Source organism: Natrix helvetica (assembly GCF_964273705.1).
Source record: "Natrix helvetica genome assembly, chromosome: 6".
NCBI classification, from domain to species: Eukaryota; Metazoa; Chordata; class Lepidosauria; order Squamata; family Natricidae; genus Natrix; species Natrix helvetica.
In genome coordinates this window covers 66,791,273-67,320,859 of record NC_138553.1, presented here as the reverse complement: position 1 = coordinate 67,320,859, position 529,587 = coordinate 66,791,273, and the positions used below count along the sequence as shown (strand labels likewise).

At 38.0% G+C, this 529,587-nt stretch overlaps 1 protein-coding gene and 1 long non-coding RNA gene across 5 annotated transcripts; both read right to left on the bottom strand.

Annotated features, from left to right (window-relative positions):
- Positions 1 to 71,731: 71,731 nt before the first annotated feature.
- Positions 71,732 to 434,656, bottom strand: PLXNB2 (plexin B2). 4 transcript variants are annotated; one of them, XM_081958621.1, is made up of 38 exons: positions 433,910 to 434,143; positions 323,307 to 323,487; positions 218,709 to 218,759; positions 192,696 to 193,812; positions 191,806 to 191,988; positions 188,108 to 188,230; positions 185,382 to 185,482; positions 178,554 to 178,680; positions 175,103 to 175,253; positions 171,796 to 171,907; positions 169,920 to 170,022; positions 169,181 to 169,282; positions 160,017 to 160,109; positions 158,018 to 158,099; positions 149,954 to 150,114; positions 148,364 to 148,512; positions 147,273 to 147,381; positions 125,465 to 125,601; positions 122,137 to 122,307; positions 120,714 to 120,852; positions 119,443 to 119,658; positions 117,719 to 117,895; positions 115,788 to 115,924; positions 114,687 to 114,787; positions 107,028 to 107,257; positions 106,127 to 106,308; positions 104,158 to 104,224; positions 103,703 to 103,849; positions 100,821 to 100,977; positions 98,442 to 98,542; positions 97,628 to 97,712; positions 91,862 to 92,016; positions 84,648 to 84,808; positions 81,165 to 81,312; positions 79,779 to 79,843; positions 76,753 to 76,828; positions 74,674 to 74,748; positions 71,732 to 74,106 (listed from the first exon to the last, which is right to left on the bottom strand). In XM_081958621.1, the coding sequence occupies exons 4-38, from the start codon at positions 193,797 to 193,799 to the stop codon at positions 74,002 to 74,004; spliced, it is 5,532 nt and encodes a 1,843-aa protein (XP_081814747.1). In that variant the 5' UTR covers positions 193,800 to 193,812; positions 218,709 to 218,759; positions 323,307 to 323,487; positions 433,910 to 434,143; the 3' UTR covers positions 71,732 to 74,001. The 4 variants fall into 4 exon arrangements, with proteins under 4 accessions (XP_081814747.1, XP_081814746.1, XP_081814745.1 ...); XM_081958620.1 differs by lacking the exons at positions 218,709 to 218,759; positions 433,910 to 434,143 and adding an exon at positions 434,179 to 434,656; XM_081958619.1 differs by lacking the exon at positions 218,709 to 218,759.
- Positions 434,657 to 448,441: 13,785 nt separating this feature from the next.
- On the bottom strand, positions 448,442 to 469,730 carry LOC309395069. The gene is made up of 3 exons (XR_014175846.1): positions 469,540 to 469,730; positions 450,272 to 450,370; positions 448,442 to 448,578 (listed from the first exon to the last, which is right to left on the bottom strand). It is a non-coding gene; the product is annotated as an uncharacterized lncRNA (long non-coding RNA).
- Between the last annotated feature and the right edge of the window lie 59,857 nt (positions 469,731 to 529,587).

Here is a 529,587-nt window from a genome sequence, read left to right as displayed (position 1 = left end):
GGGTGATAATGTAATGAAAGGGCTTTGGGATTCCTATTATGGCTCTGCCTGAAGTAAGTACCATATTTTTCAGAGTATAAGACTCACCGGAGTATAAAGCACACCAAGATTTTGAAGAGGAAAATTTAAAAAAAGTTTTTGCACTCTGCAGACCTCCCAAAAACGGCCCCCCTTTTTTTTTTCCAAAAAAGGGCATGAACAGCCTTTAGAAGGCTTATAGAGTGCTCCTGGGGGCTGGGGGGGGGGAGACAAAATTGAGCAAAAAAGGCCCGTTTTTCGCTCATTTCTGCCTTTTCCAGCCCACAGGAGCACTCCTAAAGGCTATGCACGGCCATTTTGGTGAAGGTGGCCGGGTTTCAGGAGACAAAAAAATGCTGTATTCAGTGTATAAGATGCACCCAGATTTTCACCCTCTTTTTTGAGGGGAAAAGGTGTATCTTATACTCCGAAAAATACTGTAGATCTTTGTTATGTAGAATAGACTGTCTCAGGCCTTAATGACAAAGTGGGGGGGGGGGGAGGAAGCTGCAAGGAGCTGCTTTGTCTTTAAAACATGTTTCTCCTTTTCTCAGGGAAATATAATATTCTGCCTTTTTAATATTTCCTAAAATATTTCATTTTTCTAGGAGAGGGATGGGTGCTAACTTCCTACAATTTCCTTATTTGGTTTATCTAGTGGGACTAAAATCCTGATAACCATAGGGTCAGCAGTGCTGGTACAATGTGATTATTTCTGTTTCTTGCAAAATTCCAGGGTGTGAAAGTTACATAGGAAAACAATTTGCCCAGAACAAGGCTACCTTCTTTTAAAATTATTTTTTTACAGAATATTTACCTTGTCTTGTTCAGGATTAGTGGTTTTATTGTGAACTTTAACTGTTGATTCCCCCCCCCTTTTGTATAATACAGTTTAGTAGACTCCTTTGGGAGTCAAAACAGCATCAAAATAAAATGAATTCACCTCATCATTGTCTTTCTCTTAACTGTGAAATGTTTGCAGTTCTGTTTTGCATGGATAAGGCACCTTATTACACTGTTATATTCTTTCAGGCTATGCTTCAGATTTCAATAAAATTCACCTGGGACACATCAATGGCAAATATTTCCATTTGGAACTAAACTTACTATTGACCATTAGCAGTTTTTCAATGCTATCCCATGAAATGCCCCACGTAACTTTAAAAGCTTGCTGACATTAATACTCTCCCTTTTGAACCTGTGCCAATGAAAGATGACTCTGCCACTGTTGTATCTTCTGAAAAGTCAGCTCAGTTCCTTCCCACCAATTTTGGTTTAGGGAGAGAAAATCATATTATCATTTTTTTTATTAAAAGGAAGGAAACAGGACCCTGATCTTAACAGCAATCCCAAGTTATTGTTCCACTGAGTTTAATTCCATAAATAAGATGGTACTAGCTCCTAGCTAGTTTCTATCACTAAACACCAAAAACTAGTATTGATGACATAATATTATATACAGTGCATTAAAACCTCAAAATCTTCCTACAAAATTCTTTACCAAAATTATTAATCAAAATGAAGAGAGCTCTGTAGTCGCAAAAAAGATATACAGATAAAGAATAAAAGGGTTTCAGTTCTCCTTGTTTAGGGATCTTAATTGCTACCAGGAAGAATCTACCACCATAATAAGATGATCCTTACTTCACAACCACTTCTTGTTAATATAAACTGGGTGAAACCAGGCTTAATAACAGTGATGGTGAGAGGGATCTTGGAGTCTTAGTGGACAACCAGCTAAATATGAGCCAGCAGTATGCAGCGGCAGCCAAAAAAGCCAATGCAATCCTAAATTGCATTAACAGAAGGATACAATCAAGATCAAGTGAGACACTAATGCCACTCTATAAAGCCTTATTAAGACCACACCTAGAGTACTGCATCCAGTTTTGGTCACGGCTAGTCTAGTGAAGAGAAGGACCAGGGGAGACTAGTATAGTATAGATCTATTTCAAGCTATTTAGCTCTCATCAGCTAGCCATACCCTTACTGGGAATTGAACTAGCTGATGAGAGCTAAATAGCTTGAAATAGATCTATACTAGTCTCCCTTTATTTATTTATCAGCACAAATACAACACACACACACAAACATACACACACAGAGACAGACAGACAGACAGACAGACAGACAGACAGACAGACAGACATATATATATCTCACTCGCCATGTTCAGGCTGGGTTTTGGGCTTCAAGGGTTTGGGCTTCAAGGATTTTGGGCTTAAAGTGTGATCGGAGCTGCCGTCTTTCTATAAAGATTTATTTTCATAGATTTTCATGGTGTAGGTATGCTGGTCTTGTTGTATTCTGGTCTTTTCTTGTGTAAGATTGAGATTGTCTTGGCAACGTTTCGGCAACGTCTCACTCGCCATCCTCAGGCTGGTGTTTTCGCCTTAAAGTGTGATCGGAGCTGCCATCTTTCTATAAATCTTGGTGAGGGTGTGTGGAGTGCTGGCGTTGTTTCAGTAAGTGGATCGATTGGATGTGTGGCTGTATCATGATTGGTAGATTGGTGCTGATTGGTGCTGGCTGTGTGTCCATTGTTGTTTTGTGTTGTAATGGCCTGAGTGGTGGATGGGGCTCGTTTGTTGACTATGGCTGGTTTCCAGATGTCTGGTAGGTGGGAGGTATCGTCACGTTTATTCATGTTGTGGGTGTGTTTCTCTATTTTGATAGCTTCCATAATTATTCTCTTGTTGAAGTGTTCAGTTTTGGAGATTCACCTGGTTCCTTCAAAATTAATTTCATGTCCTGTAGCTTTAAAGTGCTGGAGGAGGGCGATGCCATTGTCCTGTTTTGTGTCTCGGTTTTTGGGGGGAGTCTCCCTTTGGATTGTGTTGGTGGTGGAGTCTCCCTTTGGATTGTGTTGGTTTTTCTTTGGAATACATTGGAGATTAATATGTTTGTGAAAGTGTGTAATTCAGTTTTCAGGTGGTCTTTGTCGGCTAGGCGTTTGGTTCTGGAGATGAGGATCTTGGCTACAGAGTTGATCTGTGCAGGGTGGTGATGGGATTATGCGTTTAAGTAGCGGTTGGTGTGTGTTTTTTTCTGGTAGATGGTGTGTCCTACGGAGCCATTGGGTTTCTTGTAGATTAGGACATCTAGAAAGGGAAGTTGGTTGTTTGCTTCTATTTCCATAATGAATTTGTATTTTGGGGTGTAGGCTGTTGAGATGTGTGAGGAAGTTGTCCAGTTTTTCTTTCCCGTGTGGCCAAATCACGAAAGTGTCATCAACATATCTAAGCCAACATATCAGAAGACAACTTCTGTAAGAAAAGGGCCAAGTTTTGATTATGCAGCCACCATCTTGACTTATTTGACACTCCTGTCTATATTTATACTAATCCAGACAATCTTTCCCCATAACAACTGTATATAGGCTCTGATTAAATAGATGCTCCGTTAGAATATGGTTTTACTATTTCATCTTTTTTCCGCTAGAAAAATTAACATGATATTTAACACAAATTGATACAATTCCGTAACGAACATTTCCAAATTCATTACCCCATGATTATCCGGGTTTTTGTTTTTGTGATGCTTCATCAAATTTTTGGACAAGGACCACAAAGCTGTAAAAATAGCTTTAGTTAATTTTGCAGATAAAATTCAACTAAAATAATCATACTAAACCCTAAATATGCCCCAAATTAAAGAGCCAGCTTCCATTTATTGGAGAATCTGAATCTGTTAACATAAACTTTGCAATACAGTTTGCATATGATTGGTATGAAAGCTAAAAGTAAACATTCTAAGTGTTGGAAGAAATGTCCATCTGGGTTCAGTTCCAAGTGGGAAGAAAGACACTGGAAACATGTAGACTGCTTGGGAAGATGGTTTAGTGGTGGACAGGACCACATGGTTTGAGGTCCTGGACAATGGTGCACATGGGTGAGAGAGAGAGAGAGAGAGAGAGAGATTTATAGTCTCTCTTGGGCTCCGCCTTGGAGCTTCCTGTTCCTGTGTAATAAATATACTCTGATTGGTTATCAGACTCCCGTGGAGCCATGCAGGGCTAACGTTATAGGTTGTCTTGAGTCCCAGGCTTGGTTGAATCTTGCCAGGTGATATAATCTTCCCAGGTGCCATCTGGTGAGATGGGTAGAGGTCTAATCCTATTACGTCCTGAGGGTGAAGGTCTTTTGTGTTGTAGATAAGCTGGCCCAGGCTCTCTATATTACAACTCATTCATTCATACACATTCATACACACACACACAGACACACGGCACATGTCAGCCAGGAATCACTGAAGTGGCTTGGCTGCCTCTGTGAAAGGAATTTTTTCAGGAGGTGTTATTTTACCCAAGGGACGCCTGAATGCCAGTAGGCAATCGGTGGAGGCTCCTTTCCTGTCCCTACACGGTTTATTTGCCCATGGGAATTGAACTGCTGACATCAGCAGAGCACAGGCTCACTATCTTACCACGTGAGGCACCATAGCCCCTATACACATATATATCAGTGTCCTGCAATATATATTGTGATCAACTTTTGCAATCTTGTGACAAGCAAAATCAATGGGGAAGCCAAATGTACTTAACATTTGTACCATGTTACCAGCTAACAACTACATTGATTCACTCAATAATTGTGGCAAGAAGCTCATAAAATGGGGCAAAACTCACTTAACTGCTGTCTTGCTCAGCAATGGAAATTTTGACCTCGACTGTGGTCATAAGTTGAGGACTATCTTAAGGTGACCAACTTTTTTACAATGAAAAGGAGGACAAATAAATTGGAAAAAATATATCGTAAATAAAAGAAATATTTTATTCATTGCAATAATAATACACTAAAATATGATATATGCATAATAAAAACATTTGCAACATTTTATATTGTAATTATGCTTACATGCCTGTTAATTATTATTTAAATGAGTACTTTTCCATTGAATTAATATTTTTTGTCAATGTATCATCTTCTAACAATATATTGGAAATATCTGAAAAAGAAATATCCTTCATATTGAATTTTACGGCAAGTGCTGCAGCTAGAGTATCAACATTCAATCTCGATTTCTCACTTGTCGAAAAATCATTGGCAATTGAAAAAAACTCTTTCAACTGCTGCATTAGTTCCAGGGCAGCACAACATAAATTGAACAAGTATAAATAAATGTTCACATGGAATATGTTCATTTTTGAAATGGCTGAAAATAACCACCCATCTTTTATCAATTTCAACATGTTGATTTTCCTATTGTATTAATTTTTCAGAATTTAAATATACATTCAGTCTTCTAATTTCTTCAAAGAGACAATTGTCGTCTATTTTAATGTCTAGCATTTCTTTAGATAAAAATTCAACCCAAGATTCAATATCTGTTCAATATACTTGTGATGAAGTAAAAAAAAAACACCATTAAAACTGTTTAATAAAATGTGAATTGTACTTACCTCTGTATAATTGAATATTCAATGAGAAAGAAATAATTACCGTGAGTCATTCAATTGATGACATGCCGTGAGTCTACTGCGTGCGTATGTGCCGTGTTGTGTTTCGGTAAGAAGTAAACAAAGCCACTTGCACGCGGCACTCTCTCTCAAGGTCTCCCGTGTGGAGCGCATGCGTCTCATAATTGCGTCTTATACCGCACTATACCGAGTTTTGACGAATTGTCATGTCAAATACAAATACGTCACATAACGCGCAACAGATTAGTCTTCAAATATCGAAAAGGAGGACATGTAGGAGGACACTTTTCGAGGGAGGACAGAACTTACAAAAGAAGGACTGTCCTCCCTAAAGGAGGACAGTTGGTCACCTTAACTATCTGCATATACATATGCCAGTACATATATACAATATCACAGGTTAGTTTTGACAAGTTAATATATTTCTTACATAGCAGATGCTGACACTGTCATTAGGAATAAATCTTGAATAAAGCGAACTTTATATTTTGCGCTATATTTGGATCAGGTGATGAAATGGAAATGTTATTCCAACTAAATTGATAGATGAATGACCCCGAATAGACTAAAATCCATTGTTCCTTGGAATAGGGTTCTCTGAGGTCAAGAAACCCATTAACATTGCTTCCACGTAAATATTTATAGGACGTGGTGTTAGGAATTTTAATGTTCTTATCAAGATATTAAAGGCCAAAGAATCTTAAGTAGAACAAAGGATGACTTACTACTATGTGAATCTAAAATTTCCCTTTCACAACCTGCAACTAGCGTTTATGATTTGTTCTCTTCCATCTGCATGGTGAGTTATCAACTTTGTTAGATACATTGACTACAGTATCTTATAAAGTAGTGCGTCTGTAATGCAGATGGAACAATACTGATGGATATCTCTGGACGTGGGTCATACCTGTGTACTCATGTCTCCAATAATAGCTGTGTGCATCATTATCTCTTGATTACCATATTGAGGTCACCTTTAATTGTTTATGATGATCTTCCTTTTAAACCCTATGAACCTCAGCAGTCTTCCTTAGCCTTGAAACCACACATATAGGCCAGCCAGCCAGCCAGCCAGCCAACCTAATACATCACAAGGGTCTCTCTGCTTGAGGGATTCTGGCCTTGTGCATCTGAAACAACGTGATGTTTCAGAAGACACTCTAACTCAGGGGTCTCCAACCTTGGCAACTTTAAGACTTGTGGACTTCAACTCCCAGAGTTCCTCACCCAGCTGGCTGAGGAACTCTGGGAGCTGAAGTCCACAAGTCTTAAAGTTGCCAAGGTTGGAGACCCCTATTCTAAATGCCTTTTGCCTCATTTCCAATGTGTGTCTGGTGAATTAAGATTATTTGGTGCCTTTGAGATTATTTTATTTTCTGCTCATTTTTTTCCTGGGACCTTCCAATTTCTTCTAGATTTCAAACATTTCCTGGCATTTCCTTTTCCACCCACAAGTGCCTGTTTAGCAATCCTTTAAAAAAATACTGCCTCCAAGTCCAAAGTCCCTTTCTCGGGTTTCCCATCTGGAGAGCAGTTCTATGATACAAAACAAAACTTTCTTCAATAAATTAAGTCTGTTTTAACACAATAAAGTTTTCAGGGATGTTATCTATAACTAATCTGAACACTTTATCCGACGATAAATCACCTACCTTTCCTCTCAGAGCTGAAATTTAAAACTGGAAATTTTCAGAAGTACCTTCTGCTACCTACCAGTTATATGTAACTTCTATTTTTATTTGTGTGTCTAATTTATAGAACCACGCATCTCACACGCAAGTGAGCGTACGAGAAGCTAAAGCATCTGAGTATATGAGTATACAAGCAGCATACAGCAAAAGTAAAACAATAAATATGTAAAATCATGATTGTTGATATTAACAACATTTAAAAACTATAAAAAAACAGTTAAGCAGGAATAATAGCTGGAGAGATGTTAATAGTAATGGAGTAATCTTACTAGTTCATCCCTCCGCTGGGGTTCCCAGGCTGGCTGACATAACTGGGTTTGAGGGCTCTTCAGAAGCTTAAAAACAAGGAGGCTACCCTTCATCTGGGGAATGCAGGAGATTGCAGAATATGGGGGCCACAGCAAAAAACGATAAATGTGAAGAACCCTTGTATGACACTATCACCATCTGCTTTGTGGTATTCATGCATCTTAAGAGTAGTCACAGTACCATTTTATGAGGTCCAGAGAAAAAGAGTCCTACATCTTAAGGGACATCCATTCCAAGCCCACTGTAAAGTGGAAGAATCGTTAGTAAGAAGCCCACATCTCAAAATTGTTATTCATATCAACATCTGGAAAACAAATAGTAGGCAAATGTAGAAGATTTCCAAATCTGGTGAGATTTATTGTGTTGCTGTTTAAATTGCAGTACTTATTTCTTAATCACTGGCTTGATGGAGAAGTTAGCAAGACAAAATGTTATGCAAAGCTGTGTCCTTTTTTTTTTTTTGCCAATGATACACTTCCTCCTTTTTTAGGATATGCACAGTTGCACACACGCCTTCTTGTTTCTAAAACAGAACTGGCAAAATGGGGTCTGTCCAGAAAAGTCTATGCAGCCCAAAAGCTGATTCTTTTATCTGTGAATTGATACTGGTAGACACTGATCAGCTTGCAATTTCATTCCATTACAAATGAAAAGCAATACAATGTCAGGATCATGGTAAGCACATCCTACTTTCATTATAAATTACATGCCTCATGGATTCTTAGTTTGCACAATGTATTCATTTTCATCACCCTGACAACAAAAGTGCGTATAGTCAAGGCGATGGTTTTCCTGATTGCAATGTATGGCTGTGAAAGTAGGACCATAAGAATGGCTGAGTGCCAAAGAATTGAGCCCTTTGAACTATGGTGCTGGAGAAGACTCCTGCGAGTCCCTTGGATTGCAAGGCGATCAAACTGGTCAGTCCTAGAGGAGAACAACCCTGACTGCTGTTTAGAAGGCCAGATCCTGAATGAAACTCAAATACTTTGGCCACCCAATGAGAAGGAAGGACTCACTGGAGAAAAGCCTGATGCTGGGAAAGATTGAAGGCAAAAGAAGAATGGGATGACAGAGAATGAGATGGCTGGATGAAGACACTGAAGCAGTAGATGTGAGCTTAAATGGACTCCAGAGGATGGTAGAGAACAGGAAGGCCTGGAGGAACATTGTCCATGGGGTCACGATGGGTCAGGCACGACTTCGCAATTATCAACAACAATTCATTTTCCTGAAAGCACAATTTCCCATAAACCACTAGAATGCCATTTTAAATGTTTCTCCTATATTTGAAGCCTATGTCCTCGCTTTTCACTACCTGGTGAAATAATGTTGGTTGGAAATTCTGCAAATGAGCCAATATATTTAAAAGATTGGTTGGAAAAAAGCATTTAGGAAGAAAGCATATTTGGATTTTAGGACTACGACAAATATTTTGAAAAATTCTATGGCATTATGTTCTCATCACTCAGTCCAAAATAAGTAAAGATATGTGGACAATATAGTCACAACAATTTGCAATAGTTTCTGTATTAATTTGGAGTCAGGACTAGATGGGGCTTCTTAGTTAGGATCAAAGGTTAATGTAGCAATTCATATTATAGTTAAGGATTTGCAACAGGCCAATTCAAAAGATTAATAATGGTATGTGAGAAGCACCTTGAGAGATGGGGCAAAGGTCAGATAAGCGAGAGAGAGCATAGCATGCAGCTCCATAATGAGCAAAGAAAGAGACTTAGAAAAGATCCAGACTAACTTCTCAGTTATGGTGGGAGATTTGTACTTTCAGATTTGTAATATTTTGTTAATGTAGCCTTATATGAAATAGAATTAGCTCATCTAGTTTTGTTTCCTGTGTGGTTGGCCTAGTTAGCCTGGAAAGCTGGGGGAAAGAGTAAAAATATAATAAGTATATCCTTTTGTGAAAGATAAATTGGTTTTTTCTGTTCAATATTTTCTGGAAACTTGGCCAACTCTTCGCTAAATGATTCAATAACAATAGCGAAATTCTACCACTTTCCAACTCAAAAGAGGTATCTCAACAAAAGATATCTTCAATTGGTTTTATTAACAAATTAAACTGACATCTACATATGTATGCTTTGGGATAATTGGGGAAATAATTTGACTCAATCTAGCAAATAGTATTTGGGGAGCTTAATATTTAAACTTCTGCTTTAAAGAGTTTGTTTAGTATAATGGCATTCTTGATCAGCAGGGACAATAATGAACTAATAGCCTTTTATTTTAATATGCCTACTATAATATTGCAGAATTTGCATTATGAACAAAATACAAGCAAAAAGTGAACAAAAAGACCCCCCCCCCAAATAGACACATGAGTACTAGTCCCATTATTTATTTTCTGATCAGCATGCAAAGAAATCCTTTCTACTGAAAAAATAATTGTCATTTAGCAGATTGGTACTGCAGAAAGCTGGCCAATATTTGGTTTTCCTAAATATCAATTCTCTGTTTATGCCAGGGTTCATCAAGGCTCTATTCCATAATGTAATGACATTGTCACTTTCAAGTAAATCTAAAATGATATTTTCTCATCCTTGTGTGAACTTCATGCTGACTGGAGAAATTTTGGTTCTGAAGTCCACACTTTTATAGTTGCCAGGTTAAGAAATACCGATATACAGCATCTTCAAGAGAGTAATGTGTCCCATTTTAAAGGGCTACCTTGGACTACACAGGTAGTCTTCAATTTATGACCACAATTGAGCCCCAAATTTCTGTTGCTAAGTGAGACATTTGTTAAGTGCGTTTTGCCCCATTTTATGACCTTACTGGCCTTAATTGTTAAGCGAATCACTGCAATTGTTAAGTTGGTAACACCGTTGTTAAGTGAATAGCTTAACACTTCTCGATTGACTTTGCATGTCAGAAGGTCACAAATGTGATCCCATGATGATGAACACTTTAACTGTCTTAAATATATCACGTGACCATGGGAATGCTGCATTATGATCATAAGCGGGAAAAACAATCATAAGTCAGTGCTGTTGCAACTTTGAACTAAATGAGCTGTTGTAAATAGAAGAACACCTGTAGATTAAAATTACTCCCTACATCATTATTGGGCCTCATCTCAGAATTGTTTTCATTCCCAATCATTTTCATGACATTGTCTATTTGTGAGAATCAGTTTATTTCCGGCTCTTCTCCAATTCATTGGAAATGGAAACAAAAGTGTTTCAAATCTCTATTAAAATCACCAAAGACACCTATGAAAACTTATGAAAGGATATTCCCATTGAGAAGAATCCTTTTCTCTGTGGCTTCCCTCTCAACCCATGGTAATCTTGCCTCCCCAAATGCTCTTTGTGTATTTCCTTCATTTCCTCTTCAGCTAAACGTAGTCACTAGAACATGCAACAACAATAGTGCTTGGGAAAAAAACGGACGGTTGCAAAATTACCATCATTCAATCTTCCCGTGTCAAGGAATGTTTTCATGCTGCCAAGGAGCAACCGCTCATCAGGGACCCACTCTCACACACGCACACAGATGCACGCTGACTGAAAAACATGAAAGGACAGGGAGTATTTATTTTCTTTTCTTTTGGTGTAAATGGGGGAGAGAGAATCCCCCACCAATATTGAGTAATTAAAACGTGGCAGGAAAATATTGCATGCACATGACAGAGGGTTAGACTAGTTTGCATCAAGGTCAGTGGAAAATGAAATTCAATAAATGCAGACTATGAATGCTACAGCTTAAGTCAGGCATTCAAAATCTGATTTCCATTCAGCTGTGTTGAAGCTCCTTTCCCACAATGCCTAAGCAGCATGTAAAATCTCAATGTAAAGATGCACAAAGCAGTGTTTGGGGGTATAAATACCCTGGTATGTTTACACTAATAGCATCTGCAGCCAGTAGGGGAAAATCCTCCATGGTATTTTTTTCAAGTGATCCATTTAAAATAAAAGCATGCTGATCGAGAAATGTCCTTATGTTTGCTAATATTTATTCTATTTATTATTAGAGTTCTAACCCACCTTAATTTGGTGCAACTTAAGGCATCTCTCCTATTTTCCCAACAATAACCCTGTGGACTAGGTTGCTTGAGAAAAAAACGATTGGCTCATCACCCACCTGGTTTTTCATGTTTAAGGAAGGACAGAAATCTTTTTTTTAAAAGAAGGTTTTTATTTTTAGACAGACGTAGACAAACAAAACATAAAACATAAATCCATCTTCAATTACATACAGTGTGTCAATTGTTTACAAGTTTTTTGTGCATCCTTTCTGTTAGATACTTGCTCTAACTTAGTGGTTTCCCCGAAGGTCCTCTCTTCCGGCAGGAACAGAGGTTTAATCCTATTGGTCGAAGGGTCTGACAGCTCCCTATAAAAGGGCTGCTGTCAGATTCAACTTTCGCTGGATTGTTCTCACTTGTTGTACCTAATAAAGAGCTGTTGTTACCGTTAAGCCTCTGTGTGCTTATCCATTACCCAATCTAACACTTTCCATAGTCATCATTTACAATTTATATGAAATCTCATATTATCAAATCAAATATATTTTGTATATATTATTATCATTGTACCTCATTTATTTGACTGTCACTTCTATTCCTTCATTTTAAACGAGATATTCTAGGTATTGGATTCATTTATATTATAACAATTCATTACATCATCTTAAATATATCCAATAATAATATATCTTTATATTATATTCTGTATCATTCTATCATTCTTGTATTTATAACATTCTCTAACATCTTTCATTTCCGTGTTTTTTTAATCTAACCATTGATAAAATAAATCCCATATCTTATAAAATCGTTTATCTTCCTGTTCTCTCATTTCAAATGTCAATTTACTCATTTCAGCACATTACATTATTTTGTGGAAGGACGGAAATCTTGATTCATTTAATTTATTTATTCCTTTGTTTTGTCAAGCATGTATAAGATAATAGATATAAGCACATGCAAGATTATGAATATATGGAATGGATACTAATAAGTGGGGTTGTTAGGATAGGGATGGTAGGCATGTTTGTGTGCTTATGCACGCCCCTTACAGACCCCTTAAGAATGGGGTGAGGAGGTCAACAGTAGACAGTCTAAGGTTAAAGTTTTGGGGGTTTGGGAAAGAAACCATAGAGTCAGGTAGTGCATTCCAGGCGTTGACCACTCTGTTGCTGAAGTCGTATTTTCTGCAATTGAGTTTGGAGAGGTTTACCGTAAGTTTGTATCTGTTGTTTGCTCGTGTATTGTTGAGGTTGAAGCTGAAGTAGTCATTGACAGGTAGACCATTGTAGTAGATAATTTTATGTACTACGCTTCAGTCAGACCGAAGGCGGTGTAGTTCTAAGTTGTCTAAGCCCAAAATTTCAAGTCTGGTGTCATAAGGGATTCTGTTGCGAGCAGAGGAGTGGAGGACTCTTCTCGTGAAATATCTCTCCTAATCTCTTAAGATTTAGTCCAATTCCTTAGTCTTGACCCCAGAGTGGCTCTCATATGTCAAGGGTCTTTACATGTATTATTCTTAAGCAAAAGCAGAGTCACTAACTGGAATGGAGCTTTAAATATTAACACTGTTAATATCTACAGGATCAGAAAAACAACATCACTAAGAAGAAGAAGGTTGTTACTCATGTTTGGCTGTGCTGTGTGCAATAACTGCCTCATTTTTTTAAAAAAAAAGCTAAGCCTGGCCTTGGGTATTAATTCATTCAGATCCAATCAGCTTTCAAAGGATGAATGCTGAAAGCAACTATGGCTGATAAATGTTTCATTTTGTAAAGACTTGTTTTATTTTTGGGTGAGCGGTTCTTTACATTGGTGACGACTTTTACTGCTTTTCTCCTATCCACCCACCACCCACCACATGTTTAATTGCATAAATCTTTTCATCTGGGCTATAAAGCATTTCCTTTTTGCCCCTTAAAAAAAACAACGCTGAAAAATGGTATGCTATCTAAAGCCAGTTTAAGCCTGTTTCCAGAACAGTGACAACAAATCCTCCAACAGCCCTTAGCAGCAATGTTGAAACTGTATGGAAGAACGCCAAATAAGACTTTCTCACTTCCTTTCTGCCGAAGTCAGCAAGTACACCCCTCTGTTTGCTTTCCTTTTAATTATTATTTACCAAATTTGCAAATATAACTGGCAAAAGAACCAAGAAAACATATAACGGAAGCAAGTGGTAAATGAAGAGGTTTATAATAAGCCCTGCAAAAATTAAGAAAAAAAGAAAGCAATGACACTAATATAGATTTATCGATTGAAAAATATCAGTTGGAAAGTTGAAATCAGTGTTAAAATAAAGTGGATTATTATACAGTGTAGTAATTGACAATTTTAACCAGCATGGCTTGATTTATACATTTTAAGCTAAGGGGGAAAAAAGTACAAAAATTCTACCTGATCTGGAAATAAAATTGAATTTAGCAAATCAAAAAGAAAAAGAAAACCCTAAACATTATAATCTTATGTTAGGAGAAACCCACATAACCAAACCCAAATCAATTTGTAAGATTATACCTAATCATGGTTTCCAAATTGAGTTAAATTCTCTCAGATTTGTTTTTTTAAAACATGAAATTAGTTTTGCCACTGAGTTATACTCCATACTTTCCTAACTTTGCCATACGTCTAGAACAAGATTTATTTGTGTTTTACTGTAGTAAGGATAAGAGTATTTTAGCAGCTGTTACCCTGTACAAAACCAGTTAATTATATTTTCTGAGAGTATAAGGTTTAGTAATGTTTAGTAATCAATATAAAAGAATGAATCTGGATATTACATTTCCAACAGTTTTTAAAAAACAAATGGTCTATTTTGGCAAAGCCTATTGGTGTAATGCACCATTAGTACAATATGTTATACTAATTTTAAATATTTTTTCTTCCATAGATATTCCCACAGTTATTCTATTCAGCTTCCACATCTATTTGATCATTCAGCCCTTTCTGAATCGTACAGCAACTTGTAGATAAGCCCTTATAAATTCTCTGTTTTTTGTATGATAGATTTTACTAGTTTAGTTAAATCTCTAAGTGTTTTATCCTCTTTGTGAAATTCCGTTAAGACTATACAGCTTTTTTATAGATAGGGAGCCAGGAAGATATTTCTGCCCATTGTAAAAAAAGTATCTCAAAGAACTTAATCTGTATTTCTTCACAATAAAATCTTGCAATCTGTACCAATTGTTATCCTTCCATTAATCACATGGAACACATTTCTTTATTCTTCTCATATATATAGGGTGGTCTTGTTGTATTCGGGTCTTTTCCCATGTAACATTGAGATTGTCTTGGCAATGTTTCAGCGAGGTCTCACTCGCCATCTTCAGGCTGGGTTTTGGGCTTAAAGGATTTGGGCTTAAAGGGTTTTGGCCTTAAAGTGTGATCGGAGCTGCCGTCTTTCTATAAAGATTTATAGAAAGATGGCAGCTCCAATCACACTTTAAGCCCAAAACCCAGCCTGAAGATGGCGAGTGAGACCTCGCCGAAACCAATCTTACATGGGAAAAGTCCCAAATACAACAAGACCAGCATACCTACACCCGTGAAAATCTACGAAAACAAATACACACACACACACACACACACACATTTGCAGATTTTCATGGGTGTAGGTATGCTGGTCTTGTTGGCCAAGACAATCTCAATCTTACACGGGAAAAGACCCGAATACAATAAGACCAGGATCAGGTAGAGTGTTCCAGACATTTACTACTCTATTGCTGAAGTTATTTTTCCTGCAATCAAGATTACAGTGGGTTACATTTAGTTTGTATCTATTGATAGCCCTTGTGTTATTGCGGCTGAAGTAAAAGTAGTCATTAACAGGCAGGATGTTATGGCAGAAATCTTGTGCACTAAGATTAGGTTGGAATGTAGACAGCATAGTTCAAGGTTATCCAGACCTAAAATTACAAGGCTAGTGGTATAAGGTATTTTATTACGAGCAGAGGAGTTGGAGTACTCTTCTTGTAAAATACCTCTGGACCCTCTCTAATGTATTCATGTCTGAAATGCAGTGTAGGTTCCAGGCAGGTGAGCAGTATTCAAGGATAGGTCTGGCAAAGGTTTTGTATGCTCTAGTTAGCAGTATAGCATTACCAGAGGGAAAACTTTGTAAAATATGGTTGACAACTCTGAATGCCTTTTTGGCAATGTTGTTACAGTGAACTCTGGGGCTTAGATCTTTCGAAATGAGTACTCCTAAGTCTTTGACAGAGTATGGATCATCTTTTAGATCATTTCCACCTAGCTTGTATTTAATGTTTTGATTTTTATTGCCAATGTGTAGGACTGAGCATTTGTTAGCAGAGATTTGGAGTTGCCAATTGTTTGACCATTCAGATACATAATCTAGGTCGTTTTGTAGGGTAGTAGAATTGTCTGTGGTGTTAAATAGTTTTACATTGTCGGCAAAGAGGACGCAGCTGCTTATATGATCACAAAGGTTGTTTATGTAAAGTAGAAAGAGTGTTGGTCCTAGAACGGTGTCTTGGGGAACACCACTGTTAACTGGTGCAGGGTTTGATATAGTGTTTCCAATTTTGACTATTTGTTGCCTGTTTGATAGGAATGCAGCTATCCACTTGTGCAAAGATCCAGAAATACTGTAAGAACTTAGTTTTAACAGAAATTTGTCATGTATCACTGAATGAAAGGCTTTGCAGAAGTCTATGTAGATTGCATCTATTGCTTACCCTGATTGAGTTGAGAGGTCTAGATGTTTTTGCAGTGTATGAGTTGCAGATTACAGGACAAATTTTTCCTGAAACCAAATTGCTTATTAGAGAGTAGGTTGCTTGTCTCTAAGTGGAGAGTGATGGATTGGTTAATGATGGATTCCATGACTTTACAGGTGACGCAGCAAAGGGAGGTCTGTAATTTTCAACAAGGCAAGGCTCTCCTTTTTTGAAGATAGGTATGACTGTTGCTAATGACCATAGGTCAGGCAAGGAGCTCATTCTAAAAGATACTTCCTAGATGGTGCTTAGAGTTTCAGCTAAGGCAGTGGAGAGCCTTTTTAGAAAGTAGGCACATATTCCATTGAGACCGATAGATAGAGATGGCTTTAGGTTGTGTAATGCCCTTTTGATGGTATCTTCAGTAAATTCAATGTACATTCGATCATTGCAATTGGTTGTGATACGACTAGGAAATGACAGGGAGATGCCATTGCTGTTGACAAAGACTGAACTGAAAAAAGTGTTGAAGAGATTGGCCTTAATAGCATCATTGTTACAATCTTCACCAGTTTGCCCTTTTAGAGGTGGGATGGTTTTTGAGTCGTTAAGTTTGATGTTTACGAAATTATAGAAGGCTCTATTAGATTTTGTGTGTAACAGCTCTTCCTCCTGTTTGCAGTGGTAATTGATACATTCTGTTTTTATTTGACGGCATAAGTTTTTGTATCGGTTTTTGAAGTTAGCTACATAGCCAGTTTTATTTTTCTGCCAAAGAGGATTTTTTGGGGGGGGGGGGGGGGCGGGAATTGGAGTTTCCTTATTTATATGGGTAATTTGTTCCTTTTGGCTTTGGGTGTTACAAAAGGTACATGTAGATTAATGACTCTTTGAACCTCAAGTAGGAAACTGTTATAATAGTCTTCTGCAGTGTTGCAGCCATTGAATAGGATTTGCGAATGAGGTTGGCAGTTATGAGATCGTAGTTCGCTTTTCTGAAGTTATATTTAGGAGTCCTATTATGAGATTCTTTATATGGATGTAAATTTAGACAAAAGTCAATCACGCTATCACATATCAACGAATCTTTGGGAAAAGGTTCTTTGATATGAAGGCTATAAATTTTGTTTAAACTGTTGCAGAAGATTAGATCTAGGCAGTTGTTGAATCTAGTGTTGATAGTTACCAATTGAACAAGTCCTAAAATAGTGATGGCATTATACAGGGTTGTATGTATATATTGTTTCAGTTGTACACTCATTTAGGGTCCAATTAATAAGAGGCAAATTGAGGTCATCAAGAAAGATAATGGGGTATGAGGCCGCCCACGTTAGTAATGTAGCTAGTTTGCTCGAATGATCAAGGTCATAATCAAGGGCTCTGAAACATAATAGGAAGCGAATTGTGGTATTTAGTGATAGATCGCACATAATAGTCTCAGGAAGAACACGCTCTTGTGTTACTTGAATATTTTTCAGATCTAGGGACTTTTTGTAGAAGATAGCAACACCACCTCCTCTTTGGATTGCACGATCAGACCGGTGGACATGGTAGTCACTTGTAGTGGTAATGGAGCAGGGGTGACATCCATCAGGTTCTGGAGAACCGGTAGCAGAAATTTTGAGAAGTTCAGAGAACCGGTAGCGAACATTTTGAGTAGTTCAGAGAACCAGCAAATACCATCTCTGGCTGGCGCCAGAGTGGGATGGGAATGGAGATTTTGCAGTATCCTTCCCCTGCCACGCCCACCAAGCCATACCCACCAAGCCACACAATGCCCACCAAGCCTTCCCCATATAACTGGTAGTAAAAAAAAATGAATTTCACTACTGTAATGGAGTCTGAAAAGGATTTGTTTAACAAGGTTTCGCAGACAAATATCAAATCAACTTGAGCCTTATTTAATAGAAGGAGAAATTCCGGCATTTTATTTGCAAGCCTTCTTGGGTTGAGTGGTTTGCATTTAAGTTCTGTAGCGGTGAACCTGGATGATCTTGGGGGTGGGCATGCCTACTCTTGGATGTTGGCGTGTTGGGGTTGTTGGTTGTTGGGATGTTGGGGTTGCTGGGTTGTTGGGATTGTCAATTGTTGGTTATTGGGTTGTTGTGGTTGTAGGGACGTGAGCCATCAGTCTTGTGTTTAATATAGTTGGCATGGTAGTCTATGTATAGATCAGTCTCTCCATGATCCAGGCGTCTTTTGAGCTCTGCGTGGAGCTCGCGGGAGCATGCACGTTTTAATATGGATAGGTCGGACCACGAACACAGTTTATTATGGTTAGTGTGGTTTCTGGCGGGTGTGTTTATTGAGTGGATGAATTTGCATTTACTGGCCTCACTATTGCAAATGACTCTGCAGAAGCGTGGAGCCACCGTGCCATCGTTGTTTTTGTATTTGTAATTGTTTTAGTTCATTATTTAATATGTTTGTTTTTATACGGCTTTCCTTCTCTTTGATGTCAAAGAAATATACAGTTCAGTAATAAATCCTTGCTCAAATCCTGTTCAGTAAATAAAGAAACATCAAATTAGCTTGGTTTGGAATAACCTTTTCCGTTTGTATTTTGACCCTTCAGCTAATAATATCCTTTTGTATGAATAAACCTTAAAGTATTTTCAATCTAAGGCTTCCTCCGTGTAATGTTATATAGTACTTGATGGCTTATGATCAGCATAGATGAAAGCGGCAATTTCCACATCTTTCCTTAAGTGTCGTGTTTGCTTGCTATTCATCTTTAATAAAGCAACATGTATTATATTAGGATTAAACCAAGGTAGGAATGTATCTATTTTTACTAGAAAATGATACAGTCGGCTAGCGTGTGCACGTGAAAAGCACTTGGAACATTTGCCCGAGTTCAGTATGACACATTGCCAATAGTTACCATACTTAAGCTGGTTATTACACAGAGCAGCCGCTCCAGGCAGAAAAGTAGGTTAGAATAATTATAATGGATATAATAAGAAACCTAAGAAGGAGGAGAACGGGAAGATGTTACATTTAAAAAAACCAAAAAACTCACCTCACACAACTTGCATAAATCAATATTTAGGCAAGTTGACTGAAGTGTCATATTAGCCCAATGTAGGAATTGAAATTATGGCTTTTTATCTATTTATTTTTTGATAGATGATAATTAGCAATAGTATCTACTTATATACTGCTTCATAGTGCTTTTACAGCCCTCTCTAAACAGTTTACAGAATCAGCCTATTGCCCCCAACAATCTGGGTCCTCATTTTACCCACCTCGGAAGGATGGAAGGCTGAGTCAACCTTGAGCCTGGTGAGATTTGAACTGCTGAACTGTAGCTAGCAGTCAGCTGAAGTAGCCTGCAGTACTACACTCTAACTACTGCGCCATCATGGCCCTTCTACCCAAAAGTGACCCTGGGCAGCATACAACACTGAATAACTATATATCACCATGGCAGTGAATGCCTGTCTCTTGGGATCCACCAAGTGAAATTCCCTGACAGGAGAATATCTTTTCGGCAAGATCTGATGGGATGGGGGAGATATAATTGGGGAGAGGTGATCTCTCAGGTAACCTGATCCCAGGCCATGAAGGGCTTTAAAGTTTTAAACCAACATGTTGAATTGGTCCTGGATGCAAATTTCCAAGTAATGCAGCCTAAAGGCACATATAACTTATTCTGCATCAGCTGAAATTTCTGAATACTCTTCAAGGGCAGCTGCATGTATAGTGCATTACAATAGTCCCAGAGGTGGTATTCTACCATTTTGGACCAATTCACCCGAACTGGTAGTGGAAATCATGGGTCTATGGCATCCCATTTATGCCCTTTTTTAAGCAAAAGCACATGCACGTACGCTCACATTTGCGAATTGGTAGGGAAGGTAAGTGAATACCATCCCTGAATAGTCCCATCAGGAAGTGACTAGGGATGAATGGCACTGATCAGAGCCCCTGATCTAGGGACTGGCACAGGTTGTGCACAACAGAAAGCGATTCAGGGACCCTCCTACTTGCTCTTCAAGTAGGAGTTGTGAATCCAGGAGGACCTCCAGATTGCGCACCCCCAGTTTTATCCCTGTCCCTTTAACATACTCGAAATCAGAGGTGGGTTTGGATTGGTTCAGCCGAGTAGGTAGTAACTCGGCTGCCCACACACCCAAACTGGTTCTATTGTCGGTGGCGCCATTTTTATTTTTGCTTCTGCGCATGCACAGAACATTCTCCATTGCAGAAATGTAATTCCCCCCCCCTTTTCTTACATTCTGCGTATGTGCAGATCTGTTTAGGTGTAAATGCACACACATGCAAAGTGCACGTTTGGCACATGCGTGAGTAAAATGAGCACGCGCATGCACACATTTTTGTGTGTGCTGAACCGGCAATAATGCCGGTAGTAACCCACTCCTGCTCAAAATGCAGTAAGATAGCTTGTCCTTCATTTGGCCAACTCCCTTGCAGTAGTACCTGAATTTTTGCTTGGCATGCCAGTGGTGCTACTAATTTTTCTTAGCTTCTAACTATTTTATTAAAATATACTCAGCAGATATGAGTAAAATCGCAATTCATGCATGAAACCTACCAAACTTTCTTGCTTTTGCCCATATTGTGGTGTGATTAGTGAGGAGGTGGATTCCCGGGAAGGAGGGGGTGTATTCCAGAAAGAAAGGGGCAACTTACCCCAGATTTTTTTGTGTGTGGGAGGAAGAGTGAAGTCAACGCCTCCCTAACAGTTCTCAGAGTATATTATGGATGCAGATAATAGAATCTCCAGGGCCTATGGGTTCAGGGTCTAAGATTTTGTCTATGGGTATGAAACAATACAATTGGGGAATTACCATCTGTTATTCTTGGTTTTGGGCCTGACACAGATGGACAAAGGGAACTGAGAGATTCTTCTTACTATGGGTGGATCCCCATTTCAAACAGCAGCTGTACTCTTTGGGCCATGAGTGGGTTGCTGCCGGCATTACTGCCGGTTCCGTGCATGCAAAGATTTTGTGCATGCATGCTTCTTTCACTTGCACGCACGCAAGATGTGTGCTCTGCATGCGTGCACATTTGCAAATAAAAAGGTCTGCGCATGCACAAAACCTTAAAGAATGGGAAAAAAGGTAATGAAAATTGTTCTGCGCACTCGCAGAACCAGAAAACAAGATGGTGCCGCCATAGGAGAACAGATTCAGGGGTGTGGCAAGCCTGGATCGCTACCGGTTCCAGTGACCCAGGCCGCCAAGTTGCTACCTATTCGGCCGAATCGGTCAGAACCGGTAGGAGTCCACCTCTGCCTTGTGCATGGTGCTCCTCATCTGTCTTGTCCAGCTGAAAGATGCTCGGCCCACTTCACTTTGCTTCCCAATCAACAGACACCAAGGAGTGGAAAGAACCAGTACAGTACAGTGAAGAACATGATTGGCATCTTGATGTAACCAACCGTGAATGTGAATGAGCAGTTGTGTTCGGATTGGGGAATATTATAATATTATTTATATTATTTACATTCAAAGGAGCCATCTAGTCAGATCTTCATTTACAAAACTGGTTGATGTACAAATACATATGATCCAGGTCCAAATTTATTTCCAACTATTTTTCTCATCCATCAGCTTTGACTCAGCTTCGTTGGCGCAAACTAATTGGAGTTATATTTATGAGGATTGGAAGAGGACCACTAGGCTGACCTGCGTCATTTATCTCCTGCAAGATGTTGCTGTATTGTGGGAGGACATGACATGCACACCTATGCATAGCTTCAGTCTCAGGAGAACTGCAGGAAAAAGCATTACCAAATGAATTACGGTTGGTTCCTACGTTGGTTGAAACATTCCGATTAAAGTTCAGATTAAAAGTGATTCCTGATGATCCATTGGCACACCTATATTATTTTCCTTGTTGCAATATAAAAGTGGTTTGTTTCTGGGCGATATGTTTGCTAGTTGGTAGAGACATACACAGATAAATTTTTAAGTGATTTTTGTTGAATGCTTCATATCCCTAAGGCACAATTTGAATTCTTGATTTCTTGGTTCCTGTCTCATCTTTTTAATCAAAACACAGCAGCCCTTTTGATCTGACATTTTAAAATATTATAATATGAAGCATATTATTCATAAGTCATTATAAGCAAGACCTTGAACAAAAGCAATTAAGTTCGCACATGATGACTTTCTTTAAATTGCTGAAATTAAAGACAAGTAGCTTTAGTGAGATTGTCCATGATATATTTCTTAGCATAATAGCATGGCTGTCTTTTGCCTTGATAATCCAAATGTCCCAGGATAAAACACAAGTTCTCTTCAAACTAATTCTATGAACCACAAAATTTAGCTTCCCTCAGCATTAATATTTCACATGATGCTTTGTAGAACTGTGTACTTTTAATACGTAACATGCAGTTCTATGTATTCTTTTTTAAACTCAGAAATAAGTTTTCTCCTACAGTACTCAGGGGAAGAATCTGCATAATTCCTACTTTATATGAGGGGTAACAAGCAATGCTATCTCATAAATTTTAATACAAGGATGACAACTTTTGAGGGTGAAAAAGAAGGGTTAAATCTCTTTTCTCTGTGGCCTGTAGTTCTTAGCTTTATTGTCACTGCTTTGAGTTAAGAAAATACATACAGAGCTCCATGATAAATCACATCTAATTTGAAAGTGCTTAGAGTAGCTCTTTGAGAATTAGGTTAAGAGAGGGAAGAATAAAGAAACCATGCATGTGGCTATAAAAGCCACGGTGCAAACTGGGTCTAGAAATTCTTTTTGTATTGTGCCAAATAGTTGGGACTTGATCTCTGCATTCTAACTAGGGGGACACTAAAGCAGGGGTGAAATGCTACTGGTTTGGACCGGTTCTCCTGAACCATTAGCAAAGATATCAGCTGTTCGCCTGAACCAGTAGTAAAAAAAATGCTACAGGTCCAAGCAAACAGGTTTTTCCGATGATCAGCTGTGCCACACGATTTATATTAGCTAGAAAGCAGGATTTCCACAGCGGATTCCCCCCTCCTCGCTGTTCACCTACCTCACTGTTCACTTAGTCACTTGCCAGGTGTGCTGGTAGGAGGCTTGCCCACCTGCCTGGACATCATTTTGATGCTCTGCACATGCGCGGAAGGTCCTGTGCATGCACGGAGGCGCACGCTCACATTGCTACCGAACTGGTATCAAAGGTAAGTGGATTTCACCCCTGCACTAAAGCATATGAAAACTTTTACATGTCTGGTAACATTGCGAGTAGAGTTGCATGTAAAGCATCAAAGGAAATTTGGATCTGCTCCTCCAAGTCATAGTTACTTAAAAGCTGGTTATAGCTGTTTAGCAGCTTCCCAAGCCCATAGGAGCATATATGTGTACACTAGGCCTACCTGTGACACAATTCTCAGACTTGAGAGTTGAGAGTTCTTGTTCCTTTTCTGCCCTGTGGTGGTAAAATCTCACGCTCAAAAAAGTTTTTGCCTGCCACACCCATAACTGATTGGTGCAATATCCTGGCTATGGTTACAGCATGGGTACATACATTTGGAAAGATAACTGTCAACCATTGATTGATAAGCCTAACCGTAACTCATTTGGTGGGGGAAAAAGCCACAATAGGTAGACACAATCAGCTGATGTTCAAAGCTTACTGACAGGCAAATGCTTTTTGGTGAGGAAAAAAAAGGAATATAAGCCATTATTTAAAAATACATTTACACTTTCTGGTTGACAGGTACATTTGGAATTTTGAGAAGAGAGCTGAGAAGAATAGAATAATGGATTTGAAAGAACTTTAGACATTATCCTCCATAGTGCATACCTTTCGGGAGAGGGGGCGGTCTAGAAGCATTAAATTAAATTAAATTAAATTAAATTAAATATGCCACTTCCAGTTTAACCAATTGGCAGCTCATGCAGTGGATACAGCTGCCACTGGGGAAAGGACTTGCCTGTTCTCAAAATGGGAACCATAGTTGGTGTCTTCATCCACATAACACTTGCTCAGCATTTAAAATTATACCATCTCTCACTCTATTTCCTTATGACACGGTGGCTCTGTGGCTAAGATGCTGAGCTTGTTGATCAGAAAGGTCGGCAGTCCGCCATTTCGAATCCCTAGCGCTGCATAACGGAGTGAACTCCGAGTATTTGTCCCAGCGTCTGCCAACCTAGCAGTTCGAAAGCATGTAAAATGCAAGTAGAAAAATAGGAACCACCTTTGGTGGGAAGGTAACAGCGCTTCATGTGCCTTCAGCATTTAGTCATGACCATGGAGATGTCTTTGGACAGCTCTGGCTCTTCTGGCTTTGAAACAGAGTTGGCCACCACCCCTAGAGTCAGGAACAAGTAGCACATAAACATTTACCTTTATATCCCAATTCACCCCTCCCCAGAACTCATACAAATAAAGCCCTGGGATGCATCTACAATATCCACCATTTTAACTTTCTAATAATGTTTAAGGCCAGAGGCATTCTTAGAAGTAAAAGTTCCCTATTTAATACAGGTGGTATAGAGAGCGCAATTGTCATCAGTAAAGGCATTTAAAATTAGCCTCCATTAAAGCCAATAGGGAAAAGTAGCCTTGAGCATCTTGACTACCTTGATGTCAATAAGAATTCTGTTCAGCCAAGTTAGTTAAGATCTGCAGTCCATGGATTCATAATGGTTTGCTGATCTGATGCAATATAGTATTCATTCTTAACACTTTATCTATGTAAACTAGTCACAGTTCTGCTTCTTTCATTGCAAGAGTATTAATTTGAATATATCATGTAATTAAGATCACACATCAAATGTGCATTTTCTTTTACCATTGTTATTCTATGGTCATCTTCTCCATCTAGATTCTGTCCAAATACCCCTGACAACCAATCCAATTACACATATCAAAGCATCTCATCTTGAAGGGGGGGAAGAATGCTGCCTACATTGGTCCATAATCTAATTTATTCCATGTACTCAAAATCATATTAGAAATAACAAGCAAAGAAAAGGTTTCACTTGTCTAGGGCATCCTATGGATGCTTACAAGGAAGTGACTTGCGTGCAGTTGTCATCAGGGTGGATTAATCTAGGATAGATGAGAACAGGCATGCGGTGTTGATGGGCAGTTTGGAATATTAGCATAACTACCTCATTAAAAATGTTGACCTTAATTACATTTTTAAAATGTCTAATGAAATCTTTACACACTGTGTAGTACCCCTCTTCGATCAAATAGCAGATAAAATAGGTCACTTTCATTGTGAGTTTTGCCTGGGTGTCCTGTGCCAGACATATAAAGCAAAATAGGACAATTGTGAGCTGCAAGTGGACTCAGCATTTTATTTCACTCTCTATCTCTATCGCTCCTCCCGCCCATATTCCAAAATGATAGTATTGAAATAAAATGTGAAAATGGTTCGGTTTTGGTGGTATGGAGTTTTGTTTTTACCTAATAAATCAAGGGAATGTGGCTATATTTAGGAATCACATTTATCCTGTTTGCTCTCTTACTTCGCTCAGCTGTAAATGGCCAACATCCATTTTTTAAAGATCTAACCTAATTGGACTGTTTCTTGGCTTATGGGAGAATAGGCTACTAGAGGGTGGGGCATGGTGGCTCATGTAGTAAGACTCTGAGCCTGTGCCCCACTGAGGTTAGCAGCTCTATTCTATTCCCGTGAGCAAATAAACCAAGTAGAGACAGGAAAGGACCCCTCGATTGCCTACTGGCGTCCAGGCGTCCCACGGGTAAGATAACACCGCCCGAAAAAATTCCTTTCACAGAGGCAGCCAGCCACTTTGTTGATCCCTGGGTAATATGTGCCACACCCTTAAAAAAAAGGGGGAACTAGAGGGCAAATTAATCACATCTTCCTAATGTCACCAACATGTTCTGAAATCAACCCCAAGTATACATTCTGGAATCATTTTGTTAGGAGTAAAGGGTAGGATTGTGAGTGATTTCCTTCCAGTGACCTCAAGATTTCTACCCTCCACTCGTCTCCCTCCCCCTAAAGGAAAGAACAGCCAACAATATTTAATTGCATGGCTAACACATATGGATCACCTCTTGTGGACTTCAAGAATGTTGTCAGTTGGAATTGTGGTTCCTGAGCCTTCAAATTTTCCCCAACCCTGGTTATCAAGAGTGATCAAATAAAGCAAGGAGTGTAGTATATTAGTAGATGTACTCATGATAGAATTGTGATCAATCTAATCCCAAACCCTAGAACAGGGCTGTCAAGCTCCCAGCCTACGGGCCAGATGCGTCACATGCTGGCCACGCCCACGCCCGGTTGAGTGAAGGGGAAAAAAGTTCCAATACGTCACATGACACCACTGTGCCGATATGAGTTTGACACCTCTGCCCTACAATGTACGTATTTAAGGCTATGACAGGTGACATCTGGTTGAGCTAAGATTTGCAATCAAGACACCGAAAATTGTCATGGTTGTTGCCTCACCACTGTACCACACCCTATAAAGGACTTTTAGCCTAGAAGCATCTGGTCTTTAGCTTGAGATGTTTGAATATGTTGTGCTACATAGGAACAGCAATTATATGCCTACATAGACATCACTTGCCTGGTGATTTTCTAAGTAATAGTTCTGGCCTAGGCTTCCCCCAAAAGCACGAAGCAGATTCCTGACAAAACCCTTTTTATCAAACGAATGGGAACTCCTCTCATTCACATCCAGCAAAGGCCTGGTAAACAGTCTTTCAAAGGTGAATTTATGACCACAGACCTTATCTAGCTGGGAAAGCTGCCATAAATATTTTCTAAAAGCAGTGCTGTGCAAGGAAAGACTTGGCACAGAGTCTCTGAGATTCATAGACAGATCTTCACACTCCTGAAACAAATGAACAAACGAACAAACAAATTATTTCCTGCAAAAGGCCACTCCCCTTTCTCTCCTCTTTTCTTTCCTGTGGGAGGGGCCAATCACCATACACCTGCGACTTTACTCCCAAGTCGACTCTGATTTCTTAGCTGTTCTTTTCTTCTGGCAGCTGTGCGCAGGCGCAAACTGGGAACAGGCTGCAGCTGTTCCTCTACCTCACTGCTCTCTAGCTCCCCAAGGCAGCTGAGAACTGCCAGACAACCTTGGCCCCATCTCTGCCTCCAACACAGAGCCCTCGTCCGAGCCTTCCCCACCTCCAGGACTGGCCCATGTTGCTCCCCAACCTCCTCACTGTCCGACTCTGCTGCCAGCTCCACTGACCATTGGAGGGCCACAACTGTAACCTGACTTTTCTTTGTCCATTGATTCTCATTGTGGCATCATTGACCTTTTCATGTGCTGACAGCAGCCCTGGGCACAGAGTCAGGAGCTATGAGGCATACTCCTGCCATGACTTCCTCAAACTGAGTTCGCTTGGTGCTTGGTACAATGTGTGTCCTTCTCCCATCTTTTCCAACTCTTTTGGCAAAGAGTTACCCGAGTAGGCTATGATGAAGAAAGAAATGGTTTAAACATCCTTTCCTACTCCTCCCTCTCTCAATGCATAATATGTGTTAAATTTAATTGCATTTAACTGTGTTCATTCAATATGGCATCTAGCTTGGCCATTACAGGAGTCCTTATCTTATAATAGCTCATTTAGTGACCCTTCAAAATTATAACGGCCGTGAAAAAAAGTGGCTTATGACTGTTTTTCACACTTACAAACTGTTGTAGCCTCCCCATTGTCACCTGATGAGAATTCAGATACATGGCAACTGACTCGTATTTATGACAGGTACAGTTTCCCCAGGTCATCTTTTGAAGTTCTGACAAGCAAAGTCAACGGGAAGCCAGATTCACTTAACAACCATGTTACTAACTTAACAACTGCAGTGATTCACTTAACAACTGTGGCAACAAAGGGGCAAAACTCACCTAACAAATGTCTCACTTAGCAATAGAAATCTTGGTCTCAATTGTGTTTGTAAGTCAAGGCCTACCTGTATTTGAGGCAAATAATCAATCTAAGGGGACGCGGTGGCTCAGTGGCTAAGACACTGAGCTTGTTGATCAGAAAGGTCGGCAGTTCAGCGGTTCAAATCCCTAGTGCTGCGTAACGGAGTGAGCTCCCGTGACTTGTCTCAGTTTCTGCCAACCTAGCAGTTCGAAAGCATGGAAAAATGCAAGTAGAAAAATAGGGACCACCTTTGGTGGGAAGGTAACAGAGTTCCATGCGCCTTCGGCGTTTAGTCATGCCAGCCACATGATCACGGAGACATCTTTTGACTATGCTGGCTCTTCCACTTTAAAATGGAGATGAGCACTGCCCCCTAGAGTCGGGAACAGCTACGTAGCACATATGTGCGAGGGGAGCCTTTACCTTTACCTTAATCAATCTAAGTACTGTGTGGATAGCCATACACACACTATCTTTCTCACTTACATGCAACCCATCTCTTTCCCCAGATCCGCCCCCTGCTCTCTCTGCCTCTCAACTGCATACTTTAAAGTCTTGGATATTATCAGATCAGCACTTTCCAGAACTTTCCCCCCCTGCTCAGCTCTGACTAGGTTGTTTGCCAAGCAAAGATAGTCTTTGAAATGCAGATCCAATTGGCTCTTGGATTTTAAAGAGCTCAGCTAGGAATTGCACATTGCCCTTCTCTGATCTAGACAAATATATGCATAGACCTTTACGCCGGCTGGAATGCACGCTTTCATCAAGCTGCCCTAAGCATGAAAGAATTTCCAGCCAGCTTTTCTTTTCTGGTATACAAAGATCGAGATTCTCTTCCTATTCAGTTTCACAGAGCATGGGGAGAGAAGGGCTGTGCCAGAGAATCAGCATGTATGAATCTTGCATTAAAATCAGGGCAGTATCTCTTCTAATTATCCTTACACACGGCATGTTGGAACTTTATTCAAAAGTCAAATTTTAAACATTTCCTTCAAGTTGGGGAAATCAGAAGAAAGAGTTCCAGGTTTAACATTTTGTCGCGATTCTACATTTGGTTTTGTCGTGATTCTTCAAGGAAGGTAGCATCAACAAAATGTGAACTTTTGTTTCCCCCAAAGATGCATATTGTGGCATAATTTCTAGCAAAATGAATCCGTTGCTGGCATCCATAGCCTCGCAGACCTGCTCGTTTCAATGTCGTTGGTAACTCATTTTTGTTCTGCATCATTCCAGTTTCATAATATAATTGGACATTTCAATCACTCTGTTCATGGGAAGAATATTTTCTAGAAACAGAAGCAAAAATTGCACCCCTATTGGGTTTTAGAATAAAATTGTCAGAGAAATTCCGTTATGAGTTTCCACGCTTTTCCCCACCAGAACAGTATACTATGCCTAGAGCACAATAGAACTTCAAAGGAGGACTTTGATTTGAGGAACGGTTGTGTGAAGCACTAATAAGGGAGAATATTTGGAGCTCAGTGTTGACATGGGGGATGCTTGGTGCTCTCTGAGTTTGCTTATTTTCTTGAAGATTTTCATTACCCGAACTACGTAACATCATCAGTGCTAGCATTAGACAAGAAAATCACCAATCTCAGTACCAAGGATGCTACAGTCCTCCTCCTCCTCCTCCTCTTCCTCCTCCTCCTCCTCCTCCTCCTCCTCCTCCTCCTCCTCCTCCTCCTCCCTCCTTTCCCTCTTCCCCTCTCCCCCACTCCCTTCTAGCACTGATGATGTTACCTAGTTGGGTCATGAAAGGTCAGCAGGAAAACCACTAAGCTCAGAGAGAACCAAGGACCCCACAGACCTTTCCCTCCTCCTCTGCAAACCCCACTCCCTTCTACCACTGATGGTATTACCTAGTTTGGGTAATGAAACATCTGCAAGAAAACAAGCAAACTCACTTGTAGTGCTTTACAGCCCTCTCTAAGCATATTGCCCCCAACAATCCGGATCCTCATTTTATCGACCTTGGAAGGCTCAGTCACTCTTGAGCCTGGTGAGTTTCGAACTGCCAAATTGCAGGCAGCCAGCAGTCAGCAGAAGTAGCCTGCAGTACTGCATTCTAACCACTGCGCCACCACAGCCCTTAATAAGGCATTTAGCACAAAGAAGACTACCTCATAAAATTATAACCCTAATTGAAGTGTTCTGGTATCCATGCAGTCTTTCTGTTGTCTAAAAGCATTTGCTAGGCAACAAAATAAACTCTGCATGTGTACAACATGTGTGCCACATGTGCAAAGACCATTGCCAACTAGCTGAAGAACCAGATGAGGCGTCTCACTCAATGTGATATGCTTCAGTAAAGGGAACCGCATTACCTCTGTGCTGTAAATGAGACAGAATGAGTTGAATCCAAAACACAACTTCACCGTAATTCCTGCTTGCTTCATGCATCTCTCATTCTGGCTTTCTTCAACACTTCTCCATCCAGATGTGATGGAAAATGGAATCGAAGTCTATCACATCTGGGGTCTTCAACAGTTTGTTTGAACTCCATATGTTTTGCACTGCAATTCTCAAGATCCCTGCCAGCATATCAAAAGAAAAGCAGAACAAAGAAAGACTTAGATAAAGAGTAGCAGGCAGGATCAGTGTAATATGCTTAAAATGTAAATAAGATTTATACCCAGGAATGCAGCTTGGTGTACAATATGGAAACATTAGCAAGCTTTGAACAAGGCTAATGCTTACTTTGATTGGGCCACTTTTGTCTAGAAATCCGCAACAGGCAACAAAAGCTAGTCCTTGGTTTTAATTGATGGAGCCTTCTTAGAAATATTTCTCTTTCTGTCTACTTGAGTCTTATTAGTAGCACCATCTGTCTTTTGTCAGAGCCACTAGCTTTTTATCCAAGCTATTTTCCTTTACAAATATTTCCCTACTGCATCCTGCCCCACCCTGAAGGTCCTTGCCCAAGCATGTGGAGGAAAGTTTGCCAAATCCACAGCTAATTAAAGAAGAAAAGGGATTGGGGTTTTTTTCTCATGCAAAAAGTGGGGTTAGAGCTTGATTCTTTCATGAAAACTTAGGTGGGCATAATGCCTGTTTCATTTTTGTATTTTGGCACAATTCGTAATAATTCCCCTGTCCCCCCCCTCCTTTCACATGCAGTAACAGTCCATAAGTTGAATGGGAACTGCAGTATCTTTCTGCATTCTAAGTGAATTTTAATGATGTTCCCATTTATGGAAATCATTTGTGGAGCTGCTGTAAGAGGGCTGCATAGAAATGAACAAAAGAAAACAATTGCGCGAGTTTTACAAAAAGACCTTATGGTATTTCTCATTCAGATGAACTCTTCCTCTTTGAAAATATATATTTAATCTCAACCGAGCTCTCTTGATTTGAATCAAATATATATTTTCGAAAAGGAAGTGGTAAACTAGATAGTCTAGATATCACTGAACTACAAGTCCCATCAGCCCCGGCCATCATAGCCAGTGATGAGAATATTATGAGTGATGATCTAATAATGTTCAGAGGGCTAACAATTCCTTATTCCAATTCTGACTCTTGGGGGACAATCTAAGGTCATAAATTACCATTATCCTCACAAGATACAATGTCTTGTCAATTTCAATCTTCTTGCTTGCCTATTGAAATACATTGACCATTGTACACTTTGTGTATGATGAATAAGTATGTGAGTCTGATGACCATTACACATATAAGGAGGGATTGTTTTAATGGTTAAAATGGATAGAACAAAATTGAATTCCTTATGAATTTCTAGTGTTAGGCAGAATGAGCCAATAACCACAAGTAATAATTGACATGAAGCAGTAGCAGCACTTTATGTATTTCAGCAGAGGGAAATGTCTCTGCTAATCTGAGAGTTGATAAAGGTATTTGCTTTTATAACATCACTAAAGGTAAAGGTTCCCTTCACACATATGTGCTAGTCATTCCCAATTTTAAGGGGCTCATCTCCGTTTCAAGCCCCAAAAGCCAGAGTTGTCCGAAGACGTCTCCGTGGTCATGTAGCTGGCATGACTAAATGCCGAAAGCACATGGAACGCTGTTACCTTCCCACCAAAGGTGGTTCCTATTTTTCTACTTGCATTTTTACATGCTTTTGAACTGCTAGGTTGGCAGAAGCTGGGACAAGTAACGGGAGCTCACTCCGTTACGTGATGCTAGGGATTCGAAACGCTGAACTGCCGACTTTTCTGATCGACAAGCTTAGTGTCTTAGCCACTGAGTCACCACGTCTCTACAATAACATCACTACATATTCAATATTTATAATTTACCAGTTCCTTTGTTCTCCTTCAGCAAGTCCAAAGCAACTAACAAAAGCTAACCTATTGATAAGAAAAGATTATTGGAATCATCACTGTGATTCAAACAATGCCAAGTAGCAAGTAGTATTATATAGAATTTTGAATATTTTGTAAGTACTTGACTGAATAAAAATGTTTAAAATGTTCCTCTTTTTTGTCCTTTCTTTCAAACAAGGAACACACAAACTTTTCTTTCAAAACCTGTGCCTTTTGGAGGGGTGTTTGTAACATGTGCAGATTTAATCATATTTAGAAATAGGAATATGGAGTTCATCAACAGTGATTTAAGTACCTTTCAACTTGTCTAAGAAGTAGGACTCTTTACTTCATGTTTGACTGCCATATTTTGTCCATTATGCTGCGAGCTTCATAATGTTCTTTTCTTTCAATCCTTATCTGAAAAGATCTAGATAAACAACTGTTTCAGGAACAGAAAACAAGTGGATTGGAGACTAGAAGCTGAGTTGTGTGTAGATAGATCAAAGACATCAGAAATGTTAACTTCGACAAGAGGAAACCAAAAGTGAATATGACAGCATTTCAAATACCAGAAAGGTGACATCACAGAGGAGTAGAGCAACACCTTTCCTTCCCTATCATTCCAAGATAGGGACTAAGGGATTCAAACTACGGGAAGGCAATTTGTTTGAATGTTACAAAAACAGCTTTTTACCATTGAAGTATTCAACGTTGAAATAAGTGATGGAAAAACATCATGAAGGAGAATGAAGTCTCCTTCATTCCAGATATGCAAGCAAGCAAAGGCTAAACAGACATATATTAGGAGATTTGGATTTTTACACTGAACAGAAGATTGGATATAGAGTTGAACTCAGTGGCATACAAATTAAATAAATAAATCCTTCCAGCATTATGATTTTATAAACATGTAAACTGATTTTTTTTGTTGGTGTGTTTTTTTTTAAAGAAAGAATGGCTTCCAATATCTCCATCAAATTATTAATGCCTTAGGGTTTTTTATTACTATTATTATTATATCTGGGCAGAGTATAAAACAACTGATTTAAACAGCATGTTCAGAGTGATTGATTATAATTCTGCTCAACATCCAAATTTATTTGTGGCATTATCTCTGTGGATTCAAGACAAATGAGAAACTCAGAACATTATAGTAGTTTACTTGGAAAAATGGAGGTGAAAATATAGAGTAATAGAAACATTTCCAAGAATATATTTTACTTGTTTTGTTCTCTACAAGTGACTGAAATTGGATTGTGCCAAAGAGACCAATCTTTGCATTACAGGATTTGGACTACAAATTTGGACTACAAATTGTCAGTGGAGAAATCACTTGGGAAAACATTGTTGAAGATAATACATTTGCTACCTCTACACAATGCACAAAAATTTGCATTCAATTTTCATGCAAGGAACAAGGCTTGGTACATTTTTTTTCTATTTGGTACATTTTATCTGAGGCATTTCTGAAGTATGCTGAACTCAAACCAGTTCAACTTTCCCTCCCTCCCTCCAAAAATAGAAAACAAATGAAAGATGGACAATGGGGCAGAGTTGTATCTCCCTGCATTAAGGTTGAATAATGTCTCTTGCATTGAATCTACTTTATTGATTAAATGATAGGAATCTAAGGTGGCTAAATCTTCAAGAAAAAAGTACCATGGCCATACCATGCCATATCATACTCAAATTGTGAACCTGATGTTTATGAGGGTAACTCCTCCCCAAATGATTTGAACGTCTAATCCTAAACCCTTATTTCCTCTGAAGTATCAGTAGATGAAACCTTTTTGTTTTTGTTTTCCTCAGATCTTTTCATTTTCCACAGGCACTGATTTAGAACTTCTTCTCTATCTTGTGCTTGGAAAAAGAATGCCTACAGGCCAATATCCATGTTTCTACATCTTTGGCCTTACAATGTTGATGGGGATAGTCTGCAATAAGAGAGTAACTACTTCCACATCTAAGTTCTACATTTTTGTTGAAACTATGTCTATCATAAAAACAATGTCAGATTGAAGGGGATGGGACCAGTACATGTTCTGGTTCATGTATCTTTTTGACAAATTCTAGAAGAAGAATATATAATCTTATGTCATTTATATGCAACAAATGAAGCATTTCTAATTTATGCTTTATTTTCCAAAAATGCCAGGCAGTTGTGATTTCTCAGACATTTAAACAGACTAAATTTGTTTCAACGTCCCTAAGGAAACCCTACTAGCCACAGAACTTGAGAACTCAGCCACTTGAAACACAGGTCTTCCTCAGTTCTTCTCAGAACCAAGAAAGTACTTCACAGAACCACACCTGCTCTATATCGCTCTTTGAAAAAAATAGCCAAGGTTTTAATATGATATTATTGGATAAAAATCATCATTCAAAATAATATAAGGCTACAATTTAGTCAGTCATAGGTCACTTTTACCATTTACTTTATATAAACCTAAATACAGGGAGGATACACCAGTCATTTTAGAATTAATAATCTCATATTTTGTTTTAAGTTGGATCAAAGTTTGCCTCAGGACTCAGGAATAGGTGGTATATTTAATAATATAATATAATATAATATAATACAATACAATACTATACTATACTATAATATAATATACTATAATATAATATAATATACTATAATATAATATAATATAATATAATATAATAATATAATATAATATAATATAATATAATATAATATAATATAATATAATATAATATAATATAATATAATATAATAATACAATACAATACAATACAATACAACACAACACAATATAATTAATATAATATAATATACAGTACAATACAATACAATATAATATGATTAATATAATTAATATAATTTAATTAATATAATATATGAACTATCCATTTGCACAGTGGGCTAGATTAGTCTGGGAAAACTTGTCAAAGAATTATTTATTTGATTTTTATCCCAATTTTATTATTTTATAAGTAACTCAAGATGGCGAACATACATAATATTCCTTCCTTTTCCTATTTTCCCCACAGCCACCACCTTGTAAGACGGGTTTCACTGAGAGAGAGAGAGAGAGAGAGAGAGAGAGAGAGAGAGAGAGAGAGAGAGACTGGCTCAATTCAGCCAGCCAACTTTCATGCCTAAAGCGGGTCTCCTAGATTCTAGCTTGATGCCTATAAATCTTTACAAGAGCAATTGCTTAATATTGCTAAACAACTTGTTCTTTAAAATATACACTTTTGTATAATTGTATACAATATATATACAATTTTGTATACAATAGTGAAATACTCCCCCCCCCCAAAAAAAGAGAGAGATTGTTATAAGTTATGGAAACCAAAAAGGAAAATACAGGCTGAAAAATATTAGCAACTTAAGATTGCCGCCAGAGGGCGATGCCTCCTAGCCAAAGGCAAGGCAAAGTTGCATTATAACTCTATTCATTTTTCCTTATTTATACTGTTGCCTGTTAAAAAAAATTCTAAATACTTCAGTGAGTAGCGAGGTAAGTTAAATCAGATCTTTCATAATGCCAATACTGTGCATTACATTTTTTTTTCTCCCAAAGCCATGGAGGAAAGAAGAAGCAAAATCATTATCCTGACTTACTAAACTCCAGTTTCTGATCTAAAACATAAGAAAAGAATTTGTGTATATTCAACTTGATGAGTTATTAAAAACTTGGCCAATTATTAATTTTCAAATCACATGAAGAGATCTCATGCTTACGTATTGGCATATGTATCAGGTGTTTCCATACCTTAATTAGTTTATTTACCCATATACCCATCATATGTTTGGATTAAACTGATTAGTGGTGGTTAGACATGCTAGAAGATATAGACACATACTGTACATCTGAAGGACATCGGGTTGGGGATACTGATTTTGATTAATCCACCCAAATTGTAGGAGAACTAATAATAAGAGGGAGTAACTGATAATTCACCTGCCATTCCTGCAAAAACAGTGTTTCCTAACCTTGGTAACTTGAAGATATGTGCACTTCAACTCTTAGAATTCTCCAGCATGCATGGTCAGTTGGGAAGTTCTAAGACTTGTGAGTCCACACATTTTCAAGTTACCAAGTTTGAGAAATATTGCTTTTGTGAGAACGGCAGGTGAATTAGCAATCTGATCAGTGTTCACTCCTTATTATTATTAGTTCTCTTACAATTTGGGTGGATTTACCAAAAACAGTATCCCCAGCCTGATGTCCTTCAGATGTATGTGGCTACGTCTTCCAGCATCTCGAACCACCTCTAATCGGTTTTAAGTTGACGTCCACACATCTTCAAGCTGACGAGGTTAGGAAACGCTGCTCTAGAGCCATATCAGTGCAATTTTTAAAAAGAGTGATCATCAACCTGTAAGATCAGAATCATTCATGCCATGGTATTCTTTGTGACAATCTATAGGAAGTAAAAATTGAACTTTAAAGAAACAGGATGGGAAGAGGATGGACAGCTTTGAACTTTGGTGTTGGAGAAGACTTTTGAGAAGAATACTGTCGACAGCCAAGAAAACAAACAGAGGGACCACTGAACAAATCAATCCAGAGTTCTTATTTGAGACATAAATGTCCAGGCTCAAATTTTCCTATATCAGACACATACAAAAACTTCAGCTCTCTGGAAGTGGCTCTAATTCTGGGAAAGGTGGAAGGAAAGAGAAGAGGATGACCTGCACCAAGGTGGCTGGACTTAATTACAATGGAGATAAGGACACTGTTGGAAGACTTGAACAAAGAGATTTGGGATTGATTGTCATGGGGAGGAAATGGTTGCTATAAGTAAAAAATGGCTTGGTGGCACATCATCAAGAATCGCCAACCTGTTACCTTCCTATAGCTTGAACCTCTGTCCTGTCCCATCTGAAGCAGGAATGCCATCAGATGGTGCTGGTAGTAAGCACTTGTTAGAGACCCATAGCCAGTCTTAAAGTTGTTGCCTTTATAGTTATGAATGAACAGTAGCACTACCCATTTGTTATCAAACATCAATTCCTATTTCACTGCTGCTACAGTGAATAGCAACAAAGAGAGGGGCAAGTGAATAAACAATAACAATAAAAAGGAGGAAGTATTTACATGAGGCCCAGGTGTAATGTACTTCAAAAACCAAAAAAGACATGTAGAATTACTTCTAAGCAGCTTATTATTACTCACAGTATAGACAGAATCTTGCCAAACTAAAGCAAACTATTTGCATCATACTCTGAGAACTTCTAAGGAAGAACTGTAAGTTGACCCTCCTTCCAACCAAACTTTCTCAACTTCGCTGCCTCTTATTCCTCTGGAATGCACTCATTCCCTCCTATCAGTAGGTATCCAGACAATATTTCACCATATGTAGCAAAACTGGATTTTGTGTTCTGTAAGAGGATATAACAACTGTAATATCTTAATACTTTAATTCAAGGGTAGATTAATTTAAATCAAGGCAATTTGAAGCACCGAAAGGAAACCTTGATTTAAACCAGTGTTCTTCTTATGTGTGTTAAAATAATGATGTAAAACTGATCACAATATAAATGCTGGTTTATAAAAACAAGGAGAATAAACAGACTTATGAGTGACACCTTATGCTGTTATATGTTTTAACAATGGCTTGTTAAGCCAATCACAATGACTTGGTTCACATTTATTGCACCATAGCAATAGCACTTAGATTTATATACCTCTTCACAGTGCGTTTACAGTCCTCTCTAAGCAGTTTACAGAGATATATTGCCTCTAACAATTTGGGTCCTCATTTTACCCACCTAGGAAGGATGGAAGGCTGAGTCAACCTTGAGCCTGGTGAGATTTGATCTGCCAAATTGCAGTCAGCCGCAGTCAGCAGAAGTAGCCTGAAGTTCTGCAGTCTAACCACGGTGCCATCAGGGCTCCTTAAAACATGGCTTATAATTCAGAAGGACTGAGTTCACATATCCACATGCTAAACCAAAATCAAATTACATTCTAGTGTGCGAGGGATGAAGCCAACCAAGTAGCATGTGATAAAGTTATTAATTTATGTTAATGAATTTAGATGTTAGTTTAGCATGGGATTGAATAACTACACTGTTTTTAAATGTCACAATTATATTTTCATTAAAAAGACATGCATTTTTTAAAAAATTGTTTTCATCTGATTTTAATGAGAAAATATCTATAATTTTTAATGCAGCCTTTTCTGATCCTGTCTGATTACATTTTTACTTTGAACAATTTATATGCTATAGCTGAAGTAGTTCCATCTCCCTTTATTATTCTGGACTCAAAACCCTGTTGAATGCTTATAAATTATCCAATTCCTATATGTCCTTGAGGTTTCTTTTCCATTTTCTCTCAGCTGAATAGATGTTCCTTGGGGTTGGGAAGGAATCTTTGCTGGAAAATGAGTAAAATTTCCTTGTAATCTCATCAGTGGATGGTTTCTTCATTACCGAAACTGACATAAAAATCTGAAATCCTCCCTTGGGCACATTTAAATATTAAGTCAGTGGCAATATTCCAGTTTGAATGTACATCTGTAGATTCCTCCCTCATAGTCAATGTCACCTAGGGTAGACGAGGTTTTTACGGAATGAAAATTATACATTTTTGTCTTTAGATAAATAGTTTTTTCCTCTCCTCTGGAATGAGCCAGAGACTTTCCTTTGGAAAAGGAATCTTAATTTCTTAAGTAAACATACCCAGAAATGAATTATTGGACAGCCTGCCTATAGAGACCTCAGCCCTGGCTAACGAAGGGAATTCACAATAGAAGTCTGATACAGCTGCTGCTGCTATTATTTATGCAGAAATTGCAGCTGAGGGTACAGTACTTCATGCCAGTTTTGAAGGCAACCTTCTCTCCAATCTCCAAGCTACCTATAACTTCACTCTTCAGTTGTTAGCAGGAGCTGACTGAGCATTGGGTTAACAGAAAAAGGAATTAAAGAGTCGGGAAATGGGGGATGAAATGAAGACGTTCAGGGAAGAAATTACCGGTTTATTGTTTGTCATAACAGGCAGATCCTAGATGAGAGATCAGAATCAATATGGCTGGAAAGAGAAACGGCACAACCACTACAATATTCTTCCCCCATCTGCAAAAATCAAATAGACAAGTTACAAACAGGAGAAAATTGGACTCAAAATTATTGGAGAAGACTGTGATGCTTGGAAAAAATGGAAGAGCATCGAAACAGAGGTCAACAGAACACCAGGCGCGATGCAGTCGCTGATGCCAGCAATATTCTTGATAAAGCAATAGTTTTTTAATCTATTAGCTCTTCTTAAGTTGGGAAAAAGAAAATGGTCACATTGCTCAAAACATTCAGGTTGGTAGTTTACAAGAATCTGGTATGCAGAATACCCCCCCCCCCCAAAACGCCAAGCCCATTAACAATGGAAAATTTTAAAACTCTTTTCCCATTAGATAAAAAATATATTACAGTATGTTGTGGTCTCTCAACTAGCGTTGCCTGCCTAACATGGTAACTCAGAAGGATTTATTTTCAATGTATTAGAATTATTTATTAAATTTGTTTGCCACCCACCTTGTCACAAGGCAACTGAGGGGATCTTTAATCCTAATTTAGTAGGCTAACGCCTAAATAAAGTATGCGTCTCATGTGAGTATTGCTCCCGATGGTATCCCTCTTTAGAATGGGAGACTCTCCTAATTTAGAGATATTCCTCCCTAAAAATATTAGGTTATTCAATTTCCTATTTTCATTGAAGAATATCATAAAATATTCCTGCAGGTTAGTTTGTTGTGTTAACCAGTTATCGGATAGCTTTGTTGTTTAAGAAGAAATGTTTGTCCTGGAAAGGAGGTAAGGCAGCTGCTTTAGACACACACACACAAACACACACACACACATTTTTTGCATCTCTGTTTCTGCCTGTCTTTTTCTCTCAAACAGTAGGAGACAAATTGTGTTCTGCCTCGTTGAGTATCTCAGGGGGAAAATGGAAAATGGCTTGACCTGGAAAAGGAGGATTGAAAGGGATTCCAACTTGTCACCATCCCCATTTTCTTCCATTATTTCTGATGCACTTTTCTGCAGTTGTCAAATATCCTTTGAATAAGAGGGCTGATGTCAGGTGCAAAGAATCACGATCCAGTTAAGAAGATTTATGGCCAATCAATTAACAGTCAGTTCTAAATTGGTGCTAGATAAGAGTTAACAGAATTTAAGGGGGCTGGATTTGAATAGATTGTGGGAATGTAAGGACACCAGACTGATTCCTATCAGGACTTTGGGCTCTTCTTCTCCTGCATATGAACCAGGAGAAGCCCCTTTACATGTTGAGGAGGGAAAAGAGCTAAAGTGAGGGATTTCCCCCCCCCCCAACAATTACAACTGACTTTGGAAATGGTTCCACCTGGCAACAGCAACATTTGTTTCAGATTCCACTTGCTCTTTTTGGTCTTAAAAGACTATTTAGAGAAATTGATCTAACTATGAAGCAATTTTATTGATTTCAGTCTAAAAACTGAAGAGTTCTTTCAAGGAGCGCAGTGATAATCCAGCTTTTGCAGTGAATGCTTTCCCCCTTTGGCTCACCTGGCTGGATCATTTCTGATAATTTTTCTCTTGAAATGATAGCTTGTATTGACAGACTGAGGTGATCTATAAAGACCCACCAGCTTCAGAAATACAATTCTGGAATATTAAAGAAATTAAGACTGTTGGCAAACATAACTACAAAGAATTGGTCTGTTTCAAACCCATTTTCTATCAATAACTACAGGTTGTACTTTTGTCCCTAAAGCTATTTAACCTTCATGTGAAGCTGTTACATCACTTTCCAGCAGAGATTTGGGCTTCTGGGGAAAAGAATGGCCTCTCAGAGCTAACAAATTAAATCTCAATCTAAACACGACAAAGATGCTGTTAATCAGGCAAACAAATTTAGTTTAGCATGCTTTCAATAGAGCTTTTGTAGAAAATAAGATGAAGGTTCTTTTGACCTAGTCTTGATCTGGATGCTTAATTATCAATAGTGGCCTGAGGTCTGTTTGCTCACCTGAGAATTTTGATCTTGCATGCCTGAGTAACATCTCATCTAACAGAATATTAGGATAACAGAGATGGAAGAGACCTTGGGGGTCTTTTATCCAATCCCCTGCTCAAGCAGGAAACCCTGTACCATTTCAGACCAATGATTGTCCAATCTCTTCTTAAAAACCTCAAGTGTTCACAACATCTGGAGGCACGTGGTCTCGCTGATTAATTGTTCTAATGGTCAGGAAAGTTCTCCTTAGTTCTAGGTTGGTTCTCTCTTTGATTGATTTCCATCCATTGCTTCTTATTCTGCCTTCAGGTGCTTTGGAGAATAGGTTGACACTCTCTTCTTGGTGGTAGCCCCTTAAGACTATTGTGTTGAATTTTCTATAAGGCTGCCTTTAAAGATTATTTGGAAATTACTTTGGTACAGCTCCTTAGTTAACTAGAGGTTGGATACAGATCGTGTCAGGTTCTGAGCCTCCAGCACCAAGAAACAGCAAGCAACACAGTCCTTGGCGTGAGATGCATTTAATGCAGGCTTGAGAACTCGGCAGAAAGTGACTACGATTAAAGTCAGTACTACCCGCTGCTGCTTCACTGCTGATTTAAACCCCTGCATGGCCCCTGCCCCACGGCTTCCGGACACCACAAAAGGCTGAGAAGCTGCAGACATGGCTTATCCATCGCCTTGCAGGTCCGACTGCTCTCTAGCCACGTGTGCTCTGCCCTCCAGGTGATTGGTGCTCCGTCTTGCCAGTAGATCAGTGCCCCAGGCCTCCAGCTGATCGGCGCTCTGATTGGTGCCAATTCTTCAGCTGATCATCAGCTGGGTTTCTCTGCCACCTTGTGTCCAACTCTGCCGTTGGCATCCATAAGTCCATGCCTACCTCATCCTCCATTAGCTTCCGTAAGTCCATGCCTGCCTCCCCCTCCATTCCTTCTCCTCCCCAAATGAAAGCCTTCTCCCTGCATGGCAATCCTGAGATGGCCTGCCAGATGCTTGCAGTTTCGGAGTTGACAGATACCTGAAACGGGGCGGGCAAGTGGCAACTGGGCGACTGGTTTGGGGGCATGGCTAGCCAGAGGTCACTACTGGTTCGGTTCGGCAACTCAGGCCAAATTTCCATGACTGGTTTGCGTGAACCGATGCAAACCAGCTGAATACCACCTCTGGATTTAATTGAATACATGGCCAGCTTACCATTCTAAGCAAACCAAATCTCTCTTGCAATTCAAGGTATTCCAACACTAAATCAAATAGGATTTAAAAACTTGATTCAATAAGATGTTCTGCATATTAATTATCCTATTCTCTCATTGCTTTAAAAAAAAATTACCTGCATTTTTCAAATTGGGATTGACCCACAGTATAAATTTGTCACGTGAATAAGGGTCAAAATTATATTTCCACCCCAACTTCTTTCAAATATGCCTTGCGGATTTCAGTGTAGGAAATATAACAGAGCTATTATTAAAAGAAGATAGGTTGAAATCCTATGGTAATTTAGATAATAAAGATCTTTCTGCCGAACATACCTTACTAACTTATGAATCTGGTTAAAATAATATAGAAGTATTAACACTGGAATACCACTAAGGAAAAATATCTCTCAGGTTAATATTTGTTTTACAATATTCATTTTTCCCTTAATCTCAGTGGGATTTTAAACTATTTATCTGAGATGTTTTTTAAAAATGATATATTTTATATATATTTAAAATTTCAGTGGGATTTTTAACTATTTATCTGAGATGTGTTTTTAAAATGATATATTTGAACAGTAAATTAAGCCTGTTGCCTAGAAATAATTATTCCCAGATATTTAAAAGAATTCTAACTATAAATAGCATCTAATTATTTTCAAATTTCCATCATATAAGAAGACCATATTATTCATTCTAGTGCACTGAATAATTTGATAAATTACCTATGTTGGTCTAGAAAAGACACAATTATCAATTGTACGGAACATATTATTGGCATATAATTAAATGTTTAATTTAATTCCAACGATTGTTAGATCTAAAATGTCTCCCTTTTGCTTAAAAAGGAAGAGCAACCATTCCAATATTAACAGAAGATAAAAGTTGCTGAAAAGTTCTAGGAAACATCTTGAAAGTTGAATTCTATTTTTAAATAACCCTTACAGAAAAGTGCTACATATTAATCCATTTTAGAAAAAAAAAATACCGATAAACTAAAAATTTCCACTGCATATGATCAAAGGCCTTTTATAGACCAATGATACAAGACCGACATTCTGAATTCAGTTTTACTGAAATTACATCCAGAATGTCAATCTAATCTAATATGATTAAGAGCTTAACAATCTTTTATAAAACCAGATTGTGCATAATGGATAATTGAAGATGATATCATCTGTAACCTGTGTGTCAAGGACAGTGACAATATTTCTGCATGACCATTCAACCATCAGCAGAATCTCCCCTGTCCTTCAAACTATGCCTGACTAAAAGATTTTGGGGAAAAAAATCTTTATTTTAAAAAGGGATCATTCCAAGCTTCTTATAACATTGGAACAAAGAACACAATTATTGTTATTTAAGTTTATTGGTCATCTGCAGTAGACTCTGTATATGTCTCAGGACAATCGCTACAGTAAGCCTTTCCCCCCTATAGATGTTATATATTATTTTTTAAAGACACAAATGTATAGTTAAATATGTAGCTTGATCATGAGGAATCTTGGCAGAGCCAAGTAAAATTCTTTGCTTACTATGTACTCGTTTAATAACTGGTCTGTGCAGCAACTACTCAAAGTTACAACAGTGCTGAAAAAGTAACTTCAGACTTGTGTTTGTACTTATGGCAGTTATGTAATTGTCATTTGGCAGCCACAGCCAGCTTCTTACATGTAGACTCACTGGAGAAATTGGAAGTAAAATTGCAAGTTACGGTCACATGATTTCTTGCTTAATAACCATGACAGAAATGAGGCTTCAAGTCTATTGTGGTCATGTGAATTTCATTTAACTACCCTGCTGCTTAGCAACAGAGTTGTTTGTCTCTATTATGATACTTAAATAATGACTACCTGTATTATATATATCATCATCATCGTCTTTTAATGATCCCATAATCCCTTGCAGGGTGGAGTCTGGGCAACTGAATGGAGCTAGCAGAGTGCTTACTGGCCCGATGCCCTTCTTGACGCCAATACGGAGTTTTGTTCAGCAGATATATTCTCATTGTGGCCAGAGAGATAAGTATCTGCCTCTACCTAGGATTGAACTCACAGCCTCCTGATTGTGAGGTAAGAACTCCATCTCTAGGCCACCACACCACTCCATTACCTGTACTATATATCAGTGACGTGCGGTGAGGTTTATGGCTGGTGAGGTTGGTGACGTCATCAGGAAGGCGGGGAATGGGACCACGTGTGCAGGAGGCTGAGGCACTTGGTCCCATTCCCCGCCTTCCTGAGTCAACATGAAGGGGACCGTAGAGCGCGAGCCGGCGGAGAATGCTCCACGGTCCCCTTCATGTTGACTCAGGAAGGCAGGGAATCGGACCATGTGTGCTTTTTCCTTTTTCCCTTTTTTTTCTTTTCATGATGAGAGCGGTGAGACTCTGCCTCCCCTGCCTCCCCTGACCGCACGTCCTTGCTATATATTGCAATAAAAATATTATATAATAGACTATAACAGTGTTTCTAAACCTTTACAACTTTAAGATGTGCGGGCCTCAACTCTCAAAATTCCCTTGCTTGGAATAATAGTAGACCTTATAATAATAGACCTTATATTGCATTTCATTAATTCATTCAAAGAATTTAAAAACTAAACAATCTGAAAAAAAACCACAGGGATTTGATGCTAGTGATACACTATATTCTTGTTACAAAATATTTAAAAGTTGCCAGGTATCCAAAAATTATAGGGATGGGTTGGCTCAGGGGTTAAGACACTGAGCTTGTTGATCAGAAAGGTCGGCAGTTCGAATCCCTAGCGCCGCATAATGGAGTGAGCTCCCAATACATGTCCCAGCTTTTGCCAACCTAGAAGTTCGAAAGCATGTAAAAATGCAAGTAAAAAATAGAACCACCTTTGGTGGGAAGGTAACAGCGTTCTCTATGCCTTTGGTGTTTAGTCCAGAGGTGGTATTCAGCAGATTCTGACCAGTTCTGGAGAACCAGTAGCAGAAAGTTTTGAGTAGTTTGGAGAACTGGTAAATACCACCTCTGACTGGCCCCGCCCCCATCTATTATCTGCCTCCCGAGTCCCAGCTGATCAGGAGAAAATGGGGATTTTGCAGTAACCTTCCCCTGAAGTGAGAAGGGAATGGAGATTTTACAGTATCCTTCCCCTGCAACACCCACCAAGCCATGCCACACCCACCAAGCCATGCCCACAGAACTGGTAGTACATTTTTTGAATCCCACCACTGGTTTAGTCATGCCAGCCACATGACTACAGAGACGTCTTCAGACAGCACTGGCTCTTTGGCTTTGAAAGGGAGATGAGCACTGCCCCATAGAGTCAGAAATGACCAGCACATATGTGCGAAGGGAATCTTTACCTTTAACCAAAAATTAAACTCTGGAAGACAAGCATGTAATACTTTCCACATACTAGAACCAGGCTTATATGGGGCAGTGTTATGATCTAATGATCGCAATAAAATTTGGAAAAGATATTTTGCTATAATGATTTTCTGTAATGATTTCATAAAAATAATCTATGAACTATATCTGGAAATAACTTTAGTAGGTCTAAACATGTTAATAAATACCCTACATTCAACAAAATATTTAATCTCCATTTAAAATTAAAAACTTTCTGGATCATTTATTTTTTGCTCCGTTATGATTTTGAGCATCTGTTAATCAAAATTACAAAACCTCCAGCATTTTGAAGATCTTGGATTGCTGCTGTTACATTATATATTTTGTGCATGTCTATATTTTATATGAATGCATTTTAGAGCAATGCTTTTTAATAAAATCAATCAAGATCTAGTGCTTTCCTACTGCTATTTTCATCTCTTTTTTTTCTGTCCAGAAAGAAGAAGAAAAATGAGCCAGACTGCAGTGTCCTTTGTTTGGTAAGGCAAGGAGCTTTTGGCCTGGAAGTAGCCTTGGTTACAGCCATGATCATGAGAGAGGATAATCGAAATGTTAATTTGAAAAAAAAAAAAGAATGTAGAGAAGAAAAAAAGATTTGCTTCCCTGTATTTAAAGTCAAACAGTAGACTTAATTGGGGATGAGGCTTCATTTTATTTTAACCCTTGAAGATGAAACTGGTTTTACTGTAAAGTTCATTCAACTTTTACCTTTCAAAATGGTATTTTAGGTAAACAACCTGGAGGGATTTAAAAAAAAGCATCATTGTTAGATCAGGGTAATGAGAGGACAGACTTCAGACTGAAGGCAACAACAGCTCTTTATTATCAGACAAGTATGTACAATCCAGCAACTGTGTGGTCTGACAGCTCCCCTTTTATAGGGAGCTGTCAGGCCTCTCAACCAATCAGGTTAAACCTAGGCTCCCGCCTAAATGGAGGACTGGAATGGAAACCACTGTAGCTTGTGTGGATATCTAACCATCATAAAATGAGAAGACATGATTTCATGATTGGTGTTCAAGATAGCAAAATTGCGTAGGGGATGCTTAGGTCAACAAGTCCTCTATGGGCCACAGAGGACTGTGATATGATAGAGGGGGGGGGGAATAAAAAATGTAAAAGATTGCAACTGCAGTTTATGCGATTGAAAACTCACCTGTTTGTACACGCATCAAAAGTTTACAGCTTGGGATTTCCTCCTGGTCTTCCATCTAAGTACCAAAGTAGTACTTAGGTAGCTTTTATTTTGAAAACAGCCAAGGTTGGCTATATTGTGTCATACGTATCTATATATATAAAAGCCAAGTGCCACTCACTCATCACGGAATCTCCAGAACTATAAAGCCTACAAACTTGAAATTTGGCATGTATGTTCCTCTTGGCTTCTAGATGCTTGGTAAGAAAGGATTTTTAGAAATCACCAATATTTCTTATACAATATTATATTAACGCACATCGATGCTTTGGATTTAGATGTTCTACTCCCCCTTCCCACCTGAAAAGAACTCAGTTCCAACTGCTAGTTGCCTTATATTAACATGCTCTGAGGCTAAGGAGTTACACATTCTATATAAATTTTCAAGCTTTAAGTGTCAATGTATCAAGCCGGATCGTAACTACTCATTAATTTTCAAGCTTTAAGTGTCAATTTATCAAGCCCAATCACATAGTTTTGAAGCGAAGCACAGGTATCCAGCTAGTGTGTGTGTGTGTGTGTGTGTGTGTGTATGTATGCATGCATGTGTGTGTATGTATGTATGTATATACACACACATGATCCAATTATATCAATACAGTATTAATTTCTGATTCTCCCCATCTTATATCCAAGCAGAATTTTCTGTTTTATACCAAACAGTTTAAAATGTATATTTTCATTTCCCTTTCCAAACACCCAAATCCCTAAATTACCCATGGAGGTGAACTTCTTCACTGTAATAGCTGTGGGAAAGACCTTGGGAGATGGGGTGAAGAGGAGCTGGCCTAGGAAATGGTCAGATAAGAGACAGCATAGACCATAGCAGGATAGTGGGCGGGGCAAGAGACTCTGAAGAGACCCTCCCTAGTTTCTTGGGCTGTAAAAGAGACGGCAAGATAATTATACTTTCGGTTGCAAGATTCTGTTAATGTAGCTTTACAATAAAGTAGAATTAGTTTATCTGGTTGTGTTTCCTATCTTTCTACCTCAACATTAACCAAAGTGGCTTTCTAAATGTACATTTAATGTCACAGCCCTGAAATGCTTACATATCTAAGGATTCAGCAAAAGAAACCTCTTTTGCATCAATCTGTGTTCCTTAGAAAAAAGGAAGACAATCAATGAATACTTCAATGTTGTAAAATCATGGTCAGTCTCCATTAAATATATCAAATCCTTGATTCTGTTGAAAGGCCTGACATGCTCAAAACCAGTGGTGGGTTCCTACTGGTTCGGACCGGCCTGGGTCGCTGGAACCGGCAGGGATCAAGGCCTGCCATGCCCCCAAACTGGTTCCCCGGGCGGCAGCAGTGCCATCTTGCTTTTCAGTTCTGCGCATGCGCAGAACAATTTTAATTGCATTGCGCTTGCGTGCAAAGCGCGCACACGAGCAAAACAGCAGTAGTGCCTGCCAGAACCCACACCTGGTTCAAAACCCACTGAAATTTCACTGAATATTTATGGAAAATAGAGAGATTGTTAGGGAATAAAACACGCCTCCACGTGATTTAGGTATCATCAGTTTTTAAACACAAGTATCTTTTTCATATAGAATTTCTAAAGCAAAATGTCATAGTGTTGGGCCCAGGTCCTTCTTTATACTAGCAATTCACATTCAGCCTGCTAAGTTAATGTAATAAGCTGCTAAAGCTGTTTGTTTTGGATCCTAGAGTGGCTTGAATTCATTTAGGTTCTAGAGAAATCTAATTTTCCCCCATAATGAAATCCATCTATACCTCTTCAGTGGTTTGGAAATCTCTACCAGGTGACTACTGATTTAATATTGTTACTTCACATTTTGAACATGAATTTAATGTTCAGCAAAAGCACCAAACTGATAGCTTGGAAAACATTCTCACTTTTATGAAAATAAATGGGATCGAGAGGGCAGTGGCAGTACAGTCTGGTATTCCATTCCAGGGCTTTGGGGTTTTTTTGTTTTTGTGGCGCACAAATCAATCACTTTAGTGTATAAAACACTGGCATAGCCCAGCGCAATAGTTTATGGCGTTTAGCTAGGATTGTGCAGAAGAATGCCAATTGTTATGCATGGAAACGATCCATTTGGGGTGTTTATAGATGACAAGCTTAAACTGATCTGAAAGGCAAATATGAAAAACTGAAATTCCACCCAGATAGTCCTTTTAATTTGCTGCAGCTGAAACAGGGCTGTGCTATCTTAAAGTTTCACTCCCCACTTGCAGCTCACGTTGCCCTGATAACTTCAGCTTCTCAGGATCTCCTGGTGGTAGCCTTATCTTGCCTCCAGCCCAAGGGTGGGCTGCTGGGGGTTCGCACAGGTTCGGGTGACCCTCTAGCAAGGACCACCAAATGTCACCCCTGGCTGGCTACACCTACCCTGCCCCTCTCCTCCCTCCCTGACCCTCCCTTTGCAGGAGTCTCCACGCAGTCTGTTCATCATGCCAGATGCGTGCAGGGCCCGCACGGAGGCTCAGGGATGTGGGGAACAGGCCTACCAGAGGTTCCGGAAATCCAGAAATGGGCCTGTTTCTTGCCTCCAGAGGGAATGTCTGGGGAAAAAGTTTTTGCCCTCCCAGAGGCTCGGGGAAAGCCTCTGGAGTCTGGAGAGGGAGAAAAATACCTCCCCACCATGGTGCCGGAGGCTGACTAGGCCAGTCCCATCATGGCCACACCTACCCAGCCATGGGGGAGAGAACCCATTGCTGCAATTTGTGAAGCCCAACCCTGCTCCAGCCCAGAATGTAAATAGCATTGGGCCCACTCTTCCGGTTCCAGAAAACACCTTGTGGGGAGTGTAGTGGTTAGAGATGTACAAGTGGCCATCTTATACCTCAGAGCGGGACTCTGGATGCCTGCATTCTGCATGGGCAGATCCCCTTTTTGGAAGCAATTGGTGAAACCTTGGAATGAGGCAAAGTAAAGCAATACAGAGGTGTGTGTGTGTGTCATTTTTAGAAATAAGGGGCATCGCACACAGCAACTTTGAAGAGATGCTCAATTACATTACTGTTTCTCTCCCTCCCAACCACACTTATTTTAGTTGTTACTTGTTAGAGAAAAGTGCCCCCTCATGGCAAGGAGGTGGATGAAGTGGATGAAATTGAGCTCATCCACTTAATTTCTAGTCCTATGATTGAGGGTCTTCAGATGCCTTCATTCAAGGTATTAAAATGGCAGGCCTGGCTGTGTGATTTAAGTCCCACCTCCTTTTAATATAAGTGTCACATACAACATACATGGGAAAAGGTGCGGGACTTTGATTACCATGGAAATACTCCTTTCCTTATTAACCTAATTGCCAGTTACTACTTCTTGGGTCATCCCAATTGTCCTTTATAACCCATTTCTGTTTTTCTGACTCTTAAGGACAGGCAATCCTTGGTTAACAACTGCAATTGTCACCACATTTCTGTCACTAAGAAACACAGTTGTAAAGTGCAACCTCACAAGACCACATTGCTTGGTTATTGCTAAGTCATGTGACATATAATGCATAACTACCATGCCACTTAGCGACAGAGTTTCCTATCCTACATGTGGATGTAAAGTGAGGACTACATATTTCAGGAACGTCCAACCTTGGCAGCTTTAAGACTTGTGGCCTTCACCATGGCTGGCTGAATAATGAGGCCATTTCCCTCTCCCCTAATCTATGAAGATTGGTTTCAATTTTCTTTCTGCTTTCTTTATTCCACTCAGTTTGAATCATCTGCAAATTTGATAACAGTTCCCTCCACTTGTTCATCCCAATATTAACCAAGATATTGAGGAGTCAAGGGCCAATAGTAAACCTTTGGCACAAACTGAATACCTTGTTTCAGTCTGACAGGGAATAACTGATGAACATTCTATGAGCAATTTTTGAGCCAGTTTAATCTGTTTAATTTTCATGCAAACCAGTCCTGACTTAAATAGCTTCTTAATCAGACTTTTCTGGGTTAAGGCACACAAAATATATTATCCTACAGATTATATCCCATACTCTATAAAGCAAGTTAACTAAAGAGAGAGACAGAGAAAGGTTTAAACTAAGTTGCTTACCCACTTCAATATGACGAAAAACAGATTTATACCCTTGTTATTTAGTTACAAAACAAAATCTGTTCGTTATAAATGATGGTTCACAAAATGGGCAATCATAGCTGTCATTATTCAATTTTCACACTTTTTGAATCTTTAAAGTGTTTAAGAATATTTACTCCTTTTGTTTTCCTCAATATACAGTACAATAACCCCAACCTCCTTACTTTAAGTCTGGTATCTTTCCATATTCTTCTTAGTAAATCTTGCTGTTTACTGGGTGCTTGCAATCTGATAATGTTATAATTTACTCTAGAACCGTGATGGCGAACCTCAAGGATGGTTCTGTGGGCATGCAAGCCATCACCCAGCTCAGCTCCACTATGCATGTGCACCTGCCTCCCGCCGATCAGCTAATTTTCTGGTCTCTGCCGTGCATACGGGAGACACACGTTCATGCAGGGGGGGGTTGTACACACATGCGTGGGAGGCAGGGGTAGCGCAGGGGGGTTGTGAACGCATGCGCAGGGGACGGAGCATATTGCATTGTGGGTATGGGCACATGTGCATGTGCTGTTGCATGCACACTGTTTCATCACACGAGGACAAAAAGGTTAACTATCACTGCTCTAGAATGTTCAGACTATCATTTGCTAAATCTTTCATTTCCCCCTTTTAAGATAAGGAAATTTCCTTCCCTCTCTCCAGAATTTCTCAGAAAAGAGTGCAGCCTGATCATCAGTTGGTTCCTTCAATATCCTTGGATGAAATTCAACGGATCTTGGAATTTAAAGCAGAGGTGTTCCTTGACCATGGGTCTATCAATCCCAAGTTTCAATCTACCACAACGTTCTGTCAAAGCAAGTGCTTTTGCATTCAAATTAAAACAGGAGTTGATTACTCTTCCTTCGTTATTTTTCTGTATTAATTTTTTTTAAAAAAAATCTAACATTTGTTTTTTACTCTTAGCAATTTTTGCAGTCTGTCAAACTCACCCTCAACATTTATTTAACCGATACCAATTCCCCTGTTGGATTCTCCTGGCAATGTCCTTTAAATTATTCCTGATCCAGTAATGGGCTTGCTTTCTAGAACCTGGCCATCTTAAATTCCTCATAAAATCTGTTTTCTCATCCAAAATCAGGGATGGGATTCAGCTGGTTTGGATCGGTTTGGGCGAACCAGTAGTTCCGGTGAGCATTTGGCCCCGCCCACCCACCCCTGCGCTTTCCTGTCCTATATTTCCCTGGTTTTTTTAGCTCAGCTGATTCACTAGGCACAGTGCATCAGCTGTTTTACTCACAGGTGCTGACATAGAAGGTAATTTTGAAGCTTAAAAAGGTCGTTTTTTGAATGCTGTATGTGCTTGCAAAGCGCACATCACTAAACCGGTTTTATCTCACCACTGTCCACAATGCCCAATCAACAGAACACATTCCATACAACCAGCAGCTATTATAAAATGACTTTTTCATTCTTCATATTTCAGCACACAGTCCATCAGAACATACAATTTGTACGATCATTCTGTTCCATTCCTCCCATTGAACTCTCTGGGCAAAATCCTGTAAATGCTGCCTTTGCTCATCTATTGAATTGCAAGATATGAGCAGCCATATGGCTCTGACATGTGGGAAGGATGGCCACAGCTCAAATACAACAGTGGGGGAGACCAGCCATTTGTTAATTGGGCATTGACCACAGTCATTGGCCTGAAAATATGTATACGCCAATCAATGGAAAAAGCAGGCTTCATGGCATATATTATGGTGTAGCTTTGCAATTAATTTGGTTCCTGAACAGGCTTTAGGAGAGAAACATGCATTACTATCTTGAGAGGTCATGTCTATTGAGAAACGGAGAAAATTAAATCATGGCCTTCCGAACTGTTTTTGATCAACAGTTTTGTATTGTTTGTGTGTTTGTTTAATTTATTTGCTGCTCACTTCACCTGGGGCTTCTCTGTAAAATGGAAAAATAATAATAAAAAATGTAAAGAAACAATAGCAAAGCAATGAAAAAAAATGCACAATAAAAAGTACAACAATACCAATTAAAAGATGGGTAGATGGGGAGCAGGAAGCACAGGGGAAAGAAAAGTCCAGCTAATCAGACTATTGAGCCACCTCCAGCGTGGTACTCCCTTTTGGGGACCTCAAGTCAACTGGCAGACCTAGGACTTTAGGCCCTTGAGGAAGGATAGGAGGGTGGGGTAAAACCTCATACCAAGGGGCAGGATGTTCCAGAGCAGTGGTCTCCAACCCCTGGGCACCAGCCCACTACCAGGCCTTGAGCTGTTCAGAACCAAGCCATGCATCCCCACTTGCTTAAACAGTGGGTGAATGTATGCACCTGAAGTCCATTTGCTTGTGTAAACAGAGCCGTGCAGGCAGGCGCACTTGCCCACCACTCACATGGAACGATCCCCTCTCTCACCCCCCTGCTGCTGGTCTGGAAAGCCGAAAAGGTTGGAGAACTTTGTTCCAGAGAGCTAACAATACAGCATAGAAGGCCCCTCTTCTGGATCCCACCAGCCAAGTTTCCTTGACCAATAGGATCCACAGTAGGCCTCCTCCACCAACATGATGAGGACAGAATTGTCTTTGCAGAACGAGGCAGTTCATCAAGTAACCTAGAGCCATGCCATGGAGGGCTTTAAACCAACACCTTGACCTGCACCCAGTAGCAAACTAGCAGCCAGTGTAGCTCGTGAAGCAGTGGTGTAACATGGGCCATTCTAGGGGCCCCAAAGACTGCTGCACTTGGTACCGGTTGACGCTTCCAAATGCATTTCATGGGCAGCCCCGTGTAAAAGGCATTGCAGTAATCCTTACAACAGGTAACTAGGGCTTGAGTGACCAAGCAAAGGGAATCCTGATCCAGGAAAGAGTGCAGGTGGATTACAAATCAAAGATGTGCAAAGGCGACATTATTACCCAGGTCTGAAGGCAAATGTGAGCCTAGGGCTTCCTGGCCCTGATTCAAGACCTTAATCTACATTGGCTCTATTGGTTTGTTTCGTAATTACAATTTCTTCTGCTACCTATTGATGGTTGCGCTAGATAGGACATCAATTTACATTATCACAATGATTCTGATTTGAATTCTGCCTAATAATATTTTGAATGAAAATCCATGTCCCCCATCTCTGGATATCAACATTTCATTAGAAGGCACATTAAAGCTCTGCCAGAAATGATTGTGTACTTAATAGAGCATTCCTACATTTCAATCATCAGATTGTACGTTCCTTACAGCTGTACTGCAATAAATACTGTTTGCGGTAAAGAGATCTTAATCACAAACACTTCAACTAACATTTGTTGAGAAGCACAGCCGTATAGCTAATTTTAAAGATTAGCATGTTTCATCTTAGATTAATCTTTTGCAGCTGAAAGGGAGGGAAGAAAAACAAAACAAAACTCAAACAGCCTATAATGAGGGAATCCAATATTATACACAACATGAATTGAATTCCTTAATACTGCAGGTCTCTTGATTTAGAAAAGTTATAATTCAACGTTCTTCTCAATTTCATTTGCCATCTCCATATTTTTGTCTTTGCCTGATGTAGAGTTTTAACATGAGACATTCCTACCACAGGCTGATTTACAGTAAATGCAGTATGATGTTTTTTCCTGATGTTGAAACCTGTCCTGAGACTTGAGAAAGAGATATAATTCTCACAGGAAACAGGAGATTAGAGCAGGTGTTTGGAGTCTTTATCAAATGAACCAGCCAGGATAGGAGCTGGCTTTTACCTTCATCCTTCTAAATAGTTTAAGATCTTTTTCTCTTTGGGATCTTTGTCCTCCATAAAACTTCGCCTCTTCTGTGGGAGAGGTGCTTATCCATGTACCTGTCAGGCCTGCAGCCATCTTTTCTTTTGGATCTTTGGCCTGCCACACTTTCTATTCTACTATGCATTTTCTATTGTGGGAAAATGGGAGGGGGGATTGTACAGAGTTAAATGATATGTAGCCATAAAAAAATTATTTCTAGAAAGCCAAGGTCATCCTTTGTCTTTGTACCTCTGCACCTGACCGGAACTGGATGGGTGGAACTGCCAGCATGGCAGTGGAAGATTGGACCATGTGATGGACTTGTGGGTGTGGGGGAAAGATCTTGAACTTTCAACTAGGTGGAGGAAACTGGGAAGCTTTTAGATTTGGGTTTTCCTAGATGTGCCAACATGGCTCTTAATAAATTGGAACTTGAACAATACTTTGCCTCTGACTCTGATTTACTTTTGGATGTTATTTGGAACCCTGACAACCTGAGGAACAAAGAATGAGTCAAGAGAGATGACATTCTCAGTCATTTTATAGGATTATGGAAGGTTTTGGTTTTATTCCACTAAGAGGTCTAATAATTTGGCTTCTTTGATATTCTCACTGCTGGGTTGTTTTTGTTGTTATTTTTAAATAGTGTCTTGCTTAGGGGTGTTGAGTCCATGTTCAAATCATTCACTCTGTCCTTTTCCCATTTATTTTTCCCTTACCAGAAATGAAACACTTCTTTTTTTTTCCAGAAGAGGTTAAGAAAATGGACCTAATTGTTGCTCATATTGCCTGATTATGTAGATTGGATTGGAAATTGAACTCCTTGTTAGGAAAATATTAACTGAATATGAAATTTTAAAAAATCAGATATTGCTGTTGTTTTTTCAGGCTCTGCTCTGCAGAATTCTTTTCAGTTCCATAATGTTCTTCAGTCATATGTAACTTCCCAGTCTCTTAAAAATTACACTGATAAACAGCTCAATATGTAAGGACTCATCTGGTAACCATGACTATGACTACAAAAGAGTGATTCAAAATGTAAGAGGAATATAAGGTGAAAAATATGGATGAATGGAAGGGAGAAAAGAAGGATTTATTGTTTGTGAAAATAAGAGAAAGGGGAAGGCTACAAAAGACTTGACAAAGTTGGAGGTCTTGTGAAGTTGAGTTGATGAATATGTTCAGGGAAGTAAAGGTACAGATTTAATTATGAATGTAAGTATTTAAATGTATGACATAAAGTATGAACCAAGACTGGGTGCATGTGAAAATAGAACTAAGTTGGCAATACACTCCAGCAGATGAGATAATAGAACAATATTGGTATGCCTTGTGGAAAAAAGTGTGGTGCTTTATGAATATAATGTGTGAATGGATGAATGGAAGTGAGATGATGGAGTACAGAAAAGGTGATTGGGCCATTTGGAGGCCAAGAATGAATCACAATAGGATTGTTTGGCAAGTATTGACTTAAAAACAAGCTTGCTTGTTTTTAATACAGTATGCAGTTTAAGCATAAGTCTATTCATAAATATACATGGAAAAAGAATGAACCTGGAAGCATGATTGATTTGATTGTTTATGATGAAAGGCTAAGAAAAGTAATAAAAAAGCATTGGTGATTAGAATTGTAAGCTGCACAGAGTCACTTGCCTGAGAAGGGTGGCGATAGAAATAGAATAAATAAATAAATACATAAATAAATAAAGTGAGAAGTTCTGAAAGAGGGACAAATCAGTATCTGATACAATGACATGTAGATTTAGGGAAAATTTAGGTAGGATTAGTGGAACATAACAATAGAATCGGTAGAATTTGTTTAACTGCTCTTTCACTTATGTAAGAATTGCTTTGCTTCTGTCAGTAATAGAATTAAAAACCACTTATGCTTGGTTATTTTTCTGTACGACCCTATGCCTGGGGAATGTACCCTATGTCTCCTCAAGAAGTTGGCTATGTCCCTGGCAGGGTTCAGATACCTGTGAACCTTGGGCAAGTACCAGAGGTGGTATTCAGTCAGTTCTGACAGTTTCTGGAGAATCTGTAGTGGAAATTTTGAGTAGTTCAGCGAACCAGCAGATAGGCTGGCCTCGCCCCTCTGCCTCCTAGCTGATCTTCTTTTGTTGCTCTGAAAAGGAGAACGGAGCTGGAAAGCAGGTTAGTGGGGTGAGGAGGGAATGAGGATTTTGCAGCATCCTTCCCCTGCCACGCCCACAAAGCCACACCATGCTCACAAAGGCATGCCCACAGAACTGGTAGTAAAAAAAATTGAATCCCACCACTGGCAAATACCTGTGTTGCTAAGCACCCCAGCACCCCTGTTCCTTGCTGCATTGGCAGAGGAGAGCATGGACACACAGGGCTAAAAGAAAGGCATGGACCAGAGGATCAGAATTGGGCACCAAACAGATATCTTGAAGGTATAAAAGGATGCCATACTTTCCCCGAGGTGGCCTTTCACTGCATGCTCTTTGTCTGTATGTTGTGGAATGGAATACCCAGCTCTTTCTTTGTACAACTAAAAGCTGTTATTTTTTCATGCCTCTTCTTGAGTTCTGGTGACTCAAGTGCATTTTTGGACCTTAAGGTAAAGGTAAAGGTTCCCACATATGTGCTAGTCGTTCCCGACTCTGGGGGTGGTGGTGTTCATCTCAACTTCAAAGCTGAAGAGCCAGCGCTGTCCGAAGACGTCTCTGTGGTCATGTGACTGGCATGACTAAATGCCAAAGGTGCACAGAACGCTGTTACCTTCCCACCAAAGGTGGGTCCTATTTTCTATTTGTATTTTTACATACTGTCGAACTGCTAGGTTGGCAGAAGCTGGGACAAGTAATGGGAGCTCACTCCATTACATGGCACTAGGGATTTGAACCGCCAACCTTTCTGATCAACAAGCTCAGCGTCTTAGTCCCATTTTTGGACCTTACAATCCTTTATAAAACTCTATTAGATGAATATTCCTACAGAATGAATGGAATATTGAAAAAATATTGAATACAGGGAGCCTTAAATTTACAACCAGAATTGGTACCAGAATTTCTGTCATGAAGCCAGGTGGTTGTTAAGTGAGTCATGTATAATTTTATAAGCTTTTAAGTAAATGGCTACAGTTGTACAGGGAATTGCGTGGTCACAAGCAAATCTGCCTTTCCTCATTGACTGCATGTCAGAAGCTAGCTGGGATGGTCACGAATGGCGACCACATGAGCCTAGCATGCTGCAACCATTGTAAATATGTGCCAGTTGCCAAGTGACCGAATTTTGATCGCATGACTATGAGAATGCTACAATGGTCTTAAGTATGAAGGTCGGTTGTAACTTTGTAACTTTGTAACTTTGAATGGTCACTAAATGAAAGTTATTAGTCGAGGAGTACCTGTATAAGAAAAGAGCTACTTGAAACAGAATGAAGAGATACGTGTTACAGGCTACCACAATTATGTTTAGATATGTCTAATTTGCAGTCAGTTTGTTGTAGTGGTTAAGACATTAGGCTAGAAACTAGGAAACCATGTGTTCTAGTGCTTCCTTAGGCAACAAGCCAGTTAGATCAGGGATGTCAAACTGGATTTCTTCAAGGGCCAGATCAATATTTTAGTTCTCCGCAGGCCAGTGGGGGCGGAGAATGGGAGGTGGGATGGATGCCTCCTGCAGCACTTTGCCAACCAAAATGGGGCACGGGGGGTGGGTGGTAACACGCACACCCCCGGCACATCATTTTTGCCCTCCGTGGCCTGCAGCAACACCCTGCCCGCCAAAAACAAAGCCTCCGCATGGCCCACTTTTGGCCGGTAGAGGCTGGCCTTTGGATATTTCCTACTGGCCCCCGTGGGCTTTATTTAATCACACCGCAGGCTGCATTTGGCCCACAGGCCTTAAGTTTGACATTCCTGAGCTAGGTGATCTTGGGCCAGTCATTCTCAGCCCTTGGAAGGAGGAAATGGTGAATGTTAGATTGGGTAATGGACAGGCACACAGAGGCTTAATGGTAACAACAGCTCTTTATTAAGTACAAGTGAGAACAATCCAGTGAAGGTTGAGTCTGACAGCAGCCCTTTTATAGGGAGCTGTCAGACCCTTCGGCCAATAGGGTTAAACCTCTGTTCCCGCCGGAACAGAGGACCTTGGTGGAAACCACTGCAGTCAGAACAAGCATCTAACAGAGAACCACTTTTGAAAAATCTTGTCAAGAAAACTGCACAGAAATCTTGAATAGAAGATAAAATATGCAATTTAAAGTGAAGTGCGGAAAAAAAATACTTGATTCAATGATAGCACAGTACTGTGGATGAAGAAAAAAAATACGTCAAAGAATGATCACTGCAAAAAATGAGGATGAGAGAAAGATCCATGCTTAAGGGTCAAAAGATAAGATTCAGAAAATGCAGTCAAGTGCAAAGAACAGCTAAGACTAAAAAGGCAGAGAAAATGCAAAGTGACTTTGTTGGAAATAATACATTTGGGCAGGGGTAAAAAGGGCTAATGACTGGAATGAAAAATAAAGTGATGAAATTACTTGAGAAGAAATTGGAGTGCTGGAAAATTGTTTGGGAATGATAGTGATATGTTAGATGAACACTGAAACCTGATGCTTTCAATTCTAATGCCTAATGCTATAAGAATGTTGAAAAGTATTAACGTGGGAGATATTGATGACTTAACTGGAGAAATATGAAAATATGGTTGTGGTTGATTTATGGAGTGACCTTGCCACGGTTCATGTCTGTGTGAAGACCTCATCTGTGCCTGACAATTGAAAGTATGATCTTATCCTTCTCTTATATAAAAAGACAGGCACTATGATGGTGACTCTGGGCCACACAGTGCCCCCAGGCCACACTGATCGAGGGTGCCACCTCCTCCTGATGCAAATATTTCTTAAAGCTGGACCTGGATAGCAAGAGTGAATGGAAAGTGGAGTTTGAAGACACCAGGCAATGTGGATTGAGTCCTGTCGAGCCTGAATTTGACATATGTATAGCCATTTTATTTAGCTCTCTATTATATTCCAGCTAATCTTTTTGTCATCGCGTGCCAAAAGACCAATCCAATGAGCGCATACCCCCATGTGCCCTCCCCCTGAACATGCATGCACAATCTGCCGTGTGCAGCCAGTCCCCCCATGCCACATGTGCCCCACCCCCACGCATGTGTGCGCAACCCTCCCATTTGCCCCCACACATGCGTGCATGACCCCCATGCATGCATGCACATCTTCCGCATGCATTCCAGCCCCCTGCGCATGCCCGGCATAGACTCAAAAACCAGCTGACTGACAAGAAGCATGCATGGCTCACGTGCCCACACAGAGGGCTCTGCGTGCCACCTGTGACACCCCATAGGCATGCCATAGGTTCGCCATCATAGCTCTATTACTTTTTCTTTCTCTTTACTATGTAAGGGAGTTTTCAGGGTCACCATATTCCTAAAATGGGGGGAAGCAGCAAATAGATAGTGAAGTTTGTTTTGGCTAAGTGACCCTTCTTTCCCATGGGAACAGAGGCTGCCCTGCTGAGAACGGAAGTTGGGGGTTTGAAGACCCAATGTGGGTTGAGTGTTTATTGGAGAATGTGATTTTTGAGGGATGTTTCTAACTTACAACATTATGTGGTATAATTCCAGTTGGTGTCAGATCCGGAATTGCAACAGACTTTGCCAATTCGACGTCTACCTAAATCATAGGAATTTGTTTTCGAAGATGAACTTTGCACATTTCTTCTTTGAATGGGTTTCATCACTTAGAAACCTGACAGCAGCTTTATGGCAGGAGGGAGTTTGGAGGCAGATATTGTTAATGCTTAGCAGGCTGTGGAAAAATTATGGCAAGTTTGTGGATTTAGAGAAAGCACAAGACAAAGATATGAATTGCGGAATATTTCATATGAAGATAGACTTGAGGTTTGGCTATTAAATGTGATAAGAGTGGTATATGAGAGAGGTAAATCATGCCCGAGAATGGAATGTTTAAAGAATAGATCAGCAGTGAGCAATGAGGAAGGAGTTATTTGATGTCTCTTCCATTTTTAATGTCTTTAGGTGTAAGAGATGCTTATGGCGATATTAGAGATGTGTTGGTTGGGAACATAAATGTACATGTACTATTGTATGCAAACAATATGTTTAAGAATGATTTGCAAATCTCTATCTGTATGTCTGCCTGCCTAGCTACGTACCTACCTATATCTCAACCAGGGACGTGCGGTCAGGGAAGGCAGGGGAGGCAGAGCCTCACCGCTCTCATCATGAAAAGAAAGAAAAAGGGAAAAGGGAAAAGGCACATGTGGTCCGATTCCCTGCCTTCCTGAGTCAACATGAAGGGGACCGCGGAGCCCGAGCCCTTCATGTTGACTCAGGAAGGCGGAGAATGGGATCATGTGTGCAGGAGACTGAGGCTGCCTCAGCCTCCTGCACATGTGGTCCCATTCCCTGCCTTCCTGATGACGTCACCAGCCTCACCAGCCATAAACCTCACCGCATGTCACTGATCTCAACATACATCTACTGAAGACTAAAGTACTTGTACTAACAGGAAAAATGGAAATCAAGTTACCCATACATGAAAAAAAACAAAAGCACCTATATGAGAATATGTCTTAAAATGCTTCTTGCCCAGGAGAATAAAAAACCTCAGTTATAGCAGCTTATGAAACTGCAGAATGATTCCCGTAGCATAGGCAATAATTTCTTCCAACCTCTGGGAATATTTTTCTTTAAGGTGGAAACTTTCTTCATCTAACCTTCCTACCTCTGTGAATTGAGAGGGTGGCAATCACTTAACCTCCAAGAAGTCCAGTAGAATAGGAATGAAGGAGATTGCCCAACCTCTTACATGCCTAGAGTAGCATTTCTTAACCTCAGAAACTTTTAAAGTATGTGGACTTCAAGTCCCAGCCAGAATTGAAGTTCAAACATCTTGAAGTTACTGTGGATGAGAAATACTAGCCTAGAGTACTTTCAATTGTGCTTTGGTTCCTTCCCATTCAAAATAGAATCTAGAAACAGAAAATACATTTATTTAAGTTATGATCTATTGCTTCTAATTTTCCTCACTGTGAGATATGTGTATGATATACAGTATGTATATATTCCTTTATGTGTAATATAAATAAATAATCTTTATATAATTTGTAGTGCTCATAAAACCTGTTAATCTTTCAAAGGAAACCCGTTTCGTTGCTTTTTATGATCTGAAACAAATGACATCAAAACAAAATGAAAAAGGGAGGTACAATGTTTGAAAGCTGATTTAATAAAAGATTGTTTTTGTAAAGAGCTTGAAAAGGATGTTAAGGCTAATTACTGAAGTGCAGAGCCCCTGATGTGGCCTAGAGGCACATCAAAAGAGCCACTGAGCTCAGCTTAATTTACCTTTCAATTTGGGAATATTGGAAGTAGTACATCAGGATTGTCAAACTCGCACTTTAATAGCGGTGTCACATGATGCATCGTGACTTTTCCCCCTTCATCAAACTGGGCGTGGGTGTAGCCAGTGTGTGACGAATCATGGCCGTGGGTTTGACAGCCCTATACTACATTTACCACACATCAGTGACGTGCAGTCAGGGGAGGCAGGGGAGGCGGAGCCTCACCACTCTCGTCATGAAAATAAAAAAGAATTACTCCAGGAAGCCGTGAAAGTGGCTGGGAGAGGCGCGCGGCTTGGTTTAGCCTCCCTGGACATCTCAGCAGCAGCCCCAAGTGTGCCGATCTCGCCATTTTTTATATCGGGCGAGCCCAGGATCCTTGCAAGGGGAATGGGACGTGTGCAGGAGGCTCCTCAGCTCCAGCCTCAATCAGCGCAGCCGCGGTCCCCTTCATCTTGCCTCAGGAAGGAGGGGAATGGGACCACGTGTGCAGGGGAAGGGGATCGCGGCTCTGCTAATCTGAGGCTGTGTGCTGATGAGCCTCCTGCACACGTGGTCCCATTTCCCTTGCAAGGATCACAGGCTCGCCCAATGCAAAAAATGCCTAGGTACCATGTTTCCCCGAAAATACAACCTGTCCTGCGCTCACTGACCTAGCGTTATCCCGAAAGCACCAAGTTACAGGAGCCGGGGGTGGGGGGAGCGCTCACGTTACTTGCCGCCTTCAATATACCGCTAGGTTGGGGAGTGGCGTTCTGTCCGGTCAGAGGGGAGAGTTGCCGGGCGGCTGCTCTCTTGTGAACTGGCTCCCGAAGAGCCGGGCACAGCCTCAGGGGCGAAGCAGCCATGAGGTAACTATGCTCACGAGCAGCCGCCCGGAAAATCCCCTCTCTAGCCGGGAAAAGCGCCATTCACTGACCTGAGCAGCCGCCCGGCAAATCCCCTCTCCAGCCGGGAAAAGCGCCATTCACCAAGCCCTTGCGCAGCTCTCCCAGGCGACCGCCGCTGGCTGCTGCTGCCCGCCGCCGCCCGCCGCTCCGCTCCGTGCATAACTTCCAAACTCCAAAACTTCCAGCATCGCCCGCTCTAGGAGTGCTCTCTATGGTGGGCCGGCTGCTGGAAGACTGTCCGGAAAACTCTGTCCAGCAGCCGGCCCACCATAGAGAGCACTCCTAGAGCGGCCGATGCTGGAAGTTTTGGAGTTTGGAAGTTATGCATGGAGCGGAGCGGAGCGGAGCGGAGCGGGGCGGCAGCGGGCAGCAGCAGCGGTCGCCTGGGAGAGCTGCGCAAGGGCTTGGTGAATGGCGCTTTTCCCAGCTGGAGAGGGGATTTGCGGGGCGGCTGCTGAGGTCAGTGAATGGCGCTTTTCCCGGCTGGAGAGGGGATTTGCGGGGCGGCTGCTGAGGTCAGTGAATGGCGCTTTTCCCGGCTGGAGAGGGGATTTGCGGGGCGGCTGCTGAGGTCAGTGAATGGCGCTTTTCCCGGCTGGAGAGGGGATTTGCGGGGCGGCTGCTGAGGTCAGTGAATGGCGCTTTTCCCGGCTGGAGAGGGGATTTGCGGGGCGGCTGCTGAGGTCAGTGAATGGCGCTTTTCCCGGCTGGAGAGGGGATTTGCGGGGCGGCTGCTGAGGTCAGTGAATGGCGCTTTTCCCGGCTGGAGAGGGGATTTGCGGGGCGGCTGCTGAGGTCAGTGAATGGCGCTTTTCCCGGCTGGAGAGTTTCCCGGCAACTCTCCCCTCTGGCCGGACAGAACGCCACTCCCCAACCTAGCGGTATACCGAAGGCGGCAAGCAACGTGAGCGCTCCCCCACCCCCGGCTCCTGTAACTTGGCGCTTTCGGGATAACGCTAGGTCAGTGAGCGCAGGACAGGTTGTATTTTCGGGGAAACACGGTACCCAGGCATTTTTTGCATTGGGCGAGCCCAGGATCCTTGCAAGGGGAATGGGACCACGTGTGCAGGCGGCTCCTCAGCGCACAGCCTCAGATTAGCAGAGCCGCAATCCCCTTCCCCTGCACACGTGGTCCCATTCCCCTCCTTCCTGAGGCAAGATGAAGGGGACCGCGGCTGCGCTGATTGAGGCTGGAGCTGAAGAAATTTCTCCGTTTGGGCTGCGCCCCTGCGATTGGAGCAACCACGTGGTTTGATGACGTCACCAGCCTCACCAGTCATAAACGTCACCGCACGTCACTGCCACACATAGAATAGCTATTCCTTGTTCTGACCTAGGCTTCCCAAGAACATGAAGCAAACTCCTTGCCATGACAAAAAACCCTTTTATTAATTTACTATGAATTCTTCTTATTCACATCCAGTAAAATCTTCCAAGAGAGGATTTACAGTCACAGACCTTATCTGGTTTGGAGAGTTGCCAGGGCGATATCTGTAAAACTTGGCAAGGAGACTCAGAGTGTCACGAACCAATTAAGCGAACTAATTGTCTCCTGCAAACGTCACTCCCCTTTTGCTCCTCTTTTATTTCTTCTGGGAGGGGCCATTCATTGTCCGCCTGTGGCCTTATTCCCAAGTCAACTCCTGTTCTTTAGTTGTTCCCTTTGTCTGGCAACTCTGCACATGCACACACTGGGGACAGGCTCCAGCTATTGGTCTGCCTCACTGATGTCTGCCTCTGAAGGCTTCTGATAATTGGCATGCGGCTCTGGCCCTCTCTCTGCCTCTGACACAGAGCCCTCATAGAGCCTTCCCCAGACTCCAGGACTGGCCCATTTTCCTCCCCGACTCTTCACTGTCCGAACCTGCTGCCAGCTCCACTGGTGGGCCACAACATTCCTCCCCACCCCACCCCTCAGTTTATCACATGACTAAACAGCTTCATCTCATCCCCAGATTTGTCTTCTGGCATGCCCATAGCTTGCCTTCTATAGCTTCAGTCCAGATTGTATTTCCAAAAATATTTTAAAGGCAATAAACCTTCACTGCGTGTCACCTTGAATATGCATGGGGAGGGAGGTGGAAGCTCAGGAAGCCATTATAAATCACCCTAGCCTTTTCATTGCTGCAACAATGCCCATTTTCCTCATACTCCTAATTGAAAGGTGCCTCACAGATGCTTCGCATAATTGTCCTCCTTGCCTGGGTTGCAGTAGAAAATAAACCCATGTTTAGCTGTTTGGTGATTTATTTTTGTATAGCAAAAAGCAGCAGCATTCACAGCCTTTTTCTTCTTCCAAGTGATTAGATGATAAAGTCACAAGGTTACAAGGATCTAATAACAGAAAATGTCCAGGTCAACAAGGATAGCAGCCAGGTAGATGCTTGAACAAAGAATGTACTGTTTGCAAGTCCTCCCAGGGAGAAGTCTGAGAATACTAATAATTCTCAGTGGACAAAAGACCAAACTGTACGTGTGATGCACAGACCTAATTACATACCGGATAAAGGGTTTTACCCACCTTCCTGGCAACTTTAATCTCAGAAGAATCCCTTTAAAACATCTCTCTTCTTTCAGTCACTCCCTGTGCAAAATGTTACATATTTATCTTACATATTTATTATCATGGCCTTTATTTTCCTCCTTTTATACAGACTCTCAGTCATTTTAAAACTGAAACCGAACCTTTCCCATTTATCTGATAACAACTAGAATTCCTGCTGGATTTTCTTTTTCTTTTTCTAAAACAATGGCTCTTGCAAATGACTGTTTGACTTTCCTCATCAAGATGAAGCTCAATTTTGACAAATGTACGTCTACAACTGACAAAAATATTCCTGCTCTTCGGTAACTTCATGATCGGTGCCACAGAGGGAGCAGAGTATTTGTCAATGACATATTTCCAGTTTTCAAGTAACAGAGACTCTTGATGTAGAGCAAAGGAAGGAAACAATCAGAAAGAAATTGTGTGAGTTCTTAACTATTATACAGTATGTTTACACAATTTGTGGATAGGTGTTTTTTTAAAAAAATTACACTTAGATTCAGACCTCAGGAACATAGAAAACTGCCTTATGCTGAACTAGATAATTGGTCTATGGACTCAAAAAATTGTGTGCACAATGTTTGATACAGCCCCCGAATCAGGGGTGAAATTTAGCAAGTTCTGACAGGTTCTGGAGAACAGGTAGCGGAAATTTTGAGTAGTTTGGAGAACTCTGGCTGGTCCCAGAGTGGGGTGGGAATGGGGATTTTGCAGTATCCTTCCCCTCCCATGTCCACCAAGCCATGCCCACAGAACCGGTAGTAAAAAAAATTGAATTTTACCACTGCCCAGAATCCTTTTGAGTGATGTTGATTAAAGAAACTTCCAATTAACTGAAGCTTTTATTTTACTACTTAATCAAATGTATAAAGGAAGGGAAGCATTTCGTCCTTTTTTAATCTTGTATTTTGAAATGTTCTTTTTGCGTGGTCATCCATGTTTAGTTTAGATTACGATTCTGCCATAGCAATCCTTAATCAGAGAACCAAAGCCAAACAATAAATACAGTTTCAAACAAATTGGCCATCTCTAGTGTAGACAGAAATGACTACATGGCTCCATCAGCCATGCTTTCAGGTAGCTCCTTTTCTGTGCATTGGCTGGAGAAGCCAAGGACATAACTGGAAGCTTTTGCATACAAAATATTTCTGCGGTATTTCTGTTACTGGGCCGGGGCATTTCTTGAAAACCCAACATTTAAACCCAATTATATAAATCAGGTGTGATCTAAGATTTCCCCGCTATATTATTTGCTTTCTGCAAAAATAGAAACAGAGATAGACGCTGTAGATCCTACGTGCTTTGTTTTTAGATAAAAACGCACACAAATAAACAAAAACACCAACTGATGCCTGCTTTACTAATCTCACCTAGCAGGCTTACTTCTCTTTTTATTAACCCTTCTGAAATACAGTGAAATATTCCACATATAAGCAACAAATCCTGTGAACCCCTCTCACAACAGACAATATTCATCCATTTCCATTAATTTCAATGAGTCTCACAAAGGTGAAGTGCTCATAATGTTTCATTCATAGCTTTGCAAGGCTATTATTCTTGTGTATACATAAAGCTACAACCTTGGTGGAAGGCTGTAATAGTACTTACATAATGATTGGACACTGCTACAGCTAATCTACTCAGTAGAACAAAGCATGAACTCACTGAATAGAGAAAAAAACCACAGGCTAATGCACTTCTCTGTTAAATGCAGAGAAGAGGGTAAGTACACAGTTGCTTGTCACTATTAAGCAGTCATTTCTGTAACACCGAGATAAAAGCTTGAGAGAAAGGAGGATTCAACCATAGCCCTTGACTTGCCAAATATAACAGAGCAGGATTACTGACCTTTAGAAATGCAAGCCAAATAGTCAGCAGAGGGGGGGGGGGGAGGATATAAGGAAAATAAAAGTTATTTTTATAATCTCAAACAGATTTCTAAGAAGCAGCATATTTTATGATGGACATGCAGAATGCCCATGAAGCTTATAGCATGACCATGGTGCAGTGGTTAGAATGCAATATTGCAGACTAATTCTGCCGACTGTCAGCAGTTCGATCTTGACCTGCTCAAGGTTGACTCAGCCTTCCATCCTTCCGATGTCGGTAAAATGAGGACCCAGACTCTATAAGCTGCTTAGATAGGGCTGTAAAGCACTATGAAGCAGTATATAAGTCTAAGTGTGATTGCAATTGTTATTAGGGGTACCTATGAAATAGTGTTTGAAAGAGTATCTGAATAACCAGAACAGTTTGAAATGTTTTTGCTACGACGACTTGTAACTACATCTGATCCTGCCTGAATGTTCTTATTGGTTTTAGTGTCTTTCAGTGGAAAAGCATTTGGCACCTATCCTTTCTGTGTAACTTCATATCACTGACTGAATGAGGATCTGAAATGGTTAATTGCACATAAAGGCTTAGTGCACTGCAGCATTCAGCTAATTGAGTCATAGCTTTCCATGTCTATATTCCTTAAAGATAACCATGGACCCCAACAGCTCCCTTTTTAATCCCCTACAGCAGTTTACATCACAACCGGCAATTTCTGTTCATCTACTTCTGTTTTGATGGATCTTAAATTCCTTTTGATGACAGAGCTAAACTCATAAAACCATTTCCTACCGTTGAGAAACTGGTGAAGATTGTACATGATATCTTAAAATATGTGTATATGTTTTGAAAAAGATCCATCAACATTCTCCCCCCCTTCCCCAAACATCCAAAGTGTGATATTAGATTTAAAACAAAAACAAAAAGATGGTCCCTGATATCTATCAAATTGTCGTCCCATATTCTCAAGAGTAAGATATTGGTTGGAGGGGAGGGGAAGACACTCTTGACTCTCGGCAATTGCATGGGTACCTTCAAGTATAGAAGTAATTGGCCATTGCCTCCTATTATTTTGCTTTATAAATTATCTGACAACCTCTAATCCAAGTAATATAAGTATAATCTTTATTATCATTGTACTTAAATACAATGAAATTGGTTTTAACCTCACTGATGCAAAATTATAACAGAAACGAAAAAAGAAAGAAAAAGGAAAAAAACTAGCATGTGCATGGAGTGATTATGGTTGTATTTAAAAATCTCGCAGCCCAAGGATAGAAACTATCTTTAAACCCGTTTGTTCGACTGGCTATACTTTGATGCCTTCTACCTGATGGTATAAGTGCAAAGAGACACTGACCAGGGTGTGAATCATCTCTGAGTATCTTCCTTACTCTGCTAAAGCAGCGAGATCTGGCGATGTCATCCAGTGGTGTCAGAGGGCAACCAATGGTTTCTTGTACCGAATTGATCGCTCTCTGTAGTGCCTTCCTGTCCGCAGCTGTTAAACCAGAATACTATACTGTAACGCAATATTTGAGGACACTTTCTGTGGTGGACTGATAGAAAGAGGTCATCAGCCGTTGTTCCACCTGATTTTTTTGCATGACTCTAAGGAAATGAAGTCTCTGTTGGGCCTTTCCAATCACCAGAGACTGCTTAGCTCACTGTGATCAGCAAGATTGGCTACATGCAGTGGGGGACATTGCCAAATGAACAAGATTAATCTAATCAATCCACAGGAAAGTCTAAGCTATGTTCTCTAACTCCATATTGATCTGGATGCGCATTTCTGTCAATAACTTTCTTCTCCTGGATTATTTTATTTTTCAAGACTTGGAAAACACTTCAGATTTTGGATTGTCATCCAAGTATGTTAAGGAAGCCCGCCTGAAGGAAATTCTCATTGACATTTTAAATCTATTTGCCTTGAAGAAAAAATGGTTGGGATAAGGAATACAATTCCATGTACATTTTAAAAAATAATCATCTTTTTTTCTTTTTCCCTGGTCTTTTTTCTCTCCTACAGCAAACATTGCCCTGCCAGTGATGGAAGTTCTAATGCATTAGATTTGTTTGAAAAAAAAGAATGCAGTTTTAAGCAGATTTAACAGAATCATAAAGGTGCAAAGCAGAACAGAATAGAACAGCAGGGGGGGGGGAAGCAATGAAACTGATCAAGACCCATTAGAGCAGTGCTTCTCAACCTTGGCCCACCTGAAGATGCGTGGACTTCAAGTGAAGTCCACGTATCTTCAGGTGGGCCAAGGCTGAGAAGCACTGCATTAGAGAGTAAGGTTCCTAGAAACCCCTTGCGGCAGCTTTACAATTGACAGGACCATCACAAACCTACCTACGCTCAGCTGCAGCAAACACATATTTTTTTAATATCTCAGGGACTGGCATTCAGGCCATGAAACCAGCAAGTGTGATTTTGCACTGAATGGGTCCAAGCTACAGGGGAGAAAAGATTAAGAGTATCAAAGGGATACTTTCCCGCTTTCATTTCTTTCTTGCTACATGAAGGATTAAAAGGGGAGGAGGGAGAGTAACCATTTCACTCAACGTTCAATTTTGAAGAGAATTAAATTAGCCCCAAACATTGTTCAGAATTAGAAGAGCGAAAAGGCGATTTTAGAAACACAGCATGTGACTTGGTAGCATTTTTCCTCTTCAAAACCAGGCTATAGAAAACTTGAAAAAGGAGCTATTATTGTGCTCTACCCAAGCAATGAATCATTTTTCTCTGTCTTCTGATAAATACTTTTAAGTCTTTTAAAAAAAGAGAGACATTTTTCTGATTCAAAAAGCAATTCATCCCACAGATTATATAGAATGTTGGTTGAATCATTTAATTCTGTTAAGCTCTCTTTTCGTTTAAGGTTACCCTTAAGTCTTATTTTATTTTACATCTTTTAATCCCTATATATTTTAGTAGGGTGGACTGATCAGAATTAATGAAAAACAAGGAAAAGTTATTTATTTCTGTTTGTTCATTCTGTTGGTACACTTTATAATTTTAGGCATCACTTAAAACAGCATTTTAAAATGAGCAGTAATAAACTCCTTTTTTTAAGGCTATCAACATTTTGATGCAAAATAATGTTGCTAACCTAAAACTGAAGCTTATTATTGCAAACTCTTTGCATCTCTTTTTCCTTACTCTCTGAATTCCATTTCCCCTCAAATTCCACAATCTGGATCAGTTGAATTTCACAATCTAATATGTAAATATAGGAATCCTGGACCTAGTCTCAGCAGTTAAAATGCTTCCTCAAATGTCTGAAATGTTTGTCCCTTATGTTTGTTTTTGTTTTCTCCTAATCACTATTAAAAATATATAAATACTAAGATGGACATAGTATTAAAGAGTCCTTTTATAAACATTTTGAAGGCAAATTGTCTGTTTCGAGATTCCTGCTTTCTTTGTTTCATCAAAGCAACTACATTGCTTCATCATAATGCAGTCTTATGATCTACAACAAACTCAAAACAGGATTGATGGAAAAAAGAGATCTTCATTTCTCTTTCAACCTTCCCTCCTTGTCTATTTTTATTTTAGAAAAGGATTACTTTCTACTGTATGTAGCACTTAGAAATTGTATACCTATTTGTGGGTTGCTGCTGCTGCTTCTTTAAATTGTGATTTTCAATTCTTCAAAGATGTGAAATACATTCTTTTAATAAGAGTACTTGGTATCAGCACCAAATTCCTGTGAGATTTTCCTTGCATAAATTACAATTGCCAGATGAGAAAGATGGATTTAGTTTTCAAAATGTTCATTGGGCATGTAACCTCCTTTCAGTCACTGGCTGGAATATGGGATTTTAAATTAGCTCTTCTTTTGGCCAAACATAAAGAGTTATTATCTGATCCCATTGAAATTCTGAGAAATTTTTGGGAGTGCACAGAATTTTGTTTTAGTAACAGCATTAAATGTTGTAAGACATAAACAGAAAATATTGAGTCAAAATCTAACACAAATCTTTATCTGGAATTTATCTGAAAAAGCCTATGGGTGCTGATTTAGAGAGAATACACCTTAAATGAGTCAGCATATTGAATATCACTGTTGCCACCAATATGTGAAGTAGTAGCTTTGGAGGCAGCTCAGCTTCTGCTTAAACCAAATATTCAAGGATCTCAGGGCCAGTCTTTTTGAAGACTCTTGCTGCTACTATATATCTGTTCCACAACTTAATAACTAGAGGTATTTTTTTCCTGAGGCATTAATTTGTGACTTAATACGCAATCACTGTTACAGAGGAATATTAATAAAAAGCCAAGATCTATTTTTTAAAAAAAGAATTAAAAAGAAAGTTTAAAAATTCAAGGAAAACGCTTTGTGGAAAACAAAAACCCCTTGTATTTGATTTACAATTAACAGGATTTACAAACAATGACAAAACAAAGCAGGTAAGCGTGTTTGTTGATCAGTCAGAAAGCGAGTAAAAGGAGCTTAGTTTGACCCAGAATTCGTAGGAAATCTCATCCAAACAATTCATAGTTCCATATGCTAAGGTGTGCATACAATGTAAGAAAACAAAGAAAAACAAGAAAAGCAGTATGCTGTTTCCTTCTTTTGCTTCTGCAATCCCCCTACAGTAGGCAATGAACATTGTCACCAGCCAATACGGTCTGTAATTCACTCTACAGAAATCAAAAGATTAATAAAATACATTTTAAAACTGACATTAGGACAAAAGTCGAGATCAACTTCAATACAGAGAGAGGTAGCAAATAAAATTGTTATCATGTTAAGGGCAAAGCAAGTTTAAGGTACCAAAGGACAGTGCTATCTGGAAAATGCTATTGAATTGACCAAAATAATCCATCTTGTTGTGAAAAATAAATGTAACTGAGATTTCTTATGTGTGTATACATGTGTAACAACATTTTAAGATTACATATCAAATTTTATAAACTTGCCTATAAGCTAATACTGTCCACACACATTACATATTCAATAAGGTATTTTAATTTCCACTGCAAAGGTAATAATTCTATTCACTGCAGCTTTCCAAGGCTCAGATAGTGTTTATCCTTGACAGGGCATGGAATTTCTTTACAATTAGTATTTTATATTTCAGACACAGGGTATTCTTTGTTTCTACTTGTGTTTTAAAACAATCTAATAGCAATCTTCCCAGGATAATGTGAAAATTCATTTTAAAAATCCTATGAACCATTTCAACAAAAGATACACATATTTGAATCAGGTCAAACTGCGCATTATTGGCAAAAAGCTAACTACAGGCATTCTGCTGGTCAAATTTTCTCACAAAAGTCATCAAACCACACATAAATATTTTTGATATGATTCTCTTTACAAAACCATTCAGATCCACATAATTAGTACAAGTAAGGCACATTAGCATATATATATAATTAACAATTAAAAAAAGAACAAAAGGAAAAGCCAGTTTGATTTGACAAATTTTTGAATGACTAGAATTTGTGGTCTGTACTGTTTTCATCAGAGATTTTAAGAAATCTGAGAAATTTGTGGTCTGAAAATAAGAAGAGTCTAACCCAGATCTAGATCCAAGTATTTCTGAATCTTGGATACTTGCTAACTCAGAATAGCAGCCTTGAACATTGCATTATCTTCGACACAGCTAAAACTATGCCCCAAGGGTAACTGCCCATGGTGCGCATTGCAGATTCTAAATGTAACAGTAGGTTGACATGTGTAACAATCACTTTACTCAAAGTCAGAGAAAAAGGTTTTCTATCTTTCTGGTTCCCTTTTGTGCCAATGGTACACTGGATCAACTTTGGCTCTTTAGACGTACCTTGGGACTTCATCCCATTTCCTACTGAGCAATATAAACATCTTCCAAAGTCTGAGTATTTTCTGGCACTCAAGATTGAAAGTTATGTTCTTAGAGACTTGTAGACACCTTCCAAGATTTTTTTTTAAAAAAAACCCATCACAATAGATCTACAGCATCATCTCCTTAGACTGTGAAAAAGTGGCTTTGGGGGGGAGTAGTTACAACCATGTGTTTTAGCATTTGACATTCACATGAATGTAAAAGAAATATGGAACCCCAATCCACCGCAATCTCCTAAAAGGAAAGTCATTGCAAATAAATTGTTTATATCCTTCTCAGAAGCAGAAGATTGATGAATGGTTTTTTTTAAAAAAAGAGGGAAAAAAGCTATTTCCAGTTATTGAAATTAAAAGGGGGATATTGCATTTATCTTTCCAATATGCTCTTGTTTTTTCTAGTACAAATATTGCTTAAAATATAAAGAAATTATAGGTAGTGATTTTACTAGCATAATGACTTCTAAAAAACGCCGATGTTTCAAAAATTGTACTATTTGATTAAATGAGTATAACTGCCGCCCCCTCCCTTCCCCTTATGGACCTCCCACATGTCCCTCTGGAAATTCATTTATACACCACACAAGATTTTAATTAGAAGCATAATTTACAGTAAAAACTCTTTACATTACAGTGGTTCTATATAAAAAAGGAGCCTTTTGTTTTTTTTTTTTCATTTAAAATTGTAATTACACATTAAAAAATAGAACACTATTTTCTTATTAGGGAGAATGAATTTACACATCTTCAGATCAGACTTTTTTATTGCAGCTTTCAAATCAAAGGTCAGTCACTTTATGCTCTAAAGCAGCTGCTATTTGTTGTAATCGAATAGCAAGCTGCATTTTTTGTGCAGCTGGATCTTCTTCTAGTGCATTTATAATCTAAAATAAAAATAAAAAGGAGAACACTCAAGTCAAAATATTACAATATGATCCTATAAACATTTCTTGAGAAATATACTCCAGGGGTTTTAAAAGAGTGCTATCTATTAATCAGAAAGAACCTTCCCTGCTAATAAGAATCTGTAGAGCTATTTTCCTCATTGTGAGCAGTGGGAATGAATTTTCAAAATGTAAGAAACTGCTATCAAATGGATGGCAAAATGTATTCTCTATCTATTTCAAGGGTGGTAAGTCAGGTTTGTGCCACCTGGACATTTTGTTAATAAGCAACTCATCACTGTCCTTATTTAAGGTAGCCAAGAAATCTGTTATATTTGGATATAAAATCCCACATGAAACACACCTATATTTAGAGATGGAATTCTTCTGAACATGCTTTAAAGGTGTATATTTTTCCTCATATATGAATTACAGTCTCTTGGTCAAAGTCAAGCATCCAGTAAGCCAGGAAATTATCAGCCTGGAGGCAGACCAGCTTGTTAGATCTTACCCATCTCATGACTTTCTACAGAATAATAATAAAACAACTCAGTGGTGGAAGCTTACCTCATCATAGTACTTGTTAGTATATTGGTAGAGCTGGTGTAAAGCCACAAGGGTGTTTAATGAGTCTGTGTGGGCCTATTAAATTAAACAAGAAAAACACTGTGTCAAACATAAGAGCTGGCTACACAAGAACTTTAATGAAACCTATATAGATGTACCAGATGTAATATTGTTCCTCTTCCTATCCACAATTTTAATAGGTGTCCAGGTTGATAAGGAAGTGAAGATTATTTTTTTAAATCAGAAATATCACATCAAGCTTGCTGATTTGTTACAGCCACTAAACTGTTGTCCCTACCTTAGGAATTACTGTAGAAATTATAATACCTCAAGCAGAAACCAATACTGCAGATACACACACACACACACACACACACACACCCTATCAATCATCTATCTATCTATCTATCTATCTATCTATCTATCTATCTATCTATCTATCTATCTATCTATCTATCTATCATCTATCTATCTATCTATCTATCTATCTATCTATCTATCTATCTATCTATCTATCTATCTATCTATCAATCATTTATCTATCTTCCTATCTACCTATCTAATCTTTCCATTTGTTACCTCTCTCTCTCTCTCTCTCTCTCTCCCTCTCTCTCTCTCTCTCTCTCCCTCCCTCCCTCCCTCCCTCCCTCCCTCCCTCCCTCTCTCTCTCTCTCTCATGGAGAAGCAGTAAAAATTACATCCATTTTGGATGTTGGATAATTAGTGTTCTAACTCCAGTCTCCTCATTTTAAGGACTGCTGTGGAGAAGATAATAGATCTATAACTGCAAAGACCCTAGGAGGAAATGTATTGTTTGGATCCTTACAGCAGGTTTCAAGTCTGTGGCTGGTATTAACATTACATTGAATGCTCTTAGATAGATAGATAGATAGATAGATGATAGATAGATAGATAGATAGATAGATAGATAGATAGATAGATAGATAGATAGATAGATAGATACAAACAGATGTACCTCCCCTAGTCTTACTAGACCTATTAGGGGCTTTTGATAGCATCAGACAAGATGACCTTGAGGTACTATTTCCTGTGGGAAGGGAGCCGATACTCTTGTATTTAACATCCATATGAAGCTATTGGGTAAGGTAGGGTAAGGATGAATAGATTCAGGCTTAATTTCAGCACAACAGACTAGTTATGAATTCAGAAACCTTCTGGTACCAGAGATAACCCAATTTTGGATCTCTCTGGTTCTGTCCTGTATAGAAGTAATTTGTAACTTAGGGACCATTTTAGATGCATAGCTGCTGCTTGAAGAAAAGGTAGCTAGGAAAAGCATTGGCCAATTTCATCTGGTCAAACCAGTTATAGCCTTTTTAAGGATGCCCCACCCATAGTGATGCATGCTGACTAATTTAATGCACTCTACAAGGGCTACCCTTGAAGGCCACTCAGAAGTTTCATCTGTTTCAGAATGCAATGGCTTACATAATGATGGGAACTGATAGATGTTTCCCAGATACCATCTTATCAGAAAGAAATTTCTAGTGATAAGTTTGATTCTGGGGGCAATTTAAGATGCTTTGGGATAGACCAGATCAGACAAAAGATGCTGCAAAAAAGTTTTGGTTGGGTCCTTGAGAACACAGTTGATAAACCAGTTGTTATGAATTGGATGTGGTGGTTATTGGTCAGATACTGCTGATTTCCACTCCCTATTGTTTATGTCTTATTTAAAGCTTCTTTGAGCTCATTGGATTGAATATAGATATAGATATATCAATCACTCAATCAATCAATCAATCAATCAGTCAGTCAGTCAGTCAGTCAATCTGATCTGGTTAACCTGATTTAGGGAACTATGAAAATAAAACTGATTTGAAACTACTGAAGATTCCCTCCCACTGACCTCAAGTGTGGTCAACCACTGAACTTAACTTTTAGGAATGCAAAACTATTAGGAATGCAAAAACCTTGGGGGGAAAAGTGGGAAAAACTCCAGAGGACTGATATAAAATAGAAGATATGGTACAAATAATTCAAGAAAAGAGAAATAACCCAGCAGCTCTACTTTTATCAGGTACATTTAAAAGGGGTTGTTTCCAATTTTGTACTTACTCGAGAAATCTCTGCTAAATGTGTATTCATATCTTGATCACTCACTTGTACCATCTGGCGAATACCTCTATAATAACTAGAAAAAAATGTTTTCGTTGAAATAACAACCTTTAAAAATATCTTAACACTTTGTACTGAATTTATGACATTTTCTTATTGCTATATTGAAATAGAATTTTTAAAAGATGGTTGCTGATTTTTATCTTGGATGTAGTTATTAAAAAAAGTCTGATATCCTCCTTATAAATTAATGTCAGGACCTGAAGTTTTCTCCATGCTGGATTTTGTAGGTTTTCAGAACAATTATTGACAGCTGAAATGAATAAAAATAGCAATAGTTGCTTATGATGCAGAATAAAAATATTACCATAGGCCAGGGATTAGCAATATTATACGGGCAGTCTACAAGAAATTATTCGCTATTGTCATGAGAAAAGATAGAACCAACTTTTGGTCTATTTTAAGGGAATAATGTCTCTATGCTTATTCTTAACTGTCTAAACTCTAGAAAATCACATTTGGGACATTTTTGGTTGGGAATTAAGTATGAGACATCCATTTTTATCACCATTTTTAACTTAAACCAAGGCTAACCCAATAGAGTGCTTGATAAGACATAGAGGTAAGTGAGTTTCTATAGAGCTTTCAAGTCATTAGAGCTTCTATTACATCATTCCTCCTTACACCTTGGTTTAAGCATTTCAGTGGATGACTGCTCTTAAATCTGTTAAAGGCTTATGACTTATACCACAATTTGGACTAAAATTTCCATCACTAAGCTGATGTGATTATAAAGCGAGATGTCACCTGACCATATTACTTAGCAATCACAATCCTGGCACTGCTGGTTGCTATCATTAATCTAAAATCACAGATTGTTAAACAGAGTGAATCTCAGGTAAGAAGTGTGGGGGTGCCATGTGTGGATCGGGGAAAGCCCTGGGAAGTCTGGCGCGGGATATGATCATGCAGGGTGGGTTTTGCAAAGCCCCAGCTGCCCCATCATCCTAGGTTTCATAGGCTTTACTGTGCCCAGATGACCTTCACCGTTTTCCTACTGCTGCTAAGGTGCTCTCAGCTTGACCCTACTGTATCCAAGCTTCTCGCCCTGCCAAGTCTTCTTCCTGAAGTTTTTATGGCGTTCTCCAAATCACTTGTGCCATTTCTTCTCCAAAATGCATATCCCATTCTTGTGATCTTTTAGAAACCTTCTGGTCTTCCCCAGGTCTCACAAGAACAGGTGTGCTGTTTGGAGAATGGCAGGAGTCCTGTTCTCACAGTGCTTTGGAACTCCTCATTCTCCAAATTGAACACCTGTTCTTGTGAAAACTGGAGAAGACCAGAGGTTTTTGAAGAATCACAAGAACAAGATGCATAATTTGAGAATGAATGGTACATGCCATTTGGAGAATGAAGTCTTACAAAGCACCGGGACAATGGGGTCCCTGATGATTTCCAAAGAGCGCTTCTGTTCTTGTGAGTCCTGCAGAAGACGACTCCAAAGTTTCTAGAGCATGAGAATGAGGCACATGATTTGGTGAAGGAATGGAGCACATGATTTGGAGAACAGTGCATGTGGCCTCAGGAAGGAGGCCTGGGGCAGCCAAATGCTGCCTTGCATTTGTTAAGGCAGCATTTGGCTGCATGAGCACTGTCATAATTGTGAATAGTCACTGGAAAAATGGTCATAAAAGACTACCAGTAGGGTCCAACATGACCTTCCTAATCAGCTGTTTAGCATGATGCTTTATTGCGGTTCATGGATTCATTAGTGGAGATACTGTAATAAGGATGTGGCTCATCTGAGTATCTGCTATACCCATAGCACATTTCAAGGGGTAAGAAACCAAAAGGTACAGTAGAACAATCTGTGCAGCTATCTAAAGTACCCACAAGCCCACATTTCTCATTCTGATTCAGCCCCAAATGTTTTCTGTTGCCTTTGTTGATCTCCCACTCAGTGATTTCTTTAGAGAAAAGGAAAACTATCTTTTCTAGCCTACCTCGAAAAACTTTATCTCAGAGTAGACGATACCTTATAAAAATCCACGCCACAGGAAGTTTTGTCAGGAAGTTCCTGACAGATATGATGTCATACTTTTTTTCACTTTTGAAAGTGTTTCTCTTTTTTTTTTGCCAATTTTTTTATTATTTTAATTAAACAGAAACACACACAAAAAAGAATCATCCTTCATTACATCTTGTAGAAAGCATGTCGATTGGTTACAAATAGATTTCATGCGTTACTACCACAATCATTATTTATACTTCCTTCATATTGTATTGTACATTTTAAATCAAGGAACTTTATGTATTTTACTACCAATGTATCACCATTCTCACTTAGCTAGAATTATTTGAACATGCTTTTATCTGGAATCATTTATATTTAGGACACAACTACCTACTGACATTCATTAACTATTCCAATAAACCTCCCATAGTTATCCTCTTATAACATATTCTAATAGAAAAAAAATAAGTTAATAAGATATCTAAACACCCCACCCACCCTTTTAAGGCTTATATCTAATTGATTTTACCAATGCCAACACATGTAAAGTGTTTCTTGGATGGGGAATTAAAGTAAGTATCTTATTTCCTAAATCCATACTATGCACAAACATATACACATGCCTGAATCAAAAAGGAAAAACCATCACAGTGAAATACTAGAATAAAATACAAAAGGCAAAAATCATGATATTTTTAAAAGCCATGAATATATTCAAATGTTGAAAAATCATTCTACGCATTAATTCAGTTCCATTTGGCATTGCTAAATTGCCATCTATTTTGAAAATGAATATATTACTGCTATATTATTTGAGTTTATCATTCTTTTGCCTAATTTCCAGGTCATTTTTAGTACGATAAATATTCTAGTAAATTTTTATTTTTATCTTGATAATTTTTATTCAGGATATATTTAGAATCAACTTGCCCCCAAGCAAACATATAATGCGAGAAACAAACATTTTGTCCCTGAGAATATAAAATAATAATCTGTACTTCTCTCTACTTACTCTTCCACCATTTTCTTATATGTAGAGATCTCTTTTGCATAGAGTAACTTGTTACTTGGAGAATCCTGAAAAACAGAAAGCAGTGAAATCTGATTTTTTTGAAACTCGTAAATTTGTTTTTCCCTAGCATTCTTTTTCCCTAGCATTGCAGAAATTTGAGGTAGAAAAATTCATTGCCTTCAATAAGGTGTATGCAGTGGTTAGAGTGCAGTACTACTTCAGCTGACTACTAGCTGCAGTTCAGCAGTTCAAATCCCACCAGGCTCAAGGTTGACTCAGTCTTCCATCCTTCCAAGGGGGATAAAATGAGGACCCAGATTGTTGGGGGGCAATATGCTGACGGTGTAAATTTTAGAGAGGGCTGTAAAAGCACTGTGAAGCGGTATATAAGTCTAAGTGTGTATGTCAAAATCTGCTCGGTGACAGGTATAGGCTCATGACTGAAGCTCTATCCCCTTTGTTGATTCTGATGATGCTGAGACCATCATCTTGCACTTTCTCCTTCCTTTACATTTGGAAAGCAGAATATTGATAGGTTATATCAACAGCAAGAAGAAAAGTCATGGTGTTTAAAAGTTATTTATCTTTCAAAACAAGCATGAAAGAGAGAGAGAGAGAGACCTCTCCCTCCCCCAAATCCGTTGCTGCTGGTGGGAAAGCAATTCTTCTTCAGCCGGTGAAGTTAGCAGCCCATGAAACCATCTATAGAGAATCCAATTTCTGAAGAGCAGATTAACACTCCTTGAGCATCAGTATTCTGAAGCCTCAGAATACATTTTCTTTATTGCTACCTGCTGCTCGTGTGTTTATTCAAATGTAACAGCAACCTGTGGTTCTTTCTCTGCCCTCTAACTTTTCTTCTACCACCTCTAGGTACCCTCTCTCACAACATCTACCAGACTTCTTCAACCCTGGGTTCAAGAAGTTTTGACTGGACTCAGCATTTTTCCCCCCATGATATCAGGAATACCAGAAAGAAACCAAGTAAAGAAAAATTTAGTAAAGCCATCCATTTTGGGTGGATTTACTAAAAGCCCAGATGCCAGAGAAACAGGCAGAGAGAAACCTCTGACAGTTTTTGTGACAGAAGGGGCAAGTAGCTGTTACTCAGTAATGTTTAAGTAACTAAAAATATTATATTATTGGATGCATTATAGAAACTGCAGGAAACAAATATCCCTGACTCTGTGAAGCAGCATAAATATCCCTGACAGGTGATGGAAAAATAAATAAGACTAAGCCTTTAATAAATTGGTGTCTGGTGGACCTGGTGCCTTCTAGATGTATTCGGTTTTAACTCCTTTAGTATAGTTGGATTTTAGTGCAATGGGGTTGAGGGAAGTAGTTGCAGATTGCAGAGACATAGAACTGAAGATGAAGCCTTACCCTGCTTAGTTTGTGCTCTGTTCTTGTGCAAGCATCCATGAAAGTTTGTGCGATGACTGATAAGGAAGCATCTACGACTTCGTGAACGTGAACGTCAAAAATGAAATGGGGATTTTTCAATATGTTCACCCAGAACCTAAGGGGCAAGCTGGAAAGAAAACAAGAAATAACTGAAGCCGGTATTCAGGAGTGAATGAAAAGGTAATGCTAACAAGCAAAAAAGTGTTATTATTAGTAGGTAGGTACAAAGTAAGTTTCTTTGCATATCATCATAAACAGGAATTCCCAACATTTGGATGAATAGGATCAAACATGTATGTCAATACATTATTATTTCTGCTTTGTGCCTCTAGGCAACACAAATAATTAAATAATCACAAGTTGACTGGCTTGCTGTTATACTCAACTTTCTAATTATGGACTTCTTGCTTCTGATTTGGGTTTTTTGGAGAGCAACAAAGTGGAGTGTGATTTCATTGAATGCTAAGCCTGTCTCTGATAAGAGTTTTCTTGATTTATTTAAGAAGGAACATTAGTTAAGAAATAAAGCAGAGTGCACCAAAGAGCTTACTTATTCTAAGTAACCCAGAAGATGGGTTAACAAGCTTCCACAATGTGCTTTTATACTGAAAAGAATTTAAATAATCTAGCTCCAGCACTCCATGATCCAAAGAAATGCTGGCTTATTAGCAAAAGCTCTATTGCCCAGTCATAAAGATTTGTATGCAGTTATAAGGATCTAACTACTCAGTCAAAATGCAGAAGCTTAGTACTCATGTTGCTTGATATGTATTATTCCAAAGGAAAGTACAGCTGAGCAAAGTATTAAGATAAAAGTTTTTCAAATTGACTCAACTTTTGGTAGTCAAAAGTGAAACAAGAAAGAAACGTGGGCTGCCACATATTCTGTGCCACATCTAGACTTTTCAGGTCTAACAAGCAATAGCAACAGAAGTGAGTAGCCCTTCTCTTCTGTAAAATTGTCCTAGTGAATTCAGTGAAAAGTTGGACAACACTATAGACAAATCTTTTGCTATGATCCCACTGCAGTGTTGGGGCTTATTGTGCAGCCCATCACCTAGTATTTGAGAATTTTACAGATAACACAGGAAGGAGGGACTGTTCTCCATATACTCCCATGATGGCGAACCTATGGTGCGTGTGGCCGAAGTGGCATGCGAAGCCACGTCACCCAGCATGTGCGGCCTTGCCTGTTTGTCTTCTGGGGTTTTGGTGCCCATGCCCACATGATGATCAGCTGTCCTTTGCATGCATGGCAGTGCCAAAAAGTGGTGTGTGCATGCACGCTGGCCAGCTGATTGTCAGGTGTGCATGTGTGCCAGAACCCAGAAGTTTGGCTTTTCGGCTTTTCCAGAGTGAAATCCCTTCACGTGTGCGGCAATCCCGAAAACATGTATGGCAATGCTGAAAACCGGCCAGCTGATCATCGGGTGCGCATATCTGCGAGAACCCAGAAGTTTGGCTTTTCTGGAATGTGGTCCTGATAAACGCACATGTGCACATACGACGTTTCCGTGTGACCTTTTTGGCACTTGGGTGCCGAAAAGTTTCACCATCACTGGTATATTCCTTTGTAACAAAAGGCTGCTTAAATTAGGGAAATCTCCAATCCCCTGTGTAATGTTTCCACCATTCCCCTTTAATAGTTTTCTGAACACATTCCTGTTGAGTTCTCCTTCATTTGCCAAATCTTTGTATCACTTCATTTTTTAGCAATTTTTTTAAAAAAAATCTGCTTTCAATACTCTATGCCACCCAGAGTCATTGTGAACTGGGCAGCTTTACAAATTTAATAAATTCAATTACATTGGATTTTGAGGTTCTCGGCCTGAATTTTTAAGGTTTGTGGTTGAACAATATGAGTATCCAGAACAGACAGTGTGATGTAGTAGTTAAAACACTGAACTAGTTTGGAAAGTCTTAGAATCAAACCATCTTCATCCCAGGACAATTATTGAATTACACTGCTAGAATAGATTGGGCTCTGAAATTGTACTTTAAGAGCCCAACCTAACTCAAGACCTGCTTCTTTGGGGATAAAAGTAAGGGAGAATCCTCTGTTTGCTATCTTGAACAAAGAAATGTGGGATAAAAATTTAATAAATAGTAAGTAAAATGCATTATGGTTGAAACAAAATGTGACCATATGTACAGGCATATACTTTTTATTATTAAGTATAAGGCAGTTTCCCCAACCTTAGAAAGGGATCATGCAATGGTTGATTCCTAAACTGAGAAAGATACAGATTAACAGAGTTCAAAGGGACCTTGTAGGTGAGAGGTGTCAAACCCAATTTCATTGAAGGCCGCATCAGCATTGTGCTTGACCTCGGGGTGCCAGGTGGGTATGGCTGGGGGTGGGCATGGCCGGGCAGGTGGCGTGTCCCCATTTTCAGCCGCGATGGCCTCCTGCAGCCCTCTGCCAGCAAAAATGGATCTCAAGGGGCTGTCCCTCCAGCTCCGTTTTCACCAGCAGAGGCTACAGGAGGCCATCCCAGCTGAAAACAACCTGGGAGGCCACGTCCCTAGCTCTGTTTTTACTGGCCACGTCACTATGGGCTGGCCCTTCACTGTTTGGCCCTGTGGGCCAGATGTGAGCACCCTGTGGGGTGGTTTTGGACCATGGGCCTTAAGTTTGACATCCCTGTTGTAGGTCATCTAGTCCAACCCCCCCCCCCCGCCCAAGCAGACTCTACATCAGATGGCAGTCCAGTCTCTTCTTGAAAGCTTCCAGTGATTTAGAAAGCAGTTGTGTAAAATGGGAAGAACTAAAGCTTTCCTGTCTCAGCGAAAAGGCTCGCTAGTTCACAGTTAGAGAGGAAAAGGAAAAAGTCTCTCGTGTAAGATCCCATGAAATTACAATCATTTACATTTCTAAAAGTAAAAAAAGTAATCATTTTTATCTGCTTTCAATACTCTTTATGTTTCAGAGTCATTCTGAACTGGACAGTTTTACAAATTGAATAAAAAAAAATGCATATCTGAAAAACTGTTGAACCCCTCTCTGGAAGCTCAAGAAAAAGTTTGCTTAATCCCCATTTTACCTATAGTTAGTTTGTTTAATTGATTGATTAGCTCATGGGTCACCTCAAAGTGCAGAGTTCCAAACACAAGTTATTACTAAAATCCAATAAAAAACAATTTAAAATGAAATCGGAATAAAATGCAATTAAAATTAAATTGGAATAAGAGACAATTTAAAATGAAATTGGAATAAATGTACAATTTAAAATGAGATTGGACTAAAATACAATAATTTAATATATGGATAAATAAATAAATAAATAAATAAATAAATAAATAAATAAATAAATAAATAAATAAATAAAATATGATAAAATTACATTTCACCCCTACAGTCTACCCCAGTCGGCCCCACTCCTATAGTAATAACAAATAAAAAGAAAGAAAAGAAACAAACTTCTTGATAGTTAACTATGTACTATTTTCCTCCCCAGCTACCTGTTTGTTTTCCAGATGTGGATGGTGTCCTCATCTTTGATGTCATGCTTCTCTGCTTGCTCATCAAGGAAATCAAAGAAATATTTCACAGCTGGTGGAACAACATGGTTTGAATCAAGTACACTATGGAAAAAGTTATCTACAAATTGTTGAAGTGTACCCTAAAGGGGGGAAAGCACACACAGAGTACAAACATTTTTAAAAAAATATTCAGGTAATGGTGTTAAGTGTAACATTTTCCAGCAGATCCTTTCAATTTATAAGAACACTTCCGAAATTAACTTATAGTGTACAAGACTTTATCCCAAATGGCCACGGAATCGCAATGGCTCCAAGTGCTGCATTTTTCAACTATAAATGGGTTGTAAATGCTCTTATGAACATAAAAATGAACAGTCAAAACAAATGTTCCAGGATTTCAGAAAGAATAATTCTCAGCTCTGTTTATAAAGAGGTGGCAATTTCAGCATTGTGGCTCAGGGAGAACAGACGACTGGTCTGAAATAAATGGGCAGGAATTGGTGGGAGAGTAATGCACTTACACCTGAGCTTTCTGGATATATTATAACAACAATAGTGAGCTTAGGGGGGGCACTTAAATTTTTTTTTTTGTGATGTAGTAACTTTATTATAATAAAGTTCAGCATTTCTTATAACAGTGTGTGGATCGATGGATAGAAGGAAGGGAGAGGGACGGAAAGAGAAAAAGAAAGAAAGGAAGGAAGGAGGGAGAGGAAGGAAGGAAGGAAAAAAGAGAAAATAAGAAAGGAGAGAGAGAGAGAAAGCGAAAGGAAGGAAGAAAAAGGAAGAAAAAAATGAATATGCACAGTGTACTCAAACAATGCATCAAAGAGCTGAAAATCCATTAAAATAGGTTTGCTCTTCCCAATAACTTTTTTTTGAGCAACAACTCCTCCTTTTAAAGTAGTGAGATACTTATATCATATAACTGAACTCCCAAAAATCTGAAGGGTATTAACATTGGCGTGCTGAAAGGCACTTCTTACAGTGGGTTTGGAGGCCAATAGAAAAAAACTCCATAGGAGCTGAGATTTTACCCACGGACAAGAAGCCATTGAAACTACAATTCATGCCCTGCTATACTGAATCTTCTATATCAAGGATGGTGAACCTTTTAAGCACCGAGTGCCCAAACTGGAATGCGCCTGCATGTGTATGCATGTGTGCATGCTGGAGCGCCAGAAACTCGAAGACCAACTGGATGGTGCACGCAGCTGGTCTTTGGATTTCTGGCATGCGCATGGGTGCCAGCCAGCTGGTCTTTGCATGCATCAGAGCACAGGAAATATGAAGACCAGCTGGCTGGTGCGTGCATGCCTGTTTTTTGGGCATTTTGGAGGCCATTTTCAAATTGTTTTTTGGGCCATTTTTGGCCGTTTTCCGGGCCGCTTTTCAGGCCATTTTCCTAAGCTTGCAAAGACCAGCGTGCAAGCCTGTTTTTTGGGCATTTTGGAGGCCATTTTGGAGGCCATTTTCAAATTGTTTTTTGGGCCATTTTTGGCCGTTTTCCGGGCCGCTTTTCAGGCCATTTTCCTAAGCTTGCAAAGACCAGCGTGCAAGCCTGTTTTTTGGGCATTTTGGAGGCCATTTTGGAGGCCATTTTCAAATTGTTTTTTGGGCCATTTTTGGCCGTTTTCCGGGCCGCTTTTCAGGCCATTTTCCTAAGCTTGCAAAGACCAGCGTGCATGCCGGAAACCAGAAGAGCAGCTGGCGACGGCTTGCGTGCCCACAGAGAGGGCTTTACATGCCAGTTCTGGCACGAATTACCTAGGTTCTATACGAACTCACGGACTCAATCTATAATAACCCACCTAATAAAATAACCAGGAAATATTTATCTTTTTTTTGTACAACTGCTGTTATCAGATCAGAACACACTACCGTATTTTTCTAAGTATAAGACTCACCCAGATTTTGAAGAGGCAATTTTTTAAAAAAAGTAGGTAGGTAGATAGAGGGATAGAGAGGGAGAGAAAGAGAGAGAAATACAGTAGGTAGGGAGGGAGAGAGTGTAGATAGGTAGGTAGGTAGGTAGAGGGATAGGGAGAGAGAAATAGAAAGAGATAGAGAGAAATACAGTAGATAGGTAGGGAGAGAGAGAGACTAGGTAGGTTGGTAGGTAGATAAAGGGAGAGAGAGAGAGAGAGAGAAATAGAAAGTGTTAGATTGGGTAATGGACAGGCACACACAGGCTTAATGGTAACAACAGCTCTTTATTAAGTACAACAAGTGAGAACAATCCAGCGAAGGTTGAGTCTGACAGCAGCCCTTTTATAGGGAGCTGCCAGACCCTTCTGACAGGAAGGGTTTAATAGGATTAAACCTCTGTTCCCGCCGGAACAGAGGACCTTGGTGGAAACCACTGTAGTTAGAGCAAGTATCTAACAGAGAGTGAGAGAGAGAAATACAGTAGGTAGGTAGGGAGAGAGTGTAGATAGGTAGGTAGGTAGGTAGGTAGAGGGATATAGAGAAAGAAATAGAGGGATAGAGAGAGAAATACAGTAGATAGGTAGGGGGAGAGAGAGAGTAGATAGGTAGGTCGGTATATAAGTAGATAGAGGGGGGGGGAGAGAGAGAGAGAGAGAGAGAGAGAGAGAGAGAGAGAGAGAGAAATGCATGCATAGCCTTATGGAGGCTTATAGAGTGCTGCTGGGGGGGCAAAATACGGCCCATTTTTTTCTCATTTCTGCCCTCCCCGTCCCCCAGGAGCTCTCTGAAAGCCTCCATAAGGGTATACATGGCCATTTGGGTGAAGGGGGCGGGGCTTCAGGAGGCAAAAAATGTTGTATTCGGTGTATAAGACGTACCCAGATTTTCAGCCTCTTTTTAGAGGAAAAAAGGTGTGTCTTATACTCCAAAAAATACGGTAGTTTCTTTGAATGTAGACAAATTTTGTTATATTGTACGCAAAATTAGGCTGACTCTAACTGCCCTAATCCAGCCTAATCATAATATATGATTTTGTCTGCTTTTTATTTTTATTTATTGTTGTTATTATTATTTTAAATGCTTTTATTTGTAATGCTTGTCTGTGACCGTAATAAACGTTGATAGGAAGGAAGGAAGGAAGGAGGAAAGAAATAAGGAAGGAAGGAAGGATTACCTTTGGAAAATAATCCGTATTTAATTGGGATGCATAAACACAACAAGAACACCTGCAATCTGATAGGACATCTTGCTAATAAACCAAGGATTTTCATAGAAAATCAGTTTGGCTTGATTAAATTTGAACTGGTTCTGTCTGCTCTGCATGTAACATTTTTTTGCAGATACTGTTAAGCAGTTTTTATATATCAATAAACAGCTCACAAATGAACTTCGATGTAGTGTAAATAAAATTACACACCAAGTTGCTATAGATATATTAATGTTTACAGAAGAGGACCTCATGAGGAATTGTTCCTGGGCTTTAAATTGATTTAAGCCCTATCTAGGCATGAAACTTTCCATTTATATGAACAATCCTGCAGGGTGCTCGTACAGATCAGTCATATGATATATTCCTAGGACGGTCCTCTGCCTATTCAGCATGAACCTCCGCCGAGGGGAACTGCTCTAGACTACCACATGATCTAGAAACCTATGATGTACATCCAGAGTCTTTTGCAGAAATTGGTGCTATTCACGCAGAGCCTGCAAAGGTATTTAGCGCCGAGGAGAATGGATTCTACCCTGCCATTTTCCAAATTTATCAATACCTAATTATAGATAACTCAAGTATTTAGAATTTATCAGCACAGCCTAAATAAATACATAGAGAGGATAAGTCTACATATCTAATTTTAAAAAGCCCCAGTATTATGGCCCCCTTTAAAATTAAAGCTTAAACTGAGCTTGGTTTCTTTGAAATAGATAAGGAGCAGCATTCTAGAAATAGATTAAAATGGAACCTTATTGTGAGAATGGCTGGGGAAACAAATGAGTCAGTGTTTTCTGTTTTTGGTTGCTTCTACTTGTTTAATCATGGCTATACACTGCATTTTTTGTGGTATTTTAATTTTTTATTACAGAGAGCCCCAAAATATAGAAAACATATATGCATCTAGTAAACAAATAAATAAATTTCTCTTCTTCAGTCAGATGTTTTCAGAACTGAAGTAATTGTATTACATTGTTATTCAGAACCTTTTTGGGGGCTGGTGTAAATGTTCAGAATTGAGGCTGGGGCAGCTATTGGAAATGACTATAACTCCAAACAATGGCTGGCAATAACTTGATATCAGAATGTTACCACATCATCTTATTGTCCTCCTTTCTATTTCTCCCTTTTCTCATTTTTGGGATGATGGGAATTCTTTAAAACTGTAGTCTCCTGTTTAATTTTTAGTTGTTAAGGTTATGAGAAAGACGGGACTAGATGAATCAAAAGTTGGAATTAAGATTGCCAGGAGAAATATCAACAACCTCAGATATGCATATGATACCACTCTAATGGCAGAAAGTGAAGGGGATCTAAAGAGCCTCTTGATGCAGGTGAAGGAGGAGAGCGCAAAAGTTGACTTGAAACTCAACATTAAAGAAAACTAAAATCATGGCAACCGGCCCTCTCAGTTTCTGGCAAAGAAATGGGGAAGAAATAGAGATAGTGACAGATTTTACTTTCCTGGGCTCCAAAATCGCCATAGATGGAGACTGTGGTCAAGAAATTAAAAGACGCTTGCTCCTAGAGAGGAAAACTATGGCAAATCTAGACAGCATACTAAAAAGCAGAGACATCACTCTGCCAACAAAAGTGTGTATAGCCAAGACTATGGTTTTCCCAGTTGCAATGTATGGCTGTGAAAGTTGGACCATAAAAAAGGCTGAGTGCCAAAGAATTGAGGCTTTTGAACTATGGTGCTGGAGAAGACTCCTACGAGTCCCTTGGACTGCAAGGTGACTAAACCGTCAGTCCTAGAGGAGAGCAACCCTGACTGCTCTTTAGAAGGCCAGATCCTGAAGATGAAACTCAAATATTTTGGCCACCTAATGAGAAGGAAGGACTCACTGGAGAAGAGCCTAATGCTGGAAAATGCTGAGGGCAAAAGAAGAAGAGGATGACAGAGAATGAGGTGGCTGGATGGAGTCACCGAAGCAGTCAGTGTGAGTTTAAAGAGGATGGTGGAGGACAGGAAGGCCTGGAGGAACGTTGTCCATGGGGTCGCGATGGGTCAGGACACGACTTTGCAACTAACAACAACAAGGTTATGGGTCCCACTTGATGCCAAAGTTAATTCATAGAAATAATCATTATAATGAGGATTAGTATTCACTTTTCAGAGTCCCCCCCCCTTTTAAAAAAAGAACAGTGTCAGGAGAAGTAGGAAATCTGGTAAGATACAGGAGAATTGCCGGCAAGCACATTCAAATCCCAAAATGCCATGTTGAAAAACCTGGTTCAAAACTACATAACATTAGCCTTTTAAATTACTAGAGGAAAAATATTGTAATGGCTAAGTATGGTTTGTTTTTAAGAAGAAAGCACTGAGATATTCATGTGCTTAACTTTAGATCCTAGCCATAATTTAGACATGGTCATAACAGAAATGGAAAAAGGGGAAAGGAAAATGTAAGAGTTCTACATTCTTTGCAAAGTCAGTATATATTGGCTTATGTCATATCTAAAATTTGGATTTTTATTACGATAAAGTTTTAATATTCTACTTTTAGTGGATCTACACAAGCAGAATAGATTTTCAGAAGGTTGGACAGAATTTAACTTTTAATATTATTGTAAAACTTACACCATGCTGATTAGTGCTGACTACTGCTCTTGATACATGTTGATATTATATTTTGCTTCAATTTTAAAACAATCTGTAGTTTTTTAAATAATACATTCAATTACTTAATAATAGTTAATGAAATATTGGAAGTTCTAACCTAATTCTATGATGTTTGCAAATTTTCTCTTTATTCATGACCTTTAAAAATGTTTCTGTATTTTACGCCTCTTTTATCTACCTTTTTAAAAAAAAATCTTTTTAACAAAATGCTAAATGAAAATATACTAACAACCACAATAGAAATAAAACTCAGGTCACAATAAATCAATTGGTACTTCATTGGGTCAGACTAGTTCAACTCTTCTTATGCACACCAGTCAATAATATCCTCTCAAGGAGATTATGACCACAATACTAGCAGAGTATATTAATAGAGATAAACAACAGCTCTGGTGGGACATTGATTTGATCTATAGGGTTAATTCAGCCTATGCAAGAACACACAATGTTCCAAGGGAAGTTTATATCAAATTTCTTAGAAAAACTACAAGAGATGAGGTTCTAGGAGCTCAAAGGGGAGGACCACTAAAATATAAAGATAAAGAAGTAACCATTCTTAAACAGATCCCAAAGAAAGTAAGAGATAATAGAAGGAAATATTCCTTCTTAGCAAAAAAATTATATAATAATGGGGTCTGGTTTAGATGGCTATTTCCAGAAGGCATGCTGATTTTTTGGGAGGGCAGCAGAATTAGAATTCAGACACCAGTGGAAGCAGAGGCTTTCGCTAAAAAACACAGTGCTCTTTTAGGTGAAATGGAGGATGTTACACAAGAAACAAAGGAGGGAGGGGCTGAGGCTCAGCAGGTGGATGGGAGAGAGGATGCAACAGCTAGAAAACTCAGATCACAAAAGTGATTTGGAACACTATTGCATTTGTTGCTACAATGTACTTTCATGGAAGTGATACAAAACAAATGATTGAAACATACTGATGATTTTGTGTTAAATTTAAAACTGCTAATACTTAGGTAAATGTTGATATTTTTCTATCATTGTTTGTAAAGGCTTCTCCCCCCCCCCGCACGATGTAGCTGTCAAAATGTTTTATAACCCTATAACCCTTTTTTCTTGAAAATTTTTTAAAACCAATAAAAATTTGAACAACAATAATATCCTCTTTTAAGAAAATGTAAACTATGGAATGTTCGTTGTCTCTTGGGATTCTTTGTTATCTAACGGACACATAGTGTATTAATACTGGAATTTTCAAAATATACGTTCATAAGCAAAGATGAAAAAACCTTGAGTTTCTTTAACACTAATGAGGCTTAATTGAATCTATTAATTTCAATGCAGCTACTCTATGTATCATTATACCTGAATTCAGCTGATCCCTTTGAATCTAAATCTTCATTCTAAAGGAAAAATCTACATCTAAACTCTATTTAAACATAGTGAAACTTGACTCTTGGCAGTCAATTTTACCTTCACAGAGAGTAGCCTTGTCAGGTAGATTTCAGTGATAGCTTTGGTCCTTTCCTTCTCCTTCATACTCCCTCTTTTTGATTTACCTTCATCAACTTCATCTATTGGTCGAACAAGATGCCAGATCTTATTTTCTTCTTCCAATAAAGCATGTCCTGAATAAACCATAACATTTCAAAGCAATCAATAGATGAAATGAAATCCAGGGATTGAAGAATTGATCGCCATGCATAAAATAACGTCCGCTTTATTGCAACTAAATGGCATACTTAATGGCCTGCAATAAATATTATTTGTATTTCACAAATGAAAGGGAAAATCTAAGCTCATATTATTCTTGCTTATAAGTTCCAGATTTTCAAATGAAAAAGTCGAGGTAACTTTAACTCTAGCTGTTTTTGACCATGGTTGAGAGTATTAGTTTGAAGAGGGAAAACACAAAAACAGTAAAATAAGCCACTATTTCCTAAAGTCATGTTAAAGCCAGCTATGTCTGTTTGTGACTGCTTTTTACCTGTTTGTTGTTCATAGATCCTAGGAAATATACGGTAGATCCCAACAATTCAAAGCTTAACACATCTTCACAAAATTTAGTAGTAACCTTAGTCTTATCTAGTTAGTCCTTTACTTACTTACGACCACAATTGGGACCAGACTGCCATGGGTAAGCAAAGTGGTTGTTAACTGAGTTGTGTCCAATTTTACAACCTTATTTGCCATGTTGATAAGCAAATTACAACAGTGAAATGAATCATGCAGTTGTTAAATCTATCCAGCTTCCCCTGTTGACTTTCCAAACTGGAAGCTGACTGGGAAGGTTGCAAACGGTGATCACATGACTTTTGGGATGCTGCAACTGTTGTAAATATCTGCCAGTTGCCAAGTGCCTGAATTCTGATAACATGACCGTGGGAATGTTGAAACTATCATAAGTCCGAGTACTGATTTTAAATTACTTTTGTCAGTGTGGTTGTAACCTCAATGTTGCTAAATGAATGGTTGTTAAGTCAATGACTAACTGCAGATACTCAGATGAACATACACTTCCTATTTATTTTCCTATGTTTATATTTAGGCCTTGGAACATTCTTAGGCAGTTGCAGAAGTGATAAAATCCCTGGCTGAATCCACATTACAAAATGCTTGATTTCCTACAGGCCCGAATGCCTTGATGTTTTAGAAATGTTGCATAGACTTCATGTCTGAAGACACCATAATCTCTTCATTTACAAAACAATATATTTCAACACATCCCCTTTTGTTGATAATGAGATTCTTAAATCAGAGAACAGGCTGTGTATAGGAAAAATCAGGCACAGTTGTATGATAGGACCCTGTGATTTTAAAAACCATGAAAAAATGTGTAATTCCGTTTACTGACCTATTTATACATTCATCTCAATTTGATTTTTTTCTCTCCCAAAGAAAGATTGTAAAGCATTCTTACATGGTGTGGGAACAGGAAACCTTAAAACAAAGCTACTTTCCACCCCAGATCTCTTGAAGAGTATAAATGGAGTGCATCTGTTTAATTATACTGTAAATACAGCGAAATGGGCACCGAGAATAATATAAAGGTTCCAGCAATTACAAGTCTGCACATTAAATATAAAACTTTCGATCTATGAAGCTGAATAAATGTACAATACTGGCAACCAATTAATTACAGTTAGAGTACACTCACAATGCATACATGCCAGAAAAGTCAAAGCATAAACAATGTGTACATAATGACATTTTTAACAATTCTGAATTGTATTGTTTTTATTCAGCTTACAGCAGCAGCATGATTTTTAGCAACCAGAGAAAAGGCCACTATGGTACATTGTTCTTTCTTTGGGTAAGACAGATAATTTCCAGGCCAAAAAGTAATGAATAACTGCCATTTTGCACAACTATTGATTTCAAAAGACCAGTAATATAAAGAAATGAAAAGTCTAACTTTGCTAAACAATATAATAATATAATGTCTGTTATAAATACTAGCAAAATCCTGCTTTAAAATTCTTTTGGCTTCTACAAGCTACATTTTTGTAGTTCATAAGCCCTGGTGGTTCAGTGGTTAAAGTGCAGTATTGCAAGCAAAGTGCCTGGTTGCAGGCAAACTCTGTCCACAGCCTAGAGTTCAATCCTGATGAGGCTAAAGGTCAACTCAGACCTCCATCTTTCCAAGTTCAATAAAATGAGGATCCCAAGCAACTAATGCTTATATTGTAAACTGCTCAGAGAGTGCTGTAAAGAGCTTTGGGGCAACACGTAAGTCTAAATCCTATTACTATAACCTATAAAACAAACGCATGGACTGTCACTTTGATGATGCTATTATTATTTTCAGAATCCTTTTCATAAAACGATGGTATTTGGTTGATTGAAGTCTTTAAAATAAAGTCTGAAAATACCATAGAGAACATTTTTTCCTCAATCATGGTGGCTGCTAATCCAGAAGACAAATCAAGGTTTACCAGCTGCAAAGATCATGACAACCACTAGATTTGTCAAGAGAGACACAGAAGACTTTGCTGTCAGTAGTAATGTTTGGAATTTTGCAGTTAAAGGCTAGTATCTCTATCTAGGATGGACAGGCTTTGCAAAACCACACTGATCTTTTCCCATTTTTACTTATCTATAAGGAGACAAAGAACTTGTGTTCCTCACAACAGTTTTAACATTCTACAATTGGAGAAAACTCTATAGTTACTAATAGCCAGGCTACTAATAGTTGAGTTCAGCATGCGTGCTACATATGATGCTGGAATCATATAATAGGAGAAGCCATATTATAGAATTACCGTAAGTTGGAAAGTGTCTGATTCATATCTTATCTCACTTACAAATATATAAAATAACATTGAACATTGTCATTATAACCAAGATGCAATACAGAGATAACCAAACCTCCTGGGATAAAGAGGAAGAAGTTGAGTTAAAATATTCATTATTATTAGAAGAACAAAGAAAAACTATAATGATTTCTATAAATGCAACATTTGTGAGAAACTAGAAAAAAAATCAAATACTGAACAGGGATACAAAAAAAGGGAATAGTCAAACCAATTTTCCTACTTTTAAAATCCCACTGAAATGAATGCAGTGTCCCATTTGTGCAACTGCAGTCATTTAATTTAGAAATGTGAAATGTTATTGCATTTATCCCCTAGGATCTGTAATTAGCTACTGCATTTACCTCTGTTAAAACATCACTGCTAAACAATTTACGAAAATACCTTTTAGTGAGTTTAATCCTATTTTACCTATTATTTAATAAAAATCAACTTTGAACAGTGTCTAGTTTTATCCAAATTAATCTTTAAAAGGAGAATCAAACCTAGAGGTTTGAGTCAACCCAAAACAATCCTTTTTAAGCCACTATTTTTTTTGTAAAACGGGCAAGAGTATTTCAATCAATCTCTTTTTCAATGGAAAACACTGTATCTGATTAGCCAAGGAAGAACACCACAAATCATTGTCAGTGTAAGTTGCAGTTTTGCCTAGTTCTTTAATGTTTATAGCTTTTCAAATAAACTGACTAAGCTACATATTAGATGTTAGCTTTCCAGAATTTCTCTGTGTGGCATTTCCTATGTGGTTTAAAAGCTGTAGAAGGCTCTATCTTTACCACTAGTGTGATTGTTTACGAGCACATATCTATATCCCAAACGAGATGCTATGATTATTTATGCAAACTCACAGTATCCAGCCTGTTTTCTATCACAAAATAGAACCTGACTTAAAGACTACCATGCTTAGTCTATACCCGTGATGGCGAACCTATGGCACGCATAGCCATTTGTCACGTGAGACTTCAGCCTCCTTTTGAGGCCATTTTTCACCCAGCATAAAAAAATGGCCCTATGGGCAAACTGGAAATTTGGAAATATACTTCCGGTTTGTCCGTAGGGCCGTTTTTAGTCCTCCAGAGCCTTCAGGGGCCTTCAGGAGGATTCCCTGAAGGCTCTGGAGGGCAAAAAACGACTCTATGAGCAAACCAGAAGGAAGGCCCTTAAAGGCTCCAGAGGACTAAAAACGACCCTATGGACAAACCAGACGTTTTGCTCGTAGAGTCTTTTTTGCCCTCCAGAGCCTTCAGGGAAGCCTCCGGAAGGCCCCTGAAGGCTCCGGAGGGCTAAAACTGGCTCTATGAGCAAACCGGAAGTATGTTCCCGAACTTCCAGTTTGCCCGTAGGCCCAGTTTTTCTTGCTACGGAGGCTTCAGGGAAGCTCCCAAAGACTCCGGAGGGCCTCGGGGGGGTGGGGGTGGGGAGGCTGTTTTCACCCTCACCAGGCTCCTATAAAGCCTCTGGAGCCTGGAGAGCGCAAAAAAAGCACACCAAAAATGGGGGGGGGGGAACGCTGGTCATGCACGCATGCACGCTGGTGTCATGTGCATTGCATTATGGGTGTGGCACGCCCGCGCACGACTCCCCTTGGCGCTCTCCCCGCTTTTGGCACGCGAGCCAAAAAAGGTTCGCCATCACTGTTCTATACTCTTTATGTACATGACTGCACTCCCACTCATGCTAGTAATACTATTATTAAATTTGCAGATGATACAACAGTGGTTGTACTCATCTCCGGGATGGGGGATGAGTATGCCTATCACGTTGAGGTGGACTGGTTGCTTTTGTGGTGTCGATATAATAACTGGTCCTTAACATCATAAATTGGTCCTTAACACCAATAAGACCAAGGAGCTTATAGTGGACTACAAAAAGAATGGATCAGACATCTAGCCCTTGGTTATCAATGGAGACTCGAGTGGACCAAGTGGCCATATTTAAGATTCTGGGTGTTATCATAAAAGAGGACCTGACCTGGGGCGCTCACATTGCGGCACTGATCAAAAGGGCCCAGCAGAGATTATACTACCTGAGACTTCTCAGGAAACAACAACTGAATGAAAAACTGCTGGTGACCTTCTACCGCTGCACCATAGAGAGTATATTAACTTACTGCACCTGCGTATGGTTTGCTAATTGCACAGCAGGAGATAGGACAGCGCTCCAGAGGGTTAACATCATGGCCCAGAGGATTATTGGTTGACCTCTCCCCTCTTTGGAAGAGCTTTAAAGCTCCCGCTGCCTTAAGAAAGTTCAAAACATTCTTAAGGATCCATCTCATCCCGGACACCCCCCCTTTTTTGGGGGACTTTTACCATTTGGCAGATGGTACAGGATAATAAAAACAAGGACAAATAGGCTGAAAAACAGCTTCTATCCCAGAGCAGTAACTATATTAAATTCTACTGTATAGTGCAGTGGTGGGTTGCAGGTGGTACACCCTGATACAGGCGTACTGGTGCCTGCCCGGAGCACCGGGTACTGTTCCAGTATCATTGTCCCACCTGCCCGTCCTCAACCTGTCTTTAAACTCTTCGGCGTTTATGCGCACGGCACATACAGTGCCTGCGTGACGCTCTGCTGAGCAGCTGGAGCATCGCGGAGGCTAGTGGAGGTGTCGCTGGAGGGTAGGACGCATGCACACGCTGCGCATGTGTGCAAGCACACTGCGTGCATTCACGTGGAGGATGCCGGGCCCAGTTGCAACCATACATGTTGCAACAGGATCCGGAACCCACCACTGATATAGTATAATATTAATACAGTATCAGGGGTTTTCAATTCAATTGTATAGAATGTGAAGGATGTGTGTTTTTGTTTTATTTTTATAGTTTTCTTATGTATGACGTACACTGAAGATGGCATTTAATTTAGTTGCATGAGGTGCAATGACAATAAAGTAAACTAACCTAACCTAAGCTATACTTACGTTCCTCTGGCATGTCTTGTTGGTGATCCTCTGGCTGCTGAGAAATCCCCATTTTTGACAAGATGAGGGTAGCACCATCTCTTACCTTCAAGAACAGACATGCAACAAATTGGTGAGAACAGCAAAAATAACTCTTTTTCCCATGCAGTTTCTACTTCTGATGTAAGCATAATATGCGATATAAGAATAAATTCATCTTTCTGGGCCATTTTGTTTTTACAGGGCATTCAATTATTCTTTTTGATGTACTCTATGTATGCCACTGAAAGAGATGAAAAAAATCACCTAGTCTTCCATTTTAGTGGCCTCTTCATCTAAATATTCATTGGATAATAAAACTAAGCTTGTCTTTGAAATCATTTGGAAGGAAGTATCATGGACAGTTCTACCCAGAGTTCTTCCCCGTTACGAAAAGGTATTTTTTTTATCAGTCAATCTTATATTAAGGTCCTCAAATTCTTTTGCGATTAGAAAACTGACATTCACGGAGATTAGAGAAGATATGCTGGATTCCTTAAATGTAAGCCTTACTGGAAGGACTTAACTGATAACAATTTCTGTGCTGGCTTTAAACAAGGCTAACTTTTATTTTATCCCTAATACAGAATTTGCCAGTATCCAAAGAGCTGCATTTAGTAATTGCCCACTTGTGGCATAGCAATATAATTTCAGATTCTGAAACTAGGCTTTGTTCAAAGAAAATAGATATCGGATATGATAGGAAGGAAAGGGAACATTTTTTGAGACAGATCACTTTTAATGAAAAACTAAAAAGCAGCAAGGAGGTTGTAACGTTTCCAAAATGCTTCCTTACATTATAGTGCATCAGGGTATTGATGCGCCTCCACCTCCCTTCCCTTTGTGACGTTAAATCCAAGTCTGAGAGTATCTGTGCAGTAGATCCTGGACGCCACTCTGAGGAGCAATTAGAAGAAGAAAAACATTTTACAGGTGTCCACCCCAAAACAACCTGCATATAAAGGAAGCTTCCATCTAGCAAATTACTGAAGTTTTGCAGAATTCTCTTCTCTTCTCTGGATCCACCCACCCAAGCAATCCTGTTTTTTAAAATGATAAATTCGATTTAATAGAAAAGTTATTTTCCTGTAGTAGAGATAAGGCATTGTACAGTGGGATAGCTCGTTTTCTTCTTTCAGGAAGTCAGGCTAGAAGAGTCCGTATTGTTACTGCTGGGCCAGTCACTCTCTTTCAACCCAAACCACCTTACAGGGATAAGGTCAACCCTGAAGCTGATCTGACCGAAGCCATTTTGAAGCTTCAATGTTGCCACACTGGAGCTGAGGGATAGGGAGGGAAGAATAGAGATAGTTGGGGTTTTGTAGCCAAAACAAAATACTTTCTCGTGGGAACCAAGGACATTCTCACACCTGGTGAGAGAGGGGAGGAGTAACATTACCAGGCAACAGACTGGCCACCTGATTGGACCATGTGACTGATGGTTTGGGGAAGGAGAAAAACTTTTACTTTTAATGAGGTGAAAACCACTGGAACTTTCAGTGTCAATTTTCACCAGAGTTGTGCTAAAATGATATATCCAATAAAACTATACTGGCCTTGGAGTTTTGTTTGCTATGGGATTATTACTGGGAACCCTGACAGATAGTTTTATGGGGAAAATAGAAGCAAGGAGTATTAAGTATGTCTGCCAGCTTGAATTATTTATAAAAATAGTAAAGGTGGAATTAAAATAAATACTAATATAAATAAGATGGTCAGTCTTAATAGGAGATCACACAGAAGAATATCTTGATTTTATAATGGCCAACAGAGACTCGCTGCTCTCTGATACTAGAATTAAGGAGGGTCTACACTTGTCTGTCAAGGTCATTGTAAATTTTTATTGGGGTGAGTTGCTTATCTAGTTAAGATCCAATTTATTTTAAGATTATAGACATACAGTTGTTGCCTATAAGTAGTAATTCCCCAGATGTTTCATTTTTTTAAAAAAAAGTCAAAATCATTACTAGAGGAGGAAACTCCATTTAAGAGTTGAGATGTTTAGAAGCATAAAATATCAGCCCAAATTTAGTTCCATTAAATGATTTTGTTCGTGTTAGTATATTGTATTTAACTCTTCTTTTCTTGGAGATCAAGAAACAGTATATCTCAAAGTAAAGATCTTAGCTTGCATAGTATGCCTGGTAGTATTGTGCTTGTGGGATACTGGCTAAAAATTATATCTTTATCTTTTTTAGGGAATGCTGCACGTAGCTCAGGCAAGACTATTAACCTAGTTTGTACCTTTCCTGCATTACTGAGAGACATGTAAAAGCTTCGATTGTCCAAAGCCACAAAGGTCAAACACTACTGTCATATCAGATAATGTTCATGGCATGTAGAACATTAGAATTTGGAGTGTTAAAGGAAATAAATATAAAGAGAGGGGAAATAACTAATGAAATGAAGGGAAGATAAAATACGATTATATGTCTATGATGTTGCATATTTCTAGGTAGTCTAATCCTGTTGGCTGGAGTGGATTAATACATGCAGGGAAATTATCTGGTTTAAAAAATTTTAAATCTTACAGCTTTTAAATTGTTTTTTAAAAAAATAATTATAATTATTACTCTTAATAGGTATCTTTTCTAGTTAAACATTTGCACAGAAGCAAAAAACAAGAGGGTCACTGAAAGAACCGGTTCCGGGGTGTGGCTGGCCGAGTTTCTACCTACTCGGCCAAAGCGGTAGGAACCCACCTCTGTGCTGGACACACTAAAATAGATTCTACATCAAATGTAGCATCTCTATATGGAAAACAGATTAGTAAATTGTTGTAACAAACATTAGGAAATGTTGACGCCATAAAACCTACAAGTCATACTAACCATAACACTGAGAGAGGCAAACTGGAAGAAACTAAGTTACAACTCTTGCTTCTCTCTAAATTTTATCTCTTCAAGTAGGAAATTACAAGGAGAGCCATATTTTACCTTCTTTATCAGACAGAGAGATTATTTTTCAAGTAAATGAGAACTTCTGAATGTATGGAAATTGGAAAAAAATTGGGGTAGAGTTTAGTGGACAAAGTACTTTTCTTTTTACTTTTAAATCATTCCATGGATTCAGATGGAATTACTAAGACAATCTTTTTTGCTTTTTGCAAACATTTGCATTTTGACAGCAATGTGTTCTTTAAAATACATTTCTAAAAAAAAAACCAGATACGTACCAAGAACAACACTGTCAGGCTTTGGCCACTGTGAGTAAGGCAGATTTCGATATACTTGCTCTATTATCTTTTCTTTTACTTGAGAAATGGTATCACAATTGAGCACTTTTACAGGTGTAGATTCTGTGCCTTCATCCTGAACAATCACATTTACAGTCTGGAAGGTTAGAAATTTCAGGGTTATTAAAATCCCACAAGAAAAGTCAGTGCTGGTATAAACTTGTCTATTTATAGACATTTAGACAGGTGGTTCAGTTCATGTCATTTCTTACCCGTTTCTCTATTGTTGATTTTTTTTATGGAAACGGGGTCATACTGAGATTCCTTTGAGAATTAATAAACTATTCATTACTTTTAACACTGAACCTACTGAAAATATAGAAAGCCTTCAATATATTTCTGTACCATCAAAATTGGATTTTGAAGACTTATTTTTTTTAAAAAAAAATTAAACCGAGACACATCATCAGACTAGGGCACTAGCTACTCTTTGTAGCTGCTTAGATTAGTCCATTAACCTTACAGGAAGACACTCACTATATTAGAAACTCCCCCTGTCAACACAGCAGAGAAAGCAATTCCCAGATAGGTAAAGCTTCACAGACATTTAATTCCAAATACTGTAATCCCCAAATATCAGTTTTGATTGAAATAGACTCAGGCTCTTAAATGAGAAGAGGCAAGTGTAGACATAGCTGGCAAGCAAGCACATTTCAGTAAGAGAACATACAATACACACATGACATTGAAGAGATGTTTTGGTGAACATTTTTTCCCCTTACATATATATATATATATACACTACCAAAACATTGCTTTCATGAGCCAATTGAGTAAGCAGCAGTTTATCCATTAAGTCAAAAATTAAGCCATTTGCAGCAAATTATATTGTTTGCATATGCAAATGACCACACATTATGTAAATTTAATGTTTAGTTAACCTCAATTTAATTGCCTCGTTCAGAACATTTGTCCAGCTATCCTTTTATTACAAAGATATTTAGGCTGCCTGGTTTACCAATCTGTAAAAGCGTTTCAGCCGGTCCACCAAATGCGGTTGACAGCAAAATTATTCTACATGGTTTATTACAAATTGCTTCCATAGTTTTGATTTGGCAATTAAAAATGATAGATATTTAAACTTGACTAGAAGGTTCTTGTCTAGGGAGAGATCCCAAATAATGAGGCTGAACTACAATGCACTGCTTATCACGCTGGCAGGTAAAGCAACATTTACAGATGCTTGATTTTACTGAGTATAGTGGATTAATGTTAGCAATTAACATTGTCAGTAATTACTTTCCTGCAATTAGATTTACACTTAAAAATGGGCTGGAAAAACATATAATTCCGATAAACTATTATCTTACAACCAAATCATCCATAGATGTAGTTTGCTTCAATTTATTTGCAGATATTAAATTAAGAAGAAATTAAATAGTAAACAGGAACTTGGTATAAGATGAATTGTTTAAGAAAGCCAAAAGTTCTTGATGGTTTCCCTATATAAATTTGGGAATAATAGTTTGGAAATCACATTGATGATCAATAACTGGAAACCCTGCCTGACAGAAATGGTTATTCGGTCAATTCAGAGTTGCAGCTAAAGAATTGGGAAAGGATTTTCACATGTTCCTCTGCTTCTGAAATCCTGAGAAAATCCTTCCTTGGAAGGTAATTCTGAATTAAGAGGAAGAAATTTTGGGAGTTCCTCTCCAAAGCAAATAGCAACTTCACCTGTGCGAGGTGAGGAAGTCCCAAAATTTCTTCCTCTTAATTCAGAATTAGTTTCAAAGGAAGATTAGATTAGCTAATCTGCAACTTGTTTTAAGAAAACAAACAATTCCACACATATTTACACATTAATATCTCTGCAAAGACATAGTAGTTTGATTTTTCATTTCTCTCAAATGAAGAACCTGTTTGATGTAATCCTACCCTCTGTTCAGCAAACTAAGAAAATCATTAATTGTACTAATATTTAGCTGTCTAGAACTATTTTGGATCTTCAATGGCCATCCCAACTTCTTATCTTCAAGAAGAAGGAATCCTTTTCCCCTCTAATTCACTTGTGGCATTTTTAGGCAGGCTGGTTTCATGTACCTGAATATTATATATTAGTTGACTTAGTCAATTAAAGTACTGAACATAACAAATTATTAAAGGTAAAAGTAGAGGTTCCCCTCACACATATGTGCTAGTCATTCTCGACTCTAGGGGGTGGTGCTCATCTCTGTTTCAAAGCTGAAGAGCCAGCGCTGTCCAAAAATGTCTCCGTGGTCATGTGGTCTGCATGACTAAATGCCGAAGGTGCACAGAACGCTGTTACCTTCCCACCAAAGGTGGTCCCTATTTTTCTACTTGCATTTTTTACGTGCTTTCGAACTGCTAGGTTGACAGAAACTGGGACAAGTAACGGGAGCTCACTTCGTTAAGAGACGCTAGGGATTCGAACCGCCAAATTGCCAACCTTTCTGGTGGACAAGCTCAGTGTCTTAGCCACTAAGCCACTGTGTCCACTTTACTTTATTCTTTCTGTATTACTATTCTGTTAAAGTGCTGGATCAGGAGTAGTGAAACTGATTTTAGTCCTTCCTTACATGTGGAAGCTGGATGGACCAATCACTCTTCCTTTTCAGTAAGCCAGGAAGTTGAAAAGGTTATTTCTAGCAACCCACACAGAACCAGAATTTTGATTATGAGCCATAACCTTCAAAGCCTTCATCGTTCAATGAATTGATTTGACTGACAGTAATAATACTTTTCTATCATTCATGTTTTACAAAATACGTACTGTAAGTGTTGAGAAAATAGTAGGTCATATTTCAGAAGCATTTCATTTTTTGAATATTCTAAAACAAATATTAATGAAAGCTACATACCAGTTGTGAATACTCTACATCATCTCCCAACAAACCAGTGTCATTCAGTGTGTATTTGGCTTTCATTTGCACAGCATCTACTGGTCCTTTCTCTACTTGATGTTTGATAGCTTTGAACAATTTATAAAGAGGCTCCCCAGCATTATCCTGATAAAGTTGATGAAAGAGAGAAAAAAAGGTGAGTCTACTTTGTGATGGACAATTACAGTAGCATCCCATCACATTGTTAAATATTAAAAAAAACTTCTTAAGATAATTATTTATGCAGAATATTTTCCCATTGAATTTAAACTACCATTTGTAACTGCTTTCAGATCAAGACTACTGTGGCATGTTTGGTTATTCTTATTTGGCGTATACTCGGAAGAAGGCACAATCAACTAAAGCTTAATATCAGTCTACAGTTTGATATGATATTCAAAATAAATGTATAGTGAATGCATTTTGGATCTTACCTTGAGGTACTGATACAGACAAATGGACATCCAATTAGAAAGCATTCTTTCAACAACGGTTTCAGATCTGAAATTTAAAAAACCACACCTTGTGTTGAGGTACATGACTAGGAATTGTAGATGAGCATGTCAAGAACTAAACATGCATTATATGTTTCTCCCATTTCTCCATATCCAATGCATGCTAACTAATGGCTTTGGAAAATATGAGGGCTATGCAAATCCTTCAAAAGAGAATTTGGCTTTGAAAGCTGATCCTATTTTGCTGATGAAGCATCTGTTGATGATCTAGATAGCTTTTGAAGCAGTTGTCAATTCCTCTAGTTAAACCAGATCAGGAAATCAACTCCACAAGAAGACTAAAACTATTTCTATTGAGATGGACTACTGTAACACAAACATGTAAATCTGATTGTGCTGTACCTCCTCCTCTTCCTTATTAGTTCAGTGAACTATGGAGATCAGTGTTAGTCACTTCCAAATATTATATGGCTGTTCTGGGCTTTAAAAATGCTTCTGCCCCCTTTGCCCAGACAATAGTTCCATAATATCTCCATCAAAATTATGTTCTTTATAGCAGTTATGTGAATTTGGAAAAAAAGACATGACTGCTTTAATGATTAGAAAAGAGAAGCTTCCTGTGTGCTCTTGCATTCTTCAAAATTCCTCCCTTGAAAATATTTCTGTAGCTCTCAAAAGCAAGTCACTGCTCTGTGTTGCTGTTGCAGTGAAACAGGATTAGTGTATGTCCAGAGCTAGAAAGTTTAGGCTGAAATTCCCACTTCTTCCTTGGTGACTTTAGGCCAGTCACCTTCTCTTGTTTAACCTTTCTCTCAAGGTCACTGTGAGGATAACGTGGGAGAAGAACCATATATATGTGAGCTTCTCCTGAGGCAGTGCAGGGCAAAAAAATCAATAATAATAACACAGTAAAAAAACATGATCTCAGTGAAGAATATGCTGACTTTCCTGCTGTCATACAATGTAGGAACTACCCTTGTTGAGAGCTGTGGGTAATGCTAAAACTGTCAGTAAGATAAACATGCTGTCATGAGTCTTCCTCTCAAATAATTATACCAGAAAACAGATTCTAGACAAAATATTTTCCTCAGGTACAGCAGTGGATTAAGTGCAGACTAAGATGATTACTTCTCATTATTGGCATGAACAAATATTCTAATTTCAAAATTAAGTAAAGTTGCATCCTGTACTATGGAGACCAAAAGCACAACAAGCAAAACATGAGAGAGGAGGGGGGAGGGAGGGACGGAAGGAGGGAGGAGAGGGGGAGAAAGAGAGAAAACATCATACTCTGGAACAGTGAATTCACAAGAAAATAGAAAGAAAAATGCTGAACTTAATAGGAAACAGGACACAACTCCTTAACCAAACAGATGAGAAACATGGTAGACCTCACATAACAAATAAATAATATAAAACTAAATAAACTATATATACCTGTTCAATATGGCATAAAAAAAGACAAGATTCCATAATATGGACAAACCAGAGGCTTTACTTTCATAACCAAATGTTGCTGTTCTTTAAATTCTAATCAATGATGATGGTCAGATTTTTGCAGTTGTCTCAAGCTGACAACTTGATTGCTTATTTGGAAAGTCAGAAATCTTTTTTTTAACAGTGCTTGCCTGTGGCTCCCAAGCTAGCTAGCTGCACTCAGATGAAATGGTGGGTGCATCTCATCATCACCCCCGGAACAAGACAACTGGTTATTTGGCTTCTCCATGAGAGGAATGAAGTGGGCGGGAAAGCAGGCAGCTAATCTTATCTCGGACAACAAAAATATATTGGATCCATCTAGTTGTAATATATTAAAGCAACCCCTTGCATTTCTTGGATTGCACGGTGTACTCATTCAGGTATGTAAAGATTAAAAGAAAACCAAATAAATTAGAATTTTAAAGGGGCAACTTTTATTGTACTAGATTACTGAAGAAACCTTCCCTACCTTCGGAGCATCAGTTTAGGATTTTTGGCCACAACATACTGCTCCATAAGTTCCAAAAACAATGTCCTCATGATGTCAGTATAGTATTCTAGCTTCCCATGCAAAGCCACGGTCAAAAGAGATGCAAAATATACTTTTGCACGGGCAGAAAATTCCTTTTGCTTTTCCAACGTGTGAATGAACTAAACAGAAACAACAACAACAAAAACAGATATATGAATGAAACAGTTGAGGCTTATTCTTTTTTATTGCTCATTCTGGAAACATACTATATAAATGAGGTAAAAATTGGGATACAATACATTCCAGAAGAATTTAATATAGTTTTTGTGGTCTGGCCAGATAAAATGAGGACTTTGTTTAATATACCTCTTTTGCATTCACTTTATCATTTGCAACAATTTAGTGCACTTATTCAGGAGTGTTTATGCTTTAATTTTGGTTAATTTGATCCCTGGGACATATTAAACAGGGTGTCAACAAGGCAGGTCAGCAACATCAAAATAACAGGGACAACTGAAGTCTTGTCTGATGTTTCTTTAAAAAGGGTAGGGGGGCTTCATTTGACAGTTGCTTCCACCAGGTTATTGCTGTTGACCTTTCATAGATACCCCTGAATATGTACGAAAAGGGTGGGATCTAATTGCATTTCATGGTTGGCATAACTATATAATGAATGTAATGGGTACTAGCTAATAGTATTTCTGGTGAATACCATTCTTCCACAGATGACAGGTACAGGAACAAAATTATGTAAGATGCTATTATACATCACATAACACAGCTTTACAGGATGTTCAGGACACAAAATATGCAGATTAATTTATTATTATAATAAACAGATGCATCAAATGAAAAAGCTTTTTAGCAACATAAAAGTTGACCTTTATTTTCCACTCACATTAATAAGGAATGATTTACTGTTGAGCAGATTGGAGAACTGATTCAATGCCTGTTCAATGGTTGGCCGTCTGGCTTCAGGAATGTCCAATTTTCCAGTGATCATTACATCTTTTTCCCCGTCTTTAGAGGGCAGAAAGAAGACTCTGTCTGTGTAGGTTTTGTAGTCAAGCACGGGAATTCTTGCTTCATTGATGTCGTTTGTCTGATCCTCCATTTCTATCATTAAATCTATGCAACAGGAAACAATTTTCAAGCAGAAAATAATATTATTGATTCGATTATTGCTACCCTGAGCAAAATATTAAAATGCTTTAATTGAAAATTCTCTTTAACGTATTACAATACTTACACCCAACCAGTCAATAGCAGTTTTGGTTTTAAACGCATTTGTGAATGTCTGATTTAGATTACAATTACTTTTGAATAAACATTGTCACCATTCTAATCAGGGAATGAAATCACTGGAAGAGAAAACTCTCTTTCTTTAGTAGCTCTAGTTGTTTTTCTTGGTGACACTTTGGAAGCCTATCCCAGGGGCTGCATTACAAAAATAATGTGTAGGGCAAGGACAAAAACTGATTTCACTACACTGATATGTAAATTTAATTGAAATTAAATGTGGCTAATTTGATTAATCTCTAGTTCATGTATTTAATAATTTTCACCATCTGTCACATGAAAATTATAATTTGGTGTGAACCTTTAATGTTATCTGAAGGCTGTAAACAAGATTTTTCTGCAGGGGAGAGAGGACAAAGAGACGGAGGGTGTACAGCTCTGCATTCACACTCACTTAGCCCACTGAGACTAGGATATTTTTGTGTTAATTAGATCAGAATGAATCCAAATCTCCCAGGTCATATTCTCTATCCACAAAGTGGAACTGGTTCTTAATTACAATCTACTAACAAAAGGTCCTTCAACTTTTATTTTTCTATAGGAAGGCAATGTCTCATCTTGCTGTTGCAGATGAATTTTCTATTATGTTCCCAAAGAGAAAGACAGTGAGGAATTCTTGCTCACTCCGACTTTCTCTTGCTATGGCTTTGGAGATGGTATTGGAAGAGGAATGGAACATTCTAGTAGCACTGTCCTTTTTTCAGTATAATCTTCAATTGCTTTCAAAACATTGCTCACAAATGGTAAAAAGTGAGGGCATCCATCATCAGGGACATTGAGCTGATCCCACTTCCACAAACCCATAACAGTGTGACAATAAAAACCAACCATGCTTGTCCTCATTCTTGCTTTGGGACAGGGACAAACCACTCAATATGTTAGATACGTAGCTATTTTTCATTAAAAAGCAAAACAATATAATAGGTTGCATGGATGTGCATGAATGCCAACCTGAAATGGAAATTACCATAGCAGTATGGGAATTTAATCTCTCCCTCCCACTTTTGTTTGGGAAATATATAAAAACCTTCTTTTGTGTGCATTGTTGTTATTTCTTCCCTTTGGAAAAAAAAAACTTAATTGGCACCAATTAAATGTTAAAGGAGTATATATTCAATAGATGAATTTTCTAAAACAGTCCTTTGGGGAGAAGGATTAAATTTCCTTCAAATGCATTGTAAGTCTCAGAATAGATCTACCATTAAATGAACTAACAAAAAAAGAAAAGAAAAAGCAGTTTCCACGTTACATTGTAAATATATTGAACTATTTTTTTTAAAATGGATAACTTCTTTCAACTTGTGTTAGAGTATAATAGAATGGGAGAAATGGGTGCTGGGGAAAATAATAATATTGTTTTAAAACCATTTTTATTATTTATTTGATTTTTATTCCTGCCTTTAGTACTTTATAAGTAACTCAAGGCAGTGAACATACCTAATACCCTGTGAGGAGAGTTGGACTGAGAGAGTGTGATTGTCCAATGTCACCCAGTTGGCTTTCATGCATAAAATGGGATTAGAACTCACAATCTCCTGGCCCCTAGGCCTGCACCTTAACCGTTACATCATTAAAAAATATCCTATCCCAAAAAACTGGGTTTGATGGATTCACGTTTCCGTAGACTTACACTGAGATATTTTCCAAGTTGTTTAGAACGGGGTCCTGCACTGATCTGCCAGAAACTGGGCTGCGCAAACTAGTAAAACCCCATTTATGGGATGTAGGTAACGCATGAAATCATGACCCCTGTGGTTGGTGGAAAAATCTCTCTCCATGGAACTGGTCCCTGATGCCCAAAAGATTGGCGGCCACTGGTTTAAAAAACTAGTGAATCTATGACTTAGCTCATTTTCAGTGATGAATGTTCAGCTCCAAGATTTGGGATCAATTTTTTTAAGGACAAAAATGATTTCGGTCTCTTAAGGATCATCCTTTAATGCTTCACCAAATATAATTTCCAGCACAGATGCACTGTGTACTGCCCTGTGACCGTATAAATGTAAAGTGAACAGATTGAAAAAGGATGTGGAGCTGCTTAGAATAGAATGAAAAATAGTTATCTTATAAAGTTATATTAGTTGTATTATAGTTATATATAAGAGGTTATATATAATATAATTATATTATAAAGCATGAATAAGGGTGCTTGGTAATTGCATGTTCCATTTTACTTGGAATAGTAAAATGGAACATGCAATAGATGAGAAAAATGCATATAAAGTGTTTGTTGCAAATAACAATACTGTATAAAAGAGTTGCAAAAAATGTAGACAAACATCAAGGAACAGTTAAGACTGAAAGGCAGATCAAGTGTAGAATTTTACACTTTTATTTAGATGAAAATTTTAAAAAAAAGTATTTTAGAAGTAGGGTAAACAAGTAGTTTGTAATACATTTAAATGTAATATATAAAATTATGAATTGATTGAGAATGAAGCTGATGTGATGAGTGTTGGAATAATTATTTTAAGCAACTGGCATTTACTTGTATCTTAAAGGATAGAACTAAAATAAATGCTATAAATATTAGTTCAGAATGAAAAAAAAAATCTTTAATCGGGTATTGCATTTTGCTCTTTAGGTCAGTGAGAAATGTATGCATGAATCACAGTAAGTATATTGTAAATTTGTAAATTAGAAAAATTAGAAATCATATATGATAAAGTGAAGAAATCAGAATTACTGAATACTATATACAAGTATGTACTTAAAGATTGTTTGCTGAGAGACACTCTGTGTCAGGGGTGTCAAACTCGTGGCGTCACGTTGTCGTCACGTAACGTATCACAACTTTTTCCACCCTTCGCTAAACCAGGGCTGGGCATGGCCAGCATGTGACGCATCCAGCCCGTGGGCCACAAGTTTGACACCCCCACTCTATAGGATAGAACTAAAGCATCAATAAGAATAATTAGAATATTTAAGGTAATGGTTCAGCATTGAGTTGGGAGTAAGAAAAGCTTCTGTGATTTCTCTATTGTTCAATGTTTTGCTATATAAATATGCGTAGAAGAAACCATGTGGTGACAATAAAGAGATATTTGTTGGTCAGCTTTTTAGATTCTTGATGGAACAGGTGTGTGTGTGTGTGTGTGTGTGTGTGTGTGTATGTATATGTATGCATGAGTATGTGTGTGTATATGTATTTATGTACATATGTGTGTGTGTGTTTGTGTCAGTGGTGGGATTCAAAATTTTTTACTACTGGTTCTGTGGGCTTGGCCTGATGGGTGTGGCTTGGTGGGCGTGGCAGGGGAAGGTTACTGCAAAATCCCCATTCCCTTCCAATCAGCTGGGACTCGGGAGGCAGAGAATAGATGGGGTGGGGCCAGTCAGAGGTGGTATTTACCAGTTCTCCGAACTACTCAAAATCTTTGCTACCGGTTCTCTAGAACTGGATGTGTGTGTATGTATGTATGTATAGTAAGATTACAGAAAGGGCTCATATGTCAATGTTACAAATAGTCCTTATCTTACAACCACAATTGGGACCAGAACCTCTGTTGCTAATCAAGGTGGTTAAGTGAATTGCACTTGATTTTAAAATGATTTTTGCCAGATTTATTAAATGAATCATTGCGATTTTTAATACACCATGCAGTGATTTATGTGAATATGGCTTCGATCACTGACTTCGAGAATTCTGGCTGGGAAAGTCACTAATGGAAATCACATGATTCAAATCTTTCAACTACTATAAATCCCTGCCAGTTGCAACCTGCCCAAATTTGGATCACGTCATCTTGGGGATGATGAAACAGTATTAAGTGTAAGGACTGGTTGTAAGTCACATTTTTTTCAGTGGCATTGTAACCTCAAATAGTCACTAAATGAATGGTTGTAAGTTGAGAACTGTGTGTGAGAGCATTTCCATCCATATATACACACATATGTATCAGTGGTGGGTTTCACATTTTGTTATCACTGGTTCACCATGCGTGCCTGCCCGGCCTCAAAAATGTGCCTAAATAGGACGGCATAGAGCTGGGGGAGGTGGGCAGGCCCAACCACAATGTCCGCTACCAGTTTGGGTGAACCGTTCCAAACCGGCTGAATACCACCTCTGATATATATATGTTTTTTTCGGAATATAAGACACACCTTTTTTCCTCAAAAAAGAGGCTGAAAATCTGTGTGCATCTTATACACTGAATACAGCATTTTTGCCTCCCGAAACCCTGCCCCCTTCACCAAAATGGTTGTGCATAGCTTGTAGGCAGCTTTCAGAGAGCTCCTGGGGGCTGGGGAGGGCAGAAATGAGTGAAAAATGGGCAGGTTTTTGCTCAATTGTGCCCCCCCAGGAGCACTCTATAAGCTTCCTAAAGGCTATCCATGCCCATTTTTTTGGCAAAAAATGGGCCCATTTTCACGAAAAATGGGCTGGTTTTTGCTCGTTTTTGCCCCCCCCGGAGCACTCTACAAGCCTCCTAAGGGCTATTCATGAATTTTCGCGAAAAATGGGCTGTTTTGGGGAGGTTTGCAGAGTACAAAAACTTTTTTTTTTAAAATTGCCTCTTCAAAGCCTTGGTGTGTCTTATACTCCGGTGTGTCTTATACTCCGAAAAATACGGTATATATGGATGGAAATAGGATAGAAAAACCTAACATTATGAGAAACCAAGGAAAACCTCTTAGCTTTTCTATAACAAACACACACAGGAGGTAATACAATATAGTGATTATAAAGAAAAAAGTCTCCTTTCAGAACTGTGAAGTGTGACTCAAATTCTATTTATCATAAATATTAGTTTGGAGCTATTGTAGGAAAAGTAGTAATTAGAATCCAAGGGTGAATTCTCTTTCCTTCCCTCTTTTCACAAGTAAACATACTTCTTCTCTGAAATATTGCAGATAACTAAAAGCATGTAAGGCAAGAAAAGTCTAGCAGCATAGGTGCTGTTTCCATAATTCTGTTATATTAACAAACATGTTAATTTTAGTATAAACTATATGTATGTTAGTGGTCAGCAGAGCTAAGACTGATATCTGTGATTTAACAAAGATCAGGGAAAACACATTAGGTCAATCCAATTTCTTTTAAATTTGACACAGGGGACAATTTGTCCACTTATACTAGAAGATGTCTGCACTGCTGACAAGATCTTCAAGTTAATTAATCTAATAACCGCCACCTCAGAAATTTCTGTTGACTATAGCAGTAAAAAAAATAAGAAATTGACTGTTCAGTGAACAATTTAGCACCTACAAGAGATTTTGGGCTGGCAGTGGCCCAAATGTACTCATCTGTTGACAAAGAACTAGATAGTGGAACTGAATAACCAGTGGAAAGAAAAAAGATCAAAGAAGAGAAGTAATTTCAAATTTCAAGACAAAAGAGAGCAGGAACTATACAGAATTAGTAAGGATTAAAGGCAATATATTGGAATGTTCTCTGTTAGGCAAAGATATATCTTTGTACCTTATGCTAAAGAAAAACTGGCTTCAGTATAATACATACAACATGATTTGGGCTCTACTTGTGTAATAAATCACAGGTTTTTTGTTATCATGTGCCAAAAGCACACACATGCCCGCACCCATAATGCTATGCGTGCCCTCCGGCCCCTGTGCATGCACGCATACCCCCACACACGCTTCCCCGCCCATGCAACATGCCACCCCCGTGCCCCACTTTGGGCCTAGCAGGGCTCCCAGCAGCCTCCTATGACCAAAAATGAGCTGACACCCCTCCAGCGCATTTGCGCACATCTCCCATGTGCCCCCCGGCCCCTGTGCATGTGCGGCTGCTGACCAGCGGAAAATGCACGCCCATGAGCGTTGGAGCTGAGCTGGCCGATGGCTGGCATGCCCGCAGAGAGGGATCTGGGTGCCACCTGTGGCAGATGAGCCATAGGTTCGCCATCACGGATCTAGACCATCCTCCAGATGATTGAAAGTCAAAAATGATCTATGAGGCCTATGACAATTTTATGGCTTTAGGTAGGCTGAAGTCATTGCTGAAGGTGCAGCATAGTACCAAATTAAATCAACAATATGATTTCCCCCAAATTCCCAAACATGAGTTAGAACTGCTATGGGCAAAGAACCAGCACATGAATCTCATACATAGATAGTATCCATGAGTCAAAGAGGTGAGAATTTCTTGCCTGCTTCAAAATATGCCAGCTGGAATGTATAATGAGCATAATAGATTCAGGACAGATGTGTGCACTTTGAAATTCCAGAACTGTGAAATCATTATGTCTAAAATTCTTACAAACGGAAGTTTTCAGATAAGTCACTTCCAGATTGTGAAGTGTTAAATTGACACAAACACCATATGCCTAAATGTGACTTCGGCTGCATTACTTAAATCTTGTTGAAAACTGGATTGATAGCATATTTCTACTTTGATTTCTATCTTAGATATATAAATATGATTTTTATTCTTTATTAACATAAGATACACTACTGTACTTTGGGTAAAGAGATGCTTCTTTAACAAAGGATTGTCTTTGCTGCCTTTTGGGTTATACTTTCAGTGTTCCAGTCTATTAACTGCCTTAATATTTCCTAGTCATTTTCCATGTAAGTACTAACAAGGTCTGTAACTGCAAAGAAATAATTTCTATTTGGTTCTATTTTATCAGATTTTTTTTCTGCAGTCTAAAACTCTACAAAACTAAACTTCTACAAATTAAATAATATTTGGAACCCTCCCTATCCAGCTGAGAAGCTAGTTGGGAAGCTGATCAGCCTTGCCTGGCCTCAAAAGACTGAGCAGGTACAGATCTTGTTAGTACTTACATGAAAGATGACCAGGAAATACTATGGCAGTTAATGGACTGAAAAAAATATCCCAGAAGGCAGCAATGACAAACCTTCATTGTTGCAAAGAATCTTACTTGGATGTGTCCATGAATCACCAGTAACTGGGCTTGTTTCAAAAGAGATTTTACTTTTCCCCCTTTAGTCAACAGGAACATAACTTTCAAATATTAATCCATTTTCTGTTGATATACTGTCCTAAGAGAAACATCTTGAGGATTTTATTATCAGTGATTTAGTTCCTGATATATACTGTTTTATTTCTACTTTAAAAACGCAGTAAATACTTAAAAATACATTATCTTTTTATGGATAGCTTTTGGATCATTTGCCAGAAGAGTAAGCCATACTTAAGTTAACATAGTAATCAAAAATGTTTTCGCTTCCTGCACATTCTCTAAAGACAGTTTAAAGCAGACAATAGTAGGCATTCAATGCATCTTGTGAATTCTCCGGAGAATTCTAAGAAACGCAGCATCAGTCATACCTGTAAATTCTTTTTTGCACCGATCTCTGACGCTTTCCTCCAAGCCTTCGAGTTGTGATTTAATTTTTTCGTATTCTCGTTCTGCTTGTTGGCTTTTCCGTCTATAAGGAATAGAGAAGTTCAGAAAAGTTGCAAACTGTAAAAATAAATCATTTTATAACAGTAGAAGTATCTTTAGAAGTACAGGATTATATTTTATCTTAAACTATAAAATAAAGCCATAGAACTAAACTAATTAAATGTTTACTATTATATTTACTCAAAAGTATATTGTTGTGAGTTTAGGTTATAATTATTTCTAGCTTTTACCAAACTTGTTTATGAATTTAACTGATATTCAGAGTGATATTTTTTAACCAATATGGATCTCAACAACCAGATTAATTCAACTTTTTAATACACAGACACATGTAAATATCATTTCATGTTTTTCATCTCTCCTCCCCTAAATATATGCTTTTTTCCTACAAATCTACAAGACCAGAGAGAGAAAATAATACAATTTTTAACACATGGATGTTAAAATTATGATATGGAAAAGACAGCTTGGAAGTAACTCATAGGGTATGTTTGTGTGCAATGAAATCATAATATGCAAGAATTGTGATGCCTAAAGTATTTTGGAAATAAACACTTTCAAGGAACAAAAATCAATATAGATGTTTCTAGCAAAGATCCCTGAGAATAGGAGTGGATGAACTCAATATCCTAGCTACAAAATTCGCATGCATCTTCCAAGTAATATGTTGCACATTTTCTTTTATGGAGTAGCTCCTTGCAGGAGAAAATCAAAGCCTGCCTTTCATTATTTTTAGTATGATGTGAATGAAAACCAGCTGTCTTGAAAAGATATATAACAAGAGGTTATCTTGCTTTCTCCCGCACAATTTAGTGTGATATGGTCAGAAAATACCCAGTTAAGAAAAGCTCTTATATCTATTCTGGATTGTCCCTTAAATCCTTAGAGTAAATTCTGTAACTGCTGTGAGAAGTTTAGGGAAGAAAGAAAGCCTTGCCTGCCTAGATTCCTCCCACATTTTTCTCAGAAAATCAGTTTTGCCTTTATTATTTGTAGAACAGCTGATGACAATAAAAACATACCTGTAGCAAATGACTGATATGATGATAATGGCCACCATGGGAATAATTACCAATGTCAAGATCAGACTCAGTGGTACATCGCTGACTTGAGCATACTCCACTCTTCCTAGAACCCATTCTTTGAAGCCAAATTTTACCTAGGGAGAAAATTACAATTCTTAAAAAACAGATTTTGATAAGCATTCAATGCTTGGTTATATACCATTTGGGCAATTTAAAAGAATCAAAATAATAAAAGCTCATTGGTGTATGCAATTCACATTCCAGATGTATTGGGATTAAACCTTCAGAATTATCAGCAAGTGTAGACAAGAACTTTGAAGAAATGGCACCAACATATCTGGAATGTATCAGTTTGGGGAAGAAAATCTGAAAAAAAAACACTTCTTACAAGATAGCAAAGTGACAATAATTAACGAAACGGAATATGACCATACATAAGAAATAAAGAAATACAGGTTGAATTTAGTCCAAATTATAATGGCTGTTAAAATGATTAATTATGCCCATTGTTAGCAACAGACTTTCAGCCCATTCATGGCACTTAATACAGTTTCCAGATGAAAACAAGAATACACAAGAAAATGAAATCAACTAAAACACTGTCAAAGAGAGAATTTAAACAGATCTGTTTAGATTTACCAAAACTACTAGGAGTATATTGTGAATGAAAAAGTATGAAAGTTTTATAAACAAATTAATAGTGATGGACCATTTAAGACATTTTGTGACAAATTTTAAAAATAATCTAAATCAGAAAAGCAAGAAATATGTGGACTACCAGATTGAATAGATTTGGTCATGTCCATATAAATGGCAATTGGGTAGGCAAATTCAAAGAGAGAAAGTGGTCCCCCAGAAAGTTAATTGATGACCCAATGTATAAAAAACAATAAAAACAAAATGCTAAACCATATTTGATTTTAAACATGATTTGTTGAACATACCAAACTGGACTAATTATCACACACGTTAAGCAGAAACTATAGTTTATAAATCACAATGGCAGAATACAGTGCTAACATTGAACAGATCACCCTATGCTTAATGCTAGGAATGAATCCAGACAGAGCATTTCACTCTCAAATTAAATTTTTATTGTGGTCATCACTTGTCAACTTGGCTTAACATGAATTTTCCAGATGAGACACCTGCTGAATTCACACTAAAGAGGACATGACACTTTACTATGTGATTGAAGATTCCAGGGATGCCATTGTGTTTCATTGAGGTAACAACTCTGATGTTAATGAATACAAGCCAAAATTTTAGCCTATAGAAACCTTGCCCAAATCAACATCCTCCAGAATTCTGTAATCATCATGAACTTGATAATTGGGAATCTGAAAATCTGCAGACCTCAATTGTAGGTGGTTTAGGCAAAGAAAGGCAACAATTTCCTTGTAGTTTGTTGAAAATAGGTAATAGCAAATGGAATTGGGATTCTTGTTGAATAAATTTTAAGAGAAAACAAAAATTATTTATAATTGTAACTTTTTGTATTAAATTTTATATCAGGGGTTTCAAACTCGATTTCATTGAGGGCCCCATCAGGGTTGTGTATGACCTCAGGGGACCAGGGTAGGTGTGGCCAAGGTGGGCGTGGCCAGCTTGACATCACTCATGTAGGGGGTGTCTGTGGTGGCCCAAGCGCTCTGCCAGCAAAAACAGACTCCTGAGCTCTGTTTTTGGCTGTGACAATGTCCTGCAACCCTCTGCTAGTGAACATAGAGCTAGGGAGGACCGTGTGTGGCCCTCCCGAGCTCCATTTTCACTGACAGAGGTACTGCGGGCTGGTCCCTTGCTGTTTCCAGGGTGGCCCTGCGAACCAAATCTAAGCACCCCGTGGGCCAGATCCAGCCCCTAGGCCTTGTGTTTGACACCCCTGTTCTACATCATATTGCTAAAAAATATAGAAACATGTGACCTACGATGAATTCTGGAAGGTTGTTGACCGTATCTCTTTTTTGCCTGCGCTTGGGTAGAGGTTGATCTTCAGGCGGTTCACAATATAAATCCTTCTCAGTTAGAGTTGTTATGTTGCAGGGTTCTTCTCCTACAAATGCACGAGCCTCATCGATGGTCATCGCTTTGTTCAGATTATTACCCTAGATAGAAAAACAAAATGAGCCACTTTAGATATTTGCCAATTTAAATCTTTTTCAAAGTAGGGTTCATGGGTACAAGGAGCAATGGAAAAGAAACATTTTACAATCAATACATTAACCTATTGTATATGTCTATCATAAAAGGCAAGGACTGAGTTTATAACTATATTAAATCAAGATACTCAATGCAGTTGACTTACTAGAGTCTGTGGCTAAGCTGGATCGTGGTTTTTTTAATAATATTTTTTTATTTTGAATACAAATAATACAAACATAATACATACACATACAGGACCTAGCTACCTGCGGGATCGCATCTTGCCCCATACATCCCTATGACCAATTCGCTCTCACAGAGAGGGACTTCTCCGGGTGCCGTCCACTAAGCAGTGCCTTCTCTGTGATGGGCCCAGCCCTCTGGAATGACCTCCCCCCAGATATTAGGATTACCACCGACCTCCGCTCCTTCCGTTCAAAACTCAAGACCCACCTTTTTCAACTAGCAGGCCTGGCTCAACCATAGTTCCATATTACCCCTCCTGGCAATTTTTAAACTTGTAATCTCCATTGGGGTATTTAATTTTAACTTATTTTAATATTTCTATGTTATTATAATGATTGTATTGTGTTTTTATACCTCCTCCGTACAATGTATAATTTTATAATATGTGTTTTATTTGTTGTACGCCGCCCCGAGTCCCTTTGGGGAGAGGGAGCGGCTAACAAATTCAATAAATAAATAAATAAAATATAAATCTAAATACAAAAAGAAGAAAAAATACAAATATTACTGTGTGCCCCATTGAGACCATTTCCCCCCTTATATGTCTTCTTTTATAACAACTAAAAGATATACAATATATTCTATTTATGCCTTTATCCCTTCAAAAACAACATACTATATATTCTTGAGTAGGTTTATTCCCTTTGTCTTCCACCAACACTGTTTTTATAAAATCTCCCCCCTCCCATATTTCATTGTTTACTTTAATCATCCTTTTAAAAATTTAATTTATGTTGTTAATTTATCATTTGTTGCCATATTCAAAATTTCACTATACCACTCATTTCTTTGAATATCCCAATTTCATCCTCAATATTTAGCCATCACTAATCTGACTGCCATTATCAAATTTACAATCAATTCCTTTTTTATTTTGTTTATATCCTGTTTTTCCACCAGCAACAGTAATGCAATCCTTGGTGACATATTTAAATTTACATTCAAAAGTGTTCCAATTTCCCTAAACACCATGCCCCATATGTTTTGTGCATTATCACAATCCCATCACATATGTTTATATGTTCTGACCTCTTTCTCACACCAACAGATATTTGTATATTTAACATCTATTTGATTTAATTTACATGGTGATAGGTACCACCTCCACTAAGCTGGATCTTGTTTATAAACTATTGTTTTGCTTACTCAGTTAATCTTGCAGGACCAAGGGATTAACATAAAAAAAATATCAGGATAAATTTATTAAAAAATTCTAGGTCATAATAAAAAAAATCAAGCACATAGCATACAAATCAGTATTTACCTTTGCATGAATAAGTTTGTTGACCTGTTTTTCGACTCCATCAGTAAAGTTTTCAAAAGTTGGATCAGCAACATATTGAAAGTCTTGACGCTCCACCACATGGCCATCCATTTTAATAAGTATAAAAATTTGATAATGCTCTGGATCCTCCAGTACTGGTGGAGATAAGAAGACTAATGCAGTGTCATTGATTTTCGAGATGGTTTTTCCTTCAAACTAAAGAAAAACAAAAGGAAAAGAATATTGCCTGTTACTATTTATAAATTATGTATTTTGGATCTGAAAAGGAAACCAGTACCGTAAGCGGTCAAATAATCTCATACATTTTAGTGTATTTTTATTGTAGTTTGTAAAAATCTGTAATAACTTCAGGATGTTTTAGAGTAGCTGAAAAATGCATTGCATGATGAAAATAGAATTGCAATTGGTTTTCACCAACTGAATATATGAATTTTATAAATGATTTTTGATAAGATATTCCTACTAAATAAATGGTCTCCCCCCCCCACCAAAACAATGAAAGAAACACACTTGTATGTGGGTTTATCTTGGACCGAATATCTTCTGATAACTAAATTTCTTTAGGATGTGATAAAATGTAATTCCTTAAAAGTTCAGTTAGGGAAAAAAATCTGCAACATAAATATGAACTTTATAAAATGGTTGAAACATTAGGACACACAATTTCAATTATTTTCCTATTCTAAATATAATTTTAAGATTTGTTATTTGTAATATTTCAATTACTTGGATGTTTTGGTTGATTTGAGCTGTCACATGAATGGTTGTAGCTGAAGACTAGCTCTATTAAGAGTGGTTGTCACATCCCTAAAATTAATTAAAATTTGCCTTGAATACAGGAAACATGGGGTAAGATTAATCCCTTTTCAGGATAGTGGGAATAGAAATAATCAATTCTAGAGCCTTTTGACTACAATCCTTGAAATACCTGATCATTTGCATCTACACTACATCTAAATATTGTAGGTATGACTCCAAATACTCTGGTGGAGCAGGGATGAATACGCAGTATTGCAGGCTAACTCTGCCCACAGCCTGGAGTTCGATCTTGATGGGCTCAAGGTTGACTAAGCTTTCCATTCTTCCAAGATTGGTAAAATGAGAACTCAGATTGTTGGGGGCAAGATGCTGCTGTTGTAAAGTACTCAAAGAGTACTGCAAGGCACTATTGAGTGGTATATAAGTCTAAGTGCTATCACTTTGCTTATTCCAAAGCTAGACAGTATTTTGAAAGAAAGGATAAGTAATACCTTTTGATGCCTCTCTATTTGTCTCCTCCTCCTCCTCCTCCTTGATGATATATCTGCAAAAGGCTTGAATTTAAGTTCCACAGAGAACTTCTGAATGATATCGAAGCCAGCACCAAGTACAGTAATATTTCGTCCTCCACTAAAATACACAAAATTAGAAATCACATAATGTATGTTTTCTGATTTTAGACAGGTATTTGAAAATACCTAGCTTGCTTTTATTCCACACTGAATCTTGTTTGTAGATAATGGAAGAGTATCATTAAAAGTAGTCTTAGTTTTTAGGTATGTTATTTTATCACACACCTTTCTTTTTAAAAATAATCTGAGCCACCAGAAAAATTAATGATGACATTTTCCAAATAATGATATGCCAGCTTTTTGCTCTTTTTCTTATAACAGAAAGTCAGTAACATAACTAAAAAATAAATTATGACTGCCCCCCCCGCATATGATATCATAACCTGGTTTATTATATTTATTAGTTGCTTGTGTTACTACATATCACCACTGATAAAACAAACAGATAGTCTGTCAAAAAACCAAAAAAAAAAAAACACCTAATTGTAGATGCATGGCGTACAGTCCAACAAATTGGGAAGACACTAATGTGACACATTAACTTTGGTCTTTGATTATATTTATGTCCCTGCTTCTCAGTTGCTCTTGGTCGGCATAGGTTTTAAAAAAAAATTTCTTATGCTATCCAGCAACAACCCCAAGTCTCACGAATTACAAAAACGAACTCAAAATTGTGAAGTAGAAAATTTAAAACATCCAGGTAAACCTTATGGACAAAGTATATTTCTTAAATAAATTAACTTCAATTATACAGTTAACATCAAGATCCTTTCGGTTTTCACATATTTCTGTGTTTGGTCTCCACATATAACTGATAAAAATTTAAGAACAGTGTTTCACAACTTTAGCAAAAATGTGTGGAGTTCAACTACCAGAGTTCTCCTATGCTGGCTGAGGAATTCTGGGAGTTGAAATACACACATTTTAGAATTGTCAATGCTGAGGGGGCACTGCCCTAAACTGAAGTGTTGCGGAAGCACTGGTATCCAGCTTAAACAGAACTGAACCATATGGGCCAATGTTTAACACAGTTTAAACAGCTTCCTATATTAAAGATCACATTGAATGTTTTCTCTTAAATTTTGTAAATCGGTAATTTTTCTTTTTTCAGGTGAAGTAAGCAGTCACACAAGCGCTTGATAATTTTTTCATTAATTCTTAAATGGATGAAAACATTTACCTTCCCTGAAGTTGATGACTTTTATTTTAGAAGGAAGATACAATTATGTTACATTTATTATGACTGCCAAGACCTAAAATAGTAGTTATCTAATAATTACACTGGGGGGAAAAATCTCATTAAGCCCAAGCATATTTTTTTATAACAGAACCATTTTATTACCTGCGAATGCTGACTTCAGGGGTGATCTTGCTAACAGTCGGGTTTTCACTATAGGTAAATTGTACATTTTGTATTTCTTTTTTGGTGTTTCCATGCTGTAAGGTTACAGAAACAGGCCCCTTCTTGCTGTTTGGTCCAGTAACACAAACGATTTCTTGCCCAAATGAAATACTATTTAAGAGTAGAGGAAAGGGAAAAACAACAACAACAATAAAACAACTTTTTAAAATCAAGTTCACTAAGACATCTAACTAACCCATTTTGGGTTTCACATCTAGATAAAGGAAAGGAGGAGTTTCAAAAAGAAAAAGTGAATTAGGAAAATCATTTGCCTGAGAAAACACCTTCACCACCCAAACAGGTGTCCTATTGTGAGGGAAGAGAACACAGCATTACTCTGCAATTTATTTCTGCTTTCCGGATATCTGCTTCAGTCCAATTTAGCCTGGGATTTAACCTTACTATTAGATTATAGTAATTTTGCTCAGTGTGAAAGGGAGCGGATTAAAAAAAATGCTTCTTTTTTAGTTAGGAAAAGATATTACCAATTAAGAACGGACGAACATTAATGATGTGTGCAAGTTTCCACTCTGGCTTTTGCATACCGAAACCATCTTACTTAAAATACCTAAAGAAGTGACTTATGATTCTACAATCAGCAAGCTGTTCAATAATACTGGGATATCTTTTTTTTAAAAAAAAGGAATTGCCAGTATCATAGATAGAAGTTATTTCAACATAATTTTTTTTCCAGTTTCAGCATGGCCTTTCATAGCAATAGCACTTAAGACTTATATACTGCTTCACAGTGCTTTACAGGCCCCTCTAAAGCAGTTTACAGAGTTAGCCTATTGGCCCAACAATCTGGGTTCCTCATTTTACCCACCTTGGAAGGATGGAAGGCTGAGTCAACCTTGATCCAGTGAGTTTTGAACTGCCAAACTGCTGGCAGCTGGCAAGCAGCAGAAGTAGCCTGCAGTGCTGCATTCTAACCACTGCACCACCTCGGCTCTATGGGTTTGTTCATTCATTCATTCATTCATTCATTCATTCTTTTATACTGTTTCAATTTTATCTCTTTGAACTGCTTGATAATTGCCCTAATTATGGTCCTTTAAGTGTTTCATAGGAATCTGTCTTTTTTATACTACATCTATAATATATTAGATCACATTATACAGCACAATGTGACCTGGTGTCTTTTCTGCATGGAAAAATAAGTGTAAGAACGCTCATAGTATATTGTCTCCTTTTATGTCTGAACTGACCAGACATATTCTCGAGTGAAAGCCAGCTCACAAGTTGTAGTCTCATTTAAGACAGCAGTATAACAGAATATACACAATGTTTGCTGACAACACTTTCTCGTCCATGGAAATGTTGCATGGAAGTATGTATGTGCATAATATATAGTATACATAATCGTTATAGCATTTAAAGTTACATTTCCAAATTTAAACGTTTCTATATTTCTTTTGATGATACTGCTGCAACCTGGTGTGCATTTCTTCAACGTCAGCATTAACATCTGCTAACGTAACCCATGCTGTGTTTTCAATTATAGTTTTTGAGGGTGTTCTAATATTGCAACAATATTAGCACTCCAGATATGTACATTTCAGAAAAAATTACTAGACTGAGAATGTACAGCCCTTCCTAAAATCAAGCATGTATTTTAATGGTAATGTGGTATCAAGATTATCATCTAAGAAGTACCAAGTAGAAGAACTTAAAAATTAACCTAAGCTGTTTCTGCATCACCCAGATGGAATACAAATGTGATAGATAAATAGATAAAGCTTGATTCACTCATATTGCAAATATTCCTTAATTAAGGCTGAAGCACATGATTAATTACCACATTACTTGAGCAATACAAACCAACTAATTTTCAATGAAGGACAATTCAAGTATTCCACAGGCAGAGCATGACATATTAACCAAGGCAATTCTGTTCCCCTCCATCAAACTGGACTCTCTGAAGTGGATAATGCCCATTTATTACTGAACTCTTCCAGACAACACCAAATACCTCAAATTGTTGTACTGTTGAAAGTTATGTAGATAATATATTTTCCACCTCTAATTCACCAAGCAGTGATAAATATCTCCCCTGTTTGTCACCTATTAGAAATAATTAGCTGTAACTTCCATCTTTCATTAACCCTGTATATTCACCTGTCAAATGGCTTTGCTGTGACTCATCACCACAGCCATTTTTCAGAGACTCACACTCTAAAAATGAGGCAAGAGTTGCATTTTAAAACTATTGTGTTTTGAACTATTCTTGTTCTTGCCTGGAAAATTACAGATTAATGGTGGACCTATAAGCAACTAGAAAAACAACATGCCCATATATAAAGAGGCATTTTGATCTGTTACTGTTAAGCAACAGGATTTAAAATGTTATCGTGATCTAAATTGTGCACCTTCTGTATATGCAACATTACCCAAAGGATAAGGCAAGGATCATAATATTTTGATACTTTCTATTCTGGATGCCTTTTCATTGAAGGTGATATACTCTCCATTCTTTTTCATGTTGGCTCTTTAATAAAAACATGAATCCCTCACTTAATAATGGTAATTTATTTCAGGGAAGCTGTGATGGCTGCAGTTACAAGAACTGGTCATAAATCCCATTCAGTATTATTGCAACTTCTAATGGTCACTGTTAAACAAGCGTTACCCTCAAGATATTTTCATCAAGTTGGTACTTCCTAGATTTGGAATGTTTTGTTCGTATGCCTACCTTACTTACATCAATGGCCAGTGGTTAGACATGCCAGGAGTATAGTTACTTCTAACTCTGTGTTAATGCTGACTAGAATATTGAAAAACAAACACCATACAATTAAATCAAAAACAACAAAATGTTGCTAAGATAACCAATTGTTCTGTTGACAGAATATATGCTGATGATACATGATACAAATAGCCTTATATACTGTAGAGACCTTATATATTAGAGATACGACTGGTACGCCCTGGTATGGGCGTGTCGGTGCTTGCAGGGAGCACCAGGTACCATTCCGATATGGTGCTCCGGAGGGCCCACCGACCCGCCTTACCTGTATTTGAGCTGTTTGGGGCTTCCGCGCATGGAGCGTACGGCGCCTGCGTGATGCTCTGCTGAGCATCTGGAGCATCACAGGCAGTAAGTATGCATGTGCTTGTTGCGCATAAGTGCATGCATGCTGTGCATGTTCATGTGTTGGATGCCCGGCCCCGTTGCACTGTGCTGGTTGCAATGGGATCCGGAACCCACCACTGATAAGGCAGGAAGTGGGACAGGATATTAAGAACAGGTCCGGGATCTTATACTTACACTCTACAGGGTTCTTCATCAAGGTAAGCACGAACATCTTGAATAGAACCTGTGGCTAAGTTTGTGCCACGGATAGTTAGAACTGTTCCTCCAGCCTGGGGACCCCTCAGGGGATTTATTCCTGTAGGTACAGGATCCTGTAATGTAGAAAGCCATAGATTAGTTAAATTCTGAATTTCTTCTAACAATACATTTTCCAAACATTGTAATAATACATTTTAAGGGTGCAAAAACAGATCAGAGAAGAAGAAGAAAAAAGACTATTATAAACAACTCCTTCTCAAGGTTAGACAACTATAAGCTGCTACTGATATCAGGTTCCCAGGAATAATATAGTGGATAAGCTGCCCATTCAGTTCTTTAAAAAAATATTTCAGTGGATACTTTTTTCAGACTTGGCTATAATGCTTCTTGCAGCACATTCTTGGATATAATCACATCAGTGGCATGAACAGTAAAGCCCATCATTTGAAAGGAACTGTGAAAGCAGCAGATAATTTTATCATGTGCAATAAGGAAACCCTGCCCACCTATCTCAAATCAGAACATTTGCTGATCTGGAAAGCAGCATTTAGGTGTGCACCTTAAAAGCAGGCCTGCACAGCATAACGTGTGACTTCCTGAACCAGATATAGCCTCTGCCCAGCTTGATAAAAACTTCCTGCCGAGAAACGCAGTGCAAAACTAATTATTTCCTAAACAAATAATGAGGTTCTGTGACCTTGCTGAATTTGCTGTAAGCCGATCTACTAACAGGTTTTTTTTTTATATAAAAAAACCCTGTAACCTAAACATCTCCTGTGTTTGAATGAAAACATCTTGCGCCAAAATATCATTGAAAATTTTGCTGCCCCCTGAAAGAAATAGTAAGAATGCAATTTTTTTTCTGGCGATTCTTTGAAATTTTGTAGTTTTGTTAGTTTAGGGCCCAACAGAAATATAATAAGGCTCCAAATTCCCAGGATTTTACAGGTATATGAAAGCATTTCCGTGACACAACAGGAGAAAGTACAACCATTAAAATTTAGACCCCAGGCAGCTCAATGCAGCAACCAAAGTTAAGAGGAGCAGGTCACATTAAGTACATTGCGGTAATCCAAATATAAGAAAATGAGGGAAAGGACCATAGACATTAACAGCTTCCCAGTCTCTGAAAAGCTTGGCAATGAAGCCAAAGGAATCCATCTGTTGAACAGAAGCAATGCATCCAACAAAACCTCCAAGTTGTAAATCTGCTCCTTTTGAGGAAGTATGACATAATCTAGAGTAGAAATTGTTGGCAGATGTAAGCCAGCTCCACCCACTACAACTAGCTTCTCTACCTTGCATAAATTTAACGTGAGTTTATTTCAATCCACCTAGTCCCTCAGGACTTCCATATTCTGGTTAAGACCTCAGCAACATCTCTGGTTTAGTCTGAGAGATGGCAATCTTTTAGTCTCATCAAGATAGTGATAGATGACCTTGCCTAGCAGTTTCATGCAGTTACTGTGGGGTAAAGTATTTCCCTGACACAACAGGAGAAAATACAACCATTAAAATTTAGACCCCAGGCAGCTCAATGCAGCAACCAAAGTTAAGAGGAGCAGGTCACATTAAGTCTTTAACACTGGAAGTCTTTAAGAAGATGTTGGATAGCCATTTGTCTGAAATGGTATAGGGTTTCCTGCCTAGGCAGGGGGTTGGACTAGAAGACCTCCAAGGTCCCTTCCAACTCTACTATTGTATTGTATTGTATTGTATTGTATTGTATTGTATTGTATTGTATTGTATTGTATTGTATTGTATTGTATTGTATAAAGGGCCAAGAGAGACCTGGATCTTGCCCATGGTTAGAGATTTCATACCATAGAGATCCCTTTCTATTTCCAAATGTCTATAAGCACAAATGAATCAGGGATGCCTTTAAAAAGTCTGCCAAAGTGGCACTTAAACCTGAGCAAAGGCATTTTACCTTTTATATAGGAGTATATTATAAAAATTAGAGTTTGGATCCCAAATGTTTAATGATCTTACATCACTTCACACACGAGTGTTAAAAAGCTAATCTATACTATTGTTATGACACAAGCCATCTTTAGCTATACAAAATGATGAAACTGAGAACATTCCCAGCACCCGAAAACATACTGCATATACAGTCATTTCAGTTTTGCTTTTGTATAGTTATAATTATAAAAGCTAAGTTAGGTAATAAGACATGGTTGGCTTTGACTAATGTTAAAAAGTTAAAATGGGTTAAACCTAGAGATGGAATTCTACCAGATTGGACCAGTTCACCCGAACTGGTAAGGGAAATTGCGGGCCCACCCACCCGCCATGGCTCTATTTCATCCTATTTATGGATGTTTATTGAGCAAAACGAATGCGTGGAAGCCCCGGCACACGTGTGGACGCTTGTGCATGCACACACGTTTGTGAACCAGTAGAGAAGGTAAGTGGAAACCACCCCTGGTTAAACCTGTTTTAGTACAAAGAAGGGGACTACAAGACTGGGAAGTCAAAAAACTTTCAGAAGAAATCAGAAAAACACCTCCAAGTAATCCTCAGTTTAATAACTATCTGTTTAGAGACCATTCACAGTTGCAACAGGACTCAAAAAGTTATCTACAACTGGACTTCATGCTTATAACCATTGCAGCGACCCCAATGTCACATGATCAAAATTTGGATATTTGGATAATAGCTTGCATTTATAATGCTTGCAGCATCTTGGGGATCATAAGGTCACCATTTGTGATCTTCTGAGCTGGCTTCCAACAAGCAATGGGATGCCAGATTTGCTGAATGACCACTTGATTCCTTAAATAACTGCTATGATTCACTTAACAACTGAGGCAAAAAAAACAATGTAAAATCAGGTGCAACTCACTTAATATTCAACTTTCTTAGCAAAGGAAATTCTGGTCTCAGTTGTGGTTGTAAATCAAGGGCTATCTGTATTCGTGTTTTTTTTTAAATTCCAATTATTTAATAGAAAAATACTTTAAGCATTTTATTCCAAAATATGCTTGTTTAAATGCATTGGGAATGTTTTTTGTTTTAAAAGCAACATATCAATAAGCTAAAGCTAAAGGTAAAGTTTCCCTTGGACTGTGCTAGTCGTTCCTGAGTCTAGGGGGCAGTGCTGATCTCCGTTTCAAAGACAAAGAGACACTGTCTGAAGATGTCTCCATGGTCATGTGGCTGGCATGACTAAACGCTGAAGGCACACGGAACGCTGTTACCTTCCCACCAAAGGTAGTTCCTATTTTTCTACTTGCATTTTTTACATGCTTTTGGACTGCTAGGTTGGCAGAAGCTGGGACAAATAATGGGAGCTCACTCCGTTATGTGGAACTAGGGATTCGAACTGCTGACCTTTCTGATTGACAAGCTCACGGTCTTAGCCACTGAGCCCTTGATCAAGAAGCTAAAATGCCCCAAAAAGTGATGACTCCACAAAAATAAAACCTTTACATTTGGTCTATTATGGATATCCTGTTATCTCTGATTGCTCAATTAATTGCCTCTCCCCTCATGAATCTTCTCTTTGTAATGGAACAAACTTCTCACATGATAATAATGTCAATTAAACTTCAAAACAGGCATGACCTCTGATGGACTGCTTCAACTCAGGAACTCTGCAAATGAAAGCTTAGTAATAAGATGGTTTAGATGGATTTTTCTTAACAAAACTTAATGGCCTGGGCCTGATTTTACAAGGCATAAAACAAGTTTTGTAGGGCTAGACTTGGTATTTATCAGCAGTTTGAGTATATTCATTATACACAGTGAAACCAAGTGCAACTGCCTATTGCTCTCTTACATAAATAGATATTACAAGTAGCCCTAGCTACAGAAACCTTAATGACTGCACAAAAAGATATTCTTATGAAACATGCCTTGGGAGCTTTATAGCATAGCAATTTATTGCCACATGTTTATTTCCTCTTAATTTAGAACTGAAATTGGCTGTTGAAACCTAGGCCCTTTATTGCAACTCTGCTGTAAAATTGTAGAGCTGAGAATTGGGAAGGCTATGTGGGAAGACAAGAAGTGAATGGAGCCAGGACAAAATGGAATCTGATTTTAAATTCACTTTAATGAATTGAATATGGTCAATGTCACTTCTCCATATTATTCTGTCATGGTAAAAGGAAACGCAGTAAGGTAGCAACTTTGGAAAGTGCTGGGGAGAAGACAGGCAGCTCTGGATTCTCAGCCTGAAAACATTTAACAGCACAACAAATTGGGGAAGGCAGATCAGAGGTGGGCTGCTGCTGGCGTTACTACTTATTTGCTTCACGCATGCTTTGCATGCGTAGTTGAGTGTAAATTGTTTGGCGCATGTGCCCAACATGAAAAAATGATTAAAAACCAAGCCTGCAGCAGTTGTGACTGGGGATATGGCCAGCCTGCCATCCCTACCGGTTTGGCAACCGAGTCCCAATTTCCACTACCGGTTCGCCCGAAACAGCACAAACCAGTAGCAACCCACCTCTGAGGCAAATGCATGTGAAAAGGGAGGTATTTATAGGAGAAGTGATGGATTGATGGCTGGGACTGTACTGCCTGAAGTACAGCCGACTCTTACTGGTTCACAACAGCTGATGATATGACTATGTTGGTCTGTGATTTTTGTCTAAGGCAAATTTAAAGTAGAAGAAATGGCTCACAGGATTTTGACTCATCTGTGAGACTGAAAAGAATACGAACACAGATTGCATGTGGTCATGTTTCCTTATTCCTGTGAATATTAGTTTTGCAAGAACCATGGGAAACAGCCTCCTAAGCCTCAGGAGGACCTAAGGGGAATGTATTTCATATTTAGCATGTTTGTTTCAGAAAAGGGGTTTCCTAACTTGGCAATTTTGAAAACTTTGTGGATTGCAACTCATAAAATTGCCCAGTTCACATGTCTTAAAGTTGTCAAGTTTTGGGACTCCTGTTTTAGAATAGAAGTCCATGCAGTACAGGGTACGTTTTGGGTGATTAGTCACTTTGCTACTGAAGACTGCAGTACTTTTATAACATATTTTAAAATATTTAAAACTACATGCTGTATGATATTTACTCTGATGTGAGACAGTGACATTGTGCAAAATATGTATTTCTATGGCATGTTTTTGTCATCTCCATTTTTTTTCTAAGAGCTCCTGGAAGAGAAACGGAGAATGTTTTGAGGAGCAAACTATAATACATCCTGTGAGTAGAACATACCTTCCTTTATATGAACTCTCAGACTAGAACAGTGATGGCGAACCTATAGCACGCGTGCCACAGGTGGCACGCGGAGCCATTTGTCAGGGCACGCGAGGCGCTGCCCTGACAGCTGAGTTCACCATTTTTAAAAGCCATTTTTTGCCCTCCCCAGGCTCCAGAGGCTTTATAGGAGCCTGGGGAGGGCGAAAAGAGCCTCCCCTGCCCCCCCGGAGGCCCTCTGGAGGCTTGAGGGACCGTCCGGTGGCTTCCCTGAAGCCTTTGGAACACTTAAAACGACCCTCCGAGCAAACACTTCTGGTTTGCTCGGAGGGTCGTTTTGAGCGCTCCGAAGGCTTCAGGGACTGTCCGGAGGCTTCCCTGACGCCTTCGGAGCGCTCAAAACGACCCTCCGAGCAAACCGGAAGTCACTGAAGCCTCTGGAGGGCCTCCGGGGGGGCGGGGGAGGCTCTTTTCATCCTCCCCAGGCTCCTATAAAGCCTCTGGAGCCTGGGGAGGGCGAAAAAAGCATGTAAAAATGGGGGGTCCCGCCTGTTGTGCGTGCATGTGCACTGGGGGGGTCGCACATTGCATTATGGGTGTGGCACACCCACACACAACCCCCCCTGCGCTCCCCCCACTTGTGGCACGCGAGCCAAAAAAGGTTCGCCATCGCTGGACTAGAAAGATAACACTGTTATTATGTCACACTCTCATACTGGATGTTTCTTGATTCCATCATTATGGGGGAAATGGACGACTTCAGCCTTAATAGAGGGCTTGGCAGCAGAAGGAAACAACAGCCAATGACATAATAGCCGGCACCCTAATCAACAACTAAAATGTCATACAAAACACTAGGAAGAAGTTCCCTGAGGATGGGCTCGAGCACGAATTTGAAAGCTTGGAAGACTAAACCTCTGGTCCCAGTGACCGATCCAGATTAGATTCTGCAACTATTTCAGTGTAATAGATTATTTAAGGATGTATGACATCCTTATTGGGACCTATCAGGTACACACAACTACTGTCATTAGTATAGGTTTAATATGTCTAGAATATCTCTGTGCCAATCCAATTGAAATGAATAGAAGCTGCTTGAAGACAGCATTCTCAACTTCTGAGAAAAGGAACATGTCTTGTGCAGATAATTACATATATTGCATTAAAATAAAGACTATGTCATCATAGAATAGGAAGACTGATGCTGAAAAACACAGCTGGGATATTTTCTGTGAGGTTGAAATCCCTTTGGGGAGGCATTGTTCTGTAAGGAGAACACAGCTTTACTCCTAAGATAGAAAGCTTTGGTGAGTAGTCAAGGGTACTACACATATCATAATTTCTTGATCTGTGCATAGATACAATGGAGTGGAAATGTGACAAACCTCTTCATGTCTTGCTCAACAGAAAAACCTATTTTAGAAACCTGGCTTCTAAAGACTACTAAGCCAAGCAGAATATATGTAATTACTTGCATATAAATGCAGAAATCAATTCAAGTATAAGCTTAGTCTTCTTGCTAGTTCACCAGCCAAATTAAACAGCATTTATTACATATATGAATGATATTTCTACCTAGCTTGATCATGAAAGAATCATCGAGAAGTGGAGTTAAACTTATTAAAGAAAAAGAAAAACCCAATTTATATTTGATTTTAAAAAGTTTAGATCAGGGGTGTCAAATTCGATTTCATTGGGGGCTGCATCAGAGTTGTTTGACCTCGGGAGGGGGGGAATGGTTTGAGTGGGCATGGCCAGGATGGGCGTGGCCATCTTGACATCACTTGTGTTGGGGGCACCTGTGGTGGTCAAGTGCTAAAGCAGGACTTCCCTCAAACCCTCCCTCATTCTCATAATTTCCTTCCTTCCTTCCTTCCTTCCTTCCTTCCTTCCTTCCTTCCTTCCTTCCTTCCTTCCTTCCTTCCTTCCTCCCTCCCTCCCTCCCTCTTCCTTCCCCTCTTTCCTTATTTTTCCTTCCTTGCTCTCTTCCCATCTTTCCTTCTTTTTTTTGTCTTTCCTCTTTCCCTTTCTCCTTTCCTGTCCCTTCTTGCATCCTCAAATGCAAAAGGGGAAACATTTCTATTCTATTCTATTCTATTCTATTCTATTCTACTCTATTTCTCCTTTTGTTTTGTTTTTAGTTTGTTTTGCTACCTGCTAGACCTCTGCCAGTGAAAATGGAGCCTGGGTGTGGAAAATGGAGCTTGGGTGTGTGTGTGTGTGTGTGCACCCTCAGCCCAGTTTCTGGCAGTGATGGTCTCCTGCAGCCCTCTGCCGTTTTTGCTGGCAGAGGGCTGCAGGAGGCCGCTGCAGTCAAAAATGGGGCGAGGGGGCCGCACACACACACACACACACTCCAAGCTCCATTTACGCTGGCAGAGGTACCACAGGCCTTCAGTTTGACACCCCTGGTTTAGATGATGGTTTAAAACCAATGATTAAAAATAATTAATGCCAAAAGAATGATTCAGTGAATTTTAAATAGTTAAAACAGAAAAAAGTCAGTGTCATCCCTTCGAAAGAATAAAATCTTAAATAACTGAAACATTATTTCTCAAATGGGACAGACAATAAAGTAACGTAACAGCAGATCAGAAAGCCTGAGCAGCACCTGTTAATTGAAAGTCTGATATTAGAAGTTTAAATGCTCACGGCCAGCTGTAATTGAACACAACTTTCCTACAAAGCACATTTTGTCTACACAAACCCCAGGTGAAATAGGTTTTGTGGAGTGACAGTAACTGGTCTCAATTACCACGCCAGCTTCACGATTGTATCGCGATTTAAAATCAGATCCCTTCAGTCTTTGCTCAACCTTCTATTCAATGTATCAAATGCACAGCCCAGCAAGCGCTCATTGATTTCAATGGAGGAAACGGGATGTGTCTATAATTCTACTCCTAAAATCAATTAGAGTTAAAATAATTGACTTTTTCATACCTTGTTTTTGCTCTTTTTTTGTTTCTGTGTTTTCCATTTTAGCATGCATTTCAAACTCATGTACAGAGTAACAAAAAACAGATAAAAGAGATCATACACACACATTAAAATTTTGAAGATGCTTCTTTATAACAGAAAAAAATGGGGCATGTACTTTCTTGTACTTTTAACATAATTACCCAGTGTTCAACAAAGCTGCCTCAGTACACCTAATGTTTTTCTTAATAGGCCAATAAAGCAAGCCATAAACCTTTTTAGTGCTATAAATTTAATGAAAGACTCTTCTTAGAATCAAAGTATACAAAGCCATGAGATTTGAAATTTCTCAGGTTTGATTGAGGTAATGCTAAAAGACAGGTAATAGCTCCAACTTCTCTGAAATATTTTTTTCTACCTTAGGCTTACCTGAAAGTTCTCTGAAACAATGGATCTTTTTTACCATAATTATCAGAGCCAGTTTGGTGTAGTGGTTAAGGTACCAAGTTAGTAACCAGGAGACTATGAGTTCTAGTCCTGTCTTAAGCACAAATGCAGTTCAGTAATCTGTGGCTAATCATGTACCTTGGCTCTAGAAACAAGACAGTAGCAAACCAGTTCCAAACTTTGTGTGCCAAGAAAACAGCAGGAACTCGTCCAAGGCAGTTGCCAGGAGTCAAGATTGATTCAAAATATAAATAAGTAAATAAATACTTCAAAACACAACAATTAAATGTACATTGCATGCTTTACTACCATCCTTTTTTAATTTTCAGCAAATGGAAGCCTGGATGAGACATGCAGCAAAAGGTTTTGCAAAAGGCCTGAAACGTCAAAGCTTTCCCTCCATTTGCCATCTTTGCAGCCCGAAACGTAGCTCTGGAGGGGTGCCCCTCCAGAACTCCACTTTGGCACTCTGTTTTGGCAGGGCTGCCCTCCAAAGCTCCATTTTGGGCTGGAAATTGCCCCTCTAAAGCTCTGTTTTGTGCTGCAAACTGCTGGATGAGGCCTGCATGCACTAACAGACCTCTGGATGGGCAGGGCCAGAGGTGGGCTAGGGCTTCCCTCCAAATTTCTATTTGGGGCTTTTTAATTTATCTTTTTAATTTAAACTGGTTGTTTTAATGATTTTTATGTATTTTCATTGTCTCTTATTATATGCCACCAGAGTCATTTATCTGAGACAAGTAATTATACAAAATATAGATAAGTCGATTTACGACTACAACTGAGCCCAAAATTTCTGTTGCTAAGTGACATATTTGTTAAATACATTTTGCACCATTTTACGACCTTTCTTGCCACAGTTATTAAGTGAATCCCTGCAGTCGTTAAGTTAGTAACACATGGTTGTTAAGTGAATCCGGCTTCCCCATTGACTTTGCTTGTTAGAAGGTTATAAAATGTGATTACATGACCCAAGGACAATGCAAACTTTATAAACATGAGTCAGTTGCCAAGCATTTCAATTTTGATCATGGGACCACGGGGGATGCTGCAATGCTCGTAAGTGTAAAAAACGGCCATCAGTTACTTTTTTCAGTGCTGTTGTAACTTTGAAAGGTCACTAAATGAACCGTTTAAGTCAAGAACTACCTGTATATAATATGAATGGGAAGCAATTCAAATACATAAATAAATAATAAATATTCACTCACTCACTCACTTTCATTCATTTCTCCCATTCATTCATTCATTCCCATATTCTCGTAAGCCACATACAACCAAAACCCATTTCCTTGCTTTCATGGACTTCAAGAAATTCTGTTACAACTGTCTTCACTGAGCAATATTGCTGAACATATACACTATGGTATATGTTTTTAGCATAATAAGAGAAAATGGCTTTATTTAAATTAAAGTTTAAATAAATTATTACCTCCTTGGTACGATTGTACCCATGTCTTTACCATGTTTCTGCATCATGTACAAATCATTTTATTTAATTCAATTTAAGCACTGCCTGATTCCAAACCAACTCTGGGTAGCTCACAAAACACCATAAAACACAATACAAGATATGAGTTGGTTACTGTACAGGATCCAAATGCCTAATCAGGTGTTCAAGGTGTTATGAAACACCAACAAGTTGGAACCCTTTCAGGGGGTATATCATTCCAGAGGGCAGACTCTGCAACAAAGGATATTTTCTGGATCCCAATAGATGGCACTGTTTAATTAAAGGAACTGAAGAGTATGCCAACTCTGCTTGGCATGTACTCAGGAGGCAGAAACTGTAGGAGATAGATGGTCCCTCAAATAACCTACCCTTATACTCTGTTGTGTGTGTGTGTGTGTGTGTGTGTGTGTGTGTGTGTGTGTGAGATGTAACTTATCAGAAATCTGATTGCTGCTAAAAATCAAGGAAGGGTACTGATCTCTCTTTTAATTATAATATAAAAGAATATATGGTGCAGTTCAGCTAAGCAAGTTTGATTGTTCCCTTTCCCAAATATTTATCTAGAAATATGATGTTATTTCAGGTGCAGTTGTAATTAATTTTCTTACGAGTAATTGCAACTCGCATTTGAAATGTTGCTTTAGGAAATCTTTTTTTGTTTTCTTTTGTTTACTTACTGAGGAACAGTCAGTATACTTATAATGAGGTTTCACAGATTAATTTAGGAGAGGATGTAACTTTGCTCTAATGCAGTCTCGTTCTGTGATGTGGGGGGGGGAGAGGAGGAATAGGGAGAGAGATAGGAAATCTCTATAAATAATGCATGTACTAACTAGTAAATTAATAATTATTGTGACTGGAAACGGGGATTTATACCATTCTTTCAAACTTAATGACTGAGAAACGCTGGATTTTTCTTTGTAGATGTGCACACCCTATTTTTGTTAGAAATGTATACAGTAAAAAATCCGAACACTCTGAAAATCTTATAAAAGCAGGAGAGAAAAAGTACCACCCTTCTCATCTGGAGTTATTCCAAGTAAGTGACTGTTTCTTTTTATGAAGAAAAGTCAAGCTTAAGTTCAGAAACCTACCAGGTAATTCTGTTATTTTTGAAGTGGCATTACAGAATAGCCACATATTGTTCCATACACTTAAATAAAGACAACTTTTGACTCATCCGCCTCCATCACCACCTCTTCCTCTTCTCTTCCAAGTCATATACTAAACAATTAGTGAGGAATTAGATATGATCCTATACCAAACCCATTATCACCACACTGCTATTATAGTTTCTATAACTTGAATGAGTAATTTTACTCTTTTGTCTTATGGTATGACAAAACCACCATTGTAGGTTTCAGAAATCCATCACGCAGTTTGTGTCCAAAATATCTGTCTGCCTCTCGCAGAGTTTATTTGGCTTTTATAAAGTTTTCACAAGCAAAGCACAGAGCAACAACACATTGCAATAACAGGTTCACTCCCCCAAATCTTCCCTAGAGAATCAAGAATACTATTCAGGCCAAGGTTACCTCATGCCTTTGCTCTAGTGAATTAATGAGCTAATAGATAACGGCTGTGCATCACCTTTCCTTTATTCCTGCATTTGCTTCTGCTAATTAGGTGAGATGTAGTTTTCCAAGATAAACAGCCACTGAGGTCATGGTAATTTCTACGCATGCCCTTACGTAAGCCTTACCTCTCCTAAAACTATATTCCAAGTAAATCAAATGTATCTACAGTGTATGCTAAACATCCATCACCAAGAGGAACTGAAAACAAGAAAGGAACTAGTCCCCATACTCTACACAGTATGTGGGTGAAGCTTTATACCCTTATTCCAAGTAAGATTAAGTTTCATTCCCCTGTATGCTGAAAGACTAGTGGGCGAATATATGCTATTAATTTCTTGGGAAGAGTGTACAGGAACACCTCCTATGGCTATACACATCTCTTAATAGGAGGTTTACTAGACTGAGACTCAATTAGAATGCTTCTTAGAGCCTCACTCCTCTATTTGGAAGAACTATTGTTGAAAATCAAAGTTTTGAAATATGCAATGAAAAATAAATAGAGAAAATGTTTTGTCTTTGCATATACTTGTGAGTACAGAACCTATGGCCATGGGCTAAAAAACTGGATATAATATGAATGGGAAAAATGGCAAAAACTATGGGAAAGAAATAGAAAATTAACACTGGCCACATCATTGAAGAACAATTTATAGAAAATGTTTTATAGGTGGCATCGTCCGCCAGCAAAACTGGCCAAAATGTTCAGCAATGTATCCCCAAAATGCTGGAAGTGTAATCAAGTACCAGGCATGTACTACACATGTGGTGGACATGCAAAAAAGCAAAAGAATTTTGTCAATGGATCCAGATGTGGTTAGAAGAAATGATTGAATAAAAGTTAGAATTTAAACCAGAATTATTTATATTAGGAATCGTAACAGGGTCAATATATTTAATATTACGTATCATAATGGCAGCGAGAATTGTATACATTCAACAATGGAAAAATGATAATATACCTTTAGAAAGAAAGAAAATATCCGTATGTGCAGAAATGGATAAATTGATGCTATAATTAAAAAAAACAAAGGCGAATCAGAATATCATGACAGATGATGATTTTACCAATGGTTGGAAATGAGAGTTGGGGGATGGAACAAGAAATAACTAGGATTTGGGAATATGGAATGTGATGTAATATATGTAAATATAAATAAGCATATTGGTAGAATAATAATATATAATTATTAATGTATGAAGACAATGTTACTTGTATATTATTTGTTTCATATTTTAGTGTGTATGGAAGAGATAACACCAGGATGGTCGCACTGTGTCCAATATTTTAATAAGAAATGAATAAAAATTTATATATATAAAAAGGAACCTATGGCCATAGGGCAAAAAATGTTGGTGGAGATAAGGGACTCAAAATGGCAGGGGTTAAGTCACCCTCATTCTCCTCATTGTTGCCCAAGAATAAGTCACTATTCTTAATTATCAAATATATCCTGCCCTTAGTTTCTGTTTTTTTCATCCTGACCTGTTGCTGCTATCTCAACATCAGCTTTTTCTCTAGTTCTTTTCTAGAAAACTCTCTTTTAGTCTTCTCATATATCACCTATATCCTTTACCCATCGTTACCCTCAAGCCTTTTTTTAAATCATTGTCCCCAAATCAATCATCTCCAATTTCCCTCCTTTCCACCTTCTTCCATCTTCCATACTTCAATTTCTCTTTATTTCCTAATATCAAGGAATCTAGAGTAAGGCTAGGCAACTCTGATCCCTTTATGACCTGTGGATGTCAACTCTCAGAATTCCTGAGCATGGCTGGCTCAGGAATTCTGGATGTTGAGGCCCACAGGTCATAAAGGGGCAATAGTTGCCCACACCTGACCTAGAGAAATGAATTACCCCAGAATTTCCATATGAGGTACAGTGACACAACAACAGAAGTCAAAGATGCCAGAAGAGTTTATTATGAAATGCTTCAGACTACAATTAAAATGGAAAATAAATAGGCAAGAAATGAAGCAAACTAGATCAGTAAGACTGGTAACTGTTAGATTTGTAGTTAGGGCCGGTCGCAAGTCGAGGACTTAGCAGTAACCATGATTGTTGAGATTGTTAAAGGATAGATTTGTGAATTATTGAAATAATGGAGTCATAACAGCTCCTCCTCATATGTAGATGTAAATTCCATAACATTTTAAATATTATTAACTGCTGTTTCAAAAATGGAAAATAGTTTACTGGTTTCCCTCCAAAATTCAAACACTAGTGTCCTTCACCTATTGTTTCTAAATTAGAAGTTCTTTTTTGTATTTTCTTTAAAAAGACTGTATTTCAGGGAACAATTTTATTCCAGCAGCAAAAAGGCTAGATGGCAACAAGCTATTTAAGATCAAAGCTGATCTCTAAATGAAAAAGAATAAATCTTGGAGGATAAATTACCCACAAACAGCAGCCACAGGCTATTTCAGGGAGAAAAGCTATTAAAACAATACAACCCTTCCTTGGTTTGAACATCAACTGCTACTCAAGACTGAGGCGATGTACAAATTTCACAAATAAAATGCAATACAAAAAAGTCAAAGTTCACACCATAGATCTGGAGATGTCTGTTTATTATAATTCTGCAAGCAACTTAGCAAGCCAATCATTTCGGTCCTTTTCTTAAAAAGTAAAATAAATAAAATGGGAAATCGTGGAATTTTTCATTCGCCATATCCTATTACACTGCTGTCCAAAGTGCTATAAGGTCTTGGCTTAGAGTCTTGGTTTTGATCAAACAGATGTGACTTTAAATCCATATAAAAGGCATAAGCTGAACTTGCGCTCAGAATATGTCATTCTGATCTGCCTCAACTAAATTTTATGAAAATGAAAAGCAAAATAAAAATAGACTCATTGATGTCAATCTCAGCTGCTTGGAAGAAAGTGCAAGTTGATTAATGCAGTTAAAATAGGTTATATTAGCATTTTTGTTACTCTAGTTTTATACATAGCCATGGAATGATGAGTTTTAAAATGAAAGCATAAAAGTGCTCATGAGAACTCAAATGTCACAAGGATCTAAGTGCAACCTATTGTTGCTATAGAGAATAGCAACATAACTATATCTATTTTTTCCCCAATTCTGGTTTAATAGTCTATATTTATTAGAGTTCCTTCTTCTTGTGACTAATGTTTCCTCTCTGTGGTTTTCAATAGAAAAGCTGAATGTGCACAAGCAGGAAAAAAAAACATTCCACAGAATAAGCTAACTTTGATTTTCTATAACAATATATATTTCTTGAATTTTACTTTAAACTTTTAAAAAAGACAACATAATTATTGATGGGTTAATAATATAAGCCAATGTATATACTTCATCAAAACACCCTACAGTATCAAATAACAATAGTTGAGGCTACTAGAAGAGCAAAACTCAGAACTTCTCCCTTGACACCAGAAGTGGTAAAAGAAGAGGGGGGAGGAGGAGGAGGAGAAGAAAGAGGAGGAAAAGGAAAAGAAGTATCCAGCAAGCCACTCAGCAAGAATCTACAGGCATTACAGCAGGGATAAGCAAACGTGTTCCTTCTAGATATTTTCAATTACAGCTTTTATTACTTCTGATTATATTAGCTGAAGCTAATGGAACTGTAACCTAAAATGCTTGGTGGGCACTAGATTACTTATCCATGTATTATGGGAATCTACCCTATTCATCTCAAAGCAATTTCAAACTATCTTTTGAAATGAAGGCCCTATGATTCACTGACTGACTTCATGGTTACATCACCTTGTTCACCATGTTAAGATACTTGTTTGCTGGTCTCCCTTTCAGATTTTTTAAGTCCCAGGTACAACTGTATCTTAACAGAATTTCTTAATATGCTTTCTGACACATGGGCACCTCGTCTTTCTTCTTTATTTACTTCCAAACAGTAAATATTCCCAAGGACTAGAGGAAGGTGATTGCTATGCTTATTCACAGGACAGTAAGGGGATTCATCTAATCTATTAGCCTTTTGAGTATAATAGGCACATTTTATTTTAGATATCTGAACCAGAATTGGCAGAAATGGCTGGATGGAATAACTGAATTGGAATATGAAGGATTTCAAATGGGGAATTTGCTGTTCAACCATGTTTTTGTGTTGTATCACCTGTACAACAAATACTGTACATCTAGACAATTCAGTCTCCTTTATATAGGGCTTCCTCGATCTTAAATCAACATTTGATTTATATTTCATGAGATTTAGAGCTGCCTGATCCCACAATTATTCTGGCTGGCTTATATTAAAAATAAGAACAACAAAAAGAAAACAATAGAAATCCCAAGTGCCTGGACAAACTAGTCTTCAAAATCCAATAATGAAAGTCGGAACTCAGTGCAAAAACAGTATTAAGATTAAATGTTACCAGTGGTGGGTTACTGCCTGGTGATCACTGGCTGGGCCCTTCCCTCTGCCCCTGCGCTATCCTTTCCATTTATAACTAATTTTCTGGATGTCCCTCACCCCACCCCAGTAATAATGATATTACTGAAGTGATATATTTTAGGATCAATTATCAACATGAAAGCAAATTGTAGTCAAGAAATATGCCATAAACTAGCACTTAATAGAGTAACCATGAAAGCCTTGGAAAAGATGTGTTTATAGCAGGGGTGTCCAAACTTGGCAACTTTAAGACTTGTGGACTTCAACTCCTAGAATTCCCCAGGCTGGGGAATTCTAGGAGTTGAAGTCCACAAGTCTTAAAGTTGCCAAGTTTGGACACCCCTGGTTTATAGCTACAAAGATCAGAATCATACAGGTGATGTGTTGTCCGTGATACTCAATGGAAGTGAAAGTTGAATTTCGAGGAAGTTAGAAAGAAGCTTTTGAAATTTGGTGTTGCAAAGAACACCATGGATAACCAAGAAAGCAATCAAATGGATCATTGCACAGATCAATCCAGAGTTTTCACTCAAAGCATAAAAGACAAAATTACCATGCGTTTACTTTGTTAAAGTCTAGGTCTACTCATTGGATCAATCAAGCAAAGGACTTTCATGCAACAACTCCAAAAGAATTCCTTGCAGGGATTAAATATTTAAATTATAAATGTCCTTGCCAACAATCAACAATATTCATTGGTATGTAAGAGTAAGAATAGATAAAGTGAAACCAGGCTTGCGTGATTCTTTTATTATAGTTTGTTTCAATAAAGTATACTTCAATTCTTTCTGTAGTGTTCATTTCCAGATCAGGCCACCTCCCCAAAAACTAAGTTCCTTCTTATATCCCAATAAATCAGGAATGAGCTTGCCTAAATCTCTTCAGAGTACTATCCTGCTTCTCAGGATTTAAGAAATGTTTTGTTTACAAATGCTTTTTGCCTATTTCCCCCAAGATAATCTCCCTGAGCAGCAATCACCAATTGGTGGTCCATGAGAAAATTTTGGTGGTCCACAGAAAAATTATTTGCATTTTTTATATTGCACTAAATCAGGGGTCCTCAAACTATGGCCCCTGGGCCAGATACATGCAATGAATGCTTGTTTCCTACCGGAGCCCTAAGGAGCCCAGGAGGGTAGGCAAGGATTGTCTGGGAAGGGAGGGGTGAGTAAAGGCCAGCCAGGCGTCCCTCGATGTGAGTGACATCAAGTTGGCCACACCCATCCAGTCACATGACCACTTAGCCATATCTACCCAGCCAGTAATTAGGCAGATCATATTAGTGGTCCACGGGATTTAAAATTATGAATTTAGTGGTCCCTGAAGTCCGAAAGGTTGGTGACCTGTACTCTACCTTGATCTTCAGTTAGATTTAGAGTTTCCCATTTCCATTACAACTTAGTAATCACTTTTCCTTGCTCCATTCCCATCAGTGATGTTAATACAGGTGTACCGGAGCCTGCCTGGAGCACCGGATAACATTCTGGTACGGTGCTCCAGAGGTCCCACCTGCCCGCCCGAGCTCCTTACCGGTCTTTTAAGTTTTTGGCACTTCCGCACACGGCGCGTACAGCGCCTGTGTGATGCTCCGCTGAGCAGCTGGAGGCTCATGGAGGCGCTAAGATGCATGTGGGCGCCGCAGAACTCACCACTAATTCTCATATACCTTTTAAATATTTCACATATATCACAAAGGAAACTCTTCATCTGGGTCCCAACTGACAAATTACAGTATCCTTTATGAAAATCCCACCTGTATATGTTAGAAGTCGAATTGATTTTACAAATACTGCTAGAATGCCCTCTATCCAATAAATGGAGGACAGAATCATAACACCAATTGTAAAAAAAATCTTCATTGCTCCTCTGAGCAGGAGATTGTCATCTTTCTCCTTGGCAATTAAACTTCAGCTAGTTCCAATAAGGTTGCTAAATTTTTAATAATTACGATGGCTTGCATAAATAATCTGGCAGTTTCCCTACTCTGTTAATTGCTTCAGGCTTTTCTGTACAAGTTTTCTTTTATTTATTTTTTAATGTTATATTGTTTTAATATATTTGGTATATTGGTATTGATATATCATCCTCCTTTAAATGCATGTCTTAGAACATAAACAAAAAAACAAAAACAAAATGATGTCAGGAATGTTACAATACTCAGAACTACACTTTTTAAAACTGCTGGATGCAAAACACCTATACTCTGTTTGCATTAACGATGAAGAAATTATCTCCAATACTTTATTTATTTTATTTAGGAAATTTATTTTGCCACCTATTCACACCTGGTGACTCAAGGTGCCTTACAGAATATAACTTAAGGCGGCTTTCAGAATATGGACTCAGGAGAGCATTAAAAACTATTATGCACCTATGATTTGTATTGATCATAAATTTAGTAATGAAGATATGACTAATATCCTCGTCCTTGGGATAGTTTGATAGTTTTTTGTTATCTCTCTCTCTCTCTCTCTCTTCTCACCCCCCCCCAGATATATATATATATTGCCAATGATGAATAATTCATGTATGAATCTTTTTCTTTTCGACATTGTTGTTGAACCCATTACGAGTTGAATAGCCTCTAAATGTTTAAAATAAAGAAAATAAAGAATAGGTTTTTGCCTAAAAGCTGAAACAAACATTACCGAAGGATCTGGGTGGACATAGCATAAAACAAGATCTTTAAATACCTTGTAATGAGATTCTACTCTACAGGTTCCAGGAAAGTCACTACAAAATATATTTCTATAAATATCTAAATCTTTGATGGCAATCAGGAGATTCTTTTTTTTTCCAGGAGAAGGCAGAAGGGTGTTTGATTTTAAACTTTTTTGAGGCCCAAATCCTGATTTTTAAAATGGGGTGCAAGTTGTGCTAACCTTTAATAAAAAACTCTTAGAGGTCATTCAAACTAAGTTTCTCAAGTCCATCCTTTCTGCTTTCAAGATTGAGACAGCATACAGTAAGGAAGATGTCCTTAATGGAAATATGCAAGCTCTGTTGCCAAGAGAACAAGGGGCAAAAACATATTTAAAGTCCAAGATGACCAGATAACATTCAAAAGCACCTCAGGCATCTTTCTGATTCACTGAACTACAACAAGGGAGAGGAAATACACTGCAATCAAACTTGCAAGATTCTTATTATTATAGCCAATCTCAATAAAAATGGTATTGTGTTACAGAGTTGATTTCATGGTCTGGCCTACCTAGTGGGGCTGACCGACAGAGTTGTCTGCAATTGGATAAAGAGCTTGGAGGATAGTACTGCCATACTGGTTGAAACTATTTTTTTCTTCCTTATCACTGACTCCAGTATTGTCTAAAGGTAAAGGTTCCCCTCACACATATGTGCTAGTCGTTCCTGACTCTAGGGGGCGGTACTCATCTCAGTTTCAAAGCTGAAGAGCCAGCGCTGTCCAAAGATGTCTCCGTGGTCATGTGGCTGGCATGACTAAATGCCAAAGGCACATGAAATGCTGTTACCTTCCCACCAAAGGTGGTTCCTATTTTTCTACTTGCATTTTTTACACGCTTTCGAACGGCTAGATTGGCAGAAGCTGGGACAAGTAACGGGAGCTCACTTTGTTACGCAGCACTAGGGATTTGAACCGCCAAACTGCTGACCTTTCTGATCAACAAGCTCAGTGACTTAGTCACTGAGCCACTGCGTACCTATTGTGTAGCCAATTCCACTAGTATGGGCTACATCAGCTTAAAACCAAATAATTTTTATTATATTAACTAAAGATAATTTTTATCTCTTTCTGCTGACTCTGATCAGGCTAAAGTATTATTTATCAACAGCTGGGGGACATAGAACATCAACCTGAAATTGGTTTCTTACAGAGTTTTAGAATACTCATTACTAGGAATACATTGAAACCTATAAACTATTTAAGCACATTAATTTATTTTGGTTTAAGGAAAGTTTTCTTTTTCAGCCAGGCATAATGCCTTACCGTTTACCCTTTTTAAGTAGAGTACTGTACATTTAATAAAAACTATCTGAACATTTATACCAGGGTAATTCTATAATTCTATAGAGGATTTTACTGTACAGCATGTGTTTCTTTACTACAATTTTTATACTTGCGAAATGTATTTCGTAGCTGTCTTCCAGTAATTTTTAAAGAGAACAGATGAGTTTTATATAATGCTCCTTAATCAAATATTAATCACGAGATAACAAGAATAACTAAATACATTCTGATTGCAATGAAAATGTAGCAGCAGCTAATTCCTTGTTCTACTATATAGTTTATATTAATTTTTTAATATAGTATTTTATTATTGCACAATTTTTCTAAGTGAATTGTGACACATTGGTCTTATTTTTCTGTTCTATGGTTTCAGATCAGACTGTTCTTTGATTGTATATAATACTATATAATTCTATATAATTTGTGGCTACATAATGCTAACTTTTCTTTAATGCTTCATTTATAGAAAGTTTTTCTTAAATAAGAATCTCCTGAAAAATAGTTTGATTTTTAATTCTTCACTTATTCTTCAAAAACTATGCACTAATTTTTGATATTAAAGTTATTGGTTCAGGAAATAATCATGAACTATTTACTAAAACGTAACCTTGTTTCTGAGCTGAATGTTTTCTTAGGAATAGGTCATAATTTCATTTCTACAACATAGCTACCTCTGCTTAAATTACTGCCAAGCAGAATCAATAATTCTCTCTCCTTGGTGCTATCAACCTCCACTGACTGCTATTCCTTCTCTGGCAAAATACATTTCACCTTAAAGAAGAGAGATACGCAAGGGGAAATCTGCAATTTAGATTGAACATTTTCAGTAGGCCCATCTGCTGGCAAAAAATATACCGCATTACCATATAAGATGCTCTGAAATATAAGACACACTTAACTTTTGGGAAGGAAAACAAGAAAAAAATCTGCCTCCCAGCAATTTGCCTCCTTGCAGCAAACAGCCCAATTCAGTTTCAGCACAGCCTGATTAGGACAAGTAGCTGATTGTTGGGTCTCCCAATGATAGCTGTTTCAGGCTGCAGGGATTCCCATAGCATACTGCTGCCTCTGTGTGCCCCATTTTCAGCCTCTGCACCCTGTTTTCAGCCTCCATGCGCCCCATTTTCTACCCATTCCAGGTACGGAGATCCAAATGGGCAGAAAACAGGGCTCATATGGGATGCAGAGGCTGAAAAAGGTGTGTACAGAGGCGGCAATAGGCTATGGCAATCCCTGCAACCTGAAACAGCTGATGGTTGGGAGGTTGTCTAATCAGGCTGTGGTGAAGCTGAAAGTGAAACAGTCTGTTTGCTGTAAGGAGGCAGAGGCCAAAGGGTAGAGGAGGGCGGGTGGGCAGGGCTACATTTGGTGTATAAGACACCCCAAAATTTTCACCCTCTTTTAAGGAAGGAAAAAGTGTGGCTTATACTCTGAAAAATACGGTACATTTTTTTCAACATAACATGGGATTAGATTACTAACCTGGTATTTTCTGAAAGAAAATTATGTTTTCTGCATTATCTGAAAAATTACAGGGCACTCTCATTTTCATTAGAGTTCTATATTACCTACTAATTAATAGCATCCTAACATGACAATAGTTTGGTCTTGCATAATGTGGAATTATAGCAAAATAATACATTGCATTTCTACACTGATTCCAGAAGAGTCTAAGAAAATATTCCAGATGTATAGAATGAACTGTCTATCTTTCCCCTTTTCACTACAGATGCAATACGTTTTCTCAGTATGATATCAGTAGGCTTATTGATTTACTTTGGAGATGATGTTTAGTGTTCCCTATCCAGCAAATAAAAAAAATAAGATTTTCCATGTACACATGCACGGAATACATACCCTGTATATACACTCACCTGATATGTAAATTGCACTTCATTTGTGGATGTGCCGTATTGTCCATTTATATTAACTTGAATTTCACCTGTTTTTTCTATTGATCCATGCCCAACTTCACATACAATTCTGTTTATAAAAACATAAAAAGGTTTAACAGTGCATATTATCAGCTAGTCCATTTTTGAACTACATGCATACAAGAACACACACAGATTCCTAAGCATAAAATCAAGAAGTGTGTGTGTGTGTGTGTTTAGAGTCTCATTATCCTAGGGCAGTGATGGCGAACCTATGGCACGCGTGGCGTTTTAAGCGTTCTGAAGGCTTCAGGGACCGTCCAGAGCTTTCCCTGATGCCTTCGGAGCACTTAAAACGACCCTCCGAGCAACCCGGAAGTCACTTCCAGTTTGCTCAGAGGGTGGTTTTAAGCGTTCCAAAGGCTTCAGAGAAGCCTCCGGACGGTCCCTGAAGCCTCCAGAGGGCCTCTGGGGGGGGGTGGGGGAGGCTCTTTTCGCCCTCCCCAGGCTCCTATAAAGCCTCTGGAGCCTCTGGGCGAAAAAAGCGTGTAAAACTGGGGGGTCACGCGTTGTGCGCGCATGCGCACTGGGGGGGTCACACGTTGCATTATGGGTGCGGCAAGTCCGCACACGACCCCCATGCGCTCCCCCCACTTGTGGCACGCGAGCCAAAAAAGGTTCACCATCGCTGTCCTACGGCCATTATGATAAACAAGCAATTAGTTATATCATTTATTTGAACAAGAGAAAACTTTCATTTTTTGTCAAAGTGCAGAAATCTTTCTTCAATGATATCGCTGAAAATATCAGTTGATGAAGAAAACAGAAAACAACTTGGATTGCAGCCCCAAAATTATAAAAATAGATGGCTGTTATTATCTAATAATTCAATTATACTTTCAAATATTATTATTTTAAGCAAAATAATAATTTAAACTATATTAACAGTTATTGTATATGTCAAATTCTGCATTATATTTGTTATATTTAAATATAGGTTTATTTACTTACACTTTATTTTACATTCATGTAGTCACTGATACATAGACTTTGTTTTTACTTCTTTGTCAATGTTGTCAGAAATTACTTACTTGGTGGAAACAGAGTAGAATTCTTTTCTAAATTGACAGTCAGTGTTGGCTACCATTATTTCTTTGACATCTTCAGCCTTTACGCCCAAGTTAGATCCTCTTATTGTTAATAAAATTCCACCGTTTAGAGGTCCATTCTTTGGTTCAATCTAAATGTACAGGAAACATTATTATTGCCACATATATTATATAAAACAATATAATAATTAGGAGGTTACACAAACATATATTAAATGCCACGGTAGCAGTTGAATTAGCTTACAACAGTAAGTTCCCAAACTGACAGGAAAAACAGAAATAGATCCAGGATACTTGAATAACCAAAAACATAATAGGTTTTTAAAAAAGCCATTATCTTTGTCACTGTTGACATATCTTGATTAATCTTTGTAAGCCATAGGACACCTTCTCTATAAAAAATTCTAATGATTATTTAGATACTCTAAGATTTTTGTCTTCCAGATGTTTACTTACCATATTTTTCAGAGTATAAAAAGCACCTTCCCCCCCTAAAAGAGGTTGAAAATTTGGGTGCGTCTTATACCCGAATGTAGCCCCGCCCACCCACTAGCTCCCTCTCTTTGACCTCTTCCTCCCAGTAATTTACCTCCTTGCAGCAAACAGGGAAAATGGGGCTTGCGGAGGCAGCAATAGGCTATGGCAATCCCTGCAGCCTGAAACAGCTGATGATCGGGAGGCCCATGCTGAAATTGAAAGTAAAACTTGATGTTTGCTGCACAAGGCAAATTGCTGGGAGGCAGAGGCAGATTTTTTTTTTCTTGTGCTAATCAGACTGTTTGCTGTTTGCTGCAAGGAGGTAAGTCAATAACTATAAATGCCTATAGAATGTTCAAATTATTAGACCTATTTTTTAAAGACTGCTTTATTATTGTTCTAGACAACTTAACAAAATGAAGAAGCTTTTAAAAATAAATGCGTGATTTAAAGAGGCCCAGTGCTATTGTATCTTCTTTTAAATAGAAGATAATAACATATACTTCCAGAAAGCCACATCAATTTTAACAGCATCTGTACAAGTATAGTCTGAAATGTAACATCACAAACTGTGTATATTGTCTGTACTGTTTGCTGTTTGTCAAAAGGAGGCAAATTGCTGGGAGGCAGAGGCAGATTTCTCCCCTTGTTTTACTCCCCAAAAGCTTATATGCATCTTATACTTCAGAGCGTCTTATACTCTGAAAAATACGGTATTTGTTTTTATTTGTTAAATTTATATGCTACCCATCTCAGGCCACTCTTATTCACTTCAAGCTTACACAAACCAAAACAGCAATGCTGAGGAATGATGGAATCTGCAAATCAGTAGCTTCTGAAAACAATAGGATTTGTCCATCTTCCATGGTATACTGCAGAAAGCCTTTTATGAACTCTTCCCCTTCTGAAACATATGTTCAGACTTCTTATTATTTACCACTTTGCATTTTGATGGTAAGAAAATACAGATGATGTTGGGAAAACACAGAGATTATTTATTATGGGACATGACCTACTTTGCTAACTGCTCCCAACACTGCATGGCAAATTGATGATGTAATAATCAGAACAATATCATGAAATTATGTGACATACCTGAGTAATGACTGGAGCAGGGCAGGTAGTTGTAGAAGACAAGCAACGTTTTGTGAAAACACAACCATCCCCGCCTTCACACCAGACACACTGGTACTGTGGATCAGCCGCGAGACATAAGCTGCAGTCATCTCGGCCATAAGAACAGCTATATAAAGTCACTACAAAAGTAATGTGCATCTGCTTAGTATCAATTTCTAGTCCACAACTCAGAGCCACAAAAACAAATTGTAATGGAAGCATGGATCAGGATAAGAGGCAAAGCAAAGCAATGAGGTGAAACAAAATGCTGATCCAATGGTCTTTTTTTCATTTGTTTAGTTTCTTTTTAGATTTAGTGGACTGTGTTTAGCCATTTAAGCCTGGGTGAGAATGACTCTTGAGTGAAAAAAGGAGGGGACAAAAGAAGATTTGTTGCTATTGTTCTGCTTCTTGTGTAGCTGATTCCTGCCATTCAGTAATCTACTGATCATTTGCTTAACAGACTTTTCTTTTGTCAGATTGACACCTATGGAGATGGCTGTATTAATTTTGTGTTTAGTTCAGTTCTCAAATGATTCTTACTTTGGCAACCGTGGCATCTACACAGGGTTCAGGGCCAGATTCCCTCAAACAATTTGTGATAATGGCAGGCCAGTAGAGGAAAGGATGAGAAGAAAAAAACAAGTTTTGTCAAGAAACACCAGTGCAAAAAACCAGTACAGTGAATGAGTGGAGCTGGAAAAAGAGAACTGGAAACTAGTTGTTTGGAGCAAATAAATATGAAGCAATTTATTCTATATTTTGCAAAAAATGTAGATTCTGAAAAAGAAATCTGAAAGTAAATGATAACATAGATGTGACAAAACACTAGGTGACGAGATATTGAAAACACCTAAAGCCAAAACTATCATTAAATATGATGGTTTTGATTCAGATTTTTCCTCAAATAAAATATATTTTCTTTAATTTGTATGGACATTCCATTCTATAGAGTTCAGTCTTCCTACTATGGACACAGTCCCTACTATTTCATTAATACAACATATTTTTAGCAAAAACCCAGACAGTCCCTAACAATAAAATTAAACTTTCCAAAATTACTTTCATGAATATGTTGAGATATACCTATAGTCAGAATTCAAACAGTGTAAGAGAATTTTCACTCCGTATTTTGATATACCGATACAGTTCAATCTATATCTCCAACATTTTACACTTCAATTTAAAGACAAGGGAATCCAAATAGTTTTCTGGCATGCTTTGAGGTTGACAGATAAGGTCAGAGACCATGGGTAGGGGAGTACTGCAGAGCACTGAAATCCCGATAAAAAATGCCCTGCCACTTTTGGTTATCAAGATCATGAATCACGGAGAAAGACAGAGTCTCTCTTAAGCCTATAGGCCCCCTTTGGTTTTGTGTTGGTGGATGGATAAAGTTAACTGGAGCTAAATTTACAGAAGGAAACAATCTTGCAATAATGCAATATTGTTGCGGGGAAAATAGGAGGAAGGAAGATTATGAGGTATATTCACTGATAAAAGTTACTCACAAAGTAATAAAGGTGGATAAGAATCTAATAAGCAAATAATAAATAAATTCCAGACATAAAAGAAGGCCATTGTCCTCTAATGTCAGGACAGAGTTAGTAAATCCAGCGTGTTAAATGGTTATATAAGTGCTGCTCATGTTTCAAAATAATCTGGAAGAGGTTTTTCCACACAGTGAATGCAGTGGTGGGTTTCCATTTTTTTATACTACCAGTTCGCTCGTTTGACTCTTCTGCACATGCGCAGAAGCGTGCGGGCGGGTGGGTGGAGCTTCCCACCACCGCCACTACTGGTTTGTCCGATCCAGGCTGAACCAGCAGAAACCCTCCCTGAGTGAATACATACTCTGTTAAAAAAAGAGCTGCATCTTTTTTTTCCAGGCTTTTGCATACACCTGAAAAAACGACAACTAGCTGTTTCAATCAGTGACATTAAAAATATCTACTATAATAAGAAAGGAGCTAACGACAAACCACTTCCAAAAAATCTGGCCAAGAAAACTGCAGAGACACAAAAACAACAAAACTTTAATGAGCTGACATATGTTCAGAATGTAAAAAAAAAAAAAGACACATCTGCTTAAAAGAGGAGCTTTGCTCAAGCTTCTTAATGCTTTCAAATCTCATTTAAAGCATTCACAGCTGTAAGGATTGGAGCGGAGAACTTGTCCAAGAAAGTAAGAGCAACAAAGAATACCACCGTGTTCAAACATTGTTCATCAGTGGCCATCAAACTGAAATATACAACTGATTATCATTATCAAATTTCGTATTTCTCCTATGTTGCTCTCTTCTTTATTAAATTTATATCTGGCTCCTCAGCTCAACAAGGAATATGTTGTATTTCCTCCTCCACTCCCCTCTCCAAGTAACAGGTAAGTTGGGCTGGGGTGGGTTCTGGCAGGCACTACTGCTGGTTCGCTCATGGGCGTGCTGGATGCACTCTACGTGCGCATGCACAGTCCAATTAAAATTGTTCTACGCATACACAGAACTGAAAGCCAAGATGGCGGTGGTGGCCGGGGACCCAGTTTGGAGGCGTGGCAGGCCTATGTTGCTGCCGGTTCGGGCATCCCAGACCTTTATGCCACTACTGGTTCGGCCGAACTGGTCCAAACCGGTAGGAACTCAACACTGGCGGTGACTAGCCTAAAGTCTCACTGAGATGAAAGAATCTTTCATCCATGAGGATTGGATTTTCCTAATGTTAGTCCAACACTCCTTAGATTATATGATGGGAAATAGAGAAGGTTGCAAGTTACATAGGAATCAGAGAATTTGTTACAGTCTTGCCCCAAATTGCAACTGATTTTTAATTATAATTCTTACTCTCAGACATCATGATACAATAGTGTGAGAGGTCTTCCATAAAAATAAAATACATTTTCTCTCAGTCACATTCTTCCTCTTGTCCGAAAGATAAAAATATACTCTTTGGGAAAGAAAAAGAAGGTATCTCCTATCATAGTCAAAATATACGTTTGCATTACAATCATGTATCTTGCATTTATATTCACCTACATTTTCAGACTCAAAATATTACCCTTATCTTTATGGATTTTCTTCCCTTGCCTGTTACAAGAGTTGTAGATTATTTCCTCCATTAAAAGGAAGTTTTTAATTTAAGCTCAACTCATGGTAGTTTCATAGATACAACATCATTCTAGTTTTCTTGGCATCAATTAAGGACATTGTTTTTCATTACCTTATTCCTGAATATCTGGAGCAACACAACCATGTTCGTTTACTATAACCAAGATTTTCGCACTAACAAATTTTCTGAAAAAGCAAAGCTTTCAGAAACTTTCATAAAACTTTATCCCTTTTCATAAAATTTGTTAATGTGAAAAAGTACTATCAGAGATCTAAGTTTTCTTCCTGAGAAAGTTCTGAGCACTATGCTCCCTGTCACTGGTTCATTAATTCATATGAACAGGATGCACTGGATCATTAAAATCTATGAAAAGAAAACTTAGCTGTATAATTAATAGTCAGATTTGACAAAGAAACAGTATAATGTCTTAGGTTTGATTCTGAATTCCTAAGATAGATATGTATAAATATGAACTTCTGACAGAAGGCATATGCTTTTAATGGAAATCATTTGGGCCCTTTTGATTTCAGCTTCTGAATTGGATATGTACATATTATCCATTTGAAGGGAACATTGATAGGAGTCATGACAGAGGCTGATAGAATTCCATTTCAAAAATCTGTACATCAGAAATCTATCTACAAGTCCTCTATATCTAACCAAGTGATTCAAATATATTTCATCTGGGCATGCAGAAATGAGAATGACTCCTGTGTCTGCAAAAGCCAGCCTTCAAACCATCTCCAAATTAGACTTGTAATATACTGAATGTCCTCACAGCTATATATAATACAGATACAGAGCTCAAAATGTTAATAAGTTTTGTTACTGATCAGCTCATTAAATGTATCAGCAGTAAGCCTGACATTAGATTCTAGCCCTCATCCATCGTTTTTAGATTCTAGCTGGGAGACCATTGATAAAACAGGACAAAGGATAAAAGGGCTATATTGAATTTAACATTGTTCAAAGTCTCCAGTGGCTATAAAAAAAGTATTAGATACCAATGTTACTTCCTTTAGTTAAAATAGGCGATCAAAAGAAAGGAATTCATTTACAGTTAGAAATGCAATAATTGTTTCTCTTCTGAGTAAGCATTAGTCTTGAGAATTGGGCAATATAGAAATATGCACAATAAAGATAAATAACCAAAGTGACCAATTTAATGATGTAATTACATTCAGCTATTAGGTTTAGTAATAATATACAGATATTGTATATAATATCCATATGAAAATGGATTGTAATGATAACAAACACTTTCCCACTCTGTTTCTCATTTCCTTTTATACTTTCTCTAAGCTTGACAAGCTATTTCAGATAGATGGCAATCTGTTATTTCCAATTGATTTTTTAAAAAGATAAAGCAGGAGCGTATACAGAAATCAGAATTTCTAAAATATTCCTTTGGGATTATAACACAATTGAAAGGGATTTAACTGCTTAGATGCATATAGTTTAGGAACTGAGCCTTCTTCTTTGCAATTATTATTGGATGAATTATTATTTTTTCTGAACATGGTCAACAAAAAGATAGCCAGTGTGCTATGTAATATTGTAAGTGGTAAGCACTATCTGAACTGTCAACCTAGAACTAAGGAAAACATTCCTAACAGTGTGAACAATTAACCAATGGAACAAATTGTGAGTGTCCCAACACTGAAGGCTTTTAAGAAGAGATTGGGCAGCCATCTATTAGAAATGGTATAGGTCTCCTGCAAGAGCAGGGGGTTGGACTAGATGACCTCCAAGGTCTCTTCCAACTCTAAGGTTACTGTTATTGAATCATGGGTGGCACTGATTGTGCGGTGAGGTGGACTTGATTTTTTTCCCCTGTTCCATATTATATTCTTTTTTTAGAGTTTAGGAACTGTGAAGTAAAACAATTCAATCCCCAGCCTTATTCTCTTAAAGAACTCCGAATAATGTCAAGTAGCCATTGATTTAATGCCGTTTTCCAAACTGGGGGAGATTAAGGATAGACTTAATCCCTGCTCCAATCCCCAATTTTAATTTTGGGAAAAAAGGAAAAAGAAAGAAATGCATTACTGAAATTCATCTATTTTGCTGCTGGATATCAGCAAATAACCCTATACCTGCACAATATTTTATCTATTTTCCCTGGGAATGTTTAGTAAAACATACACTATAATTTTTAAAAGATGGATATATTCCAGAGGTGGTTCCTACTGGTTCGGCCCTATGGCGGCCTGGGGTGCTGGAACCGGCAGCGACCCAGGCCTGCGAGGCCCGGGTTACCACCACCATCTATTTTTTAGTTCTGTGCATGTGCAGAACAATTTTAATACAATACAATACAATAGTAGAGTTGGAAGGGACCTTGGAGGTCTTCTAGTCCAACCCCCTGCCTAGGCAGGAAACCCTATACCGTTTCAGACAAATAGCTATCCAACATCTTCTTAAAGACTTCCAGTGTTGGGGCATTCACAACTTCTGGAGGCAAGCTGTTCCACTGATTAATTGTTCTCACTGTCAGGAAATTTCTCCTCAGTTCTAAGTTGCTTCTCTCCTTGATTAGTTTCCACCCATTGCTTCTTGTTCTACCCTCAGGTGCTTTGGAGAATAGTTTGACTCCCTCTTCTTTGTGGCAACCCCTGAGATATTGGAACACTGCTATCATGTCTCCCCTAGTCCTTCTTTTCATTAAAGTAGACATACCCAGTTTTTGCAACCATTCTTTGTATGTTTTAGCCTCCAGTCCCCTAATCATCTTTGTTGCTCTTCTCTGCACTCTTTCTAGAGTCTCCACATCTTTTCTACATTGTGGTGACCAGAACTGAATGCAGTATTCCAAGTGTGGCCTTACCAAGGCATTATAAAGTGGTATTAACACTTCACGTGATCTTGATTCTATCCCTCTGTTGATGCAGCCTAAAACTGTGTTGGCCTTTTTAAATTGAACTATGTATGAGCACGCAGCCTACGCATAAGCGAACTGGCAGTAAAGCCGGCCGGAACTCACCCCTGATACATTCCATCAATGGTTCATTTATCTTGACAAATAATAATATGTAATCTGTTTGGGTTGAGAGGATATTAAAATGCTTTCAAAAAAGAATATATTTACCGTATTTAGAAATTGTTAACAGCCATTAAAAAGGATTACTTTTGCTCGTAATTATAGCTAGAGATTGTAAGATTTATTAGGAATATGGACATATCATATACACATGACACTGAATTCCAGCAAAAGGATTACTAAAATGGCTTTGGAAGGTTAAGGTTTGATTCTGTCATGTTTAATTACTCATTGTAATTGACCCTCCTGCCCACCCATGAAACATACTGGCTGGATTTATGCTTTCAGAAAAACACTTCTAGACTGTAATCAAAAATATCCTCATGCATACTGATCTAAAGTTTAAAAAAGCAGTGGTAATGGTATCGCAACGAAAGAAAAATTCTGATTTATTGTCTATAGAGTGGAATGTCTGAAATGAGAAAAGAAAATGTGGCCTTTTATACACAGAATGAGTTTCAGTAGCAACTTGGGGCTAGTCTAGACTCAGACGTGATATATCAGAGCTTGGAAAGAATTAGATGAGTCTTCCATAAAACTGCAGAAACTATTAGACATTTTTTCTCATCCTACTGGTAAATGGTATGAGAAAGTTTAACAATTGCTTTAATCTCCTCTTGATATATGAGAATAATTACAGGTAATCCTCGACTTTCAACCACATTTGAACCCAAAATTTCTGTTCTAACCGAGACAATTATTAAGTTAATTTTGCTCCATTTCACAACCTTTCTTCCTACTTCCTACTTCCTTCTTCCCGATTAAGTGAATCACTACAGTGGTTATGTTACCATATTTTTCAAAGTATAAGACGTACCTTTTTTCCCTCAAAAAATAGGCTGAAAATCTGGGTGCGTCTTATACACTGAATACATCATTTTTTGCCACCCGAAGCCCCGCCCCTTCACCAAAATGGCCGTGCATAGCTTGTAGGAAGCTTGTAAGAGCAACTTTTGCCAAAAGCACCAAAAACTGGTTCAATGACGGTGGGATTACTGTGCTTGATTGGCCTCTCCATTCTTCCTCCATACTCTAGGTCCTTGGTTTCCAAATGAGATACAAAAGTTGCTCTCATCAGAAAAGAGGACTTTGGACCACAGAGCAACAGGACTTTGGACCACTGTGCTTCATTAAGACCAGGGTCAACGCAGCCGTCTACCAGGAGATTTTGGAGCACTTCATGCTTCCTTCCGCAGATGAGATTTATGGGGATGCTGACTTCATTTTCCAGCTGCCCACACTGCCAAAAGCACCAAAACCTGGTTCAATGACTGTTGGATTACTGTACTTGATTGGCCCGCAAACTAGCCTGACTTGAACCCCATAATCTATGGGGCATTGCCAAGAGAAAGATGAGAGACATGAGACTGAACAATGCAGAAGAGCTGAAGGCCGCTATTGAAGCATCCTAGTCTTCCATAACACCTCAGGAGTGCCACAGGCTGATAGCTTCCATGCCACGCCGCATTGAGGCAGTAATTGCTGCAAAAGGGGCCCAAACCAAGTACTGAGTACATATGGATGCTTATACTTTTCAGAGGTCCGATATTGTTCTATGTACAATCCTTGTTTTATTGATTGCATGTAATATTCTAATTTTCTGAGATGGTGGATTTGGGGTTTTCATGAGCTGTAAGCCATAATCATCACAATTATGACCAATCACAGCTTGAACTATCTTGCTTTGCATGTAATGAATCTTATCTCATATATTAGTTTCACCTTTTAAGTTGCATTACTGAAATAAATGAACTTTTGCACGATATTCTCATTTTTCGAATTTCACCTATATATTCATCATCTAAATAATGGAAAACTCTGAAAAGATATGACCTTTGAGAAATGAAAACTTTTCCCATCAATTTTTATCTCTTCTTCATTTTTGGTTGCTGGATACTTACCAATTAATTTGCTATCAATCTTATCTTTATCTGTTTTAATGAATAAACTCAATGGTAGAGTTTCATTTTCAATATTGGCAATCTGAAAATTAAAAAAATGCAAAAAACAAGTTTACTTGGAACAGCTTACATCCTGGAATGATATTTTCAATATTATTATTATTATTCAACAACATTTGCCTGCTCCAAATCCTTGGGTAGAACTCAATAAGTGGACATAAAATGTCAAGCCCAGTCTAAATGACTATGCAATCAAACCATAATAATAATAAGTACCCATAGTAATAGGCCCCTTGGTTGCAATTTCAAAACAGGAACACCACTTGAACACTATTGGCACTGGCAAAATCACCATCAGTGAATTGCAAAAGGCAATTTTATTTGGAACAGTTGTGATGGAATGTGTACCTGGCGAAGCGAGAGAGGAGTTTTGGCAGCACAGAGCTTTCCCATGGAGTGGGGTATACTCAGGATATACCTAGTAGTTTAGTTTGATAAGATTCTGCCCATTAAAAGTAGTCGGGATATACCTTGTAATTTAGAAGGTTGTAACTTTTCTTTGGCAATAATCTGTCCATTAGGCATAGGGTTTGGATTGGGCTCAATTGGATTTCACTGTATTGTCTTTGCACTTGGATCTGATAACAGCTTATATTAGGTGATGATACCTTTAACAGCATTGAACAACATCATCTTCCTATCCTAGGTCCTTGGGAAGGACTCAATGGGTAGATAAAAATGTCAAATCCAACCTAAATATCTAGCTGTGTGTGTGTAACCACCAATTTCATTTAAAAATTATCCAAAGTTTTTGGCCACATATCTAAAACCAAATGGCTTACTACTACTGCAATATTAGTCATCTAAATAGTTATATTCATAGTTACATTTTTCCAACACCCAGAAAAAAAAGAATTGTGCAGCAGAAAGCCAGTACATGCACCAAAAATGTTACTCTGTTATAGGAACACAGAAGAGCTATTCTTGAATCAGATTAAAGTATTTACTGTATGTCATCCCCCAATTATCTCTGGAATTTGCTACTTTTATTCATCAGGAACTAATATTGAGAAACATACTGCCTCTGGATAGTAGAGTCAATATCTAGTCATCATGGCTAGAAAGCAGTCTTAACCTGCACCAACATTCTCTGGTCCTTTATGTTACCCATTTTGTGGCAGTGTATGTCATAAATTAACCATGAATTATATGAAAACAGCACTTCTATGTTTCTTGACTCACATTTAGTTTTACTTACTAACTCTAGGACCACATAAAATGGAAGCAAAGTGCTTACTCAGCTAGGGTATAAAAGAAAAATATCCATACGTATATTTATTTTCTTGTTTCAGAAATGTGGCTTTCAAAGAACTAAGAAAAAATATGAATGAAGCAGACAAAAACATACTTTACATTCTAAAAGTGTATGCTATTACTATAAATTTTCTTCCTATACAAAAGCTCGTGGGATGAGTGTTTCCAGAACCTTTTGTTTCATCATATGTATAACTATCATTAGTACATTTTATCTGACAAAGAACATTTGTATGACATCAAAAGCTGAGTTTATAACTTATCTTAGATAGGTCTTCACAACCAAACCTCCTCTACTTTCTTACCTCCATTGCAGGAGGCATATGATATATGTTATATGAAAGATGACAGATTTCCTGCCACATGTGATCAAAAGGAGCATTCATAAATAGTCTGTTTATGAACACACCAACAGGAAATCAATGCCATTTTCTCTCCACACAAAAATACTGTCAACAGTTCTCTGAACATGGCCAATAATATACCAATTATAGGTGACGGGTGAAAAATAGGACTTTCCCAATATTACATGAAATCAACTTCATTGTGAATCTACTACCCTCTTAATCAACCTAACTATGACTATACTCCCATTTAAAAAAGACACGATTAATTGTTTTATAACAATGCAAAGAGAGAAAAAAGAAAGAAACAGTAAATTGTTCTTAAAAAAGAAAATATTTACCTCTGGGCTTTCAAATACATATTTTCCATTTTCTGTTTGTTCCACTGTGGTCTCAAATTCAAACTGATTATTTCCAATTTTGAAAGTTCTATCCTGTGAAAAGAAATATTTGACTTATATTATTTATTTCATCATTAAATCAAAGGAGTTTCATTGAGCAATATAAATTCCACTTCCTGGGTGCAGAAAAAATGACATTTGTGACCAATATTGTGAAAGGTTCTATGTGTATCTGGGAAAGAAGTTTACAGAATTGGCTAACTTCCCAAAAATTCCATGAAATTTGCATATATCTAAAATGTACACTTAGAAATAATTAGTATAACTTAAACAATAACTGGTTGCAGTGATGAAGACTGTGTCCAAGTTATTTTTCTGCCTATTGAGCCAATTCTAACTGTGGATTGACAATATTAAAGCCTCTAGTCCAGTGATGGCGAACCTTTTTCGCCTCGGGTGCCAAAAGCACATACGTGCGCACTATCACACGAACTCGAGTGCCCACCCACATAACTTAATATCCCCCCTCACCTGTGTGGACCGTGCATTTTTGCACAAGGCTTCCTCGCCACTCCCTGCTCTGGCTGCTTCCCCTTGGATAACACCCAGTGAGGGGAGAAGTTGCTCTGCCACTAACGGGCAGAGATTGGAGTGGGGGTGGGGGGATGCTCAAGTGTGCTCCTGTGTCAAAAAACCTTCCCTTATCATTCTCCTGTGTAAAGATTGGGCCCTTTTTACAATGGCAGGTGTGAGTCCAGTTGCTAAATTCTCCCCTTCTATTAAAGAGGATCCTGGGCACCACAGTCAATAGACAAATGAGGAAGGGAGCTGCTGGCACAGGGGAAAGAAAAGCAGCAAGAAAAGAAGAAAAAGCAGCTTTTTTCCCTCAAGGTGGCTGCTCTGTTTCCCCCCCTCCCCCATGCTAGCACAGAGGATCCTGCCTGGTCCCTGCAATCCAAAGGGAAATGAGGAAGAGAGCAATCTGCATGAGGGAAAAACAAGCAACAAGGAAAGAAGAAAAAGCAGCTTTTTTTCCCTCAAGGTGGCTGCTCTGGTGCCCTTTTTTCCATTTCAGCACCACTCCATGGAGCCTGCCCCACCACCCATCGCCCACGTCCTCGCTTCTCCCAAGCATTTCTTTGCCTATTTAATTTCCCCTCCGTAGCATTTTCCCATCGTGTTTCTTGCCGTTTTGGACAGGAAAACAAAGGTTGTGGGACTAAAAAAAACTCATTTCAATCAATCAATTCCAACTTTGCGAGATCTCTTCCCCCCCCCCCCCAAGTTGTAATTGATTGAAGTTTTGTTTTAGTCCCACAAACCTTGTTTCTCTGCACACGATGGCAAGAAACGCGATGGAGCTGGAAATCAGGTAGGCAAAGAAATGTTTGGGAGAAGCGAGGACCTGGGCGATGGTGGGTGGGGCAACCTCGATGCCATATCACTGAAATGGAGAAAAGGGCAACAGAGCAGCCACGTTGAGTGAAAGAAGCCTCTTTCCTTGCCGCTTGTCTTCTCCCCCTCCCCCCTGCTGGCAACTCTCCCCATTTCCCTGTGGATTCAAGCGATCGGGCAGGATCCTTTTTAGTAGCAGGGGAGGAGGGGGGAACAGAGCAAGTGAAAGAAGCCTCTTTCCTTGCCGCTTGTCTTCTTCCCCTCCCCCCTGCTGGCAACTCTCATTTCCCTGTGGATTCAAGCGATCGCAGGATCCTTTTTAGTAGCAGGGGAGGAGGGGGGAACAGAGCGAGTGAAAGAAGCCTCTTTCCTTGCTGCTTGTCTTCTCCCCCTCCCCCCTGCTGGCAACTCTCATTTCCCTGTGGATTCAAGGATTGGGCAGGATCCTTTTTAGTAGCAGGGGAGGGAGGGGGGAACAGAGCAGCCAGCACGAGTGAAAGAAGCCTCTTGCCGCTTGTCTTTCCCCCATTCCGGCAGCTCTCTCCTCATTTCTGGTTTGCATTGGGCTGTTTTTCGCCCTTTGGAGGCTTCAGGGAATCCTCCGGAGATTTTAAAAAAAACTATCGAAAATCAGCTGGCCAGCGGGCGCATGCGCACTGGAGCTGACAGGGCAATGCCTCGCGTGCCCTCAGAAATGGCTCTGCGTGCCGCCTGTGGCACGCGTGCCATAGGTTCGCCATCACGGCTCTAGTCTATTGCAGTATTTTGCCTTTATAATACTTATATTTGGTATAAAGAAGTCCTGGTGGTGCAGTGGTTAGAATGCAATATTGCAGGCTAAATCTGCTAGTCAGGAGTTCAATCCTGATCTGCTCAAGATTGACTCAGCTTTCCACCCTTCTGAGGTCAGTAAAATGAGGACCCAGTAGTTCGGAGCAATACGCTGACTCTAAGTAAACCGTTTAGAGACGGCTGAAAACTACTATGAAGTGGTATATGTCTAATTGCTATTGCTATATTTGACAAAGATCCTTTTGATGAAAAATAATGTATTCTCTAAAAGAGGCCATTCATTGTCAACAATCGGCAAAGTACGGCAAGCATGTTTTTTTCATATCCATTAAAAATATAGCTTATTGTTTATACTACATACCATAAAGGTTTATGATAACTTTAAAGTTATCATATTAAACTCATTTTGAATCATCCAAAGTATAAGTACAAAGGAAATTACACAAGACAGGCTAGGGAAAGATGGTATAAATTATTAAAATTTTATTAGCACTAAAGCAGACAGGTTAGTGTTTGGTACATTAAAAAAGTAAGTTCCTCTTTTATTTATTTATTGTCACGATTGTGTGCAGGTTAGAATGATTTTTACTGACAGCCTTTAAATTCCTTAATTAAACAAAGAGGAACTTAATCAAAGCCAGACATTATCTATGATAGTATTTTGGTTCATCTCCTCCAGGCATTATATAATAAAAGCAAAAGTTAGTTTTTCATTTTAATAGTGACCTTGGCTCATAGAACACAGATAACGGTATATTATAATCTTGGCTTTCCTATGTATAAATATAAAACATATAAATAGAGAGCCAGTTTGGTCTACTGATTAAGGCATCAAGCTAGAAACTGGGTCCTTATCCTGCCTTGGGCACAAAGCCAACTGGATGACCTTGGGGGAGTGATTTTCTCTCAGCCTTAGTAAGGAAGTGAACCACTTCTGAAAAACCCTTGAAAGGAAACTACAGAGGCTTGTCTCAGAAATCTCTACAAATCAAACATGACTGAACAAAAATATCCATCCTGAACAAGCTGCATATACATTCAGAAATCAGAGTGAGAGTTTTCCCACCTCCTGAAATGTGTAAAAGGCATCTGGTAGGTTACACTAGAATTTTCTGTACCAAGCATTTTCCCAACACAAATTTGCTACTTGGAAGATAAAAATATGCTACTCAATTTCTTTTGCTAATGTGCTATAAATTAAGTTATCTCTTCATTTATCCAGACCTCTTGTGGAAATAATCAAGAATGTCCTTTATCTCATCTTGATCTTAATTTGATATAAGAACCATCAGCCTATTACATCAGTAAAATTGAGGACCTTTTGAGTATAAGAATGGCTGGATGGAAATATTAACTGTTAGAATATGCTGAGGATAGTCTCTTTGATAGTGATGTTATATATATGTATATATATACGGTGAAATGCCGAAACGTTGCCAAGACAATCTCAATCTTACACGGGAAAAGACCCAAATACAACAAGATCTGCATATCTGTACCCATGAAAATCTACGAAAACAAATATACATATATATACACAATACATAGTGAAATACAATTCACTATGGAAATAGAAGCAAACAACCAACTTCCCTTTCTGGATGTCCTAATCTACAAAAAACCCAATGGCTCCCTAGGACATATCTATCGGAAAAAACACACACACCAACTGCTACTTAAACACACAATCCCAATCACTACCCTGCACAGATCAACTCTGTAGCCAAGACCCTCATCTCCAGAACCAAACGCCTAGCCAACAAAGATCACCTGAAAACTGAATTGCACACTGTCACAAATGTATTAATCTCCAACGGATTCCAAAGAAAAAAAAATACCAACCTAATCCAAAGGGAGACTCCCCCCAAAAACCAAGACACAGAACAGGACAACGGCATCGCCCTCCTCCCTTACATCAAAGGCACTACAGATGAAATCAGCAAAATTAGGGAGGAAGGTTTTTTTTCCTTACTGCGTTCTTGTGTTCTGCGATGCGTGCATTTATTCTCCTGTTTGTTTGTCCTATGTATGTTGCAGGGCAGATTTTGCATGGTATTTTGTAGACTCCTTGGTTTTCCAGCTGGATTTTCTCTTTGGGGTTTCTTAAGATGATGGCTATTTTTTGGTCACTGTTGAAGGCTGTCTTGATATTGTGTTTCTGGAGAATTTTGCTGATTTTATCTGTTGTGCCTTTGATGTAAGGGAGGAGGGTGTTGCCGTTATCCTGTTCTGTGTCTCAGTTTTCAGGGGGAGTCTCCCCTTGGATTAGGTTGGTAATTGTTTTTCTTTGGAATCCGTTGGAGATTAATACGTTTGTGAGTTTGTGTAATTCAATTTTCAGGTGGTCTTTGTCGGCTAGGCGTTTGGTTCTGGAGATGAGGGTCTTGGCTACAGAGTTGATCTGTGCAGGGTGGTGATGGGATTGTGCATTTATGTAGCGGTTGGTGTGTGTTTTTTTCCTGGTAGATGGTGTGTCCTAGGGAGCCATTGGTTTTTTTGTAGATTAGTACATCCGGAAAGGAAAGTTGGTTGTTTGCTTCTATTTCCATAGTGAATTGTATTTTGGGGTGTAGGCTGTTGAGATGTGTGAGGAAGTTGTCCAGTTTTTCTTTCCCATGTGGCCAAATCACGAAAGTGTCATCAACATATCTAAGCCAGAGTTCGGGTTTGTGTTCACATTTATCTAAGGTGTTAGTTTCAAAATGTTCCATGTATAAGTTTGCGATGACGGGTGAGAGGGGTGATCCCATGGGTGCTCCTTTTATCTGTTTGTATCTTTGTCCATTATGGATGAAGTATGTGTTGGTTAGGCAGTGACTGGTCAGGTCTAGGATGTGTTTAGGGGGGTTGTGTTTGTTCTGGATAGCTGTCAAGCTAGAAAATCAAGGAGTCTACGAAATACCATGCAAAATCTGCCCTGAAACATACATAGGAGAAACAAACAGGAGAATAAATGCACGCATCGTAGAACACAAAAACACAGTAAGAAAAAAAGAAAAAACTTCCTCCCTTTTCCAGCACCTTAAAGCTACATTTTTGAAGGAACCAGATTAATCTCCAAAACTGAACACTTCAACAAGAGAATAATTATGGAAGCTATTGAAATAGAGAAACACCCCCACAACATGAATAAATGTGATGATACCTCCTGCCTACCAGACATCTGGAAACCAGCCCTAGTCAACAAATGAGCCCTACCCACCATGCAGGCCGTTACAACACGAAACAACAATGGACACACAGCCAGCACCAATCAGCACCAATCTACCAATCATGATACAACCATACAACCAATCATTCCACTTACTGAAACAAAGCTAGCACTCCACACATCCCCACCAAGATTTATAGAAAGACAGCAGCTCCGACCACGCTTTAAGCCCAAAACCCAGCCTGAAGATGGCAAGTGACACCTCGCTGAAACGTTGCCAAGACAATCTCAATCTTATTCAAGACACTCAATCTCAATCTCAAGACATGAATACAACAACAACAACAACACACACACACACACACACACACACACACACACACATATATGTTGTATTTGTGCTGATAAATAAATAAAGGGAGATTAGTATAGATCTATTTCAAGCTATTTAGCTCTCATCAGCTAGCCATACCCTTACTGGGATTCGAACCTGGGCTGTATTATATATTAGGCAGATGTAAGCCAAATAGCTTGAAATAGATCTATACTAGTCTCCCTTTACTTATTTATCAGCATAAATACAACACAAATACAAAAAGGCAACATTAAAAATATGGTTTTCTGCCTAGATGGTCTCCTGCAGTGAGACAATAGACAGAAAGGGGGAGTAGTGAGTTCCCTCCCATATTTGGGCATACCAGGGGTTGTAACACAAATACACACACACACACACACAAACACACACAATTGGTGAAGTTATGTATAGAACAGGAGTGTCATGTACCTCCTATAGGTTGTGATGCCCATTACTGATCAATCAGCAATAACTGAGGTCTCAATTGTTGCTTGAATTCTTTCAACTTTTTAAAGACGTTATGGCTCTAAATGTTTCTTTTTAAAGATCAAAATCAGCATTAATAGAAGATTAAACATCTCACTCAATTCATAGAAAAAACACATTTTGTACAAAACTAACTTTTAAAATCAATACATTAGTAATATCTAAACACAATATTCGTATGTGCCCTGATCTTTTGCACATGATCACACTCTGGTTGGGTTCATTCAAGCTGCCAACCAGTTTGGTTTGCATTACATGCTAAGAAAGTTACATCGAATCAAGCTTATCACATTATGTGAATACAGCTACTAGTTGTTTAAATGGCCTTGTTGAGAGTGAACCATAATCTAAGCTACTGAGCACTAAAGGCTGTGGGTAAGGAAAGATGTTGTAAATACATTCAGGTGATGATTGTTTCTTATTTATTAGGAAGCTTGAAAATCTTTAGAGACTTTTGAGCACAGCCATCCTTGGAGGCTTGAAAGTATGTTTCCAGGAAACTCCTAATTATAATACATAGCAACTGAATGCCTTTTTAGTTTACAAAGAAAGACACGAAGATAAACAATAAAAACAAAACACTTACAGCAATGATAATTTAATGCAAATTAATAATAAATATAATGCAAATTTGACTACTAAAAGAGGGATATATACTGTAGATTAATTCAAAGAATTTTAAATAAGATAATGATGATCTGGTAAGCCACAGTGATAAAAACTTGATCTTATCTAAAGTTTGACAAACATTTGGGATTCTGAACAGGTGGGTTTAAGACCATAAAATCCCCCCCTTTGGGGAGATCAAGATCACAAATACTTCCCTACTTGTAAAGCTTAAATGATTATGTTCTACGTAATGGTTACTTGAACTTCAAGTATTGTTGATGTCACATTTCACAGTTTTTGCCATTTTACCAAACATCAAGTAAAATAATCATATGTATTGACTACTGATTAACTGCTTTCCACATAAGTATGAGTAGCAGACATGATTATTCTCCACAAGCCTCCAAAATTCCCTTTAGGATATAAAATAGGCTAAGAGTTAAAATCATCTACTGAATTTTACATGCAAGTGGAGATTTAACCATATGCTCCTTGTTTTGGTCTAACTTTCAAACTTTTTTAAAATTTTGTTTTACAGTAAGAAGCAAAACAGAAAAACATATATCCAACATTAACAACAATTAAAAAAGAAACAAAATGGTGTATAGAGAGGAGATCAAATGACCCAAATATCAAATAAATTTAACATTAAGCATATATGTAGAATCCACATAACGGGTCTAACTTTCAAACCATTATACCAAACTGACTCATTTTGTCTAAACTTGAAAATTTTAGCAGCAGTATGATAAATGTGAATCTCAATTGCCTAATGGGAAAAATTGGTTATATTTCTGATCAGTCAACAGAGGCTTTAGGTATGTCAAATACTAAAAAGAAAAATGAAACTCTACGTAACAGAATGACAGTATCCAGTTAGGGATCTATGGGACCTGATTTAAAAAAGTGGATACTCTTGAATTATTTGCTTTGCTTTCAATATTAATTCTACCAGAATAACAGTGTAATGAGCAAATATACTATCTCTCTTTTGTTTAGGGGTGCTTATTTCATAGATGGGATCTCACGTTTCTTGCTGTTATTTTCCTTTTGTTTGTTTTCTTATAAGGTTCTTTCAAACAATCTTCCCATCTGATGATGATGATAAAGACTGCCTTAATGAAGTCATTGTCAACTCTTAGCAACCACAGAGAAATAATTTCTCCATAATGATCTATTTCTAAGCTGGTCCTTCATCTCTTCCAATGGTGCATTCATTGCTACTGTAATTGAGACTATCCATCTCGTTATTGATTGTCCTCTTGTTCTCTTTCCTTCCCCTTCTTGTTTAAGGTCACTTTGTCAGGATAGGGAAAATTGTCATAAAACAATAATAGGGGAGAGTTACTCAGATGCACAATCATAACCAACAAGGAGGGAGGCTCCTTTAAAACTCCTTTCCTGTTTCTGGCTTTTCTGTTGCTTTGATGTACCTGCTTGGGAAAGGGAGGGGGAGGGAACTGCCTGGGACCATCTGTTTTGTCTCATCTCCGAAGAAATAGCCAGAGCAGTACCTGAGAACAACTTATCATCTTTCTCGGCTCAAGTTCTCAAAACAACTTCACACCTGTGGATTGGCTCAACTCGGACCGGACATGTGGGAGGGGCTTTTTCAATGTTTAATCAAAATGGTCTTTGAGCAGGAAACTCAGATCTTGCCTTACTACCCCTGTTATCACTTTCCCTCAATAAAAGTTTCCCTTTGAAATAATGCTTGTTCCAGGAGTTCTGCTTTCTTGAGGAGAGGAGAGGCAAGTCCTTAGAGATTTCCTCATATCTCCTACAGTGTACATAGTATGCACCGAGGACTATTACTATACTTTATTCCTCAATATTAACCGAAGTATTGCAGTAATAAATACTGTGCAGAAAAAAACACCAGTGCTCAGGACATGTCCATTCATAAAAAACACATTTCTTTTAAAAATGATTTATCATGTATTGTTTTGTTTGCATCATCTTAAAGCATGAAGTGGATTTTAACCATATCTGCAGGCAGATCAATTTCTAATGAATCACTGACCTCTAATACAGTGATCAAATATCCATGCTTATAGAAGTGTTCATTAACATGCAAAGCAGCTCTCTATATGAATCCCCATAGATGTACAGGTTCATGTGCTGTTCAAATTCAGAGAAACCCCACAGCACTACACCACACTGGACGTTTTGACTGTGGTGATGTATAACTTTCAACTAGTAAAGATATTTTTAAATTATCCATCAAAACAAGCTTTAAAAATTACATGATAAATTACGTATTCTTTCCATTCTAAAAGGCTCCTCATAACATATGACATTTAATTTTTAAACAAGGGAATTACAAACTATCAGGTTTTATATCTTAAGTACACATTGGCATTTATTTAATTTTACCTGATAATTGTCTAGATTCTTTCCTTCAAAATAAACTTTTGTTGAGACCTCCATTGGTATTATTTCAGGACTGGGATTTAAAAAGTGTGGACATTCTTCTTCCTAGAAGGCAAATATTTCATACATATTAGTACAGAAATTTTATATATCAGAATATGCTTTGCACAATGATTTTTGTGTGTGTTATTATTATTATTCTAGATTTGACTTACAAGCACGCACATTTGTATGCTAGAATGTCCAAACTACTACTTAACACTTCAAAACTTTCTATTTTTTCAATGAAATTATGAAAAAGGATGGAGGGCACACAATTATAACTCAGATATCTATGTCATATTCATCTAGCCCCTGACTCTTGAATGATTGGGATTTTTAAACAGGTCTATATCTTTTTCCTGTGAAGTACAATCAACTATGACTTCGGCTCTCTGCAATGCAATTAGACAAGTTTCACAATATAGTTACCATATATTGTTTATACCCCTGCTGCATTGCCTGATACACTATCGATCTGATTTATTAGCTGATTGCTATCCTAATATTATCTGCAGAACTTCTGAATTTTATTCCTTTATATGCGCACTGGGTTGTGAAATATTACTAGGAGGTTCTTTCAATAAAGTTCTGTACAGTAGTTATCTTTTATTTGTATTTTAAGATTGTTGTCCATACTAAACATTATCAAATCCATTTTTCAGCCAAAGCCTTGAATAAGATTCCACCTTAGAACATTTACCATATTCTGTTTAATCACATCCTGCTCTAGAGAAGCATCTTCACAGATATGATTCTTCAAGTCCCATTGGCAATTCCATCTACTGCTTGCACAGGAATAACACCTACATGAATAAATATGAAATGCTTTTAGTTTGCATGCTCTTTGGATCCTTTTTAGTAACTTCCAATGTCATTTTGTATATTAATAAAAATCCAAAGTCTTGCAATCTTTCTGAGACAAAAACTTCATTTGGAGGATAGAAAATATTCATTACCGCCTGAAGTACATGGATGCACTCTTTAAACCAGCTGTATCTTTAAACCCACAGCTGAAATATGATTCTGGGAAAAGACTAACTAGTTAACGGAGATGAAAACAGGACCAGTACAGACATTCTCATATGGAGCAAATCACATTTTTGCCCTTATATCACAAATATATAATGGCCTGTTGATAGCCCAAGAGTTCAACAAGGATATCTCCCCAAACTTCCAGATACACAAGATACATGTTCTGATATATGGACTTAAGAAACAGTTAATGGTGTCACAAAGATCCAACAATTAGAAATCTTAACTGTATATGAGACTATGCTTGCAGCTTTTCTACCAGAACAAAGGACTCTAAGGCTGGAACAATGGTTTGCAACCATTGTTATCATGATGCAAGTGTAGAAATCAAGTGTTATATCACGCTCTTGGACCAAGAGATTTCCAAAATTCATCTTCACCAATTGTTCCTTAACCCATCAAGATCATTATTTATATTTTTCTCAAAGCAAAATAGATAACTCAGACTGATCTTAGATGCTTGAGTAGTAAAGATAAGACCAAAAATGCTTCAAGGAAAGTGAGGTCTTTCTCCCAGTATGTACCATATTTTTCAGATTATAAGACACAACTTTTTCCCTCAAAAAAGAGGCTGAAAATCTGGGTGCGTCTTATACACTGAATACAGCATTTTTTTGCCTCCTGAAATCCTGCTCTTGCACCAAAATGGCCATGCATAGCTTGTAGGATGCTTTCAGAGAGCTCCTCGGGACTGGGGAAGGTATAAAAGAGCAAACAATGGGCCAGTTTTTGCTCAATTTTGGCCTCCCAGTCCCCAGGAGCATTCTATAAACTTCCTAATGCCCTTTTTTTCACAAAAAACGGACCCGTTTTCTGCTCATTTTTGCCCCCCCCCAGGAACACCCTACAAGCCTCCTAAGCACTATTCATGCCCTTTTTTGAAAAAAAAAAACCAGGCTTGTTATCACGAAAAATGGGCTGTTTTGGGGAGGTTTGCAGAGTGCAAAACCTTTTTTTAAAAAAAATTGCCTCTTCAAAACCTTGATGCGTCTTATTCTCCTGTAGGAATGGAGGAAAGGTTATGTAAAGACATGCACAACACACTGCCATGATCTCAGTGGCTGGTTACCTCTTAACCTATGAGTTCACCTAATTAGCTTCACAAGGCAGTACCAGGAACTATTATGTGAAATTCTACCCTGGGTGGGATGTTCTTAGAGATTGACAAGGAAAATAAGCCAATTACAATGCTGTTGCCCATACGCTCATTGCTTTGCTTGCAAAAACTGTATAAAAAGAATAAAGGAGGGAGGAGGCATTTTGGAATGAACCTTGTGCTGTCTGGACTCTGAATCCATCATACTCCGGTGCGTTTTATATTCTGAAAAATACGGTAAACACTTTTTTTTTCCTACTCAAGATACAGAAGGTCTCAGCTATAGGAAAAGTCAAGGTATAGTTTGCATCACCTTTGCTGATACTTCACAGAAAAATCTTCTTCTTTGAACAAGACAGTGAAATCAAAGGCATTAATTATTATAATATTTGAGTGCAAATAGCATGGGAAAGGAAACTATAATGAAGTTCAGCAGCCAAATACTTACGGCTCATTTTCAATGCGATTTATAGCTTCTCCACAGTCATAAAAAGGGTATGTGCCCGATGCAAAAAATATATTATCTCCAAAAGTTAGGTTTACCAGAACCAGGACAAAATCTACAAAAAGAAAAACACCACACACCAACACCCACATTAATTTGACTGAAGATGCTTTATAATTTACATAGCTTGGTTCAATTTATGGTCCAACAATATAACCTATTGAAGCATTTATTGAACTTGTGAGGTTAGGACGTGAATCTTTGGCTCTTTCTTAACAACATATAAAATCAAACCTGATGACAATAGTTATGTTAAAATAATTTAGAATCCTAAGCTTTAACAATGCACAAATGCTTCCCCCCAAAAAAGTGGTAAACTTCCTATTATTGAAAAATGCAGTCAGATAAAAGCAAAAGGAGAATAGCAATAACAATAGCACTTAGATTTATAAACCACTTCATAGTGCTTTACCATACTCTGAGCTGTTTATAATGTCAGCATATTGCCCCCAATAATTTAGGTCCTTACTCTATCAACCTCAGAAGAATGCTGAGTCAACCTTTAGCCCTGTGGGGATGCAACTCTAAACTGTGGGCAGAGTTAGTCTGCAATAGTCTGCACCACCAGAGAAACACCAGAGATAGATAGCAAAATGTATGAATAAATCTATTAATGAAAATATCTTTGTTGTTAGATTCTTAATTGTGTTAATAATTCAAAAATGATTACTCAGAAGTGCTTTGGACCTTGTGTGAGTATAGCACCTGTTTGCTCTTTATTAAAAAGCATGCTAATTTATTTCAGATTTCTATACAAGCCTGTGAAAAATCAGTGTGACTTTTAAAAAATCAGAATCATTTTATCAAGTTTACATGGAAACCTGAAGAAATTTAGGACGCTTTTAAAGAATAGCAAAATACTTTTCTCATATTTAAATTTATGTTGAAGATACATGGATTCAAAAATAAATGCATACATACACACAAAGATTGTATACGGAAAGTATATATTGCCCAAGTCATTTATGAATAAAACATGCTTCTCAAATAGCAAATACGTTCTGAAAATAGTAATTTAAGACTAGAATTTTGGAAAAACACCAATATATTGCACATATTTCCTCTATTAATACATTACTAATCTGAATTATTACAGAATTAAGAATGAATATGTATAGAAATTGAGGCTTTCTCAATGAGACTTCTAGCTCTTCCTCTTATGGAAATCATTAAATCCTCTGACAAGCTATTTCACAAGCTATTGAGCAACTTCAAACTCTGCTTTCAGCTTGTGGAAAGAGTGGTGACAGCTTAGATTTAAGCTCACTTCATGAAAAATTCCAGTGAAAATTGTTGGATGTTTTTCACTTTAGGCCATACTTTCAGAGGTCAACTGGAAACTGAATATATATTTTAAAGACGTCAGTTAATTCAGAGCTGTCGCTTTCAAAACATATTTATCATTTGCAGTGATCAAATCTTCTCAGGAGAATGTGACTAGAAGCATTTCTTACATTCCCCAGGAAATCACTAATTCTTACATTCCCCCCAGGAAACCACTTGCAACAATTTGCAAGAAATGGCTTTATATAAGAAGGCATGCACTATTAACTTGCTAGAAAAATGTGCAAACAGAAATTCTCTTATGTTCAATATTTATGAAGCAGTCACTGTCAGATCTCCCAAAGTATAGTCTACAGTGAAAAATAACCCAAGATATATTTTTCTTTGGGAGAAATAGTGCAAAGGACATTCTTGTTTTATCCTGGAAATTATGACAGACATTTATATATCATTCTACCACCCAAGATAGAAATGGCATCTAGATCAACTATTAACTTTGGCTTTAGTCAACCAATGGTTTTGCCATATGATATAGCTTTTAAGGCAACTTTTTCAGCCTGATGCCCTGGATAGACACTGGAATGCAAATTTGAGAAGATCAGATAGTATAATCTTTGGGATTTGCTATTTGTGAATTTATAAACTGCCCCAATCAACTAGGATTCTGGGCAGAAGATAACACAATCAGTATATCCAGAACAAAATAGGAAGTTTAACTGAATAAATTAACAATAAAATGTAAATACAAAGTAATGACCATGACAAACTAGGGGCTAAATGCCCATTAAAAGTTTGAACTTGTATTCTAAATAAAAGGATGGAGGACATCATCCTCACTTTTGGGTATTTCAAATAATAGTTGGCACCACTGAGAAAGACTAGCATCTGATCCACAGCCTATGGCACATTGGTTAGAATGCAGTACTGCATGTTACTTCTGCTGCCTGCAGGCTGCCTGCAATTTGGCAATTCGAATCTCACTGGCTCAAGGTTGACTCAGACTTCTATCCTTTCAAGATTGATAAAATGAGAACCCAGGCTGCTGGAGGCAATATGCTGACTCTATAAACCGCCTAGAGAGGGCTGTAAAGCACTGTGAAGCAGTATATAAGTCTAAGTGCTATTGTTATGAACTGCATGGAATAGGGACAGCAGTCCTGTTTGCAAGATGAATTGAATCGATAGATTCTAACTTGACATATCATTGTCTGATATAATCCAATGCTTTAAAAATGGATGGATAACACTTAGAAAATTCATCCAGCTGTATTTATATTCTGATGTCTTATCAGGAGTCTTGTCAATGAAATTTTGAACCAGACAGTTTAAAAATCATCTCCAAGGGTATCCTGACATAGAGAGTATTATAGTAACCTTACTATGTGGTGAACTGAACATGAGTCACCGTTGCCAGGGCATCTTTTTTTCAAGGTAAGAGACACAACCAGTGCAGTAGCTGAAACTGAACAAATGTCTCCCTAGCCCTGGTTTACACTTGCTATTTCAGCAAGAATCATGAGTCCTGAAAGATCTTCAGGTTATGCATCCTCTGGGAGGAGACTACCCTATCAAGAGTAACTACTATATTGATGTTTTTTTTTAAAATACCCTGATGTTTACTGGCAACGAACAACTCAATTGTAGCAGGCTTAATGAATTCCAATTTCAAATGAAATGGAATGCCTATTGAGAAGTTCATCCTTCACCTTTTAGCTTTTTTGTAATACTTAATGTATGCATAAGGGAGGAAAATATGCCTGGAATGCATGAAACAGAATTAACAGACAAGTTGCTATTAATATTTCTAAGAAGAAAAAAATGTTAAAGATACCATTCTTAGGCTAATGCCAGGAAAAATGAATCAACGAAAAACCCACACAACATTTGTAGTTTCAAGCAGCTGTTAAAATAGGTTCTTCAAACTTTGGATTTGAGCTTTAAACATGGGGCTTAGCTGTATCTTTACCTTGGCCTTTGGTTGCTGGAGGAATTTGAGTTGGAGGTTGGCAGATAACAGCATCCCCTTGTTTCTCTGCCTGCTGCCTCGTTTCACCAAACTGACACCAAAGATGGTCATCTTCATTTAAGTCTGGCAAAGGGCTTATAGTAAATTCTACCTGGAATTGTAAGAACCAACAATACTTAGAAATGATACAGATTCTAGCAAAGCAACAAAGAAGTGCAGCAGTAAAACTCTGTACAAAAACGTTGCAAAACTGATCAATGCATAAAGTTAATGCGACAATAGTGGCATTTTAATGGATTACTCATAACTGTATTAATTTTGGAAAGCAACCACATGTTTTACATACAAAAGCTTAAAAGATTCAATACTTGACACTGAACAAATTTTGAAAAGTTTGGGCAAAGATCTCAGTAGAGGACCCCTTGCTAGTTGAAGTAGATATTGTTGAAATCACAGCTAGACAATTATGGCTCTCTTAATGTTACTGGATTCCAGTTAGTATCACACAGACCAATGGATGGTAGGAACACTTCCAATAACTTTATAGACCAACCATCTGTTGCTATCTAAGGCATCTTAGGTATTCAAGGTATCTTCATATATTTGATTAGCTATTTCCAAGAATAGTTCAGCAAGGATTCATAACCTGACTTTCAAATGACACCTTATGTTAGATACAGAGTTATTTCAAGAAGCCCAATGTACTGATAAATTTTGCCCTTTTTATATTGGAATGTTTTTTCTAATTTTAAGAATAATATTTTTTGATGATATTATGGAAACCAGATCAAACTATTAATAGATTTTACTCATTCTCTCTTGTGTAGTCTGTAGGAATGAGAGGTAAGGCTTACGTACAGGCATGCGTAGAAACTACCATGACCTCAGTGGCTGTTTATCTTGGAAACCTACAAGCTCACCTAATTAGCAGAACCAGATGCTGGAATAAGAAAAAGGTGATGCATAGTCTCTTATCTTTAGCTCATTAATTCACCAGAGCAAAGGCATGAGGTAACCTTGGCCTGAATAGTATTCTTGATTCACTAGGGAAGATTTGGGGGAGTGAACCTGTTATAGCAATGCGTTGTTGCTCTGTGCTTTGCTTGTAAAAACTTTATAAAAGCCAAATAAACTCTGCGAAAGACAGACAGATATTTTGGACACAAACTGCTTGATGGATTTCTGAAACCTACAGTAGTCATCATATTTCCATAATACAGTCTGCTGTCATGTACTTTGAGATAAACCTTTGGAACTTCCTCATTCTTGTTGTAATAAGAACAACTGGGTGGTCCCAGCAGAACATAATTTGAATCAGTTCTGCATGAATTTCCACTCTTTCTTTTTAAATTTCTAGATGGAATTCTCTTTGTAACTTGCAAAGGTGCTTTGTCCCCTAAAAACCCGCCTTGCATATTTTTGAAATAAGACGTAAGCCATTGTTTTCATGCTTTTATGTCTCTACAGAATACAACAACCCTTTTGTTGAATTCTCACTTCAGCCTAAATGTAGCATCTATTCAGCAGAGAAGTTGTTTAAACTTTTCCAGCACAATTAAAGCATGCTGTCCACAGAACAGCATAAGCCAGAACACACAGCGGGAGTTGCAAGTCAGGCTGGAAATAATCAAGGAACTTATTCTGAAAGGACAACAAAGACAAACTTCCCAACAAATAGAGCCGACACAACATTTTGTTTGGTGAAGGACAAAAATGAGATGTTTCCTGAGGAAGAGTGATGCCTTGTTGATTTGCAAGCACTTCAGAATGAGCACCCCAATATTTAATTATTCCTACAACCTTAAGAAATCAATATCCTCAAAAAAAAGGTGAAAAAAGAATGGAATGGGTCAAGAAGTTCATTGATTTGATTAGCTCCCTAAGAAACACTGCTGACGTTGTCTCCCAACAAGTTAGACTTCACAGTTCCATTCTGTTTTGCCATCACCTTTAACTGCTGTGTGTTTTAAGTAATTGTGTGGCCTATTTTCCTAAGTGAGAGAGTTTTGCCTTTAGGAATCAGAACATTGAAAAAAACGAGCCATGGGAACAGATAAATGTAACTATACAGTCAGGGAATGAGCGAGAGATGAAAAGATGCTTTCTTTTTGTACTATAATTAATCATAATATAATATTTCTTCTATTCATTGTAACCCTTTCCCCTCCAAGTATAATATTTTTGCCTGGAAAGGAATGGGAATATCCTATCTTTCTAAACAAAATAAATTCATGACTTAGGATTTTTTCTGCTTTATAGTATTGATGGTCTCAGCAAGATACCTTGCTTATTGAAGCCGAGTCTTCAATTGCTAACCCACCACAACATGCTTCTGTATCCTTCTTATAAATACCTAATTGCAAAGGACTCCCAAATTGTAGTTTACCATTTGAACAATGGAGTTATCTAACAGGAAATCTCTTGATCATTCTGTGCAAAATGCACAGTTACTAAAGATATGTCAACAACAGATGTTTCTGTCTCTTGGATATACCAGAAATAGCCAGTAAATCTAATTCTATATTATATCGCCCAAGAAGGATCTTCTTTAGTACTTAATACTGGGTTTTTCCCTTTCAAAGTTTTAGGTTTACAGGGTTATTATTATAATGGCTGAGGTTCTCATAATATTTTTGACTTGTTATAGTTTAAGCTCTGATTGGAAGGCTCGCCTGCAAAATTGGCATGCCTCTTTTCTCAGATATTACGGGAGTGTTTCTCAACCTTGGGAACTTTATTTTTTTTTAATTTTTCAATTTTATTAACAAACATGTAAAATACACAGACAGAAAACTTAGACGTACAACACATTTATACAATGCAATACAAACAGGAAATGAAATTGGCCTGTAGTTTTGAATTTCTTGTAGGCTGGAACCTTGGGAACTTTAAAGCATGTGGATTTCAACTCTCAGTATTCATCAGCTTGCAAGATTAGCTAGGTGTTGACGTCCATGCATCTTAAAGATCTCAAGGTTGATTAACACTATATTAAAAGTATAGTAAGAGTAATAGAGAAGCCATAGAATATAGTCTCACTCAATTTACTTGTATGGAACCATGCAAGTAGATATCTAAGTAGATATTATGAAACTATGGTATTTTCAAAACTTGGAATCTTTAAGTGAAACTACCTCCGTGCCTCTCACAACTCAAAATATAGTTCTATAGATGTCTGTTTAAACTGTCAATTTCTTGGGTACAGGCAAATGTCACTTTTTGCATCCAGATGTTTTGAAAAGAAAAAATAGAAATTCAAGATTTCTATAAATTTCTATAAAACTAGAATTTTCTCAGAAATAAATATAAGAATACACCACATTAAACAAGCACAAAGAAAAACGGTAATTAAAATAATCTAAGCTGAATTTATGTATGACCATGCAACAATTATTTCCCAACCACCTAAACATTTTTTTCCATATTTATGATGAATTCATTGCACATTTACCTTGCTCGGAACTTTCCGGCTCATATTTTGAGGGTTAGCACTTGTAATACTCAAACAATCACCATTAGGACTCCAAAGCCAATTATTTTCCCTAGCTGATCTTCCACAGTCCTTTTTCCTTGTGCATCTGGAATAAATAATAACGCCTAATGTTATCCAAAGTAATTAAAAATTTTAACTCAGCACTCAGTCAAAATGAAATGACATTCAAACCTATGCAAATTGATAAATGACAGATGGCACACATTAAATGTTTAAATATTTCATTTTTCTTTTCTTTCAGTTTACTTATTGTTCTTTATGACAAGATAATTACCTATGAGCATTTAAAATGACAACAATAAGTGTACAAATAATTATCTTAAATACAATTTACTGTACAGTACTGGAAAATCTAATCTAATATTCAAGAAACATATAATGGAAAAGTAGCTTTACTTTTAAGAAGCTAAACTGCTTATGAAGTATATAAATCTGGACTGTTTTGATTATTCTTTAGCACTTTTGAAATTTGTCATCGGTTCTTTATTTTTAGCCTGAGGCTTAGCTCCGTAGGCTCTTACTGTGCCAGAGAGAAAAGCAAACATTTCTGGCTTTGGAATTTGTTATTTTTCATTGCTGGAGGGAATATGAATTTAACAAAGTTCTTGAGATATGATCTACTTTCAGGTTTTGTCAATAATTTTAAGGAATAGAATAGCACTGCAAACTCCAAATAGAGCTAAGTGCAGGAGAGCCCATCTAAATTTACTGTGACTTTGGGGGGCTGAATATTTTATTGCCTCATACGCATGAAATGTAAATAAAAATAAAAATACAATGAAACAATCAAATGCGATCTACAGGAATAGATTCCATTAATACAAATATTTTGAGATGGATAGCAAATCAGCAGCTGTGGCAGACCTAAATTTCATGAGCAGACACAGGGAAGCTAGACAACTGAAAATATTATGAGAGATTGTAAGTACCTAATTATCAACAAGTCTAAACCCACACCGAATGGCACACTTGGCAAAAACTTTTTATTTGCAGCTCAGTGTGAGTGATCATGAAAGTTACCTCTCCTGAATTGCAAATGCTAATTGAATTGTTTTGTGTATTTTTCTAACCTATTTAGTATGCTCTATTTCTTGCATATTAAAAAATATCACATTCTTAATACACGACATCAAGAATATTTTTAATTAAGTAGCAAAGTAGAATAGAAACAGAACTGTCTTACTTCAAATTTGTGGGCAGAGTCACAAATTGTTATGAGAAATTTTCCTGAACTACAGAAAACTTTATTTGGCCTATATCTTTGGGAAAAGCTAACACTGATGAATAAGTTCAGTAATGCCTACTCAGATCAACAATGGTTTTCTAGAGCTTCCTCCAAGATTTTCTGCCAATCCCATGTGGCGATCAAACCAGTGGGCCTTCTCTTTGAACTGTTTGGATTGGTTTTTAACAGTTGTAATTGTTCATTTGTAACTATTTTCTGTTTTCTATTTTAAAGTCTGTAAGCTGCCCAGAGTCACATATGAGAGATGGGTGAGTACAATGCAATGGTGTGTGGGAAATAAGCCACAAAACGCTGCCTAGGGAATGATCAGATAAGAGACAACTGGTCTGCAGCTGGATAGTGGGTAGAGCAAGAGATTCAGAAGCGTCCCTCTGTAATTTTGTAAAGAAGGCAGGAGGAGATCTGTACCTTCAGAGTTGTTAATGTAACTTTACAATGAAGTAGAATTAGCAGATTTGGTAATGTTTCCTGTCTGGTCTACTTAGTAAAGCTAGCATATAAAATGAATGAATGAATGCATTTAATAATCTGCATCGTACTGTTAAATGGTAGGAATCTGACATATGTAATCTGGGATTATGTAAATATGACACTAAAATAAAATATTGGCAGCGTACAATAGCTGACTTCACGTAATTAAGACATTATCACTACTGACACTTAAGACTAATGAGTATTTACCACATACTGTGTTGCACCAAAGTGCTGTTATAACTGGCAAATGAAATCCCCAGTTTGAGCTCTAGGCTCCAGGATAGGAAATCTGTAATATGCCACAATATTCCTCAATATTTTTTTTTAAAAAGGTAAGCGTGTCTCTATTCCATTATTTTTAGTTCATATTTAACTGTTAACATTTGTATTTTATGCTTTTTCTAAGTGTCCAGCATAAGTTGCATCCATTTTTCCCTCCTTATTAGAGAGGTCTTTGCTTTAAGATTTTTTTTTATTTAGGCTTACCAAGTGAATGTCATAACTGAAATTATTGGTCCAAGATTTGAATTATGACGTGGACAATGTTGGTGAGTGCTGGGAGTTATAGTTCAGCTGGAATACTACAAGTTTTCTATGTAGCATATTAACTATACTAGGAGTCTCCAATCTTGGCAACTTTAAGACTTGTGGACTTCAACTCCCAGAGTTCCTCAGCCAGCAGAGTTGGGAGTTGAAGTCCACAAATCTTAAAGTTGCCAAGGTTGGAAAACCCTGAACTATAACATCGTAACCAAAATAAAAGAATCCAATGCTACAAGAAATACATTTTATGTTCACTGTGTTCTGCTTTAAGGTTCTAACTTCTAGTATATTCTTGAAACATCACTGAGCAAATGATGTTGATCTTTTTAATGTGGTTCTTTTTAATTTTGTCTTAAATCTTTCCTCAAGGCCAGTGATACCCTCTTCTTTGATAGTTGTTGGTGCCACTCACAGATTTGACTTGGTTTTACTACATGTATCAAACCATACATTTTCCTGCATAGATCTTTTGATACCTCAAAATAATGAGAGAAAAGGTCATCACCAGAAGCCAAAAGAAAAGTTACTTTTCCAGGAAATGTGATTATTTTATTCATATTTTATGAGTGGCAATGACCAAATATTTCAGACCATATGCACTGGCACTGCACTACTGAAAGTTTTTCGATAATTTTGCTGAAATCTTCTATATATTTAGAGGGGAAGCAGGATCCCCCAAACCTAGCTCTTCCTATAATTAAGTAAACTGTGTGCCAAATTTATGAACTTCATATCACAAAATCCCACTTGGTTCTGCTATGGGGTTAATTAACTTGTACTTAGAAACAGAATTTAGACCCATACCTCCTTCTGTTACTGATTAAAAATAAGCCTAGAGACATTCAAAAATTTTGGTTCAGCAAATTTTAAGCATACTTCTGAAATATCATTTAATTACTATGCTTGATCGTCAATCAAGTGATGAATAGATTGTACAGTAACTGGTAGAATTAATAGTAGTATCAGTAGATGATGATGATGATGATGATGATGATGATGATGATAATAATAATAATAATAGAAGAGAAGAATAATAAGAAGTAATTGAGAAGCGAGCTGAAAATTGGAAAAGCAAAGCTATGCATGGCCAATACTTGAAAGGTATTGAACGCAAAGCTGACCCAAAACTAACTTGGAACTGGTTAAGATCAGAAGTACTGAAAAAAGAAACAGAAGGCTTTATTTTGGCAGCTCAAGAACAAGCTTTAGTCACAAACTGCATGAAGGCAAAAATTCAACATGTTACCACCGACAGCAAATGTCGCCTCTGTAATGAGAAAGATGAAACAGTCAACCACTTGATCAGCGGGTGTAACAAAATTTCACAAACTGACTACCTACAATGCCATGACCATGTTGCTAAGATTATTCACTGGAAATTGTGCCAAAAGTTTGGATTTGAGTACAGCAAAAACCACTGGGACCATCAGATTGAGAAGGTTTTAGAGAATGAGAAAGTCAAGATCTTGTGGGACTTCAGAATCCAGACTGACAGGCACTTGGCCTACAACACACCTGACATAACAATAATTAAAAAGAAAAAAGTATGGTTCATACTTTTGCAATACCTGGTGATGCACCAATTGAAGATAAACAGCAAGAAAAAAATCACAAAATATCGGGACTTGCAAATTGAGGTTGAGCAACTGTGGAAAAAGAAATCATGTGTTGTCCCAATTGTAATTGGTGCCCTTGGACCAATACCTAAAGGGCTACCTTGCTATTTGAAAATTCTAAATTTACCTGACTTGAACATTCTGACTCTACAAAAAACCACCCTACTTGGACCAACTTATATCCTCCGACGTTACCTTAACAGTTCCTAGGTCCTTGGTTAGGACTCGAGCTGTTGAGCTACCAACCAGCCCCAAAGGCTGTGAATCTTACCAAAGATTATCATCATCATCATCATCATCATCATCATCATCATCATCATCGAAGAGGGTTGGGGTCAGGGTGGCAACCTGGCCCCATAAAAACACACCAACCCATACAATATGGTGAAAGAAACGACTAAAAATTTTATACCGCATCGGTCGTCGCACAGGTTAACAAAGAGAAACAATAAAAAGACAGGCAATTCCATATAATACCTTTACATTGTAAATATCAATACTGGTAAAAAGGGGGAAAGATACAGACTGGAAAGGTAATGTATATAAAATGAAAACTTATTCAAATTGGAAATAAAATCTTGCTTAAAGTTTTCCTAAAAACTCTCCACTCACATTTGTAAATTTAAATAACCTGTATATGCATATACAGGTTGTGTTTGTACATTTTGTGCTTTTAACAATATCTACTGGGATTTATTGTTTGTGATATGTTGAGATCCTCTCCCTAAAACAGCTCTGGTATTATGGCCAGCGATAGTATTCTGCCAGTTTGGACCAGTTCGTCAGAACCAGTAGCGGAAATCATGGGTAGCCCCACCCACCCACCCCATTTAGGCACTTTTTAAAGCCAAAGCGCATGCACAGATGTGCACACGCTCACATTTGCGAACCGGTAGAGAAGGTAAGTGAATACCATCCCTGATTATGGCACAGGTTTTTCAAGAAGTAAGATTTAATCTTATGCATCTCCAACTAGCCCAGAAGAGATCTATCTGAAATCACAGAGAGTGTGTAGACAGCTAAAATAGTTCACTTTTTAATTATGTTGTATGCTGTATGCTGCACAAATTTAAACAAGATAAATGGTACTGAATTTCCAGTGGGCAGTTGATATATAAATCTAAGAAAGCATAAACATAAAACCGAAACTAATGTGCTAAGAATAACTTTTCTAATCAATTTGGCTTATATTTCTGGTAAATTATTAGTTAGTTTCTAGTTCCTTCAGAAAACACTGTGTGTTTGAAAACACTGTGGCTATATCTCACTTCCTTTTCATCTTTATTAATTTTAAGGTAATGTTTAAAGATATTTAAGGGCTTTAAGGGCTCCAAGATCACTGCAGATGGGGACTACAGCCAAGAAAGTAAAAGACGCTTGCTCCTGGGGAGGAAAGCTATGGCAAATCTAGACAGCATACTAAACAGGAAAGACATTACCCTGCCAACAAAAGTGTGTATAGTCAAGGCTATGATTTTTCTAGTTGCAATGTACTGTGTACTGTTTCACAATGGCTGTGAAAGATGGACCATAAGAAAGACTGAGCACCAAAGAATTGAGGCCTTTGAACTATGACGCTGGAGAAGACTCCTGCGAGTCCCTTGGACTGCAAGGCGATCAAACTTGTCAGTCCTGCAGGAGATCAACCCTGACTGCTCTTTAGAAGGCCAGATCCTGAAGATGAAACTCAAATACTTTGGCCACCTAATGAGAAAGAAGGACTCACTGGAAAGATTGAGGGCAAAAGAAGAAAGGGACGACAGAGAATGTGGTCACTGGATGGAGTCACTGAAGCAGTCGGCGTGAGCTTAAATGGACTCCAGGGGATGGTAGAGGATGGGTTGGACATGACTTCACAACTAACAACAACAAATGTTTTAATACTTATTGTTTTAATATTTTATTTTGTTGCTTTTGTTGACTGTAAGCTATCTAGAGCAGTGGTTCCCAACCTTTTTTTGGCCATGCCCCACCTAAGCATCTCTAAAATCCTGATGCCCCCCCCACCCCCAGTGACATATAATTCTTCCTTTACTCAAAAAGTGAACTCTACTCACATGGAGGAAGCCTAAAAGGCCATTAACTTTGTTTAAACAAGGTTCAAATTGCCCCATTGAAAATCAAACTGCCCCCCCCTATGGGAATCACTGGTCTAGAGCTACATCTAGGTGAGATTGCATATTATGTAAATTTAATAAATAATTAATAAATATGTATCGATGCTTAAATGGGCAAATTAAAAACCCGCAAGAATTCTGTGGTTGTCATTAACTCAGTTTTGCAATGTCTACGTTTCAGGTGAACCAAATTGTAATTTTGACTAATGTAAACTGTCACCATTAAGGAACTGCCAAGTGTGAAAGGATTTGGAAACCTGGCATCCACCACATTGCAGACATAATCCTGGATAAGTCTCTGTCATTGCATGCTGAACATCACAAATTCTAGTTTATCCTTCAGTAGCAAAAAAAAATTTTTTTTTAGAAAACAATTCATACATGAAAAACCTTTTAGCTAGAAACATAGACAAAAGAAAGCAAAATTTGGCATAGTGTTTATCCCTTCTGCCTCTAATGATTTATAAGCATAATTTTTGGAGCTATATTAACGACCGTTTAGGGTTAAAACACCAGAATAAGACTATCACTAGATAAATACTAAATGTTCACCAGCTGTGGCTTGGCAACTATCATTTTCATGCAAATTATATTCAAACTATACAAGAAAAAATGTAAATTGGTTTCCACCCTGCTGCTCATTATATGTTTATATTGTGATAATTTGTGATGAAGATTTTTCAGTTCTCATACAAATGCTTGGAAGAAATTAGTCAATGTCCTGGTCTTGTGAAAAGAATTAACTTGCATACTAAGATATCTCTCTCTTAGCTGCTGCTACAACACTTACTTTCCTTCTGTTACACACCAGCCACAGTAAGGATCCCGTGCTTGGATGCAAAGGTTACAGGTGGAGTAACTAACACAGTCTTGGACAGGCAAACGAAATACCTAGAAAAGAAACCAATAAGAATATCACAGTAACTTTGAAAAAAAAAGCATGAAAAATGATGTTTGCACACAAATGGTATTCCAACAAGGCATTTTGTACTCTTAGCTTATCCACAATTTGTCTTGCATTTTTCTTGAATAATTTAACAAACAAATCTCAGGAACAAACATTCTCCGATACTATTCTAACCCCTGAAGATCATGTATCTTCTGAGCTATCCAATCCAATGAAAGTCCAATGATGGATTGGTTTATACCCACTTAACAACACATTTGTATGATGTAGTATTATGCTGAAAACTACTGCAAAGTTTTTTTCCCCTTTTGAAACAATTCTCACTCAATCTGATCTGTGATAAACTACTTTTGAACCAGGGATTCCATTTAGTTTTAATAACTCCTAGCTAGCAATAAACACTCATCCCTTCCTCATCCTCTGCCCACTGAGCTGCGATATTAGCACAGTAAGTACCACAATTTTATCCTTTAGAATGCATAATTGAGAGCTGGGGGGAGGGGAAGCAAGCACTCTCTTGGAACTAGGAGTGCAGGATTATAGGGTACTCCTTCATGTCATGGCAATGATCACTTCTTCCTGTGGAAATGTCAGTACAAGTATGTTGCAGATTGCATTTCATTGGATGCTTATACAACCACAAGGCAGCTGAAATTAATAGTACCACCCCACCCCTCCCTTCAAGCCTCAAAATGCCGCTCAGAGTTTTTAAAAACTCTCATTGTTCGTGTAAAATTTTAATGGTCTTTGAGTTCTTCCCCTTTATTTCTTACTTCCAAATTTTCATTAATCAAATTGTTTTCACAAAGTGCCTTAGACACTTGGGATCCTTTGTCCTCAGCCCTCATTAAAAAAAAGTTTAGAACTTTGTAAATAATTACAACGTACAGTTGTTTATGGGAGTTCTCATGATAATTAGTGAGGGATACAAGGCTTAACATTTTTGAACCTCACTTCAAATTTGGCTGGGAGGTGAGTGAAGGCTTTTCCCAACACTCAGTCATGATGAGAAATGAATATTATGGTCTATATACATCCTTATTAAAGACACCACTCTGGGAGTCTAATAGGATTTATTTCAAGTCAATGTGTTAAGAATTAGAATGTCATATTTCATAACTGTTAGTCGTATTAAGTTCCTGCAATATCTTCCTTCAAGCAATTTAATTTAAAAAGGGATGGCTCTTAAGCCATATGACAAAAGCACTCATTTTAAAATTCGAGCACTTTCAAAGCAAATCATTAAGAAATTTATAATGCAATACAAATTATATATGATTTCAAAAGTTCAGTATAGATTTTTCCACTGTAAATTTTGCCAATCGTACCTATTTCACAAACAAACTTCTGCTGATTATCCTTAACAGTATTTTTAAGAAGTAGGAGGAGGCAGGAAATCTGAGCCATCAAGTGAACAGTAATAATAACTAGTGTGAGTTGTTTTTAATTTAGAAGACTGCATTTAAGAGCAACCACATCTGGTTAAATAACATGATAAACAAAAACATAAGAGATTGTGGGAATTGATGGTGTGGGTATTCTCCGATTACTACATGAAAATTGGAATAGCGTACGAGAAGAATAAAAGTTTGATTCAAGCTTCTAGCAGCTCCATGGTTTCCATAATATTAACAGAATGATGTAAAGGTTCCCCTTGCACATATGGGCTAGTCGTTCCTGACTCTAGGGGGCGGTGCTCATCTCCATTTCAAAGCCGAAGAGCCAGCGCTGCCCGAAGACGTCTCCATGGTCATGTGGCTGGCATGACTAAATGCTGAAGGTACACGGAACGCTGTTACCTTCCCACCAAAGATGGTTCCTATTTTTTCTACTTGCATTTTTACATGCTAGGTTGGCAGAAGCTGAGACAAGTAATGGGAGCTCACTCCATTACACGGTGCTAGGGATTCGAACTGTCGAACTGCCGACTGAAATGATGTAGCAGGAGCTAAAAAAAAATCTAATGGTTTCTCTATATGATACATACTGGCTTCCTATCTGTATTGTCTATTTTACTGTGTCAAACATTCTGATAGTTCTTAATAATTTTTTTTTGGGGGGGGGGTAGTTTTGCACCAAATATTGCATCATTGTTGTTGCTATCTTAACTCTGCTGCAAGATGCATGTCATCTTCTAATGGTACTTCCCAGCTACAGTTGGACTATAAATCACTACAATTATTGGCAACTGAGCCTTGTGGTCCAGTGGTTTTCATAATGGGTTTGAATTAAGGTCAAACCAAATGTTATGTTAGAAATAGATGCTGTGTGTGTGAATTAAAGGAGGGCTATTAATGTTAGTTGTGGAAACAAAATGTGGAAAAAGCGTTCTCTCTGCGAATATAACAAGCCATATTCCCTCTACTGTAAATTTCTTAATACATTTCCCCAAATATCTGACTTTATTTATTTTATTCAAGAATAAAGAAAACTTAACTTTCTTCTCATGCCAGTAAAGAAGTAAACATGCAATTGCTGTGATTTTCATTTAGCATCACAGTAATTTGTTGATGGCTCATTAAATAGTCCTGGAGATAGGCCCTATGATGCAGAAATACACACTTAACAACACTTTTATGATCTCATTATTGCTACCAAAGATTTTGTACCTTATCTGTAGTCATCACATATAGGTTCTCATGGACAGCATCAAGAAGAAGATCCTTTTTAATAGGCTTGTTTTTTTCAATAAGAACGCTAGCATATTCCTTTGCGGGATTTGACAAAGCTGCCTGAAATGCAGATTAGGTATATTATTTTATCTGTTTCCAGTCAAATTAGAATGATCGTTATTCACTTAAAATGTATTTAAATACAGACCTTTTGTTAGTTAAAATGATCTAATTAAATAATTTTAAGCAATGAGAAAATATGTTTTTATTTAAATAGTATTGATAACTGTAAATGTTTTTATTCCCAGAACAAATGGAAAGTTTGATTTGCCATTTTTGTGATGTATTATGAAGCAATATGGTCCAGGCTTTCAAAGAGCAAGTCAATATATTATCAAAAAACTTTCCAGTGGTTCCATTTTATTTATAGCAGATATCTATTAAAGTGTTAGAACCAGTTTATGGCATGTAATTCTAGAATCGTGATTTAGACTTTGCTTACAGAATAAGAAATATTGTAGATTTAAAGAAACCATGATTGGTTAAGCAAACCTGCTTAAATCCTGATCAGCAGATAAAAATTAAAATCTCTGCTTTGATTCTTATATAAAGACATATCAAGACATGTTGAAAATAAAGTTAAACTTTATTTACGTCTCTCATTCAGCTACAGGGACAGAAGGGAAAGGAAGCTATCTGAGGTCCCAAGTGTTTATTCAAACGCATGCATAACAGAACATTAGTATTTGATTAAAAACTATTTAGTAACTGGATATGGATTTGGGACCAATGTTCCTTTCCTCTTCCCTTATCACCTATGTCTTAATCATTACAAGACAAACTTGTAAGCAAACTAGGATAAACAAATTATTTGCTTGCCAGCCTCAAATGGAAATCAACTCATAATTGTAAAAATGTTTCTGTTTCACTCCAGAAAATAGTTCGTTAAAATCCACTGTAGATATTTTCTGCTGGGTTTTGACCACCACTAAATACTCTGATCCAATGCTTTCCCCATAACAGCTGCTGTAGTCTTTAAGATGCCAGAAAGCTGTTTTTGTTGCAGGAAGCACAGCTACTAAAAATGGAAATAATATTTAAGCATATTTCTAATCCTGGTCAATAGGCCAAACATAATGAACATAAATTAGTTTGCTCATATTGCTGTGCCACTGAACAGATGTCAAGTATCTAAGGGAAGAAAATAAAACGAAAACCTATGATTTAGATCTCATTCACTATTGCATTAGGCCCTGGTTTAACCAGAGTCTATTGAATTAAGCCATGATTAGTCTGCTATATGCACTTCATTAATCCATAAATGAAATGACAACATTGAATTCCTGCCTAGAGTGCAGCCTTCCTATCACCCTCTTCATCATCTTCATGTTAGCCATTGTCTATCCACTGCAGGTTGAAGGCCTCTTCCGTATGTTTCCAACTAATTAGGTCCTGATCTTTCTTTTGCCAATTGGCCCCACAATATCTGCTGATATCATTGATCCATCTTGTTTTAGGTCCCTTTCCTGGATGCTTTTTATCAAGTGGGATCCATTCTATGACTGCTGTGCTCCATTTGCCATCAGCTCTTCTTGCTATGTGTCCCTTTTGTGTCTTCCAAAACATTTTCTAGATTGGTCAAAAGTTATAATGTCTCCCCCTTTTTTAAAAAAAAGTTTCAGTGATATTTTAAGGCTCAATGTTTACTTTAAGTTTTTTAGACGCTTAATATACCTGTCCCAACTCTAAAAATCTTCCTAAATCTTCCTGCCAAAAGTCAAGAGAGACCCTTTTTTTTTAAATCCGAAAAACATAATCAAATATGTTTGGCTAATAAACTAATAGGTCATTGTCTTTTGGGAAAGGTTTTCTTTGAAGGTTGAGTTTGCACTGGTTTTAGACTGAAAACTATATTTCAATTGTAGGTGATCCTCACTTAATGACCATCCATTCAGTGACTGTTTGATATTATGACAGCAGGAAACAAAATGGCTAGTTATGGCTGATCCTGGAAGTTACAGTTGTTACAGTGCCCCATAGTCACGTGATCAAAATTTGGGTACCTAGCAGTCCACTTGCATTTATCAATGCAGCATGCATTTGAATTCCGTCCATCCAGCTATGTTCTCCCATCCCTACCTTTTAGGGATGCCACTGCTGCTTCCCTTCTGTCCCACAACTGCCCCCAGTTGATTGTTGCTGTCTTCTTTCCCCCAAAGATCAACTAGGAATGGTGGATGGTGACAGGCATAATAAAAAGCAGCAGAGTGTTGAGCAGTCAAAAGGGCAGAGCTGTGTGTGTGTGTGTAGATGGCCAGGAAGTTGAAGTGGAGATAACAGCAATATGAGAGGAGGAGCATATAGTTCTTGCCTTTATGTGTGTTGGTGTTCTGACCTAGGCTTCCCAAGATCATGAAACAGACACCTCGTCCCGTTAAAACCTCTTTTATTTAGTTTAAAGGAAATTCCTCTCCAGCAAAGCCCCGGCAAACAGTCTTTCTTGAAATTTCACGACTACAGACCTTTATCAGGCTTAGAGAGTTGCCAGGCAGATATCTTCCAAACACCATGCTGTAGCAGTAATTACTTGGCAAGAAGTCAGGAACAGATCTTCACCCTAAATGAACTGAACTAATTGTCTTCTGAAAACTCCCCTCCCCTTTGGTCCTTTTTATTCCCTATGGGAGGGAATATTCACCGTCCACCTGTGCCTTTCCTTCCAAGTCGACCTTTGTTCCTTAGCTGTTCCCTTCTCCGGGCAACTCTGCGGATGCACACATCAGGAACAGGCTCCAGCTGTTCTTCTGCCCCACTGATACCTGACTCCGAAGGCAGATGATCACTATTGGTTGGCCCTGGCCCCATCTCTGCCTCTGACACACAGCACTCATCAGAGCCTTTCCCAGACTCCAGGACTGGCTCCCCAACCTCCTCACTTGTCTGAGTCTGCTACCAGTTCTGCTGGCTGCTGGTGGGCCACAACAGTGAGTTAACAACCACTTTATGACAGAAACTGGCCCCAAGTAGGATTGTTATGCACAGATTACCTATATTCTTGAATTATGAGTTTATGAACTTTAAACACAGTCTGAATCGGACGGAGGAATTAATTTCTGAGTTATATATCAGTATCATAATCTTTTAAACAACGTACAGATGGTCCTAGACTTATGATCACGATGGAGCCCAAAATTTTGGTTGCTAACTAAGCAAGACTGTTGCAGTGAGCTTCACTCCATTTTACAACCTTTCTTGCCACTGTCAAGGCAGTTGTTAAGTTAGTTACATGGTTGTAAAGTGAACCTGGCTTCATCATTGATTTTGCTTATCAGAGGGTTGCAAAAGGTGATCACTTGACTCCTGGACACAGTAACCATCATAAAAATGAACCAGTTGCAAAGCCCATGTATTTTGATCATGGGAATGGTTGTAAGTGTGAAAAATGGTCATGAGGTTTTTTTCCCCCAGTGCAATTGTAACACTGAATTCAGTCATTAAGTGAATGGTTTTAAGTCGCGAACTATCTGTATTGTCTTCTCAGAATTTATCCTTCAAATGCTTTTGGCTTCATTTCTTTTATTTAAAAGTCAAACAATCACTTGGAATAACTTTAGGTCTATAGCCAATTTATGATGGTCATAATTTTAGTATTCTATCTCACCTAATTTTTAGCATTAAGTTACATAAGAAATTACCTTCAGAATTCTGCCGTCTGATGTTCCAACAAATACTACAGTATTCTCATTCTCCACAGCGAAGGTCACTGCTGTTAAATTTATCCCTTCCTTTTTGAACACAGGTTCTGCAGAAATTCCTTCTTTGCTTCCCAAAGGATACGGTAAATGTTCAGATCCACATGGAAACGTTACACTTGAATTCTAAGAAAGGAAGCATGAATTAGGAATGACAAATTCAAACAAATATTATCCTCTAAACCCTGAAACTAGGGGCGATCTGAAAATTCAAGTGTTTCACAAAAATAGAAAAGCTGCATATTATGACATCTCAGTAAGTTGTGAATAGATCAATAGATTATAAAACTGCATACGTTCAACAATGTTAGCATGTCATCTAGAAAGATTGTTCCCCGTATGCAGGACCTGTAATTTTTACTCAGGTGCTCTAATGCTGCTGATACATTGCCATTAATATAATCAATATTTTTTTTCTCCTATAAAAAATCTATTTGCAGAAGCAACTACTATCCCTTGATACAGAAACCATGAAGGCATAATAATTCAACCAACAGGAAGCACTTTTAAATTGGAATTATTTTATTGAAAGGTATTCATGGACGTGCTTAGGTTTGACGGAACTGTGACTGTTTGAAACCCTTGAATGGCCAGCATAAAAACATAAATGAAATGCAGTTTGAAACAGGGGTCCTTCATATGAAATAGTGATCCAATACTGCCTCAGACAAAAGAAGATTTTATAAATATTATCCAGGTTTATCTCTGGATGGTAAAAAAAAGACACATTTGGGCTTACTAATGATGTTTGAGTCTTGTGGTTTTATCCTATGAATGGGAAACATTAGATGAATGCTCACCTTCTACAGCAACTTAATTGCATTTCAACTCACCTGGTACGACATAGTTTTGCACGGAGCATTTTCTGTTCTGAACGGTTTGTAAAATACATTGTGTGAATCCTTTGTATAACATTTCTCCCTGTTTTCTTCCATTTTTTTGTTGATATCGCTCAAATGATAAACACACATGGCAGACACCAGGGAGTCTTTTTCCATCCTCCTGAAAAGGCCAATGAGCAGCTTGTCCTGGGGTGGGGCCTCAAAAGCTTGCTCTGATGATGCCAGATGAACTGTTGGGTGTTCCCCATGGACAGAAGCATAGATTGCATTGCTTTGATTAAAAGGGCCGGTCTCATCTTTACACTCCAAGTCCATTTCAAAATAGGAATGGTAATGTTCATCTTCTTTGCAGAGTCTCCCAATAAGTGTCCTATTTATAGTGGCCTGCCTCTCATTCTGATTGAAAATAAAATAAACAAATTTATTGTCCTCGAAGATGTAGAGGAACTGCTGTGAGCTTGAGTAAGGGTATGCTGATTTAATAGCAGCAGGATCCGCGTACAATTCAAAAATCTCTCTCCCATCACCATTAAAAAGCTGCCGCGTGCTGATTATGACCCCGTTGTCATTCCCCCCATTGCCCTTCCCCACAAACATCATTCGGCCTTTTTTCAAGGAGGTGATCAGCCCCACAGTGGCTACATTCTCATCATTACTCGCAACAAATGATTTCTCCCCGCTGCCAGTCTCATAGTAAGTCCTGTTGGAAATATTTTCAAGTTCTCTTACGGAGCATATGCCCCTAAATAGACTCCCACAAACGACTATTCTTTTCTCTTGCGTGTCCACCAACAGTAATTTGTTGTAATTGTCTGTCATTTGTTTATCAGAGCATTGGCTTTCTTCAATGGGAGGTGTGCATTTTTTGTTATCCAAATGTGGCCCAGTGATTACTTCTTCTATTGAGGGTTTCAAGTCTCTTGTGAGTTGATGCAGGGCATTTACGGCTCCTAAATAGACTGTCCCTGTATTGTGGTTCACTGCTAGATGACTAAGTTCTGTCTTACTCTGGTACGTGTCCCATTTCTTTGACCGTAATGCACAAGAAATGCAGGAGTAGCTCAGGATGCTCAATATCCAAATCCATAAAGCCATTTCTCTGTGGTACCTGATGAACACAAATTGAAAAAAAAGTTAACATTATGAATTCCTAAAATAAATAAAACACACCTTTGAAAATGAACAAATTGTAAATATTAAAAATACCAAAAATCTAAACTCTAAAGCAGAGGTCCACAACCTTTCTGGTTGGGTGGATTGGCGGCAGTGAGGTGGGGGTGGAGAGGGCAGGGTTTTACACCAGCTGCCGACTGGGGCTTGGGGATCCCACCTGTAAGGCATATCAATGTACTCATCAAAACCTTAATTCAGTCTATGAGTGGCTATTTCATGACATGGTCACAAGATTTGCCACTTTTAAACTACTTAGTCTTAAACAAAACAGCCAAAAGACAAACAGAGGTAGATGCAAGCATTTTGTATTGACTCAGCAGTACCTACATTACAATAACATATTAAAGGTAAAAGTAAATGTTCCCCTCACACATATGTGCTAGTCGTTCCTGACTCTAGGGGGCAGTGCTCATCTCCGTTTCAAAGCCAAAGAGCCAGCGTTGTCCAAAAATGTCTCCAAGGTCATGTGACCGACATGACGAAATGCTGAAGGCGCATAGAACGCTGTTACCTTCCCACCAAAGGTGGTTCATATTTTTCTACTTGCATTTTTACATGCTTTCAAACTGCTAGGTTAGCAGAAGCTGGGACAAGTAACGGGAACTCACTCAGTTACACAGCACTAGGAATTCAAACCACCCAACTGCCAACCTTTCTGATCGACAAGCTCAGCATCTTAGCCACTAAGCCACTACCTCTGTTTGTCTTTTGGCTGTATTGTTTAAATTATTAAAAGGGACTAATTGTTTTAAATTACTTAGACTTACTTTTAGATTATCTTACCCAGTTGGGCAAAGACCAAATCACGGTTTATTGTGTGAAAGTAATACAAATCAAATAAATCTGAGGCAGGAGGAAGATATTGTCTTCTCACCCCAGAGATTTTTAAAATTACTTTCTAGTAACAGGCAGCCCATTTTGATTAATTGATAACTTTATAATATCCTTGTCTAATACAAACCTTGTAGAGATTTACAGCTTTAAAACAATGAAAACATACTGAAGTTTTGAAAACTGTATAAAATAACTCATAAAAAAGGCTGGGAGATAGAAAATGATACTGTCTATTTACACAGTTATATTTCATAATGTCAAAATCATAGCCTAAAATGCATAATACAGAACATTTTTCGTTAATGGGGAAAAAGAAAACCTCTGAGGAAATCTCACAAGGTTACTTTTAAGTGAAATCTGAAGTGTGTAAAGAACAATAACTTTTTGTTTTATATAATACATAATTTTTATAATACATACTTTGAAAACAAAACAAAACCTTAAACCTATTTATGGTGAAAGACTCTGAATATTAAAAAGGTAGGGTTGTCACAGAAAATGTCTCCCAGGTTTCCGTCTTTTCTAACATGTAGCAAAGTTAAGTCTGTGACATAATGCCATTCCTGTTGGTATTTTCCCATTACTGACAAAAAGGAGGAAAAAAAAAACACTGAAGAGAAACTTAGCAGAATGTTACAGTGAGGAAAATGTGGACACAGAACTTCGATCAATGGCAATCATTCTTTGTTTTTAACAAGTGAAGTTCTGCCATTTGCATTCTGCATTTCATCGTTGCTAATTCGCTTCCTGGTTCCATAAAGGAAAAACAAGCGACTCCTTGCATCTCTCATAGGAGGCCCAACTGATTATCTGTAAAACCACTGAAAGAGAAGGAAGTGGGAAACGCTGCCCATTAAGAGAAAATAAAACGATGAATTCTGGAATAATTGGCATTCAGTTAATCTAGTGACTAATCATGGAGGCCACAGGAGAAAAGCATATCTTCTCACTCTTTAATTAAAACAGAACTTATTTTTTTTCCTTGGACTATTAAAGTGCATCCATTAACACAATTTCTTTTTAAAGGTGGTTTGAGAAATTCTGTCATGAAAGGTTAATGCTTTCATAGCTATTTAATTAATTCCTAAAAAAAAAAAAAAGGTGCACGCAATTTTTCATTTTTCAGCCCTTTTCTTCTGCGCTAAGAGTTAGGGCAAAACTCGATAGAAGCTACATATTTAAGCATGAATCTTCTCTAATCATACAAGTCAATTAAAGAAAGGCACTACTCAGTGAGAAGAACTGGAATTTTTTTGCCTGTTCTGTACTATACATTCAGTGGTGGGCTCCAACCGGTTAACAACCGGTTCGGTGATCGTGCTTTGTGAGTGCACCTAACACGCTTGCGTGCAGCATTGAAAATACAGCAATTTGAAGCTCAGCTGTTTACTTTCTAAGGCAGCCCTGGTAAGTAGAACAGTGGAAATGCAGAAATATATAGGCTTAAGATACAGAAAGATCATGACAAAGGTGAACATTCGGCGCTATCTAATAAAATGAAATTCAATGGTGAAAAGAGTAAGGTTCAACATTTAGACAAGAAAAAACGAAATGCACAGGTACAGTATAGATGGTTCCTTGCTCAATAGTAGTAACTTTGAGAGGGATCTTGGAGTCCTAGTGGACAACCATTTAAATATGAGCCAGCAGTGTGCAGCAGCTGCCAAAAAAGCCAACACAGTTCTAGGCTACATAAACAGAGGGATAGAATCAAGATCACGTGAAGTGTTAATATCACTTTATAATGCCTTGGTAAGGCCACACTTGGAATACTGCATTCAGTTCTGATCGCCACGATGTAGAAAAGATGTGGAGACTCTAGAAAGAGTGCAGAGAAGAGCAACAAAGAGGATTAGGGGACTGGAGACTAAAACATATGAAGAACGGTTGCAGGAACTGGGTATGTCTAGTTTAATAGAAAGAAGGACTAGGGGAGACATGATAGCAGTGTTCCAATATCTCAGGGGTTGCCACAAAGAAGAGGGAGTCAAACTATTCTCCAAAGCACCTGAGGGTAGAACAAGAAGCAATGGATGGAAACTAATCAACTAAGAAGCAACTTAGAACTGAGGAGAAACTTCCTGACAGCTAGAACAATTAATCAGTGGAACAGCTTGCCTCCAGAAGTTGTGAATGCCCCAACACTGGAAGTCTTTAAGAAGATGTTGGATAGCCATTTGTCTGAAACGGTATAGGGTTTCCTGCCTAGGCAGGGGGTTGGACTAGAAGATCTCCAAGGTCCCTTCCAACTCTGCTATTGTATTGTATTGTAAATCAGCTGTGCTGCATGAATCAACTGAGCTAGAAAGAAGGAAATATTGGACAGGAAAGGGCGGGTGCAAGTGGGTGGGGCTAGCTGATTGTCGGAACTACCAGTTTGCCCGAACCGGAAGCAGCCCACCATTGTATATATTCCCCCATTTTCTCTCCCCAGCTGCTTTTCGGTCATGCTTTACCAACATGAGTGTCCCATGTGAAAAAAGTAATGCAGAGAAAATGACCATAGGATAAAGGCACACACAAATATGCACTGTACAACCTTGGATTTCTTTTGCTTCAATTTCTGAGATTTACAGGTCCATAGTTTGGCATTTAAATTGTAGACACAAAAAACAATAATAAATATTGTTGAAATCAAATGACCCCTTTAACTAGAAAATGAGTTTATGTGATCCAATATTTGCCTTCGCTGCAGCTTAGTTTATTTTGATTTCTATCATTTCTGCTCAGCCCATCATCTTCTGAGTTATTTAAATGTATATGGTACACATAAGTTCCACACATTCTAATAGTGAATCTGAACATAAAACAAACACTGAAAGCAGTATACCTGGAAGTCATATATACTTTAAAAGACAATATCTGTGTTTTTGCATTGAGATCGAGTTTCCAACGACGTCCAGAAAATTTATTGAGCAAGCTCCTGGTTGTCTGTGATACTTTGCAAAATAACTGGTTTGGGGCTTTAGAGTTGTACTCTTTGTTGATACTGACATTAATTTTTAATTCATAATCAGTTTAATTAAATGAAACTTCTTAAAGCCACATTTTTTATTTGGGAAGGTAGTAGTGAAATGTTGCACATTAAAGTCCTGTGATAAGATTTGGTTAAAATGAATTTAATCACATTTTTCATATTATCAACCCTCGTCTTCTTGTAGATCTCTTCATCTTTCACTGGTTATTCTATGTTTTGGAAGCCTGCTTATATTGTTCCAATGCCTTCTTAGCTCAGTAATTACTTAAAGCCCAGCTATTTTTATCTGAGCTCTAATTAACAATCAATAAACTTGATTAGTGTACTCACTAGCAACAGCCTACAGTAAAGAACATGCAGAAGCACCCAAAACTCCATCTGCTATTAGAGAACACTAATTTAATAGACATGCAAGACTGGCACATGGCACATAGCCAGCTGTGCCATAATAAAAACAGAAGAAAGGAAATGCGGAGGACTGGTTATAGGAGGAAGAGGAAGAGTCATAGACTCAGTGAGAAGCCATAGAAAATGGAAAGTTGTTTAAGTTTGTTTATTAAATGAGTATAGTCACTGACTATTATATCCATTAACATTACAAAAAGTAACGGCTTAAAAAAACACACCTTAATTCAATACTAACTGCACATGATTTAGTGAATTTTAGTTGATTCTTTTCTGCAGAGTTATACTCTCTGATATGGCTTTATTAAAATCAGATAAAAGAAAGCATCTTTTTTTCTTCTTCATCTGGACTTAGCTGAGAATGGTCTACCTTTTTCCATTTATTTCTCCGAGACTTGATAAGCATTATATGTAATATAAAAGATGACATGGTAACAAGGGCCGACCCTTTGTTTAGCACAGATTTGCTGATATTTACCCTCAATTATAGGGACGTGATGGCTCAGTGGGTAAGATGCTGAGCCTGTCGATCAGAAAGGTCGGCAGTTCGGCGGTTCAAATCTCTAGCACCACATAACGGAGTGTGCTCCCCTTACTTGTCCCAGCTACTGCCAACCTACCAGTTCGAAAAAAAGTAAAAATGCAAGTAGAAAAAGGGACCACCTTTGGTGGAAACATAATAGCATTCTGTGTGCCCACAGAGATGCCTTCAGACAGCACTGGCTCTTCGGCTTTAAAACGGAGATGTGCACCGCCCCCTAGAGTTGGGAATGACTAGCACATATGTGTGGGAACAACCTTTACCTTACCCTCAATTATAGCTTTGGTCATACCCTGTAATCTTAAAGTTGTAAATGCTTGGTGAGCTTTACAACTGGTTGTACTGACTTGTCTCTTTTCAAGCTGCATGTGAAACAATGTGCAGAGTTCTGGAAAACTCAAGAGTGACATTACTAAGTTCAGAGATTTATTGAATCCTATACTGAATCAAAGATTTAAACTTTGCTGATGATAAATATACTTTGGAATACACAAATACATTTTTCATTACATAATAATGCAGCAAGATTTATTTTTTTAATTTAATTAATTTATTAGGCTCTCTAACAATAGAATCAGTTTGGTGTAGTGTTAAAGAATCAGGGTAAAATCTGAGAGAACATGAATTCTAGTCCTGCCTTAGGCACAAAATAAGCTAGGCGACCTTGATTCAGTCAGTCTCTCTCAGACCTAGAAAGGAGGCAAATACAATTGATAACTGGCCAAGAAAACTGAGGAGATGTTTCCAAGAGTAATCATTGAGTTGAAGGTGGATGCACGTATACACACACACACACACACTTTAACATCTTCATAAATGATCTTGATGAGGGAATAGAAGCGGAACTCATCAAATTTTTAGGAAACACTAAGCTGACAGGAATAATCAACACCCCAGAAGACAAGCTCAAAATCCAAAAAGATCTTGATAGACCTGAGCACTGGGCCCTATCTAATAAAATGAAATTATATGAGATAAAAGTGAGGTTTTTCACTTAGGCAAGAAAAACTGTATAGGTACACATTAGGTGAAACTTGGCTTAATATCAATAACTGTGAGAGGGATCTTGGAGTCTTAGTGGACAATCAATTAAATGTGAGCCAACAGTGTGCGGCGGCAGCCAAAAAAGTCAATGCAATTCTAGGCTGCATTACTAGAGGAATCGAATCAGGAACATATGAAGTTCTAGTATTGCTTTATAAAGCCTTAGTAAGACCACACTTAGAATAATTCATCCAGTTCTGGTCACAACAACATGAAAAAAAAATGTTGAGACTGGAAAGAATGCAGAAAAGAGCAGCAAGAATGATTAGGGGGCTGAAGGTTAAAATATATGAAGAATGATTTCAGGAATTGGGTATGTCTAGTCTAATGAAAAGAAGGACTAGGGGAGACATGACAGCAGTGTTCCAATATTTGAGGGATTCCTACAAAAACGAGGGTGTTGTACTCTTTTCCAAAGCACCAAAAAGCAAGACAAGAATCAATGGATGGAAAATAACCAAGGAGAGAAGCAACCTAGAACTAAGAAGAAAGGTGAGAGCAATCAACCCATGGAATAGCTTGCCTTCAGAAGTTGTGGGAACTTCATCGCTGGAAGCTTTCAAAAAGAGACTAGACAACCATTTGAATGAAATGGTATAGGGCGGGACTGTCAAACTCCCAGCCTATGAGCTAGATGTGTCATGCACTGGCCACGCCCACAACAGGTTTAGCGAAAAGGAAATAAGTCCAGATACGTCACGTGATGCTGCCGTGACTATGTGAGTTTGATACCCCTGGTATAAGGTCTCCTTACTGAGCAGTGTTTGCATTAGAAAATCACCAAGGTCCCAAAACAAAACAAGCCCATCTTTCTGAAGAAAATGAAAATATTCCAGTCCTCTCGCTCCAAAAACACAAATCGGGAAATTGGGGCTGAACAAAAATTCCAATAATCATAAATAAGATGTACCATGTCAAGATGGATCTCAAGAGACAGTTGCTTCAGAGGGCAGGCACCCTGAAAGAGATTCAGTTTTAGTAAGGGTACCTGGACCATGCCATGCAGTGAGATCAGTGGGAAGGGAAATGAGGTCAGAAAGACTCAACAGCGTCCCACACCAGAGGTCAGTACTTATTAAAATTGCCTTACAGTGTCCTCTGAGGTGATGCAAAACGTTTACTTTATTATTCCTGCTGAATATGATTTAGTAAGCATTAAATCAATGATGGTGAACCTGCATGGCCTCCACTGCCTCAGAAAATCGTGCAAGAACAGGGCATGCTTTCTCACAGTTTTTGGAGGCTACAGAGGCTGCACCTGTTAACAGAAAGCGAACACTGCCTGAAAGTAATCACCTCTACCTCAGGCTCACCCTTGGCGCTGCTACTATGTGGCCTAGATGGGGACAGATAGAGAATTGTTTCTATTTTGTTTGGGGTGTGTGTGACATGCCAGCAGAGTCATAGTAGGCATTTTCCAAATTGTTGACTTGCCAAGCCTAAAAGGTTTGCCATCACTGCATGAAATAGTAATTCACTTGTGTTTTATAATCCTTGCTTAAATTTTACCTTGTTGCTAATATCCTAATAGTGTTACTTCAGTTATTTCAGTTTCTCCAAACTCTGGTAGACACATATATAGACACACTCTACACTTAGCTGTATTCCTTGCCTATCTGCTGCAAATTTTAAGTACATTTTAATGATTTATTTCATGTATAAGCTATCTGTGACTTCTGGTTCAGTTATTTTGCTCACTGGAGTGATCTTTCTCTTGAGATGCAAAAAAATCTGAAATTTTTCATGCACCTCAAGAGGAAGACAATTCCTCAGCCCTGAAACAATTTATAAAGTCCTTCTTTTGGCCCCAGCAATTCTCATTTCGGGTGAAAGAAGTGTATTATACCTGCTGCCTTTACTGCAGGAGGTAATTCATAAAGCATTTCAGTGTTCTGCTTCATGGATTCATGTAAATATTGCCCAGATGAAGCATTGTCTCCTCTTTTTTACATAGAACAATCCATTTGCTTAGATGAGTTTTGAACTCTCAAACATGACAACACAGTTACTATTTGCAAATTAATCATGCCTATTCAATACATTTTAATAAATAAAATAATTTCAAAATTTTGGACAAAGAAACATTACAGTAATATGAGTATACCCTGCTTACTCCAATCATGGTGTGTCCAATCACACTTGGCCAATAAAGAATTCTATTCTATTCTATTATCAATATGCAAATTGCAACATGTACAGATATATTCTTGGTTTTCTATTTTTTCCTCATTTTAAAATGGATTGTGTGGATAAAGACTGCAAGTTTGCCAAAACCACCTTAGGAGCTTCAACATTAAAATTAAGATCTGAACCTGATTTCTCATTTCCAAGCTCAGCTAGGTATGACACTTTTCTGATTATTTAGTTAGTCCTGCATCTGAGCCCCTGTGAAGAAGGACATCATGGAATATAATAAAGCAGGCTCCCTGTTCAAGAGATGAAAGTCTCAAGATGGCAACTTATATTGTTTAAGATGAAATACTAGAAGTGGATCCAGGAGGTTTGTCAAAACACATATATTAAGTTACTCTGAGAGTCGGATGGGTGGTATCTAAATCTGACATATAAATAAATACATAAATAAATTAAAATTTTGGTGGATTAAAATGTATTTATTCTCTGCCTGATACCCAATCTTTCTTTACTAGCCATATTTAAATTTCCATCCCACAGCGGTGCCAGTTAAAGACGGTTCTCAGAAATCTCACAGAACTGTGAGGTATAAAGGGTCTTTGACACAGAACCTTATTATTTATGCAGTTCTTTTCAGTTTCAATCTCAAGCTGTGTGCATTCTTTTTTCATCTTCCGAAAACCGTCAAGGCCCCTCATTTGCCCTGTACATCTGTTGGGATTAATTGAATTGCAAAGCATTCTGTTTTGAGAAACCTGTTCTCTTCCTCTACCCATTCACACTCTCCAGGAGCTGGGGTTATTTATTTACAATTCCGTTTAAGTCAAATCCTTCTCATGGAAATCAAATTTGTCAAATTATGACCAATAAATATGCACTATAAAGAGCAATATTCGGTTATAGAGTAAAATATTTTCAAGGAGCAGAAAATACTTTGAAAAAAGAAATGTCAAAGGAGGATACAAAAGGATAGCACACTGCAGGTGTCTCTTCTTACAACAGGAGAAGAAAATGGTTGTTATTAAGAAAGGTAAAATACAATTTGCATGCAAACAATTTTAGATGGCTCCATCACATTGCAGGCACTTTATAAGAAGGTTCATTTTCAACTTTAGGAATAAAAGCCTGAATATTAAGTGTACCAGTTTCATTGACAATAAATTGTAACTTTTAGAATGTCTTCCAAGATGAGACTCCCCTCCCCCCCCAAGACAAAGAGCAGCCATTTTTCTTTTTATGACTGAACCAATGTTAAGATCCAAGAACATGATTAGATGTTTTCATTAACAAGCTCAATAGCCAGTGTTTTATAGAATATTGTCTTCCTAAGAGCTCAAACATTAGAAAGAAAAAAAAACCCTAATGATTTCAGACGATTAAAGGTAAAGTCTCCCTTCGCACGTAAGTGCTAGTCGTTCCTGACTCCAGGTGGCACTCATATCTGTTTCAAAGCCGAAGAGCCAGTGCTGTCCAAAGATATTTCTGTGGTTATGTGACCGGCATGACTAAATGCCAAAGGCGCACGGAACGCTGTTACCTTCCCACCAAAGGTGGTCCCTATTTTTCTACTTGCATTTTTACATGATTTCGAACTGCTAGGTTGGCAGTAGCTGGGACAAGTAACGGAAGCTCACTCTGTTACGCAGCGCTAGGGATTCAAACCACCAAACTGCCGACCTTTCTGATTGACAAAATCAGCATCTTAGCCACTGAGCCACCACTTTTTAGACTATTAGGTGGGTCTAGATATTTGGAAAGTGCAGTTAACTACCATTTTAAAGATATCAGAGACAAAAAAAATTATGATTTTGGTATCTGGATTATTATTTCAAATGAATTCCTGTCCACGCTTAACTACTATGTTACATGAATTAAACTGTCTATTGCATTATGCTTATGAAAAGCCACTCTCCCGAATGCTTTAAACTTTTCAAGTGCACTCAATGATAGGTATCCCTTCATTGTTTTCTTGTCTTTAAAAACCTGCCAAACAATAAAGCAGCTCATCTTGTGCTTCAACCTTTTCTGACATTCCTGTTGAGAGAAATAATGTAATACATATATAAACAGCCAAGGTGAGTCATATTTGATTTGTTTACTGGGTTTTTTTTTAATCTGCCTGATGCATTTCTATTATCTATTTTAGGAAACCACTTTGTGCAAAACAAACACCAAAGTAGTTTTTTTATGATTTCTCTTTTAAATCTTATGAGAGTAACTTGAAACTCAACCATTTAGTAAGGAATTAGCAGCAATTTGTATGGAATGGTAAATCACCTCAATGATAAATCAGAGAACTTCTCTCTGATCATAGAATCTTCTGGATGCCTAGGCAGAGGCAGGCGTTGATAAAGTCCTTTATTGTCCTATTGGCTGCCACAACAAATGATCCTACAAGGTTCTCACACTTCCCTCAAGGCAGCCACTCTCACAAACAAAAGCTAGACAAAACCAATTTGTAAAGGCAGCCAAAAATTCCAAAGAGAAGGGGCAGGATCTGGTCAAGGTCCAAAGGGCAATGCAATTCCAAAGGCCAGACAGATCCATGAGGCCGAAGACAAGTCCATAATGTCCACAAGGCAAAAGGCAAGGCACAGGCAGAAACAAGAGTCAAAGCTGAGTTTTCCAAAGCCAGGGGAGGGTAAGCCAAATCAAACAAGAGATAAACTCCCCTGGCTTCTCCTTAAGTCAACTTATGGCAGGAGTTCCTGATGAAGAGGGGCGGGATGACTTCCCCCGAGCAGTCAAGCAGCCTTCCTTTGATCTTGCCTCTGCTCTACTCTCCGTGCCTTGGATCAAGAGGGAGAGGGAGCTGTTCCTCATCAGAAGGGATCTGCTGCCTCTTAGAACCACTGCCTGTCCACAGCCAATCCTCCCATATCTGTGAGGACAGGCAGCTGTCTGTCCAGTCGATCACCTCCCCCAATGCCTGAGGAGACTGGGACAGCATCTTCCTCTGTCTCTCGCCTCTCCAAACATTCCAAGAGAGTTGTCTCATCCCTATTGGACGGTCCCAGCACCAACTATTCCAACTGCTCCTCCTCCTCTGAAATGGGATCTGATGGTGCCATGACATAATTAAATAATAAAATTAGGGGCCATATGCACCCAATACAGTATGTATATGTGTGTGAATGTACATCTCTGTACATCGAATCACTTTGTGGACTAAGCGGGCATATAGTACACTTTATAGTCTAGGAAAATGGAATAAATAAAATTGCCCTTCAAATCATCACTCAACTCACAGCTCTCTTCATCTGTACTATATTTGAATATGCATCTTCATTTATAGGGTTAGGGTTATCCTATTTAAGAGCTACATTAGAACAAAAACAACAGCAAACATGCATTTCATGGAACTAGTAAGTCAGAGCTATAAATATTATCTTCTTATTTATCATATATCTTCCCAGGGAGGTTTAACATAATCTCCTTATGAAGAGAATTCTGTGTTTTCACTTGTTAGGAAAAGAGACCTATGAGCTGAGCAGAACTCTTGATCACTGCATAAACATATCCATGTAGTATTCTTATTAGTAATAAGCATATAATTTGTCACTGTCCTCTTCCAGGATGTTTTCTGACGGGCTAGTCTAGCCAACAAATCTAACATTTCCTGTTGCTCACACAGGGATGAGTGTGGAAATCAACCAAGCATGACTAATTTCTATCCTTATCTTCAATGGGATACCTAAATTTACTGATATATAAGGGAGAATATGATTAGAAGTATGGTTTCTTAAGGACAGAGAAATCATTCCAAAACTGTATAAATTGAATCATCAGTAACTGATTGAAAATTATAAGTGCTTTGCCAACAATCCTGAACTGTGATTAAATATCTAAATGCGATTCATTCTGTGGAGAAATGGTGTTGGAAAATCAGTGTCTAACTGCAAAGACATAATCTAACAATTTTGCAGGAGCGCAGAACACAGTTGTTTCATATTTTTCAACCCAAGCAGCACATTCTTGTTTTTATGATTCTTTGCAATATTCAGGATTCACTGTCTACTGAAATGAATATGGTATAATCCTATATTCTAATGTAAGAAGCTCCTCATCATGTCAGAGCAAACACAAGAACCTGGCAATTACATTCCATTTAAAAAGTTCTAACTCATTAACACCAGCGAGTTGCATTGGGCAAAATGTTATGCTCCAATACAAAGGTCAATTATTATTCTCTTTGCTTTAGCGGATAGTAATTATTATTATTTGGTGGGGGGGGGGAGAGAGACAATCACCATTGAACATAGCTGGGAGACAACTGATTTTAAATAATCCAAGATCAGAAATTTTCTGGTTTGAAGCTGGGTATCCTTGATAGTTCAAAAGCATTTAACTATCAATCCTTCCTGTGGCTTTTCTGCATCTTTGAATGCACCTTTTGATGTTTTCCCAAGAGTCCTGGGAAGGGAGAAGTGTTATATCAACTTACTTCTCTTGCATATAAAGATTTATTAGGTGTGAAGTGATGAATTACCATATGTTGGAACATGACAGTATCTCCGTATAACACACTTTAAAGGGAAAAGTAATTTCTTTTATTGCATATTTTTGAGATGAGCTCAGGTCAGCTAGGTGCTGCCACTTAGCTATTTGGAGATGTAAAAAAGAAGATTTAGTAAGAAAAAACAGATGTGGGGAACAATACAGATTTCTGCAGCTGTTGAAAAATACTTTCCATTTATAAATTTTGCTATAATTTTATCTGGAAAGGGTTTGATAAAGTCAACCTTAATTATAAATTACAGTCTGGGTCCTACATAAAAGAAATCCATTTTCCATTTAAAACCACCATTCACCCATCTTATGAAAGGGGGAATTCAGATCATTTTTTTAATTTTACAAAATACAATATGGATAGTCTTCAAAGTCCCCATAAATCAAACTTTAACTTGAAAGAAATTCTACCTTTACTTTATATGTCAAATATAAGACTGCTAACTAAATGATATAGCGCAGTGATGGTGAACCTTTTTTGGCTCGTGTGCCATAAGGGGGGAGCGCAGGGGGGTTGTGCGTGGGTGTGCCACACCCCTAATGCAATGCATGACCCCCCCATGCACATGCGCGCATGAGAGGCGCTCCCCCCATTTTTTGCATGCTTTTTTCGCCTTCCCCAGGCTCCAGAGGCTTTATAGGAGCCTGGGGAGCCCCTCCGGAGGCTTCAGGGATCTTCAGGAGGCTTCCCTAAAGCCTCCGAAGGGCAAAAAACAACCCTATGAGCAAATCGGAAGTCACTTCTGGTTTGCTTGTAGGGCCGGTTTAAGCCCTCCGGAGGCTTCAGGGAAGCCTCCTGAAGGTCCCTGAAGCCTGCGGAGGGCTTAAACCGACCCTACAAGCAAACCGTAAGTCCATTCCCGAACTTCCAGTTTGCCCATAGGGCCAGTTTTTGCACTCCGGCGGCTTCAGGGAAGCTCCTGAAGCTTCCGGAGGGCCTCTGGGGGGGGGGGCGGAGGCTCTTTTTGCCCTCCCCAGGCTCTTATAAAGCCTCTGGAGCCTGGGGAGAGCGAAAAATGCCTTTAAAAAATGCTGAACTCAGCTGGCCAGCGCGTTCTGACAAATGGCTCCGTGCCATTGGTTCGCCATCCCGGATATAGCGCTAAAATAGTCTTTCAGATTTTTCTTAAAATGATCTTTTTTGCTACTAATGTTTTTGACTAACTAATTATTACAAAATAATAAAACAAGTCAAACTCTCTGAATTACAGAACACAAAATAATGAATCACGGGACAAATATCAAACTAAAATTTAAATTTAAACTTTGACCACAGTATACGGACTATTTATAAATAGCCCAGTACAGTACTGATAAACAGTAACGAAAAATAATTAAAACACAAATCTGAAGTATACTATATATGTCATATTTTTGAACCGATGAAAAGTAATTACCTCTCTTAATTCTCACGTAGCTGGATTTTGAACACAATTTCTCAACTATATGAATTTTTTCAAAAGATGAATTATGTACAGTAACTAATATACAGTTCATACTATGATAATATTATTTCAACTTTTCTGAAGCTATATATCAGGGGTCTCCAAACTTGAGAACTTTAAGACTTGTGGACTTCAATTCCCAGAATTCCCCAGCCAGCATGGCTGGCTGGGGAACTCTGGGACTTGAAGTCCACAAGTCTTAAAGTTCTCAAGTTTGGACACCCCTGCTATATATAGTTACAAGTCATCCTTACCAGGGTGTTTATGAAAGAATGAAAGGGCCGCAATTAAGAGGTACAAAGACTAAGTTTTGGACATCTCCACTCCGCATATAGATTCCTTACAAAATCTACAGAAAGAAAATGGAATAATGTGTTATATCTCTGAAGGTGTTTTTTTGCACAGTAAACTTTTTTTCCAGTTTAAAATCCTTTCAAAAACATAATCTTCCATACCTCTTGGGGAGGATATAAACTGGAAAAAAAGACATTATATGCAATCTGTATCTCTTTACAAGTCATTCCGAAAACCTGCTTTGTAATGCACAAATATGCACACCAAGCACTCTTTTTGAATTAATAACATAGAACTGCCCTTCATGCTCATATGGGAACTGTTCCTGGTTGTCTCCACATAGAAGGTGGATGTGCCCAATCAAATAAATCAATGTTTCAAAAGACTTTCATATCTCCAGAGCACGTCTAGCAAATTGCAGTTATTCATGCTTCTGACTTGAATGTGGATCCCCCTAAAAGAAGGTAATTTACACATGTTCCACGTTCCAAACAGTTATCCAATTATCACCATAATTTTCTTAATAGCTGGCATTTTGCCCTGTGAGATTTCTGAAAAATCAGGGTGACTGACTTCAAGATATTGATAACCCAATTTTTTCAATGTGGTATTTCTTGTTTCATTTCACAAATTGCACTTAATTTCCTGGCAAATCATATGTATGGAACTACCTTGATGCAAGCCAATACATACAGTAATGTAATATGCATTTTGGAAGACATATACCCCAAAAGGCATAATACCTGAACAAGTAGATCTCTCCTTGATAAGACTATTTATATTTTTCATAAGAGGAGATATCAGATAGCTGAGATTTGCTCTTACAGTATATGCTTTGGGCATTCAAAGAAGCACTGCTATATAGGCTAAATATTGTTGTATAAACTATAACCAATGCTTCCAATTACAAGAAAAAGAGAACACAGATTTCCTGATCACCTCTAATGGCCACCCATCGTAAATCAATCAGAGAAGAAAGCTAAATAATATTTTGTAGGCGAAGCAGTCTCTGCTTACTGTTGGAATTATTCCAGCTTTGGATTTCTTCCAATCTATTCATATTCAACAACTTGAATCCTGCATCATAACTGAAGCTTCAGTGCTTTGAAACTACCTCTGAATGCTTAGTTCATGAAATATAAAGATGAGTATCATCCACATGGATACAAAGCCCAGCTCCAAAGCTTTGAATAATGTCTGCTTATATTGACATTAAGTTGAATGTATGGTAAAAGAGAGGTTCATATAAAATGTTTTCAGTCCCCAGTTGGCTAACTTAAAAATCCCTAATAATGAGCTGCAGAGAAAAACTGCATGAACAATTCAGTTGTACACATATCTGGTCTTCTAAAGTGTTATTTGAAGTTACTGAGGATATGAAAAGTGTTGAAAATGAATAGTTTCCTTTTCAACTTGTGTATAATGCCACTATAACTGAGAACAGCCTTGGCCAAACTCAATATATATTTTAAGACTAGCTGAAGAAGAAAGTGTCACTTAGATATGGTTTCTTTGCTACACTGTGAATTAGACTTGCCAAGAAATGCACCTTTGAGACAGGTCCAGCACTGCTAAATAATCCATTTTCTTAAGAATGGGTAGATGACTGCATTTAATCAATATGCTCTACTTTCTTGGATTTAAAGAATTCGCTCATTCTCTCTAGAAAGATACCCCTACTCACAATTCTTGAATCTGACAAAATGGACTTCGGGCAAACCCCCCCCCCCCTTGCTTACGAGCTTTTTCCTTATTTCAAATTTATGCATTCTGACATTAGACAATAGTAGAAATTTAAAACTTATTTTTTTAAAAAGGCTGAAATAGAAGAAAAAATTACTATTATTTAAATTATCTGCTACACAACAAAAATGAAACAGTTTAATTTGAACCGGGAATATTGTTACAAGGAACAATATTATTCAGGGAGTTAATAATACCTTCTGAATGCTATTATGATACCATTCATAGCAGCATAACTCTGGAACAAAACTCTTAGCTCTAATGAATTGTTTACAGTTGCAATAGTGAATATTAGACATCTTTTTTTGGTCCTTTGAAGTCTTAATTAGAACGGAAATGAACAATTCTTTATTCAGAATCAATCAGTCAAACGAGAAAGAAGATAATTTCTTGTTCGCACCGAGTATTTCTAAGTTGAATTAAAGTGCAGCGCGAGGCCAACTGCTCACTCTCCTCTTCTACTCCTAATATTAATTTCCACACTTTTGAGACATACATATACAAATAATAGTTTAAGCAATAATTAACTAGCAGTTTTAGTGGCTTTCAGGAGACTGATGTCCTGACTAGCACTCCCAGAATAACTAAGTACCATTTCCCCCCTCAAGTCATAGGGTCACATTTTTAGTAAAGAAGTTTAATTTCCAGAGGGCACCTAAAGCAATAGAGAGTCTTCTGCACTTTAAAGCCTATTATAATCTTACAATATTTCATGAAAAACTATATACCATAATATGGAACATAGAATGTATTATGGTTGTACTGGCTAGGAGCTATACTCCCCCAATGTTGTGACCATTTTCTGGTTTTGCTCTTTATTTTATATTTGATGTTCGAATCAGAGACTCTGAAATTCTAATGTCTCTAGTCCTAGGGTATAATGGCAAGTAAGCAATGGCATGCATTCCTCTGATTTCTTGCCTTTCTTTAATATACCCTTTAAATCTTCATGGGAATAAGAACAAGAGCTAATTGATTTTAATGGACCACACTCATAAAAACAGTTCAGCCTCTCTGTTACATTGGGGGGGGGGCACTTCTTTAGAGAAAAACGAATGTGTTTGTAGATAACATGGCCAAGCCAGAGGAATGGGGGGGGGTATATTCTCCCACATTGTTAGAACTCAAAATTATCTTTGAGACCAAGTTCTGGAAGATTCAGAAGCAGCACATTAAAGTACCTTTCCTCCCAGTGCATAGTAAAGTTGGGAAATTTGTTTTAGAAATAAAACTCAATTTTGAATGAGACACATCCATGGATAAACAGCCTATATAACTTGAGGAAAAAATGTAAGTATAGAGATCAATATAATAAAAAATAGGAGCTTTAATATAATTGGACATGAAGATCTTCCTTTATTGTTCTTCACCTGTAGACAGAATCTTGCCAACTACATATATACTCTGGGAAAAACTAGGGAGAAGCTGCTTTAACTCTCTTTCTGCCAGCCAGGTTTTCTAAGCTACACTGCCTCTTTGCCTTCTGGAAAGTAACCCCCCACCTCATTTTGGGAATCCAGACTAGATTCCAAACATCTCTTCAGGTACTTACTTGTCTGTTCCCTCCTCCCCCAGCAACTTCTCCTGGGATTCTTGCACTTTGCTGATGTGTGTAACTCATGAGCAAACAGCAAGATATTGAACTTATCATATGCATGCTCAGTAGCCACAGTATTTAAGTTTTCATAGCAACAATGCTCTCTTGATAGAAACAATTATAGCATCTGGATTGCATATCATGACATTTAGAAACTAGGTATTTATAATTCCAGCTTGTTTTCTTCGTTCCCTTGATTTGGCCTCAAAAATTTTCAGCTTGACTTTGAATTGCTTGCCTTGGAAATTCATACTTCGTTCAGCTAGGTTTCTGCTATGATTTGAAAAAAAAACCTTTCTTTTAACACTCTATGCTTGGGGGGAGGGAGAGGAGGAGGTGATATGAAAAGGCCAGGAGAGCTGGGGCCATCCGCTCCTTCCGTAAGAAGCTCAAAACCCACCTGTTTAATCTAGCTGGCTTGGCCTAATTCCAGCTCTCCCACCTCAGTCTGTATTTTTAAATTTTGGTCTTAGGCTAAGTTTTTAATTTTTATAAATTTGTACAGGGGTTTAAAGTTTAATTAGATTTTAACTATATTTATGATTATTTGTAAGGTTTTTAATTTGGTACCTGTACACCGCCCCGAGTCCCTTCGGGGAGAGGGGGCGGTCTAGAAATCAAATCAAATAAATAAATAAATCCCAATCTCTGGAGGGAGAATTTTCCAGATGGCAGGAACTATGGTAAAAAAAAAAAAAGGAATGTGTCCTAGTAACTGCATGGGATACATCGGAATGAATTGGACAGATAGAAATAGCAGGTAAGCTCAGGTAAACCCTTCTCAAGTGATGAAGGGCTTTAAAGATGATAACTAGCACCCTGAATTGCACCTGGAAGCGAACTGGCAATAGCTGATGCAATAGGGATATTACAGGTGTCAAATATCAACTTCATTTACTATCATGCAATTGTATTTTGTACCAGCTGAAGCTTCTGAATGCTCTTCAAGGAAAACCCCATGTAGAATGCATTGCAGTAACACCGAAAAGAGGTCATGTAGGTATGACTGATCTTCCTGTGAACTTCCTAGCTGCAATCAATTGGGCATTGTGGGACACACAATGTTGGACTTACTGTATTTGTATTTTTATCGAGCAGCACTTTTCTTAAATTCTTACATAACATCCATTGAGATTGCTAATCCCAACAAACTTCAGCAGTGCCTTCAACATGAACTTTCCCATGGATTCTTTATTTAATGTGCAAAATTAAGCTTTCAAGGCAATATATCAAGGCAATTTTAACTCATGCAAATTCACTTTCTTCCCTCGGTTACTAACCCAATTTATATTTTCTTCTTCCATTAGTTTTTAATGTTACAAAGTAAACCGAATCAAAAACAAATTGTGCTTTCATAGGAACTCTTCATCAAATCAAGCAAGCAAGCAAGCAGACCGGCGATCCTGTGGCGCGCAGAGCCATATCTGCTGGCATGCGAGCCGTCAGCTCCAACGCACATGCACATGCCGCCCATCTTATTTTTGGCCTTCCGGAGGGCTGGGGGAGACCATTTTTGCCCTCCCAGGCTTCAGGAAAGCCTCCGGAGCCTGGGGACAGCAAAAAACGGGCCCCAACGGGCCTATCAGAAGTTTGGAAACAATCCATTTCCAGCTTCCGGAGGGCCACTAGGGGCTGTTTTTGCTCTCCCCCAGGCTTCAGGAAAGCCTCCAGAGCCTGGGAGGGCAAAAAACAGGCCCAGGCCCAACAGTTTTTTGCCTGGGAGGGCCCGTGTGAAAACGTCCTCCCTGCCCCCCTGGAGGAAATATCAAGCTCAGCTTGGAGGCAAGCAGTGTGGTGCATGTGTGTGGGAGTGTAGGGGCGGGGTTGTGCACGCATGTGCATGCGTGGGCGTGCTTTGTGTTATGGGTGCCAGCATGTGTGTGTGCTATCGCACTCATGCGCTCGAATTTTTGGCACCCAACAAGAAAAAGAGTAGCCATCACGGGGCTAGAGGAAGGAAAGAAAAATGAGGCCACTGTCATGTTTACATTTTGTCTCTAGTTTAGATTAAATAAGTTTGCTCCGAAGACATAGGGAAAAAAATGCCCATTCCACAAAAGTTGGGTTGGGTAAATTCACTTCCCTTTTGCGTTCGATAAACCAATTTTCATTTTTTCTTATTTTTTAATGAAATAAAACTAGGTGAAGGGTGTAAAAGAATGCAAACCAGTTCACTATACCCTGTTTGTTTATATCAGCATTATTTGAATGGGATTAATTTCATGGCCTAATTAGATTGAACAGCTATAATCATAATTACTGGATGCGTGTAACAGAAATGTAGGAAGCTAAATGAAAAAAAATAAATGTACTTTTCTTTCACCAGCTTATTAACCTGCTTATAATTTCCATCATTTAAGCAGGAACAACTGCATACTAGATTTTTGAATTTAGAATTTGGGTTATATGTCTGCTATCAAGTTCAAATGATAATGCATCTAATCATAGAGAACCGTTAAAAATTGCAAATAAATGCCTTTTATGTATATTTCTGCCCAGATTTGTGCTCTAGGGCTATGGCCCTTTTATTGAAAAAAAACACCCCAAATTTATCCCCCCCTTTATCTCTGCCTCTATAAAAGTAGATAAAAAGGACTAGATGCTATTAGTCCAATGTTTCTTTGAAGTCTCGTTTGTTTATAACTCAAAGGTTATTTTCAAGGACTATATGTGGAATGTCTCTCGATTAAATAAATAAGGAAGAACTTTACTAAACCCCAAAAAATTTCATCAAGAAATTTACTGAACAAAGTACTATTTTTAGTCTATCAATAATTTTCTTAAGTAACAATACTACTAAACAAATATATTTCTCAATATATATCACATTAATAAAAAGCAATTAAAAGATACATTTATTGCAGTGTACCTTTAAAAAGGAACACATATTTTGAAACTTGAACCAATTATTCAAACAAGCAATGCACTGGAAGGTCAGAAAAAGGTATTTGCCTTTCTAGTAATTTTTTTTTTCATTTCAAATGAAAGTATACATATATTTCAAAACATGGGAATCTTTTTATTCATCATCATTATTCTATCTTCTACGTGAAGTGTAATTTAGTTTCAAAGAAATCTATCATTTTGGTCTACTAATATTAAATAGAAAGGAAGGAGATGAATCTTTATTAACTCAAATGTTAACATAAATCCAACATGCATACAAAACCTGCTTCAGAATTATTGTGTATGCTTTACTTGTTCACATTTTACAGACTTTCATTGTCTTGTTTCCATATATAGCCCCTGAGCAAATTTAAAACTAGTAAACGAAATCTACAAGTTGTCTCAATATCAGGAGTGGGAGCTTAGAAGTTTGATTATGTACTCTTTCTTTTTAACATTTTTTTTTTTAAAAATTGGAATACTTTTGTGACTATTAAATATTTCAACTTTGATTTTCACTTTCTGTATGTGAAGAATTGTTACGGAGAGGACTAAATCAGCTACGTGGATTGGGGCTTGAGAACCTCAGCAGTGTTCACAGACTTTAACAGACCTTAACTATGGCTGGTAGCTATAATTGGGACATGTGTGTTATACGTTATTAGAGTAACCAAAGGATTACTGAGCCAAATGTGGACTATGTCATAAAAAAGACTTCAGTTTTTTTGTATTTCATAAATCCAAGTAATCTATTTGCTTCTTTTTTCCAAACCAATATGGTAGATGCTCAGAAGTGGTATTCAGCCAGTTTGGACCAGTTTGCCCGAACTGGTAGTGGAAATCACAGGTGAGCCTCCTCCCACCCACCCCCGGGCTCAATGCCGTCCTATTTAGGCATGTTTTCAAGCTGCACAAATGCATGCCAACATTTGCGAACTGGTAGGGAAAGTAAGTGAATACCATCCCTGTAGATGCTTAATGCAAATTCAAATGTGAATTTGACAATATTCAGATTATCTGTCAGCAGATTAATATCACATTTCATTAAATCTCTAACTGGGAGCAGGCACCTCTTGAACTCCACTCATATTCTCAAAACATCTAACTTCTATTTTTCTGGATGTTTTTCATAACCAAATATTCATGCAATTTGTAAAATTTGTAAACCAACCAGCAAAAGAAAAACTGCTTTCTTTATTTGGAATCTACATAGAGCCTAGCACATATGCAAATAAATCTATCTATAAAAGGAAGGAATATATTTTTAGGTTTAGAAGTATGAAACAATTGTAGTTTAAATACATAATAGTGGACAGGTTTGTTTGTTTTTCTTCTCTGTTCTATACATATCTCCCATTTTTATCTGGCTTGTTGTTCATTAGGATTTTCATTTTCTGTTTTGTCTGCCTGTATTTTTTCCTTGTTTCATTTATTGGCCTTCTTATGCATAGCTTTCCACAGTAAAGCTCCCATTGTTTCCTTAAAGGTTTTCCCTTCTAAGCTTTAGCAGACTAAGAAGAAAACATAACCACCACTCCTCCCCCCAGGTATATTATCTCAGATGGCAGAAGAGAACCGGAAGGAGAAAATCTGCTCAGTATGCCATCCCCACCAGAACAGGATGGGCAAAATACAATCTGATTAGTGACCAAAGCAACCAGAGTCTACTACAGACCATTTGTATCTTTCTAGGCAATTGGGTGTGTGTGTGTGTGTGTGTGTGTGTGTGTGTGTGTGTGTGTATGTTACAACCCCTGGTATGCCCAAATATGGGATGGAACTCACTACTCCCCCTTTCTGTCTATCGGCTCACTGCAGGAGACCATCCAGGCAGAAAACCATATTTTTATTGTTGCCTTTTTATATTTGTGTTTTATTTGTGCTGATAAATAAATAATAAATAAATAAATATTTGGGCATACCAGGGGTTGTAACACAAATACATACCTATTTCCCTGGCTCAGCTGATAAGGAGGAGAGCCTGTGGCCTCCTACTGGTTCTATGAGAACCGCATCACATGCGTGCATTGCTTTGTATACACATATGCCTAATGCGTGCTTTGTGCATGCACCAGCTGTCAAAGACTGCCCTCGATGTCAGCGCTGGTGGGCTGAGTTGTTTAGCTCAGCTGAGACGTGGCAATCTGTTATGCTGCACAAATCAGCTGACCTTAAAAACAAGGGAATATAGAACAGGGAATGGCGGGGAAAAGAGGGCAGGGCCAACCAGAAGTGGTATTTTCCGGTTCGCTGAATTACTTAAAATTTCTGCTTCCGGTTCGCTAGAATTGGTCCAAACAGGCTGAATACTGTGTGTGTGTGTGTGTGTGTGTGTGTGTGTGTTCATATTCAATATCACCAATTTCATTGTGGGCATCAAACACATGCAGTATTATCAGGGGGTACCTGCCTATGCAATGATACACAAAAACTTAAAAGGAAAAATTCACATCTATGACCAAAAGCACTTGGAAGTAATTTTTTAGACGGTGTAGCAAATATGCGCTGCATTATAAATTTAATAAATAAAATAAATACATTCATTAAAGTGCAAACAATAGCATCTTTTGCTTTTCTTAGCAAAGATCCCTAAAATGAAATATCTGCCCAAGAGAAATATAACTCTGAAAAATCCAAATAAGTGTATCAAATTTAATAAGGTTAGTGTTCTGAGTTGAAAAATCACATTTGTATTCCAACCAAAGATCAAGAATAAATTATTAAAAATATATATTTTAGCATAACTAGCAAACATCAGCTAACAATACCAAGTCTGCCCATTTATTTAATAGTATCTCAGTGCAGGCATGAAGAAGCATTATTTGCATATTTTACGCAACAATCTCCCATATTTTTCGGAGTATAAGACGCACCGGAGTATAAGACGCAGCAAGGTTTTGAAGAGGATTTTTTTTTTAAAAAAAAAGGTTTTGCACTCTGCAAACATCCCCAAAACGGCTCATTTTTCACAAAAATGGACCCGTTTCCCCCCCCAAAAAAGGCATATATGTCTATATATGTATATGTATATATACAATTTAATAATTGTATTAAATTATTTAGGGGTTTTTAAACATTGTGTTTTTAATTGTTTTTTTTTATTCATCAGCTCACCTCCTCCTTGTATATGTATATGTCTTGGTATACGTTTTTGTTATATGTATGTTTGTTTATATATTTATTTCCTATGTTTTATTGTACGCCGCCCCGAGTCCTTCGGGAGAGGGTGCGGCTAAGAAATAAATATTATTATTATTATTATTATGAATAGCCTTTAGGGAGCTTGCAGAGTACTCCTGGGGGGGGGGGGCAAAAACGAGCAAAAAACAGCCTGCTTTTCACAAAAACAGGCCTGTTTCTCGTTAAAAAAAAGGCATGAATAGCCTTTAGGGAGCTTGCAGAGTACTCCTGGGGGGGGGGCAAAAACGAGCAAAAAACAGCCTGCTTTTCACAAAAATAGGCCTGTTTCTCGTTAAAAAAAGGGCATGGATAGCCCTTAGGAAACTTACAGAGTGCTCCTGGGGGCTGGGGGGAGGGCAAAATTGAGCAAAAAAACTGCCTGTTTTGCTCATTTCTGCCCTTCCCAGCCCCCAGGAGCTCTCTACAAGCTTCCTAGAAGCTATGCATGACCATTTTGATGAAGGGTGCGGGGTTTTGGGAGGCCAAAAATGCTGTATTCAGTGTATAAGACACATCCAGATTTTCAGCCTCTTTTTTGAGGGAAAAAGGTGCATCTTATACTCCGAAAAATACGGCATTTTTTAAATGGATATATACTGTGGCCATAACATTATTCTTTATTTTTGGAGAGATGTCCAACAAGATTCTGTTATAAGGACATTTTAATTTTTATCTTTTTCTGGGGAGTGGCATGTAAATATATTTACATCTGAATATGCATTCTTGCTGATTTAGGAATATTTTCTGGCGGGTCTCCTAAGAGAGAGAATTCTAAACATGACCTTTTGATCATTTTGCTCGGAGGCAACAAATATGTCCAGCAGCATTGTAGCCAATATGCTCTCCTCTTTTTAACCATTCAAAATGTTCCTTTTGCCTAAGGGATCTTAATATAAACAAAGAAGCTGCAAGTATCAAATTCATATTTATTTGCATTGCAAAATTGTGCATGTTCCTGAAGCTCACTAATGATTAAGGGATATACTGCCTACATTCATAGCAGGAATATAATCTCTCTTATAGAAAGTGTAAGTAGAAACAATCACCGCAAGCATGAGAAAATGTTAACATAAAGTTCCTCATTAATTGAGGGCAGGAGGTGGGAGAGAGGTTTGAAAAATTCTAGACCCTCCCAAAACATTTAAACTTTTAACCGTTAGATATGAAAACATAGAATTTTTTTCATACTTGCTGTATAAATCAATTCTCATGAATTCAGTTGTTTCTGTTCCGAGCCTCTCACCTTGCCTAATGATGTCCTGATCGTTGTCGTTTTCATTAAATACAACGTATTCTGAATTGAAACAGAATATTGCTAGTTAATACATTATTATTTAGAAAAGTAGGATCCTAATTCAGCTAAAGGGCCAGACCATCCCCCAGGAGATTTCCTAGCAATAACTTTGCAAAGCTCCATTCTATCTTGAAATGAAAATTCACCCCCTCAAGGCAGCCATTCCCTTCATACCAAGAGAAACAGCTCACATTAAGAAGCATTCTGGGCTAACTCCGAGCTGCAGGTTATCCAACTTTATTTGTTTGTTAATTTATAAACCTGGTACAAGACATTTTTTCAAAATATAAACTTCAGAAGAATCACTGAAAACGAAAGCTATGATTACAAATCCTGTCTATGTATCATTCTCTCCACAACACAAAAAAGGGTTTAGAGGAACATGTTGATATTTCAACAGTTTAGTCCAGGGATAGACACCACATGAGCCTCCAGATTTTGTTGAATTCCAATTCCCATCAGCTCTAGTCAGCATAGCCAATTACAAGGATAATGGAAGTTTCAGCACGCCAACTTCTGGGGAAAATAAATTACCCATCTCTCCACTACTTTGGTCTCCATATTTATTTACCCATAATCATGCACAATACAAAGCTCTAAACATTTGCAGATCAGGTTAGGCAATATAGAATAGAATTCCTTATGTTACTAGGCTCAAAATTCTTGGTTTGGATAACTTAGAGCTGCATTGCTTACAGTCAGACCTCTGGGGGAGGGAGGCTGTTTTCACCCTCCCCAGGTTTCAGGAAAGCCTCCGGAGCCTGGGGACGGTGAATAACAGGCCCAGTGGGCCAATCAGAAGTTTGTTTCTGAACTTTGTATTTTATTTTCTTATTCTTGTTTTCCTTTTTGTTTGACTTCCAATAAATAAAAATAAATAAAATATCCAGTCGAGCATTTAGGTTCTACATCATAAACAGAATGTAAAACGTGATAACTTAAATGTAAATTCTTGAATTTTAATGAAAAATACATATATAGGACAAACGTCGATGTTACGTGTCAAAATGTACAAAAACGTGGATGGATATAAAATCACATGAGCTTCTATTCTATTTTTTGTTCCTTTTGCAGCCTTACCTATTTTTAAAAATGAATCTCCTAGCTTAGATCAGATGTCTACATTAGCCTAGTGCTCATGCATATTTTTATATAGATCGATAGATTTATAGTTTCAAGTGTAAAATGTTTCTGTCAATATTTTATCATGGAACAGAAAGGAGACATTAGGTTGCAACGTCATTTTCTTAATTTGTTTTTCTACCCTAATGAAATTACAGAGGAAAGATGAATGGCAGATTTATTTAGTTTATTATTTTATCAATAGCAAAATGAATAACGTAAGTGATATTTTTCTAATTACAAAGTAGCACACAACAAAACTATAAAAGTATATGCAGCATCCTGAATATGTGCGTATCTAGAATAGTGTATATGTCTCCATTTTGATGATGTTGAGATGCTGGCTTGCAAGAAACCATCTAAAATAAGAGAGTCTGCCTTGCCTAGCAAAGTATCAGCATCATGTGATAAAACTGGGTTTTATTATGTTGTGCTATAGATGTAGTCCTCAGCCTTAGACCACAATTGGGCACAAAATTTCCATTGCTAAACAAGGCAGTTGTTACCATATTTCCCAGAAAATAAGAAGGTGGGTCTTATATTAATGTTTGCTCCAAAAGACGCATTAGACCTTATTTTCAGGTTAGGCCTTATTTTGGGGAAATAAGGTACTAAATACGCCCGTCTGGCTGACAATCTTGACTGGGGTTTATTTTTTGGGGGGTAGAGTTTATATTACCAACTTCCTGAAAAATCATGCTAGGGCTTATTTTTTGGTTAGGTCTTACTTTTGGGGAAACAGTAAATGAGTTTTGCCCCGTTTTGCAACATTTCCTGTTATAGTTATTAATAATTGCATTTATTAAGTTATTAACATGGTTTTTAAGTTAATCTGTCTCCACCAATGACTTTGTCGTAAAGTTACAAAAGGAGATCACATGACTCCTGGGACACCGCAATCATCATAAATACATTCCAGTTGCCAAGCATTTCAATTTTGATCATGTGACCATAGGGGTGATGTGTGAAAAATGATCAAAAGACACTTTTTTCAATGCTTTTGTAACTTCAAATGGTTACTTAACAAATTGTTGCACGCTGAGGACTACCTGTACTAGTCTAATGTGTGTAAACTGGTCAGTATTGCTGTATTGTGAGCATGGAATACTAATTTGGTACGGGTATGATTAAGTCAGATGACAATCAAAACCTTCTTCTATGAGGAAGATGGAGATGATAAATAAAGGCAGAAGAAAATATATGATTAATTATAAATGAAAGAGCTAAATTTATGTATGTATTCAAGTCTGAATTGATATCATAAAGATTGTTCCAAATGCATATGAAAGCAGAAACCATACCTCCAACAATCCAATGAATAGTGATAGCACGTGAACAAAGAAAGACTTTGAGGAACACAGTGCAACCTTCTCAATGAATGTGAAGCAAGGGGGAAATTATTCTATTAGGTGTCATGAATAGCATGTAGGACATGATAGTAGAATACAGAAAAAGAAATCAGGCTATTTGGAGATTCAAGATTATGGTAGGACATGATAGTAGAATACAGAAAAAGAAATCAGGCTATTTGGAGATTCAAGATTATGGTAGGTGAGCATCGGCTCCAAAAATAGTCTGCTTGTTTTGAGTACAAGGCATAAATATCAGCCGGTTCATATGAATTCAATGCAAAGTAGTGTATCTAAAGGTATTGTTGGATTGTTTATGATGAAGGAGAATTAGTGAAGAATTCAGTGGTGATAAAAAGTTCTTAATGTGAGGCTGTCACGTTTTTAGTAGTATTAGAAGAGTGGAATTGGGAAAAAACTGACATGGAAAAAAAAAAGGAAGAAAAAGGAAGAATGAAAGTGTAAGTGATTATAGGAACAAAAAATGTATGTCCCCTATGAGGAAGTATGGAAGAACAATCTTAGAAATAGAAATAGAAAGTGGGAGAAAAAGAAAGAGGATGGAAGAGCCATCAAAATGGACAGCACATGAATGAATGAATGAATGAATGAATGAATGAGCTAATAAAGAAATATGAGTAAAAAAAGTTAAAAGCAAGGAAAAAATATTATAATATAGAGAAGGGATTTCAAATTTGTCAACTTTTAGGTGAGTGGAGTTCAACTCCCAGAATTCCCCAGGCAGCATCTTAAAGTTGCCAAGTTTGAAAAACAGGTGCAGGCAGAAAAAAAATTAAGTAATATAAATAAATAAAGAAAGATATTATTAAAATTAAAATAAAGAAATAAAATTCATTTTGATGGAAATAACATTTTGTTTTGGAAGTGGGTAAAGAATTTTAAAAAGGAATCTCTAGCACAGACAATTTAAAAGCAATGAAATATTTGGGATGAAACTAAAGTGAGAGAATGCTAGAAGGAAAACTTTAGAGGTACAGGAACAATAGTGGTATGTGGGAGACGGATGTGAATGTCAGGCTGCTATAAATACATACAGGTAGTCCTTGACATACAACTAATTTGAGCCCCAAATTCCTGTTGCTAAGTGAAATGTTTGTTACATGAGTTTTGCTCCATTTTATGACTTTTCTTTCCACAGTTATTAAGAGAATCACTGCAGATTTTAAGATAATAACATGGTTGTTAAGTGAACCTAGTTTCCCCAATGACTTTGCTTGTCAGAAGATTGCCAAGCGGAATTACATGGCCCCAGGATACTGTAATTATCGTAAATATGGATCAATTGCCGTGGGCCTGAATTTTGATCACATGACCATGGGGATGTCGACTTGATCATAAGTGTGAAAAATGTGATAAGTCGTTTTTTGCAGTGCTGTTGTAACTTTGAATGGTCACTAAATGAACTGTTGTAAGTCAACAGTTGTTATAACTACATGTACAAGAAATTGTTGATGGAAAAAAATACCGGATAGGTTGTACATACATTATGTTTATGGCCGTTAGTAAGTCACTGAGCAATGGATGAATGTAACAATGGACGTTTATTGCAAAATTTAGTCTTAGATTAATGTTAACTCAAATATTTACACTAACTTCCCTAGATCTTATTTGTAATGTGAATTTAAGATTATCACTAGCCATAAAAATCAACCCTAATGGGAACCTTAACTCTACATCTAACCAAAATATATTAACTCTAATTTAATCCTAGTTTAATTTAACTGTAGTTCCAACACAAATATTGTCCTAACCCAAGAGATAAATCTAAATCTATCACTAACCATATAAACTATCGTCAATTCTAAATTTAATATTAAATTTGCATTTAACTCTCACTGAGCCCTAAATATAACTTACCACCCATACAAATATTTTGCATGGGTATGAAAATTGATTGCTAAACATTAATATGGTATGTGATGGAAGTAAAGAATGTGTCAAAATAAATGGGAATAAATGCTTTTGGAGAGAGTAGAGGGTGAGGACAGTAGAAATTATTCACTTGGTTAGTAAACACTAACCAAGAGTTAGTAAACACCACAGGTGGGTTGCTTCCAGTTCGGCCCATATCAGGCAAACTGGTAGTAGCGGTGGTGGGAGGCTCCGCCCACCCACCTGGATGCTTTTGCGCATGTGCGTGAGCATGTGCGTGAATGTGCCAGAACTGGTACTAAAAATATTGACAACCCACCACTGGTAAACACTAACAGTACTTGGTTAGTAGGATAGTAAACAAGAGAGAAGGTCAAGAATGAATGGCTGCTGAATGAATGTGCATTGAATACAAATGTGAATGACCAGTACATTGAAACTATTTGGAGAGAAGGAATATGCATCAAATTGCAAAATAAATATACAAAAAAGAATACTTAAGAGAAGTTTCAAGTAAGTTGTGGTTGTATCAAGTAAATAAAAAAATGAGAAATGTAAAAACAAAAGTTGGAAGGGATCTTGGAGGTCTTCTAATCCAACACAAGCAAGATACCCTATTCCATTTCAGGCAAATGTTGTCCATTTGTTTTCTTCTTAAAAGTCTCCAATGATTCAGCACCCACAACTTCTGAAGGCAAGCCATTCCACGGGTTAATTGTCTCACTGTTAGGAAAGTTCTCCTTAGTTCTAGGTTGCTTGTCTCCTTGATTAGTTTCCATCTATTGTTTCTTATCTTGTTTTCTGGTGCTTTGGAAAATAAATTGACCCGCTCATCTCTGTGGTAGCCCCTCAAATATTGGAACATGTAATTTCTGCACTATTTCCAGAATCTCTATATCTTTTTTTTATAATATGACCAAAACTGGATGCAGTATTCTAAGTGTGGCCTTACTAAGGCTTTATAAAGCGGTACTAATACTTCATGTGATCTTGATTCTATCCTTCTGTTAATCAACCTAGGATTGTGTTAGCGTTTTTGGCACTGCTGCATACTGTTGGCTCATATTTAAGTGATTGTTCACTAGGAACCCAACACCCTTCTCACAGTTACTGCTATTGAGCCAGGTTTCACCTAATCTGTGCCTGTATATTTGATTTTTCTTGCCTAGGTGTGAAATCTTACTTTTCTCTACCTTGGATTTCATTTTGTTAGTCTGTCGAGATCCATCTAGATCAGGGGTGTCCAAACTTGGGAACTTTAAGACTTGTGGACTTCAACTCCCAGAATTCCCCAGCCAGCTGGCTGGGGAATTCTGGGAGTTGAAGTCCACAAGTCTTAAAGTTCCCAAGTCTGGACACCCCTGATCTAGATCTTGAGACCATCTTTGGGAATGTTGGCTATTCCTGCCATTTTAGTGTTGTCTGCAAATTTGATGAGTTCCCCCTTTATTCCCTCATCTAAGCAGAAAGAATAATTTGCAACAATAGAGAGGTATGACAAGATATAATAAATGGTCTTGATATAAACAAGATGTCCTTTTCTTTTTCTTATTTCACACCTCTAGTTTCTTTGATTGACAATTTCCTATTCCCTTTTGGCACTTTGCATAGCCCTGCTTCCTCTCAAAGGGAATAACAAGATGGATATGTAGGTATGAAATATAATGTGAGTACACTGTACAGAATTCATTTGGGTCTATTATTTGTCATGTACAAATGCAAGCTCTTGAGAAGGAATAGATGATTCATAAGGCAAATGGTATACCATCTGCTCGCTTCTCTTCCTCACTGGCATTTTTTTTAACTGGAGCAGAGGGGATAAAAACCTCTGGGGTTGCTAGGCAACTGTAGGGTGGGATATTAACTACTTCTATGACAACTTAGAACTATTAAAAAGATTTCCATGCAACAGTCTACATATCATAATTTTATTCATCAAAGCTAATAAAACTAGGCATGTTGTTGATAGCACATGCTACATTTTCTTTTAGTTGAAGATCTATCTATCTTGATTTGAATACTTCTATACTGCATGCCCAATTAGCAAAGAAATCTTCAAAAGAATTCTGGTAAGCAGCTTTTATCACCAGCTCCAATATTCTGGGTTACTTGAATGCTGCTTCTCTTCTCTTCAGGGTAAGAATATATATAAAAGGGGGAATATATATATTCCCCCCTTTTTATAGTTTTAGCTGTGGTACTGTTTTGAGGAGGAGAGTTTGTAGTTCCAAACCCCATCAAATCTGGGTTATTATACTGCAAAATGCAACTTGAGAAAAACATAAGAATGCAATCAACACACATATAAACTCATAAGTGTGATTAAAGTTTATTGGTATTTTGTATGCACTGCTGTTTCTGCTATAAAGCTGAATAATTTGTGCATATTGCATAAAAAATAATCCCATAGTACACCTCAATTATTTCAATTTATCACTGTGCAGTGTTTTCATTTGAGCTAGACTAAATTCTAACAATGTCAAAAATACACAGAAATCATGAAGAAACCTATAATTACACATACAAAGAAATGTATCATCAAAGAAATATTGCTAACACGACAACGTTGGCATAAATACCAGGCATGTACTTTTTTCTGCTACTGGAAGAACATTTGAGTTTTTAAATATCACCCACTTCTAGACACTGTAAAAACCTGGCCGAATTGATCTGTTCCCAGCAAAGGAAAAATATGAAAAGGCGCAAGATTGTCTGATATAATCATGGTTAGAGGCTCTGCTATAACTCTCTGATTGGAAAAAGGCCATTCAGCTTTACTGCCACCACTATGAATAATAAAATATGGCTAGAACAATATGAAGAAATGGAAACTTAGCTGATAGATTTCATTTGCAAAACACAGAAACGAAAAATGAAAACACATATGGCTCCATGCATCCTTCAACTACCTGGCAACACAGTTACAACAAAACAACCAGCTTAGGACAGGCTTTTTCAGTGGAAATGTACAAAATTTTCATGAATCATTTATATAGAATATCTGGCTTCAAATCACCCATGTTTAACCCACAGCATATTTTGGGTATGATTTGATCTATAGATGGAAAAAAAGATAAGCTGTTTTATTCTATGTTTGGACCAATAAGCCAAGGTCCATATTACACAAGGGGAAAGGAGGTAAGAGACTAAGAGGGGAAGAGACTGGGGAGGAGCTGGTATGAATCTCTTGCCCAAATTACCCACAAAAACACTCTAGGATTCTTCCAAAACATTTCAAATTTGGGTTTGGCTGAAATCTGGTACAATGCTGGATTTTATTTTTTCTGAATCACATCTGATCCAAAATGGTTTGACTGAACTTTTGGAGCTTGATGGTTTATTCTATGATTTTTTTTAAAAAAAGATTTTTTTTAAAATAAATTGTAAAACATAAAATAGTCTATTCTGCATTTGTTCTGCACTCTCCCTCATCTTGAGCTAATATAAGTGAATGGGGATGCATTGACATAAAACCACACGGCTTATGCCATTTCCAATACTGAAATTATGTAGTAATTACACAGGAGTTTCTATAACATGCAAATAATAATTTGGCTTCCTGTTATTAATAAACAAAATTGTGTTTTATTTTTTTCCTAACGTTCTGCTACTGTTTGCCTTGGATAGGACTTAATTGCTATGCGAACCATTATAGTTCTACTCCTTGAAAGCTCCTCTATTATCATTTATCCCAAAACTTTTCTCAAGCACCCCAAAATCTTTTCTAAATCTAGCTAGTACTATGCATATCATTATGTAGAAAATCTGTACAAGATAGAGAAATTTTCAGAATATTGAGTCCCGCACCTACGACTCCAAATTTCTGTGATTAGATAAGTCTAGTGCTTATAAAACAGTATGTGATGTGTCAAAAATCCAGCAGATTACATCGATGGGTTAAGTTAACAAAAATTGCTTTGTCTCCTACTTCTTACACTGTTAATATTCATCTTGGAGTATAACTCATAATTCTAAATTACCAATTAGTGGTTCAAACATAGACACAAAGGTTTATTGTGGTCAATGAACAGAATTGAACTGGCAGTTCATTTTTTGTCAAACAGTACGACTGACATCATACAGATGAACAATGGTGAAAGTATCTTAATAAAAACTGGACTATTTCTTTAGATGGAAAATATTGCCTGAAAAAGTTGGAATCTAGGGTTTTTTTTGTCTAGTCGATAGATGGATTCACATTTCAATGACCACTTTATCACTGAAGCAAATACCTTGATACAAGGCAGACTGCTGCTGTCAACTCAACTCAAGTCAGAAAAGAGCTACTGACACTAAGCTAGAAGTGATGTGGCCTCCTCTGTGAATGCATATTTTTAGCTGAATTGCATAACTTCCAACCTGTGTGGAAAATACATTTCTGTTTGCATGAACAAAGTTGTACTTTGGAACTGGATGCTAAAACAAAAAGTAAAACAAATCTTACAATGATGTTCTCTCTCTCTCCCTCTCTCTCTCTCTCTCTCTCTCTCTCTCTCTCTCTCTCTCTCTCTCTCTCTCTCTATATATATATATATATATATATATATATATATATATATATATATATATACACACACACACACACACATATACACACATACATACACACACACACATATACATACACACACACACACACACACACACACACTCAATTTTAAGTATATATAGAATATACATATTAAGTATATACAGAAAATAGAAAGACATGTTTCAGATATTAACTGTAGAAATATTCTCTGCCAAATATATGCCTCAGTCTGTCTATGAGATAGCTAAGAGCTGACACCAGTCTGACGGTACACTATCAATCCATCAATTTTATGTATTCCTGAAATATTTGCTACCAAATAGCTCTTGTAATTCTACGTCAAATAATTGACACTACCTGTATTTTGATAGACATGGAAAGAATTCAGACTTTCAGCTGTAATTTGACAACAATAAATGTCAGTAAGAGACAAATCACACAAAAGTTGTTAGAGTGAGCTTGGGTTCAATTCCAAGTGGTTAAATGTTTAGAATTCATGTGTCAATGAGCAAATGTCAGAATTTTCCATACTGCAGATAGAAAGAGACTGGCTTTCAAGGCTTGGAATTTGTTTAAATTCTGGGCTTAAATCCTTGACAGGCTTCACAAGATGGGCCTTACTTCCCCCACTGTATCTTGAAAGGAGAGTAGGGCATTTGTTTTAGTGGTAACACAATAAAATACAGGAAATATCAGCCCAGTCACTATTTTATGACATTATCATAGAGAATTTTAAAATATTACTAGGCCTTAAAAGTATGATAGCAACTATCCTTCCCCCTTCTGTGTAGGAAAAAGAACCCAGGGTTACATGTTATTCTATCAAGCTAATAAAAATAACAGAACAATCTGATGGCTGGACTTCTCCAGTTCAAGTTGACATTGAACTCACTGAAGGAGCAACATAACTGATTTGTAATACACACACACCACAACAGAGGTGGTATTCATTTATCTTCCCTACCGGTTCACAAATGTGAATGCACTCAGGCTTCCGTGCATGCACTTTGCCTAAAAAACGGCCTAAGTAGGATGCCATAGAGCCAGGCAGGATGGGCAGGGCCAGCCACGATTTCCGCTACCGGTTCGGGTGAACCGATCCAAACCAGCAGAATACCACCTCTGCATCAACTTTAGAACCTCAGAACTGGAAAGGAGCATTTAAGCTGTCTTTTCAAGTGTAAAACTTTACTATCTAGATTATTATTACTATCTAGATTATTAACCAAAAAAAACAATCAAATAGATCACTGAACAAGCCTACTCAGAGTTCTCAATTGAGGCGCAAATGGCTAGACTTAAATGATCACACTTCACACATATTATTGAAGAACTAGCTCTCTGGAGAAGTCTATAACGCTGAGAATGGTGGAAGGTAAGTGAAGAAGACGACAAATGGCATCAAGGTGGATGGACTCAGAGTAGTAATCTGTGCAGCGGTGGAAGACCTAAAGGATTAGGCTGGGGACCAATCATGCTGAGAAAAATCTATCTATGTAGCCATTAAGAGTTGACACTGACTTGATGTCAATCAATTAATTTAGATTATGTTTATAGAATTACAGAAGAGGTCAAATACAACATCAAATGTGCATATTTTAAACAGCTGTTCTCTATTCAATGTGTGGTATGCCAACCCAGCGCCCTGCAGATGGTATAATCCCATCACCTCTAACCAATGGGGCTAGGGGGGATGGATACAGGCTTGGAAAGCTGCCAAAGCAGCATAGATGCAACCTAGGGCAAGCTGCACAAAGATTATTCCTTGTCGCAAATCTATATAATGAAGAAGTAAATGCATAAATAATGATTTAAGGAGAAAACAGTAAAATTGGTATTCTTGATTATTTACTGCATATAACAACTGAAAAGTAATTAATAAAACTTTAATGGGGTTAAATGTCTATGCAGATTCTCAGTCATCCCAAAGGTGCTTTTTCAAGAGGCAACTGGACTTCCTTGTTTTTTCTTAGAAGACATTTCATTTCTCATCCAAGAAGCTTCTCCAGCTCTGACTGGATGGTGGGGAATGGAAGGATTTATATTCCTTGCAAACAGCTGGCCATTTGCATTCTTTTAGAGAGACATTCTTTAATGAGGTTAAGTTTATATATTTCAACAGAAGCCAAACACTTGGCCTTTCCACATAAAAAACCCTCTACATCTGTGGCATAATATTACATCATAAAAGTAAACATTGACACTATATACGTTTGTCTTTACTAACACTGTTCATAATAGCTAATAGTGATGTAGTATAGAAATTTTGTGTCAATGCTATGTCCCCAGATGAGAAAATAACAGATTTCCTTTACTTTGTGCTTATACATGGCTGAGGGAATGGCACAGGCTCTTTTAAAAATTCAGTGTATGTTAGATAAAAATATCCTTCTCTTTCCAGCTTGACTGAATCCAACTCTTTGTACCTCTTGACTTTACCTTCACTGGTGGAGAAAATGCACAAACAAGTACATTATTGCAAGTCAGAGAACTGGATAATACAGAACAAACATACGAGTACTGCCAGTTCACACAGCTAGTTGTTTAAAAAACAACAACACCGTATTCAGGTTGTATTCAGTTGACTTGAATGTTTCCCATTTCAAAAATAAAAGGCAAGGATATTAAGTTTCTCCAGAAACTTATTATTACTGTTACACATAAGTAACAGTAACACTAACAGTAACAATAATAAACTGTTACACATAAGGATCACAGAAAACCATATTCACATTGCTTGCATAGCTTTTTAAAATCCTGCAATAATTTCATATTGATTAAAATAGAATAATTATCAGACGTTCACCTGGTTTACTCTAAAAACATATGTGGTTTTGAGAATGGATTTCAAAGCTTCATTTGTTACACAATATATTGAAATAGATAGTCTGTGGGTTAATATTAAATACAATTTGGATTAAATATATTACCACTGAGGCTAAAAACAAGGTCACCTGCATTTTTGTAATATAATTACTTGACACTGGAAAAGCTACCAGAACAAAAGGAACAGTTTGTGTCTCCAGGGACAGAAAGCACAGTTTTCCCTGGAAGCACACTAAGTTAGGTATAAATATAGTTAGCAAAAGGGCATGCGAGGTAAAACAACTGTTTTATCAAAATTAAAAATAGCTGCTTTTCAATTATTTCTTCTCCGTACTTAATGGCAGGATGGCCCAAACTGACAAATGCTGCTCTTACTATCCCCTCAGAACGTGCATGTGGCATAGATATAACCAAACTGGTAACTTAATGTATACTTTCATCTTCCCTCAGATGTTTTAAAATCATAATTAAATAACTCCAAAAATCTTCCTTTTACTGCCTTCCAAAATGCAGGTAAGTAGGGCGCCATCTGGATCTCTAAGAAAAATCTTTCTTAGATTTTTCTTAGAGTGTTTCAAAGGATGAAGCATAAGCTTAAAAATATCATGTTGGGTATGTCAAGATGAACATAAAACAAAACTGAAAAATGATAAAGCCGTAGGTATTAATGTTCCAACTGAAGAACTGTGGTTTGCTTCTACAATCTGGTGTGTGTGTGTGTGCGTGCGTGTGTGTGTGTGTGCAGATTGCATCCTTGTTTAATAATTGGAAATGTGCCATTATTATTCTGTACTCAAAGGGACAGGTAGTAAGGATGAAAGCAAAACTTAACAGGGTATTAGCTTCTTAAATCTATCTCGGAAGATATTTTGCAGAATTCTAACTGAAAGGACAAAGAATGCGACCATGAAGAGGCTGTGGGAAGATTTTTGCTCTTAAGTAGGTCACTGAAAAATGTATGAATGTGAGAAATGTTGTATGTTTGCTTGTTTAGAGAAAGTGTAACAAGTTTGAATTATGGAACGGTATTCCTGGTAATCAAGTTGGAAGTTGATGGTTTAATGAAGTAACATGTGTGAAAATAAATGGAATGCTTACAGAATGGTTTAGCTAAGATAAAATATGTGATTTTTCTCTCATTTCTCTAATGTTGTTATGATAGGGATTAGAATATATCTTATTGGTTCTGTCCTTAACTACTTCTATTTGGCAAAAGAAAATATTGTAAAATCTGATAACTGGTAGATCCATATGTAGAATAGGTTTCTATCATCCTAGCCTCAATTTTCCTCATGGAAATTGATGTGCGGCCTGGACTGTGTCCATGAAGACTGCTTCATTCTTGAAAAGTACTGCAGTTTTTCTTGAAAGCTTACATCTCCATGGGCAACTTTTCATCAAAATAGATTACCACAAAATGCTAGCAACATTACTGAAATTATCTAAGCAAATAAGCAACACTAAGTTTTTTTTCACAACACACATTTTAACAGGATAATCTAGAATCCTATAAAGCATTCATAAACTTGAATTTGGCAAAAAAAATTGCAAACAAAATTGCTTTAAGAAAAGGATGCTGGAATGAATACTATCTAGGCAGAATAAATCAATGGCTGCACTAGATATATGATACATGGTGAATTTTCTAGCCTGGTAAGAAATAACCCTTTATTGATTATCTTTTGTTTAAGCACAATTCCTTTACTGCATGATATATGTATTTTGAATCCAGACAATTTATACAGTTATAACATAGGGTACACTACACATAAAATATTTTTTTATTTAAACCAAATGTACTAGAAAATAGTCTCTCTCTCTCTCTCTCTCTCTCTCTCTCTCTCTCTCTCTCTCTCTCTCTCTCTCTCTCTCCAACTTCCTTTTTTCTTTTGCCTCCATTCCCAGTTATACTTCATAATATTCTGGGGAGTAAGTCTTATCCAATTAAATAAAATTGTTAGTAAGTAGGCCAATGAGGATGATAGTAGAATCACTTATGCATAGCCTGGAGAAAGAGATATGTAGACATGTAAAAGTTGTCAGAACATCTTATGACAAAGGAACACATTTGTTTTCTGCTATTTGGAGGAACAGGATAAATGGACGAACTGTATGTAATCTGGGATAAACGTTGCACAGCAGTTTTAGTTAATAATCAGCATTTTCAATGATGTCCATAAATAGACCAATATTCAATTTGCAAGGTTTGGTTTTCTACCTATATAGGCACAGTAACGTTTAAGATGAATTGCTATGCATGCTTATCTTTGTTTATCCATTTTTCCCTCTTTTCTCCCATTTTTTCTTCTGTTTTATTCAATGACTAAAGGCCATAATAAAATTGATCTGCTCTGAACAATATCCGGAAGCTGGTTAAGCATGATAGCAACTGCCTTTCACAATTGGCCTCAATATTAGGAAAAAGCAGAATTTTGAAAACAAGTTTTTAAAAAACAGAGCGATTCCCATAACATAGAGGATGTGAAGCAGGTCTTGTTGCACTGCAATTTCTATTTGAACATGTCTGACATGTTAATTTTGCCCCTCAGAAAGAAATTCCCAGATGTAGTGATGGTACTTCAACTACAGTATCTTATAATAAAACATAAGACCACTATTATCTGTATTGAAGCCCTATTTTGTCTCGTTATGGGAGTGAGGCAGAAAAGATTGACAAATAAAACTTCTTTGACACCTTTAAAATTTCTTCCTTTGCTTCTCCTTTTCTTTTAACTCTTTTAAAAGTTAAATCAATTAAAAATTGATTAGCTTCTTTTTGTTACTTTATAATGTACTTAGAATTGTATTTATAGGTACACACCCACTGGTCAAAGACCTCAATTAAAGTTAGTTATACAACTAACTCTTCCAACTTTACACCTCGATCCAATGTTTCCACAAATAGATACAATAGATAAGTGCAGCAAACTTAATTATCTTAATTTATATCAGTTCATGACAGAAATCCCAGAAGGTGCTTTTTCCAGGAGGCAACTGGACTCTCTTGTTTTATCTTTGAAGATGTTTCACTCTTATCCAAGAAGCTTCTTCAGCTCTGACAGGATAGTGGGGAATAGAAGGATTTATATTCCTTGCAGATAGCTGGTCATTTGATCCTTTTAGAGGGTCCTTGAAGCACTTGGAGGTTTATTTATGCCTTCAGGGTCACCTGAGTAGTGCTGATGGTTCCTGCAGTCTGGAATTTTTCCCCCCTCTGGAAATCCATTCCTACTCGCACATCATTCAAAGTGTGTTCATTTCAAATTGCAATTGGTTTGGGACAACCATGACCTGGATGACTGAGAATCTTTAAAGACTTTCATGACAGAAAGAAAAAAAATCTGTTCAGACAAACAATTATAAGGATTTCAGGTTCTAGCAGCAGACTTTATTTTCTTTTTTTATCTAGCAATAGCAAAAGCTGAGACATCAAAACCTTAATCCTTAATATGCTGCATTCTACTAGTTGTAGCAATTGATGTGTACCCATTTCCTTATTTAATTGCTGCAAAGTTTATTGGTAATTAGCTTGTAACCATTTTCATTGATGAAATGTGCATTGTGCAACCACAGTTGTGTATATCACTGTAACAAGGCAGCAAATTAATATGATTCTACAAAATCCTAAGGCTGAATCTGCATTTGCATACAACTTTATAGCAAGTCAAAATAAAATAAAGGAAATAAACTGCACAGCTTATTTACCAAGAGTAGAATTCAATACTTCAGTCTTGTCCATATACCGTAAACTGAACAATGGGTTAATTTTTATTTGCATTGCTTTCAATGAATTCATATAAATAGGGGAATGATTAACCATCTCCAAAACAAATGAATTTGTTTCAAATTAATGACACAGAGAAACTTGGATACATTTTTTGATATGTTTCTACCTTTCCTATGCACTCTCGTGTGTACAAAGACAAATAGTGGATGAACAACAACAAAAAATAGTTTAACAAGTACAACAAAACAACAGGAAATTATGGAGCTGTCACAAATCCCACAGTCTCAGATATTTAATAGGAGGTATGAGAAAATTCTATTTGTCTGGTCAGATAACAGCTTTGATACAAAAAAATGTCACTTCCCTACTAGTTCTTTATGTCACTATAAATTATTATGTCACTATTATACTGTAATCTGTTCACAAAAACATTAAGCCACAGTTGCCAGTTCTTTAGCTTGTGTTGACCTTCCTATGCACTAATTTCTTCTCAAGAACCCACAGTGTTGTAATGTATCACATAGTATATCTGTGGATCTAAGCAGAGTGGCCTTTTGCAATTAACAGATGTCAATGTGCAGATTTTCTAAGGGTCACAGCAATTTGGTGTCTTATGAGCCAAGACTTTATCATCTGTATTAGGAAATTTCACAATATTTTAACCTGCTCATTTTTTTACTACTTTTTCAACACTATGTTCCTACCAAAGTTTTATTACTGCTACATGATTATTTTTTACCGATGTGCCATGAATCATTTTGGCGACCTCATTATGTTGTTTATAATTAGTTTGTGTGATCTTATACAAGCTGAGTATATGATCTACTATTTCTTCTGCATTTTGTGCAATCTGCGCTTTAAACCATTTCATGATTTTTCAATTCTGGCCTTGACTGCATTAATTCGAGTAGCTAGCCTTTTAGCAACCAAAATCAACTTTTCAGTTTCTATTTTAATGTTCCATTTATAAGTCATTGCTAGGCTTTATCTTTATCTACTTCCACTTCAATTTTCTGTAGAAATTGACCGTGTAATGAATGCTTTTGTTTGCCAGCATTCTGTTCATGTTTTCATTATGTTATTTCCAGACTCATTTCTTATTTCCTATTATTTGTTATGCTATTATTATTAATTTGTTGTAAAGTCAGGCAGATGTTTAGACTGCATTTGGCATTTTTACCCCCCTATCCCTGAATAGGCAGACCATGTTTAACAGTGTTAAAGATATTGTCAAAGGCCATAAGCTGTTCCAAGTAAAATTGCCTTTTGCAATTGACTGATGGTGATTTTTGTCAAAGCCGGTTGTGACCAAGTGGTGCTCTAGATATTTTGGAATTGCACCCAATGCAGCTATTATTATTGGTACTACTTGTTATGTATTGAATGTATGTAGTTGTGTTAACTGTGCTAAAATGAAACTAATGTTTAGAAGACCCTAACTGTTAACTGTGCTAAAGTGAAAGTAACCTTTAGATGACCCCAACTGTTTTGGAGGAAAAATTAGAACATTTATATTTGGGAGGGCTTTTTCTAGTTCTATGATTGGCCTAGAGTATAAATCACATCTGCCTACATTTCGTCAGTTCCATTTGTGAGTCAATAAATACTGTTGCAGCAATGCTGGTCTAGTTCTTGCCTACTAAAGTCCACTACACAACACTACTATTATTATTAATGTCCATAATCCTTCAAACAGAATGGATAATTGACTGATGGAAATGGAACATATCAGGAAGGGACCAGGCTGGGAAATGCTGCCCTAGATACTTACTATCTTATCCTTTGTAATTCTTTCAAACTTACTTTTAGTATAATATTTATTGCTAAGGTATTTTGGGGAAGAGAAAAAGACTTAAAATATGTTATATTTTTTTCATATCCTTGTTTAGCAGCCATCACACATTATTACCGAAACAGGATCTATTCCTCATTCTTTTGCCCTAATAAAGATACCTTGTGAAATTCAGTCCAACAAAACATATCCTTAACTTCTGCCTTAAGCATCAACTGCTTCGTTCTTCATTTTAATCTGTGAATTTATCCAACTACTATTTTCTTTTCTGGAAAGAAATCTCACTTTTAACAGTTTGCTAACAGTACCTAAGCTTTGCTTTTCACACACGAAATGGGTTTGCCATGTTGAATCTGACATTTCATGCTGCTGAAATGAATCACAATTATGAAGCAATTATTTTTAAATGTGTGATTGTGGTACCATAAAAGCTCTGTGAATAAGGCCAATTTGAGGAGATATTTCTTTTACCTTCTTTGCCTGTTTCTGCACAGTTGGATATCCTATTACTTTTTATTGTGCTTAAAAATATTGCTTACTTGCTTATTCTTCCCATGTTTCTGTATCATTGGTGCCAAGATGATAGAATAAACTACCTTGGAGGAGAGGGGAGACAATGGGAGTATACAGAGTGGACAGGGGAATTTTGTAAAATGAAATAGGTTCTTTGTAGAGCTGTTCTTTATTCTGTTGTGAGAGGCAGGATCAAGTAAACGAAATTCTTTCTGACTTGGTAATACCTCATCCTTACAGTGGTATTTGAGGAAGTTGCATATTGGGACTTATTCTGAACTTTCCAAGCTGATACTGAAGTAAACCAATGTAAACAAAAGTAGTCTTCAGGTGATTTTTTTTTTAAAAAAATACACATATTTTTCCCTTTATAGAAAATTCAGAAATTTGAGATAGATTTTTAGGGATTTGAAATAGCTCCGGTAAAGTTACCATAGGCAATCCTTATCTCTTCTAAAAAGCAATATATTGAATCTTTCCATACTCTAACATGTAGGCTGGTAAAAGTATAAGTCACTGAAAAGGCTGTTAGGTCATTTTTTCCCCCCAAGGGAAAAACTGAATTATTTAGAGACACGAAAGACTATTTGCTCTTGCATCAGTATTAAAATGATTTTAAATGGTTTAAAATTATTTAAAATGGTTCTAGTTGGGACTTAGCACATTGTAGGACATAAACAATTTGTTAGTAACAGGGTTAGAAGGAGGTAATATGAGACCATAGTAAAGATTTCAAATGTCTTTTAGATTTAATCAGAACTTCCATAATACTATAGAAGTATGCAAAACTTCAACTATAGTTGCAGGAAGTTACTTTGCCAGCCTTCTTCATGCTTTAATTTTTGTTCTTTTAATTCCTCATTATTGCTTCTAGGTCCCACAAAGTCTACAACCCAACCCCCATTTCTCTTGTGACAAAATATAAAGATTTCACATCATAAAATCAAACCAATCCAAAATAAAAAAGTTATCCTCTTAAGGGGATCTTTAAAATTAACCTTCATGAAGAAAGACACAAAAGTCTTGTTTTAAGCTGTCAACTTTTCATACTTTGTACAACTTTTGACTTTTTGGAAAAGAGACAAAAACAACAAGATGTATGTATGAATAAATGTGTTTAGTACACAGGAGTAACTGGGATAATGTACTTAGTAAGTCCATAACTTGTTGCTTATATTATGAAAGCACAAACTCCAATTTGCTTAAATTTTGAATTTAGATTTTCAGCCCTTGACAATGTACAACTTTGACCTTTACTTTGTTTCAAATTATTGCTTAAAATGTACTTCATAAATTAAATACATCCGAAGAAATTTACTAACAGGAACTACTCAAAACTCAAAAGCAAATTGTTTTATATTACCCACACGGTGTGATGACAGAACTTTAAGAACCCATTATGTATATAGACTAGTTTCTGATTTACCCCCTAGGAGAGCAACAACCCTTTCATGATCTTCCAAGTCCACATGGAAATACAAAGCCAGACTTTGCTTACCTTTTGCCCCCTTTCCCTACTTCCTATCTTTATTAGCCTATAGGTAATCAAGAACTCTCCCAGGGACAATGTCAAGGAAACTTCAACTCTGCTGCATATATAGTTTCTAAATGTTGCCATGGTGATCTCCAGACTGTTGAAATCAACTCAAAACTCAGAGCAAACTGGGGCAAAGCATATAAGTGATACCCCTGAAATATATTAGTTTTTTTAAAAAAACAAAGTAAGGGAGTAATGCTAAGGAAATAAATACCAGAGAACTGCTCTTATCAACTGAAGAATCAATGAGTGTTGCCAAAATATTACTTATTTATCTAAAACAAAGATAGTCACTCAGAAATGACTGGACTGTAGCTTTCTTCAATCCCAGTTAAAAGACTTAACATTTCTGGAAAGCACAGCATTACCTCTCCTTGTTTTGTATCACTGATTTCCACATTTCTCCCAAGCAGTCTTAATTAAAAGCTGGTCATTTAATAATCAGTTCCATCCAGTAAAATAGCTGAGATGTACTCTTATAAGATTAGTACCATTTGCACAATATTAAGCAAATAAAGCAATTTTTTCATTCTTTTACTTATACCTCATCTTTGAGGAATTGCAAGATAATGACGGGCCTCAAGCATACAGGAAACTCCCTGGCTATGTGGAGACTTGAAATAGTGATATAATGTAAATTCCAATATATAATTTTCCATATATGGTCAGTTCCTAACTGGAGATCACTACAGCAGCCCTAGATTTACTTTTCACACATTCAACAGAGTGTAAAGACACAGGATCTTCCACGTCCTCAGTAGTCCTAGATGACTGGATTGTATAACAGCTGCATTGTTCTCCCTTCATAACTTCAGTTAGCTGTATGATGACTGAAGTGACAATCCATACTTATTTAAACTAGGGTTCCCAAACATTTCTATACCCTGCACCCATAGAACACTTCTGAGATATTCTCACACCTCTTACAAAAGTAAAATGCATGATTTGAATTATGTATATACGCTATAATTTTGAAACTTCTAAACCAGGGGTGTCCAAACTTGGGAACTTTAAGACTTGTGGACTTCAACTCCCAGAATTCCCCAGCCAGCTGGCTGGGGAATTCTGGGAGTTGAAGTCCATAAGTCTTAAAGTTCCCAAGTTTGGACACCCCTGTTCTAAACCAAAGTTTTTGCACCCCCTGGAATATCATCTCACGTCCCCAGTTGGGAACCCATGATAAACAGTGCATAATTGGAGATTGGTCTGCTACCCTTTTTGTAATCTTTGGAATTACAAAACTTGGAAAAGATTCTGTCATTTGCATTTATCAGTCAGAATACAAGGGTCAAAGTTATTTCTTTTTCTTTTTCCAATTTGGAATACTCCTGCAACTCCAAACACAGTCAGCACAACCATAGGTGGGAATTTGAGCTCAGCTAATTGTAAATATCAACGTTGCCCTTTGACAACCGTGTTTCCTTTGGTGTCATGAATTACAAATGTCATACATCACCCCTGTTGACAAATGACAAGTTAACATCTGTACATTAATTTGGAGGGGAAACTAATTTTATGCATCTTTCAACTCATCATTGTAAGTCATAAAAAATAAAGACTTGGCAAAAGCATTCAGGAAGTGGAAAAGATGTTTAAAAAACTGGTATGTACTCAGCTTTACTGATCCCCTTTAATCTACACTTGCATTGATATGAGTAGTGGCAAGGGAAGAAGTATCCGCTGGTCTACTCTGACCCCATACATTTGATATGTAGAATTTATTATGTGTACAGCTGCGTATATGTGAAGGATTTTTCAGGAATTTGGGATTTTAGGCATAACGTCCACTAAATGCATGAAATAATGTATGAAATGGGATCTAAGCATCCATATAAACCCATAAATTTTAAATGATATTAAGAGAAAAGACATTGTCTCTGAGCTTAAAAGGAGTAAACGTTTTCAGAAAGACACCACATGGAACATGCTGTCTAGTGGCAGAACAAATATTCTTGGTCAAGATGGTCCAATTTTCTGTTCAATGTCACATACATGCGCAGTAAATGCAGCATATCTCCCACTGTGGTTTTTTTTTATGGAGGTAAGCGCAGTTACCTATATCGAAGAAGTCCAAAACTCACTCTTCTTAAAATTTGCTTTCTGAATGCCTTCAAATCTGATGTGACAGGAATGAATTTTGTTGTTTCCAAAGAATTGAGAATTGGCTTCAGTAGTGGGATATGACAGTATGCCCCCATATGGGCGTACTGGTGCCTGCTGGGAGCACAAGGTACCGTTCCGGTATGGTGCTCCAGACGGCCCGCTTGCCCGCGCACCTTCCTTACCTGTATTTGAGTCGATTGGGGCTCCCGCGTGCACACACAGAGGGTACGGCACCTCCGTGATGCTCCAGCTGCTGGGGGGAGCATTGTGGACTGTCGTGGAGCGTTGCTGGCGGTAAGTATGCATGTGTTGCGTGTGTGCATGTGATGGACGCCCGGCCCCGTTACACCGTACCGGTTACACCGGGATCTGGAACCCACCACTGATTGGCTTCCACAGTTGAAATGTTTTAGAATCAAGTGCTTCTAAAGTTTATGTGAAAAAGCAATCCCTTCTTCCCATTTCTGAAGTTCAGAATTATGTTAGTTATTAGATTCTGTTTCTCTCCCAAAGGAGAAGTTTGTGACCAAGCAGAACAAGGTTAATCAAAGTAAGCAGATTTACAGATCTAATTTCTGTTAAAAAAAAATCACCCCAAAGTTATGGATGCAAATATTTCATAAATATTTCCAGATCTCTCATAGAGAATCCACTTTAACCCAGTATATTTACAATGCCCCAATGTTTGAGGAGTGAGCAAAAGTTCTATCGTGGCTACTCCTTTCTGCACTCTTCTCAACTTTGCTTGCAAATGAGATTTTGTGGCCACATCTTTAAATTTTCAGGGAGGAAGCAGAGTTTATTTATATTTGCAATAAAAGTCATTCTAAATCTTTTTGGTTACTAAAGTACATAAAAAATGGAGTCATACCTGTTTCTTCTGCATTAATACAGCTTTTTAACTCTCAACCTAATTAGTCACTGCATGACTACAGTCAGTATTTTAGTTAGTTTCACCTTTGTACTTTCTGTCCAAAGCCCTTATGTGCCTTTCACAACATAATGAGATTACACTGCCTACTCATTTTGCATTCTGTTGCAGCAATTGATATTGAGAATAGCTATGGCTAGGGATTGCCTTGCAAAGAACTACATCTTAAGGTCAAGTACTCATAAGGTTTTTCTTGTCTATAACATAACATGTTCTAAATTTTTGTAGCTCAGAATAAGCCATATTATAAAGCTGATATACCCGTATGGTGAACCTATGGCACGTACCTATCACCAGCTGCTCTTCTGGTTTCTGGTGCCAGGCAGCTGGTCTTCGCAGGTGCCGGAGCGCCAGAAAATGGTGTGAAAACACCCTATAGTTGCCCAAAAAAATGCCCCCCAAATGCCCTGAAAATGGCCTGAAAGCAACCCAAAAAAACCAGCCTGAAAACCAGGCATGCGCATTCTGGGCATCTGGTCTTCGGGTTTATGGCACTCTGGCATGTGCATGCACATTCCAGTTTGGTACTGAAAAGGTTCACCATCACCGTGATATACCCTTACAATTATTCTTTGAACCACTTTCTCTCTGCATTTAGGCTGTTTAACCTACTTGCATGTTAACTACCTCTGGCTCCCTATGAATTAGGCAATTATTTACATATTATTGATGAACAAAAATCTTCTAATATGTTCTAAATGATCCAAAAATAGCATATGGTGTCATTAGGAAATTCTAACATAATACTCAGTTGTTTTGACTTGATAGGCAATGAAATAAAATTCTCTAGACACAGGCCTTCTATTAAGGCAGGGGTCCCCAATACCCACCCACCCCAGAACTAGGCCAAGGAGGTAGCGTGTGGGGCGCGTGAAGCTGCATTGATGAAAGTGGCGCACTTGTATATCACGCCCCCTCTCCACCACCCCTGCCACCGCTTCTGCTGATCCACTGAGCCATAAAGATTAGACACCACTATATTAAGGAGTAAGATCTAGTCACCTTCTATATTTTGAACAAATAACATGGAAAATGGGTTTTCTTAAATTCTGTCAGCCATCTTATCAAACTGGCATGTATTTTTCATAGAATATCTTTTTGAAAAAATATATATTTCTGAACAGTGGTGGGGATTCAGCCAGTTCGCACCTATTCAAGAGAACCGGTTGTTAACTTTCTAAGCAGTTCAGAAAACCACTTGTTGGAAGAAATCTTACTTTGTTTTTTTCCATTTTACAGAGCTAATCCTGTAAGGAAGGCAGGAAAGAAACATTCTGATGTTGTTTTTAGCCTAATCTTTATTGCCCTGTTTACAGAAACTGACTCTCCGGTTAATCCTTATTACATTGTAAGAGCTAAGGCAAAGCATCCATTGACCTGGCCACGCCCACACAGTCACATGATGACAGAGCTACGCCTACCCAGCTGGTCATTAGGGCAGAGAACCAGTTGTTAAATTATTTGAATTCCACCACTGTTTCTGAAACTGAAGAACTGCCATTATTTCAGCTCATCTCACAGGGATCTCAGTCATATATACCACTGTATATTTTGCATTATCCAGCTGCAGCAGGGATATGCTAAAAAGGATAGACAAAGACAGCAATAATATTATGGCAGTTGCTTTCTTGTATCTTTCTGAAATTGTGGTTTATTTATGAAAATGTTCACCAGCCTTTAAGACACTGTGAAGGGAAAGGTAATTCTTGGCAGCTGTACTTAACAGCTTTAATACAGTCCTCATTATGTGATATAAAATAAGTACCCAATCATATAAATGTAACAGGAATTCCCTCCTCCCACAAAATCATTGGGTAATCTAATTTACAGGATTCAGTTACAAAAATAAATTCTAAAGTAATTTGCACTTAACTAATTTGCAATTTATAGCAATTTACACATCACTCAGGTACCTTCATTTTCCAGTGTAAGGCAAATGGAATGAAAACGTAACAAGCCCCCAAAGACTCAGCCACAATATCTCCGATGTGCACTACAGATTTCATTTTTGGCATCTGTGTTACTCTACATTCCAAAGCACAGAGTACAAGGTATAATGTAACATTCTCCCACCTGGTGTTCTTCAGATGTGTCAAGCAACAATTCCCAGTAAGCACAAAGAACAGAAAGCTGGTATCCAGGGAGAAGATACTCCTTAAAACATTGGATCATGCCAAGCAATAGATCAAAACTCTGGTACTAATCAGCATATTGCTTTCTTTAAGCTATTGAAAATTATGTTAAGGATCTTGTACATGACTTGCTTATCACAAAAGGTGCAAATAAAATATTGTTCAAGTGTACGGTCTGTTGTAACATCGAGATTATTTCTATCTGCTTGCCATGTTTTGAACTTCAGCTGACTGTACTCTAAACTATATTGAAAACTAATAAAATGAGTGACTCATTTGTATTATCAGTTTCACGTTATATTTAGCTTCTTTTAAGGTCAGGGTTACTGTATGCACATATTACAAATGTATACATTAAAAAACAAGACAAAATTATTTCCTTCTCTTTATGAGAATGATAATTAGATTTAGGGACTAACCCTAACCCTACTATTTCTTACAGTGATGCAAAACTCTTTGCAAAACAGTTGTATATTTTTGATGCCAATTTTATATAGATGCAGGGAAGAATGACTAAGTAAATAAAGTAATCCTTCAAATATAAAACCAAAAAGGAATGAGAATACTTATTAAATCTTCCTTGTAGGATGAATCCTATGTACTTTAAAAGAATGGCTTTGTAATAAAAGGAATTTTGGAATGACTTCCACTCCTTTACGGAAAAACAAGACAAAAAGACAAGAAGAAAAGAAAAACTACAAATAAAACATGCCAGATAGTGGAACAAACTACACAGCACAAAACACAGAAAAATAGAGAAAGACCTGAACTGAAGGCATAATTTAATTTGTTTTTCATATGAGCATTTTGTATTACAAAAACAATTTCTACTTATCATAAAGTTCACCTTTCATGTCTAAAACAAAAGGCAATCTTGCTGACTACTTTTAGCAATTCTATGCCAAATTTACCTCTTTCATCTATTGGAAAAATCATGCATCTTGCAGCTAAATATAAAGATACCCAGCCAATATAAGCATAAATCAATTTAGTTGTATTTATTTTCTACAACGACAATAAAGGCTACACTTTATAGTCTAACTTGGTGTACACTGTTTCTTAGACAAGTGACTGAACAGTCAGTCATAATTGTTTTCATTTAAAGGAAATGTACAAGATAGTCCTAAATGCATAAAAATATTGCTGTAATTATTTTCTAATTGTGTGAGAAATGTATTTCTCATTATAGCAAAAGCTTACTTTTTTTTAAAAAAAAGCAGCCTTTGCTGTCATAACTGCTCAAATAAAACTGCTGTCATAGCTGAGCAAATAAAACAAAACCGATTAACATTAGTTGTGACCCAGAGATCTACTGTAATTGTCTGAGAAAACCATCTGCTTTCTTTTTCAACAGCAAGCAACATTATTTAACGTACAGTAAAACTAGTTTTACAGTTGGGATAAATTAAAATAATTGCAAATTTGAGATTCTCTAGTTTTTAACTACACAAAATGCAAATGTTGTGTAAAGGCTTTGATCATCCCAACCCATGATATGAAATGATCAGTCCTATGATCAAGTTCCGAAAATTTTAAAAGTAAACTCATTGCCTGCACAAATGTGATGTGCAATTCTTAACTAAAGTCCATGGGGAAAACCAGTTACGAGATACTATTACTAATTTGTAAGTAACAATATGTTAATAAATTACATTTAATATTAAACAAGCAGCTTTTGAAGACACTTGAATTTCCCCCAATTCAAGTGTCTTCCATGTGCTTTGGACTCAGTTTTCATAAATCTGGCAATGCCGACATGCATACACATCAACTGGGATGTGTAGAGGTTTACACCTCTGGAGGCTATCAGAGAGTTAGACTGATAGACTACCCAAAGGAACTAGATTAAAATATGAAGCCAGATATAGAACAAAAATTGCACATAATATTTGTTTATAATAGACTTGCTGTTTAAACAGAAATCCTTATTACACAAATGCAGCAGATAAATAGCAAATTAGCATTTAGAAGCCACTGACTCAATTTAAACAGGAAGCTGCATCAATTGTTAGGTTCCTTCACATAACCAGCTTTAGGTTTAAATGAGGCCTCGACTAAAATTATTTCTACAGCTGTAAGTACCGTTTTGAGTTCTTGCTGTGAGTGTCAAATCAGAATTGGAGTTTCCAATTTTAAAATGTAAAAGCATATAAAATCACAGAATCACAGAGCTGGAATGGACATTTTTGCCATCCCACTCAGTTTAATCCCATACTCAATGCTGGAATCCAAATTAAAACATCTCTGACAGATGAATTTTTTATACATCAATGAATAGTTGCCATTAATTTCTGTTAGGAAAAGTAGAATGTTATAGACAGCAACATACCACAACCAATTGCATGTCGCACTGGCTTGAGATCAGAAGCTTATCGACATTCTGGTATAAATAACAAAAGGATAGCAAAATTTCATATCTGGCTTTAACAAAGACACAAAGGGCATAGTAAGGGAGCACAACTAATTATTTTTGTAGTCATTTTTTCCCCCTTTTTATAGGGGGTAATACTCTTTGCTGAAATACACATTTATTCCTAGTGTTCTACATTCTCTGAAAAAGAAGCCAAAGACAGCCATGTAATGCCAAGCATACTGTGAAAAAAACATGTAGTTCCCTTTCGGAAATGAGATCAGGTGGCAATTCCTACTTAGAAAACAACATCAATATACTTTTATAGAACTACATTTAATGAGCTACTACAAGCCATTGGAGTCAACCGCATACCGAACAGGTCCAATTAACTAATGAACATCACAACTCATTAGATCTACTGAAAGCAATGTAGACAAACTGAAAGCAAGAAGGAACTACTTTCACTTAGTTGGATTGTGCTGACAATGCAACTGAGCTTTGCAAAGAAATCAGAAAGCATAGCAAGGCTGCCAGGTAGCTGCAATGAAAGGAAGAGTGTGAAGAAAACAAACAACCTAAATTACCTGTCAATATATTTATTTGGTCTTGTAACTTCAAGCACTTCTATCCACATGTCACTGTCTAAAAATGTCAAAGGATTTTCATTTATAGAGCCTGTCTATCTTTGTAGAAATCAAATCTTGCTATTGTACCAACCGAGGGGAATACACACACACACAAACACAGAGAGAGAGGAGGGGGGAGATAAAACTGGCAAACACCAAACTCCAGGAATTCAAGCTTTAACACAGAAAAGGAATAAAAAACTCTCCCAAGTTTTGAGATCTGATCCTTTACAATCTTTCAATTTATCCTGATTAAACAGCAATATTTTAAGAAAGTAAACCGTGTATAAGGAAATAAATGCCATCTGTCATTAACACTGTACTAAGATATGTCCCCTCTGAACGGCTGATCTTTAATTAAATACAACCACACTTTGACAAAGCTAGGAGAGTTAAAATATCCATGGCAATACTTTTGAGTGACAAAGGAAAGATTATTCTGAGATGCAGCAGTACCCATATGCGGATCACTCACCCTCTTTTCAGTGCCAGGAAAGATCTATGCATACAAAGAATTAACATAATTCTAGCAACATAAAAACACAACCCACATAATTCTGGATTAGATAGTTATGAATGACAATGCCACTTCTCATGCTACAACACATCATTGCATTTATACTGAGATTAATTAAACAATTTCTCAGCCTCAGTTTTGTGTCCACTGAATCAATTAAAATAAGGCCAAACCTATTTGTAAGAAAAGGTATTTGAGCATTTTAAAATTCATGTGATGAGAAAATGCTGTCCTTGGTCTACAGCGGGGGTGTCAAACTGGCGGTCCTGGAGGGTCGGATGCATCACGCGTAGGCCACGCCCACCCCAGCTCCACGAAGGGGAAAAATGTCGTGAAACGTCACATGCCGGCAATGTGACACTGCAAGTTTGACATCCGTGGTCTGCAGGGTTAAACTTGTAAATATGATTATGATATAATGAAATAATTATTATGAAAAAATGCTGAGTCATTTATTTATATCCTTTATTATTTTTATAAATAAATTAAGGGGACGGCAAACATATAAAATTCTATTCCCTCCTACTCCTTTCCCCAGAACAACAACAAAGGTGAGTTGGGCTGAGACAGAATTATTGGCCTAAAGTCACCCAGCTATTTTTTCAGGCCTAAGGCAGGACTAGAACTCAACAGGTTCCTGGTTTCTAGCCGTAACCACTAGTGGCTTTTTATGACTAAACTTGGCCTCATTTTCAGTCATGTGGCTGAACGTACTGAATACAGAGCATGAAACTCATGAAAAGAAATCCAATGTATTATTGCTAGGAGGGGAAAAGCCAATTTATTTGTGAAGTTCAACATAATTTGATATTAACCAACACTACAATTTGTCAAGACTCATAGCTCTCTGAGAAATAAAATTGGTTTCTATATTAAAGAGCTTGAGCACAAACATTTACTCTTGTTATTCTGTCCACTGAAACTCACTGCCCTACTATTCCCATGGCTTGACAGAGCTTGTATAACTTGTCATTTTAGCATTGTTGTGGGAATGAAACTGGTTATGGCTTATATAACTTCTTAAATTTAGTAATATTTAACAAAAGAATCAGGAGAATAGTATGAAATATGTGGGGAACCCATTCAGAAATCATCACAGAATTGTTAACCTAGAATAAAACAACTAAAATTAAGAAAAAGATTTTCAAAAAGCTGAATTTTAATGACAGGTTTTGGGCAGACACAACCCATAATGGTTTTCTTTGGTGGTCCAGTTGAAGGATTACAAAATCTTTGGTGTAATTTGTCAATTTACAGCAACAACGTAATGGACATATTTTGGCATACTTTATGTCTAGTGCAGAGGTGTCAACTCGATTTCATGGAGGGCCACATTAGAATTGTGTTTGACTTTGGTGTGTGTGCGTGTGTGTGTGTGTGTGTGGCCAGAGTGGATGTGGCCAGGTCAACATCACTCATGTTGGGGTGCCTGTGGCAGCCCGAGCATTCTGCCAGTGAAAATGGGCTCCCAAGCTCCATTTTCAGCTGCGACAGCCATGTGCAAGCCTCTGTCAGCAAAAATGGAGCTTGGGAGGTCTGCAAACGGCCTTCCCAAGCTCCATTTTTGCTGGCAGAGGCACCGTGAGCCAGTCCTTTACTGCTTCCAGGGCGGCCCCACAGACCAAATCTAAGCACCCAATGGGCTGACTCCAGTTCCCTGGCCTTGAGTGACACTCATGTCCTAAGAAAGTGGTAATGGGTGGTTCTCCCGCGCTCCATTTTCACTGGCAGAAGGTTGCAGGAGAGACCTTGGCAGCTCTGGGGCCCATTTTTGCTGGCAGAAGCATCCCGGACCGGTCTTTTACCATTTCCAGGGGAGCCCCATGGGCCAGATCTAAGCACGTGACAGGTTGGCTCTAGCCCCCCAGCCTTGAGTTTGACACCCCTGATCTAGTGCGTTGGTGTGTAAAAGTGTTTTATTTGGACCAGTTCTGGGATGTTCATTATTTGTACCATAAGGTAAAATGTTATGGCTGTGTTTAGAAGCAAAACATAAACAAAATCTATTATAGTCTATAGCAGTGTTTCCCAACCTTGGCGACTTAAAGTCCTGTGGACTTCAACTCCCAGAATTCCCCAGCCAGCTATGCTGGCTGGGGAATTCTGGGAGTTGAAGTCCACAGGACTTAAAGTCGCCAAGGTTGGGAAACACTGGTCTATAGAATAGTAACAAGAAGTTTTATTATAGTATATAGTAGTAAAAATAAATAACAACAACATAACTTTTCTCAACTTGTTTAAGCAAATTATGCAAACCTGATGATAAAAATAGAGAATAGGCAAGGCAAATTTTCACATGAAAAAGTATGAAGCTGGTGTGGGGAAGTTTGAAGTCAACTTTTCTTTCTGTAATATTAGCTGAGTGGGTAGGACATATTGACATATCTATCTGGCTGAATCAAGCGTTTTATTTTTTGCTATATCTAAAAAGGAACTCAATTTTGGGAGTAATGTTGGCTCTTTGTTATGAAAGTCCATGCTTTTTCTCTGTCTGCCATAAAATCACAGTAACTCTATAAATCAAATCCTCTTCCAATTCTAGAGAATTTCATGTTTTCTTGCTAGCAATAATTGCACTACAGTGTGCTATTACTGCTATCCAACAATTTTGGTCATTTGGGAGTCTTAAGGTGACTTCTCCAAAGTGGATTGTACCAGCTTAAGATGTTTTCCCCTACGAACTCAATTACTGCATCAATTTCTCTGAATTCAAGGCAAGGACAATCTTCAACAGGTATTTTTTTTTTAATCCCATAACATAGGGCTCATGCAGAAAATCTGTTTTGCCTCCAAATTCCATCACACATAGTAGTGTAACCCTTCACGAACAAATGCAAATATACGTGTTCAAGGATAATGTTGCAGGATCCAATCTGAGTCGGTCACGGAGACCAGAGTTTTAGTCCTCCAAGCTTTCGGACTTACGCTGGAACCCATCCGCAGAGAATTTCTTTTTATTCACAAGGTGCACACTGGGCTGTTCCATGCAGTGGTGGGTTCCTACCGGTTCAACCAAACCGGTAGTAGTTTGGCGACCTGGGTCGCTGGAACCAGCAGCGACCTAGGCCTACCACGCCCCTGAACTGGTTCCCTGGGCAGCACTGCAGACTCCGCCATCTTGTTTTTCACTTCTGTGCATGCGCAGAACAATTTTTATTGCACTGTGCATGCACTTGCAGCACACATCAAGCGTGCATGCGCAGCGCACCGACAAGAGAACCAGAAGTAGGGCCTGCCGGAACCACTCCTAGTTCCATGTATAGTATTTATGTGGTGCCTAGAACAGCCCAGTACACCTAAAGAGAGACGTTCCCTGAGGATTGGTTCCAGCATGAGTCTGAAAGCTTCGAAGACTAAAACTCTGGCCCCCGCGACCGTTTCAGATTGTAGTGTAACATTTACTGTATACTATAATTTTCTTCATCTGGATTTCTGGGTTTTTGTTTCTCATTTTAATTAAGCTAATACTATTCAGCACAAGAATTTGGCTTTCATGAGATGTAAGTAAAATGTTCTGATCAGACATTTAAAGATACATCGAGTGGTGTTAAACACATTTTCCTTCTAACTGTGCCATCACAGATTATCCATTTGTTGCAAAGAAGGAAATCCAAATATTACAGGGTCACATGTCCAAGCATACTACCGAATGCTTTTACTTATTAGCTAAAGAGCCTAGCTCAAATTTGGTTTCACTGTAGAGGAAGTGCAGTTTAATTAAGCTACTTGCAGAAATGCCGCAACCAAAATTTTGTGTTTATTATTGTCCACATAACTGTGATGCTGACTGAATTAAAGGAGCTTTAGATGTGCCCTTCTACTAATTAGAATGAAGGTTATTTCCAAGAAAGAATGTCTAAAGCGTGATACTAACTAAAAGAACCACTGTTGTACTAATGAAGCAAAGAGGGGAATCTTTGAATTGGCCTATTCAAAGACCTGGCAGAGAAAATATTACAACCCTGCTGTATAACTATTGCAAGTCAAACCGTTCCAACAGCACTTTTTATCACAAGAGTAATTCAGCAACACTCCTTTTTCTTTTGTTGGATAAAATAATGTTCAATCTCTGGAGGTTCTTTTTTTACAATATAAGGCACACCTAATTTTGTTGTGACTCATGCTGAGCACAGCCCTGAATATGTTAAGCCTCTGGAAGCCTTTGTTTGAAATCTGGTGACCCTGATAGACTTAAGTAATCATTACTCTTTCTTACTTTGTCTTGCTACCTATTGCCTGGGTTAGCTAGTCTGGTTCTCCCTCACCCCATCTCTTTTCTGTGTTACAATCACGGTGGTTTTTTTCCATGATCTCTTAGTTGTATTCCTAATCCAGAGGTATTGTAAGAGCACTTTATGCCATTATAAACCATCTGCCGAGTGCAAGGCCTATTTTCAAAACCCCTCTATGATGTTGGGCAGGAAAAAACATTCTATATAAATTTCTGGCTTTCAAAAACTGCTCTATAAGACCTCGAGCACACAGGAATTATTGACTAGTCTAAAATTTAGGGCTCTTTTTTTCTGAACATAACCAAACCTTTCATTCAGAATTATTTATTTCTTTTTGGCCTTTAAAAAGAACTGTGCTGGAAATTGCTTTAACAGGCTTCAGCAACTGAAGTACTATGATTCAAAAGTAGCCAGTATTAGGGATGTCATTTTAAATGCCACACAAATTAAGCCAAAGTAAAGATTTTGTACTTCCTTTTCTTTGGAACAGGTGATGTTTTTTTCCCCCCTCTAGTTCTTACTTTCTCTTCTCTACCATTTCCTTCCTTTATTTTCTGTTTGAATTCGTATCAGTGCCAGGCAACTGATTGGTTTATATGTGAATAATTGTATTAAACAGTTTACATTCTTTTCTATAATGTGAATCAAACTGCCCCTAACTTTTTATTGTTGCATAGGTGTGCAAAATTGCACTTTAATCATGACATAAAATTATTGTAACTCTTTGTGTAACTGCTTCCTGGTTTGGAATAGTTATAAACAAGCTATTATATCAACTACAAACTACCCTATTTGTGAATTCCCAGCAGTGAAATGAATACACACACCTGCTCTTTGCACATCTGAGTCAAATTGTGTCTTGTTCTGGCTTATAATATATGAAAGAATGTGCATGTGTATGAACAGAGCACTCCATTGATTTCTGCGGTTTCCCCCATCTATAAATGAGCTCCAAATAAGAAATGAGGAAAGGAAGAAAGGGACACTTAAGGACAGTGTATACTAAAAGAAGGCGGGGGGACATTCTAATTTATAGAGCATAACACGGTGAAAAGGAGATAAAGCACAAATAATAGGTAAAATGACGGCTAGTGACAGCTAAATCAAAAAGCATCTTATTGATGGGAAAAAGTAGATGACAGAGGAGTGTGGTGAAGTGGCAGATTGCTAAAAACAAGTTGACAACTGAGATGTTGTATTATATTTTTTGGGAAGGCAGAAAGAAGCTTTGAAGAACACACACAAAGTTTTGCAGATAGAGCAGGTTATTTAAATCTGGAAAGGCTGAAGATCATATTAGGAAGACCCCCAAAAATATAAACTAAAATGACTCAAACTAGAAGTACAGAGTTTTGAAAGGAAAGAGAAACAAGATGGGTAGCTGCTGGTAGGGAAGGGATATCCTAGCTTCTCCATCTCTCGGGGTCAAGAATAAGCTAGTCTAGCTCTTTCTTGAATTAGGTAATTATGGAAATATGAATGGGATTCCAAGGCATTCTACTACAGGTAATCCCGAGATTATGAGCGTTCCCTTAGTGAATGTTTGAAGTTACGCGACAACCGCACAGGCTCTGCAAAATTCGTCCTGCATGTTGCTAGCCGACATGGAGATTCTGAGAGGTGGATCCACTTCTCAGAAGCTCCATTTCGACTAGCAACGTGTCAGGCAAGGTCTGCAGTGGCCCGACCGGAGTGCTGGAGGGGCGCATGTGGCCAAGAAGAGACTGCTTGCTAGATCTTCACAAGGTAAGTGACCTAGTGTGGCAGGTTGGGTGGGTGGGAAACAATTGTGGGGAGCATGAGGTATTTCAGTGGGTCGGTTAGGCCTTGGGTGGTCTTAGGCAGGTGGCCTGTTCCATCACTACCCCACCCCCCGGTCCTCCACATCCTGAAATACCTCATGTGCACTTAACGAGCCTTGTATTCGATTAGAGAATGTGTGGGCGAAAGGAGGGAGTAATCCCATTCAAGGTACAAGTTTCTCTCCCACGAATCCTCTGGTAGCAAATAGAATGGGAAGGCTCCCTTACATTCATAACTCAAGGACTACCTGTATTTAGACTGCATATGTTTAGAGATAATAAATTTACGATAATTTTGAAGTCAAAAAACCTTTTTTCACGGTGAGTGTGTATGTATGTGTTTGAGAAAATTGTTTTTGAGAATTTATAGAAAATTAAAGTATTGGTTTAATCAACATATAAATATGGAACATTTATAAATTTAAAGCTGTGTCTCGGTGAGTGATTTAAACATACCATAGACAAATAAGAATTCAATTATAATTATACTATACTATATTATATCAGTATAGATTTGGTTACAACAATTGCTATATACAAACTAGTATAGCTAACACAGAGTTAAGACAGAGTTGAGAGCCAGTTTGGTGCAGTGGTTAAGGTATCAGATTAGAAAACAGGAGACCATGAGTTCTACTCCTGCCTTAGGCACAAAGCCATCTGGGTGACCTTCAGCCAGTCACTTTGTCTCAGCTCTAGGAAGGGGACAATAACAAATCACTTCTGAACAGTCTCTTCCAAACAGTCTCCAAGAATTGGGACACAACTGAATGGAAGAAGAAATAAAACAGTGAGTTTAGTATATAGAACATTTTTATTTTTCAGTAAGAAAAAAACAGTACTTTCTTTCAGCTGGCTTGTCTGTCTTGATCCCAAAGCCCAATTAATATCTAGGAGGAGGAATTCTTTCCAATTCTAGAACTTTTGAACTTGCTTAATCCTTCTAAGGAAGCAGACAATCAGTTCTTCGTTTCTGATCTAATAAGAACAAATTGACTGCTGCCCACTTCAGTGCACCCCTAGTCCTCTGAGGCCAACCAAGTTAGGCTAGCAAGAGGACAGGAATAGATTCATCAACTTATACAAAAGTGAAGGGAATCCACAAATAAAGGGGGCCCTCTATTCATGTTTTCTTTTCTTTTCTGAAAATTGTAGATGGTAAAGCTATCTCCCCCCAAATTTAGCTAATTTGCACTCCAAAATTATGGAACATTAATATATTCTATTGAATCAAACCTTTTTTTTTCTTCAACTATTTACACTAGCAATTACTTTCACTAGCAAATGCTCTCTACATGGGGCTGCCCTTGAAGAGCACCCGGAGGCTTCAGCTGGTCCAGAATGCGGCCACGCGGGTTGTCATGGGGGTACCTAGGTGCTCCCATGTTACACCCCTTTTAGGCTGCACTGGTTGCCAGTTGTTTTCCGGGTGCGATTCAAGGTATTAATTATGACCTTTAAAGCGCTCCATGGCTTAGGCCCAGGGTACCTGCGAGACCACCTGTTGCCACCAATAGCCTCCCACCGTCCAGTACGATCCTACAGAGTTGGCCTTCCCTCTGGAATGAGCTGCCCCCATAGCTGCGCATAATCCCTGACCTCCGGTCCTTCCGACGCACCCTAAAAAGTTGGCTTTTCCAGCAAGCCGGCCTGGCCTGTTAATTTTAACTCATTTTTTAAATGTATTGTTGTATAAATTCGATTTGTTTTTTTGTTTTTTTTGGATATATATTTAATTTCTTTTTAACTTTCGGGATGTGTGTTTTTTAATGTTGTACGCCGCCCTGAGTCCTTTGGAAGAAGGGCGGCATATAAATCCAATAAAAACAAAACAAAACAAACAAAACTTTTGGGGGAATTATATCTGAAAATGATAAGAGTAATACACTTAAGAAACACTGGGGCAATCGCAGCAGAGGTAATATTGCACGCCTTTGATTTCCATGCTTTGGATGTGATGTTGGTATCTCTACTTCCATTAATTGGTAATATTCCTGATTATGCAGGAATTCTAATTGCATTCAAGCCCTGACTTTATTGAAGTATAAAACCTGAATAAGGCTACTCTTCACAGAGACTCGGGCATTGTAACAAAAGGAATACCTGTCACTTAACTCCAGAAAGCAATAAAACAACATTTACTTTCAGATCTATGTCAATTGTAAATAAGACAGCTAAGAAATCAGTTCAAACCCAAATAATTATTTTCCAGACAAAACATTTAGACAAGATGCCTTGAGCAAGGCTGGAACTGCCAATGCGTTAATTATTTACTGAAAGGGTTTTTCCTTGTGTCAGGACATAGATCATAAATAAGAAATAAAGCACAGCAGAGTAATGCATGAAAGCAGTCCCAGTTCAAAGAAATCAGTTTCTCCTTTTTCTTTAAAAATGTATTTTATGTATCAAAATGATACTTCAAAATGTATTAAATCACCATCTTCACTTAATTGGCACTGAATATATTTTGAAATGACATAACTTAAAACAAAAGTGTCCAGAAGCTAATAACAGTAGCAAAACTCATTATTTTAAAGAATTATTTATTGTTCCCCTTGGGAAGTTTTATTGAATTTGACATGGAAGCTGAAGAAATCTAATCTTGTAAACATCATTTTAATTTTCAAAATAGAATGATACAGTGTTAGCCTTAGAGTTTTATTCTTGTCCACTTCTTCTGCGCAGTAATAAACTCTCTTCAGATTTTACATTTTTAATATTTACAATCTTATTTATAACCGTGACGCTGCCCAGATAAATTGTTGAGTTGGATGGATATATAAATTGTTTAAATAAATATATAAAGCAAGCAAACACACGGGACATACACACCCACATACAGAATTCGTATACACACCATTTTACATTTTAGTTTGGAAAAATATTTTTTCTCTTACTCAATAAAATGTGAAGCATCTTATTTGGGATTAAATAGCACAAACTAATGTAAAGATAAAGATTAAGTGCTTCCCGCATGACACCCACTGTAGTACAAAGAGTTTTTTATTTATGCAATGAAACTTTCCAATTCTCTCGTCTTCTTGACTATATTCCTCCCTCCCTCCACTATTTAGGAATATGGAATCAAATTTGGAACAGATGGGAAACAAAGCCTTAGAGGAATTTATTTTTCAGGCAGTTTTCAGGCAGACACAAATAGATTTTAACCTTCATTTATTTCCTAAACCCAAAAATATCCTTGGATAACATGTCCTAATAAATCTACATATATTTGTGATGAGACTGCATTTTCTTACATTAAAGAATTGGGACAAAAAAGCAATATGACTCACTCTATGGGAAGCAGAAATTAAGAGCTTTTTTTCCACTGCGAGTACTCTTAGTTTTATTTAGGGCATATTACAATGTACAGGTGAAACTCAAAAAATTGGAATATCATGCAAAAGTTCATTTATTTCAGTAATGCAACTTAAAAGGTGAAGCTAATATATGAGATAGACTCATTACATGCAAAGCAAGATAGTTCAAGCCGTGATTTGTCATAATTGTGTTGATTATGTCTTACAGCTCATGAAAACCCCAAATTCACAATCTCAGAAAATTAGAATATTGTGAAAAGGTGCAATGTTCTAGGCTCAAAGTGTCCCACTCTAATCAGCTAATTAAGCCATAACACCTGCAAAGGGTTCCTGAACCTTTAAATGGTCTCTCAGTCTGGTTCAGTAGGAATCACAATCATGGGAAAGACTGCTGACCTGACAGTTGTGCAGAAAACAATCATTGACACCCTCCATAAGGAGGGAAAGTCTCAAAAGGTAATTGCAAAAGAAGCTGGATGTTCCTAAAGTGCTGTATCAAAGCACATTAATAGAAAGTTATGTGGAAGGGAAAAGGTGCACAAGCAGCAGGGATGACCGCAGCCTGGAGAGGATTGTCAGGAAAAGGCCATTCAAAAGTGTTGGGGACTTTCACAAGGAGTGGACTGAGGCTGGAGTCAGTGCATCAAGAGCCATCACACACAGACGGATCCTGGACATGGGCTTCAAATGTCCTATTCTTCTTATCAAGCCGCTCCTGAACAACAAACGTCAGAAGCGTCTTACCTGGGCTAAAGAAAAACAGACATGGTCTGTTGCTCAGTGGTCCAAGTCCTCTTTTCTGATGATAGCAACTTTTGCATCTCATTTAGAAACCAAGGACCCAGAGTATGGAGGAAGAATGGAGAGGCACACACTGCAAGATGCTTGAAGTCCAGTGTGAAGTTTCCACAGTCTGTGTTGATTTGTGGAGCCATGTCATCTGCTGGTGTTGGTCCACTGTGCTTCATTAAGTCCAGGGTCAACGCAGCCATCTACCAGGAGATTTTGGAGCACTTCATGCTTCCTTCCACAGATGCTGACTTCATTTTCCAGCAGGACTTGGCACCTGCCCAAACTTCCAAAAGCACCAAAACCTGGTTCAATGACCGTGGGATTATTATGCTTGATTGGCCAGGAAACGTGCCTGACCTGAACCCCATAGAGAATGTATGGGGCATTGCCAAGAGAAAGATGAGAGATATGAGACCGAACAAGGCAGAAGAGCTGAAGGCCGCTATTGAAGCATCCTGGGCTTCCATAACACCTCAGCAGTGCCACAGGCTGATAGCTTCCATGCCACGCTGCATTGAGGCAGTAATTGCTGCAAAAGGGGCCCAAACCAAGTACTGAGTACATATGCATGCTTATACTTTTCAGAGGTCCATTATTGTTCTATGTACAATCCTTGTTTCATTGATTGCATGTAATATTCTAATTTTCTGAGATGGTGGATTTGGGGTTTTCATGAGCTGTAAGCCATAATCATCACAATTATGACAAATCACGGCTTGAACTATCTTGCTTTGCATGTAATGAGTCTAGCTCATATATTAGTTTCACCTTTTAAGTTGTATTACTGGAATAAATGCACTTTTGCACGATATTCTGATTTTTCGAGTTTCACCTGTATTTTAAGCATCTTGATATAATATGACATATGTTCCTTTCAGAACTATGGTTGCTAGTTTGTGATATTTTATTATTACTACAGCTTATCAGATGGCTTGCAGAACATACCAGAATAAGGTAAAACAGGATAGATTTGTTATAGGAAACCCAAATATTCTTAATACTAATTGTCATATAAATACATGTGTTATGTTAACCTGCCTTTAGGCCTAAGTGTGCTACTCAGCCATAAAAGTCAATAAAATCTTTACCATATATTTAGATAAAACAAAAAAAATATTTATTAATAAAAATTATACAGTAACCCATCTCACAAAATATGACTCGAGGGGGGGGGAAACAATCAAATAACAATATTAAGCAAAAACATAAATCAAGTAACAAGAAAAATGGTCTAGTCTGTAAAAATGTTGTCTTGTTTTGTTTTCTTCAATTATGCCGACAACTTGTTCTGACAGGAAACACAATACTTTGGTGATGTTTCCTTTCAAAAAGAACTGGAATGAAAGATGAGCTGTTTTCCAAAAAGAAAGAGTTAATTCACTCTGGAGACTTTGTCAATTCTTGTAACTAATTTACTGTTCCTGGAGGCAGGGAGGAAATTCATAGTGACCACAGACATTCCTTAATCTTTCAAGAGTGTTCTCTGGGAAATGAATGTAAATGGCCAGCTAAAGAGAGCCAAAACCACAAACATTAAAAAGTGTTTTAAAAACAGCTTCAAAAATGCTCAAGCTCAGGCTTTATTTCTTATTTTACTTTTTCCATTTTTTCATGCTTTGTTTAGAAGATTTTTTGTATGTGTCTGTCTGCAGTTCTACGTAGTATTTACAGTGAACAAGGAACCTATTAGTCATAACTTTAGGACCAAAGACAATCAGTCAAAATTGCATTACTTGTTATCTACAAGATAAAACTTAAAATTCTTCTCTAAACTCATCTTGACTGCTGTTGACTGCTCATCTTGAGTGCTTGACTGCTGTTGAATTTTTAAATACATCATTTTCAGGGCAAAAACAGAGAAGTGGTTTGCCACTGTGTTCTTCCAGGATGTCATTTTGAATTCTGTTCTACAGATAGTCCTTGACTTATGTGAATTGAGCCCAAATTTTTGTGGCTAAGCAAGGCAGTTGTTAAATGAGTTGTGCCCCTTTTTACGACCTTTTGCCATGGTTGTTATTACAATTGTAAATGAATCATGCTGTTCTTAAGTAAATCTGGCTTTCAGAAGTGTCCCATAAAGATTGTTGTTGTTAGTTGCGAAGTCGTGTCTGACCCTTCATGACCCCAGGCCACATTCCTCCAGGCCTTCCTGTCCTCTACCATCCTCTGGAGTTCATTTAAGCTCACGCCTAATGCTTCGGTGACTCCATCCAGCCACCTCATTCTCTGTCATCCCTTTCTTCTTTTGCCCTCAATTGTTCCCAGCATGAGACTCTTCTCCAGTGAGTCCTTCCTTCTCATTAGGTGGCCAGAAGTATTTGAGTTTCATCTTCAGGATCTGGCCTTCTAAAGAGCACCCACGGTTGATCTCCTCTAGGACTGACCCGTTTGATCGCCTTGTAGTTCACGGGACTCGCAGGAGTCTTCTCCAGCACCATAGTTCAAAGGCCTCAATTCTTTGGCACTCAGCCTTTCTTATGGTCCAACTTTCACAGCCATACATTGCAACTGGGAAAATCATTGCCTTGACAATACACACTTTTGTTGACAGGATGACAACAAAAGATTATACTATAACTACTATAAAACAACTATAAAGATTGCAAATGACAAATCCAAAACTCCTGGACACTGCAGCTACTGCAACCAATTGAAGCTTAGTTTATAGTCCTGAGATTTTCTAATGGATTCCAATAAAAGAACTAGAAGTCAGTTATGTGTTTCCCCCTCACTTTGTTATGAAGCCTACCTTAAGTAAGTCCTGATGCACATTTTAAAAAGGGCGGGGCTTTAATTACATTTTTTTTTGCTCTTTACTTGTTCTGATTCTTCCATTGCTGTACTGAAGGCAAAGAAAAAGAACTTGCTATGTATCATGATATATAAGGTGATGAAATAACCAAGTAATAATTGTATAATAAAATCTGACCCATTGTTTCACACAGAAAGAGTTGCTGAGAGTTGCACAGGGAAAATAGCCCAAGAAGAAGAGATGGAAGATGGAAAAACTGTCCGAGACTTAAGTCTGAGGAGCACATCCATAAATTTACCTGTTGTTGCAACTATTGCATACACTGCTGAGGCCAGGAAAACAGACAAATGGATATCAGCAGAAGTAAAATAGGGAATACCACAGATTCTAAATATAAATTATTTTCCCAGTAACAGTTAGATTACTTCTCTGATTGCTAATTACTTCTTTGATAATGGTTTCCTGGTAACACGTGAATTATTTCCCTGGTAACGGCTACAAATAGTTTTCAAATGAAGTGACTACCAGTGGTTTCATGTGAAGGTCTGTGTCATTTTGTATGAATTCTGCCTGGATTAGCTGGGCTTCAGATCAAAACAACTGATGTTTATCACTTTGCTTTGCAGATGAGCTTTCCCACAATTTTTACGGGTAGCAGACAAATGTGCCAATTGTTGTGGACAAATCCTTTGACAACTGGATGCATTGAAATCATTTACTATATTTTACATGACAATCATATTGTCCAATCTGACCTCAGCTATTTAGGAACCCAAACCTTGTGTTTCCAAAAGTACTACATGCAGATAGTCAAAAGTTTTTGAAACAGAAAGCAAATCAAAGTAAACTCACGGAACAGATAACAGAAAAAACTAATTAATGTTGAAAACCAAACAATCCACAGGCCTGTTTTTTTAAAAAATGATATACGCTCTACAAGATTTTAATTGCTTTATTACTTTTTTCATTTTCTTTCTTCTTTATTTTATTACTTTCCCTATTCTTCTTCTCTTCAATTCATTTGTTACTTTCTGTTGAAAATGTACTTAATAAAAATTAAACACACACACACACACACACACACACACACACAACAAGAGAAACACAACTTGAAAATTATCAATAAAAGTATATGGCTAACATTGGTTTATCAAAGCAGCAACAGTTCTTGGTGTTTACAACTACAGACAGAGAGCGAGCAGTGGTTTCTCTGAAGTTGTGGATTTTGATGACTGAATGTTAACTATAATTATTTGGTTACATCTAAAAATGAGCACCAAGAATTATTCTTATACCTACTATAACAAATAAGAGATTTATAAAATAAATGATTAATTTAAATTGGGAAATATAGTTTTGTCTGACTCCTGGTAGAATTGAGCGTTCAGCCATTTTATTCATTTTAGCAAATTTCAAATTGTTTCTCAGTTTTATTCTAAATGCATAAGACACACACACACACACACAGGGTGTTTGCAGTTTGTTTCCTACTTGAATCATGGAATACATTATATAAAGATTTAAAAAAAAACATTTCACAGAAACATTCTGCAATGTTATGCTAATTCAATCAGGCACAAACAACTTGCCTATGTTGGAACATAAAAAAACTATGCACTGAGAAAATACTGCAAGGCATAGAGAAGTGTCATAATGAAGCAGTGATTCTAGAGCATATATAGGCAAACATTTGCCAACTTTCCAAGTAACAACTAGAATCTAATTAGCAAAGAAGGTCAATTCCTTGACATATTTTTGAAGGCAGAGCAATGATATAAAAAGCTGGGATAAAACATGCAATGGTAAGGAAAAGCATAGTATGAGATTTTTGTTATGAGGATTTGCCTACACTCACATGAAGAGTTTGGCATTAAAATACTCAGAGTTTCTTGGATCCTAATTTATTACAATAGACAAAGAGGCTAATCTGAACATGCCCTACATTGACATGTAACGCTAACCTGGAATAAAACCAAGTTATCAGCAACTACTACAGCTTGCTGCAATGCCTCACCTACTGTTTCATGATACAGTAATATTCCTGTTCTCTTATAATTGGTCATTCATCCTAGCAAACCTAAATCAAATCTAGAACAAGCAGACAGTGGATACTATCAAAATTAAGTAAATTGTTGTAATGTAGTCATCACACATTGTCAGGTCTTCATTTTTTGGCTGTAACATGTCTACTTTAACTCTATTACATCTCCCCCCCTCCCCCCGGAAAGTGAAGAACAATACTTTGGTCAACTCATCACATATTTTAAAAATGACAGCGTACCTCCTCAAACTTTTCTCTTCCTGCTTATACCTATCATACTTTGATTGATTTACTTTTCCATATAGTAGCTTGTTTTATATTGTGATTAACTACTTTTGTTGCACTCTTCTGAACCCTTCAATAGAATAGCTATTTTGTTGATGAGAGCACACTATTTCAAAATAAAGTAAATAATCTGTATGTTCCTGACTTGGAACTATGTTTCTTTAGGATAGCCTAAAGTTACATTAACTTATTTTTTGTATGATGTCAATTAATGTTTTGCTTTGTTAATTGAATATTGAGTTCTGTTGCATCCTAATTTCTCCAAGTGATGTTGTTGCAATCTTATATCTACAGTACACATTTCTCTTATTGCTCTCATTGAAATATAGAATGCTGCATTTGACTTTGTTGAGTTTAATTTTCTTAGATTAATGCAAGCTTTCCAACTTATAAATAATATGTGGAATATTGCATGTCACCGTGTTGAAAAAGAAAAAGGGGCATTGGAATAATAGCTGAAGGATAATGAGAAACTGAAACTACTATACCATGGAGATTTACTAAATATTGATGGAATCAAACTGGGCTAACAGAAGGACCAAATGAAGAACAGAAAAGAGATGTGGCAAGGCAAATACATTTTTTTTAAAAAAGCAGGTAAAGTAGATAACAATAAGACTTGGCAATGTTAAGAGCAGGAAAATTGAAGAAAGAGGCAAAAGGCTGCACAATATCAAGCCTTAAGAACAAATGAATAAAAAAGCCAGAATTGAAAAGACAGCAGTAAGTGCTACCTCTGCAAAAAAGCTAAAGAAACAGTGGATCACTTAGCTGCTAGAACAAGAACACAAGAGTTTGACTACCATCAATGGCATGACAAAGTATGCCAACAATGATGCCCTGGAATATCTTTAAGAAATACCAGTTGTTTGCAAAAAAAAAAAAACCTGCTGGAACACAACATAAACAAAATAATAGAAAGTGAAGGAGATAAATTGCTTTGGAACTTAATAATTAAAACAGACCAACACCAGCCACATAAGACCCAAAATGTAATTGTTCATAAGAAATACAAAAAAATCTGGATTATGAATATGCAATATTTTTATACAGCAGAATACAAGCAAAAGAATTGGAAAAAATCACAAAATACAAAGACCTGCAAATAGAAATAGAAGGACTGTGGCAAAAGAAAGCAAAGATAGTACCAATAGTGATAGGCCCTTTGGATGCAATCCAAAAACTTCTGGTATTGACAGACTCATTAGTGGTCAATTGCAAAATGCAATTTAATTTGGAAGACTTAGATCCTGCAACAATATATTTAACTCCATCAAGCAACATCTGCCAATTCTAAGTTCTTAGGAAGAACTCGACAGGTGGATAAAAATGCCAAATCCAGCCTAAACATCTGGACCACTGTGCAAGAAACCATAACAACAACAATTTCTCCCAAGTCCTGTTAAAAATCACAAAGACATATATTCCTTTTTTCATGTTCCAGTCCAGTTCGAACAGATGTTGCCAATGAGTTTCCTAAAATATTGGATAATATTTAATGGGCTTGTTAACTAAATTATCACAAAAGAAAGTGCAAGCAAGAAAAAATGTATTAACAGCAATATCTCTAGTTATTAAATTATTCATTCCATAAAAATGGTATCATACTAGGATTCATTTTTTGAAAATTCACGATTCTTTTTTGGCTCAAACAAACACAGCCTTAGTTATAACTATTCCTGACCTCCTATCAATATGTTTACAACTTCCTTTATAAACAATGCTTATGTCTTCCACTTTAGCAAAGTTGAAAGGACTAGTCTGTAGTGTCTTGGACAAGATGCCTCTGTCCAAATTGTTTATCAGTTCTATGATTTGGGGTCTAGATGGTTTCACAACATCTGACAGATGAAGCAGAATGAACTGCTAGAACTTTCTATTTCAAAAGCTGTGTGCAGAAATTATATTTTATATTTTTCTCATTCAGACTTTATAGTACATCTATCAAGTCTGAAGCCTGAAGCTTTTCTTAGCCATTTATTGTTTATATTAAGAATAAACTCCAAGACAGAAGCTAGTAGAATTCAGCCTTGTGTGAAAACAACTTTTATTCTTTCCAAGAATTCTGAGCTCCATCAAAAAATAACCCTCATGAAAAATGGAATGCAATTAAATTATTCTGATCCTCAGAATTCTTGGGGGGGGGGGAGTTCTTCCATTCAAAACTCTAGTTCGTGCACTCTCAAGCTGACTTTATTTAAAAAGTATAATCTAGGATTCTTATTTATTTAAGTCATTAGTTAGTTAAGAAAATGTACGACCACTCAGCCTGAGCAATTATAACACTGGGGAGTGTTTACTTCATTAGCAAAACATAAACAATGTAGTTTATTAAATTACAGTTTAAACAACAACAATTAATCGATGGCCAGGAAGCTAAATTCATATAATATCCATCTAGGCAGGAACTCCAATCAATTTATTCTCAATGCTCAAAGAATCAATCATATTTTAGGAGCCTTTCTAAAAGCCCAGGAACTGGGGCCAACTGTATAGTCTATGTGGGGGGTGTGTGTGGTGGTGGTGGTGGTGGTTGGTAATCATTTCAGAAAGCAGGCACTGTAATGGGAAAGGGTTCCTGCCAATACTGTTCAGAGAAGTCCAACCTCTAGAGAAGGGGTATCAAACTCAAGGCCCGGTGGGGTGAATCTGGCCCACGGGGAACTTAGATCTGGCCCATGGGGAGACCCTGGGAACAGCGAAGCCTGTGATGCTTCTGCCAGTGAAAATGGAGCTCCATTTTCACTGGCAGAGGGTGGCAGCTGAAAACAGAGCTCGGGAGCCTGTTTTTGCTGGCAAAGCACTTGGGCCACCACGGCCGCCCCCCCAACATGAGGGATGTCGAGCTGGCCATGCCCACCCTGGCCCCCGGAGGTCAAACCCAACCCTGATGCGGTCCTCAATGAAATCGAGTTTGACACCCTGTCTTAGAGCATGTAGGATGGGCAAATTATGTTGGGGACAGGTATTCCAGCAGATAAGTCAGACCTATGCCACAAAGGGATCTATAAGGCAGGGCTGGCTCTATATTTTGGCACCCTGGACAGAGTGATATACTGGTGCCCCATTATGGTTTGGTTCATCTTCTGATTTTGAGAATTAAGAATTAAGAATTTCAAAAAGGCACCCTTTTGTTTCTTTAAGTATTTTGGATTGATGCTTATGATCAGCCCCAATCATTTCCCCCCCTTTTTCTGAGACATATTCCCCTATTTACTGTAAATCACATTAAATAATTCAACCAGGACTTAGGCCAAGGTGTGGGTTAGAGATGGCATATTTAAATTTTAAATATTTTAGCCGGGATTCAGATTCAGATCCATTTAATGTGGGACAGAGATGGCATTGATCATACTCTTGGATAACCTCTGGCAGGAGAGGCATGGAGGTACTACATTCTTCCTCTCTTCTTGAACTCTCAGTGGCTTTTGATACCACCTTCCTGGATCGATGCTGAGAATTAAAGGTGGGTGGCACAATGCAATGTTGGTTTTCCTCCTTTCTGTGGGGGCCTGGATGGGATGCAACAGGCTTCAGCTCAACCCAAACAAGAATGAGCAACATTGGGTATTTGGACCTTTTGGTGTTGAAGACTTTCCATTGTTGGTCTTGGATGAGGTGGCACTGACTAGTGTGCAGTTTAGGGCCAGTTGTGCCCATTTCTGGACCAAAGGGCCCTGCTCATTATCACTCATTATCTACACGGGGCTGGCCTTGAAGAGCATGCAAAAACTTCAACTGGTACAGAATGTAGTATCACAGATAATAAATAGCGCTGGTTATTGTCATAAACTGCAATTCATAAATTGCAGTTTATGAATTAACAGGTCTAATTCGTAAACTGCAATTCCAGGTGCAATTCAAGATACTGGTTGTCACCTTGAAAGTTCTTTTCATAATGTGGGACCAGGTCATTTGAGGGACCACCTTTCCCCCGTTTCTTTCTAGCTCTCCAATCTGATCAGGCAGATGAGGTATACTTTGGGTTCTGTCAGCTAAGGAATGTTAGTTGGCAAGGCTTGGAAGACATATCTTTCTGCTGTAGTGCCTCCTTATGGAATATTCTTTGTGCAGAAACCAGGATGTCCCCAATCCTGGTGGCTTTTCGTAAGCCTTTAAAGTCTTGGCTCTGTGCCCAGGCCTGGATTCCTGAGTGATGCAGGGACCCATTTTGTGGTTTATTTAGTCATTAGGTGGATGATTTATTCCTGGCTGTTATGATTTAATGTTTGTATTATTTTAATTGCTTTATTTTTTTTTAAAAGCCATCTCACATGGTGAGATGGATGGCCGTTCAAAATAACAAAAAAATGTGCTATTTACTTGTCCATCAAAGTAAATAATTTTAATTATATCAGCAACTCATTGTTTTAATATGGCAACAATTCAGTGTAATTATATTTAACCCTTAGGCATCTGCTCTGGAACAACCTGCTTTCTCCATACCTTCCTATTTGACCTTTGCCTTGCTTCAGTAGTATGATCAGCTTTCTATGGGCCAGAGCTGTAGTAATATATTATTTTTTTGTGATGTGCAACTGTGAACTGCAGAAATTTACAGGGAAGATGTTCAGACTTTAGACTCACATTGTATATTTTCAAATATACATTGCATATTTTCTTGCTGTCCCTCCCCTGAAATTTGGCACTCTAGGGAAATGCCTAGGTTGCCTAGGATTAGAACTGGTCCTGCTACCGGTGATATTTAACATCTTGTAAATCACTCAGAATAGGGACGTGGTAGCTCAGTGGCTAAGATGCTGAGCTTGTCAATCAGAAGGTCAGCAGTTCGAATCCCTAGCGCTGCGTAATGGAGTGAGCTCCTGTCACTTGTTCCAGCTTCTGCCAACTTAGCAGTTCGAAAGCATGTAAAAATACAAGTAGAAAAATAGGGACCACCTTTGGTGGGAAAGTAACAGTGTTCCGTGTGCCTTTGGGGTTTAGTCATGCCGGCCACATGACCACAGAGACATCTTTGGACAGCGCTGGCTCTTTGGCTTTGAAACAGAGATGAGCACCGCCCCCTAGAGTCAGAAATGACTAGTACATATGTTTGAGGGGAACCTTTACCTTTAACTTTAATTCACTCAACAACTCAGAAGCTTATGGGGGTTCATGGAGATGTAGAACAAAGTACTAGAGAGGGGGATGGGTGAGCTTTTATATTATTGCTTATATTCAGTGATTTGGGGTTTGAAATCCTTGACACTAAACCACTCAAAAATCTACCATGTTTCCCCAAAAATACGGCAGGGTCTTATTTTCTTTTTATCTACAAAATATGATTTGGGCTTTATTATGGGGGGTTTATTGTTTTGGGGTTGTCGGGCAGCTGCTCTTTTGCGAGCGGGCTCCCAAAGAGCCAGGCACAGCCTCATGGGCGAATGGCTCAGACACTTCCCTTTGCTTCTATTATGAATAGTAATCAGTGGAGTGAAACAGCTACTGCTGTTTTTACAGGTGTTCCCTCAGGAAGAGAGAAAGTTAGTTTTTATGTGGACTCTACTTCTGGGTTTTATTTTTTGGGGTCTGGCCACTTTCCAAAATCATCAAGGAAGTAAGTGAAAAGAGAAAACTTTCTCCCTACTGAAAGGGCAGCTGCACTCAACAGATGTGAGAGAAGTCTTCACACAGATGTGAGAGAATGACCATTGCAAATATTTACATGTTGGAGGCTTCTAAATTTAAGGAAGCTTCACAGTTTTGCCAGTGATATCTAATCAGGTAAACTTATATACCCTTAATAAAATATCATTAAAAACAAATTGGTGTCTCTTGTATAATTTAACAGTTCTTTACTGTTTCTAAGGCTGAATGAATGTGCAGATACATTCATTTGCACATCATGTGCTCTCTATGGCCAGGCAGTTACTACTGATTAAACCAATTGCTATTTTTAACAGGGAACATTATAACATTGAGCCTGCTGCAGATGCATTGATTTTTTTATCTTAAATAGAACAAAAATAAGTTCGTCAATGTGATTTAGATACACCGTATATTGTGAGATGAAGATATCATTTGGCAGCAGCTCTCTGCCAATTTTGAACAAGAATAAAGAAACGGAGAAAGGATGGGTAGTAGGGAATCGAGAAATACATTTACACCAGGGCTATCAAACTTGAGTCGTCACAGTGGTGTCATGTGACATATTGGGACTTTCCCCCCCCCCTTTGCTAAACCGGGTGTAGGCGTGGCCAGCGTATGACGCATCTGGCCTGCGGGCAGTGAGTTTGACAGCCCTGATTAACACTAAGACAGGGGTATCCAAACTTGGGAACTTTAAGACTTGTGGACTTCAACTCAGTCCACAAGTCTTAAAGTTCCCAAGTTTGGACACCCCTGCACTAAGAAGTTTAACGGTGCATCACTTTCAAGAAATAGCTCAAAGCTGTCTTTGTATCTTCTCCCGCATCACAGAACGCAAAGCTATCCTAGTTGACTTGCTACCTTTTAACTTTAGAGGCAGATTCTCAGCTGATTTTTGATTTCAAATGTAAACGTTTTAGACTTACACAGTGCAGTTTCTGATCGCAAGAATGCTACGTAACTTTGTAGGTTTCAAATAATTAACTTGATGAAATCAAACAAAAGCCTTCTCTTTTGAGACATTCCTAATCTTCTCCATTTGCTTAAAAAGGAAAACAAGAGAACACGGTATACAGTCTTGTGTTCAGTAACACAATTTGCAATATTCTGCAATATGCCCCAAATGTGAATTTGATTCATCAATTCTGCTGTTTTAGTAATGTAAAAGGATATTAAGTTGTATACAAAATTTGAGTCATGTAACAACTGTCTGCAGATTACAAGGTGTTCCTGTTGTTGCAAAAGAGGAAGGCCAGAACTGTGAGACAGATAAAATGAGAGACATCAAGAGTCATTTTCTGCTGTGCCAATCTGAGCATAAAGTGATTATGTCCGTAGCTGTGGTTCAAAGCAATCCTTAAAAAAAACAAAACTCCAAAGCCCAAACAGGAAAACAGGCCAGAACTTTCTAAATATCAACGCATTCTTCAAAACATAATTTCTTAAAATTAATTCTTATTTATTTTGAAGTTTCTCTTTGAAAACGGTAACAATAGAACAAACGAAGTCATAGGAAGCTAAATGATTCAAATAGTTGAACTATCACGGCTAGATTCCCACACTGGTTAATTTCCAAAGGACTCCATTGATTTATCTAAAGTGGTAAATGTGTAATTTATTTGGCTTTTATTTGAATCCACTGAAGTTTGTAAATCACAATTTATTACTACGTTGTACAGAGTTAACCAAGATATGTTTAATAAACTTTGGATATACAATGGCTTTAAGCCAGGGGTGTCCAAACTTGGGAACTTTAAGACTTGTGGACTTCAACTCCCAGAATTCCCCAGCCAGCCATGCTGGCTGGGGAATTCTGGGAGTTGAAGTCCACAAGTCTTAAAGTTCCCAAGTTTGGACACCCCTGCTTTAAGCGAATGAACTTAGTCACTAAATGGTTTATAAAATAATGATAAAAATTGGATACTGTTATATATTATACTAAACTATAAACCACAATTGCCGATTCTAAAACAGACATTTTTATTTTTTTTATTTATTATTCAAATGAAAGAATGACTCCTGAAATAGCAGGATGATTGAATTCAGGCATCACTTTTCAGAATAGTTTGCTCGGTTTTTGTGTTGTACAAATTCACTCATCCTGCTATTTTCTGCTTTGTGCATACATCCTTTTATATTATTTGACTGTCACTATTATCTGTTTTTAAAAATCTGCTTTTACTACCTCCTTCTCTCAAATAAGGCTGGGCCATTTATTTATTTATTTATTTTCCCTTACATAAAAATAGTTTAGGATTGCTCTTTAATTCTGAAATATTCATCCCAAAATGAATTAGGAATTGGAAATTTTAATAAGTAATTAAAAAAAATGAGATCAACCATCTTAAATCCAAATGCCATACTCTCAAATTTAAAATTGCTGTGAAACCAAGCAAGGGGGAAAAAGTGCTCCACCAAATATTAAGTGATGAAATCCGTCTTCAGAGGGTCTGCCTTGTTTCTGATCCAACAAGCTTAACTTCTCTTGGTAATGGCAGAATATTCGGTGGATAGAGTTTATCATGATGTGACAAGACCGGGCAGTCCCTGAGATCTGATCTTCAACACAGAGTTTTGGAACAAGTATCAGGCCAAGGACAGTCTCCATAGTGGCAATTAGTAGTGGTTGCTCTTCTTGAAATTGTGCTGTTTCCCTGAATACAGATAGTCCTCAGCTAACAGTTCGTTTCGTGATCGTTTGAAGTTATAATGGCACTGAAAAAGTGACTTATGACCATTTGTTATACTTACGACCATTACAGCATTTCCATGGTCATGTAATCAGAATTCAGGCACTTGGCAACCAACTCATAATAATGACCTTTGACAGGCAAAGTCAACAGGACAGCTAGTTTCACTTGACAACTGTGTTACTAACTTAGTAACTGCAGTGATTCACTTAACAACTGTGATAAAATGGGGCAAACTCACAACAACTGTCTCAATTAGCAATATAAATTTGGGGCTCAATTGCAGGTGTATGTCGAGGGCTACCTGTACTTTAAAGTAATGGGTGAAGGTACTATATTCACACGTAGCCCAATCTTTTAGAGATCAGATCCCAGAATTGCACAGCTCTGTTAAATATGAAACAGATTGCATAATTTGGCCATCATAATGACATCACAGCTCATAATTAGACTGCATAATGGTGTAGAGAAGAGTGAATGTGGCTTTTTAAATCCTACTTTTCTTTTGATAATATTTTATTTTCAAATTAATATTTTTAATGCCAACTTACATGCACCTTTTGAACAGATTTACCCAGTCTCATATGCTCCAGGTGTTTTGATTTATAATTCCCATCATGCTCATCTGATGTCTTGCTAGGTGGTCTGTTTTAAACACAGATGATACATCTATTTATTTCAAAGCACAACAATATACTCCTCTTGATGGGTATAGGGTTTTTTAAAACAGATTTCTTTTGTTAATGTAAACTGCAGTTGTTGGAATTCCAATATTGACTAGGTCTGCAGCAGGAGCAAAATAATACATTTCTTCTATCTGAATTGCCTGTGCTTTCCTTACAGGAACAAATGAAAAAGAAATAACTCTGCAAGGTACATCTTTAAGATAATTCATAGGTTGACTCCATCAAGTGTGCAAAATCACTCAACCAGTCTTCACAATATATTAATTTCACTACAATGCACAAAAGGTATGATTATGGCAGACAGATGGATATTTTTTTATTGTATTCAAGGCTGAAATGGTATCAAGGTTAACTGTCATTTAATTTATCAGTCTCCATCACACTGCAGCACAAACTCACTGACAGCCAAACAGAGAATTGCTGGAATGGCTAAGAAAGATCTGAGAGCTTTGTATATCTAACAATTCTGGTTTTGAATGAAAACAGAAAATCAATGTACTAAATGCAGAGTTTCAACTTAACAAAAAAGATTTACCAAATTTTAATAATTGCTATTAGCTCAAACTAAACATGTAAACTTTGGAATGATAGTCTTAATTCAGCATCATATTTCTCCAGCCAATGTAATATGAAACTAGGCATGGCTATTAGTAAAAATGTAATTACATATCCCTTCAGTAATTTAGAGTGTATAGATTCCCCTTGCACTTATGTGCTAGTCGTTCCCAACTCTAAGGGGCAGTGCTCAACTCCGTTTCAAAGCCAAAGAGCCAGCGCTGTCTGAAGAGGACTCTGTGGTCATGTGGCTGACATGACTAAACGCCGAGGGTGCATGGAATGCTGTTACCTTCCCAACAAAGATGGTTCTTATTTTTCTATGTGCATTTTTACATGCTTTCGAACTGGTAGGTAGGCAGAAGCTGGGACAAGTAATGGGAGCTCACTCCATTATGCTGCATTAGGGATTCAAACCACTGAACTGCTGACCTTTCTGATCGACAAGCTCAGCATCTTAGCCATTGAGTCACCACATCCCTGTTAAGAGTGTATATAGGAATTTTGTAAAACATTTTTAGATAGACTGGATGATCCAAGCAGTTGTCTCAACTGTGCATTAACCTCCAAGTTCATAGACTACAGCTTGCAGAACTTCATTGTCTGGGTGATCTATCCTACTGGGCTTTCCCCTACAGCAATCACAATAGTCTTTCCTAGCCTATACAACCTTAAACCAAGGAGAAGACTACATAAACACTTGGTGTCTACTAAGCTTGATTTGTCTGTCTAAAGCAGCGGTTTTCAACCTGTGGGTAGCGACCCCTTTTGGGGTCGAATGACCGTTTCACAGGGGTCGCTGAGACAAGCGCAACTCTAAAATTTAGACTCCACCTCGCGTTCCTTGAAATCCCCGTGGATGGGCTCTGGAATGGCCACGCATAGCGTTGCCATGGCTCTACGCCGTAAAAAACATAGGCCCGCGCACACAGCCAGTACAATTAGCCTCGGAGACTTCGTAATGGGGGGAAAGTGTTCCTGCAAGGGAGGAAGGGGTTTAGGACCTGCTCCGGGCTGTAATTGTATGGGGCGTGCACGCAGCTATGTTTTCCACACCGCTGCCAGGTACTTTTAACTATATCTAAATCCACAACCAGACCTGTATTCAAGAGCCAAGCTCAGAATTCATTCACACAATGAAAACCTGCTTGCTAAAAGTACCATAAACCATGCATAAAGGAAAAGAGCAAAAAAAAAATGCAATGCAAGATAACAATTTAAAAAATGATACAAGTGGAATTATTATTAGAAATAAAATGTAACAGAGAAAATGATATGTATGAAAATATAAAGTTGGGTTTCCTGAAATGCCACCCCAATAACTCATCAGAGAAAGTAAATAAGCAAGGGCAACAATGGAAAGGAGGAAAGATGAGGAGGGAAAGGAAGAAAGGGTAAAGCAGAGGGAGTAAAGGAGGGGAATCAAGAGTAGGAGAGAGGGTAAGAGGGAGGAGAAGAGAGGAGGACGGGAGGAAAGGGGAAGAAGGGAGGAGGGAGGAGGAGGGAAAGGAAGAAAGGGTAAAACAGAGGAAGCAAAGGAGGGGAAGTAAGAGTAGGAGAGAGGGTAAGAAGGAGGAAAAGAGGAGGAGGGGAGGAAAGAGAGGGGAAGAAGAAGGGAGGAAGGAGAGGAGGAAAGAATAAGGCAGAGAATGGAGGTAGAGAAGATAGAATGAGCAAGGTTGTTGCAAAATAAAATGGGGTGGAAAGAAAGTGACCTAAACTGTATTCTATATATTTGTAAGAAAATAACGATAAATGATTAATGATAATGATATAATTAATGGTAATTATAAGAGTCTATATTTGTGAATGAACTTGAAAGAGAAAATAAAAAAACTTTTTTTAAAAAATAAAAAATGCACGACATTTGCCCAATAAATTAAGGTTAAGCTTACCACCACCACCAAGGTTAAGAGCACTCCTGCAAACAACCCCAAACCAGGTTGAAGATCCATGCAGGCAGGGTAAGCAAGTTTGTGAATGCAGCTGCAGACAACTTAGTTAAGGAGGCTGTGGGAACAAAGCCACTGTGTGTCTCTGTGTATGTGTGTGTATGATTGTATAGCAGCCGAGGTTGTCCAGCCTCCAGGATGTGATTCGTTTCAGACCCAAAAATTTAGGAGCAGACAAGATGTTGGCTGCCTCTATAAAAAAGATGTGGAGACTCTAGTCTAGAAAAAGTACAAAGAAGAGCAACCAAGAGGATTAGGGGACTGGAAGCTCAAACATGAAGAACAGTTGCAGGAACTGGGTATGTCTGGTTGAACGAAAATAAGGACTTATGGGTGATATGATAGCACTCTTCCAATATCAATATCTACATTAGGATTCATAACAGTAGCAAAAGTACAGTTATAGAGTAGCAACGTTTTTTTTTTATGGTTGGGGGTCACCACAACATGAGGAACTGTATTAAAGGGTCCCGGCATTAGGAAGGTTGAGAACCACTGGTCTAAAGGCTTATAAACAGTTGATGAAAACACCATGTGGAATTTAAATGCAGGATCCAGCAAAATATTGTTGTGTAAAACACAGCATCTAAGTATAATTAGTTTACATTTTAATTTCTTAGCAATAGAAAATCTCTGCATCTTTATTATGAGAACTTGCATATATAGTCATCAATGCAGGAGAATGGAAAATAGAAAACAGCAGTCTTGATTATCAACCTTTAATAGCTTTTAATAATTTTTAAAATTGCTCCTGGTTTGTAACTGAGGCAGTAGTATTTTATATCTCTTAGTAAAGCAATCTTAGTCCAAAGAATGTCAGTTCCTGATCCCTAGTCTAGTCAAAGGTTGTGCAAACTATACACATTATTTCCACGCAAGTTTACAAAAGATGTTTCTTCCAGAAGATTCAGGAAGATACACAGTAAAGTCATGGATATAAATAAAATGTCTGCTTAGCATCATAATCCAGACATTGTTTCTTCTGAATAAGCTTTCTAAAATTGGCTCTCATATTTTCCCCTATGCAGATCATCAATCACATGATATACCATGGGATTATATTAAATGCAGATGTTTTTGTGTCATAAAATAATCCATTCAGCTGCAGTATTTTGACACCGAACAGTGCTCAGGCTAAACTACCCTTGTCTAATGGCTATATGCACATAATTCAAGATTCATTTTCATGGTCTTGGTTTCTTTCACATAATATCTCTCTCTCTGAATTTATCAGTAACAATTCAGAAAATAAAGACCATGGGACCAAAATCTTTATTTCACTAGTTAAAAATAAGTTTCAGGCATTCTAAGTATTCTGAGTTTATAACAGAAAAAGAATGTTTTAAACTAATTTACCTATTCAAAGTTATTTATGCAGATAAATACAATGTCTTACCTTTATGTAAATGTAATATCAATATTTCAATCTTTTTTCTTGAGGCTATTTGAAATAAAATTGAAAAATGAAAAGTGCTTTATTCTTCCTCGTTTTATTGTGGACATTTTTTTAACTAAATCTGGACAAGTTAGGCCCATACAGGTTAATCCATTTGAAGTAAAATATTTGAAATGAAAATATAATAAAAACAAACAAGCACATCAAGAATGTGTTTGCAGAGGACTTTACAGACATTAATTTGCTGCAAAACACTGCCTCTTCCTTGTGGACTGACAATTAAAATCAATGTATTGAAGCCTCATTTTCCTGAAACACATTCAACATGTTCCATGTCAACATAATATATTTTACTGTCATAACCAATATGAATTAATCATTGCCCTAAACTCTTTTTAAAATTATCAGAAAAAAGTATGATAGATCCCCATTTGTCAAGAATTTAAAAAGCATTTTAACAGCTTATAAGGGAGCATAGACTGAGTACTGTGACTGATTTAAATATATTTTATGGTTGAATGGGAATTTGAACCCATGAATGGGAAGTTTCTGGAGCATAAAGATTAGAAATGCATGGTCACATTGATACAAATGTTATCCTTTTAATTTTTTTGTTGAAAGCAGATTGTTCAAAGAGAAAAGGTCCCACTATGAGTGATAAAAGAATTCTGCTAACTCCTTGCATGACCAGTGACTTTTTAAATAGACAAGATTGAAGAACAACAGAATTGAAATAGTTAGTTAAGCAAAGTAATGCCCTTTCTCAGAACATTCTTCCAAAAGTGGTCTATTCTACCACAGGCATTCATACAGTAGAAATACCATCATGGAAAGGATAAACAGATGCAGTCACAATAGTGATCTGCCAGTACTTTATGACTCACCTGTTGTTGCCAAGAATATCACAACCCCTTCTATGGTGCACACAATGAACAACAGTATTGCATTATTCCATACTTAAAACACCCTTTTCTTCTTTGGCTTACAAGTCAAAACTTATTTAAGATTGTTCTAAAATATTATTTAATTATCAAGTAATAATTAATTAATTACTTAACTATATGCAGACGAAGAGATTGACGAAATGTTGAGATGTATATAGGTTAAATTGTGAAAAGCTGTCTAGCTGTTTTTAAGGCCAAAGCAATGTGGTCACTCCCTCAGTATCAATACGATAGATAGAAGGTAAGACAGGACAACAATCTGAAATGCCCGACGCTAGCAACCTATGTTAAATTGCTTTTTAGTTCAATTAAATTTGAAAGGAAAAATTTCCACTACCCTGTTTCCCCAAAAATAAGACTTCCACAGATAATAGGCCCAATCAGGCTTCTGAGCGCATGCCCTAAAATAAGCTATCTCCCCAAAATATGCCCTCCCCTAAAATATTTAAATGCATGTGCAGCCAGTCCATGCCATTTCGGGGGGACGGGACATGCCCCAGGTTCCCCACATGCACTTGCCATCCACATGGAATGGCTTCATGGAGGCCACTCCCACAAACCCCCATGGAGGCCGCTACCACGCCCCTTCTCTTAGTGGCGGCTGCAAAAAGAGCGGCAGGCTCAGTGAAGCTAGGGCTGGCCAAGAATGTGCCTGAAACAGAGACGGAATTTCTGGCCCTCCACTGGATCAACTGATCTGCAGGCCATGGGCCAAGCTTAAGGGGCCTCCTGCACCTCAAAAATAATAAGACCAAATGCTTATTTCGGGGTTCAAAATAAAATAAGACCCTGCCTTATTTTGGGGGGAAACACGGTAGATGTTTGAAAACATTCCATAAGAGGTTTCAAATATGTTTGGTTATGTTTCAGTTAATTTTAGTTTAAATACTATGCCTCTGTCACTTCTTCATTCTTCCCATTACTGATCTCTGTGCTTTCCATATAATTTAAATAGTTATCGTGATCAGTTTGTCTTTCTCCTACCATTTTTACTGGTAATCCTCGACACCCCCTGCAGAGGACCAGAATATCAGTGCTGACTCACGATCGTCATTAAGACAAGATACCCACATGACTGGACTTGATTTTACCACTGTTTTTAGTTATTAAGTGAATCCTGCAATTCTACCAAATGGGCACTTCTTGACAGAAACTGGTAAAAACTGCTGGAAAATGATAAAAAAAGGAGCAAATTGCAGTCACATCACGTTAGATCATTGCAACCAGTGAGAAATGTAGTTGTCAAGTGTCTACGGGGGAGGCATAACATTTTACGATGTCTGGAAATGCTTTCCAAGACCCTCATAAGGCCAAACGATGATTAAACTACCGGTCGTAGGTCAAGGGCTACCTGTAATAGCTTTAGTGATGGAAGAACTCTTTGCACCCATTCTTCTCTTACGTTATCCCTTGATGAATGTGGTAAACTAATTTTGTGCCAAATCAGATTCATTTAAATTAGTTGCTATGAACACATTTACTGAGAATTCACTCTATGGCAGTTAATCCTCAGAAATGAGAATATTTCTCAAACATAAAATGTTTGAATATGCTAACACAGGGCTGTCAAACTCAAGGCCCAGGGGCTGATATGCTTAGATCTGGCCCATGGGGCTGCCCTGGAAACAGTGAAGGACCAGCCCACGGTGCCTCTGCCAGTGAAAACAGAGCTCAGGAGTCCATTTTTGCTGGCAGCGAACTCAGGCCACCACAGGCGCCCCCCCACATGAGCTGGCCATGCCCATCCTGGCCACTCCTACCCCACCCCCCCATGTTCAAACACAACCCTGATGCGGCCCTCAATGAAATCAAGTTTGACATCCCTGCTCTAAGAAGTGTGTCAGTGACATAAATTGAGGAAAAATATTATTTTTGATTGCTGAGAATAACAGATTGTAGAGGTCTAAAATAAATTTGCATTTTTGTTAGCTTGGCTCATCAAGGAAGTTTCTGCATTCCATTCTTTGATCCCAACTCCTATCTGCATGCAAAAATATTACATTGTACAGGTAGTCCTCCACTTATGACTACAATTGAACCCAAAATTTATGTTGCTAAGCAAGACAGTTGTTAAGTGAATTTTGCCCCATTTCACGACCTTTATTACTACTACACTAGTTAAGAGTAACATGGAATCTGTCTCCATCATTGACTTTGCTTGTCAGAAGGTTGCAAGAGGCAATCTCATGACCCCAGGATAATGTAACTGTGTCATAAATATCAGTTAATTGCCAAGAATCTCAATTTTGATTGTGTGACCGTGGAGATACTGCAATGATAATAAGTGTGAAAAATGAAAGTTGCTTTTTTCAGTGTCGTAACTTTGAACAATCACTAAATGAACTGTTGTAAACTGAGGACTATCTGTATTCCCTAAATCACAGTGAATCTTAGTATGAAGGACTGGAATATACTGATAAAAATTCCCATAGTTATTCTTGTTTCCTGGCACTCAAGTTAATTAGCATTCACCAGCCTTATCATCGGGACTGTTCACGGTTTGTTAACAAACCATTATTTAATATTAGGTAAATTGTAGTTATTTTTTCTATTACATGCCATAAAAGTAGCATCAACTCAGCAACAATCTAGATAGAAAATGAGCAAGTAAATATGAACAGAAATGTGCTTGATTGCAAAATTGCTCATAGGTCAATGCAAATCCCTCAAAAGAAGCTTTGAAGTGCATCTGGGAACTCATACAGAACATTTCCCCCCAGATTTTTAAAGCGGCTGTATCTTTTTCTGAGTTCATGCAAAACACATGTGCAAGCTGTTCCTGGCTCTCTGTGCATGAGAAAACATGGCAAGTAACACAGCAAGTAAAGCAAAGTGGCTGAACATGTCCTTGCATGCAGAGAAAGCCAGAGTAGCTTCCTTCTGGGTTTATTTGAAACCTCCACCATGCTTTCATTTAATTTTACCACAGGTAGCAAAACCGAAGGCCGAGAACCAATGAAATTTTACACGAACAGCCAGTCCATGCAGGGGGAAAAGTATAAAAATCAGAACAAATCAGTTCAAAAGTGAAGCTTCAGTTCAAAAGTGAAGCTTCAGCAAAAGCTTCCAGTTTCTTGCTGTTTCAAGTGAAAGAAGAGCTAGGACAGAATAACAACAGTGCAATTTTAATGGAGAAAATCTATGTGGTCACCAGGAGTTGAAAATTACTTGATGGCATGTAATCAATCAATTTTAACCAGTCTTTTCCCCCTCCTCTTTCCCATTGGACCTGTTTTGGAGAATTTAGCTGAAAGTAAACACAATTTCTAATAAAATAATTAGATGTGAATATCTTCTGTATTTCTGAATCCATAAAATGGTAGTTTTGCTGTCACATACCACTGATTCTTTGAGAAGTGGCAATAGATAAAACAGTGAATTTCTAACTGTTTATATGCATTTTCAATGACCTTAATTATCTACTAAAAAAGTGTAACAAGCATTCACTCATTACATCTAAAAGAGCCAATTCCCTCAGAAGTCTTTATACATGCTAGGATGATAAACTCATAAATTAAATTCATTCTGGTCATGCAAACTTATATCTTTGGCTCAAAGAGGACTAAACTGTGTCTGCTAATATGCGCATGGAAAGGAACGGCAGTATGTTGACAATTTGAAACAAAAGAGCCACTCAGGTTCTCTTGAATTATAATAACTTCTAGGAAAAATGACACACTCTGGATAAAGCACTACACTTGGTGCTATGATTAAAAGTCACATCTCAAGATGAATAAGCTAAATTGAAGTTAAAAAAATGTGTTATCAACAAACTTCTGCAGCAATTTGGATCAGGAAATCTGAAGGCCTATCTCTTTTGAAACAGACATGTTCATTGATTATAGAAATCATCAGCTGCAAAACAGAACTGTGGCCATTTATTTGTAGTAATTAATCAGTCAATATAAAACATAAAACTATGTCCACAAAACAAGCAGGACTACTAAACACAATTTCAAAATCATGTGAAGTGTTAATATCACTTTATAATGTCTTGGTAAGGCCACACTTGGAATACTGCATTCAGTTCTGGTCGCCACGATGTAAAAAAGATGTGGAGACTCTAGAAAGAGTGCAGAGAAGAGCAACAAAGAGGATTAGGGGACTGGAGGCTAAAACATATGAAGAACGGTTGCAGGAACTGGGTATGTCTAGTTTAATAGAAAGAAGGACCAGGGGAGACATGATAGCAATGTTCCAATATCTCATGGGTTGCCACAAAGAAGAGGGAGTCAAACTATTCTCCAAGGCACTTGAGTGTAGAACAAGAAGCAATGGGTGGAAACTAATCAAGGAGAGAAGCAACTTAGAACTGAGGAGAAATTTCCTGACAGTCAGAACAATTAATCAGTGGAACAACTTGCCTCCAGAAGTTGTGAATATATGTATATTATAATTATATAATTTATATATATATATATATATATATATATATATATATATATATATATATATATATATATATATATATATATATATATATATATATATATATATATATATATAGGTGGAGCTGCTAGAAATGCATTGATAGGCATAATGAACCTATTTCTGAAATAATAAAATGGAGTGTAAAATAAACATTCATGTCAATGAGAAATCTTTGGAAAAGAGAGAACATTAAAAAAAGGATTACTAAATCCACAGAGATGGGACTGATATTGTAACTCTTTCAAATTTGCTAATTGAAGCATCTTCAGTGTGGGAGGTAAACACAGAACATGACAGCTAATATTCGAAAAGTCAAAAGAAATGAATTTATTTTAAAAGATGCTGTATTGTTGTTTTTGAAGGATACAACAGGCAGGAAAGTTAGAAGAAACTTATACTTGGTTGTCATGATACCATTTTTTAAAAAAATGACAGTTAGAAAAGCAAAAGTTTGAAGTGAGTAATTGAAAAATGTGTTGTCTAATTTTTATTACAAAGGAACCCAAGAAGAAAACAATATAGACATGGATTAAACATAAGGCTATCTGTGGATATTAATCATAACAACTATGGTTCCCTTATCCACCCACCCCGTACAGTTTTTGTTGCAAAACAACCGTGGGAAATGGTTATTTTTCTTATGCTCCTCAAGTTTCCTTTGACATCTGAGACATCACTGTGGGAAAGGGATTGCTGAGCTCCAAAGGCCTCTGGTCTGATCAAGCAGACATAATTGGAAATCTCTCTCTTGCTGCCTCTTGTGAATACAATACATACTACATGCATATTCTATATCATGAACATTCAAAACATTAGTACTAAAATAAATTGGCTGTGGAGGAAGAATCTTCCAGATGGTTATAAGAGAAAGATAAAGGTTCCCTTCGCACATATGTGCTAGTCATTCCCAACTCCAGGGGGCGATGCTCATCTCGAAGAGCCAGCGCTGTCAGAAGACATCTCCGTGGTCATGTGGCCAGCATGACTAAACACCAAAGGCCACGGACCACTGTTACCTTCACACCAAAGATGGCTCCTATTTTTCTACTTGCATTTTTTACGTGCTTTCAAACTGCTAGGTTGGCAGAAACTGGAACAAGTAATGGGAGCTCATTCTGTTACACGACACTAGGGATTTGAACAGCTGAATTGCTGACCTTCTGATCAACAAGCTCAGCATCTAGCCACTGAGCCACCGCGTCCCTTCCCCAGATGGCTATATTACAACCAAAAATTACATGATACCAAGCCTAAGTGGTTTGAATTTATATTTATTCAACAGTTTTTTCTATATGTATGCTTCAAGATTATTTATTGTCTGTCTCTCAGTCAATCAATCAATCACTTTGACAAACATTTGTTGGCCACCAATAAATTAAGTCTACGGATAATGAAAACCAAACAAAAGAACACAAATTTAATTAATCAAGGAATATAATTTACATATACAGGCCAGAAACATGCCTACAATTAGCTCATATATTTGTGAAGAGGCCAAATGCATCTGTAGAGAAATGTATTCAGCTAAGAGCTTCTGATGGGTGAATCTGTTGCTTGGTATAGACTTCATAAAAGGTAAAGGTAAATGTTCCCCTACCACATATGTGTTAGTCGTTCCTGACTCTAGGGGGCGGTGCTCATCTCCGTTTCAAATCCGAAGAGCCAGTGCTGTCTGAAGACGTCTCTGTGATCATGTGGCTGGCATGATTAAAAGACCAAAGACGCATGGACGTTGTTACCTTCCCACCAAAGGTGGTTCCTATTTTTTCTACTTGCATTTTTACATGCTTTCGAACTGCTAGGTTGGCCGAAGCTGGGACAAGTAATAGGAGCTTGTGGCACTAGGGATTTGAAACATCAAATTGCCGACCTTTCTGATCAACAAGCTCAGCGTCTTAGCCACTGAGCCACCGCATCCCTTTCTTACACTTACTTACACTTCATACATTGTTACAAATGGGAGGAACAGTCAGAAATTACTCTGCAGTTGTTTGGACTGGACAGAGTCAACTCCCATTTACTGATGGGAGTTGCATGAAAAAAGTAGAGTTTTGATTACAAAACTGATTGGAAAAGCAAGTAGTGCTTAGAGTTATTATATTCCCAATTGGCTAGTCCTTAAAAGAGCCCCTATTGTCCACTGTTATCATGATTAAGTGATAAGCTTTGACAAAGGAAGCAGAAGGAGACCAGATAGACTATCTTCTTATCTATTAATTTTCTCCACTGAAAGGTTCCCATATTTTTTTTTCATATTCTTGATGGACATATCAGTGGGATTATTTATTTGCTGAATAGATATAGCTGTCCATGCATGTGAATCTGGGTAATTCACACAATTAAAACAAAAACTAAAAATCAATATAATTTATGAATTAAAAGAGCTAAGAAGATTTTTTTAAAATAATAGCAAAAAGATAGGGAAGAATACAACCAAACTTATACGAGTCAGTTAATGGGCTCCATGGGATTCCCAGGCCCAATCAGGGCCTTCTGGAAGGACAAAAGAGTTGGGACCAACTTTACTTGGGGCAAATAATGTTCCAGGAGGACGGGTGCCACAGTAGAAAGGGTTTTCCTCCTGGGTCCTACCAAATGAAGCTGGGACCTGCAACATGCCCCACCCTTTCGCTGGACAGGATGAGATAGTGCATGTAATTGAGGTGACATTGTCTCTAAATCAACTTGCCATGTAAGGCTTTAAAGGTCATCACCAGTCCCATTACCAGAAGCAACTTGCTAATCAATGCAGCCTGCAGAGCAGAAGTATACATTTGTTGTTTCTGAGCACACAAAACTGTCCGTGCTACCACATTTAAGTTTAAAATTAGTTAATTTAAATGAATTTAAAACTAGTTCTGAAGTGAAATACAGAATTCTCATCAATTACTATACAGATCCCAATATGTGCAATATGAACACTATACATGTCTTGATGGGTTCCTTACAACTAAACCTATGAAAAGGATTTAGTTGCAACAAAATATAGCAATAGCACTTAGACCTATATACTGTTCCACAATATTTACAGCACTCACCAGTTTGCAAATGTCAGCATATTGTATCCAACAATCTAGATTCTCATTTTTCCGACCTCGGAAGGATGGAAGGCTGAGTCAATCTTCAGCCAGTCAGGATCGAACTCCTGGCAGTGGGGAAAATTAGATTGCAATACTGCATTCTAACCAGTGGGTGACCACGGCTCCATACAACAAAGCTTATTTGTGTGTGTGGTTATTTAGGATGCAAGCAAAGTCTTTCATTCACTTCTAAAACCAACAACAAAATCATTTTAGAACTGGCTCAAGAATACAATTACATATTTTGAATCAGCAATGAAAACACCATATATTCCTAATGACTCTCTAGGCAAAAAAGGAAAAAAAGGAGAAATTAATTAGGTGCTTTGTTTAATATTAATGGAGCAAGCCTATTAATGTTAATGGATATACATGTATAACTTTGACATTCAATTTCTTTTATACAAATACAAATTAGATGTAACTATTTCACATGAAAACTGAGAGTCATCATTTTGGATAAAAGAATTTACTAGAGCACATTATCTCTTGTTTTGTTAAATAAACTGAAAAGGGTGGACAATCTGGCAACATATTCAGAAATGTTTTATTCAGTGAAGGATCTCTGGAAAAGATCCCCTCTATTAATTTTTCATTTGCAGAAAGAAATGCTTGTTCTTGGCTATGTGCATTTACATGCACAAGTGTAGCAGCAATTATATGTTGGTTTTATTCCTTAGACTACATTTTCTTAAATGGTAGGCTTCTAAAAGTGGCACATGTTATACATTAAATAGTTCCAGTATCCCAAATGTGATATTTTATGCTTTCTCAATCTGGTGCACTCTAACTCTCCAGCCAGTTGTTGTTTCAATACCCTCATTATTTATTCAATTTATATTCCAACTTCCCATTTGGGAAAACTTACCAAAATCTGCCTATAATTGCCATCACACAAAATTGAAACATTTTTTTCATGTTTATTGTGGAAAGAACAACTGAACTCTGCTTCTCTTCTTTTCTCCTTAAGCCATAATGATTAATTTAAACTGAGAAATATTTTTAAAATAAAGTTTTCATCCTCTCTTAAAATGTATGGATTCACAACCCTGCTTACCCAGATTGATTCTTTCAAATGTAACACATGTTAAATGATCCTGCAGGTCCAAGAAAAACTATTCACTATTCCAATCCAAACAAGGTGAAGAGCCAAGATGTCAAGCAACATTATACAAGCTTCAATTCTTTGATTAGTCTTATCCTCTCTGCTTTAGCTCCCACAGTCTAAATCTGTCACTGAGATGACACTAGACTTCAGACTCGCGCTAGTAATAATTCTGGGATTCATAAATACAATAAAGCTGAGAAGAACTCACTCTCATCTTCCCACTGCAAAGTGGAACTAAGGGTAGCCAGGCCATCAAAATGAATAGAGTCAAGGTTTCTCTCTTCTTGAAGGAGACTGCTGAAAGCCAAAGGTGCTTTCTTGCCACCCAAAAGCCTGATTCCATGCCATTCTTTGCATGGCGAGGGAATGGAGGGAGGAGAGAATGTCCTTAAATCAGAATGGAGGGAGGAGAGAATGTCCTCAAATCAGCCCCTTGCATTCCCCACAACCCCATCAACTACACATATAAAAACAGAAAATATATACTGAGTCAGAACTGAATACAGAGTTGTCCTAAGAGTTGTGCAAATCAAAGGTGCCCTTTCCCCCCTGTTACATGAAGATGTTCCATTTTGTTTAGAACATTTAGGACAGAATAGCTTCCTATGAGAAGAAGTAATATGGAACTAAACTGGTACGTTTCAGTTTGCCATTTCAAAGCTTGCTTCCCCACTGATAACTCTCTGATTAGGTCTAAAATCAAGATGCCAATATATATGATCAAGTTCACATCCAGGGGGCTTTATTTAAAAATGCTTGGCTTTAAAATTCAACCTTTAAAACAGGAAAAGATAAATATAGTCCAGTTACATGGTAAAATAAGCAGTGTGTGTAGCTAGCTCTTAGTAGAACATGTCTCTTAAGAAGGAACAAGGCATGTTTAGTGCTAAGCAATATGAAATTCATGCAGGACAAATGGAATTGCAAGCTACTTGTATTGATGAACAGTAAGGCTTCTATTAGATAAAACTCTATTTACCACAGAAATGAAAAAAATGAGAGAATAATGTTACATAAAGACCACTTCTTACTCCTTTTAATATGAACTATTTTTAACTTCCTGCATATTGGCATATTTAGTAGCACAGAAAAGTAAGTTTCAAAGATCCCATTTCCTTATTAAATAGGACTCCACTACAGAGAGACAGATGTATTATCTAAACTCAACACAATCTATCTATATAAAAATGGCTGTGTGTGTGTGTGTGTGTGTGTGTTCCAGCATAACTCTGGAACGCCTCAAGCAATTTCAACCAAACTTGGTACACAGATGACTTACTCTCTGGAAAAAAATACTGTGGGGTGGGTGGGTAAGACACCCCTAACACCCCTTGGGGTGTGTGTTCTGTTAAGATACAGCCTGTTGTGCCTTAAAATGGCTTCTACTGTATGGCACAGTGAAGTTGCCATGGTAACAGCTTCACAGTACTCCACAAGGGGGCTCCCTCTGGTAAGGGGGAAAATCCAACATTAGAAATTACATTTGGTCTGGACATTTCCCCCCTATAAATAAATACCCGGGCAATGCCGGGTTATCAACTAGTTCCTAATAAGAACTGATCATCTCTAAATTCTGTCACATATATTTCAAAACATCAGCTCTCAGTCCAATGCAAACTCTAAATAAGGCCTGATTCCTGCTGTCTAGTATATTCTAGAAACCCCATTCCAAAATGAGTACCAACTTCCACTCCTTTCTTATCAAGATAGAAAAAATATCACCAAATTACATGGGATTTATGAAATCAAAGCAAGCCTAATATTGCTTTGCCTTAATTCAGAAAGAGGTTTCTCCTTAGTTTATCTTTTTTTTTAGGAAAGCTAAACAGCTATGGGAATGTCAGTTAAAACAAATCACAAATCAACCTTTTAAAGAAAATAAAATATTTTATTTTCCTAAATCAACATATTAATTAGTTCCAAGAAATATAGGCACAGCTGCAGATAGTTTTGTGTAAATAAGAAGCCCTGTATTCATGAGGTTAAATAACCTGTTAATTGACTGACTGGATTGAGAAAAATCATTACACCCAGGGCCATCTTCTTTTTTTGCTGCCCTCATCTTTGAAGATCTGATCCTAGTTTCATACATTAATATGCAAGAAGAGCTTTTATGGTTCCCCTCCCTTAGATAAGACTTTCTGCAAATCTTAAACAAACCACATATCATCTGAGGAAAAGTGAGTGGGCAGCTAGTTGATCACTGCCTTAATTGATAACATTAAGGTCTTTATCAGTATGTTGTACAATCTAGAAGGCAATCTGTGGTGTACAATGCAAATCCTCCAGCATGGATTGTGTTTAGGAACACAGACTTAGGAACAATTATATATGCTAATTTATAAATCATGGTCGATAAACCACAATATACTAAGACAAAGCAAGCAATTCATATTATGGTGTACAGTAGTTAAAATGGGACTTCAGCATCTCAAAGTAAAATAGGGTGTTAACAAAACATACAACTACATAGGCCATATGCCTCGAGAACACAAAGGTCTCTTCTACTTTCCAGCTGCCAAGAGAAAAGTCACTTTTAAGTGCACAAGCCTATCTCTGTTAGAATGAGAGTTATTTCTAACACCATTAAGAAGACTAAGTTAACCTTAGAGTGAAGAGATGGATCCAATACCTCCTTCGCAAAAAAGGCACAGAAAGAATGCAGAAACTCCTGCTTCTGCTTCTCTAAAAGTGTCTGTATGTAGGACTCTCATTGGAAAATGGGACAAGTATTGAAACATTTGCCTTTTAATAAATACTCTTAACTAAACCTTTTGGATTCTTTTCCCTTGCATTAACTGTTTCTTGCCAGATTACAAGAGAAGAATCTGACAGTTACACAGATTCCAGCTTCTAAGATATCAACAGCCAAATTGTTGAAACAATAAAGGAAGACCTTTGTGAAAGAGGAAAAATTAGAAACAATTTAGTGACCACAATAAAGTCATAATCTACTTAGAAAATGTGGATTACATGATGGAATGTAACTAGTCAACCTATGGAGGCAATTATAAACATATAGCAGATGATTGCCAGATGTCCTTCAACATGGCATCCTTGTTGCACCAGAAGTAGCGTCTAGAATTCTACACTTATTTGATGTTCAGCCATTTTCACTGGGAGTTCTTAAAAGGCTACATAAGAGTATGAAATGAAAGCCCATACAAGGATTCATTAGGCTTAATCATTAACCTTCTCTTACAGTATTGTGATCTGGTCAATTTGCATTCATAAGGAACCCACTATGACTTTACTAAACAAATCCCAATTTGATATGATCATATTGTTGCAAAATTATTACAGGCAACTTCCAGTTTGATTCACACACAGCACAATCCCAGTCAATTCCTACATTCATATCAGAGCAAGTACAAGTAGTACTCAATGTACAATTGTAATTGAGCTTGGAATTATAAGTTGTGTCAGTCATTAAGTGAATCACCCAAAACTCTGGAGACAAGCCATTCCAATCTTTAATTGTTTTTACTGTCAGGAAATTTCTCCTTATTTCTACACTGGATCTCTCTGATAAATTTCCATCTGTTGCTTCTTGTCTTGCCGTCAGGTGCTTTGGAGAATAATTGACTCACCTCTTCTCTGTGACAGTTCCTCAAATATTTGAAGATTGCTATCAAGTCACTCTAATCCTTCTTTATTTTGGACTAGACCTACCCAGTTCCTGAATCCGTTCATCATATGGTTTATTCTCCGGTCTCCTAGAGTTATGTCCTCTAAAGGTAAATACATATATGCTAGTTGTTCTAGAGGAGGTGCTCAACTCCATTTCAAAGCCAAAGAGCCAATGCTGTCTGAAGATTTCTCCATTGTTGTGTGGCCAGCATGACTAAACGCAAAAGGGGCACAGAACGCTATTAACTTCCCACCGAAGTGGTCCCTATTTTTCTACTTGCATTTTTACGTGCTTTCAAACTGCTAGGTTGGCAGAAGCTGGGACAAGTCATGGAAGCTCCATTACACAGCACTAGGGATTTGAACTGCTGACCTTTCGATCGAACAAGCTCAGTGTCTTAGCCACTGAGCCACCATGTCCCTTTATGTCCTCTATTCTGTACCATTAGAGTGATTTGGTGGGCAGGAATGATACATCCAACGGACATGAAAAATATTTAAGATTAGGAAAAAAACACCCAATGACACGGTTTTAATGTAGGGAATTGTACCAAATTCTTGATATTGATGTTCTACTTTATACTGCAATGATCAGAAAAAATATGAAAACAATTTATAAAGGAAATACATTTTCCCTCTAATTTTAAGCAAAACCAAATACATTAAACAGAACTCGAGTCATTTGTAAATAAGACCAGTGAATTTTTTTTTTATTATTTCAAAGAAGAGCTTTTAATTTTAAGCCTCCTCTTTTAAAGTGAAAGAAAGATAAATGTAAACTTGTCAAGCAACACTGATCAAAACTGAATTAATTTAAAATACTTCAAATTCAATTTTTTACATAAGATTAAAAAGAAACATTTGTTTTTCCCCTATCTGCTGTTCATACATTTGAGCTTGGTTTTTTTAAATATGTAACAATGTACATTTGTCTTAGATAACTTCAGACTTGTCAAATAAATGCCCCAAGTGTTTTACAGAATGTTGACTATGATAGGAAAAAAAACACCATTCTAGTATTTGGAGAATACAAGCTGTTTTTGCAGAAATCCTCCAATGATGATACTGATCACTGCTTCATTTCTAAGCTAACATTTCCCTCAAGAGGAGAGTAAAGCATTATTTACCTTATAAATTGTAACTTAATTTGTTCATAAATGATTTATGAAGCACAATGAGCTAAGCTAATCAATGCAAGCTTATATTTTAGAAATGCACACATTTACAGAGCTACAATCGTCCCTCTAAAAGCAAAGTATGTTATCATTTATCATTCTCAATTTAAATATTAAACCAACATGAGCCCATGAAGAAAACTATTGCAAGCATGAGGCTGTTCCCTATTAAAGATAACACATGAAAATATGCACAGAAAAAATCTGGCAGTAATAATCAATATGAAGTGCACGGCAATAAATGCATTTAAAAAACTCTTGGAAAGCTTGTATTGATCAAACTGGCCTAGGCGGCCTCCAATTTCTAACTGTATTCATTTCTGTACACACAAGCTGCAGGTTTACTCACTCGAAACCTTTTCCTTAGGAGCAGTTTTTGAATTTTTCAAATTAGTGAATTGAGCATACACCACTCTCGTACCAAATAACTTGGCTCTGGAATGCAGAAGAAATGATTCAGAAAAGGGGAAAAGGAAACAGCACTAAGCTTGGGGGGTTTTAAGCAAAAACCTGGCATGCACAATGTAAAACAGACATGTTGCAACAAGTCTAGTAATGGAGAAATCAGTTTACGCTTTGGATGAGAATGTTCAGTGGAGAGATGACACTTGGTAGAGTTTTAAAAAAGAAAAAAGAAGCAGTAAGTTGGTTCACATGATTGAACTTGTCATCCTTTCTGGAGGCTTTGTATGAATTCTGAGATCTGTTTACACAAACACAAGGTTACCTAAATTCATTTCATGGGCTGTCAATTCAGGATCATAATTAAGTTAATAATAAAACAGACCGAGACCTCAATGAGTTTATCACTTTTCATTGAACACTTGAAATGATGCACCACAAAGCAAAAAACATGGTTGAACATAACCACATTCAAGATGATTTTTACATTCTTCAGTTATAAACAGTTACAAACATCCCATCAGGGGTCTTAGCAGTGGTGGGTTGCCATTTTTTTAAACTACCAGTTTGCGCGCACTCGTGTATGACGCTTCTGCGCATGCGCAAAGCGTCTGGGCAGTGGGCGGAGCCTCCCACCACCGTTACTACCAGTTAGCCCGATCCGGGCCGAACTGGGAGCAACCCACCTCTCATTCTTAGACAAGGAGAGAGAAATCCCAACTAATTCTCAAAGAGGACCAATAGCGGCCCATCAAAAAGACTTCCCTCAACAGGACATGCACATAGAATATGTATTGATAAGATAATATCTTAATTTCTGCTGTGTATCACTCTGTGGACACATAAGGAATATTTATTGAGTCTGTCATCTGCACCTCCATAACTGTCTGGTTTGGCTCTGCAACCAAACAAGACTTCAATAGACTTCAACAGATAATTAGAACTGCAGAAAAGATAATTGCTACCAAGCTGCCTTCCATTGAGGACCTGTATACTGCAAATACAGGTCCTCCAAAAGGACAAAAAAGAGGACTGTGAAAATATCTACAGTTCCCACACATCCCGGACATAAATTGTTTCAACTTCTACCCTCAAAATGTTGTTATAGGTCATTGCACACCAGAACAACTAGACACTAGGGAAGTTTTTCCCTGAATGCCATCACTCTGCTTAACAACTAATTCCCACAATACTATCAATAATTTACTAAGACTGTATTTCCATTATTCTTTTCTTTCTTCCTATTATTTATCTCTATGACTATAACCATGTTGCTTGTATCTTTCAATTTATATTGTTTTTATTAGTTTCCTAGTACAATTTTATAGCTTATTAGTAACCTTGACTATCATTAAGTGTTGTATCTTTTTATTCTTGAGGAATGTATTTTATTCTCTTTATGTACAGCATATGTACCAAAGACAAATTCCTTGCGTATCCAATCACACTTGGCCAATAAAGAATTCTATTCTATTCTATTTTTAACAAATCAAAAGTTTTTCTTTATGAATGGGGCCTACAGACCAGTGTTTCCCAATTCCATTTTTTTAAAGATATGTGGGCTTCAACTCCCCAATTTCTCTAAATTCAAACACATTAAATTGGTGAGGTTGGGGACACATTCTTGTAGACTATCAAGGATAATGAAAACATTTCATTTTTCTTCCTATGTAACCATAAGCATTTTTATAAGAAAAACAACAGTGCATCTTCTCATGAACTTGGCTAATGGAAAGTATTAAAAAAAGAATGAAAAATAATGTTTAATAAAAGTAAAGTTAGTAAAAGCAATTTTTAGACTAGACAGCTTTTTTTTAAAATGATGAAATTCAAACAAAGTTCTAGTGATAGAAAATTAATAGTATACAAAGTACGGTGTGTGTGTGTGTGTGTGTGTGTGTGTATGTGTGCGCGCATTTGTGTGTGCTTAGTCTCTCCTGGGTACCCATCGTATTATTGTGGAACCCACTTTTTGAAAAAGTAAACTTGCATATTTTTGATTAAATCTATCTAGAGATAAAAACTTCCACTTAATAGACAAATGGAGAGCGGAAGCTGACTTGAAGAAATGATACATTAAAGGTGGTTTCCACAGATAACCAGAATATCTTTGGAGAACAGCGTTCATCATAAAAATATACTGACATCAAACGTATGTTATATTTTATTGACTATCAAGTCTCTGAACTGCAAAAACCACTAGGGACAAAGGAAAACATTTTTTCCCCACAAATCTCTAAATCTAAATCAAAATGTTGGAAGAGGAACTGATAAAAGATATAGAAGAACCAAAAAGAAAAAAGGCTGCAACCTTTAAGTGAGAGGGGGGAAAAATAAACCAAGGCACAGAGGCATCAACAGAAATAGAAGGCATTAATCTGAAATAGAAGTAAAACACAAAGCAGAGTCACAGAACTAAATCAATTTGACACACAACAGGGCCAACAGATATTGGCCTCTCCTTATGAAACTATCCCCAAAGCCAGTGAGTGGACATAGTTATACACCTTAGAAACTAAGTAATAAATCAGGCTCTATTGAATGTTATTGATTTACAGTCAAAAACCAACTAGGCAGGCAGGCAAGGTATATATATATATAGAGAGAGAGAGAGAGATGTTAAAACCAGATTAACAGATTTCAAGAGTAATTTAATTTCTTTTAAGAGAACGCCTTCTGATCAGTTTTAATAACTTTTATTAAGGATGATTTTCATCCAGAGAGTATAAATGTGAAAATTATATAAAACTAGAAATTGGTTCAGATGCAATGATCTAATAAGATTCTTCCTGTATTAATGTCAAAAACTCAGGAAGGATGCCAGCACCAACCTATGTTACCTAACTGTTTACAAATAAGCCACAAAAACTGTCCTAACCACAAAGAAATGTTTTTAAAAGTTCAATTCTTTATTGACAATAAGGCGCAAGAGAGGAAACTATCAGGCATTACAAAGTGCTCACATATTGGCTGTAGTATAACCATATTCAGAACTATTTTGTAAGTTTTGGAAAGTATTAAATGTGACATCCACTGGTGCTACTAAATACAGTCTTTAAAGTCACAACTATAGAAGGTAGAAATACACCATTCCTTGTACAAACCACCACCAAAAAAGTTTGCAACCATCAGCAAAATGGGAAAATATGCAGAAACCCAGGATGAGAAGCATCATAATTTATCAGTCCTGGCAGGACAAAGAAAATAGCTGCAGACAACTTTCTCTGCTGAAAAATGAATTGGTCACTGATCCAGGAACTGAGCTCAGGACTAGAGCAACGCTCTTTCTTTCTTTTCAATCTACCATGTCAATTGATAAATAGGCTAAATAAGTTTGCTCAGCATCTTTAGAGTGTTCAGATTTGTGTCTCTTCTTTGGTCTAGACAAAACTGCCCACTCTTCTGATTGACTGGACAGACTGTACTCCTGCAAATCCTTTATGTTCATTGAAAGTCTTTTTAAAATAGCCCTTTTAAAAAAAGAATCAGATTTCTTTCTTCTACATATATGTGAGTGTTGTCCAACTTTATGTCCTATAAAAAGTGGGAAGATGAAAACTGGGTAATTTTCATAGCAGCTTTGTGGGTGGAGAAGAAAGAAACCATACCTCCACTCCATGTCTTGTACAACTCTTATTGATCATTAGTAGGAAGGAATATGTGTTTTCTCATTCTATTTTATAAAGTAAAAGTCCATGCAGATTAAATGCCTAAGAAGGCCAGTTGTCTTGTCTTGTCTTGTCTTGACTTCCTTCCTTCCTTCCTTCCTTCCTTCCTTCCTTCCTTCCTTCCTTCCTTCCTTCCTTCCTTCCTTCTATTTCACTAATAAGTGTCTAAATTTGAAGGTCCAGAAAAAAATATAAATATGAAGTCATGGAACTGGGACCAAATTTGTACTCTTCCATTTCATCTGGTTTCCCATTACAACCCAAGGCAAATACTCTTCAGTGACAGATAATTAAGTAGCCTGTAAGAGTAAATGCCACACAATATTCTGGATACTTGGTAAGAAAGATATTGCTCATCAACAATATCAATCTATTCCATTATTTTCAACAGTAGCTATTGTAAGTATCCTAGAAACCAAGTTAAGAACGGCATCTGAAATGTTTGAAATGTTCTGTTGATTTGAAAGTAGTGGACTGAAATTTTCACTTGGTTTCAGATCTAAGGCAGAATGGCTTTGGATCAGTTGTTGCAAACAGCCTAACCTGCTCCCCAGCTGAAAATAAAAAAAACAGGTAAAGTAATCAATGTGAACCACTTTCAACTTGCCTAAAGTGAGATTTTCTCCATTGGTGAGGCCTCTTTAAAAACTTGGTTTTCCTCCCAACCTCAGGGGTTTGTGTTGTTTGGTATCAGTCAATCAGTCAGTCAGTCAGTCAGTCAGTCAATCAATCAATCAATCAGTCTTCCTTCCTTCCTTCCTTCCTTCCTTCCTTCCTTCCTTCCTTCCTTCCTTCCTTCCTTTTTTTCCTTCCTTCCTTGATATTGGTTGATTTTGTCCATGTGTATATGTCCTTTTCTTTTTAACCTTCCACTACCCTTCTTTTTAATTTGTATGATGCCCAGAGTCACTTCAGAAAATTATAAATTTAATAAAATAAAATAATAATAAATGTCAGATCATCATTTGGAGCACAACACGCCAGATATCACAGTTGTAGAGGGCTGAAGTGTAGGTTTATTGATATCGCTGTTCCTGGAGATGTCAGAGTCAAAGAAAAAAAACTAGAAAAAATAATGAAATATCATGACCTGCCCATCAAAACTTCATAGTTTTGCATGTAAGATGAAGCATGTAACAGTGATACCCATTGTCATCAGGGCACTTGGCACCATGTCCAAGAATTTTACAAGATACATCCCCAAATTGCAGCTTCCTGCAAAGACACCAGCGGAACTGCAAAAAACTGCACTACTCGGAACATCTTATATTTTAAGAAGGTACTTGGTTGATACCTAGGAGGCTGGCAGCAACCCGTATCAACCATCAGCACCAGTCACTGGTATTTGTAATGCATTTTTGAATGTTCAGTTGGCTGAGTTTCATGTTTAATGAATAAAGTATAATAATAAATGTAATTAATGAGCAAAATCTGATGCTGGAATAAAAGAGATGATGATCACAACTTTCATGACTGATAGGCTTATGATTTCTTATTTAAAATCCAGCATATGACTACATCTACTTAATTCATGGGAAGGAGAAAAGGTTGAAACTTTATACAAACTATCTTAAATTCTGCGATAAAATCAGGATATAAAAACACTTGAATTAGAACATCAGATTACTATTAAATATTGCCTCAGAACTATATCAGTTTGGGAACCTGGAAATGCATAAATTGTTCTGCATGTATTTCTAAACAGCAAACTGAAACATTAAATGCAATATTAAATATATACTGTCATTTTGTTTTTAAAAGAAAAAAACCCTGACAAATACAACTTTAATATATGCAAGTTTATAATGCTTTCTTGCTCTCACTATGGGAATTTCACCATGTAAATGTAAACTTTTTTAAAAGTGCTAGCGTAATGCAAATACAAATATGTGTGTTCAGAGTTTCCTAGTCTACCTCCAAGACTCAATCAGGTTTTGTATCATGGAAATCACTGCTTTACTGCATTAGACTCATTCAACAATAATTACTTATGAAAGGCAAAGTTGAGGACTATTTCGAAGCACATCAATGCTATCCTCACCTCTTTTATTCCTCTCTTCCACTCAGTAAACAAAAGAACAAGCCATGAAATTGCCTGATTCCAACTTAATTTAACCAGTCAGATATTTCATAGCTCTTATGCTGCAACAGCAATAAAGCAAAGACTTAACTGTGAAATCTTAAAAATACATTCAATTGTTTGCTTAACCTAAAAGATAGTCTTGATTATCACCAGAGGCAATATAATCATTGAAATCAAATCTATTTTATATATTTCTATAGTTTGGGGTGGGTGAGTGGGGGGGCTGAATGTGAAACTTACATTATTTAGATGCCCATATAATTAAACAACTCCTTACCCATCAAGGGCCCCAGAGTAAATTTTCCACTATTAATTTCAGTCTTTGTAAATGTCACAAACCAAATCTAAGCAACATAATGGCTTAGCGTGATGTGTGAACTCAGCCTTAAACTGATTTTGAAGAAAGGTTTGTATGCCATGGAATGGCGGTAAGGAGCAAGAGAAACTGATGCCCAAAACATCTGCAGGACATCATGCAAACCACTGTGGATTTATATTTTTCTACACGCAAACAATGACATGAAAATCAGAAAGAGTTCTTTTGCTTGTTTCAGCTATTGAACAAATAATTCTAAATAAATTATTATAAATTCTATAATTTGTATATTAGTATAAATTATAATTCTAGGAGTTATGGTGGCACACTGGTTGAAATGAAGTATGGCCGGCTGACTCTGCCCACTGCCAAGAATTTGATCCTGACCAGCTCAGGGTGAACTCAAGCCTCCATCTTCTGGGGTGAGTAAAATAAGGACCCAAGTTGTTGACTCTATCCTGACTCTTTTTAGAGAGTGCTGTAAAGCACTATGGAACAGTATATAAGTCTAAGTGTTATTACTATTGCTAAATATTAGACTTTGCCTTAGCATGCTAAAAAAAAATGCGTACCAGCTACTGTTGACTTGTTTCAACAGTAGACATCAAAGAATGAGCCAGACCATTTTACACACACACACACACACACACACACACACACACACACGCACACACTTGAAACAGGTTGGAATTAAAGAGAGTGACAAATATAAAAACTGCATTCCTTTGAGCCTGTCCTGCTTCTATAGATGATGCCTTTCAACTTTCACCATACCGACTAATTGTTGAGGAAGAAAACTCCATAATGCTGAAGAGGAAAAAAATCTGAATAATAAAATAGTGTTATAACTAAGTAAGTGAGACATATCCACCACAATCTGTTAAAATGCCCTGGACGCATTTCTACTATTAGTAAATACGAAGTACTGAAGAAAAGAAATATAGCTCTGAATCTAAGATAGGAATGGGCAGAAGGTTAAAATGAAAGGACGGGATCCAATTTTTTTCTTGGGATTTTTAAAATTCCTTTCTGTTATATTTTTTTTAGGGATCTGTTCTGTTATCTTTTTTAGGAGTTTGTTTTAGTTAAGCTTATGTTATCCACATAATTCAACAAACATTTTTTTCACTCAATTTGAACATGTGTATGTTATTATATACAATACAATAGCAGAGTTGGAAAGGACCTCGGAGGCCTTCTAGTCCAACCCCCTGCCTAGGCAGGAAACCCTATACCGTTTCAGACAGATAGCTATCCAACATCTTCTTAAAGACTTCCAGTGTTGGGGCATTCACAACTTCTGGAGGCAAGCTGTTCCACTGATTAATTTTTCTAACTGTCAGGAAGTTTCTCTTCAGTTCTAAGATGCTTCTCTCCTTGATTAGTTTCCACCCATTGCTTCTTGTTCTACCCTCAGGTGCCTTGGAGAATAGTTTGACTATTGAATAATATGCACTAGACTAAATTCTGAGAGGGATGACAAAGTGCTAGGTCAGTGATGACGAACCTTTTAGACACCGAGTGCCCAAGCTGCATGTGCACGCATGCCCAAACTGAAAGGTGTGCATGAACATGCGCATGCGCATGCATGCATGGACATGCACACATGCACAGCAGAGACCTGAAGACCTGAGCTGGTCAGCAGAAAGCAGGGCATCCTAACACTGGCAGTGTGGCAAGAGGTAAGATCTTTTTCTTGCGTGAGCTTCTGTTTCATTGTTTGCAGGGAAACAGAAGCTCACGAAAGAAATGCTACAGAGATCTGACCTGGGGCAATGGCGTGACTGCCAGCAGAGAGGGCTGTGTGTGTCATCTCTGGCATGGGTACCATAGGTTCACCATCAAGGTGCTAGGTTGATGCAACACCTAGTAGGAAATCTGGTTTACTACCATATAAAGTCTGAAATAATGTTCAATTATATATTAAATTTGAAAGCCTTTTATTATGAGCTGCTTTTTTTGTTTAATAATCTCATAGTTTAATATCTCTTCATTCTTAAGAAGTTATTTTTATTAAACTGAAGCTTAATGTATATTGTGCATCTTATCCATTTGTACCAAACTGCAATCATTTTTTTTATTTTTAGGATTTTAATGGGACATTGCAGCTCTAGACTCCTAGTTAAAAAAAATTATGAATCTCTTGTCTCTTGTTTTCAAGCAAGATTATTAATAGGAGATTTCTTTGCACTACTAATAATTATATGACTATATATACACACACACATACTATTAATCTAAAAAAACATTTTCTTTTTCTTTTAAATCATCTTTAAGAGAGCATACACTTACACACAAAAACGTTACAGATTGTTCTGTCCCATGATTCTAATGAATATTCAGACACAGGCTTGGCTGTCTGCCACGACTAATTACAGAGATAAAGCCACCCCTTGGCTAGGAGCCTAGAATGCTATCTTCAAGAAACCAAGATTAGACTCACTGAATGCTTTCTCAATGGCTAGTAAAATGGACTGTTGTTTCCTGCAAAGATTCCCCTCCCGTCGCTCCACCTATAAGCTCTTTGAGAGGGGCCACAACAGATAGCCAGCTGTCCCTATATCCTTCTATGATGTCTTCTCCACAGCTGCTCCCTTCTCTTCTCAGCTCTATGCACACGCATATCAGGACAACCTCCCTCTGTTTCTCGTCACTGCTCCCTGACTCAGATGCCACCTGGTGGCCAACAGGCCTCTCTAGTCCCTGCTCTGACTCCAAACACCCTCCAAAGTCTTCTTCATCCTCCAGAGCAGTCCCATAATGGCCATCGCTGTCAGAGTCCACCAACAGCTCAGCCAGCCGCTGCTGGGCCACAACACAGATATAGTTTCAACAGATAAAAACTTGCTATATTTCAATTCTGGCTAATTTAAATATAAAGAATTGCTCCAGAAGTGGGTTGCTCCTGGTTTGACCTGGATCGCGCAAACCAGTAGTAATAGCGGAGGCTCTTCCCACCTGCTGGATACATGTGGGTGAGCGCGGCCAAGCTGGTAGTAAAAAAATTGGCATCCCACCACTGAATTGTTCATCTATTTTTATAAATGCATATATTATGTCTGTGAGTGTGTGTGGCATCAGAGATACCCATATTCAAGTCCAACCTCAGCTACCATATGCTTGGTTATTTGTTTTATGATCCATTTGTTTGTTTTCTTGGCTATCCAGAGTTTTCCTAGACGTTATACTAAGGTTCAAAAGTATTAATACTCTTCATGTCTTACTTCTTCAAAGAACACCTTTTGCTTCCATCGAATGTCGCAGGAAATACTATGGTTGCTCTATTCTGATCTTTGTAGATATAGGCACATCACAACACCCCAAGTATCTTTTCCATGGTCTTCATGTCTGCTCGACAAGTTCTAGTCTACTTGTAGACTGTATGTTTCTTCACTGTTGATGGTTGATCCTAAAAGGCAAAAATTATCTACCACTTTTATATCTTGATTATCAATTCTAAGGCAGGTTGTTGTTTCTGTTGTCATTAATTTTGTCTTTATATTCAATTCCGATTTTAAAATCAAACTAATCCATTTTCCTTCACAAATATTCAGCACAGACATGGAATGAATAAGGAGACAATATACAATCTTGTCTCATTCTTGACTGATACAATCGAAGGCATTTCTACAATCAATAAAGCATGTATTGACTTCTTTTTCATATTCTTTTCATTGTTGGTTATTCTAGTCTACAACAATAAACAGCTGGAATCCCTGCTCTGCCCGTTACTTGATCTTGGCTATCTTGTCAGACTAAAAGAGCTAAACATTATTTCCTATCTCCCAGGTTTGGGGGAAGGAAGGGCAGGGAAATGGAACGAGAGAGCATCACATAGAGATCCTGGAAAAAGGCAGAATAAAAATCTACTAAATAATTAAAATACAACTGCGTTTTCTATTTTTAGAAAGCAATATCTGTGTTGATAACAAGAAAATAATTAATGTTGTATGGAGAGGGAGAAGAATATAAAATAATATAGAAATAAAGAAAGTTATCATGTACCAGTGTGGGCTTATGCTTACACTCTTCACAGATTACATATGTAAATAATGAGATATGTATAAACTCAGTGAGTAATTAATTTTTGACAGGGGATCTAAATTCACTGCATTAGGCTTGTTCTCTTGTACTTCTGTCAAGCATGTTGCTTGTTCAGTTAAGCAGTCTTGGGATTCATGTCCATATGGAGGTGGACAATGTACATTAAACATCAGACATCAATTCAGTCATCTGTGGATGATAACCTCCGTTTTATTTCCTTTCAAACTTCTCGGACTTTCTTTACTGTTCTGAATATAACATATTGCAGTGTTTTTAGTACAGTATTAAATATTTTATTGGACATACCACACTACCTGCTGTCAAATTGGCCTTTTGAAATTTATCAAAGCTCTCTCCTGATGATGGATGAGATACAGTAAAGTGGACAGATGGCAGACCACAATTGGCTAGAAGATTGTTACTTGGCATGCAGGAACAAACTGGCAACAGTTTCTGAACCCAATTGCTTAACCACAGTATCTCAAGAACCGCACCCGAAGTAGGCTATCACAACCCTTGACCTGTAAAACATGTATGTATGTATGTATGTATGTATGTATGTATGTATGTATGTATGTTTGTTTTATATGTTTTATATCTAGTCTCCTTGTGGAAATTTCATGGTGCTCTGTAATTTCTGCCAATATTGTTTAAAGTAGGAGTGTCCAATCCTGGAAACTATGGACTTAAACCTCAGAGTTGCTGGCTGGGGAATTTTGGGAATTGAAGTCCACAAGTCTTAAAGTTGCCAAAGTTGGACACCCCTTCTTTAATGGTTTAGAAGCTAACAAGAAGCAGAAAGGAAAGCAGAAATTTTCAACAGAAAAGCTAAAAATGTAAGGTATTTACACCATTCTGAAAAAATCATAGATCAGCAGTTCACAATTCAGTGGTAGAAAGAGCTTGACAGTATATGAATATGCTCCCAAGATCAGTCCAGTGGTGGGATTCAAATTTTTTTACTACCGGTCCTGCGGGCGTGGCTTGGTGGGCGTGGCTTGGCAGGCTTGGCAGGGGAAGGTTACTGCGAAATCTCCATTCCCTCCCCAGTCCAGGGGAAGGTTACTGCAAAATCCCCATTTCCTTCTGATCAGCTGGGACTCGGAAGGCAGAGAATAGATGGGGGCGAGGCCAGTCAGAGATGGTATTTACCGATTCTCTGAACTACTCAAAATTTCCATTCTCCAGAACTGGTCAGAACCTGCTGAATACCACCTCTGGATCAGTCCTCACCAGCTCTGAATAGTGCTGGAAGAGTTGCCCCTGGAATACTTGACAAAGCAATAGAAAAAAGCAGCTTTGTATATGCATAAGAAATTTTTCACTCAAAATGCATTTTCTGGAAGATAAATGTTATATTTTCTATGAATGAAATGCAAAATTATATTGCAATTTCCAGACTTTGTGGGAGTAAAGACATAAAACCACCTTTCACTTAGGCTTAGTTCACATATATATTTCTCCTCTGGCTTGTTACATATACATTGATATGAATGTTTACATCAGAATGAGCATGAAATTCAAAAGGATTTCAAAAAGCTTTGAAACAGAGGGTTTATTATTATAGAGCACCTTTATCATCATGGCATTTTTGCTCTCCTTTTCACATATAAACACATCAGGACAAAGTTTTTAACATTCCTTCAGCTTCTGCAAAGGTCATCTGAATAATTAGTATGAGCAAAAATATCTAAATACAATAGGCTACATTAAATTAATCCTACCAAAAGATCTCTAGTTTAGAACAGCCTTAATTAAAGCATTCCAGTTTGTGAAAAGAAGCAACTTTATAAGATCAATGCCATTTTAAGTTGGCTGTTCAATATAATGAATGTAATACAAACTGTAGAGGTAGTATACTACGTTATTCATGTCAAGAATCATTAAGCAATTTCAAGGTTTTAAATTAGGCTGATTGTGGAGATTCAGCTGCTTTTGTGTGATATGTTATATAAAGAAACAAATACAAAACTAATCTGAATTAATGTATCTAAAACCTTCCCATGCAATGCAGCAAAAGTATAAATATTTCAGCAAACTTATTATGTAACCAACTGTATCTCAAATGAAAAATACACATACAGAAGAAATTTCTCTAAGTACTGTACAGCAATGGTTGAAACTACACTGTTACTCCAAAGGTGATTGCAGACATAACTTTTTTGAAAAATTCAAGGTCTGATGTGATGGTGCAGGCTCGTGCTGCCCCAATTCTGTTATTTTGAAGCGCAAAAGACTTTATCTGATTATAAAAGACTAAAATCAGAGTTTACTACCATTTGGAGGATGAAGCATATAAAATCTTAATATAAAGCAAAAAATATCATAATGTGATAAAAATGGAAAACAAAATTTGACAAAACTCCACCAATCAGAATCAAGAAAAATAGTAGCGGAGATCACTTCCGGTTCCTGTAGGTGATGGACGTGTTGTCTGCTGCTCGTCTTCCCGGTGGGCTCCTTTCAGGAGCACAGGGGGCCCTGGAGGGGTCTCCTGCCGCAGGGCGGCTTGCTGGAATCCCCCAGACTTGGCGGCAGCCGGCGGAGGTGTTTCCAGCCTCGCCCCAGGAGCCGGGGAGCGGGGGGGGGCATGAAACAGCTGCTGGCTGTCTGCCCTTTCGCCGAATGGGCTCCAGGAGGAAAGAGTTAAGCGAAAGAAGCCAGTGAAGTGCCAGTGGGGAGAGATCCACCCTAACCTCCTTAATCATCGTTAATAGATAAGCAGCAGACTATTGTAACTTTTTGTTCAATACATTTGAAACTGGAAGATTAGAGGGGGTGTTTCTTTCTCTTTACCCCCTCCCCAGACAAAGCGGCATTTGAACGATCTCTCTCTATAACAGAATGGAGAGAGAATAAAGGCTGACCTGCCACTTGTACTAACTATGTGAGAAACATTGATATCACAGCTGCAAGAGGTGACTGCTGAGCTGTTTTCTTAAAAGGGAAAAACTTTATGGAACTCCTTGTTCTTCTCCCTGCGAAAGAAGGAGCCAAGATGGCACCCCTCCGTCTTCATCTTTGTACTTATAAATGAAGCCTGCTTTTTGAAACTACCTTTGGAAAAAAAATCTCTGGTAATTGTCTTAATACCCCCTCTGAAGGTGCTCTGGACCTCTCCTGTTACGTGGGCTTCCTGATTAATTTTGACTATTTGACTTTTCCTCTTTCTGCTGCACCTCCGTGCCTTGGAACTGTGAAGGAGAACTAACTTTTCACTTTTGGCTTTGCCTGTCGCCTTGGACTGGCACAGCTGCACGCTCCTCTGACGCCATTTTCTTTGTAAAAGACTTACCATCCCTGAACGCAGATAAATGGGGCCCCAAAAACCACCAATGAGCAAGTCATTCTCGGCTCCTGCTTCTGCCACCTCCAGTCCAAGCATGCAGCAGATGAAAATTACTTCATTGTTACAACAAGAAGGGACTGAAGAGAGCTCAAAAGAACTATCTGTTAACCAAATGTTTCAGGAAATTATGAGGGGTCAAAATGAGTTGAAAAAAGAGGTGACAGATCTCAAAGATGAACTCAGAGATGTACAACATCATATAACAGAAAACAAACAGAGAATTGGAGTGTTGGAGGAGGGGGCAGCTGGATTGGGGGAGGAGGTTAAAGCAGAATGGAGGGGGAATTTAGAACTGGAAAATTTTATGGCAAAAATAGAACTTGAAAGATTCCAGATTCCAGAACCTACCAGAGACAGAAAATGAAGATCTTAAGGATATTATGAGTACAATTTTAGCAGAATATATTAAGAGAAATAAAGAACAGTTGTGATGGGATATGGATCTGGTTTACAGGATTAATTCAGCATATGCTAGAATACACAATGTTCCAAGGGAGGTACATGTTAAGTTTCTTAGGAGGACCACGAGGGATGAGGTGCTAGGGGCCCAAAGGGAGGGACCATTAAAATATAAAGATAAAGAAATTACCATTCTTAAGCAAATTCCGAAAAAAATAAGGGAAAAAAGGAGGAAGTATTCCTCCTTATCAAAGAAATTATACAATAAAGGAGTTTGGTTTAGATGGTTATTGCCAGAGGGAATGTTGATTTTTTGGGAGGGAAATAGAATTAGAATTAATACAGTGGAGGAGGCAGAAGCCTTCATTAAAAAACATAGTTCTCTCCTAGAGGACGAAAATAGGGGAGATGGTGAAAAAGGTAGTAATGTACAAGATATGAAGGAGGGGGGGTGTGGCTTCATCTGGGGACAGGGAGGAGGGAGCAATATCGAAAAGGCTCAGGTCACAAAAATAAATATATTTGAAATACTATGGTAATTGTTGATATACTAGAAAGTGACAAAGAAAGATATGATTTAACATATGGTTGATGTAATGTAAAACAAGATTCTGTTTATGCTTATCTTTTATACATTATTTTTAACACTGTAAAAATTGTGAGATTTGGGGGGATTTCTACCACTAGCACGGGAGCTGCCAAAATTTGCTACGTACCTTTTTTTACCTTTCCCTATAAATGTTTAAAAACCAATAAAATTATTTAAAAAGAAAAAAAAGAAAAAAAGTAGCAAATATTACTTATAAAAGTATGTATCCCATAATGTATTCAATTCCTATCTCTATCAGACCCAAGTGAGCATCTACTTCCCTAAAACTATTTAGTTAAACCCCGGCCTACCAAAAAGGTGCTAATTCTTGATACATGTGATATGCAAATGGTTTAAAACACTCAATCACCTCTGGTGTCTCATTTAGGAGAAATGAAATGAGAGCTCATGCAATGCATAAAGTAACTTAATGGGAAATAAAAACTGCCACTTAGAATTTCCCAACATAATTCTGTGAGAAACTAAAACACGTTCTCCATAGATTCATGTGAAAAGAAACTTTTCCCCCATTAACTAAATTGAAACAAAGCCAAAAGTATGTAGATAATTTGCTGAAGCTAGTTAAAAGCCTAGTCAATAGTTTTGCTTTTTAAAGCTCCACTCAGGGATTCTAAAATCCAATTCTCTTTATATAAAGTTCTATATACTAATTAAGCAAAACTTGTTTTCTTTTGAAATCAACTGAACAGGTCAGAATAAAGTGACATGCTAGATTAAAAATGAGATTTAAAATATTCACAATCTGGGCAAACACACATTAAGAAGTAGCAGCAATTATTGCAGCATATAATTGGGAGGTAAGGAATGAATGGAAATTTAAAATCAATATATCATGGTACTTTATTATGAAGCAAAGTGCCTGCATTAATGTTTCAAAGGTAGCATTATACAAAGCCTGATATCTCAAATACTTTTTGAGCCTAGAGCTCTATAACCATCATTAAAAGCATTAATATTTTATATGGTACTTTTCAAGAAATATGCAGTTTCCTGTTGATCGTAAGTTAAAGAAAAGTATGTTTAGAAAATAAGCTTGAATCATTAACCTACAAATTGATACTAGTATATATATTAACTGAAATGGTATGTTCCTGTAAGTATTTTTTTTCTGTATTTTCTGTGTTTCTGTTGTACATGAAATTTAAAAAGACATTTCCTTTTATTCTGAGGTAAAAATGATAAAAATATTTCTTATTTATTATAAGAAAATTGAAACAACGGATTACAAAATACTATTTGAACAGAAAAATTAATGGAATCAATTGACAGAATTGGAAGATAAATCTGCTCAGATGATCTGATACTGTTGAAAGGAATTTTAAAGAGACAATCAGAATTAAGTGACATTGGAAAGGTTTTATTAAAGAGCTAAAAATATTCTGTTTCAAATAACAATTGTCCTGGGTGCTTTATTACCTAAATAAATCATTTGCTTTCTTTTTAAGTTACCCATGTTCTTATCTAAGTAGATTCCAAAGAGAGTCCATACCACATGTTTCTAGGTGTTGATAACCAGATATATAAAGAAAGGCATCCTACAGATATCCATAAATCAATAGAGGTAGTATAATTGGGAGATTATTGTTCCATATGCCTGGAAGAAGTATAAAGAGAAAACGTAAGATTCATTGAACTGAATCTTGATCTGTAGTGTCCACAATCTTTTAAGATATCTTTAGATACACCACATAATTAATAAAAAAGTTTGCAGTTCAAAATAAAAGTTATTTAGCAATATTTAAATTACATAGAAAGCAAGCATATGGAGAAATAATTACTCACAAGGATTATGAGGCAGGAAAAGTTATTTATAATGCTTGAAAGATGACAACATTTTTTTCTCCTGTATTTATATATTCAGGCTTTATTTCCCAAAGTGCATTCAATCTCATACACATGCTTTAGACAGCCACCAAAAATTGATCTTTCCTTTTCTTATTAAAACTCACAGATGTCTAACACTCAAGTGACTTAAAATGAAATTTGGCATAGTTTTGGAATTTGGTCCAATGCTCCTAGCTATAAAATAAAATCAAGCATAATGAAAGCCTATGGCTTATGGAACATATGAAATTTACAAAATCATATTTGTTTTTTCCCCAAACAGCATTCTGATGTCACAGTGAAAAGTGTACTACTTTAGTTTAGTAAATACTCAGCACATTCCTACTTATATAAGAAAAGAAGAGTTTATGAAAAAAGAATGAGAGATTCTAGCTTTACTCAACCTGGTGTCTTCCAGATGTGCTGAATTTAAAGGATTCCTAACCAATACACATATCAAACACTAGCTGGGAATTCTACAGTTTGGAACCCCAAAACACATCTGGGAGCACCAAGTTAAAAGTCAGCTTTGTTATTCTAAAATGAAATCTATAACATACACAGAATGGCTTGCATCTGTGATCACCAAAATATTAATTTCCTATATCCTCTCCTCTCTTCCATTCTCTTTTATATACAGAATATATATATTCAAGCTGATTGAACATGTGTTAGTTACACTGAACAGTTGCCTGAACTGAAAATGTTTCTTTTCCAAGCATGCCTGTCTGTAGTAAGATTGGCTTAATGGTAAGCAATTCAAGAATCTAAGCAAATTAATTTATTAGTTTGTGAGTGTACCTCAAAACCAATGTATCTCCATGTTCATTAGGATGGATATTCTCTGATTCTCTTTCTTACTGTTTTCGATATGAATTTGTGAAGACACAGGTCTCTTTACTAATAATAGGAACATACATAGCTTGTTTCGCAATCTTTACCAATCTGGAAAATCTCCTCTTACACTGAGGCATTAACTAAATGTTAGAACACCTTCATAAAAGCCTTGTTATTTATTTCCTTCGCAGAAATACTGTAAAATCTGCTGTTGAAAAGAAATCTTTTTTCTAAAGGAGTTACATATACACGGATCCTACTCAAACTCAACAAAGGGAAATCAAGGACATAGTGAAGTATGTAGAATCCAAACTAACACACAAAAGAAGTGTTTTCTATACCTGATGCCCGTTAATGTACTTCAAGATTTGGTTCAACCTGATGCTTCACAATAAGGTAAAACTGTTATCCAAATATTTGTATAAAATATTTTATTAATAAACAAGCATGTAGAATATGGTCAATATATAATCCAAGTGTTAAATATATACCCAACAATAACAATAATAATGATGATTACTGGGTCAGATGTTTAGTGACACTCTCATTTAAAATCGTACGCTATATAAATAAAACCTGACTCTCAATGAATCGTCTTTCTTGAAGTGAGGGGAAATGAACTTTTTTTAAAAAAATATTTGATTTATTCCCTGACATTTTATTCCTGGGAATACTCAAATCAGCTAAAATAAAATCATCATTTCTTCATTCTATATTCATAACCTCACTATTTATTATTAATACTCAACATAATCTCTACATCAAAATATTTCAGCTATATTCAAATTGCAGACACCTCACTGTGTCTGTGTGTTTAAAACATTTATAAAATAGACGAAGAACATAAAATAACCAAATATTTTTGGAAGACTATTTCAAACTTCAATTATCTGGCCAATTCAACTGTATCAACTTTTTTTTCTCCAATCAGTATATTATGGAAAAGAACAATAGGGACCTTAAAGACAAAGGAGTGGATAGTTTTTCTCACCACTCATACTTCTTTCTGATACTATCCATTTTTATGCACACATTTATGAGCAAAGCTGACGGTAAGGGAAAGTTCAACATATGGTAAATCTGACCACAATCTGTATCCAAACGGTATTATGCAGAAAAAATGAAAAATGATGGAAAACTATTAGTGACAAGTTAGCAAAGATTTAACCTTGGGAATTTCAAATATCTTATAAATATTTTTCAACAAATATTATGTGGAGAGTTGATACCTTACATTATTTTTAAATATAATTGTACTTGTTGAATTCTGAAGAATATAATTTGTGGGGAAATATAATTCATGCAAAAATGGCAAATACATTATCTCTTTTTAAAAGCACTTATTAAGTTACAGTTTTCCACATTTCCCATGCTTTTAAAAATTATATCATTACTATTAATCTTCATAGTTTCCAAAAGAAAATTGACAGAAGATTAATTATAGAGAACATCAAAATATTATAAAATGATTCTGCTTAATATTTAATAATACAATACAATACAATAGTAGAGTTGGAAGGGACCTTGGAGGTCTTCTAGTCCAACCCCCTGCCTAGGCAGGAAACCCTATACCGTTTCAGACAAATAGCTATCCAACATCTTCTTAAAGACTTCCAGTGTTGGGGCATTCACAACTTCTGGAGGCAAGCTGTTCCACTGATTAATTGTTCTCACTGTCAGGAAATTTCTCCTCAGTTCTAAGTTGCTTCTCTCCTTGATTAGTTTCCACCCATTGCTTCTTGTTCTACCCTCAGGTGCTTTGGAGAATAGTTTGACTCCCTCTTCTTTGTGGCAACCTCTGAGATATTGGAATAATGCTATCATGTCTCCCCTAGTCCTTCTTTCTCTTAAGCTAAACATACCCAGTTCCTGCAACCGTTCTTCATATGTTTTAGTCTCCAGTCCCCTAATCATCTTTGTTGCTCTTCTCTGCACTCTTTCTAGAGTCTCCACATCTTTTTTACATCGTGGCGACCAGAACTGAATGCAGTATTCCAAGTGTGGCCTTACCACTTTGTTCTGTGTCTATAGAATACCGCTCCTCTGATAAAATATACAGAAGAATAATTTTAAATATTACTAATCCCAATAAAGTATGACAAGCTTAATGTATTACAAATGAATTTTCGTCATCACCCTTAAAAAAATGGCAAAAGTATAATTTTATCATTGAATGCTAAAGACAGAGCAGACAGCTATAATATATGATATATTTTTCCAAGGCTTTGATGTCTAACCAAATTCTTATGAACTGTACAGATTAATATAATTCTGTGGATTTAGTTAATATTTTAGTACTGTATTATGCTAAAATGAAAACTTGTAATTTAAGTGCAAGTTCCATTTAAGTTATGGTATATTTAAAGGTTATTCCAAATTAATAATATTTTAATGCTCTAGTTAATTTCAAATCATCCCAAGAGTTGGATAGATTACATCAAAAGAACTAGAAGCAAATGGTTTTTCCATGGGAGCCCAAACAGATGCTAAAAATAATCCCCAAAGCAAGATCCAAGAATACCCTCCCATGGGGAAAAGGTACATATGGCTAAATCCATGTTCTATTGGTAATAATAATGTATAATTATCATGGCCACTACTTTGATCTCCTTTGGATTATTTTCATTTTACTTTAGATAATATTTCTGAAATGGAAAATGTTTTTATAACAAGCGGTTAAGACATATTCAGGGATCAGATGTTTCCAACTAAAATAAAGTATCTTCTACATTTTTTCCAAATGATTTCATTCATCTACTCCATCTTAAAAGGCTCTCAACAACTACATTTGCAAAGTAACCTTTTTGGAAATATAATATATTTTTACTGTATTTTTTAGACAATGGTAGAAACAATATATTATTGCTGTAAAAGATTTTGTAATGAAAAATGCCAGTGTTTTTTAAAGGGAAGGGTCCATTAAAAAATATCTAGATTTCTAAGTTCAATTTGCTTTAATGTAAACTATGCTAGAAGCTAATTGTTGAGAGTGGGATAAATTTCTTGCATTTTTAAAAAGCCATACAGGTATGTCTTACTTTACAACCACAATTGGGACCAGAATTTCAGTCATATGTGGTTATAGTTATAAGTCAAGGCAACCAACTGACTGAATAAATTTTTCTGATGTTTTTCAAGGTGATTGTTAACTGAATGCCATAACTGTTAAGTAAGCTGGTGTTTTTTGCAGAAAACTGGCAAAAAGAAAATGCCAGGAAGCAGCAAAAGCATCAGGGGATGTTACAGTCATAAATGCAAGATGGTGGTCTTACCTAAAGTGCAGTTATATGACCATTGGGGGGAGTAAGAGAGATGTGACATTATAGAACAATCAAAGGTGTTTTACAGGCCATAGAGCACCCATGTTCAGACTATCATGGTGGCACATTGGTTAGAATGCAATACTGCAGGCTATTTCTGCTGTATGTCGGTTGCCAGCAGTTCAGTAGTTCGAGCCTTACTAACTCAAGGATGATTCAGACTTCCATCCTTCCGATGTTGGTAAAACGAGGACCCAGATTGTTGAGGGCAATATGCTGATTCTGTAAACTGCTTCGAGATGGCTCTAAAGCACTATGAAGCAGTGTATGTCTAAGTGTTATTACTATTGTTATAATAACTCTGAACAGTCATAAAATGGTGAGTTGTAAGTTGATGACTATCATTAGATTATCTATAGCCTTGTATGCAATGCTAAGAAGAGACAGTGGCTGTGGCTAAGACGTTGAGCTTGTCAATCAGAAAGGTCGGCAGTTCAGTGGTTTGAATCCCTAGCACCACATAATGGAATGAGCTCCCGTTACTTGTCTCAGCTTCTGCCAACCTAGAAGTTTGAAAGCATGTAAAAATACAAATAGAAAAATAGGAACCACCTTTGCTGGGAAGGTAACAGCGTTCCGTGTGCCTTCGGTGTTTAGTCATGCTGGCCACATGACCACGGAGATGTCTTCAGATAGCGCTGGCTCTTTGGGTTTGAAATGGAGATGAGCACCGCCTCCTAGAGTCGGGAACGACTAGCACATATGTGCGAGGGGAACCTTTACCTTTTTGCAATGCTATGCTTGCTTTTATAAACAGTTGTGACATCACAAGTTGCTTTGAGGCCCAAGAGTTCAGCAATTACTAGTTTTACAAGCTACAGCCCTTGATATAGGTTGACATCTTTTTTAAAAAAGCCTATTTTGGTCTTTAAAGAGATCTCAGCATTACAAACTGTTAGCTGATGTATAATTAATTTAAAAACTTATTTAATTAAAAACTTATAACTACATTGCAGTCATGTAAGTCTTGAAGAAAGATAATGAAACCGTTTATCTTTGAAGCAATAAATGATATGGGAAACAAACAATGAAATTAAAGAAACCAGTGCAGCATTTTTCTCTTTCAACACCAGCTGTGTACTTAAATCAATTAAATAATGTGGTATAAAACATTAAGTTATTTGCTTCTTTAAACTAATGTGACTAATGATTTAATAAATGTGACTATAATGTCATTTTATAATAGAGTGCTATACCTTGAATACACAGTATAGTTTCATCTATCCTTCAAAATATGGATTTGCATTTATTTGTTTATATATGGGATTCAAACATTTTTACCACCAGTTCTGTGGGCGTGGCTGGGTGGGTGTGTCATGGCTTGATGGGCATGGCAGGGGAACATCTCCATTCCTACTCCACTCCAGGGAAAGGATATTGCAAAATCCCAATTTCCTCCCAATCAGCTGGGACTCGGCAGGCAGAGAATAGATGGGGGTGGGACCAGTCAGAGGTGGTATTTACCGGTTCTCCAAACTACTCAAAATTTCTGCTACCAGTTCTCCAGAACTGGTCAGAACCTGCAGAATACCACCTCTGGTATAAAGTTTATGCGATAAACTTTCAATCATTATAGATCTTCTCATGTAAACGGTATATTGAAAAGTGTCTTATTTTCAATTATTCAAAGTGTTTGCCTCCAACAGTTGAATCAAGTAAGATAGAACTTATTAATATTTAAAATGCATATACTTTCAAGTGTTCAAAGTGCTAATATATAGTATATTATAGTATTTCCAGAGATACAGTAAGGAGAGGGATCATTATTAAGACTACTTAATCAATTCATGGCCAAGAAAAAAAATTGAATCAGGTAAGTTGTTGCTTTATTTTCAGTCTTTTATTTATTGGGTTACACCAGTTCTTTCACTGAGAACATGGTCCTGAATATGCTTTCCTGAGAATAAGAACCATTGCATTTTGTTTTAAGTTTTTTAAACCATAATTAAGTTTCCGTGGTGGCGCAGTGTTTAGAATGCAGTATTGTAGAGATTGATCCTGACCACCTCAAGGTTGACTCAGCCTTCCATCTTTCTGAAGTCAGTAAAATGAGGATCCAGATTGTTGGGGGCAATATGCTGATTCTGTAAACCACTTAGAGAGGCTGTGAAGCACTTTGAAGTGCTGTATAAATCTAAATGCTATTGCTTTTCTTTAAATTCAGCATTATTCAAGGGGGGGGGGAATCAACTGTGGAATGACCAGAACTGACTCATTCAGTAATCTCCAGTAGGCCTTACTATGTTCCCAATATTTTTTATAACATAAAGTCGGATTGAAAACAAAAATTAAAACGAATAAAGGAGAATATTTGTAGCTCTGGATTGAAATGAAGGGTCTCTGAGCTTGGTTATTTTCTTGTAGATATTTCTGAAATTAGGTAACATCATCAGTGTTATCAGAAAACAACTAAGCTCAGAAAACACGAAGGACCCTCAAAAATTAAAATAAAATATACTTTGTTTAATCTCTCTACTTCATTCTTTTATCATTCACAAAACAGGAACATGAATTATGCTTTTGAATGGCCTCCATTTCATTCTGCCTGTCTTTAAAATGAGAGTTTATTTTGCTCTCATAATAGCTGTCAGGAAGGAAACATGAAAGTAGGTTTGGCAGTTGTGAATCTGTCTTATTGCAGGCGGATTTTAGGATCACCGTTCCTTAAAAGGGCTCTGGAATACTCTGTACTTAAGGGGCAAGCTCTGGACTGAGTTAGTCATTGCCTGAGTGAGACTGAGCCATACAATTCTTACCCAGTCTCTTCTTGGGGAACGTTGCTAAGGGTTGTTGAGGGTCAGAAATTACAGGGATTTTGTAAGAAATTATATGGACACTTTTGTACAATTGAATGGATGGACTGAAGAATTATTACACAGCACTTAAAGTAGTCATTAAAATTTCCATACATACTTTCCAGAATCCTTTTAATAAAACAGTAAATCATTGGGATCCTCTTTTGCCCAAGGCTACATTGTGGATTCATGGTTGAAGTTACCTCCAAAATTGTACGAGAGCACAATGCAGACATTCAGTCAGGAATCTGCAAAGTTTTAGCTGATGTATATAGTGTAATAATCCCCGAGCTATGTGAAAAGGCAGCTGGTTCACATACTAGATAATTCTTGTATACATCCATATTAGAGTGGCTGAACAGTTCTATTGTAGCAAATCCAGCAGTGCAGCAGAATTTTGCAACCTCCACTAGAAAATGCCTTAAAAAGCCCAAATCTTATACAAATATGATAACAACTTCGTCTCTGGCTACGTACGTTGGCATCACAGGAACCTCTAATTGGGAAGTTTGATTTTTGTCACAGTTGTCTCATAACAGTTTTTGTACAACTACCATGCAGATTATACTGCCAACAAGGAATATATGTATAAAGTGGGCAAATCTTGATTCTTATTTTGCAACATATTCCATTGTCTGATTCATCGGGTCACATGTGTGCCAGCCTCTCTTCCTTTTTCTTTTTCGGAAAAAGAAAGAGGAAATAGTACCCTGCAATCTAGTTGTCAGGCTGCCAGTGACTTAATGGCCATTACTGTGAAGAGATTCTTTGCCATATATATATGGAGGGGAGAAAAAGAGTCAGGGTATCATTGGGCCTTTGAAGGATAATAATGTGGTTTTACCCTGCAATTAAATCAGTGCAAATGTACAATTATACTACCAGATTCAGCTGCAACCTTTCAGTTATACAAATGCAGCTGAAATCCCATGTTTAAAAAGAAAATCTATTGAAGGAGAACAATTATTTGTTTAATTTGCAGCTTTAAAGTTCCGTCTCAAACATAGAAGTTGTAGAATTGGGGCAAAAAACTATACAGGACTGTTAAAGACCATCACACGCTGCTCTGTTTCTCACAACAGATCAGAATTGGTTTCCACACATGTTCCATCAAACATCTCCAGCAAAGCTTCCCTGACGTTATCACATCCATCAATATTCTGAGAAAACACGCTCATGTGAGCAGAAAATAAATCTCCACCAAAAACATTTTAAAAATAGAGCTGCTATTGGGATTTCATTCACACTGTCAGCAAGAAAGGATTTTGCAAAACTTTTATGATGCTTTCCACCCTTTTCCTACCATATTTTAAAAGTAGCAAGTTGAATCATGATGGTTTAAAGATACATTCAATTCAGAGATGGTATTCAGCAGACTCTGACCGGTTCTCCAGGTAGTGGAAATTTTGAGTAGTTTGGAGAACTGGTAAATATCACCTCTAACTGGCCTACCCCCATCTATTTTCTGCCTCCCAAGTCCCAGCTGATCAGGAGGAAATGGGGATTTTGCAGTAACCTTCCCCTGGAGTGGGAAGGGAATGGAGATTTTACAATATCCTTCCCCTGCTACGCCCACCAAGCCATGCACACCAAGCTATGCCATGGCCACCAAACCACACCCACAGAACCGGTAGTAAAAATTTTTGAATCCCATCACTGATTCATGTAATTAAAATATTTCACAGAAAGAACAATAAATGAAAGACCATTGTACATATAAAAGACAACTGGTAGTAGCTGAAACAGCTCTCTAGATTACTGGCTTCTCTGCCAATAATTTTTACTCAGCTATTTCTCTCTGTAGGTATGCTATATGTTTTAATTTCTTCTCTGGCTGATATGGTTAGATTTTCTTCCAAAGATTCATTGATAATCAGGAAGTAGATCTTTACATTATTAATCAACCTTGAGGCAAACTAAAAAGGTAGAAGTACTTCAGTCTCTCTCTCTCCCTGTCCCCCGCCTCTCTCTCTTTCCTGCCCCCCTCTCTCTGTGAGCACATGCATGCAAAAATCTGGGCACATTAAAAGAAAATACTATGTTCAAAATACAGTAACTCATCATTTTATCTGGGCATCAAAAAGAAAGGAAGAAACTTTCAGAAAAGAAAGAATCATCGGTTTTTATTACTGAGAAAAAATGATGTAAATTGAGAAGATTTGGACAAAGAAAAAAATAATTCAATCAAATCCTTTGATGTCTAAGAAACTACCTTACCCTTTTGCATAGTAATAAAAAATCAGTCTAATTCAGGAAAAACTGAAGCTTTCCCAATTGTATATGTGTTTCTTTCATTTTTCTAGTTTATATGCAAAGACCTTTGAATCCTGAATAAATGTATTTCCTGCATCTAGTGAACTGAAATATTGAAGCATGAATTGCAACTTTAACTAATTCTAGTTCCTCTTACCAATACTAAATATTTGGTTAATGAAAAAAATATTTTAATCTTCATTGTTCTTTTTTTTTCCTTTTCTAGTTTTAACATGCATAATATCAAAATAGTTTGCACTTTGAAAGCTGTACGATTGCAAAAATGAGTTCTGCAGACAGGTTCTTTCCAAAAATCAAGATGTCATAGGAATACAAAATAAATGTAACGAATTTGACATAAAAGCTCCTCTTATATTGAATGGGGGGGGATGTATGCCAAAAGGCAAATATTCTACTTCATGAAAGTTACTACAGTCATAACTCATGCTCCAGTAAAAAAAGATATTTGCATACGTTTGAACTCAAATAGTGAGATTATTTACTATACGGTACATAGAAAATTAGTGACTTCATTTCAAAGCAAGATTTCCATTTTTCAAACATCCACCATGCCTCATTGCTCTGCATATTTTCAGACTACTTTAAATCCCACAACACATTGTCCTTCTTTAATAGTTTCCATACAAAATGCAAATAAATCTACTGACTATTTCTATGTCCTCTCTACAATTCTATAGAGAGTCTCCCCCAGTAGCTGAGTGTTTTGTTCGCCTGTTGAATTTTCATTCTGCTCCTGGAGTAGGCAATCTCGCTAGCTTCTCTTGGGACCTATTCCTTTTCCATAATTAGAAAAAAAGAAATTTCTCCATTAGCTGGATGTGGCGTAACAACCACCATAAACTTATGTTCCAATATTAATGAAAATAAACGTAAAGCTTTTAAAATGAAATACACAAGGTCTGGAGCAATGGGAAAGAAGAAAAGGCGATTGCAAATAGGCATATTGTTAAAGCACTCCAAAAAGTTAATTGATGTATGTTGACTAATATGTTCTAATTGAACAAGGATATTTAGAGGTCCAGTAGCACACTTTGATTATTTTCTATGTTTTCTCAAAGTCAAAACTTTTTCCCTGCTTTTCCTAACTAACCTCATCAGCAATTCCCAGGTGAAAAATTTTAGTAGAGCTCATTGGGACCGAAAATACATAATTAATGTCTCCTTTTCTCCATAGCAGAAAAGGGAAACACTCCCCCTATAAAATGCCAACTAATTTTCACAAGCTATTAGGCAGATTAAGCAATTCTAATGGTTAAAATAATTCATTTCAGTAAGGATTAATCAAAATATTAAATGAAATAACCTTGAGAAACTGGCTTTTATTTTATCCTTATCCTTTACCATGAGATTTGGATTATGAATGTAAAAAAAGTCCTTTAAATTTCAAGGGGCTTACATTTGACAATATTACACTACAATATGTTATTTCCCTACTAGGGTTTACTATTGTTAATTTGCAGGTTCTTTTGCATTGGTGATGCTTACCAGAAAACATTGTTTTCTGTACATTGTGCCATGAGAGTCCGATGCCAAAACTGTTCTGTTATTATTTTAAAAGCAACAAAAACTGTTTTAAAAAAAGACTGCATGGAACATGTATTGAATTTTAGTTCCTCTAAAATTCAAATGAAAATAACCCAGGGAATCAATTTAATTATGAGAATAATTTCATATTGTGGAGACTCTCTGGAATGCATTTGCAGCATAGACTTTTAATTGATCGTATTGGTCATGTAGTAACAAATAATAAAATTCAAACTCTTCCCAGCATTACAATTACTTTCGCATTTCCTGGCTCCTCCTCAGCTGTCACTCAGAATTCCATAATCACTGAACACAATTAGTGCAATGAGCTTTTCGGGGGGAGGAAGGTGTTCTCACTCCAGGATTGTTTTTAAACATGGAATCTGATGCAAGCTTATGGCACCTTGGTGGAAGTAGGTCATCACTTCTTCAGAGACCACTAGGAAGTATGGATTTAAAAATAATACTATCCACCATCTCTGTAAAAGAGATTGCATCTAAGGAATTTGCTAAATGCAATTTAGTTTGCTAAAAAAAATGTTTTTTGTGTCTTTGACTAGTTTTGATTCCTGGTGATTGCCTGGACCAGTGTCTGGAGTTTTCCTGGCAAAATTCAACAACTGGTTGTCACTATATCATTCTTAGGACTGAGAGAATGATGGGCCCAAGGTCACCCAAATAATCTTGTGCCTAAAGTGTGTGGTGGGAGAAGAATCCAGTTAGGGGGGGGAGGTATCAAGAGGGAGGTGTGCATAGCAGGAAATGACATAGATCTCACTCCCCCAATATCTTAAAACCTTTATCCGTCTGCTCCCTAAAGAATGCAGTCTGGCCAGATGGTTGTAAATAGGCATGCAGCAATAAAGAAGTAACTTTGGTCAGCTCATGTTGTCATTCTGGTTCCTTGTGCCTGACAGGTAGGACTGAAATTTATGGTCTCCTAGTTTCTAACATAATGTTTTAACCAATGCATCAATGTGGCTCTCTGCTTAAGAATTTAGCCTAATACTAGGCAATGACTAACTTGAATGTGGATGATTTAAAGATTTGATATAGTGCAAGATGGGTCGAAGTTATTTTCTTAACAAATATACCTTCCATAAGGTTCCTTCCAGCATAGTACAGTGTATCGGAAAATGAATTTATTTGTTTGTTTGTTTATTTTCATTCATTCATTCATTTTCTTTAACTGCCCAACTAAACAAAGTGACTCTAGGCAACTAACAATTCTAAAATTCTAGAACAATTTAAAAAACATTAAAACAATAAAACATCACAAAATAAATAAATGTAAACAGTAGCCGTGATGATTAATCAACTAATAGTAAAGCCAAATAACAGGACCCTTAACACATTCCAAGTCCCAGGCCCAAGTATATAGCCAGGTTTTTAGAGCTTTGCAAAAAGCCAACAGGGTGATGGAATCTGAAAACCTTTTCTATAGCTAGAAGAAATCTGCATAGTAGAGATGAATAAATAAAGTGCAGAGAGTAAAGGAGAGGATTTGATGGAACTATCCAAAAACTTAGCTAGACCAAAGGATTACAACATTTTTTAAACCCTGGGAAACAAGGTAATATGTATTTTTAAATTTCACAGGTTGGTCTTAAGGCTAAGTTTTTAATTTTTATAAACTTGTACAGGGGTTTAAAGTTTAATCCGATTTTAATTATATTTATTATTATTTGTATGGTTTTTAATTTGGCACCTGTACACCGCCCCGAGTCCCTTCGGGGAGAGGGGGCGGTCTAGAAATCAAATAAAATAATAAATAATAATAAAATAAATATTCCAAAAGAACTCAGGGAGATGCTTTTGTGATCCACCTTTGAATAATAAGGAAGTTGGGGGAAGCGTAGCCTAGTCATACTTGAAAGATTCTATTACACAAAAATAGTTCTAATATTCATGTGGAATTGATCTTCTGATCTAATCTACTGAGTGATGTAAAGTTAACTAATTTTTTTTCTAATGGGCAAATTGAAAACTTTAGGATATGCCGTGTGGTTTGTTTCTTGCAAAAATGGCTAGTCTGGGCAGTCGCACATTCACCATATGGCAGGTTATGGGTTAGGGTCACAATCTCTAGAGATCTTCCGGATGTCTACTATTGCCTTGCCGCCACCCTCCCCTCTGCAGAGAGATGGGCATACTGCCTAACAAAGAACCAGGAGCCACTCATCCATCATTTTAATTTTATAAGAAGGGCTATGCCAGACATTCTTGCAAACAAATTGATTCTAAAAATGGACTGCTTGTTCTGCAGAATGCCATCTTCTAATTTATTATTGTTAACCAAAAGTATCTAAATAAAGTACCATTTTTTAAAATTAGGGAGCAGGAATTATTTGAAGTACACTAGTAGCCACCATCACCAAGTTTCCTAACCTTGAAACAGGTGGTAGATAAAATGTCTATGTGAATAATTTTCACAACATTAATTTATAATTTGCATTTGGACTTTAGTTTGTTCAAAGTCCAAACAATCTTTTTTATACAGGATTAAGTAATTATAAGGGTCGTGGTGGCTCAGTGGCTTGTCGATCAGTAAGGTCAGCAGTTCGAATACCTAGTGCCGTGTAATGGAGTGAGCTCCCATTACTTGGCCCAGCTTCTGCCAAACTAGCAGTTCAAAAGCATGTAAAAATGCAAGTAGAAAAATAGGGACCACTTTGGTGGGAAGGTAACAGTGTTCCGTGCACCTTCGGTGTTTAATCATGCCAGATACATGACCATGGAGATGTCTTTGGACAGCACTGGCTCTTCGGCTTTGAAACAGAGGTGAGCACCGCCCCCTAGAGTCAGGAACGACTAACACATATGTGCGATGGGAACCTTTACCTTTAAGGAATTAATATTGTTAATTACTTCACCCCACCAGCATTTGTTCATCACAATAACCCTATGAGGAGCCTGAGATAAAATGATTGGTTTAAAGTCAGAACTTCATGGTAGACCAGTGATTTCAATCTATTCTCCTGAATCTAATCTAACATTCAGACCATTGTAATACACTGCTAACCACCACTGGCATTTGTTGTTCTGTGGCTCCTTTAGCTACAAAAAGAGGTTTAAAATATCTGAAACTGGTATCAAACTGAAAATGTGAAAGTGACTGTTAAAAATAAAAACCACACATAGCAGCTTCTATGACATTATTCTGGTCACGCATCTTTCAAAGTACAAAATGTTAAAACCTTGTTCCCTTCATTTAACCACATTGTCTGAATCTAGATTCCATAATTAAATTTTCTCTCTCCTTTTTGCTTTTCAGGTGCCTGTAAATTAGAGGCAGATGTTTTCATCAAATTATTCCTAAGGGAAAGCTTAAACCTCTGCTCAGTACCTATGCTAAAACAAAAAGTACTTCATTTGCAGCTGGTTATGTGCATCATGACAGAATCCACTTGCCTATTAACAAGTAGGAATGCCAAATCCACTTAGTTTTTTTCATAGTGTTATCTAATTCCTCTTCTTGCTGCTGTCTCTGTTGTAAGATTCTCCTTGTTTTTCAACAGGACTCATTTCCTAAAAGGTTTGATTTATGGTCATTAATACATAAATGGCCAGCTAGATGGCAGCACGTAGCTGACCTTGAAAGGCTAACAAAAGGGTCATTTAATGGGTGGGAAACTACCAGGGAATATCAGGTCTGTAGGCTAGACTCAAAATTTAAAACCATCCTAGAAATAAGCAGAAGCAAATCATTTTCATACTGTCATCAAGAAAGTGAATGGAGTTTCTTAGAAGAGGCATTGCTTCCACCGCCCACTCCCAAAATATAGCTGGTAGTTGTAAATCAAGAATAGAAACATCAACCTAGAGCTGAGGCAAAGAGAGCAAAATTTCGAAATCTCCTCATTCGTTTCAGACTCACCAGACAAAACAAAACATACGAAAAGAACCAACTAGATGAACTTTTTTCATGTTGCTCAAAGCATAATTATGAATAAAAAGATAATAGCTGCTCTATGAGATTGATTCTTTCAGCCAGGTAACTGTGCCAGCATCATTCAGGTAAACTATGCCAAGCCTCATTGCGACAATGAAATACGTTAATTGTTGCAAAATCCATAAGATTAACTATTTTCTTTCCTGATAATACAACAGCAGGTATATGCTAAAATGTAGCTGCTCTTCAGTTGCCTGTAGCATTAATGGAGGGTTTTCATTAAACTACTCTTGCAACTACTTGTGATAAAATAAAACTTGAGTCTTTCTGCTTCTTTGGATCTTCTCCCTGTGGGTGTTTGTAGCAGGTAGACTGATCCCAAACTGCCTCATCCCCCGCCCCCTTCAGTGATCTTGGATCAGCTTGATCCATATTTGCTTGTTTGTCTGCCTGCCAACTCTTTAACCCAGGGGCGTCCAAACTTGGGAACTTTAAGACTTGTGGACTTCAACTCCCAGAATTCCCCAGCCAGCTGGGGAATTCTGGGAGTTGAAGTCCACAAGTCTTAAAGTTCCCAAGTTTGGACGCCCCTGCTTTAACCCATTCCACCTTCCATTTAAAAAAAACAACCATATTCTTCCTAACTCTTGCTGCCCTCAAGTTATTGCTAGAAGTGCAATTTTCATTATCACAACAAGATGGCATATCGACACACTTCGACAAACTCATTTTCCATTGTTTATAGAAGCCCATATTAACAATGGTGGGCTTGTTTAATATATTTGGTCTTTTATATTGGAACTCAAGGCAATAGACTCTCTTCCTCTCTTCCTGTTTCCACATAACAATCATTGAGGAGTGATGGACTGGATCTTTTGACAAGAAAGTAATATACAAGGAAATGACTACCATAATACTTAGTTTATAGTGATTCAGAGTTGTTAAACTGTAGGAAGGTAGTAATCTAATAAACAAGCAAAGAAATAAATTTGCCAAGTAAGTCAAAACAGTTACAAGATGTGGAAATGGCAATTCGGTGATTTTGAAATGATAGTTATTTTTAAAAATGATTTTAAAATGAATTTAGAATTTAGAGAAAATATACCTGTGCATGTACATACATAATGATGTAACATTTTGTTATATATGTGTAGCCAATGAAATAAATGTACTCCAGTCTGCTTGTGCATGAAGCTATAAATTCTATAATCGTTTTAACCCTGTCATATAGGACAGGTCCTATGATATCATGGCTAATAATTTTTTTTCTCTTTATTGCTTTAATATTTATTGGTTATGAAATAATTATTCCATAACATGCAATATGAAGTCACCAGGAATCAAGCTTGATTCAAAAGAATGCATAACTCTGCCATCCCAGATCTGTTGAATGAATGAACCATAGATAAACCATACTCAAAAGCAATAGGAACATCAAAGGCTGCATACATCATTCTTCAAATATTAAGAAAAGTATTGAATCTTAAACATGGTACACAAGATATGTTGACGGCCATGACAACTGAACAGAATCTTCTCCAATATCCAGAAGTACCATAAAATAATCATGAATTCCATATTTCACCAGTTCATGAAATGCAATAGTTGATGATATTTTAAAACATTGTTTACAGTCAGTGAAGGACAAGGAGTCTTTTAGTATTTTTTGATGTGGATTGAAGCACCTTATTATCAACATAGTGGGTGGGGGAATCCATATTGCTAAAACCTCAAACCATGATTATTTATTTATTAGATTATTAGAATATCAAAAGGTCTCCAAATGATTCAAGAGTATTCATTTTAATGACAATAATGACGGGCTTTGTGATTCTTTGCATTATTGCATGCATACACACTGATTAAATATATTTTTACACTTAAAAAATATTAATTACACAAAATCTGACTTTTTATTCAATGAACCTTGGTAGAATGGATAAAAATTTTATTCCCAAATAATGTACAAAGTGCTGTTTCTAAAGCAATTCATACAACACACTTCATCGTGTGTTGCTATGTGTTATTTACAAACGTAACACAAATAACAAAGGCAACATTAAAAATAATGGCTTTTTGTCTGGATGGTTTCTTGGGATGAGCCGATAGACAGAGAAAGGAAGCAGTATGCTTCTTCCCATATTTGAGCATACCAGGGGTTGTAAACTTAATACATACCTATTTCCCTGGCCTAGCCTCTGGCTTAGTGGCAATTACAACTGCCTAATATGTAATACAGCCCTGGTTCGATTCCCAGTAAGGGTATGACTAGCTGATGAGAGCTAAATAGCTTGAAATAGATCTATACTAGTCTCCCTTTATTTATTTATCAGCACAAATGCAACACACACACACATATGTGTGTGTGTGTGTGTGTGTGTGTGTGTTGTATTTGTGCTGATAAATTTGGGCATACCAGGGGTTGTAACACAGATAGATAGATAGATAGATAGATAGATAGATAGATAGATAGATAGATAGATAGATAGATAGATGATAGATAGATAGATAGAGATAGATAGATAGATAGATAGATAGATATAGATAGATAGATATAGATATATACATACATACATACATACACACACACACACACACACACACACACATACATACAGAGGGGGGGGGGAGAGAGAGAGAGAGACTTTTAGTTATATAAATTTAATAGATATTCAACTACAATGGACAGCCCTTCTTCCTAGCTGGTCCAATAAATCAACGTTTTGGTATAATTTCTTATAAAAGTATTGTTCTTATATAGCACATTAATACTGTTTAGAAAAAAATAAAATTATTACCTGTAGTGATTCATATGATAATTCCTTGATAACTGGGACGCTTATCCCCTACAGGCTTTCTTCAAGTACCATAAAATGCTCTAAAAACAGGAAGAATGTATGTCTGTAAGCATATCCACACAAAAATTGTACTGGCTCCCGCGGCATTCAATGATTCTAGTTCTGGATAAAGCTGCCAAATCTGCAATGTAAAAAAAAAAACATGAGAAAAATTATGTAAAATTTATAAAATTTATTAAATCAGACAACTCTTGTTCTTTATTAACGACAATTTCTAGGTTGATATTTCTATTTCTTTCCTAACACAAATATTTGTTTGTTATACCACCTGCCTCTCATATATATATGTTGTATTTGTGCTGATAAATAAATAAAGGGAGACTAGTATAGATCTATTTCAAGCTATTTAGCTCTCATCAGCTAGCCATACCCTTACTGGGATTCGTAACACAAATACATATATATATAACTTTGATAAATCAGCTTACCCAGGATAGCTATTCAGCTTTCACAACAGTTTTTACAAACCAATTTGAAATTATCTCATTAAAACCCTATCAGCACATATAAGAATATTAATAAATTTATCATGGAACTTTGGCATATGAAGCATACAGGGATCCTGTTTACAAAGCATTGGTCTAGAATACAACCCTCTCTAACACTTTAAATTCTTAGTTAGAGAACTATTTACACCCATATATATTTTCAAGTGGGTATTTGAAACCATTAAAGAATGAGACTGTAAAAAATAAAAGGAAAGAATATAAATTTGGTGTAGTAGAATCAAAGTTGAGCTAGATATATTGTTATCTCTGATAGTTCTTAATGGATTTTTGCAAATCAGACTAAATAAGAAGTTTTAAGGATTTGTTTATAGATAAGAGAGAGAATATGGGAAAAAGAGATCATTTGTTGTATTTTAGGTAAAGTAATATGTTGCTAAAATTGTTTATATTTGGTATGATCAAGGTAGAAGTTACTTCTTTATATATTTCTTTTCTATTTCTTTAGTCTTATTTTTTATTTCTTTTCAATTTTCATCTTTTTTATATTTTCCATTTTCTTTCTATTCTTTTTTTTTTTAGTTCGTACGAGTTTTGATCTAGTTGTAATGGTTAATAAAATTATTATATATAAAATAGAAACCACATTGTAGAGAACTAAAATTGGAGATTTTTCTTACACTAAGTCTGAAGCATCCTAAACTGATTTTCAAGAGAAACCACATTCATATCAATGGCCTTTTCAGAAGGGTTGTTAAGGCTTTATAATTCCATACAAGCTTTGAGCAAAATTGTAGCTGTTAATTTTATGATGCTCCCCACTGTTTGGTATAATACTGCAGATGACTACTTAATTATTTCAACATTTAAGTGGTATAGCAATGTCCATGGCTTAGGTCCAAAGTATTTTAAGAAGAAAGCGGAAATGCATTTGTGCTATTTTAGTTTGAAGTCTTCTCCCACTAGCGTAAAGAAAATATAAACCGATAATTTAAGGATAATCTTGAGAATGAACTTTGTGTCAAGAAATTGTCTAATTATCTTAAACAATGAAGGAAAGATATTGTGATATACTCTTTTAGTAAGTTACAGAACTGTGAGCAACAGGGACATGCCTCCGGAAGGCCATTTTGCATCCAGTTTATTAGTCACTATTTTTAACTGTTCTGAACATTGGACAAAGAATGTCATTTGATATGCTGAAAAATTCTAATTAAAGAATGGAAATAAAATTGCAATTAAATAAAAATGATAGGTTTTTTTCTCTCTTTATTCTGTATGCTTAGTCCTCCTCTTCAAATACTGAGAAGTAAGATGAATGACAGATTTAAATGGAATGTTTTTTTTTAAATGGCCTAGCAAATTGCAAATAGCTATTAACAAAAATAATAAATTCTGTCACCTTCCCAGAAGAGAAGAAAATGTTCTCCAGACTTTATGTATTAATCAAAGTTTATAAAACTTTAAATCCTGACAAGCTACTATATAGTAAAAATGCAAAAATACAATTTTTAAAATTCAAATATCTTTGAAAACCAGTTTTTGCCATAGGCATATTTTAGTCTAAAATTCTCAGGAACACTGCTCATGGGCAAGAAATAGTTTCTGGCTGGTAATCTGAGTTTTTAAAGTAATCTTCAGTGAATTCACATACAAATTATTAATTTTAATTATGCACAAAGCTAGCTTGGAGTTTTCCAGAGTGTATAGTATTTTTGGGGAAAAATCTCATCCTTCACGCATTCCAAACATGATTGAATCTGTGACTAAATCTATGAGTGAACCAAGAAGGAATGTTAAAGTTACCTAACAAGTGAGATAGTAGGTGAGTTGTGAGAATACACAGATGATCACTTGAAAACTCAAGTTTCCAGGTTAAATAACTAGCTTTTCACAGTTTTGGGGTTTCATCCACAGTTTATTAACTGGGAGAAGAGTTTATTAAATGGCAGATATAAAGAGATGATATAACCCTTTTTCTGGATGCAGCTATCCAGTGTTGAATGAAAGTTGAAGGCTGTACCCATTGTCTTGTAGAATAATTCTACAAATGGGTAAAACAAGTTCTGTTTAAACCAGGGCTGTCAAACTTGATTTCATTGAGGGCAGCATCAGGGTTGTGTTTGACCTGGGAGAGTGGCCATGGCCAGTACAACATCACTTGTGTTGGGGGTGCCTGTGGTGGCCCAAGGGTTCTGCTAGTGAAAATAGGGTTCTGAGCTCCATTTTCGGATGTGACAGAAATGTTCTGCATTCAAACATGAGCATGTCATTGTATGTGCCATTGTATTCAAACATGAGCATGTTAAGATAGGTGCCATGAATAAAGACACAAAACTGAGTTCTGAAGGAAATCTAAAGGAAATTAGGTAATTTGGACAAATAACCCAGAAATAACTAAGATGGCACTAGCGAAGATGGAGAAAGCCTGGAGAAGGTCTTATAGGTCCTGCAGCTGCTCTTAATTGTTATTGGAGAAGCTACATGGCTTTTACCTGAAGGACACTTGGGTGGCATCTGGATGACTTATACTCAAGAGTCATGAAACTGAAAAAAAAAAGTGTCACCTGGCCTTTGCTTTATATCTGTTTGAAGAAGAAGAATTAAGCACGATGTTCCTCTAATATCTATTTAGACAAGTAACGCCTTGTTAAAAAAAATCAAATATTTAAATTTAAACCAACCTACTGAACATGAATTGTATGCTCATTGTGACTCATTGTGAATGCTGCCCTTTAGCTCCTCCCCAACCCATGGCAAACAATTATCAAATTAAATTTGTTTTTAGCGCTGGAGTCTGCTCCAGAAAATTTGATCATAAATGTTGAGGTGAAATAATCAGGTATTTTAATATTAATTCGTGTGTGTGTGTGTGTGTGTGTGTGTGTGTGTGTGTGAGAGAGAGAGAGAGAGAGAGAGAGAGAGAGAATGAATGAGAATGAATTCAAGTTAGCTGATATGTCAACAGTATCTATCTCCTAAATCATTAAGTTGTATATTATGTATGAATCATTACAGTAATATACCCTCCTCCCAATATTGACTTTTACTCATTTCCTGCATTTTAGTGTTTGACTACATATATTTCATTACCTCATCAGAACTGAAATCCCCGCTTAAAATATTCTTTACTTCTGCCTTCAATGAGGAGTGATTTAAAAGGGCTTCCTGCCACCACTGGTAACCTAGTTCACCCTAGAGAGGTGTTTATCTTGAATGTCTGCTATACTGACTCCCAGCATGCATGCAAAATAGAGTATGCGCAACCCTATCCTGCATTTTCTGTCAAGAAGTGAATGCTCTTGACTTGCAACAGAGATTTTCTTGATTATAACGATATCTCATTCTGCTTGGATGGCACATTTCCCAGCGTAAGGAGAACTGGGCAGCTCCCAGCTACTGCGATGTACCAAGAAACGTACAGAGCTCTCAGTCCTGGCTTGGGAGTTAATAAAATTAACCTCTGGTTTAATATGGATGCCAATGGAGGACGAAGAATGGTTTTGGGCAGTAGCTCAACAGACACTGGTAGGAGGCTGTAAATGAGCGAGAATTGCACAAAATACTGGGTTTGGGGAGAAAAAAAGAAGGCAGGGGACAGGACTATGTTTGGCACCCTGGTGTCCAACCTTGGCAACTTTAAACCTTATGGACTTCAACTCCAGAATTCCCAGCCAGCACGGTTGGCTAGGGAGTTCTGGGAGCTGAGGTCCACAGATCTTAAAATTGCCACATTTTGGCAGCCCTGCCCTAAGGTTTAGCAAAGAAACCTATACTCCTGAAAGCAGTTTGCCATTCCTACTAAAGGGCTCTTTACTGAACAGTGAAATATTAAGAACAGAAGGGGAATGCAAAGTTGTTAAAAACGAAACGTACACCTTCTTGAGAAAAACTGTTTCATTTGCTTTTTGTTGGGAGGGGGGAGTTGCTGAAGATGGTACAGCAAGCTTAAATTTCTTTGGCACCTGTTCTGAAAAGAGAAATCAGACCACAGCTCAAAATGCCTCCAGAAACACTAAGTGAATCATCTCCATATTCAGAAATGTCATGAAGTACCAAGGCAGGTGTTGCAAGTACAGACACGATCCATTTATACCCCCAAGCAACATTGCTGTTCATGTGATATGATTTTTAAAACTTGAAATCAAGAAAAACATTGTCTTGTGGCAATCTAACATTTCATCTCTCTGTCTACCCAAGATCGCAGCATCCTGTATTCTGCATATTTCCCCCCTTTCGGTACTTTAGACTTACAAAACAGAAGTGGAAAGTTCATCTCTTTTATTTAGGTCTGGGATACATATATAGCTAAACCTAGATGCACTTTTGGACCACGGTTCCATGCATTTCGCAATCTCTACTTGCCACAAGTGATGACCCTTAGCTCTACTGGCATATCAACAGTACATTATTACCCATTTACATACAGCCAAAGGAAGGATTAGCTTCCCCCCCTACTGATTGTCTCTCACAATTTACTATTCTTCCCCTAACTCCAAACAGACTTGCTGTGAATTCTCTCTCTTCCCAGCTGAGTTTCATTCCCAAGGCAAGAATGGAACTCAGAGTCTCCCAGTTTCTAGCTTGCTGCCTTAACCACTACTCCTAATTGGCTCTCCAGCTTTCAGTTCTGGAGGAAACCAATGAAAAGGGACAAATAAGTGGGATATTTAGCTATAAGAGAAAGTGACAGTATAAGCAAATATGAACCAGTGATCTAGTGGTTAAAGTGTTGGATGAGGAGTGAGATTCATTCCAGTTCTACTTCCCCTCCTTCACAGAAGCTCCTTGAGTGACTTTCAGCCAACCATCTGCTTTCAATCCAACTTATTTCTGATCTTGGATTGTAATAAAGATTATTGGTTGTTATTTGCTATAGGGTTATTGTGGGGGAAAATCACAGAAGGAAATGCTATATGTACTTGAATTCCTGAGTGAAAGGGAGCGACAATTTAATGAATAGTTAAGATAAAATAAACTGATGTTCAATTTGTCATGTACATTCTTTTGCCCCTTAATAGAAGATCACAGGATTTTGAATACAATATGTAGGGGTTTTCATTCTTACTACAAGAAAACTATCAAAAAGGAGTGCTATTATTGTGTACAGTATTTATAGTTTTCCCGTTGCCAAGAGGAACCATAACAAGTAAAGTAAAAACCAAATAAAATAGTTAATGAATTGCTCAAACTCACACACTCGGAAACCACATAGAAATAAATAAGTATCAGAGTCAGTAATGGCAAAAGGCATGGCCAGTACTTCAAAGTAAACCAGAACAGAAACAGACACCACAAAGTTGCTACGGGGTATAATATAAGAATCTTGAAAGCCTGCCAGAATGTATCTCTTATATAGAATCAAGGCAGGGTTGTTTTCACTCTCTTTCTCATGCATCCTCCTTTTGTGGAGCTGTGTCCTCTTTGGCACATTTGTTTATTATCTCTTAACAGTTCGGCTGACAGTTCTTGCATTCCTTTGTCAATTTTATCTCTGCATTCCTCTACCGGAAACCAATAACAAAAAGCAGATTTTCATCCAAAACAGAAAGGCCATAATATTAGATCCAGGCATGCTACCCTTTCAGCAAAAGGGCTACCCACCACAGGGAGGGCTCCTTGATGCATGTTCATTATAAGAAGGTTATGATTTTGCCTGCAACAATCTTTGAGAGAGTAAGAATAAACAGCAACTTAACCAAGATAGCCCACATCTTTTTCAGTATATGAGCATCCACTAAATGCAAGGGGTCTGCTGTAGTACTAGCAATTACTAGCAGCACCCGCACCAGAAGAAAATGAATGAGTTAATCTTGAGAACATTTTTCAGTGGTGCCTATAATAAACACAATGGAATATTTCTAAATCAGCTCTAGGTATGATTTATATGGAGCCACTCCCCCCAGTTTTTGAAAGATGAAAATTAATCCTAGGGTTGTTTTTTTCTTTGCCTCTCTTTCTAATTAAAATTAAAACGTATGCTGATCTATGACTATAATAAAGATTGATCTGGCTTGAAAATTAAATCAAAATTTGTTCTGTCAACATCTTACTTGTGAATGCCAACCAAGGAGCCAGACTAAGAAAAAGTTTCATTGGAATAAGATAAGGATTCTCCTCTACACCAGAGACCGAAGCAACATCTGGCTCCATCTGCCAGTTAATTATTTTGCAGACTTTTCATAATAAGATTTTAGAGAAAATTGTTTTGTATACAGCTATTTAGAGGTAGCACCAGGGCAGAAATGTTTATCTGACCTCATCATGCTCCATAGTAAAGTAAAGTCTCATGTACCATGTGGAGCCTACACTGGCTAAGGTTCACACCAGAGCACCACTGACTGCAGACTTTCAGGGACTCCTAATGTTTTTCGGGAGGAATGTGCTCGGTGTATGAAAGATATTTCCTGTAAAGTTAGACTGGATTGTCAGTGACCTACCCACCCCCAATCAGCACTAGCATTTCTAAGTGGAATTTTCAGGAGTCTTCTTTTAGCAAAAAGGATAATGAGTACCAAATGCCAATAATTCCTCCTGTGCAAGTGCTATCATCCCCCTTTTTTTAGAGGATCCCCAAATATCTAGAGCAGTTGTTCAGGGACACGCAGTACAGATCACATAAAACCATTTCTTTCATGGAAGGTTAGAAATTTCCTATGACATTCTTTCAACTGTGCTATATTTTGCCCAATGATACTGAGTGTCATATCTACTTGCAGTATCTAAGTGGTGCAATTTAACAAAATATAGAAGTCCTTGACTTACAGCCATTTGTTTAGTAACTATTTGCAGTTAAAACAGCATTGAAAAAAAAAGTGACTCCCAGAATCTCTTAGTCCTCAAACTGCTGGCCATTCTTATGAAACTTACAGAACTTTAAAGAAGAATTTTTAATATGGGTTTTCATTTGTACTATCAATATGTTTCAAAACCCTATATTAAAATTAACATTATTAAAAAATATGATAGCTTCTTAATTTATGAAGTTATATTGAAAATGCTGATTTTTATATGACCTTTTTCATAGATTACCTTTGGAGTAAAATACTTCCAATGTTACAATGTTCCAATGTAAATATATATATATATAAAACACCAGAATAAGAAAATGACTATGTGAAGCCTGAATATTTTCAATAACTTTGGAAAATTAAGAAAGTTTGGTAAGTAAACAATGAGAACAGGTAAAAGAATGCAATTACCCGTCAAACTGAATTTATCAATATTGAGAGGGAAGATAATTTTAATTAGAGAGGTAGTCAGATTATTAAATAGACATTAGCATTTTGAAGACTTCCATTTGTTACTTACTTTATATCAAAATTTGAAAAATCCCCTGTACCATCATTTTTGTTACCTAAATGAATTGTTTCTGATTTGCATGACAGCATGCTCAGCAATTCAATCTCAGTTTTGAACAATTCTATTGATAAAGTATCTTAAAACATGTAGTAAATATAAAACAATGCTAATGAGGCAGGAATATTTTTAATACTAACCCTCTCTGAAATATCTGCTGCTGTAACATGATAATCAATCTAATACCTATAATTCCCGATCGTAATAGCTAATTGTAAAAAAAAAACTTTGGTTTAGGATACCTGGATGATATTTGACTGCCTATGCTGTAATATTCAGACTACAGGGCAGGATTTATTGTAAGTCATCTTAAGAAAAGATTTCGGGGAGAGAGAGAAATCCTTTTCACCAGACACATTTTTCTTCTGTGCATTTTTAAATGTTTTTGTCCAAGATTAATTGATGCATAATTGCACAGGAAAAGCCAGTAAAATGGTTCTGGCAACTTCACAAAACAGTTAAATATTTTATTATATGAAAGAATGAATCTATCTGAGCAAAAAAAAGGGAAAGATATGGAGCAAAGAAAAACAAACACAAAGATATATGTTGAGCTGTTAAAAACACTTCCAGATCATTTCTTAAAATGAATTTAGACAACCTCTCAGTTTAAGCATAAAGTAGAATTATAATAGTTCTAAATACAGTAAATGGAATGAGCATATATATTTAAACTAAGTCAATAAACCAGTTTTAAAAATGTCTGGCCTGCTTATGACCTGTTTGATACTGGAGAAAGTGACAAATGTTGGGACGTGCTTAAAAAAAGTGACTTTGTCAGAAATGGATTGTGAACATGTCAGAACTTGCAGAAACAGGGAAACTAAACTGTTTGGTCAGAATACAAACAACCTTTGTTTCTAAACACACCTGAAACTTTATATGGAATTTTGGCAGAAAGAAGAAAAAGTGAACTTCTCATTTATGGATTTGAATATTAAGAAAGACGTGGACCAAATGAGTGTGTGTGTGTGTGTGTGTGTGTGTGTGTGTGTGTGTTAGGGGATTTATAAAATATTGAAGTGTTATGGGGAAAATAAGAATGTAATTATATGTTGAAAAGAAAGTTAGAAGATACTGGTATATTTCTTATCTTTAGCTTCTTTTTTGTCATTTTCTGTTTTTATTTCATTTTTCTTTTGGTTTATTTATTTTTTATTATATGAAAAGCTTTAATAAGTATAGAGTAAATAAATAAAAACACTGTATCCACAAAAAAAAATTTTTTTTCAAAACATGACCAATAATTTTTAGATGACACGTTTACTAAGTGTTGTTTCATATATTCACCCCGACCATACAGGTATGTATTCTATATCACTTAAAACTGATTTTTCCTGTAAACCTACTTGTTCTGACCCAGCTTCTCAAACACCACAAACCCTCTGTATTTAAACCAGTGATTCCTTTATTAGGAGCGCCAGCAGCCCCGGCAAAAATTTTCTCTCTCAATTCAGGCTAACAAGTCTGCCCACACATTTCCACTGCTCTCCTCTCCTCTGCCTTCTGCGCATCCACGCATCAGGCTCTGGACCCAGCTGTTCTTTCTCTTCCTCATCAGCCACCTCCAGGTGTGGGGGGTTTGTTTCTCCATCTGAGGGCTGACGGCTGGCCCAGGTTCCGCCTCTGGCTCTCTCTTTCTGCCAGCTCCATTCCCACTTCTCCCTCAGAGCTTGATGCTGACCCTGACTTCCTATGTCGCCTACTCCTCTGATTTGGCTGCTGGAGGGGCCAGCAGCCAACAACACCATAGTAGCAACCACAGATGCAAAAATCAGTATTATCATGTAACGAGAAAGTAAGCATCCAGTTTGTATTTTAACTTCTATCAATATCAGCAATCGTAATGAATCTTCAGAGATTCAGAAATGTTTAATTATTGTGCTTCCATGAGTCTGGAAAGTGCAAAAGAAATAATTTCATCTTCAAATGCAAAACACATTTTTCTCCTACACCTATATCAATAAATACGAAGAATTGGTTCGTATGTCATACCTTACTAAGATTAAGTTTTACTTAAGCGTGTTTTGCTAAAAAGAAGCACAACTGCACAAAGCAATACCTCCACAAGTTGTACTTTACAAGCCAGACAACACAACAAACCCAAACTAAACAAGGCACAGCACACACACACTCTCAATATGGTTTAGAAGAGCCCCATAATTGTTATGTACAACATCCATAGAAAAAAGCTGTAGGGAGGACAAGGATTTTGAAAATACTTTACTGCTATGTTTAAACCTTGCAATGGGGAGCCTTCTCTGTGGCTAAGGCCTGCCCTATAAATCCCCCCAAGAGATACAGATGGATACAACTTGCTTAGCTTAGCTTTCCATAAGAGTCTGTAGACTTGGTTATTCTCCCAGGCATTTGGGCCAAAAACATAGGTGAGCTGTAAGATGACATTTTGGTGCTTGCGTTTTCACCAGGTGCCATGGGTTATATGTTGTAGTGTAGCTTTCAATCGGTGTTTGCCTCCCAGAGTCACTGCTGTGAGATTGCTCTAATACCATTTGAATAAATGAATAAAATGATTTCTCTGCTCAGACTTTTTCAGAAGCAATGAAATATAACTGGCCTCAATATTTGGAATTAAAGCCATGTTTTCATTTTAAAATGCGCTCTGGTGTACTTTTTCCTATATCCCACTTCCAATGAATGCATACTAGAGGATGATGAGAAAGTCTATCCTACTTTCTATCACAGAAAGACAAAGAGAGAAAACGAAATCATTTCTGCAGTTCACATTTCCCACTGGCATTATAGCCTATTTCTCTAAAGCAGATTGTACAGCTATTTGTGGCTTTTCTGCAGAAAGCTTAAAAACAATTTTAAAAAACCTGTAATAACTCCCCCCTTTCCTTCACATCCACATCCACACTCACACACAAACACACAGAGTGTCACAGCTGACTGAAAGCAATACTCAGATAAACAGTAGCCACAAGAGAACAGCAGAGGCATTTCATAAAAGTAGCTGGCACATATTTATTCTGCTGACTTCCCAATACAAATCACTCACTGCACAGCTGTAACTGAAGTTATCAATATTACACAATTACCATCCAAAAGTATATTTGGCTGTTATCAAGTATCTTAGGGCCATACACAAAAAGCATGTAGAACTGGAAATATCAACATTTCCTATGTACAAACTAATGATACATGAAAAGGCAGATCTTCCCTTTCAGAAGGCTTGTCATTTCAATTGTTTCTTTCCCCACATAAAATATCACAAAACATTCGTGAAATTCACTGAAGAAAATTCAGTATTTTTGTCAGCTGTATTATGGAGCATCAAGTATTTGCCTCTCCATATGGGCAGTTGCATCCTGCCTTCTTTCATTAAATCATGTGAATCCCTCTTGTGATTTTGCCAGAATATGTTTTTTTGAAAATATCATCATTAAAAAGGAGAAAAACCTAAATTACAAGGTATCATCAGTGAAGAAATAGTCATAGTTTACCCTGTCACTAGAAGAGATATTTGAAGTAGTTAGGCAAACGGGAACAAAATAATAGGCGATTTCTATTTCAAAAATTGTTTATATCCTACTTTTCTAAAAAGAATTCATTAGAATGATGAACTTAAAATAACCCAATGTAGCAATTGGTTTCACAGTTTATTATTTTAATAAGGAAGGAGGAATATATATTGTAGAAGGATTAATCTGGGTCACATTCTGTAACATCCATCATTTTCTAACAAAAATATGTTTTACCTCATTTCTGCATTTATTGGCAAATGTTTGACAGAAACATTTGTACATATTTTATACACAATTTGAGAGAGAGAGAGAGAGAGAGAGAGAGAGAGAGAGAGAGAGAGAGAGAGAGAGAGAGAGAGAGAGAGAGAGAGAGAGAGAGAGAGAGATATCTTCCACTGAATTCTTAGAGGCTGACTGGACAAATCCCAACAATCTTGTTGGTAAGGTTTTTTTCCCAAAAAAATGGTTTGCCAATGCTTCCCTCCTAGGGGTGAGAAAAAATGACTGGCCCAAAGTCAGCCAGCTGGTGCTTGTTCAAGCGGTCTCTGAGAATCAGACATGATTGAACTGAAGAAAAATAAAAGTAAAATATAAACCACATTAATTTCATCCACCTCTACCATTCATAATATAGAGATTCAGCTTTCTGAGATCATTTTTTATGTTTATAAATATAAATCCCTTGGCCCTTCAACACATTTTAAAACTCTGCTTTAATTCTATTCTTCATTCTGCTCTCTTTTATATTGTTTTAGGATTGTATTTGTAAATTGCTCAGAGACACTTGAACAGTGAGATGTGCCATGCCTAAATTTGATAAATATTAAATAAAGCAAATTTTCTAAATAGGTTATATAAAGCAAATTCATCTGATTAGTACATCTGATTGCTTACATTATTTAGAAGTGGAAAATAAAAGATAAGCAATGTACATATTACATTACCTACATAATAAATGGTGGAGCAGTGGTTAGAATGTATTGCAGGCTAATTCTGCCAGCTGCCAGCAGTTTGAGTCTCACCAGTGGTAAAATGAGGACCCGGATTGTTGAGGACAATATGTTGTCTCTGTAAACAGCTTAGGGAGGACTGTAAAGCTCTATGAAGCAGTATGTAAATGTAAGTCCTATTGCTATTTTTAATTCTAAAGCAAGTCAACATCCAATTCACAAAATGTATCACCAAAAATAGATATTCTATGCTATTCAGATGATTGTGGATTTTTTTTTTGGCCACACCATATCAAAGGACAGAAAAATAAGCTTGAGACAAGCTTTACTTGGAGCTTTTGAAGAGAATAGCCAGAAAACCATGTATGTTGTCTTAAAGCTGCACTGTGTCACTGTACTTACTCCTGCAATGATGCACTCCTGTTGCTTGCATAATGCCCAAAACATCCTATTAAAATAGTCAGGGATTACCAAGCAGGAAGCTTCATATCCACAGAAGTATAGCCATGAATACTTATTCAACATCCATTAATCCTCCTTGGATCATATTTTTATTATTTCTTTAAGGGTTAACTGGCTTGCCTCAAGCAAAATACAAGTAGGATCTTTATAACAAGTCCTCCACAAAGTACATTAAGTGTACTAGGGAAATTAAAGAACTGGGTGAGATGCATACTTTGCCTTAGAAATACGCCTGACTTCATAAAAATGCTGGAGTGAAGCTAGACTGGTGGGCAAGGAATACAAGTAGTCCTCGACTTACAACCATTCATTTATCGACTGTTCAGAGTTACAACGGCACTGAGAAATGTGACTTATGACCGTCTTTCACACTTACAACCATTGCAGCATCTCCATCGTTACGTGATCAAAATTCAGATGCTTGGCGATGACTGGTTCATATTTATGACGGTTTCAGTGTCCTGCATGTGATCCCTTTTTGCGACTTCTGACAAAGTCAATGGGGAAGGCAAATTCACTTAACAAGCATGGCAAGAAAGGTCTTAACTTTCTTAGCTTATCAGCTGCAGCAATTTGCTTAATGTCTGTGACAAGAAAGGTTGTAAAATGGGGCAAAACTCACTTAGCAAATATCTCGCTTAACAACAGAAATTTTGGACTCAATTGTGGTCATAAGTCTAGGACTACCTGTATCTTAAAAGCAATAGGTATATTAATTTTGCCAATTTGATGTCCAATAAACAGTTTAAAAACAAAAAATAGAAATAGCAATGCTGTTATGGCAGCAAGAATCTTAAATAGAAAGATTTTAAATGTTATACTTTAAAAATCTAGGAAAAGAACCTGGAACTGCATTAATATTTTGCCTGGCAAATGGAATAACATTTATGGGATGTAAAAGAAAAGAATTCCTTCCTTGTTGCCACAGCTGCTTTTTAGCAATATGAACACACATTCTATATGAGAGTATCAAATAACAACAGTGAACTCAAAAGGGCTACCTAATAAGAAGCAGAAGATGGAGAAGTTCAGACTGATCAGCCTTGACATTTCAAGATGCAGACGGTGAAATGGACCGCAAATTAATGATATCAAGTATATAGATTAAACTTTTAAAAAATGAAAGAGTTATGCTGAGCCAGGACTAATTTGGAGATAGTATAAAATATTTTAGTTCAGAAGAAGATTCTGAAAAATTTTTAAAAGCTGAAAGCTGATGCAAGAATAAAGTTAAATGATTCTAACTTTCTCTATTTTTAAAAAATTGTCTCGTCTGCTTTAACATATAAGTCATCCAAAGATTTTGTAGTTGGGCGACTTCTAAACATTACAAATAAAATAAATAAATGATTATCAAGACATGTAGAAATTTAGAATTAAGCATACCACAGGAAATCAAAATCCTAAATACAAATTAACGGCTATATGTTTTCTATAAGAACGGCAAAAACCTAAATTGTGCATTTTTCGGTTTCAATACCACGATCCTCTCCAGCTTCTGCAATGTTTATATGTTACTCAGAGGCTGCTTAGATGGGACATAGAAAATCCTACTTTTAACTCAGCTTCTCAGCTTTAACTCTAGAAATCTCTCCTTTCTTTTAAAGAGACTAAATTCTTTCATTTTCCAAAGCAGAAGATCTGGAATAATCAAATACTATATGACCAAGAACTGTGAACACATCAAGGAGATGGGTATTGTGTGAATGAGACTGCAAACTGGAAAACAGGTTACATATAGACTATGACAGAATATGGAATATAGTGAAGTAAATGGTTGTACTAGATATCATAATGTTCTTTTCAATGGTGGGATTCAAATGTTTTTACTACCGGTTCTGTGAGCATGGCATGGTGGGTGTGGCTTGGTGGTCATGGCTGGGGAAGGATACTGTAAAATCTGCATTTCCACCCCACTCCAGGGAAAGGATACTGCAAAATCCCCATTTCCTCCCAAACAGCTGGGACTCGGGAGGCAAAGAATAGATGGGGGTGGGACCAGTCAATATTTACCAGTTCTCTGAACTACCGTATTTTTCAGAGTATAAGACACATCTTTTTCTCTCAAAAAATAGGCTGAAAATCTGGATGTGTCTTATACACTGAATACTGCTGTATTTTGTGCCTCCTGAAACTCAGCCCCCTTCAGCAAAATGGCTGTTCATAGCCTTTAGGAGCCTTGCAGAGTGCTCCTGGGGGCTGGGGAGTACAGAAATGAGCGAATAATGGGCCATTTTTGCTCAGTTTGGCCCCCCAGGCCCCCAGGAGCACTCTATAAGCCTCTAAAGCCTCTTCATGCCCTTTTTTTAAAAAACAGGCCCATTTTCACAAAAACGGGGTGTTTTGGGGAGGTCTACAGAGTGCAAAAACTTTTTTTTATTTGCCTCTTCAAAACCTTAGTGCGTCTTATACTCTGAAAAATACGGTACTCAAAATTTCTGCTACCGGTTCTCCAGAACTGGTCAAACTCTGCTGAATACCACCTCTGTTCTTCTGAATGATAAGCTTCTTTAGGAATTAATCTTGGAGAAAAGGTTATTCAGAATAGAAAAGGAGGACAAGAATACATAGTCCCTGTATCTATTTAATTCATATAGTGAAAGGACAGCTGGAATCAAAGTAGACAACTTAATTGTGTTAGCCAAGCAAGTCTTAAGAGTTTAAAATGTAAAGTGAAAATATGGGTTAATATTTGATATTAAGAAGAGAAATGTGATGTCAACCAGCATGCTTAGTGGATTTAAAAGTTGATGTGTTAACTAAGGAGAAATTTTTTGACTTTTAAATTCAAGAATAGATAAAAATAGGCATTATACTGGAAAAATAAAGGGATCAAACCTAGGGAGGAAAGCAATGACAAACATCGTCAAGATCATGAAAGATTTACAGTACATATTTCTATGACATTAAACATCACAATAGCTAATGAAAAAAAAAATCATTCCAGCAGTACTGTACTGCTTCCTATCCAAGCATGCTTTGTATGCTAGACATCAAAAGACTGACTGAAAGAAGGCAAGGCACCTTCACATTATGGATTTGGAGCACCATGAGCTGCAAAAAGAAAGAAAAAAAGTCAATTAATCTTAAACTAAATAAAGGATAGTTCCCTCGAGGCAATGATCAGCAAGGAGAATATCACATACTTTGAACATATGATGTAAGGGGATGATGAGCTAGGAAAAAAACTTTGCTTGTCAAGGTTGAGAGAAATGTAAGCAGAAAGAAATATGGGTTGGTTGGAAAGAAATTACAGGACTGACTTTGGGATATTGTTATCTTGACATTTTATGCCGTTTAAATCAAAGTAAAGAAAAACAATTACCACAGAATAACCACAGCCACAACAATTAAGAAACACAAAAAAATATTTAACCCACAACTTCAATGACATCAACACATTAAAAACAATTCATGAATTGCAGCCCACAATAATCACAATCCAGAGGTTTCTGGATGAAACGGATTATCTAGGCCCCCTACCAGTCAGGATTCAGGCCTGGATATGGGACAAAAAAGGCATTGGTCGTGCTTTTTTATGATCTCTGGTGTGAGCAGGATGGGAGTAGTGCATCCATCCTTGCTCTATTTGACCTCTTGGCAGCTTTCAATACCATCGGCCATGTTATCCTTCTGGAGTGGCTTCAGGGATTGGAAGTGGGTGGCTCAGTTCTATCCTGGTTCACTTCCTTGGAAGTGGGTGGCTCTGTGGCCGCTCAGTATTAATAGGAGGCGAGAGATCCAGCCTTCACCCGCTGCTTTGCGGGATCCTGCAGGGTTTAGCATTCTCTCAGCTCCTATTCAACATCTACATGAAGCCATTCAGTGAGATCACCCATCACCATGGATTGAGATGTCATCAATATGTTGATAATACTCAGCTGTATATCTCAACCTTTGGTGAGTTAAGTGATGCTATGACCTTCCTCTTGCAATGCCTGGAGGCTGTTAGGGGCTGGATGGGGAGCAACGGGTTGAAATTGAACTCTGGCAAGACCGAGTGACTCTGGGTTTGGGGGTTCTTTGGGCCATGGAGAATTGCTATCTTTGGTCTTGGATGCGGTGGCACTGTACCAAACAGACCCTTTGTGTAATCTGGATTTTCACAGAGAGGGGAGGCAAGGAATAATACGGGTCCTATCCCTAAGGAGATATATCTGGTGGGAACCAGAAGAAGTGCCTTCCCTGTGGTGAGAGTTTATTTCTTCTACATTGTGCTTTTCTATCCTGTAAGCCACCTTGAGTCACCATGTGTGAGTAGGCGGCAATATAAATGTTCTAAACAAATAAATAAAAATGTATCAAACAGTAATAAATACTTACGCTCTGAGAAGCCTTCCTCTATGTAGACAGAAGTTAAGACTGAATAAGCAATTAGTACTTTAAAATGATAAATTTTAATACATATCACTGAAAATATTTCCAGTTTCAGTTCATTGTCCAGACTAAGTTTGCAAACTACTTACATCATTAAAAAGCTGGGAAATATACTAGCTCCTGTTTTGTAGAAAGAATATTGATTTACTTTCCTATTTATATCACAGAATTAGATACATCTAGAAAAATAGGTCACTGTATTGGAAACATGTTTGTATGTATGTATGTTTGTATGTATACAACACACACACACGACTCATACCTTTTAAACATCAGTGCCATCCCAGTGACAAGATATTCTTTAAAATATTTATTAATGAAATAAAGTTTTAATCAGAAGTTACATTTCAAATATATTTTAGTCAATACTCCATTATATCATTAGTTGATTACTGAACACATTACCCAAAAGCCTCATTCTTGAAAGAAAAATTGCCAAATTACACAAAGCAAGCTGGAATAAAAGTGTTCCATTCAGCAATTTCATTGCCATGAAAGCTTCTAGGTACATTGTTTTAAATTAAAGAAAAGGTGGGGAAAGCCTGTGCATTAGGTATCCTTCAAGCAGAACAATAAAATATATTTATATCTGCTTTTCAGTTAATTTGATCTTGTTTATAACCAGTTGGCATAGTGAGGAAGGTGTGTGTGAAAGACAGAATAATCACCAGATGAGGATTCTGTAAGCAGAAGTGAGCTTAGATCTTCAGGGAGCATTTCAAGTAAGGGCTTAACATTTGGCAATTGTGTTCACCAGCTTTAAAATGAGAAGTTTGCACCAAAATATAGTTGACACAAAAATCAAAGTGCTATTTCCTAAGAGCGGGAGGAAAATGCCCTTTTTTAAAAAAACCTCTGATTAAGCTTCACACCTTCTGTCAACTTGTCTAAAAGGATATTGCATAAAAAACAACTTTCAGTATGGCTGGAGATATTTCTTTAAAAATTAAATGCTGGTTTCAATTCTCTTTTATCCCATGCTCTCTTATATTTTGCATCTCTTCATTAATATTCCTAAAAATATAATAATCTATCTGCAGTCTGAATCAAAGAGAATTTCCCAAACCCAATATCCCTATTGTGCTCCTAACTGATTTAGCTCCACTCTTGGGCATTTAATCAAGTTATAGAAGGCACCATACAGAACACCAAAGCAATGGTGGAGATGCCTGAAGATGTAAGAATTGCAGGTTTGGATTCCAAAGCAAGAAACAAAAGTAAAAGAATGATATATATTGCAGAAGAGATTCACTTTATATGCATTATGCATTTTTTAAAATATATATATTTGTTTGTTGAATAGAGAATGTGTGGGACATTTGAAAAGGCCGTTTATCATTCATAGTCTGAAATATTACACTTCAAGACAGACAGGGTAACAGGAAAAGGCCCTTTTCTTACAGTATTTTTGACTTATTACATCAAATTATAAATTGTTTAAGAAAATAAGCAAGATTCTAGAAACAGATCTATAATGGCTGGGGAATATAGCTGGCTGGGGAATTCTGGGAGTTGAAGTCCACAAGTCTTAAAGTTCTCAAGTTTGGACACCCCTGGTCTAGGGCCATGATGGTGAACCTATGGCAGCCGTGCCATAGGTGTCATGTAGCGCCCTTTCTGTGGGCACACATGCCGTTACCAGCTGCTCTTCTGGTTTCTGGACATCTCGTCTTCGCGGCCACCAGAGCGACAAAAAATGACCTGAAAATAGCAAAAAACGGCCAAAAAAGAGGAATGCGTGTGCTGGCCAGCTGGCCTTCAGATTTCCGGTGTTCTGGTGTGTGCAAAGACCAGCTGACCGGCACACATGCTCTTGCCGGAAATCCAAAGGCCAGAGTGTGCATGCGCACCGGCCAGCTGGTCTTCGGTTTTCCGGCACGCCGGCGCTGTGGCACGCACACATGCATGTGCATGGACATGTGTTCCAGTTTGGACATTCGGTGCTAAAAAGGTTTGCCATCACTGGTCTAGGGTGAAGCTACTTGCTTTTATTAAATATGTGGTTTTGTTCTCAGATGGTGACAGATTGAATGCTAATATCCGTGCATATTCAGGTAGCTCTCAACCTATGATTGTAACTCAAACCCAGAATTATAGTCATTATGGCGCTGGTAATTAAGCAGGTCACCATGTGACCATCCCAATTTCACAATATTTTGCAGCAGTTGTTAAGTGAACACCACAGTCATCAAACAAACCCATTGTCTACAATAGATTTTTTTGGAAGAAAACAGAAGTAAATGTTGGTTTCTAGCATTTATATTGTAAATCGTGGATCTGGGACTATGCAATGCTGGAAATAGCCATAAATGTGGGCCAGTTGCTGCCCAAAATGTTATCACATGCCTGTGGGACATGGATGTCAGAACTTCAAATCTGGGTCATAAGTACCTTTTTTTGGAGTTGTCATATCTTTAAATGGTCACTAAGCAACCAATCGTAAGTTGAGAATTACCTGTAGACAAATCCATCCACATAGCTGTGCAAAGGCTTTACTTTCACTGAAATGATTTGTCATGCCTTAATAAGCTTCCTGAAGTATAAATAAATTGGAACTTTTTATGAACTTAGAAATGGTAAATAACTGGATTTGATTTACCCAACTGAAATACATTTTCATCAGACTAGGAAGTTGTGTAATTAATTCAGTGCTTCCATTTGAATTGTAATATCAGTCATGATTCTTAAGCAGGACATTAGGCTTTGTAGTGAGAGGTTGGGTTGTTGTTATTTTATGGTTTCCATAAGCATAATAAGCACTTTTTCCAGAATTATGCAATTCAAAGTAAGAAAGAGAATTTCATTAATTCAGACTGCCAAATCCTCAGAGTAGTCCGGGACCTATGGATTAGCCCATTAGCATTGCTCCAACTTGAAAGACATTACAAGTAGAGGATTAATGCAACAATCTACCAGTTTCAAAGAAATAGGATCTAGGTTTTGACAAGCTGCTTTGCAATTTACAGAATAAATGTCTTGCTTTTCTCTGCAGTCTATGATTCTGAGTGTTCATTCAAAATAAAATGATCACATTGACAAAGACATGCCAAAATTGCAAAGATCTCTAGAGACAAACTTGAGGTACATATTTTGCCTCTTAGCACTTTATTTCCAAATCCAGTATTCTCCTATTTTAAATGATACTATATTCCATCTGCTATTGATGCCAAGAGAATCATTCACAGGGACAATCTGTCCAATATATTTGTAGGATTACATCTTTCAAGAACTGGGCAATTTTGTAGGATAGAGAAGGGCAGTTAAATGAACTCTGATTCTCAGTTTGACTTGATGCATTCATGGCATAATCTCTGCATCTATATAATGTAAACAAAATATACTAGATTCCTAATTATTAAGTCCTGTTCATATCTTACCAGCTTAGGAAAGTAAACAGATGCCTAATTTTCTAAATAAAATAAAATCTTTACAGTAGATAGGTAATCAGCGTTTATATGTTATTCAATTTATTGTTGAATGATGTATTGTTGAACATTAGTATGAAAGTGTACTCAGGATTACATTTTTGTATTATTTGCTGAGTGCTTTACAATGTTCATTCTTTAACGCAACAATAGTAATCTCCTAGATATCTGGATGTTAATTATATTTTATAGTAACATGTTCTGGAGTAATATCAAGATAGTATAATGATAGATGGGGCAGTCACTTCACACCAACATGCTAACCTCACAGATATTTAGGAACAATCAGTTGTCAGAACAGCTTTTGTATTGATTTACAACCAAGTTACATATGCACTTTATCATTTCCTTGACTGCAGGATTCCCATAAACTGGACCTGCCATGGATATTGATTCAGAATAGCATTACAGGATGTCTGAGGACCCAGTTTGTATCTGATGCCTCATGCTTATATACTCTGCACTTCTGAAAGTTTCTCTCTTAAAGAAAACTTTAGTTTGTTCAGCCCAAATTCTCAAATGACCTGAAATAATGATTAGGACCAAGCATTTAAAGAGCAATTTCATGCTGATACTGTATACAACACACACACACACGACTCATACCTTTTAAACATCAGTGCCATCCCAGTGACAAGATATTCTTTAAAATATTTATTAATGAAATAAAGTTTTAATCAGAAGTTACATTTCAAATATATATTTTAGTCAATACTCCATTATATCATTAGTTGATTACTGAACACATTACCAAAAAGCCTCATTCTTGAAAGAAAAATACTTGATACTGTCAATACCCTAGGCTTACTAATATAGAACTTAAATTATAGAATTAAAATGGATCTCATACAGATCATAATAACTAGATGCTCAGCAGAATGTATCAAGTAGAACTCTTTAAACATTTTATTTTAGGCATTCCAGGATACATGTGAAATGATTATCTAAAATGCATTATGAAAATTTACTAGTGTTTACTTTCCTTATTATTTCAACTTATCAGTATTAATTACATAAAACTGACATATATGGCACCCATCCAATCTGCCTCCATTTAAAATATTACTTAAGATAATTTACTTCAATAATTTAATTAGATTAGCCTATGTGGGACTGATTGGGGTAGATTGTAGGGGTGACACTGAAATATGTTGTTGTGTTTTATTTATCCATATATTAAATTATTATATTTTGTTCCAGTCTCATTTTAAATTGTATTTTATTCCAATCTCAGTTTAACTTGTTTTTATCAGATTTTAGTAATAATTTGGCTTTGGAACTCTGCACTTTGATTTGGCCCATGAGCTAATCAATAAAGAAAGTAAACTAGTTTAAACTTATGACCCATCCTAGAGTTTATGACTGCTGTATTATAAAAACTGTTGTAATAACAAGTTGGATCATATAGTGACCCACTTAATGGCCTTAACTTAATGACTTACAATAGAGTCAACTGTGATTGTGAAGGGAAGGCTACCTGTATTAAAGATGGGAAAAGGGATGGATAAATGTTGACATGTGTAAGTGATGATAGAAAGGTAATGAATGTTGCCTACCACATGAAACATATTTTTTTTGTTGAAACATGCAAAAATGGCTATGTATCTCCTTCTGCTTATTTTGTTATATGGAGGTAAATGTTAGCCAGTAAAAATACATGTTGAATAGTGTGGGAAGGAGAGAATTAAGAAAATTGTGTGTTAAAACAAGAGAAGTCAAGAAAGATTATGTGATGAATAATTATGGATTGTATACAAATGTGTTTAAAAGAGGTCTTTGGATTCTGGTGGGATACAAATATGAGAAATATAAAAGAAATAATTATGTCACCAACATGTGAAAAGTACTTTGAGGTGGTCTGGTTGAATAAAAAGGATTGAAGAATAACTTTTGCAAAAGAAACATATATAGGAAGAGTATTTGAGTCATGACAAGGGAATGTTCAAGAAAGTCATGCATGGATGCACTGATGACATACTTAAAAGGGGGGGGGCAATAAGTTTATAGAACAAAATGAAAGGTATGACTCAGTGTACAAGCTTTCTGCAAGCAAGGATGGTTTTCCAATGACAGTTTTGTTGACTAGTATTTTATTTACCATATTTTGGGGAGTATAAGATGCACCTTTTTTCCTCAAAAAAAAAAGGCTGAAAATCTGTGTGCGTCTTATACACCGAATACAGCATTTTTTGCCTCCCGAAGTCCCTTGGCCGTGCATGAAAGCCTCCATAAGGGTATGGCCCTGCATACCCTTATGGAGGCTTTCAGAGAGCTCCTGGCAGCTGGGGAGGGCAGAAATGAGCAAATAACAGGCTGTTTTTTGCCCCCAGCCCCCAGCAGTATTCTATAAGCTTCCATAAGGCTATGCATACAATTTTTTTGACCAAAAACTGGGCCGTTTTCGCAGAAAACAGGGCATTTTTTGCCAGTTTTTGTCTCCACCCTCCAGGAGCACTCTGCAAGCCCCCCCCCAAGGCTATTCATGCCATTTGGGGGGGAAACGGGCCTGTTTTTGTGAAAAACAGGCCGTTTTGGGAGGTTTGCAGAGTGCAAAAACCTTTTTTTTCCCTTTTGGAAAGCTCTTTAACTGATTGATGAGAATTACATTGATCAAGTGCTGTGCCAGCAGAAACACCTACCTATCTATTGTATTTCTCTCTATCTCTATTTCTCTCTGTGTGTCCCTCTACCTACCTACCTGCACACACACCCTCTCTCTCCCTACCTATGTCTCTCTATTTCTCTATATATATCCTTTTATCTACCTACCTACCTAACTACTCTCTCTCTTCCCCTACTTATCTACTGCATTTCTCTCTCTCTCCCTTTATCTACCTACCTACCTAACTACTCTCTCTTCCCTACTTTACTGCATTTCTCTCTCTCTATTTCTCTCTATCCCTCTACCTACACACACACACACTCTCCCTACCTACCTACTGTATTTCTCTACCTCTCTCTATTTCTCTCTCTCTATGCCTTTATCTACCTACCTAACTACTCTCTCTCTCCCTACCTATCTACTGTATTTCTCTCTCTCTCTCTCCCTTTATCTACCTACCTACCTAACTACTCTCTCTTCCCCTATCTACTGTATTTCTCTCTCTCTATTTTTCTCTCTCCCTCTACTTACCAACCTACCTACTCTCTCTCTTTCCCTACCTATCTACTGTATCTCTCTCTCTCTCTCTCTCTCTCTCTCTCTCTCTCTCTATATATATATATATATATATATATATATATATATATATATATATATATATATATATATATATATATATATATATATATATATATATATCTTTCTCTCTCTATCCCTCTACCTACCTACACACACACACTCTATTTCTCTCTCTCTCTCTATCCCTTTATCTACCTACCTACCTAACTACTCTCTCTCTCCCTACCTATCTACTGTATTTCCCTCTCTTTCTCTCCCTGTCTATCCCTCTATCTACCTACCTACTGTTTTTTTAAAAATTGCCTCTTCAAACCTTGGCGCATGTTATACTCCGGTGCATTTTATACTCCTAAAAATACGGGTAACTATATATCTACATTTCTACATATCTGTATATCTATATAGCTATTTGTTTTCTTAGATTTTCACGGGTGTAGATATGCTGGTCTTGTTGTACTCGGGTCTTTTCCCATGTAAGATTGAGATTGTCTTGGCAACGTTTCAGCGAGGTCTCACTCACCATCTTCAGGCTAGGAGTGAGACCTCGCTGAAACGTTGCCAAGACAATTTCAATCTTACATGGGAAAAGAACCGAATACAACAAGACCTATATATCTATATATCTACATATCTACATCCATCCATACATCCATCCATCTATCTATCTACAGCATCTATCTGTCTATCTATCTATATAAATTCCTAATTTTTCTTACTTTTACTTCCATAAACATTTTGTACAACATTGCTTATAGAAATAGCACTTAGACTTATATGTCACTTTATAGTGCTTTACAGCCCTCTCTAAGCAGTTTACAGATTCAGCATATTGCCCCAAATAATCTGGGTCCTCATTTTACCAACCTTAGAAGGATGGAAGGCTGAGTCAACCTTGAGCTGGTAAGATTCGAACTGCTGGCAGTTGGCAGTCAAAGAAGTAGCCTGCAGTACTGCATTCTAACCACTGCCCCACTATCATATTACCATACTATCATACTATTCCATACGGTAAGGATGACAACAATGCATCTGTGGGTGCATCAATAATTCTATACTTGATTGATTGCAAATAATAATGGAATAATTACAAACCACATCAAGAAAATTGCTTGCATAAATCTGGTTAGAGGGAGGGATGCCCCTATGTGGAAAGTATTGCCCATGAAGATAGCCTTCTTCCTTATACCTGAATATCACATCACCTGATAAAAAAGTTCTCAGAGATGGGCCTACGGACAAGATTTTAAGGCATGGACAAGTTCTAAATATACAGACATTATTTCATGCTTTGTTTATATTAATAAACTGGTGCATGATATCAGCTATTTCATGGAGGTAGTGGTAAAGACACCCCGAGTTAGGGTTAGATCAGTTTCTAATGATTTCATGGGATTAGGATATTATCTGGTATTCCTTGACCTATTGTGATCTTCGGGAACTTTTATTTTAAGCTTCCCAATACATGTCTACATTTTTAGTGTTCTCTGATGATATTGTCTCCAAGTCATAACAAGGCCTCAGTTGTGTTTCAAATCTAGATGTGGTTGGGATCCCTGCAGCTTTCATAATGGTAGTTAAAGGTTACTAGTCATGATGGTAATATATTTACCTTAATTCTTATTTTTAGGTGTCAGTTATTGAGAAACATAAATAAAGGAATTATTAGCATACTGTGCTGACGGGGACTATGTATGTTGGAGTAGTTAGGCTTTTGCAAAGCTCAGGGATACATTGTGAAAGGCATTGTTATGTCTATTATAGAATTTGCACTTCATTTGCCATTTAAAAATTATGAAAATGTTTGCCCTTAAATTTCATCAACAGAGGAAGGGACTTCAACAACCAGGAACATAGTTCTGGAATACAATTTCCTAAATCCAACTACAACTGTGCCTGTTTGAACATGCTTCTTTTTATGGTTGTGTTACTCAAAGCATACCAAGCAGTCAAAATACACTTACAATTTCAGCACAGGTAAACCACATTATTGTCAAGCTCATCATTACTTACAATCTATTCAAACCTAGCAAGGAAGATCCCAAGCAAGAATCAGAATAAATGTATATTGTTTGACTTAGCCAACCCAATAATATTCAAATTCTTTTTGCTAAAATTTCAAGTATCAGAAACTGAGTGGCAATAATTCTGTAGCCCCCATTTTCCCCTAGATGTCTTTAAATGATTCTTTAGAAATATAAACTTTTATATGTTTCAGTCTTTAATAAATCTGTTGGCATTTGCAAAGTAAATAAATGTAAATTTCCCCCTAGATCTAGGTTATCCTATGGACACACACAGCATAGTAAGTAAGGTCATTGGCTTTTCTGTTGCAATCAATTAAATCTGTGTTTACAGCTTGTCTAGGAAGTAATTAATTACGTTTTATTTGCCAAGACTGAATCTGACTGTCCTAGATTGCCAAGAGAAAGAATTTTACATAGTCAATAATACTAGAAACCAAACTGTATGCTACCTAGAGCTATCCCTGTAACAACATTGGCATATTAATCGAGTTAAGTATATACTTTAACCAAAATGTTTAGCTGATAGCCAACAGAGGCATTCAAGTCTTTCCACGTTATTAAGCAAAGTATTTCACAGCCACATTGTATTCTCTTATACTAGTCACACACAAATTCTGATGTTTTGTGTCTATGTAATTGGTAGGAGACAAGAGAGAAGAAAGAACAGAGGGTCGGCCTTGTGTGAATGATGAAAAGCTATGTTACTAAACAACTGAACACTGAATGTGAGCATTGTGTACAATAAAGCAATGTGGTTGCAATAAAGATGATTTCTTGCACTGTGGTTAGAAGTAAGAATACACTACTTCCATTATTTGTTAACCAGGTGTACATGTACATATACTGCATGAATTCTATGATCCACATGGCTCACAATATTTAGTGTTTAAAAATATACTGGTCTCTGACTGCAAGATGCTCCACTGAGCTGCCACTGATAGTGCTGTATGTTATAAATATGTCCACTGGCTTTTCTAAACTAGAAACTAGGCTGTAATTCTAAATAGTGAATACTACAGCTGTATGTGTAGTGCATAATAAAGTTAACATTTAATTTACAGACAGATATTATTAAGACTTCACACTGCAAAGCATCTATTTTTGTAGCCTGAAATGCCACTTAGTGGTGATATCACTACAATTTTTTTTTCCCAGAGAACAAATGTATTATATTTCATTTCCTTTTGGCAAAAACCCTTATCTTGTGGGTGGTGGTAAGTCTGAAAGCATTTATTTTAAGCATAACTGTCTCTTCCTTGCTGACAGTTGCATGCCTATATTTAAAACTGTTTAAGCCTTTGCATTCTGCTTTCCATCCCTAATGAAATTCTTGACAAAGGACCCAACCATTACATGGCAAACATGTTTTAATCTTTCTATGATTTTAAAGATTCTTAGAGATGTGGTTCAGTATACTACTTCCATTACTATGCAACCATCGCCATCCAAATACTTATACCGCAGAGCACGAACATGATGGAATATTCTTGAACATCTTTTTAATGCCTGTACACCGCCCCGAGTCCCTTCGAGGGGGCGGTCTATAAATCTTGAAAATAAATAAATAAATAAATAAATAAATAAATAAATAAATAAATAAATAAATAAATAAATAAATAATCTTAAAATGGATTTTATGTTGCTAAACTGGTTGCACCCTGTGATCTAAAGCAACACAAATAAAGAAAGCCACGAAGGGATATGAGCAGGATTATACATAAGGTAAAAGATTATGCTGTAGGATTCCCTAAAGCTCCATCTTATCCTATAGGTTTTCAATATGTACATGAAATACATGGATAAGCACTTAACCAAGAAGATGAAGGAATTCTGCTCTACCTTTACCTGTAATCAGAATTAAGCTAAGTTATGAAGCTGCTGAGGAAGCCACATGACTGTCTATTATCATTCCAAGTCCCATTCATCTTTCAAGTACTTATGGTTTCAGATACAAATATCTGACTCTTTTCTTAACTCATGATGACCTTGTATAAGATTATCTAGGCAAGCTCTTCTCCAAGTTTCTTGGGTATGTTAAAGATAGCTTATTTTGCCCTAAAAATGAAACTTTGTAAACTTTTACAAAGAACAGATCAAAACATTTTTGTTATTGTCAAGACATTTTTGTTATTCTCAAAACATTTTAATTACCAGGTACAATCTATTTATTATATTTCCTGTTAATTTGTAGTGTTTTATATTTTATTATATATTTAATATGTGCTACTATCTAGACAAGTTTATGTCTAAACTCCAGAATACTAAAACCTCTTTTATCACACATCAGATGATGTAAACATTTTTGAATATCCCTTTAAACTTCTTTGACAATTAAGTATTAATTTGTTACGGTTACAGTGAAAACTAGATATCCCATGAAGGCACAGCTGAGTTAATTTATTGGGTGGAAAAATAAGAGAATGTCCAAGGGAAGCAAGTATTTTTGCACTTTGTAAGTCTTAATTTTTTTTAAAGTCACTAAAAACGATTTGTTTACAGAATTTAAAAAATGTCATTTACTACAATATAGGTACTTCTAATTGGAATCCTGAATTAATTTTCTGCATCCCCAAATGAGCTGCTATTTTATTAAATTGGCATACTTATTCATTCTGACTGCTAATTACTGAGAAGAAGAAAGAGCATAAATGTTGTCTTCGACCTTTCAACAAGGGTCATTAAAAAATTATGAATTTTTCTTGGAATTCCAATATTCATGAGTTGCTTTGAGCTATGCTCTTAAAGTATACCATTCACGAGTTACTAATATTGTCCACAAACCATTTAGTTACATCCAAGTAAGCAATTTTAGCAACTCAACAATTTTTCCCTGTCAATTTCTCCATAACATTGTCACTGTTAAAAAGAAAAGTTGCAGTTTGGCGGGGCGGAGTGAAAACAGGAGAGTAAATTAACTGTTTTCCCTCTTCGGGAGAAAAGCAGTTGAAGTGGAAAAAAGTCTACAAAGGGCATATAGTTGGTTCAGCAAATTAGGTCATGTTCTTGTCCCATGCAATAATCCAAATAAAAGATGACCATCTAGCTTCTGCTTGTCATACAGGATAAAACAAAGGTGAGCTTACCATATCACTTGGAAGTGGTTTTACCATCAAGATCCCCATAACAGTCAGAGTATTCTTTTTAAGTTTTAACTTGAATTTATATTCTTGTAATTTAATACCATTGTTTTGTACCCTACCTACCTGTATTATACAGAAAAGCCCATTCTTCTCTTTTCAGGTGCTTTCTAAATGTGGCTTTGTGAATAATTATATCTTTGAATTCCATACTTTTGTTTTAATTCTTAATGTAAGCTATTCAGCAGAAAAAAATGTCTGTAAACAAGGTTATATCCATATTTAAAAGCTTCTCCTCCCTTGTTACAAGTTTCTTAAGTAATAAATTATAGTATAAATATATTATAATTTATTTTAATATAATATAAGTTATAAATATATATAATTATGAATTATATATATTTATAGAATATAAATATTAATTCAAAGTTTCTGTTGTATCATGAAACAAATTAATAAACAGGTTATTGAAGAAAGTTCATTACGAAAGACACACAATGTTTTTGTATAATTACATTAAGGTCGATTTTATGTGCCATAAAATATCCATTTATTTAGCTATTTAGTTTAACATCTGGAATAGGCATTTTTCAGACAATACTGTATAACTGAGATGCTAACATGATTACAAAAATATCTAACTAAAAATTTAACATATGAAAAGTTCTCTTATTTGAAGTAGTGATACAGCAAATATCAAGGGCATGATGGGAAATTTTTTTTTAAAGAGTTCCAGAGTGAATCATTATCTTCAAGTACATAGAGAAGATGCTTATTTTAATTCATTTAAAAACTCAAAGACTACCTTATTCCAGTGTGAACAAATGCTTCTTAGTTTGTGCACTTTCTTTTCCAGCTGGGAATTAAATATCCTTTCCTTCTACTCGTATAAGTCAATCATTCTTTGCCTCTAAAATTGAGATTCCACTAATTCAAAGGATCTTTTTAAGAATATATATTCCTTTCTAGTGCTCAAAGATAGAAACACAAAATATTTTCCCCTCAGAATAGTAAGTTCAGATGGACTCTCAGGCAAGCTATGCAGCTATTGTTGGGCAAGTAAGAAATTTTGTATCTATGTGTGTCTGATTTAAGAAAATATGTTACCATATATCAAAACCCGCATAGTCCTTTCCACTAGAAGAATGGTAAATGTGACAGATAAAAGTTGTACAAATTTCTTCCAAGCAAGAGCACTAGAAAACTAGCATGATATTGTATGAACATTTATTTTTCAGTAGATGAGCCATGTAGATTTCTTCCCTTTCCCTTGGAAAAAAAAAGAAATGGAAAAGGAAATAAATAAAAATCATTTTTGACAAACAGCAGTGATCATCTCAGAACCTGCTGTTTATCAACACAAACATGATCTTTCCCTTTGTAATGGATTGGATTTAGACTGCAGCATTGTGTTAATATCCAGACTTTTTCATTGTGTAGTAGCTTAATCCTGCTTTATTGGAAGAGAAGCAAATGCCTTTATTTCCATCAGGATGAGGATGATTTGAGATGTTCCCATAATTAAGGACCTATAGAGACAACCTATCACATACCAGAGGTCTAAATCAGTTTTAAGAGTCATGCTTCAAGCCAGACAGAAAAACGAATCTCAGCTCCAGATACTTAAACCTTTATTCAGGAATTTGCTTCTCACCAGAAGGGGTCCCAGACATGACTAGACAATAAAGAAACACAAGATTGTCTATTGCACTTTCCAGCAATCAAAGCCTACATATGGCTGCATGTTTCTTGGTTTATATTTTATTTATTTTTCCCCATCCATCCTTTGGAACGGGTAGATATTTGGTTGTTTTCTTCATGGAAAACAGCTGGATTATATTGACATAAAGTTTTCATCAAGCTGGGAACTGCAGGGTCCTGATTATCCTAGTTTACTCCTAATACTAAGAAGTCCCTCTGAGATGGGCAGTTTTAAAATGCAAACAAACAAACAAATTAGTCAGTCAGTCAGTGATCAAAAAATAAATATAAGAAATTATAAATCCTAAATTTCTCTCAAGGAACGTATTAATTACAGGTAGTGCTCACTTAATTCAAATGTTTAGCAATCATTCAAAGTTGGCACTGAAACAGTAACTTTGCAATCTGTTGTCACACTTATGGATCCAGTGTCCCTACAATCTCAGGATCAAGATTCAGGCAACTGGCAGCATCTATAACCACCATAATGTCCATTGGATTGCCATTTCGCCTGCATAGAAGATCAATGGAGAAGCTAGCAATAAAATTGCAAGTTGTGCCACTTAGCGACAGAATTGGTGGTCCCAATTGCGGTCATTATGTAGCAACTACCTATAACTGGAATATAAATATTAGCCATACACTTAATTTCTAACTGAAGCAAAAATCTGTCAGATTACAATGAGATAAAGAAACTATATAAAAATCAACGAAACCCTTCTGAAAATTAAAAGGTTGGCTTGGGGCCAGTGGTGGGTTTCTGCCGGATCGCACCGGATCGCGCGATCCGGTTGGCCAATGAACCCGGAAGTAAGTTTCCTGCCCCGCCCCTTTCACGGGACGGCGCTTGCCTGCGCTCCACAAGCTCGGGCGCGACCGGAGAAGTTTCTCTTCTCAGAAATGTCTTCAGTGGAGCGGTGGCAGCCTGCGTCCCTTTCAGGAGCTCCACTGAGGAAGCTTCTCCGGTCGCACCCAAGCTGGTTCACGCTGCAGAGACGAAATGCCAGCCTTCGGGTTGCAAACCCCACCTGCCTCCCCTTCGCGCCTCTTGCAGCTGCCATCTGCTCAGGAAAGGCGGGAGGCTTCAGCTGGCCAACTTGTGTAAGACAAGACAGGCAAGCTGGTGGGCGCATGCCCAGGACAACGTAGAAGGTGCAGAATCAGCTCTGTCTGAAGGCGAGAAGGCTCGGAGCTACCACCACCCCTGCTTGGATCCTCTTCTTTAGGGGTCAGCGGAGGATCGGCTGCGACAGCCTTGCAGAGCAGCGCGTGGAGCCCGTCTCCCCGGGGCTTTTCCTTCGGCTGGTAGGAGGAGGAGAGAGACGGACTCCGCGGGCTGCTCTGCAAGGCTGTCGCAGCCGATCCTCCGCTGACCCCTAAAGAAGAGGATCCACCACCGCTTCTTCTTTAGGGGTCAGCGGAGGATCGGCTGCGACAGCCTTGCAGAGCAGCACGTGGAGCCCGTCTCCCCGGGGCTTTTCCTTCGGCTGGTAGGAGGAGGAGAGAGACGGACTCCGCGGGCTGCTCTGCAAGGCTGTCACAGCCGATCCTCTGCTGACCCCTAAAGAAGAAGCAGTGGTGGATCCTCTTCTTTAGGGGTCAGCGGAAGATCGGCTGCGACAGCCTTGCAGAGCAGCGCGCGGAGTCCGTCTCTCTCCTCCTCCTACCAGCCAAAGGAAAAGCCCCGGGGAGACGGGCTCCACGCGCTGCTCTGCAGGCTGTCGCAGCCGATCTTCCACTGACCCCTAAAGAAGAGGATCCACAACCGCTTCTTCTTGAGGGGTCAGTGGAAGATCGGCTGCGACAGCCTTGCAGAGCAGCGCGCAAAGTCCGTCTCTCTCCTCCTCCTGCAGCCGAAGGAAAAGCCCCGGGGAGACGGGCTCCACACGCTGCTCTGCAAGACTGTCGCAGCCGGTCTTCCACTGACCCCTAAAGAAGAGGATCCACCACCGCTTCTTCTTTAGGGGTCAGCGGAGGATCGGCTGCGACAGCCTTGCAGAGCAGCCCGCGGAGTCCGTCTCTCTCCTCCTCCTACCAGCCAAAGGAAAAGCCCCGGGGAGACGGGCTCCACGCGCTGCTCTGCAAGGCTGTCGCAGCCGATCTTCCACTGACCCCTAAAGAAGAGGATCCACAACCGCTTCTTCTTGAGGGGTCAGTGGAAGATCGGCTGCGACAGCCTTGCAGAGCAGCGCGCAAAGTCCGTCTCTCTCCTCCTCCTGCAGCCGAAGGAAAAGCCCCGGGGAGACGGGCTCCACACGCTGCTCTGCAAGACTGTCGCAGCCGGTCTTCCACTGACCCCTAAAGAAGAGGATCCACCACCGCTTCTTCTTTAGGGGTCAGTGGAGGATCGGCTGCGACAGCCTTGCAGAGCAGCGCGCGGAGTCCGTCTCTCTCCTCCTCCTGCAGCCGAAGGAAAAGCCCCGGGGAGACGGGCTCCACACGCTGCTCTGCAAGACTGTCGCAGCCGGTCTTCCACTGACCCCTAAAGAAGAGGATCCACCACCGCTTCTTCTTTAGGGGTCAGCGGAGGATCGGCTGCGACAGCCTTGCAGAGCAGCCCGCGGAGTCCGTCTCTCTCCTCCTCCTACCAGCCGAAGGAAAAGCCCCGAGGAGACGGGCTCCACGCGCTGCTCTGCAAGGCTGTCGCAGCCGATCTTCCGCTGACCCCTAAAGAAGAGGATCCACCACCGCTTCTTCTTTAGGGGTCAGTGGAGGATCGGCTGCGACAGCCTTGCAGAGCAGCGCGCGGAGTCCGTCTCTCTCCTCCTCCTACCAGCCGAAGGAAAAGCCCCGGGGAGACGGGCTCCACACGCTGCTCTGCCGGGCTGCAGTGCGCGGAGCCCGTCTCCCCGGGGCTTTTCCTTCGGCTGCAGGAGGAGGAGAGAGAAGCCACTTCGGCCACTCTCTTCCAGACGCCCAAAGGGACCGAAAAGGCGCCCTTTTGACCAAGAAGGGATCAGCTGTGGATGTGGAACTGCGGGGGTCTTTCATGTGCGTAAGCTGAGCAGAAGGAACATCCGTTCCTCAAACCCAGACAGCGCTACTCCCACCTCCCCATTGTCCGAGTTGCAGCAAGTGAAGTGACACGGGCGGCAGGCAAAACGAGGCTTCTTTGCCAGCCTCCCAGCTGGCAAAACAGAAATTTTCGCCAACTGGAAGGTATGTGTGTGGGGGGGGGGGAGAGTGAGAAAGAAAGAGTAAGAGAGAAAGGAAGGAAGGGAGAGAGAGAGAAAGAGAGAGAGAGACAAAGAGAGAAAGAGAAAGAGAGAAAGAAAAAGAAGGAAAGAGAAAGAAAGAACGTTGGAGAGAGAGACACAAGAAGGATGGAGGGAAGGAAGGGAGGAGGGAGGAAATAAGTGGGGGAGAGAGACGAAAGAAAGAAAGAAAGAAAGAAAGAAAGAAAGAAAGAAAGAAGACAGAGGAAGAGAAAGGAAGGAAAGAAAGAAAGAGGGAAAGAGAGGCACAAGAAGGAATGAAGAAAGAAAGGAAGTGGGGGAGAGAGACACAAGAAAGAAAGAAGAAGGAAGGAAGAAAGGAAGAGGGAGAGAGAGACACAAGAAAGGAAGGAAGGAAGGAAAGGAAGGAAGGAAAGAAAGGAAGGAAGGAAGGAAAGAAAGAGGGAGAGAGAGACACAAGAAAGAAAGGAAGAAGGAAGGAAGAAAGAAAAAGAAAGAAAGAAAAAGGAAGAGAACTTATGATCACAATTGAGACCAAAATTTTGGTTCCAAAGCAAGAGCATTGTTAATTGAGTTTCACCACATTTACAAGTTGGTCACTCCCACCTGGTCACATGACCGCTAAGCCACACCCACAAAATAGGCCACACCTACGGAATAGGTTCTAAAAAAATTTGAAACCCACCACTGCTTGGGGCATATATTATTACAGGGTAAGTAACTGGTTTGAGTAACTAGAGCCAAATTTCCAAGATATGCGATATTGTGCTTTCAACAATAACAACAAAAAAGATGAGTTAAGAGTTTACAGAATTAAGGAATCCAAATTAAGATTGTAGATCAAGAATCGCAAAATCCCTTTCAAAATAAATTCAGCTCCTGATAAGTAGATACACATATTCATGTACTTTTCTTAGAAACTTAAAACTTTGCAAGGTTCCATTCCCTTCTTCTGGAGTTCTTTGGACTCTAACCTTCAGCTGTTGTTTTCTCTGATTTTTTTCCACCCAAGTACTAACTAGACATGACCCTATTCGTCTTCTGAGTCCAGAGATCAGCTAGGTGTTGCCATCTGCTGAAGATCAAATGCTAATGTCCAAATACATTTATGTTTTAATTATACTTGATATTTTGTTACTAAATATGTGCAATGAAACAAAATAACAATTGAAACATTGAGTATGAGAAAAGGCCTGCTGCACAGTGAAGAATCTTGGATAGTTGTTCTAACCTAGGCTTCCCCAAAAAGTATGAAGCAGATTCCTGGTACCGACAAATTTAAATAATTAATATTAAATAAATGTGAATTCCTCTCATTCACATTCAGCAAAGGCCTGGTAAACAGTATTTCAAAGGTGAAGTTATGACCACAGACCTTATCTAGCTTGGAAAGCTGCCATGTAAATACCGTATTTTTCGGACTATAAGACACACCGGAGTATAAGATGCACCATGATTTTGAAGAAGTAATTTTTTTAAAAAAGGGTTTTGCACTCTGCAGGCCTCCCAAACCCTCTGCACACCTTGTTTTTTGCAAAAAAGGGGGGAGGGGGCATGAATTGCTCTGGGAGGCTCTTAGAATGCTCCTGGGGGATGGTGGGGCATAAACGAGCAAAAAAATGGTCTGTTTTTCACAAAAACAGGCTGTTTTTTTGGGGGGGAAAGGGGCATGCAGCAGTTTTGGGAGGCTTGCAGAGTGCTCCTGGGGTGGGGGCGGGGGGCAAAATGGCCTGTTCTTTGCTCATTTTTTCCTCCGGAGCACTTTGCAGGCCTCCCAAACCCTCTGCACATCCATTTTTGCAAAGGGGGCAGGGTTTCGGTAGTCCCAAAATGCTGCATTCAGTGTATAAGAAGCACCAAGATTTTCAGCCTCTTTTTTGAGGGGAAAAAGGTGTGTCTTAAATTCCCAAAAATATGGTATTTTCTAAATGCAGTGCTATGCAAGGAAAGACTTGGCACGGAGTCTCTGAGACTCACACTCCTGAAATGAGCTAACAAAAGAACAAATGAATGTTCACTCCTTTTTTATTTCCTATGGGAGGGGCCGTTCACCATCCACCTGTGGCTTTACTTCCAAGTCGACCCTGATTTCTTAGCTGTTCTTTTCTTCTGGCAGGTCTGCGCATGAGCACACTGGGAAAAGGCTCCAGCTGTTCCTCTGCCTCACTGTTGTCTAGCTCCAAAGGCAGCTGAGAACTGCCAGATAGCCGTGGCCCCACCTCTGCCTCGGATGAGAGCCCTCATCCGAGCCTTCGCCAGTCTCCAGGACTGGTCCATGAACCTCCCCAAACTCCCCACTGTCCGACTCTGCTGCCAGCTCTGCTGGCCGCTGGCAGGCCACAAGAGTTGACACTGATTACTTTAACAATTAATTGTGCTTATGGATAGGGCAGGGGTGTCCAAACTTGGGAACTTTAAGACTTGTGGACTTCAATTCCCAGAATTCCCCAGCCAACATGGCTAGGTGGGGAATTCTGGGAGTTGAAGTCCACAAGTCTTAAAGTTCCCAAGTTTGGACACCCCTGGGATAGGGTATCTACTTTAATGCAGAACAATTACCTGGGATATTTCAAGGTTATATATCCTATACTATTTTTTCTTCAAACATATGCACTCCATATTTGAAACATTAGTTTGGAGAAGGCTGTCCTAGTATATTGCCAAAAGTATTCGCTTACCCATCCAAATAATCAGAACCAGGTGTTCCAATCACTTCCATGGCCACAGGTGTATAAAACCAAGTACCTAGGCATGCAGACTGTTTTTACAAACATTTGTGAAAGAATGGGTCGCTCTCAGGAGCTCAGTGAATTCCAGCATGAAACTGTGATAGGATGCCACCTGTGCAACAAAGCCAGTCGTGAAATTTCCTCGCTCCTAAATATTCCACAGTCCACTGTCAGCTGTATTATAAGAACATGGAAGTGTTTGGGAACGACAGCAACTCAGCCACGAAGTGGTAGGCCACGTAAACTGATGGAGCGGGGTCAGCGGATGCTGAAGCGCATAGTGTGAGGAGGTCACCAACTTTCTGCAGAGTCAATCACTACAGACTTCCAAACATCATGTGGCCTTCAGATTAGCTCAAGAACAGTGCGCAGAGAGCTTCATGGAATGGGCTTCCATGGCCGAGCAGCTGCATCCAAGCATACATTGCCAAGTGCAATGCAAAGCGTTGGATGCAGTGGTGTAAAGCACACCGCCACTGGACTCTAGAGCAGTGGAGTGACGAATCGCGCATCTCCATCTGGCAATCTGATGGATGAGTCTGGGTTTGGCGGTTGCTAGGAGAACGGTACTTATCTGACTGCATTGTGCCAAGTGTAAAGTTTGGTGGAGGGGGGGATTATGGTGTGGGGTTGTTTTTCAGGAGCTGGGCTTGGCCCCTTAGTTCCAGTGAAAGGAACTCTGAATGCTTCAGCATACCAAGACAGTTTGGACAATTCCATGCTCCCAACTTTGTGGAAACCCTTTCCTCTTCCAACATGACTGTGCACCAATGTACAAAGCAAGGTCCATAAAGACATGGATGATAGAGTCTGGTGTGGAGGAACCTGACTGGCCTGCACAGAGTCCTGACCTCAACCCGATAGTACACCTTTGGGATGAATTAGAGCGGAGACTGAGAGCCAGGCCTTCTCGTCCAACATCAGTGTGTGACCTCACAAATGCGCTTCTGGAAGAATGGTCAAAAATTCCCATAAATACACTCCTAAATCCTGTGGACAGCCTTCCATGAAGAGTTGAAGCTGTTATAGCTGCAAAGGGTGGAACGGCGTCATATTGAACCCTATGGATTAGGAATGGGATGTCACTTACAGTAAATTCATATGCGAGTAAAGGCAGGTGAGCGAATACTTTTGCCAACATAGTGTATATAGCATGATTGAAGAACAAACATATTCCTAGTTGTAGTCAAAACAGTCTTACTTTCTAACTTTGTTCACCTGGCATAAAAATAAAAAGTTTTCAATTTGAAACCATTTTTATTACATATAATAGACTCTGTTTTTATTGTTTACAAGTATAATGGAACATATGGGATCAATATAATCCTTAATGAGATTTGCCCATTGCTTAAAAGGCAAGGCAGCTATTGTACTAGCTATACTGTGCACAAGTAGGAAAAGACACAAACTGAAAAAAATGAATAGCCTCCTAAAGTACAACCTTTAATTTCAATTAGTTTCTATATTCACAGAACACAGTGAATTAATTCAACTTTCTTTGTTATCTCCGATACATATTCTATGGAACTTGAAAACTAACATTACAACTTTCTCGGATTAATAGTGTTCTAATGGAAAATTTATATAGAAAACAAGCATTTGAAAAAGTAGCACAAATGGTAAATTTAAAGAATACTTTAACTATTGCTGATACAACTAAATACTGGAGACCAAATGTAAATAAAACAAATGATATGCCAATATAAATGCTGAATGCAAGTTAACAGTTATTGAATAAGGAGAGTTAACATTTTATCTTTCTATGACTGCAACGTATTACTATAAAATCTCAAACAATGTAGGACATCTCTTGTTTCTCTTTCTTTCTGTTTTAATATATTTTCTAATTCTGAACTTTTGTTTCAATGATAACCGTGCATTTAAACAAATTGTAATCATACAATGAATAATAAACCATTGTTATCACTATCACGTGGTATAAAGCAGATTCTTGAATGAATGAAGATCTTATTCACATAGGTTAACAGTTTAAAATTGTTGCGTTTGGGTATCAGATGCAATACTCTTGTAACAGTTAGTGACGTCAGAAAAAAGTACAGCAGTTGTAGGAAGCTACATTCAATAAAATTTGGATCACAAACATCATCTTAGATTTCCTTAGGCATAAATTCTGGACCACGTACATTCTTATGTGGTTTTTTTCATCATTTACTGGGCTTGAGTTTTTGTGCAAGTAAATAAGCAAATGAAAGGAATTTAAAAAGGGAAATATTACAATTCACGCCATTTATTCTAAAACATCAAATTATTTATTCATGCAGAGACTGCATATCATTAATATACTGTAAGTTTCCTCAAGAAAATATGGTTTGAAGAATCTTTTTGGACTTAGATAAAGGAATTTAGATTTCTCTTTGAAATAGTAAAAGCTGCCAATTCAGGACAATAGTTCTAATTCAATCAGAAAACTATTCTGGTGATTTTTTTAAAAAAAAACTTCACATAAAAGTTTTTTTTTCCTTAAATCTTCTGTATAATAAAAATAGCAATGGATTTTGGGACACTTCCACAAATAATATTTCTACTGCCTTCTAGAAGATATGATGGCAACTGAGCTGTTTTGAAATATAATCCAGTTGCAGAGCAGTCAAATGAATCCTGAAAGTCTAATTGACTTCATGTGAGACTTACTGACAAATAAATAAATGTAGGTTTGTTTTCTAATAGTAAGAAATAGAACACCTAGTTTTTATCGTGCATTTCAAACGAGTGCTTTTAGGGAACAGATTTTTAAAAACCACCTGTAGAAGTTTCACACAATCAATATATGCCATATTTAGTTATCTTCCCATGCATCTTTATATATATAAGTAAATGCATATTCGTTTATGCCTGTGCTTATATATGTGCAGGTGGCACAATGGTTAGAATGCAGTACTGCAGGCTACTTCTATTGACTGCCGGCTGCCTGCAATTTGCCAGTTCGAGTCTCACCCGCTTAAGGTCGACTCAGCCTTCCATCCTTCCGAGGTGGGTAAAATGAGGACCAGATTGTTGGGGGCTATATGCTGATTCTGTAAAACCTCTTAAGAGCACTGTGAAGTGGTATATAAGTTTAAGTGCTATTGCTATTTAGGGGCATAGTATTTTAATATTTTATGCACAAAATAGTTTATATTTTAGTAAATTGGTTTTACACACCTAGACTTTTTAATATCCTACAACTTTCATTTATAGTATTTTATACAGTACTCCTCGACTTACAACAATTCATTTAGTGTCCGTTTGAAATTACAAAGGCTTATGGTAGTTTTATTACCATTTTTCATATTTACGATTCTTGCAGCATCCCCATATTCACATGATTAAAATTCAGACACTTGGCATTTTACTCATATTTATATTTATTTGCAGTGTCCTGGGGATCACGGTATCACCTTTTATGACCTTCTGACAAGCAAAGTCAATGGGGAATCCAGATTCATTTAATAACTGTATTACTACCGTATTTTTCGGAGTATAAGACACACTGGAGTATAAGACACACTAAGATTTTGAAGAGGTAAATTTTTTAAAAAAGGTTTTGCACTCCGCAGACCTTCCAAACCCTCTCCACGCCTCATTTTTTGTCAAAAAAAGGTCATGCATAGCCTTTAGAAGACTTATAGAGTGCTCCTGGGGGCTGGGGGGGGGGCAAAAATGAGCAAAAACCACCCTGTTTTTCACTCGTTTTTGCCCTCCCCAGCCCCCAGGAACACTTTGCAGGCCTCCCAAACCTTCTGCACATCCATTTTTGTTAAGGGGGCAGAGTTTCGGGAGGCCAAAAATGCTGTTTTTAGTGTATAAGATGCATCCAGATTTTCACCCTAATTGGGGGGGGGGGGTGCGTCTTATACTCCAAAAATGTGGTAATTTATCAACTGCAGTGATTCACTTAAAAACTGTCAAGAAAGGTTGTAAAATGGGGCAAAACTCAAGTAGCAAATGTTTCACTTAGCAACAGAAATTTTGGGCTCAATTTTAGTCGCAAGTTGAGGATTACCTGTAGTTCATTTTATTTATATGTATTAAACTTCTAGAAAATGCTACCTATATTTGAACACTGCAACAGTTGTACAAAAATTGCAGAAATGTTTTGTTGAGGGGCTGCATTATTGATAATACTTCCAAAGTTACTACTACTAAATAATAAACCTCAGAAAAATCTGAAGATGCCTGCCTTAAGGCAAAACTTTAATTTTGGAATCAATTTTTCATCAACTGCTAAACCAGCTGTAAACTAATGATTTTTAATTAGTACTCAAGTGTGACAGATTCTGATAATTAAAAGTATGAGTGAGAAGGAAAATCAAATAGCAAGAAATTTACCGCATTAACTTGAGTGCTGAGCTTTATAAATGCTTAGTAGAAACCAGATTTTTTAAATACTCTAAATAGAGTTTAAGTAGAGTTGGGCAGCTGTTGGATCTGAAGCAGAAAGATTTCTTCATTTGTGGACATGCTCACTTGCACCTGCTGGTACATTCTTACCAAAAATGTCTTTTCTTTGGTATCAAGAAAATACAGATACTCGACTTGCAATCATTCATTTAGTGACCACTCAAGTTACAACAGCACTAAAAACAAGTGCTTTATAACTGATCCTCGCACTTATGACTGTTGCAGCATTCTCACGGTCATGTGATCGAATCTTTGGGTGCTTGGCAACAAACATGTACTTATTTTTATTGCAGCATCCCAGAGTCGTATGATTGCCATTTGTGACCTCCCTGGTCAGCTTCTGACAAGCAAAGTCAATGGAGAAAGGCAGATTCACTTAATGACCACATGATTTGCTTAACAACTATAGCAAAAAAGGTTGTAAAACTGGGCACATCTGACTTAAGAACAACCACCTTGCTGAGCAAGGAATGTTCTTGAAGTCATATGTTGGGTACTTAGGTGCTGTAGAAAGTTAGCACCCACCCTTCTCCTAGAAGAATGAAATATTTTGAGAAATATATAAAAAAGGCAGAATATTATATTTCCCTGAAAACATGTTTTTTTAGAGGCAGGAAGCAGATTCACTCTCAATAGTCCCCCCCATACTTAATAGCCCTCAGGAGATGTCAGCACTTAAGAGATAGTTCTATTCATAAGCAAATTCCCTGCAGCAAGGTCTGAACAACAGTAGGTTAGTCCTCAGCCACAATAGGAATTGCCCAACAAGCCCTTTCATTGAATCACCCTCCAAACTTCAACCAAACGTAGCTCAGATAACTTACAAAGCCAGCTATGACCCCTACAACGGCCAATTGCACAGGAACAGGAAGTTCAAGTGCAAAGCCCAAGAAAAGGTATAAATAAGCCCCCTTCTCAATTCCATGTGTTCAGCTACCCAGAATCCATGTGGTTCTGCTTCATAATTAAACCATCTTTCCAAGCAGTCTCCATGTTTCCAGTGTCTTTCTCCCAGCTTGGAATTGGACTGCATATTTCTTCCAATAGTTGTTGCTAGTTGCAAAGTCATGCCCGACCCATTGTGACCCCATGGACAACGTTCCTTCAGACCTTCCTGTTGTCTACCATCCTCTGGAGTCCATTTAAGCTCACGTCTACTGCTTCGGTGACTCCATCCAGCCACCTTATCCTCTGTTGTCCCCTTCTTCTTTTGCCCTCAATCTTTCCCAGCATTAGGCTCTTCTCCAGTGAGTCCTTCCTTCTCATTAGGTAGCCAAAGTATTTACAGTTTCATCTTCAGGATCTGGCCTTCTACAGAGCAGTAAGGTTGATCTCCTCAAAGACTGACCAGTTTAATCACCTTGCAGTCCAAGAGACTCGCAGGAGTCTTCTCCAGTACCATAGTTCAAAGGCCTCAATTCTTTGGTGCTCAGCTTTTCTTATGGTCCAAGTTTCACAGCCATACATTGTAACTGGGAAAACCAACAGTACTTTAGTTAAAGAGGCAGCAACAGGATACCTAGACCTGGCCTCACTCTGTCAGTATCGCTTGAGGACATTGGTCTAGCTAGCATATGAGCACAATGCTTATTTTTAAACTCTTAAATATAATCCACTGTTCAGATATTCTAGAGCTTTGCGTGCCTATTTGCATGAAGTACAAGTTACGGTGCATCAACAGACATGTCAAATGTACACATTGATGAAAAGAGCAGAGATTTAAAGACTGCGCCTCCACAAATAAGTGGCAGTTTATCAAGCTTTGGGGCAAAATGCCTGGCAAGAAACATGTGTACAATTTTGGAACTACTGACACTGTTAATTGGAAGTATATGTGTTTGTTCTCAGAAAACTTTCATTCTATTTTCTATGAGTGAGCAGAAATAGTAGCTAATTAGTGTAACAGAAACAAACAGTTTTGTTTGTCAAGCCAAAACACTGCATTAATTTAAACTGTCTGAAAAAAATTAGGAAGCAACATTTCCCTGGGCCAAGGAATCTGATTGAATAGTTTTTGAAGCAGAATGCTGCTAAGATTCTAATCAGAATAGGACTAAACATCATGATTTACACAGAGCTAGTTCCTAAAACATCAACTTGTCTAGTTGTTCCACAAAAGATTGTGTGACATTGTCTTGTGCATTCTACCCTTGAGTGACAGCCAATTATTGTGGGGAAAGCCAGACAAATCCATCAATATGTCTCCTATGCCACTGTTTCTTTTAAGCAAAATCAGCAGATAATGAAAACAACAGTAAATATTGTAGTAAATAAATATATCATTAAAAATAGGAATCCTTAAATGTACTAAGCACAAATTTTACTGCAACAAAGAAAATGAAAGTGCGATCTAAAAGGCAATCCAGTTTCAGAAAAGGCTATCCTACAACAGCTTGGATAGAAATATGGTGTCCATTGTTTTTCAAAAGAGGCAGTGAGGGGTCAGTCATCTCTTATTCTAACATAGAATTTCATAATTGGGGTGTTACCACTGAAAAGCTCTAATTCTGGCCATTGTTCTTTAATTTAAATGAACTTTGGAGCCAAGACCAATTTCGTTGTATTTAAGTACAATGACAATAAAGATTATACTTAACAGCAAGGATTTGGCAGCTATTCTTAATTCAGGGACTGGGAAATATTACAGGCACATGGGTATGAGGTGCCATGTAAATGAAAACAGTGAAATATGAATTTGATGAAGGGGTCTTGGGTGAGTCTAGTAGCTATTATACTCTAGTAGTTGCTAGGAAACAAATGAATGTGATTTTCTTCTTAATTAATTCGTATACAATAAATGTTTAGAGCCAATAAACAAGAAGCAATTTCAACTATATATGTATGTGTGTGTGTGTGTGTGTGTGTGTGTGTGTGTGTATGTATGTATGTATGTATGGATATATGGATGAATCTAGTGTTTCTCAATCTTAGCAATTTTAGCACCTGTTTACTTCAACTCCCACAATTCCCCGTGTTGTCTGAAGTTCCTACATCTTAAAGTTGCCAATGTTGAGAAACACTGGGTTAATGTAACCCTAGAAATCTTATCTGTTTTTTTTTTCTTTAATAGACTTGGATCACAGACAGAGGAAACAAGTTGCACAACATATTTTCAAAAGTTATTTAAAAGTTGAAGCCGTGCATAAACTAAGAGATAATGTTCTTGAATTACGTTGTTCTCTGTCTAATAACTGCACAGATGCATACATTTTTAAATGACCATTAATGAAAGGTACAGATTTGACACATTAAATCTTAACGGCTTTTGAGAAGACATTAAAATTTATAATCAAAATCTGCTCGAATTTGCATTAATAGTCACTGATCCAAAAGACCAACAGCTGCAAATTGGGTCTAAAAATAAAATTAAGAACAGTAGCGCTAGAAACACAATTTAATGTGTTGCTGAAGCAGTGGCTGATTAAATCTAATGAAGTAAGACTTACCAAATGTAAATCTGTAGCAACTGCTAAGCAACTGACTTTCATGGAGGCAAAGTATAAAACCGAGGACCATCAGGATGGTGGGCGGGAGAGAGCTTCTTATATCTAGTTCTTTACATGTTTCCTTGAAGTTTGATGCCCGAGCTGAAATGAATCAGTGGGACTTTGTAGTGATCGGTATTCCAAAAAGATAAGGATGATTAGGAACGTACATGAGCAATCAGGATGAACCTACCAACAACCTTTAAAGAAACTGATTTAAGTACATACTGGCAAGTCTAATGTGCATTTCAAATCACTATCCTCCCCTCAAATCCATATTACAGTCCATCCTCAACTTACGATTACAACTGGGATCAGAATTTTTGTTACTAACCATGGAGGTTGGTAAACAAGTCATGCCTGATTTTATGACCCTTATTGCCGGAGATGTTAAGCGAATCACCACCATTGTTAAGTGAATCATAGAGTCATTAAGTGAATCTGGTTTGTCCCGTTGACTTTGCTGGGAGAGTCTCAAACAGCAATCATATGACTTAGGTGTTGCCACCTGGCAGTTGCTTTGCACCCAAATTTTGTTCACGTGGCAATGAGGATGGATGCTGAAATGGTTGTAACAGCGGGGACCTATTTCGATTTACTTTTTTCAGTGCCATTGTAACTTGAAACAATTGCTAAACAAATGGTTGTGCTACATGACACTGAAAATCAGATGTGATCAGTTTCTATTTGGAAGCTAATTTCAAACTTAGTTAATTTTACTGGAATTTACCCTGTAGTAATACCTTAATTTACTGAGTAATCACTTACTTGTGATTATTTCAGGCATGAAACAGAAGTCATTTTCTTATATTTCGAGAAGAGTTTATATTTACACATATGCCTCTCCAACCAAAATCTTTCTGGAGTTAAGTTCCACAAGAAGTTTCAACTTCTAATTCTTACCTAGAAACATTTTCATTAGCCCTTGCACCACATAGTATTAATGCAAATATGCTAACCTGCTGCACAAATGAGAGTTTCATTAATCCAGGAATGCTTTCCCTTGTTTTCAGAAGGAAGAGTCGTATTAACTTTGATTGCATTTAAGAATTAGAAGTTAAAGAATTAACTTTGATTGCATTTAAGATTAGAAGACCCAGGTCTGATTGAATGGACTAGTAATAAAAGTCAATAGACTAGCCATAAAAGACAAGACGGTAAGGCATCTTACCATGTACTTTTGCAAATGCAATATAGTAGGTATGGTTGCCTCAAAAACACTTGGGGCAAAGGGGTAATCTGAAAATGTTATTATGTACCAATTAGGCCCACAGCAGGAAGGGGGGAAAGTTCCTAGATCTCCACAGTGTTCCAAAACAATCTCAGGTCTTTAAAATAAAATGTAACAAAATGCTCATCTGCTCTGCTTTCAATCATATAATTTCACCCTAGAATGTAATTAGTAAAACCATACCTCCTACCAACATCCTCTTTCAAAAATAGTAATTAACGCAAGCATCGCTAGCAATATAGGGATACAAAGTGAGAATAAACTACAGGTCCTGGAAAAGGTAGAGTCCCAAAATGCTTTAAAATACACCTGCAACTTCCTATCTGCATTTTGGTTCAGTTGCAGAATTTTGGCGGTATAAATTGGCCAAATTCCTTGAGTTTTACAACATGTGATCACGGGTCATATTAGAGACTGTTCCAGGGGACTGCAATCTACACATTTTGCTTCCAAGCTGTATATACATAAACAGAGAAACCATATTTTTAAGCACTCATCTAAGCCCTGCAGGACTAGTAATTTGTATTTTCTGTATTTAGGCTTAATTAGGGAAAGCAGCTGCTATTTCAAGTGGGTGATTTAGCACATATTAAAATAGCAATAAAGTATCCAATGGTTGCAAAACTGGGATTTCCACAAGAAAATCCTATTGGTAGCAGTGTTTGTCACCAGTCCTAGAGTTCTGATTATATATACTTCCTGGGCTTGAATCCAACAACTATGGTATTTAGGAACACCATGAGTGATCTATTCTACCACACGACAAGCAGTCAACTACAATCAGGACCAGGATTTTAATCGCTAAGCAGCACAGTTGCTAAATGAGTCACATGACTGGCCTAAATTTTACAGCCATTTCTACCATGGTCATTAAATGAATCAGGTCATTGTTAAGGGAATCCAGCTTCCCCAATTGACATTGCTTGTCAGAAGCTGGCTGGAAAGGTAGCAAACTGCAATCACATGGCACTGCAACTATTGTTCAATGTGCGTTGGTTGCCAAGCATCTAAATTGCAATCATGCAACTGCAGGTGTATTGCGATGGTTGTAACTTCAAGGACAGATTGTAAGACACATTTCTGGAGGCCGTCATAAATCTAAAGTATTGTTAAACAAATGCTTGCAAGTCAAGGATTACCTGTGTTTCAGGTAGTTGTGGGCTCTCTCAATCTGTAATAATGTGTGAGAATGTCCTTGAGAGACAAGAGGAGGAGGAAGACTAGGCAACCTCTAGATAAGAGACATAACAGATAGATAAGTGAGGGATGCAGTGGCTCAGTCACTAAGACACTGAGCTTGTTGATTGAAAGGTTGGCAGTTTGGTGGTTTGAATCCCTAGTGCTGCATAATGGGCGAGCGTTACTTGTCCCAGCTTCTGCCAACCTAGCAGCTCAAAAGCATGTTTAAAAAAATGCAAGTAGAAAAATAGGAACCATCTTTGGTAGGAGGATAACAGCGCTCTGTGCACCTTTGGCATTTAGTCATGCCGGCCACATGACCACGGAGACGTCTTCGGACAGCGCTGCCTCTTCAGCTTTGAAACTGTGATGAGCACCGCCCCCTAGAGTTGGGAATGACTAGCATATATGTGCGAGGGGAATCTTTACCTTTACCTAGATAAGAGACAGCTTAGCCCACAGAAGCAAAAGAGGCATGGTAAACATCTCATAAAAACCTATCCTAGTTTTTTTTTTTATTCTGAAGGTAAGTGGGGGGGGGGAGAGATTGTAATTTCACATTTTCAAGACTGATTTCAACCTTCTAGAGGTAGCCCACACAAAAAGTACCAACCATGAGTACTCACACTACATTTATGGTAGTGTTATAACAACATCTTGCAAGTCTGAAAGTATATGTCTCTGTCCTCACCTTTGTAGTTCAAGAAACCATTGGCGGTCCTTTCTGGGATGTTTGCCATGTTCCCGTTCTTTCGATAGGCTAAACTGTTTATTATCCAATCTTTGCTTGATCTGCTGCTCCTGCTTCTCCTGTCTCTCAAGGACAGTTTTGCAGACAGCAGCTTCACAAAATTATACAATGGGAAGAGCCCCCTTGAGCTCCTGAATACAAGTCCTGCTCAGCACAGGAATATAAATTGGGGGGAGGGGAACTTGACTGAAGACTAAACACGTTCTGCTTAAATATTTCCACTGAGAGATAGTTCATCATTTTCTGTGGCAAGAGTTCCATTGTTGAAACTGTTCTTACACGTTTGTGTGTGTGTGTGTTTTTTATTGTTACAGTTTTTTTGTTTGTCTATTATTCAGCTTGGAAGCTTTCTTCCTGTAATTCAAGGCCATTATTTCTGCACTAGGAATCTGTGTGGGATCTTACTTAATAAATTTATTTGCTCCTGCACAATTTTAAATGACTATGTAGTCACAGTAGGTTTTCTTGAGCTTTTTTCTTTTCTCAAGGACAAATACATTCAATTCTTCTAGTTTCTCATCAGAAAACTTGGTTTTTAATCCCATGACCATTCTTGAGCTTCACTACAAAAGCAGAAAAGTTTATTATGTCATGCTTACAATACAGTTAGAAAAAGTCACAAAATAATAACCAGGAAAATGAAATCAGAATGGAAGTATGAATCTCTTTGGAAATGTCAACTGAAGTAGGAGTTGATTAACAAATCTGCTTAGAACAGAGGTCTCCAACCTTCACAACTTTAAGACTTGTGAACTCTGGGAGTTGAAGTCCACAAGTCTTAAAATTACAAGGTTGGAGACCCCTGGTTTAGAAGACAGAGAAAGATAGATAATTTAATTAAAGTGAGAACTTATAGGGGGATATTAGGTTCTATTCCATAACTAAATAATTGCTTGCTGTTTTATGAGTAGTTTTCTACAGTTGGCAAATCATATGCTGGCTATGAGGCATTGAACAGGGTGAATAAAAATCAATGATTTAAAAAATAAAAAATAGTTTTTTAAAATTTTAAATCAGATTTTTTTTTTACAACATTAATTTTAATAAAATGCTTTTGGAGTGAAAAACTATCTAAAGATAGTTTTCTATTTAAGAAACAAATAATTTAGTTTATTCAGCATGCAACGGAGCTGAGTTATGTAGCATGAGGCTGTAGATTCTGCAACATTGGGATTGTTGGTGAGTCAACTGCGGATCAGAGGAGGAGCTGCTGCGGGACAGAGATGAAAGCTGCTCTGTAAAAATTATTATTTAAATCGAGTTATTTAAATCAACCCTTTTTACTAGTGATTTAAATCAAATCCACCCTGGTATTGAACCAAATAGATAAAAAGGGGGATGTTTCTGACAATCAGGAATAATAGGAACTAACAATAGGAACTGATTAACTAGGAAAATAGGTAGTCCTCAACTTAGAACCATAATTGATAATAATAGATAACCCAACATTGCTAAATGAGAAATTTCTGTTGCTAAGTCAAGTGAATTTTGCTCCATTATACAACCTTTCTTGCCATAGTTGCTAAGTGAATAACTGCAGTTGTTCAGTTAGTTACATGGTTGTAAAGTGAACCTGGCTTCCCATTGACTTGCATAACCCTGAAACACTGCAAGCAACATAAATATGAAAGAATTTGCCAAGCATCCACATTTTGATAACATGATTATGGGGATGCTGCAACAGTCGTGTGAAAAACGGTCGTAAGTCACTTTTTTCAGTGCCGTTGTTGCTAAATGAATGGTTGTAAAACAGGACTGCCTGTATTAAGAGATTTCTGTTTTCTCTAAGTGTTTTTGGCCATCTCACAATATAGTTGCGGAGCAAATGACTTTAGGTAATGAAATGCTTCCTGGGGAAATATCAGTTGAATGTTCTGAATCAGAAGCACAAAATCAAAGGTACCTGACAAAGAAGAAATAATGAATCCTCAACCATACGGTAGTAATTATAAGATAAAAGAGAAGTGAGAAAAGCTGAGACTGGAAATAAAGGGGGGAATAGCGAGCGATTAGACAAAGTGAGACTGTTGACTGGATTCAGACAATGAAGGACCTGCTGCCCGAAGGAAGATCACTGATAAAGAAGAGGCATGATGAAAGCAATTCTTTTGGAAAACCAGTAATGGTAAAGGCCAGAATAAGGCAGTGGGGAAAATAGAAATTTGAACAGTTTTAATACTCACTTTTTTTTTTGGTCTACAAATGGAATAATGCAAATAATAATTAGTAATTAATCAGATATCTAAGAAACAAGCTTAAAGGTGTGGATTTACCCATTCCATGTTTCAAAACTAGGAAAATGAAAGATGACTTTCACTACGCATCCATCTAAAGTGGAAAACAACAAAAGATCACAGTCTGGCTAGCTAGATGGTTCTGACTTATACTACGATTCGCTTAGCTGGAGTTATGACATATCCATGAGAATTGTAGACAAGAAACAGAACTGGAAAAAACTTCAACTGAGAAAGAAAAGTGCAAAATAGTGTAAACCAGAAAAACAATATAAACTAATGTGATTCATATGTCTAGCCCAGTGAAGTGAGGGGAGACATGATGACTGTTTTCCAGTACTTGAAGAGCTGTCACAAAGAAGAGGGGACTAATCTATTCTCCAAAGCACCAGAGGGCAAGACAAGAAGTAATGGTTGGAAGCTTGCTAAAGAGAGATCCAACTTAGAAGTAAGGGGAATTTTTTTGACAGTGAGAACAATTCATCAATGGAATAGCTTGCCTCCCAGAGCTATGGATGTTCCAACAATAGAGGTTTTCAAAAATAGACCGGGCAGTCACTTGGATGGGATGAAGGTCTCCTTCCTTCAATAATGGGTTGAGCTGGAAGACCTCCAAGAGGTTTAAGGTTTAAGGTTTATTGAATTTATAGACCGCCCCCTCTCCCCGTAGGAACGGTTCATGTTCAAGACAACAAAACATAACATAAGACATCAAACAAAACAACGCACACATACCGTCTGTGTATAAAACCCCAAAACCAATTTAAATAATTAAAACAATTTTAAAACCCGTTTAAAACCCCAATTTAAAATTTAAAAAGCCATCCAGGAAGGTTAGTAATAGATGTTCCCTGTAAATACAATTACGATTACAATTAGGCCAGGCCGGCTAATCAAAACAGGTGGGTCTTGAGTTTCTTGCGGAAGGAGCGGAGATCCAAGGTGGTTCTAATATCGAGAGACCTTCTAGCCCTGTGATTCTACATCCTGTCTATATAATACTTCAAGTAGGATGCATTCACATAATATGTTAACTTTTCTACTGAATAAATTCATCTTCTGGCTTTTCATAATGCATTGAATTATAAGATAATTATTATTACAAACTGGGTTCTTTGATAAGACACACACACACACACCTAAAATTAACATTACCAAGCTCAACATGTTTGGAGAATGTACCTCAATTTTTACTGACCTTAAAAGGAATAATTGCAGCAATAAACCGTTTTCCTTCACATTTTTCCCCATCACATTTCTTTTATTTTTCTTTTTTCAAATACGGGCAGCAGGCTTTAAATCCAGTAAAACATTATGGCTGTTTTCAAATCCTATCAGACACCAAATCCATTACTGCAATGACGGATGCAATCTAAATACTGACTCTGAAATCCAGGGGAAAAAACTCATAGGACATACTAGCTTTTTAAAAGATATGTTCACATCTAGACATACTTCAGAGTTTGAAGTTAGTCGCTTTCTGATTTTTTTATATATAGGGCATAAAATAAACGTCTGAAGTGACAGGATATTGCAATGCAAACTAAGGAAAGAACACCTTGTTCTTTCATTCTAGATGCATTTAAGTAGTTCTTATATGAAATGTGAAGAACCAAACAAGGCAATTCCAAGAGGCCTTTAGGTGACACATCTATGGGGTTGCACCATACAGCTCTTACCATGGTATAAGTAAGCAATTTAAGTCCACTATTCATCTTACGATTAATAACAGTTCGCACCATGTAAGAATAGGAATATTAATGCAATTGCATTCTGCTAGCAGGTGGCATATTTCAAATTCTGGAATTGTCACCAACTTAATGTAAAGCAGTACATCTATGTAATCCACTTAAACCTTGCTAGCATGCAAGTTAGCCAGTAACATTGTAGAAATTTCATTCTGCTTAAATTTACTGAACACTAAACCTGACTTAAGTAACCAAATAAGATGATGTAGAATAAAAGGTGAAGGGTGAGAAAATAAGAAGGAAGAGGAGGTTAGTATATTTTCAAAACAAGCCTATTAAAATACTTTGTTTCCTTAACTACTTTTAAACCAGACTGTCAAGGATAAATACTTCACAGCAACATTTTTGTATTAAAGCAATTAATTATAAGGAAAGTTACAGTAGCTATTAAAACTAAATATATACACAAAGAACAATTTTCCTTTTAAAAACTACATTTTTCCCTTATGGGAGTAACAGCAGTTCAGGTTATTAGCATCTTTTTCATATTTTACAACATCAAATATTTTTCATTTTAAATATATATCAGACAGAATCTCTGAATAATAGTAACAAGGAAACCTTTTTTTAAAAATTCACACATCATGTATCTGTGTGTGTGTGTGTGTGTGTGTGTGTGCATGTCCACACAAGACAGAATGCAATTGCATCTAAAAGTGGAGATCTATTCCTATAGGAAGTTTCTCAGCTTTAGTCCTTCATAGCATTAATTATTCTGTTTTTAATCACATCTCTTTCCTCTGGGACTCCTACTAACAACAAGCTTACTGGAAGAAATCCAAAAAAATATTTAACTTGTTGACTTTGCTAGACATTTCTGCCATTTGAAGATCTTGCCTTTGTACTTGGGCTTGTGGAGTTATATTTCAGAATTCTTTACCTAGGAAACGGAGCTTTAAAGCATGACATGATCTGCCATCTAGATTATGTGTTGAGTAACAAAATTCAACTGTGACATTCTTTTTTCTTTTTCTTTTCGCTTAACTTTCATCTCTGGCATTCTTTTCCCAAACATTATTCTACACTGAAATATTCCAAGAGAGTATGTGTCTGCTATGTAGCTGCTATGGGGATATAACTTCATCATATACCCATCAAAGGGATGCAGTGGCTCAGTGGCTAAGACGCTGAGCTTGTCGATCAGAAAGGTTGGCAGTTCGGCAGTTCGAATCCCTAGTGTTGCGTAACAGAGTGAGCTCCTGTTGCTTGTCCCAGCTTCTGCCAAACCTAGCAGTTCAAAAGCATGTAAAAATGCAAGTAGAAAAATAGGGACCACCTTTGGTGGGAAGATAAAAGTGTTCCGTGCGCCTTTGGTGTTTAGTCTTGCCAGCCACATGACCATGGATATGCCTTCGGACAATGCTGGCTTTGAAACAGAAAAGAGCACCACCCCCTAGAGTTGGGAACGACTAGCACATATGTGCGAGAGGAACCTTTACCTTTACTGTATACCCACCAAAGGTCTCCCTGCCTTCTCATTTAGAATGTCTACTGAACTCAACTGAACTCAGGAGCCATGCACTTTTTCAGTTGTGGCTTCTGTGTCACTTCCCATAAACTAAACCTTCTCAAAAACTAGATATCAGCCCAAAAAGCCTCCCATGCATGTTCAACTGAATGTAAAACTTCCTGTTTTCAGGAAGGGAAGGCATACCTAAGGAAAAATTTTCAGTGGCCCCAGGGCTTTAGGGCGAGGCCTACTTTCATTTATAATTAACATGAATTCCCCCTTTGGCCAAAGCATGAATCTTTCCCCAACTGTAAAATAATGTTAATTCCTCACCAGTTGCCTTGTTCTGCCACACGTTTATTATCATTTATTGTGGCATAAATTTAAAGCATATAAAGCAAATACAATATCAGGGAAAGGTGATGGCAGCAAATATAGAAGAGTGAATACAGATCATTTTTCATCACACTGGATCATAAATTATTACTTTTGCCTTTACTATCTAAACTAATTTGATTACAGGAAGGGATACTTTGATTCACATATACCCTGTTTCCACGAAAATAAGATCTCCCCAGATAATAAGCCCAATTGGGCTTTTGAGCGCATGTGCCAAAATAAGCCCTCCCCTGAAAATAAGCCCTCTCTGAAAATATTGCAACACAGCAGCAGCCATGAGGTGACCACGCTCGCCGCCTCCTGCATCTCAAAAATAATAAGGCCTCCCTGAAAATAAGGCCAAGCGCTTATTTTGGGAGTCAAAAGAAAATAAGACCCGGTCTTATTTTCAGGAAAACATGGTAACATCCCACAAACCTGTTAATTTCACTGCCCAACTCTCTTAAAATCCTCATCACCATCATCTACCAGCTGCAGTTCAACACATTTCTTAGTTATCCATTGTTACCTGCATTAAACTAATTTGATGATTGATAAATTACCTTACAAAACCTGCAGACCCCTTTTAGCATAGCCCAAATTATTTACATTTTATTGAAATTATAATACTGTAACTATAATTACCTTGATGAATAATACATAGTTTTATTTCAATGTATTTCACATTTCCTTTTCTATGATGGAACTTACCTACTAACACCTTCAATTCATCTTGGGAAACTCTTTTCTACATTCTAATCCTCAGAGAAGGTAAATACCCAAAATGCATAGAATAAGTAAGATTCTTCCTTATTAAAGATGAGTAAGTTTTGTTTTTAACAAAATTAATCTTATATAAAAGAAACATCAGCCCAATTAATTTTATGCCAAAACTAGAATTAAATTAGGTAGCTATTTCAATCACTTTTTGCTTGATTATGAAGAATGAAGGAGAAGAGGAGAAAAGCAATGCATGGGACTATAGCAAAAACTGATACAGTAAATCACTTGACTGGGAATCAAAGCCAACTTTATCTTGAAAGGTCTTTTCCTCTGATAAGTCATTGAAACATCCACAATATTTTTCTAAAAGCAGTTGTCCAGGACTTTCAGGTTTTAAAAACTATAAATTAGCACTTTACTTTAATTAGAACCTTTTTAAACAATTCCCTACCTTTTCAATATCCTTAGGCTTCTATTCTTTTTTGGTTTCTGTGTTTTTGAATGCTGAAGAAGGGATTTACATAACTCAGAATTGTTGCCCTGATGAGAGGGCTTTCTGGCCTATTTTATCTACATACATATCTTGTATATTTTTTTCTAAAAAGAAATATTTCCTAATTCTCCCTCAGACAAAAGAATTCAGCAATAAAGATTCTGAGCAAACACAGAAATATATTCTTGATACTGTAGTTAAGATTATTTATCTTGGTAGGCTGACTGACTTGACAGGAAATACATACTTCCAGAAAACAATAAAAAGGTTAAAGAATCAGTGCAAAATATGCCTGCTCTTCATTTTAGACATAGCTGGATAATCTCGCAAATCTGGTTTCAAATGAAAACTCACTTGCTACTCATCCTATACTACCGAAAGACAAGATGACATACTAGCACATAGAAAGAGTGCTGCTAGATGAAATAGACCAAGTATTTAATTTCCCCCCAGTTTTGAACCCATATGTCTCAGTGATGCCAGTGAATTTCTGTCAGTTTACTTAACAGCCATCCCAGGTAGTGATCTTCACTATCTTGTGGAAACACATTCCTACGATCAATCACATTTTGTGTGAAAGCTTTTTCTTTGTCTTGAATAAGTAGTCCAATGGGATGCCATAACTTTTGTTAGAATGAGAAGTTAAAAATAAAATCTGGAAGAATGGGTTAGCAAACTACTTCTGTGCTGCTACCAAGAAAAAAATAAATGGCCATGAAATATATTGATGCCTCACAGTTCCTGATCCGACTGAATGTCAAGTCTCCTTCATCATTTGTTGGTTTGATGTTGTCATGATTCTACCCCCATCCAAATGAACATTGTGTATAGCCATATGTCTTTCTCCATCATAAATGAAGATAATATTGTGTGCTTCTTTGCATCTAGCAGCATTATGAAAAAAGTATTAGCTACTTGTTTTGATACACACTCACACATACACACACACGTATGTATGTATGTATGTATATGTATATGTATATGTATTTGTGTTACAACCCCTGGTATGCCCAAATATGGGAGGGAGCTCACTACTCCCCCTTTCTGTCCTTCGGCTCATTACAGAAGACCATGCAGGCAGAAAACCATATTTTTATTTTTAATGTTGCCTTTTTATATTTATTTGTTTATTTATTTATTTATCAGCACAAATACAACACACACACACATATTTGTAATTTTTATCACGACTATGGGGATGCTGTAACAGTTGTAAGTGTGAAAAATGGTCATAAGTAATTTTTTTTGTATCCGCATAGCTTCGCTCAACTGAGGGAAAAGTGTGAAGAAGGTGCTTCCAATCCAATTAGTGGGAAATTAGGCAAATAGCATTTTTATGCTACGCACAATTGTAGTGGGGGTGATTATAAATGGTAAAAACACAATTAAACATTTCAAATTCTGATTTTCCCAGTTCACCATGAATGTGTATATATTTCAGAAAGCTTGAGAAATATTGATATGTACTGTAGATTATTCGTATTGAAATATGTATGCTTTTATTTCATGGAAATAAAGATTCCTCAAAATCTCCTGAATTGGAAGGTCACTATGAATTAATTTAACAATAATATGTATGAGAATATTCATGGCACAATTTATTAAATGTATATAAATATTAGCAGAAACATGGAACAGACTTAATTATATTTTAAAAAACTACTTAGAGATGTTATTTATGTCCTGGAATAATCTATACTGATTTTAATATAACAGAAATGTTTACTCACAAACATACAAGTTAATGAGGGTATCTAGTTGGGTGAAGAGGATAGGGAGAATTTTATTCCAATTTTAGAATAAAACATTTACCTATCCAAATTTTACAAGCAGAACAACTACAGGCCATTGTTCTGATACAATAGTACAAAATAATTTGTCCAAAGACTAAGAATAATGTATACTTATACTGAATTATACTTTGGAATCACTTTTTGATATGAAAGTAAGCTTAGTAGTAGAATAATAGTATTCACATTGCAGAAAGATGCCTTAAAATAGTGTACAATTAATAAACATAAAAGTATCTTAGAAAAAAATAAAATGTGAGGGGAAAAAATCAGAATTTCTCCCATGCAGGACCATGGAAGTGCAGATAAACCTTGACTAATGACCACATTTGAGTCCAAAATTTCCATTTTTGGTGAATCACTGCAGTTGTTAAATTAGTAAATGGTAGCTAAGAGATTCTGGCTTCCTCATTGACTTTGCTTGTCAGAAGGATGATCACATGACCCCTGGACGCTGCAACCGTCAGAAATACATGCCAGTTGCCAAGCGGTCCAATTTTGGTCACATGACAGTGGTGATGCTGCAATGGTTATAAGTGTGAAAAATGGTCATATGTCTTTTTTTCAGTGCCACAGTACGTTTGAATAGTCACTAAACAAATGGCTGTAGGTCAAGGACTAGCTGTATATCTGACTTTAATTCTGGGCAGAAGCCTCTATGTTTAAGCCAGGGTGTCCAAACTTGGGAACCTTAAGACTTGTGGACTTCAACTCCCAGAATTCCCCACAAGTCTTAAAGTTCCCAAGTTTGGACACCCCTGGTTTAAGCATTCATATCAAGTTAAATTTGTTGTAAATATTTTATTTTTCTAATACTTCTATTAGAACTTACAGCTACAGCTGGATCTCATTTAGTGGCCACTACAGTTGTTTACAGTTATGGTGGTAATGAAAAAGTAAGCCAATTCTCACATTTATGATCTTTGCAGGCCTGTGAAGCAAAAGAAAGCTGAAATAAGATGATAAGCACAGTTGCAGTTTCACTTAACAATCACTTCACTTAGCTAACAAGTTGCCAGTCCCAACTGTGCTTGCTGTGTACTGTACAACCAGTACTGTTATATGCAATATTCATTGAATTTGTTGTTTTGAGCCAAAAAGTAAATCACCGAGTGTCACGGTTGTTTCATAGTCATCTTTAAAAATATAAATACAAGAATATTCTAAACATAAATATGGATTTCTCAATTAATTTTATCTATTTGTAAGTCATAACTGACTGCATGTGATGTGTTTCGTTTCTAAATTTTATTCTCAGCAGATATGAAGATCATGGTTTAGGTAATTTCTGATTGAAAGATCACATCGCATTCAGCTTGTAATATAAACTTTTATTTCAAATTGGCATAATATTTATGTACTTTCTTATATTGCATATTATATTCATTTTAGGAATAAAATAACAAAAAAATAGCACAAATATAAATTTTGAATAGACACCAGTTATCTGCCTTTCTAAGGTAATATGGGTTTCTAAGGTAATAAGGCATGCGGTGGCTCAGTGGCTAAGACACTGAGCTTGTCAATCAGAAAGGCCGGCAGTTTGGCGGTTCAAATCTCTAACACCACGTAATGGGGTGAGCTCCCATTACTTGTCCTAGCTTCTGCCAACCTGGCAGTTCGAAAGCATGTAAAAATGCAGTAGAAAAATAGGGACCACTTTGGTGGGAAGGTAACAGTGTTCCATGCACCTTTGGCATTTAGTCATGCTGGCCACATGACTAAAGAGACGTCTTCAGACAGCGCTGGCTCTTCGGCTTTGAAATGAAGATAAGCACTACCCCCTAAAGTCAGGAATGACTAGCACCTATGTGCAAGGGAAAACTTTACCTTTACCCTAAGGAATACAGTATGATCTCCTTAAGCTTTTTATCCTCAAAGACTTTATAAGCTAAACGAGTTAGCTTATTTGACCAATTGTTTCATTGGACAAAAAAAAATTCTTACAGTAAATGTTCACGCTTAAGTTCACTCTATTCAGTTTCCTTTTTTAACAGGCTAGTCTCCAAATCTCGCTTATTGAAAAAAGTCTGATATTCTTGAATTGTGTATCCTGAATTACCCTTGTTACAGCCACTATTCATATTCAAGCTTCACACAAATTAATACTGTAGCTTTGGCTTTTCTAAAAGAATCTGATACATTTGCAGATTAGCGAAATTTAGTGAAAATATCAGGCAATTTGGCAAAACTTATTTTAAAGCACACACACACACACGTGTGTGTGTGTTATATTATAGTGTGTGGTGTGGGTGTGTAAATATCTTCCCTTAATCTATCAAAATGGAATGCAAATGCTTTTCTTGCAACTGACTTGCGTGTATCAAATCTAGAGGCTTACTTGATTATGTATATCATCTACTTATATTTCAAAATATGGTTTGGGATTAGAACAATAAAAGAACAGTGTCACCCTGGAAATCAAAGGCAAACAAGCCAATCCTTTCTTTGAAAATAATGTTTTGAGTGAGACTAATTTTCATGCAGAAAGCAAGTTCTGGCAAAGATGTACCCATCAAAAGCACATGTCCCTAATGGAGTAAGTTGGTTTGATACGTTTTGACACATTTATTGTTCATTTCCCTGGAGACATGCTGGTTGACAGTGCAATTTATAAATTCAATTCATCATAGTTCACATAGTTGTATTAGTCATAATGATAAGAAGATTCAATAACTTTGGCTGTCCCTCTTCAACAGCAGCTCTTTAATACACATGCCAACCCATCATCTTATGGCATATTCAGTGGTCATCAAACCAACATCATCCATACAGTGAGCAGTCTGAAGCATCTAAAGGTAAGAATTACAACAACATTGCTGTGATTTATGGAGTCAGCCCTTTAGTTGTTACATTTTTAACCATATTCTTTTACCATGATGTGCTCTTTGCTCTTGTGCTATTATGGCATTTTGTAAGACCACCTTGAATGCGATTTGGCAGAAAGGCAAAATATGCATTTTTTAAAAATGGATGAAAATCAAAGGCACAGCAATATTTATTCATGTAAGAGGGAAAATGGCTTGATGCTGCCTGCGTATGATGGAATAAAAGAATTAGTTATTGACCTTTTAAGAAATGACAGGGTGGATGGCACAGAATACATTAATAAGATTTGGCTGGCAAATACTTTCCTAGCTCAAGCTCAGTCTCTCTTTTCAGCTTCCTGGGGTATGCAATCAGATTATTTTAAATTTTGCCATACAATGGCCAAGTACCAATATTATATAAAACCTAACCAAGAGACTTCCAAATGACCCTTCTTCTCACTGAGCCACTTCTTGGAATTAACTGTTGATCTGAGATGCATCTGAAAACAATTTCTCTGAAATTTATTTTCTTTTTTATGGCTTTCCTGTCTGCTGACATTTGACACTTCCTGTTTACTTCATTTTTGTCATCTAAAAAGTCAGACTCAGTCCAGGCTCATTGCGGCCACTATGGCTGGCACCAAGCAGTTTTCCCTTCCCCCACCCCATACCAACTGTACTAATAATCTCCTCCTCTTTCACCATTTTCCTGAATTCTTCCAAATATCCTGCCTTCCCTAATACATGTGTCTTTAGAAACAGTTAGTGCTCAATTAAGTGCCTGTTGGCAAACAACTGAATCAGCATTACTCCCTCCCGAGGAAACGGTGAAAGAAAAATTAGAAAGTTACAGGGTACTTTCTCAGACTACCAATTCAACATTCACGACAATATACTTGGAATCATTCCCACAGAAGGTTGTAGTCTTAAATAAATTTGGGGTCAGGTGTCCTTTGTAATGGTGTGGAGGACTCACACTACATATTTTAACTGTTTTCTACCCTACCTCAACAGTTTTAGCAATTATGGTCAAATGTGCTGTAAGGATCACAAAACAAGGCTCAAAGGTCACATACAATTCTCAGGTTGAACATTGCCCACTTACGTCAAAAACATGCCTGTTGGCCAAATATTAAAAAAAAACAGAAGTACTTGCTTTGACTAGAAGCTCCAATAAATTCTTTACCTACAGAGAATTTGTGCTTAAAAGCATAGCAGTTTTGGTTGATGTAGCACTAACCTTTTGATACTGCTCACCTCTCATTATCTTGAGCCCAATGGGGACAGGGCATGCCTCGCTGTAGAAAACCAAGGGTGACTAATGTTGAACAGCTTGGTTCTTTATTTATTGAATGAACACAATGAATTCTGAACATACATACAGTACTGGGGAACAAAATCTAGGAAATAAGGATGAGTAAAAAGGTGGTCTGTTGGTGAACAGGAATACAATCAGCTCCTGGAGGAATTACAGAAGAGAACTTGTTGAGAACTCTGCTGCAAACTCAGTGGATATTTATCTTATATTTATAAAATAAAATAAAACATGAGAGAGAATTCTGGCCCAAGTTCTTTTACTTTCATAAAAAAACAGGTAAGAGTATCGACATTTGCATTTAGTATAGAATAATATAAAATAATTCCATTAAAAAAATCACAAGTCTCCTTCAAATTAAGTTTCACCATTAACTTAAAAGACACTCATTTCATTTTCTTGACAATATTTAGAAAGTGGTTTTGCGCTTCTTCACATATGTTCTTTTAATTTCAGAGTTTGGAATTTTCTGAAAGTCTCCCATTTCAGTCCGAACCAGACTCCATCTTAATTAGATTTGATCAGTCAAGATCAGGTAGATGATGTTACTTAGCTGGCCAAAACACCCAACACACTTGCCAATTTTTCAATAAATGTAATTTTTCTAAAATAGTGTAACTAGGCAGTCTTGTCAGTTGCAAAAGATCAGGTCCACACATGACTGTTCAATTTAACTGATTTATTGCAAAAGCCTTTGCGTAAGAATCTTCTCAATTAATGGTCAACATCTAGTTAGAGTGAGATAAAGGTCAACAGCAGTCAAGGGGTGTAGCACATAGTTGTGTCTGAGGGGTCCTTGGTGTTCTCTGAGCTTGCTTGTTTACTTGCAGCTGTTTCATTGGCCAAACTGAGTAATGTGCAAGCACTGATGATGTTACCTAGTTGGGCAATGAAACATCTGCAAGAAAACAAGCAAGCTCAGAGAGGACCAAGGACCATTTCAACCCTTATCTACAAATATTCTCCTTTACTGATAGTTGTGTCTACATATGTGATTCTAGGCTAGTGATTGCTAACCTTTTTGCCATCGTGTGCGAAAAGCGTGGGGAGCGTGGGGAGGGGGAATTTCATACACACACATGCCCACACCCATAATTCTATGTGCCCTCCTCCGTGCATGTGTGCAAACCCACAGGTAAGCATGTGTGATCCCTCTGTGCATGCATGTGCGACCCCTGCCCTCCCCCTGCTTTTGGCGCATGATGGCATGGTAGATCTGTTTTTCGCCCTCCCCAGGTTCCAGAGGTTTTCTAGGAGCCTGGAGAGGGTGAAACAGCCTCCCCCAGGCATCCAGAGGCTGAAAATGGCCCATTTCCCAACTTCCAGTTTGCGTGTTGGGCTGTTTTTTGCCCTCCGGAGGCTTCAGGGAAGCTCCCGAAGCCTCCTGATGGTGAAAAACAGCCCAACACGCAAACTGGAAGTTCGGGAATGGAATTTTGGGTTGCCCGTTGGACTGCTTTTCTCCCTCCGGAGACTTTAGGGAAGCCTCCAGAGGGTGAAAAATGGTCCAAAATCAAGGCTGAAATCAGCTGGCCAGGGCACACAGACATGCTGGAGCTAACAGGTCAACCCTCTCACGCCCTCAAAAATGGCTCCATGTGCCACCTGTGGCACATGTGCATATGTTCGCCATCACGGTTCTAGGCTGATCCCTCTTTTCACATCTTTCCCTAGCTCTGTCAGTTCTCCTACATGTCTATTCCACAGCACTGTCAAAACAATAAAAGACACATTGTGCGGTCATGATAAAAGCTCAGTTTCTGTATTTGTGTTAGTAATAGAACTATGTAAGGAACAGAGTTGGTGTTGCAACACAAAGAAACACATCATTGGATCCTGCTTCAGATGTCTACATACAGTAAATAATGAAAAGTCCCTTGTTTGTCATATAATTTGGCTTGACCACAAAAAAATTGGGATAGAATACTTCCTGTTCTCCCCAGCCTCTCTCTTTCATCCCAATACCCTATTATGTTACAAGTATGATGCAGCTTTTGCTAAGAATAAGTGCAGACCACAGAGAAAACTGAAGCCCCCAAATCTTTACATAATGGCCTCTTTTATTACATCTAAATTGACAAGTTTGAAGAAATACAACTTGTAGTTAAGATACACTACAATATAAGCATATACAATATACAGTATACAAGTATATACAGTATAAGCATACTGTAAGTAAAAACTGATTAAAATGTTGCATCTGCACTTAAACAGTTAAGAATATGAATTAGAAAGTTTTCATATCAGAAGAGAGGGCTATGTCTTCCAAAGATCATGAGCAAAGGCATGAGTTTGGCTCTTAACACTAGATCGTTGCCAGATTAGGACACAGAATTTTAATTAAATTCTACTAGGAAGCTGCAATGAGCAAAAAGAGAATGACTCAGAATGGTAATTACTACCAGTCGGCATGGAAGTACAAATTTAGAAGCCATGCAGGTGTTACTCTTTTACAAATGCCTCCAAAAATTATAATCAGACAGTCCTCTAGATAATTTAACTGAGAAAGCTATAAAACTTTGAAATGCATTTCTAAGATGTCCCAAAAGAGACATGAAAATGAGGCAATGCTTAATGCTACCAAGCTAATTGGCTGTCAGTGTTCAAATACAATTCCTTTCTAATAGAAAGCAAGGTATCACTGATGTATCACTCAATGGCTGTTTTTCTTAAAGGGAGGCGATATGCCAAACCTGCTTTCAGGTTTGGTTGAATTATGACATTCATATGACACAGATATATTCTTTCTTCTAGACTTTGTGTGTGTACGCGCGGACACCTTTGAGTCAGCACTGACTCCTGGCAAATGCCTGGACAAGTCCCTGCACTTTTCTTGGCAAGATTTCAAGAGTCATTGCCATTGCCTTCTTCCTCCTAAGGTAAGAGAGAATTATTGGCCCAAGCTGTATTTATACCTAAGGCAGGAAAGCTCTCCTGGTTTCTAGCCTGGCACCTTAACCACTATACCAAACTATCCCGTTTCCCCCAAAATAAGATCTCCCTGGATAATAAGCCCAATTAGGCTTTTGAGCGCATGTGCTAAAATAAGAACGCCCCTGAAAATAGACCCCCCCAAAAATATTGCAACACAGCAGCAGCCATGAGGCGACCATGCTCGCTGCCTCCTGCACCTCAAAAATAATCAGACCTCCCTGAAAATAAGGCCGTGCTTATTTCGGGGGTCGAAAGAAAATAAGACTGGCTGCCTTATTGGGGAAACACAGTAGCTCAATTTAGATATATTAGTTTTACAGTATTGCAAAAGGATTAATAGTTAATGCCATGTTAAAATGCATGTATATGTAAGGCAGAACATTTAAGAGAATGATAGTGAATACATGTAGAACCCGCAGAACCACATAGATCACATGTAGAAAGAGGAATTAATTGGCACAACTATCACAATCCCACACTTCCTCAAATACAAGGAATGGAAACATATAGCATATGGCAGCATACATTATGGACACAGACGCTAAATTGAGTTTTCACGTCTTGCCAGTTATATAAGACGTGAATCCTGAAGTTTTGTTTTTGGAACATGTTTACAAATACGTTTGTCTGTTTCTTGTCATATTCTACCTAAAAAAAGTTAATGCACAGAAATTGTTTCCCATCTACCAGTTTACACTGTCAAGTAAGCAACTGAATGACTTGTTAAAAATGTACTCTTAGTTTTAATCATTTGCAACTGCAATTCACAGGCTGGAACTTTTCTTGGAGTGTTTCAATGGTCCTTCCATTATTCATGAAATCACTGAATGATAAAATGTTGCTAATTTTGCAGAAAGGAAAATTATCTTAAAAGGATATAAAATGCTTTTTATGCCGAGATAAAACCTATGGGTAGCCACCTTCCCCACCGTTTAAATTACAGGAACATCACTCATTCATAGATTTTACACTAACAATATTCCTAATTCAACTGTTCCATTTTATAGCTAAAAAACTGAAAACACTGGAACTGAATGTCCTCGCTGACATTCCATATTCCCTGACTGAGAATCTTTTTTAAAACTCTACTTTAGCCTTCTTACATTTCAAATTATCGCCCAACCCTGGGAAATACCAAGTGTCCAGAAAATTGATTTAGATGACAATGAAAAACATGCATCAGTAGTATTGACTGCCAGAAGACTGAATCCCTGGGGCTATTTCATTAGGAGAGATAGAGAGGGATTTTCCAATGTGGGTGAAGGAGGGAGATTTTATTTTCATAGAAACCATTGAGATAGGTAGGGCTGGGCTTGGTGTAAAGTTACAGAGTGAGCTCCCTGGGAAAAGAATCACTTAGGCTGACATTTAATAGCCTAAGTGATGCAGCACACTGGAACACTATAGTTATAGCATATCATGGAATCATGCCTTATATATCATCCTTCTGAGTAATTACAGATGTTATGTGACCATGTGAAGTTGCAATACCTCCAATATTCCAATCTGATTGTCCCCATTTCCGTGGACAGAATACAAACTTCTGCATCTGCCTTTCTAAGTTTCATGTTCTGATGATGCAGTAAAATGTAAGAATGTTTAGTCTGTGTGGCCTTTAGGATGGACTTTTGGAAAGGATAGTCTCATTTTGGGATGGACTTTTGGAAATGACAATCCTATTAAATCTGGATATTTCTAGGCTTGTCAAGATTGGGCAGATATATAAGCAAAGGCCACAATCATGAAGATGTTGTGACTCAATGTGTGATCATAGGGCTACATGACATGGCCAAAGCTGAAGATTGAGCTGTGCAATGGACTTCTTCAGCTCAACATGTCTGAAAATGATTTATTTAATTCCCCCCTCTATATATTGTAAGGAAAATGATACTTTTCATTTTCTGACACAGATCTGATTTCAGATACTGACAAAGAAAAATTATTGTCCATAATCTTAACATCACCCAATAATGCAGGTGTCTCTAGATCCTGCAGAGTCACTATATGCAGGATGTTTAAATATAAATCTTTAACTCTTATTTCAAAAATAAAACATCTGTAACATGTAATTATCTTTATTAAACATGGAGTAAAGTATACTGAAACCTTCATTAGTTTTTTAGGTGCATGAGAAATGCATTAGCACATATAAAATAAAACATGTTTCAATTTAAAATATGAATTATATTGATTATTTCCTCTCTCCTAGTTCAACTTCATTAGAAATCAAGTACCAACATATCCTAGATAGGCATTCCATCTCTTTACCTTGGGCGTGCCAAGGAATTCCTTCTAATATACACACAATGACTAATGCTAGTGCACATAGTGTCATATTTATCAAAGTTGATATTATGCTTTTTAATTAAATGCCTTAATTAAAAGAAAAGTGGTGATGACCTTTAAATCCAGTCATTCCTTTTTTTTGCCTATCATTATATTCTTATCCAAAATTTCTGGAGACTCCTACATATTTGCCAGGGCTTGGTAACAGAATGTTTAGGTTTAGATTCCACTGGAGTCAGCTGAACAAAAATCAATCTTAAAAAGTGAGTACAACATAATGAAATAAACATACTTTAATATGACATAGCATTCCCACCAGAAATCCTCTGAAATGTGGAATGAAAACCCCCAAATAATCTGTTGATCATTTTTATTTACATTAGGGACGATATGCAATGTTTTCATAGGCCACAACTGGTACAAATCAATAGTAGAGCTTATTTTATCAATTGTTTCCCTGCCCTACAATTCATTTGGGGTTTTTTTTAAGTCAGAGTGTGACCCTGCTGAACCTCTGGATCCTACCTCCAGTCCTACATACTTCCATTTATATAAGGGGATTTTCCGATGGGCAACTGCTAAATTAGAAAAGGGGATTTCAAAAGAGGGTAACTGGAAAGGGAGGATTAAACTCACATAAATTGTGGGAGAGGCTTATGAAAAAGATTCCATTTGCATTGAAGGTATCTTTTTTCTATTCTTCATTAGTATGAAAGCAATCTGCAAAAAGGGCAAATAGAAAGAAAAAAGACTGCTTCTCCTCTCTGCTTTGATTCTGCTAATCTAGACTAACATCTGTCTCAAAGTTAGCCATGATGAAATATGAGCTGAACTCTGAAACATGTCCCATCCCTGTCAAATTATTATTAAATGTGAAATGATTTTCTTCCTTTTCTTTTCTTTTTCTTTCTATACGGCTACCTAGCTCCACTCACTAAAGCAACTCTGGGCAGCTAACAATACATAAAACACAATCCAAAATAACATCAGATCATAAACAAACCCATAAAGACAGTCAGGGGGAAATGGCTGACCTACAATAAACTTTTAACTAGCAACCATATAATTGTTCCATTACCTATCCAGAGTTAACTAAACATGCCTTGAGTCCAGTATCTTTTGAACCGATACCTGAAATTGCCAGTGTCCATATTATGCCAGATTTAAAAGTTTAATCAGTTCATTATTCAGATTACATCTCATGCTACTGCCAAGCATTCCTGGTATGCAGCTGGACAGGAAATAAAAAACTGAATCTAGTCCAAGATCCATAGTCACACATGACTTTTCTTAGTGGAGCTCTGCAATTTATAAAGAACTTCTAGCTGATTCAGATAAACATTGTGCTGCATGCTCCCAGCCTTGAGTATACATTATTTTGATAAGGATTACTTTCTTTGAATAATTTCTGATAATGTTTCCAATTCAGCAATGCCAAAAGTAACCATTTTACTCTAACAGAAGTGTGTGGGAGGAGGAAGGATGCGGGGGGGGGGGGATCAGTCAGTGGAGAAAACCTGAATTGGGTTGCCATCCCTAAAAACTCCAAATCATCCAGATATTCAGAATCAAATGCAGCATTAATATAAAATCAGCTACTTCTGCAAATCAGATCAGCCCATCATACTGGTGCAAAATGGGCCCTTTTTCTCCTGGAAAATAGCATTACAAAGCGCTTAGCCACCTGGCAACAAAGAGGAAGTCTTTTTAATAATTTAAAACAAAGCCAGCTTTAAAGTGATGTCACTTGTGATGTGGCAAAGCTGATCAATTGCAGATTTTATTCTATTGAGGCACCGGCTCTCAAATTTCATAGATTTAAAACACATCACATTCTTCTTGATTATAGATAACCAATTCATTTTTCACATCTCTGATAAGCTTTATTATGTACAGCTTTTGCACTACAGCCAGGATTTCCTATAAATCTTAAGAGGAATCTGTGCATTGAGAGCTAATAGGATTTCACTGTTAACAAACCAAGCTGTTTAACCTTGCAACTGACTGCTATAATTTAAATGCCATCAACATAAAATGTTTATTGATCCAATTATAATACTCTATTTTGAATAATATTTCAGAAATAAACCCACCGCCCAGCTGCAGCAAAATTAATTCAAACAATGTAACTTAAATGCTGAGTCACGTACAATATTAAATAAACAAAACACAGGCAGCTTGACCTATGGAAAAATATTGAAGCTTTTCATAATTTATATAATTATAATTTTCCTTAGAAAAGTTGATTAGCAGATCAGAAGTAGAAGTTCCCCTCCTACTCAACCTGCTTTTTCTTTCAATCTACCAATTTTGCAACATCTTTACTACTCTACATTCTGTAATGAAGAACCAAACAAGTTAAATTTTAAAAATCGTATCTACCTTTTTCTTTTTCTGATTAAAGGAGAGAAGACAAGACTAAACAGATGTGCTTTGATATGTCATCAATGAGAGTGCTACCTGTCTGTCACACAATCCAATCTTCTGTATAAATATTAGGATATTAGTTTGAAATATACATCTCCGAGAAGTTGGCAGAAATGACTCTTTCTAAGCTCATTCTCCTATAGAATGTATAATTGCTTCTTCTCTTCCTCCACATTTAACACTTCCAGTTGTCAGCTAGCTCTTGTACATTAATTGAAGATAAAAAATAGTTGTTATACTCCAAATAAAACTTGTAAACAATGTATTGTAAAGTTTTCAAAGGGACAAGCCATTTTTTCCAGAGACAACTTAGGACAATCACATTACACCTTGACACTGAGATTTGCAATGGATGTGATACTGTAGTCCTACCGCTTACCATCATGATACAGAATCCCTCCACCATGCTTTATGGGTGTTTAGGTAGAGGTCATTTGAGGTTTTTAGATTTAGTTCAAAGCTATGTGTCAAGCCGGCTTCCCTCAGCAACCAAGAAAGAAACCACTTAACTCCATTTTGCAGAATTAAGAGTACTTTTACTGGTTATGAAAAGATAGCAGCTAAGCAAAGCAAGATCTGAGGCAAAAGCGTGCGAAATCATACATATCAATATGTGACCAAACTCCCTCCCCCTGGTAACCCTCATCCCAGTGTCCAATCTGCAAATCCCTTAGGTGTCATGTGAGTTTCATCTTCAAGGAGCATCATTAGGTTGGTATGCAGGACGGTTGGCCTTGACCGACACCAAGCACTAATCTCCAGCATGCGCAGTAGACGGTGAGACCAAAACTCCTATTTTACAATCTCTCCTGTACTTAAACTTCCCCTCCCAAATACCAGCCCCCACCTCCCCATTTCAATGGCAGCCAAAAGCAAATAGCGAAACAGAGGCTGACAATATGTAATACAGTTGTTATTTAATCCAACTAATTTAAAAGTTTATAGAATATACACTTATTTCATTGGCTGTTTTAGTTCCAAAATCAAGCGCAACATAGCAAGCTTTCACAGTTCATCCACAAGGAACATATAGATCTTTTGTAGAGAATGGAGTATGGATTGTGATGAGCAAAGTTGTATATATAATACATTAATATAATTTCATAGACATCAAACTCTAGTTCATCCAGCCAGCTAAATGCAGTGCCTTAAAAGCATCCCCATAAAGTCAGTGGTGTCAGTTTTATGTATAATCATCCATCCAAAGGCTGCAATAAAAGGCTTTTAATGTTCAGCAATAAACCTTGAACCAACAGGGGAAAAAAAGCCACCTTAATTGACCAAAGCAGTGATACTAAATATAAGAGCATATTGTTTCTCAAGACTAAGAGTATTTTCATTACAAGCCTGTCACACTGGAATTGCCCTTGTGGAACTACCAGTGTGAAATTCCACACTGGAATTGCCATTGTGCTTTAATTTTTTTACTTAAATTTTTTTACTGGTCTTAAGTAAACAGTCTTCATGGGTGCGGGAAATCATATCTTGAATATATCATTGTCCATAGTTTTTCCCAAGCTGGAACCTAATGTGTAGATGTAAATTATACAGCACATACTGACAATCCTTGACAAATGAGTCCAACATTTTTGTTGCTAAGCAAATCAGTTCAGTGAGTTTTGCCCCATTTACAAGCTCTTTTGATACAGTTGTTAGATGAATTACTGCAGCTGTTAAGTTAGTAATACCATTGTTAAGTGAATCTGGCTTCCCATTGACTTTGCTTGCCAGAAAGTCTCAAAAGTCGATTACATGACCCTGAGACACTGCAACTGTCACAAGTACATGCCAGTTGCCAAGTGTCCAGATTTTGATCATGTGACTACAGGGATGCTGCAACGGTCATAATAAGTGTGAAAAGCTGTCATAAGTCACTGTTTTCAGTGTTTCTGAAACTTCAAAGGTTACTAAATGAATGGTTTTAAGCAAGGACTACCTGTAATTTAGAAGGTATGACAAACTTATCAGTTTAAAATGAGACTTCACATATAATAAGCATGCAGAAAAATAAGCAGAGGTCCAAATACATCCTGTGGTCCAAATTACCCTACCCATTTTTTTTAAAAAAAATCATCATTTTCAATCTTTTGTGTTGAAGTTGAAAGCAACCGGTATATGCATTATACCATTTGACATTGATGTCAAACTAGAAGATTCTGTTCTTGATATGAAGGATCAAAATTTGCACCATAGACAAGTTCTTGCTATGTTATTGAAAAAGTTATTGCTAAATTGGTGAAAAAGATTCCAATGTACATGGGCACTTTCTCATGACTTTAGTCCTCTGTTGTAAATGTAAGCAGGAACTGATCTCACAAGAGGACAAGACACTCACTATAAAAATCAACACTATTTATAGAAGCACTTTGTTTTAAGAATTATTGGGAAAAGGCACCTACTTTGATTTCTCTTTTAACCTAGTAAATTGATGTATGGATTTTCATTGCTATGCTTACAACCAGAATGACATTACCATTCTACCACTCATGAAATTCCAAATATGCCCATTGTTAGTATAGTTTATATACTATGTGGCTTCAAACATCTTAACCTACACTCAAAACTATTAAAAACAGAGGTGGGGCTGATGTCGCGACAATACGACATACGATCATAGAGCTCAATGATCGCCGTCGATATCTCTGCTGCTGGACAATCCTTTTGGACCTAAACCGTCCAGTAGAGACAGTGATAGAGAAGGGCACATCCTGCCTATCCCATGGACAGATCCAGGAGAAGCCCTTTTTTCTGGCCACAGGAAAGCAGCCATTGAAGCTGCTGAAAGTTGGAACAGCTCCAGAACAGAAGGAAAGCAGGAGAGAAAGTATGTCCAATTGATGAGATAAATTTTATTATTAGAGAAGAGAACACCCAAAATGATCAAAAGTAAAGTTAAAATTGAAGACAGAAGAGGTTAAGCAGCGAGATTAAGCCTGAGTCAAACTTAGTGTGTTATTTTTAAAAAATCTTTTTATTGATGGAATTTTTACAAACACTTCTTATTTTTTAAACTGGACCTGGTTTTTTCTTCTACTATTTTTCTTTTTCTAATACTTATTGATTAAGACTTTCTTTCTTTTTCTTTTTTCAATGCTCTATTGCATTTTCTCTTTAAGAACTTTTCTTTTTCTCCTTAAGTTTGGAATATAAAGAGGGGAGTAAAAGTAGAAGAAAAGAAGTAATACTGCCACTTAGAGGCTTGGAAACATTGTTTTTCTTTTCTTTCTTTGAACATTTGATCTACATTTCAAGGTCTCTGAGCTTGTTTATTGAAAATGATAGTGGGATGAGCACTGACTGTTTATAAGGATGCTCCTCCGGGGTACTATCAGTAGCTGGACTGGAGTGAAAAGAAAGCCTTAACTTGAAAGAGAGAAGATTGCAGTGAGCTTGTTTGGAACTTAATAAAAAAGCCTTGGATTCTATATAGTGGCAGGGTTTACTGTCTGAAGGAATGTCGCAGCATGAAAAAGAAAAGGAAGTGACATTGCAGATGATTATGCAAGAAATTCAAAAAATACAAGTAAGAACAGAGAGCATTGAAAAGAAAATGGAGAATATTGGACAAAGAACAGAAAAAATAGATGAAAAAATGGAGAATATTTACCAAACGCTGATGATATATGATGTCAAAAAATTGAAGAAAAAGATGAACAAAGTGATAAGGAAATTGGTGGTATCAACAGCATATTGAGCATGGTTGGAAAAGACAAGAATGGAATATTGGAATGGGAGATTGACAGATTAGAATTTTAACTCAGATTCCAGAATATAGAAGAAGAAAAGGGAGAAAATTTGGCAGAAGTAATGTTAGAAATTTTGGCAGAAGCATCGGTGATAACCAAAGGAAAGTTGATGGAAGGAACAGATGAGGGGTCTCGAGTCTTTACAAGATATGCAATGGAAAACAAGTTGCCAAGAGATGTCCATATAAGATCTACCAAGAAAGCAATTAGAACACAAATACTACAAATGGCAAGAGATATAAGACTGCACTACTATTGGAAGAATACAGGATGATGTAATAAAATGCTATAATAAAAACTAATTTAAATTTAGTTAAACTTAGAACATTACGCATAACATGAAGTAATAATAATTATAGTCAAATAAATGATTAACAATGATAATAATGCATATGTGTGTGTGTGTTGTATTTGTGCTGATAAATAAATAAAGGATTGATATGAAATTTTATATAAATTGTAAGTGAGGACTATGGAGAGGATGCACAAAAGTTTTGTAACCAAAGATAAACAATTTCATATAGAATACAATATAAAGATGGAATATTACTGGATGGTTTTAGGATGATGTAATGAAATGCCATAATATAAATTTATTCTAAATTTAGAATATCTCACATAAAAGGAAGTAATAATAGTTATAGCCAAATAAATGTTTAATAATGATAATAATTGTATACATATCTATTAGATTGATAATATGAGATTCTATATAAATTGTAAGTGAAGACTATGGCACAGGAGTTTTGTAACCAATCGACATACTGTATGTAACTGAAGGATGGTTTTTATGTTTTGTGTTTGTTTATGTTTGTTTGTTTAAAAATAAACAAAAATTATATTTAATTTTTTTTAGAAACCTTAAAATGAAAACATGTCTATCTGATTGCCTTAAAATTAATACAAGTAAGCTACTGATCAATATAAGGATAGATTTATCAGAAAACCAAAAGTACTTATAGATCTGTGAATCAGATAGGGACTTGAACCTGTGTAACTTCAACGCATATTAACAACTATTAACAATGCTAGCCTAGTCTTACAGCATTATAAAAGAGCTTTGATCCTTTCACAGTAAGAACATGTGCAATGACCACATTAAGAAATGTTGCCACAAAGAATCAATCTAGCATCTTCTATGCAGGATGAACAAATATTCTTTTGCAGAACTTATACAAAGCATGCAACAGATGCCAGAAACACATCTATAGGGTGTGATCTGATCTGTGAAGATCAGAATAGCAAAAGTTAAATGTTTTCGGAGAACCAATGCAAAATTACTTGAGCTTTTAAAATGGAAGATATCTGATCCAGGTATTCATATTCAAAAGGAGAAGAACAAATTAACTACAGAATCAACATAGTTCCCTACTTTACACTGAAACTATATTAAATAATTTGAAACTATAAAAATAAAAAAACAATAATGTTACACATAGAATACAGTAGGAATCTTTTTGTAGACAGTGTCTCTATTTGAAATTTCAAATGCATTTGTCTTCTCTCATGAAATGGCCACAACAGATGGATCTATTCCCTTTTACAAGATTGCTGCCAGCTAGCTATAGCAAATCATAAAACATGCAAAGGTGGATAAATGTAAAGAAATAGCAGTTGGCTATAATTACCAGTTATTGTTATTAGAATACAGAATATAAAGCATAGAATCATAATACTGAAAGGGACCTTTTCTTCTGAAACTTTTCTTTTCTTACATTTAATCCTGGTTGGCCTACCGGGGTTTGAAAAGCTCAATAAATCATGTGCCAGTGGATGTCGCACATTGGCAGTTGTGATGCATATTTTGAGCAACAGGGAGCCGCAGCAGAGGGATGAAAGAGCCACATGCGGCTCCCGAGCCGTGGGTTACTGAATCCTGCCCTATAAAATTGTCAAATGGTTGTTCAGTCTATTTTTAAAAATCTCCAGTGGTGGAACACCCACAACTCTGAGAGGCAATCTAGTCCATTGATTAATTGTTCTAAACATTAGGAAAAAAATCCTTACTTCTAGGGTGGATTTCTCCTTCCCAAGCTTCCACCCATTACTTCTTGTCTGCCCTGTGCCTTGGAGAATAAGTCAATCCCCTCTTTTCTATGACAGCCCCTCAAGTACTGCAAGACAGCTATCATGTTCCCCCAATCCTTCTCCCAATAGATTAGACCAGGGTTATCAAACTCCCAGCCCACAGGCCAGATGCGTCAAGTGCTGGTCACGCCCACACCCAGTTTACTGGCAGGGGAAAAAGTCCCGATACATAGCATGACACCGCTGTGACAACATGAGTTTGACACCCATGGTGTCAGACTTACTTAGTTTCCTTAGTTATTCATCATACAATTTAGCCTCCACACTCTTATCTTTTCTCTGGGCACTTTTTGGTATGCTAAGAATATCCAGCTAAGGATATCTCTGAGGCTCAAAGATATTCTTGGAAATTAATATGAGATAAGGGCTTTTCATTTAACTACAACTAGCCGATAACCCGGCATTGCCCGGGTATTTATTTATTTATAGGGGGAAAATGTCCAGACCAAACATAATTTCTAATGTTGGATTTTCCCCTTACCAGAGGGAGCCCCCTTGTGGAGTACTGTGAAGCCATTACCATGGCAACTCCACTGCACTGTACAATAGAAGCTATTTTATGGCAGTACAGTAGAAGCCATTTTAAGGCACGACAAACTGTATCTTAACAGAATACAAAAACCCGAGGGGTTTTAGGAATGTCTTACCCCCACAGTATTTGTCTCCAGAAGGTACGACATCTGTGTACAAAGTTTAGTTGAAATTGTTTGAGGTGTTCTAGAGTTATGCTGGAACATACACACACACACACACATACACGCACGCACACCAACCACCATTTTTTATACATAGATATGTGTTGGAGAATGATAAGGAAAATGCTAGTGGCCACATTGGAAGAAAGTTGTCTTCCAATAAACTACTACCATTCACCTGTTCTGAATTTTGGTCTTTTTAGAATGTTGATGAATGCTTCATGTTCTTCAATGGTCACAGGTTGTCCAGCAATATTATAAGGAAGTACCTCACAGCATATCAAGTTTGGTTCACCATTTATATGTTGTCTTTTAATGACCTCTTACAAACCATCACACTTTAAACTTTGCACAGACAGATTTAGTTGCTTAGTAAACAGCCAAGTCATTAAAATAATTTATTAAAATAAATTTCTGGTTACTCTAGCTGTGTTGTCAACTTAGAGCTAACTTCAGTTATATATGAAATTAAGTTATCTGTCTATTCCTAATAACATCTTTATGTCATATTATAAATATTTAGAATATTCTGCTTCCAGTAATATCTACTTTCTTATGATCCTCTCTACCCTGAAGCATTTTTTAAAAACCAAGATGCCCTAATTTAGGAGTTTTAAAACAAAAGGCAATGTGAAGATAACTGTATTATTTATTATCATAGCACAGCAGTCCCCAACCTTTCCAGATCTGAAGACTGGCAGGGGCGGGAGAGGGAATGGTTCGACGCAAGTGGCAGGCAAACACATGCAGCTCCATTTTCACGAGTGGCATGCATGTGCGCTCACTGCTCATGCAAATAGGAGGTGCACATGGAACTGCGCTTATGCTTGCCTGTCACTTCCATGGCCTGGTTCCAAATGGGCCATGGCCCAGTAGTGGGATGTAGTTCAGGGGTTGGCGGGATCCCTGTCCTAAAAGGCCAACAGACATTCCTGGAGGTAAGTTCCTGTCAATCAAATGATTTTGTTCCTCACAACACAGTATCCATAATGAATTAGAAAGCACAAAAGGGAAAAGACTTCTCAAGTTTCCTAGAATGGCCATAATATGTAAATGAACAAAATAAGAAAAAGATAATCAAAAGGAACATAGATCTACAGTAGCTGATTGGAAATGTGAGTCTTGTAGTGTGAAAAATATGGTATGTGCTGTTACTATGATGCTTCAATTTCTTAATTTATTGGTCTTGTGGCTGATGGAGTACACTTGACCATTTCTTCAAAGATAAAGTGATCAATTAATGCATAAGTGAACATACGTAATGTGGACAAAGTTATTTTTTATAGCTGCTGAATTGAATTGATTTTTGCTCTAAACCATATGGAGTTTGTAACAAGCTCTAATTTGATATTTGAATCAGATTGAGGCATTTCCCCTTCACTTTAGAATTCCTTGAAATGATGTGAAAATTGTGGACTGAATGGTGTGTCCAGAGGATATAGAGTGCCTCACTAGATATAATTACGATCCTTTTAGTCTTGAAGTGGTTGTAAGAGGATTTGTGATTGCAGTCTACATCTTGGAATATCTTCTAATTATCAAGAACTAGGAGTACTTTGAGATGGACAATCAGGCATTCATAAGTGGTCATCCATTGTCCATTTCAAACTTTGGAGGAGCCTATAATGTGCAATCATATATTTAAAAAATCAGCCAAGCTAAGTTTACTCAAAATGCTAAATTGTAATGTGGCTTATCTGATTCAGGTTTAGAATGTGTAAAACTAGCAATTTTTTGTTTGTAAACCATGAATTGTGGTTTATGTTGTAATTATCTAGTTGGGAATTATTCAATGACCACCTTATGTATGTTATCATAGCCTTCCTAGGGAAATGAAGTAATCCCAATATGGATTATTTAGTGGAGTGGACCTTGGTTCTGTTAAAATGTATATAACATTTTACCATTAGTCAGGCAAATTGGATGACACCTTTCCTGAAATAAAAATATATTCTTGGTTTTTATAAATGCTATTACAAACACTGGTGATAAGAAACTAGAATCACCATAAATTTGTTTACTCTTGTAATGTACTTGTTATTTGTCATGTGTTATTCAGGTATAAAAAAAAGCACCAATTGTTAAACTGGGGTGGACAAAATACATATATTCTAATAATTTTTATACTAACTCTGTAGAAATGTCTCTTATCCTTTTGGATTTCTGAACATAATCCTTACCTTATGCATTTGGAAGATTTGCTTGTTGATTTACAAGCAATTTATTTTAAGTAACAGTCATTGAGAAATGCAGGCTTTCAGCATTGACTTTAAATATTCAGGATTTTTTGATTATTTTATATAAAATGAGAGTGATGGGATATGGGCCACATGATCTCATCAAATAGCAAAGCAGGAGGCTTGTAGAAAGAAGCTGTGGATTACTTTCCATTCAGCTTCGTGCCTCACTTTATCAGGCACACAGACCTGCTCTAGGAACTCATTATGAATGCATCTGGCTCTCTCCTCTTAAAATGAGTTGTAACAGGTTAGGATGGTCTATAAATTAAATTAGATGAATACATAAATAAACATCACTCTAGCAATTTATCTAGTTTTCTTAAGCCAGAACCTTCCTGATCAAATTGATAACTGAGGAATGTAGCCTTGGGTAGGGCATGGATAGACAGGGCCACTGTGATTGATAAGGACTTAGCCTTCCTGCCCACACCCTTTTGGCTATGACTCCTTTCTGTATGGGTACATAGTGCAACTCCCTTTGCTACCTCTCCTCTTGCTGAAGGAAGGAAAGGCCTTGCTATGGCTCCTCATTGTTTACACCAGGGGTTCCAACCTTGGTAATTTTAAGACTAATGGACCTTCCCAGCATTCTGGCTGGGAATTTCTGTGAGTTGAAGCTCACAAGTTTTAAAGTTGTCTAGGTTGGACATACTGATTATGACAGAGATGTGGCTCTCACAGCCTGATCATGATTAATAATGATGGTGATGAATGTAAAAGCATCTAGCTTATTTAAAAATGAAGTTTGTTAGACCCAAGACAATAACAACATTATTTTAATTTGTACAGTCAGATGCCCAAATACTTATAGTTGGAAGAAATAAACATTTTTTCACTGATGAACATTCAAGCAGCATTTCAAGCATCAGTCTCCTACAGAATGTTTGAAGAAACTGTGTAAAGTTCTGATCAGTGGGATCTGGATTCAGCTAGTTAAAGTATAACTTGTGAACCTTTTTTGCAGCCCAGCCCTAGCAGCACCCCTACCTGAGATGTTTAAAAATGCCAATAAAATAGCAAAAAGATCAAACTAGTTTATCTTTTAGTGTAGCTACTAGCCATGGTACAAGAGAACATCTCATTCCAGATTTACATGCCAGCATACACAAGAAGCAAGCTGAGCATAATTGAGTTGATGAATAATAATAACCCAGTTATATTCACAGTTCAGCTAAACTCAGTTTCAGATTCCAGCTGTTCCATAAGTGTTTCAAAGAAGTTAATTATCCCTCCCTCCCCCAAAAAAGTGGATGGAAATGTCTGTGCGTCTTATAGAGCGAATGTTGTCGAAGGCGCGCCCCACCAGCCCCCACCCCACCCATATTTTTTTGAAATGACATTTTTGTTCAGATAACAAATAGACCTTAAATGGGAATGGAGAATGGGAATGGAAACAGTGTAGTTCCAGATGGGAACTCCTGGAATCTCAGTTTGATACTCAAGATTCCTGTAAAGACATATAACACAACCTTTTAGAATATATTAGCAGTACCAGAACTAACAGAAATTCATTCTAAAGGTGGCACTGTGAATCTGGATTACAGGTGGTCCTCAATTTACAATCATTTGGTAAATAACCATTTGAAGTTTCAATATTACTGCAAAAAAATTGACTAAAGACTGGTCCTTGCACTTATGACTATTGAAGCATATGGTTAGGGTGATCAAAACTTCCATGCTTAGCAATCAGCATTTGTTTGACAGCTGCAATGTCATAGGATTATGTGATCTACATTGGAGACCTCAGCCAGCTCCCAACAAGCTAAATCAACCGGGGGGGGAGGGGTCGGGATTTGCTTAACAATTGCATGATTCACTTAACAACTGCCTTGCTTAGCCACATAAATTCTGGTCTGATTTGTGATTATAAGTCAAGGAGTACCTAGAATAGTGACCCCAAAGAATTAGAGCTTTCTATATGACATCTAGTGATAATTCAATGGGGTTTGCAACCTAAATAAAACAAAGCTTAGAATGTAATAATTATACTCATTGTTAAGAATTAAGGCTGGGTCTTAAGCAGATCTGGACATTTTATGGCCCGCAGGCCACACTTGCAGTCTTGGCCTGGACTGTAGCATTGGTGGTAAGGGTAGGGCAGTGACAGAAAGGGGGAAACGGGCTGGGCAACGGAAGCCCTGCATAACTATCCCAATTTTTCATGTCGTCTCTTGGGAAAATTATTTCCCCACCCCTGTCTTAAGGAACAACAGCAAAAAATAAAATAAGGTTGACAAGGAATATATTATGTCCAGGGGTGGGATTGGTTCTCCACCCAGTTGCTGTGTAGATGTCGCCATGCGGGTATGTGGCCTATTCAGCCTCCTGCACCAAGATGGAGGGATGTTTTAGCCTTCCCCAGGTTCCAGAGGTTTTCCTCGGAGTCCGAAGGCGCGTTTCCGGACTTCTGGGAGGTTCATTTTTTGCCCTCCCAGAGCCTCTGTGTGGGCCCTGCACTTACCTGGCATGATGAACAGGCTGCGTGGAAACTCCTGGGAGTGGAGGGTTTGGGTGGGCAGGGCCAACCACTCTTTCCAACTATCAGTTCGGCAAACCAGATACAAAATTAGCATCCGGTTCACCCAAATTGTCTGAACCAGCTGAATCACACCTCTGGTTATGTCACAGAAAACACTGTAGCTATGGATGATTTTAACATTCAATATACAAAAAAAAGGATGTGTTCCTATGGATGGCATACTGGATATGGATGTCTCCAAATATCTTTAATTTTCCATACAAAGCATTATATCTGGGCATATCACTACATAATCTGATGTATCTAGGTATAATAATTTTGCACATGCAAAATTCTTGCAAAAGAATTTTGAATCTTGTTCAAAAGTAATTAATAGATCTTCAGAAATTAAAATCATATCTGATTTATTGGTATTTTTTAAAGACGTTCTTGTCATCCGCTGCTACACCATAGCAATGATACATAGCTCTTTTAGAAAAAAAACATTTAAATCCTCTGGACTGAATTTTCTAGTACTACTATGGTCTTTATAAATGTACTTGAAAGAAAAGCCACTGCTTTTGTTCTATACAAAATGTGATGCAGAAAAATAGAGTCTTGTATCATTCAAATAAGCTGTCATATTGGACAATAGATGGTAAGAAACAATTTCTAGACACAGCATGGGACTTCAAGAAATGCATTTTCTAAATTCTGCTTAGAGCCAGTATTATTCTTAGCATAAAAGCTTGGTTCTACCTAATACAGCAGGCTAAGTTCTCTACAATAGGAGAGGTAAACAATTTTCTAATAATGCAGAGCAATCATTTAGACAATGAGTTTAGCCATTAACTTAATCAAGTTTATCTATGAGCTTCTTTCCACTTTATAATTTCTGACTTGTTATCTTTAAAAAAAAAACTGGAGATATAACTCGTTTCCCATCAATGCTTTTTAGAACACATTCCTAAGGCGATGCTAACACTATTTTGAAGTTTTAATAAATAGGAAGTACTGTACATGTAGCTGTTTATATCAAATCAAAAGTAGTGGATGAAATTCTCATGTTAAAAACTTAAATCTTCTGTAAGTATTGTGAAGTAATTAATCTTCATGTCAAATAGCCTTTACGTCTGTTGTACTGTACTATAAGTTCTTAACATCTTATCATATGGACAGATGGATTCCTCTACCAGCATCTTTCATAAATTCACCCACAATTCATAACTCAAAAATAGAATTAGTGACACCGTGATACAATTTGATGAATGGGATGCCTTTGTTCCTCCACATGCTACATTTCTCACAAGATAGAATAGCACATGCCTAACTTAGTGTAACAAATGGCTCAAGTACATTTTTTGCACCACCCATACGTTGCTAAATCTATCTGATGAAAGGATTTGGAAATTACTAAAACACTCATGTCTCAGTAACTATATGTAGGAAAGGAAAGGAAAATGTATTTATTTAGAAACTATCTTCTGTGGTCTCAAACAATATGGCTATGTAATAATATAAAAGGATTGGAATGTCCCAAAGACTCTTATTATACATATTTTGTGGTAAAATCCAAGATTGCTCTATTATTGCAGAACAAAGCATAAGAATTGCATACCAGAATCCTTATTACATTTATAAGATGCTTGTCAGTAAAAGGTCATTTCAATTTGGACATTTTATTTCTCAATAGAATTGGAGGGACGATTATATTAATGCTATATGTCTACAAATATCCTCAAATTTTTCAAGTGTTTTCCAGACCACCTCTAAAAATGTCCTGAATGTTACTTTTCAATACTATAAAAAAGGGAAAACATCTTTAAAATATGGAGAATAGTCACACATGCAGTTCAAATAGATTTTAATTAAAACTAAATTATTTCAGATCAAAATTTGTTTTTTGCTCTAGCCTTAGACCATGGGTCTCCAAGCTCTTTAGCTCACTGAAGTTTCATATTGTTCATTGATCCTCAAACATTTACTATATGAAAGTAATCTAATAAATACTAGTTTAATTATGCTATGAAAAATAAATATTAACCTACCAAGACTTGGGGGTTGATATTAAGTACCTTGTGAACTCTGCACTTCCATCTCTTTGTTCTAAGCCCATTCTCTATAAGAGAAAGTTATACAGCTCAAGCCTAAAAGATTTTACTAAAGATTCCATCATGCTGTCACCTTTTCATTTATAATATTATCTCAACCTAAAAGAAGCATGAGATGTATGTGAAAAATATATACTGATAAAAATCTTGAGATACCCAGATGAACTTCACCATAGTTAAATGTCTCTAAATGGTTCAGTAAAAATAATATTCCTATTATTTTTCCCATGCTGCCACAAAATGAAGTTTTTTTTGACATTTTCCCATTAGAATCTATGGCTGAATCTTTTTGAATAAAATTTTGATGAAGTCCCTTAAAGTGAACGTTATTCCCGTTGGAGCAAATCTTGTATCCATTTGAATCTCAACTCTCCAGTTGATCAAATCAAGGCTCATTCACAGATGTTCATCAACCTTAAGATATGTAGTTACTAATACATCTGTTTTCTAGAAAATGTATTAAAATACCTTACTCTCTTAAGTTCAACATATGTCTGAATAATAAAAAAAAAGATTTGTACCTCAATATACCATGAAATATATTTGCAGCAAGTAGCCAACTGTGATTCATTTTATTTATTTATTTATTTTATTATAGATGACATATGAAATATTATTTTAAGATATCTACCAATGTTAGAACTATATATATCTTTGGAGATATGTCAAAAATCAAGCTAAATAAGAACTGCAGAGATTAATTCACATTCAAAACACTTGCTGAGAAGAGGACAGAATGCCATTATATCCATACTTGTTCACTGAAAATAGAATATTGGAGGGGGCACATAGAAAGTAGAAGGGAGAGACATCCCCAAAAATAGATAAAAATGGGGTGAGTACCCCATCCCCCACCCCCAAATGTTCTGCAGCATTCCAGGAAAGGAAATAGCAGCCAGCCAATTATCGTTTTTCCCCCTCTTTGGCATTTTTATTACTTCTTCCCCTCCCAACAATATTTAAGGCTTTCTGGGAAATTTCCCAAAGAAGCAGCTACTGAGTTTTTATTCCAGAAGACTGATGAAGGGAGGGTAACATGCTAATTGAAACAAATGAATGTGAAAGAAATATAAAATGAAGTTTTCAAGACAATAATCTTAAGAGAAAAATAGTTTTGCATTTCCCCCCAACTTATATAATTTAATAACAGACTGTAACTCTGTTGGGTTCACATTTTTGCTGCAATATCATAAACAAATTTATATTGTTACACAGGGACATGCGGTCAGAGGAGGCAGGGGAGGCAGAGCCTCACCGCTCTCATCATGAAAAGAAAAAAAAGGGAAAAGGGAAAAGGCACACGTGGTCCGATTCCCTGCCTTCCTGAGTCAACATGAAGGGGACCACGGACCGCACTCCGCCGGCTCACGCTCCACGGTCCCCTTCATGTTGACTCAGGAAGGCGGGGAATGGGACCACGTGTGCAGGAGGAGAGCGCTCTGCAGTCCTGCAGCTCGCGCTCCGCGGTCCCCTTCATGTTGACTCAGGAAGGCGGGGAATAGGACCATGTATGCAGGAGGCTGAGGCAGCCTCAGCCTCCTGCACACGTGGTCTTATTCCCCGCCTTCCTGATGACGTCACCAGCCTCACCAGCCATAAACCTCACTGTACATCACTGTTGTTACGGCTGTTGAATATACCAAGGTTTTTTTCCCCAAGGATCACAGTAATTTTTATTCTGAGTAGTCAAAACTGGTTTTCCCCAAACATTTTAGATTACAACTCCCAGCACAGTCAGTAGTAAGGAATGATGGACACTCCAAGTCAAAACAGGAGTATATTTAATAAGCTACTGAAAATAACTGCATTCTAGGCAATTTTGTTTCTGAAAACAATCCCATGGCAATTAATATGCATAACATGCTCCAAATTAAGATCCAGATTGTTATTCTCAAGACCTGAACATTTCCTTCCAGTCTAAAATCTTCTTAAGAATCAATTGTTCCTCTAGATAAGAAAGAAGACTGCACTGCTGGTGGATACATATACTGGTATTCAGAGCACTTCAACATTTTCTTAACATATTGCTTGAAGAATTCATACTATTAAATATAGTCAGCTCTCGACTCCCACAAGAAAAACAAAACTGCAGTTGCTGTGGGTGGCACCTTCTGCGCACAGGATTAGATAACATAAAAAGCATGCAGCTACATCATCCCTGTAGCTATTCCTACAAGCCACTACCAAAGCAGAGAACAATTGAAAAAACCAGTTCAACAGGATTTTTTCATGTTTATTCGGATGGGCATAAGTTTAAAAACTTTGCTCCCGTTTTCAAATTTGACTAAACATGTTTAAATCCATATATATATTTTTTTAAAAACGCAACCACTCTTTTCCATTGAATAGGTAATTTTGTTTCCAAGTGCTATGGTTTTCTTGTTGAAACATTTGGCTCCTGAAAAATATTAAATATGCCATCAGTGTAATAGCTGGTCCATTATGCATCTTTGTTACCACTTTTTGTGTCATCTGCAAATGCAGAAAAATTAATCTATTACAGCAAGGCATTTTAATGCTTTGATTTAATAGTTCTTTCTCCGTTCTATGCTACAAAATCGACTGTCTTGTATATTAAACATCACTGTTCAAAGTTGTGTGTGCATGCGCGTGGCTATGTTTGTGGATGAGATCGGATGAAAAAGTAGTATCTGTTTATAGTAACAGATACCAAAGTGCAAATATGTAGCACAGTTATTTTTTCTACAGATTGTACAATAGAGTGAAATCTAGTCATTCAATTATGAATTCATATTTTTATCTGACCTATAAAACAAAGCTAGAAGTAGGTGGATTCAGACAAGAAGTGTGCGTGTAGGGATTATATGGTAGGAGGCACTACTATAAAATTCATTTTAGAAGCACCAGTGATTGAATCACTAAATCATATCAACCTTCTTAACTGAATCATCAACTCTGATCAAACAATGGAACCAAATCACTAGCCTCTGAATTGATCTGATGATTTGGGATTTTTTTTTTTACACATGCTCAGACAGGCTTTCTTCCAAGTCAAATCAACACCCCAAACTGGTTCCATTTTACAGATCAATTTAGAAATTACAACTGTGTTAATTTAAGGAATATTACTGACCAAAATTTGAATTAAATTAATCCAACAATTTAAATCAGTGGTCAAAGAGGACCTGTCTGATCTGTACACCTATAATATCTAACTGCTTATCCTAGTTATTCTTGACTTTGGTTTTTATCATGAAGATAAAGCACAGCATTTTATCTATTGAATAGAACAGGACTGTATTTAGCAGAACATTATACCTGCTGAATTTTCAATTTATATTCTTTTTTTAAATCAAAATAAATACAAATAGTATTTTGCATTTATATTGCATTGCTATACAATCTAGCTTTCCAATAAGCAAACTGCACTCAATTCAAATATTTTGGAAAGAAATTTGCAACTATTTGATTAATAGTTTGAACAAAAAAAAACCTACTAACCTTTTATTTAACTCAGCATTTACTAGGAAAAAATGCCTTTACACAATACAGTGCAAGCAATAGGCATAATCTAATAATAGTTTCTTGAATTCCCTATCAATCAAAGCTACAATATTATATTTATTATTTATTCTTTCTGCTTGGAGTACTTTCCTAAAGTGAAATGAACTGGAATTTTCCTAGAATTCTACTTCAACTATGTACACCTTTGATCAACCCTTATTGTTAAATAATTATGAGCAGTCTGAGGAGAGTTTTCTATTAAATACCATGACCTTCCAAGAACTCAATGCTAAGGAGATAATTTCCAAAAAGGGGAAATAGTTATCCTACTGAATAAAGTTAGAACCCACCCCTCTCAGAAGAATGAAATATTCTAGGAAATATTTAAAAAGGCAGAATATTACATTTTCCTGGATGAGAAAAGGAGAAATGTGTTTTAAAGACAAAGCAGCTCCCTGCCCCCATTTCAGTTCCAGAGTGATGGAATTAAGACATGGCCCTCAAGACATGATAGGATTAGCCCACTACCCATTAAAAGCAGGGCTCAATGTACTTAGGAATATTACAGCCCAATAACACTTATCTAAGACAAACTTCTTTGCACATGACCCCTATAGCAACCAATGGGATACCTGCCCGTACACAGGAACAGGAAGCAAGTTCAAAGCCCAAGAGAGGGTATAAATCTCTCTCTCTCTTTCACCCATGTGCTTGATTACCCAGGACCTCAAACCATGTGGTCCTGTCCACCATTTAAACCATCTTTCCAAATAGCCTCCATGTTTCCAGTGTCTTTTTCCCCACTTGAAACTGAACCAAGATGGACATTTCTTCCAAAACTATGTTGGCTCTGGGTACAACTGAAGACTCAGGGAACTCAGTATCTCCTGTGGCATCTTAAATGGTTTTTCCCCAGAAAAAACTTTGCCCAAGATATTTCTAGTGAAAGATACCATATCTACATACCCAGGTTCTTAGGACCAGTAGCAGGTATGCAGCTTGTTCTGATGGGCTTATCATGTTCTCTGACAAGGCTTCACAACATAATAATTTTTTTTCTTGCATTTCCAAACAGATACAGAAATGCTAGTTAAATGGATTTACCATGCACTATAAACTCAACCAGAAATGGGTTTGCTGGGCACCAGGTTTAATTTCTGGGCCACTTCTTAACTGCCTTTGTCAGACAAGAGTCATGCAGTTGCATGTTTATAAGCCCTGAAGTTTTTTGTCATCCATCCCTTGTGAAAAGCCAGTCAAAATGGCGACACAGTAAAGAGCTTGTCAATCAAGCTCCATGTTTCTTTCAGTTTTAGCTAAACTCTGCCAAATTTCTCTTCCTGTGAACACTAGAGAGCTATAGTATTTACCTATCCCTTGCTCTTAGGAAAAAATGTAAAAATTAAGAGATATCTGACTCACCCCCATCAACCTTACATTCAAGTAATTGTTTCTTACTGTTCAATAGCTACGAGATAATTTCCTGGATAACTAAGAGAAAGGGACATTATTTCCTTCTAGTATATATTTAGGTATACAGGGATGTGGTGGCTCAAGATGCTGAGCTTGTCAATCAGAAAGATTGGCAGTTCAACGGTTCGAATCCCTAGCACTGCATAACGGAGGGAGCTCCCATTATTTGTCCCAGCTTTTGCCAACCTAGCAGTTCGAAAGCATGTAGAAAAATAGTGACCACCTTGGTGGGAAGGTAACAGCGTTCCATGCACTTTTGCATTTAGTCATGACAGCTACATGACCACAGAGACATCTTCAGACAGCACTGGCTCTTCAGCTTTGACACAGAGATGAGCACCGCCCCCTAGAGTCAGGAACAACTAGTACATATGTGCAAGGGGAACCTTTACCTATATATTTAGGTACTTTCTTAAAACTGTGAAACATTTCCCTGCCTTATCCTAGTGGCTCTTCCCAGGACATACTTTATTGTGTAGGAAAAGAAAAGAAAAACTTGTGACAAATAAAGACTCTCCACTAGTATTTCTAGATGAGTAACTCAGATACAAGGACACAATCACCATTAATCTAAAATGCATGTCAAGGGAACATCAAAATGGGGAAATGATAATTCAGCATTTTTAAAATGATAAGCCAGCTTCTTAATGATTGTTTAGGACAGGGGTGTCCAAACTTGGCAACTTTAAGACTTGTGGACTTCAACTCCCAGAATTCCCCAGCCAGCTCTGGGGAATTCTGGGAGTTGAAGTCCACAAGTCTTAAAGTTGCCAAGTTTGGACACCCCTGGTTTAGGAAATGTATATGTGTAACAATGTGAGGCTTTGCATGTAGGATAAGAACATACATATAGCCAATGAAAGTGAGACAAAGTATTGTGCTGCCTTTGAAACAAAAGCTCCCGTAACCTTTCTAATCCTCTCATTTGGCTCATTCTACAATATCATAGCTAGTAAGATTTTGTCTTTATTAGCTAGTTTTCTCTATGCATCCAGAAGTTAATTGCTATTTGGCATTTTTTAAAATTTGGAACTGGCAATTAGCATTATGTTCTAGAAAATGCAAGCGACACCATGGTCATTTTGGTCCATTTAATATGTCTGAATGGGTATCTATGGAGATTTTCAGTCATCCAGGTCATGGTTGTCCCAAAGGAAAAGGAAGAAAAACAAAGAGAATCCTGCCTTTTCAAAGAGCACCTTTGGGACATGTCTAAACGAGGCTTAAAAAATTTGCACTACTGTTTGAAGGACATGGTTGGTTCTAAAAATACATGTCCAGCAAAGTCACAACTTAAAACAAGGAGAGCACAAGCAACCTGAATTAAATGTTCTTTTTTTTAAAAACCCACAAAGATGCTTCTTCAAAAGTCACTACATTGTGTGTGAGAGGGGGGGGGGGAGAGAGGGAGGGAGAGAGAGGGAGAGAGTGCCTGGACAGATGGATGCTTAAGTGGAACAAGCCTAACAATTTTATAAATGCTTTTCATGACTTTTCAAGTTTTATTTTATTTTTGGGGGCGTGTGCGTGTATGTGTGTGTGTCAGGATGGTGTCTACCTTTAAGAACTTCCTAAAAGTAATCAGCATATTGTTCAGTAACCTGCAAATCTCTCTTTAAAAATTGTTGCAGTGGAAATAGGAGAAATAAGAAATACAAATAAAAGCATAATGGTCTCTAAATCTGTCACCATCACAATATCTTGATGTATTGACCTATGGCACCACAGTCAACATACTGCTTGGACACTATAATAAGAATAGAATAGAATTCTTTATTGACCAAGTGTGATTGGACACACATGGAATTTGTCTTTGGTGCCTATGCTCTCTGTTTGCATAAAAAGACAAGATACTTTCTTCAAGAATCATAAGGTACAACACTTAATGATAGTCATAGGGTACAAATAAGCAATCAGGAAACAATCAATATAAATTGTAAGGATACAAGCAACAAAGTTACAGACCTACAGTCATAAGTGGGAGAAGATGGGTGATAGGAATGATGAGAGGACTAATAGTAATAGACATGCAGCCTTAAGTGAATGGTTTGACAGTGGTGAGGGAATTATTTTTTTAGCAGAGTGATGGGATTCGGGGGAAAACTGTTCTTGTGTCTAGTTGCCTTGGTTTGCAGTGTTCTGTAGCATTGTTTTGAGGATAGGAGTTGAAAGAATTTATGTCCAGGATGCAAGGGGTCTGTAGATATTTTCACAGCCCTCTTTTTGACTCTTGCGGTGTACAGGTCCTCAATGGAAGGCAGGATGGCAGTAAAACTGATATGTAATATTTCATATGATTGTATCCTGAACTCTGAGTCCCTTCTGATCATTTTTGACCTTGTGTTTACTACTATTTACGGGGCTAGAAGTATTTATTTTTATGAAACCAATTGTATTTTTGTAAATAAAATAAAGATTATTGGGTCCTCAGTTAATATGGGAGTGCTTTGTGGGAAGAAGGTTTCATTCATTATGTTCATTTCAGATATAGTCTGACGGGATGGGAAATGCAATAAAGTACCGTATTCTAGATTTTTTCCATGATGTTATCTGTTGGCTAGAATGAAAGGAATACTTTTTCACTACTCAAATTTGGTTTTCTGTTATCAAATACAACTGGCTCTCTGACAAAATGAGACCACTATGCTGTATCATGATCCCAGCCTGGGTAAGTTAACATCGGGAAAGGACCTAATATTTCTTTAAAGACGTCCAATTAACAGATTGCAAGAACTGCAGCACACAGTATGCAAAAGATGGCTGAACAAACAGACTTGACCCCAATCTGTTCTTTCATTTTCAATTTTCATGAGTGAGATTTTGGCATGGACTCAACCTGTATCTTGCTTACATTATTTTTTTTTCCAAGTTTGAATAGTAATGGGTTTTGGCATAGACCTGTTCTCTCACAACTTCTTCATAAATAATTATCATTTTTAAAACTGTATTTAAGTATATAGTGATCAGGAATTATGGGAGTTGAAGCCCACAAGTCACAAAGGGGCCATCGTTCTCCACCTCTGCCTTAAGGGGAGAAACAAACTTTCATGCATCTCTATTCAGTGTGGAAGAAAGAAGAAGGGAATTGCAGTAATTGAAGTGAAAATTTGAGCTTAATTGAATCTGGGCACTCTATCAGACCAAAGTGCAACATGTTCTGTCTTGGGGAACAGCTTAGTCTCCATTAGTTCTTTTATATACTTACCTTTCACGTGTCCAAAATGAAGAATCCAAATTTTAGTTTTAAGTCCAGTCACATATTTATGAAAAATGTGAGAGTTAAGATATCTTAACACATGCACCAAAGGGGGTGAAAAAAAGTTCAGAGTTCTTACTATTTTCAAATAAAGTGGGAAGGGATACAAAAATAACTGCTAGGTGCTTTATTTATTCTACAACCGCTTTGGGAAGAGATTGTTTTTCTACAAATTATCACCCCTTTCTCGAGATTTAAAAGCCAAGGGTTATGAAGTGATCTCACAGAAAAGGAAAATGAATTAATGTTACCAGCTCAGCTTGCTAGTTAAGAAATTCCCACAAGAGCAGTTTAAGACCTTTCAGTGCATTAGCAAGAATATTGTAAAATATTCACCAACAACACTAAGAAGAGAGATATTAAAAGACATTTAGGGTTCTAGTCCGGGATTCAATTTGATAAAATCCAGACTATTAAAGACATTATAACTATAAGAAAAGCGTGGAAGAAGGAAGAAAAGTAGACAAATTGCAGAAATTAGATCGCATCTATTCCATGTGTGATTCTCAAGCATTTACTGCTAAAATTCTTTGCTTGCTAATGCCACAGAGATCAGAATTTGATAATCTGATTGCATGAGCCCACAAAACAGAATTTTTATTTGGTTTGCATTTTAATTAGCACAAAAGGTATTAGGAAGGGATAAAAGGCAACACTATTCTAGATGAATATTATGAATAATATTGTGAATATTATATCCTTCACCTTTGATATCCTTCAAAACACTGAAAGGAACCACGATTTCATGTCCAGCTCTGTAAGTACAGTTTCTAAAACTAGAATCATTTTTTTAAAATGCTTCCATTCTTAAGTTTCACCTCAGAGGTTTATTTATTTAGCATAGGGCATACAATGTCAGGGAAATCTACACATGATAGACACACTGCTGTACTGACATCTACATTGCTAGTTTGTTTTATTCGGCACTTGCACTCCTATCCTTGGTGCACTGCAGGGAGTGAACTAGCTTACACCAGCTGACTAACAGAGCTTGTGTTGTTGGCTCTTCCAAGCTCCTCCACCGGTCTCACCTCACCTTGTGTTGCAATGCCTTGCATCTGGCCAGGTCTAGCGCCAGCTTCAGAGGTGGCATTCAGCTGGTTTGGACCGGTTCGCCTGAACTGGTAGCGGAAATCTGATAGCCCATCCGCCCATCCCAGCTCTATGCCCTCCTATTTAGGCACATTTTTGAGGCCAGATGCATGCGCGGAAGGCGCGACAGAGAGCAAAGCGCATGTGCGGAAGGCCGGGCACATGCGTGGAAGTGAGCATGCACATGGGTGGCGAACCAGTGGTAACACAATGTGAAACTGACCCCTGGCCGGCCTCCACTCTCGGCACACGCAAACATAAACTAGGTTTTTCCCACTGAAATAGTATCAATTTATCTACTTGCAATATTGAATGCTTTCAAACTTCTGGGTGGGCAGGAGCTAGGGGTAGAGCGAGGAGAGCTCACTCCATCACACTGAGTTGGGCTCAAACCACCAGTGCAGAGTGGCCAGCAGTTCCAGTATCATTAAGCCACTGAGCCACCACATCCCTTCAGAAGTTTAGATATGAATAGCTTAGAAATCCACTTGTTTAATTAGCCTCGATAACTCAGAATTAATGAAGATTTAGCAGATTGTGAAAAAAGTGATTCCGTGCTGGGAGTAATACTATTAAATTGGCTGCTCGTGTAGTTACTGAGCGAAGATCACCAGGAGTACAAAGTCCTACTCTTAATAGGAGCAGCGTCCACTTATAAATTCAACTTTTTTATGCCTTTTATCTCCTTTTATCTTCCTGTCACAGGGAACATTTACTCCTACAGATTTATCCCTGTGCTCTAAAGTTATCTCACAAAGTACAGCTATGGTTCTCTCTATGGTAGAGAGAATACCTACTGGATTGTCAGGAAGCCTACCCTGTGGTGTGCTCTGAAGAGAAATGGAGTTGATCCAAGCTTTGCTAACAACTTTCTATACCTGACTAAAAATGATGCTATTTCAAAGACATTTGTGAACACTGGTTGATAACGCTTTCAAGACTGTTTTTATAGTCCCTTAATCATTCCAGGTTTTGTTTTTCATTTCACTATCTGTGCGTTGTTGTTATTGTTTATTTTAAAAAGGGCTTAAGATCTTAGCTGCTGAACAGAAGCAACTTAAATCTTTTAAGACAATTCTATAACTTCAGCAGCTTGTGGCTTCAGTTGTGTTTTTGTGGCAGCAGTAGCTGAGACTAACCTTTATTAGTTTTAAACTGTTTCCCCACATATTTTCCTACACACGCGCACACACACCACTCAAAAGGTAAGAAAACTATTGCTTTTATGCTTTAAATAATGGCTGCTACATATTTAATATACAGTAAATCTGATTAAGTCTAGAGTCGGGAACGACTAGCAAGGGGAACCTCTATCTTGATTTTTACCTTTTATGTCTGGTTGAAGGAACTTAAATCAGATTCAAGGTGGCCTTCTGTGCACACTTCAAGAGTTAAGTAAAATAGTCCACATTTCACATTAAGCCATAATGGGACCTGTTTGGTTTTGCAGATTGTGCAGCCTTTTTCAATTAACCATTACAGTGTGTATGTATGCAAGTACATATGTGTATATAAGTGTGCACTATAGCTTTGATGCGGTTAGGTCTTAACAATTCATCTCTTTTAAAATATCCTGAGAAAATCTACAAAAATGCAATATGTATTCATGCGAAACACAAAATAAAGCAAACTTGCTTCCTTTTTTTTCAGATTGTTACTACAGGGCTATGTATGCAACTGAGACCAGATGATCTCATTCTCTACTTTAGTGCAGGATGGGTCACTAACAATTTAGCAATTGTTTAGTCACCTGAAATGCACTTGCAGGCCTGAAAAGACAGCGACTAATTGCTTCAGCTGAGAAAAATAAATTTAACATTTATTACAGAGAATAATTTTCTGAACAGCAGCCGCACACAGAACAAATACCAAAATTATAATTAACCAACAAAGTTTTAGAGCAACTGAAATACTATGTTTCAATAACAGTTTTTAGAGGAGGGGGGAGTATCTGTTGCAATTTACAATAACGTAACAATGTATTTTAAATGCATGGATTAAAATAATACTGAAAAAGGAATGCTGCACTGAAAGAAAACATACATATGCAGTTAAGTTGACTACAATCAATATTTTAATGGAACATCAAACTCAGAACGTAATCCACAGTGAAATTAGTAGTACACAATGCTTTCTTCCATAAACTGAATTAGTCTCCCTTCTAAAGTACTAGCTTTATCAAAATCACAAGGCTACAACTGTTGAATATTCTATCCTGCAGCTTACAATAGGTTACTTTAATTTATCTATGTTCCAGAAAGACAACACAGGATGCAGGACTCTGTAAAGTTGATTAGATAGCAGTTTGGGGGATGGGGGACGGACAGAGAACCATGAATCTTTATCCCAGCTCCAAGCCAACAGAAAAATAAGTGTGTGCTGGCCATTGCAAAGGTTATTATGAAATCAAACAGAAGAAAGATTGGCTATAGATAGCTGAGTCATGTTAAAAGGATTCACTGACCTTCTGGTGTTATCTTGAGCAATACTATATCTTCATCAGTAAGTTGTGCAGATATTTTATTGTTTCTTTTACCAAGTATATAAAATACACAATGTGGCTATTTTGGTGAAGTTTATTATTATATTTATTGCATTTTTAACCTCATCATTATTGCTTCATAACTCAAGGGATATATCTACTATGCTTTCCTCCTATTTTCCCTGCAACAACAATCCTGTGTTGTAGGCTGGATAGGAAGAGAGTGACTGGCCCCAAAGTCTCCCAGCTGGCTTTCATGCCTAAAGTGGGACTAGTAGTTAAGAGTTCTTTGGTTTCTTGTTAAGTGCCTTAACCACTAGACCGAACTGCTTCTGAGATTCAGAAAAGAAGGGCTACTGGTCACAATAAACTGCAATTTCCAGTGCCTTTTCCACTCCTAGGCATTATTTTGTGAAAATGTTCGGAACAACCATCACCCCCCAAAAGCTAACATCTTACAGGATTAATTGCAATCATTTGAGTGATCAGAAGGATCACTGTCATTCTATGACATTTCTGGAAGGTTTTTTTTTTTTGTATTTTATGTTAGGAAAGCACAAGCACTTAGACTTAAAATACCGCTTCACAGGGTTTTACAGTCCACTCTAAGTGGTTTACAGGGTCAGCATATTGCTTCCAACAATCTGGAGCCTCCTTTTACTGACCTCAGAAGGATGGAAGGCTGAGCCAACCTTGTGCTGGTGAGAATCGAACTGCTGGCAGCCAGCAGAATTAGCCTGCAACACTGCATTCTAAGCACTGTGCCACCACAGCTCTTACCCAAGACCTGCAAAGGTAAGTAGGTTTGACTACTCCAGGAAGTCACAATCCATTCTTCCATAAAACACGTTCTTACTAGGCATTTAAATTCAATTCTAATTTCACACTCCCTTTTCAACTGCTTTTTGCGTACTCATTGCTACTGTATTTGAATCCATCCACCTTGCTGCTACTCATCCTCTTCTCTTTTCTTCCGTCTTTCCCAGCATTGCGCGTTGTACAAAATAAATAATTTCTTCTTCCCACAGGAGTAGAATGTGCGGGAGTAGAAAACAGAATAAATAATACTATTGTTTTTATTAGCTTAATATGCTTGTAAAGTTCAGGTTCACTCAGCCATCAAAGAACATCAATCACACTTGACAGGCTGTAACACATTTTGGAATTCCATGGTAAGCTACACACAAACAATCCTTTAGATACACATATTCAAGAAAAAAAGACTTTGGGTTGATCCACCAATATCTAGCAATGAAATTAAATTCTTACCATACAATAATACAATAATACAATAGTAGAGTTGGAAGGGACCTTGGAGGTCTTCTAGTCCAACCCCCTGCCTAGGCAGGAAACCCTATACCACTTCATATTTCGTATTAATCCTTTCGTATTAAGCTTAAGACCCACCTATTCCAAGCAGCTGGCCTGGCTCAACTTTGATCTAACCATATCGCTCCTGACGGGTTTTTAACTGGGTATTTTAATTATATTTAATTATCTAGGGGTTTTTAAATACTGTATTTTAATTGTTTTTATTTATCAGCCGACCTCCTCCTTGTGTGTGTCTCGGTATATGTCTCTGTTATATGTTTGTTTTGTCCACATATTTATTTCATATGTTTCATTGTACGCCGCCCCGAGTCCTTCGGGAGAGGGTGCGGCTAAGAAATAAATATATTATTATTATTATTATTCAGACAGATGGCTATCCAACATCTTCTTAAAGACTTCCAGTGTTGGGGCATTCACAACTTCTGGAGGCAAGCTGTTCCACTGATTAATTGTTCTAACTGTCAGGAAGTTTCTCCTCAGTTCTAAGTTGCTTCTCTCCTTGATTAGTTTCCACCCATTGCTTCTTGTTCTGCCCTCAGGTGCCTTGGAGAATAGTTTGACTCCCTCTTCTTTGTGGCAACCCCTGAGATATTGGAACAATGCTATCATGTCTCCCCTATTCCTTCTTTCTCTTAAGCTAAACATACCCAGTTCCTGCAACCGTTCTTCATATGTTTTAGTCTCCAGTCCCCTAATCATCTTTGTTGCTCTTCCCATAGTCCACATTCCCAATCAATCAAAGAAATGGTAGACATCTGGAATTACTGCAGGGAATTATAAGCTGCACATATGAAGAAGTTCTGAGTCTAACAGCTATATGGAATCCTCTAGTTTAAATCTTGGGCCTTCTTTCATCATTTCAATAACACTCTTGCTGATTATTTCTAGCCTTCAAGGTTTCCCCGCATCTGTTCCTTGTTTACAAAACATGTTTCTCTGTAGTAAGGACTCTCACTTACCAACTTCAATCCTAACACCATATTTTGTAAATAAAGTTTGATCCCTCTACTTGCATCTCACCCCAAATGATAAGATGCAAGTATTTCACTATCTGCATATTGGGGGGGAAAAATAAAGTGTGAATTACTATTTTTCAGGAACTTTTCAAATATGTCTTCACACCTCTTCTGGGGAAGAAAAACATCCATGCTGCTAGTATCTGAATTCTTGATTTTTAAAATACTGCAAGGTTATTCTAATAAATTCACAGTTTTACAAAATTTGTTCGGCCATTTATACTCAGTGGGATAGACACTTTGCCTCTAACCTTAACTACCAAGGAGAAGCCATGCAGAAACTGTTGGCATAAATAAAATCAATGCCTGACTACTACTGTCTACTTTTCTCTTTCATTATATTGATTTAAGAGCTTACCCCACTGGCTATGTATTCTATACCAGCCTAACCTAAGCCCAAACATAATGTGACTACGAGCCCCCAGAGTGGATTTTATTTAACATTATTATGTTAAATCAACATTACTATATAACACTCCTCCTAGTGCCCTGTTCTAATGAAATTGTTCTGCACTTATAGCATATTTTATGCAAATACAAACATTATGCATGCAGATATTCTGCACTTACAACAAGATAATATGCACTATGTCTACAAAAGAATAAAACAAATGGAATCCTACTAGATGTAATATTTTTCTGATTCTACATTTTACACTATGAGTTTTAATAACAATATACTGTATCAATGACCAAAAACAAGGAAACTCACTGATTGCTGTTTGTAGCATATTTAATGAACTGTAAGCTCCCCCTCCTCACAATGCTACTTCCTAGAGCAGCAATTTGGAATCTCATTTTGCTTCATTGGTTGGACTTCACCTCAAATAATGCCCAACTGGTATTTTCCAAAATAGAAATTATGGATGTGATTTCCCAGAACCTTCATCAACCCCTGTAAAGGTTCCCCTCGCACATATGTGCTAGTCATTCCCAACTCTAGGGGGCGGTGCTCATCTCTGTTTCAAAGCCAAAGAGCCAGCACTGTCTGAAGATGTCTTTGGGGTCATGTGGCCAGCATGACTAAACGTCAAATGCGCACCTTCCCACTGTTACCGTCACTATTTTTCTACTTGCATTTTTTACATGGTTTTGAACTGCTAGGTTGGCAGAAGCTGAGACAAATAATGGGAGCTCAATCCATTACATGGTGCTAGGGATTCAAACCGCCAAACTTTCTGATCAACAAGCTCATTGTCTTAGCCACTGAGCCACCGCGCCCCTAGAACATTAATCAATTCATTAATAAATTGGTGGCTTACGCATTATTCCACAGACCCTTTTGAAAACCTATTTCACTTATTTTTCCATACATGTTTTACTGTTCACTATTTTGCTCTCCCAAATAGTTTTATGCAACCACTCAAGTTTAACATTTATCAGAATCTGACACAATCAGTTCTCACCTAAATTAATCAAACTCTTGTTATAGGGTGTCTCATTTTAATCTTGCTTAGAGAACAAAATTAAAAATAGAACCCATTCTTTTATAAAAATATATTTTGTAAGAAATTCCATGAGACTAAGAGTCATAGCCTGGAATGAATCCAAGAAACCTGGAAGTGAAAAAGCAAGTAAAAGACAAGAACAACTTGAGAATGTCTTGGCTGCAATACCCCAGCCATCTGTTTCAATCAAAAAAACTTCTCACAATCCAACAATTCTATGATTCCTGGATTTATGATGATGTTAAAATTAATCCAACTGAATTGGCACAAATACCAACATGGAAGTATTTTAACTGTAAGAAAGAGACAATCCTGAGAAGTTTGTCCTGCGTAGAAAATGCAACTCTGGACATCTCCAATGTGTTTATTACAAAAGCTTGTGTCATTTCAAAGTGTTTCCCTAAAATATGTGAATAGAATCTTTGGGCTGATTAAAGTAACCAAGGGTAAATTGGTCCATTTTATTTAATACCTGGTTGAATCCATCCAAGGTAAATCTTAGCTTTCAATTCATGTTTCAACGCTTCCTTTAGAGATCAACATTTCCTCTATTTAAGTTAGTACTCAAATACATTATATATGTTTCTTCTCCTCAAAATGGTCCAAACATTTTAGTAAGCTTGGATCACAGCTGTAACACTTTTAATACAAGCTATTTTAAATACATTATTCAACTGCACTGACTTCTGAGGGGTTTCCAGGCAAAAGAATGTTTACTTTAATTTCAAAAACGTCTTTAAGGCTTCAAAAACATTCGTATTGTTTTTTTTTCTTCACATATTATCTAGCTAGACTTTCAGAGGGTCAAAAATCTTATACTTTATACTTCCCCTGAAATCTAATATAAAGAAAAGGACAGGGAGGTGTCTCTGATGGCACTTGACTTTAAAACAACTCTCCCAAAGTGCCTTGTCTGGCATTTTCTTCAATAATTTATCTTAGTACATTATATTGTTCATTTTCAATAATATTTATCTCTACAATGGAATGTGAGACTATGACATTGTTATAAATGTATTGTGGTTGTTAGTTGTGAAGTTGTGTCCGTTCCATTGCGACTCCATGGACAATGTTCCTCCAGGCCTTCCTGTCCTCCACCATCCCCCGGAGTGCATTTAAGCTCACACCAACTGCTTCAGTGACTCCATCCAGCCACCTCATTCTCTGTCATCCCCTTCTTCTTTTGCCTTCAATCTTTCCCAGCATTAATCTCTTCTCCATATTAATGTATATTTTTATGTATTTAATAATGTAATGACGGATGCATTTTTTAAAAAAAATGTATATAGACTGTTGGCAGCTTTGCAAACTTTGTCAAAATGTGAGCTATAAATTTTCTTAAAGAAATAAAAAGCCATGATACATTAGTTTTGTTCCTAATGTCCTAAAGAAATAAAAAAGCCAAAGCATTTTTATTTTTGTCTTATAACCTGCTTCCCTTTGGGAAACTCCAAAAGGAAAGCAGATTCTAAAAAAATATTTCTGCAGCACTGTAGCAAGAAAACAAAAATAGAGAAGTCACACCTGTTTAAAAGAGCTTTAGAATGTTTTTACATCCTGGAATAAGACAAACAGTCCTGCTTCTAACTTTGCAGGTTGGAGCTGAATCCTCCGCCCATCCCATCATCCAGGTCTGCTAAACTTGGCTGAATAGGTTCCATCATTTCAAAGCAGAAAACACAAATATGTTCTGAAATAGGCTTAAAACAAATTTAAACCAAACTTCTAAAATTATAAAAAAAAAATTATTGCTCAGCTCACAAAAGGTGGAAAGCAGAAGAAAATCTTGATGCTTCCAACATACAAGTGACTCATTCTATGGACTTTATTCCATCAAATGTCATTAATGTGAGCTCTAACCTCATACTACTAGCCACTCCTGCTTTAGAGATTATTAGCAAAAAAGGAAATTTTTGTTGTTCAAGAGATAGATTTTTAATTCAGACCAGGGAAGCAATTCCTCCCAAGAGTATACAGCAAGGCAGTTAAGAACAAATTCTGAATTCTTAAAACATGCAGTATTGATTTCAAGATAATCTAAACTGATTTATTCATTTCTGGAAATTCCAAGTTAGTACAACAATGGACTTTGTATAATACTCTTTGATAATACCTATTGGATTTTACTAAGCTTTCCACAGTGTATAAATATTGAGCAGATTGAAAAGCATGTTGAATGATTTTCCTAAAGTAGAGACAGGCAAAATCCTGACCAGGATAGGAATGTTTCTTTAGTGCAGGGTCGGCAACCTTAAACACTCAAAGAGCCACAAAGGTCCTAACTGGAAGCCCCCCATTCAATTCTGGAGCCAACCGGAAGTCCAGTTAGCCCACCATAGAGTACGGTGTCCAGTTCCTCCTAGCACGGTGGCTGGGGAATTCTGGGAGTTGAAGTCCACAAGTCTTAAAGTTCCCAAGTTTGGACACCCCTGCCGTAGAGTCTCCTCCTGGCGCACTGTGTTTCCCCCCCACCCAACCTGAAGCTCCTTCCAAAATTGTGGTGCTGACCAGCAACAGGGAGCCGCAGCAGAGGGATGAAAGAGCCACAGGTTGCTGACCCCCTGCTTTAGTGCCCAGTAAGAAACTGACAAACTACAATGGAGACCTCGGTTTGTAGAACCCTCTTCACCTTCTGCAATACTTATCAGCCACCCATCATCTTTCTTAAAGATAGAGGTACTTGTTGACAGTGATCGAAAGCATTTTGTTCTAAAATATGATCATCCACATAAGGAAAAAAGGAAAAAAAGATAAGTTGTGGGAGCATGGAGTAGCACCCTCACCCAAAGACTCTGAAAAGCATGTGACAGGTTTTCTTAATCCACAAATGCCATGATTATAAAAAAAGCTCACTGAAACAATGTTAATGTTTGAACCTCTGTGTCAGCTTTGCTTAATTTTAATGGAATTCAGTGCAAGTGGAACCATAGGCTACTGTACAGAACATATTATTAGGTAACCAAAAGGATTCAGGAGAAAACGTTACTGATACATTTACCATCAGACCTCTAGAAAGTCAGAAAAAAACAAGATATTACAGGTTCTTTGCCCTATGGCAGGGGTGTCAAACTCAAGCCCGAAGGTTAGATCTGGCCAACAGGGCTATCCCGGAAACAGCGGACTGGTTCCTGATGCCAGTGCCATCAAAAACGGACCTCTGTTTTCACTGACAGGAGGCTGTTGCAGCCTGGGAGCCTGCCAGTGAAAAGAGGGAGCTTGGGAGCCCATTTTCACTGGCAGACTGCTCGAGCCACCACAGACTCCCCCCTCCCAACATGAGTGATGTCATGCTGGCCATGCCCATCCTGGCCACACCCACCCTGCCCCTGCCTGAGGTCAAACACAACCCTCATGTGGTCCTCAATAAAATTGACACCCATGCCCCAGAGAAAGAAGGCATGGAATCGTACTTTAGAAAGCAAAAACCTTTTTTTTTTAAAAAAGAGAAGAGGCTGCAAAGGAGATAAAAATCCTGTCAGTTCATCTCTCTGCATCTCCAGTTTTCTCCTACCAAGCTTTTCCTGCTTCATCTAATGGTCCAGGCCTGTCAAACTGGCGCACCGCGCAGGCCACACCCATCCTGGCTCCATAAAAAAAAACATTGTGATACGTCACAATCTGGCCTGTGACACAATCGGGTTTGACACCCGTGATCTAAACCCGTCTTTTAAAAGATCAGTTATAAGAAACATAATTTAGTTCTAGTTCACTTGATTCAAGAGGACGTTAGGAAATTTTTTTATTTTCTCTTCAGTAGATCCACTTCTCTTTCTAATCCAGGAAAGCGCTAGCAGTTATAACCACTACCTAAATTTCAAGGAGAGACCATAACAACTGATTTTTGCAAAATTTTGAGGTTTAAAAAACATACAAAAGACCAGTCCTGAACTGATTTTTTTTTTTATTTCTGAACAACCCACTTAATAGGAACAAATAAATGCAGGTGGCTGTCCTAATAGAATGTAGTATATGCATTGGGTAGAAGCAAGCAATGATCCTCATTTAGTGGTAAGAAGATTACCAGTCATTGATAGCAGTGATAATTTCCAGGAGTTTATTGACAAAAGCAAACCCAATAGTTGAAATCACAAGGAAGTAGATTCAAGCGATACATCAAGTGTAACTTGTTGACTTTAAGAATGTGAGAAGATGGAACAAGCTGTTCTAGGAAGTAGCCAGTTCTGCTACTTCATAGAAGTAGCTGATTATCACCTGTGAAATCTATTCTAGTGGACTATGCCTTGAGGCAGAAGTTTGACTAGATAACCTCTAAGGTACTTTCTAATCAATGATTCTATAAGATAATATCTGATGCTAATGACACAGAAGCAATCGCATATGAGCAAATAATTACTTTGCCCTCAATAGTTACAGTTAATAGTTTACAAAGACAGATACCTTAAGCAGTTAACAAATGAAAGGCTGACACAGCTATTTAAAAAGAATAGTAGTCTGTAGGGACTTTAGAACATTAGTTAAATGAAAGAAAGATAAGAGCATCAAGCTTCTCACCAGACTGAAAAGGGCAGAAAGTTTAAAGATATAGCATTCATACATATTTATACTAAAGGAGAGCAGGGGCATAGCTTAATTTGAGAATGGAAGAAACAGCAGGTCGTGTTTTTGGAAAGAAAGTGGAAAAGAAGATTCTGGTCAAGAGGAGAGAAAGTGTTCTGAACTAAGCTTCCCAAGATCATGAAGCAGACTCCTTGTCCGGATAAAACTTATTTTATTTAGGTTAAAGAATTCCTCTCCAGCAAAGTCCTGGCAAACAGTCTTTCATGAGATTTCACAACTACAGACCTTTATGAGGCTTGCAGAGTTGCTAGGCCAATATCTTCCAAACGCCAAGCTGTGGCAGCAATTATTTGGCAAGAAGTCAGCAACATATCCTCACCTAGTGATTGAACTAATTGTCTCCTACAAACTCTCCTCCCCTTTTGCTTCTCTTTATTCCTGTGGGAGGGGCCATTCACCATCCACCTGTGCCTTTACTTCCAAGTCGGCCCTTGTTCCTTAGCTGTTCCATTCTCCTGGCAGCTCTGCGCATGCACACATCAGGAACAGGCTCCAGCTGTTCTGCCCCACTGATCTCCAACTCTGAAGGCAGCTGATAACTGTCGGACGGCCCTGGCCCCATCTCTGCCTCCAACACAGAGCCCTCATCAGAGCCTTCCCAGGAGTCCAGGACTGGCCCATGTTCCTCCCCAAACTCCTCACTGTCTGTTGTGGCCCACCAGTTTCGCTGGCCACTGATGGGCCACAACAGAAAGAATCACCTTACTCAATAGAACTGGAACATTATTACTAGCCTGGAAAAGAAGAAAGCAGTTTCTTTCTCAGCTTCCTTCTGAATTAAAAGAAAAGGGATATAGAAAAAAAGAAATAGTTCTTTGGAGAAGGAAGGAAGGAAGGAAGGAAGGGAGGGAGGGAGGGAGGGAGGGAGGGAGGGAGGGAGGGAAAGGATGGATGGATGGAAGCTTGACCAAGAAGAGATCGTTTTCCATTTACCGACTAGGTACATGATGTAGAACATGGGTATCAAACTTGTTGTGTCACATTGCTGTCACGTGACATTTTGCAACATTTTTACCTTTGTGGAGCTGGAGTGGGCGTGGCCACCAGTTTGACACTCCCGATGTAGAACTACTGTATTTCTACCTTTTCCTTAAAGGTACAGCAAATAGAAAGAAAGCTTTTCTTTCAGGATTTTGGGAAAAGTATTACTCAACTGACAAACCAAAAAAAGGAAACACTCAGATTTTTTAATGTAATGAATGCTAACATGAGCATGGGATTGGATGAGATATCCTATAAGATCCCTTCCATCTGTATGATTATACATATACAATTAAGCTTAATTTAATTATGAATATTAACAACACACTTTTTAATTATTCATTGAATGCTTTTTCTGTTTTGTCTCATTCAAAATTACAATTTAATAAAAGGTCTCTGGGGCCATATCTAAGATATTCAAGGATAACATGATCTCTGGCTTCAGCTTATGCATTTCACTTTAAACATGTGCAGAGTATGAAAATCTTGGAACACTGAAATCAAAAGTGTCATGTAGAGAGAAAACTTATTTTGGGTCTAAGTAAACAGCATAAATTCCATCACTTCAGTGGTTTCAGAAATGTTACAACTGGCAAAGGAAGTGCACTGCAAGTATTTCTTCGCTTCATTTTGCTTTTCTCTGCATATTCTGTGTATGAATCATCCAAAAGTATTTGTTCTACAGGCAACCTTTCTGTGGTTAATAAAAATTATTATGATCAGGACTTAAATATGATAACTGCATTATCCTGCAGTGGACATTCATCTATAGAGCTTTATTCTGTTTGAAGAATGAAAGCACAACTAGAAGAAAAATATCTATTCATCTTATGACACTGCTATTAAGAATATTATATTTGGCCACATTGCTACAGCATTTTGGCAGTGCTTTAAAAGCCTGCAATGTTTATTTATTATTATTATTGCTTTATGTATTACTACCCATGTAGCTGCTATTTCTGTTATTACAGATAAGAGAGAAGTTAAAGAAAAATTAAAATGTTATAATAATCATGAAAACTCTCATATACAAAGTGCTTTGATGAATTATCCATCATTCAGTTATACCTATTTTGCTTTATGTCACCAATTCATCCTCCTGCACAATTTTACTTTTTCAAACTAAAAGGCACACATTTTCTTAACTTTACTTCTAAGAGAGCGGGCTGCAAATACGTTTCAACAGAGTAATCATGGGTTACAGAAATTTATGTTCAAATGTATTTCAAAACCATAAAGTTAAAGTTAAAACTCTGTTAAAGTTTGTTCAAAAACATTATCGTTAGATAGACTGAGATTGGCTCAAACACTAAGATCTTTAGGAAGGCACAGTAACAGAAGTTTATAGTTTGTAGATTTGATGAGATCATTAAAACCAACTGTCCTAAAATTAGCTTTTCTACCTAATTTTGAAAAAGAATCAAATTGTGGAAGGGCATAACCAATGGCCGTGGCCATTCTAGGTAAGGATCTGTCATCCCCCATCTGATGAACATAACCTCTAACTTGATTTGCAATTTTAACCCCAGTTATTGTAAAGATAAAGGGTAAACAGTGCAGACAAAATTCTATGCCCAGATTTTATAAAAAATTAGCTCGATCCTCCTTTTCAGAATTCCATGCATTACAAACTAACTCTATGTGGAATGAACTTCCTAGCAATGTTGCGAATCCAGCTAAAACGCTGAATGATCTATTTTAAAATTTTGATCTAACAATTATTGGACATCAAGCTTATTGAATAAACAATATCAAAAACTGATGCTATACAACCAAGCAACTACACTCTCTACAACTACAGCTAACCAAGAATTTCAGGAAAACTTTTCCGGGGATCTATGAAAACACCTCAGTGAGTTGCAATGAGAAAGAACAGTGTTTCTTATCTTTATGAATGAATCACTTCTGTTCCTCTTACGTGTGTGTGGGTGTGAGTACGTAAACACATATTGTTCTTGCAAAAAGGGTTAAAAAAGACATTTCAGCAAAAAGAAAATGAAAGCTGTAAAGATTTAAAAAATATTTTGTAGATGAATTTTAAGAAGAAAAAAGAAAAGTATACTGTTATTGCAGGATGCCAGAGTTTACATGATAGAAATTGGACACAATCAAAGTACATTAATTGCAAGGGTATATTTTTTAAAAAGTAAGTAAAAATACTGCCCAGATTATTATGAGGACCCAGATTGTTGGGGGCAAGAGGCTGACTCTGTAAACCGCTTAGAGAGGGCTGTAAAAGCACCGTGAAGTGGTATATTAGTCTAAGTGCTATTGCTATTGCTCTTAACCTGATGTGTTAGATTTGCATATGATACATATTATTCCAATCCTTGCACTGATCTTTAATAGATATCAGTAATACAAAGGTTAATAGTTTGTATTTATTACTAGAGCTCTTAATAACCACAATTAGATCAGAAAATATTTTTGGATCTCAATTAATGGCAGCAGCAAGTCTTTCCTTCCTTCAAATTTTAATTTAACATGGACATCGAAATACTGTACCTTTATAAGCTTGAAGCCAGCAAGTCCTTAATTGTCTTGTGTCTAAACTACTAGCAACTGGTAGTGATCTGGTATAACTTTGTTGAGACTCTGTGTGAAGAGTGAAGAGCTAAATTCGTTAATTTGCCATACAACAAAGAATTGTTTATTTTTTTAAAAAAATGTGGTTATATAAAAACAGTTTGCATTGTACTTGGATATTCTATTCTGCTGCAAAATATGAGGCATAAAAATGATCACAAGATTTTTTTAATTTTTTACAGTAGAGGTCTACCAAGAAGAAAACCCGGAGAAGTTTAATGGAGACTATTCCTAGGAAAGTGTTAAAATGACTGAAGGCTAAAAATAGAACCTTGAGGCAAGGACTAGCAAAGTTTGTAATGACAACAAATCCATTCTTCCACTATAATCAAATAGGCAGAAATACAAAAAAGAATGCACAAATGAAGACTTTGCAGACACAAGCCATGTCATTCTCAATACGAATAAAATCTCTCTTACGGAACAAAATGAAAATCCCAATTTAAGTAGGACCAAACAAGTGAGAAGGAAGAACTCACTGAAGAATAGCCTAATGCTGTGAAAGATTGAGAGCAAAAGAAGGGGACGGCAGAGTATGAGGTGGCTGGCTAGAGTCACCGAAGCAGGAGCCGTGAGCTTAAATGAACTCCGGGGGATGGTAGAGGACAGGAAGGCCTGGAGGAACATTGTCCACGGGGTCGTGATGGGTTGGACATGACTTTGCAACTAACAACAACAATAATAAACAAGTGATAAAGTGCTAGAATTCTTGCAAAATGCTTAAATGGAAACTTTAACAAAATCAACAATGTAAATTGTGTATAAAGTGCTGTTGCCTGATTGTAGGCTTGTATTGGCCAACTGGAATCCTTTCTTTCCCTTTCTGCTTGATCTGTATTAATACATATTTATTTTATTTCATTTCAGCTTCCTTTAAAACTAAAGGAAAAAGTAAGTGATGCGATGGATATCCTTTCTCAGTGCCCTGAGGCTGAGGAGGACTGGATGAGAGATAACAAGCTTTATCTGAACCTTGCTCAGATAGAGTGGCTATGAGTAGTCAGCTCATGACTCTTGCTCGGGGTACGTATGGCAGTTGTGATTGGAAGAGCCTTTACTGCATTTTGGGTTCCGTGCCAGTTACATCCTTTCTCAGAATCAAGAAGCTCTCCTCTCAGTGAATCATACCCTGATCATCTCTGGGATGGACTACTGCAATGTGCTCTACGTTTGGGTCTATCTTTGAAGAGTATCTGGAAGCTGAAACTGGCGCAACAGTGTTAGCAGTTTTGGATGCCCCTAGGATGTTGCATATAACACAAGCTACACAAGCTGCTATGGGTACCAGTTTGCCTCTGGATCCAATTCAAGGTGTTGGACATTTAAACTCCTTCATGGCATGGGACCAGGATGCCAGAGGAACAGTCTTGTCCCAAGTACATTGATATGTCCCAGCTAGACAAGCTGTGTTTCCTATCAGCCAAAGAATTTTGGCCAGAAGGATCTAGGAGGAGAACATTCTCAATTGCTCCTCCAACCCTATGAAATATCCTATCATCCCTGGAACCCCAACTCAGTTTTCCAGAAGAGTGTTAAGATCTGTTTTTTCCAATTAGCATGGCAGTCTAAAAGTATGGCAGCCCTGGGGATGGCGGGTGGACTGAGAATGTCCCACTCCTTGTTAACACCTAGTCTTTTGAATTTGGTATCTTGATCTTTATTTGGAAGTTCTAATATTTTAATTCTATTTTAATCTATGCCTTTATTCATGTATTTCTAGAAATTTAATAAATAAAATAAACTGATAAATAAATATAATGAACTGAAAAACCAATGTGTTAAGAATCACCTTCTGACTATCCTCTCAATGTATCCTGAATGGAACTCAATAGGCCAAAATGTTTTTCAGTTATCATGATGTCTATTTGAAGATATAGGTAGATATATATATTTTACATTTATTCTTTGTTTTATATTATTGTTGAAATTTCTATGTTCTTTGGGGAATAGTAAGATACATTATGTGGTGGCTCAGTAGCTAAGATGCTGAGTTTGTTGATCAGAAAGGTCGGCGGTTCGAATCCCTAGTGCTTCATAACCGAGTGAGCTCCCATTACTTGTCCCAGCTTCTGCCAACCTAGCAGTTCGAAAGCATGTAAAGATGCAAGTACAAAAATAGGGACCACCTTTGGTGGGAAGGTAACAGCATTCCATGCGCCTTCGGCATTTAGTCATGCTGTCCACATGACCACGGAGACATCTTCAGACAGCCCAGGCTCTTCGGCTTTGAAACGGAGATGAGCACCGCCCCCTAGAGTCAGAAATGACTAACACATATGTGCAAGGGGAACCTTTACCTTTACGATACATTTTAAAAAAAAACCAATCTAAATAATAAATATATCATATCTGTAAAAATGAGGTGTATTTGGGCAAGATAACAATAATCATTGTCTGTCTTGATTACTTTAAGTGCAACTTAATTAAAATCCTAGTGGATTGGGCCCCAAATTAATTAGCAAGAGATCTACCAGTTTAATATTTAGGCAGCAATCCCAAATGAGCTCTGAGCAGAGGCTGCAGGAAGGGAAGCAAAGCTGGAGAGATGTAGAGAGAGAATCAAACCCAACCAGCATTTGTTGTGTAGTCTTGAAATTATGAAAGTGATTAAAGAAACTCTTCATAAAGTCAATCACTTTTTAATTTGACATAATTCCTGTGCATCAGCAAAACATCAAAGACAACTTCAATAATTTTCTTATACCTTGCAAGGAATTATTATATCCATATTCCTAACCTATATCCTTGTACATGTATGACATTAAAGCAAGATTTCTATAATTATATATTTCTGAATGTATTACTTTATTGACAGGATGCACATATCAGCAAAACAAGGTTTACAAACCACAATAGCAATGTGTTAACCCAGAAACAAGAAAAAATACCAGTGTGAACCTAGCTTGTCTATCTCTATTGTATGATTTCACCAGAAAATAATTATTTAATAGGTAGAGAGAACAGCAGGCAAGATCCTTAAACAAACCATCTATTTTACTTATCATTAAGTCTACATGCTAGATAGTGAAATACTGTAATAAAAAAGTAACTGATGTTCAAATGGTAACATTTTATCAACCACAAATGTATCCTATAGTTTCTACATATCTGTCTAGAATTCTGCAATGGGAAGTAGTGCAAAGAACTTTCCAGAATAGCATTAAACATTGCTCAACTATAGGGTCAATTCAAAGTATTCTAAGGGGGCGGGGGGGGGGCAGAATGGCAACAAATGCTTTAATGTCAAACACAGGGTGGGTCCTGATGAAAATATTCCATTTGAAACTGGAGACGTAGCAACATGTTTCAATCAAGGCATCAACACAAATATTTTGAAACAGTGATAAGAACTGTATTGCAGTCTTCTTTCTTGCAGGGAAAGTCTTCTTTCCCACACACTCTCATTTACTGAGCTACTTCTTCAGTGGACAAAATGTTAAACTAAAATAAACACATGCACAATATTGGATGCTGCAAAGCAAGGGGGGGTATTGAAATGGACATAGAGCCCTATGTCTGTCAGATTTACAAAAAGGCCCTGGAAAAAGTTCAAGATGACTAAGTCTAGACCCAACATATAACCAGTGATTGTTTCAGCATTCACATCCCTAGGTTTTACCCTCATCACAAAAGCTTGTACCTCAAAGGAGAACCTCTGTAATCTCTTCATTCCTAGTTTCTCAGCCACTTGTCTCATCTTTTCTCTCTTCAAAATCAGAGCCTTTCCTTCTTCTTTTTATGGTGGAATTGTTGTGCTAGTGCTATTTTCAATTATGCACTAAATTGTATTTTTAACCTTGCTATGTCATGATCTAGAAGCCCAGCATGTGAGAAGCAATTAGATTCTAACCCACTGATCACTTTTTGGCAACCACCATCTGGAAGGATGCTACTGTGTAGATTCTGTGTTAGGAATAAATCCAAAATTCACCAGGAAGAGGAAGGTTCTTTCAAAATTAAAACATGAAAATATCTAAACACAAAGGGTGGGGAAAACGAAACTAGTTCATCCTTTACATGCCTGTCATAGCTTCTTGGGAGTTCCGCATGTGAAGTTCAACAAGGTATGCTTCTGAGTAAGCCTGTCCAAAGTGCAACTACCTACACCATGACAAGATTGCTGGTTTTTTGTAATACCTGTATAGCTGCAAAAAAAGGAGTAAAAGAAACAGCAATTTTCTCCACAAAAAATGTCCTGATATGCTGAATTGTGGGAAGGGATACTACAGAAACTGCATTCTAGCCAGATAAATCAGGGGAGAATAAGTTAGAAGAGAGTAACTGTCTTTCATTTTTTGGCAAAGCAACTGGGGGGATCTAAATTTCTAGGCCACCTACACAGCTGAATTTCAGGCAGAATGAGTGGAACTTAAAGGATAGGGGGTTAAACTGCCAATTTTAAATTCCACAACTGGGTTATTAACATGCTATCTTTGGTGTGGGCATAAAATATTCAAAGTAAGCACAGAGATTGATTTTGTAGTATGTGTACCCTAGCCAGAGGTGGGTTATCTCCCCTTTATTGGCTAATTAAACTGACAAGCCAGTGAAATACCTTCCCATACAAACTGCAGGTGTCACAATCTCATGCCTGGAAAGAGTCACTAGGAGAGCGAACTGCAGAGCAAAAAACCCCCAAAGACAAAACTACCCAGTTCCAAAGCAAATAAACCCAGTGAGAGTGAGTCACAAACGAGGAGTACAGAGCCCAGTTCCCTTCAGCAAAATAAGAGAAGCGCTTTACGAGCTCCTTTTAAACCTTCGCCTTCCCCCACCCCAAACGCCAACACCCCCTCGCCCCCCCACAACCTGCCTTCAATCTCAGAGTGTATCAAAACAGAGATCTCGAGTCCAAATAGGCTGAAACGCCGCTCAAACCGATGACTCCCACCAGCAGGAATGAATGGGAGTCGGGTGAAAAGGGGTTTGTGTAATTCTATAACTCGGGCGGATCGCAAAGGCATGATAAAATCAGCTTGGTATTCTGAAAGTAATCACACAGACACAAACTCCAGGAGGGAGAAGAAAGAAGAAGGAAAAAAACACACCCTTTCTTCCACAGTTCTGAAAAGGAACCGAAAAACTTCTTGCCATCCCCAATCCCCTCAACCCAACCCCTTCTTCCTCTCTCTCTCTCTCTCCCTAAGGACTGAATGGTGACAAGCGCAATGGGAAAGGGGGAGGGGGGAGGGAGAGATCGCGTCCACACCGCAGATCTTGAGAAAGTTTCACATGTAACTAAACCTGATGCTTCCAACGAGCGGAATCCCACAGCACCGCCAGCCACAGAGTTCGGCGGCGAAAGCCAGGACTTTGCCCTTAATGGAAACCATCTGCTGTTCAAACATGGAAGGACGGCCGCTTATTATTTCAAGAAAAAAGCAGGGGGAAAGGAGCGGCGGTCGCTCTACTGAAACACCACCGGGGCGGAGGTGGGGGGGGAAAGAGAAATCGAGTCCGCTTTACCCTTTTCCTGCCTGCCTCCCAGCGGTCCCGAAGCCCCGAACTTCCTTCCAGCGAAACCGACGAGCGCGGGGGGCACCGACTTGAAGGCGTCCTCGGAATGGAAAGCGGTGAGCCGAGAGCTGCCGAGAGAGGCTGGGTTGGTTGTTTGTTTGCTCGGCGGGATCAGCAAATCAGGAATCCCGGGAGGGGTTTTCGAGGCTTTCAACAGGTGGAGCCACCCTTTTGTCAAAAGGAGAGGACCGAGAACGGAGGAGGGGAGGAAAACTTACCCAAGTTGGAAGGCTTGAGGAGGAGCCGGGCGCGCCTTTGTGTGCGCGGCGGCTCTCTTTTCGGTTTGCAGGCGCCGCCGCCCGGCACTGGAGCCGCGCTCTCCCGACCGGCTGCGCCTCAACCGAGCAGCTCCCGGAGGCAGCTCCAAAGACCGGCAGGAGTCGCCGCGCTCAACGGGCTGCCCATGCTGGGAGGAGGCAGCCACCTCGCCGGCTGCCGTCGCTGGAAGCCACACAGCCGCCTCCAAACAAGTCGGACCGAAAGCGGCGCCTTCCGCGAAAGAAGAGGGGGGGGGGGAGGAAAGGCAAGGCGGGCGGGAATGAGGCACGCCGCCAGGGAGAGCGGGGAGCTCGTCACATGATGCGCCGGAGCGCCCGCCTCTGCTCGCGCCCTCCTGCCAGCCCCGCCGCGGGAAAGGGGGAAAACAGCCCGTAGCAGACACACCTGAAGAGGCTGCTGCCCATATCCGTCGCCCGCACAAAGCCAGACAGGAAATGGAGGGACCAGGCCGGGGAGAGGGGGGGGAGGCGGAGGGGGGGGTAAGAAATAACAAAGGCGAGCTAGCAGCTCGGGAAAGAGGGAAAGCTCTCCGGCCGCCCTCTAGTGCCCGACGCCTCCGTGGAAAGTCGGTAGCCGCGACTAGAAATCTCCGGGTTAAAAAAAAGAAAAAGGCACGGAGCGCGCGCCGGGGAGGGGGGGGTCTTGGCTTCTCCCTCTCCGCTTCGTTGGGCTTCTCCGCCTCACAGCTCAGGCTTCGGCTTGCTGACGCCAGGACGCGCCGCTGTAAGAAACGAAGGGGGCCGTGCCGGTGTCTGTAAGGAGGTTGGGCCCGGTTTAGCTCCGGAACCTGAATTGGGACCTGTAGGGCGTCTGACCTGACGGCTGGGTTAAAGAGCTTTCCTCCCCCCCCCCCCCACTCTCTCTAAGCGGCTGGTTGAAGAAAGGCCATTAAACGCCTGCCTTTCTTCCTCCTAAGCCGCATTGGTGTTTGGAAAAAAAAAATTGGGAGTTTTCTCTCTCTCTCGCCCGCCCGCATTTCATGCAAAATATTGTAGTTTTAAGTGTGACTTGCTTTCTTCTTTATACTTCCGAACAGCGCTGTGAATTTTTTTTATTCCTATCAGTGGAAATTTGCAAAGGAATCCATAGAAAATGTGTGCCCATACGTTATGAAGTTGCAAGTTATTTAGCACCATTACCTACAGGCTGTTTCCTTGCTCATTAATGACTTTTTATTCCTGGATGTGAAGACCTGTATCTGAAAAAAAAAAATCCCAATAAAAAACCCCTGGAGATCAACCATTGTTTAAAAAAAAATTAATAAAGACTCCATCAGATCAATATCGTTTCCTGGAAACCCAAGGAGCCACCCCTGTATCATTGTTTCCTTTGTTTCTTAGGTATTTCCCAGATCTGGGATTTCATTTCTTTGTGGTCCCCTTACTTACTACACTGATCCAATCCAGTTTATGTTTTCCAAGGTCAGCCAAGGTTGGCTAGTGGTGCCATCTACTGTGACATTTGCATACCTACCCAAGATTTTAAATTGGAATGCAATAGATTAGCAAAGAGTTAGAAAGTTTGTTATTTTGAGTGTTACATAAATATCCACACGTCTTTTTTAGGAAAATAGAACCGATAAAAGTTGTCAGCATTTCCTGCTAATGGTAAAAACACTGGTCAGCTTTGAGGCATTTCGTTCCTATGCCATAACTGCAATGACTCTTGCTCTTCTATACAAGGATAAGATTTCAGCTATTGTTGTCTGTCTCTAAGCTTAGGTGTCTGCAAGCAACCAAATGACAATGAAATGACACAGCACAAAACCTGTCTTGCAACTCAAGGTCATGACATTACAGTGCATATTTCAACACTTACCTCACCCTATAGCGCCTATGTATACAAAAGGTACATGCAGTATATTGACACACTTAGGAGTTGGCTGTGAGGAGAATTGCAAAAAGTGAATTGGATGCACTGGGAATGGGTTATTTAAGAAACACATCTATTAGAAGAAGAGGCAAGGTGAAGAATGGATGAATGATGAATGAATGTGGATTGAATACAAAAGTCTTAGCTGTACCAAAAATGGTACAAGTTGAGATGATTTGTTCACATAGAAAGAACAAATGAGAATTAAATAAGGGGTCCTTGATGCTCTCTGAACTTGCTTTTTTCTTGCAGAGGTTTCATTACCCTAACTAGGTAACATCATCAGTAAAGAGTGCTATTTGCTGTTTATATTCTGGTGTTTTGCCTGTCTGGGTGGATGAGGGGTGGTTTTAGAGATTCTTTGGTTGGGCTGTTTAATGATGGCTCTGGCAATTTTATTGATTGAGGTATTCCTTACTTGATTGTTGGTCTAAAATTAACCTTGCAGAGTTAGCAAATCAAATACATGAAAAGTGAGAGTTATTGGAGACAAAACTCAGAAAGTTGTGGTTGGATGGATCCTGGAGGAAAGAAAAGTGAGACATTTAAAGAATAAATTTGAGTAATATGATAGAATATATATAATTTATATAATTTCTGGGTCATTATATAGATTTCTTTATTAACTTGAAACACCACCTGCTTACTCTGAATTAAGTGAAGTGATTAGAGTGACATCATAAAACAGCTAAATTCTAGTTGCATTCTCTTGGAAGTACCGGTATATCTTATTGAAATAAGTAGCCCCTATTTCCAAGTAAGTTTAGTTTGTTACTATAATTGTACTTACTGTTATAGCCTTAGTTATTTAATGAAGGCTTCGGGAGCACAATACTTATTATATACTCTTACATATGGATACAGGTTGATAGGCTGTAGTAATACTTACATGGCAAACAGAATACATTTCAAGCGTTCAAAATACATGCCATATATTATCACTGTAATGTTTACAGTAGCCTTCAGTACTACAATGGGAAAATGTTTGGCAACTGGTTACTGCACTTTTAAGACCGGTTTAGCAACAGCTAAGAACTACAGCAGTTGTGACAAAGATTCCAGGTGGTGGAGATAGGCTTTGTTTTGGAGAAAAAGATAATTCAGTCTGAATGCAGCAGTGTTTTACCTGGTTTCTGCTCCAAAACAGAGGGAAACCACACCTCTATTTCTGGATGGCATCCCCCAAGAATTCAGAGCCCCATTACTGGAGCAGCAAAACAATGTCACAACAAGTTCGTTTATTTAATTAGTGTTGGAGATGGAGCACATCATGAATTAGATTGTGCCTAATAGCTTGCTTAAGGCTACTTACAGACAGTGTTCACATGGCACATGAGCCATGGTTGATTAATCATGGTTTGATTCAACAATTGGCTAGGTGGCATATCATGGCAGATCATTAATTGGCTTCCAATAGCAGACTTATCCCGACATCATGCACACCGTGGCTTAATCCACTGGGTCAATCTGTTCTATAAAGCAGTGACACGAGATCACCATTCTCAGGAGAGAGAAAACACGAAAAGACGCACAGAATTATGGCTAGACAATGGTCAGGACTTTAGCTTCATTCATAGGCCTGGCACAGCGCTGTCTCCTGCCGCCACCCACTCGAGCGCCGTCTATTTCAGGCTGGTCCATCTCGGCATGGTTGGCTTGCCAAGGGCAACTTAGTCTGTAGGAGTAACCGTTTGTCCCAGTCTCTTTCGCCATTCCCTTTCGCAAGAGCGGCTGCGGCGGCGCCTGGGCTTTATTGCTCGGTTCCCACTCCTCCGGGGCTGCAGCCTGGCCCCAGAAGCATCGAAAGCAGAAGCAGTTCCCATGACCCGCCTGGTCAGTTATGCTAGAGATTAAAGCCCGGGAGCCATTTCCTAGAGACAGCCCTTTCGCTGTCCCTGGCCTTAGGGACGAGTGGCTGATTCTCCTTTCCGGCCCTTATGGGCGGGGGGAAGAACAAGGGAAAGTGATTCAAGGCGAAGAAAGGAAACAGCACTTTCCCTGCCCTTGGCCTCCCCCCCCCCCGGCGCCCTCGCCGCCCATTTCCTTTCCTTTCCTTTCCCTCCCCCTCTTCCCAAGCGCGATCTTCAGCAAATCACAGCGGGAGCGCAGGATCTCTTCTTCCCTTCCTGTCTCAGCATCTGTCGAGACGGCAGGGAGCGTCGAACCCATTCGCTGCTATCGCTGTAACCCCCCTCCGGGCTCTGTCACCTTCAAGCCTCAGTCATCGTTCTCTGCTGTCACCATCATCTGTTTCCCCAGCCGCTTGATTGAAAAGAGGCGAGGGAAAAGCGGAACCTTCAGAACCAAACCCTTAGATATCGGGAGACCGGCTGTATGGCTTGCTAGCCTAAGTAAAATGTTTTACTGTATTGAATTAAAGAGAAATTAGCTGCTAGGAAGGAAGGAAGGAAGGAAGGAAGGAAGGAAGGAAGGAAGGAAGGAAGGAAGGAAGGAAGGAAGGAAGGAAGGAAGGAAGGAAGGAAGGAAGGAAGGAAGGAAGGAAGGAAGGAAGGAAGGAAGGAAGGAAGGAAGGAAGGAAGGAAGGAAGGAAGGAAGGAAGGAAGGAAGGAAGGAAGGAAGGAAGGAAGGAAGGAAGGAAGGAAGGAAGGAAGGAAGGAAGGAAGGAAGGAAGGAAGGAAGGAAGGAAGGAAGGAAGGAAGGAAGGAAGGAAGGAAGGAAGGAAGGAAGTCATATCACTATCCTAATTAGGCATGATTAACGGGATTTAGATACAGGTAAGGATAGCAAACCTTAAATTCAATTAAATATGTGGTTTTTGTTCATAAATGATCCAAGTGACCTAAACACCATCACTCTGCTAAACAAATAATTCCCTCAACACTGTCAAACTATTCACTAAGGCTGCATTACTATTACTACCTCCTCCCACTTATGACTGCATGACTGTAACTTTGTTGCTTGTATCCTTACTATATATATTGATATTGTTTCCTGGTTACTTGGTTGTATCCCGTGACTATCATTAAGTATTGTACCTTATGATTCTTGACAAATGCTTCTTGTCTTTTTATGTACACTCAGACCATATGCACCAAAGACAAATTCCTTGTGTGTCCAATCATACTTGGCCAATGAAGAATTCTGTTCTGTTCTATTCTATTCTATTCTATTCTATTCTATTCTATTCTACCTATTCTGTTCTAAAGGAGATAATAACAATAAAATAAAACTACTATAGTTCTTGATTCAGTCACTTTCTCTGATTTCATTTTCTTTTCATATACAAACACCACACTGGAAACTTTTTCTTAACTTGCATCATCACACCTGGGAATTCCTTGTTTACTTTGTAGTCTACAATTACTACTTTATCTTCATCCATTTATTTATCTTTTGCCAGAGACAATGCCAAATTATAGGGAAAGGATCAATTCAAAACATGCTAAAATGTTGTTGGGAGTCACAAAGTTAACAAGTCAGAGTCATTCTGAGACCTGAATACCAGTCAAGGTTAACTTAAAGCTGGAAGGAAAAGTACAGATCACACCTATTGTCTTCAAATAAATGTGAATGCTTCCATAAAGAATTTATACTCAGTGGAATTCATTACAAGTATATAGTTATTCATGAAAAACCTTATTCCAATAGGACCATGTCAAATTTTGCACACATGGCTTCTGAGAACCTATGTTGTTAGCCTAGCTGTACTCAAGGTAAATTACTCTGTACTCAAGTTCTTATAAACCTTATGTAAATGAACTGAATTGCTTTAATGTCTAGTTCATAAACATTTATGGAGATACTCACACTTGGGTTCTCTTTTAATCCACAAACAGATTATATGTTATGTGACTTCAAGACTCAACTTCTTCATCAGGCTTTCCATTAGCTGACATTCTCCCATGTGTTAGCTGAGATTGAAATTCCAAAGGTCATCTGGCAAACAATTCTGGGAATTGCAAGTTCTGGAGACTATCTGGCATGGAGAAGCTACCTGGAGCATTTGGCTATTAAATTATTGACACCTTCTGAATTGGTTGCATCATCCCTAGATGTCCATGGAGGATGTCAACATCAGAAACCCAATGGGTATGGCATTGTGGTTGAAATTTTGCAATGCCACACCTACCATCTTTCTGATTTTAATGTACCCAGCCCAACAGATGCTGCTAGTGCTATCTACAAAATGAGAATATTATTTGCTGCTTTATCATTATTATACATGGCTATGTTTTTTTTTCATTTTGCATCTTTTAATAAGACTTCAGCAACTTAAAGTAGACTTCTTGTTTACTAATTAAAATTAGGCCTTAAATAGATTTCATTGAATAAAGCAAACAGCTGCTATAATTGTTACTTTATTATATGTGCATTCCATATTTCAAGGACACTGGAGGATAGGTAACATGGTAATATTCATGTGACACCTTCAGCAAGAGACTGCCATGAATGAGACCATGATAACATTTTTATTCCATGTCATTATGTGTGATTTTTTAATTGTAATTTCACTTATAATGGTGACTACATTTTGAACAAGCTGTCTATCCTTCATTTAGACGAGTGAGAAGCAGGAGAGTAAAATAGCACCCTGCAGACAGCCACATGTGATTTTTGGTTAAGCATTTTGTGCAAATATGGCCTTTATCTCACGTAGAGAAGGTTTAGCTGAGATCACACAGTACTACAAGCCATTATTTTAAGGATTGTTTGATGAGAAAGCCACAATTGACAGACTCCACACAATATGCTCATCCAAAAAAACAAAAAAACACCCTTGTGTTTTAGGGCATTGTGCAAATCCACCCTTCATCTCAAGCCCTTGGAATATGATACCCCAAGAACATAAAAAAGGAGAATGTTCAAAGAATCAATTCAAATCAGAAAGCAGGTCTGATTTAAAAAAAGAGAAAATGATCTTGGAAGGTGATAATTTTCTGGAACTGTGATACACAGAAAGAAAGCTGTTTGCCCAAAAATATTTTCTTTCTGCTTTCACTATGCTATAAATTTTAATGTATTTTTTTAAATGCCATCACATAGCATTGGTGAATTCATGACCTACTACCATATCATGCTATTCAGAAGATATCTAGCTTATAATTGATGAAAATAAGTAAAATAGTGGCATTGGCAAATACTGTATTATATGTGTTACCACTCTGTTTATTCTTGACTTGCTACACTCTAATATGAACATCCAAGTCCCAGTTAGAACTTGACACTCAAAAAAGTAAAACATCCTAAAGACAGATGGAGAATCTGGATATTAAACTTAAAAAAAAACTCCTTAAAATATGATAGGATATCAAATCCCTCTTCCCTAAGACAACAGAATTCATATAAAACATGAATTTCTAATAAACCACCCATTGTTTATTGAATTAACAGTTACATAGGACTCAGAGATCTATCCATCCGTCCACCCACCCACCCCAACAGATTGTTGGGGGCAATATGCTGACTCTGTAAACCTCTTAGAGAGGGCTGTAAAGCACTGTGAAGTGGGATATAAGTCTAAGTGCTATTGCATCTATCTATCTATCTATCTATCTATCTATCTATCTATCTATCTATCATCTATCTATCTATCATCTATCTATCTATCTATCTATCTATCTATCTATCATCTATCTATCTATCATCTATCTATCATCTATCTATCTATCTATCTATCTATCTATCTATCTATCTATCTATCTATCTATCATCTATCTTCAAACATGCACACAAAGATAAAATGTGGTTAACCAGTTTGTGGTTCAGTGACTCGTGCAAACATAATTTATTAATTGCCCTTTTTTTGGAGGTATTCAAACAAAATACCCTACAGTTTCTGTTTCAGTATCAATGTTCTACCACTATTAGTTTAAACTCTAGAATTCAAAATCTTATCAGGTGTTTATTCTTTGGATAATAAAACTGCTAATCTGATGATCTTGGATTCTGCTGAGTGAGTGGTTCTCCTGAACGCCTGCCTTACAGTCCTGCCTTGACAGTTTTGCTAATCAGCCTTCAATCATTCTAGTTTGAACACTTCCTAGGGTAAATGAACTGTATGTAAGTGTACATGAACCCACAAATCAAAAGAATACTCACAGTGATTCACTGAAAATGAAAAGAAACTGGTAAAACATAGATTTATTGCATGTAATGCTTTTAACCATTAAAATGAAAAGAAACTGGTAAAACATAGATTTATTGCATGTAATGCTTTTAACCATTACTGGATTTTGTGGGACACTATCCCTATTCCTCCCCCCAAGCATTTATAGCATTCAATTGAACCAAGACGAAATAAAGTACACTCAATGGAATATATCTAAACCTGAACTTCTAAATACACTTATTACGGTGTAAATCACCATTGTACCCACTGAAATTTATGTTCCATATGAGACATGTCTAGTTTGTAGTGTGTGTTAGATTTATCCATTTTGCCATTTTCTAACTTATATTTATATGAAACGTTCAGAGAACTAAAAATCTAAATGAGAGAAAATAAATCAATACTGTAGATTCTTTTGCATGGTTTTGTCAGTTTACCTATTGAGAAGACTATGCTAGTTGCTAGTTATAATTGAAGAGACGTGGTGGCTCAGTGGCTAACACATTGAACTTGTCAATCCCAAAGGTCGACAGTTCGGCAGTTCGAATCCCTAGCGCCACATAACCAAGTGGGCTCCCGTTACTTGTCCCAGATTCTGCCAACCTAGCAGTTCGAAAGCATGGAAAAATGCAAGTAGAAAAATAGGGACCACCTTTGATGGGAAGGTAAGAGCGTTCCGTGCTCATTCAGCATTTAGTCATGCCAGCCACATGACCATGGAGACGTCTTCGGACAGCGCTGGCTCTTCGGCTTTGAAACGGAGATGAGCACCACCCCCTAGAGTTAGGAACAACTAACAAATATGTGCAAGGGGAACCTTTACCTTTAGTTATAATTGAATTGTGGACTAAAAAGACCACATTTAAAAAAGATCTGATAAAAATAATGTAGTCATAATTTGGACAAACATACAGTATGTTTATTACTATTAATGCATCCTCATCATCCTCATCATCCTCAATCAGAAGAGGTTATGATGTTGTGGAAGGCCAGCAATATAAAGCAAATGAAAATCCCTGTTGAATTACCTCATTCTACTTCTTTCTTTTGACAGAAACAGATGGAATTTGATTTTGTCCCAATTACTTTGACCTGAGAATAACCACACTTTAATGTAGAACTAATGAGGTGGAAAAGGTACAACAAGAAAAAAAAATCTCAGTTAAACACCATAAATATAGATAGTGAAAAAATAATCAAATGACGGGTAGAATAACAACAAACGACAGATGATTTATTGATTAGATTCAGTCCCACAACGGAACTACAGCGAGTCATTTACAATGCTGCTGTTAGAACTTGGAAACTAGCCCAGGGACACAAAGGGGAAGGTCTCACTCATCCCTTTCCTTTCAGCAAGGTTTTGCATTGTTACACCATTCCAGTGGAGGCTTTGAATGTTACTTCACTTCTTTTTGCTTTACCTGCAGTGCAGCTGATCTAACTCACTGTCAGATTAAACATATATCCTCAACTCCTTATGTGACAGAGCATTAGGGCTGTCTGTTCAATCTCTGCCCCAACACACTAAATGGGATGTCGAACGAGGATCAGTGCATTAGCAGAAAGAGCCAAATGCACATGGTATTATTAAGGGTGGATAAATTGTAGTTTTGGTCTAGTAGTAGATCATCAGATGACATATAGTAGTTTCTGGCTACAAATTAGCAAGAAAAGCCTTTATCCAAGCCCTAAATTAAACTGTTAACTTTTCTGACATGTAGTAATTCAAATCATTGCGTAGGGTACCCTAGTATTCGTGGATACTGTAGTTTAGCTTTCCCCCAGTCAGCCCCTTCCAGATGTGCGGACATCGTTTGCTGGCATTCCCAAACGACCATGGTCAGAACTCTGGTTGTTAAAGTCCACACATCTGGTTGGGAACCCAGGTTGGGGAAGACTTCTGTAAACATTATCATTTTGCAGAAAGTCATGCAAAATCCAGAAAGTAAAAGATACATAGTTCATAGACAAGATTAAGAGAAGTATTAACAGAATAACAGATTTGGAAGGATCCTTGGACATCTTCTAGTTCAACCCCCCTGCTCAAGCAGGAGACCCTATACCACTTCAGATAAGTGGTTGTCCAATCTCTTCTTAAAAACCTCCAATGATGTAGCACCCACAACTTCTGGACACAAGTTGTTCCACTGATTAACTGTTCTAACTGTCAGGAAATTTCACCTTATTTCTACATTGGTTCCCCCCCCCCCTTTATTAGTTTCCATCTATTGCTTCTTGTTCTGCTTTCAAGCGCTTTGGAGAACAGGTTGACCCTCTTTCCTTTGTGGTAACCTCTTAGATATTGTGACACTGCTATTATGTCACCCCAGTCCTTTTCATTAAACTAGATATACCCAATTCCTGTTGCAGCACACTGCTGGATCATATTTAAGGACTGTCCACTAGGACTTCAACAGTCTTCTCATGGTTAGTGCTATTGAGCGAGGTTCCACATATTCTATATTTGATTTTTATTGCCTAAATGTAGAACTTTATTTTTTGTCATCATTGATTTTCATTTTGTTATATAGAAACCAGTGTTCAAGTCAAGATGAAGTCTATTTTCTCAAAGGAAGAAGTTATGAAATGCTTCCTAAGTTTGCAAGCTTAGCACATCTACATAGAACCTAGCACAACTTCACAGAACATTTTCATCATTTCCCTCTTTTTCTTAATTGCATTAGTTCCCAGTCTGTTCAGAATTCCATTCTGAATCTTGAAAGTTCCTCATTGCTTAAGAGTCAAGTACCTAGAGAAGGGGTGTCAAACTCATGGCGTCATCATGTGCTGTATCGGGGCTTTTTTCCCCTTCACTAAATCGGGCGGAGGTATGGCCAGCACATGACACATGAGCTGGCCCATGAGCTAGGAGTTTGACAGCCCTGACCTAGAGGCTGCTTTGTTTTCATACATATCTACCCTCTTTGATAAGTCAAATAAATAAATACCCTAAATTCCACTACTTTCAGCAGAGAATTTTGGTTGGTGGTACCCCAGTTGCAATTTTTGGAAGTTACCTTGATGGAAAAATCATTTGAAAATATTTGTTATCTTCAGCAAATTCTTTTTAGTGCTAATGATTCTATGGTGATTACTGTAAGAATCTCATTTTAAAATTATTTCAGCGTTTTGAAAACATTATCGAAAGGTATGCTATAGATTGTGGCTTAAACAAGATAATAACATATGATGGGATATTTATCAATTCAAACATTAATAAGCTGACAATGTTTATTTCAAATAAGTAGACATATTAACTAAAATAGGCAAAAGACCTTGCATGGCATCATAAACCCATAAACAAACCTGAACTTGGAAGCATATAAAACTGCAAACCTGATTTGTACAGGGTGCAGCTGTATCCATAGCTAGTTGAATATCACCTCCCTGATTAGAGAGACCATCCACCCAAACAATCCCAAACTGGGCTAACCTTTAATGTAAATTCAATTCAATTTAATATCTCATCTAGTTCACGATTGTCTTGACACCTTGCTTAGAACATCCAGCACTATGCTTGGATCATATGGAGAACAGTGAGACAATTATATAAATAATTATTTCTTTTATTTTTATTTATTTAGTTTGTCAAACATGTACAAGATAACAGGTATAAGTATAAACATGGACATGAACAAGGAATGAGTACATGTAAATGGGGATGGTAGGACAGGGACCGTAGGCATGCTGGTGTGCTTATGCACACCCCCTTTACAGACTTTTTAGGAATGGGGTGAGGTCCACAGTGGACAGTTTGAGGTTGAAGCTGAGTGGGTTTGAGGATGTAATAACAGGGTCAGGTAGAGCATTCCAGGCGTTGACCACTCTGTTGCTGAAGTTGTATTTTCTGCAATAGAGTTTGGAGCGATTTACCTTGAGTTTGTATCTATTGTTTACCCGTGTATTACTGAGGTTGAAGCTGAAGTAGTCATTGACAGGTAGGGCATTGTAGCAGACAATTGTGTGTACTATGCTTAGGTCAGACCGTATTTATAGTATAGTATTTATACTATGCTTAGGTCAGACCATATTCATGACATCACAGTTTTTCCAGCCACTGAATATAAAGGTTAAATTAAAATAGTGATAAAACAAAGATTTCCTGTACACTTTATTTCAAATATAACTGTTTTGTAACATCATTTGCAGAGTGGAATTTCCAGAATGTGATGCCTCTAACTCCGCCCAGTTCACCAAATACATTAATTGAAAGTATTTAAAATTATCTAGAAGTCTAGGAATGCGCATAAGGATCTAGTACCTTCCATTTTGAGACACAGGGACTTTTGACATAGTTGAATGTTCACTGATATTGCTTTTGAGTTTTCAGAATAATTTGCCTAAGATTTTCAGCACTCATATTTGTTTACCAACATTTACCAAATTAGAGGCATCCGCTCTTCGATATGTATCTATATAGAGTTGAGACTTTATAGTGCTACATTCAGGAGAATGAACTTAGCTTACATTCTAGTGTGAATGTTTTTCTTTTAATATTCTTGAACTTATTCTACTTTCATTTCAGATTTTTCTTTTTCATATGTAATCTGATACACATTTTTTAGATTGTTTATATTCAAGAGTCTACAGTGGAATATTGCAGGATGGGTACAGGTTTAAGGGATTTTGTATATGGATAATGTCACGGCAGCTACCATTATTCCTTCTTTATACTGAACATCTAGTTTTGAACATGTAAAATAAAAGGTACATGGAAGGGTAAGCATTATGTTTTGGGCAGATGCCCCTCAGAGGTGGGTTGCTACCAGTTCACACCAGTTTGGGCGAACCAGTAGTGGAAATTGCGACTGGGTCACCAAACCGGTAGGGACAGCAGGCTCTCCAAACCGGTTCCCTGGTCGCTGCGGCATGGGTTTTTTTTTGACATTATTTATGTTCTGTGCATGCGCAGACCTCTTTACAGGCAATTGTACATGCACATGGAGTGTGCAAATCATGCACTGAACTGGCAGTAACGCCAGCAGAAACCCATCCCATGTGCCCTCCCTGCATGCTGGGAGAAAAATTAATGGCAGCCACATCCCTTCTCCATGTGTAACAACTTTATGCCCTAAATTTGAAAAAAAATCACAGACCATTCCAGATGTGTTTATGTCATGCTATAAAAATACAGTAATAAAAGAAAGGACTTCATGATATACACCGTGAACAGCACTGATGTAGAAAAAAAATAAGCATGCTCCCTTTGGTCTATTATATGTCTGTTGGTTTTCTTTGGTGGTGAAAACATCAACCAACCTTACGTCTTTCCATTCTATGGAAGACAGAACACAGAAATAATCCAAACAACATCGTTTTTAAAAATTAATGAAATACCAATTACTTCAATAATTCCCTTTGAGCAACTACGCATTATACAATTTCTGCCTCTTTCAAGTTTATACAACAATGTGGTTTTCTGGAAAATCTGTTGTGTAACATTACTGTAGATGAAAAAGACACAGAGAAAAGGAAGAATATCATAATACCATATTCTCTTTGTACAATGCACCATCAAGCATTGCAGATAATTTTCCACTGGTTTTGCAAGACTCAGGCACATAATATTGTTTAGTCTTCTATGTTCTTTCTACACCTGGTTTACATTTATATGCATTGCCTGTGTACATCTACAGAGCTTGTGGGGAATTGTGCTTTTTTGCTTGCACACTTGGGGGAGAAAAGTTGTTCCTGACATTTTAAAATGTAATCTACACTCCGGAGGCCTTTTTTTTTTAAAAAAGAAAAAATGTACTGAGAAGATGCTGGCCACAGTCCAGTATCTGTACATAGGCAGCAGATCTCTGCAGCTTTTTGCATTCCAGCTAAAGCACAGTGTGACAGCTCAGCTGTAACCACCTGCTGCCATCTGCCCTCATTCCTGCCAGCTAATAATACAAAAACAAAACTGTAAACAAACTAGCAAAAAGCAGGCATACTGTACCCTGGGAAATAGCTAGAGTATGATGACGGGCAAGCAGAGGTGGCAAAGGAAGGGGAGAGAAGGCTCCTCCAAGCTGATCTCATGAGATTCCATCATGTCTTCCATAATAAGGTCTGAAAGCATTAAATGCATCAAAGATTCCCCTGGTCAACTCAACTGTTGGAGCTACCGTGACAATGCAGTGCTATCTCTTAAGTAAATTACAGTGCTCTTCACCTTAGGGACTTAACCCAAAGACACTCATCATCATAAAGCATACATGTAAATCGATGCATACACATATATAATAAGTTGCAATTAGAATTCGCTTTCTGCTTTGATTATGTGCCAGGAAGCCTCTGCTGACTCTTAGCACAGATAAATTATCTGCAGATGATCTGTTCCCAGCCCAGTTTTCCAATGGTGCGCTCCATTGTAATTCAAGCCATCTATCTCAGTACCGGTCATCGTCTGTAATATGGAAAATTACAGCTTTAAAAAGTCAATTTTCTCTCCCTCTTCTGAAAGTGTTACATCATGTCCATGCAATCTTATGAACTTGGGTATGCATGTTGGCAGTCAAATGCTTTTTATATGGCTCTAGTTCAGTGGTGGGTTCTGGATCCTGTTGCAACCGGTAAAGTTGCAATGGGGCCCAGTGTCCTCCACATGAACGTGCGCAGTGCGTGCATGCGTCTTACCATCCAACAACGCTTCCGTGATGCTCCAGGTGCTTGGCAAAGTGTCACGCAGGCACTGTACGCGCTGTGCCCGTGCGTGGATGCACCAAAGTTTTTAAAGACAGGTAAGGAGGGCGGGCGGGTGTGCCCTCCAGAGCACTGTTCTGTACCGGTACCCAGTACTCCGGGCAGGCACCAGTTGGCCCGTACCGGGGCATACCGCCTGCAACCCACCAGTGCTCTAGTTGTACCTCTTCTAGTAGATGAATCAGACATACCTCTTTTCCTAGCATAATACAGGTAGTCCTCAACTTACAACTATGTGACTTAGTGACCATTCAAAGTTCCAGTGGATCTCCTGGAGGGGTACTTACAACCTGGATTCAAAGTTCCACCCAGGTAGTCAGGTGGCCACACATTAAGCTCTTGGCAACGGAGCTGCGTTTATGGCTGTTTGCAGCACCCCACAGTCATGTGACCACATTTCAGACAGTTTTGCCAAAACCCACCATTTACTTCCATTTGGGGGGGGGAACTGGCCCAAATGACTGCAACATTCACTTAACGACCATCACATTCACTTTATGACTGCTGCAAAAAATCAGAAAATCAGATCAGTTACATATCAAATCAGTTGGTCACACTTGTCTACACTTGCCTACACTTTACGGCCATCATGAGTTATGACCATGATGGGCAGGCTCCATTACAGGCAAATCTGAGGACTACCCGTACTGAGTGATAAAGAAGACAATTAATGTCCATGAAAACAAAAATGCATTTTCTGAGTTTGCAAACTCAGAAAACGCATCTTTACTTTCATGGACATTAATTATCTTTCTTTGCAAACAACACACAGTGAATATCTTGTTAGCATGGAATAGAGTTCAAAGGAGGAAAAATTGTATGGGATTACACCATATTATACAGTGGACAGTATATCACTCATTTGCAGATGGTGGGGAAGAGACTATCTATTGCATGAGAGATAATTGAATCCCAAATTTATTTGATAGCAGGGCGAATAAGTGTTTTTCTCCCTTCACTGTATTACAGTCTAAGACCCAGCTTCTGAATTAATCCATGGTAATAGTTATGCTGTTGCAAGTGCATCTTTTGTATGCATAATAGAGGCTGATGAAAGTCTTTTGCATAGGATCTCTGTGGAAGGCCAGTATGGCCTCTTTTGACAAAGATCATTGAATTTTTTTCATCTCTGGTCTTAGGTTGGGCAGACAAAGAAACAACAGCTGGAGGCAACTGAATGTGACAGGCTCCATCTGCATTCAGCACACACAGCCTACACGTAAGGAAAGCCTGTCTGTTTGAGCTTATTTTAAATCCATATTCCTGCATCAAAGGATAAACACAGGTAAAATTCAACATAAATTATAAATCTGGCATAGTTGGGGAAGCACAATTTATAGTTCAATCCCATGCACTTCTATTGTGAAGTCATTCCTACTGAATTAGGTTGAGTTTACCTTTGCAAAGATGGGTCTCAAATTGTTGATTACAAGTCCGCTCATATTCATCTCTTCATCAAAACGTTTAGCAGATCTATATCCAATTGATGCAGAAGACTAAACAAATAGAAAATCTAATTATGTAAATCATCAACATTTTAAAGCATGTTTTCATACCACTAAACTACAAAAGGACACCCTTCAAAGGAAAACTCAGACTTAGGCATTGAAAAGAACAATCGAGGTAGAGGATAGAAGAAACCTGACTGCAGTTCAGACTTTCATGTAACAACTGGTTAATTTCCAAATTCATGATAGATTCTAGAAAGATGCACATTTTTTTATACTTGCTTAGACATTAGAGGGACGTGGTGGCTCAGTGGCTAAGATGCTGAGCTTGTCGATCAGAAAGGTCGGCAGTTTGGCATTCGTAACTGGCTGACCAACCACACTCAACGTGTAGTCCTCAATGGAACTGCATCTACATGGATGGAGGTATGCAGTGGAGTACCCCAAGGCTCTGTTTTAGGCCCAGTACTCTTCAACATATTCCTCAATGATTTGGATGAGGGAATAAATGGGGAACTCATCAAATTTGCAGATGACACCAAGCTGGCAGGAATAGCCAACACTCCAGAAGATAGGCTTAAGATACAGAAGGATCTTGACAAACTTGAACATTGGGCACTATCTAATAAAATAAAATTCAATGGTGAAAAGAGTAAAGTTCTACATTTAGGCAACAAAAACGGAATGCACAGGTACAGTATAGATAATACCTTGCTCAGTAGTAGTAACTGTGAAAGGGATCTTGGAGTCCTAGTGGACAACCATTTAAATATGAGCCAGCAGTGTGCAGCAGCTGCCAAAAAAGCCAACACAGTTCTAGGCTGCATCAACAGAGGGATAGAATCAAGATCATGTGAAGTGTTGATGCCGCTTTATAATGCCTTGGTGAGGCCACACTTGGAATACTGCATTCAGTTCTGGTCGCCATGATGTAAAAAAGATGTGGAGACTCTAGAAAGAGTGCAGAGAAGAGCAACAAAGATGATTAGGGGACTGGAGACTAAAACATATGAAGAACGGTTGCAGGAACTGGGTATGTTTAGCTTAAGAGAAAGAAGGACTAGAGGAGACATGATAGCAGTATTCCAATATCTCAGGGGTTGCCACAAAGAAGAGAGAGTCAAGCTATTCTCCAAAGCACCTGAGGGTAGAACAAGAAGTAATGGGTGGAAACTAATCAAGGAGAGAAGCAACTTAGAACTGAGGAGAAACTTCCTGACAGTTAGAACAATTAATCAGTGGAACAGTTTGCCTCCAGAAGTTGTGAATGCCCCAACACTGGAAGTCTTTAAGAAGATGTTGGATAGCCATCTGTCTGAAACGGTATAGGGTTTCCTGCCTAGGCAGGGGGTTGGACTAGAAGACCTCCAAGGTCCCTTCCAACTCTACTATTGTATTGTATTGTAATGGCAGTTAGAATCCCTAGCGCCGCGTAACAGAGTGAGCTCCCATTACTTGTCCCAGCTTCTGACAACCTAGCAGTTCAAAAGCATGTAAAAATGTAAGTACAAAAATAGGGACCACCTTTGGTGGGAAGGTAACAACATTCCGTGCGCATTTGGCATTTAGTCATGCCGGCTACAGGACCATGGAGACATCTTTGGACAGCGCTGGCTCTTCGGCTTTGAAACAGAGATGAGCACCGCCCCCTGGAGTCGGGAACAACTAGCACATATATGCAAGGGGAACCTTTACCTTAGACATTAGAAGTTGGATGGTTGCAACTATCTACAAATTTAGAATTTAGCTTTAGGGATACTAAAACACAACACTTGCAAAGCAAATTAACTGCAATGGAGAATCAGACTTGCTTCATTATTGGCTGAGGGCCAAGACATGACTTGTGTACCATGTGCAAATAGTGTGGCTTAGGTAAGAAATCCTGGAAGAGCTGTAGATGGAGCCTCAGCCAGATGGTCGCAGCCATAAAAGGGGAAATGCAATAATACTATGACTTTTCCTCCAGTGTCATTGCTAGTGGAGTACATCCCATATTTTATGAAATTCCATCTGTTCATCAAACCTTGGGAAGAGACATGAACGGCATATCTTTGCCCTCTCGACCAGGAAGGCCTCAGAGATATGCTTACTAAAAAGATGGGAGATTTGAGGCAGAAAACAGAAGGATGAAGGAAAATGTTCTGGAGAGGCCTGAGAAATAATAACCAGGATGTAAGTAGTTCAAGAAGGAGCACGCAGAGAAGCTAAAAAGTCTGCAGGGAGCCCACAGTCAGGAATGTGAGCAATGCTGCTAAGAGACAGATGTTCCTCTGCAGGCACCACTTAAATTTTTGCTGGGGGCTTGTGGAATTTCCAGATCACAAAAGGGTTTAGAAGAGTCTTCGGTGAAGGGAGAGGATAGGCCCGATTATGAAAGGAGTGGTGATTCAGATATTTTAACAATCTTCAAATTCAGCTGGTAAATCTTTGGGAGACGGCAATCCTTTTCATGTTGTGCCATGGTAACCCATAATTAGATATCCTAGTATAGACTAACAGCCTAGTTCCAAAAAGAGGACTGTGGTTTGGGGAAATGACTCTGGCCTTGGATCTCTTTATTTCAGTTCCATACGTGACATTATGGCTGCAATTACTTGTGAGAGAGGAAAGGCATTCTCCATTCTGCACACACTCTCATTATTATGATTATTATTAAAGGATAGGAACATACTTAATCACACTCGCAGTCCAAGCAGCCTAAACAAAATGTATTTCAAAAAGACATGCCCAGGTAATGTCAGGGATTGATTCACAAAATTCAACACGCAAAACATGTGCTTTGTGATCAAATGCATGCAACTGACCCTGAGCTTTGCTTCAATAAGCAGACTTTGATGAGAGTAAATTGGGGATTGCTTTTTCTCCAACACTTCCCATTACATTATACCCTTTTCAGGGAGCTGAAAATGCCTGCAGAACAGTGCTGGGATTCAAATTGTTTTACTACCAGTTCTGTGGGCGTGGCATGGTGGGCGTGGCTTAGTGGGCATGGCAGGGAGAAGGATACTGTAAAATCTCCATTCCTTTCTCACTCCAGGGAAGGTTACTGCAAAATCCCCATTCCCTCCTGATCAGCTGGGACTCAGGAGGCAGAGAATAGATGGGAGCGGGCCACTCAGAGGTGGTATTAACCGGTTCTCCAAACTATCAAAATTTCCGCTACCAGTTCTCCAGAACTGGTCAGAACCTGCTGAATACTACCTCTGCTGCAGAAGCAACAGAAAGGTGACAAGTTCACACACCATTTCGTCTTGATATCATATTATGTGTATATGTATTCTGTATGTGTGTGTTTGTGAGAAATATGAAGTATACATAATATGTATAATATCTGCATTTATATTTATGCAGCAAACATGCGACATTCGTGTATTTGTTAGGTATTTATATTAACTTGCTATATTTTAAATGTTTCCACTAATTAGAGTTTACGAGGTCAATTAATGATTCACTGCGATCAAAAGATGTAGATTGATTAAAAGTCTGAAGTAAAATTTATCTTCCACTCTTGACATATTTTGCTCACAGACTTTCAAGCGGCTGGAAGAATTTGCTGACTTCTCAAGGCTAGAAAGCTTTTAGCTCTTTTTTTTAGGAGGCATACAAGCAACAAACAAAGCTCCAGCCATTATTTATTATAATTTCCCTTTAGGCTCTGGATGCCACTTAAGTTAACTTTTGTTTATCTCTTGATGGAGAACTGCAGACTTTCCAGCACACGGATTCTGCTAGCTTATTTGACAAAATCAATGCTGCTGACCAAATTTAGCTCATTGGAGATCTCTAGCATTAATAGAAAGCTCTGCTAGCATGTATCTGCATTGTCACTCATTAATCAGTAATCCTTCATAAGCCGGCCATGTCATCCACAGTGCTCAATGTGTATGTTTAAATAAAATACCAGAGCAGTCAACTGTGAAGGAATATTGGCAGCCTGTTTAGTTAATGTTGTTCATTTTTTTGACGCAAAACATTCTGTTCTCAGGCTGAAGGAGACAAGCCTTTTATTGCAGCAAGGTAGTAAAAATGCCCTTCTTTCAGATCCATTTGTTTCTGCATTCTAACATGCCAAAAGACAGACAAAAGACCTTGTAATTTTCCATGGCTATCAATCCAGTATCTTCATAATACAGCTTTCACAGGTCAGCTTTAACACAAACCAGTGGAAAAGCAGCACATCCTGAGGGTTTATTTCAAAGAAGAGGTAGGAGAGGCTTCAATCAATCAATCAATCAATCAATCAATCAATCAATCACCCAGAAAACTAGCCAGGGAGAAAAGGGATTGCACCAGGATCTTTCTCCTGCTAATATGTGATTGGTGCACATGCTAAACCAAAAATGAGTCCAGTTAATGAGAATGCTGGTATTACCATTCTCCCATTCTCAAGCCATGTGGTCGACTTTGTTGCCTGAAAACTAGAATGGGATGTTTAGGCACGGACCGTTGGCCGTGCCCACTTTGCACCCAACCAACTGCCAGTGATTGTCTACTGCCAATGGCCACCTGGCCCTCCAGCCCTTCATCCCTGCCCAGTCCCTGAGGCATGGTTTGACCTGGGCATTTTGCTGACAATCCAGTGGTGGGGAGCAACAATGGTGCTCGGGGGGGGTAGTGCATGATTGTCAGTGGACGGGGCAATTGCAGGCACTGCGGAGGCTGCATGTGATCGGTAGCAGGCAGGCAAGGTGATCGCAGGGACTGGGGCTGCACATGCAATTGGCAGCAGGTGGGCAAGGTGATGTGGGGGCTGTTGGGGGATGAGTGGCGAGGTGTGGGCTGTGGCTCTGTCTGTCCGCTGGCGGGAGTCTTTGCTTCCTTTCTATGCAGTGAAATCCTTTTTCCCAGATCGAACAGTTTTGCACAGTAACTGATATTTCTGCTGCTGACAAGAACTGTCCCCTTCCTAGTCCTTCTTTTCAAATCATTTATTGGACAGTATTAAAGCTGTGCTGTCTTTTTAACTGCAGAGACAGCAGGTTGAGCAGGGACGAGGGGGCACCGTCCTCCCCACCCCCATCCTTCCCTCCCAGGCAGTGGATCTCAAATCTGAAAGCACTGTCAGATATCCCCTTCTCCAGAGGTGGGTTGCTCCCGGTTCAGCCTGGATTGGGAGAACTGGTAGTAGCGGTGGCAGGAAGCTCCGCTTACCCGCCCGGACGCTTCTGCACATGCGCAAAGCATTGTGCGCGTGGGGAAGCGCGCCTGAACTGGTAGTAAAAAAAATTGACAACCCCCCACTGCCCTCCCCCCCAGCCTGCTGCCATGCTTTGCCCCCCCACAGCTTGCTGCCAATCGTGTGCTGCCCCCCACAGCCAATTCCACCCACCCACTGCTAATTGTGCACTGCCCCCCCAAGCCATCACTGTTGCCCATCGCTTGATTGGCTGGCGGCTACTTGTCCAGTGCAGCAAAACATCTGGATCAAATCATGCATCAGTAAATGGGCCAAGATGAAGGGCTGGGGGTGGAAGGCCAGGGGGTCCCTGGAAGTGAACAATTGCTGACAGACAACCATCAGAGGTGAAAAGTCTGCTGTGGTTCGGCAGTGGTGGTTAGCTGGGAGTAAAGCGGGCACTGCCAAGGGTCAGCACCTAAACGTCCTAGACCCCTGAAAACAGTATTTGTATAATTAAAAAAGAGGTTGGCGGAAATAAGTCTCTTAACTTTGTATCTCATGCAGTCTCTGGTGTTTAGTTTATAGTGTGTTTTAATGTAGAGAAGGCCTCCAAACTAGCATCCACCACAACCATCTCAATTGCTACCATTCAATCTATTAGTTCATGAATTCCACTTAAAGTCTGCATTATGTAGGCAAGATCTCATAGGTGCACTAACTTATGATTTGCTCTGACTACATTTACATATAGCGGTAAGCCATAAAACATGGTTTGCCAACTGTAATGGTTGGGTTCACATATCTACAGCTGTACCACAGTCCTTCTGAGACTTGGGGTAAATCAACAAATGCCCCCACAGATTCAAAGTATTTTCTCAAATTCTGTTGGGGGATTCTAATAAGAAGCATCTTGCTAGCTTAATAAAATAAATGGAAATCAGCCACCATGGAGCAAGCAGCCTGGGGGGAGGGGGGAGTTATATTGCTGCAGCTCAGGAAGGGAAGCAAGAAGATGTACAGGCTTATTATCTCATTGATTTGAGCGGTATGCTGCAGAAGATGCCAGAACAAATGACAAAGTAATTAATTTGGAACCTAGAGAGAACAACAATACAACATAAGATGAATTTAAAATAAAATCATGCCAGACAATAAATGAACAAGGATGGGAAAGGTAGTTGGGACACCATTGCTCTCTTAGACTTACATAATCTCTTTTCACTTTTATACCAATGCAAGTACAGGCCTAGTTCTGGAATAGTTGTTGTCCTTAACCTGGGGTGTCAAACTGGTGGCCGTGGGCCAGATGCTTCACACGCAGGCCACACCCACCTCGGCACCGCAAAGGCAAAAAACATCACGATACATTGTGATACATCGCGTGGCACGATCAAGTTTTACACCCTTAACAATTGGAACTGGAAACGGTGTCACTAAGCAACATCGTTATTAAGCAAGACATCGACACCACAACGAGCTTGCCCAACTTCGGCAGCAATTGTTAAGCAAATCAGCCCAGGTCGTTAAGCAGGGCATCTGGGTCTTCCGATTTTACTGCTGGCTTCTCCATTAATTCAGCTTGTCAGAAGCCAGCTGTGAAAGTTGCAAATGGCGATCAGATGATATGGGATACTGGAAAAGTCATAAAGTCCAATTGGATGTGAATCACCCTTCTGTTGTTCATGGGACCATGGGGTTGCAGCTAGAATCGCAAATCTGAAGACTGGTCATAGAGTGATTTTTTCAGCATCATCATAACTTCGAATAGATGCTAAACAGGACATTGTTAAGGATGAACTACCTGTAAACACTGAAATTTTGGGAGATGTTGGTGTTGTTGTGAAAATATTGCAAGGCTGTCATTGTTATTTTGAAAGTATTTTTAATTTAATTTTGGGGTTTTTCTCAAATATACGAGGATGATGAAGACATCATGGCAGTGACGTGCAGTCAGGGGAGGCAGGGGAGGCAGAGCCTCACCGCTCTCATCATGAAAATTAAAAAAAAAATACTTCGGGAAGCCGCGAAAGTGGCTGGGAGAGGCGCGCGGCTTGGTTTAGCCTCCCTGGACATCGCAGCAGCAGCTCCAAGTGTGCCGATCTCGCCATTTTTTGCATCAGGCGAGCCCAGGATCCTTGCAAGGGGAATGGGACCACGTGTGCAGGAGGCTCCTCAGCGCCAGCCTCAGATCAGCGCAGCCGCATGTTGGCTCAGGAAGGAGGGGAATGGGACCACGTGTGCAGGGGAAAGGGACCGCGGCTCACGCTGATCTGAGGCTGGCGCTGAGGAGCCTCCTGCACACGTGATCCCATTCCCCTTGCAAGGATCCCGGGCTCGCCCGACGCAAAAAATGCCTAGGTAACATCATCAGTGCTAGAAGGGAGTGGGAGGGGGGGAAGGAGGAGAAAGGAGAAGTTTCTCTTCTCAGAAATGTCTTCTCAGTGGAGCTGTGGCAGCCTGCCTGTCCCTTTCTGACATTTCTGAGAAGAGAAACTTCTCCAGTCGGCTGCGCCCGTGCGATTGGAGCAACCACGCGGTTTGATGACGTCACCAGCCTCACCAGCCATAAACCTCACCGCACGTCACTGCATCATGGCATCCATTTGATAATCTTAACATAATGTTTGATAATCTTAAAATATGGTTTGAACCCAGCCTTTCTCCCAAATCATCATTCTTTAAGCAGCAAGCAATAGAATATCTGCTTTCTCTAAGCCTGGTTTCTATTTCTTCTAGTCACAGGATGAAATGATGTGTATGTGTGTGTGTGTGTGTGTGAGAGAGAGAGAGAGAGAGAGGGGTGGGTGGAGGGAGGATAAGAATATGTTTTTTAAAAAATATTGGCTTACTTAAATTAACTTTTGCTGTTGACCACATTCTTGTCATGGATCCTGTATCAGAAGGGCTATTTGGAAAAAAGAATCCTGGGCTTTGATTTTCAAAATGTGGGCAAAATTATGAATTAGAATATGAGATCAACATCTGTGAAATGTTAAGACGCTATTAGGTACATGCAAAAAAAGCTCTTTCTAAATACTGTAATAAAAGCAAGAGCATTTTCAATCTATTTGCTGTCACTTTAACATTGTGCAAATTATAAAATGTGGGTTTTATGGCATGAAAAATATTTACAGACCTCAACGCCTTGCTGTTTCAACTTCCTCTTCATTGTACAAATGCTGCACTGTTTTATATTTGTATTATCTTTCTGTTTAGACATACTTGAACCATTGCCCAGGGAATGTCACAAACAGAAGTCAATGACAACAGAACCATGACATTTTAATTAAGAAAAAATGAGTTAGCATTGACAAGAACTGTATTCTGACACCTATAGGCAGAAAACCTACCACTGAAAGTTGACAGGCATAGAGCTCTAAAAACCCATGACTGGAGATTAACAAGACCTTAAATCTGGTTTATGCCATCCTGCAAATGCCTCAAAATAATACAGAATGCCTGCTTGCCTGCATGGCTGTGGTTGGAGGAATGGAGGGATGTAGATAGACAGATCAGAATGCTGCTTTTGACATTGGATATCTGAGTTCAAATCCTGGCAGGTAGCTATAGTTCTTTACAGAAATGGTTCTTGGGAAATATCCACTAATGTTTCATCTGCCTATCTCAAATATGAATCTGTCATGATCTAGGAGAGGGGTCCATAACTCCCAGGTTGCAGCCTACTACCAGGCTCAAGCCTTTGCGAACCAGGCCATGGAAGTGGCAGGTGAGCGTCTGTATCTTCATTTGCAGAAGAAGCAGGCAAGTGTGGCATTTAGGCTCCATTTGCATGAACATTGGGCACACATACTCACCACTCCTGCAAATGGAGTTGTGTGCACACTTGCCTGCTGCTCAGGTGTAGCCATCCCTTCTCCCCCACCAGCTGGTCCAGAAAGCCAGAAAGGTTGGGGAACTCTGATCTAGGAGAGTGTTGCTGGTTCGGATGTTACACAGATTAAAGGGACGCGCGGTGGCTCAGTGACTAAGACGCAGAGCTTGTCGATCAGAAAGGTCAGCAGTTCAGCGGTTCGAATCCCTAGCGCCTAAGTAACGGAGTGAGTTCCTGTTACTTGTCCCAGCTTCTGCCAACTAGCAGTTCAAAAGTGCGTAAAAATGCAAGTAGAAAAATAGGAACCACCTTTGGCGGGAAGGTAACAGCGTTCCGTGCGCCGTCGGCGTTTAGTCATGCTGGCCACATGACCATGGAGACGTCTTCAGACAGCGCTGGCTTTTCGGCTTTGAAACAGAGATGAGTACCACCCCCTAGAGTCAGGAAAGGCTAACTCATATGTATGAAGGGAACCTTTTACACAGATTAACAAGGAACATGTCTGATGTTGTAGAACCAGAACAATCTGACAATAAATGGACTGCTAGAACAAACCTTACATGCATGAAACTAGAGAACTTGGAATTGATGGAATACTACTACCACAGTAGATCTAATGACTGGGGATATAGTAAATGTATGGGGGAACAATAGATAGACAGAGGACCTGCATCTATCCACACTAACAGAGAAACAGCTAATGTCAGGTGCAAGAAATCATGAAGCTGGGTTGTTCAAATGAATATGTTTATTTCATGCTATCTCTCTACAAGAATGTGAATTACTAATGGTTAAGGCAGATTGGCGATAGATAAGGGTCAACAAAATTCAAGGAAGGCTGGACTTAGATGTCTTAGGGGTATGAAGGGACTCCAAACTCAGGACATGTTTGACTCCATCCTTGTCATCTCCTACACACTTCAACCTACTGAAATGGAAACTTCTCTTACAACTGCTCTTAAACCAACTACATATTATATCTCAAAAGGATCCAGAAGAACAACTGTATGTGTAGGCAACATCTGAAGCTGAAAGATAGTGGGATGAAACTACCAGCAGGCCACATAGCAGACATTTGGCTATGTACACTTTAGTATCCCCATAATCACAAAGGAACCAGATGAAGAAGCAAGGAAAGTAGTAATATCCATGGGCCTACAAAAGATAAGGCAGATCTTGAAGAGCCACCTCAATGGGAAAAACAAGATCCATATTATGCACATGTACCTCCAGTATTGTGAGCTGGCCAAAGGAGAATCTGGAACTTGCAAATGTGAAGACTGAGAAGTCTCTCAGAGTATACAGAGGTTCTATCCTCAGAGACTGTATACCAGTTGGAAAGAAGGCAGGCAGGATCTGGTGAGTGCCAAAGCTACTGTCCTGAATATAAACCATAGTATTCATGAGTACATCAGCAAGATGTCACCCAAAGTTCAGTGCTGAGAGAATTCCTGAGGCAGCAGGTGATATGGAAGAAAATCAAGAAGAGGAAATGCCATGGAAAGACAAGACCCTACATGGAATGCACCATTGACAGATAGTTGAGGTAGCAGACATTAGTAAATTTAACAGTGGCTGGAAAGGGCTGGACTAAAAGACAGCACTGAGGAACAGTCACTACAAGAACAGTCACTAAGCACCAGATATACAGAAGCAAGATCTACCACTCTGCTCAGGAAATGAGGTAGACTATGCAGGGAGGCGTCAGAGACAGTCCAACACAGATAGTGGCAGAATGTAAGATGCAGGTGGGAACAGCGTACAATGAATGACATAACCAAGTAGCTGGCATTGTGTATAGGAACATCTGCAGTGCATAAGCTAGATCTTCCCAAGTCCAGAAGGGAGATTCTACAGGTGATGGAAAATAACAGTACTAAGATCCCACGGGACTCCCAGATTCAGGCAGATACTGGCCAATCAATACTGGATACAATCAAGATCAAGTGAGGTACCAATACCACTGAATAAAGCCCTAGTAAGACCACACCTAGAGTACTGTATCCAGTTTTGGTCACCACACTTTTAAAAAGAAAGTGGGAATGCAGTGCCACACAAAGAGTGCCAAGAATAGCAACCAGGATGATTAGGGGACTGGAGACTAAAACATTTGAAGAACGGTTACAGGAACTGGACATGGCTAGTCTAGTGAAGAGAAGGACCAGGGGAGACATGATAACAGTGTTCCAATATTTGAGGGGCTGCCACGGAGATGAGGAGGTCACACTATTTTCCAAAGCACCTGAAAGTTGGACAAGGAATAATGGATGGAAATTGATGAAGGAGAGATTCAACCTAGAAATAAGGAGGAATTTTCTGACAGTGAGAACAATCAATCAATGGAACAGCTTGCCTTTGGAAGTTGTGGAGGCTTCATCACTTGGGACTTTCAAGAAGAGATTGGACTGCTATTTGTCAGAAAGGGTCTTCTGCTTGAGCGGGGGATTGGACTAGATGATCTATAAGATCCCTGCCAACTTTGTTAATCTGTTAATCAATCAACCAGTGGTAGTAGACACGGGACAAAATATGGTGGCAGTTAAAGATGTAGCAGTGCTAAGTAACAACAACTTCATAAAAAAAGTATAAAAATCTGGAGAAGTACCAGAGCCTGAAGGTGGAACCACGGAGGATGTGGAAAGTAAAGACCAAAGTGATATGTGTGTGTGTTTATTACAGAATGCCTGACAAGACAAGACCTTCCTATGCCTAATCAGCCATTCCCTTACAGATACATATGCTAAGGTCTTCCAAAAAGAGGGGTAGATCCTTCAAAGTTCCTCCCCTATCATGAGGAATATGCAACAAAGCTAAGCTAGGGCTGCCAGAGGACAGCAAATTGTGCAGAAATCACAAACTCATTATTGACATCTAGAAGTTCTCCCAGTTTGAGCAACTTAGATGCAATGTGACCCAAAGGTGATTTTCAAAAGGCAGCTGGAATTACTTGTGTTTTTTTTCCTTGAAAACATTTCACTTCTCATCCAGGCTTTTTCAATTCTGAAGAAGCAGCTTCTTGGATGAGAAGCAACACATTTTCAAGGGAAAAAAACCCCAAGAAAGTCCAGTTGCCTTTTGAAAAGCACCCTTGGGACAACGATGACCTGAATGATTGAGAATCTCCATAAAAGAAATAGTGCTAGCTAAGCTGTAATTGGCTTTTCCTGCAGATGGGAAGAACACATTTTGCCAAAGCAAAATATCATTGCAGTGGTAAGAACATGATGCTGCCTTGTGCACACAGAAATGTATTGGAGGATTTGCTTGGCATGTTGAGCCTGTTTTTTCACTGTACTGGCATCCTCAGAAAGGAGCCCAAATGCAGGATGCATGGCATATAAAGTTTGATATACTAACATGCTGCAATGTTTAAGTCCTAGAAGGGTCAAAATCAGAGGTGGTATTCAACAGGTTCCGACCAGTTCTGGAAAACTGGTAGCGGAAATTTTGAGTAGTTTGGAGAACCGTAAATACCACCTCTGACTGCCCACTGCCCCCATCTATTCTCTGCCTCCCAAGTCCCAGCTGCTCAGGAGGAAATGGGGATTTTGCAGTAACCTTCCCATGGAGTGGGGATGGAATGGAGATTTTACAGTAACCTTCCCCTGCCACGCCCACCAAGCCACGCCCACCAAGCCACGCCCACCAAGCCATGCCCACAGAACTGGTAGTAAAAAAAATTGAATCCCACCACTGGTCAAAATGTGTCCTTTTTCATAGATGAGGGTAGGGGTTAGCAGCTGATGGCCTAGGAAAAACTAGCAAATGTCCTCTGCAGCACAGTTTGATTGGCAGTTGTCTATTAACCAAAAAAGGAAAACCCTGGCCAGTGGTTCCCTAAATGTAAGTATCCATTCCGCAGGTCACTGTCACATCCTGTTCTAAAACAGTCTGAAATTATTAGCACAGTCTATAATGCTGTCAAGTGGATTGTAAATTGCAAATGGAAAAGTACAGTATATGGCAGGGGTGTCCAAACTTGGGAACTTTAAGACTTGTGGACTTCAACTCCCAGAATTCCCCAGCCAGCCATGCTGGCTGGGGAATTCTGGGAGTTGAAGTCCACAAGTCTTAAAGTTCCCAAGTTTGGACACCCCTGGTATATGGATAATAAGACTTGTAGCTGGAATTCCACCCCCCACACAACTACAGCTGATCTAGTTTTTAATGGTTAACGTGGTTAAATATATAGTTAAAAAGTTAGTCTCGTGCAATGAAACTTGGGTGATATTTTTTCCAAAATGAATTTGCATTTACACCTTGCTTCTCCTTTCAAAGGAATTATTCATGGGACTATCCTATTTTGTCGTAGCGCTAACTTAGACTGAAATAATGTTACGCATTGCTCTTCAGCCGTTCTTGCAGAACAGAATGCGCTTGTGTTCCACAGCAAAAAAAATGAGGTATAACTCTTTTTTGCAAATCAAAAGATGGATAAGATTTTTAAAAAGTATAGAAGCCCACTAACTATCGTGATTTGCACCAAACATGATTAGACGCAGAATCATCATTGATGAGACTGCAGAAGACGGGTCTTTGCTGTGCATACATCGAAAGCTAGGCTTTTTAATGTTTCTTCTCCCAGTTTGGTGTTTCCTTTCTCTTTACTAATTTTTTATTAGCATTTCATGTACTTTCTCTCTTAAAATGTCAGTACACTAAGATGCCCTCAACCCTTTAAAAAAAAAATCTATTATGACTGAAAAATGCAGTAAAAGATTTGATTGGTACATGACCTTCAAGAGCAGTTGAATGTTGTGTTTTGAGGGAAACACAATCCAGAAATTATAAATATTGAAGAAGATTTAAAAGATAGTGAACCTTTGTACCATAAATTTGTCAATGTGCAATAACGCACAAGAGTTAAAATATGTATCTTAATTTTTACTGGGTTAACTTCATACTAACTACATGGAGATAATCAATATAGTTGTACAGTAAGCTTATTCACAGTTATATTGGAACAGTCATGTGCTTGTGGTTTAAGGCTAAATTATTTGGAAGAAGTAGCTATGCAGTTACATTGTTTGATTGCACCATACTAATATTGGTGGAATTTCCTTAATCAGATTTGGAATAAGTGTAACAGAGTTGCAAAATTCATCTTTATGTGAATTAGGGTGCATCTTCACCAATCCACCCTGAAATTGTGTTCAAATTTGTATTTATCCATGGATTAATCCAATTTTATCAGTTCATATGATAGACACAACCATACTTTAATCCTATAATCTGAATTTGCACAGTGCCCTCAGCTAAAATATGACCGGCTACTTTGTGGATCAATGTACTATAAAAACACAAACAATTTTCTCACCAAGCATTAACCTTGGTGAGGAACATATTGGTATGGAAAGGTATCTTTTATACTGATCCCAGAAACAGGTCTTGAGAACACAAGCAAATGAATATTCATTATGACTTGGATGCTTTGACATAATACTTCTCAGAATTTTTGTATTTGTATGTGTATAAGTTTCTGTTACTTGTCCCAGCTTCTGTCAACCTAGCAGTTCGAAAGCACGTAAAAATGAAAGTAGAAAAATAGGAACCACCTTTGGTGGGAAGGTAACAGCTTTCCGGGCGCCTTCGGCGTTTAGTCATGCCAGCCAAATGACCACGGAGACATCTTCAGACAGCGCTGGCTCTTCAGCTTTGAAATTGAGATGAGCACTGGCCTCTAGTGTTGGGAACGACTAGCACATATATGGGAGGGGAACCTTTATCTTTACATATGTGTAAAAGGAAAACAAGAACTGTTTTATTATCTAAGAATACTTATATTCCTAGGACTCTTAGATCTAGGGCTTAATAGAGGGCCGTAAGACAGTGCTGGATAATTTGGTGATAAGGGCATCAATGATAAAGTGCAGGCAGGATACAAGAATAAAGGGCTCTGGAGCTTTTTTTCAAAGCAGCTATGATAATTTGAACAAAGCAGATATGATAATTCTAAGCATTTACTTAGAATGTTTTTTCTTTTATTTTAAGAAGCATAGAGGCATTTTTTACATTCAATGTTGCTTTGATATCTTGCATTGTATCTTGCTATCTACACTCTCTTATCAACGGTTAAAAATGAATATTGTCAACATGAAATACCATAAATAATCTGCTGCTTCAACAATGCTGCTGTTTTTATTTTCCCTTTCTGCTGTTGAATTCAGTATGAGTTGATATATTTTATTCAGATAATAACCATGCCTAGTAAACTAAATTTAGAAAGTTGGCTATTTCTTATTAGGCTTATTATGTCACCAGTTCATGGTCCACATCTGAGGTTGTCATTAAGCATTGATCACAATGTGGAACCATGTTTAGGTACAATACATTTAAAACAAGCAATAGATAAATAAATAGATAGGAAATTAACAAACTATTGGTTCCCACATTCCTTTTCAGTTAAATAAACGTATCTATGCTGTTCAGTTACTGCTTTCCATTCATATAATCCCCTTCTTCTTCTCACATACCACTTTTGTGCTGAATGAAGATGTAACTATTCTGTACCATTCAAGAGATGTGCCTAATTATAATTTGCCCACAGGGTATGTGTATTTCAGTTTGCTGTTGGAAAGATTACTGGAGTCCTAGCTAAGACAGGCAGGAAACGTTTACTACCATACTAAATAATTTGCCATCTTTTCTGATCATGCACCATGAATGGATCAGCTAATGGATCTACTCTACCATCTTCAGTCGCTTCCCTGTGGAATGGGACAACTTGCCACAGTCAAGTCACCGTGGCCATGTCGAGTTGTCGTAGACTGTCCTTGCGGAAAGGGGCAATTTGCCACAGCCAACTCACCATGGTCAACTCGTGATGGCCAAGTCAATGCAGGACAATTCAAAAATTCAATTTAATTATTTAAAATAATTTTAAAAATGTTTTAATCTTTGTCATTCACATTTCCTTTTGTCTCTCCTTTGGCATCCTTTCTGTCATGATTCTATTCCACTATTTCTTCAGTATTAGTGTAACTCTTTTCCTGTGGTGAGCTGTCCCGTGGCAAGTTGGCCTTGGTTCTCAGTACTAATCAATACCATAGGTTGACAGCTAATTAGCTAATTTACCTAATAAGTTTGGCATTATTCTAGATCAGGGGTGTCAAACGCATGTAGTCACAGTGCACAAACGCATCATGTGACACAAACGCATCATGTGACATATCAGGACTTTTTTGCCCTTCACTAAACCGGGCATGGGTGTGGCCAGCGCATAACACATCCAGCCTGTGGGCGGGGAGTTTCACAGCACTCTTCTAGATGATACAGATGTTTGACTATCCTTGGGGTGCATAACTATCCTTGGGGATACGATTACAGGGATTTGTGTATTTTACACAATGGAAAGGTGTAAGTGGAGCCGATTTGTAGGAAATTAAAATGAGTGTAAATTGAACATTAGAGGGTTTTGGGGTAAGTGGCAGAAAGTGATATAATAATTGCCATTATTGTAATTACTGCCACCAAAGTCACGATTAGTGAATGATAACCAAGTATATTGATTTAACCCCATTAACAAAAAACATTATATTCCAGGTGGCATCAGAGCCATAAAATCTGTGATTTATTCACACTTGTAAGTCATTACTTGTTGTGATGGTTGCCAATTGATGAGTGTGCCTGAAGTCTCTTTCTATGTTTGTTGGGTTTGCCAAAGTTGGCAGGTATAAGAAGCTTCTGCTCTATAGTCATCAATTTAGTTCTGTGCTTTCAGAAAGCTAAGACCTGAATTTCAATTTTTTCATGGTGTGGTATTAAATCTTTTCCTTGCTGTCAAGCAAAGACAGCCCTGCCATTCCCATTTGACTGATTTCAGTTTTAAAGGATTTCACAAGCCTTTCCCAATAAACAGTGATGAGCATAATGATATCTGATATTTTGTCCTGCCACCCACATCTGTGCTAGTACGGAATATGTAACAGATTTCTTCAATGGAAACTGCCATCATAGGATTGTGTAGTTCACAGAGCTGACATTTAAAGCAGATAATAATTCCACTACAGCAAACAACTGTTATTTTAAAGATTACCTATTAGAAGGCAGAAATGTACAATTGTCATCAAACCGACTAGACAAGACTATTTGCTTGGATAAAAATAAATCTGGGAAGAAAAAGATTTTGATTTATGCAGTAGCATGAAAAATTGTGGCATTCATAATCAATTTAATATTTACAGTAAACATGGACCACTAGCAAATCTGCTTCCTGGAATTTAAAACAACAGTACCCTGGAAGCTACTAGACAAGAGCTATGGGGAAGAGACTAGGAACATGTTATTTAGTTCTGTACCATAGCTAGAAGATCTTCCAGATTCACAATTTTAAATTTCACTAATTCTTGATCCAATGGATACAACAGACTATAAAAATAAAACAGTCTGTCATAAAGATTAACATTAATATGTACAACATATATTGTATTGGTTCTGTACTGTGAACATACTGGTAAAAAGCAAGGTAATACAAATAAGTTAACTTTATCTGTTCACTGAGACCTTGCATTGAAAATAACATGATGCAAAAATTACTGGGGAAAAACATCTTGGTCTAATCTTAAGTAGCTATAACACCAGCTTAGAAAATTGTTTCACAGTAAGATTCTTTCTGGTTGGCATTTAAACTGTCGATTATTGCTTTATATATTTTAGAGGTACCAGGAGGAAGGGTGAAAAAGAAAAGTGTTGCATTGCAATAGTGTCTTTTAAGGTATCTATTGCAAGTGATTTAATTACACTCCATAAGGAAAGAATCCAGAGAAATAGATAGTACATATAGGTATTCAGACACAAAGTTGGCACTGTTCCAACATTAATCCAATAAAGCCTACCCTAGTCAAATCCTATTATCAGTGGGTTCTGGCATCACACAAGATTTTGGGGACATGCCCCATAAATTAGTATAAACACCAGATGGCACTGCTATGCTAAAAATGTGTATAGAAAAAGTAGGAGGGGATCTGGACAATCTGTTTTTATAGTTTAATGTGACCTATAGCAATCTGTAATTGGGCCATGCTAATAGTGTAATTTGCTTGGTTTTGGATTATGTGACATCAGTCTGGTATCAATTTTTAGGATTTATCCAGATTAACCAATCCCCAATCCAGCCCTCAAATCTTTCATCAGTAAACCCATTATAATCAATTCCATCTATCTTACTAAAGCACATCCTCTTCTCTTTTCGTCTACTTTCCCATCATTACAGACTTCTCAAGAAATCTAGATGTTCTCATACAGTAATGTTACCAAAACCTGGTTTTAGAACCTAGTCATTTGCACATCAGTAGATTTATTTGTTCTTTGATCTATTTATTTTCTTGGCTATCCCTGTTATTCTCAGGCATCCTCTCCAATGTCAATCATTTTCTATTTTGTTTTTCCAAAGCCCAATTTTCATTTCTATAGAGTGTCACAAGGAGAATAATTGCCAACAATTAGTTTGTATGATTGTAGCCATTGGGGTTTCTAAATGATTGTCTTGGACTCGGTGCTATATATTAAACAGATATAAAAATAAGTCATGGTTTAGCTTGGATTAAAAAAAAAGCAAAATTTAGCAAGGAATGGCAAGTAATCTAATTGCCACCGATCCCTTCTCTTCCAAGTGTGAAAGTTGTCAGAGACCTACATCCTTCTGCATCTGATTGTTATCTGCATGTGCGGTGGATAAGAAATATGTGCATCATTTTGTGATTGAATGCTGGCAGGTAAATGATAATGGTGGGACTAAGATTAACTAGTGAATAATGGCCAAGGTGAGTTCTAAATCCCAACTCACATAGTTAAGAACTTGGCTAACTGGTATACTAAAGTAAAAATTATTTGCACTCCTTGAATGTGTTTTGATTTGTGGGGGGAAATCTCTAAAATACAGCTTCAGCCATCAGCCCCCATTAATTCCCTGTCTTGAAATTCAGGATGAAGGAAAAGAGAGTCCTAAGGATTCCCCATTTGATATATTGGAGAATAATAGTAATACTGAAAATTAATTCACACAATTTAATAAATCATATGTAAGCACCACAAGGGATAACTAATAATTATTTATTATTACTTTTCTCACCAGCCTTGACAGGCGTTTCTATAAATCCATTAGTAAAGGAAATTGTACGTCCGCTGACAATTCATTCCAACTCTTGGCATACTCAAGCAACACTATCCCCTAACCTTTGTTCTGAAGAAGCACATAATTCACAATATAAATCAGTCTAATACTTAACTACAGTATAACATAGGCAACACTTTTACAAGTTACCTTACCTCTGTGGGTGAAATCCAGTCTAATTTTTCTGTTGCCAGATGCCTTTTTCTCAAAGAAACTGCAAATCTTTTTCTGCTTTCCTCTTCCAGAATCTTTTCAAAATCTGTTCTCGAGGGTTGAGTAGTTATTGAGAGAATGTAGAAGATAAATAACATCTATTTGTGTGGCACTGCATTTCAGCACACATTCACTGAATACATTACTAACTTTATGTAAGCAGTAACATTTCCTGCACTACATGTTTTGTCCATTTGGCTTAAAATAATCTCATCCGATTCCATCCATTCCATTAAGATGGCAAGGATGCAATGGGCAGTAGGGAGAAAGCAGAGCTGCTGAATTTATTCTTTGCGTTGATCCTAATGCAAAACAAAAACAAAAACAAACCAACCTACCAAAAATATAACTGTAAAACACAGACTAGGAATACAAATTAAAATAAGAAAGAAAATGATAAAAAAAAAAACCTGTCCACTCTCGACGAGTTCAAATTACCAGGACCTGACAAATTACATGCCAGAGTTCTGAAGGAGCTGGCAGATGTGATCTCAGAACCACTTTACCATATCTTTCAAAGATCCTGGAGCACTGGGGAATGACCAGACAACTGGAAAAGAGCTGATGTGATTCCCACCTTCAAAAAAAAAAAAAAAGGGGGGGGGGAAAGGAAACTACAGATCAATCAGCCTGACCTCAATACATGGAAAAATTCTGGAAAATATCATCAAACCACAAATCTGCAAATACACACAGGCAAACAAAGTCATAACCAGAAACTAACACGGATTTGTCAAAAACAGTTCATGCCAAACAAAACTTCTTTCATTCTTTGACGAAGTGACTTTGACAAATTAGTAGACCAGTGAAATGCAATGGATATAATATACATAGATTTCAGTAAGGAACTTGACAAAGTAGGCTACAAGCTACTTCTTGGTAAGCTGAAACAGTGCTTTTCAACAGGTGATATGCATACCACTGGTGGAACTTTGGCACCTGGCAGGTGGCACGCGACATCGTCCAAGGCAAGAAAATACCATTACATTTTTCTCAGTGTTTTGAATGTGAAACACAGTCAAATGCATGAGTCATCATGTATTATTCATTGGATTGGAAAGACTATCTGTGGATTTGGTTCCATATTTTCTGTGGTGGTGGTGAAAGGCTTTCAACCCATGACTCGTCGTTCCCTGTTGCGCTTAAAATAGTACATATAAGAAAAGGCAGGAAACTTCAAAGTCAAAGTGTCTATTCTGGGCTGATATGTCGGCTCCACCCCTACCCACCTACGCTTTACCAACTACAACATGTCACTGGGTTCCTCCTTGCCATGTGCCATGTCATTTTTCTCCTTTCCAGTTATTCAGTTTCGCTACCACTGTGTGTGACTTGAGCCCAAGGTAGTGGTGCATATTAATAAATATGGATACATTTGTCATACGTTTTTCAGTGCAAAGGGAAAGTGATTCAGCAAAGGAACCGCCACTGAAGAGATTAAAAATGGCACCAAATCAAAATTATAGTAAAGATTATTTGAAGTTTGGATTTTATTTTGTGGAAGGAAACGATCAGCTGCTTCCTGTTTGTGTTATCTGCAATGAAGTACTGTCCAAGAATTCCACGAAGCCTTCTTTGCTCCAGAGACATTTAACAACAAAACATAAAGAACACACAGACAAGCCAGTAGCATTTTTCATGAAGAAGAGAAAGAAATTTATAAAATGCCATGCTGCTTTCATGAAGTTCACAATCATCTTGAAAAAAGATCTTGTGCTTGATAGTAGCTAAACGAATAAGCCTCACACAATCGTTGAAAACTTGTGGTTCCATCTACCATTGCAATTGTTTCAATTCTCTTTTATGAAAAAATGGCTGATGCTACTCGTAATATTCCATGTTCTGATAAGACCGTCCAAAGATGAATACAAGATATGGGCCCAGACATTACTCAACAAGTAGTGGAAAAGATCATGACAGCAGAAAAAATTGCCTTTCAATTGGATGAAAGCACTGACATTGCTGGTGAAGCGCAATTAATTGCCTTTGTGCGGTGTTCCTGATTTGGACAATACATGTATTATTTTGCTGCCAACTACCTGGCAGAATGACTGGGGAAGAGATATTCACAATAATCAATATTTTTTTCAGTGAACATGGAATATTATGGACTTGATATGTAACAATTTGTTCCGAAGGCGCAGCAGTTATTACAGGAATAGCTTCTGGTGTGATAGCATGAGCTAAGCCAAGAAACAGTTCCATTGTTTCAAATCATTGCATCTTCCATAGACATGTACTTGCTTCTATACCAGGGGTGTCCAAACTTGGCAACTTTAAGACTTGTGGACTTCAACTCCCAGAATTTCTGGGAAATTCTGGGAGTTGAAGTCCACAAGTCTTAAAGTTGCCAAGTTTGGACACCCCTGTTCTATACGGACGAGCCCATTATTACATGAGATTTTGGAGGATGCTGCAAAAATAATACATTTCATCAAAAGCTGGCCATTCAATGGTGTTTATTCGGACAATTATGCAAGGATTTGATTCTGAGCACAACTCTCTTCTCTTTCATAAAGAAGTACAATGGTTGTCGAGATTATTTTAACATTATCAAGATTATTTGAGCTAGGAGATGAAACGCACTTGTTCCTGACGAATGTTTCAAACCCCTAGTAGAAAAGTTGGAAAATGTCTTCTGGTTTCCTGCCTTGGCTATTTGGCTGACATATTTAAAAAGCTAAAAGAATTTAATTGGTCGCTGCACAGCCATGGTCATAATGTGTTTAGCATGGAAGACAAATCTGTGTATTCTACAAACAAATCTCCCTGTAGATAGGCCAAGTACAGAAAGAAAATATTGACTCATTTCCCAATGTGTAAGACTTCATCGAACTTCTGTTGTTGACACTGAAGACATTGAAACTGCCATCAAAAATCACTTGGAAAAACTGCCTTGCCTTGCAGAGTATGTTACTGGCTTCAGGGTAGCAGGTTGTGGGCAATTTCTCCTACAGTCCCTATTGCCTCTAGTGAATGAGTTCTGTAGTAAGAGGTTGATGATCACTGAAATTGGGAAGCCAATCTGAAAATATTTAACATGGTTCTTTAAACACACAGAAACAATCATACATAGTCTGCCACACTGCTTCCATTCACAGAGTTAAAAGTATATTCTCCAGATTCATCTTTCAACCTTGAGCCATTTAAAATGATCAGCCCAGCCCTCTGCTTCAACTTAATTAAATTGACTGTTGCATAATTGATTGTTATCAACCACTGTCTGTGACGCAGCTCAGTAAGGGTTGTTATAGCTAGCGGACTCTCGGAAGGAAGGTGTGTGTAATTTTAACATTCAAGGAGGCGTTTTATCTAATTAGCCAGGCTTGCTTTAGGCATCCCTTTTACGAAACTTTGAAGAGCCTTCAGAGATAGCTCTGGAAGCTCCATCACCTTCAGGACCCATGTTTCATAAAGAGAAGATCAAATTGCTTGACATTGTTCCTAGAAATACCCTCTGAGCATTTATCTTCCCATATGGCAATATTCCAGCCAAGGAGATTGAAGAATTGATCAATTAAGGCTGCAGGTTTATAATTCAGTTTGTCCATTCTACCTACTGCATTTAATTCTCCTTTGTCTTCAATATAGAGATGGCCCTCACTTAATCATGACAATTGGGACTAGGATTTCCATTGCTAAGAGGGGCAGTCATAAAGTGTGACATCACATGACTATATCCCTTCATTTCCTGTTGCTACTGTTAAGCGAGGATCACAGGTTGTTAAGTGAGTTTCATGTGGCTTGCAAGCAAGTCAAGAAGCAAGTAAGCAACTGATGCGAGGCAGAGGAGGTTCTACATGTGGCCAGCAGAGTGTGAGTGTGGCTAGGACACGAGTGGCTGCTGCCAGGCATCAGAGATTATGAGTAACTTTTTGTTGGCTTCCCCATTCACTTTGCTCGTGGGAAGCCAGCAGGTAAAGTTGTAGTGGGGATGCTGCAACCATTGTAAGTATGAGCTGGTTGCCAAGTGCCCAGATCTTGAGTATGTGACCACGGTGGCAAGAACTTTTGAGGATGGGTTGTAACTTGTAAGTACTACTTGTTCTGTGCCTTTGAATAATGGTTGAATGAGTGGTGGTTAAACAAGAACTACTGTAAACAGCTCCATTGTTCCTTGGGAGTATTGTTATTGTCATTTCTGATTGTTCTCATGTAGTAGATGTAAGTTCACTTAAATCAGCCACCCAAATAACTGACTCTGGTCCTTAGTCATAGACTGCTCATGCTTTGCCTTAGGCAAGTATACAAACTATGGTTCACGACTTGGTATTTTGTGTAAACACAAGAAATAGATTTTAGACCAGGAATCATGATGCATACATTGTGATTTAGGCAGATGCATTAAACCAGTAATTATTTATATCTAAAATTGTAAAATAATTCAAGGGAGAAATACTTCAAAGCATAGTTTTAGTATTGCCAAATGATTTTTGTAAGAGTGCAATTCTATCCAATCTGGAATTCATTTCTGAGAAGGGACTGAGAGAAGCTATGGTATTATAGTACGTTGTTAAGCAAGTTAACCAGCAAACATGCTATCGATTAGGAAGACCTTAAGAGAGAAGGCTTGAAAACTTTAAATTGCATCTATAGAAATTTCTAAGAAAAAGGTATGCATTCAGGGGTTTAATATGAGCTTTCTGCTCCTCTTCCCTTCAACCCTCTCAGCATTTCTGAAGACTTGGGAAATTAAGCTGAATGCAGTGATGTAAAATGGGATTATGAAAAGGGAAGAAATTTTCCTCTTGCCTTCGGCCACTTGCACTACAGCCCAGGTCCCTAACTATTAGCATTTAATTATGATTCATAGAAAACCAGAAAGGAAATAATATATTCAGTAAGTGGGGATATTTTGCATCTCATTAGGTAAATATAGAAGACTTACCTTTAAAGAATTATAATCAATTAATTTACTTGGGAAAAAAATTAAAGGATATAATCCCATTCAATATGGAACAGTAGAAGAGTAAATTACTCTTTTGCTATTAATTTCAGTAGATGACTTGAACAAATATTACATTCATTTATAGCAGAAGAGTAATAAGCAGCTTTGGTTTCTGAAAGTGCTACTACACAGTTTTGGAAGTCTGTGTAACTAATAACAACAACTTATTTGTGTGCCGCCTCGCTTCCAACAACTCTCTTCAGTAAATGCTGACTTGGGTAACTTTGTGCCACTTCTATGAGAAGATAGTTCATGGGAGGGTTTTTTTGTTTTTGTTTTTAAATCTCAGATTGCAAATATGCATTTTTGAATGTATGATTTCCCCCACCTAAATGGCTAGCTTGTTTTATTCATTTGCCTCCAACATGATAAATTATTACCCCCAGAAGTAGTTCTCATACAAAATCTATTTCTACTAAGCCATTGTCTAAATATGTCAATAACTAGATATGTCTAGTCTTATGAAAAGAAGGACTAGGGGTGACATGATAGCAGTGTTCCGATATCTCAGGTGTTGCCACAAAGAAGAGGGAGTCAAGCTATTCTCCAAGGCACTTGAGGGTAGAATAAGAATCAATAGGTGGAAACTAATCAAGGAGAGAAGCAACTTAGAACTAAGGAGAAATTTCCTGACAGAACAATTAATCAGTGGAACAACTTGCCTCCAGAAGTCGTGAATACTCCAACACTGGAAGATTTTAAGAAGAGATTAGATAACCATTTGTCTGAAGTGGTGTAGGGTTTCCAGCCTAAGCAAGGGATTGGACTAGAAAACCTTCAAAGCCCCTTCCAACTCTGTTATTCTATTCTTTTCTATTCTTTTCTATTCTTTTCTTTTCTATTCTATTATTTTCTATTCTTTTCTTTTCTTCTTTTCTTTTTTTTCTTTTCTTTTCTTTTTTTCTTTTCTTTTCTTTTCTATTCTATTCTATTCTATTCTATCCTATCCTATCCTATCCTATCCTAAATAGTTGCTCTCTCTATAATTTTCCATTGTAATGTCTTTCACATGTATAACTCTAATTCCTGTGTTTATAAATAAGTTCAGTGGAATTTGACTTTGTGGACATTGTTGTTGTTGTTGTTGTTATTATTATTATTATTATTATTATTATTATTATTATTATTATTATTATTATTATTAACAACAACCTTTTGGGGAGGTTCAGTATTCTGCAGCATCCTGGTTCAACATCACAGCATGCATCTGTATCTTTGGTTTAAATATATGTAATTCAATGTAAACATATGCATGTGTGTAAACGCGAAGACATCATAAAAAACTAAGTCAGGTGTGTCAAACTCATTTTCATTGAGGGCTGCATCAGAGTTGTTTTTGACCTCATGGGGGAGGCAGTGGGGGTGTGGCCAGGGTGGGTATGGCCAGTTCAACGTCACTCATATAGGGGCATCTGTGGTGGCTTGAGCACTCTGCCAGTGAAAATGGGCTCATCTATTGTGCTTTTGAGCTACCTGTTGATTTCCTCTGATGCACAGCTATTATTTTTGCAACCTCTGGAGTTCCGCCCATTTTTCCTATTGTAAAGTCTGCTACTGGGTAAGAAATATCAGCCAATCAGCTGTTGCTCATTGCCATCCCAAGACATCGGTAAACTGCCATCAAATAGGCTTCTGTAGGATTTTAGATGGCTGGAAAAAGTTCTGCAGAAGCCCCAGATTCCATTTTGACAGCTCTTCACTTTGCCTGCCAGTTATAATATCCCCTCTTCAACTTAGGGCAGAACTTGTTCAACATTTTAGTTAGGCCTAAAAATTAGCTCTCTGGCTCGCTCACTAAAACGTTATTTAAATAAAGTTAACACAATCAGCTTATATTGAAGATAGGAATCCCACTAGCACTAACGTTCTTAGATGGTCCAAGACATTTGTTTTTTTTCATTCACATAAAATATTCTCTCATTTCTTTTGTAAAATTCTGACCCTGGTCATAAGTAAGTTAACAAAGAACAGTTGTTTTATTAGGGACCACTTCAGTGCTCTGTTTTTATTTCTCAGGGCTCCCTTCCAGATCTGCCTGAGTTGACTATAAGGATGGAACTGGTGCAGGAGTGGGCTGCTATGAGTTCACTTGAGTTCAGGAGAACCCGTAGCTAACATTATTGCTGGTTTGAAGAACCTCCAAATGCCAACCCTGGCTGGCCCCACCCACCATACCCTGTCCCTCCCACTCCTCCCAGGAGTCTCCATATGGCCCATTTTGGATGTGAGGTAAGTGCCCACATGGAGGCTCAGAGAGGGGGAAAAACGGGCCTCCTTGAAGTTCCAGAAGCGCCTCTGGAGCCCGGGGGTGGCAGTTTTAGTCCTCCCAGAGGCTGGAGGAAAGCCTCCGGAGCCTGGGGAAGGTGAAAACATCCCCTCCGCCATGGTGCAGGAGGCCGACTAGGCCACACCCATCATGGCCACGCCCACCCAGCAACCGGGCAGAGAACCTATCGCTGAAATTTGTGAAGCCCATCCCTGAACCGGTGCTGTCATTCTTTATTTCATATTAACAAAATGGGATGGGAACACAATGCGTTTAGTAGGAAATGACAAAAAACAAATTTCCCCTAATATTAACATATTAACACCCCATAGTGCTAATTATGTTATCAGTGTTAGATTAAATCAATGCTTACTTGCAGACTATAGGAACATTGTCCTCAAGTCATATTGGCAAACAGCTTATGAGTCCACTTGTTGAAAAGCTTTTGATGGGCTCTTGGAAAGAGTGGATAAGAGGCACACACTTTTGATCCTGTGTCCTTCATTTTGAAAGCGTTGAGGATACTAGAACTTTTATTTATGTATTTCTGTGACTAAGAGGTTTCTGTAAAACTATTATTCTTTAGACAATATTACAGGAAAAGAAGATCAGCCACAACTATTTTTTAATCTAAAAATATCTTTATGGGATTTTTGGAATTGCATTTTTCCTGCTTTAAAAATAAATTCAGGTTTCTGATTTCTTAGACTTTGCCTATATGTTATTTTGAAATGTTAAATAATGCAAAACCTGGATGATTCATAGATGGTCCTGGAATGAGGCTGTTGGTTGCTAGGAAAATGATTAATTTTGTACAGCAATATTTAAATTTAGTTGGATTGTATAGCGGATGGTATTTTTAAAAATCAATCTTATCCAGTAAAAAGGAAGCAATATCACACAGTGGATTAACGCAGTTAACCGAACCATGGTTTACCCACTTAATCCAATTTATATATTCTTGACACATTGGATAACAACAGCTGCATTAGTGCAGTGAACCCAGACACTGGAAAGCTTAGATGGGAGTTAACAAAAGCAAAGTTTAAACAGGTGACTAATTACTGCTCATGTTACAAATGTGTACCTCAACTGATGAGTTGGATGGATGAGCCACATTGTTTCTTATGAAGCCAAGTGGTGTGAGAACATCACTTCTTTTGTGTTCAAAGACAGGTTCATTTTTTCAAGCAATACATTGGGTTTTTTTTTTCTACCAACAATAGGCCTTTCTATTTACAAAACCCAAAATATTTCAAAGAGTAGCATGTGTGCAGAAACATATTACACATTCATATATTCTAGTTTAAAGGAGATCCAACTCACACCAGACTGCTCCCACAGCTTTAGTAGGTCCTCAATAATTTCAAAAATAGGGGACACTCTATTTTTACTCCCAAATATTTTATTCTTTGTGACCACAACATTATAAGAAGCTGCCATAAACTAGGAACCACTGACCATCATTGCCTAAAAATAGGACCAGCTCAAGGGAGAAATTAATTCTGTGTGTTCTCAGTTATGCAGACCATCAGTTTCCTGTTCTTCCTTCTCAGTGTGCCCATATATTCATGAAGTATAATGGCTAAATAAAAATACAGCCCTCTCTAGAGAGTTAAATAATTAAAATGTTAAATACTATTGTCTGTATTTCACTAGCATGTGGATACTTGCTAAACTCTCTAAAACACAAAGGCTCATTGGAGAAAAGAGAACCACTGCGAAATAGTACCACCTAATTCCCGTGGTGAAATTCAGAATTTTTTACTACTGGTTCTGTGGGCATGGCTTGGTGGGCGTGGCTTGGTAGGTGTGGCAGGGGAAGGATACTGCAAAATCTCCATTCCCACCCCACTCCTGGGGCCAGCCAGAGGTGGCATTTGCTGGTTCTCTGAACTACTCAAAATTTCCTCTACCGGTTCTCCAGAACCTATCAGAACCTGCTGAATTTCACCCCTGCCTAATTGCAATGCTATCACAACTTGCCGAGAAATCCTAGAGGGCCAGGATGGTTACACAAACCCCATCATGATCCCCTCAGAGGTCATCCATAAGTGTGAATAATGGCATCTTGGTACTGTATCCCAACCTGAATCCAGACTGATAAATGTCCAGCTAATCCACTTCTTCCAGGGTCCTCTGAAACTAAACATCAACCACCCTCTCAACACCCTTTCCCAAATAAGGGAAGTTGAAGACTGGACAAAGTTATATAGCAAGACTGAGTCCAAGGACAGCCTCTTGAGAAAGGAGTGCGCTGCCATCTCGTTCAAGGCAAACAGTATTTCCCTCTCCTACAGAGCCGTTAACCACTACTTGGACCCAAAACTACTAGAGACCACTACTTGGACCCAACTCTTCCCAGGATACCTTAACCAGCTAGAAGGGGTATGAATTTAGAATACGGATGTCGAAGCCAGAGGTGGGTTGCTGCTGGTTTGGCTCGGATCAGCCGAACTGGCAGTAGCAGTGGTGGGAGGCTTCACCCACTCGCCTGGATGCTTCTGCGTATGCACAGAAGCATCGTGCGCATGCGCGTGAGTGTGTGAGCACGCCCAAACTGGTAGTAAAATAATTGGCAACCCACCTCTGGTCCAAGCTCAAAGCCACAAGACTGTTAACTACATTGGATTGATAGTCTTGAACTAAAAATATTAGATGTGTTTTTGTCATTTCCAAAGGATCTGTCCAGAGTCCAACTCAGAATGAAGCCATTGACGACTCAGAATGAAGCCAAGTGACTATTTCTGACAGATCCTTAATAGTATCTCTGCAAGGATCTCCTGATTCCTCCTTATCCAGGAGTGATCTAGTCACCCAAAATATGACCACTGGATATCTATCTCTAGACATAATATGGACAGGAAAATAAGATGACTTTGCCACCTTATTACCACAAGGCAAGTTCTAATGAAGGTTCTTACCTGTCCTTGTTTGTTTGTTTGTTTGTTTGTTTGTTTGTTTTATTAGATTTATATGCCGCCCTTCTCCCAAAGGACTCAGGGCGGCGTACAGCATTAAAAAACACATATTACAAAAGTTAAAAGGAAATTAGAAACAACCCAAAAAACAAACCCAATTAATATAACACTAACATTTTAAAAATTAGATAAAATTAACAGGCTAGGCTTGCTTGCTGGAAAAGCCAACTTTTTAGGACGCGTTGGAAGGATAGGAGGTCAGGGATTATGTGAAGCTCCGGGGTAGCTCATTCCAGAGGGAAGGCGCTCCCACAGAGAAGGCTCTCCCCCTGGGGGTTGCTAGCTGACACTGTTTGGCCGACGGCACCCTGAGGAGGCAACTCTGTGGGATAGCACTGGACGGTGGGAGGCTACTGGTGACAGTAGGTGGTCTCGCAGGTATCCCAGGCCTAAGCCATGGAGCGCTTTAAAGGTCATAATTAGTACCTTGAATTGCACCCAGAAAACAACCGGCAACCAGTGCAGGCCGCCTAAAAGGGGTGTAACATGGGAGCACCTAGGTACCCCCATGATAACCTGCGCGGCCTCATTCTGGACCAGCTGAAGCCTCCGGGTGCTCTTCAAGGGCAGCCCGATGTAGAGAGCATTGCAGTAAGCCAGGCGAGAAAGGACAAGGGCATGAGTGACTGTGCATAGAGCATCCCGATCCAGGAAGGGGCACAACTGACGTACCAGGCAAACCTGGTAAAAGCCCCCCCTGGTCACAGCCGTCAGGTGATCTTCGAAACTAAGCCGCATGTTCAGGAGGACTCCCAGATTGCGGGCCCTCTCTGAGGGGGCTAAACTTTCTCCCCCTATCATCAAAGATGGAACAAGATGCACAAATCGGGATGACGGAAACCACAGCCACTCAGTCTTGGAGGGATTGAGCTTGAGTCTATTCCTCCCCATCCAAATCCGCACAGCCTCCAGGCATCGGGACATCACGTCGAGGGCATCGTTTGGGTGGTTTGGGGTAGAGATGAAAAGCTGGGTATCATCAGCATATTGATGATACCATATCCCAAAACCACGGATGATCTCACCCAGCAGTTTCATATATATGTTGAACAGGAGGGGTGAGAGAACCGACCCCTGGGGCACCCCACAAGTGATGTACCTCCCTGCCCTCCAGTCAACACGAACTGCGACCGATCCGACAGGTAGGAGGAGAACCACCGTAAAACGGTGCCCCCCACTCCCAACCCCCCGAGTCGTCGCAGTAGGATACCATGGTCGATGGTATCGAAAGTCGCTGAGAGGTCTAATAGGACCAGGACAGAGGAGCAGCCCCTGTTCCGGGCCTGCCAGAGATCATCGCCAACGCGACCAATGCCGCCTCCTGCTGGAAGGCAGATTGAAATCCCCCAGGATCATAAGCCTGGGGAAATGAACCGTCAATCCAACTAATACATCCAGCAGCTCCGGCAGGGCCAATGAAACGTAGCAGGGAGACAGGTACGTAACAAAAAGTCCCACCTGAACTCCAAGGCCCCATTTCACAAAAAGGGACTCACACCTGCCTATCTGAGGCACAGTGACCTCCTGAGGTCTGAGACTTTCCCTAATAACCACTGCCACCACCACCACCCGCCCCTGTCCTGGGCTCTCGGCTGGTGAAACGCCTGGAAGCCTGATGGGCATAGTTCACTAAGGGGAACACCCCCCTCATGGCCCAACCTCAGCTGACTTCATTGTTTATCTTTTCTTTGGTGCTCAAGATGTCTCATGTGCTCTTTTACCAAATCATCCCATTATAATTTCTAAAATCAAAATAAAATTGAAATCAATTGAAATCAAGATGTGAACGAGATGCCGCAGGAAACGTGGCATTATTTCTTGTACAAAAAGAAAAAGAAGAAATGAATATATCCTAAATCTAATACAACCTCTAAAGGGAAGAAAACAGAAAAGCACTTAAACTAAATTACAAAGGGGATGTAAAAAGGGGGAGAGAAGCAGACTAGAGAGGGAAAAGCAATTACTGATCGTTTAAAAAGGTTCATGCGAACAGGTGGGGAAACTGTACTGGAACCATACTTTCCTGAATTTAAAGTTGTCATTAAAAAAAACTTCAAAACGAAACTGCTTATTTACTTTATAGCTCTGTAAAACAAGAGGGGCCTCCCTGACTAACCATTCATCTCAGTTCTTTCATCAATCCTGGCTGCTGCAAGATGGACAGCTGAAAGAGTGAAAACATAATTGTCTTTTTTCCCTTTTATTTTTTGAGCATGTGTAATCTTCTGGAAGAGACTTCTGAGAAAATATCTTTCGCAAACTTTACCAAATTTGTCTGCCAGGACCAACGATCAGGTTATCTTCTGTTCTGCACGTGCTGATTACTGATTTTGTTTCTGTTTTGACTTCAGTAATCTTGGTCTTCTTATATCTATCACAGTGTGACAGGCATGGGGAGAGAAATTAGTTGTACTTTCTGTTCCATCCATTTCCTACTGCAGAGAGAATAAGGTTGTTTTGTATAGGTTGCTTAGGAATCTTTTAACCTTATCCTCTCTGCAGTAAGAAATGGAACAGAAAGCATAACAAATGTTCTCTTCCCATTTCTCATCGCTTTTCTATAAACAAATCCATAAAATGTCATCTAGTCCTGATGTCAATAAAGCAAAAGCCATTAAAGGTTACCAGAGATAACAACATATCCATCTTAACGTTGATCAAATGGATCAACTTTATATTACCTCCCTTTACTTTTAACAATCTTGGTATTTCGTCCCTTCAAACAATGTCCTAGATTTCATTTTTCACTTTTTCTTTCTCCCTTATCACAAATTCTTCAAAAATTTAATCGGCCACTTTTGTAAATCCAATACAGGAAAATTATCCAGGTCACTCTCTTGTAAGGTAGCTTTTAATTGGGAAGATATTAGCCAGTTTCTTTTGTATACATCTTTTTCTCTATCATTCTTATAGCCTGTCATTTTAAAATAGCTTTGATAAAAATGGTAAAAATTAAGAACTTTGATATATATTTGAAATAAATGAAGAAAAATCCAAAATGTATGTTTTATTTTGTCACACCCTTCCTGTTCCAGTAAGGCCTAGAAAAAGAAAACTTGAAATTTCTTGGTGTAGATTTTTCCAGAATGACACCCCCAAACCAAGGATGATTTGGACAATTTTGAAAGAAACAGAATTAAAATCAAGAATGTACTTTGATGTAGTAAACACATTCCATATTTACCTGATCAAAAAAGACAAATTTGCCTAACTATAAATCTCTCTTAGCCTCAGGTTAGGGTGCTCCATCACTGGGTTTTTTAAAGGAGAGATTGAACAGCAATTTGTTTGAAATGGTATAGGGTGTTCCAGTGACGTGCGGTGAGGTTTATGACTGGTGAGGCACTGACACAATGCTGAGTTTCAAATATTTTTAGACTTGTGGACTTCAACTCCCAGAATTCCACAGCCAGGCGTGCTCAGTTCCAATTTAAAGAGACAGCATTTGTTTTTCTCCTTTGCTCCTTCTTTCTTTTTCTTTTTCTTCTCCTTCCCCTCCTTCCTCCCTCTCTCCCTTCCTCCCCCTCTCTCAAACACACACACACACACACACACACACACACACACAAGTTGGATTGGACTATCTCTCCTACCCCTTCCCTCTCTCACTCACTCTCAAACAAACCCCCCCCCACACACAAAAGTTGGATTGGATATCTTTTCCAGTGGCTTGAAAGCAGCTCCTCTGCCATCCCCTCCCCCATTCCCCTGCTGCCTTTCCCAAACACCTCCACCATTGCAAATGCAGCCTGCTGTCTGGGTGGGAAATGCCTGGAACACAATAAAGCCCACCCACCACCTCCTGCTGGCAGGCTGGGGTGAGAGGAGAGGCAGAGAAGCCAGAGGGGAGCCGAGCCTTCCAAAAGAAAGAGGCTGGGGGGAAGTGTTTGTACTACAGCATGGCTCTTTGCCTGACTTCCTGCCTCCTCCTGTGGTCTCCACAGTGCTCGCTTGTGCTCTCCCTCCCCAAGTGTAGTTTGATTGCAGGTGGAGCCACGTTGCCTTTTCAAACTTGTAATCAGTGAAGCTGGGCTAGATTTTTATATAGTTTTATCCAGCTGTGTGTGTGAGAGAGAGAAATGAATGGGGGCCTGGGGAGGAAGTCACTACACTTGGGGAGGGAGAGCACCAGTGAGGTTAAGCAGAGTCATCCACAGTGAGGCAGCAACTAGCTCAGCTTTTTCCTTTTACTTTTTTTTTTTTCATGATGAGAGTGGTGAGGCTGTGCCTCACTTGCCTCACCTGACTGCACGTCACTGGGGTGTTCTGCTTGAGCAGCGGACTGAAAGACTTCCAAAGCCCCTTCAATTCTGTTATTCTGTTAATCAATGCTTATACTAAGCTTCTGCAATAGAAGTGTATTGGCCTCCACCTCATTGGAATAGGACAGTGATGGCGAACCTATGGCACGCGTGCCACAGGTGGCACACGGAGTCATTTGTCAGGGCACGCGAAGCGCTGCCCTGTCAGCTGGCCAGCGCGCATGCGCGTGCTGGCCAGGTGAGTTCACCCTTTTTTAAAGCCATGTGCACTGGGGGGGGGGGTCGCACATTGCATTATGGGTGCGGCACACCTGCACACGACCCCCTGCACTCCCCCCACTTATGGCACGTGAGCCAAAAAAGGTTCACCATCGCTGGATTAGGATATATACATTTCTTTTTAATATTTCAAAAAGAAAAATCACAGACGCTAATCAAATCTAGCTTATTTATCAACATAGAACAGCCTTCTTCAACCTAATGGGTATAAAGTGTATAGACATTCTGGCTTTGACAAAATAAAATTGTCCAAACTTTGTTCAATCACATAATTAGTACCACACCAATGCCCTTTTTTATTTTTTAGTTTTTATTGATCACAGAGTCTACAGGTATAAACAGCTGAAAGATACAAAATGAAACTGACATGAATTTACATTTCAAACAGCTGGCTACTGTTGCTTCTACTAGTTGTCAGAAGATTGGCAATTTCTTCCTTGCAAAGAACAATCCCAGTTCAGAGGCAGAAAATACTGCGTATGTTCAGTATTGAATAGCTATGAGATAAATAAATATCCTTAATTTTAAAGACACCCAAAATTGAATCATTAGAAAAGAAGATTGTGATTTGTCTTGTTGGCATCCCTTGAAGGCACTTTTAGCTTGCTTCTCAAAAATTAATAAAACCTCAGAATTAGACCAATAAAAATATCAATATTGAAAAGCTCCGTTGCACATAATACTTCTCACCCAATTGAGGAGAAACTTGCTAATGACTCAGATTCTATATGCTTATTTCCATATATGCCAAACTACATTTTATTTATTACTCCTTTTCTTGAACTGCATTTCCAATGTCATTCTTTGTCTTATCTTTATGGGGGGGGGGGATCTTAATGCAAAAGAGGCTTATTTCATAAAACATACATACTAGTTATAAACTGGATAGGAGTGAGTTATGGAATCATTCCCCCTTAAAAGAGGGGTGTCAAACTCAAGGCCTGGGGACCGGATCCAGCCGTCATGGTGCTTAGATTTCGCCCGTGGGGTCTCCCTGGAAACAATAAAGGACCGGCCTGTGGTGCCTCTGCTTGTGAAAATGGAGTTCGGGAGGGTTGCGTATGGCCCTTGCGAGCTCCGTTTTCACTGGCAGAGGGTTACAGAAGGTAGTTGCAGCTGAAAATAGAGCTCAAAAGCTTGTTTTCATTGGCAGAGCGCTTGGGCCACCACAGGTGCCCCCAACATGAGTGACGTCAAGCTGGCCATGCCCCCTTCCCCCCATGAGGTCAAACACAATCCTGATGCAGCCTTCAATGAAATCAAGTTTGACACCCCTGGCTTAAATTAACAACGTGAAGCCTATTTTAGTCTTACACTACAGATCTCGTGTTCTTATCTGTAAATTGAAACAAACCATTCAATCACTTTTCAGCAGAAGGGTCACCAAGGACCCCTACAAGCACATAAAACAGTTTAGGGGCAGTTTTAGGTCCTCATCTCCTCTCCACAATTTCTTTTTTCTATTGTTGTTCCTATTCTGTGGGAATCTAGACAGTGTGATTTCTAAACTAAACTAACCACATCTATGGTTACTAGTATTATGTGAATCTAATAAACTATGAACAAACCACAGCTTTCTAGATTTACAAAATAATATCTAGTACAAACTATGGTTTAGAAACCCGATCAAGAAAAACCTGGTTTATAGTAATATGCAAATTCAGGAACTATATTGCACTCATGAGCCACCATGCTCCTCAGGAACTATATTATAGAATACTAAGACTGCCACCTTCAAGTGCATCCCTGGGGAAAGGTTAAAAAAAGTCAAGATTGCAGCATGATGACAAGTAATCCTTGCGGTTTCGATCACATCACAATCACCATCCTGATTTTTATGACAGCCTTCTTTCTATGGATGCCCCTGGCGAAGTTTACTACGTCATATGTTACCTTTCCCAGTATGATACCTTGTAAGGGATGGTGCCAATGAAAGGAGAGTTGATGTGATGCACAGCAGCATAAGTGGCAGTTTCACAGGAAGGAGGGAGCACATCCAGGGTAGGGAGACAAGATAGGCAGCACAGCCTAGGATAGGAGACAGAGGAAGAGAGTTAGGATAGGCACTCCCTAGAATCTCCCACCATACATTCATTAGGTTTGGAGTAATAAAGATTTAATCTGGCAAGATTCCGTATTTGTGTCTAAGCAAATAGAGAACTGATTGGATTGATCTATGTTATTTCTTGGCCTTAGTATGACCTCCCTTCAAGAAGTATCGGATCTACAGCCTCAGAATTCCCATTAGTCCATTACCTGGAAATTCCTTGAGTTGTAGTCCTAATACATTGGGAAGTCAATATTCTGGAGAAAAGTTGCCATACACTAGAAATGATATATGTGATGAGAGGCATTCTTAGCAAACTAAGACTGTGGCAAGATGACAACATACATTTAATGACCTCATAACATCAACTCCCCCCTTTTGTATTCACATCCCAATACCTGACGTAAGCACAGAAACCAAGGACTTTGCCGCATGATACAACATTACGTTACCTAACCTCCCTCCAACTCCAAGTAGAGGACTCTGTAAAAGTTGATGACATAATATGTAAGAATTCTTCTAATATTACACGATACTTTGTTGGTTTTATGCCAAAAGACTAACATGAGCATCCTTGTGGAAATTGTTTATTGAAAATATGTCTGGTGGCAAAATAGATCATCATGATCACTGCCTTGAAACAAATATTCATAATTGTGATAGATTAAAGATGGATAAAACGGCTCCCAAAGCACAAAAAATCAGTGGAGCATGGCATACAGGAAGTCCTATTTCAGACATTCATGACAAAACACTGTTCTCTTTTAATTATAACCATGCTAGCATTCTTCAGTTTGTGTACACACATTAATCTAAGCCCAGAGATCTGTTCATTTGTTTTTGTAACCTTCTAAGCATCCCAGTTCTATAGGTCTGGGCAAATATAAGTACCAGATATAGTGTTGAATATTTAATGAAAACCATATTAATAGGTTAGGTCTGTATTATAAAGCCATCAAATTGTAACACAACTATTAAAATGTTTCTTTAACTGACAAATAGTTGGATGGATACAGTTATATAAATATAATTCATATTGTATTTAGATTTAGATCTTTAAATTGGGCATGGATAGCATGATGCCAAGAAGCTGGTAGCTCCCCACAGCTCCCCTGCAAATTTGATGTGCTCATATTGCAGACTAGGACATCAAAATCAAGAATACTAATACAATCCTATTGTAAGATTACAATAACATAATCTTGCAAGTTAGAAAGCACTTCCCTTCTTCTGCCTTTATGTTCCATAAAACTAGGGAGGGTCAATTCTGAGTCTTATATTCCTGCTTTGGACCTAGATTTACCACATAAGAATATTGTCTAGTCTGCAATTCTTCTTTCTGTCTCTCAAGATTATGCTCATAGCTGATTTAACTACCAGATTCCCTCCCTGAATTAAAGCTTTTAAAAATATGGTTTTAATTTAAAGAAATAAACCGGAATATGGCATAGCGCAAAGCACTAGTCTTCAGCATATTTATTTGTAGCAATACTCTTCGACCCCACAAGATCCCTTTGGAATGGTAGGAAGTGCTCAGTTCAAAACAATGGTTCATCATCTAGTAAATGGGTGCTTTGAGACTGGTCATGCTCCCATGATAACTATTTTTGTTAATAGGTAGATCTCCCAAGAGAGTCATCTTCTGAGTGTCCCAACCATATGGTCTCAAAAATCCAAACATGCCTTCAGCTAAAACACTTTGTTTTAGCTGGATACCAGACTGGATATGCTCTCGGGTTAGGTTTTATAGTACTGTTGTTCATTTTAACCTTTCTATACTTCTGTATGATTTCTTTCACCTTTTCTATAAAAAAAAAATCTACTAAAGGCAAAAAGATGGAATAACTCAATATTTATTTGACTGGCAGCATTAAAGTTCTCTGGAAGACCTATGGGGAAAATCTGATTAGACTATAATTATTTTTTCTCAATTATACATAAAAACATATAGCACAGAAAAACTCTGTTTTAAGGGACAGATTATAGATGTGTGCAGATAATTGGCTGGGTTCCATAAAGAGAGATTGCTTGGTTTTAGCATAGAATGATGTGCAAAAACAGTCTCTGAAACTGAGTGTTTTACGGGAACCAGGCCATTATGGGTTATAGTACAATATTTGACAAAGTGATTCATCTTAATATGTGATCCCCACTGTTAGTTATATTTAAATCAACATATTCCAGAGGCACTGTTATGCATTGGAGTTGCACATGATTCAAAAATTACAGGCAAGAGATGCTTTGGATTTCACGCAAGAACAACATTATTACTATGCGACTTCTTAAGGTAGCCCAACCTTTTTCAAACTTCCGCACAAGTCTAAACAGCAAAGATGCCGCCTTTTTCAAAGTCTGAAAAAAAGAAAGTGTAGAAGAGTGAATTCACCATCCAGGGGGCGTAGGGGAGCTCTTTCCTGAGTTCCAGAGTTTTGCTGATGCCTGGGAAGGATGGTTAAAACAGTACCACCCTCTCTTGGAGTGTTTATTCATAAAAGAGAAGGACAAGCTAATCTAGGAAAGAAAACATATGAGTGGATGTGTTAAGAAAAAAGTCAAGTTAAGAAGATGCGAGAAACGCAGGCAAGAGAAACCCCCAACACAAAGGCTAGCACCTCAGTAACACTTCAGCACATGAGAAAACTTCAATTTTTGGAGCTGCAAGACTGATAAGAGACATAGTGTGAGATGGGCAAGAAAAACAGCCCAACCAACAAATCCAAGGAAGCTTACCTCATGTGGTGCAAAGCTGATTTTTTTTTTAAAAAAATGAAATATAATTTCTGATAAACTCATCCACACGTTGTGTTTGTCAAAGTAGTTTTTCAAGAAGACCCAAAAAGAGAGCCAGAGAAGAAAGCATATTTTAAAGACTCAAAATTGCAAAAGAGAAAATAGAGGGAAATGCAATTCCAAGTGACAAAATAACTAGACGATTGGTTTTTTTTATTTAAAAAAGAAACAAACACCTGATCTCTGTTGTGCCGAAATACAGCAAGTTCAAACAAGCTCTCTCCAATTTTGGAAGCTTAGGTTACAACTGAATATTAGGAGAAATCCTATCCAAAATAGCACCAATTTGAAAAATAAAGCAGTAACTTGAAGATGAGAGAATTGAAGCATTATTTAGTTGTCTATTTGTTGGGGAACCTCTTATTGTAAAGGGGGTCTTATTGTAAGCACCGGAAGGCAGGGGGGTTACATTTTTAAAAAATATATAAACTAAGAATTTTGTGCTGCAAATGTCGAAGATCCAAATCCCATGGTATTGGCTATAAGCACCTCATGATGCACCGACCACAAGGGACACTGAGATGTAAATAGATAATGAATTACATCTTTCTATCTATAATTCTGCTTGCTCTTTATCTGACAGATTCCTAATCTGAAGTAAATTCCTTCTTAAGCTGCCATCATGCTCTTTGACTCTCTTCGTGGTAGAACAGTTAGCTAGGTATTACACGTTGCTTGTCTCTAAAATATGTTTCTTTAAATAATTGTTATAAAACATGCTTCACTAGTCCTTGCTCAGGTTAGATTTCTACTTTCAGGAATGCTCACATGCACAAACTTCCATTTCCAATAGAAAAGGAGCATAGCTCTAATCTGCTTTGCTAAATACAGTACCCAGTAGCAATGCTGTACATGAGTTAGAAATTATGCATTGGGGATGGGAGAGGTATGACATTGCCAAACAATAAGATCTATAATTTTGACATATGTTTCAAGTCCTAACATTTTATGAGTCTTATACTGGAGCAAATAATCAGGAAGGGGGCGGGGGGAAGCATGCACAGGTTTCCCTGTTCTTGTTCTTTTTCATTTTTTTCATAGGGTAGCCTTGAATAGGTTCCTTCAATCGTCAGTCAGGCAAAATCCCATTAAAACTGTGTATATATTTGTACATAAGTCAAGAGAGGAGGTTGTGCACTTCCCTACTTATTTCCACTTTGCAAAGTCTCCAATGTGCCTGGAAAAGATTGGTATATTTCTGAATATCCACCTTCTCTTTCCAATTTGCTATATGTCATGTTGAACCTTTTACAGGCAAAGTACTTGTGCTACCATTGAACAATACTTCCTTTATCATTTGTGTCTGTTGTATTTATTATGCCATTTCCATGTCTTTGGCAGCAGTGACAATCAAATCAATTCCAAGAATTACTGTGCTGATTGCCATTTTATATATCTACCATGCCTGAGGCTACATCGTTCAAGGGCACCATGAGAAAAAAAACAATGATGGCTATGAAGATTAGCACTACATGATTAATATCTAACATTAAAAAAGCAAAACAAAATAAAAGCGGCTTAATATCAGAGATCCTGAATAAGGCACTCCTTCTTGGCCCAAGAGTCTGAAGAAATTTTCCTGGCAAGTTTATTTTTGCTACTGCTTTTAAGAAAAGAAATGGTATTCAGCATGTTGAAAAACAAAACTTCGTTTCTTCTAATAATTAGCTCTTGAGTAAATAGATGTAGATAAAACTCCCACAGCTGATGACTTGCACAAATGGAAATATCCAGTCACATTCCTGTAAAGGCTTGCAGCTTAGGAGAAAAGTCCCAAATTTTTCCAAATTGTTTAACAGCAAACTCTCTAAACACTTAAAATGTAGCTATCCTTCCAGAACACATACCCACTATCAGATGTCTAATGGGAAGATTCTACTTCAATTGGACAATTTTGATTGATAATATTTATCAACAGAGGGCTAGGACAAGACACCAATAATTCCATTCAACATACAGTATATTTATTTATTAGGTTTATCTCTGTGGTGAAATTCAATTTTTTTTAGTACCGTTTCTGTGGGCATGGGGCTTGGTGGGCGTGACAAGGGAAGGGTACTGCAAAATCTCCATTCCCATTCCACTCCAGGGGAAGGATACTGCAAAATCTCCATTCCTATCCCACTCGGGGGCCAGCCAGAGGTGGCATTTGCCAGTTTTCCGAACTACACAAAATTTCTGCTACTGGTTCTCCAGAACCTGTCAGAACCTGCTGGATTTCACCCCTGGTTTATCTCCTGCCTTTCATTCAGGATTATACCATTTCCATTTTCCCACATAACAAACTGTGAGGCTGAGAGACACTAATTGACCTGAAATCGCTATGAGAGCTTCATACAGAGAAATAGATTTACACTTTACATCATTATAAAGCTAATTTGAATTATTCTAGAGTAAGAATTCAGTGGGGAAGCTGTGTACCAGATTCCTTCAAGAATTCATTATTTTCCTGAAACAGGACATAAAAGCCTTTTAATGCTATTATTATTATTATTATTATTATTATTATACGATTGTATCACAGCGGCCAGTTGATTCGCCGGATTTGGCATTGATTACTAGTCGGGCCCCACCCAGGGGCCTAGGACGTCGTAACGTATTTTCGTAATATACATGCAGATCCAAGCAGTGCAGCTTTTTGCATTTGACTGATGGTGATTTTGTCAAGTTTTAACTGTTTTAAATGTAATTCCAGTGCTTTTGGAATAGCACCCAGTGTGCCGATTACCACTGGAATTACCACTGCTGGTTTGTGCCATAATCGTTGGATTTCAATTTTTAAGTCCTGGTATTTCGCGACTTTTTCATGTTCCTTCTCCTCAACTCTGCTATCACCTGGTATTGCGATGTCTATGATTGTAACCTTCTTTTTCTCAACCAGTGTGATGTCTGGTGTGTTATGCGCTAGTACTTTGTCTGTTTGTATACGAAAATCCCACAGGATCTTGACCATCTGATTTTCGGTGACTTTTTCAGGCTTATGTTCCCACCAGTTTGTTGTTGTTTTAATATTATAATTTTTGCACAAATTCCAGTGGATCATTTGTGCTACTGAATTGTGCCGCAATTTATAATCAGTCTGCGCGATTTTTTTACAGCAGCTGAGTATGTGGTCAACAGTTTCATCAACTTCTTTGCAAAGTCTGCATTTGGCATCATCAGAGGATTTTTCGATTTTGGCCTTAATGGCATTTGTTCGGATAGCTTGTTCTTGCGCAGCCAGGATTAGTGACTCTGTTTCTTTCTTTAATGTACCTGTTGTTAACCATAACCAAGTTTTTTCACTGTCCACTTTATCTTTTATTTTTTCCAGAAATTGACCATGTAAGGCTTTGTTCTGCCAACTCTCCATTCTTGATTTTATCACATCTTTTCTGTATTCTTGTTTCGTCTGTTGGGCCTTCAGTAGATTTTTGTTCTTTACTTCGATTAATAGATGTTCTTGACTTTCTTTTAAATAATCAGCTAGTGCATGTTTTTCTTCTTCAACTATTTGCTTCACTTGTAATAATCCTCTGCCACCTGATTTTCGGGGCAGGTATAGTCTATCAGTGTCACCACGTGGATGTAAACTGTAGTGCATTGTCATTAGTTTCCTTGTTTTTCGGTCCAAAATGTCCAAATCAGCTTGTGTCCAGTTAACTATACCAGCTGTGTATCTTATAACTGGTATTGCCCAGGTATTTATGGCCTTGATTGTATTTCCACCATTTAATTTAGATTTCAAAATTTTCCTAACTCTGTTGGTGTACTCTCTCCTGACAATATTTTTTACTTGTCCATGTTTGATGTTATCCAACTGCAAAATGCCTAAGTATTTGTAGGCTTCATTTTCGTTGCATTTAATTAGTTGGCCATTGGGCATTTCAATTCCCTCACATGTAGTGATTTTGCCCCTTTTTATGGATACAGTGGCACATTTTTCATGCCAAACTGCATTGAAATATCGGTGCTGAATACTCGGACAGTGTTTGTCAGTGATTGGATTTCTATTTCTGACTTTCCATAGAGTTTCAAATCATCCATATATAATAAATGTGAAATTTTTTCAGCTTCTTTGGCTGTTTGGTAGCCTAATTTCATTTTTTTTAAGATTACTGATAGTGGGATCATCGCAATGATGAAGAGAAGAGGTGAAAGTGAATCACCCTGGAAAATTCCTCGCTTGATATTAACCATTCCATAGTTCTCATTCCCTACTGCCAACTCAGTTCTCCATTGTTTCATCGCCTTTTCAGTGAAGGATGTAATATTTTTACTAATGCCAGTTGTTTCTAAGCATTTTATGATCCAACTATGTGGCAATGAGTCAAATGCTTTTTTATAATCAATCCAGACCATATTCAAGTTCGTTTTTCTTTTCTTACAATTTTCTAATATCATTTTATCAATTAGGAACTGATCTTTTGTGCCCCTACTCCTTCTTTTGTTGCCTTTTTGCTCTACTGGCAAGATGTTGTTTGTTTCCAAATAATCCATAATGTTATCTGCAATAATGCCTGTGAGTAATTTAAAGGTTGTTGGCAAGCATGTTATTGGTCTGTAGTTTTCAGGTATTGTTCCTTTAGTTGCATCTTTCTGAATCAAGTATGTTTTTCCAGTTGTCAACCATTCATCAATTTGACCATTTTGTAAAATTTCATTCAGTTGCCTGGCCAACATTGCATGTAAACTGGTCAGATATTTGAGCCAGAAACCATGTAATTGATCATTTCCAGGTGATGTCCAATTCTTTACTTTTTTTACTCGATTTTTGACCATCTCAGTTGTTATTTCTAATACTTGCATTTGTTTGTTACCAATGCTTTCCTCAAAGTCATGTATCCACTTTGCTTCCTTATTGTAGTCCTTTGCATTTCCCCACAATTCTTTCCAGAATTCAGCTGTGGCCTGCTTTTCTGGTTTTTGACTTTTGGTGCCACCATTCACATTAAGACTTTGATAAAAACGCCGTTGGTCTGATCGAAATTGTTGATTTTGTTTATACTGGATGATTCGTGCCTCATATCTTTCAATTTTTCTAGCTGTTGCTGTTATCTGCTGTTTTACAATCTCTACAGCTTCATTGATGTTTCTTGTATCCAATCTATATCTTCTGATTAGCTGATCTATGATTTTTCTGTTTTTAAGCCGTTGCTCATGCATGTTCTTTAAGTTGCTAGCATCTGCCCTTAATTTTTTGACTTTTTGTTCTAATCGGATTTTCCACTTTGGCTTTGATGCTTTTTCCATTGTGTGATTAGGTACTTTGATTTTAATGCCTAGTTCATTAGTGACTATTACAGCTGCACTGTACATTAACTGATTTGTTTCCAAGATGGATCCCGATTCAATTGTTGAAAGCACTGCATTAACCATTTTCATGATAGGACCCAAAATTTTCTTAGGGACAGTTTTTAATGATGGTAAACGTTGCCTTTCCTCCCTAGCCAGAAAATGCTCCATGATCTTGTCCTTCAGTTCATTTTGTTTTTGAGTTGGTTCATCAGTTGGTTCAATGGTAAGTAGTTCTGGTGGTAGTGTTTTTATTTCCTCTCCGGCAGCTTCCTCTGAGAGTTCTCCTATGATTTCTTTAGTTGTGTCATGAGTATCACTTATTTCCTCTTGTGATGTTGTTGTTGTTTTTTTGCAATTTGCCTGAATTTCCTCAAGTTCAACTTCGCTAAACACTTTGTTTCGTATAATAAATCGCCTTTGATCTGCTAGTCGTTGTCCACTAACATTTGAATCTGGATATTGTTGTTTCCATAAATCATACATTCGCTTTAAATAGCCTCTTTTTTTTTGGCTCTGAGTTGTAATAACAGGCCATTATGGCACGATTTTCATCTGCACTATATTTCTGTCGTTTTGTTGGCTGGTCCACTTGTAGCCCACTTGTCGACGGATGCCCAGGGACCTCAACATCCGCCGCGGCCCTTGTTAACCCGCGCGACGACCGATGCGGTATAGAATTTTTATTCGTTTCTTTCACCATGTTGTATGGGTTGGCGAGTTTTTTTATGGGGCCAGGTTGCCAACCTGACCCCAACCCTCCTCCTTTCTCATCCGGGCTTGGGACCGGCAATGGCGGAGTTATTATTATTATTATTATTATTATTATTATTATTATTCCATAGTTCTCGATACGGAGTCAAAATGTTTTTAGCAATGGACATATATAACAAAATAAATTTTAAAAGCATATATATCATACCTCAAACCTTTTCCCAAAGCAGCATTCCTTGGCTTGGAACATGCAAAATAAGTTAAATTTTAATATGCACAAACATCATTAGAAAAAACAAGAATTGCAAAACTTTTGTGGTTCTGTTCTTTTGAATAAGATAGAATTAGAGCCATTTAACAATAACACTAATACTGAATTTTAAAGAGAAATGTATTTCATATTTTACTATTCTCTTTTTTAAAATAACAAGATTTTTTCCCCAAATTACTTATATCGAGTTCACTGAAACATTCTTTTTCATCTTCAGTGGTGCATCTCATATACAGAATTTAATCTGACAATATGAACCAATTAGCTACTTTACTATCACCAAAGCTCTCTTAATTAATTTGTTTTTACTTCTTTAACCGAATTGTATGATATTATAAACAATGCTTTAAGGATTGTTCTGATTATCCGACAGAGGAAATATCATTTCTAACACTTTCTGGGATCATACAATCAATCTCTTTTTTTAAAATTATTTAAAGAAGTTTTTGAACTCCTAATTATTCCATTGCAGAAATACAAATACTGGGAAAACATCTATTGGGCACCTTTGGGCCTCTCAGTTTCAGAAGTCATAAAATGACCCTTTTTAACAAAGAAAGGAAGACTCAGTATATAATCATCACTGACAGAAATCCTGAATTGGATCCCATTAGCACACCCCAAAAAATAACAGGTAGTTCTTGACTTACGACGGTAACTGAACCGGAATTATGGTTGCATGTTAAGGGAATCATTCAATGAGTCATCATGTGACTACATCCAATTTTACAATCATTTTTGCAGCAATTGTTAAGCAAACACATTAAGCACATGTGGCAGTCATTGGGTGAGCCCATTTCCCAATGGCTGTTTTTTTTTTTTGCCAGAAACTGGAAATAGATGCCGGAAACTGGCAAAAAATGCCAAAAATTCCATTTACCACAGGACTCTGCAAAGAGCCATAAATGTGAGTCAGTTGGTCAAGAGCTCAAAGTACAGTCACACGGCCAAGGCCGTGTGCATGTGTGACCATCAGAACTTTAAAATCAAGTCACAAGTAGCTCTGGAGAGGCCCATCTCAAATTCAACTGATTGTTAAGTGAGGATTATCTGTAGAGGAAAACATTGCCAAAATTGTTCTGCTTTCATCTTGGAAAAGAAAAATGAGGGAGAGGAATGCAAACACGCTACAACAAACAGGAAAGCAATCCCTTTAGCTTCCCATTGCAATTCCTACAAACATTGCAAATTCATTCAAATCATCAATGGAAAATTCAGAATTTAGCAAATCTGGCTACTTTAAAGCTCTGATTAAAATGCATAAGAGCCATTAGAAAAAAAAATGCATTGATAGTCCAGAATGAGTTCTCCAGCGATATGGATTTTATTCAGAAGGCCGATCCATCTTAAATGTTTAATAGCAGTCTTACCACTGTTCTCACTTAGAATATAGCTGTTATGAGGACTCAAGTTGAGCGAAGCAGGGTTTCCCTCAGATTATCAATGAGAGAGCCCCAGCTGTCTTTCATCACCATATTTCTTCCCTCATGTTAGATTTCTTTTTATGAGGGCAAGATTGTCCTGAAGCCTGGTGTGAAAACATCAAAGCACTCTAGCTGCTTAACAATTGCAGCAGAAATAAAGAGAAAAAAGAGATTGGCGGGTGTTTGTACCAATGATAAGTCAATTTTCTCAAGAACACACAAAGAGTTCTGCATTGCAAGTCAGGTAACACCAATTTGAGCAGAAGGCAGAAGAGGCCATGAAGAATCACAGAAGCACAGAACTGATCTATGCAAGACTTGTATGTAAGTGCCTTAAAGTTATTGGTGGGATTTTCTTGCAGCTAAATCACCTGTTCGGACCGGTTTGGCCGAACTGGTAGTAGCTTGGTAGCCTGGATCGCTGAAACCAGCAGCGACCCAGGCCTGCCACGCCCCTGAACCAGTTTGCCCAGCGGCACCAAGGACACTGCCATCTTGTTTTTTGCTTTTACGCATGCTCAGAGCAATTTTAGTTGTACTGTGCATGCGTGTGTGCACAAAGAGCCCCTGAGCAAAGCGGCAGTAGTCTCTGCCGGAACCCACCCCTAAGCTAAATATATATAAAATATCAGTCTATAACTATAATCCTGTTAAAACATCCCCACCATATGCATATGGTTCTGCTGCAAGGTTGTAATTCAAGGCAACATCTGGAAATGGCACAGAACACAGTGGAAAGTTCTTTGGATAAATGTGCTTAAAAGCAAGTTAGAATATGACTGGATCATGCCTGAATTTTTAATGCCTGCAAGCCAAAACAGTATTTCAATATAATAAAAGTCAATTCAGAATTTTGCACTACTAAAATTCAGCTGACTTGGTCAGTTCTCAGGCATCAGTTCCTGAGCTTCAATCTTAAATTAGACACCTCGTTCCTCAGCGGTCACTTTTGTCATAAGGAACTTCTTGTTTTTCTTCTTCTTTATTCCACACAGTTGTAGGACTTCTGTTTTTGCACTGAGTTCACTTAGTTTTTACAGTGGAACCAATCAATGTACAATGCAATAAGACATGTATACCAGGCAGCTGGTTGCTATTCCTGATACGGATTTGGGTTGGGGAGTGAGTGGCCCAAGATCAGCCAACTGTCTTCTATGCTATGAACATGTACACGTGTTCGTTTATTCTGTGTGTGTATTGTCCTTATTGTTTTTATGTATTTTATTGTACGCCGCCCCGAGTCCTTCGGGAGAGGGAGCGGCTAAGAAATAAATTTATTATTATTATTATTATGCCTAAGGGAGGACTATAATCTGGGTCTTCTCCCAGTCCAGCACCTTAGAGGTGGTGGGCCATGAAAATATTTACAGACTCCTCGCATCCTGGACATAAATTTCAAGTCCTACCCTCAAAAGGACGCTATAGAGCACTGCACACCAAGACAACTAGACACAAGAACAGGTTTTTTTCCTGAACACCATCACTATGCTAAACAAATTATTCCCTCACCACTGTCAAACCATTCACTAAGGCTGCATTACTATTACTATTAGTCTTCTCATCGTTCCTATCATCCATCTCCTCCCACTTATGATTGCATGACTGTAACTTTGTTGCTTATATCCTTACAATTTATATTGATATTTATTGTTTCCTGATTGGTTATTTGTACCCTATGACTATCATTAAGTATTGTACCTTATGATTCTTGACGAATGTATCTTGTCTTTTTATATGCACCAAAGACAATTTCCTTGTGTGTCCAATCACACTTGGCCAATAAAGAATTATATCCTAATCACTATATCACGTTGGCTCACTTTTGCTATATGGAACTAAAAGCCACTTTCTGAGAAAATAAGAGATATGGAAGGAATGATATAATGAAAGATAATTATGGTGCCTTCAGATTTTAAGCATTCATATTTTGAGAAAGTAATAAGAATTTTCTGTGTAAAATAAAATAAAATCTTGGTTTGCTGTCTAAATGACATCAAATCTTCCATCAGCATATCACTTAGCAGTTCAGATCCACTTTTCACCAATGAAAGTGGTGCTGAAGAATAATTTATCCATTTCTATCATTGGCATAGTGAAAGAAAGATATAATTATCTGTTGAAAACTATCTAATTTAAAGATTTGGTTTCAGCTACTGGCTCCTCAAACCTACATCTTTCATGCCTCATTTGTTACAGACCATCTGTATGCTAATGTGACCTGAGGGAATGATGTAAAAGAGTGGGGACTTTGGGAATTATCCTATTCATATTCAAGACAACCAATAATAGTAATGCTCCTAAAAACTATTGATAGAATAGGCAATTTGAACTTCTGCTGGAAAAATATGGGGGTGAGAGGCTGGCGAGAAATAGTGTGTATCAGAATAACTCAATATTTGGTCTGATGAATGTTACCACGTTTCATTGGAGAATATATCTCGTTGCTTGGTTCCAAAAATAACTTGGATACACGTAAGAGCAATTCTCAGGATGCCAAGGGACTTTTCAACAAATGGGCTGTATATATCACTTGCTTAATAAAGCAGGGATAAGTTACTTTGGGGGGGGGGGCATTGACAATTGTGCACCACAGAGTAATGGCTACATGGTGGATGTGGTCAAAAGATAAAGTAATGAGATTACTCCTGATTACTCCATCAGCTTTTCAGAATTCTTACTGTTCTCCATCTCACAGCTTACTATTTTCAGGACAGGCAAACACCCTTCTGTAAAAACCACTGGAAGCAGTAGTAGGAGTTATTTTTTTTACTACCGATTCTGTGGACGTAGCTTGGTGGGCACGGCTTGGTGGGTGTGGCTTGGTGGACGTGGCAGGGGAAGGATACTGTAAAATCTTCATTCCTACCCCACTCCAGGGGAAGGTTACTGCAAAATCCCCATACCCTCCCAATCAGTTGACACTTGGGAGGCAGATAATAGATAGGGGCAGGGCCAGTCAGAGGTGTTATCTACCGGTTCTCCGAATTACTCAATATTTCCACTACCGGTTGTCCAGAACTGGTCAGAACCTGCTGAATACCACCTCTGACTGGAAGACAATAACCTTTTGTTGGATGTCTAATAGATATGTAGGGCATAGTGGGGGAAAGGGCATCGTTGCAAATAGAGATGTTAAACAGCAAATTATATATTGCTGTTCCCTCATTAGCCTGCAGTCCAGGACGGATTCTGGATTTTTACTCAACAGCATAAGGTTGACCAATAAAAAATTATCTATTTTCCTTTTCCAGTTGTGTTATCTTCTTTGTTTACGGTAACTTGTTTTAGATTCTAAGGTAGTCATTTCTATTTAGAAATTCACCTTTTTTCTGGCTTCCCAGTATGCTAGTTTTTTTTAAAGATTCTGATGATAGAAAAACTTTCAGATGAATTCAAGATATTCTTTTTTTTGTACTACCTTTTTAACTATCTTATGCATCATGGATATTTGTCAGGAAGGTTTATAAAGTACAAGAAAAAATCCACACTAAAAGGGTGCACAATGCACTAAGGCCTCAAGGCTATGGCATCCAGAGATCCTTCAAAAGTCGCTGTTGAATTTTGATGGCATTCCAATATGATCCCACTTTTTTCCCAGCTCACAGAATGAATATGAAACTAGCTGCCGCCCTGTTTTTATAACCTCTATAAACCAGCTGCTCATTTGTCAGGTTTGCTGTATTTCAAGCTAGTAACCACAGAAGGCCTGATAAATCAAAAGGAATCAGTTCAAATAGACTTCGTTTTCAGTAAAGGCCAAAATATTTTCCCCAGTTTTGCAAACATTGGCTGGTCTCAACAGTTCTGTTGAGTTTATATATTAGATTATTATAATGGGAAAGCAATTATTTAGCTACAACTTGTCTTAAAGTCAATATTATCATGGGAGAATAACAGAACTGTTTTTATGATTTGACTTTGAATGGAACTAAGTAGAAAGTATGATGTAAACTGTATCATTACAATCTTTTTATGTTGCACATAATTTGTAAGTTGCAGAGATTTTGTTTAAATCTTCAGCTATAGTAAGGCCAAGAGATACACTTACATTTAAACTGGCAAGAGATGCTACAGAAAAACAACACGAGAAGAAATGATTTCATAAAACAGTTGTGATAATAATTATAATTATACTCTACAAGCTTTAAAATGCAAATTGAAAAGCACTTCTAAAATGCAAAGCATTTTCACCAAGTAATAGAAATGATATTAGTAGGCATAACTTAAAAGAATTGTCAGATAAAATATATTCTAGGATTCTTACTAATGAAGGCTTGCAGAAAATTTGAAGTAAAAACCTTTTTGGATAAATAGAAATATAATTCTTTATTGGCCAAGTGTGATTGGACACACAAGGAATTTGTCTCCTGCGCATAAGCTCCCAGTGTACATACAAACAACAAGTGATAAATCATGATCAGAATCATTTATCATAAATCATTAGATTCAATACTTAGTGATAGTCATAGGATACTAAATAAGCAATCAACATAAATCACAACAGGATACTAAATAAAGCAATTAATATAAATCATAAGATACAAGCAACAAAGTTATAGTCATAAGAAGACAAGGAAATAGGTTATAGGATGAAGAGGTTTGCAAACCAACGAGACTTTGGGGGGGAGGCCAAATCACATTGCTTCAAGTCTCCCATCAGCTTGCAAATGCTTTTTATGCTGAGTCTGGAAGCAGGTTTTCAGTCTGGAGGCTGTGATCTCACACGAGGTATCACTTTAATGGAAAAGTAACAGTATTCCATATTTCACCCTATACTTCACACTGTAGCGTGATTTCATGTTGTCCATGTGACCATGGAAATGTCTTCAGACAGTGCTGCCTCAATGGCTTAAAGAAAAAGAGATGAGCACTGCCCTCTAAAGTTGGCTACAACTAGCAGAATAAAACCTGCAGGACAGGGGTGGGTTCCTGCCAGTTCTAACCTCTTCTATAGAAGAGGTTCCACAAATCTACAGTGCCGTTTAGAACCGGTTCCAGCTCCCTTCCCCCGCCCATCCGCACATCATCAAGATGAAGAGCGAGAGGAGGAATTCTGGGAGTTGAAGTCCACAAGTCTTAAAGCTAAGTTTGAACACACCTGGTTTTTTTTTTCTAAAGGGTTAGGGGTGCAAGGGTCTTGTAACTTAACAGCTTTAAGACTTGCGTGCTTCAAATGCCAGAGTTTCTGAGCCAACATTTTGGTTGCTAAGCAAGAGCGTTGTTAAGTGAGTTTCACCACATTTTATAAGTTGGCCCCACCCACCCAGTCACATGACTGCCAAGTCACTCCCACCCGGTTACATGGCCGGCAAGCCACTCCCACCTGGTCACATGGCTGGCAAGCCACTCCCACAAAGCAGGCCACACTTACAGAAGAGGTTCTAAAAAATTTTGAAACCCACCACTGCTGCAGGGACTCATTTACCTCCCTCCCTCCCCACCTCTGTCTGTCTGTCTGTCTGTCTGTGTGTGTGTATACACAGAAGCATTATCCTTATTACATCTCCAACAACATGATGTTTTTGACAGTCCTTTTCTATAGAAATGTGACAGAGTCCAATAAGTTTTAAATATTTTGTGTGTCATAATTTGTGGTCCACCGACTTGCTATAGAGATGAATTCTAATTCTTTATTCTATAAATTTGGATGATGTCTGAGAATTCACTATTTCTCATCACTTTCAATCATAGAATAGACACAAAGAAGTCTTACTTGATCTAACTAAATAAGTAGCCTGAATTGGAAGAAGCTGATCCATTAGGAATAATGAAAAACAAATAGGAATGTCTATAAATAATGCACAGTAAATAATTTGTCACTATTGACAAACTCCCAAAAGCAACCTTATCAACTGAAGAATGCCTAAAGACACTGAAAAAATACTCGGTCAAGGAATTCTGGCTAATGGAGTCCAGGAGAAGAGTCTTTTCTGTCATGACTCGTCCTCTGAAACATTGTGTCTCTTGAGGTGAGATCCATACCTACTCATTTTGGTCTTCCGAAAGCCTGCAGATCTGCTCCTCTAACTGGCCTGGAGCCTCAATGTGGGCATCTCATTCCGGAGGTGGTTAATGGAGTAACCTGCTCCCCATGTGTATCAAATTAATTAATAATGACATTTTATAACTCCATATAGTGCCCATATATCATATATATCCATATATCACATGGTACAGAAGTGGCATCAACCAAAAATTATTGTATGATGATAAATGTGCAAAGCTCTAAAAACTAGAATATTGAAGATATTGAAGTCGATTGATACATTCCAAAAAGTACACGGAACCAATTATAAATATAATGTTACAATCTGAGAGCAAGGTTTTGAATGAGTTTGAGAGTTGCAACCAAAGCTTTGGAGGTGGCCTCAGATAGCATATCTTAGATCTTATAAGAAGCTAAGTGTGAGCAAGCAAATACCTGTATAGATCCTTTGAATTCTATTCTTTAAATAGCCTATTTCTTCAAATATCATCTAACATATAGGTAGCACATTTTTGGAGCCCTTCCACATTGAAGTCATAATCTGGATTGTTATAGCATGGCACATGCATGTCTCCTCAGGGAAGAAATGAGATGCCTTGGAGACAAGCCACCTAAACAATCAGGTAAAATTTGGTGTGGGATGAAACCACATTTAATGATTGCTGCAATTTTCAGAAGTCAAGGCCAGAATAGCATCCAACTATCGCAGAAAGAGGTGAACTATTTCCTAAGGAAATATCACTTTTGCTTCAAATTGTAGGCTCAGCTTTTAAGTCCTTTCTGGGGATCAGCAGATTTCAACTACAGCCAAGTTTATTCTACATTGCCTTTTATCCATATAATTGCAGCAACAGAGTAACTGGGTACAACAAAGCAAAATAAAACAAAACTCACCAAATCAATCTCATGTTACCTGATAGAGGAATCAAGAGTGTCCTAGATTTCACCTTGTTTTGTTTATTTATATTTTTGCAATTCTACTTTTATTTTATTTAAATCACAGCAATTAATTACTTTAAATTCTTTTCCAGATAATGTTGTTATAATTGCAATAGTAGTAAGTAAGTAAATCTTTATTACGGTCAAAGACCAGCAATACACATTAGTTTTTACAATATGTTAAAAAGTACTGACATTAAGATATAATTAAAAAGTATTGACATTAAACGTGAAAAATAACATACATGTTCTCAGATTGTTCGGGTCACTCCCTGGTTTACCTGGGTGCAATGCTGTTAAGTATAGGAGTAAATACAATGGTCCAAAGATAGTTAGAGATATGTCCAGATAATTGGTACAAGATGACAACTATACTTCTGTAGACAATTTTTTTCTTATGGACATTGCAGCAGCACAGAACTTTGCCACTGCATACGTGGTAGCTGGTTTGTGTCCTGGAGGAGAAAGCCTAGATAAAAATTGTCTGCCCTCCCTGGCAATCTCTCCAACAAGGGGAGAATATGTGCAGACCTACAAGCTCTGTATAGCTCGCAGTGTAATAGAGCATGTAAATTATCTTCCACTTCTCCTTTACCACATATACAAACCCGTTCTGCTATAGGTGTTCTCTTATACCTGCCCTGGAGGAGTGCTGAAGGAAGAATGTTAAATCTGGTTCTGAAGAAAGCTATTCTTTGTTTTGGGAAGATCAGGTCATTTAGATACCTTGCCGATTCCCACATACCCTGTTTGATTCTCTCCCTACTGTGGAGAGGCAACCCATTTAGTTCTTCTTGGCACTCCATGTCCTTCATTCTATTAATTACTACTTGCTTTGCTTGATCAAAGCCTAGGGACATTAAGAATAACAGGGAGAGCCCATAAGAGCCCAGCTTGTGATCAATTGCCTGTTTCCAGGGGGAGGGGAAATTGTCAGTCCACACTAGTGGGGAAATAGTAGAAACCAATGCAAATCAAAAATAGAAGAAAAAGTGTAGACTAGAAAGAAAAAAGAAAAGAAAGAATAATAAGAATATGGTAAAGAAAAAGAAAACGCATGCGTATGTGTGTGTACACACACACAAAAGAGATTTCAAACCTTCATCACAAACACAAAGTATTTTGGTAACTTTTCATCATCTCTTAAATTACAACAAATGACATTTTCTTTCCATATCCAATCTGTTATCAATAAATAAATCTACAAAGTATTGTCATTTCAGTCCTGGAGTCAAAAAAATCCAAGAGGGTTACCAGAAATAATAGTGTATCTATTTTAATCTTGACCAAATAAATGTTGCATTCCTTCCTTTTATTTCAAGCAATCTTATTCTTTAATCAACTCAAATATGTCATAGAATGATTTATTTTCATTTCTTCTTTATTCCTTCTCATAAAATTATTAAAAGTTTCAACTAGTGTCCTTTCTAAGTCCAGTATATATAAACAGATAACTTTCTTACTTTATTGTATGTATGTCCTTTTTAATTATTAAAACATCAGCCAGTTTCTTTTGCATATCCAATGTAAGATCTTATTCCATATCATTCTTGTAGTCTTTGTAAATCCTCTTTCAACTTAGTCTCATTTGGTCAAGTAAATCTTATTCATCCTCCAAAATACTTTTTAACACAGTATCCATAGATACAGATATTGCTGTTGAGATTAATACTAATTTTGACTTAATTTTTTCCATTGTCTTTCAATATTTTCAGTGTTGGAATAATGTGTTCCATACTGAAACTATTAGTCAAGTTTATGTGTTCTTCTTTAATCGAAATCTTTACTTTAGTGTCTAATTTTTTTTAAAATGTTGTAAGTTTTTTTAAAATTCAAAACATAGACAGAATTCTTTATAATTCATTCCAAAATCTTTCAAATTCACCTGGATCCTTAATGTATTTATAAATTTCTAAAATCTTAATCTTAAATAGCTTTTGGCTGGTTTTGTTTTTAGTTCTTAGGCTTTTAGTTAAATTTTACTTTCATTAAACACTGAAGGCAGATTCATCAGTTTTCAGACTCCAGAGGTTTTTAATAGCTGAAGAGTAGTTAATAAGCTATTTCATAATGTGATTAGAAAAGGAAGTATTCAAAGTTAGTGTCCTTTTAAAAGCACAGATTGCAGTTTGAGTATGATGGCTATTCTCATCTCAAAGCCCCATTGGACAATGCTGTCTTGCAGCGTCCTCATGTGGAGCCTTGCTACAAAGCTCAAAGTCTACTAAGGTGTAGTGCTAACTGCCCTGATGGATGCCAGTGAAACTTGGACTGTATACAGGAGGCATGCTAGGCAATTGAACCACTTCCACCTGACCTGCCTCTGTAGAATTCTGAGGATCCGGTGGCAGGACAAGGTGCCAGACACAGAAGTCCTCTCTAGAGCAGGCCTGCCATCAGTTCACACCCTGCTGATGAAAGCCCAGACATGCTGGGCAGGCCATGTTGCAAGGATTCCAGACCATCGCATCCCCAAACATCTCCTCTATGGTGAGTTGTCTCAAGGAAAGCGATCTCATGGGGGGGGAGGGGGAGAAGTGATACAAAGACACGTTGAAAGCCTCCTTCAAGTCCCTAGATATCGACACCACCTCTTGGGAAACTCTGGCACAAGATCGACCGACATGGCACACGCTGATCCACCAAGACATCTTAGGACAGAAGAACAACCACAGCACAAGAGAAGCGAGCACTCCGCAAAGCCAGAGCTGCAAATGGTGCAACAATGGTGCCCACATGTGCCTGCCCAACATGTGGCACAACATTTTGTGCCCGTATAGGCCTTACCAGCCAACTGTGGACACATTGTGGACAGCCCATAACCTGTTAGATATCAAGGTCCTCTTCGAACATGATGGACAAACATCATCATCATGTGGAGCAACTTGCAAATAATCTCCCATTTTATATCTTCTCTTTGTCTACTCACCAGTTCTTGAAGTCACTGGTTTTTTTTACAGATCTGTGCTCAAATCCGTCCATCATTTCATTGTTCAGAAGTTCCCAAAGCAGCCAAATTCAACCAGACTCAGATCCACCTTTCATTCTTCCCTCAGTCTTCAAATGTACAAAAAGTTAGGTTTTTAAAAGCTTCATGACTAATGGGAGTAAGGGTACACCTTTTATATCTAATGCATTATGCAGAAGGGGAGCACGTTCTATTTTGTTGCACATCTCAAAAGTGGGGCCTCTCAGCACTCCTATTACCTCAGGCTTAAATAGAAGGAATCTTTAACACCTAACACCTTTGGCATACTTAAGAGACACTATTTTGAGGCCAGAATAAAATATTTTTAGAGGAGGTTAAAAAAAACCTTCTTCTGAACAGCTGCATGACAAATAACCATCAAATTAATGTTCCACTCTACTTTACTGCTGTTGAAGGAAAGGAGGTTTATCAAAATAAATAAATAAATATATAATAATTATAATAATAGAGAACCAAGCCCATAAGCTGATACCAAGTTCTTCTGAAATTATAAATTAGACACAGGAGAAGGTAACAAATCACAGCATGTCTGTTGCCTAAAGTAATTGACTGGATTAAATTAAAACCTAGAAAGCAGCAAATGTCAAACTACATGAAGACTATCGAAATCATACCATGGTTGTTGTAAGTAAACTGAGATTTATATTTTTGAAGCTACTTCCTGATTCTAACAGCAGAGATTTGGGGAGGGGGATTATCAAATTGGCATGTCTGAGGGGTTGGCAGAGAGAGAGAGAGAGAAATCTACTTAAAGGCTTGGATTACTTTCCTTATATATGCCTGATGATATAAGGGAAGAGTGATTCAAGCAACACATTCTGGCAATCTAACATTTTACAAGATCAAAGTTTCTACTGCAGAAAGAAAATTAGGAAACACCTGGCTAATAAACTGAACTTGGCCTGGCTCACTAAGTTATTAGTGATGTTGGCTAAACCTGGACAGATTTAAGACTATCAAACAGATTTCAGAGCATACGGCAGAAGATCTGAATGAAGAGGCTTATACAGCTTTGCTTGTGTTGCTTTTTTGCTTGATTTGGCACCTTTCACTGAAGGACTAAAATCTTTCCAACCATCACTAGATTTTACCTGCAGTCTTAACTGCTATTGTATTATGAACTTTCCAAATCTGCAACATTTCCTACTGTGCCACTATTCAAAGACCTCATGGCTCCCATTCATCTTTTGTTTCTCAATGACAAGGTGACATATAGAGCAATAAAGATCAGACCATCCTATGCCTTAGTACAGGGTGGGCAATTAATTTTCCCAAGAGGCTACATGAGAAACTAGGGCTGCTGTGGAGTGCCTAAGTATGGACAAAGGCACATATGTAAATGGGGGGGGGGGTGGATTGCCTCTTCAAAATAAAACCATTGCAGTATTGCAAATATGGGGTATACTTATTTATATTTGATTTCCAATTGACTTCATGCAGGCTGCACAGGGACAGCCAAAGGGCTGTATGTGGCCTGGGGCAATAAAATGCCCAGATCTGCCTTAGTAATTTATTGGATTTCTTGTATTGGATACTCTTCAGCTGATATATTTCACCTGGCCACTGCTATTTCATTTCATTTGGGAAGGCACAGGCACCTTTGACACGTCTTTCATTAGCTAGTCTTGTTCCAGTCTTGCATTTTTGCCTGGAGGTAATCTCTCTGATTCAATCTGAGACATTTTCAAGTAATACTAAAGAAGGATCTCCTTCTGAAACTTTGAAGAGCCATTGCTTGACAGTGCTGATGAAGGGTGGAAATTTTGTGGTTCTCCAGTTGATGATGAGTCATATTTTCTAGCAATCTAAGCCAATTTGGCCAATTAGAGCTCTAAAGAATCTTCCATTTCATGATTTAATACCTGGAAATTAGTATCACCTAATATAATTCTTCATTGTCTTTACCAGGAAACCAAGCAGGAGCATTTTCCCAGATAGAAAAATAAATGTGGTTATTGCACTTGGCCATACTTGGGTGGGCAATCAGTTATGAGAACTGGGGGTTCAATGAATGTCTGGAGGCCATATGCTGCCTCATCCCTGGTTATATTTTATGGAATGTATTTCTCTCTTCCTATATTACGCCTGGGTGGGATACTGATGAGTTCATCAGCACTGAAATATCAAACACTGACTTGGCTCCACTTCACCTACACCACTCATTATATCAAACTGCTTTGAAGAAAATGGCAGGCATCTGCCAAACAGAACTTTTTGATTGACTCTCAAATTTGTTTGACTCAGGTTCATTAATGGATCATTTTCCATACAAAAAAAATAATCTAATAGCAGCTTTTATATATATATATATATATATATATATATATATATATATATATATATATATATATATATATATATATATATATATATATATATATATATATATATATATATATATATATTTGAGAGCCCATTTCTTCCTGCTGTGGTTTAAACAATCTGGCCTTTGAAAGTATCCAGTTAAGATTTTGAACTCAGACATGCTGCAAAGACCTGATGTGATCAATTTCACCAGGACTGTTCTTATTTATGTCTTGCAACAGAGCCCAGTGAAAGCAATCGATAAGCACTAACACTCACAGTAATGCCATCCTGCTGGGTGTTGTCAAGCAACCCTCTTCCAGACTGGTGGCAGAATCCTGGCAGAGGAGGCTTAAGGTAAAAATAATTAGGTTATTGATTTACATCCTGTGATTCGTTCATTGTGCCTTTTATCTGCATTCTCATCCGAAACATAATTTAACCATGCTGAACAATGCAACAATTATTTCTAACAATCAAACTGCCTGCATCTGTATGTCATCAGAATGCTTCTCCTCATTCAGGCATTAATAGCAAAGCTTCTTCCTGCATAAATCTGGTTCTGGTTAAGGCCACATTGGAAGCCCTTGTCTAAATGTCACTGCCAACCAAAGGTTAACCAGTGATAACAGAAAAGAGCCCACCTATTGTGATGTCCTGTTGTTTGATCTCCCTCCCAAAGAGAGAGTGCTTGATTACCAAACTGAGTTAAAAAGGAACAAAGAAACAGACCTCCAATTGATCCTTTTCAAAGAAGGTTTCATACATTTCACTGTTATTTTCCTGCCTCACTTTTGTTCTGCTATTTTGTTTTCAGTTTTTGAGAACTGCTTCACTATCATGCTATATAACAGCGATGGCGAACCTTTTAGGGACCGAGTGCCCAAACCTCAACCCAAAACCCACTTATTTATCAGTGCCAACATGGCAATTTAACCTGAATGATGAGGTTTTGGGAGGAATTTCAATCACTCTTTCATAACTTGACTTCTCTTTGGTGGCACTGGATTTCTTTAACAGCACAACTCAGGAATGAATGCAGTAGCCTCTGGAGGCCCATCACATCCTTATTCCTTCCTTCCTTCTTTTTCCTTCTTTCTTTCCTTCCTTCCTTTTTCTTTCTTTCTTTCTTTCCTTCCTTCAGTTTTCTTTCTTTCCTTCCTTCCTTTCCCCTCCTTTGATTTCACCTTCCTTCCTTCAATTCTGCATATTATGGATTGTTATTGTTAGTATTTATTAAAGAATGCTGTGTAGCTTAGAAACTCTCAGCAAAAATAATAGCAGTTGGTTGTGGCTGAAGTTATCCCGGGGTGTTATTCACACACACGCACACACACACACACACACACACACACACACACTTTTTATTCCACTTTGCCTGGGTCCTTGGGAAAGGAATGGCACATTTTCCCCATCCCTGTCTCTAATAAACCCTAAGCCTAACTCCCCTCGCAGCCTTTTAGCTACTATTGTCCCACCTTGCTTCCCCCTCCCCTTAAAACGAAGCTAGGGAAGAAAGCCAGGAGGGGGGAATATAAGGGGGAGGAAAGAAGAGAACCTGGTAAAGCCCTCTCTAAATAGCCTCCTGTCCAGATTTCAACTGATTTCCACTCTGATCCTCCGATGAACAGACCCCATCACCCTTTATGGACTCTGGACTGCCGGGCCTTTATTTTCCCAATTTATTCGGGCGAAATGGACTTTTATTGGGTCTTCCCCCCACCCCACATTAAAAGGAAAGCCAGCTGGGCTTCTCCTCCTAGAAGACCCCCTACCCTTCCCCCTGCTTCCTGCTCCCTTCCCCCTACCCCCCACTCAATCCCACTTCAGGACAAAGGAGCGCATGTTGGAAATGCGTGTTCAGGTGACGTGGGAGTGTGCCTTCTGACCCTCCTGCACTTGGCCCCCAACTGTCCATTCTCCTTTAGGCCCAGTTTGCTGAGGAGGGGGGGGAGCAGCCCTGATGCCACCCCTTCTCCTCCCCAGTCCCAGCCATTGCTGCACAGCTTCCTCAAAGGCATGGCGCATTTCAAAGGCGGCAGTTTGTGCCTGGAGATGCTGAACAGTGTCCTGCTGTGAGAGCTGGGCCAGGCCTCTCCACCGTCTGATTTGCCAATGGGGGCACTTCTGTTGCCCCCCCCTGGGCTCGGCCGGGGGAGAGGAGTGCTTCAACGCTCGGCCGGGGGAGAGGAGTGCTTCCCCATCCTCCCCCTTCTTTCTCTTGGCCCTGCTGATGAGGGAGGAGGAAGGCCAGGTATGGAGGATGGTCCCCACCCCGCAAAATCTGCCCCTGCCATTCTCTCCCAGCCCTCTTTGCTGGAAGCAACAGTAAATGTACCACAACAAAGGTGGAATGTTATTGCTGTATAAAGGCAAATACAGGGGCACTTCGCTCCCGCACTAAGGCTCCGCCCATTGCCACCACTGTGACAGGGCGACAGCTCTTTCATCCTTCTGCTGTGACAGCGTGACAGGGAGCTGCAGCAGAGGGGTGAAAGAGCCACATGGGTCGCATTGTGGCTCCACATCATAATGGGCTTCAGGAGGACGGGACCCCGCCTCCCCCATTGTGAAGCGCGCAAGTGAAAATGTTCACTCAATCAATTCCAACTTCGCAAGATCTTTTTCTTTCATGAGAAGTTGGAAAACACGATGGAGAAACACGACTGGAGCTGGGCTGGGCCGTGCCCACAGAGAGGGCTCTGTGTGTCACATCTGGCATGCGTACCATAGGTCCGCCATCACGGGTCTATCTTGTATTTGGTTCTCATTGTATGTAGTCCTATTTACCCCCTTTTCACCATATCCTGTTCTTTCAATAAAGCATTCCGAGCTATGCACATGATCTGCTTTATTGGAGGATAGGTGGGTTTAGCTGCAAGTCAAATTGCACACAGGCTAACGTGCAGTGGGACAGAACATAGAGTGGTAAATGCTTTGAATTATTTTAAGAAGAACTGCAGTAAGGGGAGTTCCAAGAAAGGTAGGTGAACTGACAACAGCTCCACCAAAGTTGGCAACCACAGCAAAGACCAAAGAACCAGTGAGTAGACCCATTTCTTGGAACCAGGATAAGGAGATGATGGGGAATTGCCCACATGTGCTCCAGGCAGCTGCTTTCCAGACAGGTTTGCACAGGTTTCAGTGCCAGGAGATGACAGGAACACCCATCTTGCTTGCAATCACAGTGGAGCCTTTCAAAGATATTAAGTTTGCAAACCTCACTTTCTAATCGGTTTCAGAAATTGGTAATTAACCATATTAAAGTTATTAGAGACCTTCAGAATGATAAGTTTGAACAGTCTACACAGAGTGAATTTATTTTCACCTCTGAACAAAAGAAGAAATAATTATAAGCTTAAGGACTTAAATAATTTGAAATAAACAAGAGCTAAATAAGATTTGGATTTCAGAAAGTTATTAATGGATTTAAGGGTCCAGATAAGTTTGGAATATTGATTTTTACCATATGATTTTGGAATTAATTATAAAAAATAGCTTTTTACGGAAAATATTTATTTTGGCTTTCCTGGCTATTGTAAGTTATGACAAAGATGACTTTAGAAATAGGTCAGCATAGGCCACCAAAGATTCTAAGCAGAAGAAAAAGAATGCAAGCCTTTTCTTGATGTAAGTTAATGCAGTGACTTATAAAATGACACAAAACATTACAACATTGGATCTATTAAAGGATATCTTTGAAACATGGGGCCAGAAATTAGTAACTACAATGACATGCATAACAAATTCTAAGTATCACACATAGAACTACAAATGACAGACCATGAGAATGGATATACAAAAGATACTACCTGACGTTTCAAAAATTAAAAGGGAAATACAAATGAATAAACCAAGAGAATAACCTGGAAATATATTCCTATTGGATCTATAAAAGAGATAGAGAAGGAAGGGGGAAGGTGCTTCATATTCAACAAAGAATTTGGATTAGCAAAGAGAAATAAACTATTCTCCTCTTCCTTCCCCTTCCCCAGATCTTATTATAGCTCACAGATACTGGCCACCTTTTGACAGAATAAAAAGATTAGCTTAATTTCAATTCAGTGCTCTTTTAGAAAATGTCTTCCAGCCTTGCTGAAGTAGAAGTAAATTTTCTAGCTATATTTTAAAGTCATTAATTATAATTTTACTCCCAACCATTATTTTTTTGTGTTGCAAAGAACAAATTAATTTTTGTATCATCACTATATAATAGACTAAAAAAGGGAGGAAGAAGATTGCATTTTTTATCATCCTATTTTTTGCAGCAGCAGTTGGTATTCTGCAAACAATAGGTGACAGTAATTAGATCTTCAAGAAAAATAGACAAGACAAATTTCCAGGGTAAAATCTAATCGTTTGTACTATTTACGGAAAAGGCAATAAGTCAAAGGAAGATAGCAGGATATGTATTCAACACCATATTCTAGCATTAGAATATTTCTACCCCTCAGAAATAGTTTGTGCCAAAGCTGGAACTGTATGGGAGTCCAACTACCTGAAAGGCAACAGGTTAATTCATATGGGGTGATAGGCAATTGACTACAATGCCAAATGATGGTCATATATTAATATTTGAACAGATAATTTATGTATCAACTCATAATTACAGATATCCTTGAAACATTTCATACAATCAATTGTCATCATCAGAAACTGGTTCATATATTGAGATATATTATATACTAACAGTAGCCTCAAACGTATTTAAGTTATAAGCAGTGGACAATGTTGACCAAGTGGAAGGTATGGCTAATTATATGGACTATTGTTCTAAGGTTATAGTCAAGCCATCTCCTATTTAAGAGAGAGAGAAAGAAAGAAAGAAAGAGAGAGGGGGAAGGATGCATCATAATCATAGTAAAAATCGCTTTCTGATCTTTGATGAAAGCATTTTTTCCTATTCTTTTATTTTACAGATCCAAAAAAATCACAGCAGTTCAAAACTAAAACAGCTAGAACAGCTAGAACACAGTAATATAGGAATCAGTGGTGGGTTCCTCCCGGATCGCACCGGATCGCGCGCGCTCCCTTTCAGCGCTCCACCTGGCTTGCGCGCTCCCTTTCAGCGCTCCACCTGGCTTGCGCGCTCCCTTTCAGCGCTCCACCTGGCTCTCGCGCTCCCTTCCGGCGCTGAAACCGGAAGTACAGTCTTGCCCCGCCCCTGGCGAAGCAACGACGCCTGCCTGCGCTCCACCAGCTCAGCTGGGAACGGAGACGTTTCCTCAGCGGAGCGGAGCACCTGAAAAGACTTTTCAGGCGCTCCGCTCCGCTGAGGAAACATCTCTGTTCCCAGCCGAGCTGGTGGAGCGCAGACAGGCGTCGTTGCTTCGCCAGGGCCGGGCAAAACTGTACTTCCGGTTTCAGCGCCGGAAGGGAGTGCGAGAGCCAGGTGGAGCGCTGAAAGGGAGCGTGCAAGCCAGGTGGAGCGCTGAAAGGGAGCGCGCAAGCCAGGTGGAGCGCTGAAAGGGAGCGCGCGCGATCCGGTGCGATCCAGCAGGAACCCACCACTGATAGGAATACTTCAGTTTCTGTTTCTGACACCATACGTAGTAGTTGCACATTTGGCTTTGAGAAGATGTTAGCCCATAATTATGAAACCATGCACTCAGGTATTGGTTAAGGCTCTCTGTATCGCAATGCGGGTTAGCACATGATGTGAATAAATCTACTGACCATGTTTCTACATTCCGATAAACCATAATTTTCCTGAGTGATGTTGTGTTGGACAAACCATAGCAACATTACACATAATGCTAACGTACTTCAATTCATTCCCATAATCTGTAAGTGAAAACCAACCAAATAGGTTCATGCTAAAGCATAATGTATAAGTCTTGGATATCACAGGAGCAATCACAGATACAAACAGCAACGGAAGAATTCCCTCCATTTTATTCAGATTAGGATACCGCACTGCAGCTAGTTCCACAGCTCAGTTGCTATTACCTTTCTAATCTTTCTTTTTCGCTTCTGACAGTAGTAATAGGCATACAATAAAGATCAAATCCTTCCTGCCAACCCATTTGCCATGTGCATTTTCATCTTTTCCTCTGACTTCTTGCAATCTTAAATGGTGCAGCCTAACAGCGAGAAAGGAAAGAGGACTGCAAGGGTTAGGGTTAGGGTTAGGACAGCATAGGCATCCAGTACTGGTCACAAAGATGTCATGTGTGTAATGACGTGATTGAAGAATATATGCAAATCATGTCTTTTGCATGAGACATATTCTAGTGCCAAGATACGAGGGACATCGTGTGCATAAACCTTTTGACAATTATAGCATGGTGCCTGATATTTGTTTCCCACTCCTCTCCAGATACCCTTGCAGGTGTGGAGGGGCATAGTGAAAGTGGAAAGAAAGATGCCTTCTATGGTTTGGATTATATTATGAACTAGAGAAATCTAATGACGGAACAATTTAATTAATAGTTACAGGAAGGTTTTTTTTTGAATAAAAATTTATTGGTTTTACATAATTTTAAGGGGAAAGGTAAATGGAATGGGTACAAATTATGGCAGCTACATTGTGCAGAGAATGGCACTCCCCCCGACTCTCATAGTTTCCACTTATTAGTACATTAAGTAAAATACTACATAACAATTTTTGACAGTATATTTTACCTTGTATCTTCCAATATTTTCAATCTATTTTATGTCCAACAGAAAAAAGAATTGCCTGTATTAGCAATTGTAAAGTTTTTCTGGCTTACTTTTGAGATCTAAGTTTCCTCGATGCTGCCTCTTCCCCCCTCACCAGCAGGGCTCCGGCCCCTCCCGTGTCCCGTGTGTTATCTTCTGCTTCGTCTAGGAGCACCTTGTTTTTTTCCATGAAGGCCTCAGCCTCCATGGCTGTATTGATTCTAACCCTAGTGTCCTCCCAGAATATTAGCATAAGTTACAGGAAGTTTTGAGAACTCCAAAAGTCAAGAAATTATGAACTTTACCAACTTCATATAGTGACTACTCTAAACTGAGTTTTCATATTAATCAAACAAGAAATTTACATGAAGTCTGTAGACTGAAATCACCTTCATGTTTACTTTGCCTATAGGCAGCTGTTACTATAAACACAGACCTCTTTCCCCCTTAGGAATGTTCTTTTGAGAAAAATGTTACCAGACACATTGACTTGAGGTTCGTATCGGGGGGGGGCCTGATATACAAATGCTGTGCATATGCATAGACCTACTGTATACCCAATATTAGCATTGCAAAGCAATACATATGGAAAACATCCACCAGAAAGTGGCTGCACATTCTAAATCAGAATGCTCTATCTTAGCTGCACCCAATTGCTACCAGATGTTCCAGAGTACTGCATGTTGTAGGTCTGTGGTTTTTACATTTCTGAACACCAACAAAACACTTTCCACTTTGAGTTTGTCACCAGCAATTTTTCTGCATTAACCGAAGATTGTCAGCATATTTCAGTTCGCATCAAATGATCATGGCCTTCAACTCTGCTGCCAAATGTGAAGAGAGGGCATTCACCCTGCTCCCTCATGCAGAATTCCAACGACGCAGAAAAAGATTTAAAATGGTGGTTGAGCTGCCCATTCAGAAGATTACAGGTTATCAAACAAGAATCCACGAACTATTCGGTCACCCAAGGGCTTCTGGGAAAACAATCTGAAACCCATGAATTGCACTTCAATTAGTCCTGTACAAAATCAATTTCTCAGCAGGCTCTTTCTGCTACCCATCAAGTGGACTCTTGTTTTTGTACTTTATTCTCAGGGAGTTTGAGAATTTTGTTCTAATTTCTCTACACGAGATTTATCAGTTTACCTAGCCCCCTTTCAAAGTGGCTGAAGGTTCGGCGGCAGTTATTCCATTACACACCCTTTCATCCCAGGGAATCCTCTCAGGCTGCACAGGCTGAAAAAGCTCCATGCATTTCATTGGAGAGCCAGTAAAGTGTGGAGCCAGCTTTGCTGCAGACTACTAGAGAAAGATTGCCCCGTGAAATGCAGGACATTCTCATGAAATCAGTACCATGCTATGCTCCACCTAGGATAATTTTTTAAATATTATCGTCTCCTTTGCGGATACATAGGAAAATCCCTTTTTTCTTTCAGCAAATGAATGAGATAGGAGAGAACACTTGGCTGTAGTTATATTAATGGAGCCAAAGGGAGAGGATGGGAAGACTATTGGTAACTATGCTAGATTAGAATGATAGATGAAGACAGTGACTTAGCTGGTCTCCTTAAAATTCACAACTATTCTCATTCCTCCTGTGCAGAAAAACAGATGCCACTTCCACGCCTTTTTGCGGAATGAAATCTCCCTCCGAAAGATGTGCAAGATTTCTAACCTGTCTTCTGCACTCCGCAGTACTCTGCCCTCGCACAGTGGAGAAAGGTCTTCCTTGCTGATCGATTTTTCTCTGAGTTATCTGCTGCCAGCCAAATGAGTCAGTATGTTTGTAGCAAAATCGATTGAATGCCGGGCACCCACATTAGAGCATGGCTAGTACAGTGCTACGGCTGATTTTAATTATTAAAGGCAAGCACACTTAGCCCACAGCTGAAACTTATTATTTTGAATATAATGGCTCTCTCCCCTACATTACTAGTTCTGCTGTGATGTCTGACAAGAGAAAATCAAAAGGCGCGTGCACACACACACACACACACACATATGCACACATACTCACAAACACAAACATGTACCAACGTTCCTACTCCTGGGGTAATGCCTATTTTTCTTTAAAGGCCTGCCAAGTGGTGCCAAAAAAGAAATTCACCATGGATATCTATCTAAGGCAGTTGATTTGTACAATCTACCACACCAGGCTTGGTTATGGCATGAATGGCAGAACTGAAGAGAATCTACTCAATTCTGCCTTTTGTCAAAAAAGATTCATTAACCCACATTTCTTTGCAAGATGCCTCTTCTGGAAAAAAAAAAGATGGGTAAACAGCAAACAATAGGGGGTAATTCAGCTTTACATTAAAGAAATGCATTTTAAATGTAGGCAGGCATTAAGAATATTTCCAAACAAAAGAATGATGTAATGAATGCTTGCGTTTAAAATAATGTTTCCCATGGAATTTACTGAACAACTGCATACATTATGAGAAGCTCACAAAAGTTCTTTATATTAGAGAAAGATGTGAACAAAATCATTAAAAACTCTGATAGAGTAGAAAACTTGCCTATTAACATTAATAGTAAAGAAGATTAGATTTCTAATGTTCAGCACATCCATATCATCTAGCATTTAATAAACTCTGCTATGTTAGGAATATCTGCAGTCTGGATCTGTAGATAAGGCTCACTGGAAAACATAGATTTCAGTGTAATTATATGCAGAAATAAGTTGCCAATTAATATGGGGTGGAATCCAGTAATTAAACTTAGAAGGCTTACATATAATGTCTAGTCCAGGGGTCGGCAACCTTAAACACTCAAAGAGCCACAAAGGTCCTAACTGGAACCCCTCCATTCAATTCTGGAGCCAACCGGAAATCTGGTTCCCACACTATAGAGTCTCCTCCTAGCACTGCGTCATTTTTCCTCTGTCCTAACCGAAAGCCCTACTAATTGTGGAGCTGACCGGCGACAGGGAGCTGCAGCAGAAAGATGAAAGAGCCACATGTGGCTCCAGAGCCCTGGGTTGCCGACTCCTGGTCTGGTCCTTATAGGTACTGTCTGACAAACTTTTCTCCTTGAGCATCTTCTCAAACACAGTGCCACACAAACATTCTTACACAGCTTCTACAGTTCTTACATCACAGAAGGTTAGCAAATCCAGAAGGAAAACAAGTAATTTGTACCTCAGGATTATTGCTCCTATTAGTTCTGCCTTAGCAGCAAACCATGGTAATATAACTGCTTTGTCATCAAAGAAAATTGCCCAAGCATTTTGAAGCAAGACGCAGAGCAGAAACAGTAGAAATGGCAGAGAGAGTCATCCTTTGTGTTCTGCAAAATGAAAGCTCTGGCCTGAAACACCATATGTGTGACACAGATGTGTTTAGACTTGATAGCTGCTTTTATTACCTGAAACAGCTGGAGATGCTGACAATTATAAATAGCCATCACTAGAAAATTGAAAAAAACCTCTAAGATCTTTTAAGTGGAGGCATTTCTACAGGGATTCGAAGAAGAACCATTTCATTCCGAATTGAAGTTTCCTAAAGGGTCTGGGAGCAATGCTTCATTTTCATACATCTACTGGACCTTCAGGATTGCACCTTCAGGATGGCAATTCAGAACAAATTCAAGAAGCTAAGCAGTTGGAAAGAGAGTAGGAAAAAAGGGAGTAAAGTTTACAAGTACTACAGACATCCTATGAAATGTTGAATTTATATCTGTTCTGTATATTGGGCAGCTTTATCAGCTTTTGGTCAGCCATGAAATGTCTGTGAGATCTGAAATCATGTGAACTTCTTTGGGAGGATGAGCTGAATATAACTAATAAAGTGGACAGTGAGAGCCCGTCAGATTTTGCAGTTCTGTTGAGTGCATTTTTTTCTTATTCCCTTGATGTATTCTCCATGCAAAATGATTCTGGATGAGGGTGAAGAGGTTAATTGATGTTTTGTTTTAGACGATTTATATTTACTCAGTCATAAATCCTATTCCTTCACATTTTTGCATCTTTCTGTGAATTAAGAAGGTATTTCCCTAATATGGACTTTGAAGATCTAACAAAACAAAAACAATCCATCCTTCTGATTGGGGATGTGTTATGTTGATATGTTGAGTTGCCTAAGATCCAGGACTATAGGCTCCTTAAACAATATGAAAATGCTGCTTCCATCCGCTGCACTATTGATGGAAGAAAGCTTCTTCAAAGCCTGATCAGAGTCAGGGTTAGAGAAAGAGAATGGTCAGTAGCAGGTGCCAAGGAAGTTGCTGGGATATCTGAGGTCAAATGGTCAGAAGATGCTGAGACTTTAGAAAGAATGCAGAGAAGAGCAACAACGATGACTAGGGGTTGAAGGCTAAGACATGATGAACGATTATGGGAACTTGGTATTCTTAGTCTATCAAGAGGAGAGTGACATCATAGGAATCTTCCAATATTTGAGGGGCTGTCATAAAGAATAGGGGGTCAACCTGTTCTCCAAAGCATCTCAGGGCAGGACAAGAAGTAATGGACTGAAGCTTATAAAGGAGAGATCCAACTTAGAACTAAGGAGAAATTTCCTGACAGTTAGAACAATTAATCAATGGAACAGCTTGCCTCCAGAGGCTGTGGATGCTCCATCACTGGAGGTTTTAAAGAAGATATTAGACAGTCATTTGTCCAGTATGGTACATGGTTTGCTGCCTGAGCAAGAGATTGAACTAAAAGACATCCAAGGTTCCTTCCAACTTTGTTGTTCTGTATTCTGCATTCTCTACTTTCATTTCATAGTCTCATCTTACACCAGGTATGTACAGCAAAATCCTTGGTTCCTTCTTCCCTTCATGCAGTCCTTCTATTAGAATTATTTAAGGTTTGACTAAATTTGTAAAAAGCTTAAGGGGACTTCAGAGTTACCTGATACTTAGCTGCCCTACCTCTGCTAATCTCACTCTTTATATGTCTCTGCTTCTGGTTCATGAAAAAGAGAAGATTACTGCAGATGGAAAACTGGGTAGAAATAATACTGATAGGATATATTTGGTTTCTTGAATCATTGATCTGAATTATATGGAAAACAGACCACTTGCAAAAGTTGAGTTGTCCCAAAGATGTTTTTCAAAAGGCAACTGGGCTTTGTTTTTCTTTTAAAACATTTAGTTTCTAATCCAAGAAGCTTCTTCAGTTCATGGATGAGAAATGAAATGTTTTCAAAGAAAAAACAAATAAAGCCCAGCTGTCTTTTGAAAAGCACCTTTGGGACAGCCATGACCCTGGATGATTGAGAATCTCCAGAGACAGAAGTTGAGTTGTACGCAAAAGAACCCATAGAAATGTGTTTGAGTGAAATATTGTAAACTTTATCACTACAGTTGAATGGACTGGGATTGGAGGAAAAGAGCCTTGAAACAGAGTTCAGAGAAAGGGTTCTGCACTGTTAAGAGCCACAGTGACGCAACGGTTTGAGGGCAGTACTTCAGGCTACTTCTGCTGACTGCCGGTTGACTGCAGTTGAGCAGTTCAAATGTCACCAGGCTCAAGGCTGACTCAGCCTTCCATCCGTCCAAGGTGGGTAAAATGAGGATCCAAATTGTTGGGGGCAATATGCTGGCTCTGTAAACCACTTAGAGAAGGCTGTAAAGCACTGTAAAGCGATATATAAGTCTAAGTGCTAGTGTAAGAAATAGTACCATTGAACCGCTCAATAAAAATCAGAGAGATTTTCAGACGATTAAGGGGGTTGGTTTGTTTTTAGCCTGTGCTGCTATTTCTCCAAGAAATATAAAAGCAAGGCAGTGCAACTGGTTGCTGACATAAAAATCATGGACTGGGGATTGCATCAAAGAGAAAGGTAAGGTAGAACTAAATGCCATCAGCTTGGGACAGGATGAGACTGAGCTAATCCTTCAATTCAACCTTTGCTTTGAATGTTAAAACCATTGTTTGAAATTCCAAAATGTGTGGAGAATGAAGTGTGAAACTCAGGGAATCACAGTTCCCTTTCTGTCAGGGGGAAGACATCAAACTCTTTGTTTGCTTTGATGCCAAAGAGGTGACAGTGAAAATACCCAGGAGTCACAAATTCAAGTTTCCAAATAGGATGGAAGTGGTATTCTTTTCTATTGTTGGTGAACTTGAGAATTAAATCTGTCAAATTTGATTGATCCCATCCCTTATTTTCACCTAGAAATGAAGCTTGTGTGAAAGAAGAAAAAAGAAAGAGAAAGGATTTCATGATGTTCATGGGAATATTTGCAATAAAATAAGCTCGAATTCTTTGAACAGGAAAATAAATAGGACTTAATTGGTATAATCCCATGACTAGAATACAGTTCTCAAAGTATACAATGTATTCAAAATGCAGTAGAAAGGGAGGGGAATGACACTGCATGTTAATGGTTTCACATTTCAGAACTTCAACTGAATTTTGCAAAATTGAAGACATCTGTATTTAAAGTAAGTGGAGAATAAATAAAAGAGTGTTTTTTGGGGGGATGTATTGTTGCCTCCACTGTACATTCAAGTAGAAGATGTGATTGATGCTTTCCAGAAGCAGACTGAAATCTGAAAACTGAAAAAAGCATAATCTTAATTAAAACTGTTGGGAGACAACAGTATGGTCCTTCCAAGAAATTTCTGATGTGTTTATTCATAAATCTCTCCTTTAGAAAGTAGACTAAGCTACAGGAGTATCCGCTATCTTTGACCAAGTGATAACCAACAGGGAAGCAAGCATCCATCAGTTCAAAATGGAAGAGGAATATAGGTTTAAAATGGGAACATAATTCTGGAGATTCTATTATATGAGGGAAACCAAAGCTGACAGCAACTAAATGTATAATGTTGCAATGATTTCAAGAAAAGGGGTTATAATAAATTCAAAGCAAGTAGAATTCCCTGGCACAAGGAGATAACAAGAAAAGAGTTTTAAGATGGGTGGGAGTTCTTTCAATAGACGATACTAACAGTACAATTTTCAGTGGGAAAAGAAATGGGGAACAGTAGAAGTAGCCAATGTGGTGGTAAAAAAAAAGCTTAGTAAAGATCTAAGAGTAATTTTTTGAAAGGGCATGTAAAAAGTGGAAAACAGGTATGTTGCCAAGGAAGGATATATAGAGATAGCCCGGAATTACAGAGATGATATCAGAAAGGAAAAGGTTCAAGATGAGCTAAGGATTCAAGGAACAAAAATAAAGATGTTTCCTCAGTTAGTACCAATGAAAGAAAAGAATAAGTACAGTCTACCCAGGTAATACCTATTTATTTCGAACAATTTCAAATGTCTAGAGCCAGATAAACGGTATCCTACAATTTCAAAGGAACTTGGTGGTTCTGTGGTCAAACGTTTGTTTGTTTATGAGGTGCATATACTCCTGATACATCTAGCAACTAAGAACACAAAAACATACAATGCAAATAATTAAAACATCCATAGCATAATTATAAATATATAAAACACAAAGCAATAACAAGGAATGCCTTTAAAAAATTGTGGCGCATGCGTGAAGTAGCTGACTCCTGAAAGAGAACAAATGCCATTTCTAATTAGGGGGATCGGCCCAAATAGAAGATCCAGACAACCAACCAATTAGTCTAACATTGAAAACTAGAACAGAATATAATTAACTGGTGTAAAAACACCTTGAAAGCAAACCCTAACAGTGATTACCAGACCTCAGAATGGTTATGTCAAGAATCAATCTTTTCACACTAAATCTTATATCATTTTTAAGTAACTTCCTTAATACTTTGTTAGAATGTTATTGACAAAATGTCCAGAACATTCTAATTAAACGAGGTAGGAGAATTAAGTGGGTACAAATCTTCCTCAAAGATCATATTTAGAGAATATGAAGAACACCCAATAGTTCTGCATCAAGCTGGATGGAAGCATGCAGATAGATTTAATCCTAGTTCCTATTATTTATGAATCTCATTAATGACATGCATGAGAAAGTGTGGGGAATATTTATTAAATTTTCAAATCATACAAAGTTGTGTGTAATAGCTAATACACTGGAGGGCATAAAGAAAATCCAAAATATTCTTGACAAATTAGAAAAATGCCCAGAAAATAACAATATGACAATAGCAAATAAATACAATACAAGTCATGCTTTTAGCCCAGCTGGATCAGATGAAGCAACTACAGGTAATCATTGAGTTATGACAGTTCATTTAACAACCGTTTGAAATTACAACATAATCTCCACCCCCCCACCCCCCAGTACTGTACTTATGACAGTCAGGATGTTACAAATGTTGCAACACCATCACAGTCGTTCACTCTTACAAATGACTGCAAAGGCACTGCAACATTTGCCCTGCCTATTTCTCTCCACCCGCTGGGTCTCCAGAGGAACTGGGCCTGTGGAGACTCACATACCTTGCAATGATCTAGCGAGCCATTGGTTCCTTTGACTGCTTCGATTCATTTGTGGAAAACAGGGACCTAAAGTGAGATCAATAGTGTGAGATCTCTTGCTACTGATCTCATGTGATTTTGCACTACCATACTTTAGGTCTCTGGGAGTAGAGAAGGCCTTCCCTCCATTTGCAAAGCCTTTTGCCATGGATCTGGTACGCACCTGCATTCTGTACCTCCATTCTGTAAGATCACACAGGGCTCTGTAGCAAAAGGCTTTGCAAACGGAGGGAAGGCAAAGACTGTTTGCAAAGTCTTTTGCCGCAGATTTCATGCAGCCTTCAGTTTGCAGAGAACTAGATGTCTAAAGTACTGCGGTGCAAAATATGCAGGATCAGTAGCACAAGATTTCACATTACTGATCTCACGTGAATCTCATATTACAGTATTTAGGCCTCTGTTCTCGGCAAACCAAGGACTGCACCAGATCCGGCTGAAGAGCACTTGCAAGCAACGAGACTTTGGGACAGCGAAATTGTGTTGCTTCAAGCCTCCCATCGGCTTGCTTTTCATGCAGATACTGTAAGCAGGCAAAGAAACCATGGCAGCGAGGCTGGAGAGGAGACAGCTGCTAGATCTTCACAAGGTAAGTGATCCGGCATGGTAGGATGGGGGGAACAATTGTATGGACCCCATGGAAGGGAGCATGTGGCATCTCAGTGGATCCAGGGAGGCCTTGGGTGGTCTTAAGGAGGTGGCTTTTTCCATCACTATGCCCCCTATGGCCTTCCCTACCCTGAGATACCTCATGTGTACTTAATGAGGCACACATTCAATTAGTGAATGCGTGGGCGAAAGCAAGGAGCGATCACGTTCGTTTTACATGATTCCCTTGAACGAATCCTTAGGTTACAAATGTAATTGGCAGGTTCCATTACATTTGTAACTCAAGGATTACCTGTGCCTTGTTAGACATAAGCAAGACTTGAAGAAAGGACCATCTTTCTTGGCAAAATGACATTTAAGCTATAACCCTTTAACTACTGAACTCACCTGCTGTTCATTAATGGAGTGTACTATCTTGTTCCTCAGGTTCATGTCTAAACACACATCTTTCCCCCCTCACCATAAAAACAAGAGTAAAATGCAAGGGTCTTGCTGCAATTCTGTTGATATGTTTTTTTTTTAAACAAAGTTTTTTATTGGTTTTTTGATGTTTTACATAGGGAAAAGGTAAGGGAAAGGTTACAAATTTTGGCAGCTGCGAAATGCGGTAGGTGACACCCCCCTCCAGACTCATAGTATACATTTACATAAAATTCAAATATTACATAATAGCATATAGTCAGTGTGGTAAATTCAATTGGTAATTTTGGTCAGTTTATATCACATGGATTTTCTTACTTATTTGTGTGATCTGAGCTTTCTTGATGTCGCCCCATCTCCCCCAGTTGGCAGTGCTCCGGCCTCTCCCGTGTCTTGTACATCTACTGGAGTGTCTTCTGGTTTTTCTAGGAGTAGTTTATTTTTTTCCATAAAGGCCTGCACCTCTATGGGTGTATTAATTCTAACTCTTGTCTCCTCCCAGAATATTAGCATACCTTCAGGCAGTAACCATCGAAACCACACCCCCTTCTGGTATAGTTTATTCGCCAATTGCGAATAAGATTTTCTTTTCTCCCTCACTTTCTTGGGGATCTGTTTCAGAATGGTTATCTCCTTATCTTTGTATGTCAAGGCTTGCCCCCTTTGTGCATTCAGGATTTCATCTCTTGTGCTTTTCCTAAGAAATTTAATGTGTACCTCCCTGGGGACATTGTGTGTTCTAGCATACGCTGCGTTCACTCTATAGGCCAGGTCTATTTCCCACCCCATCTGTTGTTTTTCCTTCTGAATATACTCAGCCAAAATGGTTGTCATGATGTCCCTTATGTTTTCATCATCTGTCTCCATCACGTTCTGAAATCTAAGATAAAAAGACATTCTCTCAAACTCTATTTTCATTTGTTGGGTGTCAAGTTCTTTGTTTCCCCTCTGCACACCCTCTATCCCCCCCTTCATCTCAGCCGCTCCATCTTCCAAAAGATCCAGTCTCTGTGAGTTCTTATTAATTTTATCCTGGTTCTCTTTAATTTCTTCTTTCATCTCCTTCAATTGTCTCTTTATTTCCTCTTGTCCCTGTAGAAGTTGTTGTAACATTTGATGAAACTCCAGGTCCATAGATTTAGGTTGCTTGAAGGCTGTTAATGTTGATTGTGTGCTAGGACTGGAAGTTGCAGATATTGGGGCAGAGGCAGCAAAGCCTGACTTTCCAGGAGGTGGTCTTTTAGATGCCATTGCTTATAAAGTAAAGAGTCCAGTCATTATAAAGAAGGATCAGTCAGAGAGATAGAACAGCCAAGAGAGTCCAGGAGACAGAGAGTCCAGGCACAGGGGAATTTTCTAATCACCCTGGCAAAAGAGCAGTCGTTTTTCCCTCCAGGGGGTTCAGAAGCAAACAATCCACAAGAGAATTATCCAGGTAGCACGGAGACAAAGACCGGAAGCCTGAAGCTAAAAGGTGGAGTCAAGTCTCACATCTCATGAAGACAACGGAAGTGTACCATCTTGCCCTGCCAGCTTCGGATATTGAGGCAACAAATAAAGTTTTCAAAGTTCAAAGTTCCCGGGGCTTCCAGATCTCATTGTCTTAAACCTTAAAAGTTTAAATCTGAAAATCCATTTAGTAGGGGTGTGACATCTTTGGTTTGGCTCTCCCCCTCCTCCTTCCCTTGGGGCTGAGAGCTCACTTGTTTCCAGCCGCTTGTCCGGGGGGGGGGAAATTCCCCTCCCCTCCAGCCGCACCTCTCTAAATCAAGCCAAAAGTTCAAGTTTGCACAGCTGACAGATTTTAAAGTTGGTAATAGGAATGAAGGGAGTCTACATCTCACCGCTCTGCCGCCGCATCCTTCAGCTTTCTTTTTTCACTCCGAACAGCCTGTCAGCGAAGACGCCCACGCGTCCTCCGATCTGCTCCCCGGTGCCTTGAGCGCGCAGGGGACCTCCTGCCGGCCGCCGCCGATGCAGGGATCCCCCGCGATGCCGCCCCTCCGGCAGGACACCTCTGCGGGGCGTCCTGTGCCCCCCAAGAAGTGGGGAAGCCCACCGGGGAGCCGGAGCGAGCAACAAGTTGCCCGTCGCTGTCAGCCGCCGGAACCGGAAGTCTGCAATTCTGTTGATATGTTGATACACTTGTGTTGCTTTCTCAAATCCAGATTCAGTGTTCAGACTTCTTCACAACATCATGCCACTACAATGCTACAAACAAATCTCAGGAGCTGGGAACAAGGAAGTGTCTGCTTATGGTTAACAAGATAAGTGCTTCATCTGATCCAGCTGGGCTAAATGTATGACTTGTACTGCATTTATTTGCCTGTATTAAATTTCATGCTATTTTGATGATGCCAAATTAATACATTCAAGCCAGTATCTCACTACAAAATCTATTATTATATTCCTGCAGCCAAATGTCTAACACAAATACTTAAAAGTTATCATTTATTAGATGATGATATGATGATGATGATGATACCTTGCATGCTTGGTCATTTGATGTTTCTATTCACTAATTGGACCGCTGTAGAATAGGGCAAGTCAGGATTCTGCCCTAAAAAGAACACAGCCAGTCAAGCACAAGGCAATGATTCTTTAGCACTCTGAAGCATTCTTCAGCCCAGAGAGATTTTCACTGGTGCAGATTTATAATTAGTGTCTGCAATTGCAAATTCCTAGTGACACTATTTATGTGATCAGTGTTGAGGTCCATTTCATGTCATTATTCAGACAATGTTTTTTGCCTGGCAGACCTCATAGCTTATCTAGGTTTTCAGCCTTATTCCTGATTAGATTTTATCCTTAAAAGCCTCTAACTCATGGCTGTCGAAGTGGCAGCATCATGTTGTCGTCACGTGATGTGTGGCGACTTCCTCCTCTTCACTAAAACATGGGGGGGGGATGGGGACGTGATGCAAGTTTCCCACCCCTGCTCTAACTAATCCATAAAGTTGCAAAGTAAGGATGCTCAAAAGGAGGCAAACCAAATGGGAAATTAAATAGGTTTCTCATACAAAAGACTAACTTCAGTTTACTTCTGGCTTATTTGGCAAATCGTGTTAAAAGCAAAATCAACTTCTTTGATGTAAAAATGCAGCCAATAAGAGCAGATTTCAAATATAGGAGTGCTTCCTAGCCTAGCACGCTGTATATAATATTTCCTTGGTTAGAAAGATCAGGAACATTTCACATCCCGATTCCTTTGTTTCTCAGTGCTGATATATCTTCACCTTTGGGTATGAAGCCTAAGAAAAATACTTCCATTGAACTTTCTCTCCCCCATTAAAATGGTTTCAGGGGGAAAGGCTGACTCTCTCCGAGCTGTGATCTGATAGTTCTGCCACTGAGCATGCATCACAACTAGTCCCGAAGCTGCCTGAATGTTCTCTGGTTCCCGGGCCTTAGGCTTCAGTCACATGCAATATGGATTTGACTATTCAAGGAACTTTGAGCTTCATTTCCCAAATGACTTATTGTTGCAGGGTTTTATTCCCTGAAACCAAACCAGATCTAATAAAGAAAAAGGTCTACTCAAGGACACACTAGCTTGCTTTTCCTATCCATCAGTAGCCTCCTGTTGCGATGTATTTGCAAGCGATTCAGAGAATGCTCACATAGTAACAAAAGGCAACAAAAATTTGCTAATCTCTACTGAACAAAGCATGTTTTATGGAGGAAGGCACGGAAAAGACCCAGGTTAATAATAATAACAGAATAGGAAAAAAGTATATATTGTTTGTTAAAAGAATTTCCAGATCTTTGGAAGCTTTTAGAATATACACATCCATGCCTGCATAAATAAAAACCTTAGATGTTTATTGCCTGTTTATGCTACCTGTTCTAAGAAACTTTATTCAGATTAACTCCCATAAATGACACTCATGATATATTAAAGTAAAAGTAATCAATTCCAGTCCTTCTCCAAAGGAGCATCACTTTCCTTTTCTTTCAAAAATTACTTATCTACAATTATACTCATTTCGCTGTCAACATAAAATATTCTTTCCCTTCTTCACATTGTAACTTCCAAGCCTGTAATTGCATTTTTATACATTACAAGCGTCCTCCAAAGAATCTACAGTGAAATGATGTCCTACTCTGTTCTATGTATAAGGACAAATCAATCGTCCTCGTCATCATCATGGCTCTAGATCCATGGTATCATGCCTCTGTACAGTAGTCACTGGAAACAGATTGCAAAAGATGGGCTTAGCTACCTTGGCTTTGGGTGGCCATGATGGCATTGGGTGGCCCATGATGAAGACAGAATGTTGGACAAGACAAGGGTTTGTTTTGTAGAGCTGTTCTTACATTCTTACATCTATACAGGGTTAAGGTCATCTTAACCTAAAGTCTGAAAGGTGAAAGTCTGAAAGGTGAAATGTTCTAGAGAGAGGGCTCCAAGGGTGGGCTTCAAAAATTTCAGCAATGGGTTCTCTGCTCAATTGCTGGGTGGGCATGACCATAGTGGGCACG

Excerpts from the sequence above, each read along its gene's own strand:
- PLXNB2 (XM_081958620.1), bottom strand. Across the intron at positions 148,513-149,953 it reads CTGCTCCAGTCATTACTCAG|ATTGAACCAAAGAATGGACC; the intron begins GTATGTCACATA and ends CTGTACATTTAG. Across the intron at positions 92,017-97,627 it reads ACAAGACATGCCAGAGGAAC|GACATGCTTTATTGGAAGAA; the intron begins GTAAGTATAGCT and ends TGGTTTATTCAG.